Raw genomic sequence first — 576716 nt, 5'->3', positions numbered from 1 at the left:
AGCTCTCAGAGGATAGTAATGTTATTGACGCGCAGAGCGCTAGCGAGCGTCCCGTCAGCGTTGTGGGAGACGCTGATGCGGTAGAAACGGTTCCGCCAGGTCCCAGTAGGGAACCGGAAGTACCATTGCGGGAGGACAGGGAAGAAACCGCAGAAATTACAGAACGAGGTGTTAGCCCAGCCGGTAACATAAGTAGTGCTATGGTAAACATGAGTAATTTGAATATTGCGGCCATGTTTAGTGAGCTTTTGGAAGGTCAGCGGAAATTAGAAAAAAGGTTAGAAGCAAAATTAGATGAGAATAGCAGAAGTTTAAAGGAGGATTTGAATTTAAAGTTAGTAGAAAGCTCAAAGGGTCTGGAAAAGCTAGAAAAGAAAATAGAGGAAAGCAATAGCACGCTAGAAACTAGTTATCTGAGACTAGAACAGGTGGTTGAGTCCAGTAATGCTCGTCTTGAACTCCAGATGGAGGCTGTGAGTTCAAGACTGGAGCAAAGTGAGCGTCAGCTGACGGAGCGTCTTGAGCTCACGACTGCAGATCTTAGGGGGGAAATACATCAGGCTAGAGAAGAACTGTCGGCGCGTGTAACCGAAACTTCTAGCAGGATTGACGAAGTTCAAGAGAACGCTTCTAGCTTAGCCAGACAGTTAGATGAGAATTACACAGAACTTGCTGACAGTGTGAGACAGGTCTCGTCTCGTGTCGAACAGACCACTCTTACCTTAAATAATCAGGTCAGGCGAGTGGAAGTGAATTTCGCTTCCCAACTAGCTAGGATCCAGGGGGAACTAGAGCAGGAAACGCCACTCGATGAGATAAGGTCAGAATGTAACGGCAGCATCCAACAGATGCAAGAGACCGTTCAGGACGTGTGTGCTCAGCTCGAGAAGAAAATGGAGGAGTGGAAGAGCTCCATCCAGAAGGAGACCAGTGACGTTATAGAAGGGAGACTCGCTAACATCTCTGTCTCCGGCACACAGGAAAGACCACCAACTCCGAACAAAGTCTCGAGTCGCGATCTGCCTGGTTCTCAACCTGGGAACCTCGCTACTTCCCGCGAGACAGAACCTGTCCCATCGACGTCTCGCTCATGCAATCATGAGACGAGACAACACCTAGCAACAGCTTTTGGACTAATACATAGGGATGTCACCTTACCAGTGTATTCAGGGAACGAATCTGAGACAGAAACATACAACTTTCTCCAAGATCTCGACCGGTACTTTGAGGTCACTGGAGTACCGGACGAGATGAGGCTCAGCTTCATACCGCGAGCGATCCGAAATACTTGCTACCAATGGTTTCAAGTTAACAGGAACAAAATTCACAGCTATGAAGAATTTGTGCATACCTTTAAACAGTGCTATCTGAGTGAAGAACGACTGGCAAATCTAAGGGCAACGATCCTCACCTCCCACTTTGACAACCGTGTACACAAATCCCCAGCAGAATATCTGCTGGATTTGTTACATAAAAACAGTATTTTAGAGCCGAGGATGTCTGACGCGACATTGTTAAAGGTACTTCCGCGTCATTTCCCGAACTGGCTGTTTAGGGCGATAGTCTCTTCTCGCCCGAAAACAATAGCTGAACTATTGAATCTTGTTCAGGAACTGCAGTCGTCGATGACGAATCGCGACCAGTTCTTTCAGGGTAACCAGAGGAAAGGGGTCAACATGCTCCAAGTGAGCATCGAAAACGAGGACAATAACCCCTCTGGCCACAGTGGTAAACACGCTGCTCGTAAAAAGAATAGAACGAGAGAAAACCAGCGTCCTTACCAGAGAAAGAGACAGCAAACCACGAACCAAAACAACAACCACCAGCGATCCCCGCCTCGCCACCAGAGCAGCGGAAGTGGGTCGTCTGGCTGGTCACGTGGGGGGAACTCCCACTCCTCTCACAACAACAACGTTCGTGGAGCCCGAGGTAGGAGGGGAGGTATGCGCCAAACGGATAGACAGCAGGGAAATTCCTTCCGTCACGAGGACCAGGAAATCCAGCTGTTGGAGCACTATGACCGAGCGCCTCCTCCTACCAGTCAGAATCATAACATGACCAGGAATAACCAATCCTCTTCTTCTGCTCCCAGAGAATGAGGATGGTCCGCATGTACTTTGGACAACGGTAGGATGACTATGGAGAACACGAGTACATCTGAGTTGACAAATGAAAATTCCAAGTATGTGCGTAATTTAGAAGAAAATGTAGAAAATATTCATTTATATGATAATACGTGTGAAACCGCAGTGAAAGAGATTTTTGAAAATGTATTAGAAAAAGAAGAAGAAAATTGTAATATTTGTTCAGATATAATAGCAAAGAAGCATTTTAGTGAAGGCATGCTCAAAAGTAAGTTAACCTTGTTAAGTAGGACAGGAGAACACATTGATTTAGATAGGGCTGTATATGAAGAGGCCAATGGCATTTTTAAGAATTTATTTGATTCAAGTGATGAAGAACTACCCAGTAATAACGTCATCTCACTACCAGAGATTAATGTACTTTTGTTTGGAAAGGAAGTTAATTCATTATTAGATACAGGAGCTACTTGTTCTGCTATCTCTAAAGAAATTTGGGACTCCGTCTCAAATAGCCACCCCACACCCGCATTTTTGAGTGCTAAGAATATACGGGTTACGTCTGCTTTCGGAAGTAAATCAGCGACGATCATAGGCCAGACGCTGTTAGTCATTCAGATACATGGGAAGGAATTTCATACATTAGGCATCATTATATCAGGTCTGAATAGATCTTTGATTTTAGGTTCCAACTTCTTTACAGAATCTCGTGCCGTGTTAGATTATGATACTGGCCTTCTACATCTCAAACATCCTCATGATGTAGAAGTCAAATTTAGATCTGTAGATTGCGAGACTGAGGATCTAGTAGTTCGATGTTTAGAATTGAATGGTGAGTGCGAGAAACCATATAGTTTCATTGAGGAGTTAGATAATTTTGAATGTAATTTTTCCCCGTCAGATGAAGGACGGAAGGCCATACGGGTTAGCGCACAGAATGAGCATAAGACCTGCAGAGAAAAGGCTGCTCGCGCCCCGAACTTGGATGATGGGAGATTCCCAAGTGCCCAAGAAATGGCAGTTCATGTTTTCCCACCAGAAGAGTGGCGTAAAGTGAACACACGTGCCTCCCATTCAGATATAGAAGATTTTGTCGCGAACTACTCAGATCTCTCAGCCTCACAAAGAGAGAGTTTGAAAGCTGTTCTTTTAAAGCACCAGGCGCTTTTTGATATCAAGCCAGGTTGCATAACTAACTACGAGCACGAGGTTGGAGTAACGGACGAACGTCCCATAAAAACTAAATTGTATCCTTACCCAAAGAAATTCAGAAATTTGGTATCGAATGAAATTTCGCGTTGGGAGGCCTGGGGTGTGATCAAAAAGATGCCTACTGCTTTTATAAACCCTCTGGTAGTGACACCTAAGAGCGATGGACGTATTCGTGTCTGTATAGATGGGCGAGCTTTGGCTAAGATTTCAGGGGATCTCTCTGACAGACCTATGCCACCCCTATCTGTTCTCCAAGATATTTGCGACAACTCTTGGTTCAGCTGCGTGGATGCAACTGAGATGTTTTTACAAATTAAGGTCAAGGAAAGTGACCAGAAGTATCTTGGGTTCCTACATGAAGGCATTTCATATGTTTTTCAAAAACTACCGTTTGGGACAAAACAGAGCCTTGCTTCCTGCGTAAGAGCATTAGATATGATAATTGGATCAGAGGCTAGAGAGTACTGCGGCGCTTATGTAGATGATTTAATTCTAGCCGACAGGAGCTTCGAAGATCATATGGTACACCTCGACAGAGTGTTGGGTTTACTCACTGCGGGCGGCCTAACTCTCAGGCTGAAAAAGTGTAATTTTGCGAGAAAATCACTTAACATACTTGGTTTCCATCTTTCGCAATCCGGTATCGGCAAAGATCCGGCGAAAGTGAAGGCGGTGTTAGATTTTAGGACACCACGGAACGTCAAGGAACTGCGTTCCTTCATTGGCTACTGCCAGTACTATCGTTGCTTTAGTAGGAAGTACTCGGAAGTTCTCCATCCGTTGTTCCAACTGCTAAAGAAGAATGTTAGATTCAAATGGGAGCCAGTACATCAGGCAGCTATGGACAGGATTAAGCAGATCTTCCAGGAGGAAGTAGTTCTGAAAACCGTCCTGCCTGACAAGCAACTGATTCTCGAATGTGATGCGTGTGATATTGCGTGTTCTTCGCTATTGTACCAGCGTGATGACAATGATGACATCCGTGTCATTGCTTTTACATCACGTGTGTTCAATGCCGCACAACGCAACTATTCTATAACGGAGAAGGAATTTTATGGACTCATAGATGGCGTTGTTAAGTTTAAGCAGTACTTAGTTGGTACTAAGTTCATAGTACGCAGTGACCACCTTGCTCTTAAATTTATTCTCTATTGTAGACTTACAAACCAGCGTATCACCCGGTGGGCGATGTTACTCTCGAATTTCAATTTTGAATTCCAGTTTGTCAAGTCAAATGAGAATCTGAGTGATTATCACTCTAGGTACCCTCCTCACACAGAAGAAGACCTCAGTGTTGCACGGAAGCCTATCCTCCAGGAGTCGCTGATGTCCATCCTGACGGAAATTCCATGTGAGTTGAGGAAGATGATAGCCATACTACCGGAGATGCAGTCTTCAGATCCTGTCTACGGCAAGATCAAGAAAGACGTCGAAGAGAATACGGACTCACCAAAGGTGAACGGTGCTTGTCACCGTTTTGATGTTTTGAACGGGCGCTTATGCAAGCGTGATCGGGAAGGAGTCCGAATTTGCATCCCAGAAGTGTTAGTAGTTCCACTGCTCGATTATTACCATTCAGATCGAGGGCACCTGTCGGCCAGTAAACTACTTCCGCTTCTAACAGAATTCTTCGTATGGCCAAAGATGAGAGCAAGTGTGAGGCGTTTTTGTGCTTCCTGCGAACTGTGCCAGAAAAGCAACCCCCCTCAATGTTATCGTCCGGGACCACTGAATCCCGTGGTAGTTCAGAAGCCAGGCTATTTGGTCTGTGCTGACTGGTTAGGGCCTCTAACCAAGGGAATTGGGGGAGTCCACTACGTATTAGTATTTTATGATGCTTTCTCCAAACTAATAGGATTGTATGCATGCAGAAAGGCAAACACTACCACTGCCATAAGGAAACTCAAGGAGTATCTGAAGGTTAATCCTAGTGTGGAACTAGTCTTAACAGACAGAGGGTCACCTTTCCAGTCTAACCGCTGGAAAACAGAATTAGCAGATCTTGGTATCAGGCACATCACTTCGACGCCATATTATCCGCAAGGAGAAATGGCAGAGGTAGCTGTCAAGGCTACAGTACGTTTGCTACGTAAATTGTGCCATGATAACCAAAGATTGTGGCCCAAATACTTGGAAAAGATAGAGAAGTGCTTAAATTCTGCCAAACACCTGACCACTGGCGTGTCAGCCTTTGAGTGCCACTTTGGACAGTCTATGTCAAGAGACATAGCCAGGCTGTTTGATATCCCAGAAGTGGATAAGCGCCATGACGTGCAGTACTATGTAGAAATTGCTAGAAAGAACCATAAAAGGAATGCTGCTACACGAAAACGCAATTTTGACAAGTCACACCGTACTGTAGAGTACAAAGTGGGTGATCTTGTACTAACTAGAGTTTTCCCCAAGTCGGATGCTCTAGCAGGTGTGTCAAAGAAGCTCTTGCTCTTGTACTCGGGACCGTGGCAGATTGTCGCCGCCACTGGTCGAAACATGTACACACTAGGGGATCCAGCGACTAAAGAAGTGAAGATGACAAGGAATGCGTTTCTATTGAAACCATACATCTCTAGAGACGAGAAGGATCAAAGTGGTACTGGTACATAGAGAAGACACCGATCACACAGTAATATGCATCACGCAACCGGAAGTGACAACTAGTGTATATAGTGATAGTGTTAGTGTATATTTCAGTGTATTAGTGTAAGTGTATGTATTGGGAACTTATGTCATTTATTTTCATGTAATTCAGGGAACACTGAATTCTCTTATTTAGCTTTTGATTATTGATTTGCATTTATTATGTTTATTGTGTGTTTAACAGTGTTTTAAATTTTTTTTTTAACCTTGGATGTATTGTGAAATTCTAACATTTCAGGAACAAAATGTGCCCTCCGTATGATCTACGTCCTGTACTAGAAAGTACAGCACCTAGAATCATAGGGGGGAAATTTATGTAGAGGGCCGATGCCCGTCTACATCATCTGCATATCAAAATGCAGATGAGAGGCACATTTGCATATGTATATGTAAATAGGATAATTTGTGATTTAATTATTTGCTTAATATTAGCATATTCTGTGCATATTTATTGGATATTATTAATATTGATGTGTGAAACACCTAGCCTAGTACGTAAATATTAATACAATATTGTAATATATTGTATTTATTTCATTGTGTTTTACTCCATTTATAAGCTTATATAATGTACTAATGGGTTGCATATAATTACATCGTTGTTGCATAATGCATAACTAACAGGGGATGCTGGAAGAAAATGAATATAAAATCAGAGATGAAGGATTAATTAAAGAGGAAATGAGCAGAATCTATAAGAATCATACTTGATTTTTCTGAACGCTTGGAAAAGAGCTAGAGCTGAAAAAGTTTTTTTTCTTTCCCGACTGACTGTCGCCTATACTACAGGTTGGGAGGTCTATCTCAACTCAACATGGAAAGAAACACCCAGAATAGAAACTAAATAAGTATTGTATACCCAGGAAGTAGCCTAGAGACTTCCGTTGGTGAATTTACACTGGGTTTGATACAATGTGTTGAAACACGGAGTTCTTATTGTTTAAAATGCCATAAACTTTTTCACGTCTACATGTGAAAATATTGGTTTCTATACGTGTGACTTCCACTGCATCTAGAATCAGCGTCTCTTCCTCCCCCCCTGTTCACCAAAAACCAGTAACCTGGCTAGCGAGCCTCTTGCTAGGTTCCCAGTAGGCAACACCAATTTGAAAATGTATACTTTAATTTGACTCATTTTCTGTGTTTAATATTAATATTTACGTACTAAGCTATAATCGTTCTTGGAAAGACCGCATAAAATTCTGTTTATTTTTAAACAACGTGTTTCCCTTATCGAACAAGACACTTAGATCTTGTTTTGTGAAAATTAAATTATTTACAAATGATGTTTCCTTCAATCTCTCTCCAAGAAGCCTGGCTGCATTAGTAAGCAGACGGTTTGAACGACTACCACAGTAATTGGGTAGAATGCTGCTTCTGAGGGAGATGACAGTTAATAAATTGTAGATATATGTAATCTTTGTATGTTAAACTTTATTTTTATGTGTAATATCATATGTTTCTGTATTTCATTCATATGTAACTAGCAAAGGAAAACAAAAGTAGGCGGAAATCATACATAGTTTCTGCTGTGAGCAATAAGCTTCCGTGTTGTCCGCTATCAGGGAGGGGCAGCACGTATCAGCCAAGAAAGGTAAAGTTGGCTACGGATGGTAGCTGGAAGAAGGGCATTGACACGGGAGACCACCCGCAATATTCGCCGCGAGGCATGAACCCTTTGTCAAAGGGTGGTGGAAGAAGCGAGTTTCTTCGTTTCCTGTGTTTTGCCCGAAACATATACTCGTTTTCCGTGGAGAACGGGGTAGTTGAAGCTAGACTTGTGAAGTAACAAGAGGTAGTTTTGCAGTGTTAAAGGGAGTCATCTGACTTCCAGTACAGAGTTCAAGACCCAGGACGCGGTGAGAACAATTTCGGTTCCCCGGGATTTGTCCTGTGAACTTCAGTATCGCGAGTGAGTTGTACAAAATTACTCAAAAGCACATGAAATAGTACAGTGACAAACAGTGTATAACTTAACTTATTTTAGTTATACGTCAGTGGTGCTATTCTCTTCAGTGATAATGGAAATTTAAATTCTAAATCATTCTTAACATTCATCTATCTCTGAGTGCTTAGGACTCTCAGTGGAGATCATTTATTTTAAAATCTCTTCACAACCCCCAGAGTTAATATGGGACAATTGCAGTTTCCCCAATATGGGAGAAATCTATATCTCGTTACATATATCAATTAGAGATATAACATAGAGGCCAGTAACGCCATTATACTGAGCCTGTCCTTGGACATTTTAGTACAAGGCTTACAAGTAACCATTTGCTTGTTTAAAATTGGAGCTACTGAACATTCCTTTATAGAATGTTTCACATTCAGTGTACCTTATTTTGTTGCAGGACATTTTCATGTGGTGGAATGATCATCTTGGAGGAGACTGTGTCAGCGAATTGGAACTTTGAGTACGTCAAGTAACATTTTTGGAACAGTGCGTCAGCATATAATATCCTCTTTATTTTTATCTTCACTCTGTTGGTTTAAGTAACAAATAGTAGTGAAATATGTTGCTTCGACATTTTAATACATCTCTCCTCTAGAACTGTTAGAGACGAGAAACTAGAAAATTATGAGGAGAAAAATTAATTCTGTAAATATATCTATATAAGTTTTTTTTTTTTTATTTTAAAGGTCAGACAGACCTTTGCAGTTTATCAGTTTATTCTCATTCATTTTATTTTTTTTTTAGTGTGTTAAATATCAAATATATCAAATATTAAGTATCATATCTCATGTGATAGTGCACTACCAAGGTGATAAGAATTAGTGTATAATGAGTGATATTATCTCATCTACTATGGTTGAGATGCCTGTTTTCGTCATGGAAAATAAATCTGTCAACTCTTACCAGAACAACTGTGTATTCAATTGATGTAGGGTGAGTACCTGCACTAATGTCAATTTTGTTTCAGGAGTGTGATTCAAGGAGACAGTTTCCCCTTGATTGTGTATGTTGACCATCTCTCTGCATGGGGATCAGAGAGAGAATACTGCCCAAAAGAACAACTAACAACCATGAAATAGTGAGATCATTTACAGGCTGCTACCTGTAAAATTTAAATTATAGATTTTTTTTTTTTTTTTAACATAACTTTGAAACTTATTACAGACTCACTATTTATAGCATCCTAGAGCATGGTTGTTAGGCAGATGGCCCTGAGATCTGCTGTTCTACGTACATAATTAATATTTGCTCTACCGAATTCATAAGAGAGTGGCGGCCCTGACAGGAGAGAACCTAATCTCCAAGAGGGAATAAATAACTACGTTTATAATATTTCTGATATTTGCATTTTATGTAAATCTTCAGTTAATTAAATATTCCCAGCCACTCTCCTTCAACAATTTTTTTTTTATTTATTTATTGTGTTGGTGACGTTAGGTAAATAGTAGCTTCGGCTCTGGCCACCTAGCACCTCACACCGGGGGGTCTAGGCTCCCAGGTTATTTGAGTGACAAAAATAATTTAATATATTAGTTATATATTTTTGAAAGTTTATAATAAACTAATGCTATACCTATCATAGTGTGGCTTCTGGCTGTCCTCCCCAGTTTTTACCTTCTAGATCCACCACTCCTCTGAGGCTTTTGTTTACCGCTCTTTTGTTTTATTATTATTACTACTATTCTTTTACTTTTTAGTTATTGTTCTTGTTGTTTATATCTAATTTGTTATTTGCTACTTTATCTTTTTCAGGAACTCAGTTTTAATTTTGATAAGTATTGCTAGTCTTTGATAATTAATTATTTCGTTTTATTCTACATTAACATTTAATAGACCTTATATCACGCTCATCCTGAAAAGAATGAGACTAAGTGCTTGAACTCCTCCCCCTGTTAATGAAATTCTTCGTACGCCACTGTGATAAAAGGGATATGAATCTCTCAATTAATCAATCAAGCTAATGGAAGAGACCCGTATAATGTTATTAGATGAATTTAAACAGATTAATTTAAAACAAACTCAAAATATTAAAATGTTCTATGTAGTCTTAAGGAAATGGATGGCCAGTTTTTTGTACGCTTAATACGATTGTAGTAAGATTGTACGCTTAATAAATACATAAATACTGACTTTAATAAAGAAATAAAGTTTGGCTCTTGCTCAGCAGAAGGTGGAAAAAACCTCGACTACGTCACGACCAATGAATGATAGATCCTTCCAGGAGTCCTAAAGTACACGTATTTAGAAAGTAATTTCTCTTTCATTTACAACACAATCGTATCTAAAGTATTAAATGTGAGGTTAAGGAAAGCACGAAAAAGTCACAAACATTATTTCATTTTGACCTTTGTTTCTTTTGTTGTCATTCCAATGCCAAATGTTATTGTTCTTAATTGTATCCTGTATTGTGCTGATCACAATTGCATAAGAATAAACGTATTTAATACTAGATGCCAGCATATTATTGGTTCCACTTGAGAGGTTTATATCGTGATGTTTCCAAAAGATAGATCTCTTTAAAAAACTCTAAGCTGTAGCCAGATGGATGATACTGGGGATCAGATCGCTCTATGTGGTTTAGGGGTCTGCACGGGCCGGAATTTTTAGCCCGGGCCCAGCCCAGCCCAGCCCAGCCCGTGAGTTGGTAATGTGAGGCCCGATCCGAGTCCGAAATATGTTTTAGCCTTTAGGCCCGAGCCCGGCCCGATGTCGTGTGATAATTAAATGAGCGCGAATTACAAGAACTTAATAATTAACGCAAAATTGATTTTTTTATTTACAACTATTAGAGGTTTAATTTTGCATTTTAAAAGCTTACTTGACTCAGAGAGAATAACGAAATAAAGGTTATAATTTTCACTTATTAACTATATGAATTCTCTAAAGAAACTGGTCAATCATATAAATTCCTTCTGCTTTAGCCTCGGTGGTTAATTGTGGTACGTTAAACTAAATATTTCATTTCATTTTATTTTATAGATTATCATGAAATGAAATACTTCAAATATTTAAAACAAAATGTCAATGTGAGCAAATTCTTATGCAAATGCATGCGTACTAAACTCATTCATATAGTTCTTAAAGCAGTCATTGTTAATTGCTCTGAAAAGAAAGAATGGAATCCACACTCTGGCTACTCAAACGTTCCCTCACAGATAAGCTAAACATATTTATTTCTGTTATTTTTAGTTTTTCTCTGCACTACACAGTTAACTTTACTCTCAATTGCACAATGATAATCAGATTTTTAGTGTGGGCACCTCAAGTTACAAATTTAGGTGTGCTTTAATAGTTCTCTGGAAAGAACAGTGCAATAAATATCGTTGTACAGTATATTTAGAAAGTTAGGCCCAAACAGGCCCAGAAATATGGTTGTATATTTAAAAATTTACGGCCCGAACCCGAGGTGATCTATGCTTTTCAAGCCCGAGTCCGTGCAGACTTCTAAAGTGGTTAAGTTTATGGATACTGAAATGGAATTTGGTATTACATAGTTCTTTTTAATTCTTTCTCTGAATTTTTCCCAATCACTTATGAACGCTGGTTAGCTGACTTTAGATATGGGACATTCAGAACACAAGGGATTCAAATTTGTTTTTGATCATATTGGACATTCAATGCTTAAAAGATTAAGGCCCAGGGATTGTAAATAACTCATATATAGTTATAAAACGTAAAAAAAAAAAAAAAAAAAAAAAAACAAGGTTCAGTTTCATGTACCGATATTTAAATGGAACATACAAATTTTATGACACATTTTTCTCATAACTTTGATAGCCGGACTTGAATTCCTTGTGTTCTGAGCAACTCATATGGTTTCTGCTAACCTCAAAATAAATAAATAAATAAATAAATAAATAAATAAATAAAGCAGTTACCTTCATTATCAGATATAACGTATAAAATACAGGGTGTTTCAAAACAACACCGACAACGTTTCGGAGGTGATTCCTGACACCAAGATAAGACAAAAAAGTATAGACCAACCTGGGTGCACAAATGATTCCTTTCGGAGTTATAGACTACCGAAAACATGAAAAAATGAACTTGGAAGGTCCATAGCTTAAAAAAAAACTATGAGACCTACCGTAGTCGGCTCAAGACTTCATTTAGGAACTAGTATATGCTGTATCCAAAGATCCATATTTCAGAATTCTGCGGTGCTTCCGCAATAATGTTTATAGAGGTAGGTGGTGAATACTTCAAATTATATGCCCGTAGCCAAACTGCCTCCATAAAACTTGTTGCGTGAGTATCTTAGGATTCTGAAAAATGGATATTTGGATAGGGCACGTGATAGTTCTAAGTGAAGTCTCGACCCGACTACAGTAGGTACCATAGTTTTGGAGCTATGAGTCTTTAGATTTCACTTTTTCATATTTTTGGCAGCCTATAACTCCGAAAGGAAGCATTTGTGTACCCAGGTTGGTCTATACTTTTTGTCTTATCTAGGTGTCAGGAATCATCTCTCAAACGTTGTCGATGTTGTTTTGAAACATCCTGTGATACACAACTACAGTCAATAGGTTCGTGGACTGGACGCAGTGTGGCGCTAGTGGTATCCCACAGATGATAAGTGATATCCTGGAGGAAGCAGTGGAAGTTCATCTCTCGACCCAACAAGAGGCAAGTCTGTGCGTAGAGTGAAAACAGACGTACTGTTTCTGTTGTGAAAGGAATTGATTGCGCCGCGGCGGACTTGGAGAACGTCGCAGTTTGAACAATGAGCGAACATCAAGTTCTGCCAAAAACTAGAAAATTCCGCTGCAAGAATGTTGCAGATGATCAAGCAAATGTAGAGTGACAACTGCCTGGACCGCAGTGCAGTGTTTAAGTTGCACAAACGGTTTACGGAGAAGAGAAACAGTTTAGAGGATTATGAACCAGTAGGTCGGCCAATAACAGTCCGAAAAGAACACAAGATTGAAGAAGTTGCAATGGTTGTGCGCGCTAACCGTTCCCAGTTGGTAGATGACACCGAAGCAGCAGTACGCATTAGCCATGGTACGCGTCACAACGTTCTGACGGATGACTTGAACATGTCGCGTGTCACCCAACACCCTGTCCCATGCATTCTGACAAAAGACTAATGATTAGAAGTGCTGACGCTGATGGAACGTTCCTGAACCGTTTAATAACCGGAGATGAAACATGGTGTCTCCTCTACCATCCACAACTAACGAGACAAGCAGCCACCTGGAAATCGCTATCATCTCCAAAATACACAAGCCCGAGACAAGACAGGTCAAAAGAGAAAATGATGCTTGAACTATTCTGAAGGTCAGTGTGGATCTGTGTAATTGTTTGTGTGTGTGTGTGTGTGGACGTTCACATCGAGCAGAGCAACCATGAGTTCTCCTGGTTGCCTATATCCCGGGTACCAGTCCACGAATTTATTGACTCTACTACTGTAGTAGCCTGTATAATATAATTTATGATGTGTAAGATATATTATAAAGTAGCAAAAAAAAAAAAAAAAAAAAAAAAAAAAAAAAAAAAAAGCCCGCTCTTTGCACGGTTAGATCAGGGTTTAATAAATATACGTACAGAAATCTGAATACTGTAGAAATTAACTCTCTTACTTCCTTTAAGAATGAAGTTTTCAAAAATGCTGTGACCGCTCTTTTTGAATGAAGTGTTTATTTTTCAATTTTTACATCCTGAGCTAAAAATCATTGGTTTTCCACATATGGGTAAAAATGTATGATACCTATCTTACCTTATCCTCTCCAACCACATTATCTTTTATAAATCATTATCCATTATATCAGAACATGGGCTCTCACCGGGAATCGAACACTCGCTCCCGCGACGAACCCACGCTATAGCCATGAGGGAGCTCACATTACAAAATAATGCATGCTCATCATAATATGAACTTATGCTTTGACATTAACCAGCAGATTAAATAAAGAATAACAAGTTAATGGACATTATAAAATAATAAATCCTTTTTAATATAAAGAACTTCTATCTAATTCAAGTACCAGAGTAAGATAAAAAGAAGTAATACACTTCCTTAAAACTTCAAATGATTTTATGTGGGCATAATAAACGAATTAGGATAACAGATTGTTTCATTATGAACATAAAGTAGGCTGGATATTGTTATGTATGGCTTTAAATTAATGTGCTGATGATTTCTGTCCGCTGTCCCTTCATATAAGATGTGAAAGTAATCCCGAGGCTACCAGACTCTCTGCTACTGACATTCTTACCACACCAACTTTTACGGAAGAGGTGCAATTTGATTGATGAGACACACCTTTCCAGTTATGTAACAACATGTTTTTTTTCTCTTTCTTTTAGAGATTCTTTAAAACGTGTGGTCCATATTAATTACTTTTCGGTTTCTTTCAAAGAAATAAAAGATTTAGAGAATAGATCGTGTTTGCTTTAATAAAAAGGACAATAGTGCCAACCAGGATGCGAATTATCGGGGGATGAGGGGGATTTCCCCCCTCAATCACATTTTGTTCCGCCCCCAAAGAAATTAACTGAAGTATCTCTACCGGGGATGCTCGCTTCCCATTCTCTCCAAAATACGCTTAGTATAATGGCAAATTTCACTAATTTTTATCATTCCTTGTAAGTATAATCTGCTAGATTTATTCGACATGAGCAATGTAAAAATTATTCAGTTTTTGTCATTTTTAATTTCAACACTATTTTTTATTGTTGTTCAGTTGAACTATAATCCCCATGCGGTAAGCGTCGTTGGACCACCGATGGGCAACCTGCGACCTCTCGCCCAAAATTTGGTGCATCTAAGAAACATTCAAAGAAGTACCAAAACAAAGGGGGTCTCGAAGTGGGCGCGAACCACCAAACTTACGATTACTAGGCACGTATTCTTCCGACTTCGCCACGGAGGCGATGAAGAAAAACCTCGCTTGTAGAAGGATAAATCGCTGAGGTCTTTTTATTTGGTCAATCAGAGTGCTTGTTTAACCGTGTATATTCTGCGATAACCATTTGGAATCAGACAAAATGAGTTCGCCATGTAATTTTATAACAAAATGACACGTGTCTATTTACTCTATTTCATAGTTTTCCCATATTCACTTTCTAATTAATGATCAGCGGCAGTTGCCATCTAAATTCATACAATTATACACACTCATCTCAAGATTTTTCACTTCATGATGTAAAAGCAGAGGTTACTCTTGACCTCCGGAGCTCAATTTAGAAACAATTCGTATGGGAAAAATAATATACTTGATAATAATAACCGCAAGCACATGACTGGCGATAGTTCATGTTAGTACCATCGCGATTCTCCGGGACGAATCGAAGGAGTGCGGACCAAAATGAAGTCCTCGCTGCTACGTGGTAGTAACTTCAATACCCCGACTCTAGATATATGTTTCGACTCGACGAAACCCTGCCGCCAGTGGCACACTAGCGGCAATCCTTCGACGCGTTGCTATATCAACGATCGACGATCGACGGCTAGTGGGCCATTAGGTGTTGGTGTCGTTTACAGCATGGGGTTATTATGACTACAGTTGTTACTTGCAACCGTATCCTCGTACCCTTCAGTTCGTCGTCGTTCGTGAATTTGAATGTCTTAATTGCGCATAACAGTCACATATGGATTTATAAATATTCTTAGCGTTTGGCCAAGAACAACTTGGCGAAAGTCGGACATGTCATATTCAACTTCTACATTTAAATCGATTACCATCTTGTTTTAATTTTTGTCATATTTCATTTTCCAGTGTATTCTTTGATAGCACATGGTCCTCATTCCCTAGTTTGCGTCTACGCAACTCAAAAATTAAATTTAATTTGTGGTAATTGGCATAGTAATTATAATGGCAATCTGCATTTTTGAGTTGCGATACACAAATTTAACGACACTCAAATGGAATGTGCTCGTATATCACAATCATCTTATTCAGGCACTTCGAAGTGATATGCCTGTGCCAATTGTTTTCTTTATTTAATGAATTAAGTGAATAGATATTTCTAGAGGCACATTCCGATCCATATCTCCACAAACTTTGCGTACAGCAAAGCAAGGTGAAAAAAAAAAAAAAAAAACATTATAAATGCTATGCTGATTACCGCATACTAAAACGCAAATTTTGCGCTGCGTCGACGCAAACGGCTAGGGAAGTACAGTCGAGTCACTGTAATCCGAGCACCCGGTTAAATCCAAACAGGTCTTTGTTTCGAAAATTTGCAGTTTTAGGAAATTAAGAACTAAATCGATGAAAATGGGTGCATGTTTAAGAAGAAAACAAAGTAAACTTTCGTTAAATACAATTTTAAGTACACAAAGATAATAATACCCTAACGGAAAGACTTGTAATTACTGTACTGGACTGTTCGTACTGTCCATAGAAAAATAAAGGAATCAAGTTTTTCCAACATTTTTTACATTTTTCCAGTACAGTACATGTACTGTAGTCAGAAAACTTGTTTTGAAATATTATATGCTATGTATTACAACACAACAGACCCGTTCACCCGCTTCAAATCACGATTTTACTGTTATTCCAGCTAATCCGAATAATCACGAAATCCGAACAGGGTTGGGTCCCAATTAGTTTGAATTAGCGGGACTCCAGTGTAAATGGGTGGAATTATTAAGGAAATAAACCTTACAGAACTGCAGGCACAAGAATGAGTACAACATATAAATACATTCAGAAAGGTTACGTATGGTGTGTGCATATCAGACAACATATACAGTTATTGTTGGTAGATTTATTGAATTAATAAATCTTTCATTTATTACAGATGTCATGTCATATATATATATATATATATATATATATATATATATATATATATATATATATATATATATATATATATATGGGGGGGTAGGCATTATTGTCTCATTTTGAATTATTGCACCTTCAGACGCTATGTCCTGTTGGCTTAATTTTATCCCCCCAATATAAATTATCTAATTCGCACATTGGTGCAAACGAAAGCAATACTCATTTGGATGGAAGTGTTTCCAGAATATGCAGTGATTATAGAGTTTCAATCACAAAACAGGGCATTTTAATAAAAAGGTAGGTCCACCACTTTGGTTTCCTTGTTTGATTTGAATTGATTAATACGCCCTAAACAAGAGTTCGCTCCCTGTGCATTGTCAACACTTTTAAAATCGTTGGCACTCTTCGGATTGTATAAAGTAACTAGCCTTCGGCTAGCTGGAGGCTCCGCTCCCAAACCCCCGCGTTTGCTCGGCCTACGGTCTCATACATCTTAAACCCACAATTCTACGGAATTTCAAGTTTCTTTTCCTATTTGAAGTATCTAAAAGATAAGATTTAGTATTCCAAGAAAACGCACATTTAAATAACATGGGAATTTCTTCATCCTCGATTTAGACCCTTTAGAAACTAAAAATGTTCACTTTTGACAATTTTCCTTTGAGTTTGTCTTGGAAAGCTACAATCATGCCATATTTCATCATTCTAATCCTGCTGGAAGTGTCTAAACATTTTGGGGTGTAAAAGAAGTCTCACATAAATAAAATGGGAAAGAGTTTTCAATTCCCCACAAGACCTCTTTAAAGTTCGGAATTTTTTTATTTTTGGTGATTTTCTTGAGTAACACTAACAAAAGCGTACATGCATACCGAATTTCAAGTTTTTATTCTAATTCCAAGTACCTAAAATAAAAGATTATTATTACAAAGAAATGCGTATTTAAATAACATGGGGAATTTCCTCATCCTCCTTTAGACACCCTAAAATTTAAAAACATTTACTTTTGGCAATTTTTCTGTTGGTTAGTTTCGAAAAGCTATAATCATGCCAAATTTCAACTTTCCATGTCAAGCTCAAGTACCCTTTTATTTTGTTAGTTCATGTAGTTTTATATATAGTTAGGATTAGGATTAAGATAATCCATGTCTAATTGTAAAACGACTTGAATAATAAATCAATAAAAAAACATAAAAATATTTTCCATAGCCTTCCAGTCCGGATATTCTTTCACTATAGATAATTTATTTTGCTGTCTTTCCTCAAAAGAGGATTAAGGAAGGAAGGAGTTCCACGGGCTAGCAGAAAGAACCTTCCACCCCTGACGCCAAGGCTACCATGATCAGTTTAGTAGCAAGCACAGATTCTCATTCTCCGAAGCAAAAAGTCTTCCATAATATCAAATTTCGTTATACTATGTTCGACAACTCGAGATGAGTACATAATTAACAATACAATTCAATATACCGTAATAAATATACAGAAGATGTGTAGCTATAGACACAGTTCCAAGAGTGAAAAAAATGAAATCTTTGAGTTTTACGTCCCACAGTTATGCCAGTTAGGCTAAAGGAGACGGTGATTATGAGAAATGAATGAAATGGTGAAATGAAGAAAGTGAGAGGAAACGGGAGAACCCCGAGGAAACTCACGCACACGGTGTTTGTCCACCACAAAGTTCACTTGGCGGAAGCTGGTATTGAACCCGGGACCCTTTACACTAGGACTATAGGTTTCTTGAGATCCAAGTTTACACATGATAGAAAGGAAGTTGTGGCACTTGATTGTGTAGTTTTACATTTCTAAAATGGCTGATCGACATGTAATTAATTGTATAGTTCTCTCTTAACAAATCCTAGGTTCACCGTCTCTATAGGGTGTATCGAAAGTCCAGGGTCATATGCCAACTCCACTATCAGTGAATATACGAAAAAATGAAAAGAAAAGAATGTTGTTAGAAATATGGGATTTAATCTAAAATGATTTAATTTTTCCAATCACACCATCTTTTGGGCTCCACATTGACTCCAGATTTGTATCAAATAACCATAACAAAACATCGCACAGCTCATCTTACTGTTTCATTTGAGAGCAATTTAATGACGACGTATACTTACTATATATATATATATATATATATATATCAGCGGCGTATTTACGATTTTGTTTCGGGAGGGGCTTTGCTAACTTTCGGGGGGGCTTTGCCTGGAATTGTGAAAATTCTGCAAGATATTTCATTTATTTTACTATACTAAGTAAGATTTCGGGGGGGGAGCTTAAGCCCGGAAGCCACCCCCCTAAATACGCCACTGATATATATATATATATATATATATATATATATATATATATATATATATATATATATATATATATATTGATAATAATAATAAATCGTAATAATTTATGTAAATTGGGTCGCCATTAGTGATGCGCACGAGACAAGATTTGAGGCTGTCTCGTCTCGAAAATGTTCATTAAAAGTGATGTCTCGACTCGAAAAGTGTATATCTCTCTATTGGAAGAGCTATGTCTCGACTTGAATTTTGTCCGGAAAAACCTGTCTCGACTCGACTCGTGCGCATCCCTAGTCGCCATTTTAGGAGCCGTTAGGTATAGACCTATCTCTACAAAAGCTAGAAACGAAATTTTACTTAAAATAAAAATTGAGGACCTCGGTACAAGAAGGGAATAGCTCCAATTGCGGATTTGATTCACAATAATAATAATAATAAAAAAAAACCTGTTAAAACGCAATTTATTTCCATTTAACCTCCAAACGTTTTGTAAAGAAATGTGATATTACAGAGGTTAAACATTTCTGTGCAGAAAGTTTGGAGGCTAAAGTAGAGTAAATCTATTTCTAATATTATTTTGTTTCAATCCTGAACCAAATGTAAAATTGGAGTTGTCTCTTTCTTGCACCAACGTCTTCAATTAATATTTATTATTCTTTTGCAACGGCAATCTGACTTACCGTAAAATCTGTCAAAATTGTAATTCAGGAAATATGCTCTAAGTTCGTCTTTGAACACTTGAGATCCCTATTGATACTACTACTACTACTACTACAGGGTGCGGCACGTAAAACCGGCCCGTCGTAATGTTCTGGTATATTGTGTTTTTGGCAACACTTAAATAATCTACCTTCCTACCAAGAGATAGCGTGTCGAGGTCGGGTCGACTTACGTGACCTGCAGCAGTCACGTGCAGCCGCAGCCAGTGAAACTTGTCGAAACCAGTTGAGAAAAAGGCCTCGTTGTGTTAAGCCGGGTGAGTGTCAGTGTGTGATAATGCGGTATTCGATACCCGAGCGTGTTGCCATTGTTGAAGGGTTCATTCTCACTGGATCTTTTGTGAAAACAAAGAATTTGTTTCGGGAGAAATTTCCAGGACGTTCTGTGCCAGCAAAAAGCACCATTCAGGAATTGATTGAAAAATGGCGGCGTACAGGATCGGTTCAAAATAGAGATGCAAGGGCTCGGAAAAAAACCGGCTTTTTTGGAAAAAAACTCGGTTTTTTCTGCTTTGCTTTTTTGCTTCGGAAATTTTGGGCTTTTTTCAAAATACTGCTTTAAATTGATAAAACAGACTTTGTATCGCTTCTCTATAACACAAAAAATCATTTAATTAGTGGTTGATGCTGATAATAATATAAAACATCGAAAATAAACTATGAATTTCGAAAAAATATTTCAAACAATTTTTCTTCAACATATTTACATTATGAATTCCACAGGATTAACCAATGTATATAATAAGAATTTTTTAACCTCCTATATACAAAAGTAAGCAGAGTTGGCAAGAACCGTGGTTGTTTTTGAATATGCCAAAAACCCGTTTTTTGGGGGATGTTTAAACCAGGCTTTTTTGGTTTAAACCAGGCTTTTTTGACTTAGATTTTTTGCTTTATATATTTATATTACATATTCACAGAAATAGCCTAAGTTTGTTTCGCCTTGATGTTATTATGCAACAGCGGGGTTATGCCGGAAGAACTCCCATAAGCTTAAAGAAGTGCGGTCAGTAAATTTCTTAAGTTGAGAATCTCCCGCCCTAGCCATTGGGAAAATCCCGTCATTACTTGAAATGTAAGACAATAACGGGAAAATCCTGTTATTGCTTTGCATGTAAAATTTAAAGGTCAACGTACCATAATCAGTACGCTAAAACTGAGGTATTAAATTACAAATTTAGTACCGGTACGTAGATATCATTGAAAGTCCAATCCAAGCTAATGTTGGAAGCTACGTAGGCAATCGATAAATTTTGCCAATTTCTATCAATATATTTAAGCAATATTGGCTTCTTTATAAAACAACACGCATTTAGGCATGTAGAAATATACAATTTGGTTTGTTTCGTATATTTAGGCTTAACATCCTTACGAAATACCGAGGTTATCAAGGAGAAGACTTTCGCTTAAACTGACATCCGAACCGCTACTTGGGTTACGCATGAAAGAAGGATTGTGGTTCGACCGAGAATTGAACATGGGACACCTTGATTAAAAGGTGAAAGGGAAATAAAACTATTGCAGGTGGTTTGATATCTGGAAACGTTACCATGAAGTTCACAGGATTCGCATTTTTCATTCTTTTTATTTTTATGGTTTAAACCAGTTATTTAAAAAAAAGTTGGTGTAAATCAGCCAACCCTAAAAGTAAACACTTCTTTTTAAAGAATACACAAATAACTAGCAAAATAGTATGTAGTATTTTTACTTCAAAATATTCCATACCCTCTTTTTGAAACAAAATAAAATTAAAATAAAACATAAGAGAAATACTTAGATTTATATGATACACTTAAAGGCTCCACATCTAGAGCTTTTGGTTCTGTATATTCTTGAAATTCTACAGTTAAGTTTTATAGAACCACCATCACAGTTTACCCAATCCTCAAGTTTTCTGAATTTTTAACAAGAGGGATTGAACATATCATTACGGAACTCACCCCCCCCCCCCAAAAAAAGACTACGGAATATATTTAAGTTAAGCTAAATACAACTGCACAACAAACATGACTGAGTGATTAGCTTCTATCGGGAAGTCCGGGATTCAACCAGCATTCGACCATTCTGACAAAGCTTTTCTTCATTCCATCTGTGAATGTAGAAATAGTGCGTGTACTGTGAGTTGGGCGACTTCCTTTTTTATTGTTTTTAAATCGTTATTATTACTAATTACCAGCAGTGACGGTTTTGCGAAGGTTAGGGGGGCGGTCTTTCGGACTGAAGCCCGTTCCCCAAAGTTACGGAATGTCTGCAACAAACGAAATATCTATTATTTATGCCTTTACTCATAAACTTTAAGCTCCCGTCAAATAAAAATTACGAATGTTTAAAAAAACTAAACATTAGTAAGAAACCCTTCCCAAAATACTTTTCTAAATCCGCCACTGATTCTCAGTATAAAATAATTTTTAAAGTTGTATCCGGAAGATTATTGCTAAACATATAAACGAAACGAAATATTAGTTATGCCTGTACTCATAAACTTCAAGCACTTCCCAAATAAAATTAGGACTTTTTAGGAAACGAAACAATCAGAAAAAAACCCTCATAAAGTACTTTTCTAAATCCGCTACTGATTATTTGTATAAATTGGTATTCAAGGTTGTGTCCGGAAAATTATTGCTAAATCACTTCACAGCTACAGTATAACAGAAATGTGGAAGTACGGTTTGACGGATATATTGAAAAACGTACACTTTGACGGATAAATAGAAAAACGGGCAAGTTTAACTTTTGCGCTAGAAGCTAGAGTACTAAAAGCTCTTAGAAATGAAACACGGATGACAAACTAGAGAAGAAAAAAGATTTCGATAATTCAAAAGTTAAAATAAAGTTAAATAGCCTCTAAAATTACCCTCAAATACTACATTCTTCATGTTAGCTTTAATTCGTAAAACATGTGCTCCATCCATCTTGATGGTGAATTTCAGAGCGAAATATCACATTCAGGTCATGGAATTTATATCTAAGTATAGAATATACTATAAGAAAGCTATTTAGATACAAAAATCATGAAGTTGAAAAAAGCCAAAATTTCCAAAATTCTCGTTTTTTTCCCAAAAAAGCCGGCTTTTTATGTGAAAAAAACCATCGATTCAAAAAAGCCGGCTTTTTTGCATCTCTAGTTCAAAATGCTCCCAGGAACAGACGACCATCTGTCTGCACACCTGAATTAAAGATGCAGGTGGAGGAGATAATGACAAGAAGTCCTCGAAAGTCAACCAGGAGATTGAGTCAACAGGTTGAGTAGTCATATTCAATACATTACATTTCATTTATGTGTTGTAGTTAATCATATTCAATACATTACATTTCATTTTATGTGTTCACTTTACGGGCCGGTTTTACGTGCCGCACCCTGTACTACTACTACTACTACTACTACAATAATAATAATAATAACAATAATAATATTGTAATCGAAGCAGAGGAAGAGATGGATAATGAAGAAAAAGGACCCATTATATTGAGATGTAGTAAAGTCATGAAAGACATGCGAAGAAGGACTGTCACTAGAGACGACGACATACCTGCAGATTTACTAATGGGAGTAGGAGACAATACAATGAAAGATCTAACTTAATTTATTAACAAGATCTATCTCAATGGAGAATGCCCAAAGGATTTTCTTGATGCTACAATGTTGCATTACCCAAGACAAAGCAAGCAAAGAAGTGTAGCGATCACAGAACCATTAGCCTTAATTCCAACACTGGAAAGATTGTATACGGTACTGAATAGATGGCTGGAAAGTAAAATAGAAGAGAGGTTGGATTAAGATCAATTTGAATCCCGAAAGGGAAAAGGTACCAGAGATGCTGTTGGGTTGATGAGAATTATATTAGAACGAGTTCCTGGCATAAAGGAAGAGTTGTGTTCGCGCTCCATCGACTGTTATACAATTGGGTTAATTGGACCAACTGAAAATACTTAAAGAAATCGGGATCAATTAGGGAGACCGATGACTTACTTGTAATCTGTACATAAGAGAACGAATAAATCAAGAATAAAGGGGCCGCGGTGGTTCAGGGGTAGAACGTTCACCTCTGGTGCATGGGGTCCTTTGTTCGATCCTAGCAGGCGCAAAGTGAACTTCGTGGTGGACAAACACCGTGTACGTGGCTTTTCTCGGGGTTCTCCTGTTTCCTTCCACTTTCTTCATTCCATCATTTCATTCATTTCTTATCATCGCCGTCTCCTTTAGCTTAACCGGCATAACCGTGGGACGTAAAACTTAAAGATTTCATTTCATTTTCTTTTTTGAATCAAGGATGAACCAATAGTGTGGATATTGGAAGAGGAGTCAGAGAAAGATGTAGTATGTCGCCCCAATTATTCAACGTTTATAATGAATGTTTAATGAAAGAAGCATTAATGGCAATTAGAGATTTCAAGATCTGAGGGCAGATCATTAATAAGATCGCGTATGCATAGACATGGTTATTATGGCAAGAACCGAAGAAGGACTAGAGAAGATTATTTATAAAATAGTTCACACTGGGAAAAAAATATAGAATGGAATTCAATATCGAAAAATCGGAAGTCATAAGAATATTTCGTGGAAGTGGGACCTTACAGGTCAGAGTGGAACAAAGAAAACTTGGAGAGAGCGATAATTAAAATATATGGAAAGTATTTTGACGAGGGATGCTTACTACCCCAAATAGATTAGGTCGAGAATTACCATAGCCAAAGATGCATTCAACGAGAAGAGATCACTCTTAACTAGCAAGCTAATATTGGACTAAGGGAGAAGTAGGTAAAGTGCTATATATATGGAGCATTGGAGTGTATGGTTCAGAGACTTCGACATTATGGAAGTTAGAGAAGAAATATTTAGAGAGCTTTGAAATATGATGTTGGAGGAAGATGAAGAAAGTAAAATTGAAGGAGAGAGTAATAAATTAATATGTAACGGAGAGGAGAAAAGAGGAAGGTCAATTGGATTGGACACATGTTGCGAAGAAATTTTCTTCATACTACCATAGAAGAATAGACGGAAGGAAAGCAAAGGAATAGAAAAAACACAACTGATTAGTGATTTGAAAAATAGAAGAAAATCTTGCGAGCTAAAAGAGGAAGCTGACAATCGAGAAACGTGAAAATAATTAATAATAAATAAATAAATAAATAAATAAATCATTAATCGCAGGAACTGCCACAAGGCAGAATATTTAACAATAATAATCACATCAGCGCTACATTTCAAATTATTACTTTTATTTATTCACCTATTTCTTTTTCAAAGATAAAGAAAACTAGTAGTTTGCCACAGATGCCAAGATGAGCGCGAAAGTGCTCTCCAGAACATTAACAAGAAATACGAAAAGATCAGAACGCGTTTTTTCCCCCCTGCTGTTTCATCGTAAATTACTGTATATCCTAAGTGCAAAGCACCGTGCGATACGGTAAAATAACTTTCTGGAACGGTTTATGTAAGTAAAAGAAAAAAAAAAAAGAAACTTGAAGAAAAATCAATTTACAAAAGAAGAATGAAAGTCAAGAGTACGGCTTTCTCATTAAAAAGAAAAAAAAAAAAAGACACATAAGATATACGCACACATCTGTTTATTCTGAAAAAAAAAAAATATGTTACGCATGAAGTCCATAAGAATATTATTGGGGGAAAAATGATTACACAATCATTTATGACATACCTTAATATTACATTGCGCTTCCTTCATATGAATTACTACACTTCTTGAGCGCATTTGATGTTCTACGCTTCTCCCATGTCTTAAGATGTCTGACTGTCACTAGAAGAAATGGGTTGGAACTGACAAAAACACAACTACTGTATGTCCTTGTTAAGTAACTCCAAAAATGACGCAAAAAATAAAGGGAGAAACTTGCGGAATTGAAGCATCCTAACTGGTCGTATACGAATTTACGTTGAGTTTCTCTTCTAATTTTATGAAAGAAAGAATAAAAGTCTCAAGAGAAGATAGAAATATTCACAAGCAATTGCCCAATGCTCTGTGAGGAAATATTACTTGCTGTAGTCATTGAAATATTTTTGTTTCTTTATGATTTCTAAGAAAATAATGTGAAAGATGCTCCGAAAAGTACATGAATAGGTAGATAAAATCTGGTGGGAAGTACTGAAGAGACAAGAGAATTTTTCTGCAGGACATTTGAGAAGAAATCCCCTCCTCACTCTACACACATACACGAGCCCATTCGTGGTTATATGGGTAGCGTATGTGTGTTCAGCGCGGCAGACCCGTGTTCGATTCCCAGCAAGAGCTCATATGATTTGGATCCTATGTTAACCTGTAGCTCCACGTCTCATATAGCCTCGCTGCTGAGCGAGGCGTTAAACTGCAACTCGGTTAACCAATGTTACACACACACAGACACCTATAATTTGGTGTTCACTCGTTCATAGTGATGATTTCAGATGATTTGCCCGGGAGGGAATTTTAATACACAGGAGGTTAAAGTAGTACTGCGATTATACTAGTAACCCTTTTTGAGTACAATCTAAAATTTTGTCCTGGAGAAATTTCATATTTCTCCTCCCTTCTCAAATCATCACTGCTCGTGAAAGAAATTGTCGTCTCACACGAAACATCTTCATCCACGTACAATCGCTTACAAAGAACAACACACACACATATACACAAAGAAACATGCACACATATTCACGTCCCAGAATGATACCAAGAAACAGGACAAGATTCGAGCATTGATTTGTCTGCTGTGCTTTATCATCGTAGTATATCTTAAGTGCAAGACACCAGGAGTGCGAAACAGAAAGTAACTTTGTATAAATACAAATGGAAGCTAACTAATGTGAAATTAAGTAATTTCTAACTGCATACTTCAGCCATTCTATCAGGAAAGTGAAGTGGTGTAGCAAATAATAAATAGTAAACGAAACAGTAAAGTGGAAGGGATACACTACGACTTCGAAAGAATTGTTCTTAATTTACAGAAGTACGAAAGCGCGACTTCTGACCTGTTGATCCGTATGTTGGTTAAAATGGTTTCACATTCTGCAATGTAATTAGACCTACTATTTTCGTTTTATAGAAGTTTCCAAGTTAGTCAAATCATTAACTTGCATTCATAGAATGTGCAGCAGTCGTTCTTTCAGAAAAAAATGTTCCGGGGAACACTCTTAATATTTTGAGGGGTGCACTGCTGGTATTATTATATTTATTATTACATTATAGACGTATTATTTTGGTGTCCTCCGGGGGCACCCTCAGAGCTCCAGGGGGTGCAGTGCCCCCCAAAAACATGTCTGGAAGAAACACTGATGTGCAAATGGACACCTTAACAAAATGCAAATTAGTTGATTAATACTCGTGGATTTCCTCGGGGTTCTCCCGTTTCCTCCCACTTTCTTCATTTCATTATTTCATTCATTCCTCATCATCACCGTCTCCTTTAGCCTAACCGGCATAACCGTGGAACGTAAAACTCGAAGATTTCATTTCATTTTCGTTGAACCACATATAGCTTGTAGTCATAGGGAGCCGTACAGTGAGTATTGTGGGTGCAGTTGCACCTACATTAACTCTGGTCTTCATTTTTCATACAACAATTTGTTCAGTTTTGAATATATATTGTTTTCCATGTTTGGCTCATGTTGCTCTATCTGTTGAGCAAGTCAATTTATATGAACATAAATTCTGAAGATACCACTGAAGAATCGGCAGAAAAATGTCCTTATAAAATTTGTTGTACCTGAACGTAAGTAGCTTACATTGTGAAATATGTATCCTTATACACTTATTTTTTCTGATATTTCTTTGAATATATAGAGTCTGCATAGCTTCCATAATACAGTTTCTTTAAATATGTGCACGTGTTTATTACGTATGGACGACTCCAAAAGTGCATTCCCCCCTGCAATTCTCCCATTCCTACAATAGTAGGCAACCCAAAAACAGGGTAGTTGGCGTGGTTGAGAATTAGAAAGGCGTTGGACTAAACCTCAATTTCGTTACAAAATTTTTCATCAGTGCGGCAAACTATAACTAAAAGAAGAAACCACTTCGTTAAGAATTACGATTTTATTATCGTGAGGGCAATGGATAACATAAAAAATTATAAAATGATCTTATTTAAGCAATTCAAACAAGATGTATGGTAAGAAATAGACATAAGAGGAAAGCAGTTTCTCTCCTTTTTCCAAAAAAAATCTCGTAAAAAAGAAAAAGGATTATATAATGTAAAGGTTTAATATAAAAGCCTAACAGTACAATAACAAACATCCACATGAAACAGAAAGTGACAAACACAGACTAAGGGATACCATTGGCGTAGCAGACTTGCGGGCCTCCTATGCAAGATAAAGAGATAGGATCCTAGTTGTAAACTCAATTGTAATAATAATAATAATAATAATAATAATAATAATAATAATAATAATAATACTTTTCATATAATCTTTGTTTTGGTACAATACTTTTTTAAAAGAAACTTAATGAACTTCACTTCAATAAAATAAACATTAAATCTTTAAGTTGCATGTCCCGCTAGGCTAAAGGAGACGGTGATGATGAGAAATGAACGAAATGGTGGAATGAAGAAAGTGGAAGGAAAAGGGAGAGCCCTGAGAAAACCCACGCACAATGTGTTTATCCACCACAAAGGTCGTTTGGCGTGAACTGGGATCGAACCAAGGACTCCATGCACTAGAGGTGAACACTGAGCCACCACGGCTCCAATAAAAAATTAGTATAGAAAAATGCACCGAAATTAAAACTCTAGAAAGAAAAATATCTTACATTCATTTCATTTTATGTCACGCTTCTACAGTACAGCTAATCGGCTTGCTATAGGTAATGCCGCACAATTTGTGCCTCTCAACGGAAGCTCTGCAAACTAAAGGACATTAAAGGCTGGAATTATTCACTGTTAGTGTGCAAGGGGTAATAAGAAACTAAGCATAACTGAAGTGGCAGTCACACACTGTGCACTTATCGACGCTTGCGCTGATTCAAATAGAAAAAAAGAAAATTTTTTTAAAACGAAAGAAACAAATGTTAGAAACTGCTTCAAACTAACAAAAGCTTATTACAGAAGGACAAGTTCCTCACAACACAGAAGTTGCTAGAAAATAAGTCGCCAAATTGCCACTTAAAAATCACCCAAGAAGTCGCGAATCGATTTTTTTGTCATTATCGTGCAACTCGATTTTCCTAGATTTATTGACTTTTCCATCAAATTGTGAACATTAGGGAAAAGACGGAGAAACTTTAGTTGAAACAAAAAAAAAGTAGTATGGTTCCATTTGAATGGGTATATTAAACCCTTTTAAGTTTTTTCGGTCGTTTTCGACCGATATTGTAGTGTCTTAAAAATTCGATCAAAAGAGAACTAAGAATGCTATTTAGTTCCGGTTTTTTGTAATTTTCCAAGAGAGGAGGCATTCAAGAAAGCCTTGGAAGAGTCTATACGCTTCCGAGCGTCAGAATTTAGGGGGGTATGACGTCATCATTTTACGAATTCCCTTTTTTCACTGAGGTCTAACTTCAACATTTTTTGGTGAGCTTCTCTTTAATCCTAGAATCCTAACATTTTCCCTAAACAATCAGTGGACCAATTAGTTTTTATGAGAATTTTTTTGGATCTCTTCGTCAACATAGAAGGGGGGTTCAGAGGGACAAAAGGGTAAAAAAGGGATATTTTTTGACCAAAAATCCCACTTTCACGATTCTTCCTCCGCTCGGCTACATGTAGGGACATTTGAGTGGTACTTTCTGAAAGCCTACTCGATTCTGAAGAGAACGATGTATGAATCATCATCCTACGATAATTAGGAACGTGTCAGGAAATTTTTGAAGTTTGTATAGTATCCTTGAGAAATTTCGGAAATATTCGCAGAAGAGAAAAATATTTTTCCCGCCCTTAGTAATGAAGATAGGAGACTGGTGTTTGGCACAAGTAATTAGTACCATAAGTAATATTTTTAAAGTGATTTCCAGATTTCTATGTTAACCCTGGGCCGCGCCAGAGGGCCTCAAGACGAGGAAAAAGGGATTTTTTCTGCAAAAATCCCTATTTTCCTCACTTGTAACCTCCTTAAGAACATCCTAGGGACATGTGGGTGATCCCATCTATAAGCCTACTCTATTCTAAAGAGAACGACGTATGTATCATCATCCTACGATAATTAGGGACGTGTCAGAAATTTTTTTAAGTTTGTATAATATCCTTGGAAAATTTCGGAAATATTCGCAGAAGAAGGAAATATCTTTCCCGCCCCGTCCTTAGTATTGAAGATAGGAAATTGGTGTTTGGCACAAGTAATTAGTACACTACGTAGTATTTTTGAAAGTGACTTCCAAATCTCTATGTTTACCCAGGCCCGCACCAGAGGGCCCCAAAACTGAAAATAAGGGATTTTTCAACAAAAATTCCAATTTACTCAATTTTTCCCTGCTTAGGGACGTCCAAGGGACATGAGGGTAATACAATCTGGAAGCCTGCTCTATTCTGAAGAGAATAGTGTATGAATCGTGATCCTACGATAATTAAGGACGTGTCAAGAAATTTTTGAAATTTATATAGGGTATTCTGGGACACTCGGGGAATATTCGCAGAAGAGGAGAATATTTTTCCCGTCCTTAGTGTTGAAGATAGGAGATTGGTATTTGGCACAAGCAATTAGTACACTACGTAGTATTTTTGAAAGTGATTTTTTGGATCTCTATGTTTACCCAGGGCTGCGCCAGAGGGCTCCAAACCGGAAAAAAAGGATTTTTTTCAGCAAAAATCCCTATTTTCCTCAATTTTTCCCTCCTTAGGGATATTCGAGGGACATGCGGGTAATACCATCTGAAAGGCTACTTTATTCTGAACAAAACGACGTACGAACCATAATTTTACGATCATTAGGGGTGTGTCAGAATTTTTTTAAAAATTTGTAGGGTGCATGTTAGGGAAATTTTGGGCGTTTTTTTGCTGCTCTCTCAACATGGGTAAAAAATTTTCCCGTCCTTACTATTCAAGACAGGAAATTCGAATTTGTCACAAGTAATAAGTACACTACGTAGTATTTTTCCAAATTTTTGAAGGTTTGTGCGCAGACCTGGTAGAGCCTCAGGGGGTCCAAACTTTGAAGAAGTTTTTTTTTTGTAAAAAAATCCCGATTTTCTCTCAAATAATTCCCTTCTGGCATATTATAGGGACATGTAAGTGGTACCGTTTGAAAGGCTGTTCCATTCTGAGAAAAACGAGGTATAAACCACGATCCTAGGATAAATAGGGATGACACTGTCGCCGCTTATCTGAGACTCAAGAAAAACTCCGAAAAAGGCAAGAATTTAAAAGGGTTAATATCTAAAATTAGTATATAACATCCCACAGATAACATTGAGATCACAACAACATGATTTATCGTGTCCATTTATGTGAAGAATAAAACGGCACTCCAGCAGTTAATGAAGAAAATGTACAATACGAGAATAAGACATGGTTTCCCGTAAGATTGCGTAGCTTTTCTAGCACCCTGTAGAAATGACTGGTAGATACAGATACTATTAAAACCTTGTAGTATGAACAAACAGAGTGAATATATGCCAGAAGCAAAGTCTTTGTCCAAGATTTCCTTTCGGAACTACATCTAAAAAATTGAAAGGAAATCTAAAAGAGGGAGGGAGGGAGAAAGAGAGAGAGAGAGGAACAGAAGGAAGGAACACCTAAAGTAGTGTATATCACGACTAGAGAAAATTGTTTCGTACAGGTGAAATGTCAAGCTTAGCAAAACAAAAATAAAATAATATAACAATAATAAAATGGTAATTTCAGACAGCTCACGTTCTTGTTTCTCTCATTCTCGTGCGCGAGAAGGTAGTGACCCTGAACACTGTGAAAGCTAGCCATTAACACCACAAAATGACGGTAGCTTTCAGACGACTATTATCAAAAAAGGTAAAAGGGTTTGCTTTACTATCATTGTGATTATTTATACATAAACTTTGAAAGCGATGAATATCATGTAACACCGCAGTACTTTTTTGCTTTATGTAATCTATCATCCTATTGTATCTCACTATAGAATTAACCATTAGTGGAAAATAATGATTAGATGGGGGAGGGAAATTACAGAACAGTATGTGCCTCTGTTGCAATTATAGGTCTAGCGACTTACCGTATCGTTTGAAAGTGTAAGTGGGTTAAGTATTCATAATTTTCTATGATGAAATGATGACTATGGATTTTTTTTTGTTTTGGAAAGACATTTCCTTTGTTCAGACTCTCTTTAACACTATCCCTGCCTGCTTGTTTTAGGTTCACTGACCAATAATATATCCAATTCGTAATCCATGATATACAATAATTCTAATTTGCCTCTTATTTATAACGTACGAAAAATCTCAATCTTAGAATTTGAATTCTATTTGACAACAGAATAAGGATACGAAACTTTTCTCTTTTACGGGAAAAATTTTAACACGTTGAGCGCCGCGTAGGAATTATGTTCGTAGATTCCAGTTCAATGTTCGTATATTTTCTTAACAAATTTTCCCTCGATTGACAGAAAAATTTCCCTTTTCTTATCAAATTTTCCCCAGACTGTTGAGTGTCCAATTCCTATGACAGAAGTAGTGCGATAAGATAATTTAGCTATATTAAAGAAAGTGCCGACCACACTTGTTTTGTTTATTTGCTTTTTGCTTCTGTTTCTTTCACCTTTTCCTGCACTTTTTTTTTTACGAGAAAGACACAAATACACCCAGCCAATCTGGGTGCAAATTACGCTACTTTGAACACACACACACAAACTATTGCTATTGGCTTGGTTTATTGCTGATGAACAAAGAAAAATCTACTTTTTCTATGTACTTTTATTGATCAATTAGTCAACCCAAGTTTTTCCCTGGATTTTCACATTTTATCAAAAAATCCCTTGTTCTCTTTTTGCTAAACTTACCTACGAAATTTCCTTAGATTAGAGATATTTCCCTCAAACTACGAACACTGGTCCAGTTACGTTTCTTTACCGGCCGCGCATGCCCCTTGAGACCTATATGTTTATGCTGTTTCGCTACTTTCTTAGGAGGTCATTGGGTCCGGCCTTGGTGAGACCTCCCCATCAGAATTGATCAAATATTATGCATAGATTGGATACTTTTGGTTCCAAACGCATTGGCATAATGGCGAGATAAGGAATGATCTTCTCTGGAAATGGTGTCAAATTACGTATATCAATTTGCTATACCTTGGTTTCAGACTTCCAAATTGTCCTATATCTCATATAAGTAAGTATATGAACTCTTACTAAACAACAATGTCCGTCCATAGTAATCTACAAGTTTCCGGTTTCAATACTTTTCACCTTTGAGTAAAAACAGAAACTGAGCGAGAAACTTTCTTTTCTTTTTAACATCGGTTCTACGTCACAAGAAGAGCTTAGTCTCACCTCTTATCTTTCCTGTAATATCGGAAGCAGTAGAAACCTATTACCACTTTTGGTTTCAATATTGAGTAATAAAGCGAAAAAAAAATATTGATAGCGATTTCAAAAAAAAAGTTAGAGTTGAGTTGATTTTGAGTTTAACATCCCTTTTGAGCAGTGAGGCTATATGAGACGTGAACCTACTGATTAACGTGGAATCCGAACCACATGAGCTCCCTCCAGAATTGAGAGAGGAGTATGTACTTTTTAAGATCATAAATCCACTTATATACACAGGATGTTAATAAACCATACAGACAAACTTTAACACGTGATTCCTCGCATCAAAATAAGAAGAAAAATACAAATGTTCATTTGGGCATATGAAGAAAAACCTCATATTTTCGGAGCTAGGGTCGTCTTAAATGTGAAAAACTCACAGCAGCTCGCGTTATTCCGAACATAACGAACCGTGCAGCTAGTGATTCCTATCACTCCTGAATTCATGTTTACTTTGAACCCACCTTTAGGTCCATACCTATCTGGACATTCTGTTGGGAGCAGGAATGGGAGATATATGTTCGATGGGGAATCCTTTAAACATCTTTTGCACATTGCTGAAATATGCACTTACTAGGTGGCGTATGTGTGACAACCTTTACGCTAATATGGACCATCATTCTTCGTGTTTGTACTAATTTATTTTAGAATTTTTTCCCATGTTTTTGGACCATCCTACCTATGAAATTATGCACTTTTCCCATAGGTAGATACGAACTCCTATTTTTATTTTGATTTGAGAAATCACCTTTTAAAATTTGTCGACATAGTTCATTAACACCTTATATATATACTTTCTCTCTCTCTCTCTCTCGCTATATATATATGTATATAGGGTGTTTCAAAACAACACCAATAGCGTTTGGGAGGTGATTCCTGACAAGAAGATAAGACAAAAAGTATAGACCAACCTGGGTGCACAAATGCTTCCTTTAGGAGTTATAGGCTGCCGAAAACATGAAAAAAGATGAAGTTTAAAGGTCTATACTTCCAAAACTATGGGACCTACCTAAGTCGAGTCAAGATTTCACTAAGGAACTAATATATGCCCTATCCAAAAATACATGTTTCAGAATCCTAAGGTACTCACGCAACAATTTTCATAGAGGGAGTCTAGCTACGGACATATAATCTAAAATATTCACCAACTACCTCAATAAAAATTAGGTGTGCGAGTATAGTCAGAATCCGAAAGATGAGATTCTTCTATATTGGTAGATTTTCGGTTTCAATGTTAGTCTCCATGGAGAAAAAAAAAAAAAAAAAACAGTAATAGATAGTGGAAAAAGTTTCCGAAATGTGCCAAGCATTGAATGGCTACAGTTTGAAGAAATATATTGTTTAAAATTTGTCACAAAGCTTTAATCAAAATGTTATGAAATTAAATCTTTCCGTTTAACGTCCCACAATTATGCTCTTTAGGCTAAAGAAGACGATGATTAAGGGAAACGAATGATGATGCAAGAATTCTTGGAATGACAATGTGGAACGAAACATAAGTAGGCCGAGAAAACACACGGACACTATGCTCTCCACGACAGACTTACTTGGCCGGGATCGAATCTGAGGACCCCATGCTCTAGAGGTAAGTGCTCTATCACTGAACTTTCCTGCCCTCCTATAAAGTTTTAATCAGATAGTTAAGCAAATATGAGTGATAAAGTTCTTGTTATGGTTACTTCCTGTGTCTCAGAACGCTTTATCAATATGCAAAGTTGCCAAGTTTCCCCATTCCTGTTTCACAGAATCGTATGAAAACTTTTGGTGGCACCTCAGTATTACAAATATTTGGCGAAAGGAACAAAACACCAAAATAAATCTAAAAAGGTGAGGCTCGCAATAGAGCCTTGTCGCACAAGTGCAATCGTGATTTACTAAAAGAATACATTACAAATTACCCAGATACATAAATAAAAATATTATTTTGCATTGAACAATAATGGCATGAATCTTAATAAATTTAATATACAGGCAAGACTCTTAATTTCACCTTGTCTTCATTGGATTGTAATTTCAACTATCCAAATAAATGCAATAAGATACTGCATTAAAGTATGGAATAAGACCAACCCAGTGTTGGGTAAGTTACTTCTAAAAATGTAACGCGTTACAAGTTACTTTACTTTCTCTTAAAATGTAACGCGTTACTAACGCGTTACTTGCCTCAAAAAAGTAACTGTTACTTTACTTCGAAAGTAACGCGTTACTAGTGCGTTACTTTTAGGTCCAAAACTTTGAATATGTGAAAAAAATCTTATTACTTCAGTTTTCCTTACTACTATTATTACCGCTATTATTATTATTATTATTATTATTATTATTATTATTATTATTATTATTATTATTATTATTATTATTATTATTATTATTATTGCACGTTCTGGATCGATTTATGTAAATGCAAGGACAAATTTTTACTTGACAGCTGCATGAATATTTTAATGTAATGTAACATTGACTAAAATGCCATACTGCGTTACTCGTAGGGATGGGCACGAGTGAGTTCGAGCGAGTTTTCTTTGACACTCGATTCGACTAGAAACAAACATCTTTGAGTTCGACCCGAGAACTCAGCTTGAAAAATTTCCTCCAACTCGACTCGAATTCGGGTCGAGTTGAGCCAAATCTGGTGTATAGTTTCGAGTACTCTCTTCAAGTATCTTAAATAGACAATATAATTATTGTCAATGGTACTACTACTACTACAACTTATTATTATTATTATTATTATTATTATTATTATTATTATTATTATTATTATTATTATTATTATTATTATTATTATTATTATTATTATTATTATAACAACACTGTGTATAAACATGAAAGATAGGCGGTTTATATCTGAATACTAAAAAAGTAGTTGATTGTCAACCTCGGTAGTCGTGAAGTCTAGAAGTCAAGGATATGTTAACGAGCTTCTGAATTTGGATTGAGAGCCTAGGTTGAGTATTCGGGCTCGAGCCAAACATTGTTAAAAGTTATAGGGTACTAGCCAAATATCTTCAAAACTGTTCGGCCCGGGTTTAGAATTGTCAACGACTCGAGCAGCTCGGCTCACAGCTTATTCACTATCGAACCAAACCGAGAAGTGAGCCGAGCCAACAGCTTACTCAACCGAGTCGGCTAAAGCCCTTCGCTCAGTTAGTCGAACCCCAAGCAGATGGCTCATCCCAACCAAGCCAGCTCGAGCCGATGGTTCACCCCAAGCGAGCCGGCTTCAGCCATCGGCTCAGTTAAGCCGAGCCGAGCTAAGCTTGTTATAGAAATCTCTTGTAGTCTCGCTATCGAGACGCGACGAGATGCGAGCAGTGTCCCCTCTCGTGAGCAACACTAAAAGTATTCCATATTACTGATTAGCTTACATTTCTCATGGTTTTCACTTTCCAGTGTAATCAGACCATGATTTCAAAACGAGTTAAAACGAGCGAGCCATTTATCAAACTCGACTCGACTCGAAACTCGACGCGAAAAACATGAAATCCGCTCGGAACTCGACTCGAGAATATTACTTTTGACACGACTCGAAACTCGACTTGGATTCGAGTCTAGTTTTAGCTTGGCTCGTGCCCATCCCTATGCGTTAGAAAAATAGTTGCTTATTATTATTCTGCTAAACTAATTATATAATAATAACAATGTTGCTATGTAAAATTAAAAAGACAGAATATAGAGAAACATTACACTACAACTGACAAAATGAGAACACATGAACTTGGAGGTGAATCAAAACTTGCCAAAAACTCTAAAATCGATACAAGCTTTTTAAAAATAGTTGTTTCAAATTCTATAATCAAGGGACTTTAGGATATGCAAACTGATCTAAAAGAACTCTAATATTACATACCATCAACATTACATCAATAAAGTAGGCCTGCTCATCAGAACACAGTTTATTCATATTAACCCCTTACTGTATGTCGTTAATTATGGCACCCTAGTTGTTGATAAATATTTCTCGCCGGGCACCACTTTACTTTTAAATTCTGTTCACCACCATCTTCAGCTTTTAAGAAAAAGCATTCTTCCAAATGTTCGAACGATAAAATATCTTCGTTCTCCATCTTTATAAATTCAACACCAATCAAAGTAAAATAGACTACAAGCAGGGGCGGATCCAGGACCGACTTCTGGGGGGGGGGCGGTGGGTTGCTATACTGCTACTTTTAAAGGCTCCATACTTTGGTAGAGTTTTATTTATATATATAAAATAAGAAAGTTTCGTCTTCTTGGGGGTGGGGGGAGCTACAAGTACCATTGCACTCGTAGTTCAGTCACTGAATGTATTGATTTGGAGCTGTCAAAATCTAAGACAAAATCTTTCAGGTGCTTGCAATCAGTACACGTGATTTCCCTGAGGCTGTCCTCATCTTCCAAAAACAGCAAATGTCACTATATTTTGTTATGTAAATAAACAAATCAAATTGTATCTATGAATGTATTTGCAAGCCTACCAACGTAAAGTTCGTAAGGCGAAACGGGAAAATGCACATCGAGATTTCCCATTCAGCCTTACATTAAGATGGAACGTGATAACAGGTTTTACATGCAAATTTCATTGCTAGAGGTCATAAGGCGAAACGAGAAAAGGCGAACAGTGCAGGAATCGTCGGTCACTGACATTGTTCATGCTCCATTGTTCCATTCTGAGAAATTCACTAACAGGAAAGAAACATTTGTTTCCGAAAAAGAAATACATATATTGTAGTTACTCATTCGAAATGTAACGCGAAAAAAGTAACGCAAACTAGGTACGTTACTTAAAAATTTATAACGCGTTACCGTTACAGTTACTTTGGAAAAAATGTAACGCGTTACTAGGAAACGTTACTTAGAAAGTAACGCGTTACAAATAACGCGTTACTTGCGTTACGTTACTTCCCAACACTGGACCAACCTCACCACACCTAAACCTACTCTTCATAATTCGAGTACGACTGTCTAACCGTCTCCATAATCTTCTCCACAAAGTTAAATTGCCTGCTTCCAGAAACCGCATTCTCGAACTGTTCTTGCTTCAAAAGTAGAATTATTCTGTATATACAGAAATGATTTATGCCTACTTCCTATTAAACTTGAAATGCTAAACCTCGGCATGGTTTGTGCTTTTTTCGCTATTATTATGAAACTGCCCTCAAATATTAATACAAGTATAATTGGTACAACGTCAGGAGTTAAATAACAACCCAATAAAAAAAGTAAACTTTCAAATATTGCTGCATTTACGGGTGGAAGGTTGCATTCAGTTCGTCAACATAGGTGTTCACCAAGTAGTCTAGGAAAACCTGTGCCTCCGGGATGTCTGGTGTATCGTCTTGTATATGTAGAAGTGCATCAGGAATGTCTTCAAGAGGAACGAGTGGAAGTGCATTTGCTCTCCTAACCTATTTCCTCATATCATTATCAGCCTTGTAAAGTGGAGTCAACCCAATATCTTGTACCTTTCTCCATACAGATGGGGTGAAATGAAACAAACAAATGCGTAATGTCGCTTGCTGGAATGTTTCTCTTGTAGTGTTTATTGCCGCTTGTTCAAAGTCAGTCATAAATTTTTGCACACGAAACTGGAAGCAACAATCTTCGGTTTTTTCTTGATTTGCTGAAGCATGGGTGTGCACTAATGATTGACTTTTGCTTTGCAATAAGCAGAAGAGGAGTGGAGGAAACGCCTGAAATACTTTCTGTGTAATGTAAATAACTATGAAAATACAAGTAGACAAATTTTAAATGTTCCATCCATCACTAGCTTTTCATTCCTTTCACTTTCCAGAAATTCCCTTCCACTTTACATTATGCTGACATACCAGCAATCTTGACTTTCTCAACAATTTATGAAATAATTTGTTTGTTACTTACAATAATGATTACAATATTAAGATGAAATCAATTTTTCAACATGAAATAAAATATTGGCGCACTTCTGGTGCAGTACAGGCTTTCCACAAACATATGTGACAATAAAATCTCTCATTCTGCGAAACAGAAATACACGCATTGGTTTATTTTTTCTGTTCTAAGAAACATGGCAACGCTGAGCGTGAAAACTAGTTTGAACTCCTTTCTGCGAAACAGGATTCTGCGAAATAGGAACGCACGCTTGTTATAGTAGCTCAACTTTGTCAAGTAAGTAAGAGTGCCATCAAGTTTACTTCACAAGCTTATGGAAAACAAGGACAAACACAGCAGAACAACATTGGAATCCAAGCAAACTACTTAAACTATACGTCAGTACGGATGGTGGTCTGTGATATATCGAAGACGTGCACATGCACACCCACGTTCCCTGCTTCTGAATGTTACAGTTATGTAGAAAAAAATAGAGGAAGGTAATGGTTACGTGAACTGGCCGCCTAGATTAGTCGTCTTTTCACTTTGGGTTATTTTCTATGGAGTTATCTCAATTCTCAGGTTTATAAGCTAGGAAAAATTCGTGGGCTGGAAGGGAATATTGAACGCACCATTGCGAATTTACCGCGCAATACGTGTACGAAACTGTTGCAAAATTGGATCTCCAGAATCCACCCCTCACTGAAGCAGAGGACATTTGAACGATATTTTCTTACAAACGTAATACGATTGATTTATTTTGACAATAATAAAGTGAATATTTCTTAATCATTACAGCTTTCATTGTATTTCATTTTAAAGTTACGACTGATAATTTGGTAAGCCTTGGAGAGAGAAATAGTTATGTATTTTCCCAATAAAAAATATCAATCTAGCTCCACTTTTCCCACAACGTTGATGTTTCTCTAATGAATGCCGAATATTTTAAGTGATAAGAATTACAAGAAAAAAAAATCGGTCATTGTGATTACGGAATCAATGGCCCTGGAACGTTACCGTTTCCGCCACATGTCATTAACACAATTCACTGTGTGATGCAACTTTCTCATAGAGAGCAACTGTGAGAAAAGAAAAAAGAAGAAACATTCTCATAGAGGCTTCCACGATTGTAGACAATACTCTGTTAGCATTTTTCTCAGTAAGACTTGAGATGGGAGGAATGTTTTTCTTCTACTTCTTATCTCAGTAAATGACCTTTGTTGATTTACAAAAAGATAAATTTCACAAAGTTGCTAAAGGATTTAGGATTTAAGAACGAATTTTCCGGTCAACATTTTCTTGACATAGGATTTTAAAAAAAATCCTTAATGACGAACGTTCGAGAAGGAATGTTTACTAATGATATCAACATTGAGAAATACGGATATAATGGGCAAGCTAGGCACGTAGCCAGGATTTCGTAAAGGAGGGGGGGGGGGTCCGTGACATGAATTAATGTAGTCATCACACTAGGGGCTCGATCATTCTAAACTATTTTACTGGCAACATATATTGGTTCGTTTAGCCAGGATTTCGTAATGGGGGAGGGGGGAGTGACATGAAATACTGTGGTTATCACACCAGAAGCTCGACCAATCTAAACTATTTTACTGCAATATATATTGGTTTGTTAGGACAATAAAATGAGGATATGTTAGTAAGTATTTTAATAACAAACTATGAAGAAATCTCGAGTAAAAGAATAAAAAAAAAAGTATTGAAAAATATTTTACAATATCTACGTTCCTTCATCTGTTCATTCAAATATAACAATTTTCCTTTCATTATGACCTCAACTATTATAAAAAAGTATATATCCAATGTTATATAAAGTACATATCCAATAATGTTTTGTAAAATATTTTATAATATCTGCGTTCCTTTCTCTGTTGAATCAAATGTTAACAGAAACTTTCTTTCCACATAACTTTTTATTATTCCATCAACTACTCTCTGTTCAAAATGACAAGTTAAAGGAGCAGTTCCTAAAATAGCATGTTTGATGCTGCAGAGAAGCGATGACGAAAAGTTATGATAAAAGTCCATACTGTTAAAGAACGGCACAGAATAGCCATACTCAAATATCGAAAGCATAAAATTTCCCTGACTAGTAACAGAAATTCTGTGAATTTCGTAACTTTCCTAGAAATTTCAAATTCTCTGATTTTCCAGGATATCCCACTCATTCGCCACCATGTATTGCAAGTGATACAAATCTCCTCATACGAAAGAGTAATCAAAAGCTTGCTGTAGCTTTTTATTTTTAACGCTGATTCTTCTTTTTCTCATGTTTTCATCCTTCCTTAATTTTTTCATTTCTGGTTTCGAAGGGGGGTCCGGAACCCCCTAGCTACGTTCCTGGAGCAATCAATCAATCAATCAATCAATATATATATATCACGTTTCACGTACTCTAGTTCATAATATTGATGAAAATTGAGAGAAATAATAAATTTTATTTCTGTGAAACAAGAAATCTCAGATCCATTGCTTGTTTTTATTTTAGGAAACAATATTCTTACAATGTTTAGCATGTTCTTAATATAGTGAAGTGAAAGAACCATGGACTTCCCAGTTAAGAGTTGTGTTTTGTTCAATCTAAGAAACAGGTCCTTCTAATCGTCTCCACTCCGTTAAAAGTATCATAATTGCCTGGTGATTTTTTAAATAAGAAAATCACATTTTAAATTGTTATTTCAGGTGTAAAAGCTTTCTAATTGTAGTTTCTGAAGGCTTACACAACCAAATAATATTTAATCAAACTACATAACCGCGATTTTCTTGTATCCTGCAAGTGGCAACGGAGGACACAATTGATTTCCATCTATTTGCTGCTGTAAAGATTGGTCGTAATTAACTAACAAATCTGTATACGTAGTCTGGTACAGAAAATCTTGTGTGTCTGATACAGAACCCTGCTAAACTTTACTCTCACAAGTAACGGACATGAACGTGTCATCCGGACATTCGATAAACATAACATAGATATGTTCATGTACAAAAAATTAAGTGAATTAGGTGCCATGGACAACGCAGTAAGTCCCTGGGGTCCATTGACCCTATTAGTTTAAAGAAAATCGTAGACTCACAGTGAAATAGCTATTGCATCAACACTGTTCATTGGAAAGTCAGGGTTTATAGTTCATTCTCTTCAGCATGAAACAAACTTTCTAGAGGTGCTATGTATTGGGGTCCATAACGTACTTGAACAGGGAAAATTGTGAGAATGTCGGGAAAATTCCCTCCAGAAATCTCTTCCGTTAACTTTGGACCCCTCTAAGAGTGGCCCCAGGTAAAAGCACACAATCCAAATGTGTCTCGAAAAATACTACAGGGGATAAGAAATGTGTGTACCAAGTTTTGTATTGATAGATGGAATATACCAATACACGCTTTTTTCTCATACCTATTCTGTCTATCAATACAAAACTTAGTACAGTCATTACTTATCCCCTTTAGTATTTTTCGAGATACATTTGGATTGTGTGATTTTACCCGGGGTCACTCCAGAGGGGTCCAAAGTTGATGGGAGGGAGTTCTGGAGGGAATTTTCCCGACATTTTGACAATTTTCCTTGTTCAAGTACTTTAAGGACCCCAACCCATAGCACCTCTGGAAAGCTTGTTTCATGCTGAAGAGGATGAACTATAAACGATGACTTTCCAATGAACAGTGTTGATGCAATAGCTATTCCACTGCGAGTGTACGATTTTCTTTATACTAATAGGGTTAATGTACACTCCATTGTCCATGGCATCTAATTTTTTTGTGCATGATCACGTCTTAGTCATGTTTATCTAGGTTTGATTCGGATGTCCGGATAACACGTTCATGTTCGTTCCTTGTCAGTATTTTCTACACTAAAATCAACTTTTTTCTCTGTGTATATAGGTGGACTGTAGGTACAGAGTTATTAAAGTTTATAATGGTAAACATTATTGTGGTTCACAATATTTACAAAATTTCTTAGCAACAAAATGAAAATTGAAGAAACCGATGCTGTTATTCTGTAATATTTCTAGTTTTTCGTTTTTTTTTTCTCACTTCACTGAATATTGATGTAAGGAAACCAGCGTTATTTTAAAAGATAGAAGCACATAAAATGTTACAAAATAAAATCCTTTAAAGTTTTATACTACATTAAGAAGCAAAAACCCAATTTTAAATGACCATGACATATTATGGTGAGCTCTTTAACATCATAATCTAGTACATTGTATTTTGTAGACAAAACAAAACCAATTACGAAAACACAAAAATGACAATATTATACAGTGTAATCTCAAAGAAATAATTAAGGGCTATAAAACAATATACATAAATATATAGCATTATTATTTTAATTTGTCTGACATAAATATAAAAAGCTAGCAGGTTAGGTGCCAGAAAATTCAATAACGTAAGTCACGATATTGTCTGAGTACAGATAAATAACCTTCCCCGTAGACCCGGATCTCATAAATCCTGTCATATACTCCTCAGGTTTAAGGGTATATTGCCCATTCAAAGTAAACTTAATTTGGACCTCCCAAAGTGCATTTTTGTTTCGTATTGTCGGCAGTAACACATTCACAGTACATATTATAGCAAAGCAGTGTTTCTAACTTCCAAATTCTTTGTTAGGTAGCCTTATATGTTAATATATAGTATCTCTTAGTCAGGTCGCATCCAGATTTTTCTTTTTGGATAAGGGTCCAAGCTTTGGGGGGGGGATGTCCAATACTGCAAACCACTACGTCTATCTAGCATTGAACGGTATCATTATGCACTTAAGAACACGATAACTAATTGTAAAGTGCTTCCACGTATATTTTCAGAAAAAAAATGATAGAACTACATTGTTTTCATAAGAGAAAGAATACAGATGAAGTGTAAGATCAAATTTTCATGCAACGTCAATCATTTCCCTCTTAAACAGGTATAGTTTTACTGAAAAAGTGTATACAGTTCACAGATGACGAGAAGAACCCTATAACAGGGGTAGCGGGGAAAAGTCAACGACACGGTCAAGTCCATTTTCGGTTTTTGAGGTGTGGTCTATACTTAAATGTCGTCTGCTACTCCGGGTAGTTATCAGTGTGCTATTCCGTGGTGTCATTTGAAACCCCCGTGCGAAAAGTGGGCGAGCCCATACCTACGTCACACTACTTCTGCTAGGGTTCTTCTCGTCATCTGTAAGCTGTACCTGATGCTGAGCTAGGAAGTTTTGGGGGTTCCGGTGGACCCTCCCATAGGTACGCTCCTCTCTCTAATATTACTACTGTATACTATACTGTATAGTCATGTTTCTCGATGTTGAATGATAGGCTATATGAAAATAAAATTGACTCATCTATTCATTACTATGGTTAACACTTTTAAGATCCAGCTGTTCATTCACATTAGTTTGATCAAGAAACACGGGATTTTTAGGTATATTTTAAATCTTTTTTTTTTTTTTGGATCAATGTAATGAATGCAGAAAAAAAAACACTTGTTATATTCTAAAACTAGTTTTCGTTTCAAGGAAATGCTAACGAATAAGAAGTAAATGTGAACGAAATATTTGTAATTTTGATAATGACGACGCTCGGGCTTGGGCTTGAATCTCAGTGTGTTAAAACGCTTCCTATGATCAACCGTATCTTTTCCTTTAGTTGATGATTTGAAGACGTTCTTTGCTCTTTTTTCTATCATCCTAAAAAAAAAAATGCTTTGTTTGTTTATTAGCTCTACGCTAATAGGTTTTATAAGACTGTAATGTTGGTAGGTATGAAGCAACTATTATACACGATAGTTCGAACAAAAGCAAAATTTTGAATTCTGTTTATTTATTTATTTATTTTTGGTAGTAGATAGCTAGAGCAATTATTTCGGTCGAGTTCCTTAATGAAGTCAATCAGTTAACATCTTCCCTGGCAACTGTGGCTATGCATATCCCTGTCATCCATAAGTGTCCGTAACGCAAATATAGAAACCTAGAAACATTTAAGAGTTACGCATTACATGAATATTCTTAAGATATTCTTAAGACTTATTATAAACGGAAGCCCATTCATCATTCCGTAAATATACGTTACGAATGATCCTCTGTACTGCCTTCAGCAGAGTTAATTTGTAGTTTGAGGCCTATTTCAGCACAAAGACTGTATGAGAGACGCGTATTTCAAGTCGCCAAAAATCTCACAACTCACTAACTCCGCCCTTGGGCCTAATCAGGCGTGAGCCCATGTATGCGATAGCACTATACGTGGACATCGAGCCAGAGCCCAAATCTTATGAGCGTGAGCCTTAAATGAGGTAAGGGATTTGCAAGCGAAATTGAAGATAGCAAGCCTGAGCTATATCAGGATAAATTCCTAGAGGAAGCATATGTAATTCGGGTCACAAGTGAACCTTTGAATCCACGTCTAATATAGCCTCGGTGCTGAAAAGACTAAATTTCAAATCAACCAGCCAATCCAATGAGAATATTGAGCGCACGTCTCGTGGTATAGATAGGAAACCAGAGCTCGAGCTAGTGGAAGCGTGGGCTTGTGTGAGCATCATTGAGATTATCGAGCATGAGTTTATTGAGGATAGAGAGCCTGAGCTCGTGCAAGCATTATTGAAATTACTAAGCATGAATCTCATTAAGAAAAGCGAGCTTGAGCTTGTGTGAGCGTCATTGAGATTACTAAGCATGAGTCTATTCAGGATAGTAATCCTGAGGTTGCGTGAGCGTCACTGAGATTACTGAGAATGGGTCTTATTGTTGATAGTGAGCCTGAGCTTGTGTGTGTCATTGAGATTACTAAGCATGAGTCTATTCAGGATAGTGAGCCTGAATCTGCATGAGTGTTATTGAGATTACTGAGCATGAGTAAACTGAAGATAATGAGCTTAAGCTTACGTAATCCCATTGAAATTACTGAGAATGAGTCTCGTTGAGGATAGTGAGCCTGAGTTTGTGTGAATGTTATTGAAATTACTGAGCATGAGTCTCGTTGAGGATAATAAGTCTAAGTCTACGTGAGCCCAAGTAAACACTAATTACAAATGAACATCTCTAGTTCAATCAGCCACCAACCACATGAGTTTCTGCTCGGACCCGATCCCAGATCTCATAAAACAAGCAAGAACACAAACTACAATGAAATTTGCTAAAATTAGGCGAAAATTCCTGTCCAAATAAAAACTGTCAACTTACGTAGGAATTGTAGTATAGTCGTCAGCAAAATTAGATGACCATCTACATTCACAATTTCTACTCTCAGATTCAGGAGTAAGTGAAACGATTTGAGTTCTGGTTGGTGTACCTGAAGAAAACCACGATTTTTATAAATCCAGTGAGCATCTACTAAAAGGCTTGTTTTCATATTGACGTTTGGAAAAAATAAATAACAATGGTGGATACCTAGTACCTACACCACTGATGGTGTTTAAACAGTACAATTTACCTATCCCAGTTAACGTGTTATTTTAACGCCAAGGCTTTTTTAAGGCAAGTTCAAAAGTTATCTCTTTTGAGAATGGAAAGAAAAGGGAAATGGTTTGAAATATGTTGTTCGGAGCTGGTATAAGTGAGGTTGGGATGCATTGGAAATCTTTAATGCATTTTAGTGGCCCCATGTAGTGTAATCGCTAACGCTCTGGTCTTTGGCGCGTTCGGTCTTTGGCTGGATTCAATTCCTAATGGGCACACTCGGTCGAAAGGTAAAAGTATTTTCAGGCCAACCATCCTGAAATTTTCGTAATTTTCGGGGTTTCATAATTCACATTAAGCAAATACTAGTAAGGCCCCAGACTGCTTTCTTCCTTCCCCTTTCCTTTTTTCCTTTCCCACTTCTCCAGGTAGTGTGATCGCCAAGGGTGCATGGGGTCATGACCTCTCGTATGTGATGGGGTAAAAATGTCCATAGATGTAGCAAGCCCAGAAATATAATTCTAAATTCCTACTTCATTTCATCATTTATTTGTGTACATTATTATTATTATTATTATTATTATTATTATTATTATTATTATTATTATTATTATTATTATTATTATTATTATATTAATACACCAAGACTATCGTCTTCCAAGGGTACCATAAATATCTAGTAACTGACAATGTGAATGCGCATTAGCTGTTATTTTTTGCTATGAGCACAGCTTTGCGAGGTATATTTGACATCTGTATCAAGTAATGAACAATGTATATTATAATATTCCTGTAACTCTTCGGGAAAATAGTTTTGTGAGTGTGTGAATTATTTTGACATTTACATGAGTATAAGTTCTGCTATCGGTTGTTCCTATGTGCACTATGTTCGTTTCTTTTTTTTAGCACTGCGGCTCGAGAGCTCGTACTAAAAGTGATCATAGCTCCAATAAACAATTCTTCTATAATATGACAAATTGATGCAGTAGCTCCCGTCTTGAATGAATTTGAATTTCGCGATCGATTTTAAATAGATTAGAGGTGAGTAAATCGACAAGCAGCATTCAAGTTTGTTTAAAATAGTTAGGGAAAAAGTCCAACAATGGGATTCGGCCTAGTCGATACGATTTTGCAGCAACTGCAAAATGTCGATTAGCCGTGCTACCAGCAGCCAGGGGCGGATCCAGGACCGACTTCTGGGGGGGGGCGGTGGGTTGTCATACTGCTACTTTTAAGGGCACCAAACTTTGGAATGGGTTTTATTTATATATATAAAATAAGAAAGTTTTCCTCTTATGGGGGGGGCGATCGCCCCGATCGCCCCCCCCTGGATCCGCCCCTGCCAGCAGCAACTGTAAAATGTAGATTAGACATGCTACCAAGTCAAATAAATGAAAACAGAGCTTTGGATATATGGATCCTCTGTTAAGTACTGCATTTAGTCACAAAATAGCTTTTATAATCGCATGTCTTGACAGCTCAATGGGTCTAATATTTGGGTCTTTGTATGGTAATTATACAAACCATTTAAAACGGGAAACAGTGGCGACAGCAGGGATTTGAAACAGGAATTTTCTTGATGTTTTGGCTACTCTTCTAATACAGAAGGTCTCTCTGCAACAATGCAGGATATTTGTATTCACGGTTATACTTGTAGGCCAAGTTCAAAATATCTGTTTTTGTTTACATGGAAGGAAGGAAAAGTGTGTCGAATGAAAGAAACACCTTTTGGTGCAACACTGTCCTCCATTCCGTTCTCTGTTTTTGTTTCTGCTCGGCCAAATGGAAAAAAAGTGGGAGAAAAAATAATTCCCATGATTCTTTCTTCAGCTAAAGGGAAAGTGAGAAATTCTGTTCGTCTTGTTTTTTCCCTCCTGTCTAACGTTGTCATTACTTTGCTAGTCGCCAACCCTACCACTTTTTTTTTTTTTTTTTACCACAATCTTCTTTGTTTTATTACAGGAATTAGTTGGAGTCTTCGCAGAAAGAAAGAAAAAAATGCGTGTGCAATATACTTCTACCTTCCTTCTCCCCCTCCACTTCCACTTGCGCCTAAGACCCTGCCCCTCCCATTCTCTCACGAAGAGCTGTGTAAATTCGAAGAATGATAGGATTTTATTTTTGTGACGAAAAAAATAACCTTATTTTTTTACGTCATATCATTAAGGATCATCTAGGCATGTGTGTGTAATAATAGTAGTATCATTAGTTGGGTGTGTATATATAAGCAGTCAGCGACGACTTTTTTAAATCAAATTGTTTGAAGACGAGTAAAGCGATCTTCCTGTAACCAGTGTGTTACCACTCCTGCTGTACATACTTCACAATGAAGGTGGTGGTAAGTACTCCACAGTGGAATATTAACAAGGATCTGCGAATGACTTCTTTTTGCTATTGCCGTTGTTGTTGTTGTTACTCAGTGGTAGAGCGTTCACCACCAAGTGAGCTTTGTGGTGGACAAACACCGTATGCGTGGGTTTTCTCGGAATTTTCCCGTTTAATCTCATTTTCTTCATTCCATCATTTCGTTCATTTTCTCATCATCACCGTCTCCTTTAGCCCAGCCGGCGTAACCGTGGGATGTAACACTTCAAGATTTTGACTTTTTGGCTCTAGTATACATGAAAATGCATTTTGAAAAGTGGTTACCTCTTGATAGCCTCGGTGCGGGAGATCTTGGTTAGATTTCTGGTGCGCATTTATGTGCTTCGTATTCCACGCTAAACTATAGACCCACGTCTCATATAGCCTCGGTGCTAAAAGGGGTGATGAATTTTCAAAATATTAATGTATACCTTATATTTGATTTTACGGCATTTTTATTTATTTCTATTTTTCTAATCTAACATTATATTATTGCTTCTATAATCTTTGTTTTTAAAAAAATGTCTGGTTTACGTTCACTTGTATGCCCTGTAAGCTGAAGGAAACGGATAAAATGAAATTGAATGATTGTGAAACAAATTGGTGGAATGATAATGTGGAAGGAAATGGGAGAGTCCTGACAAAGCCTACAGATACGATGTAGTCTACCATAAATTTACATTGCCGGGAATCGAACCAAAGGTGAGTTCACTGTAATTGAGCTACTGTGTTCTCAAATACTTTATACCGGTATTTAGTTTCAGAAGCAAGATTAGTACATAGTAGGCAGTATGATACGCCTATATACGAAATTTAATTTTTCATAAACAATACTTTTCATGGTACTTGAACCACCTAAATGTTGATTTTTGGTCTACTGGAGTTTAGCATCGCTTTCAGTAGCGAGGTTGTATGAGACGTGAACCTATAGCTTAACGTGAGATCCAAACCACATGGGTTCCTATCGGGAATCGAACCAGGATCCCCTGCGTCGAAGATAGTTACACTAACCATTTAGTTATGAGAGATTTCTCACGTAGGTCTTGAATCTGAAGATTCGTGTCATGTTTGTAAATAATCCGTTAAAAAAATAACGAATCAATTAATCAATTAAACATTTTACATTTAATCAATTAAAATTTCTATGACTTGATTTTTAGTTGATAATAGTATGCTTATAATAATCGAAAAGTTTTTTTTTAATTAAAAAAACGTGTGAAATGGATATCTGGCAAGGATGACACTAGTATGACATGCACTAATCATTGTTACTATTATAGTTAATCACTGTCAAAATCCGTTAAAGTTTTAATGACGTAATTTTTCCAACTATGATTCGTGCATACTCTATTATAAACTCCGGATATCAATTATAAATGAAATCTTTATACATTTAGTTATTCCTAATTGATCACAGAATTTCTGAAACATACTTTTTAACGTGGATCCATGCTTAAGTTAAGGTTTTTGAACTGAATTTTTTTATAGTATTCATAATTAATAAGAGTATTTTTCATATGATCTTTTTATTCTGTCACTCATAACGGAAATAACTTTAAAAATATTCAAAGTATAAACCACTTCTTACTATTTTTTTTTTTTTTATATATATAATGCTGAACAACTTGCTCTTTGGTATGGATAACAAATTTTACTTCTGATCCTAAAACCTTAAAGAGGATAATTTTCATATTTTATTTTTCAACATTCTTCATATTAGTTTATCATTATTTCTGTTCCCTCCTTAAAAGAAGAAAAAAGAACGCTTAAAGGTAATGAGCTTTAGGTTTTAGAAGATGCTTTTTAATAGACTATCATTCTTATTACATAAGTGGTTAATTTATTGATAATTTTATTTCTGTTTACATGAAGTAAAGGGACAATGGAATTATAAGTCATGTGTTTCCAGTCAGTCAATAGGTAGAAATGGGGTAGTGGTTAGCAATAAGGAAATCCCGAATTCAAACCAGAAGTCGACTATTTCCATCTGATATTATTGCAGAGTTTGCATCCAGTTATATAAGCAAGTCCCCTCAATGGAAGCTTTAAATATAAGCCTGGACCGACTTCTTTCCCAATTCCTATCCCATTCTTGTAGGTCATATGGTTCTTTAATGTTCAATGTAAACGGGTTCAGCAAGTTGTAATTGGAAACTAAGAATAAAATACATTATTATCAATCCCTGTATGTATTAAAAATATTTATCTGCATAAACTGTACTAACTTTTAATATGACAGTCGAAATGTCAGGTTGTGGTTTTATTATTGTTGTAGTTATTTTAAACAACTAGGTGAAAGGAAGCTTATTGTGATTAACTTTGACAGTACTTTTCTATCAATTTTGATTAAAATCAATCATTGGGCAAATTTAAAACCAGTTACTTTCTTCCACGATCATTGAAATCACTCACTTAAAATAAGTTCGAATTGTAAATTTCTCTGATAGATTAATTGTAAATAATTGACAAAAATCTAGGAGAGCCCTTCCAGTTCTACAATGAACGAAATGCATGTAATACTACGTATCCACAATCTAAAATTGCTTGTCACAACCTTTCCGATTAATCAATCTCATAAAGGGAGAAATCTCAAACCCATAGTTAGGGAGGATTGCGCATGTTTTTATATTAATAATACATAAAATGAGTATCCAAAATTGCCTCCAAAGTGAATATCCAAAAAAATTTCACAGCATTTTTCCGTTACAGACGACCATAAAAGGTTAGTTAGGTTCCGTATGTTTAGGTTAGGTTAGAAAAAATTGATATCGTTGTACTCAAAAGCTACATTCTATACGAGACGAACGATTCATTCTTTCCTGCTCGGTAAATTTTCAAAATTTTTATGCAAGTGAAGGGGTTGTTCTAGAATAGCTCCAAAAGTACTGCTAAGCGGTAAATTAAATTACAGTGACGAAAATTGGAAATGTGGTGGACGTTATTATTGACTGTTATTCCCACATCATCATTATTATCATGATATCAACAATATTTCTTGTTGTTTCGAGTTAAACGTCTCTTTCCAGCATCATGGCTATATAAGGCATGAACCTACAGACCCAAACCATATGAGTTCTCACTGGAAATTTAACCTGGGTCTCCAGTACCGAAAACGCGAATCCTTGCCACATAGCTACGAGAGAGCTCTGATATTTCTCGTATAACTCTGTACGTAATTTAGCAATGATGAATTAATAAACTGGTCTGTCAGTTGTTCTTTTGTAATATTACGTCGAACCTTTCACAGTTTATCTGTTAAGTGCATATTCAAAAAGATTGTGTAAAGAGACTTAGCATTTAACTCCCTATTTTTGTCTGACTATTGTCATGGTAAAAATGTTTCCTTAGAAAACATCTGTAAAGAACACAAAAGTATTAGCGTAGGAAAACTTGTGTATTACTGTTGGAACATACATGTCCCTCCACACAAAATAGGTCCCTCTAACATCTTGCTACCAGGTTATCTCCATTGTTACAAGCTTCATAAACTTCTAACAAATGTAGATTATTTTGTTTAATGTCCTCTCAGACTATTTTGTTTTTAATTCCCTGTAATACAATATGCACCTTTTTTTACATACACATTAACTGTTTGCTGAGCAAAACCATATAACATTATTTTCATTAAAAATTAAATATGTGTTACAGTTTCACCAATTAACTCTATGGATAACTGTACAACAATCTTATATATATACTAGCAGCGTTCACCCCGCTTCGCTGGGGTCACCCCGGAACGCAATAAACTTTGTTACTTAGATAATTTTTACTTTTTCGCTTTCAAGTGATATGATAAAAACCATAGAAGAATGGAGTAAATGTTAACATTATATCGCCTGTCATTTATGTTAACCCGCCGAGTGACACGGTCATGTGGGTTGCATATAAATACGGTTAGATTTAGCTATGATGAGCTAACAAAGGATTTGTACGTTATGGACACTTGAATGGTCAATTATCTCAAGACACTGGTAATTGAAAATTAAAGTGATATGATAAAAACCATCTAGGGTCCAAATCTTAATAACCCCCCAAAAATGAAAGAAATTGGTTCAGCCGTATTAGCGTGATGAGCTAACAAAGGATTTGTACGTTCTCTTTTATATATATAGATATAAGATTGTACAGTTATCCTGTATTTCATAGTGTTCGATAAAGCCAAAGAGTCCGATAAAGCAGATAGAGATCCAAACTAACTCTTTGGATAAGTGTACAATCTTATATATATATATATATATATATATATATATATATATATATATATATATATATATATATATATATATATATATATATATATATATATATATATATATATATAAGATTGTACAGTTATCCTGTATCTCATAGTGTCCGATAAAGCCAAAGAGTTAGTTGGTGAAACTGTAACACGTATTTAATTTTTAATGAAAATATATGGTTTTGCTCAGCAAACAATTAGTGTGTATGTAGTTATATACAAAGCAAAGCTTCTAATTATGGAAAATAGCACATTTTTTGTTTCTATTTTAATTACTTTGCTCCTTATAGTCATTTTCCCTATTAACTAAATTTCCCAGTTGTTATTCATTCGCCCAATATCCTCTCCCTATTATTCCCTCCAGGTCATCCGAATGGAGTTATTCTTATTCTAATCAGGCCTAGTGTTAATGTCAAAATTACAGTACGATTCACTATGATTTTCGCTATCTTAGCTATTGGATTGTTTCCCCCAAGACACAACAACAACAACAACAAAAATCGTGTTGTAAAGGTGGTTTTTATCCTGGAAGCGTACACACACACAAAGCTCATTTTTGACTACGGATGCAAGTGGCAGTTCGGTTAATCCACGTCTCGTTAGGATTATTAGATATTGAGAAGTTTCTGTGGGAGGATATGTGTTTCATGCTATTTGAATAGTCTTCTAACAGCTCTTTTTAAGTAGTTTGCATTACCAAAATTCTTTTAAATATTTACTCTGTCTGTCTGTGTGTCTGTCCGCCAGAGAGACACAAAAAAAAAAAAAATCTCAAGAACAACTTGATGGACTACCATAAACTTCAGCCAGGATATACAGGGTCGTAAGTTAGGAATCAAGTTGTTTGATGGAGAAATAAACCATTTCCGGTTTTAATGTTGATCACTGTAGTGCAATAACAGTAATAGCTAGCAAGAAGCAGTTTAATGCAATCTACTAAGCGTGTCAAGAATATTTCATTTCTCCTTTTCTCTCTCTACTAAAACCGGAAGCAGAAGAAATGAAGCACGTCCGGTTTTAACGTTAATAGCTATAGAGTAAAAAGCGGTAATGGATAACGAAAAACTGTTTTATAGAATCAATTAAGTGTATATTCCATCTACACTCTAATCTCTCTACTAAAACCGAAAGTAATAGAAATGCACTATCACTTCTGGTCTCAATATTGAGTAAGAATATCATACCATACAAACCAAACTCCTTCACGTGGTGTACACGTTACATTGATATTTGTTTGTAGACAGGGGCGCCCGAAGAAAATTTTCTAGAGGGGGGGCCATCTCCATGGTTGCTGTATTACGTCTGGTATTTAATATACATGGTTTGATATATTACGTATACATTTTCATGAGCCAGGGTGGGGCCTGGGCCCCACCTGCCCTGCCCTTCGGGCGCCCATGTTTGTAGATGAACTTCAGTTGACAGCAGCGAATTAATCATGCGTGCTAAGTACTTTAATATTTGAAAATTTGTGGTTTTCATTATGGTTATATTCTGATAGGTGGTTAGCTATTTGAAGTTTATTGCTCTTTTTCAGTAACAAGGTTATCTGAAACATTGATCTACAACAGTTATTTCTAAGGTGTAACATCACAATATGTACTGTCTTTCTTCGTAAACCGCATGGAGAGAAGGTGCAAGTAAGAAACTTAACGTCTATTAAGGACAGTAGTGACAGATGCAAACAAGAAAATCGATAGCGTAGTTTCAATGATTTTGCAAGTATAAATGCTGCTTGTGAATCCGTGACTAATCGTACATTGCCAACACTGTTTATTCCATTATATTATTTCATATTGCTCTTCTCGGTTGCTTCAGTATTTCTCTATGCTGGTGTATCTAATTATAAAGACACGCTTCTACATCATACATCGGCAGTTAAGAATGACTGATCTATAGTTTAACTTATAACTTGATCTGCAGTTTAACGCTGAATCCAAACCGTACAAATGACTGATCTACAGTTTAATATAGAATCTGAACCAAAAATGACTGCTCTACAGTTTAACTAGAGTCTGAACCAGAAAATGACTATCAACAGTTTAACGTAGAATATGAACCACACAAATGACTGTTCTACAGTTTAATGTAGAATCTGAATCAAAAAATGACTAATCTACAGTTTAACGAAGAATTTGAATCCTAGAAAACGCCAGTCAGTCTAACGTAGAATCTGAACTATAAAATGACTGACAGTTTAACGTAAAATCTGAACTATAGAAGTGACTGACTTGCAGTTTAACGTAGAATCTAAGCATTAGAAACGACTGACGTACAGTTTAAATTATAACCTAAACTACATGTTTTTCGGCCAGGAATCATACTCAGGTCCTTGTATTAACGATATTTGGAGTTGCAATACTAACTCCTTTAGCAAAAAAAAAAAAAAAAAAAAAAAAAAAAGATGAGTTTGGGCCCACCTACTGTACCAAACCTAGATTATACAACATATTTCGAGTTAGAATTTGTCAATTTTAAATGCTCTTCTTTAGCTTCCAATAGTTCAATCATGTTCTCAAATCTTGCAATCTTAATTTAACTCATGTTCTGACGTCATACAAAGATGAATTTTCGCACAGCGATATAAGTCGGATAACATTGCAATCTTACTTTTTTATGTATTTCGATCAGTGGCGATTTGGAAGTTAAAAACTGGGGAAGTGGCAGCAAGAACCCAAACGGGAGCAACAGGATTGCGCACACTATAGATCCCGAATTGCGCACAGATCTCTGTTGGTCTTTCTGAACACAGATTTTTGCCCAACGTTGCCACAATGCTAGATTTATAATCTGTGCGCAAAGAAGGTTTTCCTTCAGCCTAGGATAGAAACAGAAATTAGAAATACAATTCATATTATATTGAGCTACGTGAGAAATAAAATAAATATATAATATAATTTGGTCAGTGGATACAAGAAGTCATGATACCTCCAAATTTACAATCCAAATGTTAAAATTTTTCTTGTCTCATAATCTGAATCCGTTCGGAGTTCTAGTACCTATTTTTAGGTGCTAAAGTAGCGTCTTCATTATTCGATTAAAAAAGAACCAATAAAGCTTTCTACTTTTCTTTCAAGTCTAGAGGCACTGTAGAACACGTTACGTATGGTTTCACGCCTTCCTGCGTCGAGACATAGGAGGTGATGACATCATAACTTTAATTTTTTTTTGTTAGGCCTATTTTCATTATTTTTGGGCGGGCTTACTTTCGCATCTAGAAGATTGAAATTTTGTACAAACATTCAATCCGCCGAGTACTATTTATTAGATTTTTTTCAGATCTCTGCGTTAGCACAAGGTGGATCCAGAGGGGCAAAAAGGTAAATAAAAGAGATTTTGTGGTTTAAAAAATCCCTTTTTTCGCGATTTTCCCGCCTGAGATACATGATGGAGGCATGTGAAGGGTCCGTTTGAAAGGCATTTTTATTCTGTAGATAATAAAGGGCAAACTATGATTCTAGGATATATAGGGATGTCTCAGGAAATGTTCTGCCTGAGATCAAGGTATTTTACAGTAATCTGGGGCATTGTGGGGATTATTGATATTTTTCCCGCCCTGACTGTTCAAGATAAAAGCTTGAAATTTTGTACAGGCATTTAATACACCCCTTATAGTTTTCCAGTTGAGTTTTAGATCTCTGCATTAACACAGTGGGGGTCCAGAAGGACTCAAAAATTAAAAAAAAAGAAATATTTTCAAAGAAAAATCCCGATTTCTCTCAAAATTTCCCCACTCAGGGACATGATAAGGATATGTGAATGGATTCTATAACGGAATCTATAAGGGTTAAGCATTTCATACTGCTTCAATATAATGTTATGTTTCTTTAAATCTTCCTTTTCTTGTGTATTGGTATATCCTTTCGCAATTGATCTTAATTTCAATTTTGTTTCTGATTGTATCTTCAACAAAAAAGAGATTACCTGATAAATATCTGGACCAATCGAGGAGCTACTGAGGGTTCTGAAGCCCATATTCTAGGTGGGAACCAATAAAACAAAGCAAACATTTATGATGACATTCTTAATGTTAATAATAATAATAATAATAGTAATATAGTATACGTACTTTCCACTACTAGCCAAGCTTTAGGGAAAAATTGAAAAAGTGAATAATTTTCTCCATTGTCGTAAAGTTTTGCTTTGGTAAATTTATTGAGGTCTGTCGTTAACGTCTGGTCATATAATAGGATACTCGTTACAATAATATGTGCGATACAATAAACTTAAATTACAATATTATTAGTATAATACAACGATGTGAGTAAACTACTTCCTCATACTAATTACACTGCATTCCAATATAATCCTTGCAAAATTACACGATTTACTTAATAATATGGCATCTGTCAATATATATCTTAAATCACCTTCCTAAATCTAGTTAGAATATATAATTACAAACAGTATTATGTAGCTATCTACAAGTTTTATTACATACACTACGACTATGCACAGTAAATGCTATCATTGTTCGTACCTAATGTTACTCGCACAAGTTAGGGCGATAATCTTAGCTTCTTCATTTATAAATAGTAACTTTTCTCCATCATAACTGAACTCAACTTCTCTTTCAATCACTTACTGAAGCGGCCTCTGTAATATTTCTCGGAAGAACTGGTGTGAGATCTTTCTTATTTTTCGAATGCAGTATATAGCTTCTCTATCCTTATGTGTTAATTCCTCTGTATTTTCTATATTAGCTCAATCCTAGTAATTTTATTCGGCCCTTGGTTCGGGTATTCCGCTGTTCTTTTCTTACAGATTTACATAACAGAAGATAAAATATTTTCCATCTGACAACATTGCTTAATTTTTCTGTGCGCAATCCTGTACATAATGACAGCTTGTCAATGACTTATCAGATAAAACTGATAAAACTGGAAAAGTGTGCGCAATCTCATTGCAGCCACCCAAACTATGATAGGTATACCATGAGTTTAATATAAACTTTCAAAAACATATAAATAACAGCTTCAATTATTTTCGTAAGTTAAGAAATTGGGGGCTTAACAGTTTTTAGTGCCTCCAGCACAGGCCTAGATCAGCTAGAACTCTGATTTTAAAGAGATATATAAGTATTTCGTATATGTAACCAGCTTTACTTTTGATTAAAACGGGATTATCTAGCACACAGGGGTTAACGTTCACCAATTCGAACAAAATTTCAGATTTCCCGATTTTTCATTAAATAAATGAAAAAATAAATTAAAACAAGAATAATTTAAAACATTTTTATTTTAAAAAATAACAAAGAAAGTCAAACATATTGCACCAAAAAGTAAAATATATATATTTTTTTAAAAAACGCATACCTTTAAAAAAAACATTTTTAAAAAGAAAACAAAATAAATTATACTAAAAAGTAAAAATGTTTCTGCTTTCAACAAAATTACTTTAAAAAATATTCTATATATGCACGACTATAAAGAAGAGCATGAGGAGCATTCTCATTTACAATCTCATTTACACAGAGAGAATTTGTAAGTTGATTATGCTGTTCATACTTTCCTTTTTAATCGTGTATATATAGAAATATTTTTAGAAATAATTTTCTTGAAAACAGAATGTTTTTTGCTTTTTAATATTGGTTGTTTTATTTTTTTAAAACATTTTTAAAACAATATTTTATTTTATTTTCCATCTTTATTATCTTGTCCTTAGTGGTATAGTGTGATAGTCATTTCTGAATTTTACTTTAATTTTATAACTTGTTCCATTTTGTTATTATTATTATCAGGCAGTTGCTATTCTTCTGTTTGCTGTATTGAGCGTAGTGCTGTGTCAGGAAGCCAACCCTCCCAGCAACAAGGAGAAGCGAGGTCTGCTGGGCTTAGGATACGGTTACGCTGCTCCAGTGGTCGCTGCACCCGTGGTTGCCCCTGTTTATCCAGCCGTTAAATTTGGATACGGTCTTGGCTATGCCTATGGATACCCATATTATGGATATGGCTACGGCCTTGGCTATTATGGCTAAAAATATAAATAAATAATGCATTATTTAAGTACAATTTTCTTTGCAGGTAAGAATTTAATTATTGTGTTACGTATGTGTATGTACTGTATTAAAAATAATTTGGTGATGATATGCAAAGTAGAAGTAGGAAAATTTTGTTCCTGCTTCAAGGAGATAAATTAATCGCACTCTCTTATATTTGGTTAATTTGGACATCAAACAATAAATCTGAATTGTGAAACCTCGAAGACCAATGTTTCATTTAATCAAAATTTGAAAATTTTAATCTGTTATCGAGAGAACATAGCTAATAATAATATTAATAATAATAATAATAATAATAATAATAATAATAATAATAATAATAATAATAATAATAATAATAATAATAATAATAATAATAATAAGTCTTTCAGTTTAACTTACAACGATTATGCCTTATAGGCTAAAGGGAGAGGATGATTAAGGCAAGTTAATGATGTCGGAAGAATTGGTGGAATGAGAATGTGGAGGAAACGGGAGTACCCCGAGAAAATTCACTGACACAATGTTGTCCACCACATACTTACTTGGTCGGGTATCGTACCAGGGACCCCACGCACAACAAGTAAGTGTTCTACCACTGAGCCACCGTGCCCCTACTACTTCTACTAATAATAATATACAATTTTATAAGACCCGATAGATGTTTTTTTGTTTAGATTTTTTAAAATTAATTATTGAATATGAAACACGTAGGCTTAATGATATAAAAGATAGGAATTTCTGTGATATTGTATATTCGTGTTCTTGTATGTATCAAAAGAAAATATAATTTTTAACTTGTGGGTACAAGTAAAAGTTTTCTGAGAATGTGCGATCAGGAGCGGTGTCAATTGGGGCTTCACGAGGGCTATTCTCCACTAAGTTTGAGGAATACATACATTTTTAAAAAAAAAAAAAAATAGATAAGAACACTATTAAAAACGTGAAATTTTAAAGCAAACCTGAAATGATACTTCTAGTTGAGATATAGCCTATACTAACATTGTAATCGACTTTTCATTTTTAGAAAAATTCAAAGAAAAAAGGGTGAACCATTTATCTTAATATACTTTTGTAACTTTTAAAGTAATAGACAAAACTGATAAAAAAATTTTGTACTATGGAAATATCGGCAGGGGGATATTTCTTGATATATTTTATGATATCACCAGGCTAACAGTGTTGCCAACGCAACATAAATGTATTTTTTCCAACTGGCGCTACGCCAGGTTATTACATATTCCAGGTATACGTTAGTAAACAAAAAATTACAATATATTGTATGATTTGTTATTCAGTAATGCAAACTATGATTATTATTTTTTGTTTATTGTTTAGGACAAAATGGCACACTAGTTTAATGTAAACGATAAATATGTACTCATGGAAGCTTCATAGACATATTAAAGCTGTAATTTATTACATTAAGAATCGAGATCTTTATAAGAAAATGGATGATATAACTTTAATATGCCAATGAAGCTTCAATGTGTACAATCGCATTAACTTATGTCGTTTATATTGTTTACATCGAATTATTCTTTTAAAAAATTGGAACCTATATATATATATATATATATATATATATATATATATATATATATATATATACAGGACCGGATTTAGGAGGTGAAAAGGTGCACGTGCACCCCCCTTCGTTGTAAATATACACTATCTAAAATCAGGGGTAAAATTTAGGGGGAATGCGAGGGTACGCCGTCACCCAGCTTCCAAAAAATATCCGTTGCGTCCCCCCACTTTCTACAGTGGGCAAAGATAGGCACAGGGGACGGTGTGTCGTCATCCGTCCGCCTACCTTTTCAAATCCACTTTTATTTCCGTCTAAAATTAGAAACTAGCAATGAAAATAGCAACACTTTCCGAAACTTTCTGCCATCATGTTTTCGTTTGGGGCTTAAATAAAGCAGAGCTTTGCAAAAGCAATACTTTAAGTCGATTTTCGAAAGGTTGAAGGAAAAGCATTCACCAAGCAAAACAATATAGCATTTGTCAAGTAGGGAAGAAAACAGAAGCCAGGATGAGAGAACAGTTTTTTCCTGCATAACACTTGGACCCTCTATAAAATACTTTTCTTAGTTCTATGCATCAATGTTGTCAGGGGTAAAGAACATTGTCACATATCGCTTTGAATAGTTTCAGTGTGATTGGTTATTTTGGTAGTTGGTGATGCACCCTCCTCAGACAATCCTGGATCCGGCTTTGTATATATATATATATATATATATATATATATATATATATATATATATATATGTGTGTGTGTGTGTGTGTGTGTGTATGTATATATGCATGTATGTACGTATAAAAGAGGTATGGCGAAAGTTATAGATACTCTTTGAAAAATCAATTTACTTACATAAAAACCTTTTACAATTTCTCAACATAGTTCTAAAAAGCCTCGATACACTTTTGTACCTAAGTATTCTTAAAAACCACAAGTCAAATATTTTAAAAATTCGTGTTTTTGGAATATCAGACATTTCGTTATTATACTCTGCGATAGCCTCTTCATTTGTTTGAAACCGACGTCTCCGAAACTTTTTCTTGAGTTCTGACAAGAAGGCAAACTTACACGGAGTTAAATCTGGAGAACAAGCCGGGTGCGGAAGAATACTGACTCCACTTTCTTGTAGAAAGTAAAAAGTTTTCATTGCTGTGTGTGGCCGTGCATTGTCGTGATGAAGAAGAAAGTAAGATACTTGAGACTTTCGGTGGACAGATCTCCAAGTTTCAAAGACACTCGGAAGCCAAAAAATAACGTACCACTCTGTTGTCAGTGTACATCGATCATCTAACTGTATAGTTGTTACAACCGGTCTTAGAGAGAGAGAGAGAGAGAAGATGCTACCATAAACTTTACGCACACTCTGTGCTCGATTAACTTTCGAAGGTGTAGTTTCATTTTAGAAACACCATATTGTCGACTGCTGTTTCGTTTCGGGGTCATAGTTGTAAATCCATATTTCATCACCTGTGACGATATTAGAAAGTCTTTACTTTGGTACTCCAGTGCGCACGCGGTCGCCTTTGTTTCTCATACGTAAGTACATGTGGGACCTAGCGACTCCAACGCTTGGAAAGACCGAGAAAATCTTTTATTATATATTGGTCTGCAGTTGAACCAATCTTCAAAGTTGACTAAATTTTCTCGTATGTGAAATGGTGAGCCTCTTTCACAAGATTTTTTTTTTTTTTTTTTACTCCTGCGACATTTTTACCAGTAACTGTGGTGCTATGGCACCCAGAACAAGGCTCATCTGTGAGACAGCGTTTAACAGCGTTTGACAGCGTTGACAGCGTTTAAATTCCCCAAACTAATTAAAAACTGTTGCGCGTGAAGGGACAGAGTCCCCGAAACACTTTTCTAAACGATCATGGCACTGTTCTTGCGTTAAACCGCACTTAAAATCGTGAAAAGATCATTGCGTCATATCATGAAAATCATGTCCCTCGAGCCCCATTGTTGCCAACTGAGCTGCAGTCTTGTAATTACACCTTTCACCACTAGAGGATACATGCTTTAAAACGAGATAAGTTTCAGTATAGCAACACTATTTGAATTTTAGTAAATTTTAGTACCTGAAAACTTTCGGCGTGGCCCATGCTAAATCAAAGTTCTTGATCTATCTAATCCAGCTCCTCTCAAATATCCTTTTTGTTATAAGTATTAGTAAATATTTTTTTTATTTTTATAAGAAATTAATAATTTTCCTATTGTTACTATTTTTCAGATAATCAAAAAAACACAACCATGGTACAAGATACTCTCAGATGTTCCTTTCTCATAGTATGAGATCATTATGTATTTTCATACTGTGCTCAAATAAACGATATTTTTTTGTCTGAACTTGTAGTATTATTCTTGTATCTAATATGAGCCGTAATTGATTTACTGCGCGGATATCAACATGTTTCTAAATATTCTCACAAGAACCCTTAATTAATATATCTATCACGAAGGTAGTATCCGTGGTGGGATATTGTTGTCAGAATCTCCCACACCGAAATTTAGAAATTTGCACTGAATGAAAATGTACTCTAAGTCACTTTCAAGCTTCTCTTATTTATCCTCTGCATAAGAAAAACTCGTTACCGAAAACGAGTGTGATGCATGTAATTATATCCAATTTGTGTGAGACATTTAAAAGTGTATCGGTTACGCAATGGTGACCTTAGGGAGACGAATAAGACATTGCTCTGAAGATTGCGCTTATTGGGACCTCGTATTTACTTCTTTTTTTTAAATCGTTAGACCAATGTTGAGTCAATTGTAAATAAGTACGAAATACAAAATGTACAGATACTATAAACATTTTAATACCTAATTTTAAGTATAATAAACATTGACAATTCAGTTTCTTTGAGACATTACTTAAGATTTGTTGATGTCATAACAAAGTATTTTTCAGTCACATATTATCCATGGCGTTTAGTTTTCAGTTACCTTTGACTTTTTTCTTAAAGGCCTAGGTCATAGCAAATTTATTCGAGTCTTCGCAAACCTTAGGGACCTTCGTCTGGGGATACGTGAATTACATACACTAGTATGCGTAAAATGTTGTGGGAAATCTTTTACCCTACGTGTCAGCAAAATTGAATGATTTGAACCAATGAGCATGCAGCGCGCTATTTTCAAACTTTCGGTAAGAAGTCATTTTTCAGTAGGCGATTGTTGCAACATATTTACATGGCATATCATGGCATCACTTTTTGTCTCACTAAGAAAGTACAATCTATTATAATATGAAAAATACGTAACACTTACATAATCAGGCCTGTCTTTACGCATGGGCTACTCGGACATGGGGCAAACAGGGGTAACACGTTTAAACATTCAGGTATAAACATGGTATATATATATATATATATATATATATATATATATATATATATATATATATATATATATATATATATATATATATATATATATATATATAGATAGATAGATAGATATATAAAGGTGCTGTCCACACAAGAGAAATTTAAGGGACAACTATAGCTACTATACTGAACACAATATTAGTTCCACAGCGTGACCGAACTTTCTCGTTACGATTATACTGGCGCTAGAAGTAACTGAACCTATTACTTGTTAGCTGTCAGCGTAATTCGTGCATTTGATACTGTACGTTCTGCCCGTTGCTGGTAGCTCAATACTAGCTGTATTGTTTAGGCCTAGTCCTATACACACAATTCAATATGAAGAAGTAAGAAATGGTGATTTTCTTGAACGCAGTAGTGTAAAACACCTAAATACGAGAATGTTTGTAACATCATATAGTATATGTGCTATAAATATGGGTACACGAAAGTTACTATTATAAAGGATATCAATGTAAGCTAACATTGCTTGGCATTTGATATATCATTTTTGTATTAACAACTTGATCTTAATATCAATCAAATGTAACATACTGACTGCACCGATAAAACATTTTATTGAAGGCTTATCATTATCAATGGTTCTACGAAACAATAAATACATATGGTACTTTTGAAGTTATGATACAAGAACTTTGCATATATTCGGAAAATAAAGACTGAATTCCAGTATATATTCGACATGAAATTAACGATCATAAAAAAATGTTTAAGCGTTGTTATTCTACGAAATTAAATCTAATGGCTCTATGCAATCTAGTTACATAAAGAAGAATAATTTTATTATTTACTTCTGAATTTCTTTCCTTCCACTTGTACATTCATCTCCAAAATTATTGTCGCATTTCTATAAATATGTTGTTGTAGGTATATAATTTGATAATGAGTTAGCCCGATATTTCTTATAATGTTAGTGTGAGCATAATCGGCAAAGATATATATGTGGAAAATTTCATGTCAAAAGAGCAGTAAATAAGAACAATAAAACGAAAATAACACTTTCTTGTCCATTTAGCAACGTTTTGTTTTACTCATTCTAATTTCCGTATTTATAATGATTTTCCTATGAAATTTACCACAAATATGCATTTCCCGATTATACACATAGTACCAGTTTTTTTTTTTTTTTTTTTGTTTAATTATTTTTATGCCTCCACTTTCCCCTGCCTTGGCCGATTACTTTCGGACTTATTTATGGCAGACGCAACTGCCTCTTCCCTTTATTCTCTCTCTTATACTTGATGTTTCTTTATTATCTCCCTGTCTTTTCGGCTGTCAAACCTCAGCAGATTGAGCTTTTCTCCTTTTGTTGTGGTGTACCATTCCTCCTGCCATTTTCTTTCTATCAACATATTTAGTTCATCTTCGTTGTTCGGATTTGTGCCTAGAATCTCTATTATTTTTATAGTTTCATTATTTGTCTTCCATCGTTTTACAGCTTCTCTTAGTATTTGGTAGTGGATTGGTTCTTCTAGTGCAAGCACCTGTAAGGATTCTATCGGTAGTGTTTTGATTATTCCTATTGTTCTAATTATAACTCCTCTCTGAACTCTGTTTATTTGTTCCCTTAATTTTTTATTTGCAAATATTCTGTGAGCCCAGATGCTGGCACAGTATTTTACTGTTGGCATTATTACAGCATTGTTGTACGTTTGTAGGGTCTTTTTGGGTATCTTATAGTCTTTTCTTGCAATTGTGAGTATTTTATGTGCAACTTTCTTTCCTTTGTCAGTTACGTTTTCGACATGTTTAGCATAGTTCAGTTTATCGTCAATCCATACTCCCAAATACTTGAATTCTTTCACTCGTTCAATTTTTTGGTTGTTAATCTTTAATATTGGATCTCTTTGTATAGATTGCCCGAATATCGTGTATTTAGTTTTATTTCCTGATAGTTTCAGTTTATTTATTTCGCACCATTTTTGAAGCGTGTGTAAGACTTGGTTCCCTTTCCTCTCAATTTCGTCTCTTGATCGTGCTGATACGACTATTGCAATATCGTCTGCATAGCCGACTACTCCTTCCGTGTCTTCCGTAATTTCCAGTGTTTTTAGGCATGGTTCGATAACGATGTCCCACATCGTTGGACCGCATATGGATCCCTGTGGACATCCCTTTGTTGTATATGTGGTAATGTTATTATTTAGTACCTTGTAAGTGACCTGTCTTTCGTTGCAGTATTCTAACAATAGTTGGTATAGTGATTTAGGTACTTTCATTTTTTTAAATTGTTTGAAAAGTGATGGCCACCACAAATTGTCAAAAGCTCCACTGATATCAACATAGATTACTACCTGGTACTTGTCTATTTTTCCATTTTCTATTAATTCTAAAAGCCTCCTTATAGCTGTCTCCGTACTTTTCTTCTTCCTAAAGCCATGCTGTAGCTTATCTTTTTCTATGTTTCGATATTTGCTAAGTCTGTTAGTGATTACTCTTTCAAATATTTTTCCTATTATATTTAAGAGACAGATCGGTCTATACGCCTTAGGATCATCATTTCTTTTATCTTCGCTCTTTTTTATTATTACTAAGTTTGAGTGTTTCCATATTTTAGGAATTCTTTTCGTCTTGAGGCATAAATTGTAGAGTCTTGATAGATATGGTGACCATGTATCTGCGGTTCCGTGCATGTAGCGCCCGTAGACTTAGCGCCCAGTGTTTCTGGCTCACAGAAGGAATTTTATATTGATTTTATCTCACAATCAGGGATGTCCAGTTCATTTTACCACTCTTTCCACAGGTCGTTAATTCCTGTTATTTTCTTACATCCATGTTCCGTGTACTTAGCGTCCACTAAGTAAAACTGTTATGAAGAGGGAGAGAGAGAGAGAGACAGAGAGACCAGCCAATAGCACTGATTATGACGCTTCAATGAATCATAACCTCCGGGGGAAAGGGTGAAACGCAGAAACGTAGTTTATATATATATATATATATATATATATATATATATATATATATATATATATATATATATATATATATATATATGCATGTATGTAACTGTACTCCGTGGTATGCAATGCTCTACAATATTTATATGTACTATAAACTAAGGTTACATATTTAGCTTTTAATGTGAAAACTATGTAAAACAGACGTAATCTAGAATACCGCAATGAGGATAAGGCATACAAAAAACGGTGAACATATTCTCACGACTGAGAACCGGGACAAAATGTAAACTGGCGAAACACCGGGATAAGAGTCTTCATGGAGGTCACGGTGGTTCAGTGGTAGAAACACTCACATCTGGTTCATGAGATCCCTGGTTTTATCCCATCTTGCGTCAAATGGGCTTTGTGGTAGTCAGACGCTGCGTGCATGGATAAACTCAGAGTTCTCTCGTTTTCTCTCACCTTCTTCATTCCACCATTTCATTCATTCTCACAATCACCGTCTTCTCTATCCTACTCAAGGTTTCATTTCATTTCAAGAGCTTTCAAACCGGGACTGTCCCGGTAAAAACCTGACATATGGTAACTCTGACTATATAACAACATCGGTTTCGATACCAAAAAAGAAAAAGTCAAATTATTATAGTTTCAGAAAAAAAAAACATCTAACAAGCTAGCCGCATTAAGTCTGATACATATTTCACAACTTTATGCGTAATATAAATGTATATAGTTAAACAATTGATATCATACACTACAAGCACTGAAAAACAACGTAACGTTCTATAATAAAAAGAACGTTACTTTACGAACCAATAAGTTAATCGTTCTACGAACCTTATTGTACACATTATACCCTAAAGTTACAGCCTTATGCAGTAATCAATTCCAATCAGATATTGAACGAGTATGGTGTTTCCTTGAGAATAATCCATCAATAAGTTGAACAAGCGCCTTTGAAGGTTAATCGTCTTCCATTTTATCCTCTTCTTCGGTAATTCATCTCGCTACTCTTGTTCGATGCAGTTGAAACCATGGCCTCATCCTTTTGCAATGTCCATCCACAAGGAAGGATGAACAGGTTCAACTTTTGGAATTTCAAATTCGAAGCTTCTGTCAATTTACCCGTTCGTGTCTCTTTCTGTAATGTTGCTATATGAACGGGTATGTTGCGAGGAAACAAAAGAGGCTAGCAAAGAAATCGAATCGTAAGATCACCATAAGATGAAAGTCGCATACTCCAGCGACTACCTGATACGTAATGTTGATCAAAATAAATTAGGAATTCTTCAGTTTCTTCTGGTACGATTTGCTGTAAGTAATCCATCCCTTCTGACCCTTGTCAGAGAGAAGGAAAACAAATCCGTCCACCATTCCATAGAAATCGGACTTTCTCATTCTCCCTGTAAAAATTCGCCAATCCCAACTGCTGCAGTATGTACTTCGTGTTCGTGTGACTTGTCTGGAACGCTTTGGCTTACGACCTCCCTCACTAGCCACGTCTGGTTGTGAATTTAATTTACATATTCCAATATTTGTTTGTTTTATCCCTCCCCGCTGGTCTAGTGGCAAGCACGCAAGCCTTTGGCGTATGAGGTTCAAGGTTCGATTCCTGGTGGGAGAGCATTGAGTGACCAAAGTGGTTCGGGTTCCACTATAATCAGTAAATTCAAGTCTTCCTTAGCCTACCCGGCAAAACCATGGAACGTAAAACTAAATACAAACCTTTTCTTTTTTTCGCAAAAGGAACGTTTTATTATGAAGTAAAACACTATTCAGAAATATAATATTAAAATTTGCAAGAATGAAATTTATTTCTGCGTAACAAAATTTAAAAATTAATTATTCACAGGTAATTGTTTTATTGGATTGTAACGAGTTACAGTATAATTTCCCAAAGACTCTTCTCATACAATTCTGCTGTTCTCACATGTAAAACTTCCCAAGTGTAACACTCCGATTTTGATAAAATTTAGCAGGTAGATATTACACATGAAATAAACGAATGCATGTTTTTTCTTTTCAGCGGAAAAACAGTTTTAGGGGGGCAAAAGCCCCCACCCAAAATTTTGAAATTTGAGTCCCGAAAGGCAAGAAGTGAACCGAAGTGAATAATTTTGTGCACAGATGCTATAAACGTAAAACGAAGGAATAGATGTTTCGTATTTTCCTGGGAAAAACGGTTGGACCAGTGGCGTAGCAGCTGCCCCCGCAACCCCCGCATTGCGGGGGGGGGCGAGGTATAGGGGGCCCCGCAGTCTTACGATAAATAAAGATTTAAAGAAGTAGAACTTCAACCTTACTTCTATCGGCTTTGCAACTAGGGCCTCTTCTCTATACTTTGCGGGAGGGGGGGCGCAAAAGTGTGCTACGCCACTGGGTTGGACATAATTGCAACGATAGTTTGTGTAGGAACAGTACGCAAAAATAAATAAAGAAAGAAAGAAAAGAAAAGAAAAGAAATGATTACGTGTTTTTGATTTTGTGCAGAAAAACAAAAGTGTGACAAAGGGCCCCCTCCTAAAAATACGAAATTCATCTCCACGAGCCCAGAAAGAAATATACTGTAATAAATGAAAATGTCCACAAATATTGTAGACGTAAAATGAAAGAATACGTGTCGTATTTTCCTATGAAAACTACCTGCGCTTCTGCGGTAATAATTACTTTTTTTTTCGGAGGGACTTTAGTCACACCACAGTTTTTCCGCAGAAACTAAAAACACGTATTCGTATATTTTTTTGCGTATTGTCTCTAAACACAGTTTCGTTACAATTCTCCATGTCCTTTTAGGTACTTTTCACTATACTAATGAACACTTTGATAAATCGTGATTAAATGTTTGAAGGGGTCTGTACCCCACCCAACCATCTTTTCCAGAAAAATGCGACACAATATTCTGTCATTTTACGTCTACAATATATGCACACAATTTCGTTCATTCCGGTATACTTCTTCATGCCTTTCGGTCGTCAATTTTAAAATTTTCGGTGGAGACTTTTGCCCCTAAAAACATTTTTTCTGCAGGAAATAAGAAAGAAGTGTTCATTTATTTTTTCTATATTGTCCCTACCCAAAATTTACTTACAATTCTCCATGTCCTTTAGGCATGTTTAACGTACTGTTATTAGCGCTTTTGATATTTCGAGATCAAAGGTTTGAAGGGGTCTGTGCCCCACCCAACCATTTTTCCCGTGAAAGTACGAAACATATATTCCATCATTTAACGTTTATAATATCTGTGAACAATTTCATTCACTTCGACTAACTTCTTCTTGTTTTCCGGCCTCAAATTTCTCCAAATTTTGGGTGAGGGCTTTTACCCCTTAAAACAGTTTTCCCCAGAAAAGAAAAAAAAAACACGTATTCATTTATTTCATGTGTAATATCTACCTGCCAAATTTTATCAAAATCGGAGTGTTACACTTGGAAAATATTAAATGTCAGTACATTCATGTAGTTTGCATTTGCGGCAAAAAGTTCTTGATTTGTGCTCCCTCTTTGCTGGAGAGACTTTAGTAGTATAGCACGTACTTCTCACGAACTTGTTCCGAAAATCTCACGAAAAACGCCCTAAAATCCGCCATTTTGTACCAAAATTTACCCATGTTCCCAAAATCTCACGAAAAACGCCCTAAAATCCGCCATTTTCTACCAAAATTTATCCATGTTCCCAAAATCTCACGAAAATGAGGTTAAAATCCGCCATTTTGTACCAAAAAATTTACCCATGTTCCCAAAATCTCACGAAAATGGATGTAAATTTCCTCTTGAATGTTTTATCATATATTTTAATACAATATTATATTAATTTATACAATTTATGTTGATTACTTACCGTTTTTCCCCATTCCTTTAAGAAATGTGTTTCTTCCTTGGTTATTCCTCCTTCAAATGCTCAAAATACCTAAAGGAACTTCAGAGCATGTCCACACAAGTCTTTTTTTGTTAATCTTGAACGCAGTTGGTCTTGCTATTCAAGAAACTAATTCTAAAGAAAGAATTCACCTATAATGAAATAATGGCATGTCGTAAGATGAGGTAACCAGTGGGGGAAGAGCACAGGAAGAGGGGGGAGGTGAGGTAACCAGTGGGGGAAGAGCACAGGAAGAGGGGGGAGGCAGTAGGGATATGGCTGGATCTATCCAACGTGTGTGGCAATAGAACAATAGATTGCCGACAATTAGCTTTTGTAATCGTAGCAGATGCTTCTTTTGAAGTTGTCACGTATTTTCATCATTGTGTCAATTAAGGAAGTAACAAAGTGTCAATTTAATGTGACATATGGATGTCTGAAAATAGTGTAACAGCAGGACGTGAGAAAGTCATGTAACCTAAGAATGGCATGGGTAGGGAGGGAGCCCTTTGATGTCTACTAAAGAACGAAAGAAACATATACACAGGTGTGCTATATTTTTGGGTGTTCCAGGTTTTTTGGAGGTGGAGGGAACGAACTGTGCTTTTCTCTGGACATTGCTTAATGGGGGGGCCTGTGATTTCTAATGCATGGAAACTCAAAAATATGTGAAAAAAGAAAGAAATAAGAATCATTATTCTAACGACAGAGAATTTAAGAATGAGATAGGTACGTGTCACTTTTTAAAAGTTAATGTATTACCTCATATTGAGGAAACCGAATATAAGATGGAGGGTTGAAGTGTGTTTTTTGTTTTGTGAGCAAAGGATCACTTTAAACCGGCGTTTGACTTCTTACGCATTTTGTTAAGACCTTGCCACATACGTAGAGGGGAAAAAAAGAGGGAGCGTTCCTACCTGAGTTGCAAAGAGGAAAAAAAGAGTGAATGAATGTGTACGCAAGACAACTTTCCCTTTTGTGCTTTTGGAAGAAGTTTTGAAGGAAGATTTCTGTAGGTATTTTTGCATAAATAATTTTATCCTTTTAAAAAACTAGAGTAATGAATTAATTATTTATGAATATTAATGAGATGATAATGAATATTAATGAGATGCTAAAGAAAAGGATTACAAAGAATGGATTTTACTGTTTTTTCGTATATTTAGAGGCATTTTGCGGATATATGTAATATACAGCACTGCGTATTGTACATAAATGTATGAGATAATGTGGAAGGAAATGCGCGCAACTCTAAGAAACATATTTTATGTAATGATATTGTATTTTCAGTAGTTGATATGGGATTTTAGCATAGAATATCATCTTTTGGATATTGTATGGGTCTAATGTTGTACGAAGTTTAGACGAATGACAAATTGCATGTATTTGTGATTAATTTGTAAGCGGGGTACATCTATGTGTAGGTGATATGGGATTTTAGCATAGAATATCATCTTTTGGATATTGTATGGGTCTAATGTTGTACGAAGCTTAGACGAATGACAAATTGCATGTATATGTGATTAGTTTGTAAGGGGGCTACATCTATGTGTAGCTGATAGAGGATTTTAGCATAGAATATTGTCTTTTGGATACTGTATGGGTCTAACGGTGTACGAAGTTTAGACGAATGACAAATTGCATGTATATGTGATTAGTTTGTAAGGGGGCTACATGTATGTGTAGCTGATAGGGGATTTTAGCATAGAATATTGTGTTTTTGGATACTGTATGGGTCTAATGTTGTACGAAGCTTAGACGAATAAGAAATTGCATGTATATATGATTAGTTTGTAAGTGGGTTTATGTATGTATGTATGTATATTGGTTTTTGATATCGGACAGGAATATATGTATCATATTGTAGACATATTATCTTTCGTTTGCATGTAAGTGTTTTAAGCATGTGTTGTTGGTTGCGTAGCTTTAGGGGCTATACTATGGGGGATGCAAACACCTGAAGTGTTTCTATTGTAGGGTTATATATATTGTAGAGCTGTATATGTTGTTGTGGTGATACGCTATGTGAATGCAAACACATGAATTGATTCCTTATGTATATAGATTACCTTGAATACCATGTTAGAATGTATATATTGTGATTTTACGTATTTAACCTCTCGTAATATTCATTGGATTGTTTGTTACTCAAACTGTGAGGCTGAACACATCATGTTACCTCAAAATGTGAGCATACCACAGATGTTGTACGGATATTTGAAGCACAAAGGATATCACTATGTTATAACCCATTTACATATAGATATCTTTTCAGTATAGTATTCTAATGTCTTATATTGATACCTTTACTTACTTCTAAGATGCTTGTTCACCTTATAGAAGACATTATGACAACAATATGGTTTTCAACTTAGAGTCATTTATTGTAGGAGCATAAAATATGATAAATAACCTTATATGAAACATACGTATTCTTTCTTTATCTTATATAGAATACAGATACTTTGTATTATATGAATATTTGTTTGGAGAAATAAAACATATTATTATAAATTGTAACGCTTTATTGTATTTTCCAATATTGGCATATTGATATACATATATAGATATATTTAAATAAGATATTTACATGATATATACGTACAAGTACCAACAGATAGGAAAACTTATGAACATATTTGATGATATTATGACATCATGCTACCTTTAGACAGTTTACTATTTACATATATACAGAATACCATTCATTTCACGCACTTAATACTTTGATAACCATATGGCAATGTTCTATAGTCAGTAATACTGTTATGATTTAATCGTCGTCTTTTATTTTGAACTTTTTGATGTGTTTTAGTTTCAGACTTGGATACGATGACAAACCCAGGCTTACGAACAATTCTTCCTGGATTGTGTAACTGTTTTTTGTCAGCTTTATCCCGAACTAGTTGATAAAAATGATCAAAGTTAATTTCTTGTCGTGTACGATGATTTAAAGTAATTCCTCTAATTTTAAATACATAATCTACCTTCCCTGTTTGAACTTCTTTCATTCTATAGGCATAATTTTTTGGCCCTAAGCCTATAAATGCATCAATTTCCCAGCCATCAGGAACTTCATTAGTTAACTGACCTAAATAGGAACCCAAAGAAAGTGGAGGCTTTTCATTACGTGGTTGCACAAACATAATACTATCAGTGTCGCAGTACAATACACGCTCAGGATCAATAGCTGTCAATAATTCATAAAGTTTTAGACGTGCCCAAGAGGTGATAAAGGCTGCAAGGACAACATTGGAAAATTTCCATGGCTTGTTTTTGTTTTCAATGTTTTTATATGATACAATGAGATGCCGCTCTCCAATAGGCAATACAGTTTGTACCTCATATTGGGGTGCCCATAGATAACTTAAAAATTTTTCTGGAGTATCTACAATTACAGATTGAGATAAATCTGTTCTTTGTCCCCATTTCCCATACAAGGAATTGAGAAATATTTTGGAAATATATCTTAGACCAGGATTTGATTGAATGTTATTTTCCGTTAACTGAATGCATTCATGTTCATAATAGTCTGTAATATATTTTTCCTGATCTTGTTTAGTTTTGCACCAGCTAGGAAATCCTGAAGACTCCTGCTTCATTTTTAAGAAGGAATTGACATAATCTTTAAACAGATTATTTTCTGATCCAGATAATTTGAATTCCCAAATTTCAATAATTTGTAGAATTTTGTATCCGAGATCTAAAGCCACATGAAGTTCAGGAGTACAGTATGTACCAGTAAGGACACGCTCGGCATCATTATGGATGCAAATGTTGTCACTTTGTTCCATACACGTACGACATAACCCAAACAAAAGGCGATCATTACATGTATATGGTAAAATTGGAAAATATAAGTCTTTGGGAGGCAAGATACTACATTTCACTAATCCATGAATACTTTGCACTTGTGGAAAGTCAGGCCCCTTGTATATTATAGGTTTTCCTATAGGCAATGGCTTACGTGCCATTACCCACGGATAAAGACTGGTAATATCATAATATGACACAAACTCTTCGCTGGTACATTCGTACAAGGCATTAAAACATTCTGTACGCCCACCATGAAAACTATCTTTAGGTACCAGATGATCAACTAGATCATGACACTGTGTTTGAATAAACTGTTGTAATTTCTTATCGTTTTTTACCATGTGGTCCCATTCACATTCCCACATTTCAATGACATTAAGATTTAATTTTTTAAGAAATGCTATTTTTGTGACGGTGTTTTCATACCGATCTTGTACTGATGTACCTTGCTTAGAGGATGAATCTAGGGATACGTGTCGTAGTGTAGGATAACAGTTTAAACATCCGTGATAGTAACATCCATGAAATTCGTAAACTGTATTTGTTTTAGTTTCAAATCCATCAACCTTATACCTTCCAAATCGTTTTTCTAAACCATTTCCAGAATGAAGAATTTTATTACCAGTAGTACGTTCTAAGTATCGTAACCAATACATTGCCTTCAGACTTTGACGATCACGATGGTCAAACCCATAAGGTGGAATAATTGGAATAATTTCTTTGGGTAAATATAAGGTACGATATGTTAGTATTGCCAAACTAGCAATAGTTGGTGCAGCGATAAAACATTGGATACCATTTGTTTTGTCTTCAATTAAGTTTGAAAATTTAATGACAGCCTCTGCTAAAATTTTAACATCATTCCGACAATATTCAATCATTTCCTTTTGGAGATTATACTCCTCATTACTTGCAACACGTTCTTTGTGCCATATGATAAGTTGCTCTCGATCTTCAGTGCTCCTTGAATCAGCATCAAAATATTTTAGATCAGGAATTTGGCCTATATAATTTTGGTTTTCTAATGTATTAAACAAGTACGGAAAATCTCCCTTTCGTAAATTTGCAGAAAGCCCTAACGTCTTAGGTAATTTAGATAATTTAACTCCCATATACAAATATGTGTCACGAAAGTAAATCTTTTGTCCTAAACGCATTTCAATAATTTTTTGCCCTGACATTATTACTTCAGGTGTAAAATGATGGTTTATGATCAAAGTTTTAGCACAGAATTGCATATCATAATTACTGCCATTATGGGAAAGCACAATGATTTTTTTAAACATTGGTCGAGTTATTAATACATGATTAACAAATTCTTCAATGTTGTGAAAATCAAACGAACGGAATCCATTTTTATCGCCGCATACAAAGCATGTATCATCAAGCTTCATGTCCTTACACTTGTAACAAGCATGAATACAATTTACAAAATTTACATGATGTTCTTGTTCTCCTTGTTCATTTTTAGGAAGCAACATTGTTTCTACATCAAATATAATGTACAAAAAGGTATCTATATGTTGCATCATAGCCGTTTGAACAAAACAAATATGATCATCGCTTACATATGAGTAACATGTTTTACAATAACGTTCACCACATTCATGTTCAGACTTGCGTGAACGCATGTCAATCATAGTACCACAATGGACACAAATTTTCTTTGTTTCGCATAAACTCTTTCCGGAAACATTTATTGTTTTATGATTAGCAAAACATTCTTCTGAAGAAAACAGTCTATGACAATTAATGCATTCGCGTTTAATATTATTATCATTATTACAAACATTGTGATACTTTTCACACATTGGGCATTTGAAGTTACACTTATGATTTTCTGTACGATGATAACCTTCCAAACAATACTGACAATAATTTTTCTTGTTTAATAGTGTTGTAATACTAGTAATTAATTCATAGTGTCCGTTCGTATACAAAATTAAAATTTTCTTTGATGCATATATTCCAGGATAAATTACATTGTAGTTTCGAGTTAAACGATTTTTTTCGTAAACAACAATTTGATAATGAGGTGCTAACTTATTTTGAAACTTTTTTACATCATCAATAGTACATCCATCATGGATTTCAATGTCAACTTTAGCACTGACACACAAATCCTTTGCTTGTTTCATCAATCGTTCAGAATGATTTTTTAATTCATATACGTAATTATAACGATGATCAGCCCTACCCATTCCAAGAATAATACTCTTGGGAAGACAATACACATTCTTTTGTACAGGAATAGTACATTGATGCATATGTGTTACAAGATCAACATATTTTGATGAACCCATAGTTCGTCCCCTACCTTTACGTGAATCAACAATATGAATTTTGAAATTTACTTTATCACCTAATAAATAATTTTCATTACTATTTAAAACATTTTCAATTTTACGAAATAAAATGTCGGAGCTTAAATTTGACTTTTGACGCCACGAAATGTATATTGGTTTATTAATTGTGGAAGCAGAACTTTCTATTGTTATACCAACATACATATCATCATCAGCATCATTTAAAACATGATCCTTTACAAATTCAAATAACAACTGAATATATTTTTCAGGATCATCTATTCCACTAGTGTGCATACGTTCAATTGTAACTTCCTTTCCCGTAAGTCCAAAATAAGTATAATGTTTGGTTCTATTATTAACAATACGAAAATATTCATTTGTTTTACCACTCCCATACATGGTAGGTTGTGATACATTATTAGTATTAGGACTTGGAAAGTTTATAAAATTTTCCATGAAAACGCTAAAATCATTTGTAGTTAAACTATTAGCTTTTCCTTCAGACACAAGTTCCATAAACTTCTCACGAGCTAAATTCTTTATATTATCTTGACGAAAGAAGCCTACATGATATAAATCAATAATATCTTTTGCAGACTTACATTTTTTCAAAACAACATGAGAATCACAACCAAAATGCATAAACAATGCCTGCAATAACTTGGAATAAGCTTCATTGCTTACCCTTGCACCCGTAGCATGACATTGTGTTATCACTTCCCATGTAAATAAAACTTCGTTTGGATTTTCATATCCACGTGCTTCTTGTGCCGACAACATGGTACAGATGACAGATTGTCCTTCCATTGTGTGATTGACACACTAAATATGTAATTGCAATATGAATTTTTTTGTCTTATACAGTAAATATTTTACACAATAATGTACACAGAACTTTGATATTTCTTTTCACAGTTTTTAAATGATAAGGTTTCGTAAGTAGACTTTTATGATATGATTCACAATGTGTTGACCAAAGATACACTTTTTAAAAATTTTACACTTACCAGTATGTATAATAATAAAACTTTCCTGAACTTGTTTTAGTTCACAACAGATTTAGTTGTAAGTTTACCGACAGCACACTTGAAAGCTTGTCGGGAATTGCACTAGCACTGGCCGTTAACTACAATGATAAAACTTCCCGTAACTTTTTTCAGTTTAGTATCGATGCACTACCACTTGTCACTCACTAAGTATATTTTAGTTTACCGAAGATATACTTTTAAGTTTATCGGTTAATCCTTTAGCACTTTCCGATAATTGTAATTTACAAATTGCCGTAATGAGATTGTTTTACATTAATTACAGCACGCAAAGTACAAACAGGAAGTGTGTTTACTTTTTATTGATTGTTTATTATCAACACTAATAAATGGAAATTCCAAGAACTCCACACGAAGATTCCCGAAGATTGCCGAAGGTTCCCGAACTTTCCCGAAGTTTTCCGAACAATGCCGAACCTAACCGAAGATAAACATGAGATTTTATCCACAATTCATGTACATGTTGGTTAATATACCACACGAATGGTTCCGAAAATTGCCGAACTTAACCGAAGATGGACATAAGAATGTATGAACAATTCCTGTACACGTTTAGTAAATGTAAATTGCAAAAGTCTTGTAACTTTAAGATATATTTCAAAGTTTATTATTAGATGTAACTTTGTAACAAAATTGGTATTTAAAATAAATGATTTAAGAACAAAGAGTATACCAATGATTGGCTTTACTTTAAGAGTAGTAATTCTATAGTGCGCGGCGCGGCTTGCTGCGCGGGATTTATAGTTTAAAATTTAATCTCGTACCCAAATGCATTTCGTTTTGTAGTCTTGTACCCAAAAGCATTTCGTTTTCTAATCTCGTACGCAGGTGCTTTAACATATTTTAAATTAGTAACAGTAATATTACACAATATGATGTAATTTGTAAATACACTATTAAAGTTTGCAACACTTCAAATAATTATAACTACTTGTTTTGTATGCTTTTCCACTGTGTTATCGGTCTAAAAAATTCCTTTGTTAGTAGTGCTAGGAATTTGTTTTGTTTGCTTTGCTACAGGTGTTTAAACCGGTTTAAACTAGTTATTGTTTTTTTTTTGTTATACAATTATTCAGTTCTGCAAGAACTTCGGTGTTAAAATAGAATGTGATCGTATTTAAATTGCTAAGCAATCTCCTTATTTATTTAACCTCTCGTAATAAATTACTCGAACACTTCGTGTGAGCATACAAAATATGTTCCGAAAAATACTAAAATACGTCAGCATACGAGATAATTTGAAAATATTAAAAAAAAATGAAGTAAACTTAGAATTAATTCCAATAGAAACACAAAGTAACATAATTACAAATATTTTATTCGTTCGCTTCATTAGCAGCTCAGAGGAATTACATTCCGAAAATATTAAAATTAACAAAACATAAATATAAGAAAGTTATTTTAGCATAACACAAGATGATTAAACTTAAAATTTAATACATGAAGCTCTTTGATTGTTAAATGGAGAAGTAAAATTTAAGTCAGTGTTGCAATTGAATACAGAAACTATCAGTAAAAGTACAAGTTTTCAAAGTAAAGTGTAGAAACAAAACTTAAAACACAATGTTGCAATCTAAATTGCAAAAGAAAATTAAAAATACAACTTACAAACAAAATATAGAAACCGAAAATAAAATTGCAGAAGCAAAATTAATACTACAAGTTTAAAAAATTGAAACTGACATGAAAATACATAAACAAAATTAAAACAGTGTTGCAATCAAAAATACAAGAGCAAAAGTTTAAAACACAATGTTGCAATCCAAATTGCAAAAGAAAAAATTAAAAGTACAAGTTTAAAAAATTAAAACATGCAAACTAAAAATAAAAAAATACAGAAACAAAACTTAAAACACAATGTTGCAATCCAAATTGCAAAAGAAAATTAAAAGTATAACTTTAAAACACAATGTTACATTACAAATTCCGAAACAAAATAAAAATTACAACTGAAGAAATAAAAAATGTAAACTGAAAAACTAAAAATGCAGGAATAAAAATTTTAAAGTACACAATGTTGCAATCTAAATTGCAAAATGAAAATAACAAGGAGGAAACAAATTTAAAAAAATGCAAAACTGAAAACAAAAAAAAATACAAAATAAGATTAAAACAATGTTGCAATCGAAATACAGAAAGAAAATAAAAATACAAACATAGAACATATACGAAACATTATGTAGTAGTATAGCACGTAGATCTCACCAACTTTGTCCGCAAATCTCACCAAAGCTGGTGCCAACTCATGTTATTAAAATAATAACGTGCTATACTACTACATAATGTTTCGTATATGTTCTATGTTTGTATTTTTATTTTCTTTCTGTATTTCGATTGCAACATTGTTTTAATCTTATTTTGTATTTTTTTTTGTTTTCAGTTTTGCATTTTTTTAAATTTGTTTCCTCCTTGTTATTTTCATTTTGCAATTTAGATTGCAACATTGTGTACTTTAAAATTTTTATTCCTGCATTTTTAGTTTTTCAGTTTACATTTTTTATTTCTTCAGTTGTAATTTTTATTTTGTTTCGGAATTTGTAATGTAACATTGTGTTTTAAAGTTATACTTTTAATTTTCTTTTGCAATTTGGATTGCAACATTGTGTTTTAAGTTTTGTTTCTGTATTTTTTTATTTTTAGTTTGCATGTTTTAATTTTTTAAACTTGTACTTTTAATTTTTTCTTTTGCAATTTGGATTGCAACATTGTGTTTTAAACTTTTGCTCTTGTATTTTTGATTGCAACACTGTTTTAATTTTGTTTATGTATTTTCATGTCAGTTTCAATTTTTTAAACTTGTAGTATTAATTTTGCTTCTGCAATTTTATTTTCGGTTTCTATATTTTGTTTGTAAGTTGTATTTTTAATTTTCTTTTGCAATTTAGATTGCAACATTGTGTTTTAAGTTTTGTTTCTACACTTTACTTTGAAAACTTGTACTTTTACTGATAGTTTCTGTATTCAATTGCAACACTGACTTAAATTTTACTTCTCCATTTAACAATCAAAGAGCTTCATGTATTAAATTTTAAGTTTAATCATCTTGTGTTATGCTAAAATAACTTTCTTATATTTATGTTTTGTTAATTTTAATATTTTCGGAATGTAATTCCTCTGAGCTGCTAATGAAGCGAACGAATAAAATATTTGTAATTATGTTACTTTGTGTTTCTATTGGAATTAATTCTAAGTTTACTTCATTTTTTTTAATATTTTCAAATTATCTCGTATGCTGACGTATTTTAGTATTTTTCGGAACATATTTTGTATGCTCACACGAAGTGTTCGAGTAATTTATTACGAGAGGTTAAATAAATAAGGAGATTGCTTAGCAATTTAAATACGATCACATTCTATTTTAACACCGAAGTTCTTGCAGAACTGAATAATTGTATAACAAAAAAAAAACAATAACTAGTTTAAACCGGTTTAAACACCTGTAGCAAAGCAAACAAAACAAATTCCTAGCACTACTAACAAAGGAATTTTTTAGACCGATAACACAGTGGAAAAGCATACAAAACAAGTAGTTATAATTATTTGAAGTGTTGCAAACTTTAATAGTGTATTTACAAATTACATCATATTGTGTAATATTACTGTTACTAATTTAAAATATGTTAAAGCACCTGCGTACGAGATTAGAAAACGAAATGCTTTTGGGTACAAGACTACAAAACGAAATGCATTTGGGTACGAGATTAAATTTTAAACTATAAATCCCGCGCAGCAAGCCGCGCCGCGCACTATAGAATTACTACTCTTAAAGTAAAGCCAATCATTGGTATACTCTTTGTTCTTAAATCATTTATTTTAAATACCAATTTTGTTACAAAGTTACATCTAATAATAAACTTTGAAATATATCTTAAAGTTACAAGACTTTTGCAATTTACATTTACTAAACGTGTACAGGAATTGTTCATACATTCTTATGTCCATCTTCGGTTAAGTTCGGCAATTTTCGGAACCATTCGTGTGGTATATTAACCAACATGTACATGAATTGTGGATAAAATCTCATGTTTATCTTCGGTTAGGTTCGGCATTGTTCGGAAAACTTCGGGAAAGTTCGGGAACCTTCGGCAATCTTCGGGAATCTTCGTGTGGAGTTCTTGGAATTTCCATTTATTAGTGTTGATAATAAACAATCAATAAAAAGTAAACACACTTCCTGTTTGTACTTTGCGTGCTGTAATTAATGTAAAACAATCTCATTACGGCAATTTGTAAATTACAATTATCGGAAAGTGCTAAAGGATTAACCGATAAACTTAAAAGTATATCTTCGGTAAACTAAAATATACTTAGTGAGTGACAAGTGGTAGTGCATCGATACTAAACTGAAAAAAGTTACGGGAAGTTTTATCATTGTAGTTAACGGCCAGTGCTAGTGCAATTCCCGACAAGCTTTCAAGTGTGCTGTCGGTAAACTTACAACTAAATCTGTTGTGAACTAAAACAAGTTCAGGAAAGTTTTATTATTATACTTACTGGTAAGTGTAAAATTTTTAAAAAGTGTATCTTTGGTCAACACATTGTGAATCATATCATAAAAGTCTACTTACGAAACCTTATCATTTAAAAACTGTGAAAAGAAATATCAAAGTTCTGTGTACATTATTGTGTAAAATATTTACTGTATAAGACAAAAAAATTCATATTGCAATTACATATTTAGTGTGTCAATCACACAATGGAAGGACAATCTGTCATCTGTACCATGTTGTCGGCACAAGAAGCACGTGGATATGAAAATCCAAACGAAGTTTTATTTACATGGGAAGTGATAACACAATGTCATGCTACGGGTGCAAGGGTAAGCAATGAAGCTTATTCCAAGTTATTGCAGGCATTGTTTATGCATTTTGGTTGTGATTCTCATGTTGTTTTGAAAAAATGTAAGTCTGCAAAAGATATTATTGATTTATATCATGTAGGCTTCTTTCGTCAAGATAATATAAAGAATTTAGCTCGTGAGAAGTTTATGGAACTTGTGTCTGAAGGAAAAGCTAATAGTTTAACTACAAATGATTTTAGCGTTTTCATGGAAAATTTTATAAACTTTCCAAGTCCTAATACTAATAATGTATCACAACCTACCATGTATGGGAGTGGTAAAACAAATGAATATTTTCGTATTGTTAATAATAGAACCAAACATTATACTTATTTTGGACTTACGGGAAAGGAAGTTACAATTGAACGTATGCACACTAGTGGAATAGATGATCCTGAAAAATATATTCAGTTGTTATTTGAATTTGTAAAGGATCATGTTTTAAATGATGCTGATGATGATATGTATGTTGGTATAACAATAGAAAGTTCTGCTTCCACAATTAATAAACCAATATACATTTCGTGGCGTCAAAAGTCAAATTTAAGCTCCGACATTTTATTTCGTAAAATTGAAAATGTTTTAAATAGTAATGAAAATTATTTATTAGGTGATAAAGTAAATTTCAAAATTCATATTGTTGATTCACGTAAAGGTAGGGGACGAACTATGGGTTCATCAAAATATGTTGATCTTGTAACACATATGCATCAATGTACTATTCCTGTACAAAAGAATGTGTATTGTCTTCCCAAGAGTATTATTCTTGGAATGGGTAGGGCTGATCATCGTTATAATTACGTATATGAATTAAAAAATCATTCTGAACGATTGATGAAACAAGCAAAGGATTTGTGTGTCAGTGCTAAAGTTGACATTGAAATCCATGATGGATGTACTATTGATGATGTAAAAAAGTTTCAAAATAAGTTAGCACCTCATTATCAAATTGTTGTTTACGAAAAAAATCGTTTAACTCGAAACTACAATGTAATTTATCCTGGAATATATGCATCAAAGAAAATTTTAATTTTGTATACGAACGGACACTATGAATTAATTACTAGTATTACAACACTATTAAACAAGAAAAATTATTGTCAGTATTGTTTGGAAGGTTATCATCGTACAGAAAATCATAAGTGTAACTTCAAATGCCCAATGTGTGAAAAGTATCACAATGTTTGTAATAATGATAATAATATTAAACGCGAATGCATTAATTGTCATAGACTGTTTTCTTCAGAAGAATGTTTTGCTAATCATAAAACAATAAATGTTTCCGGAAAGAGTTTATGCGAAACAAAGAAAATTTGTGTCCATTGTGGTACTATGATTGACATGCGTTCACGCAAGTCTGAACATGAATGTGGTGAACGTTATTGTAAAACATGTTACTCATATGTAAGCGATGATCATATTTGTTTTGTTCAAACGGCTATGATGCAACATATAGATACCTTTTTGTACATTATATTTGATGTAGAAACAATGTTGCTTCCTAAAAATGAACAAGGAGAACAAGAACATCATGTAAATTTTGTAAATTGTATTCATGCTTGTTACAAGTGTAAGGACATGAAGCTTGATGATACATGCTTTGTATGCGGCGATAAAAATGGATTCCGTTCGTTTGATTTTCACAACATTGAAGAATTTGTTAATCATGTATTAATAACTCGACCAATGTTTAAAAAAATCATTGTGCTTTCCCATAATGGCAGTAATTATGATATGCAATTCTGTGCTAAAACTTTGATCATAAACCATCATTTTACACCTGAAGTAATAATGTCAGGGCAAAAAATTATTGAAATGCGTTTAGGACAAAAGATTTACTTTCGTGACACATATTTGTATATGGGAGTTAAATTATCTAAATTACCTAAGACGTTAGGGCTTTCTGCAAATTTACGAAAGGGAGATTTTCCGTACTTGTTTAATACATTAGAAAACCAAAATTATATAGGCCAAATTCCTGATCTAAAATATTTTGATGCTGATTCAAGGAGCACTGAAGATCGAGAGCAACTTATCATATGGCACAAAGAACGTGTTGCAAGTAATGAGGAGTATAATCTCCAAAAGGAAATGATTGAATATTGTCGGAATGATGTTAAAATTTTAGCAGAGGCTGTCATTAAATTTTCAAACTTAATTGAAGACAAAACAAATGGTATCCAATGTTTTATCGCTGCACCAACTATTGCTAGTTTGGCAATACTAACATATCGTACCTTATATTTACCCAAAGAAATTATTCCAATTATTCCACCTTATGGGTTTGACCATCGTGATCGTCAAAGTCTGAAGGCAATGTATTGGTTACGATACTTAGAACGTACTACTGGTAATAAAATTCTTCATTCTGGAAATGGTTTAGAAAAACGATTTGGAAGGTATAAGGTTGATGGATTTGAAACTAAAACAAATACAGTTTACGAATTTCATGGATGTTACTATCACGGATGTTTAAACTGTTATCCTACACTACGACACGTATCCCTAGATTCATCCTCTAAGCAAGGTACATCAGTACAAGATCGGTATGAAAACACCGTCACAAAAATAGCATTTCTTAAAAAATTAAATCTTAATGTCATTGAAATGTGGGAATGTGAATGGGACCACATGGTAAAAAACGATAAGAAATTACAACAGTTTATTCAAACACAGTGTCATGATCTAGTTGATCATCTGGTACCTAAAGATAGTTTTCATGGTGGGCGTACAGAATGTTTTAATGCCTTGTACGAATGTACCAGCGAAGAGTTTGTGTCATATTATGATATTACCAGTCTTTATCCGTGGGTAATGGCACGTAAGCCATTGCCTATAGGAAAACCTATAATATACAAGGGGCCTGACTTTCCACAAGTGCAAAGTATTCATGGATTAGTGAAATGTAGTATCTTGCCTCCCAAAGACTTATATTTTCCAATTTTACCATATACATGTAATGATCGCCTTTTGTTTGGGTTATGTCGTACGTGTATGGAACAAAGTGACAACATTTGCATCCATAATGATGCCGAGCGTGTCCTTACTGGTACATACTGTACTCCTGAACTTCATGTGGCTTTAGATCTCGGATACAAAATTCTACAAATTATTGAAATTTGGGAATTCAAATTATCTGGATCAGAAAATAATCTGTTTAAAGATTATGTCAATTCCTTCTTAAAAATGAAGCAGGAGTCTTCAGGATTTCCTAGCTGGTGCAAAACTAAACAAGATCAGGAAAAATATATTACAGACTATTATGAACATGAATGCATTCAGTTAACGGAAAATAACATTCAATCAAATCCTGGTCTAAGATATATTTCCAAAATATTTCTCAATTCCTTGTATGGGAAATGGGGACAAAGAACAGATTTATCTCAATCTGTAATTGTAGATACTCCAGAAAAATTTTTAAGTTATCTATGGGCACCCCAATATGAGGTACAAACTGTATTGCCTATTGGAGAGCGGCATCTCATTGTATCATATAAAAACATTGAAAACAAAAACAAGCCATGGAAATTTTCCAATGTTGTCCTTGCAGCCTTTATCACCTCTTGGGCACGTCTAAAACTTTATGAATTATTGACAGCTATTGATCCTGAGCGTGTATTGTACTGCGACACTGATAGTATTATGTTTGTGCAACCACGTAATGAAAAGCCTCCACTTTCTTTGGGTTCCTATTTAGGTCAGTTAACTAATGAAGTTCCTGATGGCTGGGAAATTGATGCATTTATAGGCTTAGGGCCAAAAAATTATGCCTATAGAATGAAAGAAGTTCAAACAGGGAAGGTAGATTATGTATTTAAAATTAGAGGAATTACTTTAAATCATCGTACACGACAAGAAATTAACTTTGATCATTTTTATCAACTAGTTCGGGATAAAGCTGACAAAAAACAGTTACACAATCCAGGAAGAATTGTTCGTAAGCCTGGGTTTGTCATCGTATCCAAGTCTGAAACTAAAACACATCAAAAAGTTCAAAATAAAAGACGACGATTAAATCATAACAGTATTACTGACTATAGAACATTGCCATATGGTTATCAAAGTATTAAGTGCGTGAAATGAATGGTATTCTGTATATATGTAAATAGTAAACTGTCTAAAGGTAGCATGATGTCATAATATCATCAAATATGTTCATAAGTTTTCCTATCTGTTGGTACTTGTACGTATATATCATGTAAATATCTTATTTAAATATATCTATATATGTATATCAATATGCCAATATTGGAAAATACAATAAAGCGTTACAATTTATAATAATATGTTTTATTTCTCCAAACAAATATTCATATAATACAAAGTATCTGTATTCTATATAAGATAAAGAAAGAATACGTATGTTTCATATAAGGTTATTTATCATATTTTATGCTCCTACAATAAATGACTCTAAGTTGAAAACCATATTGTTGTCATAATGTCTTCTATAAGGTGAACAAGCATCTTAGAAGTAAGTAAAGGTATCAATATAAGACATTAGAATACTATACTGAAAAGATATCTATATGTAAATGGGTTATAACATAGTGATATCCTTTGTGCTTCAAATATCCGTACAACATCTGTGGTATGCTCACATTTTGAGGTAACATGATGTGTTCAGCCTCACAGTTTGAGTAACAAACAATCCAATGAATATTACGAGAGGTTAAATACGTAAAATCACAATATATACATTCTAACATGGTATTCAAGGTAATCTATATACATAAGGAATCAATTCATGTGTTTGCATTCACATAGCGTATCACCACAACAACATATACAGCTCTACAATATATATAACCCTACAATAGAAACACTTCAGGTGTTTGCATCCCCCATAGTATAGCCCCTAAAGCTACGCAACCAACAACACATGCTTAAAACACTTACATGCAAACGAAAGATAATATGTCTACAATATGATACATATATTCCTGTCCGATATCAAAAACCAATATACATACATACATACATAAACCCACTTACAAACTAATCATATATACATGCAATTTCTTATTCGTCTAAGCTTCGTACAACATTAGACCCATACAGTATCCAAAAACACAATATTCTATGCTAAAATCCCCTATCAGCTACACATACATGTAGCCCCCTTACAAACTAATCACATATACATGCAATTTGTCATTCGTCTAAACTTCGTACACCGTTAGACCCATACAGTATCCAAAAGACAATATTCTATGCTAAAATCCTCTATCAGCTACACATAGATGTAGCCCCCTTACAAACTAATCACATATACATGCAATTTGTCATTCGTCTAAGCTTCGTACAACATTAGACCCATACAATATCCAAAAGATGATATTCTATGCTAAAATCCCATATCACCTACACATAGATGTACCCCGCTTACAAATTAATCACAAATACATGCAATTTGTCATTCGTCTAAACTTCGTACAACATTAGACCCATACAATATCCAAAAGATGATATTCTATGCTAAAATCCCATATCAACTACTGAAAATACAATATCATTACATAAAATATGTTTCTTAGAGTTGCGCGCATTTCCTTCCACATTATCTCATACATTTATGTACAATACGCAGTGCTGTATATTACATATATCCGCAAAATGCCTCTAAATATACGAAAAAACAGTAAAATCCATTCTTTGTAATCCTTTTCTTTAGCATCTCATTAATATTCATTATCATCTCATTAATATTCATAAATAATTAATTCATTACTCTAGTTTTTTAAAAGGATAAAATTATTTATGCAAAAATACCTACAGAAATCTTCCTTCAAAACTTCTTCCAAAAGCACAAAAGGGAAAGTTGTCTTGCGTACACATTCATTCACTCTTTTTTTCCTCTTTGCAACTCAGGTAGGAACGCTCCCTCTTTTTTTCCCCTCTACGTATGTGGCAAGGTCTTAACAAAATGCGTAAGAAGTCAAACGCCGGTTTAAAGTGATCCTTTGCTCACAAAACAAAAAACACACTTCAACCCTCCATCTTATATTCGGTTTCCTCAATATGAGGTAATACATTAACTTTTAAAAAGTGACACGTACCTATCTCATTCTTAAATTCTCTGTCGTTAGAATAATGATTCTTATTTCTTTCTTTTTTCACATATTTTTGAGTTTCCATGCATTAGAAATCACAGGCCCCCCCATTAAGCAATGTCCAGAGAAAAGCACAGTTCGTTCCCTCCACCTCCAAAAAACCTGGAACACCCAAAAATATAGCACACCTGTGTATATGTTTCTTTCGTTCTTTAGTAGACATCAAAGGGCTCCCTCCCTACCCATGCCATTCTTAGGTTACATGACTTTCTCACGTCCTGCTGTTACACTATTTTCAGACATCCATATGTCACATTAAATTGACACTTTGTTACTTCCTTAATTGACACAATGATGAAAATACGTGACAACTTCAAAAGAAGCATCTGCTACGATTACAAAAGCTAATTGTCGGCAATCTATTGTTCTATTGCCACACACGTTGGATAGATCCAGCCATATCCCTACTGCCTCCCCCCTCTTCCTGTGCTCTTCCCCCACTGGTTACCTCACCTCCCCCCTCTTCCTGTGCTCTTCCCCCACTGGTTACCTCATCTTACGACATGCCATTATTTCATTATAGGTGAATTCTTTCTTTAGAATTAGTTTCTTGAATAGCAAGACCAACTGCGTTCAAGATTAACAAAAAAAGACTTGTGTGGACATGCTCTGAAGTTCCTTTAGGTATTTTGAGCATTTGAAGGAGGAATAACCAAGGAAGAAACACATTTCTTAAAGGAATGGGGAAAAACGGTAAGTAATCAACATAAATTGTATAAATTAATATAATATTGTATTAAAATATATGATAAAACATTCAAGAGGAAATTTACATCCATTTTCGTGAGATTTTGGGAACATGGGTAAATTTTTTGGTACAAAATGGCGGATTTTAACCTCATTTTCGTGAGATTTTGGGAACATGGATAAATTTTGGTAGAAAATGGCGGATTTTAGGGCGTTTTTCGTGAGATTTTGGGAACATGGGTAAATTTTGGTACAAAATGGCGGATTTTAGGGCGTTTTTCGTGAGATTTTCGGAACAAGTTCGTGAGAAGTACGTGCTATACTACTAAAGTCTCTCCAGCAAAGAGGGAGCACAAATCAAGAACTTTTTGCCGCAAATGCAAACTACATGAATGTACTGACATTTAATATTTTCCAAGTGTAACACTCCGATTTTGATAAAATTTGGCAGGTAGATATTACACATGAAATAAATGAATACGTGTTTTTTTTTTCTTTTCTGGGGAAAACTGTTTTAAGGGGTAAAAGCCCTCACCCAAAATTTGGAGAAATTTGAGGCCGGAAAACAAGAAGAAGTTAGTCGAAGTGAATGAAATTGTTCACAGATATTATAAACGTTAAATGATGGAATATATGTTTCGTACTTTCACGGGAAAAATGGTTGGGTGGGGCACAGACCCCTTCAAACCTTTGATCTCGAAATATCAAAAGCGCTAATAACAGTACGTTAAACATGCCTAAAGGACATGGAGAATTGTAAGTAAATTTTGGGTAGGGACAATATAGAAAAAATAAATGAACACTTCTTTCTTATTTCCTGCAGAAAAAATGTTTTTAGGGGCAAAAGTCTCCACCGAAAATTTTAAAATTGACGACCGAAAGGCATGAAGAAGTATACCGGAATGAACGAAATTGTGTGCATATATTGTAGACGTAAAATGACAGAATATTGTGTCGCATTTTTCTGGAAAAGATGGTTGGGTGGGGTACAGACCCCTTCAAACATTTAATCACGATTTATCAAAGTGTTCATTAGTATAGTGAAAAGTACCTAAAAGGACATGGAGAATTGTAACGAAACTGTGTTTAGAGACAATACGCAAAAAAATATACGAATACGTGTTTTTAGTTTCTGCGGAAAAACTGTGGTGTGACTAAAGTCCCTCCGAAAAAAAAAGTAATTATTACCGCAGAAGCGCAGGTAGTTTTCATAGGAAAATACGACACGTATTCTTTCATTTTACGTCTACAATATTTGTGGACATTTTCATTTATTACAGTATATTTCTTTCTGGGCTCGTGGAGATGAATTTCGTATTTTTAGGAGGGGGCCCTTTGTCACACTTTTGTTTTTCTGCACAAAATCAAAAACACGTAATCATTTCTTTTCTTTTCTTTTCTTTCTTTCTTTATTTATTTTTGCGTACTGTTCCTACACAAACTATCGTTGCAATTATGTCCAACCCAGTGGCGTAGCACACTTTTGCGCCCCCCCTCCCGCAAAGTATAGAGAAGAGGCCCTAGTTGCAAAGCCGATAGAAGTAAGGTTGAAGTTCTACTTCTTTAAATCTTTATTTATCGTAAGACTGCGGGGCCCCCTATACCTCGCCCCCCCCCGCAATGCGGGGGTTGCGGGGGCAGCTGCTACGCCACTGGTCCAACCGTTTTTCCCAGGAAAATACGAAACATCTATTCCTTCGTTTTACGTTTATAGCATCTGTGCACAAAATTATTCACTTCGGTTCACTTCTTGCCTTTCGGGACTCAAATTTCAAAATTTTGGGTGGGGGCTTTTGCCCCCCTAAAACTGTTTTTCCGCTGAAAAGAAAAAACATGCATTCGTTTATTTCATGTGTAATATCTACCTGCTAAATTTTATCAAAATCGGAGTGTTACACTTGGGAAGTTTTACATGTGAGAACAGCAGAATTGTATGAGAAGAGTCTTTGGGAAATTATACTGTAACTCGTTACAATCCAATAAAACAATTACCTGTGAATAATTAATTTTTAAATTTTGTTACGCAGAAATAAATTTCATTCTTGCAAATTTTAATATTATATTTCTGAATAGTGTTTTACTTCATAATAAAACGTTCCTTTTGCGAAAAAAAGAAAAGGTTTGTATTTAGTTTTACGTTCCATGGTTTTGCCGGGTAGGCTAAGGAAGACTTGAATTTACTGATTATAGTGGAACCCGAACCACTTTGGTCACTCAATGCTCTCCCACCAGGAATCGAACCTTGAACCTCATACGCCAAAGGCTTGCGTGCTTGCCACTAGACCAGCGGGGAGGGATAAAACAAACAAATATTGGAATATGTAAATTAAATTCACAACCAGACGTGGCTAGTGAGGGAGGTCGTAAGCCAAAGCGTTCCAGACAAGTCACACGAACACGAAGTACATACTGCAGCAGTTGGGATTGGCGAATTTTTACAGGGAGAATGAGAAAGTCCGATTTCTATGGAATGGTGGACGGATTTGTTTTCCTTCTCTCTGACAAGGGTCAGAAGGGATGGATTACTTACAGCAAATCGTACCAGAAGAAACTGAAGAATTCCTAATTTATTTTGATCAACATTACGTATCAGGTAGTCGCTGGAGTATGCGACTTTCATCTTATGGTGATCTTACGATTCGATTTCTTTGCTAGCCTCTTTTGTTTCCTCGCAACATACCCGTTCATATAGCAACATTACAGAAAGAGACACGAACGGGTAAATTGACAGAAGCTTCGAATTTGAAATTCCAAAAGTTGAACCTGTTCATCCTTCCTTGTGGATGGACATTGCAAAAGGATGAGGCCATGGTTTCAACTGCATCGAACAAGAGTAGCGAGATGAATTACCGAAGAAGAGGATAAAATGGAAGACGATTAACCTTCAAAGGCGCTTGTTCAACTTATTGATGGATTATTCTCAAGGAAACACCATACTCGTTCAATATCTGATTGGAATTGATTACTGCATAAGGCTGTAACTTTAGGGTATAATGTGTACAATAAGGTTCGTAGAACGATTAACTTATTGGTTCGTAAAGTAACGTTCTTTTTATTATAGAACGTTACGTTGTTTTTCAGTGCTTGTAGTGTATGATATCAATTGTTTAACTATATACATTTATATTACGCATAAAGTTGTGAAATATGTATCAGACTTAATGCGGCTAGCTTGTTAGATGTTTTTTTTTCTGAAACTATAATAATTTGACTTTTTCTTTTTTGGTATCGAAACCGATGTTGTTATATAGTCAGAGTTACCATATGTCAGGTTTTTACCGGGACAGTCCCGGTTTGAAAGCTCTTGAAATGAAATGAAACCTTGAGTAGGATAGAGAAGACGGTGATTGTGAGAATGAATGAAATGGTGGAATGAAGAAGGTGAGAGAAAACGAGAGAACTCTGAGTTTATCCATGCACGCAGCGTCTGACTACCACAAAGCCCATTTGACGCAAGATGGGATAAAACCAGGGATCTCATGAACCAGATGTGAGTGTTTCTACCACTGAACCACCGTGACCTCCATGAAGACTCTTATCCCGGTGTTTCGCCAGTTTACATTTTGTCCCGGTTCTCAGTCGTGAGAATATGTTCACCGTTTTTTGTATGCCTTATCCTCATTGCGGTATTCTAGATTACGTCTGTTTTACATAGTTTTCACATTAAAAGCTAAATATGTAACCTTAGTTTATAGTACATATAAATATTGTAGAGCATTGCATACCACGGAGTACAGTTACATACATGCATATATATATATATATATATATATATATATATATATATATATATAAAAACTACGTTTCTGCGTTTCACCCTTTCCCCCGGAGGTTATGATTCATTGAAGCGTCATAATCAGTGCTATTGGCTGGTCTCTCTGTCTCTCTCTCTCTCTCCCTCTTCATAACAGTTTTACTTAGTGGACGCTAAGTACACGGAACATGGATGTAAGAAAATAACAGGAATTAACGACCTGTGGAAAGAGTGGTAAAATGAACTGGACATCCCTGATTGTGAGATAAAATCAATATAAAATTCCTTCTGTGAGCCAGAAACACTGGGCGCTAAGTCTACGGGCGCTACATGCACGGAACCGCAGATACATGGTCACCATATCTATCAAGACTCTACAATTTATGCCTCAAGACGAAAAGAATTCCTAAAATATGGAAACACTCAAACTTAGTAATAATAAAAAAGAGCGAAGATAAAAGAAATGATGATCCTAAGGCGTATAGACCGATCTGTCTCTTAAATATAATAGGAAAAATATTTGAAAGAGTAATCACTAACAGACTTAGCAAATATCGAAACATAGAAAAAGATAAGCTACAGCATGGCTTTAGGAAGAAGAAAAGTACGGAGACAGCTATAAGGAGGCTTTTAGAATTAATAGAAAATGGAAAAATAGACAAGTACCAGGTAGTAATCTATGTTGATATCAGTGGAGCTTTTGACAATTTGTGGTGGCCATCACTTTTCAAACAATTTAAAAAAATGAAAGTACCTAAATCACTATACCAACTATTGTTAGAATACTGCAACGAAAGACAGGTCACTTACAAGGTACTAAATAATAACATTACCACATATACAACAAAGGGATGTCCACAGGGATCCATATGCGGTCCAACGATGTGGGACATCGTTATCGAACCATGCCTAAAAACACTGGAAATTACGGAAGACACGGAAGGAGTAGTCGGCTATGCAGACGATATTGCAATAGTCGTATCAGCACGATCAAGAGACGAAATTGAGAGGAAAGGGAACCAAGTCTTACACACGCTTCAAAAATGGTGCGAAATAAATAAACTGAAACTATCAGGAAATAAAACTAAATACACGATATTCGGGCAATCTATACAAAGAGATCCAATATTAAAGATTAACAACCAAAAAATTGAACGAGTGAAAGAATTCAAGTATTTGGGAGTATGGATTGACGATAAACTGAACTATGCTAAACATGTCGAAAACGTAACTGACAAAGGAAAGAAAGTTGCACATAAAATACTCACAATTGCAAGAAAAGACTATAAGATACCCAAAAAGACCCTACAAACGTACAACAATGCTGTAATAATGCCAACAGTAAAATACTGTGCCAGCATCTGGGCTCACAGAATATTTGCAAATAAAAAATTAAGGGAACAAATAAACAGAGTTCAGAGAGGAGTTATAATTAGAACAATAGGAATAATCAAAACACTACCGATAGAATCCTTACAGGTGCTTGCACTAGAAGAACCAATCCACTACCAAATACTAAGAGAAGCTGTAAAACGATGGAAGACAAATAATGAAACTATAAAAATAATAGAGATTCTAGGCACAAATCCGAACAACGAAGATGAACTAAATATGTTGATAGAAAGAAAATGGCAGGAGGAATGGTACACCACAACAAAAGGAGAAAAGCTCAATCTGCTGAGGTTTGACAGCCGAAAAGACAGGGAGATAATAAAGAAACATCAAGTATAAGAGAGAGAATAAAGGGAAGAGGCAGTTGCGTCTGCCATAAATAAGTCCGAAAGTAATCGGCCAAGGCAGGGGAAAGTGGAGGCATAAAAATAATTAAACAAAAAAAAAAAAAAAAAAAAACTGGTACTATGTGTATAATCGGGAAATGCATATTTGTGGTAAATTTCATAGGAAAATCATTATAAATACGGAAATTAGAATGAGTAAAACAAAACGTTGCTAAATGGACAAGAAAGTGTTATTTTCGTTTTATTGTTCTTATTTACTGCTCTTTTGACATGAAATTTTCCACATATATATCTTTGCCGATTATGCTCACACTAACATTATAAGAAATATCGGGCTAACTCATTATCAAATTATATACCTACAACAACATATTTATAGAAATGCGACAATAATTTTGGAGATGAATGTACAAGTGGAAGGAAAGAAATTCAGAAGTAAATAATAAAATTATTCTTCTTTATGTAACTAGATTGCATAGAGCCATTAGATTTAATTTCGTAGAATAACAACGCTTAAACATTTTTTTATGATCGTTAATTTCATGTCGAATATATACTGGAATTCAGTCTTTATTTTCCGAATATATGCAAAGTTCTTGTATCATAACTTCAAAAGTACCATATGTATTTATTGTTTCGTAGAACCATTGATAATTATTGACAGCTATTGATCCTGAGCGTGTATTGTACTGCGACACTGATAGTATTATGTTTGTGCAACCACGTAATGAAAAGCCTCCACTTTCTTTGGGTTCCTATTTAGGTCAGTTAACTAATGAAGTTCCTGATGGCTGGGAAATTGATGCATTTATAGGCTTAGGGCCAAAAAATTATGCCTATAGAATGAAAGAAGTTCAAACAGGGAAGGTAGATTATGTATTTAAAATTAGAGGAATTACTTTAAATCATCGTACACGACAAGAAATTAACTTTGATCATTTTTATCAACTAGTTCGGGATAAAGCTGACAAAAAACAGTTACACAATCCAGGAAGAATTGTTCGTAAGCCTGGGTTTGTCATCGTATCCAAGTCTGAAACTAAAACACATCAAAAAGTTCAAAATAAAAGACGACGATTAAATCATAACAGTATTACTGACTATAGAACATTGCCATATGGTTATCAAAGTATTAAGTGCGTGAAATGAATGGTATTCTGTATATATGTAAATAGTAAACTGTCTAAAGGTAGCATGATGTCATAATATCATCAAATATGTTCATAAGTTTTCCTATCTGTTGGTACTTGTACGTATATATCATGTAAATATCTTATTTAAATATATCTATATATGTATATCAATATGCCAATATTGGAAAATACAATAAAGCGTTACAATTTATAATAATATGTTTTATTTCTCCAAACAAATATTCATATAATACAAAGTATCTGTATTCTATATAAGATAAAGAAAGAATACGTATGTTTCATATAAGGTTATTTATCATATTTTATGCTCCTACAATAAATGACTCTAAGTTGAAAACCATATTGTTGTCATAATGTCTTCTATAAGGTGAACAAGCATCTTAGAAGTAAGTAAAGGTATCAATATAAGACATTAGAATACTATACTGAAAAGATATCTATATGTAAATGGGTTATAACATAGTGATATCCTTTGTGCTTCAAATATCCGTACAACATCTGTGGTATGCTCACATTTTGAGGTAACATGATGTGTTCAGCCTCACAGTTTGAGTAACAAACAATCCAATGAATATTACGAGAGGTTAAATACGTAAAATCACAATATATACATTCTAACATGGTATTCAAGGTAATCTATATACATAAGGAATCAATTCATGTGTTTGCATTCACATAGCGTATCACCACAACAACATATACAGCTCTACAATATATATAACCCTACAATAGAAACACTTCAGGTGTTTGCATCCCCCATAGTATAGCCCCTAAAGCTACGCAACCAACAACACATGCTTAAAACACTTACATGCAAACGAAAGATAATATGTCTACAATATGATACATATATTCCTGTCCGATATCAAAAACCAATATACATACATACATACATAAACCCACTTACAAACTAATCATATATACATGCAATTTCTTATTCGTCTAAGCTTCGTACAACATTAGACCCATACAGTATCCAAAAACACAATATTCTATGCTAAAATCCCCTATCAGCTACACATACATGTAGCCCCCTTACAAACTAATCACATATACATGCAATTTGTCATTCGTCTAAACTTCGTACACCGTTAGACCCATACAGTATCCAAAAGACAATATTCTATGCTAAAATCCTCTATCAGCTACACATAGATGTAGCCCCCTTACAAACTAATCACATATACATGCAATTTGTCATTCGTCTAAGCTTCGTACAACATTAGACCCATACAATATCCAAAAGATGATATTCTATGCTAAAATCCCATATCACCTACACATAGATGTACCCCGCTTACAAATTAATCACAAATACATGCAATTTGTCATTCGTCTAAACTTCGTACAACATTAGACCCATACAATATCCAAAAGATGATATTCTATGCTAAAATCCCATATCAACTACTGAAAATACAATATCATTACATAAAATATGTTTCTTAGAGTTGCGCGCATTTCCTTCCACATTATCTCATACATTTATGTACAATACGCAGTGCTGTATATTACATATATCCGCAAAATGCCTCTAAATATACGAAAAAACAGTAAAATCCATTCTTTGTAATCCTTTTCTTTAGCATCTCATTAATATTCATTATCATCTCATTAATATTCATAAATAATTAATTCATTACTCTAGTTTTTTAAAAGGATAAAATTATTTATGCAAAAATACCTACAGAAATCTTCCTTCAAAACTTCTTCCAAAAGCACAAAAGGGAAAGTTGTCTTGCGTACACATTCATTCACTCTTTTTTTCCTCTTTGCAACTCAGGTAGGAACGCTCCCTCTTTTTTTCCCCTCTACGTATGTGGCAAGGTCTTAACAAAATGCGTAAGAAGTCAAACGCCGGTTTAAAGTGATCCTTTGCTCACAAAACAAAAAACACACTTCAACCCTCCATCTTATATTCGGTTTCCTCAATATGAGGTAATACATTAACTTTTAAAAAGTGACACGTACCTATCTCATTCTTAAATTCTCTGTCGTTAGAATAATGATTCTTATTTCTTTCTTTTTTCACATATTTTTGAGTTTCCATGCATTAGAAATCACAGGCCCCCCCATTAAGCAATGTCCAGAGAAAAGCACAGTTCGTTCCCTCCACCTCCAAAAAACCTGGAACACCCAAAAATATAGCACACCTGTGTATATGTTTCTTTCGTTCTTTAGTAGACATCAAAGGGCTCCCTCCCTACCCATGCCATTCTTAGGTTACATGACTTTCTCACGTCCTGCTGTTACACTATTTTCAGACATCCATATGTCACATTAAATTGACACTTTGTTACTTCCTTAATTGACACAATGATGAAAATACGTGACAACTTCAAAAGAAGCATCTGCTACGATTACAAAAGCTAATTGTCGGCAATCTATTGTTCTATTGCCACACACGTTGGATAGATCCAGCCATATCCCTACTGCCTCCCCCCTCTTCCTGTGCTCTTCCCCCACTGGTTACCTCACCTCCCCCCTCTTCCTGTGCTCTTCCCCCACTGGTTACCTCATCTTACGACATGCCATTATTTCATTATAGGTGAATTCTTTCTTTAGAATTAGTTTCTTGAATAGCAAGACCAACTGCGTTCAAGATTAACAAAAAAAGACTTGTGTGGACATGCTCTGAAGTTCCTTTAGGTATTTTGAGCATTTGAAGGAGGAATAACCAAGGAAGAAACACATTTCTTAAAGGAATGGGGAAAAACGGTAAGTAATCAACATAAATTGTATAAATTAATATAATATTGTATTAAAATATATGATAAAACATTCAAGAGGAAATTTACATCCATTTTCGTGAGATTTTGGGAACATGGGTAAATTTTTTGGTACAAAATGGCGGATTTTAACCTCATTTTCGTGAGATTTTGGGAACATGGATAAATTTTGGTAGAAAATGGCGGATTTTAGGGCGTTTTTCGTGAGATTTTGGGAACATGGGTAAATTTTGGTACAAAATGGCGGATTTTAGGGCGTTTTTCGTGAGATTTTCGGAACAAGTTCGTGAGAAGTACGTGCTATACTACTGACTTTCTTAGGCTGTTCCTCTTCAGTATGCTGGGAAGCATCAATTCTCCGTGATTTCTTCTCAACGTTGGCGAACTGCTAACCAGACGAAATGAAAAATTTACGGAATTTCAAACGTTTTAATGTTTGTTTCTCGTTTGAAATTACGCTTTGATGACACAATACCATAAGTGTTGAGTCCACTTACATCAGTTATGTAAAATACTGTCATAGGCCATTTTGTTCATTGTTTTGTGGTGTAACAGCGAGCCATATGATTGTTAGTGTGAACGTATGATTTTGCTGTGTTGTAATATATGATAACTTTGAGATTTTTCCTCCGCTCTAGAAGTGACAACTTCAGGATAGTTGTGCATAGTGTTTTGCAATGGGTGATCTTACTGGGTATATATTGTCAAAAGAGACAGCGCACCCAAAAAATGAGAAATTGTTCGTCTACAGTCATATTATATGTAAGAATAAAATTATATTGCAGAGTGTGTGAAGAATCTGCAACTTCACAAATTAGGAACAGTTCATCATCAGGTATTCTAATAGCGCCGATGTTGTCATCAAAACATAAGGCAGCCCATGTAGGATCGCTTTTCTCCGGAGTTTTGCTTTTTGCATTAGCACGTCGTGCTTTTGCATTAGCTATAGGTGCTACGCTTCAAACTTCTAACCAATCCTCTGGATAAGAAAACTACTCAACGTCTCATTTCAATATCGGTACCTGAACAAGAAACTTCAGTTGCATTTGTATATAAGTCTGCTAATATCTTATCGTCTGTCGGGAATCAATTTCTTCATTGTTTATTGATTTACCAAAAATATTCCTCCTCTACCATCAATAGTGACGTGTATTGTTAGTGATCTGTTTGTCTACCACGTGCAATGATCAAAACACACTAACAATAAACAAAACTTTACATACAATCAGTGGCAAAGCCAGGATTTCTATTCGGGGGGGGGGGGTCAGTGTCCTACTCCGGAAAACTTTTTTGTTAATGTGGAGACTGAAAGCGCAAATTTAGATTTTATTCTAGCAACTTTTTAAAATTTTGGTTCTTTGGAGTTCATATCCCGGGAAACTCCCCCTGGATACGCAACTGCATACAATGGAAAAAATAATACAGTTTGATAGACAAAAGCAACTACCGGTATTATGCTTCTGACAATGGACTTATATAAGTGAATAAATAAAGAAAAGCTGCTACTAAAATAAGCAAAATTGCAAATAATTAAATCAATCAAACTAAATAATAACACATAAAGTTGCAATATGTTATATCTGACTTCATTGGGACAGTTAGAAGATTATCAGAACGTTCACTCCGCTACGAGCCACAATCTCAATCTATTCTGAATCTATCCTCATATTTCTTAATTAAGGCTCGAGTTTAATGGACCCACTCGGTATCCAATGTTATAAATTTTAAAAACTATCACTTAACTCACGGAAATGAAAAAAAAAAAAAAAAACATATATCATAATACAAGAACACAACCAGGGAAATGTCATAGAATCTCAATACTTACTAAGCCTTAGTAATTATTAAAGAAAGTATGCGTACGAGTGCAATGGACCCACCTGGTAGTCCTAGGCAGTGGCAGCGGTTGGACGTTAAAAGTGGGGAGGCAAGACATGATCTGAATACAGTATTTGTATGTCAATGTTACTTTTCCTGGTTGCTTGTAACATTTTGTTAGACTAAAGGCTGTATAACTATTAGGAGGCTGTTATATAGACTAAAGGCTGTATAACTATATAACTATCTTTTTCAGTAAAAATACCGTATATCTTGTTTCATATTTTGTTACGTAAATTGACAAGAGCAACACAAGATACTAACTCTTTGTACTCTTATACAACGAAGGTGTAAGAAGAGATCTGATTCCTTGCTCATGAAATCAAAAAATCATAAAATCATGCATCTTAAAATTCTGTCTGGAAAATTGTGTGATCAGATTAGGGACCTATTTAATAAAAAATTTGCAAAACAAATAAATAGAAAGGATAATATTAATCAAATAATCATAGTAATGGATAATAAGGCTTGTTCTGCAAAAGTTATATTGAAACTGGAAATTAATGAACAACTTATATTTTTAATTCCACGCATGTTATTATATGTGCTATTACTCTTAGAAAGACAGCGAATACTACAAGCATATGCTACGACATTCAAAGAAATACTTTGCAGCTTCCCGAAACATGTTCGTTGCCATTAGATACAGTTTTCATTTTCTTGGAATACATCAAAACTCAACAATACTTAGTCACTCCACATTCCAGTTATACAAAATAATCCTAAAACCTAGAATTATGCTGAATTTACTAAATTTAATTGTATAACAAAACTGTATATGTACACCCCTAAACTCGTATATTACTCTACAAAATTATATATTCCTTACTGAGCTCCTTCGTGGCTAAGCGGTTAACGTACGCACCTTTGACGTGGGAGACCTGGGTTCAATTCCCGGAGGGAGCTTACGTGGTTCGGACTCTACGTTAATCATTAAGTTCACGTCTCATATAGCTTCGCTGCTGAACAGGATGTTAAACTGAAAAAAAATCAAATCAAAATATTCCTTACTATAAGAAAGAAGAAAAGAACTGTCAATTTTTCAAGAAAAGAACTGTTTTAGGAACTGTCAATTTTTGTGCAATTAAAGAAGAACTTGTGAAGGACTTCTTTTCTTGCGAAATGATATCTCAGTTAGATCCAGAGCGGCTTACTAACATATCGAGCTCTTGTAAGATGAAATGAAAGTACGCTCGAATTGTCTCGCTCCAACAGCTTAATTTTTGGGCCATTTTTAGTGGCATTTTTAAAACGCAATTTCTGTAGCTTTCTTAACTTCACGGAAAGATAACCAATACGTACTCATGGAACTGCAAATATTTTATGGCACCATTTGTATTCTATGAACCAATAATACATACAAAACTTTATATTTCCAAATGAAACTATATACATAAATGGGTCATTTCAAAAAGTGGAGGGGCAACTGCCCCCCTAATCGCCGCCCGTGGTCCTAGGGTTAAAAGTGTATCCTTGTATGAATATTTAGATAGAGGAAATACTAGTTCTTGCCGAATTTCTTTAACTACTTACGATATGTTCCATTATTTTTAAACTAGGGTTTAAAATGTGATTGATTGCGTTTAGGGCGGCTTATAACACTTGACACATGTTCATTAGAACGTTTTATTTTCATTTGATATAAAGAATTACTCAGCAAATTTTGGCATTTGAATTTTTTGACACCCTGTATTTACCATAGGGAATGAAGTTATGCAATGTGCATTAATAATTGCTGTTTTCCATGCAGTAGTATTTGCATTAAGGCGCGTGTAATTATTATTATTTAAAACTATATAAATTTTAAAATAACACTGGCACATGAATTCACACCCATATATGAAAATCTCATAGATGATATGGTAATGCTCTTAAGTCGTAATTAAATTGTACGTAATTACAGATGTACATGAAAAGTCAGTGTTAGAGCTGACGGTGATGAACAGAAGAGGAAGAAAAGAACACATTTCTTTCAACTTGCCTAAGGGGTTTTAAAAGTGACATGACAATTGTGCAGGAAGTATAGCAGGATCTTTCAAGTGAAAATTTTTTGTTCTTTAGTCGTCAAAAGAGAGGGGATGGGATAGATGATTTGAGTACGAAACTACATTTATACATATAAACTAGTTCTCTCTTTGGTCAACCCTAGCACACTGATAAGCATCAAATTTTTTCTGGGCGCTAAGTACACGATATTATATGTGGGCGCTAACTCTACGGGCGCTAAGTGCACTCCACGGTATCTGCATTTTCCAGGAAAATTTCTGATTTTATCATGTCTGGACCTGCTGCTTTCTTCTTTTTTAACATTTTTATGTAATTACTTATTTCTTGATTGGTTGTTTCTTCCATAATTTCGTCGTTTATTGGTAAAATTTTCATTTCTTCCCTCATTTGTTTGTGCACCTCGTCATCGTCTTCTTTTTCGTCCTTGGGTAAAAGTTTTTCCATTAAAAATTTTATGGTGCTTTCCCATCCTTCAGTAAAACTTCCGTCATCTTTTCTTAAGGTTGAGAGAGTTGTTGGCTTCTTTATTTTCTGACTAATTATTTTATATGGTTCACCCCAAATGTCTAGGTTAGTATCAGTATTAAAAGTACCCTGCAAAATCATTATCAAATTATATTCTTACAAGAACAAGGGCGCCCATCAGGGGGGAGCAAGGTGGGGCGCTCGCCCCCTCGTAGAGGAAATTGTACTCCGGAATATCGAAAACCCAATAGAATTTTTAGAATAGTTACATCAAAAATTGAAACTATATTTGAAATCTAGCTTATACTTGCCCCCCTTGGAAACCTCAACATGGGCGCCCTTGTACAAGAAGACAGTTATAGATATGCGACAATCATTTTGGATGTGAGTGTACATAGACCTATATGTATAACTAAAACACAATATATTAGAGAAGATATTGCCTTTCCTATTAATATAAATGTTCAAATATTGACTACATTTTATCAGAACATTCTGTTGGAAAGATTACATTCCAGATGATCTACTATAAATTAACGCGCAGAGTAACAATTAATTCTTTCTAAGACAAAATAAATTGCAGTAACGTTATTCAAGCTCTAATTATGTTACAGAGATTTCCGTGTATTTATTTTCTAACAAATAAAAATAGTTTTAAATAAAAACATGTTACAACTAATGAATTACTTTCAATTAACACTTCAAACCAGGAACCTGAATACGTACTCGTCATTTACATGGTTAACCTATGGGTAGAGTCCCAAGCCACTTTTAAGGTGTCTGAAATATTTATTATGTTTTTACATATTTGTAATTTGTATTTATGTGCACAGCTTTTCTTACTCCACTTTCAGATAGCTGTCCGAGTGTTTATATATATATATATATATATATATATATATATATATATATATATATATATATATATATATATATATATATATATATAAACACTGCACTATTATATGCTCCGAAAATATTATGCTTTCTAGTCAGAAATTTTGTTTGGATCTTTACTTGATATCATCGCTAACACATTGAGATAAATAGCAGGTGACCGTTTTTTGCCGTACAAGTGGAAAATAAACGACTTGGGACTGTTGAATTGGCAACGCACTAGCTGGAATAACATAGTAGTGTCAATTGTGCCTGTAGTGGTTATTTTATAACTCTGTGGTAACTTTCGTTCTAGAGGAAACACACTCTGCTGAAGAAAGATCAAGCAGAATCATTACATGTATAGAATATAAAGAAAGACTTGTTTTGTTAATTACAATAAGCAATGAAGTAAATAGTTTAGTGTATATTGGAAAATAAAATACTATGTTATTCTTTTCGTAAGTTTCAAGTAAAAATAAGTAAAACGACTTCAATAATAATAATAATAATAATAATAATAATAATAATAATAATAATAATAATAATAATAATAATAATAATAATAATAATAATAATAATAATCTGGGGGAGAACAAGAAGTACATTGCTTTACTTTCTAGACATTTCTAATATATATACATATATATAAAATGACCAAAATTATAGAAATTTTAAATTAAAATTCAAACTATTTAATTACAATATTAAAACATATATTCTTTATGTTTTCTTCATATTCTTCAATATTTAATTCAATATGAAGAATTAAAATATATATTCTTCAAATGTTAAATTTCTGACAGATTTTTAACAATAACAAACAATAATTAGTTCTTTAACAACCAAGCAATAATAATTATAAAAAATATATTGTTACAACAAAGTTGTTTGTTTCTATGGATATGTTAAATAACTATATTACTTTTCTATGGGACAGGTATCATTAGTGTTTCATGTTAATGAAGCGATACGTTGAGGTATTAAACCTGCGATAAAAATAATTTGTCTTTGTGCGGTGCTTTCGAACGATCTTTACTTAAAACGTATTTTATACATTCTATGAGCATATATAGCACAAAACAATGAAATGGAATTTTAAGATCTTTACTTAAATCTTTACCTAATATTGCATGTGCGTAATTAGTGGTAATGAAGACAGTGTCAGTACACGCATGATCCAAGGAGTTCCATTATTCCGAAAAAAAAAAAAAATGATATATCAGACTGGAACAAGTAGTGCCAGGGCACATAGGAAAGAAGCAGCCTCTGTGAAAGCAGCCCTACAGTGTAGAATCTTCAAATTTCGACTTACTGTAGTTCAAACGAAAGTCGGCCTTCTATACAAGAAACTGGCAGTAGAGAGCCATTAATTTTCAATGGAACAACAGGAATTCAGGTTTGTATACTGTACTGTTGAGCTTCTGGACAGTACAGTATACAAACGCTAGACTGCGCTAGACAGTCGCTAGACAGTAAGTCGTAGCGTATAGATTAACAGTAATTTAAATGTAAGGACAAAAGTTTAACATTAATATAACTGTAAGAACGTAAATATTGAATTATGCGATTTTAATGTAATTAGTCCAGGAAAAGGTAAAACAGACTCTTCGCCCCAGTTTGATCAGATGTTTAGGCTGTGATATTGCCTAGTTAGAATAATCTAATTACACATCTAAGAAAGGTCTTACGGGTGGAAGGCCTAAGCTGCGGGGAACTGCAGGATTAGGTCGTTTTGTAGATACAGTCGCCGTGTGCAAAACTAGGATTTCCTGATTAACTAATGCAAGTGAGACTTTGTCCAACTTGATTGTAATATAGTAAAATAATTAAGAAATTTATAAGTTTAAGGAAATAATAGATAAGAAATTTAAGTAAATTCCAGGCCTGGAAACAATTTATTTCATAGTATTTAATTTGTATTAATACGTTAATTTATTATTATTGTGTATAAAATTCTGTATATATTCTACGCATGTTTTCCACTTAGTGTATTTAATCTTGTTATACGAAAAATATTTTTATTCTAGCTATTGAAGATAAAAAAAGTTACGTATGGCAAGATAGCCTCCCCCCCACTTTAGAAAATTGAAATAATGACTAGGTCATTCGTTTGTACTACGTTTGTACCGAAAATATTTTCATTTGTACCATTTTCCTTATAGGGTTACTTGAGAGGTCAACTGGGGAGCTATCTTGGCGCCAAGATAGCTCCCCCGTATCACAGCACAAAAAATTGAAACCAAACCGCTCGAAACCAAATCGTTTGTACCGAAAAAAGCTTTGTTTGTACCCTGATAATTTTCGAGAAAGAGGTGATGACATTTGGGGCGCTATCTTGGCGCCAAGATAGCACCTCGTGATGGGAGTGGGAAGGAAAATAAAAATGGGAATATTCCCGGGTTTTTCCCCTGGCATATAAATTCCCGGGAAGGAATTTATTTCCAAATTATAAGAACTATATGACTAATTATTTTGTTTTTATTTATTATGATTTACTTCTAGGTTTTAAATAATTTGGAGGTTAAACGAGTTAAAATTCGTTGACTGTACTTTATATAACTAATAATATGACTTTTAAAGTTCAATTTCCATTTGCACTAAAAAGAAGCAAAGTACTAATTTACAAATGATGAAAAGGGACCAGTTTGTAAAGTAATGTAGAATTTCTGTAGAAATAGAGGTGAAATAGTATCAAAACACCCCGAACCACCGTATAATAAGACGGTCTGTCTCCTGTCTCTGACTCGAATTTCTGAATAAGTACCGGTACTCGGACTTCTCTTACATGTGAATTAACGCATGACATTTCGAGATATAGGTAGGAAGAAAGGTCGTAAGGTCGTGTGGCAATGTTACATGCAAAATTATGAAGATAACTCAGTATCTTGCAAATATTGTGAACATAAATATGTATGCACATATGTTGATAAAATGGTGAGACATGTGTCTTCTGGTCTACATATAAATTTAAACTGTTTAGCGGTGTAAAAGTATGCGGACTTACTATACCATTTTTTCCACATATTTACTTGCATAGAATATATTGTAAGTATACATTTGTGCGTACTCTCTAAATATAAAATATTAATAAAATAACATAATACCGTTCAGAATATACATTTTAAAGAATCCTCTGGAGGCAACAGTAATAATACACTGTGATAAGAAAACGAATTTAACTTTGAAATCATAATATAGTAACAAAATGCACTTTTTGTGATTGCAAATAAATTCCGGAATATTCCCATTTTGGGGAATGTTCCCGAGAATATTCCCAGGAAATATTCCCGAAAATATCTTCCCGGGAATTTACCCATCACTAATTGCACCCTGTATCACAGCACAAAAAATTGAAATACACCATTCGAAAGTAAACCGTTTGTACCGAAAAAAGTTTTGTTTGTACCCTGATAGTTTTCGAGAAAGAGGGGATGACATTTGGGAGGGCTATCTTGCCATACGTAAAAAGTTGTATGTTTCAAAAAGAGCAAGCCAGTTTGTACTTTGTAGGGCAGAGAAGAAAGTCTCTTGCCTTCCACCGTAGCTAGAGATTTCGGCGCCCCTACACTCACCTTACCAAGCTTTTATATATATACCAAGCTTTTTATAACCAGCTTAAGCAAAAGGATCTTTCCACATATATATAAGTTAAGCAGCTTATGTTGTTATGCTGTGCTGAATTTTTGTCAAGCTGGCTAGAAGGGCCATTGCAACAGACAAAAGCGATCATTATGTATTCTACAGATAAGAGTTACTTTCAAGAGGCTTATTTTGAATTGTTAAACTTGACAAAACTACCTTTGGTTGTACACAAATCCACTAGGAGAGCAGTTAAATAAATTTACAACTAATTACAACGTTTCATATTATCGATAAGTAGAAACGAAACTTTTTCGCAACGATTTTGATATTTTGTTGCATTAATTATCAGAATTTCGCATTTATGTTGCATATATTTTTTTTAAAATGTAGCACGAGCTTTACAAAAATTAGGATATACCTTGATTAGGTGCACGTTCTAGCTAATGTACTCAATGAAATATATAAATTAATGCAAAAATTTAAACACGTCCTCTAACCGCATCCTTAGGTAAAGGATAACATGCAACAAGACATTACCAATTCTTCTTTTAAGGTTGTTCTCTTGGAAAAGAATCTCTCGGCATCAGAACTCGAGAGTGGCAACCATATTGAACGTAACGAGCTGACAGCACAAGACCTGTGGTTAGCTTTTAAACTGTTTAACAATGATACAGTGTCAACTTATCCTCACTGTTGAGAACTTCAATAATCTTACTTTTAAATCCACGGCAAGCAACAACAGATCATGAACATTTTCACCACAAAACAGTCAAGGATTTAAACAACAGTTCACTTTTGTTGATGTCTACATCTTTATGAAGTGAAACAGTTTCTGGATCAAACAACTTACAGAGCTTTTTCGTAAATGCAACGTTTTTAAAGGTAAATAATATTGTAAATATGGCTTTTAGTTATTATTAAAGACCGGAATTAATGGCGAAATAAAAGCCCGAAAATGGCTGGCAAAATTACAAAATAAACACCCAAAAATGACAGGTAAAATGGCAAAATAAAATAAACAAGCAATCACGAACTTTGGGGAAAAAATAGATACTAAAATATGTAAAAGGTATAATAGGCTATAATTTGTTTACTAATCGAATGAAATGTTTCATTTTGCACTTTGTACTTACCACTTAAAATTCTGAAAATTGCGCAACCCGTGAAGGGACGACATTAAGAATTCATTCGTCATTCTTCAGTAGTAACAATGAAACAATAACATCAAAACACTATCACATTTTATTCACACACAGTTACATTAGCACAAACATTCAAAGCACAAGAAATACTAAAGTGAAGTCATTTTATACTGCACTAGCAGTTTATTTTCACTTACGAAAGGTTTTTCATATTTTTGTTTTCTGAAATTATTTTCAAAGGAAAGACTTTGTCTCCTGTCAGAAAGAATTCGCTCTAGATGTGAAAATGATCTTTCCACATCTACAGATGTCACTGGAACGTCCGAGAAGTTGGCCCCCCCCATTGAAGCACTAATGATCTCTTCTAGTGCAATCGTTAGTGCTTCGTTAGTGCTTCTTAGAAAACCAACTCCCAACATTAGTGCTTCAATAGTTTGGACGCTAGAAGCAAAAAACTTTGGGGGGGGCCAACTTCACGTTAGCCCCCCCCAGAAAGCACTAACGATTAAACCTAGTGGAATCGTTAGTGCATCGTTAGTGCTTCCAGAAAACTCGAATAGTTTCGTTAGTGCTTCACAATTAGTGTGGCTATAGCCAGTTATATGTCACGAAATTCCCATAAGGAATACATGGGGAATTTTTAATTGGCTCAAATTCCCAACAAATTCAAAAGCGCTAATGACCTCTTCTAGTGCAATCGTTAGTACTTCGTTAGTGCTTCTTCGAACACCAAACCCAACATTAGTGCTTCAAGAGTTTGGACGCTAGAAGCAAAAAAAAAAAACTGTGGGGTGGGGCCAATTTCACGTTAGCCCCCCCAGAAAGCACTAATGATTAAACCTAGTGCAATCGTTAGTGCATCATTAGTGCTTCTAGAAAACACTAATTTTTTCGTTAGTGCTTCATTATTAGTGTAGATATTGCATATTGTGTGTGACGAAAGTCACGTAAGATAAACATTGGGAATTTTTCGTTGAGTTAAACTTCCGCTAAATTCAAAAGCACTAATGATCTCTTCCAGTGCAATCGTTAATACTTCTTAGAGCACGAAATCTGAACATTAATGCTTCATTAGTTTGGATGCTAGGAGTAAAAAAAAAAAAAAAAAAGGACTATCTTCACATTTGTCCTTGAATTTTTTTTGCTTTTAGAGACCAAACTATTGCAGCACTAGTGCTAAGAGTCACTACTGTAGGAAGCACTAACGAAGCACTACAGATTGTATTAAAGATATCATTAGCTCTTTTGAGTTTGTCGGGAATTAGTCCCAGTGAAATATTCCCCATGTGTTTATGGGAGTTTCGTAAACAGATGTGACCACTTTGACCTAACCTCACTCAAGCTCACGCTCAAAAAATTAATTTCGACCTGAACTCACAAACTCATTTCGACCTAACGCTCACACAACCTCACGCTCACATCACTAGCCTGACCTCACCCTCAAATAATCAGCCTGACCTCACGCTCACTGAACCTCACGTTCGCATCATCAGTCTGACCTCACGCTCACATCACCAGTCTTACCTCACGCTCACCTCACCCGTCTCACCTAGAGCTCACTCAACCTCACGCTCACATCACCAGCCTTATCTCACCCTCACTTCGTGAGGATGAGGTCGAGTTAGCGTAAGTTTCGAACTCGTGAGCGCCGACCTCGTGAGTTTGGACATCTTTGTGACATATAAGTGGGCACATCTACACTAATAGTAAAGCAAAACAAAACCATTAGTGTTTTCTGGAAGCACTAACGATGCACTAACGATTGCACCAGGTTTAATCGTTAGTGTTACCTGGGGGCTAACGTGAAGTTGCTCTCCAAAAGTTTTTTCCTTCTAGCGTCCCAACTATTGCAGCACTAATGCTTCGACTTGGTGTTCTAAGAAGCACTAACAAAGCACTAACGATTGCACTAAAAGATATCATTAGCGTTTTAGAATTTGGCGGGAATTTGTCCCAATGAAAAATTCCGCATGTATTCCTTACAGGCGTTACGTGACATGTAATTCGCCAAAGCCAAATTAATAGTGAAGCACTAACGAAAACATTAGTGTTTTCTGGAAGCACTAACGATCCACTAACGATTGCACTATGTTTAATCGTTAGTGCTTTCTGAGGGGGAGCTAAAGTGAAGTTGCCCCCTAAAGTTTTTTGCTTCTAGCGTCCAAACTATTGAAGCACTAATATTGGGAGTTGGTGTTCTAAGAAGCACTAACGATTGCACTAGAAGATATCGTTAGCGCATTTGAATTTGGTGGGAATTTGACCCAATAAAAAATTCCCAATGTTTATCTTACGTGACTTTCGTCACACACAATTTGCCATATCTACACTAATAATGAAGCACTAACGAAAACATTAGTGTTTTCTAGAAGCACTAATGATGCACTAACGATTGCACTAGGTTTAATCGTTAGTGCTTTCTGGGGGGCCTAACGTGAAGTTGGCCCCACCCCACAGTTTCTTTTTTTGCTTCTAGCGTCCAAACTATTGAAGCACTAATGTTGGGAGTTGGTTTTCTAAGAAGCACTAACGAAGCACTAACGATTGCACTAGAAGAGGTCATTAGCGCTTTTGAATTTGTTGGGAATTTGAGCCAATTAAAAATTCCCCATGTATTCCTTATGGGAATTTCGTGACATATAACTGGCTATAGCCACACTAATTGTGAAGCACTAACGAAACTATTCGTGTTTTCTGGAAGCACTAACGATGCACTAACGATTCCACTAGGTTTAATCGTTAGTGCTTTCTGGGGGGGGTAACGTGAAGTTGGCCCCCCCCCAAAGTTTTTTGCTTCTAGCGTCCAAACTATTGAAGCACTAATGTTGGGAGTTGGTTTTCTAAGAAGCACTAACGAAGCACTAACGATTGCACTAGAAGAGGTCATTAGCGCTTTTGAATTTGTTGGGAATTTGAGCCAATTAAAAATTCCCCATGTATTCCTTATGGGAATTTCGTGACATATAACTGGCTATAGCCACACTAATTGTGAAGCACTAACGAAACTATTCGTGTTTTCTGGAAGCACTAACGATGCACTAACGATTCCACTAGGTTTAATCGTTAGTGCTTTCTGGGGGGGGGCTAACGTGAAGTTGGCCCCCCCCCAAAGTTTTTTGCTTCTAGCGTCCAAACTATTGAAGCACTAATGTTGGGAGTTGGTTTTCTAAGAAGCACTAACGAAGCACTAACGATTGCACTAGAAGAGATCATTAGTGCTTCAATGGGGGGGGGCAACTTCTCGGACGTGTCACTGGAGCCTACTTGAAACATGTAATTTGGGAAGGATCCATGTCACTGTCAACAGTTGTGTCAGTATCGCCTTCCATAACACTAGTGATGTCTTTCAATTTTCCCAAACCTGGATTAGCACTTACAACACGATCATACTTACGCCGAATGTACTCGACCTTGACACCAGGTATAACACTCAGATCGTTAAGAGTATCATTGAATATTTTCAGAGAACTAGCGAGAGTGTTTTTTTTTTCAAGCTTGGTAATAGCACCTGATAACTTTGCAAAATGTGTTGCAATCAGTGGCGTATTTACGATTTTCTTTCGGGAGGGGCTTTGCTAACTTTCGGGGGGGCTTTGCCTGAAAGTGTGAACATTCTGCAAGATATTTCATATACTTTACTATAGTAAGTAAGATTTCGGGGGGGGCTTAAGCCCGGAAGCCACCCCCCTAAATACGCCACTGGTTGCAATGAAGACTAAGTCCTTTTTCAAGGAATTCTTAAGCAAACTTGGAGCAACCTTAATTGAAGACGCATCATCCTCATCAAAAGTATCAATGATTCTTTTGATGGGTTCAAAGTTGTTAGCATAATAGAGAACAGCTGTAGTCCAGGTACCCCATCTTTTTAAGACACGCTCTGGTAGAAGCGGAAATTCAGTGGCTAATTCGCGAAACGCACTTGCTCGCGAGGGAGCTTTCAGAAATACCTTTTTCACATTTGACACAAGAAGGTCATCGTCACGAATATGAGAACGAACTTCCTCTGCAATTCTATGTAGCGCGTGTGCCAGACAGGTGACATGCAGCATACGTGGAAATAGAACCTTAAGGGCTTTTGCTGCACTTTTCATGTATGCACATGTGACAAAAAGAAGGACCTTATCGTATTTTACACATTCTGGTCACAGAATACTCAGCGATTTTGTAAAAACCTGTGTAATTACCGTGCCATTTATTTTTTCCAGAACTTCTGATGCAATCAAAAATGTTTGTGCCTTTTTCCCCTCCAAAAGTTCCAATTACAACGTTGGCAATGGAACGTCCTAGAATATCGCAAGTTTCATCAATTGAAATCCATATATTTTTGTCACCAACACTTTTACGGATATCGTCAATAGTTCTGCTGTACGCACTATCAACGTAAGTCTTTCTCAAAGATGATTCACTTGGAACTTTTTTTGTGTGTATTTCTCGAGAAAGTTTACGTCTAACTTCCATAAAGGAATGTTCGCGTTAATCAGAGCTTCACACAGGTCATTCGCAAAACTGTTAGTACGCGAAGCGGGATTTGTGACTGTTCCAAGAAGATTTTGAACTTTTTCACCAGCTGATTTGTATGTGCTTGCAGAATTGTGTTTTGCAGTACTTACATGATGTGTTACAAAATAACGCTTTTCAGCGGAAGCCACAGTTCAGAACCGACTGTTGCAAACAGTACGCCCGAACTTACAATTTTTTCCAACTTCTGTTCCCTAGAAAGACCAACTTTCGGCATCTTAAAATACTTATCACGCACGCCTAAGATTCACAATAACTGCCCACCTGGCTACTTCTTGAAATGAAGCATCTTCGTTTGTCATTCCAAGAACCGAACACTGCTTCAAAATTCCAAGAACGGAATACGCACCAGCATCCCCGTCCCTCCACTTGTCACATTCAAACGGGAATAGACCAGTTATCAGACACCGAGATCGCTTGGCCAGATAAGAGCGACTCAGATCTGTGGTATGATGTCATTCATGAGTAAATAAAGAGTAGTGGAAGAGAAAACCTGTGACAGTGGCAACAAATTGCTTCTAAATTGTGAAATTGCACTTTCCCTGAAAATATCATGAAAATTGCAATAATGGCACTTATGGCATTTTGCCATTAATTAAGTGCTTTAGTTATTATTATCAATAATTAATAAGAATTCCACTTTTTCGTTTTCATTCGCATTTATCGTAAGTAACGCCGAATTTCGCAATAAATCGCGATAATATAAACGTGATTTCTGGCTCTGAAACGAAAAGTTTGAGGTTCCCTGAAACAGGTATTGTTTTTGATGTTTCGAACACATCGCATTAACGAAAAAGTTTCGTCTCTATCGATAAGAAATGAAATTTCAGTACATTAGAAACTATGTGCTTTTTAAATGTTCGAAACGTATAACAGCATTAATTTCCAGTAATAATCGTAAACTTCTGTAATTTTATTGTGTGTGTGACCATACTAATAGCATTTTAATTTCGATTCTTTTACGGTAAAAAAAATATTTTGTGAAATGTAACAGAAATTCAGAGGAAATCATCTTTGCGAATTTCTCAATGTTGATCGGTGGAGGTGAAGAATATGTTTAATGTTTATAGTTAAAATCTAAAAACAGATAACCGCTCGCTACTCGGTCGCTAGCGATTTTGTTAGCGATAACCGCAATAGCTTGGCTATAGCGATTTTTGAGAGATCCTACCTCTTTCTCATCCCGGGCTTTTCTCTGTGTCATTCCTTTGAACACTACTCTCCAGACTAATCAAGCCAAGGGTGTGTAGTATTACGGGTTTGTCCAGAGAACTGTTCCAACCTTGGTGGCTATCCAAACGGGTCACCTTACCTACAATTACTTAATCATCACACACTGCATCTCGTTCGTTCTTTACTCTAGGGGCTTCGGCCCGATTCCTGCTCTCCATGACGGATCCACATCAGATCACTGGGGCTTCGATGAATGGTCGGCATGGCGGACTACCTCCAGTATTCCTCGCCCCACCGGCTCATGCCACAAAGGTGGAAAAGCGAAAGGATGGCACACGTCATCGCAGAGCTTCTGAACGCTCCACTGCCTCCACCGTCTCGAACGCCTCCAGTCGATCGCGATCGCCAATTCATTCAGAGAGCTATGCTGAGCGTTTAGTGAACTCACCGCCAGCAAAGAAACAACATTTAAGTCGCACATCAACTTCCGTAGACACGGACGCCGAAATACCTCACTCTTCATATCAACGTCAAAACCAAGTCATTCCATCAATATCAAAACCAGAGCTTCATTGCTTTCTTCTTCAAAATTTTGATCCAAAATTCGATAACGTCAAATACGTAGTTCTTCAAATTCGTAAATATCTCCCAAGTATTAATCACACTCAAGTTGTCAAATCCCGCAATGGGATAATCTTGAAATCTACGTACCCACATTTCGCTACTACTGTACGAAACAAGGCTTCTTTCGAAATCTTTGGGAAAACAGTCAAAATTGACACCCTCAGTTCCTCTCGCCGAAAACAACCACCACCTCCGAAAAAGCCTCCTCTTCTCTCCGTTGTTATCAGGGTCGTTGATCCCACATACACGGATGAGGAAGTTTCTGAACAGCTGAAACTAGAAGGCTTCACCATCACCAAAGTACTCCGCATCCGGAACGATCAGGGACCCACTTACATTATGCGAGTCTTAACAAAATCGCAAGAAACAATTGACACCATGCTCGCACATGGCGCCATGATCTATAAAAAACGTCATCGTGTAGAACCCTCCCGATCATCCCCGCCACTTCCAATTCGTTGCGAAAGGTGCCAAGCATACAATCAGCACACCACTGCCAACTGTCGCAACACTGCTATCTGTGGCTACTGCACAGGCACCCACCCTACCCGTACTTGTCCGAATTTAGAACTTCCACCCCGTTGTGCTACTTGTAACGAACAACATCCCACATACAGTTACAAGTGCAAAGGAAAACCTCAACCTGAAAGTACTCGACCTGAATTAGTTGCTCCACTTCACACTCATGATACTTCTACCAACACGGATTTCCCCATTGACTCCACTCCTGTTACTATAGATAAACTTCTCGCTTTTACTACACTTGCCTTGCAAAACATCCACCCCTTTATCCGTCCTCACATCCTTCAACAAATCATTCACGCAGCCCGTATCATTTTTCACGTCTCTTTCAACGCAACACACTCTAATACCGATGCTCACTTTCATGCGTCACACCTTCCGTCTTATTCTTAACAGCCAACTCTTACAGCATATCATCATGACTTTAGTGTTTCTATTCCTTAATATCCGGTCCTTTTTCAAAAACAAACTTCTCTTCGAAGCGCTTCTACTCGAGGAAAAAGTAAATGCATTTCTACTCAATGAGACCTTTTTCAAACGATCGGATACTTGCCATATAGGACGCTATAACATCCTCCGTTGTGACAACACTCTTCCAGCTCAGCGAGCAAACGGTGGGGCAGCAATTGGTTTTTACCACAACCTTCCATATAGAAGTCATTCTAGCGCAATTCTCAATCTCCCTGAGTATGTAATAACTACATTATATTTCCCGAATATAGCCATCACACTCATTACCATTTACGTCAGACCAGGTCATCCGATTCCACTTCATTTTCTCCAAGATATATCCAATACATACAAGCATTACATCATCATGGCAGATATCAATCTTCATAGTCGTACAGACAACGAACGTACCATGTTCACGCAATTTGTTGCTTCAAATACAACAGGCATCATCCACGCTTTACCATCCCCATCTCGCCCTATTTCTCAGACAACTCCCGATATAGTCATCACATCCAATACTCTTGCTTCCCATTGCACTGTTGACGTTCTAGCACTACTTGGCAGCGATCACGCACCTATTAAGCTGACGTATCGTCATACCCAGGCCACTAAATCTGCTAATCTACCACCCCCACGACCAACACTTCGATACGATAAAGCTGATTGGCAAAAATACCGTGACTACATTTCTCAGTCTTTACATCATCATACACCACCTGCTACCGAAGAGCAACTATACGACAGCCTCTCTACCATAAACTCGGCTCTTAGCAATACCTCCGAACTGTATATTCCAACTACCTACTCTACTCCCTATAAACCACATCTTCCACCTCAATATTTATCCATGATCCGTCGCTCCCGTCAGCTATACCGTGATTACCTCCGTACTAGGAACCCTGAAACCCTTCATCATCACACTCAACTAGAACGCACTGTTCGCAATTACATTAAAGCGTACAAACTGCGGAATTGGGTTAAGACCTGCAATGACCTCAACGAAACCAGCCATCCAACCAAATACTGGAAAAGATTCCATGCTCTCTGTGGCAAATACTCTAAGCCTTCTTACCCTCTTCTTCATAATAATGTACCACTCCAAACAGATCTGGAGAAAGTTAACGCTTTTGCAGACTACTTGCAAAATATCTTTACACCTGCAGCACCCTCCACTCCGCATCTAACAGATCGCTTAAATCTCGCATCTCCTCACTTACAGCCCGACGTCACTCATTCACTTCCGCATCATCCTCTTACCATATCTGTTACTACTGATGAAATCATGACTGTTGTAAATCGCAAAAGAAATTCCGCCCCAGGCTTTGATAATATTACATATCGCCACATTAAAGAAGGTCCATTATTGTTTCTCACTCTGCTTGCACTCATCTACACATTCATCCTTCGAACCGGCTTTTTTCCGACAGATTGGAAAACTTCCAAAACACTCATGTTTCTGAAGCCTAACAAGCCTCCTACTGCTACCTCATCTTATAGCCCTATTCAGTTGACATCCACTTTTAGTAAAATCCTGGAGCGCATCCTCGTTAAAAGATTACATCCATATCTCGAAACTAAACATCTTCTTCCCATTCACCAAGCAGGATTCCGCCCTTCATATTCAATTAACGATCAGCTTCTTCGCCTCACCAGTCTCATCACCTCACATTATAATTCCGTCAAACCCTCTTGCCTTCTGTTATTTGACCTCGAAAAAGCTTTTGACAAAGTTTGGCACCTGGCACTTCTACACAAGCTCATTCAGCTCAAATTTCCCGTTGCCTATATCCGTTTCATCTATCACTTTCTGGTTGGTCGCCTCTCTTACGTCTACATTAACGGTCAGTTGTGTCATCCCATTTTTCTTTTGTCGGGAGTACCTCAGGGTTCAGCTCTCTCACCGCTTTTGTACATCCTTTTTGTAGCAGATTTTCCTCCGCTTCCTCCTGACATATATCTTTTTCAATACGCTGATGATACTGCTTTGCTGACCTTAGGAAAGACTATTCGCCAGATTAATCAGGACCTGCAAGAGGCTATTAATCGTTTTACTCGCTGGTGCACTAAGTGGAGTCTCTCTATAAATCCAACCAAAACACAAGCCATCACTTTCATTCCGCCACGCAAACGCTCCAAAGTCCACCGAAACCCGTCGTTGCTCTCCCTCCACATCCACGATACTCCCATAGTTCCTACTCGCACCGTTACCTATCTTGGCATCATCTATGACCAGCATCTCACATGGAAACCATATCTTCAGAAAGTCGCTGCCAAAGCCTACCAACGCTTAAACCTCCTCAAGCATCTTACTGGCACTACCTGGGGCCTCAAACCAGCTACAGTTCTCAATACGTACAAAGCATTTATGCGCCCCGTCCTTACGTACGGTTTCCCGGCCTGGCTTTCCGCTCCGCCCACCTTTTATGAAAAACTTCGCATACTAGAACCACATGCATTCCGAATCGCTCACCGCATACAACTCCCCAGTCCGACCCGAGCACTCTATGACCTTATCACCTTTCCAAGCATTACCCACCATATCGAATCTCTTAGGCAGAAATTCATCACAGCGCGATATAGTACTCAACATCCTTTACTCATGGATATTATGCGCTATCATGAACTCCATCCTGTCCTCCCTCGCTACGCTTATTCCCCACTATGTCTGCTTTTCACCTTATACTGCTATACTCTGCCACCTGACCATCCGGATTTGTTTCTGCTCGAAGACTACCAACTTCATGCTCATCTACCACACATCTTTCCATCCTTCACTGCACAGTAACACCTTTTGTTTCTAACAGGGCTCCCCATGTCTTCATCAGCCTAGAGCAGCCCCTAGGCAGAAGATAATACGCATTTGTTTTACTAATGTACCCTGTGTTGTCTCGTGTATCGCACATCGCCCCATCTCTCACTCTCATTGTTCATTGAATCTCGTTTGGCAGTCTACCATTCCAAGATCACCTACTCAATAACCATATATATGTATTGTAACTCAATTCTTTATCTATTTATATCATCAATCTCCTTGAAACTCTTGTGCTTCTATTTTGCTTAATCATTCTCTTATTTTCTTTTTGTGTACTTATATTTATATTATGTTATTGTTGTTATGTTCTTATATTTTTCAAATATTCCTACCATTCCCATATGATTATGATCGAAAAGATCATAATGTCCTCGTTCTGAAATAAAAATAAAATAAATGAATTAATAAAAGACCCTTAGCCCACCAATGCCTTACTCCTATATAGATAACCATTCCTTCACTTCTGTCACCTAAGAGAGGGTATAGCCCTCTAAAAGGAAGCTAGCCTTTGGCTAGCACTAAAAAAAATCTAAAATAGAGTTTGGCTACAACATATTTGAAATAGTTTGGATATAATTACGTAATTTCTTAATGAATGAAATTTTTGAATTTAAGGTTACGTATTATTAACATATTAAAAATATACTAATAAACTAGCACACATATATAAATAACGTATGTTTGTATTTATGTAGATAGATAAAACACACACACACACACAATATCCAAGTGATACAAGTAGTTAATGGAGAAATCCCAATAAATTCCTTCAGATTGGAAGCATTTCACTTATCAATGGAATAAAAAAAATCATGGTAGTGATCAGTCTTTGAAAAGACGGAATTTGATGGCTTAAGTTCTGACCCCTTAATCCCCTATTCGACAACTGCTTTAAGTTCGAAAACGTTATTATACCCGTTGTTTAACTTCATTTTTAATATTCCCGCTCAAACTGCAGCTTGCGTGTGTCTCTTCACTCCTCTCATTTTCATACCTTCATTCTCACCGTCGTGACTAATCCGATTGTGTAGAAAATCGTGATTAACTAAGCAAACTCATCAGCATAAAAATACCGAACAAATATTTCAAACTTTCACCGTTTCTGATTTTGAAAACGCTCCTAGAAAATTTTTAAAAAGTCCTATTTCTTTGCAAAACAATATTGATTTAATAGGACGCCAATACTTTTTAGTGACGACGCGTCGTTTACTTTTTTCCAAAACTTTTTCTTTCTTCTTACTCTTTCGGCGCCTTTTTGTTACCAGCACCCGGAGCAACCGCCCTGCTCGCTCTTCCTCCTCAGTTGCTTTCCAACCAGGAAGATTTCCTCCTTTGGCTATGTAATTTATGTAAGAGAGCGGAAATTGTCCCTTGGACCGATGCCTATAAATAGGAATGGAAGCCATTCATATGATCTTCATGTTCATAGACTTTTCGCTGGTATCCCGGCGGGAGCTCATGTGGTTCGGATTCCACGTTAATCAGTAGGTCCACGTCTCATATAGCCTCGCTGCTGAAAGGGACGCTAAACTAAAATCAACTCAACTCAACTTTTCGCTGGTAGATGCTTCAGTGGTGATGGCATAGTAGTTTATAAGAAATGTTAGGGTCCCTAGATTTTAGTTTTGATAGAACTCAGATGAGTGATTCTGAGTTAGGAGTCTCAGTGGAAGTGCTCTAAATGGGGGCCTGTGCTTCTTTTTAAGGAAGAAGATAGTAGGGAAAACCCATTCTCATTCCTTGTCAAGATTCATAGTAGGTCTTCTTGATTTAGAGAATAATATAGAAAAATTTGATATATTGAAACCTACTCCTTTTATGGACATTGTTTTTTTCTTGTTTCTTGAGGGTATACGCGTACCTAGGTATTTACGCTCTCGATTAGAGTCTGGTTTATAGTGAAGCTAGATGTACGAAATTGATTGCTGAGTCCTATGTTTTCGGTTCGAGATCCGAAAGGCTGGTGGTGTACAACGGCCTGCTTGGACAGATTGTGATAGGCCTCATTCTTTAGAGATTGAAAGCCTATTTGTTTATTTGCGTTACATCTTTGAATTTACTTGTTCTGTACTGAGAAACATATTTTTCCTAAGGGAAATTTCCTACCCAACGCCAAATATATCCTTTTTAAACTTCATTTAGATTGAATCCTTGTCTAGTAGCCCATTTTATTAGGCTGTGTTACGAGTATGTATTAGGCCAGATTCTGGATAGATGCTGAAGAAATCTTTAGAAATTAAGAGCGTACCGAAAAGTGTAGAAGTGAATTGCAAAGAAGGTACGCTCACAGATCAGAATATTATGGTATTTTGTGAGTCGCGGTGGTTCAGTAGTAGAGCGTTTAACTCTGGTGCTTGGGATTTCTGGTTCGATTCCAGCTCGCGCCAAGTTAACTTTGTGGTGGACAAACACCGTGTGCGTGGATTTTCTCGGGGTTCTCTAATTTCCTGCCACTTTCTTCATTCCACAATTTCATTCATTTGTCATCACCGTCTCATTTAGCCTAGCCGACATGATCGTGGGACGTAAAACAAAGATTTATTTTTTTCATTATGGTACCGGTACTCTTTAATACAACTACCGTCAATTTTATTGATTAAAGTCTAAAGAGTAGAAACTATACCTCCGGAGGGAGCTATAGTTTAATGTGCCTTTTGAGTTCTTAGTTAGGTCTTAAGTTATCCGTCTTTAGAGAAGACGCATGAAGATAACTGAAGCGGGTTGCATAACCATGAATTCTGGTTTCCCGAACGATTCATGGCTATTTACTTTAGCCCGAAAAGTGAAGGGATTATTTGTATCTTCTTAGGGAAATTAGAAAAGTCACACTTATTTGGTAGTTCTAAACAATTTGTACATTCTTCTCTTAAATGACTGAAGAGATTTGAGTGAAATAGTGGATTAGCTTTAGAATTGTATTGACCTTATTTGGAACTACAGTAAAACCAATGCAAGCGATTTGCTATGTTTAGGAAAAGGACACTGTAATTCATATACCTAGGCAATACTAAAACTTATTTAGATACACAACTCCGTTTTACTGTCAGAAGTTAAAAAATGTTCAATGAACGGAATGATTCAAATCCAGAAATGGTATCTTTAGTACTATTACTAGGAGAAAAATATCAGATAGACACAATTCATAGTTTCTTAGAAAATGTACACATATACAAGAAGGAACTATGTAAATATTAGAAGGCTATATATACTCACTATCTTTTGGATTAATATTCTTCGTTTTCTTGTTAATATATACACTATGCTTTGGATTCATATTCTTTATCTTGTTAATATATACAGATGATGATCAGAAAATGGAAATACCTGAACGAAATTGCAACTTACCAGATTAATATGGTGTCGGGCCACCTTTCGCCTTCAGAATAGCCTTGATGCGACGTGGAATGGAGGTATAGAGGTCGTGAATGGTAGCAAGTGGAATTTTACACCATTCCTCATGTAGGCCATCGGCCAGTACTGTGAGAGAGGATGGAGGTGGAAATCGTCGCCGTAGTCGTGTTTCCAAGACGGACCACAGATGTTCAATTATGTTGAGATCTGGGGATTGGGCGGGCCAGGGGAGGTGTTGAACTTCATCCCGATGTTCCTCAAACCACGCTGCAACAACGCCAGCTGTGTGAATGGGTGCATTATCATCCTGGAAGATGGCGTCATTGTCCGGGAACAACATCCGGACCATAGGATGCAAGTGGTCTCCTAAAATTGCGACATAATCGTTGGCAGTGATTCGTCCGCTAAGTGTGACCACAGGACCCAATGAAAACCATAATATGGCGGCCCACAGCATCACCGAGCCGCCGCCATGTTTCACAGTTGGGCGGAGATACTGCAGATCATAAGCTTCTTTGGGCGTTATCCACACAAACACGGCCCGTGGTTAGGAATAGGGTGAAGGATGACTCCTCCGACCATATCACACGTTTCCAGTCCTCAACGGTCCAAGTTGCATGGTCGCGGCACCATTTGCGGCGTGCGAAAGCGTTATGGTCCCTGATGAGCGGTTTGGCCCGTGCAACACGACCCCGTATGTTCATGTCATGTAATTTGCGGTGGACTGTGATTGTCGAAACAGGGTGGGGGAGGTGCTGATTGAGTTCCTCCGTCATTTGGTCCGCAGTGGCACGACGGTTCTGCGTGACAATGCGCTTTAATACCCGGCGTGACCTGTCACTCATGATTTTCTTCCGCCCACTGTTCCGCTTCCCCGATGTGGTTTTCCCGTGTGTTGTGTAGGCCGTCATCACCTTCGACACTGTCCCACGCGACACACCTAACACAGTAGCCACTGCCGTCACACTCACTCCACATAACCGCGCACCAACAATTTGCCCTCTTTGAAAATCTGAGAGGTCTCCCATTTTACACTACCTCCGTCTGCTGCAGCCACTGGACACTGCTGTTCCACTGCGCCTGACGTAGTATGGAGACCGACCTAACACACCACCACCACCAGCGGTCCGGCGCTGCGGGCGCCACGACACTACTGCCGACCCATACATCTGACGTGTTGCCAACTACAGGTGTTTCCATTTTTCTGATCACCATCTGTATATACACACCATGCTTTGGATTCATGTTCTTTGTTATCGTGTTAATATTTACGCTATGCTTTGGATTCGTATTCTTTGTTAACTTGTTAATATATATACACCATGCTTTGGATTCATGTTTGTTATCGTGTTAATATTTACACTAAGCCTTGGATTCATATTCTTTGTTATCTTGTTAATATATATACACCATGCTTTGGATTCATATTCTTTGTTATCGTGTTAATATTTACACTATGCTTTCGATTCATATTCTTTGTTATCTTGTTGGTCTTTCTTGTCTGCTCTTTTATAGGGTTATTCAAAGTTTTCGGGTAGATTAGGAGCAGCAAAAACATCTACTCCAGGATTTGAACACACAAACACATTCCAGGACTTGAACAAACTATCCATTCAAACCACTCGACTATTTCATATGCAATTTCGAAATTGTTTTGTGTAAAATGGTTTTCTGTTCCACACTAGGATTTGTTTACGATCAGATAGAACTGAGTTTGCGGCGAATAATTATAAGTTACGTCTCTTTCTATGTATACATGTATTTTTCGCACAAGTCACATTATTTTTTTACGTCCCAATAACTGGTGTGAAACAAGAACCTGTCAAATTATGAAGTTGGAAATGGTCAATACTAATAATAAAGCAATAATAGAATAACAATAAAATTTGATGATGAAAATTAAGTTCACTAATGTTTGTTGCATCACACAGGCTTTAGTGGCTCTTCTAAACTTATGGGAAATGCTTTTAACTAGCTAATACTTTTTGTGCAACATGAAGTAAAATGATCAGCGTAAGTAAGTGGTTTACGCATTGGATTTCTACCAAGGCGACTTGGGTTTGAGTCCCGCAGGTCGGAACTTTTTCTAAACATACTTCAATTAAAAGTTCAACCCATATTCCCAATATTCAGTGTAATAAGCAAGTTCTCCTATGAAAATGGAAAGAGATGTTCGAATGACGGGGAATTGAAATAGGTCCATGAATGGAGACAAAGATTTACAAACTTATTTCCGTCAATTGTTCTAGATTTGATATTTTTAGTTTATTTGAACAATTTTATCACTCATGTATGATCAGTTTTTTTTTTAATCTCACGTGCAGTATGTAGTGAAGTATTATACACATAACGAGTGATGTTAATGTGTAATCCATAGTTTTCGAGGGAGCAGAATGAATAGAGGCGCTTCCAGTGAAGTTTAAGTCCAAGTCCATCCCCATCTACAAAGAGGTGAAAGGGAAGGGGATAAGTAAAAGAATGTCAAAATGACTCAGACTGTATTGAAAAATGTATGACCTGTTTGACATGACTTTTAGACGATAGTATCCACTTCAAGCTGGGTTTCTTAATCATATCAATTTCATAGAAAGTATATTCTATGGGGATAGAGTGTTTTAAGACTTTCGCGAGAAATAGAGCATTTTCTGTAATTTTATCGTTAGACTTTCATTAAAATAAATATTATAAGGGAGATGGGGATTCTAATATTTCCCATAAACCTATTCTCCGCGTTCGTAGAAGGGCTGTTTCAACTAGTCTATATATTACTTTCAGCTATTTTTTGTTGGAAGTTCCGAACTATGCTATACATAAGTGTCGTTTGTAAGATTTATAGAACGGCTTGGTCCGTCCGTCTGTCGGAAGATATCAAAGGAAAAACCATAAGAGATATCGAGATGTAGTTCTTGGAATCGATTCAGACCCCTAAGGATAGGTTCGATCTTCTCCGTTAACTCTTTATTCAAACTAGTCATCCGGTTTCAATGTTTACCGCTATAGAAAGAAAACGGTAATAGACAGCGAGCGGGAAGCGGTTCTTGTCGAACTATCCCGAACACTCTGCCAAAATCAGAAATAGTTCAAATTTATTATTAATTCCGGTTTCAATGCTGATTAATACAGAACAAGAACGATAAAAGATATCGAGATGTGGTTTCTTACAATCGATTCACTGTTCCAAGGATACGTCCCATCATTTCCGCTAACTCGGTACTCAAACCGGATCATATCCGATTTCAACTTTTATCCCTATAGAACGAAAACAGAAACAGATACTTGAAAATTAATTTTCGCAAATGATTCAGCTTCTCAAGGCAACGCACTATAACTATTCTGCACACTGCAAAAAACCGAAGTGGTTCAAATTTAATATTACTTCCGGTTTCAATAGTGATTTACATAGAGCGAAAACAGTAAGAAATATCGAGATGCGGTTCTTCGCAATCGATTTAGTGTCCCGAAACTAGGTTAAAATCGTAACTGGTTCAAATTAGTCATTTCTCGTTTCAACATTTATCGCCATAGAACGAAAACGTCAACAGATAGCGAGAAACTTTTTTTTTTTTCAAATGAATCAGCGTCTCAGGGCAACGTATCATGGTTACCCCGAACATTCTACCAAAACCGGAAGTGTTTTATATTTACGACCACTTACCGCTTCAATACTGATTTTCATGGAACAAAAACGATAAGAGATATCGAGTTACTTTGTTTGGCAATTGATTCAACATCCCATGAATAGGTTATATCTTCTGCGGTGACTCTATTTTTAAACCGGAAGCGATTAAAATAAATCTTTTCAGTGACGTAACTAGTGGGAAAATGGGGCTTGTGCCCTGGGAGCCGGATTGGAAAGACCCAAAATTTTGCAAATATTTAGGAGATTTTTTTTTTTTTTTTGGTTTGGTTGGTCAAGGGGACGCTAAGGTGAGTTCTTGCCCCGGGCGACAACTAGCGTATTTACGTAGCTAAACCTTTTTCAGTTTCAACATTTATCGTCATAGAACAAAATAGTATCAGATAGCGACAAGATATTTTCTGCAATTCATTGAGGGAGTCAAGAGAACATACTATCATAACTCACAGCACTAACAAAACCGGAAGTGGTTGTATTTTACTAGTACTTCCGGTTTTAATACTGATTTGAGTGGAGGAAAAACGGTAGGCCTGAAATCGATATGCAGCTTTTTTTTGGGGGGGGGGAAATCGATTTAACTTCCGTAGAGTAGGTTTTGTCTTTTTCCTTAACTGTCTGTTAAATACGAAAGTCGTTAAAATTAACCATTTCTGGTTTCAACATTTATCACCACAGAATAAAAATGGTAATAGATCGCGATAAGGTGTTTTCTGCAATACGTTTTCTCAGAAGTAGGTTCCATCTCTTTATTCATCCATTCAAAAACCGGAAGTGGTTGAAATTAACGATTTCCGGTTTCAACCGTTATTGCTATAGAAGAGAAACAGTAAAGCATAGGAAGTAATAGCTTTCTGATATGGATTCAGCGTCTAAGGAACAGTTCTACCTTTGATCTTATTACTCTATTGGAACCAGTAGTTATAAATATACTACTTAAAGTGTGAATATTGAATTCCCATAGGTTTGAAGTTTACCATAGTTTCCGAGTGTGAAACGAAACTCGTTATCAGTGACGGATTTACGTATAAGGTAAACAAGTTATAGCTTAGGGGCCCCACGCTCTTGCGGGCCACAAAATTAAAGCAAAAAATTGAATGCACATTCTCAAAATATTAGAAAAACATTAAATAAAGTAAAATCTACATACAGCAACAGTGCTTCGCTTGTGTAGGCCCCTATGATGTAGGTAATGAAGCTCCTTCTGCTAGTCTGCTTCCTAAAATATCTTCATTTTTGTATATGGGATCCTACGTTCATCTGGGCAAATAAAGGGTCCCATTATCTTCCGTAGCTTGTATGTATGTAGATAGATAAAACGAAACACAACTAGATACGTATGCACAGAAAACATATCCTGGCGATACAAGTAGTCGATGGGGAAATTACCCCAATAAATTCCTACAAATTAGAAGCATTTTATATGTCAATGGAATAAAGAAAAATCAATCGTAGTTATCAGTCTTTGAAAAAGACGAAATTCGTTGGGTTAAGTTCTGACCTCCTTAAGCCCTATTTCAACAAGTTCGAAAATGTTATTACCTTTCTTTACGTTCATTTTTAATATTTCCCGCGCAAACAGTAGCTTTCGTGTGTCTCTTCAGTTCTTTCATTTTCATACCTTCATTCTCACCATCGTGATTAATCCAGTTGGGTAGAAAATCGTGATTAACTAAGTAAACTCATCACCACCATTACCCCGAACATGTATTTCAGACTTAGGACCGGTTTCGAGTTGAAACCGTTCCTGAGTACACAATAAGCCATTACTCGGCACCAGAGCCGTGCTGGGATACTAATGAGGGCGGTGGACAAGTCTACTAAAAGGGCGCCTATACAAACGGGTATATATATATATATAGATAGATAGATAGATAGATAGATAGATAGAAAGAGAGAGAGAGAGAGACTTTGAAAGAAAGTATGGGTGCCATTTTATATCAAAATCACCACCAAATTTGTTTTGGTATTAACGTAAATATCTAACCTCGAATCAAAATCCTCTTTACTACAAAAAACTTTTTAGTTCCTGTAATAGCATTTCTGTCAAATAAAAAGAAGCTAAATGTATCAACAACTTAATATAGCACACCTATGGCCGCAGGAGGCTCATTGCCGCGTTTACAAAAGCTCTCCATTAATTTCTGTCCTTAGAAAACTGAACCCAGTTTCTATTTTATATTTCAATTTCTGCGAGAACCATTTTAATATTGTCCTCCCATCTGCGCCTCGGTCTTCCTAACGGTCATTTTTCTACTTGGATTTCCAGTTACAGCTTCGAAAGCGTTTCTAACTTCTTTCATTCTGCCTATATAAAATGACCATTTGAGCCTCCTAAACTTGATGACCCTAACAATGTTTGGTAAACGGTATAAAATTATGCAGTTCCTCCTTATGAAGTTTTCGTCTTTCCCCATTCCCGTTCATTTTGGAGTTCGAATATTGGTTTAAGAATCTTGTTTTCAAATACTTTCAGTCTGCTATTTTCCTTCAGTCAGTTATCATGTTTCGCAACCATACAGCACAACAGGCATGATTATCGTTTTATATTTTAAGCTACAAATTCCTCAATAGAATTAGCGACAACAAATGATTTTTAACTGAATAATAGCGCGAAATCCCTGCTTTCAGTTGACATCAAATTTTTTAGTGATTATGGTTTTGGTCTGTTAATAATGATCCTAGATGTTTGAAAGTATCCACTTTGTCCAAAGAAAATATTATTTGGTATTTTAACACATCAATAAAATGCAGTATTACGATCTCGACAAACTTCCATTTATTCAGTTTTCTCTGCATTTACTTTTAAGCCTATATCCCTGCAAGCGTTAATTAAGATTTCTGCATTCCTTTCTATTATTCTATCATTACTTATTAAATTTACATCAGCATATGCCATAACCTGGCAAATACAATTCAGCTCTAGGACCTGATTGCTGTCTTTGAATTTCCTTATCGTGTTCTCCAGAACAAAGTTAAATAATAATGACGACAACGCATCTCTTTGTTTCAGGTCATTCTCAACGTCAAAGCTCGTGAACAAGAATTTCTCTACTCGAACCTTACTTTGGGATTCATTTAAACATACCTTAATTAAACTACCTTTTTCGGTAATGCAAATTCTGTAAGCATGTTGTACAACGTTTCCCTCCTACCAGAGTCTAAAGTCAATAATTGATGTGCCAGGATGTTGTATTCTCTCATTTCTTTTCAAGTATTAGTCGAATGGTAAATATCTGGTCGATAGTTGATCGATTTTACCTAAATCCGTTCTGATAATCTCCAATAATTTCATCTGCGTATGGAGCCAATCTTGTTAATACAATGTTTAAGAGGATTTATTGGATGTTGACAGAAGAGAAATGTCTCGATAACTATTAAATCTGTTTTGTTGCTTTTCTTCTGAACTGGAACAATGATTCATTCTCTTCAATCTTGTTGTAATTCCTCCTTGTTCCAGATAATGAGTTTGTGTATCTTGCTCTACAATTTTTCCCCTCCAGCTAAAATTAAGTCAACCAGAATTTCGTCTACACCCGGAGATGTGTGTTTATTTTTTAAATAGCGATTTCTATTTCTGTCTGGTTAGGTTCTGGAATATACGGTTATGCTGCATGCATTTCACTTTCTCCACGCGCATTAGGTTTTGGATATGTGTTAAGCAAATTGTCAAAGAAATCTTTCCATCTATTTAAGATGCTATCTGCATCAGTGAAAACTGTTCCTTTAGGTTTCTTAAATATATAAGCACGAAGTTGATAGCCTTTCTTAAGTTCATTGATGCATTTATACATGTCCCGAATGTTTTTGTTTTAACCATTATCTTCAAGTTAATTAATTTTAACTTTCAAAAGTCGTGTTTCTTTGTTCTAAAAGTTTTAAAAGTTTTAGAAGTCACTGCCAGATGACAATGAAATTTTATGTAGTTATTTCGTTCGGATTTTGTAGCCAACGCAGTTTCTTCTGTTTTCTCTTCTTTGCTACTTTAGTACATTCCTGGTTGAACCATGAATGCGTGCTCCAATATTTCTTTTGCTGAAATGTTAATATTATCTCTAATTTCAACCAAGTATCGTGAACACTGGTGCATTCCGAACCTTCTAAAACCGAGAATCTATTCGACACTTAAATCTGGCTCCCCTCTCCCCTCACTCTCTTCTGTTTAAAAAAAAAATAAATCGCTTAGTTTTCAGACATTGAATATTTCCTTTACTCAACGATATTCTCTCTCTTACTATCACAATCAACTCTTCTGAACGATCGAACATCAGTTGTGCTAGACTTTTCTGTCTACTAAAACATGATCAGTTTGAATATGTGTTTTTCCATCTGATGAATCCAAGTATATGAATGCCGCGATTTTGGAATTTTGTAATCTTTACGATAAGGTTTCTGGATATTGCACAGTTCACGAGTCTAACGCCAATGTCACAACCTTCCTTATGCAAATATTTATTCCCTATAATCGGTTTGAAAATACCCTCTGGTCCTACCTTCGCATTGAAACCGCCTAACAGAATTTTCATATGGTATTGGAGGAGATGATCAAATACCCGTTCTATTTTTTCGTAAAAACTGTATTTTTTAATCGCCATCCTTATTTTCTGTTGGGGCATGTGCATTTAAAATAATATTACACCACCGACCTTAAGAGAAGTAAAAGAAAACATATCATTAACAAATTCAACTAATTCACTATCATTAACTAATTCAACCTTATAATTGCTGATATTACGTATTCGTTTGTGAACGGAAAGCCCTGTTTCTAGTTGGTAATTTTTAATTTGTTCCCCGACTTGACACCTCCATTTCCTTGTCATCTAACTTCCTGATATCCCACTAGGCCCAACCTCTATTTGTAAACTCATTTTTTACAAATTTTAACGCGCCTGCCCTATAGAGACTTCTTACATTTCATGTTCCGAATCTTATGTCGATTTTACTTTGCGGAATTCGTGCCAAGTTATGAGTTCTGATCCGAGGATTCTGCGAACTTATCTGAACAATCTTTTTTTTTTTTTTTTTTTTTTTTTTTTTTTTTTACAGGATGAGGTTAGCCTCTCACAAAATTCTCAAGCTGGATTATTACCCCTTGTCTGTCCGCGACTGCTTACTCAGTATATTCGCAGCCAACCTCTTTATTCCAGAGGCCTTCTCCTCGTTCCACAACCTGAGGACGCGCCGTGCCGTGTTGACAGGAAGACCACATTTTACGGAAATTAATACAGCTATCAGCGGCGTGCCGTCAAGGGGACTAGGGGACTAGGCTAGTCCCCTGGAATTTTAATTAAAGTATTTGTGATAAATATATACCAAAGAAAACGAAAACATTTCTCTATTTTTGTAAAATAACGCTATTTCAATTGTTCTGACACAACTATAGTCAGCGCCCGTGTGCTGGGTGCGATAGCAAAGTGGAGATCGGAAACGCTCGGGTTTTAATCGGCTTTTCTCGGGGAAGGGAACAGGGTCCAGTCAGCTAGTCCTCATATTATGTTGTCTAAGCTCTAAGCACGGGCGTTCTGCCGTAAGCGAATTTAATGCTCGTTTGCTTTTTACAGTTAATAGTTTTAACGCTATTAAATTTACAGTATTAATCTTGACACTTTAAGAAATCTAGTGAAGTGTGAACTTTTTAGATTATCAATATATTTTGAAAATGACTCAAAGAATAAAGTATGGAAGGGGACTCGTTTGAGAAACCGAGTCCCTTGCAGCAAAGCGATGGCGCAAGCAATGATATTACTTCAATTGGTATTGGGGACAGTAGGGGTGGGGATCGGCTGTTTCAGTCTTGTATTCTGGACCATTGGATTCCTTAATTTTCAAGAAATGCAACAAATAATAACCAGTGGTAGAACAACTTGAAGCATTTCCATTTAGACAAAAATGAAAGATTATATACATAATATCAATACGGATTATTTTGCTTCTTCAAAGTAGCTAACTGCATGTAAGATAAGAAACAAACTGTATTGCTGGCCTTGTATTCTGTTCCACATAGAAAAGGACGTGTGGAATAATGATGGCTTTTGTGACATGAACAATTTTCACAAACCCAAGTTCCGGCAAGAAAAATGTTATTCACACCTGTCCACAATAACTAAATTGAAAACTTTCAGGAAACCAGAATTGATTTTTAATTGAGCAAGCGATGCAGAAGTTGATTCAAACCGAGAACTAATGAACGGATTGATTTATTCCTCTTGTTTTATGGCTAAACAAGAGCTATAACAGACAGGAAGTTTCTGTCAATTAGGGAAATTATAGTGAAGTAATTCAGTTACTTTCTAAGTACGACACTAAATGGACTTGCAGGGGCGCCTGAAGAAAATTTTCTAGGGAGGGGCCCATCTCCATGGTTGCTATGTGCATCTGGTATTTCTGGTATTTATTATACGTGGTTTGCTATATTACGTATACATTTTCGTGAGCCAGAGGAAGTTCCGGGTCCCACCCTGCCCTCTCGTTCGGGCGCCCATGTTGACTTGTCATCTTCACAGCATGGGAGTGTTTAAAGGAACGTCAAACAGAATTCAGAATTATATTATTAAATGTATTGGTGAGTAATTCTGGATAAAATTAAGTCAGAAATAAACAATACACTTCTTACAGCAATAATGTTGGACAAAACTACGGACATTGCAAAGATCTCTCAACATTCAATCGGTACGTGAAAGACGGCAATTCGTGAAAGATTTATTTGTTTTGCTGAACTTTGTGGTGGACAAACACCATGTGCGTGGGTTTTCTCGGGGTTTTCCCGTTTCCTCCCACTTTCTTCATTCCACCATTTCATTCATTACTCATTATCACCGTCTCCTTTAGCCTAGCCGGCATAACCGTGGGACGTAAAACTCAAAGATTTCATTTCATTTTTCATTTATTTGTTTTGCAGATGTTACTACTAAAAAAAAGCAGTGATTGCACTGCGACTGCTCTAAGTGAGCATGCTTTCCAAATTCTCTCTCATTTTAATTGTAAGCAAAAGCTTGTAGCACTAGGCTATGGATGGAGCTGCCACATTTTCTGGATATTTGAACGGTTTACAATCTTTTGTGAAAAGGTGTTTGAGTGCACTCACCATACACTGCTATCATCACAGACTCAATCTCGTTGTTCCACAGTCTGTTAATCACATCAAGGAATGTAAAATATATTTTAGAATAAGTGGCATTCCAAATTTATTTTCATATTCATCGAAACGCTGTAACGCGCTTGATGAATCAGAAGTAACTAAGCGATTTCCAACGGTTGCCACTATAAGATGGAATGACAATTCCAAAAATGTGAATGCAGTAAATGAAAATCAAATAGAACTCTTATGTTGTTCTGAGAACATTGTAGAAGATTCAGATAATTGCGACACCGAAGCTTTCATGACTACAAAAAAGAAAAAAGAAAAATGTGAGAGTTATCATTGAAGGATTTCGATTTTGCATTTCTCCGCACGGATATACTATTCAACATTCTTTAAAGTAAAACCTTGGATGTGAAATATTGCATCCAAAAAATACAAAAGATGATGTCTCAACTTAGAAATGCAAGAAACGATTTTGAAGACTTATAGAAAAGTAGAATTGGATGACAACGGGAACCTTCTAATAAAAGACGTAAAGTAGATGACTGGAGAGATTCAGAAATTAAATATGTGCGTATCTTCAATGACATTATTGATACTGTGATTTCAAGATCTCAGTGAGTTACAATTTCTTGCGCTGTTAAATTTAAAGAATTTTCTGTGCTTGAAATCTCGATTTCCTGATTGCTTGTTTTTGACCCTTAAATCAATTTACGGTTTGTTTTTTTTTTTAAATTTTAACAATTTGCGGAGTGAATTAATATAGGTTTACAGACTCTTAAAATTTTTCAAATAAAACTGTGACTGAAATTATCCATTTCTTGAAAGAAAGAGGCTTGGTAGAAGAAGCGTTTACAGAAACATATAAATTGTGTTATTTGGTGTCAACAATACTACTCAGGACCTCCACTCTACAGCACACTTTCTCTTCGAACCTAGTCCCTTGTGAGAAAAGTCACGGCACGCCACTGACAGCTATATTTCAGAAATACAACAGGTATAGATTATCCGAACACTGCTTTAAAACACACAGGAACAATCAATACGCTCGCATATATGGATGCATATTAAGACTGTGAAAGCTTCGATGCCTTAAAAATTGTAAATTAGAGACTAGTGTCAGTATAGTATTACATAAATGCATCGTACGTTTGACTATCCGAACTATTCTTGATGTATCACATTGTTTCGTTTTATAGCTATATAACTTTATTTTGTAAGTGATAATATTTTATAATATTTTTGTAAGTGATTATACTCTTTACCTGTTCTCTGCCAATAGAAACTGTATGAATTTATAATACAAAACTGAAATATAGAAGAACAAAATAATGTGATATTTCGCAGGGTATCCTATATAAAGGGCGCCTTGTATTTTTCACAGGTTTTATACTACCAGTCAGTATTTGAATTTATTAAACAAAGCTGGTATACAGGATAACTAAAACCACTTATCTATAATGTGATGTTTCATAGGGCGCCTTACGTAAAGGGCGCACTGTACCTTTCACGGGTTCTTCTCCAACAGTAACTGTGTATTTATTGTACAAAACTGTGCTATACAGAAGAGTAAATAAAATCATTCATCTTTGATGTGGTCTCGGAAGGGCGCCTAATGTAAAGGGCGCACTGCACCTTTCACGGGTTCTTTACCAATAAAACTGTAAGAATTTATTACTAAAAACTTTTTCCATTATTTATAGTGTGATATTTCGGAGGGCGCACCGGGACACGTCCCGGTGGGCCAGCACGGGCCTGCTCGGCACCCTGTATATTCCATTGTCATTAACAAATCAAAGTAATAAGTAAAAATTTGTGATTCTTATTGAAACGTGTGAATTGTGAGCGGAGCGAGCAAGACAATTTTTAACACGTTTATTTCTTTGCAAACCGAAAACAATATTAATAGGGCGCCAATACTTACACGGGGCGCCGCGTCGTTTGCTCTTTCCAACACTTTTTCTTTCTTTTTGCTCCTTCGCCGTCCCCTTGATATCAGTGTCCGGGGCGACCGTCCCGCTCGCCCCCATAGCTATGGTTCTAGTTTACATTTAAAATTTAGGAAACAAATAAAATCCCACACCAAAAATCTACCATCATTATGGCCAGCTTGCTGGAGAAAAGACTACTTCCTCACATACATATGTATCTCATTAAATTTCAATTTTAATTGTATTTCAATATGCAGGCTGATGCATTCGTTTTTTTCCCTGGTATTTCAATATGCAGTTTCATTAGTTTCATATCGTACTTCTTTCATTTAAACTGATTTTTAAACAACTCTGCACCTTTTGAAAATGTTTAGTAAACCTATTTTTTTTTTTTTTTTTTTGCCGATCTTAACAGTATGTGTAACAATAAAAATATACCTTTCAGAAGGAAATTCAAAATAATATTTAATTTTTTTCCCGTATTAGATTCTATTTATCTCTTCCGTTTATCTTCGCGACCACCAGGTTGAGAAACCCTTCGCTAGCCAAACTGTATGCTCGGATTGATTTTCTATCTCTTTCACATGATACTAAAATGTTCAAATGAGTGTTTCGATAGCATGCTGACATCCCCACCCTTTTTTGAAATTAAATATTAAACACATAATTTGTCATTCATATAGCTTTAACAAGGAACCCACGGATTTTGATTCCTCACTTGTGAATTATGTTTTAAGTGTTATTATTGAGAAGCACCGATGCTTCCCTCGAAAAATTTATTATTATTATTATTATGCCTTAAATACCCGCTATTTTTAACTTGTATCCAAAGTCTTTCCGTTTCTCCTGTCCAAGTTTGGATTTTGAATATTATATTTAACAGATTTTGGAAAAGTGATTCTATATTTTTCCAATAAGGCAACAGAATTAATTATTTTTCATGTAAATAATGGAGTAATTTTGCACTTATTTTAAACTAATCTGCATAACTGCAGAAATTTGAAACTACTGCTAGTGCTACCACCTATTGGCAATATTTTAACTTACATTAAACTGTTCTAAAACTGGATTTCAGTATTTGATGAAAATGGAAGGATATATGTATATTCCCTTATGCCTTCAAAGATTTTATTCTATTGTTGCATTATGCTATTATCTTCCCGTTCTTTCCAGAGTGGATCAGTGCCGGTCATGGTGTGTGGTGGGTTACCGTCACAGTGGGGATCCAGGATATGATCAAGGAGGAAATAAACCATAGTTTGCCGCTTTAGCCAGTGTAAAGCAGGATTGAAGCCTATTTTCTCCAGTGTATACCTGAGCGCCCAGGGGGGGCTATAGAGGAGGGGCTTTAGAGGCTATAGACTCCCTTGGATCCGTGCCTGCAATCTGTTGACACACGACCCACTGATTTATTCACAAATCTTGAATTTGGGAATATTTAAAATTTCGATTTCGAAAAAATTCCGGAATTTTTCCAAAATCCGGAAAGTGAAATTTCTGATTCCAGAAAATTTTGACCATTCCTAATTTCCCCGTTTTTTGTTGATAAATGTGAAAAATGAAGAAGGGTTAATTATTACCAGGGGCGAATCCAGGGGGTCGATATAGGCGATCGCCACCCCAGCAGAAGAGGATACTTTCTTATTTTACAAATAAATGAAACCCATCCCGGAGTTTGGAGCGCTTAAAAGTCGCTCTAAATAGCACTATTACAACCCACAGCCCCTCCTAGAAGTCCGTCCTGGATCCGCCCCTGATTATAGCCTTTTACAGCTCTACTATTCAACGGAGAGCAACATACAATGGAAAGCAGATGGTTTGTTTGTTCTCAGCAACTCCAAACAAAAGTGTTATACCCTATATGCTGTCTTACTTTCGGTCGCTCAGTGTCTTTCTTTGGATTAACTAATTATTGGGAGAAGGGCAATGCATCTTAGTCGTAAAGTGCCATTTCTACTACGAAGGGCCTCTGGTTCGAACGCCCATCAAGTGGGTTTGTTTTGGACAAAATTGTCTCCGTGGTTTTCTTGGGGTTCTCCCGTTTCCTCCCACATTTTATTACCATCAAATTCCATCGATTCCTTTCATAATCAGAATCATAATTTTACTTGGATTGTCGGTAAACTCTATACAACAAATTTAGAATATCTCCTGCTTCTACTCTGAAAATGTATATTTAAAAGACCACGGGCGTGCCAGCCGGGGGATGAGGGGGACGCGTCCCTTCAGAAATTTTCTAGGAGGGGATTGTCCCACTCCACAGAAAATTGTATAGCAGAAATTCTTCCCCAAATATCTCGGTAAAAATGGTCAAATACTGGAATGGGAACGTCAATTGTCAATAATTCCTGGAATCGAAAGGAATTACAGTTTTATTGAAGAAAATTCTGTAACAATTACTAGGGTATATAAATGAAGTACAGGAAGTAGCGACACTGTATTAGCTACATCGAAAACTACCATAAAGCGTGCACACATTCATTTGCAGCAAAAAGAAAATTTTGAAATATCTATATATTAAAATGCTACGTTTATATATGTTTGTGGTCAAGAGAAGTTTATATGTTTGTGGCAAATTATTTTAAAAATGATATCTCGGAAACTACAAACTGTGGACAGATGCCGTTTTCACTGATCGATTGCAAATTTTGTGAAGATTGTTTAGTTATAATTGAATATTTTTTTAAATAGACGTTATTTTTTTTATTACATTTCTTAGGAGTACGCGAAAGAATTGAAAATTTAGAAAGTAAAGCATCGTATCTCAACGAGTTATACATACCAACACCGCACATTTGTATACGAGGTTAGTATATCTTTCCGGCATTTGTTTCATGATCAAATGATAATGAAAAACGAAGCATAACTATTTCTCTAGTGTAAGATGAATCTTTATTGTTTGGAGTGTTTGACCCAATGAACACTATACAGCCCATCACTGACATTATAATTAATTGTGTGTGAGAGCTAGTATCTTTATGAAAATAGTATATTCTAATTGGAAGTATGCAATTCTTAGTGTGTCTTTTAATTTTGAACAGCTACCGCTTTGTGAAAGATTTACAACTTAGTTCAAAAAAAAAAAAAAAAAAAAAATCGAATTTGACAGTACTGATCAAAAGTTTCATGCTCAGTTTCAAATATTTCTGCCTTGAGATTTTACAGACATCTTTAGTCTTCCAAGAAAGCAGAAGCTGCAAGAAAAAAAATATCGCTTTCTAAGTATCTAAAAAGATTTCTTTTCCTCTACACTTTCCCTCTAGCATTACAAAGAGAAAAGAAAATATGTGGAATGTTATTATTATTATTATTATTATTTAATATAGCTTCGTGTATTATTAAATATTATTATTATTATTATTATTATTATTATTATTTAATATTAATAATAAATTAATATTAAATAATTAATATTAAATTAATATTTAATATAGCTTCGTGTGTTATTATTATTATTATTATTATTTAATTCTGTATCAGCTTCGTGTAAAAATACCACCATTATTGCGCCAACCTGGACAATCAATGGAAGACTTACAACACTGTTTAGCTTCGGAAATATAACTGAAAACCTGCCTCAAAAGACCTTTTTCTTCGTGTGCGGGTAATGTAGGTCTCTTTGCGTGTTGTTTCTAATGTATTGTTGAACTTCGTCAACTGGGCTGTGCGCAAGTGCGCCACTGTTTTTGAAAGGATATATTAGGCAGGGTGTTTTCTCCAACAGTAACGTTATTTAGACAGGTGTATTTATGCGTGTTACTGTGAATGTAACGTTGATATGAAGTTTTTCAACTCTTGTTTCTGTTTAATGTTATTTTATTGTTTGAAATGGATCAATTTATCATAAGAAAAAGAAAAGAAGACAGCACGTGGGCCAAAGCAGTGCCATTGTTGAAGAAAAGAAGAGAAAAAATAATTCAAATGATAGTTCAGCTGATGGATTACAACCTGAAACTGACAATGGAAATTCAAATCTTGTATCGGTCACCATCACCATCAGTGTCTATAGAAGAAACCTCTCAATCTCCACGCCTAGCAAGTGGTTGAGATTTTTCCCACCCTTCGAACCTTTCAAAGCCCAGTTAGACTTTAGTGTTACCAACAAATTTTCCACAACAATCTCTGAAAGGGCGAACATTGAAATTTGTGCCAACTTGGTTCCTTCGGTGGCTGCACGTCGATCCAAACAAAATTAACGTCATTTTCTGTTTCTACTGTATGGACATCTTGAAAAACAATTTTTTTAAAAAAGTTCATACTAAAACCATGGAAGACGCTTTCTGTACTGTAAAATTTTGTAACTGGAAGAAGGATAAAGAGAAATTAAGTATACACGAAACCTCAGAATGCCATAAACTGGCTGTACTGCTTTACACGTACAGAAAAAATCCAATAGAAAACCAACTAAACAGACAATTTTTTTAGATGAACAACTGAAAGCCAGGAAATTCCTGGGGGAAAAGAATGTAATTTCAAGTATACGTTATCTTGCAAGGCAAGGACTCGCATTTAGAGGACATGACTCCCGGTTCAGGAATTTATTTCAGTTGAGCCTTTGCTCTGAAAATTTTCCACAATTGAAGAGCCGGATAAAGGAAAACATGAAGAAATGTAATTTCATGGATGTTAAAATCCAGAATGAAATCTCGAAACCGTGGGCCAAGAAATTGCTTTTAATATATGTAACAAAATCAAATCTCAAAACCCTCCTCTGTTGTCTATCGTGTTTGATGGTTCCCGTGATGTGAATGTCGAAGAACAATTAAGTACTTGTGCCAGGTGAGTTGATAAAGATCTCTGTTCTCATGAAACTTTTCTTGTGTTCTACAATATATCAAAAAAGTACTGGTGAGTTTATAGCTTCAGTTATTCTGGATGAGATGGTGAGACTCCAGCTTTCCATTGTTCAACTTAGTGGACAAGTTTATGATGGCTCTGGAACAGTGGCGTTGAAGTATTTTTCAGCTGGGGGGGGGGGGCAAACTGCTGTCTTGAAAATAGATACGGGAATGTAACATAGGTAAGATAATACGAATATATGTTTGTAATGTAACAATAATTTGATTTGATTGGTTAATAATAATAATAATAATAATAATAATAATAATAATAATAATAATAATAATAATAATAATAATATAATGAAGCTGTAAACAGTTTCGTGAGAGTGAAATTTCCATCTATTAGAGGCATCTTAGTTTACATCTTTAGATTAATTAATTCCGTGTCAGTTTTGTGCTGGATTTTGGTCTGGTGCAGAAATTTTCAACCACTGAAATCAGAATTAAAAATATATAAAATTGTAAAATTTGTAGTGCTTACAATGACTGTTTGTAAGTACAAATTTTACTATTTTATATACTGGTACATATTTTTAACTGTATTGGACATGGTCACACGGACACTATTAAAGAATTTTAAAGCTACTTAAATCACTAGGAAATGAGGAAATTAAAATCATATTTTTAAAAATCCAGTTCTGGTGTTGCAGTACACTGTAATATTAGAAATTGCTATTTAGAACTACAAACTTTGTAGCACTTTGTAGTAGAAAGTAACTTGAATATTATAAAACAGGCTACATAATTAAGTAAAAAATAAGAAAATATATTTTTTCTACCTACTTGACTTCGTACCAGAAATGGAAAAATGGAATTTTCACTAAAGACTTCATAAAATTTATATAGAAAATTTAATTATACTAATTATCCAGAGTTATTTGTATTTTTTATTACACTTACTTCAGTATATCCAGTTTGTTATTACATTCACCTCTCTTCCTAATCTCATTATATTCACTTCACTTCACACTAATAAAGTACGACACAATTAATAAGAAATAATTCAAGTTTATATTGAATTTTAAGTGCTATTTTGTAATTTAAATAATTGGTTATAATACGCATAATATTTTCACTTACGTAATTCTACATTTATTTCTTTTCAAAATTGACCAATAGTATCTTTTCTTTCGCTTGTCTTTGATATGAATTCTCTTGCAATGGTGTTTAAATCTGGTCGCTACGCATATGCAACCCCAGCAGATGAGCCAATCTTTCCTCGTTTTAGACGTCCTCAAATATGTCTTTAGACGACGCAAATAACTGAATGATCTTTCGCAAACGCTCAAAAAGTTGGCATAGTGAGAACGAAAGTCCCTAGACGACCAACTTGGTCAAGAAGGCTGCGAACAGTTGGTTTTTCAGCACTAATAGTTTTTAATATTCTGATGGTCGTCAGCGACTCAGTCGTCATCAAAGTAGATGGAAGCAACCTGAGCTGAGCTCATAATCTATCCAGGTTAAAATCCGACGGGTGAACTCCCAATTCCTGTTTAAATATTCTCTTGAGGCCCACCAGTGCTATGCTAAATAGTGTGGCGTTGCCAGGTAGTGTCGAGTGTTTACTGGTGACAGATAATAGAGGAAGTAATCATGGAATTGTGTTTGGGTACTTACTGGAGAAATTAGTTTTCGACCCTTATTGCAATTCCGATTCTTGAACTGCAACGCTAGAATCCAGGAATTTTCTCATTGTGACTACTACAGTAAACGTACAAATTTGGCAACAACGCATTATGGTATTCTGCGCAAGTTTCGTCTCAAAATCTATTTCCTTAAATGTAAATTAATATTTAAATAAAATATGAAACATAACACGAAAAACGGTCAAACAATATATCTATTTCGTAATAAGATCGTTACTTTAAAATACTTTACAGATACAAATAAACATTTTGTAAAACTGAGCACTTCATGTAAGATCTAACAGCAAGTGCCATCTTGTGTGCTCATTGTAAAACGAATCAAATATTTTCTTTTATTTGTTACATTTTTCGATATCAGGAGACACAACCAAATGAATCACTGTCTTGTGCTGTAGCTGAAACATAACTCTATCTTATAGTACAATATTTATAATATGTAACGTTTCATTGCGCAGTAGTTAAGGCAATGAGCTAAAATATGTACTGACTTTCGGGTGGTGATACCACCTTAAATGAAATTAAATATCTTCCAGCTTAAAATAATAGTTTTATTGTTGAAGTATTCACTTCCGATGATTTGTGCGTACAATTAATGCCGTGAATTTTCCGAGCACTTCTTTCACGACGAGTTTTCCCCGAAAATGCAGCTTTCTTTAATGTACATGGACATTTCCACTAGTACGGAAAGTTTAAATTCAGCACTTGAAATAGTAGCGTTACATAGTCTTCGGAACTCCGAGTATTAAGCTCCTTAAATCTGACAATCTGACAAGAATTTTTACGCTAGCTAGTGTTGATTCTACAGAATGCTTATTTGAAGAGTAGCAACTAATGGCTGAACTAAACTGTTGTTGTTGGAAAACCAAATTTTACTGAAGAATACTTGTGTTACCATCTAATGTATGAAACAATACTATTAGCTTTACTAATGTATTTATACAGGTGTCCGAGAAGTCCTTCCCTGATTACAGAAATTGATAACTCGGGCTAGAAATAAGATAGAAATATGAAACTGGTGTTGAATTGTTTACAAACTATAAAAGTTTTGGTCACATCAGTACACTTCCACATGAGCACCCTTGGTAGCACGTAGCACATCTACCGCCGCACAGCCTCCACCGTGTCTGCTGAGGCTCTTGGTCGACCAGATCTCGGAAGGTCAGCAACCGACCCTGTGTTCTTGAACTTCTCATACCAGGCTTTAATGCTCTTGACATCAGGTGGAGTCCTCCCAAATGTTGTCTGGAACTGTCTCTGCACCGTGGTTGGTGATCGTGTCTGATGGTACCACAGGACACACTGTGCCTTCTCCTGATTGGTTGGCATGGCTTCTTGGGCTTCTCACTTACGTAGACCTACTACAAACCTAAAACAAAAAAAAAAAAAAAAAAAAATGGAGACTTGGTAAAACAGAACAAACCTAACACAGACAAAAACTTTTATAGTTTGGAAACAATTCAACACCAGTTTCATATTTCTATCTTATTTCTAGCCTGAGTTATCAATTTCTGTAATCAGGGAAGGACTTCTCGGACACCCTGTATATTTACTGGTGGTCCAGGCACCTATGGCCTTAAACTCGTCGAACATATGAGGGATAACGTCCCTGGCGTTGCTGAGTCGGCGAGCACACTATTCACGGAAAGTATTTTCTAAAACATTAAATTGCATATTTCACTTCAAATAGGCTATAAACACAATCCATACATTAATTTGTTCTATAATTATCTCAAGCTAAGGTAAGCCTTTTTATTATTCAGTAGATTCAGAACTTTTAAAGGTCTAACATTGAATGTCGATGCAATACTTTAACATGAAAGCATCTAATTCGCCCAAGGAAAGTCCAAAATCTGATAAAAATCACTTTGAATATGATCACCTTAGTTATACCAATACCATACTAACAAAAAGCTCAAAAACTCAGGTGGGTTTTAATTTTTTTTTCAGGTGGGCCCAACCCGAAAAAAAAACGGTGTTTTTTTTTCGGGCTGGGCCCACTTCGGCAAACCCTGCGCTATAGCTAAGCAATATATGGTTTTATTTGTCATAAAACAAGCTTTTAATTCAACTCAGAACTGAGTCAAATAGTTAATGTGCGTACTTGTGCGTATGCCTCCGGGTTCGATAATAATGGGAGTACTTACCTGAGATAAAAGTCCGAGTACGTAATGTTTTAAAACCCGCCTTATACAGTAGATCTTATCCATGTTGCCTTTGTGTTGAACTGTAACATTATAACTCAATCGATTGCGTATTTTACATTAGCACGCGTAGCGATGCAATACCTAAACTGTATAAATCTCACTTTTTGAATTGAATTTTTTTTTTTAATCAGTAGACCTGGTAATCCTGAACACATATGGAAGATTAAAAAGTAAACAAACAACCTTCCCATTCCCACCGTTGCACAGTGTGAAATTTCAGCAATCTAGGTGGAAAAAATTCAAAATATCTATTTATACTTAACGAGAACTCCTGGTGATCGCTATATTTTGTTTCTAGAATATCCAATGCTCAATAAAACGATGTTTGTTCGCCGAATACCCACCAGACGGAGTACTACAAGCACGCTAAATATGCACTAACATCTTCGCGCTCGAGGCAGCTGTAACCGCGTCTAATTAGAGCAAAGAGTTTGCTTCACCTGTGTTCCTTTTCTGTTGAGTGTTAAAACCTGAAACAATTATGTGAATCTCTGACACTTAGTTAGTGGTGTGTTTAGATGAAAGAAGTTGAAGTTGTCGGCCCGTCAAAAATGTATATTTTGTATGCAATGTAATGAGTCATAAGGGATATTTTGCGAAGGTATTACTTTTTAATTATCCGAATTAAGCGGTGTATTTGTGCTAATATTATAGCTAGCACATTTGTGATTCTATATATATACAGTATATCAAAAGAGATCTTGCGAATGTTTGCGAACTTGTTTGTTCTCGTTTGTTTCTTTCAAAATGGCACTTTGGATTTCCCGAGGAAAACTGTTGATAATTTTATTACTCATGCCCTGCAAGAAATAAATAATAAAGTGGATATTGAAAGTGATAGCACTTACTTAAACACTGCAAAATAAAATGTGTGTCAGCAAATCAAAAGCAAATGGGAGAATGTAAAAAGACGTAGACAACGTTTTCTCCATTGCCATTCCTGGTGGCTTGGTGGGTACGTCACTATTTTCGATGACATTGTTAACAATGTTCCTAGCAGTGTTTCTTCCAGACCTGTTTTTTTTTGGGGGGGGGACACTGCCCCCCGGAGCTCTGAGAGTACCCCCCTCCCGGAGCCGACCAAAACAATACGACGTTTATAATATATAGAATAGTATCAGCACGCCCCCCGGAAATCTAAGTGTGCCCCCCGGAACATTATTTCTGAAAGAAACACTGGTTCCTAGCACATGACGAACGTCCACGGTAGGACCTGGTCGGCCAAGAAAACATTTTTTCTGTGTGTGATGCTAAGGTTAGAACGATTAAAGTAAAACACGTTGTACAATCAGTCATCCATTGAAGAACTTGGTATCGCTATTGCAGTGCAATTAAGAAAAGAAGGCAAACGTGATTCTGCGGCTGTTGTCAAAGAACTCTTCACTGCATCTCTGAACAGAGAAACAACAATTAAGAAAGTTCGAGTATCCTTGCTTCAAAAGCCAGAGTCGTCAACACAGAACACTGCTCACCTAATGGTAGACAAATTTATCTACTCGGCAGTATCGATGAATTAGCGAGCAAGCCGAAAAGTTTGGCTCTAAATTATATCCGCTCCCGATCATCCAGTTAAGGAGGCGAAGCACTTGTGCTATCCAGAAGATATTATTACTACGGAAATTTCAAGGGAAGTACTTCTATAGTCATTCATCAATCACATTCTCGCTTGTGTCAAACTGAAGAGGTCAGTAACAAATCACATCTATTTACAATTTCTGCTTTTCACATGATCATCAAGTGAATGTAAAGGATCGTACCAGAGTTGATACAAACAGAAGTTCTCTGAAGAACATTCAGTGATGCAAATCTGTTTAGCATTTCTATGATTCCCTTGCAAATGTGTGGTGGTACAAACGACTCTGACACGATCTTCTGGCAAAATCCTGCCATACCTTTTACTAACTACTCCCTCCTATTCAGCGCCGTAACTTAGATTTTTTCTAGGGGGCAAGCATTAATACACGTATTTGGGTCCCCTAGAAAAGTTGTTTTTCTAATTTTTGAGCACCCCCTTTCTCTTAATCTTTATGGGTCCCCGGAGCCTATGGGCCTTTCCGCCTTCCCGGTCTGCAGGGCCCTTAGTTACGCCCCTGGGTCCGTTCCATATATGACAAATTAATTAAGGGGACAATTCCAACAAATCTCAAAGTCATACGATTAAATATAATTTCTAGAGCCCCTAATAGTAGACATTTTTTTTTCTGAAATGAGCCCATGACTCATTTTTATTTACATTTTGTGCTGTTTTGTTTATGTAATGTAGTGAACCTATTTGATGCTTCATTTATAATTTCATGTTCGTGTCGTATATGGAGTAAGAAAATTTTGTCTTAAAGTGGGCCCCCCTCAAACTGCGGGGAGATTCCCTTGGGGGCAGTTGCCCGCTGCCCCCCACAAGTTACGGCTCTGCCCCTATTAAATTTATTTTTGTACACGAGTCGGCTAACTTAGTTATCACAGAAGTTGATAAAATCAAACAGCAAACAGATATACTGATCGACACTAAAATTACTCTTAATTTTTCTTAAGTAATCCTAAAGCCAAATTTGGTTTTCTGCATGATGGATGGAAAAACGTGTAATGATGTGTCTGCATGTCTTCCACTCAAATGTGTTATCTATGCGGGATAAAACCCAGTGAAATGAATAACTTGGATGGGATCACAAGAAAAGAAGCGCGAACCGAATTCCTTTCGATCGGTATATCATCTCTTCATGCTTGGATTAGACTCTTCGAGTACCGACTCAATATATCTTACCGTCTAGATATTAAAACGTGGCAAGAAAGGGGGTCTGAAAATAAGAACAAAATTACCATGAAGAAGAAAGAAGTGCAGGAGAAGCGGTAGAAAAAAGGAACTAGGCCTTTTAGTTGATATGCCTAAGCAACAAAGTGGCAACACAAGCGATGGCAACATTTTTTTTTTTTTTTCAGCAAAAATCACTGGAGTGAATCTTGAGTTAATTAAGCGTTTAAGCACTATACTAGAGTGCATAAATTGTGATAGGAAAATTAATTTAGGCGAATTTCAATGATTTGCTAAAGACATCATGGACCTATACCTCCAAAAGTACACCTGGTACCCAATCCCTATGAGAATGCATAAAATATTATTGCAAGGAAGAGAGATACTTGCGATATGTGTATTACCTATAGGGCAATTTCCGGAAGAGGCCCAAGAAGCAAAAAATAAAGGTTTACGCGAAATAATTCTAGAGTGGACATAAATACGGACTTAATCAATCGACTCCTTTACACCTAAGTTGCATATATAGCAACTCTCCAAAGTTCCCCACATACAAATCACAGGAAGATGATACAAGATATAAAGAGTTATTAGAAATCGAGAATACACTTCCAGAAGGAGACAATTCCGAAGACAGATCAGATGAGGAAGGTAGCTTCAGCAATTCTGAATAATATTGTCAGTACCTACTTTTGTCAGGTATTTTTGTTGCTTTTGCATTTCGTACTTGTTTTTGTTTACAACAGTCTTTTATGATTTAGGTACTTTTGGGGTCCCACAAACGTGAAATTGACCATCATTTTCAATGTACGTATGTAGTAAGCGTATTACATTCTTCATTTTGTATTAAACTGGAAACACCTTGCCAAAGCTTCTTTTAGTGTCACAATTACCATATTTAACATTGGAAAGTCGACTAGGCTATTCTTTACTAAAATTGTTTCTTTTTCCACCTAGATTGCTGAAATTTAACACTGTGCGTTGGTTGAGTAGCTGCAGTGTTCAGAATATTGCACAGAAGGGACAAAAATCACAAAGGAAATCTTGGTTGTTTCTAGATATGCGCAATAGGTCCATTCTTTTGCTTCACTGTAATGCATTGTTTGTCTGTTTTGAAATATTACTTGTGTCCGATTCCATCCCTTTCAATCCATCAGACACATTTCTGTTGTTTAGTTCCATCCTCTGATGCCTTCAATCGAATCCACTGCCTCAATTCATCAACTCGACTCAGTGAATCCATCTTTTCATTTCGTTGAGTGAATCAGTCTTTTGATTCTGCCAAAGTTAATCCAGTTCCTTTCATTCCACTGAAGGATTCGCCGGAACTACTCATTATTTTTTGGATATACCAAGGAAAGAATTACCGGTACTGTTTGTATCCTCTCTCCAAAAGAAAGTGAATTTTATTGGTCCACGTCATAGGTGTCTCTGCAGTCGACATCTGCCTTTGCCGAGCATAGGTAGTGTATGAAACTGCGTAGTTTGCAATTTTATACCATGTGGAAGACAATGGATGTCTATAATTAGGGAAGAAGGACTTCTGAAAATTGATTCATCGCAATACCGATTACTGCGTAGTTTAAACAAAAGGAGAAATTACGAAGAGTATTAAAGCTGGAGCATTGGGTTCTGTACACACACCAAGAACTCTTATTGCAATCTAATTTCAATTCGTCAATGTATATTTAAAAAAACTTTTAAAATTAAAAATAAAAGAAACAAACAGGCTGACGTTTCGTAAACGCACTTTTAAGGAAATGAAATCTAAAAATTAAAGTAAAAATGTTAAAATTCAAAAACAAAATAAGGAACTTATACAGGTTAAAAGTCAGAAAATGGATGGTAAAACTAAACAGATCGTAAACAAAGGGTCAGTCACTGGGCCAGTCAATTGATCAGTAAGAACGGGCAATCGTGAGTCGACCTTAGATTGGATTCTTGTCAGTATGGATCTCAGCCTATACCATCAAACTTTTCTGGTATAATATATATAAATTAGGTGCCATAGACAACGGAGTAAGTCCCTGGGCCCCATTATCATAACCCTGTTAGTATAAAGAAAATCGTAGATTCGCTGTGAAATAGCTATTGCATCAACACTATCATTGAAAAGTCCTGGTTTATAGTTCATTCTCTTCAGCATGAAACAAACTTTCCAGATGTGCTATGTATTGGGGTCCATAACGTACTTGAACGGGGAAAATTGGGACAATGTCGGGAAAATTCCCTCCAGAAATCCCTCCCATGAACTTTGGACCCCTCTGCAGTGGTCCCGGGTAAAAGCACACAATCCAAATGTATCTCAAAAAATACTATAGGGGATAAGAAATGAGTGTACCAAGTTTTGTATTGAATAGGTATGATGGAAAAGCGTGTAATGGTAGTTTTGATTCGGATGTCCGGGTGACACGTTCTTGTCCGTTCCTTGTGAGATAGTTCGGTGAATCAGTTAACTTTAAAAATAGTGGCTAGCATGTATGCCTTTGATGCAGGTGGTCCCGGGTTCAATTCCCGATGGGAGAGCTTAAAAGTTTAATTTCATCATTACTTTCACTTTCAGTAATAATTCGTTTCCTTTAGTATAAAAAGGGCACAACTCTGGGACGTTAAACTAATTTCAATTCCTTTTTTTTCTGGTGAGAGTTAATATGGTTCGAATCCCACGTTTCATAAAACATCTGTGATGAATAGGACTGTAAACACCAAACCAACCAAACGGGCTGCTCTTAAAAAGTTAACCCCATTATTGACAATTTATTCGTATATTAAGATTTAATACCAGCATTATACTTTTCATTGAACTGGCTATTAGGACTATTTTATGCAATATTTTATTTTTTAATTGGAGCATGGTTGTTCAGCGGTAGAACGCTCATCTTTGGTTCCTGGCTTAACCTTAGGCCAAGTGAGTTTGTGATGGACTACATCTTGTGTGTGTTTTTTTCCGGTCCCTCTATTTTCTCCCACATTCCCATTCCACTAATTACTTCATAGTGATTCAGTTTCATTAATCACCCGTCTTCTCTGGGAAGAACATAATCATAGGACATAAAACTAGAAATTTCATTTTATTGTTCAATTTGTGTTTTGGAAATATTTAAAAGAAGTCGACTTTATTAATATTAGATTAATAATTTGGATTAAGGAAGAAAAATAAAAGGTCCTTAAAGATTCCTTTCATTGTAACAGCGTACACCATTCACGTTGTTACTTATCTGTTGTCTGGGTTCAATCCCAGCACCCGCCAAGTGAACTTTGTGGTGGACAAACACCTGTGTAAAGCCGAGTGGCCTCTGCTTCATCTGCATATCGAAATGCAGATGAGTGCACATTTCCTTATTAATATGGTAATTTATGGTAATTTGTGAATAAATTAATTGCTTGTTATGTAGTCTTCATTTCCATATCATGTAACAATTATGATAAATATTGGGTAAACACGGAGCGCAATACGGTAATATTATTATTCTTTGAGATATATTTTATTCGTGTATGTACATTTTTTTGTAGGTTATGAATATCATTAGGTAGTTGCGTGCATCTCATTAACGGGAAATAGGATGTATATAATTACATGCATCATTGGATTTACATATGCTGCACATAGAGAATATAAGAAGAGATATATTATATTTAGTTACTTCGTATATCGGAGTCTTGAGCTTCATGATGCAGAGAGAGCTTGAACAGAGATTTTTTATCTTGGCGACAGCGTTCTGAGCTGAAAGTCTGTTGGAGGTCGTTGACTACTAAGAGGGAGAAGAAAAGCCTAGATGAACACGGAAGGACAGAAAGAAATGTTTATAGGAAGTATACTGGAAACTTCCTCTGTATAGAATACCTAGGTGGAAACATTGCTTGCGAGACGCACTCCAGGCTTTGTTTAAAAAGTCATAAAATTTTTAGCGTCGCTATGATACATTATCAATTTCTATACGTGTGCTTTTCACACATTTTAAAAGAATGTCGCACCTCCAGAGCTCTACGCGTCACCCAAGCGACAACCGTTATCGTCAGCGATCCAGCCTATGTCTATTTTCCCGAGATTCACTGCGTGTTTGAAATCTTGTATTTTATTTTGATTATTTTCATGTGTAATTTATTAATATTGCCGTATTACGCTCATAAGTTCTTGGAAAGACCGCTAAAATTCATGATTTGATTTGTCATCGTGTTTCCCTACGTACAAGACATTTAGATCTTGTGTGCATTTTCAAAATTTGCTAATATCAACAGATGTTTCCCTCTCTCTCTGTCTTGGCATGATGGCAGCCGGAATTAGCAGACGCGCATAGGGAGACCATGGAAAAAAGATTCCCTACGCAGAAAATATGCAATGTCATCTGTGTATCTTTATATAATTGTGTTCTGTATATATTATTATATCTTAATGTGTGTATAACCATGTTTTACTATTGTGTATATAGTTACTAGGAGTGAAATAAGTTTTGTTTACATAGTTCCTGTCATGGACAACTGTTTTGGACAGGAGCTTTTGAAACTGCCGCTTGTTGCTATGGTGGCAGCACATGTCGCGAATGGTTTGTTCTTTGCAAGAGCAGTTTGGCGGTCCCAAGCATTGCTGCCTGGATAGACCACCCACATTTTAGCCTCCGGCTACCAAAACTGTTTGTTTCTCTTCTTGGAAGAGCGAGTCGCTCAATTTCCTGGAATCTACGGAAGTTTGAAGGTTTTGTGTGACATTGTGATTTTCAGTTCGCTGTGAAGTCCCAGATCGGTGAAGCCGTCGGCTCCCTGGAGCTCTGTTGAATAAAGTAATGATATTGCATGTACCGCGAATCGGGTGTGATAGTCATATTTACTAAGTGATAGTTGGTGCTCACAAGTCAAAATGTGAGATATATTAAGAAGTGGAAAGAAAACTGTGCAATCTATTTGAATTCTCAAACACTTCGTTGTTTATGCATTTATTTGCTATTTTTAATTATCATATACCCGAACTTTGGCTATGCTAGCCATGCTTTTCAAAGCTTAACAGTCTGATCTGTTAAATTAACTTTTATATAGTGCATTGGCACTGCAGTGAAATTCTTGACGTGAAATGATATAATAGATTTCAACCGGTCTCATCCGAGATCTATTGGCCTGTCCCAGTAAAATGACAGGGCCCTCCTGAACTTTTACGAAGGAGACTACCAAACTTTGTGATTAGTTTGTGCTGACTATCTTCTGTGTCAGATTTGACTAGATTTGACGTCTTTCCACTAGTTACGTCATCGACGTCCAGAAACCGTGCAACTCTCAAAAACATGTTAACTCACAACTAGTAGTATCCTGCGTGTGATTATCCTCACATAAACATTTCGAGTCCTCCAAGAGTGCAGAGACTATCAAGGAAGTGGACATTAATTCGTTGATTCATAAAAGAAATGGAACTGTGGAAAATTTGCTAAATTGATTTAACGTTGTTTTTTTCTTTCGTATTATGTTTCTCTACTCCTCACCTCTATATAGAGACAGTGAGAGACAATAAACTCTTAAAATGAGGAGCATTTTTCTGTTTGCTTAATGCTTACTATTTGGGAGGTCAGCAAGATCTCTAGTGTGTATTAGTTAATCTGTGTTTAAGTGTAATCAGAAATATAAATATTACTGTGTGTAAATGGTGCACCAGTGGAAGTAATTCTCATCCTTGATATCAGTAAGCAAGTGTGTATTAAATGGAATCAGTGTGTGTTTACATCATTCATCCTGCTATTCAAGCTGGAAATAAAATTCTATCAACTACCAGTAGCGAGAGGATTTCTGTTTTCCTGTGTGGTAAGTACCCTATTGCTAATTCTGATGTTTTCTTTCAGGATGGAGAGTTAAGGAAACATTCTACTCCTTTACTCTTGTACTTCTGACCACCTTCCTGAATGGGGCCCAGGAAGGCTTCACGCCCAGAGAACCAAAGAGACCCAGCTATGAGTGTAAAGGGTACATAACAGGCTGCTACCTGTTTGTTTGGAATTGTTTTTTTTTTATTTTATCTAACCTTATTAAATTTGCCTTACCCTTTATAAGTAGCTGCTGAGACCATAGCTGCGGTAACAAAATCCCTGAGATATTTTGAAATTAAAACCCTGAGATGTTATTTGTTTATCTATTTTCTCATGCTCATGGAGGTAATAAGTGTGGCAGTGGCGGCTCCAGCAGGAGGTCACCTTTGACACTCCAAGTAGGGATTTGCATAAGTAAGAGCATTTATTAGTAATCTTCTTTAATATTTACATTCATTTGATAATCCCTCGTCACGCCACCACCTTCTCACCAGTAAGTTGTGTTGGTGCTGTTGCCCTTCACACACCGTGTGCGTGGGTTTCCTCGGGGTTCTCCCGTTTCTTCCCACTTTCTTCATTCCACCATTTCATTCATTACTCATCATCACCGTCTCCTTTAGCCTAACCGACATAATCGTGGGACGTAAAACTCAAAGATTTCATTTAATTTTTTACCTGTTGTCTAAGGCTTACTTTCCGTGCCATCTACCGAGGAACAAGAAAATCATCTGAACACATCTAAGCGTTATAGAAACTGATAACCAGTAAACAGGGGCGGCTTTAGGATTTTAATTTTGGGTAGGCCCGCTCCCTCGTTTATGAATACATATACACTTTCGATAGATTAATGACAACACGAAATTACTTTTACAGTAGTAGTATAATACTATTTGTTAAATAATTATCTACCATTAATATAATCAGTGATGTAGTCCTAAAAAATTTTCAGAGGGTATTCGCTGTTTGTGATCAACTATGATTGTCATAAAAGACATAAAGGATACATTACCGTTTTATAGTCTAAAAGCATTTAATGCTACTTTCTTTATGACACTTCTACTTAAATCCCACCATTAATAACATAAATGGGTGGAGGTATGGAAAAAGAAACAACTCACTCCAAGAAGGAACGAAAACAAAAATGTGTACAAATTTAATTCTATAAAATCATTAAGATAAAATGACTTTTTTTAATTAATAGGTTCTGTATTGCTCAAAGTTACGTATCAACATTGGCGTGGTATTGAAAATATTCATACCTTAATTAAAAAGTACCGAACAAATTTGGTTCTCTTCAGCAAAGAACAAAGTTTTAAGAAATTGAAACCAGATTTTCCAGATTATCACAACCAGATTTTCAAGATGCTTTGAAAAATGTGCTATTTTCCATCGATCTATCCTCTCATTCTAAAAGTAACAATTTTGTGTTTTGGTTTCTTCATGTGTAATAACATCCAAAGTAGCTAGTACTCGTAAGAACAGTAACCATGAAAACTTTCGGTAAAATAGAAGACGTGACACTAAACTTGATAGTCTTCTCCGGAAGCTACTTGCGTCCGTTTGCTCAATAGAACTTTTAATTGTCCTTAACTTGTAACCAGAACACTTTTTAAAATATCTTAGATATCCCTCATAATAACACGAAACAGAAAGCTTAACCCTTTGGGGATCCTATGGTACAATTTGTACCATACAGGTGTTTCATGGTACATTGCGTTATAACTCTTCTATTTAAGCTTTTTCGTCCGGTTTTTTTTTTCAAGTCCAGAGGCATTACGTATGGTTTCACACCTTCCTGCGTCCAGACATAGCAGGTGATGACGTCATAATTTTAAAATATATATTTTCTCTTATGAAGCCTATGTTCATGATTTTTTGGCGGGCTTATTTTTGCACGTAGAAGATTGAAATTGTGCACAAACATTCAACCTACCTAGTAGTATTTATCAGATTTTTTCCCATCTCTGCGTTAAATCAGGGGGGTCAAGAGAGGCTAAAAGTTGAAAAAAGGGATATTTTTACCCAAAAAATCCCGTTTTTTGTCATTTTTCCGCATTAGATACATGATGGAGACACGTGAGTCATACTGTCTGAAAGGCAGTTCTATTCTGAAGAGAATGATGTGCAAACCATGATCCTAGGGTAATTAGGGATGTGTCAGAGAATTTTGATCAAAATATACTTCTGTATAGGGGAATATGGGTCATTTTCTGAATTTTTTTTTGCGGGTTTATTGTTGCATGTAGATGATTGAAATTGTGCACAAACATTCAGACCACCGAGTAGTATTTACCAGATTTTTTTCAGATTTCTGCGTTAAAACAGGAGGGTCCAGAGGGGCTAAAAGTTGAAAAAAGGGATATTTTTACCCAAAAAATCCCGTTTTTCGTCATTTTCCCGCCTTAGATACATGATGGAGACACATGAGTCATACCGTCTGAAAGGCAGTTCTATTCTGAAGAGAATGATGTGCAAACCATGATCCTAGGGTAAATAGAGATGTCTCAGGAAATTTTTTACCTGAGATCATGGTGTTTTGCGGTAATTTGGGGCATTGTGGAGATTCTTGATAAAATTTCTCCAGCCCTTACTATTCAAGATAGAAGCTTGAAATTTGGCACACACATTTAGTCTACCAAGTACTATTTATCAAAGTTTTTTTGAGATCTCTACATTCACACAGGGCCGCTCCAGAGGGGCCCAAAATGTAAAAAAATTCCCTCCGAAAATTTCCCTTTGACATCAATTTTCCCTCTTCTGGTATATGATATGGGCATGCAAGTGATACCATTTGAAAGCCAGCTTCATTCTGCAGAGAATGAGGTATGAACCATGATCCTAGGATAAATAGTGACGATGCAGTAGCTGCTTGACTGAAAGTCTAAAAAATAACCCAGAAACCCAGGATCCCGAAAAAAGCAGTTTGAACACCCACCATTAACTTCCTCTGGAATAATAAATTTCTCCTTTGGAGCTATTCACATCTCTTAACTCGAAGCTACTTATTCATAGTTATCACATAAAAATTCTTAATAATTCAATAACACTGGTAAAAGATTTTTAAAAGCTTGAATATTAAAGATTTTATTATTTACCTTCAATACTACATTTTTTTTCCATCGCTATTTGCACTGGTTTACTTAAAAATACTCAAAAGTCCATCTTTTGATTCTTCACAACAAATTGTCACTAGAGCGTTTTGCACTAACTCTTGATTACAGTCATTTGCAGTGTTGTGATTGAAGGCACGTGTTCAAGGGTTTATACGCTTTGAAGCAGAGGGTACATTTCTATTACTAAGATTAAGCAGAGGGTATACGGCGTATACCGCCGTGTACCCTCGACTACAGCCCTGAATATTTATTTATTTATTTAACAATCGTCAGATGCAGCTCAGAGGCCATTTTACACTGGATATTCAACAATAACAATGGAAAGGATTTGGGAAGGTGTCGGCCAGGGCATGTTTAGTAGGTAGTATACAATCCCGACATTTGCCTGGTAAGACTGAGGGAAACCCTGGAAAACCTCGGGGATTCGAACCCACGACCTCCCGAATGCGAAGCCAACGCTCTACCACTTGAGCTACTTCGCTCGGTAACAGTGGAAAATATATTTACTCCATATTGTATATTTTAGCGTTTATATATTATTCAAAATTTTATTGTAGGCTCGTGCCTACCTGCTAAAGCCCCCACTGTCAGTAAATTTTAATTAAATGCAGTAAAATTCAAAAATGGAATGAGTCAGTAAGTTGTGGGTTAAGATTTGTGAGTAGATCAGTGAGTCGTGGGTCAGCAGGACGTAACCCAGTAGCGGCTCGTAGTCTGTACAAGCACCGGTTGCAATGTTGCAATATCAAAGGTATGTAGGTACGCGCAAGTGTTCCCCCCCCAAAAAAAATATTCAGTAAATATGAAGAGAAAAGTCTTTTAAGCTCTATTTGTATATTATTAAATTGTTTCTCTAATATTGATTTAATACATAAGCTGTTTCCTTTTTTTCAAACAACCACTATCAATGTACGTTTATACACTATTTATATACAAAACCTCTACACTCATGCTATTGAACACGAGATAAATCGAATATATAGTATGTGCTGTAAGTCATGAATGGTGGCGTTAGTCCGAAAAGAAGAAAAAGCAAGAAAATTGCATGCACACAGTTAAATAAAATTATTTAATTATATAAACTATGCATTATTTTAGAATGGAATGTCTTTCTTCGATCTTTTGGGCTTCAAATATTTCTATGACTTTATTGAAATCTGAAATGCTGCTCGCCAAGTTTCTCTGAATAGAAAGCATCGCTACCGCAAATATTTTCCGCTTTATTTTCTTTAGGATCCAGAAACAGCTCTCTCCTCCGACAATATGCATTTTGTTAGCATTTCTTTGTATAAATATACGGTACAAAAAGTCCATTTTCAGAAACCACGTATTTTTGTCTGTAAAGAAGCATGAAATCTAAGATGTTTTCCTTCGAAAATGAAAAAAAAAAAAATAGTTTAACATTCCAGCAAATTAGGCTAAAGAAGACAGATGAGTATTGGAAGAGAATGATTTGATATTAATTTATGCTCTCCGCCGGAAATCGAACACGGAATCATGTGCACGAAAGACACAGAGCTAGGAATTAGACCAGTAGTAAGACATTTTCTTCTTCGAGGCTCGATCGACCCCCCACAGATTTTTTTTTTTTTAATAAATCTTATCCCAAGAATTTTCACTTTTGTATTATAAATGTTAAATAAAATCTATTGACTTCGCTTCGAACGACCGCCCCCCAAACTTTCAGCTTGGATCCGTCCCTGCTATCACCAGACTTATATTTGTTCTTTGCGAGTTGAGTTTATGTTTTGTGAATAACTTCTTTCTTCCACGCGTCTGTATCTCCCTCACCCTATCGATTGAGTCAAGCGCTGCTAAGCGGAGGAATTCGTAACTATTACAGAAGCTGACCAGTTGCGCAAGAAAGGCAACCGCAAGAGTGCTATACGGGAAGATAGGAGCGATGCAAGAATAAATCCACTTTCCCATGTTAAGAGATAGGAGCTTGCTGCCATATGCTCAATGTTACTGCTTCCAGTGGCAACGTTCGCTGCCACCGGAAATGTAAATCTCTCTCTTTCTTTCCGTTTTTTAATTGACTTTTTTCAGAAATGCATCAATACTGTTTCGCGCTCAAGAGCAGAGGTTTAGTTTTTACTAATACACTGCTTTAATACTTAAAAATAGTTTTAGTATTAAAAAAATATCCGGTTGCACAACCATGCAACATATAGTACCAGCCGCCGCTGACGTAACCCACTGTTTCCCACCACCCACCATGACCCACTTTGAACCAACAGCACGTGGAAAGAGCAGGAAGATTATAGGTCAATGCAATAATAGAATAGGCTACAATCTTTGAAGGCATAAGGGAAATAATTATATATATCCTTCCATTTTCATCAAATGCTGAATTCCAATTTTAGAACAGTGTAACATAAGTTAAAATATTGCCAATAGGTGGCAGAACTAGCAGCACTTTCAAAATTCTGCAATTTTGCGGAGTAGCTTAAAACAAATACAAAATTATTCCATTACGTAGACGAAAATAATTACTTTTATTGACTTGATACAGAGATATGAAATCATTTTTTCAAAATTTGTCAATTATACTATTCAAAATACAAGTTTTAGCAGGAGAAACAGAAGGACTTTGGTTACAAGTTGAAAACAGGCCGTACTCAGTGCATAATAATAATAATAATAAATTTTTCGAGAGAAGCGTCGGTGCTTCTCAATAACATCAAGTAAAACTAAGATTAATTGTAATTGATAATAGGAATCAATACAAAACATGTTGCTTGAAATTAGTTTCGAGCAATTTTATTTTAGGCAAACTTTTGCATTTAATATTTAGGTTCAGAAATAAATGTATTGTAACATAGCGCGCACTTGAACCATTTTAATGTAATGTGCAAGAGAGAGAAAATCCGAGCATACAGTTGGAATAGATTATTCGTGATGCTGAACGAGACAGAGATGGCCATTTTCCAATCTGGATTCATTCAAGTACATACCGACTCAGGCTCACTATCCTGATTCATACTGATTTGAATGAGGCTGACAGTATTAAGGTTCCCATTCACTCGAGATCATATTGATCATCCTCAGTGAGTAGTATTACCCCATGAAACGAGAAATTTCTCGTCCCTTTTCCATTCATCTATCTGTTGTCCAAAAAAAAAAAAAAAAAAAAAAAAAAAAAAAAAAAATCCAGATGAAACGTGAGGAGGAAATATGAGAGATTTTATGAGCGTCACGGGTAATAGGCCTACTAGTTTACTCAAGTCCTAGATGTAAAATACTGTTTTAGTGTTACACAGATTCATAATATAAAAACTATAATTTGGCAAACTGATTATACGAATGCAATGAAGAGCATTTTTCAGCGTTTACAGATACAGAAGCCATTCCCTAATATACTCCAGTAATAAATATGGTTGAAACGTTGTTATATTACGCCCTTTTTTGTACTGAGCGTGACGCGGAAGGACTTTGATAGCTTCTAAATGAAATTAAGAAAAACATAATTTTCAAATTATGTAGGCTACATAAATTTACAAATTGAGGGGAGTAAAGTAAACTAAACGAAATGAGAAAGAATTCTTGGAGAATCGACAAAAGACGAGATTTCTATCAAATTTACAACACTAGACAAGGAAGCCTTATTTATAGATTACAGCAATAAAGTTTTCTGGTCTCGTCTCGCCTCATGAATTAACCCATTTCAACTTATACTGAAAAGCTTAAAAACGAGGTCAGAGTTGTAAGTATAAAGCTCGAGATCACTTCATCTCGCGCTCATCAACCGCACTGGGTTGGCTCTCAAGTTTGTCTTATACATCTCAATGAGGCTCACGCTAATTCAGGCTCGCTCACTATCATCAGTGAGGTTTACGCTAAATCAGACTCGGTGACCATCCTCAGTGAGGCTCACGCTATCTCAGGCTCGCTTACTATCCTCAATGATTCTCACGCTATCTCAGACTCGCTCATTTCCTCTATAAGACTCACGCTATCTCAGACACGCATCCTATCTTCAATGATTCTCACGCTATATCAGACTCGCTCATTATCCTCAATGAGGCTCACGCTATCTCAGACTCACCCATTATCCTCAGTGAGGCTCACACAATCTCAGGCTTGCTCACTATTCTCAATGAGGCGCGCAGTTACTCAATCTCACACTCACTAATCTTAGGGACTCGCTCTTGCTAAGAACTCGGGCTCAATATTCTCAAATGGACTCTTACTCTCTCGCACTCGCGCTCAACAACCTCATTGAGCTCGCTCGGACTTAGGCTCGCTATCCACTTACAAGAGCGCTCTCAATTATTATTATTATTATTATTATTATTATTATTATTATTATTATTATTATTATTATTATTATTATTATTATTATTGTTATTGTTATTATTATTATTATTATTATGAGAGCATGGTGGTTTAGTGGTAGAGCGCTTACATGTGGCACGTGAGGATCCTGGTTCGATCCCCATCCAAGTAAGTTTGTGGTGGACAACATTGTGCCCTGGGTTTATTTGGGGTACTCTAATTTCCTTTTACTTTTTCATTCCACCAATTCTTCCATTATCATGAGCTCCCTCGTGGCTAAGCGGTTAGCGTACGCGCCTTTGGCGTGGGAGATCCGGGTTCGATTCCCGGCGGGAGTTCAAGTGGTTAGGATCCCACGTTAATCAGTAGGTCCACGTCTCATATAGTCTCGCTGCTGAAAGGGACGCCAAACTAAAATCAACTCAACTCAATTCTTCCATTATCATTCACTTACTTTAATCATCGTCTCCTTAAACCTCAAGGACATAATCATGAGACGTTAAGCCCAAAAGAAGATCAGTTATTATTATTGAACTTGCTTGAGGCCCATTGAATCCAACAGCTCTCTTCGCGAGTTTAGACACCTCTGAGATATACGAGCCATAAGGCAAGAAGTTCTAACATTGATGTCTGCGTATAAAATAAAATACACACCCTATAGCTGTGTGACTGTACTTAACGCAGACAAAATAATGCCTTAAAAATTTTAATGAGGATATCTACATGCGATCCTAAAGTTGCCTCAACTATCCGTTTCAAAATATTGAGATTGATAATTACTTTTTCAATATTGATTTTTTTGTTTGGTGTTGTGATCTCTTATCTGTTTGCTATTATGACATCTTTGTTTTTCTTTCTTCACTTTTCCGTGGACAGTTTCGCCTTATCTGATTTTTTTAGAAAAATATATTGTATTGGATATAATTAAATGGAGTATGGAGAGGAAGAAAAAAACTATTTCAGGATTGCTCAGAAGTACAACGTATAGGCCAATAATATTTCGAAAATAACATGAGAAGTACGAATTTTTAATACGCAGTATTTCCTGTGTAATATAAGAAGTACGATATTTTCATACGTCCTAGTACGTATTGCTGTTTTAGTTGGCGCATTACGACAGTATTATCGTAATTTTTGCCTTCTTACGTATCGATTAATTCAACATTTTGCCACAAGAGAACACTACTTGCGGGAACGAGTTTGCGCCATCTTGTAACTGAGTTATGAACTTCGTGCTTTATCAGTCTTCGCGTCGATCAAGTACAAAACTTATTTTTAAATGATTATGCAATTCACAAAATGGAATGAAATGAACTGAAATATTTGTTTTACGTTCCACGATTATGCCGGTTAGGCTAAAGGAGACGGTGATGATGAAAAATAAGTGAAATGACGGAATGAAAAAAGTGGGAAGAAAGGGGAAAACCCCGAGGAAACCCCCCACACGGTGTTTGTCCACTACAAGGTTCACTTAATGCAAGCTGGGATCGAACCAGAGACCCGTGCACCACAGGTGAACGCTCTACTACTGAACCCCCCCTTATGCCGTTTACATACATATTGATACATACCTATATGGATAGAAAATGAAAATGAAATGAAATCTATAAGTTTTACGTCCCATGCTTATGCCGGTTAGGCTAAAGGAGACGGTGATGATGAGAGATGAGTGAAATGGTGGAATGAAGAAAGTGGGAGGAAACAGGAGAACCCCGAGAAAACCCACTTGCACGGTGTTTGTTCACCACAAAGTCCACACGGCGCCCTATATGGATGGATTAAGGACAAAGTCAATAATGCAACTAAATGATTTTGAAATTAATTTTTTGTGCTCTCCCACCAGGAATACAACCTGGGACCACATGCACCAAAACAACACGTGACAGCCACATAAAGTTCATAAAATTTTGACAGTGTTTGTTCGAAGGCTTTAGCATTCTTCGACAAAGGTTACGGTCAGTACCTTGTTCGTCACAATCTTCTAGGAGACAGTATAGATATCTTGGGGACGAACATGCTGACAGTAGTATGGCAGGAAATTTCCGATAGTGAACCTCTCGTGAGGTGGAAGAATTCTGATAAATTGTATTATAAATTTAGAGGTTAGAAAGATGATGGCATAAATTTTGTACATACATTTTCGAGAAAAAATGACAAAATTTTGTCAAAATAAGACGAGAAAGAATTCTCCCAGAATCGGAAGAGGCGAGATTCTTACAGAATGTACGAGACCACACGAGACAACCTTACTTATATAGAATAAATCAATGTGCTTTTTACGTCCCGTTTCGTCCCGTCTCATTTGAATCACTATCAGGAATACTATCAGAAATACATCCAACGCCTGTTTGAGTCAATGTCACGACGTATACTGTAGATTGCAGCACAGTTCGTTTCACGCCATACAGCTTTATGAAGATTAGAATTATTGTAGATTCTTTAAATTGCCATCACTTCTGTAAGCGATGTAATGAGTCTGAGATATAAATTTTATTACATACACAATCCCGGTGGGGACACTAGGTCGAATCAGTGTAAAAGCTTTTTCAGTTCAGCCATCCTGAGTGAGGTTTTCCCAGGTTTTCGTCATTCACACCAGGCAGTCAAATGCTGGGATGATACCTAACATATAGGTCCCAGGTCGCTTCCTTCCTTCCCCAATCCTTTCTTCCTTTTCTATCTTCACGTAGTGTAATCGGCCGAGGGGCGTCATTCCTTGTACAGTTACGAACATTAATAAATGGAGGCTGAAGACATTATCTATTTCTTATGGCTCCAACCTACATTTATTAATGTTCGTGACTGTTACGTAACCAGCTAACATAGTCATAGATACCGAAAGTCCAGAAATCTAATATTCCTAATCCTGATTCTGCACTCACACACCTACACACACACAAACACACACACACACAGGATATATATATGTCACAATAAAATAGTTAAACTGGGCGACGATGTAAATAGGGGGAAATATGTGTACGTTGCAATAGCTGTGAGTATAAAATTAGACCAATCCAAAAGTGAACTGTTTCCATCTTTCATTGCGGAATACTAGATAAAAATTACGTGGGAGAACTAACATCAGTGAGGTATGACAATATACTCAACATTTTATCACTAAACATTTTTTGGAGAATGGGTGTGGAGAAATAAGCCTCCCCGTTAAGGATGCATTAGTTAGTTTCTTACGGAGGGTCAAAGTGTAATTGAGGGGGAAGTCACCTTCCCCCGGTAATTTGCATTCTCAGCTAATCAAATGAAAACCATATGGCAACCTAACCGAAAGCATTGTACCAAGTCTTAATTCAGAATCTGGATAAAAAGAAAAAAAATGAAATGAAATCTTTAAGTTTTACGTCCCATGCTTTTGCCGGCTGGGCTAAAGGAGACAGTGATGATGAGAAATGAATGAAATGGTGAAATGAATAAAGTGGGAGAAAATGGGAGAACCCCGAGAAACCCCAAGCACACGGTGTTTGTCCACCACAAAGTACACTTGGCGCGAGCTGGGATTGAACCCAGGACCCCACGCATGAGAATTGAAGTCTCTACCACTGAGCCACTCGTTGGATAAAAAGAGTAAGCACCCTGTTCTTGTCTAGTTTTCATTCAAAGGTTTAATACGTGCAGGTAAGAAGAATGTTTCCACACCCATTTCATTAGCCAAGCGTTTGGTTTATCCTCTATTGTTATGTAAGCCCCAACACCAACACGTAATGTGGGTTGCGTCTAGTCCAGGCATTGTTGAAAACAACCAAACAAGTTGATACATTTTTACTCTCCCTTCGAAAATCCTCTTGAGCCGAAAACCAAACACAAGTCTTTGTAGGCGGATTAGATCTGATAACGATTTGTCCCTGCATCAAATAGGGTATCTCTAGGCCATTCCTTACTATGCGAAAAGGTGATGACAGATAAAGTGACAGAGAGACACACATTACATTATTGGTATTAAAAGATGGCAGCTACAGTTTTATTATGAACTATTACAACAACTGTTGCACAGAGTTAGTCACTTTAAGTAACAATTACATGTAAACGGCTAAATTTAAATAAATAAACAAGAGTAGTTCCGTGAAATATCGTATTGCAAGATATGAATAGTAAGCCTAATAATCTTAAACCAGAGCAATATGTTAAATAGTAATTTCCTGACAATTGAGTAAGTGAAAAAAACATTTCTTTGCATCAAAGTATCAATTTTATTTCTTTAAACATGCTGATGGAAGTGCATTTAATAACACTCAAAGAGTAGGAAATCACGGATCTGACCAAGGTGTCAGATGACCGGTGGTAATGGTTAGGGCTGTACAATATTTCAATATATCGAAACATCGAACAAAAATTTCAAATTATCATGGATATTTTTATTTTTTCGATATTTTATAGTCGAAATTTCAATATTTGTTTATCTTTTAATATTTCGATATTCAAGACTTTTGATATTCAATATTACGATTTTTCAATATTTCGATATATTTTGATATCTCGATATTTTTGTATTAAATATTTTGATCTTTTCAATATTTCAATATATTGATCAAGTTTCGATATTTTATCGGTATCGATGTTCGATATTGAAATTTGGTTATCGCATAGCCATAGTTGTTATCTTAATATTGTGTCCGTCGGGTATCTTGAACTTGTTATACAGAGTATTTAATGCCTTAGTAAACTCAATGACTTAGGAAACATCTTAGTTAAGATGAAACACTTTCCAAATTCATGACCTTTCATTTGTTAGTTGATTTAGAGTTTACCGTCTCTTTTAGCTGTGAGGTTACATGAGACGTAAACCTAGAGGTTAACATGAGTTGCGAACAAGATGATCTACAATCGGAAATCGAATCCTGGAATTCCGCACCGATCAGGCCTCTTGTGGTCGAGTGATGCCGAAGGGTTGTAGTCGAGTACTCTTAGGTGCTAGTTTGATAATAGTGGGGGTAAATCCATAGTGGTTTCGGATCTCATTGAAGAGCATTGGGCGTTTTTAATGGTTCTTGATGTTTTTGTGTTTTTTGTCCTTTTCGAGCTCTGTAGAAATCGAAAATGTAAGAAAGAGATGAATAAGAACATGAAGCAACAGCCAAGTAGATGTTTCACTGTGTTCACCACGTAAAAGAGTTTGGTTTGTCACTTTGTACACAATGTGAAAATTGAAGTTTGGATTTTTAAATTTCTCCTCACCCTCCATTCCTCACTCAAAAACTCTAGTAAGAATAAGCTAATTAATATTTGAAAGTAGAAAATACTGAAAGTCTTCAGATTTGTTGAGTGTCACTTACTTTCATTTCAGCGTTATATTAAACGGACAGATTAGCATTTTGCACCCTGAGCATCATACTAACCCGCTAACATCAACAGCACTGCGAATAGTCTATCAAGCCAGGATGAAGTATATAATAACTTCCATATGGTTACACAGGGAATCGATTTTTGATTGTTCATATCTTGGGATCAACTGGATGGATCACCATCAATGATTCAAAATTGATAGGTCTTGAGAGTTATTATTATTATTATTATTATTATTATTATTTTGTCTTTTAGACTGACGGACACACGAATAGACAGGGTAAATAAAGAAATTGTGTTAAAACAAAATATTTAAAAGGTGACTAATGCGTGTGCTTTCTTTGTACGTAGCCCGGATCCGATTATCAGTGCGAGATCCTCACTTCAAATACAAATCGAAGTAATGGTTCAGATGCCATTTTAAGTAATAGGTTCCATTTTGTATAGCCTTGGTGCTGAAACAAGACATTAAATTCCAATCAATCATCGTTGCTGAGTCACTATTTTTTGTACTCTTTTTTGTAACCAAATTAACCTTAAACCATTTTTATTTGTCATTCTAGCTTTAAAAATAAAAAAATAAAAACCATAACAAAGCAAAAACGTATATTAATAACCTTGTTACAAATTCCTTAATATATCGATGCTTTTACCTAGGGTATCTGACGAGACGAGATGTAGCAGAATTTTCTTGACGGGATACGAGACGAGACAGAGATTTTCCAATCAAAACAGATACAATTTCTAACGTAAGGCGCCACTTCCACGACATCTTCCTGAGACGAGACAAAGACATTCTAACAGAAATAGATACATTTCCGAGATAAGGCATCACTTCCACAACACTTTTTCGGGACGAGACAGCCTTCAGATGTCCTTTGCCATCTTAGACACATTCCTTATTTGATGAAGGCAATTTGTACTTTGAATATGTGACACAGTATATTGATATACGTATGTCACAATATAATTCGTATAATTCGTATAATTCGTACAATATAATTCGTATAATTCCTTCGGTCAGATTTTTTTTTATTATTTAGATCATATCATTTTTATATTTGAATTCGACAAAATTTTACATTAGGAATTTTAACGGGACAAACAAATTGAATAAGTATGTAATTTACTTCATGTTTGTTTTAGTGATTAAAAAAAAGTGTTTCTTTGAGAGAGATGTTTTATTTGCTAACGAAAGTCTTGGCTCGTATGTAATGCTGCAGACAGGAAGTTATATTGACCACAGTAATGCAGCCACCAAATAAGAAAAATAAATAAATAAAAAGAACTGAAAGAGCGTAGTAAAATAAAGAAAAAAAAAGCAGAGTTGCAGACGTAACCCACTTGAATGTCGTGTATAGCCTGTAACTAGAGCAAGTTAATGAACTGATAGCCTCTGGCGGCATCTAACGGAAATTTGAACAAACTTTAAGAAGAGGAAAAAGGCATGAGGGAAAGAAAGAAAAGAAATCTTTACAGGAATTTCATTGAAAGGGAAAGTGGACTAAGATGAGGGCAGTAAGGCAAAAGATTTTTCCCTTACTTCGTAAGACTTTTTTTTTTTTTTTTTTTTTTTTTTTAAGTTACGAAATCTCCTTTATGTGAGATCTCTTACATATTGTTTAATATCTAATGGTTTTAATTTTGTGATATATATTGACCGTACATACAGGATGTCCAAAGATGTAACACATAATGGTTACTGGATACATTACGTCACCACATCCATAGCAGACAATCTTACACTGAAGGAGCCGTTAGGTGTGGCATCGGTGAAGTCTTTGGCTTGGAAATTTTAGTACCAGAAGAGAACATTTGTCATTAATAAACAGTTTTGTTTTCTCTTTTCAACGGAAGCTTAGATAATATATGAAACTATACTAGTCATATTTTGTGTAACTTTGGAGAGCTATCTTCATATTTTTTGGCATCTGAAGTTCCATTTTTTTTTCTTTTTTCTTTCTTGTTGGAGCCATGTTCATTAGCTTATTTCACGTGTCTTTATACATGATTATGGGTTATGAAATAATAAATCAGTTTTTTTTAAAAAAATGATTTCCTTTAAGAACTTGGAAATATTTTCGTTATTATTTAACTAATATTTGAAATTAAAATATGCAGTGAATTTACCGAAATCGATTTTATAAATAGTATGTACTGTTATAGGAGTAGGCACTATACACTAGGGATGGCCAAAATTTTCCGGAATTGGAAATTTCACTTTCCGGAATTAGAAAAAATTCCGGATTTCGAAAAAAATTGTAGATCGCTATATATATATAGGGTGATCCATTTATTTTGATACGCCCTGGTAACTTTTAAACTAATATACAAAAAAAAAAAACACTAATATTAGTACCATGCAAATATTGGCTCGACATACTCTTCTATACTACAGGAGGGCACGGTTGCGTGGGGTTCCTAGTTTGATCCCCGGCGAAATAAGTTTGTGGTGGATAACATCGTCCGTGAGTTTTCTCGGGGTAGTCCCGTTTCCTTCTACTTTCTCATTCCACCATCATTATTCAGTTTCATTAATCATCGTCTACCTTAGTCTAAAGGGCATAATAGTGGGACATTAAACTAAAATATTTCATTTTTTCTACACCACAAGGCTAACATTGTTGGCAATTTATTATTAAGTTGTATTTTCTCAAACAGCATTACGTCAGATTATTACATATTTCGAATCTATATGTTAAACGATAACACACAATACTAGGTTTGTAATTAATTTTGCAAACTGAACACACTACAGTATCACAGACTTTCAAATTTTGCTGGCTTCTACTACACCAATAACGCAAATGAGGCATCGAACAGTGCAATACATATCCAAAGTACTTACATGTCTAATACTATAACCATTATATGACGGGTCTCAAATGAACACGACCTAAGTTACAAAGAATTCAAAATGTGGCCTTTTTCAAAATCCTTGTTTGGAAAACTGCTGAGATAAGTATCTCGTCCAATTGCATAGATGATTTTCGATAGACGTAAAGTTTACAATGCCGATTTTTAAAAATGTATTTTTACACCCTGCATTTGACCTGAAAAGAAAATTAATCTCAAGTAAAGTGTAAATCGTACATGATCGATGAAATTCATCCGATCTTGACCCAACGTGACATATGGTGATGGATGTTGATGAACTTAGTATGCATATGAGAAAAAAATATTGTCCGAATATCTTTGGTACGCGAATTATGGGTCATCAAAGTTGGAAGTGGATCAAGAAATTTCACCAAACGATGTTTCGGAGTAACCAGTTACTTGTTAGGAGGAAGGAGGGGGGAAGATACCACCCCGAAAAGTTACTACATTAGTGAACAATCTATTAAGAAGTATGAACTTCTGAAACTCAGGAGAGAGTCAATTGCCCTCTTGCCTACCCCAAACGACGCCCCTGAATGGAACTCATCCAGTGTTCACGAAATTTGACATGTTACAGGATCTTAACCTATTTAAAACATCTATGTAGGTAAACTCTTTATTATTTAGAACCATTCAAAGCATCAGGATACGTTATACAGCAACCGCAATGCCCAGAGACGATCTAAACCATGGGGAACCATATTGTTTCATCTGATAACTATGATATTGTTGTTATACTTATTCCTAGTACGTTTTTATCAATATAATAAAGCAAAGTAACATATTTCACTTTTGTGGGCATGAAAACAAAATTAACAAGTTCGACTAATTTCTTTTAATGGAACTTTAATTACATTATTTTGAAAATTGTATTGTAGAACATTGCGTGTATTTTTATTTCGTTTTGACTTTTTTTTTAATATATGCATGAATTTTTTTGACGACAAGGGTCTTAACTTGCTTTGTTGAAAATTGACTTATAATCCTTTATTATTGTTATTATTTATTTATTTATTTATAAAATGCTATAGACATCAATATTTGACTTAAATAACTCACACAGAGCTCAAAAAGGAAAATGCAAATACAAATTCACCAAATAGAATTCATTTCTTCAGGTCTATATTCAAATTAAGACACACTTCAATACGTACAATATACGAAAGAAAACGAACAGTATTATGTAACATTAAATGAATAGTAATCATCAATTTCGATTTTGTAACGAATTTTATTCAACGAAGCGTGACTGTGTTAATTATCACCGAAACGAAATAAGACATAGAGAAAAAAGAAGTAGAACGTAACACCCCAAGGTAAAGGAAATCAACATAGCAGAATATGTAACAAAAATTAAGTATAAGTAACATGTTTATTTTTTAAGTTTAACATCTTGGAAGCTAAAGTTTTGTACATAATAAGAGTAACTATTAAACATAAAATCAGCGACGTAATATGGAATTTTTGGCAGGTTTACGCTCGACCGGTTTCAAAAATATAGTGTATATCAATATACGATCGTTTTTTTTCGTAAATTTAAGGTGAATTTATGCTGAACTATAAAAATATTAGGTGGGTATACGCCGTATAGTTTTTTTTTTTTTTTTTTTTTTTTTATAGATACCATTACATCACTGATTAACATTTCCTATCAGTAGAATCCCGAACAAAATGCTGAGCAGCCCTAGTAAAAATTCCTCCATGACAAGTGGAATCGACTCAGAGTGATTTCTAGACAGAAGGGCCATAGTTAAATAGAAAATTCCACTATAAAAGAACGCATACACTCAACCGATCCGATTCCAACCCATCCCACCCAATAACTAAATTTTACCGGAAGTGGCTCTTATCATTGTCTTCCCCTAGCCTATCAATATCTCACTAATACTTGTTGTTCATCATGTTCTCTCTTCAAGTTTTCGGATAATAGATGATTAGCACTCATCTCTGTCATGTAAAAGACCCCAGCTTGATTCCTAATAAGGATTTTGTTTTCATTCATTTACATGGCATATTCATCCATTAGAGTTGCGCACGAGACGAGGCAAGACAGGAAGGATATTTGTGATGAGATACGATACGAGACAGCGTTCTTCCAAAAGAAAGAAATATACCGTATATTTTTAGAGACAATATATCACGTTCACGGCATATTTTTGAGACAAGATAGCTTAAACTTTTGTCTCGTGTGTATCTTTATCACCAACATTGCACATGTCCTCGTAATGTCCTTTGAAAGTCCTACAGGTTTTATCCCTGTCTCGGAATACTCAGGCTACTGTAGAAGCTTTAAGGCCAGTGAAAATAATTGACGGGATTTCCTTCGGATTTGAATGGGATATGTCTATCACGAGACATTAGAGCTCTAAGTGGAAACTGTAAGGATAATGAAAATATCCGCGGGATTTCCTTTGGATTTTAATGTGATATGCCCGTCATAGAACAATCAGGCTCTCAGTAGAAACTTTAAGGATAATGAAATATCAATGGATTTCTCTTCAATTTCAATGGGATATGTCTGTCAGAGAACATTCAGGCTCTAATTTGAAACTATAAGAATAATAAAATATCAACGATATTTCCCTTGAATTTCAATGGGAAATGTTCGTCACGGGACATCAGAGTTCTCAATGGAAACGTTAAGGATAATGAAAGTATCCACAGGATTCTTGAATTTCAACGGAATATGCCCGTCACGAAACATTCAGGCTCAAGTAGAAACTTTAAGGATAATGAAATATCAACAGGAGTTCTCTTGAATGTCAATGGGATATATTTGTCACGGGACATCGGAGTTGTCAATGGAAACGTTAAGGATAATGAAAGTATCCACAGAATTTCCCTTGGATTTTAATGGAATATGCCCGTCACCAGGGGTAAAAGTGGATCTGATGAGGCGGAGAGACGGTAGGTAGCAGCATGACATCATGCCGTTCCCCTGCCTACCTTTGCCCATTGTAATTTTTTGCAACTGGGGGGATGCCATGCATATTTTGGAGGTGAGGGGACGGCAACTTCCGTGTTCCCCCGCACTTTTACCCTGCCTGTCATGGAACATTCAGGCTCTCAGTATAAACTTTAAGGGCGATCAAATACTAACAGGGTTTCCCTTGAATTTCAATGGAATATGCCTGTCACGGAACATTCAGGCCATCAGTAGAAACTTTATGGATAATGAAACATCAACGGGGTTTCTGTTGAATTTCAATAGGATATGTTTGTCACGGAAGAATAGAGTTCCCAATGGAAACTTTAAGGATAATAAAAGAATCTACAGGATTTCCCTTGGATTTCAATGGAGTATGCCTGTCACGGGACAATATTTGGATGTTCGAAAGTCGTCCTGAGATTATTTCCAAGAGCCCAGGAATGTCGTACAGGAAATACGGAAATCCTGTATTTCGCGGGAAATCCTACCCTGGGACATAAGTGGATATCTGGCTTTGTATAGGACCTCCACTGGCCAAAAAGATATGTCCCATGGACCTCTCCAAATCCCAGTACACTTTTGTGCCATATGTCCATGGAATATAATAAAATAAACAAATGTATATTTTAAGAGATCTTGGGAACATATGGATAATATCTATATAGTCATTTAAAAAAAAAAATCAAAATTAAATTTCAGGCAACTGAAAGTAAAAGTCATTCGTTTACTGTCCTTTTATTGTTGTTCTGTTAATTGCTTTAGTATGCTGCGGAAAGTTAACTTAAAACGCAAAAGATTAGAAACCACTGACATGATCTGTCACATAAACGAAGGTCCACATACGCACAAAAGAATTTTATATAAATAAATAAATAAATAAAAAATGACAAGATTCCCTTGACCTCAATTTTCAGTCAGACCTTTCGGATTTCTGCAAAAACTTCTTTTTTCTTCTCTTTCTTCTTGTTTCTTTCTTCCTTTCTTTTCTTCGTTATTCAATGTGGCAGACAGCTTGGCTCTCATGGGTTTTGTGAAATCAAATGTAACTATGCTTCATGTAATAAGTGCATGCTCCGGTACAGTGGTTTTCCATATACTTTGTGATAAAGAATTCAAAGAACGTATTTAACAAATATTTTAATAATAATTAATCTGAACATAAATGATTATTCAGAGCATAAATGTATTTTTTTTCTTTTCGTTCTTAATTTGATTTCTTTTTTTTTTTAAAAAAAAAAAAATCAATATCAAAAGGACAGTGTACAGGGTGAACATGAAAGATGTACACAAACTCCGGGAGGTAATTCGTGACATCAAAAGAAGACAAGAAGTCCTTTTCTTTGTTGTCGAATTTCGCGTCGTGTACGAGTGACAGGAGTGCCAAGTTGGAATCAAAACTCAAATCCTGACAATTGGAACGGAACAGAAAAATGTACACATCTTGACACCCCTGTCTTTCGTACACGACAAGGAATTCGACAACATGCAAGAGGACTTTTTGTGTTCTTTTGATGTCACGAATCACCTTCTGTGCACATCTTTCAGGTTCAACCCCTGTATATAGTACTTGGTCAATGAAACTCATCTAGTCTTGACTAAAGTTGGTGTGATAGTAAAAATTGACAATCTTTGTAAACATTCGAGCATAGTACGAAATATTATGGTGTAGGCTTGCTGATGAAAGAGACAGTAAAATCAAACTAATCTCAATATCATGTATTCCACATTTTCGTATTCAGATATTAATTTAAGTATCACTGCCATATTAGACCATATCAATACCATGTACTCCATATTAATCCGTATTAGCATTATATCATAAATACTGTATAGTATGAATAGTACCTAAACCTAATTATGAATATTTGCCCTGTTCTCAAGCTAAATTACTTATAATTGTAATCAGTAATCATTATTGTCTCAAACCTAATAAAGAAATATGATTTTTTATTTCGTAAAGATATATATATATATATATATATATATATATATATATATATATATATATATATATATATATATATATATATATATATATTGCAGAGGTCTTATTAAACGCTTGTAGGGATCTGGGTTTAGAAGTAAATCCAGAGAAAATAAATACATGGAAGTTTGTCGAGATCATAATACTGCAAATTAAGGATGCGCAAAAATATCAAACAATACTTTCGATAAAGAGCATACTTTCAAATATCTATGATCATTATTAACAGACCAAAACCATACTGTCGAAGAAATTAAATCTCGACTAAAAGCAGGGTATTCATGTTATTATTCAGTTCAAAAACGTTTGTCGTCGTGACTTCTCTCGAGAAATTTGAAGTTTTCTGCGTTCTTCCCTCAGTTCTTCTATGTTTCGCAAGAACGGGAATGGAGAATGACATAATTTACGAGGAAAGAGGAACTACATAATTTATACGGAACGGTTTACCTAACATCGTTAGGGTCATCAAATCTAGGAGGCTTAGGTGAGTAGTTCATGTAGCCAAAATGAAAGAAAGTAGGAACGCTTTCAAAGTTTTAACTGGAAATCCAATCGGAAAACGATCATTAGGAAGACCTAGGCACAAAAAAAGGGCAATATTAAGATGGACCTCTCAGAAACAGGAATACAAAGTAGAAACTGGATCCAATTGGCTCAGGATAGAAGTCAATGCAAAGCTTTTGTGAACGCGGCATTGAATCTCCAGGTTCCATGAGCCATAGAGTTAGTTAGTTAGTTAACACTAGAAGGACCAAAGGGGTCAAATTGACCCCTGACGGAATTTAAAATATTGTAGTTTTAAGAATAATTATCCGATGACCAAGATATGGCGTCACTTTTACTCATTTGTTGTAACATTTCCATAACTGAAATATTTATAGGCAATTATTTTTAATTTTCCCGAAAACTTAAGTTCTACCTAGAAGGACCAAAGGGGTCAATTTGACCCCTAGCGTTTTAAACAAATTTATATGAATGAATAGTTTAAATATTTTCTGTCGCTGCTATTTTATGACTTTTTTCTTGCGTTCCGTGTGTTTTGTACGACGATGTTCTTCTGTGAAGTAAGAAATGTGCTGTGTTTAGATTATACGTAGTGGAGTAGTGGGTATTCTTTTTTGAGTGGTATTGCAATATAATATTATGGCGTCGTGTGGCAGAAAAGGACTCACACCTCAGGAAATCCCGGACGATTTACAAAACGCTGATGCGATGGACTCGGGTGGTGAAGATGAACAGTGGACTCTAACTGAAACTGAGGACAATAGTGCTTCTGAAGAGAACAGTGTAGCCGATGAACATACAAGTTCTGATGGTGAATGTGATTTTAGTGATATTTCAAGTGAAGAAGAAAGTTCCAACCAAATTCCCAATGACGAAGTTGCTTCTGATCAGACAATATGGACAGTGATGGATGACAGTTCTGCTGGGTCTGGTAGAATCAAGAAACATAATGTAGTGCATTACAGGGTAGGTCTTACACCTTATGGCATGCGTAACGTAGAAGATACTGAGGTGAGTGCTTTTAGACTAACTATTGATGATGGGATGATGATATATATAAAAATGTACTGAAACAGAAGCTCGTACCTTACTAAAAGATCCAAACTGGTCGATTTCTCATGATGAATTAGATGCCTTTATAGGACTATTGTACATACGTGGTGCAATGGGGATGAGAAGAATAAGTATAAAGTGCCTCTGGTCTAAGAAGTGAGGCTCAAATTACTATGGAAACCTGATGCCAAGGAAGGGGTTTATGGAAATTATGCGATTTTTACGATTTGACTTGAAGTCCACCAGGGATGACAACCACAAGACTGACAAATTTGTCCGTTTTCTCAAACATGGTATAGGTTTATTGAAAATTCGCAAAAGTGTTACAACCCGGATGTCTTTGCACTGTTGACGAACAGCCATTTCCGATGAAAACGAGGTGTGGATTTATACAGTTTATGGATAAGAAACCAGATAAAATGGTTTTAACAAAAGAGACACTGACCAAAGCTTAAAACTTTACTTTATTTTAAATTATAATTTGTAACTGTTTCGGATATCTAGCATATCCTTCTTCAGACACGATCGAAATTAATGAAAATACAGACATATATATAAATGTTGTTATAACAGAGGTAAATAAGAAAAATAAAATTTTCTCTTTTGTTAAAACAATTAATCCAAAGCCATGAATAGTCTTACTATAGATAAAATGGTGTGAAATTTTGGATGTTAGTTGAGTTGAAAAAAAAAAATATAGTGAACAGTTTTCCTTACTTAGGAAAAGATGAACAGAGACCAGCAAACATTCCACTGGCGGAACCCGTAGTTTTGCAGCTTGTAAAACCTTTCAAAAACCCCGGATTTCATGTGACCTGTGATAATTTCTTTACGTCGTTACATTTTGCAAGAGAATTGCGAAATATGAAAATAAGCATGCTTTGTACTTTACGAAGCAATAGAAGGGAAGTACCAGCATCAGTTCGCTATATTAGGAATGAACTGTATAGCACAAAAGTACTCAAAACGGTCGATGACATCACACTCACATCGTATCAGTGTAAGAAAAACAAAAACGTCCTTCTGTTGAGCAGTCTTCATTCGGATGTACATGTTATGAAAGATGAGAAGAAAAAGAAACCAGAAACAATATTGTTCTACAACAAACTAAGGCAGCAAGCAGGGAAGGACCTGTACAGCTATTCTACAAAGAGCTGGATTTGGCCGCCATCAATGCCCATGTTTTGTACAAATGTGCTACAGGGACGAAAATCTCTCGACATACATTCATTCTCAAATTAGCGGGAAAACTTTGGGAAGCGACAAAACAGAAACGGGTGCGGAACGAGCTAAATTCTGAAGAGTTACCAGGTTCGATCCCAACCAAGAAACGAAAGAAGTGTCAGATAGGAAAATGTAAGGGCAATAAAACACAAGACATGTGGTTTCGCTGTAAGAAGTTTGCCTGTGTCCAGAAATATGTTGTCTGCTCCATCTGCCCTGAATAAAGATACGGGATTCGTGATGGCACATATATGTTGTTTTCAGGTAGGAAACTCAATAATACGACCGTTTCATTGCTCCTGTACGAAAATTATAATTCCAGCCAGATAGTTGTTTCAAGCTATTTTATTCCAAAAATTTAACATTCATATTTTCAGAAATAATAAAAATTGTGTGTCTCTATTCAAGAACAATAGTTTCTTTAGTTATGCATATGATTCAAAATTCCTTTAATTTCAATAAATATTCATTTAAGCAAGTTGCATTAATATTTATTTATTAAAACTTAGTAGGAGTCAAAATGACCCCTTTGGTCCTTCTAGTATAAGAAAAACCTTGGTCCTTCTAGTGTTAATATATATTCATAAAAGATATGTAACACTAGGTCTTCCTTTAACATATTCTTCTGCCTCACATTCGTTAATCTTAAAAAAAAAAGTCGGAAAGGAAAAATGTCAAAGATCCAGAACATACATTACACTCATGGTAAATTGGTCCTCAATATTATTTTCTCTTTTTTTATTGTTCCCTCTTTCTACATTCTTTTATTTGTCTTTATTACTAAGACGTGAAGAAGTTACGTGACAATGTGTACCTCGACGAGCATCTGTACTTAAACAAAGAAAACTTAGTGACATACTGTATTTCAAAATATCCCTACTGGGACTAAAGCTGTGCTGACAATGTGCATTAAAATTGTACTTGATCACGTAAATAAAAGTATGTAGTGTAATGTAAATATAGAAAATATTTGCAGCGCTTTCAATAATCTAGCACTTTTGTTAATTCCGCATCACTCTTGAGCAAAAAAAGATGGCCCGATTAGCAACAGTGTAGTGTATACGGAAAAAGAAAAGAACTAACTTTTCCTCATTTGTTTCTTTCGTTGTTTCAGTCTTACGTGTTAAATGTTAAATATTAAAGCTAATAGCGACTCAATCCTACCGACAATTTAGTCCGATCGTCTCCCCAGCTTCCACGTACTACTTCCCTTTAATCTCAGTTGCTTATATTAATTTCTTTGTTTTACACACGTTTTCGTATATTCTTTCATGATTTTACAGAAATAGCAACGTACGACATCATCACATGTATTTATTATTATTATTATTATTATTATTATTATTATTATTATTATTATTATTATTATTATTATTATTATTATATGTAAATCTTTCATCTTCAATTTTAAACATTTTCATTCTAATTAGGACACTGAAATTTTGGAGATGCATAAACTTAACTGCAATACAATATTTTCTTCCATAATTTTCTCTGTAGTTTTTATCATTTTACTGTAAAATTAATACCTATTAACTAGATATCCTATTTTATTATGCAACCAGAAATGTTCAGAAGTTGGCGTATACAGTATATCATTCAGGATATCTTCGTGAATTATAAGTTGCAGATTGTGAAACTATGTACCGGTACGACATACGTACTTCAAGAGCTGATTGAATGTGAAAACATCTTGTAACACAAAGTAATAATAATAATAATAATAATAATAATAATAATAATAATAATAATAATAATAATAATAATAATAATAATAATAATAATAATAATAATAATAATTAAAATACTTTTTTTTAAATTACAAAATTCCCCAAAAAATGGAGAAAATTATTTTTTGGTGACGTACAATTAAGAAACAGGACTAAGACTAGAGAAGTATTGATCTCAATTGATTATAAATAGTAGATTATAGGAAACCACTTAGAGCGTCCAGTGCTATCGGGGCTATAGTCTTAGTCCTATCTCTTCGTTTTTACACCACCAGAAAATTATTTTACCTTCTTTTGTATTCTATTTTAAAAACATTGTTTTAACTGTTTTCTTTTGAAATGGTTATGGTTTTAAAATTATCACCTGATACATTTTATGTTCAGTGTATAAGATGTATATATGGATTTGTATCTTGCATATGCGTAATGTTACATATGAGATCATTGCCATCTGCCTCATAAATGCCTGGTTATTTGCAATAAATTTTTAAAAGGATTCATACACTATTAAAGTTCTCATTGACTCTCTTCGTTTTGTCGCAACAATAACTCTTTTTAATATGATGCTTCAACTGAAATAGGCTTCCTTTCATTCTTTTATATTCCACCATATCTTCTTTTAAACAATTTCTTATTTCTTAAATAAATCCCTAGTCAGTTTCTTTTCCTGTAACTATGTTACTATTTGAAACATATAAAAGGAGTATTTGCTATCTAGTATAACATATACCTGTAACTGTTTCACATATACGAAGCAATTAATAAGGAATTTTCAATGCTTTTTTAGATAATTGTATCTACCTTCATGATCAATAAAGTATAGGTGTTGTGATGGAGCCAATTCTCAATAACTTCCTTTTGTCATTATTATGAATGATGTCTTTAGCTTAGCACTCGCCTTATGGTTGTCAGCTACATGCTAAAGCAGTGGTTCTCAACCTTTTTTGACTGACCACACACTTTACTGAACATTCGGGACATCGCGACACATTTATTTGATATTATTATAACAAATAATAATAATATCTATTATAATAATGAAGCCAATTAGTTTTTATAATGGCTCTATGTATTATTTGCGCGGAACACTATTGCTACCGCTGGAAGTGTCGACTGGTACAGTCTGTCTCGATTTCAACTAATTATTATTAAATTCTTTATGATTTTTAAATTCTAAAATTTTGCGACACAGCTTAGGGGACTGCGTGACATACCAGTGTGTCGCAACACAACGGTTGAGAACCACTGTGCTAGAGGATATACATGGTATGAGTGCTCTGACCAAAAACAGGTTCTAGCCTCATTACCTAAATTTAGCTGGATGGGGCCACTAAACCAGTAGAGCAGGATAAGGAGTTCCATTTGCTTCCTCTGTTGTTGAAAGAGTGTTATGGCAAATTGCTAATTAAGAGCTGGTGTAATGGAACAGGTTGACAATAAATTAGGGATAGGGGCATACTACATATACGAAAACTGTGTAATTATGGATTTATGTCCATTTATATTCCTATAGTTTAAGCTACTCTGAATGCCTATAGTTTCAAAGACTCAGACTATTTACAGAAGGCAATTCCAGTTTCAAAGACTCAGACTATTTACAGAAGACAATTCGAGTTTCAAAGACTCAGACTATTTGCAGAAGACAATTCCAGTTTCAAAGACTCAGACTATTTACAGAAGAAAATTCCAGTTTCAAAGACTCAGTCTATTTACAGAAGAAAATTCCAGGTGATGTTGCCTACGAGACGAGATTTCAGGCTGTCTCCTCTCGTAAAGGCGTCGTTTAATTGACGTCTCGTCTCGAAAAGTATGTAATATTTCTATTGGAAAAGTTCTGTCTCATCGTATTTCGTCACGATAATTCTGACTCATCTCGTCTCGTAAACAACAGTGAAAATCAAGTTTTATCTTAGAGTCTTGCCTTTCCCCCTCCCCCCTGGAACGAAACCTGAAACGACTCTGGTGTATTTACTATTAAACAACTTGGCAGTTAAAGTGCGACATGATACGAATAAACTTTTAATTGCTAACCTGATTAATATAATCACTGCGTTCTAAAATAGTGAACATGCAACAAACAAGTTGTGGATACAACAATTTCCTTTTCTCATTCGCAGAGAATAAGACAATGAAATAAAATATTCAAGACACGAGAGTGAGAATCATTGAAGCGCAATGTTCGAACATTATCTTCCTGCAAAGTTCCTACAGTTGTTAAGCTACACAAGTACATACGTTAAAAAAGTGAAAGAGGCATTCTCCTGCAATACAGTTATACAGTGATCAGCTTAACAATGTAAATATTACTGCCACACCTTTCTACTAGTTCCTACCTCTACCCCACCTCCTCTTCTCCGTCATGTCAGTGGCTTGTTACGCAGTCAGCAGCTGTTTGAATCTGGAAAAGCCCAATGAATCTTCGATCAAAACAATACCGCTACGTGTTTCGAATTTAAGATAGGTTTCTCTTTCTCGATTTGGAAATTTCATTCTAAGGAAGTAATGACGACGGTTGACCTGATACTTATCTTATTATTCGTTTAATGAACCTGCTGACTAATTCATTTTATGAAATAGGTGTACTTTTTTTTTCTAAAATTTACAATTGATTATTATTTAATTGCTGACAGCTAAGAGCTGATATGCCGAAAAGTAATGTTCGTAGTAACTATTAATTCAAAATATTATTTTTTATTTTTTTAGCTTCAACAAAGCAAGGGTACCTACAGGCAGATTTTAGGGTGCAGATTGTACCTATTTGAGAAAGCAGTATTTTCGTTGAAAAGGGGTAAAATCAAATTGGAGAATGGTAAGTTTGAGGGCAGAAAGGTAATTTCGGGAGACAGAATAGTAAATTTGGGGAAAACGGTAAATTTCGGGAGAAGAATAGTAACATTGAGAGAAACGATAATTTTGGGAAGAAGAATAGTAAGTTTGGGAAGAAGAACGGTAAATTTGGGGAGAAGAATAGTAAATTAGGAGGAAAACTGTAAATTTGGGGAGAAGAATAGTAAGTTTGGGGAGAACAGTAAATTTGGGGAGAAGAATAGTAACTTTGGAGGAAAACGGTAAATTTTGGGAGAAGAATAGTAACTTTCGAGAAAAACGGTGAATTTGGGGAGAAGAATAGTAAATTTTGGGAGAAGAAACAGTAAATTTGGGGAGAAGAATAGTAACTTTGGAGAAAAACGGTAAATTTGGGAAGAAGAATAATAAATTTGGGAGAAACGATAATTTTGGGGAAAATAATAGTAAATTTTGGGGAAAATGGTAAATTTGGGATAAGAATAGTAAACTTGGGAAGAAAAATAGTAAATTTGGGGGAAACGGTAAATTTAGGAGAAGAATAGTAAATTTGAAGGATTACTCCCAAGTTGTTGGAGAAACGGACACTCTTGTTATGGACCTAGATTCCTCTGATGATTCCATGATCCTACCTAATTTCCACACACACTCGCACACTCATATATATATATATATATATATATATATATATATATATATATATATATATATATAGATAAATAGATAGATAGATAGATAGATAGATAGATAGATAGATAGATATATTTAATAGATATAGATAGATAGATAGATAGATAGATAGATAGATAGAAAAGACGCCCTTTTCCCTGGAAAGATGATAAGAATATTCTTGTAAAGTTTGATAGCAGTTCCTTCAAGCAGAAAACCACAAGACGGAAATCAATAGTATTAAATTACTTTATCGAAACTTATAACGTTATTAAACCCTACTTCTAGATTATTTAAAGAATTTATCTTACTGTGTTTCTGAAACAATATTTTCATTTTGAAACCTGGCATCATGCTCTTGGAGGAACTGTAGTGCTTTAAAATTTCAGGAACGGCAAAATCCCATTAAGCAGAGCTCAAACTGTACTAGCTTTACCAGAGAGAGAGAGAGAGAGACAGAAAAAACGCCAAAGGAAATCACGTTTTGTAAAAATACTCATCATTTCCCCGTGCAAATGAGAAAGTTTTCTTCATTCGTTAACGACGAAATATTTGTACGAATCAGTTTAATTTTACAACATTAACAGCGCTTAAAGGGGGAAAAATTGTCCAAAGACGAGACATATACGACATATACCAATTGAGAGATACGATTAAGCTGAACAAAAGATATATGTCAGTATAAAAACTGATGCGTAATTTTCGGGACAAACTTTTTTTTTTTGTAAACTACAATATTGATGCTGTATAAAAACCATGGCAACTAATAATTTAAAATTGATACTGAAGAACGTATATCCTCACCGATCTCATCATTATCTACTGCTAGTAAGACGACGATAATATACAGTATAGTTCATGATATGTAGCCTAAAATTATGATTCATTCTTAAAACTTTAATTCTTGTTCAACTATAGTATCATCCAGAAATAAATAAGAAATATGTTATACCCCGTGTATCGATCGATAGACCAGATCAAAGCTGCTTGAATGTAAATTCCTATGCGTAATTTTCGAAAAGAAAACACACAAGAGAAATTAATTTCCATATGCCGTTAAAAATTATGTCATTCATTGCCAATCTGATGTAGTTGATAATTATTTATTCTTTCTAGAATAGATTATCTTTGTTAATGTACTTAGGGCTATACGAAAAAAATATACACTATTAAATAACAGATTTCATTTATTGTTGTTTGATATCTCCTATCAGTGATACACACGCTACCTTCCAATGTATTTATTCACTTTGTGCTTTGATGAATGCTTATGATTCAATATCCCCCCCCCCCCCCCCAGAAAAAAAGGAAATTCTAAATTTTCCACAGTTATACTGTGCATTCATTTAAAAAGTATATGCACAAAAGACCTGTTTGATTAATCATGTCTTTGTGGAGTAATAGTCCAAAATATTCTCCATTCCTGTATTGTAATGTTGAAATTTGCAGTAGTCTAAACACTTATGTATAGGCCACCACAAATACATGGTGATATCACCAGGTTGCAGAACAATTAGGTTATTCATACAATTAAGTGTCTTTGGTAATATACAGGGTGTTTATGATTTCTGACACTAAGGTAAGACAGAAAGTATAGACCAAAATGGGTGCACAAATGCTTCCTTTCAAAGTAATAGGCTGCTGGAAATATGAAAAAATAAACTTTAAAAGTCCATAGCACCAACACCATGGGACCTACCGTAGTCAGGTCAAGATTTCACTTAGGAATTGATATGTACGCTATCCAAAAACACATGTTTCACAATCCTAAGATATTCACGCAACAATTTTTATAGAGGGAGTTTGGCTACGGGCATATAATTTGAAGTACTCACCAACTACCTGTATGAAAATTGTTGCGGAAGTACTGCAGGATTCTGAAACTTGGATATTTGGATAGCGCACATATTAGTCCCTAAGTAAAGTCTTGCCCCGACTATGGTCGGTCCCACAGTTTTGGAACTATGGATACTGAAAGTTCATTTTTTTTCATGTTTTCGGTAATCTATAACTTCGAAAGGAAGCGTTTGTGCACCCAGGTTGGTCTATACTTTTTGTCTTATCTTGGTGTCAGGAATCACCACCCAAACGTTGTCGATGTTTTTTTAAACATCCTGTATACAGTTATTTCTTACTTTTCAATGTTGTTTTCACATGGACCAATAATCAATCAGCAGTAGAACGGAGTTTGGGACCTTGCCAATTCAGTGGGCAAATAAATTATATTTTCTTTCATCGTTGTTTAGTTGCTAGTAGTACAAAACTCTATTTGAAAGATTATATGAAAATAAGAATTGTTTATATATGTGTGTACAGTGATAATTTCTTTTTTTGCTCTGAAGTTGGATTCGGCATTGAGTTTCTCATATTTACAAATCTTGAGTGTAACTTTGGGAATACGTGCAGAAGTTTTAGCTCAGCCGGTCACCAGTATGGTGTCTAATCAGTGGCGTAGCACACTTTTGCGGGCCCCCCCGCAAAGTATAGAGAAGGGGCCCCACTTGTAAAGCCGATACAAGTAAGGTGGAAGTTCTACTTCTTTAAAACTTTATTCATTGCAAGACTTCGGGGCCCCTATACATCGGGGCCCCCCCGCACTGCGGGGGTTGCGGGGGCAGCTGCTACGCCACTGTGTCTAATGCAGCTAAGAATCTGATGTCATACCTAGTAATCGTTTTAACAATAAAATAATGAAAACGAAGTTCTGTGCACGCTTAGGGAAAATTCGGATGGAAACGTTTGTGATATTGAAAAATGTTTATGGGGAAATTTGCTTTTGTCATCGTGGTTTTGATTCCATAAGAAGTTCAATGCTGGTAGGGAGTTTGAGGAAAATGCTCAGATGCAACCAGGTCTGTCCCAACAACTGAAATGATTTACGAAGTTTAGGTTATTATTTAGAATGACCGAAATGCAAGTCTTAGGGTAATATTAAGCCTCGAGGGGGTGAATAAGAAGACTATTAGCAAAATAATAACGAAGAATTTAAAGAATCGAAAACTGTTTGCAAGTTTTTTTTTTTTTTTTTTTTTGTCCCATTCCTTAACGGAGAAGCGAAAATCTAGAACACCAAACTGTGACTATTCATGAGTTTTTGGCCCCCAAAACATTCTTTGGTTGTCATTTAGCGCCTCTTTTCAGCACCAAGCTTAAATAAAACGTGAACCTACAGTTTAATATGAAATACTAACCAGCGCAATGAATTCCCTAATATGCCGTACTGCTTACAGTGTGTCGATAATTCATCAATTGTGACATCTACTATGATTGGATGATCTGCAAATTACCTGGAAAGTGCTGGAGAAACTCCTCAGTATATCATTGTCATTAGTATTATTATTGTTGATAAGATAATTTATAAGCGTTTATTTTACAAATATGTATTTTTTTTAAAAAAATATTAGAGATTTTGCGTCCCCAACTTAAATCCAAATTGCATTTTGTGTATCGCCCTATACAATTAACGTAACCAATTTAGAACTGCGAAAAGTAAAATACAAAACTAGGTTGGTTATCAAGTGCAGTGCAGAAAATAACCATAACACCAACACACATTAAACATACGAACATTCTGTGAGACAGATGTTGTAGTAAAATGCACGCAGTGGTGGGCAGTTTAGTGAAAGTAAAAGATTTTTAATGTGGAAGACAGAGAGAGACAGAGAGAGAAATTTAAAAAAAAAAGCAGTATTCCTTCCCCTCCTTCCCCCCTCGACCCTGTGCTCCTTGCCAACTTGTTCAGGAACGGAGAACGCCTTTAGGATATGTATGTTATGTGTCCGGAAACACCAAAAAGATTGTTGCTTAAATGTTGCTCAATTCTAATTCGGCTTCACCATGCCAGGCTGATACTACCACTGCGACACAGAAATGAATCATTAGAAACACCTCCCACATGTTATGTTTATACATAACGTTTTTTTGTAGGGCTATATTACAACAGACAAATCTTTCGTTTTTTTGGTTACTTTTCCAAATGGTATAAATGTTTTCAATAACACTACCACATTCACTTTTCTGTCGCACATTCTGACCTGCTACGTATTTTCTGTAACTTCTTTTGTTTGTAACTACAATGTTATATTTCTTTGTTTGAACCATTGTCAGCATGAGTCATGATTTATATATATAAAACCAGCTTTGTCAATTATTAGGTTTTACAGGTACAAGTCACTCTTTTCGGACGTTCTCTTCATGATAATTACTAGTCTGTAAAATAGCGTATTGACCTTAAGAGGAAAAGTAATACGTGCTTCCATCATGAATTATATAGTTCTGTGGCTAAATCTTGTCAAGCCACCCTGCCACGAGATGGCCAACACAGTCACAAGGAACAATAGATGTAGTTTGGAAAGTTCAATTGAGGTCGCTTATAAACACAGATGGCAACAATAACAAATTTAATTAATTTTAGGCAGTATTGACTTTTATTCTTCAACTTTGGCATTTTTCCCCTTTATCAACTAACTTAAAAAGTCCGTCACTAAATACTCTATGCCTGTGTGTCTGTCTGTCCGTCTGTACTGTCTGTTATTTGTACGTTTTTTTTTTTTTAATTTTGAACCCTGCATTCGACAGAGCATCAAAAACTATCAGAAAAATTGATTAAACTTCTCGCATCACTCTTACCGTTCCCGAGATATTGGCAAAAAAAAAAAAAAAAAAAAAAAAAAAAAAAAGCCGATTTCCAGAGATTTAAGGAGCCATATCTCGAGAACCGTAAGTCATAGAGAGATCATTTTGGTGTTGATCAATATCTAAAAGGATGGTAAATATTTTGGTACCAAATAGTAATCGATGGCCACTGTCCAACTGGCCACTAGTTTGGCCAATGGCCAGTTGGCCACTGGCCACCAATTAATATCAGTACTAAAATGTTTACCATCCTCCAAGGTATTGATTAACATCAATATCATCTCTCTATAACTTACCGTTCGAGTGATATTGGCCAAAAAATGGCCAATTTCTAGATATTTAAGAAGCCATAGCTCGGGAACCATAAGTTGTAGAGAGATGATACTGATGTTGATCAATACCTAAGAAAATTGTAAATATTTTGGTACCAAATTATAACCAGTGGCCACTGTGCAACTGACCACCGTTCCCCAGATATTGGCCAACAAATTCGAATTTCTAGATATTTAAGCACTCATATTTCGAGAACTGTAAGTGATTGAGAGATGATATTTTGCTAATATTTTGCGAGAAAGAGAAGAAGGAACTGCTAAACCATTTACTTTTACATGTAGGAACAACCACAGTTATCCTTCCTGCTCCATCTCTCCATTCTTTTTAAGTTCGTTCTGGCAATGCTCTTGGTGTATTTTTAACTGTTTTTTTTTTTTTTTCCTGGAGTGCGATTTTTCTTTCATGTCGATTTCGGATTTGTGATATAACTTGATACCAGTACTAGAAGTCTGCACGGGGTCGGGCCTACAAAACATATATAACTTAGGGCCCGGCCGGCCCGTAAATTTTTAAATATACAACCATATTTCTCGGGCCTTTTCGGACCTAACTTTGTAAATATACTGTACAACTATATAAATTGCACCGTTCTTTTTGGAGAACTTTTAAAACACAACTGCAAAATCAAACCTCTAATTACTGTCAATAAAAATACAATTTTGCGTTAATTATTAAGTTCCTGTAATTCGGGCTTACTTCGGGCTCATTTGATTATCACACGAGCTTGGGCCGGGCTCGGGCCTAATGGCTAAAAATTTTGGCCCGTGGAGACCTCTACTTGATACACAATACAAGAAAGTTTATTTTGTCCTACAACATTATTCGGGAAGTGTTATATGCTGAATTTGGACGATCAGCTTTTTGCATAGAAAGAAAATTTGCAATGAATCTCTGTTTTCAAATTTCTGTACGAGAGGAAAATAAAAGCAAGGAAAGGGTAAAATGTATGCATAGAAGGAAATGGTAAATAGCCGTGACACTGGATATTAGTATCAAATTCATAAATTCATAGCTTCTGTTGTCGCTGAGATGAATAGTAATACTCCCGGCGCCGTTCGTGGGGATTGAGACCGTGAAAAATAACGTCCAAAATGACCGATATTAGTTTCAAATTCATAGTTTTCAGGATCACTGAACTGATTGGTGACACCACCCGATAACATTTGAGCCCAAGTTTAGGCAATGTCAAATCCATAGGTGACTGGTCACTAAGGCGATCGCTAAGGTGACTGGTGACAATCCAGATTTCTTTTGAGCCCAACGTTAGCCCTTCATTGTCATGGTGTTAGAGGCCGAGAAAAATAACATGCCCAAAATGACCGATATCAGTGTCGAGTCCATAGTTTTCAGGATCGCTACGCTGATTGGTGAAAGTCCAGATGACATTTGAGCCCAAAGTTTAGGCAAGAAGGGGCATGACACTCCGTCCGGGAACTGACATGAGGCTACGCCGAAGGCGTTTCTCTTCGGTATTTATTTATTTCACTGATATAGAGAAGAACAACACTGAGGGTGTTGCTATTTCACTTATTTATCTACCTTCAAATATGATATATTGCATAAACCTTATCCTCCCCGTGCGAATAACTGATATTTTAGCTAGTCTATAATAATGAAATTGTGTGTGTGTGTGTGTATCTGTCACCAGATTTACGCATAGAAAGGAGTGATCTAGGACATCCGAATCACGGATAGATCTTCACTATATCTGATCCTGTACGTAGCCCATTTCGATTTTCAGCTTGGGGAATCGGATTTAGGGTTTGAAAATATATGCGAAAACGTATACACGTTTCTCACGGTTTCTAATAACATCTAGAGTATATATGCAACCCCCATTATGTCATGGTTGTACGGGCTTACATAACGGCAGAAGATAAATACCAAGGAATAGAGCAAGTACATTTTCCTTCTCTTTTAATCGATGTTCCCTATTAAGAATCGACAACGACGGGTCCTTACTCTTTTTTATCCAGGTTCTGAATTAAGACCCGAGAACGACTACATAACAAAGACACACAAACAGAGACAAGATTCTTACATTTTCTCGTCACATACGGAAGTTGCTGCAGTCTGGTCTAGTCAGCAGCCAATATCACGCTCTGGTTATCTTTACGCCTCAGGTGTTGTTAATATCTAGTAACACAATTACTTTGTTCGATCTGTTTAATCTTTATCTGTACCTTTACTTTATCCTTGGTTCATTAAATTATTCGTATTAAATAATCTAGCTATCTTACTTGGATCACAATCTAAATCTTAAATATTCTTACTTAACATTTGTAAACTTCCCAGTAATCTTGTTTTGATCATCAGCCTATCTGTTTCTTTTCACATGCCTATAAAATCATTAACTACGTAACAGTATTATTACATTTGAAAGCACTTTGTGCCGCTCACATACATCCAACAGGTGTCACCACGAACCCATTTTGCACAGGCTTCGTCAACACGTGATCTCTTGTCTTGGTCCGCTTTGGAAACAAATGAAAAATTAAATATGAAACAACCGTAGTCGAACCTGGATCTTGCGTTTGGTACGTAGACGCCTCGAGTACTATATAAACAAAGGCACATATTTATCATGTTTATATACTCATGTAACACATAGGCTATTCTTTGAATTACAATTTTCATATCAAAGTTTAGCCTTCTCGTGAAATTTTCAAAGTCCTTTTAAACTTCAAATTTTGTAACTTGTTTGTTGAACTTTAGCGTCCCTTCTTTTTAGCATCAATGTTATAGTGCTCCCAGATTACCAGACTAAAAAATTGACACTACATGAAAATTTACACTGAAAACCGATGTACCTTATGAAAATTTACAATATAAAAATATTTATACATTTGCTTTTAGCTGAGATATAATTACTAAATAATAGGTTGACAATCACCAAAAGCTACTAATAAAAACGGTACTTTTCAAATATCGTGTGAATGATGTTAACTTATAGTTCGGAGAAAACAACCAGGACAGTTTTGGGTGGAACAAATTATGTAAACCCGGGATTGTCCCAGCTAGGGTTCCCAGACTTTGCAGAGAAAAAAAGGATTTTAGGGAGAAAAAAAGAATGAGATGTAGCCTACTATTTTATGTAAGGTAGGTATAGGTAAATACGCCATGTTAAGGGTGTTGTTTTTTCTATGGCCTTAATTTTCATGAAACACAAAGAACAACGCATGTGTGTTAGAGAGTAGCATTTTTCGAGTGTAGAAAAAAATGTGGCAATGATACGATCCACTTCTATTTTGTACCCAGGGTAAAAGAAAAAAGTTCAAATTGGCAGGTAATTACGCAAAGTCTAGGATATTACTAGAAATATGTAATAAATCTTGCAATAGCTTATATCATCTGTATTATAGAACTCAAATATTACTACACAATACAACGGTATGTTGTATGTTGTCGTATGTTGTATATTTTATTATTATGTTGTACTATTATCTATCTGTACTGGTCTTAGGAATAAGATCAGAGGTGCAATAACGGAGCATATTTTGTAAAGGAAGAAAAGGAAATTGTAATGAGTATTATTGTTCCTTAGTTACGGTATTAAATTAAATAAATAGAAGGATGATAGATTGAAGATTAGGAAGTTCTCAGAACTATTGATGTTAAAGGAATTATAAGTTTGTATCCTGAACACTAAACGAAGGTAAAAATAAATAATATTTACGTTTTAATGTTCTTTTATATATATTGTGGCTCAAATAATATTTATTAAGAACCACGGGAAAGGAACAAAATATAGAATTACTGTTCGATAATTAAATGGTGCCTTCACACGGGAATTAGTGTTTCGTTTAGAAGTATAGTAACAACGACCACAATTGAGCCCAATATTTATGTTACCGTTCTAAGAAGTGGTAAACAAATACGCAGAGGTATGTCGGAAACCGAAGGCGTCCAAGACAGACTTTTACAAAGGGAGATTCCTGCTCCTGAAAGTATGACAGATCTCTTAAAGCAGATATCTTGTCAAATGAATCAACTACAGCAGAAAATGGTAACTCAACAACAGTTTGAGGAATTCCAGCAGGAGTTCCAGCAGAAAATGGTAACTCACAAGCAGTTTGAGGACTTCCAGCAGAAAATGGTAACTCAACAACAGTTCAAGGAATTCCAGCAGGTAACTCAACAACAGTTTGAGGAATTTCAGCAGGTAACTCATCAACAATTTGAGGACTCAATAAAGCAAATGCAACTTAAAATTGAGGAACGACTTGAAGATAAAATGGACCAATTACAATGCAAAATAGAAGGTCAAGTGGAGGAACACATTTCTACGAGATTCAAGCAGTATGATCAAAAGATGGAACGAGTGTCCCAAAATTATACTGAAATACAGGATGTGGTTAAAGTAATGGAATCTGTAATTAATGAACACACTTTTCACATCCGAGAACTTAAAGAGGATATGAATTGTTTTCAAGAGTGTTACAATTCTACTAAGGGAGAGCACGACGGTGGACATAGACATCAGTCCCACAGTGGACATAGAAATCAGGCTTCAGAAACAGTAATTCATCACGACGGCGGATATAGAAATCAGCTTCTTTTTAAGGAACCAGAACCAGTAACACCTCATCGAGTTTTTGAGGACAGTGAGTCGTCGGGATATAGCGAAGGGAGTACCGAAGATGGAAGAAGAAAGAAACATTCATCTTGTAGGAATCCAAAATATTATGGTAAATATAAATATTTAAAATTCCATAATAATGACAGACCTTTGCGATTTAGCGAGGTAAAATCATTGACAAAATTTAGTGGTGGGCCCGATGATATTCCTGCACGGGTATTTATCGAAAAGTTTGAGGACGAATGTGAATTAATAGGAATAAAGGAGTCAAAATTCTTGAAGATCCTTCCGCACGTCCTACAGCCACCATGTTTAACGTGGTTCAAAGCAATCAGAGAAAACCTTCATGCTTATTCGGATTTTAAAGCTGCTTTATTATCCAATTATGAAAATGACTTTACGCTGGCCAATAGAGATGCTTTATTACGTACCAAGGTCTTCGATTGCCGAAGCCACAAGAATGTCACGGAATTTGTAGTATCGACGTATAATGAATTAAAAGCTCTAAATCCTAATCATCCTGAATCGCGTATAATTGCTTCTATTCGCATCCTATTACCGTTCCGATTGCAACAAATGCTAATGTCTGCACAATGTGTCAATTTTAGTCATATGGTCATGCTAGTGCAGAACTTTGAAAGCCAATATTTAATGCAGAAGAACAATAAAAATCCTAATAGAGGTCAGGGTAATCTCAGCCGCAATCCTATTAATTATGCCCATATTCGCAATCTAAGCATACAGAATGGAAATAGCTCTCACATACAAAGAAATGGTAATCATCGTTTTAATGACCGGGCGAGTAATCTAAATAGCATACTCACCCAGAGCCTTGCTCTGAAGCGCCACTGAGTAAACAGTGACGATTTTTGAGAAAATCCTTCCTTTTCCTGTTCCTGAGCTCTTTCTCTGCCTCTTTCGGGGCGAACCGTCTGTCAGACTGATCCAGCCAAGGGCAGCCGGTTCTACAGATCGAGATAGGGGACTTGCTCCCCCTGGACAACTATCCGAACGGGTTGTCCCACCTTTACATCAATACATTTCATTGTCACTCTCATTAGATCGGTTTGTGCGCAAATACAAGGCTTGTGGCAGCAATTGGTCTTTACGATGACCGACCCAGGCTCAGTCAGTGGATTACCTCTGGAATGCAGACATGGAGGATTACCCCCAGTCTTCGCTAGCCCATCTGCTCCCTCCACGAAGGTGGAGAAGCGGAAGGACTATGTTGAAAGGCAGCGACGGGCTTCAGAACGCTCGAATGCCTCCACTGTGTCAACTGCTTCTAACAGATCTAGATCCAGATCTCCACGGAGCCAAACAAAATACTCTGATAGGGTCAAGAACTCGCCTCCCGCCAAGAAACAACATATCGATAACGCTTCAGCTTCATCAGATATGGAAGCCGATGTTACACCAACTGCACGCCGACTTTCCTCATCATTTCATCCTACATCTCTATCATTTCATTGCTTCTTACTGCAAAATTTTGACGCCAAGTTCACAAACGAAAAGTTTATCATTCTGCAACTCCGTAAATACCTTCCCAGTATTCCCATTACCGAAGTCGTCAAGACACGCAATGGTTTCATTTTGAAATCCACCGATGCCAATTTCTTAACTACCGTCCGAAATAAGGCCTCCTTTGAGATATTCGGCAAAAATTCCACACTGGTTTCTCTCAACACCGCTCGCCGTAAGCAAGCTCCTCCACCCAAACGCTCTCCGCTGCTATCTGTGGTTATCCGAGGAGTTGATCCCTCGTATTCTGACGAGGAAATACTCGAGGAACTAAAACAGGAAGGGCACACCATAGACAGAGTAATTCGCATACGCAACAATACTGGCCCCACTTACATGGCACGGGTGCTGACTATGTCTCAAGATACGATAGATTTCCTGCTCACTAATGGTGCATTCATTTACAAGAGAAAACATCGAGTTGAGCCTTCTCGCTCTTCTCCGCCTTTACCACTCCGTTGCGAAAAGTGCCAGACCTATAACAATCATGCAACTGTAAATTGCACGAACCCTACAGTTTGTGGGTACTGCTCTGGATCACATCTCACTAGAGTTTGTCCAAACATGCAGCTTCCACCCCAATGCTCCACCTGCGCAGAACGCCATCCTGCCTACAATTATAAATGTAAACGCAAACCTACACCGGACGAAGCACATCCAGAACTAGTGGTTCCGTTACGAACGCAGTCTACTTCCACAAACACGGAGACTACTATCAATGATCCAGTTACCATTGGTAAATTGCTAGAATTTATCACCCTTGCACTTCAAAACATTCATCCTTTTCATCGTACGCACATCCTTCAACAGCTCACTCTAGCAGCCAAATCGACTTTTAATGTAGCTCTTTACGCCACATATTCTAACAACTATGTTCACATTCATACTACTCCACTTGAAACATCAGTGTAACATTCTGCTAATCATGAATTTAGGTTTTTTGTTCTTGAATATCCGTTCTCTTCCGAAAAACAAAGTATTTTTCCAAGCACTTTTACTAGAAGAACATATCACCGCATTTCTCTTGAACGAAACTTTCCTCACTCCGTCCACACAGTGCAGAATTCCAAATTTCACTTTACTCCGACACGATAACCTCTTACCTACGTTACGGGCAAACGGCGGAGCTGCCATAGGTTTCCAGCATCATCTTCCTTTCAGACAGCATACTAGCCCTGTACTAAACATACCATAATATGTTATTACTACTCTTTACTTTAAATCCATTGCTATCACTCTTGCTACTATTTACATCCGGCCCGGCGTACCCATACCATACGATTTCTTCTCTCATATCTCCAACACCTATAAGCACTTCATTATTCTCGCAGATATTAATATGCATAGTCGCACTGATCAGGAGCGTACACACTTCCAAGATTTCATACTGACCAACACTACTGGTGTTCTACTTGACTTACCTTCACCCACTCGCCCAGCTTCTAATACCACACCCGATGTAGCAATCACTTCAAATACAATAGTTACGCATTGCACAGTTACAGTCCTGGATTTGCTTGGCAGTGACCACGCCCCAATTAAACTTACTTACCATACTGGTCTTGCTTACTCGCCAACCGCACGATCACCTCGTTTTTCTCCACGCTATGATAAAGCAAACTGGGATAATTATCGCACTTACCTTTCTTCAGCCATCGAACCATATCATTCACCTACCACTTCCGACGAACTTACTACCCAGGTTGATGCTCTAACCACCGCTATTCAACAGGCCTCCACACTCTATATTCCACAAACTGAAAACTGAGTCCATACCTTTTCGGCCTAAATTACCACCTCAATACCTTGCTATGGTACGTCGTTCACGTCAATGCTATCGGGAATATCTGCAAACTAGAAATCCTGCTACCTTACGTCTTCATCACCAACTCCAACGGACCGTTCGCAATTACATTACCGCCTACAAGCAACGTCAATGGATAAAGACATGTAATCACCTCGCAGACACAGCACATCCCACGTTATACTGGAAACGTTTTAATGCTCTATGTGGCAAATTCACTAAGACACCTTATCCAATTCTTATCAATAATACGCCTGCCCATTCTGATCAAGACAAAGCCAACGATCTTTACTCCACCAGCACCAGATCCTACTACTCGCACTCATCCCGCCGATACAGTTAATACTCAGTCTCAACATCTCCAACCAGCTGATACTCATACATTACCTACCCACGCACTCACCACTCCCATTACAGTGGAGGAGATTACTTCTGTCGTTCGGCGAAAACGTAATACCGCTCCAGGTTTTGATGGTATTACTTATCGCCATGTAAAAGAAAGTCCCCTTTTATTACTCACTCTTCTTTCATTAATCTACACCTTCATATTCCGCACTGGTTTTTATCCACTGGACTGGAAAGTCTCCAAAACTCTTATGTTCCCCAAGCCGAATAAACCGCCGTCTGATATTTCATCCTACAGACCAATACAGTTAACATCCACCTTCAGCAAGATATTTGAAAGGATAATTGTTAAACGCCTACACCCATACTTAGCCTCTCGAAACATAATCCCCACTCATCAGGCTGGATTCCGACCTTCGTATTCCATAAATGACCAATTACTTCGTCTTATTACACTCATTACCAACCACTATAACTCTGTTCACCCATCTTGTCTCGTTCTCTTTGATCTAGAAAAAGCCTTTGATAAAATCTGGCATATAGCTCTCATCTACAAACTTACTAAGCTGAAACTTCCTGTTACATATATCCGTCTCATCTACCATTTTCTCACCTGCCGTCTGTCATACGTCGCAATCAATGATTCACTCTCGCACCCTATTTTCCTCATGTGTGGTGTACCTCAAGGGTCCGCCTTATCGCCTCTTCTGTATATTCTTTTTGTAGCAGATTTTCCAGACTTGCCTCACAATATCCACTTGTTTCAGTACGCAGACGATACAGCTTTTCTTGCTCTCTGTCGAACCATCCAACAGATTAATCTTTCTCTTCAAGAAGCCATTAATCGCTTCACACGCTGGTGTCGCAAGTGGAATCTAGCAATCAATGCAGGCAAAACTCAAAGCATAATTTTCATACCGCCTCGACAACGATCCAGAGTTCATCGCAATCCATCTTTGCTTTCATTAACAGTTAACGATACCCCCATTCGGCCTTCTAAAACTGTCACGTACCTTGGAATAGTTTTCGATTATCATCTTACTTGGGCACCTCATCTCAAATCTCTCAGGGCCAAAGTCACAAATAGACTCAATCTGCTGAAACGACTCACCGGCACTACCTGGGGACTATCTTCACATCTCGTACTGAATACCTACAAAGCGTTCCTCCGACCAGTCCTAACCTATGGCTTTCCAGCGTGGATCTCCGCCCCACTCTCCTACTATAAAAAACTGGACATTTTCGAACGACATGCTTTCCGTATCGCTTTTCGCATTTCTCTCCCTAGTCCTACTCGTGATCTGTACACTCTTATCTCCTTCCCGATTCTCAAATTTCACCTTGAATCACTCCGCCTCAAGTTTATTACTGGACGTTAGGTTAATCATCAGCCTCTTCTTCTTGAGACTATGCACTACCTCGCACTTCATCCATGTCGCTCTCGTTATTATCATACACCGTTACACCTCCTCTTTACACTTTATTGTTACACACTTCCCCCTGATCATCCGGACCTTGCGCTGCTCGAAGACTATCATTTGCATGATCATCTTCCGCATCTTTTCCCATCATCTAGCGCACAGTAACTACCTTTGTAATTAACAGGGCTCCCCATGTCTTCATCAGCCTAGCGTCGCCCCTAGGCATAAGATAATCGCATTTGTCATACTAACTTCTCCTAAGTGTTGTGCCGTGCTTTGCACCTCACCTCATCCCTCATGCCCATTATAATTCAGTCTTTATATTTCTCATTATGCTTTATTCAATTTATTATTAAAATGTACGTTAAAAACATATGCAATTGTGAAATATTACGAAATGTCGATGAAATGAAGTTATGGCAACCTACCGAAAGTACTAGAAAAAAATGGATGGACTTAGTCAAAATTGTGGTCCCTTCTGAGATTATAAGTAAAATTAATATAAATAATGTCTAAAAGAGGGAACTTAATCTCAAATGAGATAAAAGCAGTGTTTCATAGTTATATAACTTAGTTATTGTATTTTTCTTTATGTTCTTTTATCTCTAACTATTTATCTAGTATATCAATTATTTCTTTCAATGTTAATGTGTACTATATTGTTTTATTGCGTTCATAATATTATAATTACTCCTTAATCATTTTATGTGTTCTATATATATATATATTCGTGTAGTATGTTTATTCCGTGTTTACATTTTACTGAACGTAAACGAAGGTAAATGGATCAACTTTAATAGAGAATATGTTTATATTTAACTTTTTATAATTATGCTCAATTTCCTGGATTAAACTATATGCATTATATTAAATATATCTCAATGAATGTAAAATTAATTGTCCCGTATTATTATTGTCATTTTTTGTGTTGATGCACCTTGTTATCAATATTATAACGTGAGGCTAAAGAATATGCCTAATTATGAGATTAATATATGTGATATTGATGTAAAATGTAATCTTAGATATATACAAGAGTCGTTCAAAATGTGTATTCTCTTACGGTCCAGGATTCTTTTCATTTCTTGTTGATCAATAAATGAAATCCATGTTCGTGACACCATATACAACGGTCTGTTGTATGTTGTCGTATGTTGTATATTTTATTATTATGTTGTACTATTATCTATCTGTACTGGTCTTAGGAATAAGATCGGAGGTGCAATAACGGAGCATATTTTGTAAAGGAAGAAAAGGAAATTGTAATGAGTATTATTGTTCCTTAGTTACGGTATTAAATTAAATAAATAGAAGGATGATAGATTGAAGATTAGGAAGTTCTCAGAACTATTGATGTTAAAGGAATTATAAGTTTGTATCCTGAACACTAAGCGAAGGTAAAAATAAATAATATTTACGTTTTAATGTTCTTTTATATATATTGTGGCTCAAATAATATTTATTAAGAACCACGGGAAAGGAACAAAATATAGAATTACTGTTCCAACAACATGGCAGAAGCAAAAAATTGAATAGCCAAAATGCAACATAAACATTAAATGATCAAATGTAAAAAAAAAAAAAAAAAAAAAAGATAATGTTCAAAGTTGAAATGAAGTTCCAAACTAAAAAGTTTTAGTCCATAAGAAGATAAACAAACAATGTCAGTCTACAGTGCCTTAAAAAGACTATACCGATATTACGTGGAACATGTGGGACAAATGAAAACATCTTTGTCTTTTGCAGTCAGTTATACTCAAGCCCTGGTATAACTGCTGCTCCTAAGTAAAACGCCCATTTAAATAACATGGAAATTTCTTCATCCCTCCTTTAGACCCCTTAAAAACTAAAAATATTCACTTTTGGCAATTTTCTTGTAGGTTACTCTCGGAAGGCTACAATCATGCGAAAATTTCATCATTCTAATCCTACCGGAAGTGTCTAAACATTTTGAGGTGTTGAAGATGTCTCATATAAGTAACATGGGAACGATTGTTCAGTTACCCATAATATCTCTCTACAGATGAAAGTTTTTATTTTTGGCGTAGTTAACGCTAACGAAAACATATAAGCATACCGAATTTAAAAATGTTGTTCCAATTCTACGTACCTAAAATATAAGATTGTAGGTAGAAAAAAAAATCCCATTTAAGTAACATTGAGAATTTCTTCACTGCCCCTTTAGACCCCCTAAAACTTAAAAAATTACACTTTTGGCAATTTTTCTGTCGGTTAGTTCAGGAAAGCTATAATCATGTAAAATTTAATCATTGTAGCCCTACAGAAAGTGCCCTATAATTTTGAGGTGTAAAAGGTGTCCCATATATGCAGATTTTTCAGTTCCCCATAAAACCACTCAACAGTTGGAAATTTTTATTTTTAGTGATTTACTCAGGTAACGCTAACGAAAACGTATGAGCATACCGAATTTCAAGTTTTTATTCCAATTCCAAGTCCCTAAAACATGAGATTATAAGTCAAAAAAAAAAAAAAAAAGGCCGGTTTTAATAACATGGGGAATTTCTTCATGCCTCCTTTAGACCCTCTAAAACTTAAAAAATTACACTTTTGGCAATTTTCCTCTGGGTTTGTCCCGGAAAGCTACAATGATGCCAAATTTCAACTTTCCATGTCAATCGGAAGTACCCTTTTATTTTACGTCAGTTTATGTAGTTATATATATATATATATATATATATATATATATATATATATATATATATATATATTCATTCTCATATACTCCCACATCCCTTTACTTCTTCGGTCTATAACCTCACACTTCTCATATTCCTAACATATCTTAACATATCTCTAATACCTATCCCTAACAGTCGAGGGTGTTGTTAATGTTAAATTCTTTGAACGGTAACTACATATGTGCATATTCGAGATTTAAACAATGAGTACAAGGGCGATCTCAGTGTAAGATGCTTTGCTATGCAGTCCCTCTCCTTAAGTATTACCGAACCTAATATTTGGAAGTAACTAATAAAATCCAAGATCACAAACTGGTACTCAATATTGAAGGTTCAAACTTAAGTATACGATCAAAAAGCATTTTCAGCGGTATTCAGAAACGTGTTTTCAGGTAGCAAGGAGTGCGCTGTACTAAGCAAGTGACAAAAACCTTATTACTTATATCTGTATTCAGAAACGAATTTCGTGCGCTAGTAGCGTCGATAGTGTAAACAAGAGAAGGGAACAGTTTTTAGGTGGTATGAGCTTTCCTCTCTAAAATTCTTTTGGAGGTATTTTCAAAACCTTGACATTGATCCCGTCATTGACAAGAACAATGTGTACAGGTGAATACAGAAGTTTACGGAAGTGAAAACCACCATTGAAAACAAGCTGTGCAGTGGAAGACCATCACCTGTGAGAAATGATACGAATTATAAACAAGTGAATGAGCTAATTCGTCCAGACAGACATGTCACAATCCGTAAGGTTGCTACACAACTTAACTGCGGTCACAATGCCATTCAGAAGATGGTAAAAAGCTTGGGATATTGGAAAGTATGTAACCGCGAAATGGAAATCCTCATCAACTAACACGCGAATTGAAACATGAAACATTCGAAGCCAATGGAAACACGTTTCTCTACCCAACAAAGAACAATCTTCGGAGATAACGAAATGTCGACACAGATAAGATAAAAATGGCTGTGAAGAAGTGGATACGACAGTGCACACCCGATGTTTTCAAAGATAATCAATGATGTTCAATGATGTTGCAAATGCATCACTTAGCCATTCTATAAGGCAACTGCAAAACACTTGTGTTTCTTTGCATCCTGTGTTTAGACACTTGTGTTGAGCATTCCATAAACCGGTTCCAAAATAGCCGAAACCAGTACTGCACCAAAAGAATGTCCTCCTATGTGTTTGGTGGACTGCTCGCGGCATCGTGCATCGGGAACTACTACTAGCTGGTCAGAGCATCAATGCAACTGTGTACTGTCAGCAGTTGAGCCATGCTCAAGCAAAACTCAAAACTCTGGAGCCAGCACTTCTGAATCGCAAAGGAGTCCTCCTGTTACAGGAAAACGCTAAGCCCCACGTGGCTAGGATAACCCGGGACACCATTCTACGCCTTGGATGGACAACACTATTGCATCCGCCATACTTCCCGGGCATTGCATCGTCCGATTATCACCTGTTTCATTCTTTGGACAATCACCTTAGAGGACGCCAGTTCAAATCCCTAGTAGTGGTGCAAAATGTACTGGATACTTTCTTCGCTTCACGGTCCACCAAGTTCTACTGCGATGGAATCCATGGCCTTCTAGAAGGTTGGCAGCAGGTTGTCGATGCTGATTTTAAATATTTTTTATCTTCTAGGTACGTCGTAGATTACATATCGATGTTTGATGGTGGTGAGCCTAAAAGCGATAGAACTTTCTTGGTTACGTTTATAACTACATGTGTACTTTGAACGATCAAACCACAGGTAGAGAAGAAGTTGTCATCACTAGTATTTCCGACGAAACTAAAAATTTCTCGTTTCGGAAATGAGACGAGAGTCAACACATTACAAAATACATCTTAAAATTCAAGGCAAGACAAGATATTTCACGAGTCTCGAGGGCGACACTAGTTCAATCAAGTCGTAGGTCTCAAATACTGTATTAGTCTGTTTTAAACAGGATAAAATTTACAAATTGTACAAAGATCTTTTATTAACGTTCCAAGATACGCAAGTCATTGCACGATATAATTCAATAACAAATATGATTTAAATCTTGTTATGTTACTTCCTTCATGGATGTCACGTGACGCGAAAGAATTCTGATAATTATTAAATATTTTTTTTTTTAGAAAAATCAAGTCATAAATTTTGTACATAAATTTGCAAAATGAGACGAGAAAAATGAAGAGTATATGAAACTTTTACAAAATTTATGACACGATACGAAAAAATCTTATTTCTTGTCTCGTGACGTGAAGAACATAATGACTACTTTTGCATTACTTTTGATACACTCCTCGTACATTTACTCTTTACTTGCTGAATGTTAAAAACAAGTTTCCCATGTGGAAAAAGAAAATAAATGAAGTAAAAACAGAATCAGATGCTATACATAGACGTTGATATTGTATTCCAATCCATTTATGCTTTGTACATTCACTGAATAATACTGACTACTCACTCAACCTGTCGTACGTTATAGAAAGACTTAATTCGGCCACGAGGTTTTTCTTAAAAGAAAAATAAAAAAAAGGAAAGGTAATAGTGTTCCGATCAGCATTTCAAATGACTTTAAGAACTAGTTTTCTTACAAACCTGTATCAACAGCTGAGTTCACTTTTTAAGATCATTTAAATTGGCACGTGTCATTCGCATAATAATTTGTTTTGTCTGGCTTCAGTGGGTGTGTATATAGTTTTCATTGAATTAACATTTCTTCCGTAGAATATAGGAGGAAATATTTCAGTTAATGGTCGATAGTTAAACGGAAATATTTTGTAAACCAAATGTTATGATAATTTAAAATACATAGTTTAATATTTCTTAATTTAGTTCTAAGGCTCATCGAGATGTGATAATTCAGCTACCTTTTAAGACTAAGTCTATACGAGATATGGAGGATTTTAATAAATTGTGCTGTATAAAACGAAATAGCATACTATAAAGTATATGAAGTATCATTTCTATTAAAATTTATATATAGTATGCGAGCTCTCACGACGGCAGGAATTCCTTCGATTCGTGAACAGTCAGGCTGTTGTCGTTCCGATGGTAAACGACCTGATGGCATGACATTAATACCTTGAATGAGAGGCAAATCTCTAGTATGGGATTTTACATGTTCGGACACATTCGCCCATTCAAGCCTCCCATTGACTGTTGTGAATGCTTTAGAAGTTTCTAGATGTAGAGAGGCAGAAAAGGAAAGGAAATACAATAATCTCCTCGATAAATTTATATTTGTTCCAATAGCTATCGAGACCAGTGGAGCATGGGGTTCTAGAAGCCTTTATTTTATTAGAGAGGTAGGCAGACGCATATCTATCGTTTCTGGAGATGTTCGTTCAGCATCCTTCTTATTCCAACGTATATCTATTGCGGTTCAAAGTGGCAACGTTTCGTCAGTTCTTGGTACGTTGCCGTTTGGAAGGGAACTGGAGGAGGTGTTTCTTCTCTAGTACAACAGATACAAGCGAACAATAGAATAATAAAAATAATAGAATGTATATATTTTGATTAACTAAATTGATTTCCTTTTTCTTTTGAATAAATTTGTTATATATATGAAAATTTCAATTTTACAAAACTGTTAATTTAAAACATATATAACGTCCTTAATTTAAAAAATCTCCGGACATCCTCCCTGCTTCATCTTCCTTAACTTTCTGTATAAATGTATTAAAAAGTAAAAAAGCGATTTACTATTGGGAATTGCCAACATCCAAAAATACCTTACGTTAATGGACAAGAAACACGTCTTTGAGTGCAGTGATATCAAAGACATTATGTTATAAAGCCTTTAATACATTTAACAATATATCAAAATTCTCATGATCAGGAATGCCAGGAGGAATTTTTCCAAGGGGTGATAAAACCGACTGAAGTTTTGAATATATACACACACACTTTGATGCACGCGTACACATAATGAATCATGTAAAACGACAGTGTTATTTACGCACATAACATTATTAACTTCAGTAAACAACGTATACTGCTATAGTATTTAATACAGAGTGTCCCACAAAGGGATTAACACTGTTTGAATGTTAATAACAGAGAAGGTATTACCTGACTAAATTGTTATTTTTGGTGCTCTCATGAACACGAAAGAAGTGCAGAGACGATGGCTTGAAGAATTTGATACTGCGCTATCGTTAAGTGTAACAATACGAAATTACGCAACCAGTTTGAGAGGGAAGAAACTGTGTGTGATCTGAAGAATAGACGGTGTCACAGGAAAGAAGTCAGTAGGGAACGAGAAAGGGGTTGAAGCAGTGTTACAAACTTTCACAAGATCTCTTAGAAGTCCATACGGCAAACTTTGCATCAATCATGTCTAAGCAAATCAAGTATTCACCGCGTCTTAAAGCAAGCAAAGTGGAAATCCTAGACTTACAAGTTGCTTCACACAATCAATAAGAACGATCCGGATAGACGCATTCAATATTGTGAATGCATTGTGATAATGGACACTTAACTCATTTCATTGTTTGGTTTCATTAGGGAACTTTTAAATTGAATATAACTATCAATCGCCATTACTGGGCAAGAGATAATTCCCGTTTCAACACTGAAAGAGATGTCCCTCTCATGCGTCTCGTAACTGAGGACGAGTCCTGGCTCATAACCTCGAGCCCGAGACTAAAGAGGACAATCCATGCAGTACAGGCATCCATCCTCTCTCGCTCCTAAATGTTCGAAACGCAGCCATCAGTAGAAATATTACGATCGCTATTTTTTGGGACAGTGAAGGTGTTCCGCTGATTGATTTATTAAATGTGGCGCCACTATTAACTCCAAACGCTACGTGCAGTCTGTGTATAGTTCGTTCTTACAAAAATGCCATCCTTCAATACAATACAAGACTCCATCCAAGCCGGAAGACTAACGCTGCGTAGTAGAAGCTCCAATTTGAGAATGTTTGCCTTCCCACCTTTCACTCTTGACATGGTCCCTTGTGACTTTTGGCTGTTCACAAATGCCAGTGTTTCGCATCCGACATTGAAGTCATCAAGGCAGTACGTTGTTGGTGTCATCAGCAACCGAACCTCATTCTTTAGCGACGGCATGAAACAACTAGTGCATAGTTAGCGTAAATATATCCAAGTTAGTGTGTACTATACTATGTGAAAAAATCCTCGGAAAGCAGAAGGTTGAAGCTTTAGTTTGAGGATAAAATTATTCACGTACAACAATTAATTTTTAAAATAGAGGGTTGGAGAAAATACTTATTGCACAATCCCCGTAACTTCGCTTCATACAACCCTTTCTAGAAATAAGTCAGTTAGAAACGTGAGTGTTTAACTTTTTCAGCTCGACTGTACTTTCTGTTCTAAATGTGAGAAGTGTAGAGTTCAGGAATAAACTCCATTTTTAATAAGTTGACAAGCCAAAGAGGTCGCAGGAGTAGCGTTGCCTCGCTCATAACTGGATCTCCCTACAGGCAGTTCATGTATGAATCGACGACATCAACTGCAAAACACGCAAAGAAAGGCAAGAAAACGGAAATGACAGGGCTTTGCAACAAAGCAATCAACTCCTGCTAGAAAACTAGACTATGGGGAATCGTCCACAAAGTCTGTAGCAACTTTGTTCGACGACAGTGACAGTGACGTGGAGTCGGGGTGCAGAAACCTACAGATGATGTGACCTGCATTTTCTGTCCCGGCAACTTTTCAGCGGATACACACGGGGAAGTCTGGGTTCAGTGCATAAAGTGTCACATGTGGGTATATAATGAATGTGCAGATGCTGAACACGATGAGTATGTGTGTGACTATAGTCACTAAGTGTATAGACTTACAATTGGTAGTATTGTGGTCTTCTGTACTACTTTTTTTTTATATTAGTATGTTTTTTGTACTGGTAGCCCATATTTATTTGCACCTTTTCCTCTCTCTCTCTCTCTCTCTTTATATATATATATATATATATATATATATATATATATATATATATATATATATATATATATATATATATATATATATCGCCAACTCTTATCGTCTTTGCTCTATGGAGATTACTTTAGAACCCGAAAGTTATAGATTTTTATCAATCCGACTTTCATAGAGAGTTAAGGATGGAGATTAAATGTATTCTTGGGATGCTTAATGGATACCGGAAAACCACTTCTTGCTATCTATTACCGGTTTCTATCAATAATCAGTGCTAAAACCGGAAATGATTGATTTCTACCGCTCTGATGAATGGTTCACTTCCATCAATGTACTTGGTAAATCAAGTTCCTTTAAAATGCTTTAAATAAAATAAATAAATAAATATAATAACTATGGATACGAGCATACCGTGATAACTTATAAAATTACCAAATTCGAGCACTGTGCGTGTGATTAGTAGCCGTTTTTTTGAAAACATGTTTTACACATTTTGATTTTTCAGTAGTCAAAATAAATTTAGAGAGTGCTCAAATTATATGAGCAAATAAGGTAAAAAAATAAAGTTACAATAACTTTCCAAATTAAATGAAATGAAAGCATTAGTTTGACTCTCTATCTTCGCCCTGTAAAGTTCAAAAAGATGAATTATAAACGTAAAGGAATTAACGTTGACCAAAAGACAAGGATCTCATTCTGGAAAGGTGTCCTGATAATGATATCTATTTTTTTAAAGAAATTGTTTGTTTCTATTGGGAAAGCTCTGTTTCGTCTAAGTTGTCACGAAAATTCTGTGTCATCTTGTCTCGTGAGCAACATGAATGAGGAGGATGATTACAGACTTTGTGGAATGAGGAAGTGGAAGGAAACACGTGCGAATCTGGATAATAATATCAGAGATAACATGATGTTGTCCATAATTAACTTTTTCCTGGGATTGAATCAAGAACATTAAGTTCTTTGCTATTATAGGCAACTCTATCTTTCACTTACCACGGTTTGTGTTAATATTGTAATTAGGCATAACACTTGTAATGCAGAAATAGAAATAAGGGTATGTAGAATGCACAATTAAGACAAAGAAACCATTATATTGATAATTGATGCATCAATGTGCATCATTTGACATGGTTTCATTATGGTTGATTTCTTTTCTTTTCTTTTCTTTCCAGTAAAAATTAATCTTTCAGTTTTAAGGCCCAGATTACGTCTTGTAGGTAAAAGATACGTATGGTTAATAACAACTCATTATGAAATACATTGGTGAAATGAGCATGTAGGAGGACACGGGAATACCCCGAGAAAACATACGGACACGATATTCTCCACCACAATCTTACAAGGTCTAGGATCTATGATTATTTCAGGGGTAGCCCCTGAGAGGTGAATTTTTTCTGGAGCTACGAAATTCTCTGCTGTGATATATCTACAATTGTGCTCAATGTGAGTTACCAGTGTTCTTAGAACATCTACTTCCACTTTCCGTGTACTTCTCCGGGGAAACTCTGTAATCACCACTGTCTGGGATCGGACTAGGGACCCTGGGTCCCCTTGTACCAGAGAAAAGCGTTTAACCACTGAATTACATGCCTCCTGATTTTTTTTAGCACTATAACGAATTAATAATATTAAAAAATATATATTCTTCCTTAAGAACAATAGTAACGATTTTTTTTACTGTAGTTTAGGCATTTATGCTAACAGAACAGAGAACGGATATTTAATCTTCTTGTTTATTTCTTTTTTAAAAAACCTGGTCAGGTGTGCTACTTCTGCCTCTGAAAGAATCTATACTTGACAGAACAACTTCTTTGGAGTATTCGTGCAAATCTGCCTGAGAGTTACATCAGCCAAAATAATGGAACACTTTTATAGCATAGACCCTGGTCATCTTATCCAGTTGTGTGTAGCCTTTCTTGTTGTGCTTATAACAGCGATTAGGTGCTAATATGTGAAGTGTAAAGTGATGTGGCGGTAGTCACTTTAATGAATATTCATTACATCATCCAATTATAGATATTACAGTAATCATAAAGCAAAGCTGGTTTGATTTCTTTACGTACAAAAAAAAAAAACCTTACTGAAGTCTTAACAATATAGCTACTATATAAGGCAATATAACTTTAAGCTTTGTTTGTGTGTGTGTGAGAGAGAGAGTGTTTGCTAAGTCCCGGATCGATCTCCAATGGGGTCCCAGTAGTCCTGATTCCGAATTCAACTGAAGATCCACGTCTTCAATATAGCATCGGTGCTGATAATGAACATTAATCTCTAACTACCGAAAATCATGCATTGTTAAGGGTAAAGTAAAACTAACATTTCTACTTTCTCTCTTTTTAAAATCAATTTTTAATATGTTTAAATAGTATGTGTTTATGAAATTACTTTTTTTCTGGCCGGGTATGGTGGATAGATGGCAGGTAGAATACTCAACTATGTTGTGAAAGGTTCCGTGATTCGATCCAAGGTTATGTTAGTTTGTGGTGGACAACAGCGGGTTATTCTGTCTTCTTTCATTTTTTTTTCATATTTTACAAATTCCTTCATTATAATTTATTTCCACTCATCATCCGTCTCCATTATACTACATGATATATGAAAGTGTAAGCCACCAAATTAAAACCCTGCAATAGCTTTATTTTCAGGAAGATTTCTCATTTGACTTCTGAACAACATATAAACTTACGTTAGGGTTGTTAAGCTAATTGTGTGTTATAAATAGTTTAAATTTATAGACCACATAAATGATATTAAAGATTTCCACCGAATATTCAATTACACATGTCGTTGTCAAGTCCCACGTACATTGAAATATTCCTATTCTGTATTAAAAACTATTGAATCTATGTGCGCTCACAGCGGGCAGCAAGAGAGGGCAATTGCCCTCCTCCTGGATTTTTGAAAGTGGTTAAGTTCCTCGAAATACATATCAGAATATTAGGTTTGCTCACTCGCCTACTACAGTATTTCATATATTTATTGTACAATGTACGTCATAAAGTTATACAATGTACGTTAATTATAACTGTTTTACATGAAATTTATCAAAGTTTGTATATTCATGACTTCAGTGGCGTATTTACAATTTTGATTCCGGGGGGTTTACTAACTTTATTTCTCGAAATGTGAAAATTCTGCAAGATATTTCATTTACTTTAATATAATAAATAAAATTTCTGGGAGGGCTTAAGCCCGGAAGCCATCTAGTAATAATAAATAACTTCAAATCTTCCTGAGAAAATGAACTGAACTACTCAACTTGCTCCAGGGGCGGATCCAGGACGGACTTCTGATGGGGCGGTGGGTTGTAATACTGCTACTTAGAGCTACTTTTAAGATCGTCAAAAAATAAACTATATATTTTATTTATATATAAAATAAAAAAGTTTCCTGTTCTGGGGGGGCGATCGCCTTCTGGATCCGCCCCTGACTTGCTCTGGGAGATGTGAAACAGCCCATGTAAACCAAACTACGACTTGAAATAGAGGGAAAATACATCGTAGTTAGAACATCGATATACTCAGAGCTGGAACTCCTCGTGAATGCGAATATTCTTATCAACATTTTTTTCTGCGGATGTATTTTTATTTTGTTTACGAATGGTAGATAAAATTGTTAAATTAGAGAAGAATAAGAAGAGATAGAGGAAAAAGCAAAGAAAAGATTGGTCATTCTTAGAACAACTGTAACTCATTGACCTCTAGTGTTAAAATGTGATTACCCTTTTAGGCCAAATAAACATCAAAGCCCCAAGAGGATACCAAAAATACTTATTTAATATTATAATAAATAGAATATACCAGCAGTGCCTCCCCTGAATACTAAGTGTGCCTCCCCGGAACATTGTTTCTGAAAGAAACACTGATTGGGCGGTGTAAGATTTTACTCCATGTAATCGATATCTTACCAAGGATTCATAAAACTTCGAAGGATACATTTATAATTATTATACCAGAATGTGTATTATTGTGCCAGTGATTATTTTGCCTAGCTGAAACCAAAATTAAAGGGATGAGAACAGTGGCGTATTTACGATTTTTTCGCGCGGGATTTGCTTACTTTATTTCTGGAAATGAGAAAATTCTGCAAGATATTTCATTTGTTATAATATAGTAAATAAAATTTCGGAGGGGCTTGAGCCGTGAAGTCCCCCTTAAATACGCCACTGGATGAGAATATGAGAATTCTGTTACAAATTGTACACTTAAGAAAATTTAAGTCGAAAGTTTTATGATTGTTTTATTATGATTTTTATTAGATCACCATACATACTACATTTTTTTCTCTTCATATAGATGAGGAATCATTTAATTTAACTGGTGTGTAGCAAGAATAACATATAATATTCATCCACCCACGGACGTTGTAAAATAGAGAATCTGTCCATATGTACAGTGGAATCCCGATTATCTGAGTTTCGATTAACCGAGGTTCTGTGTTATCCGAGCTTAATTCAAACAAACAAAAATTTTAAAGCTAATCTGGTTACAACGATAAACAGTCTACAGTCTTTTGTTTCAGCAACAAAGCAAGATGGTGTAAAGATAATGACTCCGCCCTACATTGCACACTTAAGCTAATTGTTGCACGTCTTGAGTTTCAGTTTGAGAAGCCAGTGTTCTACATTGAACAGCAAGACGAAATGGCACCAGCTGACGTTATGATGTTGCAACACCTGCGTAATATAGGCCAAAAAATGAGCCAGCTTAATCAAGCAGAAGGCTGTGAAAGACCAAAAAAAAAAAAAAAAGTCTATGTTAAACAGTACCTGATATGTATTATGTTTAACTTGTGTACGTATCAACATCAAGCACATTTTATTCACTGTATTATGGCTAATTCCTTATGTATGTAAGTATAATTATATGTACTGTGCTGTATCTCCAATAAAAAAAATATACAATAATAATGAATAATGGAATAAAGAGAAATAATCAATAAACAACAGAAATAAATACTGTACAAAATTTTCTATGTATTCATCCGTGTTAACCGAATTTTTGCTTATCCGAGTTAGATCCGGTCCACATTAGCTTGGATAATCGGAACTTTACTGTATCTTAATCCTATTAACTCAATGAAACCAAAAAACAACAGAGCATTGTGACGTCTGATTGCAACTCTCGTTCCAGTCATAAATGTTTGCTCAAAACATTGCGATCATAGAGGTGCGGAGTAGGCAGAGTGGGGATGGCGAAACTGTGACGTATGGTTACGATTTTGTTGTATAGGAAGATCCTCTATTTTATAACATAATTGCATTCACCATCAGAACACAACTAGAAAATGAAACAGTCGTGAGCTTCAATGTCATATAGTGCAGCAGCCTTCTATGGTAAAAAAAAAAAAAAAAAAAAAAAACTTGAATTATATAAGAAATGTGAAATATACGAGAAATTTTCATAATTTTGAACCATAATACCAGTACAAATCAAAGTTACACATATCAAATAATATGATATTATATAATATAGTTTTATACATTTTCATATATTATTAATGTGACTAATACAATAATTGTAAAATAACCACAAAAAAATAGATTTATTCAAAACTATCATATCCAGTCTTCTTAAGAAATGGACATTACCAATGCGGTCTTTAAAACAAAATGGTTCCCCATCCTACTGTAACCCCTTCAGTTATTGAAGTATAAATCTAAGACTGTTTATCTGCGACTTTCATGTGGCAAATGCCAACTGCGAATGTAGACAGAAGTTTTATGAATGACGGTATATGGATGCGATATTTTATATCCGCTCAGACGGTTACTCATACCCGCTTTTGCTGCTATTCTTGATCAGGTTACGGTATTTATTTCATGTAGTTCTCGGGAACTGATATGAGTTACGCGTAATGCCTTACTACCAATGTCATTTAGTTTTCTCTAGTAACCACCCACCCAAGTACTGACCAAACTTAACATTGCTTGATTTAAGCGATTCTTACGAGACCCAGTAGATCAATGCGATTACGGGGTTGGCTACATCAAACATCATACTAATTTAAACCTGAGTTTTGGACTATAGACTATTAGTTATGAACCGACAAAAGGAGTTATGATTCAATATAGCTGGCTATTTGCTTGCATAACTTTATCATAGACTAACTGAACAAGCCATTCTTTAGTGTAACAGATAAGATTAACTTAGAACTTCTACTGTATAATTCTTGATATCCCTCACGTTTGATCCGGAAAGCCTTATTCGATACCCCTTGAAAAATTATGTGATCCGAATTACATGTTAAACTGTAGGTTCATCTTTCATGTAGCCTCGTTAATAAAAAGGGAAGTTCAATTAAAAAAAAAAAAAATTCTTGATTTTGACTCAGGAAACTCATTCACCAGGATTCCACAACCTACTCTCCGAAGTCATCGCGTAAAATCGAAGTCGAAATGTAACTAATTCACTTTCTCGTACCCGAAGACTATAGATTCACCTACTTACTACAAGCGATAGCTAATCCCAAAACGAGATTTTCCGAAGTCGAGACCTACCTAAGTCGCTCTCATGCGTTCTGTCTCTTAACCTTCCAAGTGAAGTGTAAGAACTAAACTTTTTCTAATATGTAATGGACATTTACATTTAAACTTTATTTCACTATGTTTACGGCTATATGAAATTTTTGGTATCACAAATGATTATTTAAATGTTTCGCATTATAACACTAATTACTATATCATAATATTGAGTATAAACTGATATTTATTGTAGATTGTAACTTCATGTATATAACACATTTAGTGCACAAGATAATCACAACCATTCTTAGTCATTTTTTTGTACATATTTCATTTTGTAATATCCCTGTTTGAAGCTCTTTTGAGGTTCTGAGCGATTCAAGTCCAGATATTGTAAGTAACTCTTATACTGTTTTTTAAAAAAGTGTTAATTTTTGCCATTTACTTATACTGTTTTTTTTTTTTTTAAAGTATTCCGTATAAACTTTATGTCACTTCCGCTCATAATTTGGCAAGTGAACTTGATTCCATTGTTTCCTAAACGCCTTATGTATCACATAATTGATTATTTATTCAAATGCTGTCAAAATGTTTAACTTTCGTGTCTAACGTTGGTTGGTTGGTCGTTTTGGAGGTCCTTTTAGCACAGATGTGAGAGCCTCACACAAGCTCCAACTAGGAATCGTACTCAGCTTACTGGCACGAACGGCTTATATCCTAACGACATAGCCAACAGGAAGATCGTCTTGGCGCGCATGGATGGATTTTTACACTGTATACACGCTATACACAGGGATTCCCACCAGGCCCGTAGCCAGCCGAAAAATGTAGGGGGAGGCAGTAGAAATTGGGGGGGGGGCGACACAACCATATTATAGTTCGTCACTATATTATAGTTCATTTGGAAGCCAACCGTGAAAATTTTAGGGGGCCAGTGAAAATTAAGGGGGCCAGGCCCCCCGTGGATGCGGGCCTGATTCACACAATAAGGTAAAGAGGTCACGACATGAATTGCGATATTTTAAAAACAAGTACTGATTTTTCAGGCAGGATATGTCAAAAGAATTCAGGTGAAGGTGCGTTATGGAACGTTAGGGATAATGATTGCGGTTACATGAATTCGTGATAAAAGAAATGAAATAAATGTTTCAGCTTAAGGTTCCATGATTATCCCTTTATTCTAAGGGAAACGGATGATTGAGGCAAGCGAATTGATGATCGAAGAATTGGTAGAATGAAAATGTCGGAGAAAACCCACGGACACGATGTTGTCCACCACAAACTTACTTTTCCGGGATCGAACCAGGGACCTACTCATCAGAGGTAAGCGCTCGACCACTGCACAACCACGCTCCCTTATCGTAGGAAAACAAATAATTATTGATGTATAGCTTTTAAATGGTTATTTGATATTTTGGTTTTAAAAAAAATCTAAAGACAACGTATGTTTTGTATCATTTAACTGTCCTGCTTCTATGCACATTCAGTACATTAACATATTACCATAACCACTCTTGTACTACAAAATAGCATATTGTTCTGCTAAAAATGACGAGGAACGACATTATCTAATGTAAGTATTACTGAAAACAGTAGCGAAGAGGTTAATTTGTTCTGTAAAACAATAATAAAAAAATATGAGTGACCAAAACCACTTTCATTATTATTTTTTTTTTAAATTCTTGCACTTAACTAATGGACATGTTTCTTTCGCTTCCTACTGGCTTACTGGCCTTTCACATTTGGAACTTTACCTTTATATTTTCTTCTTCTTTTCTTTTTGGTAATATATTCTATTTACTAGTTTTGCATTAGTACATGGTAAAAGTAGTTACCACGCAGTGAACATTAACAAAAGAAAAAACAACTCAATCTGTCCTTGACCACATTAATTTTTTTCTTGTAAGTTTTCTTACAAGGTACCGTGCCTTAGGAGAAACAAAAAAATACAAAACTTGCATTTTATTATTCACAAGCACTTCTGTTGTCCATTTCTACATAAACTGACTGACACGGGACCGTTATATCACACAAAGTTGCATTGATTGTTACATTATGGAGATTTTTACTCTTGAATTAGATCCGTTGGATAAAGAACCAAATAGCAGAAAAAGAAGAAGAAGAAGAAAGAATAGAATGGTTTAAAATACTTGCAACGAAAATAAATGAAAGAGAAAACAATAAAATGTCTTATGTTGTCAAGGTTATAAACACGAAGTAATCGTTGCAAAATTGCAACAAATATCATAATAAACGCTGTAAGAAAATTGCGCCAGTTTATATAAAAGTATATACGTAGGCCTATATACTTTTTCTTCAATTCTGTTTTTCTTTCTTTTTTTCTGTTTATTAATGTACAATGAACCGCCTTAAAGAAACAATTCTCTTTTGTTTTGCTAATATATTATGAGAATTAGAAACATTACCTTATGTGCAGTTTTTCTAATGATTTTTTTTTTAATCTTTGTGTCGACTTGATTATAATCAATTTTGTATAGTCAGTGTCAAAAGTTCTTTCAGTTTGTTGAAATTATTTTCGTAAATAACTTCGGAATGGAAGGACAATTTGAATATAGTTTTCAGTAAATAGTACTTTCCAGTCTTGAAACTGTGTATGTTGAACCGTTATTTGCAAAATAATTTTTTTTTTACCAAACAGATAAAAGTTTTGTCTCAGACTGTACGTATCAACTATACAGTGAAATAATAATCAACTATTCTATGAAACCTCTCTATTTAGTTAAAATAAAGTAAAGTAGGAAATAACAAGCTAGCCTTCTTATTCGGGGGTCTTGAATTGGATCTACAGTTAGTGATGATTTCAGGGGATTCCCTGGGTGGAAAATTAATCCGCTCACTGGAGATACATAATACCTTCTTGGGAAATATCTCATGTCGAGCTCAACGTGGGTAACCAGTGTTTTTGCAGTACTATTTTCACTCTCACTAGCCAGTTGTGTTCTAAGTTCCTTCAACGGAAAATCTGAAATCAAAAAATAAATAAATAAATAAATAAATAAAATAAAATAAAATAAAATAAAATAAAATAAAATAAAATAAAATAAAATAAAATAAAATAAAATAAAATAAAAAAGAAAATAAAGGAAATGTATTGTTAAGTTTAACGTTCCACGTAAAAGCTCTATACTAGGGATGACCAAAATTTTCCAGAATCCGGATTCAGGAAAATTTATTTTCCGCAATCAGAAACATTTTCAGGATTTCGGGAAAATTCCGGAATTTGAAAACCCCGGAATTTCGAAAATTCCGTAATTCAGAATTTTTCCGAATTCCTTATTTTTTTACGAAATTAGAATATTTCCGAAACCTTGATTTTTCCCGAAATCGAAATTTTTCCAAAGTCGGCCATTACTATCCTATACCAATTATTTCTAATAGAATACTCTCTGTGACGTCACCATTTGCTACTCTTATTCTCAATAAACCACATGAAGCGAACAAGGAGCAGATAGGGAATCTGGAGCGGATAAAGGCAGTGATGACAGCCAAACAATAATATTGATGACGTAATCGAAGTTGTTGCAAATACTCCATTCCTGAATATATCTGATTATTCAAACATTACCAACACTTGTTTATTGCACTGAGCATTGCTATAGGATGAGAAATATCTCGTCTTCAGAACGAGACGAGTGTCGAGACAAGAAGTATTTTTTTTTACAGAAAATTCGAGATGACACGAGATACATGACATATCTCGTCTCGTTTTCGAGATGAGAATTAAGGTGAGACAAGAAATTTCTCGAGTTTTCGTGGAAAGCACTAGTTCACCATACTCTTAGATCTAAAACACTGTTTTAGTGTTAACATAATTCATAGTATATCTATTCCACATAAGTTTCACGGAGACGTTTACAATTCAGTTAACAAGATTTTTGATCCGTGCTTATCTCTACCCTGAAGATAAACACGCGGTCAGTGCATTGGAAACGCAGTCAAATAAAATAAACACGGAAGAAATATCTAAAGTCTTATTTATTGAGCGATTCATAATAATTGTATATATATATAAACCTATGAAATAATATAGTAGTTGTACGTACATAATGAAGAGCATTTATCAACGTTTAAAGAAACCCAAGCTATTACCACCAATAATACATTATACACCAATAATAACTATGGTTTACATGTTATTATATCATACTTTTCGTGGACCTCTCTTAACACGAAAGCACTCCAATAGCAGTTAGATAAAAGTTAAGAGAAAAATCAGGATATAAATTTACAGGACGAGAAAAAAATTTCAAGAATCGAAACATTATGAGAAAAAATTCTTCCAGAATCGAGAAGAGAAATATTTTTTTAAAGTCTCAACTTGACGAGGAAACATTATATATCTCGTCTCCTGAGCAACACTTAATTCCATTCTCCTACCTCGTTCCCTTATTTCCATTTCTCTGTTTGTTTCTCTCTGTCGTTTCTCCGATCGTGAAAGCATGGTTCAACGTCGTACATTGTCCAGTTGAAAATGACTGCACTATATGCTATCATGAAAGATAGTGTAATGCATATTAAGAGTCAAGAGTAAAAGGGAGCACGTAAGGTTCATAAAATAATCAGAGGGACAATTGAATTGAATCAGAGGGAATTTTGAAACTTTTTTGCATGTCAAATCTAATAGATCAGAATATCATATTACTGATTAAGAGTGTTCATTAATGCACGATATAATCCGAAAAGTATGTTTGTCAATTAAATTACGACATCGCAATTTCAAATATGACTCCCCTTTTCTGCCGTAAGCTCTTGAATTGGTGGAATAAAACGAGTGTAAGTTCATAAGAAAACTGTATCAGGCACGAAATTATCCATCGTAAGATCTGAAATCGAATGAAAAAGATTTTGGCTGGAAATAGGAGCGCTATCAGATTTATGTTGAATCTCTCTCTCTCTCAAGATTTGCAAACAGAAAACACTACATTTTAACACTTGAGACTATTGGCAGTTAGTTAGCTTTTCGCGTTAATTAGTTGTTTCTCTTGGATTTGATTTTAGCGTCTACAGGTTAACAGGGAATCCAAACTACAGGAGATCCGGCCTGGAATTGAACTTGAGTTTCCCGTGCCAAAGACAGACGCTAATCATATAGGCCCTATCCATGAGTGAGGTCCTTTTCTAATAGTGCAGAGACACAAGCTTTACCCAGAGTCGCTAAGGGTTAAAATAGTTATTTTCTGTTCTACAGTTTTGGTTCTGGGCATACGTGGTGCGAATCCTTCGTTAAACAGTAATACTGTTTAATGTAGTCTCCAGATTGAAAAGAAATATAAACTTACAAACAAACAACAAACCAAATTCAAGTTTACTTTTAGATAGGGGATCTTGTGTATTTTAGCCTAATTCCCGTTTCGCCTGACGATTTTTTTCACACAATTTAACAGATAAATGATAAAATTTGTTTTCTCCATTTTAGGCGAAGTAAGGATAGTTGCGTTGCTAATCCTCGTTTCACCTAAAATGATGAACAATATAAAAATTGTGGAAATTGAGGGAAACTACAACTTACCTTAATTTTCTCTAAGTTCAAGAAGTGAAAAACAACTCTTTTAATTGAGATTTCAGGTTTTTCAATAGAATATACTTATATTCATACTTGGATCCTCTGTCTTACTGTATTAATTTACCAGGTTAAATTAATGAGATGTTTAATTCACGTATTCAATTGTCCAATTGACTTATTCACTTTTAACGCGTACTTACTTTGATGTTCATTAATTCATATTACAAAAAGTTATGGAAAGTAAAAGTGATTCCATTATGAAAAAAAGATCTTAATGCTTTCCTAAATTTCTTTTAGTTTTGCTGATAAAGGTTAAACTTTCCATAAAATCAGAAATAATCAAAATTAAAACAAATATTGAAAAGGAGTCAGCATAATACTAATATCAATTTATATATAATTTGCGAGGTGATTCTACATGTGAAAATAAACCGAAAAAGTTCTATGAACATGTGTCCGATTTTCGATCGTTACGGAACTGGAGCGGGTTGAAGACTACGTACGTCCATGAATGATTATGAAGACAAGTATCAATATTACTTACCGAAATGCTGTGTAGGAGCTGTGGAGGACAGAATAATGGTGGGACAAATGACTGATCCATCCTACAATAGGTATGGGGTTTTTCAACAGATGGCAGCACTGTGACAGTACCGAGGCAACAGCTGCAAGCATACCCAGTGTGCAATCATGGGTTGGATCAGTGAGCAGTAGTCAGGCATGTGCGTGTCGTGCTTGAGTGTTGCACCGATTCACGGTACCAGGGAAGTATCTCAGTATCTGAATAACACATTTCCTCAACGGTGGATTGGCCGTGGCGGACTCATTAACTGGGCTCCCAGATCACCCGATCTAACCCTATTAGACTTCCGTTTATGGGGCTGGTTAAAGGGGTGTGTATACGCTACGAAGGTGGATACACGTGAGAACTTGTTGCTCGCATAACCAAAGCTGTTATGTTAACAACAATGCCACTTGTGGCCAAGTGACTAATGAATGTGTGCGTCTCATCCTGGGAAGAGCTGTGCAAAATTCCGATATATTATATCGATCCATCGATCAATATGTTCAATTAGGTCTACCAAATCCATCGATCGATATTTTGCGATATTTTCATATCCGATATTTCAATACTTTTCAATACTTGGGTATTCGATATTTTGATTGGGGATGTTAGGATATCTTCTATATTTAATTATTTGATAACTTTCTATATTTTGACATTTTCAATAGTTTAACACGTATATCGATCAGGTTTCGATATTTATTTTCGAATTTTCAAATCCAGATATCGCTCTAGTCCCAGTCCCGGGTTCCAATCCCTGTGGAGGTGGCACAAAGTCAATAACTAAAGCCGAACAATGCTTTGGATTCCACTTTAAGCAATAGATCTTGTATCTTGCGTCATATACAAGTCTCTAATCCAGATTCTGAACATCCTAATCGAACTATAAATTTAAAATTTTTGAAACCCTTTAGTTTAACGTCCCACGATTACACACTTTAAGCTAAGGGAGAAGAATGATCAAGGAAAGTGATTAATGATGGAAGAATTTGTGGAATGAGAATGTGAGAGGAAGAAAGGAGTACCCCGAGAAAACACATGGACACGATAATGTCCACCACAAACCTACTGGGCCGGGAATCGAATCAGGGACCCGACGCACCAGAGATAAGCGCTCTATCACTGAGCCATCGTATCTCCAAATCATAAATTACATTAAATACTGTTAGCCAACATCAAAATCATTATCACTTACTGAAAGATATTGCGTGATTGCAGGGGTAAAAATGGGTCTGAAAAGGTGAAGGGACGGTAGGTAGCGGCATGACCTCACACCGTCCTCCTTCCTATCTTTGCCCATTATAGTTTTTAGGAACTGGGGGGACGCCATACATATTTTTTGGAAGTGGGGGGACGGCATACCCCGACGTTCCCGCGCACTTTTACCCATGCGATTGAGAGTGTATAGAGTACAATTGACTACAAACCTTTATCTTTGATTATCTTCTTCGGTACTTGACATCAGTTTGTGACAAATTAGTGAAAAAAAAAAATTATTGTCTAAACATTATCTTTTGAGATAATCTTTCTGGTTTGTGGTTTCTTCTGCGGCGTGTGTCTCCCTCCCGTCTAGCCCCAGTACCTTAAATGCATACAGGACACAAAATCTCATATGATATGGAAGAGAGAGGAATTTTAACATTTAATGTTTTCTGTTTTATTTCCCCCCCTCCCCCCTCCCTTGTTCGTTTATGCCAACTACAACATCAACTTATGCGACGATAACAATCAAAGAAATGCGTGTTGAGAGGACATGGTTCTTTGTAACAGTTGCAAAATAATGTCGTAAACTTTACAACTACATGAGAATAAGCGACACACATATATTGAAACACGCAACAACCTGGAAGCACAATTTTCATTTCTTTCTCTCTCTCTCTGTTTATAAAGAAGGAAAGAAAAATCCATTTCGTTTTCTTTATTTGAGTGATAAAAGGTTCTTCAGGATATGTTTTCTTAAACGCGATAGCTTTCCGTATCAGTGAAGGAGTAGGGAAAAAGGAAATGTTAACATTTTTTGTATGTTAACGTATTGCCACTAATATAACCCGACCAGAATCATATGCCGATTATATATTCTATATCAAATCTTCCTTTATGTTATGACAATTATTTTTATATTCTGATTAAAATACGTTTCTGAGTTTACATGTTTCGCAATACAATATTTTGCAAGTATTTCTCGGAGAGTACCAAAACATTATTTCTAATTGTAAGTTATACTCTTCTCCCACTTTCATATTCTGTCCCAAAGTACAGTTCTATGTTTCTTTGTCATTTTTATATTGAGAACTGAACTTTATTTCTGAATTACGTCTCAATCACTTTTTTAAAAAAAGAAAAATTCAGGATCAAACTTAATTCAAATTTTGTTTTTAATATATTTTATTAAATAAAAGTTTGTTTCTGAGTTATATTTCGGCTCTGTTACTTTTTATATGCTGAACTAAAGTTCGTTCAAGAAAATGCATGGTTTGACACGCTGAGTTTCAACTTCAAATTATGTTAAATTTCATTCCAACTAGAAATCAGTAATAGAATTGGGCCGGTATGAGCCAATATGGCATGCTAGTAGCAAATTAAGATGCTTAAAAAAAAACATACCAGCTATAAAAATTTAAAGTAAGGTATACTTTATTGAAAAAATATGAAAAGACATATTTCAGTTTAAATCCACGATAAATTCAGTCCCACAATTATGCCCTTTTAGGCTAAGGGAGACGAGGATTGAGGTAAGTGAATGATGATGGAAGAGTTGGTGGAATGAGAAGGTGGGAGGAAGCGGGAGTACCCCAAGAAAGCCCACGGGTACAATATTGTCTACCACTAGTTTACTTGCCCCGGGATAGAACCAGGAATCCCACACACAAGAGGTAAGCGTTCTACCACTGAACCACCGTGCCCCTTACTATATTGGAGTTGAGCCCAAGTAGTATAGGCCTATATACTCTTTCAGACTGGATGCTATAATAAAGCGAATTGAATAAGGTAGGTTGTAATGAACAGTATTTACACAAGACTTCCGATAATCTGGCACTTTCAGGACTTGACCAATGTCAGATTATTGGAAACAGCTATAATGTAATGTTTTGTAGCAAATATTGTTTATCAGTAACAATAGGATAATAATTTCAACTCAAATACAAACAAAATTTAATTTTAGTTCTACATTTTAAAGAATATAGACTCACATAGCATTAGTGTATTGTAGTAAGCCTACTATAAATTGGATAAAAAGGAAAAAGAAAAGTTTACCATGCCCATGCCGGACCATCGGGGTTCCGAATTGTTGGATGACGGATAGGGATGCGCACGAGACAAGATTTGTGGCTGTCTCGTCTCAAAAATAAGCTGTAAAAGTGATGTCTCGACTCGAAAAATGTATTGGAAAAGCCGTGTCTCGACTCGAATTTTGTCAAGAAAATCCTGTCTCGACTCGTCTTGTGCGCATCCCTAATGACGGACTAATGTAAGTTTACTGTAATTTCACTTTGTTCGTTTCTTCCTTTTTCTTCGGATTTAGCACTACGGCAGTAATTTATTTAAAACTGGATTACTGCTAGACACTAATAATGGGTTTCCCGACTGAGAAAGGATTTGCCTTTCATTGATTTTAATGCATCTTTATTAAATACGCGCTGTATTTACTTAAATTTACGTTTTACAGAGTTCGAGATAATCTCCCCTATTCTTATTCTAAGTATTAATTTAGTTTTTTTCTTTTAAAGGAATATTAGCTTCTAAATGGAACCCGTACTTTGATGGTTCCCGTAACTCAAGGGGAAAAAAGTCTGCCAAGCAAAGCGTCCATACACGTAGATACTATAGATCCAACCAGTTTCTCTTCCTCTTCTTAACAATGTCTAAAATCGCCCTTTTCTCCTTCACCATTTCTAAGACCTTCTCATTCGTTTTCCGCTCGACTCAGCTAATTTTCTTCATTCTTCTCCACATCCACATTTAGAAAGCTTCCAGTCGTTTTTCATCATTTTTGCGTAATGTCCATATTTCTGACTCATACAAAAATATACTCCACACGAAGCTTATGAGTCTTTTTCTCAACTCTATTCTTCGTTCCACTAAATAGTATTTGCTTCCTCTCAAAGGCTTCTTTCGCCATCCTATACTTTCTTTTATCTCAAGTTCACACCTCATATAGTCACTAATACTACTACCCAGGTATCAATAACTAGTCACATGTTCTTTCTCTCCTCCTATTTCTATATTTGACACCAACCAATTCGTTCCAATCACCATGTCTCTTGTCTTTCTCACATTTATTTTCATTCCATATCCTTCACAGCCCTTCCTCAAGTTTTCTAACATCTTATTGATTTTCTTTCCAGATTCTGCAACAAGCACCATATCATCTGCAACCGTATACACCTAATTACTCTACCTCCTACTGAAAAGCCGTCTTCATTTTGTAGTTTTTTTTCTTTCTTTTCTAGATAGATATTAATGCCCATAATGTTGGCGAGAGACAAAATTCCTGTCAAACTGCCCTTTCAATTGCACTCTCCCTTGTCATTTCCTCCCCTATTCTAACACTTACTTGTTGGTTCATATATAAGTTTCTTATGAATCTTCGATCTTTTCGTTCCAACCTCCCAACCTTCTTTACAGCTTATAACAACAATTCCCAATTCACACGGTCAAAAGCCTTTTCTAGATCAATAAATACCACATATACCTCTTTTCCTTTTTCTATAAACCTTTCATCGATCACCCTTAATAATCCAATTGCATCTTGTGTGCCCTTACCTCTCCTGAACCTGTACTGCTACTCCTCAACTCTTTCATTTGTTCTTCCACACAGCCTTCTGTTCAGAATTCGAAACAACTTTTTTGCTGCATGAGATATGAGACTAATAGTTCTATAATCCTCACATTTCTTTGGGTCGATTTTTTAGCCATCGGTATCATAATCGTCGTCAGGAAGTCTTTTGGCCACTCTCCTGTTTCATACATTTTATTGCACAGTCGGAACATTTTTCTTGCCCTTGTCTTCCATATTCTTAATGAATTCGATTGGTATATTATCAATCCCCGTTGCCTTTCCATTTCTAATCACGGATATAGGTTTCTCAAACTCATCCCGAAGAATACTAAATCATTTATCATCCTCGCTACTTAATTTTCTACTTCAACATTTATGCTACATGGTTTATTCCTACTTTCATATAAGTCCTCAACAAATTCTTTCCTCTTTCTAAGACTTCACTTCTCTTTCTGAATACTTCCCATTCTTATTTTCTACTGCCATCGTAACATCCTCTTGTTCCCTCCGCAGTTCCATAGATTTTACCTCCTTGTACATTTCCTCATATTTCCCAACTCTTCCTAATTCTTCTATGTTCTCGCATTTTCTTTTGTAAAACTCTTATCTTAATCTCTCTCTTTCCATTCGCAGCTTGTTCTTCAACTTTCTGTACATCTTTCTGCTCTCTTTTGTATCAACCTGCTTCCATGTTTTCCTCTCCCTAATTTTCTGCAACATTTGTTCTGTAACCCATGATTTCTTAGCCGTTTTTTGTTCGTGATAACCTACTGCTTCTTCTGCAGCTTGCTCTATGCAAAGTTCAATATGCTCTCGCTGTCTCTATTGCTACCTGCATCCATCCTTCCCTCGTTTGAGTATTTTTCTTTGAATTTCTCAACGAAGAGATTTTTGAATTCCTCGTTTTTCAGCTTTCAGAATGCACCATCTCGTTGCCTACTTTTCTTCTGCCTACATTTTTCAATTGAATATTCACTTCAGCCAGCATAAGGTTATGGTCAGAGAAAGTTTCAGCTCCGGGAAGAGTTCTTCGCGTTCTTCAAACTATTCCGATAACTGTCCTGAATCCTAACATAGTCTATGTGATATTTCCGCCGTCTATTGGAGATTTCCATATCTTCATTCTATATCTTCTTCTCTGGTGTTGATTGAACCACGTGCTCCCAATTGCTAGTGAATTCTGTCTACAGAAATTGACTAGTCCCTCTTCTCTTTCATTTCTTTCGCCTAAATCATATTTGTCTACGGCACTACCTTCCTGTTCTTCTCCCACAACTGCAATGAAATTTCCCATTACAATTAGTTTACGTTTTAAAAAAAAATCGTCCAACTGTTCTTGTGTTTTTGTTCCTTCCTAATTTGTGATTGACGCTTTTTAACAACATTTTGTATATAAGGTTTTTAAAACAACATTTTCTTTTAATACCGTAATTTATCGTTGCAAAAAAGAATAAACGGAAAGAAAAATCGAAAGTTTAGTGTGGTACATCACCTAGTACTTCCATTAATTACAGATTTCTCTGCTTTATTTGCATTAGTTCAATAGTTTGTTCGTGTGTCTGAAGAACAGATTAACTTGCATAAATTTTATTTTTTTAAATATTATTTTGGCAAAACGACTATTGGAAGATAGTCGAAACATGCTGTAAGTGGGCAAAATAGTTGTTATAAAGAAGACCACTATTATTATTAGTAATGCTACTCTATTATATTAGTAATAATAACATTATGTACACATAGTAATCAACAGTGATTAGAAAAATACTAATAAATAGTCATTAGATCTCATTACAAACACTTCAGGAAAATTCTAGTTGGTTGCAAGTAATAATTGTTGCTTTCACAAATATAGTAATTAACCATCAAACTACATGTACACCTTCTTCCTTACAATGATTATTTATTAAAAGTATTTCCTTATTTTGTAGAGAAACTAATTAAAATATGATTATAATTATATAGGCTACTATATTAATTATTAATATTAACAACAGGGAACATTAAAATATACTTCTGTAAATGAATTTGTTTTTTAAAAACGTACTTTAAAGAAACGTTTGGATTGCAATGTAAAAATTGATCAATGTTAAGGAAAAAAACGGTTACTCAATAGTGACAATTTTTATAAAATAAAGTTTTTGAATAGATTGCATGGTTTCGATTTTTTAAAGATTACAAATTAAAATTTGCTTTCATGTGTAATCGTTTTCATCAACTGGGTTATACTTTCTTACCATTTTATTATATCTTGTAAACGTATAGATCTATGTAAATTAAATCTTAATCTCGTTCTATAGGCAATTTTGAATTGATAGGAAACCCTTATTTCCTTTGAGGAATCCCTTGTGCCTTCATCGCACATTCTTGGAGTAGATGTGTATTTCAACAGAGCAGGTTTTTAGTCTTGGACGATATATTTCTGCTTCGGTTCTATCATGTGCAGTGTTTGAAATATACAGCTGTAAAGTTAATTTTTCCACTCTTTTCGCATCCTGTATCCGAAAAATGAAAGGATTTCGAGAGTATATTTGTTGGAATGATTTCAATGTTTCTATGAGTAGAATCACCTTCCAAAGATAACTGTTCTTTAGATACAATCCGTAGAAAGCTCTTTAAAAACATCCTGTGAATGTTAGAATTAAATCATATTAAGACAAGTTTTATTCATAAATACAAATAATTCTTGATATATATAGAATACTAGCAGATTGTCCGTTTTTCGCGCAGAGAGAATATGTTTCATTTTGGACATAAAGAGCAATGGGGAATGAATTTGGATTTAAACTGCATTGGAAATGTCACTGTTCGTCTCCGAAAATTATGGATTCGGCACTAATATTAGTCATTTTTGATCATTTTTATATATCTGCCCTCCCTCAAGTTGCAGAGCTGAATTTGGATTTAAAGGGCATCGGAAGTGTCACTGTTCACCTCAGTGACCCTGGAAACTATGGATTCGACACTAATATCGGTCATTTTCGATCATTTTTTAAATATGTCTCTCCTCAAAGTTGCACCGTCAAAGTGAAATCATAAAAAAACATCCCAGACCCGAACCTCATCTATGTTGAAAATTTGATCAAGATTGGTCAGGTGGTCCAAGAGTTATTAAGTTTTCTTTAAATATACTCTCTCTCTCATATATATATATATATATATATATATATATATATATATATATATATATATATATATATATATATATATATATATACCTCTCCTAAGTTCTACCGTAAAAGTAAAATGATAAAAACCATCGTAGGCCGAATCTAATCTATGTTGAAATTTTGATCGAGAGTTTTCGGGTGGTTTAAGAAATATAAAGACAAAACATAGTCACTTTCAATTTTATATATCAGATACATATAGGTATTTCTTCCGAAATAATGTTCGTTTAACATAAAATAAAAATGGAAGAGTGTAAGAATATTAATATTTTGCACACATATATTCTTTCGTTCATTCACAACGAAGATTAACAAATGAGTAATAAAGTACAAACTATGTTGCAATTTTCTAACGAACATTACTTTCTTTTTAATGAATACTTTAGAGCTAATTATGTGCAATAGTAACTTATTAAAAAAGATTATATACAGAAATTAGTACTTCACTATATGATTAAGTAGAAAAATTTTGTTTTTGTAGCTCGAGAAAGAAAGAGAAATAAAGATCTTTATAGAAAGAAATATACTATTATAATCTACGTTGTTAGGTAATACATTCACTAACAAAGCAATTCTCTAACATGTGTGTATTTCTCTTACTTTACTAACAACGTTACGAGTATTCAGCCTTGATTCTGTGGCAATGGTTCTCCTTAGCTATGTATTTGCATCTTACCACTATATTATTACATTTTTTCTTATACAACTATATTATTAAATATACAATTTAATATTTTTCTAGGTATGCATTTCTTGTGCTTTTTTTTCTTTTGTTACAGTCTAAATACACCTTCACCTTCAGTTGGTTGCTGAGAACAATGTGAGAAAACACTCATATCAAGAGTTTTCATCAAACTAAGTGTGTATACTAAAACTTATCATATAAGACGATTTACATAGTCTTGCATAAGTACACTGTCTGTGACGTTAAGTTATTTTACTGATGAAATACTTTTCTCCTTCAGTTATTTAATGACTTAACATCTTTTAGTTCTCGTAAGAACATACATAAAAAAAAAACAGTAAAGCCTGATTATCCATGAATGCAGCGAAATTTTTTTTAGTTAAGAACCTTAAAAAATATCAAGTCAATAACTGGGGAAATACAATAACCCCTACAGTGTGAATGTCGAAACTTAAATGACATGTTTTTTTTTTTTTTTTTTTTTTTTTTGTGCATCTTATAGGCCTTCTCGGAATTTGTGAATGAGTGACAGACTCTTGCTCTTTTGTTTTGGTCATGGTTTTCACATTATTTGATCACTGACCTTGACGACCCGGGCAATACAAACAATAAAAACATTGCTTTTATAGTAAAATACTGTATTTTTTCGTGTTTACAACTCATTGTTGGTCTCTTTTCGGGATATTCGCTATTCGCGGTGCCCTTGTCACCCAATCCCGAGGATAATCAGGGCTTTACAGTATTTTGCTATTTTACGTCAAGATTTTTTTCTTTCTTTTTTGTTATTATTTTTGCTCAGGAGCAAACACACAAATAGGAATCTAATGCAATACAAAATGTATTTTGTACACTCTTCTTCTAACCTGAAAGTCACAATCGTATCTCTCTACACACTTGATGGTCTCTCAACCTAACGATCACAACCTCATATATTTTACCCGTTCAGTTTCACATCTCATTTGAGATTCTTAACTTCACTATTAACAAAACTAAAGGATGCAAATATATTGTGGATAGTCAGTTGTATGAGTACAAGACTTTATTCTAGAAGTCTGAAACATGAACTTCATTATAAGTACAATTCTTTTTCAACTTAATCTTGAACCTCAAGTCACCAAATGACACTCAAAATTAATCTCAAAAGGCTACAGATTTCTCAAATTCATTCAATTCATGAATTGAGCGTAAAGAAGGTTTCAGGCTACACTTCATAAGAAGCTTACCTTTGACGTTGTAGTGTATTTATAGTAGCTTCCTTTTCATTTCTATGATATTTTATTTCTTTCTCCAATTTCCCCACGTGTATGTAACAACTACTTGTGAAAGTGCTTTCTGCGTTGACACCTTGACATAAAACCTTGTATAATTTTGGTTGCCTCTTGGCGATATCTTTATCTGGTATAAAGTACGTTCTTGATAGTAGTGATAGACTTTCTTTGAGATGTAGTCTACCATCTTAAAAGAGAAAAAAATATGACTTTAAAGTACAGGAGAAAAATAGAGAGAAAATATAGCTACATTCTTATGCAAAAATGTCATCTTAGCTACTTACATTAACTGTATATATATAAAAGCTTCCCATTAAAATTACATTTCCTGGTCGTCTTGTATGTATGTTTCCTTCAGGGCAATTTTATAGTACTGAAGTTTAGTTTGTGTATGTATGTTAAAACTTGTTCTATATTGATTACATTCACAGGAAGATTTGGTCTTCTCTATACGTTACTGTACGTTATTATTATTATTTTTTTTAAATCTTCAAACAGCGGATGAATTTTACTGAAATATGTTCTACCTTCAATACATAAACTTATGCGTATCTTGAATGTAATAAGGAAGTTTTGTAATTTGCAATGTAAAACAAAGTATGAAAATAGCAAGAGAGAATGGAAGATACTAAGTTTAACGTTTGTTTTAAACAAAGAACATTATGTGATAATATGTTAAAATGTATCGGTCTTCCTTTTACTGTAAATAACACATAAATGCTATAAGCTCTGAAGAGTTTTCTCCAAGGTGATTCGTGATTACGCATTGAAATTATTTTACCTAATACTTCAGGGAGTAAGATCCAACTTCTCCTTGACATTTGACATTATATATAAGAACATATCGGAAGTACCTCACTTCGGAAGAATATTGGTTGATGTATAGACATATGTGAAAAATAAATCCATAAATACTCTCTTCTTTTATACGTGTTACTGTTAATAGTAATTTTCAGGCTGATCTCTGGTCTAGTTGCCAGCATGGCATAGTCGAGAAGTCTAATGATCGTTAGGAGAAATCCATTCGGGGTTCAACTTCCTCTGAAGAGCATAGGCATTTTTTTTTAAAAATGTCCTTATAGTTCTCGTGTTCGTGTCCCTGTCGTTCGGAAATAATTTGAATATTTTAATAAGATCACCTATAAGCCCATGGAAACAAGTGTTTTTGATGGGGGTGATTTAAAATAAGTGTTTCTGGTGCATAGGTCCCCACTTCGTTTCCCCGTGGCAAAAGCATTGAATGCATTACGGTGGTTCAGATTTCATCTTAAGCTATAGGTTCACATCTCATTACTTCGGTGCTGAAAAAGAGTGCTAAAGTACAACAAACAATAATATCATAATATATTATAATAATATTGATCAAGGTTGAAGTGAGTACCTCAGACAGAAAATTAATATTGAACCACTCTTAAAACTGGCAAAAATGCTTTGGGCTCCATCTTGTTATTGCAGCTTCCAATTTTCAAACTTTCGTGTGTCTAATTATTATTATTATTATTATTATTATTATTATTATTATTATTATTATTATTATTATTATTATTATTATTATTATTATTATTATTATCATCATCATCATCATTAATAATAATAATTTTACAACAGAAGCAGGCATTGGCCACTCTATTTTTGATCTAATGGTTAGTACCTCTATTAGATTAAAAAAAAAAAATGAAATAGTGTTCATTTACAATTCAGTTTCTCTTCGAACTTTAACATATTTCGAAAAGTATTTTCTACTGTGTGCTACCCTCACATTCATAGATAAATTGTATTGTCAATTGGTAATGTTGTGCTGAATGGGTGTCTGAATTAACTACAATTCTGATATAAATGAATTAAATGTTGTGCTTTTTAGGCTTTTTTTTTCATAAAAAACTTAGTCTCCACTGAAATATAACTACGGACCATGTTTATGAAAGAAAGTTACTTGTTATCAAATTTTGAGTCGACACTTTGCAGAATTACCATAATAAGGAATATGAAGTATCCAATCATTCCGGACGTGGCAGCAATCAACCATTTATAATTTTAGCGCTGAACACTATAGAGGAAAAACAGTAATAGATAGCGAGAAACGTTTCTTTGCAATCTGCATCACGAGTACCAAGAAGAGATTGTCACCCTTAACTCTTTACTAAACCCGGTAGTTATAAAAATCCAGTTCAACTTCTGTCTTTAATATTTAAAGCAAACAGTAAGAGATTATAGCGAGAATTGTTTTTTTTTTAAATCATAGATTTAGCATTCTAAGAATAGGTGCCATCTTCTGTCTTAACTCATTACTCAAACCGGAAGTAGTTGATCTACAACTTTTGGTTTTAATGTTCGTCGATATAGAGCAAAACAGTAAGAGATATCCAAGTGGTCTTTTTATCATAGATTTAGCATTCTAACTGTAAGAATAGGTGGCATCTTCTGTCTTAACCCTCTATCCAAACCGAAAGGGTAGAAATTAACCATTTCCGGTTTTAATTATATATAATGTCGATCAATATACAGCAAAAACTGTAAAAAATAGTGAGAAGCGGTACTTTTATCATTGATTTATCAGTCTAAGAATAGATAGCATCTACTGTCTTAACATTCTCTTCAAACCGGAAGGGGTACAAATCAACCACCACTTCCGGTTTTAATGTTGAGCGATATAGAGCAAAAATGGTAATAGAGAGCGAGAAGAGTTTTCCGCAATCAATTAACCGTCTCAAGAATTCCATTTCCGCTCTAATCTCTCTACTGAAACCGGTAGAAACATACTACACTTCCGGTTTCAGTATTCATTGAGAATTATCACGCCATACAAATCTAACTTCTTCAAGTAGAGTACTCGTATCACTGGTAGTTGTTGTAATCTATATCTCTCAAACGAAACCGCAATGAAACATAAGAAAAGTACAGTAGAGATGGACTCTATACGGGACAGTTCATAGTGCAAGTAAATTATCCACACTAGCAGAGTTAAATTACTTGAATACTTGTCAGAATTTTCATTATTCAAATATTTTTTCTGTTGTTATTCGAATATCCGAATTGATCACTTTCAATACACGAATTCGTTATCTAAATAGTTGATAGAATGTTTGTTCATTTTCTAAATTCAATATATTTTTTTTTCAGTAAACGAATACTGTCCGAAAATTCGAAGAATCCAGCAGCCGAATATTAGAATAATGAATTATTCAAATTATTCGATCACTATTCTACACTTGCGCCTCTTTAGAGTTTAAGATGTTTCGCTAAAGGTCCAGTGTTCTTAAATTTAATGAATAAGTTAAGACAAAGTGTATATATATATATATACAGAGGCGGATCCAAGGAGGGGGCTATAGGGGCTATCGCTTCCCCCCCCCCTCCTTGACGCTCAGGTATACACGGGATAAAATGAGCTTCAATCCTGCTTTACACTGGATAAAACGGCAAACTATGGTTTAGACCCTCCATATTCTGGATCCGCCACTATTGAAAGTAACCTAGGTAGTATTTAGAAAATGCTATAAATAAACTATAGTCCGCGTCACCCGAATTAGTGTGTGGCATCAGCCAAAAAGCTCTTATTGCTCTCTTACTAAACGCTCAGGAAGCCACAAATACGAACAAAATCAATTATGAATGATTAGATTGCTCCCTGAGAGTTTAGTGAGAGAGTAATGAAAGTTTTTTGGCTGATGCGACATACTAATTCGGGTGACGCGGACTATATAATAACATTTTTCAAACATTTTCCTATAGACCAAAAATTTGAGTGCGCATTTAATGACGTCATAGTTGTTGGGCACTTAAGTTTATATACTAGGTACAGTGTGTGAAAAATCTTTAAAAATATATAAAATACTATATAATAGCATTTTGAGGAAAGTATCTGGCTTATTTTTTACAATTTTATTAATGTTCCTTATCTGTAAGTCATTTACTTTTCTTTCTTTTTTTTTTTTTTTAGTGAGTTCAGCAATGTGTCTTAAGGAGGTGAGGTACAGCCAGTGGCGTATTTACGATTTTGTTTCCGGGGTGGCTTTGCTAACTTTCGGGGGGGGGGGCTTTGCCTGAAAATGTGAAAATTATGCAAAATATTTCATATACTTTACTATAGTAAGTAAGATTTCGGGGGGGGGGGGGAGGCTTAAGCCCGGAAGCCCCCCTCTAAATACGCCACTGGGTACGCATATTCCAAACACTACATTCCAACTGGGAGAGGGGAACGGTGGATCAGTAAAATAGCGATTACTTCTGGTGCGTTGGGTCTCTTGATCGATCCCCGTCCAAGTAAGCTTGCGGTGGACAACATCGTGTCCGTGGGGTTTTCTCGGGGTTACTCCCGTTTCCTCCCATATTCTCATTCCACCAATTCTTCCATCATCGTTCACTTCGTCTTGCTTAGTCTAAAGTACATAATCGTGGGACGTTAAACTGAAAGGTTTCGTTTTCATTTTTTTTACATTCCAACTGCTTTTTCTTGCCCAGGCTGGCTTAGGTATCTATTTTGGAAGGGCTTGGTAAATCTCAGAGCCGCGCTAGAACGAGAAATGTTTTCTGTTCTCACAAGAGATCGAATTCGTGACTCTTGGTTGGTAAAATCAAATAAATATAATAAATATGGCTTGCCATATTACTAATAACATTACGTCTTTAAAGTAAGAGCCCTCCTTGGGCTGAATCTTCATGAAATGTATAGTTCATTATATTTAACGAAATGTACTTAAATTTTGCAGTTTAACGTCTTAACATAATTAGTGGAATGCGGATGTGGGGGGAAATTGGAGTACCACGAGAAAATCCACGGACGCGATGTTGTCTACCACAAGCTTAGTTGGCCAGGGATCGAACAAAGAGACTCCACACACCAGAGGTAAGCGCTCTGCCATTAAGCCACCATGAACCCTTCATTAATTTCCATTAAAGTAGTAAATTGTTTATGTGATCTTTAATTATAAGTACAAACTCTTAAATGATATAACAGGAAAAAAACGTAACTTGTTTTCGCAATCAATCAATCGAAAATATCCTTTCAATAAAATGTATGTATTATATAAAATTTGCAATTACGATACTATGAAAGGAAAAGGTTTAGGAATAATTTTTAGTAATAAGCGTTGCAAAACACACTGGAAATGGGCAATCATCATTGAATACTGTCTATCAAAATGGAGTCATTAACGGTTAGTTCTTAAAAGGGGTGACGTCATCACTCCTCCTTTCCATCAACTCATGTATAACTAATTGGTGGTAACAAACACACCCACTGAAAGAATGAACAAATAGAATAAAAAAAGAGATAAAAAAAAAAAGAAACTAGACTTGGAAGTGAATGAAATGTGTATCAAACAATAATGCTTTCCGTCGGTTCGTCCGTCTGTCCCCTTCACGCCTCTTCTGTTGTAAACAGAGAACACTGCACCTCCCTAGATTCTTCAGGTAACCTCAGCGATAGATAATAATGGATATACATACACCACAGATTACTACCAGAAGAAAGAGAGAGAGAAGAAAAGGAAAGTCGTTTAAGTGATAGTAATATATAAAAAAAAGTTATAGTACTATATGTTATGTTATCTCAGGCACCGGAAACTTCGTGGAAAAGAGAAAGGTAGTTATGTGAGTGTGTCTTATAAGTTGCACCTTTAAAAAATGAAAACACCCGAAGAGACGGGACAGCGGAGAGGGGGGCAGCCTGACACATGGAGGGAGGGGCATATCAGATCTCTCACAGGGAACACGAAGAGAAAAATGGATGATTTTTGCACCACATCATGTTAAAAGATACATATATTTCTCCAGAAGGAGAAGAAAAAAGCGAAAGTAATTGAAGTCAAAGGGAAAAAAAATAAAACAACGAGTGGACAGACATTTTCCAGTATAAAAAGGTTCATCACACAATCGAGGTTTGTCAGTTGTTCACACGGAACAGTTTGAATTACACAAAGTATTTCTTTACTCTAAATATTATAATTTAAACAACATTTCCAACATGAGATTTATGGTAAGTACATTATTGTTCATTTTAACATACAGGAGCTACATAAATTCCCAGAGAACAAAGAACTCGCTCATAGAACTTTGTTCATATATTTACATATATACCTATAGAACAATGTGAACAGACAAAATAAATTCAATTGACTTAAATATTATTAAATATAGTTTATTCAACTCTATACTTAAAAGAACTGATTTAACTTAATTGAAGTCAAAAAAGAGATAACGAAATATATATTTTGGTTCGTATTACCAAGTTTTAACTGAAGCGATCACAGCAGCTTAATTGAGTTTATTAAATCGTGAATATATTTGGTCATAAATTTCGCGACAGGGACCAAAACACATAGTTCTTATATAGTGACAAAAGTGAACATACATTTAGTGAATTTAACTAGTTTCTAATGTAATAATAATAATAATAATAATAATAATAATAATAATAATAATAATAATAATAATAATAATAATAATAATAATAAGCTTAAATGGATATTTAAAAATGCCTAGAAATTCCTCGAGTGTCAGAAATATTTTGAAAACAATTCCAACCGTCCCCCACAAAGCTTAGCTTTTACTAAATAATAATTTGATAATATAGTGTCAACCAAACATTTGTAGTCATCAGACCCAAACACAGAGTTTAGTCGCTAAGAAGAATATAGTGGTTAATACAATCAAATCTGATATCTCAAGCTAACTGAATCTTCAATTTGGTACACTAATTCGTGAAAAAAAGTGTAATTGAGGAAACTCTTTATATGCAATAAACCAAATAGTAACCTGATTCATTCAACCACACTCATAACGAACACTACCCCCTTTACCAATGGACTTCACACATCTTATGTTTGTTGTTTGAACAGCTTGAAACATTTTCTTGTTTTTTTATTTTATTCGTATTGCTTTGTAAAACTGTATTAAGAAAAGAATGTATTTACCGTCGTCAGTGATGAAACATGTATCTTTCTTTGGTTTAGTTTTTATTCTATTTATACTTGAAATAGCTATTCTAGGTTCGATTACCTGTACTAGTTATCCTTTGTGCGGTTTCCTAGGATTTTTCTATTTCACACCAGGTCTTTCTCATTCTGAATACTAAGTTTATCGAGAGATATTAATGTTCAAAATTTGATGCGATGAAAATTTTTGCTTTACTGCTAGGTTAGGTTAGTATGACTAAAGTTAAGAATACAAAACGCGTCAGTTTAGAACTAGAAGCTTCCAAAGTAAAAAGCAAGCACGTTATCTCTAAACCATAATATTAAATTTGAAGCAAGCACATTATCACTAAGTCATAACATTAAATTTGAAGCTATCACATTATCACTAAGCCATAACATTAAATTTGAAGCTATCACTAAGCCATAACATTAAATTTGAAGCTATCACATTATCACTAAGCCACAACATTAAATTTGAAGCTATCACATTATCACTAAGCCATAACATTAAATTTGAAGCTATCACTAAGCCATAACATTAAATTTGAAGCTATCACATTATCACTAAGCCATAACATTAAATTTGAAGCTATTACTAAGCCATAACATTAAATTTGAAGCTATCACTAAGCCATAACATTAAATTTGAAGCTATCACTAAGCCATAACATTAAATTTGAAGCTATCACATTATCACTAAGCCATAACATTAAATTTGAAGCTATCACTAAGCCATAACATTAAATTTGAAGCTATCACTAAGCCATAACATTAAATTTGAAGCTATCACATTATCACTAAGCCACAACATTAAATTTGAAGCTATCACATTATCACTAAGCCATAACATTAAATTTGAAGCTATCACATTATCACTAAGCCATAACATTAAATTTGAACCTATCACATTATCACTAAGCCATAACATTAAATTTGAACCTATCACATTATCACTTAGAAATAACACTAAATTTGAAGCTATCACATTATCACTAAGCCATAACATTAAATTTGAAGTAAGCGCATTATCTCTAGCTATAGCATTGAATTTGAAGCAACCATATTATCTCTAAATCATATCATTAAACTTGAATTAAGCATACTATCTCTAAACCCTAAAATTAAATTTCAAGGTAAGTTATTATCTCTAAACTATAACATTAAATTTGAAGCTACCATATTATCTATAAATTACAGCATTAAACTTGCAGCAAGGACATTATCTCTAAAACTATAACTTTAAAATTGAAGGAAGCACACACTATTTCTAAACTGAAAAGACTAAATTGAAGAAAATACATAAATTGTCGGAGCTTGAGAAAATTTATGTAATTATGCAATTATGCTGCTGTCCCTTCTGTTATAGTCTACCTAGTTTTAGAAACTGTCAGGTTTTGTTGGTCCCAGCAATCATAAAGTTACATTACATTAATACCAACCTGAAAGTAGTGTTCAAGACAATACAGTAAATTACGTTATTCACTGTAACCCCATTAAAAATAAATCCATCGTCACAAAATATTAATATTAAAATAATAATAATTATTAAATTTAATATAATTAATATTAAATTTTGAAATATTAAAATTTTAAGTTTTAAACAGGAAACTCAATCGCATATCTTTGATTCAATAGCATTCCTCAATTTACCTAAATGTAATAGTATACACATAATTTCTTTTCTCTTCCAAAAAAAAAAAAAAAAAAAAAAAAAAAAAAAAAAAGATGCAAACATTATACTATACACGTTAATTATGAAGTACTGTACGTATCTTAATTATTACAAGCCTTTCCCGCTGGTCCTGTGGTTAACATGTGGCCCTTTGATATACAAGGTCCTTTGTTCGATTCCAGGTGAAAGAACTTTCAAAATTTGAACGCATCACGGAAGTTCGGATTCCACCTTTTAAACTAACTCCACATTTCATATAGCTTCGATGACGACACAAAACTCCAATCTAATCAACTAACCAAGTAAGTGGCTACCCCCCTCCAACATGGCTCTGGAAGGAATTGTATGATATAGTTCAAACGTGCCTTAATTTTCAATGTTTCTAATTTTAAAGGGACGTAACCTCTAATGAAAGCTGTGGCAGTGTTGCTTCCCCTGAGTAAACCAAATAGCGTACTAAAATAAATAAACGCTGGTAGAGAGAGTAAAGAAGATAATCCATGCTGGTAGTTGAAGGGGCCAGTATTATTCATCCTCTAATACCCCAAGCGTGTGAGGCATTAATCCTCTTATATCACAACTATTGATATGTGGGGTTTAACAAAAATATTTTTTTTTAGGTTAACCAAAAAAATCTTAAATTTTATGTTAAACTTGTGCCAAACAACAACAATATTCTGTCATACCCCAAGTATGTGAGAGATATATTCTTTTACACAACAAGCATGTGAGAATTTAACCTCACCAATATTTTTTGAGGTTTAATCAAGGAATCTGTTAAACTGAAAAACACTTTTAATATCAAAATTTTTTAACTTTTAAAAAAATGTTCTACCTTTTGAACTTAAAAAAAATCTAACCTCAATACATATTCCCATAGGTAGTCACCGTAAAATTCACTATTACTGTGACGATACTAGCGGATTGAATGCATTACCAAACTCGGCCGATACAATTACTCTAGCTATCTATTGCAAAAAATAATTTAAAATTCACTTTTTTCAAGGGTTCTAGTGTGGAGTAACGGACGGATGGACGTAGTAACATTGCAGCCACACAAGATCCATTAGCGTAATCATAATAATGCAATATTGACTTTAAAAATAATATAGAATATTAAGAACAATATATTAAAGATAACGTGACCAAAGTAAAAATTCACGTTACGCCACTGCAAACTTTAATGATTAAGACTTGATATATGTTACGGTACCTACATAATAACTGGAATATTATTCAATATGTTTAAGGTTCGACGAACGCAGCTCTAATCATTCAGCTTTTAGGGCATAATCTTGCCTCTAATGTAGACGTTTTTATTGATTGTGAAGTACAGTAGCTGAGTTGAGTTGATTTTGAGTTTAACGTCCCGTTCAGCAGCGAGGCTATATGAGACGTGGACCTACTGATTAACGTGTAATCCGAACCACATGAGCTCCCGCCGGGAATCGAATCCGGGTCTCCCGCGCCAAAAGTGTGTACGCTAACCGCTTAGCCACGGAGGAGCTCTGAAGCACAGTAGCATATTTGTATGTTGCCAGAATGTTTGTTTTTAAATTTCTCATTTCTAATATTATTAGGAAAAATAGCTATTAAAGATTTATTTCACAATGATGTACACCAAGTCACTGAAAGCAAGCGATCATACTATAGTGCTGCCAAAATATCTTGAGCCGTGGCAAAAATGCGAACTAAAGCTCATGCCCTCGACACACCTACGCGTTGAGCCAATGAGTTCAGTTGTTGCTAAACGAGAGAGCTTTAGCGAAAGAGAGTGGAATTCCTTCAGCCGATAGCAGCGCTTGGAACGGAAAGCTAGGTGTCAAGTCAATATGGTATATCTTTAGTAAAATTCATATATATATTTTTTAATCGACCTTCATTTGATATTTATTTTACGTAGGTCTGAAAAAACATAATATTTCACAAGCTTGTATAGCAAATTAAGGTCTACCACCATGCCAAGTTTCATCCGCATTGGTTAAGTTCGGTTGAACTCGTACAATATATGAAGGTTGATCAGAAAGTAAGGTTACAAAACCTGCAGTGAAATGTGTGTATATTATTTCATACAACCAATGCAGCCAACAGATGGTACGAGGTACTTACATTAGGTTATTTTTCGACATGGTCTCCATATCGGTTGAGGTATTTATCGCATTGTGGGATGAGTTTAAAAATTTCCCTCCTAGTAAAAATCATGCCCTTGCTTGTTCAGTAACGTTGTCACGAAGTGTTTCACCTCCTCGTTTGAAGCGAAAGGACGCTTTCCTAGGTGCTGCTTCAAGTGCGGGAACACGTGGAAGTTGTTTGGAGAGAAGCCTGGGTTGTAGGGTGGGTGGTCGATGGTATTCCATCGTAACTGCTTCAACAGTGTGGTGGTCTTCTGAGCTCCTCGTCGGTGACGTTTACTCTACCAGTCGCAAACTTTCGACACTATTCTGCGACATCTGAAGAGGCACTATTGCTCCTCTGTAAACCTCTATCAGCTGCAGGTGAACTTCTTCCTTTGTAACATTTTTCGTCTACAGAAATAGAATGACTAAGTGGACTTTTTCGCGATATCAGTTTTCCAGACGTGTCGCCATTTGTGTTTACCTACAACTAGTACGTAGGTGTCGGGTGGCTGAAACTTTGCAGAGTTGCCAACTTCATGTAATAAAATGACCGCACACTCCTCATTCCTATGTAACAGACGAAACTACAAAAATATCGGCCTTGCAACATTCGTTTCTGATCCTTTCTTCGTATATATAGGTGAGCTTGTAATTGATTTTAAAAAATCAAATCGACGAAAAACATTATACACGTAGAAAATATGACAAGCAAATTAAGTACAATAGGAAGAATTGAGAAAGTATGTCGGGTTATGAATAGAAAACCGTTCCTTATTTCTGGTACTACACTATGAGATCGGTTTACAGTTCCTGAGTTTTTATGTTTTACGTTCTTACCCAACACCGAGGCTATGTAGACCAGAACCTACTAGTAACGTGAACTCCGAACAATGACCGCGGCTTTGATTTGTGCAGTTGCCGAGAACACAGATCATGTGTCAACAATCCCTACAGTGCAGACCATTTGTCACCACTTCAATTTGCCTCCACGAGAGCTGAATCACAGAAATACACCCCACTGGTTCTAACTAGATCAGTTTATAGTATTTATACACTTAATAATTCAAAACTTTAAAAATCTCGGCAATATTAACCTTCATTGCTTGTGCCCTGGACACAATTTTTTGTCCTGAAGGCATTTTCTTCTTCCGAATTACGTAAATTGGGTTTTACAGAGATTAGACAGGATCTTACGAGCTGGGTAAAATCCGAGGAATGTGACCTGCCCTAGATAAAACATCAGAGAATCCCGATAAAAAGAAAGAAAAAATAAGTTTCCGAAAGACCCCTTTCACTATCATTACACTTTCTAAATGTTCTAGCCTGTGTCTGTAACTTTGTTTTAATCTTATTTTTAACGTGAACCATACTTGTCACCAACAACCCAAAAGTAATACCGTCAGGCAAAATCTTCCTTTCTCAACAACCACGAATTGGCATTACTTGCTATATCATCTAATGTATAACATTGACATTTCCGTATGTATCATTTCACCGTAAATTAATTCATACGGTGTAATCTTCCTTGTTGCGTGCTGGCAAGTTTGGAAAACTAGAGTTGTTTCATGTTACATCAAAAAGAAACTTATTTTATTTATTTATTTATTTATTTTATTTTGACTTGTTTTCTTTCCTGGGTAATTATTTAAATTACCATCAACGTCATTATGCAAGAGTTGTGACTAGTTACAAAGTCATTATATATACCTAGTACATAACTTGACAGACGCCTCGGGACATACTGATCGCAGTAAGAGAAGAAAAAAAAGTGTAAATCAAATCCTCTGTAACAAGCGTGTTCTTTACTTAATAGCCTTTTTTCTTTTTTTTGTTCAATTGTAAAGCATATGGCAACGCTACTAACTTTTGTGAAAATTTGTATACCTGCGTTCGAAGTAAATGAAATCTAATGTCTAGATTTACGTCCCATGTTTATGTAAGGGTTGTTAAAGGAGATAGTTGGTCAGTGGTGAATCTGGTCTGGGGTCGGGGATGGGCCCTAGGCTCCCCAGTTTCTTGAGTGACAAAAATAAGCTATATATTTTTATTATTTATATATTTTTTGAAAGTTTATAGTAAAGTTATGATATACCTATCATAGTGTGGGTTCTGGCTTCCCCTCCCCCAGTTTTTACCTTTAAAATCTGCCATTGTGGATGGTTAGCTCAACTGAATGGTTATGAAGTAATATATTTCTAGTTGTAATGAGAATACCAGAAACCATTCTCACAAGAAGTGCAACATCTACCATTGAACTACAACCTTCCCCCACACAATATGATTAAATTTGATATTACATTATAAATAAATAATTAAATTAAAATTGATATCAAAATAAAGATCAATAATTAATTACGTTAAATAAATCAGGAAGAGTTAATGGAGAATATGAGCCGTCTGGTATGGCGTTACAATGTACTATCTGGTATAGCCTTTTAAGATATTCTTCAAAAAGAAAATGTTAAACTATATGTCCATGTCTCACATAACTTTACTACTCAAAAGAGACGTTAAAGTCTAAACAAATAAACATATTTGGACCTCATTCGTCATTCTTAAGAGGCTAAGATGGAAGATACTTTAGAGGCACAGCGCTCATTTCTGATGCCAATAGTCTTGCGCTCAATCTAAGCCATGCAAGCTCTACATAGGTTCCCTCAGTGTTCCACACACGGACGTCATTTAGAGGGGGCAGGGAGGGGCAACTGCCCCCTCTGAGTTGGAGATTTATATAGATTTTATTTATAGAATAGTAGTAAATCAGTGAAAATCACGAAATTTTACTTATATCAAAGGGTCTTGCCCTTCCCCCTTCCCCAGCAAAATCTGAAATGACATTCCTGGTTCCACAGTTTTTCATTCCATCTATCCTTCCATCGTTAATTACTTTTATTTAACAACTAACTTATAGAGCATAATCGAGAGACATTTAACTAAAAATCTCATGGTCCCAGGTTCGATTTCTGGCAGGTGCGAATCGGCGTCCAGTCAGTGTCGTGATCCAAACCGGGGAGTCATGTAAATAAAGCACGTGACAGCCACTAGGTCTAGAAAGCTCCTGATACAGCAATGCAGCGCGCTGATCATGAGTTAGTCCCTAGGCTAGACATAGTTCAGCCGGTCACTAACAGATGGCGTTGGTGCAGCTCAGGTCTACCAAGGGCTGTCACGAGAAATGGTTTGGTTTATGTCATTTTGTTGTTAAACTCGATGTGGTGCATCGATTTATCTATATCTTAACTTCCCACAGTTGAACAAAAAATTTAATTAAAGCCTTAATTCTAATTTTGGATTATATCTTAATAACCATATCGCTAGTACCATAATGAAAAAATGAAGAGGATGCACTTCAATATCAGTTTACCTTAATAGGCCACTACTCATGAGGATTTACACTCACCCATACCGTTTTGTTCAGTTCAATTAGATCAATCAATTGCTTTACGAACTGCTGTTTTCGTTAAATGCTAGTAATAATATCGTAGAATTTACGTTTGTTGTAAAATAAATGAAAACTAAATGAAGATTTTTCTCTTCTCGTTACAGCTTGTAGTTGTTCTTGCCTTGGCTGCCTTTGCCGCAGCTCAAGAGGAAAAGAAGGAGAAGCGAGGTGCTTTGGGTCTTGGCTACGGAGGTATTGGCTATGGAGGTCTTGGCTATGGCCTTGGCTATGGTTACGGCATTGGCCACGGTCTTGGCTATGGTTTGGGTCATGGAGTCGCTGTAGCTGCTCCAGCCGTTGCTGCCGCCCCAATTGCTGCTGCCCCAGTTGCCGCCGTAGGTTATGGACATGGCCTCGCCTTGGGAGGTCATGGCATTGGTTACGGAATTGGCGGATATGGAATTGGTGGATATGGTCTTGGCCTTGGCCATGGAATTGGCTATGGTCTAGGTCTCCATGGTTAAAAAATCAACTCCTTCCACCTTCATCATTGTTTCATCTATTTTTAAGGTAAAAATATTTTTAAATATTAAAATAATATATTATTGTTATTATTTCTTAATTTACTAAGCCTATTTGTTGAAATTTTGACGCTCTTGAAAATTGTGAAGAAATAAATATTAGAATTGTACAATGTCAAATTTTACAATGTCAGTTGTAACCTAATATTGTCATAAATTTTATAGTACTAAATCTAATGTAGTCAGTCTTTCAAAAAGTTTCTCATTGTTGAGTAGTATGTTATTAAACCGAATTACATAACTACTGGCGTACAAAATAATATACCTATGAGCCATAAGAAAATACATAAACACATATCTTTTAAATGTTATACCAGTTGAAAAACAATGACTCTCGTTAGGTCATAAATAAGTTAAAAGTTACGTTATAAAGTAAGTAGAAAGTTACGTTATGTACAAAGTAACTTGATAGTTACGTTATAGATAAATAGGAAGTTACGTTATTAACTTTTAATTAATTTTCATTTCTGCTTTATATTTAAATATATATATACAAATACGGAATTTATAACAGTTTGCTTAGGATTCAGCTAGAGCCAACATAAGCAATTTGCATTTGTAACATTAACTGCTAGAGATTGATTAGCACTATTGCAAAAGCTTTTTTTTTTTTTAAAAAAAAAAAAGAAAATTAGACAGGATTTATGTTTTAAATTACCATCGCAAGATTTCTTCTGTTTATGAAAAAAGAAGAAAATTAAAAATAAAGTGCAAAAAAAAAAAAAAAAAAGACAACTCCTAATCTTTCAGCTACGTTTAGCCGTGACATTTTAAAACAACCCATGGACCCTACAGTAATTACTCAGGATACAAAAAGCAGACGTCTTCATTAATTAACTGTTATCTTATATATTTTAATATAAATGCAATGTTTAACCTTCAAAATAATAATATAAATTTTATTATTCATTTTCTCACAACGTAAAATTTATTATTATTATTTATTTTATTCTATGTGTTGTAGCAGAATCTTTTTTCTCTTTAAAAAAAAAAAACGAATTTGCTGTATATTAATGGGAAATAATTTAGTATTTTTAGTGACATACTAAAATGTGAAATAAGGTAGATGACCTACTTGACCACCGATAGATCATAGATATATGTTCCTAACTTCAAGTTATTCGAAACTATTATTGTTCAAAGCTTTTGATCCTAATCATTCTTACAAGCAATGGAGACAACAATTAGATCAAAAGATATTTACTTTTTTTTTTGTCTCTTAGCTCGTTAAGATAAAAATGTAATTTTTAGCCGATGTGAATTTAATCGTGAGTCACCGCTCTGCTTATAAAATTAATACAGTAGCCTCTCATTAATCCGAAAGTTATCTGACCAGTTCGAAACAAGAAAATAAACTGAACTCAAACATAAACGTAAAATATCATGGAAAATATACTGAAGTAAAGTTTTTGTGCTGAATTCCGTAATTTGTTGCCATATTCACTTTTACAAAAAGTAAAAAAAAATAAAATAAAATAAATAAATAAAAAAAAAACACACCGGCGTTAGGAATATTCTCCTAAGTTTAACCTAGAACCAGGGGTAAAATTGAGAGGAAACGCAGGGGAACGCCGATAGCTCAGTTTCAAAAAATATCTATGGCATTCCTCCATTTCCGAAAAATTTACAATGTGTAAAGATAGGCACGGGAGACGACGTGACGTCATGCGTCCCCCTACCTGTTCAGATCCACTTTGAATTCTGCCTAGAGCGATTGGCTGGATCCACAGGTTACATAGATCTTTGGACCTGAATTGTCTCCGTGGAGTTGACAAACGTCCTCCCCTGAACTAAGATAAATTAAATTGCAATTACACATCACTCTTGTGCAGGGGACATCCTTTAGCAAATAGTCCCCCCACATTTTGATTTTGATCGTCCAGGCAGTTTTCCGGACGAAATTCTGCTTTGGATACTGAGTGATATTATTATTATTATTATTATTATTATTATTATTATTATTATTATTATTATTATTATTATTATTATTATTATTATTAACGCTCCCCTACTATGATGATGTATAGGGGGAGTATACCTACTAAAAGTTTCCGTAACATAGCGAAGTTTGCAACATTCGCACTTCTAAACATTGATAAACACATTCTCAGATACAAACATACAAAATGCATATTTTCTTTTTCTTTTTATGTGTTATGGGGAAGAAACCAAATCACAAATATAGTAGTAACTAAGATTCACCTCTTAAATTTATCCCTACAACAATTAGCCGGATTATAACAAAACTTACAGGATACTTATATCTTTGAACTAAGAGTAAATTTTTATTTTAAATCTCTCCTTTCACACAACGATGGCGTAGAACTTATAGTAACCCCCCCCCCCCAAAAAAAAAAGTGTCGGAATATGAAGAAATTTCCAAAATATAGACCTTTTAGCACTCTGATCACATCACACCAGAATTTTCTCTTTTTATTTATCCTGGGAGGAAGTGAGGAAAAATTCAAATAAATTAGTAGGTTGTGATTATCCTATCTCCCCTCTTCTCAATGATATATGTAGATTTAAAAAAAAAAATAATTGTGGCTTAAATATGTATCGTGTTAGTCTTATTCAAATCAAGCTAATCCTTCTGGGCTCCTTATACTAGACCAAAGGGTGCTGTATTACTGGACAGGCTGGAGTAGCACGGTCAGATTACATAATCTAGTGTATTTAGAAAAAATGAATGTAAAAAAATTTTGTGTAGTATGAAATGACAGGAAATCTTAAGTTTTACGTCCCACGGATATGCCGGCTAGGCTAAAGGAGACGGTAATTATGAGAAATGAATGAAATGGTGGAATGAAGAAAGTGGGAGAACCCCGAGAAAACCCACGCACACGGTGTTTGTCCACCGCAAAGTTCACTTGGCGTGAGCTGGGATCGAAACAGAGACCCCCACTGCGGTCCCTGTAGTATGAAGGAAATTCAAATGGTTCTAGTGTACACATAAGATTCTTTCCATACACAGTCACAGTGGCGGTTTTAGCGGGTAGGCCAAGTAGGCACGGACCTTCCCAAAAATATATAAACGTTAAAAGATAAAATAAAGAGTAAATATATTTTCCACTATTGATATTAATACAAACAGCATCAACCACTACTGTAAAAGTAATTTCCTATTGTGATTAATCAAATGTGTATATGTATCCATAAACAAGGGAGCGGGCCTACTCAAAATTAAAATCCTAAAGCCTCCCCTGCACAATCACTGAAGTAGTTTCACCGCAAAACCGAATGTAAAGTGGTACAAAAATAAATATAAACCAAGCAACTGATAGCAGACATGAAAATCTTTTTCGTTCTTTCCTATTTTATAACTTTTAGCTCCCACTTACTTTATCGTTTGTGTGACGGAGCTGCCAGGACATACAATAAATACATAGAAACATTCAAACACATATAGACATACCTTTCTTCATCTTATGTGTGTGTAGCACGATTTTGGTTAGAGAGTTCAGTATTCACTTGGTGAGTGTATGATTCGTAGTTCGTAAGAGCATTTACATCGTCTCACGTCATTTCACTCCACTTTATTAAAAAAATGGCTACTAACAGTCAGAAAATATTTCTTCCCTTGCTGCAGAAAAGAAGTGCAAAAACTTGGCCTTCTGCACAGATAGCGAAGAGCTAATCACTTAGCCATGAGGAAATCCACGGATATATGTTAGGTTCTTCAAATAACATATTTCTTCCTCTACTTCTTCCCTTATAATAATAATAATAATAATAATAATAATAATAATAATAATAATAATAATAATAATAATAATAATAATAATAATAATAATAATAATAATAATAAGCCCTAAACATAGATCCGGAAATGCTTCATTTAGAAAATAGGGATTATTGAAAATGGGATGATGCTTATATAAATAAAACATATTAGAAGACTAGTTAGCTCACAGGGGCACATTGCAGAAAAGTCAAGGATAAAAACGCAATTTTTATCATTTCTTTTTCTTTTACTCTATATTCGTCAGAGGAATTATACCACATTGTAACACAGAATACAGGAATAGTCTATAGTTATTTTAATATAGTCGAGAACTTCAGTACATGGCGTAAAACAACATAAATTTTAAGCTATAAACAATTGTATATTTTTTGCATCTGATCAGTAATCCAAGTACAAGTCTTAACAAAAAGATATATTGGCAACCTTGAGCAGTGAAGACTACTGCAGTGCTTCCGTATAAACACTCAGATTTAAGACAATTCTCCTTCTCGAGTGGCGGACTCTGAAAGTGGCAGATACAAGTTCCACGAGAGAAAGCAGTGGCATCTACCGTTTCAGTGGCAGCAACTGTAGTTGCTCCGTATGAACTCTCCAATTTAAAACAATCCTTTACAAGCAGTGACGCCACTCAGTGGGTGTGTATGAAAAAGTATGAATATTAATACATTGAGCAAAACCTTCGGTGGTAGAACCTGTAACAAAACCTTTCTGACAAATTCAGTATGATAGTGGATTGATTTAATATTTATACAATGATTCTCTAGATATAACTAAGCTCCTAATTGTATTAAAATCGATAAATATATTCATTATGCTTAATTTTTCATTTCTCTTTACAGAACGATCACATCATTTCTTCATGAAACGAAGGTCTCGAAACATCATTTGTTTGTCATCAGTGTAGCCACAACCATTTTCACCGACATGAAAACATTATTATTTTCATCTCAGAAAATTTACAAATAAATGTGATATTGAAACAAGTTTTTTTTTTCAAAAAATATAATAAAAATAAAGCTGTATATAAACCAATGTAATTGAAACTTATTTTATAATCCTCAACAATTTGTGTTAAGATGTTAATGAGTGTGCGGAAAGGTAATTCCATTTTTAGTTTTCGATTTGCTCTTTCCCACTCCATCTGCTAATCATCTACACAATTTATACATTTCCTAAAAAACAGGAACGACATTTATCTGCGGTAGTACTTGTAAAAATATATTTACAAGGGTAAATAAATATTGTTCGGAAAGAACGAAAAAAGAAATTCACTATTATAGTAACAGGCTTCTTCCTGTTACAGCAGTCCCGTAGAACGTTCAAAAACTTTCAGTGTTCAATGTGCTTCAAAAACACTTATTTTTACGTAGCTCATTAAGGAAAATTGTATTTCATAAAATAGATTTTATGTACTGACAAAGTATGAATGTAAGCTAAATTCAGGTTGTCTCCCTCTCCCACCCAAAGTATCTCGGCTTCCTATCTTACTGTTCCGACTGCTGTGCATTTTGCGTTACATACTATAAAACTTGTGTCAAATTCCCTTATATTCTTATTCACAGAAGTACTTTGAAGATTAATTTGTTTCCAAATTTTGTTTAGGTACCTTCTAAAACGTATTACCGTAGTTAGACCGGAAAAGTTGTTATTTGATCAGAAACACGGCAGTGGGTCTTATAAGATTGCAATGTGATTTGGATCCATGGTAGTGGGAATTACAAGATTATAATGTCATTAGGATCATCCAGTCGGCCTCATAAGATTGTAATGTTATTAGAATCAAGTTAATAGACCTTTAAAGATTGTAATGTCAGTACGCACTTACGTTACTGCATGCATAAATCCTGAAAGAAAGCGAATTTTTGAATTTTGTTTCTTGCAATAGATAGCTAGTCGGCCGAGTTTGTTAAAGTAATCAATCCGTTAACACCTTCATGAGTAATGATGACTTTAACGGTGGCTATGGATATTGTAACAATTTTACCTTACAATATTACAATCAAGAAAAATTCTTACAATATTCTATAGCCTATATCTTATACATGGAATACTGATCGTTTCAACTCCCAGCATAGACATTTCATTCATAAATGCAAGTCTCGTGATACTCTATTTACTGTCTTTACCAAGTTTATTTCATTTATTTAAAATAAGAAAATATGTTTGTATGATGCTTTTGTTATTTTGTGTTATTTACTAGAGTTTAAACTCCGTTTTTAGCACCGCTTTAATATGTGACATATGATTCCTCACAACTTATTCTGAGTTTAGATTTTCACTTTTATAATATTTCTGCATATTTTATAGTTGTATTATATTATATAATATTGCAACTTTATTTAAATATGAAATATTAATGTTAATGTTGATTCTACATTTTTAAAATTAATATATTTTAATTCCGTTGAATTGCTTTGAGTCTAGTATTCCCTTTCAGCTCAGATGCTATATGACAGATACCTACTGTTTTAAGTGGGATCTGAATCATTACTCCGGTTTGCGTCCACGGCGATTACCCCAATCGAGTATCGAACTCAGGACCCACACATCCAATGAACATGCACAAATATAGATAATAATTTGATTCATGTCTCCAAGAACAATATTCTTGCTAAGTGTGCTTAAGTATTTAATCAACAAGTATTACTATCTAAAGTGAAGCTGATAGGGTTGCTACATTTTGGGACACACTTATCTAACATGCTAAAATAACCGTTTTTTTTAAATGCACAAATTTGTACATCGTACATTTGTACAAATTTATACATCAAACGATTTATTAAGAATAATATAAAGAGTACATATTATATTTCTGAATATTGCTGGGAAAATTTACATCAAAAACACAAGAAACGGAAATCTCGTAGGGTCAGTTTGTTGACGGTTAGTTGAACAAAAGTTGTGAACCATTAAACCATCCGAACAATAACATTATCAGCGACATTGTCATAAGTAAATATTCTTGAAGTTTTTTTTATTAAAAAATGTATTTTTTTCATCAGAAATCACCTCCTACATTAATCTTTTATTATACGTATAAGCATTCATTAACAATCACAAAATACTGGACAAGATAGAACCGACGCCTCGTGAGAGAAGTATACCTGTAGCTTAACGTGGAACCCAAACCACCTGTTCTGCCAACGGGAATCGATACTGGTTTTCCGCGCTGGAAGCCCATGTGCTAATCAAGGAACTTAATACTTTGTAAAATGCTTAAATTATATTTAGACAGTTTCCTAAATTATTATATTATAAACAATGGTCGTAATGAGGTATAGGATGATTTGAAAATTTTCCTGAAGTAGAAAATTTCCTAAATTACATTATAAATAATAGTCGAAATGAGGTACGGAATGCTTTAAACGTTTTCCTGAAGTAGAAAAAGTCTCAGACATCTTGTGGTCTCAGGCAAAAAATAACACCTTTTCTGCTCAAAGCTCCTACTATAAACAAAGCCATGTGCAGAAGTGGACATTTGATCTTGATTGTTTTATCTGTAACATCATAGCATTCTTCTGTTCTGAGCATATAAGAAATTGTGATGCAAAACATATCTACAAGGCTAGAAAAAAGAGAAACAATACAAATAGATTCATTAGGTTAACATCATATATTGCAATAACATGTTGTTTAAACATGTGGCAGTCTAGGGTTGCACGTTATGTAGGAAAAGGAGGAAACCTTTCAGGTACGATCATAACCTTGGAATCATCCATATTGGATTCGTATCAAGCTTTTTTTAAATGTTAAGTTCAACACCTGATATTTCAAATTTGTTGAGAATGATACCAGTAGTCACTCCTCCAAAAGTATGCGGGATTCTCGACGTGAAAGCTCGTAGACAGCATGTACTTCCCTGCTCAGGCTTTACTTCGGGTTTCATTTAAACACATCTTTATTAATCTAACTAGTTTCTTCTTATTTTTTCTTTAGCCTAACCGAGTCATGAGCCTTTTTCAAACCAATAAATAATTGATGTACCGGGGTGTTCGAATTTCTTTTCGAGTAATCTCGTCGATAGCTGATCGATTTCTCCTAAATCTACACTTGATAATCCCCAATAGTTTCATGTGGGTATGGAGTCAATCTTACTAACAGAATGTTTGAGATTATATTATAGGATATTGACGAAAGATAAATGCTTCGATAATTATTACAATCAGTTTTTGTCGCCTTCCTTGTGAATTGGAACAATGATTTATTCTTTTCACTTTTGTGGCAATTTCTCCTTGTTCCATATGGGAAAATGTATTTGTGTCTCTCGTTCCACATTTTCTTCAATTACTAAAGTTAACTCAGCAGGAACTCGACATAGACAAACGAGAAAATACTGCTTAGCATTCAAACATTGGAATTTCTGGAGTCCCAGCACCGAGAAACCATGTGAAAACTTTAAGGCAATCTCATGTAGCGCCCAGAGCTACTGAGAAAAATAAACCCGTCTCAGAAGTATTTGTGGCCAACTTTGGTTCCCAAGAAGGCAAACCCAAGCATAGTAGTTGTGCTACGCAGAAGTTGTAAAAACTCTAAAGCAATACGGAATGCAGAATTGATTTGACAAGGATGATAAATATATTCTAATATTAAAATCTCTACATACAGGTCTACAGGAAAATAGTTTATCACCATATATTTAATAATATAGATTTTAATGCGAAATCTATAGGCCTAAACACCTTAAGCAGAGGCAGTGCCATACATTTAAATACTGTAAACCAGTGATTGTGAAAACCATCGCGCTTTGGCTTGGGTGGCTGCTTTAGTTAAATTACTTCCTATACATCCTTGAAATGTGCATATTGTTCGGTATAAGCGTACCGGTTTTACGTGGAACACCCTGTATTTTAGTTTCATGTTCAACATACAGAAACATTTTTTTTTAAAAAAAGTTAGCGTAAATGACGTTCTCTGTTCAAAAAAAAAGCAACAAAATTTCCGAAGCCAATTTTTATTAGCTAGCACGGTGACTGTATATGATTTAGCACTTTAATAAAAAATTGACTGTTTGTGAGTTTTTTGTTAACTTCGAAATTTTTTTCGCAAAGATAACTTCTCTTTATTAACATATAGCAAGATCTTTTTTCTTTAGTTTATAGCAAAAAAAAAAAAAAAACGAAAATGGATTATCAATTCTAGTGTTTTTTTAACGTACATCACTTGTCTATATTTTCTTTACATTAGTTATTATTCGCTATTCGCTATTTGACGACCGAAAAGAAATAAAGTATAAACTGAAAGTGAACAATATAAATACTATTTATATACATTTTTTGGCCATGAAAAACTAGGTCAAAGAATTTATTGCATCATATAAATTAAAGGGTAATTTGGGTCAGAAAAAGAAAAATATATACATTACTCTCGTTCATACAGGAAAGTTGAATGACTTTGCCCGAACATCGACTTTACTAACTGGTTCATTGTTACAGTTATTTATTACCTGAGTATTGTCTTACATTCTTTTTTTTTTTTTTTTTAAATTTAAAGTATAATATTACATTAAAAGGTTGGAGTAAGAGAACACTGGATGATCGTATCCTAATCGGAAGTTCTGAATTAGTTTCTCGGAACAATTTATTCTGATTGAGTGTTTTCTGTTCGTATCAACTGCATAATTAATGCAAATGCTCTAGGCAAGATAAGCCTGTATTCCAAATAACCAGTGTTTCTCTCAGAGATAATGTTCAGGGGGGCACACTTAGTATGCCGGGGAGGCACTACTGGTATTATTCTATTTATTATTATATTATAAATGGTTTTTACCGGGAAAGCACTCTCAGAGCTCCAGAGAGCAATGCCCCCCCCCCCCCAAAAAAAAAAACATGTCTGGAAGAAACACTGCAAATAACCATTCTCCTATTCACCCGGAGCGAGTGGTTCATCAGTGTGGGCGAGGTTTTAAACAGTAAAGACTATAAGAATTATGATTGGGATGTGGAATGTGGGCTAGTAAAATTTTGTTGCTTATTTGCATCTCTGCTTTGATCCATGATCAGATCAAAGGAATAGTCTCAGTTCAATTCAACAGACATAGTCAGGAGAAAACTTGGATTTGCTCCGAGGCTGAGTAGCCTGAAGCCTAAGGAGGCGTACAGTTTATGAGCGGCATGTTTGGTTCCCTCTACCACACCTTACACGTACTAGAAATTTCCCATATGGGTGTTTATGCATTGAAGACAATAATGTTTTTTCTCTTTGTGAGTGATCCTGATGTATATAAGAGGATATTATGTATAATTGATAGAAAAGCTTTAGACAAATCTAATAGAGTAAGAATAGTTACCTGCTTTCTATTCATTGCTAGTCTACGGCGGGAGCTCATGTGGTTCGGATTCCACGTTAATCAGTAGGTCCACGTCTCATATAGTCTCTCTGCTGAAAGGGACGTTAAACTCAAAATCAACTCAACTCATTGCTAGTCTAATGTCAGTAACATCACGTAAAAGCTACAGCAGTACTGTGGTACTTTAGTAAGCCTGATTGAAATGGGTCAAAACATTTTTGTTTTTCATTAGATGGGCTCTGATCACTAACAATATATTTTAATGCCTTTGTAAAAACAGCTAAAATACTAATGTCCTGAAAATCATTAACACTTATGATATTAAGGGTTTTGGGAAACGCTAAAATTTCAACTGTTTTCCAAGTAGATTGAAAAGTGCCGCTCCTAAGAGAACAGTTGAACAATTTCCTAATGAGATTAAGTATAAAAGACAAAATTTTCTCGATAAATTGAATAATAATCTGGTAAGTACAAGTACTATTTAATTTTATTCTATTGATGGCCTTCATGACTGTTAGGGCACTCGCACATTGAAAGAGAAAACACATTTCCTGTTCATTCTGGATTCTCCCTATTAGCTATATCTAATTTTAGGATTTGTATTACTTGAAAACTTAATGTCACACTAATAGTTATTAAGATCATTTATAGTTTACTTGTTGTTAGCCACGTTTTGTTGCCTACTATTCTTGCTCCCTAGTATGTTTAAAATTTTCCACAAGATTTTCGAGTTATCGGTGTTGTTCGTTAGATCAGAGGCAAATTCCATTTTAGTTTTTTTTTTTTTTTAAATTAAGTGAGTACATCTATTTCGTAAGATTTCATATTTTTTTTAAATACAGCTGTGGGTCAGAACTGAATTATCTTTATGAGATTTCGTGTATTGTCTATAAGAAGAATCGTGTTTTAATGCCCAGATGAAATTTAAAAAGCGTAACATTATATAGAAATATTTGGAAAACTATCTTTGGATATTAACCAAAATATTCGCACGGCTTCTGTCAACTTCAGGTACTGCTACCATGCACGCCGACTACATGGGTGCTCCGGAGCTCCAGTACCCACACAAATACCATAAATACTTCTCACTTGCCATTATCAAAAAATAGCAAGCAATTAAAACATTGAGATGGAAGTTAAAATTTCTAACATAATTATTTCAAATGTCTGTGCAAAGGCAACTAAACAACACACTAACACCTTCCTTGCCTGTCTCAGGCCTAGTCAGAGGCACTCCTCACAATAATAAAAAAGAAAAAAGTGGAACTGTAAATAGAATTGAAAATGAAAAAAATGAAATCTTTGAGTTTTACGTCCCACGGTTATGCCGGTTAGGCTAAAGTAAACGATGAGTAATGAATGAAATGGTGGAATGAAGAAAGTGGGAGGAAACGGGAGAACCCCGAGAAAACCCACGCACACGGTGTATGTCCACCACAAACTTCATTCACTTGGCGGGGGCTGGGATCGAATCCGGGACCCCTAGCACCAGAGGTGAACGCTCTATCACTGAGCCACCGCGGCCCCTGTAAACTTAATTGAGCACAGCCCTTTATGACAATGTTCATAAAAAAAATAACTAAATGGAAATCAATCAAAAACATATTGAGAAACCCTTGAAAGCATATAACACGACCTACCATTGATATGCACCCATATAAATTTTGGAAAGTCAGCGCCGTTGACTGCTACCCTAACATTAGTGTCCTCAGTAACCACACGAAATTTACTATCGAAATATATAATGAAAAACACATATAATTTGTTTTTATATATATGCTTTTCATTTTGTTTAGTTTATGTTCCAAATTTCATTTTCATATTTTTGTGTAACTTCCATCATTCTCATTGTTTACATAGATTTGGCCTCTTCTCTAAAATCTCCTTCGCCAAGTGGCTTTTGAGTTTAACGTCCCACGATTATGCCCTTTAGGTAAAGGGATACAATGATTAAAGTAAGTGAATGATAATGGAAGAATTAGTGGAATGAGAACGTGGGAGGACGGGAGTACCTCGAGAAAACCCACGGATACAATGGTGTCCCCGGCTACAAACTTACTTGTCCGGGTAATCAGCAAGACGGTCAACCGATATAAGTGGAGTATCACATTTTTCACATTAGCATATTCTTGATTAAAATATATAAAATTCAAAGTGAGCAATTTGCGAGGAAGCAATTTGCCTCGATTTCTCCAAATGATGTCCCTGGTTGAGTTGTCAGTGTGGAAGACTTATAATTAATAGAACTGGACTACTGTATCACTTTTTCGAAATACTTTGTTTCCTACACTGCCAAACTCTTCTTAGGTATTATCTACAATGCCTAGGCAAAGCATGTAATATTACCGTAAGTATTTCCCACTTTGCGTAGAGATTTCTGGCATTGTATACGTGGCGCGTCCGGCATTGTGCAGTAGGCATATATAACGCTTAGGTATTGTTAACAATGCCTGATTTCCTACTTTGACGGGAACCCCACGTATAGTGTGCATTTTATGTTTAATTGTAAAATATTCTATCAAGTGGGCTTTTGTCCCGGTCAGGAAAACCTTTGGTAGGCTTTTTGTCTTACCTTTGGAAATTTAAAGTGGGCTTTTGTCCGGTGGCCTTTTTGCCGATGGATTTTTGTCCTACTCTCAAGCAGAAGATCATGATTTCGAATCCAGTGGACAGTTAACCTATAATAATGATTCTAATATGAATTGAAATCGCAGTTCCTATCTGCAATTTTATTAAGTAAATACATAAAGAAAAGTAGAATAATATGTAGAGAACCCTTGAGCGTAGTCAAGGCGCCAATCTGGCAAATGGGAAGCTCGGATACGATCGCAAGCAGGGATGGAGATTTCTTTTCGTTCTATTCTTGTTTTACTGTGGATCTGATATTTAGTCTCTTTAAAACAGGTATCTGGGATAACATGAGAAAGTAAATAGGCATGGGTAGGGTGCTGACATGAGTGTCATGAATGCCGTAGTCTAGAAAGTACGGAGCCCTTACTCCTCCACACATCACTTCGGCCTTAATATAGTCTGTCCCTTTGTAAAACTGAGTTCCGAACTTGTAAGCATTGATCTCATGAGTTCGAGCATCTTTGAATCTGCATACCTTCACAGGAGTAGCAAAGACTCCATTGATCCTCTCTCTCAACTCTATCTTATCTTAAGGCAAAAATGGAATAAAGACACTGACTTGACCAAGCACAACAAATAGAACAGTGCTGGAACATAAATGGTCATTTCAGCATGCTTCATCATTGTGACCAATACAACCAAGGAGTTCACTGAGATACTCTTTCATTCTGGATGACAGTATGGTGAGCTCTACTTTGATTTAAAACGAAATTTTGCGAGTGCTCTTCTAGTTGAGGATTATTCAATTCTAGAGGATGCCCAGATCGAGGAGTTCAGTAACTGTGTTGTCTGCAAAGTAAAGTGAACACAAAGCTTTCCTCTGCATATGGCATTAAAGGTAGACAACTTGGAAAAATCTCTCTTATGCTCAATAGTTGCGCGAGGGTGTCCTCAACTCAAAGTCCGAACGTAAAATGTTGGTACACCCACTGATATGGAAGATGACCACATTGATAAACATGAACCTGAAATCATTATTCTTTGGTAATTTCTGTAATTTTATTATGAATCCTGAGATTCGTTTGTTTCACTTAATGCCTACATCTTGAAATATTTACATTCAAACAGCTTAGAGTGGAAAATTTCCCAGTGGTCAATCTAGGCCGGGGTCGGGGGAGCCTAGGACCCTTCAGTTTTTCGAGTGACAAATATAATTGGACCTATTATTTATATATTTTCCAAAGTTTATGGTAAACTAATGATATACCTTCATAGTCAGTGTTATGGCTAGCCCCCCAGTTTTTACCTTCTAGATCTGCCACTGAAATTTCCAACTTACGATTCACCCGCGTCAGAGGAAGAATCTACACAGTAAGGTTTGACAAATTCTATTGTGCAATTAAAGAAAGCTGGGTCTGACGGACAGAACACGTGATGCGTTGTAGATGCTGTAAACAAAGACTTCAACAAATTGAGACAGCAGAGAATTGCTAAGAAACTTAGAATGTTGAACTGGTCATAATTCTATTATCGTAATAATGTGACAGGATGGTTTATAACATATTATTTCCAAGCAACAAAAACAATAGTACTTGGAATACTCGTAGTTTACACAAGTTTCAACATTCAGCTACCGACAAGTGGTCAGTGACATTGTTTGCCTAGAAACAGCGTGAAAGAATAGTGCAGCGATTGGAACGTGCAACTGTTAAGACACCAACTTTTCATATCCACACAATATCCATGTGCAACAATGAACATGAGGAAAGATCAGCCTCGTCCACAGGCAACCACTTTCACACTGGAAGATCCCACAAGTTTTTTCTCAAATCTGATTGTCACAAAGCACATCTGATAAAACATCATGAGAAATGGAAACGACGAAAATTTAAGGTGCTATGAACCAGAAGGATAGGAGCTACGGGGCTTCAAAATTTGAATATCAAAAAAATTGTATCATGGAATTATGTACGTTTAAAGTAAATATCTTGAAAACCGTTAAAGCAATCAAAACAAAAGTTGCACAATATAATGAGAACAAAATGCCCCATCGAAAACCACAAACAGTGTTGCCATAAGTGAAGCAGTGTTGCCAAATCAGCATTAAAATATTTTGTTTGAAATAGCATCATATACAAGTGTGCACAGATTTAAAATGCATTATTATCACTAAACATAACAGTGAAGTGTAGTGGTACAGTATTACACATTGTTGGAGCTACGTGTGCTGAAAATGGAGAAGTCTGATATGTGGCAACAGATGGTAATGTAGGAATCTGTGTCTCATACTATGAATTTAGTTCAAATGCATAACACCGATAGTATAACATTGCAAAATGTTAGCAGTGAAACAAAACATTGATGTATCAGCAAAACGAAATTGAGTGATGCCATTTTTATGTCCTGTGTCAGCTCCGAAGCTATATAGGACTTGATCTACAGTGTAAATGGGATCCGAACCACTATGAAAGAGAAAGATAACAATGAAATGTAAGGTGAAAAGTACAATAAAAACATGTCCGAGGCGGGATTGGAACCCGTGATCTCTAATACGTCGGTTGTCTAGCCTTCTAGACCACATGGCTACCTGAGCCGACTAAAAACGAAATTAGGTAGTAATAAAATAATTATATTTCCAATGTGAATATGGTAATATTACAGTGTACAAACATAATCATATGGTCTGTAGGAGAGGAAGTAAAAGAATATGTTACTTAACACGAAAGACATAAACCAAGAAAGTACTCTTCCAAATATTGATAAGATAATCTGGAGAAACAGTTTACGGAATTAGAAAACACATGTTTCTTTCCTCGCTTGTATCATTTTGTTTTCGAGAGTAGTCTGCTTATTCACCGGAGCTACAGAAGTATAATGCAAAACCCTCACTTTTTTCTAATGCATTCCTTTATTACCATTTGTCGCCATATATCAGATTTCTCCATTGAACATTTTCAGCAGTCGCAGTTCCAACAGTGTGCAACACTGTGCCACTACACTTCACTGTTGTGTTTAGTGATAATAATGCATTTTAAATCTGTGCACACTTGTATATGGTGCTATTTCAAACAAAATATTTTATGCTGAGTTGGCAACACTGCTTTACCTATGGCAACACTGTTTGTGGTTTCAGATAGGGCATTTTGATCTCATTATATTGTGCAACTTTTGTTTTGGTTGCTTTAACGGTTTTCAAGATGTTTGCTTTAAACGTACATAATTCCATGATACAATTTTTTTGATATTCAAATTTTGAAGCCCCGTAGCTCCTATCCTTCTGGTCCATAGCACCTCAAATTTTGCTCATTTTCATTTCTTATGATGCTCTATCAGATGTGCTATATGGCAATCAGAGTTGAGCGACAACTTGTGAGACCTTCCCATGTCAGATGAAGGAACTTCAAGAAGTTGTCTTCCAATATTTCTTTGACATGTCAAATTGACTTTTATAACTTTAACGGGGTTTTGCAAAGGAATATTTGTCATCCTAGTTGCAACCAGGACTTCTTACACATCTTTCCGCTAGTTACCTAGGAACAAAAACTAGAAATAGATATATTGTTTTCCGGAGATCCTGCAGTTTGAACAGTCTCTTTAACCGGTTAAATAATTTTTTTGAATAATTAAATCAATTAATTAAGTGCTCGAAATCGACGTAATCCTACTGTACCTGTACTCGTATCGTCCGCGCCAGAATGTTTTGATTTCTGGCTAGGAAAGCTTCTGTTATATAGTGGAGATGAACGGAAATCCTGTATATTACATAAAATTTAATTATAAACTACGTACATATTTCAACTTACGTTATTTATTGATAAAGTACGTTATAAGAAAAAGAAGAAAAAGTATAATGGTATGACAGTATCATAATATATATCAATGATACATTTTGAAATCTTCATTAACGCTTAGAAAAGATACTAAAACTCTGTAACGGAAACGTCAATTTCAGAGGTGTAAAAATAAAATAAGTTGAATGTATTGTCCTTTAACCACATTTGGCCTGTTGACTATATTGTTATTATATCTTACTGAAATCTTCCGTAAGATAATTATAATTATCACTTCCACATATTATCACATTTTCCTCTGTTGTCTGTCTGAGCCATAAAACAGATTACGCTTTTTTTATTAGCTAAACAAGAGCTTTATGAAACAGTTATAATCGCTAAAATAATAACCTTCACGTAATTAATTACTCTTCTTTTTGACTGTTCTAATTTAGATTATGATCTTTAATTATATTTTCTTTTCTTCTGGTATTGCAACACATGTTCCTACATGTTAAAAGGATAGAGCGAAAAATTTACAGTCAACTTACTACGTACATTTACCAGACGCAATTTTGTGTAAAGAAAACATTTCTCTGTATGATAATTATTAGATTATTTATTATTTTCATTTCCTGAAAATAATGACACGGTACTTGGCCGAGGAAGTACATGGACAAATTAATTGTACGCTATTGTTAGTGGGATTTTATGGTTGTAGAATTCGACAGATCTATGGTGAGTTTAACTTGTAATACGTATTTGATATTTTGTATGTAAGTAGGAAGTATAAAATATGTTATATCAGTTGCGAATATACTGATGTGTATTACCAAGTTGTGAACTGTATAGCATATTCACTACTATCTATCAAGATGCTAAAAAATGTAGCAGAGTTACTGATATAAGACTATTTTGATATAGCTCAGTGATTGTCAATTAATCTACTGCCGGCCAGAGCCAAATAAGAACGATACTTAAAGGGAGTTTCCTCTTCCCCCTGAGGCGAAAGTTCAGTGAATGTGAGAAACTCATAGAGTTTCTGGAATACTGTTCTATTCTGTGTTTTTAGCTTCTTTTTCATGTGTTTAGGGGTCTTATTCCCTACTAGCTTCCGCAAAGATTGTGGATAGTAAAGCAAGACAAAACATACAAGATCAATTATAATTATTATCCGTGTTGTCGCAAACTAAAACGTAGATTTTGCATTGCGTTCACGTATTTCGTTATGAAATAACACTCTAGGTCAAGTAGGCTAATTACGGACGCCGACCCTGACGGGGGAGGGGGAGTAGGCCCCTAGAATCTGGATTTCTCTATTTCGATACATTGCAATGAAACACATATACGTGAACCCTAGGGATGCGAACGAGACAAGATTTGAGACTGTCTCGTCTCGAAAATGTGTTGTAAAAGTGATGTCTCGACTCGAAAAATATATATTTTTCTATTGAAAGAGCTGTGTCTCGACTCGAATTTTGTCAGGAATATTCTGTCTCGACTCGACTCGAGCGTATCCCTACTGAACCCATTTCTTCCCACTATTTTAAAACAGAAATCGGCGCCACTGCAATTAGAGGCTTTCTATTTCAAATGTGCGCTCGGAAAATAGATGAAACATAGTTCGGCCCCACATCTGCCGCCGTTTTACAGAGGAAACTTTCCCTTTGATTTGGGGAAAGAACTCTGTCCGCATCCAACTATTGAAGGATCTCGGCCACAGCAACTTGCTCCTCCTCTTTTGAGGGAGGTGCCGGAAAACATACATCGACAGCAGCCCCAGCAGGGGCACAGTTGAAATAGGAAAGCTCTACCGACGAACATTTGAAATTTACTATGAAATCTGCATTTTTATTTTCTTATCGTTTTCTTTTTCGTTCTTTTTTAATTGTCTCCATATTAACGGTGTTACCTTCTTCGGACTTGGTAACCAAAAGGTTAATGAGCACATTTTCATAGTTATAAAATCATTCCAATTTTCAGCTCTATTATGATGGCTAATTATACAATTCCGTTATTACACATTGAGTTAAAGAAAGGAGAAGATCATCATTATTATTATTTTTTCGGATTCAACTTGTTCGTGGATCGCCATTTAGACGTCACTGGATAATTAACAGGATTTCAAATTAGACTCTTAAAAAATGGAGAAAGGAGAAATTTCTAAATTACCCTGGCAGTGAGCCTGTGTGCAATAAACAACATTCAACAAGATTGTCAAGTTGCATTATTATGAGAATAAACTTTGCGAAAGGAATTGAAGTGCTCAATTCCAAAAGAACCTAAGTCAAAAAAGTAAGTTTTTCAGTAAACGAATATTTTGTGTGTTTCCATCATTCTATTTCTGTAAAAGAAAAGTAATCTACATAACTGTATTTACCTACTTTTTGAAAAATAACTGAAATAATCATCTATAACAAGTTTTATAAGTGTTTTTAGGCACGAGTCAGAAAATAACTTCAGAGAACACCGCTGACTAAGGACATTTTGAAAAACAACGTTGTTTTCTTTTGCTTACAAAAACTCCGAAAGTCAAATTAACTGAGTTAAGTTGGCGTTAAACTCAAAATCAACTCAACTCAACTCAATTAATTTAACTTAGGGAGTTTTAACATGAAACCCTGTTCAATATACGGAGATGCTGAAATAGAACTTCATAGAACCAATATTTCAAAATTGACAAAAATTGACTTAGGCTCTTTTAGAATGCACCCCTTCAATTGATTTCAAATATTTATCACACAATAAATACATAATAAAATACCATATTGAAAAGACAGCAATGAGAGAAATGAAAACCTGATATATATATATATATATATATATATATATATATATATATATATATATATATATATATATATATATATATATATATATATATATATATATAATCAACATTTAATTAAATGAACACTCTATGTTTGTCTTCCATTGGATATCTAGGTAAGATGTGACTTTTTCTTCTTACATGTTTCGAATGAATATTTTCAGTTATTATTACCAAGCAGTATTTTTCAACCTATATGCCTAGAAACTGACTATTCGAATTGGTCAATGCCAAGTTTGCTTACGAGAGAATTTATTTGCCATTGTTCTGTAATTCTTTTATCCTTCAATTTCCTCCACAATAGTAGTTTGTTTATTTTGAAAATTAAAGAATCGTTTCTGTACTGAGATCATGGATCACTATGGTAAGTCATTAAAATGGCCGCAGTATTGAGGAACATAGGTCTGTTTTAATGATCATGAGTCCAGTAGCAATCATGATATCGTGATGTTTCAATACTCCACTGGAAAGATTTTGAATTCAGCTTAAAGAAAAGTTCAATAACTTTTTTTTTTTAAAACGAATGGCTAAGAGGTGAACATACTTTAAAAACACACTTTGAAACGATATTAACGGCTTTTTCTTTTTCCTTTCTTTCTTTTTTCTGAGACAGTTGGCCAATGTGTATTTCTAGAGATAATATTTTCTATAGAAATAATTAAGAATTTCATGTATGTAACAATACTGTATGTACACAACACTATAATTGGGCATTAAGCCTGTTGTATATTAAATAAATAAATAAATAAATAAATGTATCCTGTTAACGTGAATCTGAGTGTTTCCAAGTCGAATTTCTCATCCTTATAGCCGAAATCAAAGATGGCGGCCAAAATGGCTGCTTCATAAATTTATTTTTGAAAATAGCTACAAATATTGCCATGTTATATATATATAGACCTACTACTTTCTAGCTTTGCGGAGTCGAGAAATAAAGTTGTTAATTAAAAATTACAATCCGATCACCGGAAATGGCTTAAACGACGAAAGTAGCAATTGGACAGATTCTATTAGAAATAAAAAGTGCTAGGCTATATAGTAGAGTGTAAGGTATTGTTTTTCATGTTTATGGTGTCAAGGATCTCATTGTTGCTTAATTCTGATTTTGATACCAAAAGTGCTGAAAAACTCAAGATAGCTCCCAAAAATGGCTCAATTTATCGAAATATATGCAATCAAAAGCCATAGTAGGATATTAGGCTGAATACATCACTAATGGTACATTTCATTCTTCCCCAGACCCCTTTTCACTTACACACTGGATGGATTCACTCCCAGGCCAAATTTCCAAATTCTTTCCTTAAGTTACAGACAGCATCTTATAATGTTTTTATATACCATTCCAAAGATCTTGAATTAAGCTACAAAGGATGTCACCTAAATTTTTTTTGTCAGACGAACAGTTTAGGAGATTTTGAAGATGATTGGAAGGAACGGAAGAAAAAAAAAGTCGTAGATGACTGCTAATTCCTCTAGTCAGCTAACACTGAAATCGTTATGGACAAACTAAAAGATTTAAAATATTGCAAACCAAAGACAGGTGCAATTGTTGTAGATACAAAAAATCTAACGTAAATTGTACTTTACTTTGTAACTACGAGGCTCAATATAGAGATTAAATCACAACCATCTAAGGTATGTTTCTTGTTTTTTACTCATTTTCAAATTGCTACCGCAATTAACTCCAAACCTGTTCGTCTGACAAAAAAAAAAAAAAAAAAAAAAAAAACCTTTTTCGTGGGTTAATTAAAGAACTCTCAAATGATTCATGAAATCATTACAAGATCCTGCCCGTAACGTAAGGAGATATTTTGGGAATTTGCACTGGGATGAGTCCACCCTCTTTGTATGTGAAGAGGAGTCAAGGGAGAATGAGTTGCATCTATAAGTGATGTATTCAGGCCATTCTCAGAAGGTAAGCTCTGATATTATTGCTTTTTGAATATTTCAGGTGCCAGAATAAGAATTAAGCAACATCAATGACACCCTTGACCACGAAAATATGGGAAAGAATACCTCATACTCTAATATCTAGCACTTTTTATTTCTCATCGAATTTGGCCAACATCTTGGCTATAATGATGGTTTGAGCAATTTCTGGTAATCGCAGTGCAGTTTGGAGCACAAATGGATTTCTTGACCCCGAAAATGTAGGAAATGATATATTACACGGCAATATTTGTAGCTATTTTTAAACTCAAACTTATGCAGCGGCTATTTTGGCCACCATCTTCGATTTCGGCCATAAGGAAGCGAAATTTGGATTGTAAATATTCAGATTAATGTTTAGCATGATTTCACTTAAAACCACACGTTGCCCAAATAAAGTAAAAATTTAAAATAAATAAATAAATAAATAAATAAAGCTGTTAAAATCCTTTTAGAGAGAATTTTTCTGAAATAGCCACCAGTATACCATCTTTGCCGCGATAACTTCTTAAGAGTCCTCATCACTGTGAAATTAAAATACCGCTAATTTTACAGTAATTATGTGATATCTTCATATAGAAAAAAGATCGAAAAGTGGAACAAGACCTCCCTAGACAACATTATCTTGCGTGAGATACCGTTATCAAGACTCACTTATCTGCTTTCGATTTCCAGCCATTTAGAAAATCGGCATTTATTTTCGCGTTTCTAAGTAACTGCAAATGCAAAGCTACTAGGTGACTCGTAATAACGCTACCTCATTCAAAATAACGTCGTCTAGGGAGGTCTTGATCCACTTTTCGACTATCTTTTATCTATTTGAAGATATCACATAATTACTGTAAAATTAGCGGTATTTTAATTTCGCAGTGATAGGGACTCTTAACCGTTCGTTTTACACAAAGAATTACCGAACCTTTTTTGAAGCATAGTTCAAGATCCTTCAAATGGCGTATTGAAACATCACAATATTATGATTAGTAATGGAGATGATATATCACTTAAACTGACATGTCTCTCGACACGGTGGCCATCTTGATAACGTTCCACAGGGATTCATGACCTCTGATCAAGTGTCCCTCGGCGGTTTTTCATTCCTTCATGTATACATAGCCACTGTGCAAAATGATACACTGGTGTCTGGGCGTGAAATATTTTAGTGATATCTGCATTAACTCCATCGACTAAATCAACTATTTTAATGGTAGTACGCATCACCATCTGGACGTCTTGTTCGTTTTACAATTTAGCTTATCATTCCTTTGCAATATCGAGGCCATAAGACATGGATCTACAGATTAACACTTTGACTACCGATTTTTTAAAAATGTGAACATTCTTTTATATGTACGGCTCCTTTAATATGGAATAACCCTGACATCTGTACAGTTTTGGAAACTAAACACAGTCTCCTGGTCACATCTGACCCGATGGGAAAATAATATATTTTTTTTAAAGAATTTTCTAAAAACAAATCCCAACGATCTTCGAATTATTCGCATGGGGCACATGTATCCCGTTGGTAGTCAAAAGGTTAACGTGAAATTCCCACTAGAGTTGCCATCTGACCCAAATTAGGCCGGAGATCCTGAATTTTAAGAACATTTTCACCATCCAAAATTATTTCAAAGTGGGGTGAATTATATGGCGGTGTTCCAAAATATTCAACACATTTGCGACAACGTGCGAACAAATGTTGTTATCGACATTTATAACTTTTGACCAACAATGTATACCAGCGTATGACTATCGAGATTTCAATATGGTTCTTGTGCTAAAAACTTTTCATGTTGGCAGAAGCGAAATCAACACGTTGCCTATTACGTTTTAACTTTTTTCATAAACATAAGAATGTATTTCTCTCTATTGTTCTTAATAAATTGTGACCTGAGTACTAACCAACATCCACATCTCTAGGTTCACAACATAAATAAAACAAATTGCAAAATAAATGCCAATTTCTAGTACAGACCTACAGTGCAGCATACAAGTTGAGATTTTTTTGTGTTAGATGCCAAATATATGCTCTGTAAAATAATTTCAAGAAGTAAATGGTCAATTTTAAGCCCGTAGATCACCACCCGGAAGTCAGTACATATTTTAGCTCATTCCCTTAATTACTGCGCAATGAAACGCTACATATTATAAATATTGTACTATAAGATTAAGTTATGTTTCAGCTACAGCACAAGACACTGATTCATTTGGTTGTGTCTCCTGATATCGAAAAATTTAATAAATAAAAAAATATTTGATCCGTTATACAATGAACACACAAGATGGCACTTGCTGTTATATCTTACTAGAAGTGCTCCGTTTTGTGAAACGTTTATTTGTATGTCTAAAGTATTTTAAAGTAACAATCTTATCACGAAATAGATATATTGTTTGACCGTTTTTCGTGTTATGTTTCACATTTTGTGTAGATATTAATTTACGTTTAAGGAAATAGATTTTGAGACGAAACTTGCGCAGAACACCCTAATGCGTTGTTGCCAAATTTGTACGTTTATTGTAGTAGTCACAATAAGAAAATTTGTGGATTCTAGCGTTGCAGTTCGAGAAGGGGAATTGTGGTAAGGGTCGAAAACTAATTTCTACAGTAAGTGTCCAAGCAGAATACCACGATTACTCCTTTTTTTTTATCTAGCATCAGTAAACACTCGACACTATCTTGCAACGCCGCACTATTCAAGCAACGTTTAGCATAGCACCGAGAATACCTACTGCATCCAGATCTACAACTGTTTCGTGTACAAACCGGGCGACTTGCACATTTAGACAAATGTGTCTAGCTTTAAGTCTACCAAAAGGTTACTATTCTAGCTCACATCGTGACTGAAACCTGTCTCTCTAGCATTGATAGTGACTTTGGTGTAACTTCTACCATATTCCATATATATGTTCTGCGTTTCTTTCTGAGTTTGTGACAATTGTCAATTTCATTTATAGGATAACTTAAATCTGATTGCAATTTTCAGCAGAAACGGCATGGGATTAAAACGTTCACGTTCTTTTTATTCTTGTCATTTGAAAATAACTATTCGTTTAAAGTTTGACCTTTCTTTCGGTATCGGCTATGCTACATAAAAAAAAAAAAAAAAAAAAAAAAAAAAAAAAAAGAACTTGAATTCCAATCTTTCAGGGACAAGACAGAAGATCTGCTCTAAAAGGCAACATGATTCCCAAGTAAATGACCAGCCTCAAAGAATTCTTTTGTCTTAAAAAAAATATAATCTATTGTTCTTACAACCAATAAAGAAAATTGGTTTTTAAAGTACTCATCTACGTGGTCCTTGGCGTCTTTTGGTCAATATAAAAGAGCTTGTGATGGAATCTTCTATGTCGTCTATGTAAATAGAGCATAAATTTTTGAATTTAAACGACGCATAATAATCACAATATTAAAAGAAAAACAGTAGGAATTTGTCATATTTTATGTGAAATTATAATGTCTCCTTTATTATCATAAATTTATTATTTGTTCAAGCACCTTTTTTAGTATTCTTTGTTCTTTTATTTCCTTCATAATGTTGTATTCTTTTGAATTCATTTTTTAAAAACAAATCTTGATAATAATAGCTATAATACCAATAATAACAAAAGAAATTGACAAATTTTTGACCACTGGTAGATTTAGAAGGTAAAATCTAAGGGGAGGGGTAGACTAGAACCCAGACTATGATAGGTATATCATGACAAAACTGAAAGGAATAGCAAGAAATTGTAACAATTTTTGCTTCTCGTGCAAAATAAGAGAATTCACACATCTTTGTTGCTTTTTGTCTTCATTTTCTTGTATATATTTTACTACCAGCAAACAGTAACAAACACATAATCGTAGTCCATTCAAGAACTAATTTGTCGATTGACTTTGTAAATTCATTTATAATATTTTCATAGATCTTGCAGAAGTTTCCAACTTAACTCCCTCCCAATGGATATTATGGCTAGGTTGGACATTGAAATTGTAAATTTCCAGAATTGTTTTATACGAGGAGAAATCAAAAAGTTAAGGGACTTGAAAAAAGGTACATTTATTCTAATGATAGAAAACTGAAACATACATTATCTTTCTACATAATCTCCCTGCACTTCAACGCCCTTTTCACAACGTTGCACAAGCTTTTCGATTCCGTCGGGGAAAAAAATTCTCGGTTGCACCTGCAACCAATTTTGCACCGCATCAATGACTTCTGTATTGGTTGCAAATCTTCTTCCCTTGAGCGATTACTTCAATGGTCCAAACATATGAAAATCGCTTGGAGCCCGGTCTGGATTGTAATGTTTCATCTACAGTAACGATTTGCTCTAAAAATCCATCTCTCGCAATGAAAACGGGCCAAATGTTTACAAGAGATGTCCAACCTTTGTACCTTATGCTGCGGTGACAATTCTTTCGAGACTCACCTCGCACACACTTTCCGAATATTTAGACTGTCGTGTAAGATGTAATACGCTGAACCATGACTGATATGTAAAGTATTAGCCATTTCGTCCACTGTAATTCTTATGGTTTCCATCATCACACCCTCAACAACTTTCAAATTGTCCTCAGCCGTTGATGTCGACAGTCTGTCCGATCTTTCCCGTCACATAAAGAAGTTCTTCCCTGTTTGAAACGCTCTATCCATTCGTAGATCTTGCTTCGCGGTAAACAACTGTCATCATACTGCGCTTGTATTCGACGAATAGTTTCCGCAGGTTTAACACCTTCCGCAAACAAAAAATGAATCACTGTCCTCATTTCCTCCTTGGTGCAGATCGACAATGAAGCTGTCACGTTTAACGGTCTGCTACACTCCAACGACTAACGCGGGAATAAGAGTGACACATTGCGTAGAAGTGTTGACAGACGACACTAATTCAACGCTGGATACTAACTGTGTTATCAAACCCTAGTGCGAGAAATTGTTCCTTTACTTTTTGACTTCTCCTCGTACATTTCATAACAGAAAAAACTGCAACTGAAACTATATCTAATGTTTCAAAAATTTTCCAATAAAGAATAAAAGGCAACGCTTATTATAAACTTTCAAAAATATATAAACCATAGCTTTAATTATTTTTGTCACTCAAAAAATTTATGGGCCCTAGACTCCCCGGCCCCAAGCTAAACCCGCTACTGTTTTTTGACGTGTAGTTTCAACTACTCTCATTAATAAAGGAAAGAATATTGATTGATTAGAGTTTCATGTCACTTTCAGAACCGAGGATACGAGACAGGAGCTTTAGCTTAACGGAGTGCACGGTGGCTGCCGATGTTAGTTAGTCGAAATGTCTCAGGCGTTAGGCAGATGAAGGTGAGTCCTACTGAATACCGTGGACATTTTTTAAAGGAGTTTACTATACAAAAAAACTATTTTTACAGTATATTTACTCTACCTGTCCGTGTGTCCGTCCGGGAGGCACAAAATCTCAACAAATACTTAATGGATCACAGTTAATTTTGACCAGGATGTAGAGGGTAAAAAGTAAGCAATCCATTATAGAAACTGATGGAAATTTACCATTTCTGATTTTAACGGTGATCGCTATAGAGCGAAAATGGTGGTAGATACCGAAAAGCGGTTTCTGGCAATGAATTAAAGTGTCCAAAAATACATTTAATCTCTATTCTTAATTCTCTACTAAGACCGGATGTGAAAGAAGACAGCAATATGTTGTACAAATATACGATATTCATATGTTTATTAGGAAATATGTACGGAGCATACGTTATCCGTATGCTACATACGTACTGAATTTTTTTCGCTTAGATGTTACAGTATGCCATTGCAGGATGTCTGATATCTAACAGTCTTCCGTATATTACATACGTATATATATGTTACTTGCATCAGTTATATAAGTCCATCTGTATGTCAGATCATGACCGTCTATATACAGTTCTTTCTTTTGCACGGAAAGCACGTTTATTTGGAACACTTATACGGAAAGTACATATAAAGAATACATTTTCAGTTATACATTTGTTGTAGGATATTACATAGAGTTGTTCGTTAAGTCCAAAAGCTAAGGATTTACGCATGTAACTTACGTTTTTACGCACGCTACATACGTTCCTTTTTTTCTCAGTGTTCCTTTTTTTGGGCGCAGAAGCATGAAATTGTGTTTGTATTATTCACTTTTACTCAGTATCGAAGACGAAGACAAATGAAACGCAGGGAGAGGAAGAGATTAGAAATATTATAGTGCGCAGAAACACCCAGTGGCACACACTAGTTATTATATATCGTCGTTGGAATAACCAATAGGTGTATCTCAAAAATTGCGATTTTTGAGTTAATGCTGGCGAATTATTAGGATTTTACGAAATCTGCCAATTACTGTAATAATCTGTATGTATGCGACGAAGGTTTCATCCCTGAGATATCGAGTTAATGTAAAGGCGGACCGGTCGGCAGACTTCGTAAAGTCTTATAAAGGCATCAGTGTTAACTCAAAATAATAATTTTTAAGATACGTCTATGTGTTATTCCAACTACGATAAGTGTAGCAATTATCTTAATAGTTTAGAGTTCACTTGTAGATTCGCATTCGCTGTTTCGAACTTTCCGACGGCATTTCCCACTTTTTTTAGTATATATATATTTGGTATATATATATATATATATATATATATATATATATATATATATATATATATATATATATATATATATATATATATATATATATATATATATTTCTGCTGTTATTCGAATATCCGAATTAATCACTTTCAATACTCAAATTCGTTATCTAAATAGTTGATAGAGTGTTTGTTCATTTTCTAAATTCAATAATTTTTTCCAATAAACGAATACTGGTCGAAAATTCCAAGAATCCAGCAGCCGAATATTCGAATAATGAATTATTTACATAATTCGATCAGTATTCCACACTTGGCGTCTTCAGTCTTTAAGGTGTTTCGCTAAGGTCACTCCAGTGTTCTTAAATTTAATGAATAAGTTGAAGACTATATATATATATATATATTTATATATATGTGTGTGTGTGTGTCTCATATGTTTTAATATTTAATTGACGATCGTTTCACCCGTGCTGTCACCAGCTTCCTCAGGCTCTGTGAAACACAGTGAAACGATTCGTCAGCTTATTATAGACCCTCTCAGAAACATTATAGATCTATAACTCACGTACTTTTAGTTCTGGAAATGGACGTAAAGTTCAAAAGATCTTAACTATACATACTGGAAAGCCTCACACTTTATTCTAAGTCACTTTTCTCTCATATCTCTTTATAGTATTTTTATTAATATTCGAAACAACGATTTAACATAGAACTACTCCAATTTTAATACATGCAACATCATCTCACCTAATTATCCAAGATATATATATATATATATATATATATATATATATATATATATATATATATATATATATATATATATATATATTGGATTTAAACAATCTTAAATAAGTTTACAATTAAGCAATTAAAATACAAAGTGTCCGAGAAGTCCTTCCCTGATTACAGAAATTGATAACTCAGGCTAGAAATAAGATAGAAATATGAAACTGGTGTTGAATTGTTTACAAACTATAAAAGTTTTTGTCTGTGCCGAACACGTGTACCAGATCTTGAAACCCTGCAGCAACGAATAACCACAGTCGTTGCATCGATTCCTCCAGTGATGTTGGCTAATGTGTGGATGGAAATTTGAATATCGCCTAGATGTGCTACGTGCTACCAAGGGTGCTCATGTGGAAGTGTACTGATATGACCAAAACTTTTATAGTTTGTAAACAATTCAACATCAGTTTCATATTTCTATCTTATTTCTAGCCTGAGTTATCAATTTCTGTAATCAGGGAAGGACTTCGTAATCTCATAGGTCTATATACAATTTTGAATTTAGCATTGTCTGTAATTGAAAGTCTTTACTTTGTTAGGGTGTGCGCCTTTGGTGCATCAGTCCTGACTTCAATTCCCGGTAGGTAAAAAAAAAAGAAAAAAAGTGCTAATTTCAAGAAACAAATTGAAGAATTAGTACTATGGTAGAGCTCCTTTGTGGCTAAGCGGTTAACGTAAGCGCCTTTGGCGTGGGAGAACCGGATTCGATTTCCGGCGGGAGATCATGTGGTTCGAATTCCACGTTAATCAGTAGGTCTACGTCTCATATAGCCTCGCTGCTGAACGGGACGTTAAACTCAAAATCAACTTAATATTATGGCTCACAAGATTTTTGTCTGGGTTGTTTTCTGGTAAGGAGACAACTTCACATACAAGTCATGAGAAGAAAGGAGAGAGAAAATGGAAAATAAAGAAGAAGAAGAAGAAGTGAACAACCTATACAAAACATATTCGTTATATAGACATAAACACAAACGCTTTGACTTTTTTTTATAGCAGGACGTTTACTTGAAAATAGTTTATAGGTTCATAACAAAAGTATCTAACACTTATTAAGAGAAAAAGATTATGCTTTCACCTATGTTCCTAAGTTGTTCCAGAAATTAGTCCTGAAGTGATGAGAAATGTGCATGTCCTAGGAAAGACTTGAACCCACGACTGGTATGACTTGTTCTCACTACTATAATAGACCACTTGTCCTTTCAAAACCAAACTTCTGTTGTTATAAAGCCCGCTTACTAAAGTAGATTTACTGAAGATAAATATAGGCATATGGAAACAAAAAAAGACTTCACTTTTGGGCTTTCATATTTACCCTTACCGTGTTAATTCTGTATAACATATCTCTTGAGGAATTATTTCAAATTTTTAAATGCATAAACCTTACGTAATATTATACATAATGGACAGCAAAACAAGCATTGTTTTGGTTTATCGTTTGTTTACAGATACATTTCAAAAAATTACTGAAAATCTTAATGTATACCTGCCATCTCTTTCACTGTGTTTTAATGGAAACGTGACCCATAATTCAGAGATAAACAAAAGAACCAGTTTTCCTCTTAGGTGGGTCGCTTGTTGATGTCCTGCAGAGGTACAAAAAACTTCCGTTTAAAAATCAGAAGTTAAAAGAACTGCAGTTAATAGCTGTGTAAGTAAAGGTTTAAACTTTCGCTAACCAACTCGATAATCAGAAATATATCTTTCAACACAATCATCTTATGGCTCATTGCATGATTATTTCCGAGAATAACTGCTATTTTTTTTTCTTAACTTTTTCTTTCTGTTTCTCGTATATTCGATGGATGTTGTAATGCAAGACGAAAGAAATACAGAATGGTAATCAGCGCAATTTTCCTTTCACAGCTGAATTAATGTTTTAAACTATAGTTAAGTTCTCGATATTTAGTGGTAGCATATTTCCCCCCCTCCCATTTAAACGTGATATGTAACAAAACAAAGGATTTAATACAGGTTTTTGAAAGCTTAATGTGCACATTTTGGTTATGATATCTGAGTTTGCAATTACAAACTTCAATTATTGGAACAACATAATTTAAAATTTAAACAAGAATTTTAGGAATGATCCAAAAAATGGACCCAAGAATTGCGATTTTGGCCAAGACTTTTAGGAATGATCAAAGAAATGCATCAAAAGATTGTGATCTTGGCCAATAATTAGTTTTTTGATCAGGGGCCACAAAATTTTTGAATGACCCCTAAATCGAGTTTTCCTATTTTTTTTACTGAATTAGCACATAATACTGAGATAACTGCTAGTTTGGGTTTGGCTACACTATATATAGTTCTACAGATAATAAGGCCTATAATAAAATTTTTGATTGAAATATATTGGATTTTTGACGCATTTTTAGATCATGGACCACAAAATTTTTGAATGATTCCTAAATCGAGTTTTCGTATTTTTTGCTGAATTAGCACATCAAACTGAGATAACTGATAGTTTGGGTTTCTCTACACTATATGCAGTTCTCCAGATATAAAGCCTACAAGAACATTTTTGCCTGAAATATATTGTATCTTTTGATTCAAAAAGGAAAAGAAGATAATCATATCCTTGATAATAACAAAAATAATAATGAATGTGTGTATGAGTGTGTCTGTCTGTTATCAGATTTTCGCATAGAAAAGGTTCATCTCCTAGAGCCACCAAATTTTGTACACAGACAGACGTCTAACAGATTAAATTGCGTACGAAGCCTCCCCCTTTTCTTCGATTTTCGGTTCGTTCAGTCGGATTTGGGAAGATGAAAAATTGTATCCGAGATTCTATCAACATTTCGCGCTGTTTTTTCCAACCTCTTGAATGTATGAAATAAACAATATGATTAGGTTGTGTAAGCTTACATAGCAGCAGAGGATAAACATATCTGGGAATGGAATAAAGACAATTCTTTTCCTCTTTTTATCCAAGTTTTGAATTATCCAGTTCCAGCAACGACGGGTACTTACTCTTTTCATTCAGGATATGAATTATCCAGTCCCAGCAACGACGAGTACTTACTCTTTTTATACAACTGCTGAATTATCAAGTTCTAGTAACGACGGGGACTTACACTTTTTATCCAAGTTCTGAATTATCCAGTTCTAGTAATGACGGGTATTCAATCTTTTTTTATCAAGTTCTGAATTATCCAGTCCTAGCAATGAAGGGTACTTACTCTTTTTATTCAAGTTCTGAATTATCCAGTTCCAGCGAAAACGGGTACTAATACTTTTCATCCAGAATCTGAATTATCCTGTTTCAGTAACGACGGGTACTTACTCTTTTTATCCAACTTCTGAATTATAAAGTCCTAATAACGACGGGTACTTACTCTTTTCATCCAGGATCTGAATTATCCAGTTCCAGCAACGAAGGGTACTTACTCTTTTTTATGAAAGTTCTGAATTATTCAGTCCTAATAACGACGGTTACTTACTCTTTTTATACAACTGCTGAATTATCAAGTCCTAGTAACGACGGGTACTTACACTTTTTATCCAAGTTCTGAATTATCCAGTTCTGGTAATGACGGGTATTCAATCTTTTTTTTATCAAGTTCTGAATTATCCAGTCCTAATAACGACGGATACTTTCTCTTTTCATCCAGGATCTGAATTATCCAGTTCCAGCAAAGAAGGGTACTTACTCCTTTTATTCGAGTTTTGAATTATCCAGTCCCAGCAAAGACGGGTACTTACTCTTTTCATCCAGGATATGTATTATCCTGTCCCAGCAACGAAGGGTACTTGCTCTTTTTTTATGAAAGTTCTGAATTATCCAGTCTAATAACGACGTGTACTTACCCTTTTTACCCAACTTCTGAATTATCCAGTTCCAGTAACGACGGGTACTTACTCTTTTTGTCGAACTTCTAAATTATCAAATCTTAGTAACGACGGGTACTTACTCCTTTTATCCAAGTTCTGTTTTATCCAGTCCTAATAACGACGGGTACTTGCTCTTTTTATCCAACTTCTGAATTATCCAGTTCCAGTAACGACGGGCACTCAAACTTTTTTATCAAGTTTTGAATTATCCAGTCCTAGCAATGAAGGGTACTTACTCTTTTATTCAAGTTCTGAATTATCCAGTCCTAATAACGACATGTACTTTCTCTTTTCATCCAGGATCTGAATTATCCACTTCCAGCAACGAAGGGAACTTACTCCTTTTATTCGAGTTCTCAATTATCCAGTCCCAGCAACGACGGGTACTTACTCTTTTCATCCAGGATCTGAATTATCCAGTTCCAGCAACGAAGGGTACTTACTCTTTTTTATGAAAGTTCTGAATTATTCAGTCCTAATAACGAAGGGTACTTACTCTTTTTATACAACTGCTGAATTATCAAGTCCTAGTAACGACGGGTACTTACTTCTTTTATCCAAGTTCTGTTTTATCCAGTCCTAATAACGACGGGTACTTGCTCTTTTTATCCAACTTCTGAATTATCCAGTTCCAGTAACGACGGGCACTCAAACTTTTTTTATCAAGTTTTGAATTATCCAGTCCTAGCAATGAAGGGTACTTACTCTTTTATTCAAGTTCTGAATTATCCAGTCCTAATAACGACAGGTACTTTCTCTTTTCATTCAGGATCTGAATTATCCAGTTCCAGCAACGAAGGGAACTTACTCCTTTTATTCGAGTTCTGAATTATCCAGTCCCAGCAACGACGGGTACTTACTCTTTTCATCCAGGATCTGAATTATCCAGTTCCAGCAACGAAGGGTACTTACTCTTTTTTATGAAAGTTCTGAATTATTCAGTCCTAATAACGACGGGTACTTACTCTTTTTATACAACTGCTGAATTATCAAGTCCTAGTAACGACGGGTACTTACACTTTTTATCCAAGTTCTGAATTATGCAGTTCTAGTAATGACGGGTATTCAATCTTTTTTTTATCAAGTTCTGAATTATCCAGTCCTAGCAATGAAGGGTACTTACTCTTTTTATTCAAGTTCTGAATTATCCAGTTCCAGCGAAGACGGGTACTAACACTTTTCATCCAGAATCTGAATTATCCTGTTCCAGTAACGACGGGTATTTACTCTCGTCATTCAGGATATAAATTATCCAGTCCCAGCAACGAAGGGTACTTACTCTTTTGATCCAAGTTCTGAATTATCCAGTCCTAATAACGACGGGTACTTACTCCTTTTATCCAAGTTCTGAATTATCCAGTCCTAATAACGACGGGTACTTACTCTTTTTATTCGAATTCTGAATTATCCAGTCCCAGCAACGACGGGTACTTAATCTTTTCATCCAGGATCTGAATTATCCAGTTCCAGCAACGATGAGTACTTACTCTTTTTATCTAAGTTCTGAATTATCCAGTTCTGGTAACGACGGATACTTACTCTTTTTATTCAACTTCTGAATTGTCCAGTCCCATCAACGACGCACATTGGAAAAATGCACAATCTGGCTTGCAAAAGTCCAAAATGAAGTTGCTTGAAATTGCGCCCGTACCTGTAATGAGTCACAAAGAAACCACAGATAACAGAAACAACAATAGAAAAAATATTACATTCTGCAGAGAAATGGGTTTGCACTATAAAATACGGGTTATGAAACAGCAGCAGGCACTACTAATAGTGATCAGATTTAGAGGGTCAAAGATCTTGCTCAACGTTCGCTCGATTATTAGGAATCGAGGACTGCTGCATTTGCTGCCGCAGGGATGTACTGTGATTGAAATACAAATTGACTGAAAAATTAAATGAATTTATCACAAGTAGCATACGTACAATATCGGAAGTTGCTGTTCGTATAAAAAAGTATTTGGTATTGCATTTTAATGGAAAATAATAAAGATATCCACCTATATCCACCTCCAAATATGTTTATGTGCAATATATGAATGTTCTTGTATGCAATAATAGCGATATTAGCTGCAGCAAACTGCAGTTTGATGATTTGTTAAATCATTTCAGATACGACTCCTATATCCCGGAGAGAGTTGTTTCAAATTTGGCTTGAAGAAAAACCCTAACTACCAAAAATACTGCAGTTGTGACATATGTCTGGAGCAGACTGGGACTGGAAAAGACAAACACAGATGAAAATGAGTACATTCAGCAGCAAGTAGACAATTTTAATAGCAAGTTGTATCAAAAATGGCAGAAATCGAATTGTGTACTGAAGGCATTTTTTATTACGAGAAGGTAAGAGCTTGATAACAATGACAGCTTTGTGCCTGAACAGCAACAAGATGATCCAGAATCAGGGTCATCATCCTGCAGCACACTGGGGAGACCACCGAAGTAATTTGAACAACTGTCTGTGTCAGCGAACAAGAGAAATTTTATTCCTTAGTGAAGACACATTCAACAGAAGAATTAGCATTTGCCACACAAAGTAGTTCATGTTTGTCTGGGGGAAGAGATGCAGCATACTTGTGGGGTATTGCTTCAGGGACCTCATCTTGTTACTGTTGAGGCACAAAGCTGGCATTGTTATTCAGCCACTTAATTTCTCGTGACAAAAATGCCTTCAGTACACGATTCGATTTTTGCCATTTTTGATACACCTTGCCATTAAAATTATTTACTTGCTGCTGAATGTATTCGTTTTCATCTGTGTTTGTCTTCTCCAGTCCCAGTTTGCTCCAAACATATGTTGCAACTGCAGCATTATTGGTAGTTACGGTTCTTCCTTTACGCCAAATTAGAAACAGCTCTCTCCAGGCTATAGACATCGTATCTGAAATGATTAAGCACATCATCAGATTGCAGTTTGCTGTAGCTAATATCACTATTATTTTATACAAGAACATTCATATATTGCACATAAACATATTTGGAGGTGGATATAGGTGGATATCTTTATTATTTTCCATTAAAATGCAATACCAAATACTTTTTTATACGAACAGCAACTTCCGATATTGTACGTATGCTACTTGTGATAAATTCATTTAATTTTTCAGTCAATTTGTATTTCAATCACAGTACATCCTTGCGGCAGCAAATGCAGCAGTCCTCGATTCCTAATAATCGAGCGAACGTTGAGCAAGATCTTTGACCCTCTAAATCTGATCACTATTAGTAGTGCCTGCTGCTGTTTCATAACCCGTATTTTATAGTGCAAACACATTTCTCTGCAGAATGTAATATTTTTTCTATTGTTGTTCCTGTTACCTGTGGTTTCTTTGTAACTCATTACAGATAAAATGGGTGCAATTCCAAGCAACTTCATTTGGACATTTGCACACATAGATTGTGCATTTCGTCCACTGTGGGACGGGTACTTACTCTTTTTATCCAAGTTCTGAATCCCCAAGAGGGAAACAATGTTATTAATATAACAAAACAATTTACAATATAGCAGTAATCAAGTCACCATTAGTAGTATTCAATAAATGCTGTTCGATATTATTTTTATTTATACATATCGGTATATAAATAATAATAATAAAAACACAATGTAATTGATACCATATATATAATTTTAAGTATTAAATATATCTATATCTAGGCTAGGACTAGAAGCGGGTCGCCAAAAGGTCACTTTGCCCGGGTGAAAAGTTAGCTTTGGTCCGCCCTTGAATCCAAAACCATGGATAGTGTTATTATATGAGTAAGGCGTTCTTTAAACTGTTCGTCTAATTAATTGTCGACTCTCCTTCTATTGTGGAAGACTATTTATCTCCATGAAAAGTCTGGAATCCGATACACGAGAAGAAATTCTATTGGTTCTTAGGTATTTGTTATTTTTTTTTTTTGGATTCATTAATTAGTGTTTAACGTTTTTTTAGCGCCTATCTGAGAAAGTGATGGAATGTCTCGGGTCACCAGTCCCGAGATATTGACCAAAAAATGGCCGATTTTTGTAGATTTAAGAAACCATATCTTGGGAACAATAAGTTATAGAGAGATGATATTGGTGTTGGTCAATATCTAAGAGGATGGTGAACATTTTGGTACCAAATAGTAACCGGTGGCCACCAGTTAGTATCGGTACTGAAATGTTTACCATCCTCTTAGGTATTGATTAACACCAATATCATCTCTATCAGATTTATCGTTCCCGAGATTGCCAAAAAATAGTTTCGATTTCGGGAGATTTCAGGAGCCATATCTCGGGAACCGTAAGTCATAAAGAGATGATATTTTGCGAGAAACAGGAGAAGTGTGGAAGATGAAGATTTATTTTTACATGTAGGAACAACCACAGTTATCATTCCTGCTCCATCTCTCCATTCTTTTTAAGTTCGTTCTGGCAATGGTCTTGGAGCATTCTCAACTGGCTTTTTGTGAATTTTATGTAAATTCATTTTCTAAAGGAAGATTTCCACATCACGTGGAGAACATCTCATACAGAACCACGTACAGGACCATTTTGCAGACCATCAATCAGAGACATGGATTTTGCTTTGAAGCCAACAGTGAGGAACGTGTATCGGCTTCACAGAAGAACAAATCTTCAGCACTATACCTGTTTTGAGCTGTTTGGACTTCTTGCGTACAGATGTCGCAGTATTTCTCCATTGCCATTTACAAAATTGCTGAAAAGCTAGACGTCCTTTGGCTTCATGCAAAGTAAATTCATATTCTTCATTCATAATGGAACAGAAAAGCGTTGGTTCCTGTTGGGTTTTGATTTCGGATTCAGAACCAATTTTCCCGAAAAAGCTCATTTAAGTGCGGAACTGAAAGAGTTTCTGGTAAAAAAAAAAAAAAAAAAAAAAAAAAAAAGATCCGGTATCGAAACCAATTTTCTGAGAAAATCGTATACAGGCTGGAATTTTATGGGAAAAATCCTATTCTGGTTCCGGATCAAAAGCCAATTTTTCGGGAGGAAAGTTTTATTAGCTCCTGTGTTTCCGGAGCCGATATTGAAATGGAAGCAAAATTCCAGACAAAAAAGAGAAATAGATTTTGTAACCAAACTAATCTATCGTTGTTCTAGGTGATTAATCCCGAGTTATCACTTCACAGTTATACTCAACATCGTTTGCAGCTTGTAACGATTGTCAGTTAACTGACTTTGGTTTCCGGTCTCGTGAACAGAACCGATATGTCAACATCTACTTCAGGAATTTAAATAGAACCGATACATTGAAATGTATTTCGATTCATTTTTCGAATCCCACCAAATTAAAACGTTTATTTAGCGTATCACGAGACCGAATCCAGGATATTTTCGGATCCGTTGTGATTAGCAAACCTACCTTTACATAACAAATATAAAGTTGTTTCGAACGGAACCGGGGGTCTCGAGATTACAAGGGAAGAAGACTTACTATTGCACTTCATAATATACGTATATATCAGTGTTTGAACATGCTTTTAAAAACGACTTTTGATCATAGTTTAATATGTCCGAAAATGTTCTGAATTGTTCTAACAGTGGACAAAAATGTCTAGAATGCATCCCAACAGTGGTTAATAGAAACTGCCCTAAAAGAAATAAAAATGAACCTGAACTTCTGATATGTCCAAGCAAACAAGTTCAAAATGTATAAATGGCAATGTATATTGTGTCCTAATACTATTTAAAAGTCGTTTTTGAACGTATACTAATTGGGCATATCAGAAGTTCAGACACATTTTGAACACAAGAGTTACTATTAATCATTATTAGGATTCATTCTAGACATTTTTTGTTCACTGGTAGAGCACTTTAGGACACTTTTTAATATGTTAAACAATGACGAAGAAAGATACTAAAAGATGTCCAAATCACGTTCAAACACTTATTTAATTATTTATTGCAGTGACTCACGCTTCAGCTCGTTGTGTATTTTAACAAGTTGGACATTGTGCTTTCAGGATCTTCGTTAAACTAACTCACTTTTTAAAATTAAATTTTAGTAGGCCTACAATTTAAAGACAATGTAGATCATCAAAATATTAGAATGTGAGTCAGACAATATCCTAAAAAGAATGACATTATATAAACTATAAATAACTTTCCAAACCTTCATTATAGGACAAAAATCTGAGTGTTCAAAGATATGATATCATGATTTTCAGATACTCATTAGGGAAGGTCGCGAGTTGTTACTCTGATTTCATATTGATACTATGTTCAATCGACTCGTTTTTACATATGAAACAATTACGCAAAGGGAAAAATCCTCAACCGGAAGTGTGTTCGAATTACGACCGTTCAAAGTTCAAAATTGGATTTTGTGAATAGTTTGAAAAGTTACCACTTTTTGTGATAGACGCTTCAATTTTGGTATCGGGGAGTTTTCTTGGGTACCAACACAGTGGTGAGGTAAAAGGATACGCAGTCTGCAAGATAAGGGCACTTATTGGGGAAGGCATGAATGGCAATGACGTCATACAACTTGGAAATTGCCTCTTGTTTGGCACACAGAATCGATAAGCTAATAAAATGTATTTGTTGACACCTATTCGACTATATTATCATTCAAATATCAGTTTCCTGTGTGGCCACCTTCAAACTGAACAATGATATTTGTCTCCGAAACGTTTTGCCAGGCGTGCAAAACTCAACGAAGAACGTCATGGTATTCATAATTAACCTTGTGATAATCTATCATTGTGATGTTCTTTCTCATCTGTAGGTAGGAGTGAGACATATATTTTCTTAAAAGGCTCTGTCACTAATGTGTTGTTTTGCCCAGATCAGCTGTCAAACAAAAATTTTGCAGCACTGGACCGCACAACACAGTATCATATGTGGAAAACAAAGATCAGTTTATGTTAAACTGAAGTTATTCCAAATAAATTATCCACCACAGGCTGGCATTGACAGTGAATACGAATGCCAGTTTACACCACCGGCATTTTATTTGTTGTCAATCGCGCGAAGTTAGTGCTTCAAATTAATCGCGCTGCGCCACAGTGGTCGGCTGCGGAACTATCCTGAGCGGTACTCCGAACCCTGTCGGTCTATGCTTATGCATTGCAGAATATGGTGCTTTAATATATCATCGCTTGCCACATATTTTAGTTTTCAGTGAATTGAAATGCCGATTATGGGAAAATATTGGTCAAACTCCAGGAAATATTTGAAGATATTTAGCGACAAAATAGTCCGAAAAATTAGAAAAGAAAATGATTAGCGGGAATGTGCGCTTAGAGCTGTGAAAAAGGTGGCTTTTATTCTGGAGAAAACCGATGTTTGCATACATTGTCGCTAGCCGATTTTTGTTCTTTGGCCACATTTGGCCGATTATCCTAAAATATTCCCTGAAGTTTGATCAATATTTTCCAACAATCGACGTTAAAATCCGTTGATAAATTATTTTTAAAAAATTGATAGCGATGAGATATTGAAACACCGTCTTTCACAGAGGCAGACTGGGTTCGGACTCTCGTTCGCGTTAGTTTCGCGGCCAAACGTTTCGGAGACAAATGTCATTGTTCAATTTGAATGTGGCCACACAGGAAAGTGCCATTTTAATGACAATACAGTCTAATAGGGGTGGAAAATACATTTTATCAGCCTATCGACTCAGTGTTCCAAACAGAAGGCAATTTCAAGTTGTAACACCATTACCTTTCACCTCTTCCATAACAAGTGTCCTTATTCTGCAAAATGCGTAAGTTTTGACCTCACCACTGTTATGGCAGCCAAGAAAACCTCTCGATACCAAAAATGAAGCATGTATTTCAAAATATAGTTACTTCAGATCTTTTGCAAAATCTGTTCAATTTTGAACTTTGAACACTCGTAATTCGAGCACGCTTTCGATCGAGGATTTCTCCGTTTGTGTAATTGTTTTATATGTAAAAGCGAGTCGATTAAACATAGTATCAATATGAAGTCAGAGTAACACCTTGCGACCTTCCCTAGTCAGATTCTGTACTATACTAAAAGTATTGGAAACAACTTCATTTAGTGATATTTTTCAGATTCTACCTAGCTCAGTTTGTAAAATTTTAATAATGTTGTTCGTTGCCTTTAAGTTATTGACTGATAGTCAAGAAAGTAGAGAGAAGCTATGATTACCCACTAGACGAGCCGAGCCGAAGATCTTAGAATAGAAACAGACACATTTTCCAAGACGAGACATTAATTTAGCGACATCTTTTTGAAACGAAACAGACTTGACGCTGGTTTCGTAGGAGGAGAGGCATAATGAAGATGTATAAGATTTCTGATGTTACTACGTACTCTAAAGCCATGCACGTACACAGAAATTTTTGTCGGGGTGTTTCAAAATCGATCGATTGGAATAGGTCCCGACTAATGTAAGTAGTCCTCTCGTAAGTGCACTCCTGGTGAGAACAAAACAGAAGTATGTTTATTAAAAAGAATTACGATATTGTTTGGAGGAAAGGTTGGTCCAAACTCGCAAGACCCATGAGTGCATTCCTGTGCTCTAAGCAAATAGTAATGTAGTAACCATAATAAAATGCGTTTTCAGGTCTCGAAAGAAAAATAATCGTTAACTTTGAAGTTCAAAGAACTTCAAAATCCATTTTATGGAAAGTAGATTTACATCAAATTCGGTACAATTAATACATGACATAGTTTTCGAGGTATTGATCAGAAGTTCCAATCAGCACAAAGCTATGAAATTATTTGTTTTGCTGCTAATAATCTGACAAAAAGCATGATTTACGGGATTTTGGGTATAACCAAACATATAATTTGGGTTCATGTTAAATTCACTGAAATTAATATAAATGGTTCCATTTTCCTGTTCCCAATCGATGTTTTCAATAGAGGCAAAACAAGGATTTTTTTTTTTACTATGCACTCTCAAAGCGTGATTGCATCTAGAATTAAAGCAGTTAAAATTTAAAAATAGATTTTTCAAATAATCGTTTTTTTAATATTAAAAATGAATATTCGAATGACACCAAACAAATTAATAGAATAATTTTAGGAATAGTACTCAGAATCGTATAAATTATCAATTTTGACAGAATTTGTTTGAATCCCGACTGAATACGTTACGATCCAATTGCTTCTATGACATTTTCTTCCTTGCTGAGATGAATTTTTAGATCTCTTAAGAAATATAGTTAGTTAGTAGGAAAAAAAAGAAGAAACAGTATATACGGAGGTTTTTGATCAAGTATTTTCTATACTCGAATTACAAAATACACGAATTCGAACTAAACCCATTTTCCATGAAAGAAAGTTTGCCTTTACACAATAGAGACGAAGAGCCTTATAAAAAAAAATCTGTTAAAATTAGCGCCTTTGCTTAAAATATACTGAGTTAGATATTTGGAGAAGAAATAGTTTTCATGAGACTACGCAGTTGGAGAGAAACCACCAATAAACTGTACGGCCCTTAAAATGTGCGGAAGGACACTTATCATCTTCTTTATCCAAAATCCTTGAAGAATATCATACAATGACCTTTTAAGCATGGTTACACGTACATTATTGTAGCAAATGTACGTAGTAAAAATACGTATATAAATATGGAGATAATAAGACATAGTAATAGACTATTATTGTAAATCCAATACACAATGCGCTCATCTTTTAATTATTACTATTATTAATAATAATAATAACAAAAGGTTAACAACGTTGTTTGATTTAGACCTTTTTCTTACTTAAAAGAAAGGAAGATAAGTAAGGGATTGACGGCATAAAATAAGATATTAAGGTACAAAGCAGCTCATCCTTGAAGTTCAAACAATGAACATAAAAATCTTCCAAACTCCAGGAGATAAAATATTTCACTTAATGTTTCTTCTCCAAAGTAGATAGCTTAATGTCTCTTTTTTTAATTGCTTTTCAGCTCCTTAAAAAATTTATATTCTTAAGAAACAATAAGAATAAGAAAAAAAAACTTCCACACTATGTGATCACATTTAAACAAATTATGACCATAGAACAATTATATTTCTTGGTATTGTTATTACTAGTATCCTCTGCATATGGATAGATGATGTAACACGGAATGCAAGTAAAGTCGCTCTTTTTATCTTCTAGAAAAATAAAAAAAATATGGGATGTAGTATGCTTACTGCATATAAAAGGAAAATTAAGTTTTTTTAAAAAGAAATTAAATAAATAAACTACGAAAATGTGTTTAAAAGTGCCGGAAACTGATATGTAGTAGCCAGACGGGAAGATATGTATATATATATATATATATATATATATATATATATATATATATATATATATGTGTGTGTGTGTGTGTGTGCAGCCGGGGCTTCTGAAGAGAAAGGAATTTCGCTCTCTTGGTTTTTTGTTTTGTCTGATGATGAAGAGAATGGACTTTTTAGCAAAATGCGGAGAAAAGAAGGGCGGGAAATGGATTGTTGCTGGGTTGCACGAAGATATATCCTGGGAAAGGAAAAATAAAAGAGGAAAGTATATATATATATATATATATATATATATATATATATATATAGAGAGAGAGAGAGAGAGAGAGAGAGAGATGGTGGTGGATATATAATTGTAGTATACTAGTCGTAGTACTAATATGAAAGGGGGGAAAGAGAAGGAGGAGGAAAGAAAAAAAAGGAATTGTCGGCAAAGGGAGGGAGACTAAACAGAAGAAGAGGTGGGCTATGGAGAAACCCGTACACAATGGCGACATTTTAATAAGGTATATAAAGCTTTTGGCAAATAGGTACACAATATCAGTTCCCTGAGAAATTTTGAGCTTATAAGTTGTTCATATTTTTTAAACGCTTTTGAACTAAATTTTTTTCTCATAATAACATCATGAAGGCTTTGGTGAGTGATCTGCACGAATGTTTGCTGTTCGGAGTTTTATCCTTTACTATTTTTTTTAAAAACCAACTTACAGTGTATGTTTGTGTTTATATTTGTGTTTGAGTGTGTTTATGTATTCAGAAGCATACAGACAAGCATAGTTCTCATGGTTTCTCATGACAAAAAATTAATTTCATGAGAATATTGTCGTTTTCAGAAATAATTTAAAAGTGCTTCTGTTCGTATTTTTTATTCTCAGTACAGTTTATTATTTTTCAAATGTTATTTTCAAACTAAGTCTACTGAGATGTTCTTTTTAAAGTAATAATATTCAGAATATTTATTCCGAAAATTTCAGTCTGTGTTACTGCAAATACACGTATATATATATATATGTATGTATGTATGTGTGTGTGTGTGTGTGTGTATGATGCATCTTAATTAGGTTTAATGATATTTGAATGTAAAGTATTATACAATTAATATATCACCAAATTGCCCCTTTTATTTAAATGTTCTAATATTGAACTAGGTGCATAATAAAGATTAAGGTTGTGGTTTTCTAATATATAATTACACTAACTATCAATATTATCTGCTATGGATATGAATAAGGTTGAAGTTAGCCAGTGTATTAAAACATTTAATTTTCCAATTTATATATATATATATATATATATATATATATATATATATATATATATATATATATATATATGCATTATGTATAAATTGGAATATTAAATGTTTTAGTGCAAAAATTTCAAAGTAAAAACAAAGAATAATTCTTCGTAGACCGCATGCAATGTCGCCTAATACTCCGATAAAATATTTACAGAATACCCAAAATGTCTATCAAAGAAAGGGCCTAATCTTTATTTTATTTTATTTTATTTTATTTTATTTTATTATTATTATTTTTTTTGATACTCGTTAACTACGAAATACCATATACAATTAAAGGAGTTCAACACGAAACTAAATTATTTTGTTCTATATGGTCAACTATATTTATATATTTATTTTCTCAAAAATATATCTATTTTTAAAGTAAGAAAAATAAATAAATATGAAAACTTTAATATCCCATAGTTATGCTTTTTAGGCTAAAAGGGACGCAACCATTAAGGAAAGTAAATGATTACAAAGGGATTTGTAGAGTGAGAATATTTAATAAAACGGGAAATCCCCGAGAAAACACACTTGCACGTTGGCGTCAATCCACAAATTCCCACGGTCTGGAATCGAACCAGAGACCTTCATACGAGTGATGAGCGTTCTATTACTGAGCTACTCGTGTCCCCAAAAGATAACAAAAAGACTTACCATATGATTTTCATAATATTTGGCTGTAGTAGGCTCAAAACTAAATCAATTGTCATTAATTTTTTAACAACATTTTGGCCAAAAAATTAAAAATATATGTGGTATTAATTAATAAAAAAAGCATCTCACTAACTTTTGGCTCATATATACATTAATTGTGTATATATATGCACAAAATTAAATAAATATTTATCAATTTTTATTACTGATTGCATTTGGATTAATTTTGTATTCTTCTAAAGACCTATATTGACATTGTAACCGTATTCTCTTATATTTTATACTCCTCATGTTTAAGAAGTGCTTTGAATTTTCAATGACACTTTATTACATTGGAGTGTATCTACTTTCATTCATTCTCAATAATAGAAACACACTTGTCATGATAGTTTTTGTTTGTTTGTTTGTTTTCAGTAGTAACAACATAAATTATGTAATTCGACTTATTTTAACTCTACTTGCTAGTAATCAACTTCCTTTATTTCCTATTTAGAGCAAAAAAATTCAACAATTTACTTAATTGCTACAATGAATATAATAATAAACAGCATATATTAAATGATATTAGGGTGTAATTATAATCAGGGTGTAATTATAATCAAATAAAATTATTGTTGAATTTGAATGATCAAATTGATTGGTGAAATTTAATAATAATAGGCCTAAGTCTTTAGTTTCTTATAGAATCGAAAGTAGTTTGTCAGGAATAAATAAATTACTCTAACCAAATAATGGCAGTTTAATGTTAGACCTGCCCTCTATTGTCAAGGAGTTCTACTAATTTCTATTTAGTATATTTCTATGTTTTAAACACTAAACAGGGGAAAAAGTAAAACTAGCGGTCAATTTTTTGATTTTATATTTATTAATTTTTATAGTTTGAAAGTTCTTCCATAGTATAATTAATTATTATAGAATCGAATAAGAACTCTTCGTGCCAGCGTCGACTGCAAATCGTAGTTCTTACCTTGCTACAGCGGCACCACAGATGTTAGCACCTTCCCGCCATTTACATATTTATATAATAATTACTTGTGAAGCAGCAACATTCAGAGGAGCGGAGTTTTGCTGCATGGTGTCAATTTAATTGGCCAATAGCAAGTGTAAGATTATTGATAAGATTTTGTAATTGTTATCATTATTTCAATATTAGCTATATTTGTATTTAATTAGTTGAATGAGTTAAACAGCATTAAATCAGTTTTTAAACATAGAAGTGTCCTATTAGAAATTAGTTAGAATTGAATACATATGTATTTGTAAGAGAATTGAGTATGAGATTTCTAACTTTATACTGGTTGAACGATCGAAATATTAAGAAAATCAGAAGTTAGTAATGTGAGCCACCAAAAGTGGTGATTGTGACGTCAGACGCTACCGGCTAGCTTCCTTTGTGTATGTAGTAGATACTGATGCGAGTTGCCGAAGGCGGCGATAACTAAGAGTGTCGGATGCCAGGGGCTGCCCCTCGTATTATTCTAAAATTTAGCAAATTCATTATCTTGAACTTAATGAAATAATAACAAACAGTTAAATTTCTTTCACTTTGATAAGCCACGAAATATTTCCACATTACACCCTCTCAATTAGGTTTCTCTATTCTAACCAAAAATGATAGACTTATCAGATACCGACTTCAATAGACAAATGAGAAAGCAGGGGCGGATTTCTGGGGGAGCGGTGGATTGTAATACTGCTACTTAGAGCTACTTTTCAGAGCTTTAAACCCTGGTTTATGGGTTTTATTTATATCTAAAATAAGAAAGTTTCCATTTCTGGTAGGAGGCAATCGCCCCCCTCTGGATCCGCCCCTGTGAGAAAGTAAACGAAACCCACTCTTGGGAGTCTTTTTTTTAAAAATCGCTCTCTCTTACTGTTTTTACTCTGTAAGAATTCAATATTAAAACCGGAAACGAAATATTTCTTTAACTTCCGTTTTCAATAGATGGATTAAAGCTGGGATTTAACATGCTCTTGAGATATGAAATTCATATCAAAGAAATATTTCGTTCTAACAATTTACCATTGTTACCCTATGAGGATCAATATTGAACCTGGAATTGCAGTAAATTTACTGCAACTTAGGGTTTTAGTAGATTGTTGAAAGGACAAAGAAGTACAGTATTTATTCTTAAAATACTTGATCCATATCAGAAAAGCAATTTTTCGTTTGTTTTTGCTCTATTGCGATTAAGGTAAGTGTAAAGGCTCCAGGATTACCAATAGATGGCATCACGTATCCCTATGTTTCTAATGTATTTTGTAGGAAGTGACAATAATCAAAATGACTCAATCAAATTAAACAGATGATAAATATTCAAATTTTATTCAGATACAAGTTGAATTTTTTTTTAAAAAAATAGAGAATAATTTGTGCACTTTTTTTTTAAAAAAAATGTTGTTTTATTCATTGTCGAGAGTGCTTAATTTTCCTCTTCAGAAACATGTTCTCAATAATGAAATTCTCTCAACAAAGAAAAGAAATAAAATATTTTATTTAAAAAATACGTGCACGATTATCCTATGATTATTATTATTTATTCAAATTGTGTTTAGATAAAGTTTGAATATTTATCTCTTGAATTGTCATTTGCTACAAAATACATTGGAAAGATGTAATCATCTAATCATTATCAACGCTCCTAACTAGAACTTATAGGTTTGTGTCACTTGCGGTTGAAATAGAGAGATAATGACGAAAATGAACCAATTTTTGGAACAGTGAATCTACATCGAGAAACCGGTTTTGATCCTTTACCTGTTTCACAGGCAGGTGAACGGACGGACGAACATAGGAGTTTTATGAGACTTCCCAAGCTTATCCATAGTGTAATTTGAAAATCTGATAATAATTTATGGTATTAGTGCTGTATCGCCGTGCCAATTTAAAAATCGAGAAAAAGTACGAAAATGTACTGCATTCGGTTATACCTAAGTATTTGACTGGATTACATTAAATTACGTTAGATTACGTTACATTTGGCGTGCAGTATTGCTATACGAATCCATAGTATAAGTTGTAGTAGGAACGTGTTAGAAGGCCCGCAGGGGTTGGTGCGGTTCTATTCTCGACATGAAGTGATCAAATTAAAGACTTGCCCAAATTTTTCTGTACATTTTACAGTCTATGGATCCGTATAATAAAACAAGTGTACCTCTCCGCGAAATACTCCGTCCACCTCCACATAAAGAGCCGCTTACATCAAAAACAACCAACAAATACAATCACTTTCTTAACTTTTACCATTCCCCTTACCTGACTTTCAGTCATTCTTCCTCACAAACTTAAATAAATTCTCCAATTCACCCGGTAAATTTAGTAAAATTGGTCCGGCGATACAGCACTTAACCCTAATTTATTGGTGTTATTATAACTTAATAATGAAGCAAGTTTCCACTAAAACTTAATCTGAATCTCCTGGACAAAAAGTTGACAACATCGACTATCGAGAGCATTGCAGATATGTTTAGAGCCCCCCCCCCCGGATTTTTAAGATTAGAAAACCAGGACACCGTATGAAAATTTACAATAAAAGCGGGAATATACTATGAAAATTTACAGTAAATACGTAGTCATGCTTTTGCTTTTTTTTGTGAAATACCAGAATTAATAAAATTAATGTACAACACTCACCAAAAGCGAGTGACAAAGAAAGGATTATTCCTATTAATTGATTATCGATGACTAGTAATAGCAGGGACCACCTTATATTTTGCAGAAAAACCAGATATTTGAAGTTTTCAACTTTTTTTTAGAAAGAGGGCCGGATGATAATCCCGGGACCGTTATGTCTAAACGTGGACATCTGTGAACCCTAGATTGTTATTTATGTGAAGGAACATAATTTGGAATTTCATAGGGGCCAATTACCTCCCTAAATTTGAGATTTACATACATTTAATTACTAAGATAATAATATGCCAATGACAATCGTGAAAATATACTTAAACCAGTGGCTCTTGCCCGCAATCCCAAGTAAAATTCAAAATGATGTTGCTATTTCTGTAATGTGTGGTCAGCATATCGCCATTATTCCTTGTTCTTCACACTAGAATCCATGCACTCCATCTCATTCAACAAACACCCGACATATTATAACGACAGTAAGAAATATGTCACTAGTACTCCAAGAATTTCTATAATAGGCATGACAAAATCCGAATTTAAATAAAAGCACTAAATAAAGAAAAGATTTGTACAATACATAGAGTCTAGTTTAAAAAAGAAATAGACATCCACTTCTCTTTACAAAGCCTGTAAATTTTAAAAACAAGTGAATTAAAAAAAATATATTTTTTGGTTGTTTTAGTTCTTGATCTTAAACCTAAACATTAGTACTTTCTAAAATACAGACAAGAATTTGGCCTTTTTAAAAGACATGTGAACGACAGTAATTAGTTTCACAACATATTATGTCCTTTATGCAACTAGAAATAAAATTGTGTTAAGGCTTTATATTGTCATCCATCCCACCCATAGCAAAACTTCCTTTACCTTGAAAGAAACAGTAATTATACAATGAAATTTGTCATTAATTGTGTGCTAAGTTGTGTTCAATTCGTAACACAGACCCGTGTTACTCAGTAATTCAAATAAATAAACATGAACAGCCACCTTTCTAGAAAGAACTGTATCATTCTTTTTTTTGTAACACTTAACAGTTTTAGTATAAGGGAGCCAGCAAGAGAAGGTCTCTGATATCTCGCAGTGACGTTGCCACTACTCATGTGTCAAGGCTTTTTTCGGTTCGTCTATAGTGACAATTTAATTAATAGTGTAAGACAGAGTGATCGTGATTGGTAACACTAGTATCAAAGTAGGGTCTGCATTGTCTCTCTGCATGTGGTAAGAAACGCCAGATACCATCTTTTGTTGGCCCTACTATAGATTCAAGATGGTCTTATCAATGTAATTAGTAAAGAAGCAAAGTATGAAGAAAAGTAAGAAAATCAAAACTCCAAAATATGAAAAAAAAAGATATATAATTTTAATAATACATTTTCTAAAAGATAAACTTTATATTATTATTATATTACATTACATTTATTTAACATATTCATTAAAATTTCCAAAACTTATCAGGCTTAGGTTTACTCAATTATCTGTACCTATATGCAGGACCGGATCCAGGATTTTCTGAGGGGGGAGGGTGCACCAATAACTATCACTACATTTGAATCACATTTAATTTTTTTTAAATGCCTTTACGCATCTGTGATGTGTATGATGAACTGACTTAAACTATTGTGTTTAGCAAAACCGCTTTCTTTTAAGCCAGAAACGGAAACATGACATGAAATTTTAGGAAAGTATTCCTATTTCCACTGCCAGTTTCTCATTTTAAATAGTGTATATTCAGAACGGAGGGGGAGTGCATGTGCTCTGGTGCACCTCCCTAAATCCGGCCCTGCCTATATGTTATTTTATACATAGAAAAAAAGTAAAAATGGCTCACTTATCATCAGCCATACTACAATTGGTGGAAACATGAAATTTGGTTAGAATACTCCTTTTGTTACGGAAGCTTATAACGAGAATACGTAGAACATGTATTTTACTGGATTTCGAAAATTCCGTTTCTAACAAGGAGAGGAGGAGGTGACATTTCTATAATACTCAAATTTTCTTTATTCGGAAGTGCCGAATGTGTGAAATTCGGTATATAGATCTAAATAAAAAAAATAAAAGAAAAGTGTTTTATCGTTTTCGAAAATTGCTCCTAACACGGGAAATGAGGGAATATTTCACAATACTCAAATTACCCTTTCTTTAATCAAAAAAGTGCCAGAAGCTTAAGGATTCATTTAAGTTAGTTGAAATTTGGTATAGTGGCTCTTAATTAAAAATAAAGGAATACGTGTTCTGAGTTTTCGAGAATTTCGTTTCTAAAAGTGGAAGCAGAGTTATTTGTATAATATTCAAATTTCCCTTTCTGTATTTTTAGAAATTGCTGGATGTGAGGATTTGTTTAAGTTAAAGTAGTTAAATTTAGCAAATATATAAATTCAGCATTTTCAAAAATTACCATTCTAAAGCGAAAACTAGGAGTTCGTTTCGGTTTGTTCAAATTTACCTTTCTTTATTCAGATGGTCTACCATACTCTAATTTCCAGTTTGATAACTATCACACATTATTCTTTCCATGCGAAGAAAGAACACATTTCCGCTGGTTTCAATAATACGAGAAGCTTACTATTAGCAATTAGCGTTATTAATATTTATCTTTTAAAAGATGCAATAACATACAATGGCAGAACAATGGCTTAGTTTACAACTCTGGTGCAAGAGTTCGTGCTTTAAGGTTAGTGTAAAGGGACAAGTTTTGCCGATAGATGTCACTACAGTCTTCGTATCTCTCCCATGTATTTTTTTACCTTTCACGAAAATTTACAGTTTCTTTTATAAATTTCAACCTAGAGACTTCAAATTTTTCGAGAATGAACTTCATAACCTATTAAAGGGAACAATCCGTGCCGATTTTTTATTTAGAATTTTCTTCATTGTTGAAACAATTCCATTGTTAAAGGTTTGGATATCCATTTCAACAATCAAGCCATTTCAACAATGAAGAAAATTCTAAATAAAAAATCGGCACGGACTATTGCCTTTGACAGATTATGAAGTTCCTTTTCTAAAAATTTGAAGTCTGTAGGTTGAAATTTGTAAGAGAAATCGTGAATTTTCGTGTAAGATAAAAAAATACATGGGAGAGATACGAAGACAGTAGTGCCATCTATCGGCAAAACTTGTCCCTTTAAACCAACCTTAATCTGAGGGCATATAAGTTTGCCATGGACAAGGTGGGTTTACCCGTTGTCTCCCTTATTCTTAATCCATCAACTCTTTCATAATCATTTCGTTTCATTAGACGCCCGTCTTCTTTAGCCTGAAGGGCATAATAGTAGGATGAAAACTAGAAATCTCATTTCATTTAAATTCAATAACATATACTGCTGCTTTAGCAGTCCATCTTTCGATTCGACACTGCTTTAAGTATAAGGTCATAATTTCAACTACGTTTGTGCCTCTTCATATGGTAATGTTCGTGATTTTAATAATGTGAATGGTCTCAGGTTTAGTTACTAGTAAAGGTACTTTCCTCAATTACACATCCTAGTACTGATTCGCGTCTCGCTTTAAATAATAGGTAACGGGGACAAATAACCTGTCTCCATTAAAAACCATAATTAAACCATAATAGATTCTGTCGCATATACCCACAACGCTGAAAAGAAACCAAACAGCCAACCGAAGAAAAATTAAACTACAGTAGAGCGTCGATTATCCGAACGTCGGTCAACCGAACGACCGCTTAACCGAACTGTGTACTCGCTCGCACCTGTTACTCTCCCACCCTACCGTCCATCATCCCCCTCACTCCCAAACCAAGTTTCCCACAGTAGTCGCCGCACTGAGCCACCGCTGGCGGAACATTGCTTCTAATGGGACCTTCATAAGGCGCTGCTGACCGGCCAAGCCGCCAGTCGCTGTGTTTCAACAATCAGCACACTTCTGTCGGTTTGGCACTGGCTGTAGAAGTAGCGGCAGTATCAAAGCTGTTCACAGCAACAGCTGCGCCAGCTTAGAGTTGAGGCGTGCCGCTCCGCGCATGGCAAATAAACATGTACAGTTCGATTATCCGAACAAACCAGTTTTCCGAACACACATGTCCCCCAATTTGAAGTCTGTAGGTTGAAATTTGTAAGAGAAATCGTGAATTTTCGTGTAAGATAAAAAAATACATGGGAGAGATACGAAGACAGTAGTGCCATCTATCGGCAAAACTTGTCCCTTTAAACCAACCTTAATCTGAGGGCATATAAGTTTGCCATGGACAAGGTGGGTTTACCCGTTGTCTCCCTTATTCTTAATCCATCAACTCTTTCATAATCATTTCGTTTCATTAGACGCCCGTCTTCTTTAGCCTGAAGGGCATAATAGTAGGATGAAAACTAGAAATCTCATTTCATTTAAATTCAATAACATATACTGCTGCTTTAGCAGTCCATCTTTCGATTCGACACTGCTTTAAGTATAAGGTCATAATTTCAACTACGTTTGTGCCTCTTCATACGGTAATGTTCGTGATTTTAATAATGTGAATGGTCTCAGGTTTAGTTACTAGTAAAGGTACTTTCCTCAATTACACATCCTAGTACTGATTCGCGTCTCGCTTTAAATAATAGGTAACGGGGACAAATAACCTGTCTCCATTAAAAACCATAATTAAACCATAATAGATTCTGTCGCATATACCCACAACGCTGAAAAGAAACCAAACAGCCAACCGAAGAAAAATTAAACTACAGTAGAGCGTCGATTATCCGAACGTCGGTCAACCGAACGACCGCTTAACCGAACTGTGTACTCGCTCGCACCTGTTACTCTCCCACCCTACCGTCCATCATCCCCCTCACTCCCAAACCAAGTTTCCCACAGTAGTCGCCGCACTGAGCCACCGCTGGCGGAACATTGCTTCTAATGGGACCTTCATAAGGCGCTGCTGACCGGCCAAGCCGCCAGTCGCTGTGTTTCAACAATCAGCACACTTCTGTCGGTTTGGCACTGGCTGTAGAAGTAGCGGCAGTATCAAAGCTGTTCACAGCAACAGCTGCGCCAGCTTAGAGTTGAGGCGTGCCGCTCCGCGCATGGCAAATAAACATGTACAGTTCGATTATCCGAACAAACCAGTTTTCCGAACACACATGTCCCCCAATTACTTCGGATAATCGACGCTCTACTGTATTTGAATTAAAATCAAGTCTAAGATAAATTCAGAAAATGTTCTGTAGTATCACAGAAAAAATATCCTCTAAGATAGTATTGATTTATTGTTAACGGGATGATCCCTCTTTTCCCTTAAAGCAAATGTATACACTATACTACTTGAGATGGGGAGAAATTTAAAGTATAAAAGATATGCACACTGTAATGTCATAAATAAATAAATATGGTATTAAACGAGTAGCAGATCTTGAAAGAAGTCACATGAGTAAAAGTTTATATTTTGTCGCTACAAGCTAAGACAAAAAAGGCTGACCTAATATACTAACTATTGCATACAGCTTTGTGAAACAATACGAATCTTTCTTCACTTAGCTTGTAACGATATATAGATTGTAACGTCTATACGAAATTTATCAACTTTCCTTTCTTTTTACTTTTATCTTCAGTTTATTGTCTTGGCTTTGGTCGCTGTCTCCTGCACCGCTGAAGAACCTAAAGAGAAGCGAGGAGCACTTGGTTTGGGATATGGAGCAGGACTAGGAGGAATCGGAGGAGTAGGAGGTTTAGGCGGTTTAGGTGGTTTAGGCTATGGTGGAGTAGGCCACGGTCTAGGCTACGGAGGTCTTGGTTATGGTGGTCTCGGCTATGGAGGAGTAGGAGGAATTGGAGGATTAGGTCATGGATATGCCTCTGCCCCACTTAGCGTTGGCTATGGAGGCCATGGTTTGGGATACGGAGGTTACGGAGGCTATGGAGGTGTTGGAGGTATTGGAGGCTACGGAGGTTACAGTGGATATGGTGGTTACGGACTTGGTTTAGGACGCGGCTCTGGATACGGTCATGGATTGGGTTATGGTCTCCATGGTTAAAAAGCATCTACGTACAAAAATAATTTACAATACAGGTTAGTGAATATTCTTTGTTTCTAATTATATTAATCCTTTACGATTTCGAAGATTTAGAATACGTAGTTTAAACAGAAAATACTCGACCATCAATGCTGTCTTGAATACACTATACATAGAGTTAGTGAATTAATATTCCTATTTACTTACCTAGTAGCCATTTATTCTTTACAAGATATGTTCGTTTTTAGTCTTGCTGTTTAATGGAGTTTTGTCCTTCCATCCAGAAAAAGCTTTTACGATTATGAAAAGATGTATTGCATCTAGGAACGTTAAAAAAGATTTAAAAAAATAGAATGTAGTGATCGTATTTAGTTTTTTTCAGAAAGATGAATTATGTAGTGATCGTATTACATACCGGTACTACTTAAAGTATGAAAGGGGACACGGTGGCACAGTTTAGAGCGCTTATCTCTGCTACGTGGGGTCCTTGGTTCGATCCCCGGCCACATAAGTTTATGGTGAACAACATCAGCCTCAAGGGCATAATCGTGGGCCATTAAACTCAAAGATTTCATTTAATTCCATTTTTAAAGTACCGGTATGAAAGGATACGATTCGTAAAGGCAAGGTGTGAAAATGGCAAGAATGAAGACGGGAAAGACGTCTGGATCTGAAAAGAAAATGAAATGAAATCTTTGAGTTTTACGTCCCACGGTTATGCCGGTTAGGCTAAAGGAGACGGTAATGAGTTATGAATGAAATGGTGGAATGAAGAAAGTGGGAGGAAACGGGAGAACCCCGAGGAAACCTACGCACACGGCGTTTGTCCACCACAAAGTTCACATGGCGGAGGCTGGGATCGAACCCGGAACCCCAAGCACCAGAGATGAACTCTCTACCACTGAGTCACGTCTGGATCTGGTATAAGGGGAGAGGTATAAGTAATAATGAATTTATAAAGATGTTGGGGCGGAGTGTGAACGTACTAGTGGCGTGTAGTTGTCTCTATCTAACGTAGGTGGCCCCGCGTAGCGTAGTCCGTAACGTTCTCACCTTTGGTGCGAGCGGTCGTGGGTTCAATTCCCGGTGTGGAAAATCGATCGAAAAAGTGTAAAAAGCTTTATCAAGACAGCCACCCTGAATGAGGAGTTCCTCATCCACACCAGGCAAATGCGAGGGTGGTGCTCAACATATAAGAAGAAGGCCGCTTCCTTACTTCCCCAATCCTTTCTTCCTTCTCTTTCCTTGGATAATGTCCCTCATACGTGACGGGCTAACGTGGTCATAGATGCCGAAAGCTCAGAAATCTAAATCCTAAATTAGGACTTAGGATGACCTAAAAAAAATGGCATGAAGTAGCTAGATAGATCAAATTGAAGTAGCTACAATGCAATAAATGTTTCAAATGTGCAAGAAGAGATAAGAAATATCTATAAGATCATAAAGGACTTCAGTTGGACTTGATGAATATTTAATTCGTTGATCTGTTTCTAATAAGATGTAGCTGGGGTAATATAGCCATTACTTACAGAACTCTACATGGAAATTTTATGCAAGTATCGACTGTGGGTTCTAAGCCTTAAGTGTTATTGACTAAGCTTGAATATTAACATCTTCGATTTCAAAAGAGTTTTGTTATCAAATATAATGCAAAAGTAAAGAAAAACCCGAATTTGATTTCGGTATATCGTATGGAAACTTGTCTAAGAGTAAATATTACTGTATTTTCGTAGACAGTAGTCAAAATTCAAAGTTAAACGATGGTTAATACCAATTAAACTCTAAAGAAGGGTATTATTAATAACATCGAATAATTAAGGTAGAAACGGTCTGATGATAGTATTAAAAAAAAAATCCAAAGATAATGTTCAGACACGATGTTGTCCCTCATGGTCCTCTCACATGGCCTAGAGTCGAACAATGGATTTCTTGCACTAAAGGTGAGAATTGTTTCACTGAAACACAGTAACCTTTCAGTCAGTTCAGTAAGGATATGGTACGTAAAACACAGCAACATGTAACGGCATCTACAGCAGGATGCAGTAAGCAATCGATAGATTATCTGTTGCAGACCGTAGTGGTCCCAATTTTGCTTCTGTTGCTCTGGAACAACACAGTACTTCCTTAGCAGATAAAAGTGTTTGCCAGATTGAAAGAGCATTGCCGCTGTAATTTAATAGTGTCGCCATTCTTTCCTATTAATAAGCTTAGTAAGCTGAGAAAGAGATAATTACGTTGAAACAATGTGAAAGGTGTAGTACCAAGTGGTCGCGTAAATCTGGATAATAAACACCACTCTTTCGTTCCGGATAAAACGATATTTCAAGACACCTTAATATCCAGTATGGGAAAGGTGTAAAGCATCCTAGACAGCGATATTGCCGACACACCCACAAGATTCTCCTTGAACTCAATCAAAATTCATAAACGACATGTCGAATTCAGCAGATAATTATGAAGTGAACAGAATAATAGAGAGCATAAAGTAAAATTGGCATTATACTAGGCAGCTACTCGTATATTATTCTCATTAACTTAATGCTATTTAATGAAAACATGTTTTACTTAATACTCTTTCAACAATTTTGTTCACCTTGTGATTATGATTCCAGACTTGCTGTCCCCTATTAAGAATCAGTTACTTTTTATTTTTATTTATTTATTTATTTATTTATTTATTTTACTGGACGGAAAACTATGAAAACATAGAGTTCTTTGAACATGATATAATGAACTGAGAGTCTATATCGTGTTCAACTTACGACATAATATACATCACTATGACGTTAATATTTGTCTGCAGGCCCGCAACCAGAGGGGGCTAGGGAGCCTGGCACCCCTAAACTTTCCCCCCCCTCCAAACCTCAATGCAAGATGCTATTATTAATACAAAAGCCATAATTTAGATATTTGTAAAAAAAAAATTTAATGACTTGTTCCCTCTAATGCTAACATATTAAATGCCGCCCCAAACCTCTGCGGCTGGTTTCAAGCTTGTTTATCTGGGATAAATAACATCATTTAAGGTAACTTTACATTTATATTTTGTAGTACCATACTTTGAGCACAAAAACACAATGTTGTCTAAATTTTGATTGCACTTGCTATTTTACATTCATATTATTATTATTATTATTATTATTATTATTATTATTATTATTATTATTATTATTATTATTATTATTATTATTATTATTATTATTATTATTATTGATACAGCTTAAAAATACACCGTCATAAATATTGTAATTTTTACGATTAAAAATGGATTATAGAACATAAGAACTAAGATTGTGTAACATTAATTTCCACTGTTCTACTGGCTGAGTATTTCTGCACAATATAGAGAACATGTATACAAGTATAGAATTACTTGTACATGCTTACAAGTATAGAATTACTAGTGAGAAATCAGGATAAGTGCTCTAATCTGTACAAGTAAGATGTTTTTATTCGATATCACGGATATCTAATATCGCCCCCCTCGGGGCTCCGCTGCAGCAACGAACTGGTTCCATTTGCGCTTTTTTATGACAACCTAGCACAAGTTTGTTGGTGTTTTTTTTAAATAATAATCTTTATGGTATTCGTTCGGGCGCGTAATTATGACCGTAAAGGGGCACAGCAATTTGCACGAGTATTATCAATCTTCTATACGCAATTATTTGGCCATATGCCAAGGAAATAAGAGTGCAGAATGTCTCAGGGAATCATTTAGAGCGTAAAAAGTTATATATATATAGGGTGGTAGGCAACTCCACCAAAAAACTTTGGGAGGCTATTCCTTATACGAAATGAAAGAAAAAAGTTCTAATAAACATTGGCCGAGAAAGTCTTCTTTCAGAGTTATGATCCATTGAAAATTGAAAATTTGAAAAATCACTTTTCAAAACTCCCTAACTTAGGAAATATAGGAGCTGTTCCAAGTGGTTTAAGGAACTACACAGGAACTAGTATGTTCTCTATCTAAATATCCATGTTTTACCATCCTCCATTATCGGCGAAACGAACTGTAAAAAGGAAGTTGAGGTATAGGGATACTACTTTAAGTACTAATGGTGCGTTCGTTTCGCTGGTATCGGTGAATTCTGAAACATGGATATTTAGATAGAGTGTGTACCAGTTCCTGTGTAATTCCTTAAATCGCTTGGGATAGGCCCTATAGTTTCTAAGCCAGGGCGTTTTGAAACCTGATATTTTGAATTTTCTGCAGTTCATAACTCTGAAAGGAGACGTTTTTCGACCCATGTTTATTAGAACTTTTTTCTTTCATCTTGTATAAGGAACCGCCTCCCCAAGTTTTTCGGTGGAGTTACCCACCACCCTCTAAATATATATATATATATATATATAGTATATCTGTGTATACTATGTATATATATATTTATACCTTCTCATTCATTTTATGTTCGATCCAACTAATTCTCTTCATTCTTCTCCACGTCCTCACTTTCAAAAGTTTCCATTCATTTGCCATTACTTTTGCGTAATGTTCATGTTTCTGCTCCATACAGTACAATACTCCACACGAATAATTTTATGAGTTTTTTTTTTTCCAACTCTTCATTCAAGGTCTCACAAAATACTTTTCTTCCTCCTAAAGGCTTCTTTCGCCATTCCTATCCTTGCTTTTATTTCACGTTTGCACTTCACATCATCACTAATAATGCTTAATGAAAAATTCATAAGTACTGAAAGAAAAATAAATATGTACCAAGACAAAGTAATAAAAGTTTATGAAGTGTATATATATATATGAAAGTGAATATGTTTGTGAGTTGATAATTCTTGAACCACCGATCGATCTTGATCAAATTTTCAACATAGATGAAGTACGGGCCTGGAATGGTTTTTATCATTTCATTTTGACGGTGCAGCGCTTAGGGTATTGGGATGCGGAGACATATGAAAATGATCGAAAATGACTGATATTAGTGTCGGATCAATAGTTTTCGGGATCGAAGAGACGAACAGTGACACTTCCGATGTGTTTTAAATCCACCTTTAGCTCACATTAGTACGCCTTATAAGGGGAAATGGTGACATGTAAAAATAATTGAAATGAACCGACATTAGTGTCGAATTCATACCTTTTGGGATCTCTAAGCTGATTGGTGACAGTTTTCGTGTCCTTTATGTCCAAAATGAAACGTATTCTCCCCATGCGAAGAACGGCCATTCTGCTTTTATTTATTAAGTGCAGGTGTAAATGAATTTGTTAGATGACTTTTCAAAATCTTTCTCGTCCTCCATTTGATTTTGCTAATATATCAATATCATAAGGATAGCACATGTACGCAAATTTCAGAAATCATCTAATCTCGATCAAACTTCTCATATAGGTACACCTCGATTTATTAGTCAGAGTGTAAAATATATTCCTATGCAAACCTTTGGGTTCTGAGTTTTTGGCCATTAAAGTTCGGGTACGGGCTTAGTGAAATTCTCGCAATAAAAATAAAATAAAACAAAAATAAATACATACAGACATAAAAATAGATGTGGAGAAGAAAGGAGAGAATTAGCTGGGCCAAGCGGAAATGGGGCTGGTTGAGACATTCGCTAAGAAGGAATTCTATAATGAGGGACGTGCTAGATGGGTATAGTGGCAGAAAAGAGAGGGAGGGGGACGAAGGGGACTACATTTATTGGACGAGATCAAAACGGGAAAATCTTACGTGAAGACGAAGATTTTTGCGGAAGACCATTGAACATTCCAACTTCTCAGTTGCGGCATTTACCTGCCAATAAAATAACATAATATCTATGATGATAACTATATATAAAAATAAAAATCATCAATTCCTACCTAAAACAAGGATTAGGGAGAAAAACATGAAAGAAACATGTTAAATGTTAATTTATGGTAGGCATTAAATAAATGGAATGTATACTTATAACAAAGATATGGCAAAAAAATCAATGAAGAAATATTTTGTTTTTCCTCAATCGGATTAACTCGTTATTAACATTAGTTTTATTTATTTATTTATTTTTAGTGTTTTAAATAAAGTCAAAAAGAAAGTAGTAAAAATCAACAGCCTTCGGAGACATGGTCTGTAAGGAAATCACCAGTGTTTCTTCCAGACATATCTTTTTGGGGGCACGGCCCCCCTGGAGGAGACCAAAATAATACGTCTATATTATAATAATAGACTAAATAGAATAATACTAGCAGTGCCCCCCGGAACATTTTTTCTGAAAGAAACACTGGTAATCACTGTAGAAGTATTAGTGTTACCGACGAGACGAGACGATAAATAAGATTTTTCTCTTTTCGTCTCGTAATTTTTTTTGTCTCGTCTCGATTCTCAAAAAGCTTATCTTGTCTCAAATTGAAAATTTATATACAAAATATATGCCCTGATATTTTCTTAATTTCATCTTGAACTGATCATAATCCTTCCGCGTCACTAAAGATCCACGAGGGATGTGATATAGCAATATTTAAACCACATTTATTATTTTATTATATTGTGTAATGAGTTTCGTATATTTAAAAGTTGAATAATGTTCTTCATTGCGTTCGTACAATCACTTTATGAATTTATCAATTTATCGTTTATCAATTTATATATATAGGGGCTATATATATAATGTACCACTAAAACAATGTTTAAGATCTAAGACTGGGGTGGATTAATAACACCCACGAGACACGAGAAATTTCTCGTTTCATCTCCAATTTAAAAGCGTTCTTCTTGTCTCGGTTTCGATACATTATGTATAGTAACGAGTTTCATCTCATGGGTAACATAACTGTACAAGTTGCTGAACTGGACGTAGATAAATTCTTTGTAACTTCATGACACATAATCATAATACGTAACATCTTATAATGGTGGCTTTCAGTTCTTGTTCATTTTGTTTCAGTTCCCTCTTAAATTCGTATACATTATTTGATAGCACACTTGCATACAGAACATTACCCTGAAGAGACTCCATTGATATTACTCAAAACTACGGCAAATCAAATGATTCTGGTAGATACTTCATTATTGTTGGCTAGAGAGAAGACATTGCCTTCTGAAATCTACTATTATTTATTTTTGGCCACGAAATCGTATTTTTTTTTAAAAAAAAGAAAAATCTACTTCTATCCAGACGTTTGCACTAATCACACCCAACCAACACATCTTTTCATTAAACTATGGCTTAGTAGAAGGTTTTGCTTCTGTATACTATGGAATGACACAGAACCTTGCTTGGAGGATGAATTTCAGCAGGATTCCCTTTTTTCCCCTGTTAAAAATGCGATAACTGTGCGTTGTCAAAAGTTGCGTTGACGTAGCAGGTGCACTTCACTCCATTTCACAGACTATATTCATGTAGTGTCGTTTTAGTTGTGTTAACATTTGCAGGCACACTGACTCCATTTTCAAAAGTTATTCATAATGAATTAACGAACAGAACTACAAGAACATTGGCGTATATATGTAGTAAGTCACAAATGGTAATAAGGAGCCGTTTTGTACACTGCCTTGATACATGATTTGTGAGCATATACATAAGATATTCTTGGGAATTTAATACGATGTGCAAGTTGTAAGACCTTTTTCACTTCCAAGGGTTCATTTTTTTCCGTCAAACCGTCCTTCAGAGTTAATAATCATAATCAAACGTATTATGCCTTTATTGGCAGTCCAATCGCTTGAAACTGATACCCTTGTAAACATCTACGTACCATGGTCTTAGGCCAATCTCTTCGTCTTGAGTATCTTGTAGCATATCTCTCATGATACAGTTCCTTCTCAGCCACTGTTCGTCAGTTTCTCTTCTTTTAATTACATCTCAAGTTGTTCTTTTTTCTTCCCACACTATTCTGAATATTTCAAGATTCGTTTCCCTCTCGATCCAGCTAATGTTCTCCATTTTTTCTCCAAATCCAAATTTTCGTAAACCAACGGTCTTTCTCTAATCGCTTTTTGCGTAATATCCATGTTTCTTCCACATAGAGTAAAAATCCTACACTTGGTTAAAAAAAAAAAGGGGGAGAAGCGGAAGAATGGAGCATTTCGAAGACCATAGCACCAAATTAAAGCCCTAAAATGACCGTTATTAACTAGACATTTTCTTCCCTACTTTTATAGTATTTTAATATGGCGTATTTCATGTGGGCAATTTTTGTATCCTTGAAACGTAACATTTGCAAGTACAGTAAACCTTCAGTAAGCCGGTAAATATTAAACCATTACAGGAAAAGTTGCCTGCCTAAACATAAACTACTGTACCGTTGTACTGTACATGTACTCTATAGTACGTATATATATCGAACCAGCTGGAATTTTGCACGGCCTGATTAGTTACAGAGAGTTTATTATATTGAAATAATACTATACCTGTTCTTTTAATTTTTTGTTAAATGTTTACGTTATATTTAAAACCAATTCGTTTCCCTTATTTCTTTGCAGAATTTTCCTTGGATGACTATTTAGATTCATCTGCTTTTGACACACCGATTCTGCAAACTGTGTGCCATTATTTTCAGCGTTCCTGAGTCATCAACACCATACAGTATTTTAGATATGTATTATATAAAACGTCTAAAAAATAAATATGTTCTAATTTTTAATTTATGTGTGCCTTTATTGACACTACAATACAACTATTAATGATTGCCAGTAAGTAAGTATTTCAGCGCTAGAATAGAATACAGCAGAAAATGTGTTGTGCATTATAACTAAGCGTAACCAGTACACTGTGTTGACAAAAATCACCAGAGACCCCTTCACGTCAAGTAAACGATCCCAGAATGACGTCAGTATATCTTACCGATGCTTTATAAGTGAAGACAGGAAAGCTTGAGCATCAAACGCGTGCGTCTGTCACGATGGGTCAACGGAACTAGTTGAATGCATTCGAAAGGGACATTATTGTAGGTGCCCATAAAATTGGACATACAGTCAAAGAGATTTCTCAGCAGCTAAACTTGCCCAGGTCTACAGTTAGCGACGCCATAGTCAAGTGGAAACGTCATGGAACTACTGAACAGAAGTCTCGCTCTGGTAGGCACAAAAAGCTAAGTGATCGAGAGCGGAGAATCCAGAAGTGTGTTGTACGAAATAACCGGCAGACATCTTTGTCAGAGATTGCAGATTCAGTAAGAAACTGCTATCACTACTGTCTTTTATGAACGCTAGTTTTGCTGCTTTCCTCTGTGTGAGGAACCGAGTACCAAACTGACTTCACTCAGGATCCAGTAAGAAATGGCTGGTGTATCCTCTCTGTACTCTTCTTTCTATGCAGACGCTTCCTTCCGTCAAACACACCTGGCTTTCCGTTTCCAACACTTTTGATTCCACTAATAATTTCGTCTACATATAACATTTTTCTGCACAATAAAGGCGACTGTTTTAGCGATTGCTCATACGTGCCTCTAAGCGTGAAGAAGATACTCCAAAGATAAGAAATATCTTAAATTCATCTATCTTGGAGAAATCTTTTCTGGCCTATTCATTTTCCACCTAATCTTCCAGGAGGAAGATACTTAATTTTTGTTATTTCACCCCCACCCCCCGAGTTCTTACATAGAAATGAAACCAGAGAAAAAGTAGCTGTCATGATGATTTCGTAATTAGCTGCTTGTTCTACGATGAATATCTACTACCTCTCAAGGATTGCATTGGATTCATTTGATAGAAATGTCCCACTGGCATATGTCACTTTCAAATAAAACTGTAATCCCCAGGTAGTCAGTGTTAAGGACGTTATAAAATAGAAGATCTGCCCCTGCAACAAAATCGTGAAGCCATACGTCACAGTTTTGCCACACCCACTCCGCCCGCTCCGCGCCACTAAGATCGCAATATTTCGAGCCAACAATCATGACAGAAACGAGAGTAGCCAATCAGACGTGCCGGCTCGGACGATACTCGGTTATTTTCTTGGCTTCATTGAGTTCATAGGATGAAGATACATATGGGCAGATCCAGTGGTGGTGGTTGGTCATTAAATGTGGGGGGACAAGACATGATCTGAATATTTGATATAAATGTTAGTTTTCCTGCTTGTTTCTAATATTTTATTTGACGAAAGGTTGTATAACTAATAGGATACTATCTTTTTCAGTTAAAATACCGTATATAGTATTTCATATTTTATTAAGTAAATTTACAAGAGCAAGGGCAACGCCAGTAGGTAGTAGCCCTTTGTACTCTTAAACAACAAAAGTGTAAGAAGAGATTTGATTCCTTGCTTATGAACATCTTAAAATTATGTTTGGAAAACTGTGTGATCAGATTATTGAATAACAAATTTGCAAAACAAATAAATAGAAAGGATAATATTAATCATAGTAGGCCTAATAAATAATGATGCCTGGTTTGCAAAAGTCATATTGAAACAGGGATTAATGAACAACTTAATTTTTAACTGCACACATGCTATTAAATGTATGTTATTACTCTTAGAAAATGAAAGACAATAAACACTACAAACATATGCTACGATATAACAGAAATATTTGCTTTTGCAATTTCCCAAAACATGTTCGTTGCCATTAGGTGCAGTTTTCACTTTCTTGGAGCACATCAAAACACAACAATACTTAGAATCACTCTATATTCCAGTTATACAAAATAACACTAAAACCTAGAATTATATTGAATTCACTAAATTTAATTGTATGTACACTCGTACACCCCTAATACACCATTTCACTCATATATTGCACTACAAAACAATGGAAAAGACAGAAGTTGTTTCTTATTACGCTTTTTTTCTCTTACTTAGCAAGAAGAAGAAGTCATTTTAGGAACTGTCAATTTTTGTGCAATTAAAAAATAAATTGTGAAGGACTTTTTTTTCCCGGGAAATGCTCTCTGAATTAGTTTGAAAGCGGCTCATTAATATATCGAGCCTTTGTAAGAAGTGAAAGTATGCCGAAATTGTTGTGCTCCAATAGGTTAATTTTGGGGTTATTTTCTGTGGCAATTAAAACGCAATTCCTTTACTCCATGGGAAGACAACCAATACATACTCACGGAACGGCAAATATATGGCACCATTTTTTCTATGAACCAGTAAATACATATAAAACTTTACTTTTTTGATGAAACTATATACATTAATGAGTTATTTCAAAAACGTGCGAGGGCAACTGTCCCCCTTTGCCCCCCTAATCGCCGCCCATGGACAGATCCTCTATTTAATAATATCCTTGGTCAAAGTAATCCAGCTACAAACACACACTTTTCTAATCGTTCAACGATTGCATTCCATGGCGAAAGTAGTGTGGAGTCAACGATGCGAAGAAGTCCTCAACCGCAGGTTGCACCTCCTGTTCATTTGAGAAGTTCCTCCCTGCTAAGAACGATTGATATGACGAAAGAAGTAGTAGTCGATGGTAGAGACTCCAGAAGAATACATCAAGTAAGGGTAGATTCCAAATTACAACTCACGGAAAGTCTTTGAGTCATTCTTTGGGCAACATCTGAGCGTGCATTGTCTTGCAAGATGCGGGCAACATGTCTGTTGACTATTGGTGGGTGCTTGCGGTGAAGTTTAGTGCTGTAATGATCTGCAGTGATAGCTCCACCTTATCGAATGGACAACGACATGATGGATCACTTCACCTTAGAATTACATCAGAAACAACATCTTCTAGGAATTGGGGATCTTTATAAAACTGACCTAGACGTTGATCACAATCAAACGAATGATCTGACTGTTTATGATTGTCGTAGTAAACCAAATTTTTCATCAGAATTATTATTCTAGTGCAGAAATCCTTTCTGTTGTTCTGTATACTCAGAGAGTTGCACATCTTTAGACGCTGATGCTGATGTCAACTCATACAACACCCACGAACCTAATTTTTCACTGTAGCCTTCGGAAGGCAGTGATATGATTTATTACTAACTAGTCTACAATTTCACAAACACTTTCTTCGGGGCTTTCACGGTGGTCCTGAGTACCTTATTAGAACAGTTAACAGGTCAGTGACCGTGGTGTTCATTTTTTAATATTCTATCATCTGCACGAAATTTCACTTACCAACGCTAATTCACTATTCCTGGTTCAAATGCACTGTTAATCTTTTCCGCGACTAGATACACCAAACATCTCAGTAAAGTAAAGTCACTTGCAATTGTATATTCTCCATGCCGTACTTGCATACGACACTTTTCAACAACAAACTGCTTCCTGACTAAATGGGCAACCTAGCCTGTTTTCTGAACTTGTATGGAGCTTGTGATGTTCTACCCGTGTTCCCGCTCTATTCATTGGTTTGCGTTATAGAGAATGGTTTCCCACCGGATAAAAAATAGGAAATTTCATCTGCACCAACAGAACATTATGAAGAAAAATGAACATATATCAAAGAGAAACATTAAAAGATTCGGCAGTGGAAGGTAAAAAAATCGTGAAACTTGTAAAGGGCAAAATATGTTCGGTTTGCCTATCATAATTTTCCAACAGAGTTATATGCGAAACAGAAATAAGCCAAGGAAGTTTTATTATTATCCTTACAACCCTTATTTATTTAAGAAGTTTATCAAAACTTATTTATAAATTTACATTATGTGTTCATAAGGAAGACAAAAGAAAAATCTCAAGAACCTATTTCATACATTATCATGAACTTTGACCAGGATATAGAAGGTGAAAGGTAGGGATCGAGTTCTTTAATGATAGTGATATGTAAGCCGAAAATGAGGTAGAAGTCAACTATTTCCGGTTTTAACTTTGATCATTAGAGATCAAAAATAGCAATATAAGTGTATGTAGCGAGAAGCTATTTCTGGCAGTCGATTAAGTGTTCGAAGAATACATTTCATATCTAACTCTATTGTCTTCCTTAGCCTAGAAGGAATAATTGTGAGACGTTAAACTGAAAGACAAGGACTTCTCTCTTTAACTCTACTAAAACCGGAAGTGACAAGATTTCACTACAACATTTAGTATTGAAACTGATATATTGAAACAATTGAAGTTGAAAATGAAATGAAATCTTTGAGTTTTACATCTCACGGTTATGCCGGTTAGGCTAAAGGAGACGGTGAAGATGAGAAATGAATAAAATAGTGGAATGAAGAAAGTGGGAGGAAACGGCAGAACCCCGAGAAAACCCCCACACACGGTGTTTGTCCACCACAAAGTTCACTTGGCGGGGGCTGGGACCCGGGACCCCAAGAAAAAGAGGTGAACGCTCTACCACTGAGCCACAGCAGCCCCAATTGAAGTTGATATTGAAACAACTACATAGAGCAAAACCGATAAGATATAGTGAGAAGTTTTTAAAAATTGATTTAGTGTTCTAAGAATAGGTATCATTTTCCTTCTTAATTCTCTATTCACACTGAAAGTAACAGAAATCAACAACTTCCTGTTTTAACGTTAGGCGCTATGACAATAGATAGCAAAGAAGGGTTTCAGGTAAATGTTCGAAGAACATTAATCTCATCTATAATCTATACACTAAAACCAAAAGTAGTGCAAATTTATTACCACTCAGTGTTCGTAGTTTGAGGGAAATTTCCCTAATCTAGGGAAATTTCGTAAGTAAAATTAGCAAACAGGGAAAAAGAGAATTTCTTCCATAAAAAGGGAAATTCTTGCACTGACTGCTTTACCAATATAAATGCTTAAATTTTCTTTGTTCTTCAGAAATAAACCAATACCATAACAATAGTTTGTGTGTGTGTGTGTGTGTGTTTGTGTGTCTGTTCAAAGTAGCACAACTTAAATGCATTGATGCCTGGGTGTCAGGGGCGGATCCAGCACCGACTTCTGGGGGGGGGGGGGCAATGGGTTGTAATATTGCTACTTAGAGCTAATTTTAAGAGTTCCAAACTCTGGGATGGGTTTTATTTATATATAAATTAAGAAAGTTTAAGTATAAATCGCCCCGATCGCCCCCTTGGATCCGCCCCTGCTGGGTGTATTTATTTCTTTACCAAAAAAAAGTGAACGAAAAAGTATAAGAAGAAGCAAAACGCAAATTAATAAAACAAATGTGGTCAGTACTTGCTTTAATATAGCTAAATTATTAACCTTATCACATAACTTCTGTCATACGAATTGAATACTCAATAAACTAGGGAAAATTTGATAAGAAAAGGGAAAAATTTGTGTCAGTTTTTTCTTAAGGAAAGGGAAATTTTCTTAAGGAAACCTACGAACACTGTTACCACTTTCGGTTTCAATATTAATTGTGAATATATCAAGCTCTACAAATCAAACTTCTTCACATTGTGTTATACATTATACGTGATATTTGATACTTGTTTACATCGCAAGGAAGTAACGAACGTTCTCACCAGAGGGAAAAACGTTTATGTGTACAGTATATACATAGCACAGTAACCTCGTATATTGAAAAGGCTAGTTGGTTCACGTGCCTCAGTGGTTATATAAAAAAATGCCATTGTACGGGTTTATGACGATTAAAAGCTACGATAAAGATTTCCTGGTTCTAGTAAGTCCCTATAAAAGACAAACCATAACGTGGAAAACTATGTTAAAACAATGGGTAGAAAAGTCGCCATGCATCTGCTGCACTCACTGTTCATTGATATTTATTAGAATGACTCTACCGAAGAATTTAGTAACTCTCTGCAGACTCCCTTCTCCCCCTCCTTCCTTCGAAAAAAAAAAATACGAGGAAGAGTACAGTAATGTAATAATGGACCATTATTTTGATCTTACAGGATCCAGGTGACAGTTCTAGAAATTAGGTCAGATATATATTTTTTTTTTCATGAATATATTGTAACACACCTATCAGCTATTAGGACACGTAGCCATACATTTTCTCTCTGTCACACACTCTCTCTCCCTCCATTTCGCTTCCTTTGTTGTGTGACAGAGCTAATTGTTGTTACATATGTTTCTATATTGTTGTCTACGTAATTCAGAAGGTACAGTAAGCTAAGTTAGGGACGAAAATTTACATTTTTTTCACGGTTTGGTTGGTAGCTGGTTGTGATTAGGTAACAAAATGAGATTTTTTTTTAGTAGCTTCGAAAGCAAAGCACGAAGGAGGAGGGGTCACGGGAGAAATAGGTGCAGACACACCGAACAGGTGGAGTTGAATGTATTCACCTTCTCTCTCTCTCTCTCTCTCTCTCTCTCAACTGTTGCATAATTGTTATATGTATGTATGTACACAGTAGCTAATGACAGAGTGCATTGACCAGTCACTCGTGAAGGAATTAACTCACGTGTGTATGTGAAGGAATATATGTATATACTGTAGATGATTTCTTTCGAGTTTACTCTTGAGGTATTTTTTCTCTACATAATTTGAAAAAGCAAGAGGGAAACTGTTAAGAAATATTTATTTGTTGTGGAAAATTACATGCAAATTATTTCTTGGAAGTGGAAAAGGATCTCTGACGTGAGTGACGTCTATGTCGCTTTACAAAAACTAAAATAAAATGGAGAGAAGTAATTACACTAAAGTTGAAGAAGAAACGTGATCAATTAACCTTCATCAGAAATCAAGAAAATTATGTATTTAATAGTTTGATATGTCATGCGTATGACATTAGAACCTTACATTCCTCCTCCCTTCAATTTCCGGTGTTTTGTAGTTTACATTTTAAAAATAAAATACCATATATTTTTGAATCCAAAACAAGTCCGAATCCAATACGATTCACCATTTTAACAGATATATATATATTGTTAACAACATATATATTACAGCATACACTGGATATAAACACTGAAAATGAAATCAGATACAGATCTCCCTTAGCCTTCCGCACTGGAAGGGTCACTGAATCTGCAAACGTTAAAGGTTAAAACGGTATGCGAGAGGTTAGTGTCTAATGAAAGCTCGTGATGCTGTTCAGTAAAGAAAAGCTGCGTTTTGTATGTTACGAAAATATGACGACTTCATATTTTTGGGCACGAAATTATGGCGAAAAATCTCTTCTTGGATTCAGAAATATACGGTAAATACACAACAACAAGAGAGAAAGTTGCCTAATTTTTTGAACCCCTTTCTCTCAGAAAACAGTTGAATGTAGATAAAATAGAGGCTGCTGAATGTGAGAGTGAAATAGAATTAATGATCTACGAAAATGTTGCTTTGCCTGATGTTTTACTGCCACATCCTCCGTTTGTTACGTAATTTTGTGCCACATTTGAAGTCACTCACTGTTCATGAGTTTGACCCAGAATTTACTTAACATACTCTTCTCTTCTCATTTTTTCTTGCACCACCACTGGGACAAATACTATATTCCCAACCGTCGATCGAAGTACGCCATGAGAGACATGTTTCTCAAACTTCTAAGTGATGTTGCTGTGTTTTGGAATGTGTGTATCGGATAGAATTTTAGAGTGTATACAGTGTGTGAATTTAGTAGCAGCAACACGAAAAAAAAAAAAAAAAAAGAACACTATAATGAATGTATAAACTCTAGATTTTGTTTAAGAAATAAATGAAAGAGATTCAAGTTCTAATGTATTTTGCTGATCCAAACCTGGATTAATCGGGATGCTTATAAACACAACGAAGCACTATAGTACTTATGGATATTATTGTATCGCAATCATGCTCACAAGTGGAAAAAATACGTTCTAGGCATAGCTGAAGTACAAAACACACACACACACGTATATGTATAAATACATAATTCATAATTTTCACGTAATCTTATATTACTTTTTCTCATAGCCACAAATAACATGAAAATTTGTATTGTAGTGCTACATCTTTATGCAGTGGAAAGCAAAAGTATTTTTCTATAAGATTACAAACATCTAAATTTGTTACTTTTGTTGTTTGTGTCTTTGTTATGAACCGAATAATTTTATTGAAGATTTCGGTAAATTACTGTTAATTACACTCTCTATGTATAAGTAATAATAATAATAATAATAATAATAATAATAATAATAATAATAATAATAACACTAGCAAACAAAATTTTACTTTTTTTCTGTAACTGGCATGAGAACAGCTAATCTTTATGTTTTCGGGTGTGCTGATAACGAAAATGTTAATGAAAGTGCAAGATTAGCTCTCGTTTTGAAGTTATGATAATTTTGGGAGCAACTGGATTGCGCACACTATAGATCCCGAATTCCGCACAAATCTCTGTTGGCCTTTCTGAACACAGATTTTTGTCCAACGTTGCCACAATGGTAGATTTAAAATCTGTGCGCAAAGGTTTTCCTTCAGACTAGAATAGAAACAGAAGTCAGAAATAAAATTCATATTATATTGAGGATTAACTAAGTATAATTTGATCAGTAGATACAAGCAGTCATGATACCTCCAAATTTACAATCCAAATGTTAAAATTTTCTTGTCTCATAATCTGAAACTCTTTGGAGTTCTAGTACCTATTTTTAGGTACTAATGTAGCGTCTTCGTTATTCTATTAAAAAAAGAACCAATAAAGCTTTTACTTCGTTTTTTGTTTTTGTTTTTTCAAGTCTAGAGACATTGTAGAACACGTTAGACCTACGTATGGTTTCACGCCTTCCTGCGTCGAGACATAGGAGGTGATGACGTCATAACTTTAAAAATATTTTTGTTAGGCCTATTTTCATTACTTTTTGGCGGGCGTACTTTTGCACCTAGAAGATTGAAATTTTGTACAAATATTCAGTCCACCGAGTAGTATTTATTAGATTTTTCAATCTCTGCGTTAGCATAAGGGGGATCCAGAGGAAAAAAAGTCAATAAAAACGATCTTTTGGTTAAAAAATCCCTTTTTTCGCGATTTTCCCTCCTCAGATACAGGATGGAGACATGTGAAGGGTCCGTTTGAAAGGCAGTTTTATTCTGAAGATAATAAAGGGCGAACTATGATTCTAGGATAAATAGGGATGTCTCAGGAAATGTTCTACCTGAGATCAAGGTCTTGTACAGTAATCTGGGGCATTGTTGGGATTATTGATATTTTTCCCACCCCGACTGTTCAAGATAGAAGCTTGAAATTTTGTACAGGCATTTAGTACACCGCTTAGTGGTTTCCAGTTGAGCTTCAGGTCTCTGCGCTAACACAGTGGGGGTCCAGAGGGGCTCAAAATTAAAAAAAAAATCAGAGAAAAATTCCGATTTCTCTCAAAATTTCCCGCCTCAGGGACATGATAAGGAGATGTGAATGGTGCCATTTGAAAGGTTGCTCTATTGTAAAAAGAAAACTAGGTATGAACCATGATCCTATGATAAATAGGGATGATGCTGTAGCCGCTTGACTGAAAGTCTATAATTTAGCTTAAAAAGCTGGAATCTATAAGGGTTAAGCATTTCATACTGCTTCAATATAAAGTTATATTTCTTTAAATCTTCCTTTTTAGTGTATTGGTATCTCCTTTCGCAATTGATCTTAATTTCAATTTTGTTTCTGATTATATCTTTCTGATTTATCTTCACCTGATAAATATCTGGACCCAGTGAATAGAATTATTAATTGTAATGTTTGTTAAATGCTTCCGCCTTATTTGTCGTTCGATGAGCTACTGAGGGTTCTGAAGACCATATTCTAGGTGGCAACCTAAATAAACCGAAGCAAACAATTGTGATAAGATTCTCAATGTTAATAGTAATAATAATAATAATAATAATAATAATAATAATAATAATAATAATAATAATAATAATAATAATAATAATAATAATAATAATAATGTAGTATACATAATTCCCACTACTAGCCAAGTTCTATGGAAAAATTGGCAGTTGAAAAAGTGAATAATTTTCTCCATTGTCGTAAAGTTTTGCTTTGGTAAATTTACCGGTATTACGGTCTGTCGTTAACGTCTGTTTTTCCCTGGTCATATAACAGGATACTTGTTACAATAATATGTGCAATACAATAAACTTAAATTACAATACTATTAATATAATACAACGATGTGAGTAAACTACTTCCTCATACTAATTACACTGCATTCCAATATAATCCTTGCAAAATTACAGGATTTACTTATTAATAATATGGAATCTGTCAATATGTATGTTAAATCACCTTCCTAAATCCAGTTAGAATATATAATTAGAAGCAGTATTGTAGCTACCTGCTAGTTTCTTTTCTTTCTTTTTTCTTTTTCTTTCTTTCTTTTTTCTTTTCTTTTTTTTTACATACACTACGACTATGTATAGTAAATGCTATCATTGTTCGTACCTAATGTTACTCGCACAAGTTAGGACGATAATCTTAGCTTCTTCATTTATAAATAGAAACTATTCTCCATCATAACTGAGCTCAACTTCTCTTTCAAACATTTACTGAACAGCCTCTGTAATATTTTTCCAAAGAACTGGTGTGAGTTTTTTTTTTCGAATACAGTATATAGCTTCTCTATCCTTATGTATTAATTCCTCTGTATTTTCTAAATTAGCTCAATCCTAGTAATTTTATTCGACCATTGGTTCGGGTATTCCGCTGCTCTATTCTCACAGATTTACATAACAGAAGAAAAAATATTTTCCATCTGACAACATTGATTAATTTTTCTGTGCGCAATCCTGTACATAATGACAGCTTGTCAATGACTTATCAGATAAAACTGATAAAACCGGAAAAGTGTGCGCAATCTCATTGCAGCCCATAATTTTACGTTATTGCCTGCATAAGCTTATGCATGTACAGTATTTACCTTGTTGTTATCTCTCGAAAGAAGGTCACTGAAGGCGCAATCGCTTTGCCTGGCGTTTGTAGTTTCCTGCTGGTGATTCCCTGATTAGCGTCCAACAATAATCGGTCAACATTGATGCATTCCACTTTCTCTGCTATCTCATTTCTATGTCCAAAATTTGCTGTTGGAAGCGTTTCCCGTGCTCCTCGCTTACAGCACCACAGCCGTCAGGAAAGAAGTCCAAGTGGGAATCTAAGAAATTTAACTTTAAGGACATGTTGCACCCTAGTCTATCGTAATAATGCAGAAGATTTGCCACAAGATCCTTATAGTTTTCTGTCCTCTTATTTCCTAAAAAGTTTGTTGATACTTGAACAAAGGCATCCGAAGCTAACTTTTCATCACCTGTCAGGATGGTGTTGAAATGATCATCTTTGTACAATTTACGTACCTGGGGACCCACAAAAATCCCCTCTTTTACTTTCGCCTCACTAAGACGTGGAAATTTCTCGCGCGAATAGATAAATGCTTCCCCAGTTTTGTCCATGGTCTTAACAAAGTTTTTCATTAGGCCCAGTTTTACATGAAAAGCAGGGAGGATTATGTTCTTGGATTCGATAAGTGCTTCGTGCATAACATTGTAAGGTCCTGGTTCAAATGATTGACGCTTAGGCCAATCTTTCTTTTTATAATGAAATGCTTTGGCGCAGCTATCCCAGAGGCACAGGAAGCAACAACATTTGGTGTAGCTCTGTTGTGGCCCAAGTAATATGCCTATTAATTTCAGATCCCCGGAAATCTGCCATTTAAACTTGTCATAGCTCAATCGCAATAACAATTGTTTCATGTTATCATATGTTTCTTTCATGTAAGGTGCATACCCAATCGTAATCGATGGTAGCACGTTGCCATTATGCAGGAGGACACATTTGAGACTTATTTTGGAGGAGTCGATGAACAACCTCCACTCATCACTTTTATAGTTAATGTCTATAGCTTCCATTAGTCCCTCTACATTACTACAAAATACCAAGTTCTTTTCAGTTTCGAAAAATGGAAGGAATGACATATGGCGGTTACGGAATGCAGGCACATTTACCGTCTTATCAAGGCAATTCCATTGTTGTAGTCTTGACGCCAACAGCTCAGCTTTATCTTTCGGTAATTCTAGATCGCTCATTAGGTCATGAAGTTCACACTGTTATTTTGTGATTCTCAGTGCACTCATCGTCATACACAAAATCAATATCTTTCGAATAACTGGGTTTTGAAGGAGATAGTGCAGCACTAGTTTCACTACTGCCCTCGTCACTATCACAATCAGGTGGAACAGGAACAGACAGTCTATCTCCGTGAGGCATTGGTCGCATGGCCGACGGTATGTTAGGATATATTAAGGAAAACTTTTTCTTCCTGGAAATACCATGTGTTAGCGGAGTTGTCATACAAAAGTAACAATCATCCACATGGTTTGATAGTTCTCGCCAGATCATGAGTATGGAAGATCTTTTACGGTTTAACCACGAATGAAGATTCGAGACACAAGATATGCAACATACATGAAGAGCCCAGGGCTTGTACTGGTCCCCGATTTAACAGCCAAAGTACAGTTTGTACGTCTTCCTAATATATGGCGTTATTGGCCTCCTTTGCGATTTCAATGTAGCCTGTCCGCAAATGTAATAAAAATAGCATTATTTACGCATTTGCGAGGCATATTAAATCACAGGAATTACAATGACCACACGCACTAACTACTCTTCAATAACACGTTCGTCCAGTACACGAACACAACACAGCTTGTAACAGACAGAAACTACGCTTAAATGAAACATGCTTCACTCCTCCCTTCTCTTTCCTCCCTGCAGGAAAGTTGATCACTTTGTCTACAATCAGTGGGATTTGAAACCTATATGTAAAGGGATTGACAATGAATGCTAATAAAATATAATAAATATAATTAAATGCACTCCCCTTTAACTTGGAAACGAGAGTTAATTCCTGCTTTTAATTGTTTTCGTTATCAACATGGTCGATATAGTTAACAAACATCTATTTCATTCCAGTTACATTTTCACTGTTGGCTAGTGTAATAATAATAACAATAATTCTTTTACTCTGTCTCTTCCCGCTTACCCGTAGTCCACATTCTTGATGACTCGCTTCCGTCTTGCACTATCCCAAATAGCATATTCTATTAACCTCTTTTCTCTATAGTAGCTACACAATCTATCCATCTTCGTTTTGGTCTTTCTCTTCCTCTTTTGCCTTCTACGTATTTCCACCTTTCCCACTCTCTTACGGATATAATCATAATTTCTTTGCATAACATGACTGCACCACTGTAATTTTCTCTCTCGAACTTTCTTCGATATCTCAAAAGAATGAGAACAGGGTTAAAGTGCTTGTCTCTAATCTTACTCAACTTGGTAACATTACACATTCATCTAAGTATTTTCATTTCCGCCACGTCTAGTTTCTTCTCGTGCAGCATCCTCTAAGTTTCTGCTCCGTACAGCATTGCGCGTCTCATTCCGGTCTTGTAAGCTCTTTCTTTTACCTTAACACTTTTCCTGTTATCACAAAGAATATCTTAGATCTTCCAGTTCAGAGCTGTAACTTGTGGGGGCAGGGAGTAACTGCCCCCTCAGGGAAGCTTCCCGCCGTTTGTGGGGGGCCCACTTTAAGACAAAATTTTCTTACTCCATATACGATACGAAAGTGAAATTATAAATGAAACATCAAACAGGTTCACTACATTACATAAACAAAACAGTACTCAAAAGATAAATAAAACAAAAATGAGTCGTGGACTCATTTCAGTAAAAAAAAAAAAAGTCTATTATTAAGGGCCCTAGAAATAATATTTATTTGTATGACTTTGAGATTTGTCAATATTGTCCCCTTAATTAATTTGTCATGTATGGAACGGGCCCAGGAGCGTAACTAATGGCCCCGCAGACCTTGCCATGCGGGAGGTCCCACAGGCTCCGGGTACTCACACAGTAAGAGAAAGATGGAAAGAAAGGGCCTATTTTTCTTTCTAGGGAGCCCAAATATTAATGCTTGCCCCTCCAGAAAAAATCTAAGTTACGGCACTGTTCCAGTTCATCCTACCTTAATTCTGTGTTCTATACCCAAATTTAAATTTCCATCCTTGTTCACAGTGGAACACAGCTATTTAAACATATTTACTTTCTTTACATCCTGTTCTTCCATCTCCCTCACTTTCCTGCAAAATTCACAGACTCTATTTTCTTTCTTCTTATTTTTAATCCCCTAAAATTTATCTTCTAATTCTTCTCGGTTAGTATTACATAACACAATGTCATATGTAAACAGCATACTCCAAGGTGATGAGTTTTTAATATCTTCAGATAGGACATTCATTACTAGATTGGATGCAAATGGGCTCAAAGAAGTTCCTTGATGTAAGCACAATAACCATGAATAACCCCGTGAGCAGAATAACCCCAGAAAACCCATGCACACGGTGTTTGTCCAGCACAAAACATTACTTCATCTCAAGCACCAAGGGTGAACGTTTTACCACTGAGCGCCCACTGTCTCCATCACCTGCGTCGTTAGCTTCTTAAATCTGGGGGAGGGTCGGATGAATCAAAATCAAAATCCTCTTTCCGACAAAAGTTGTATATACAAAGTAGTATAGTTTCTTTAAATATATTTGATTAAAATCTGTGGGGACGCATTCCCCCGACCCCTTCCTGCTAACAATACCCATGTCTCTATATTACTCATGGACTTGAGTAAAGGGATCATACATTTTCATTTCCATTCTCGGGACTGATTAAACGTACTCGCGGACTGCCGTTTGACAATGCTCTGCCCTGGAGCATATTGCCATAAAAACGAAGTCAGTGTGGTATATAACTTAATTTCCTTTCCTACATCAGTAAACGTTATAAATCTTGTTTATATATCCTATCGAAGAACTACTGTTATTTCAAACATGAACTAATACAAAGTAAAGCTGTTATGTCAAAGGCCACTATATTGTATTTTGTAAGAAGACTGCTATTTCAGTGCGTGCCAGGTGCTCTGAACGTTGAGCGTATTGCGAAACAGGAAGTTTTCAATGCAGAATATAGCCTAAATTACGTGGCAACTCAAATCGAAAACTAATAAATCTTCATTATAGTTAAGTCTTTCCACTTAATAGCTGTAATAATTATTCGAAGACCTTTGGCTTTAAGCGTTCTATGGAGCTTGTTTTCGTGGTACTTATTATATGAGAACTCGAACATAAATTTATGGCTACTGCTTTGAGGTACAGGTATCATCTTTTCCCTCTTAATTACAGGCATTTGTTTTTAAAGAAAATAACTTATGGATGTCGAGCATTACAATTGATGGTTGAAACAAAATGGATCTTTCGAAGCAGATTAACTTCTGCCGGAAGACGTTCAAATACACACACATATTCTCATTTCAATACTACTCTAGAGGCATTAAGTGGCATAAAGGTGTACTTACCTGGTCATTGTTCTTTCAGGATATAAAGTATCGTGACTGGTGCACATAATATCCCTATGCACAGTACATACCTGAAACACAAAAGAAAATATTGTTTAGGATTAAATGTCGTAAGTTTGTATTTAACTTTTTAATTGGCAAGCATTGATAGCATTACCATTAATATATTTAGTTTGCTTTTATGGTTGAATCATGTCTTCCAGATCATCATTTCGTAATTTTGAAAGTATTTTTGTACTTTGGTTACAAAATACAGTGAGTTTATTTCAAAGCAAAATTGCCATAAAATAGGTCTTATGTGTAGCTACCAGAGATGGAGTGGGTCAGTGGGTCAAGTTTTCTGAGTGGGTCAGTGGGTCGTGGGTCAACAGCATGTAACCCACTGTGACCCACCACCCACCGTGACCCATTGCGACCCACCACCCACCATGACCCACCGTGACCCACTGCGACTACCGACTCAGTCTGGCCTACAGACTCACTCTGCCGACTGCATTGTAGACAGTATCTTCTAAAGACTGGTAAATGTGTCTGCGTTTTACTTTCGAGACCTTCAATTCCCTTCATTTCCCTTCTTTTTCCATTTGTTTCTGTCTACTTACCTGAGGTGAGCATATCTAACCAAGTGAAAAAAAAAAAAAACTTCAGGCACTTTTGGATATTGATGTTTTTAATTGTAATAATAGCAATAGAACTTATACTACTACTTGGCTTTCGAGACCTGAGTTTTTAGAGGAGCTAACTACTGGAAAAAATACATTTTTGAATCACTGTAATATATAAATTATTATATAAAGAATTGAATGTAACTATGTGTGCCTGATCATCACGGTCAAATTGCAAAGTCAAATGAAATTACTTTTGGTATATAGTTCGGCCTTAATCCAAATAGGGATGTTATATTGCTTTTATTATAATGCATAATATCCTAAGGAGGTAATGAGGATCCAAATTTTTGCGAAAAAAAAATAAGTATCTCGCAAGCCGTTAAACTTACTGAGCTGAAATTCAGTGTATTAACTCTTTATTGAAAATAAACAGAATGTGTCCTAGCATTTTTTGAAATTCTCCTTTATGGGGGAGGGGGACACTTTCTACACATGGAAAGTTGATAGTGAGTTGGTTTGTAAAGATGATCGAAAACGATCCATATTACTTAAGAAAAAAATCAGAAACAAAAAATACAGTTGCTGAAGCTTATGTTTATTATATGGAGCGCTTACAACACAGTGCAATCAACCCATAAAGTTCTATGAAAAATAGACATAAAACTGTAAGCTTAATTACACGGAAATTTTAAGTTCGGATTGTACGCATAATTATATGGAAATGTTTACACTTTTTTTCTTTTACGTTGGTTTACTTACCTTGATTTGGGACTTTTAAATTTCATCCTTCTTTCCACTGAAAAGTATCGGTAATTCAACTAGGAAATAATTATACTATGATAATTTAATTGAAATTCATCGTAATTTGTCCCATGACAAACAGCAGTGTGGTAATTGAAGGGGAAGAAGGGAGAAAATTTCCAGGCACCTCTGAAAACTTCCCCGGAACCTCGTTCCTTTTTGCTTTCTAGGGGGGAGGGAACTTGGTAATGACATCAAACCTTAATGTATAATTAAAAAAATTAAATTTATAAACAAATAAGGAATCATCAGTTTATCAGGCTTTAATTGATAATTTGTGCACAGATTCCCTATCGAAGATGTAGTAGATGAAGTTTCTGTTCTCCATGATTTGACATTGCCAACTGACATGGTTGATATGGAAAAGATGTTGTATGGTAATAGAGAGGTGATACTTCTTGCTGAGTATTTCAAAACTGACCGAGAAAATTCGTTATCAGACTTAAGTCTAACAAGCAGATTGCCGATGACGAGTTGCAGAAATTTTTAAGTCGGGTAGAAGTATTATCAATTTCCACGTCAGAGTGTGAACGGGGATGATCCCTTATGAATTTACAGATAACTGATATTAGAAATAGACTAAGTGCTCAAACATTGTCTAACTTGTTCATCAATGTTAATGGCCCACCACTAGACAAGCTCAAAGTAGACGAGCTAGTTATTTATTGGCTGAAGGATGGAAATCATTCCGCTGCGGATGATTTACCACAGAAAAGCTTTGGAGGCCAACAGGAAATAAACCAGATTTCAGATTTGTTTTAAGTTGGCAAATTAGAGTTATGGAAAATGTATATTTGTATTACTAATGGCTTATTTGTGTTATTCAACTTTGTGCCTAATTTTTAATAAGTCTCTTGTTTGCTTTTTATGAACTAGAAAGTAAACTACTTTGAATAAATATTCATAATAATTGAAATTATGCATATTTGTTACTTAAATTTAACGTGGTGTTTTAGTGATTACATAAATTACAATTATGAGCATAGTTTATGGAGATGCTCTCACAGAGGGTACTCGAGCACCTTTATACGCTATGAAAAACTGATTTTTCAAGTTTTTGTGAGAAAAATACTGTGAACTGAGAAATCATAACCTTTTCCATATTGTATAGGGGTATTTTCCTGGGAATAGAAGTTTCTTTTGGAATGCGTTCAGAAATTAACATTTGCAAGGATACTTTCTTAGTATATTTTAGGCACACACTAATTTACCCCCACCCCGAAGTGCTTCAATTTCCTCACTGACATACACTTTACCATTTCATATCGTAAAGGTCAGATCCACCATATTGTAACAGAGTTTTTCTTGAGCGATTGACCGTAGAAATTCAAACTCCGATTAGTGACAATTTCACAGTCTTATTTTATTACAAGTGTAAACTCTTTAGTCAGTAAAGAAGAGGCCGTGGATCATGTGTCAGACTTGATAACGATGGATTTTGGTGAGTCAGAGTAGGTCACAGTAGATGAGAGTGGTTCATGGTGGCTGGAGGGTCACGGTGGGTGGTGGGTCACAGTGGATCACTGTGGGTGGTGGTTCATGGTGGGTCACAGTGGGTCACGGTGGGTGATGGATCAAGTTTTCATTGTCCCACGCCAACTGTTTTAGCTACTGAGCAGCATTGCCCTATTATGGTCAAATATCATAAGAATACTATCAGTAATTAGTAACAGTTTCCTTGAAATATTTTCCTACAGAGCAAGAAACCACATATTAAAACAAAAATTAAAAAAAAAAAAAACTTTCGCGGAATGTAGGAGATGAAGCTTCTACAATACTAAATTTGACTGTCCGCTGTTGACGAAGATTAGAAATATCTAAACAAACGACCCCGCAAATCATGTATATGAATATCGTATGAAAGCAATAATGCCAATAAAATTATGACTGAAGTTATAATTAGTGCGTATGACGCAATAGAATGCGATGTTGCTTGAGAGCAACAGTGCCAAATAAAAGGTTAAAGCCATTTAGACATCGTTTTGCATCTGTATTACATCAAAGAGTTCATCAAACTTAAGGTTGAACGTATATAGAATGGCCCAGCAGTAAAAGTGGATCTGAAAAGGTAGAGGGACGCATGACGTCACACCGTACTCTGTGCCTATCTTTGCCCATTGTACTGTTATTGGAAAGTGGAGGGACGCCACATATATTTTCTGGAAGTGAGGGGACCTCGTCCTCTCGCGCCCCTCCTCACATTTACCCCCTGGAATGGCCTATATGAAACAAGAGTCGAGGCTGTCTCGTCTCGAAAATTGTCTATTGCAAGAACTTTGTCTCTGCTCGTCTCATTGGTAGTGGCGTCTTTTCAGATTTTGCCAAGGAAGGGCAAGATTGTCTTCCAACATAAAGGATTTCAAGTTTTTCGTTAGTATATCTATATCAGTATAAAATTTATTAAAACATATGTGTTTCTGCAACTCAGAGGAGACAAGTGTCTTTCCTATTCTCCCCAAACAACATACCTTGCTCGGGGACAAACCTAAACTTATACAAATGTTTTATCTTCATTCAATAATGGTCGTATATCTATTTTATTTAAATAAATCTTTAGGTTAAAATGAGAGAAAAGGAAAACTACCGAAACAATTCCATAAAATTCTCTAACCCTTTCACTTCTAAATCTGTTCTCGGGACCAATATATATATATTGTTGTTTCTGGATTGCTTGTTAGTCATATTAACATAATATGGAAAAAAATATCCTGAAAAATTTACATTTTGAGTAAGAAACCTTACCTTCACTTTTATGAGGGTAGCCGCTTACAGTGCACAAATGTCTATTACAGTATTTCTAAGAAAATATTTTTCATTGCAATTTTGTTTATTGACCCTTTTGAAACCCTTTTGAGCTGTGCATTTGTAAATAAATAAACTTATTTCTGTAGTTTTGGCTTACACTAGTACACTTGTTTCATAATATCGATGTTTGAACTATTTTCTACCTCAAAGCAGGGGATAAAAGTGAGGGGGAACGCGGGCAGGCGTCGTCCACCCCAAAAAATATCTATGACGTCCCCTCACTTTCTCAAAAATTACGATGGGCAAAAATAGGCACGGGGAATTGCGTGATGTCAAGCGTCCCCCTACCTTTTCAGATCCACTTTTACCCCTGCCTCAAAGATATAACATATGTGATTACAATGCAAAATGTGCATATATTTTGAAGAGAACAGATTTTTTCTTTTGTCATGGTTCGTGAGTGAAAAACTATTTATAGACAACTAGAATTTGCTTACACATTGAAAAGTTGTATCTGGAGTTGTTATATGTGGTAGATCACTCCAAATCACTCCAGAAGCATGCTATTGTAACAGTTATTGTTTCGGTGGTTACAGTTTCACCTTGCAATAGTCGTGTGAGAGGAAACATTTACTATAGAAAAATATACCAATCACAAGCAACTAGGTGAGAAGACCTTGAATACCACTACTACGGAGAAGAAAAAACAATGCATTTTAGTACACAATGCTAAGACTCTGTCAAACATTATTTGTATCACCTTTTACCTGACTGTCCAAAACAAATACAAATAAGATTTTACACGAAATTACTGAATTTGTATTAGTAGCATATTTTAAAGAAAAATCCTCCAACGAATAAAAATATTCATTCTGTTGTTTTCAAAAGACACCAAAATCTGCTTCCTCATAAACAAAGAAAATAAAATTTTAGATTTCTGAAACAAGAAAATGTCTGCCTTTATTGGCTACCCTGACAATTGTGATGGCCAAAATTTACAGCGTTCCCACCAATCTGATATATACCTTGCAGACATAACAAATTGCCCTAATGAAGAAATAGATTTTAATTCACAATTATATATATATATATATATATATATATATATATATATATATATATATATATATATATATATATATACTTACAAAGAAATACTTCAGACGATGAGTAATAGACTTTCAAAACTATAGTTCTCGAGGGCTTTCTTCATCTCCGCAAAACAGCCTACTCATAAACATTGTAATTTCCAATATACTTAGATGCAGTGTTGCCACAATCCTAGCTCTGAATTGGGCTGAAAAATAGTACAAAATTGAAACAAAAAGGGCTGAATTCATTATTTTATACCAGTGTAATACATGGATCTATAACACGAAACTAAAATAGGTAAAGTTCTAAGACACCCCCCCTCCCTCTTCCAAGAGTCCAAATCAATAAAGTACTCTTTTTAAAAATTATTTTTAAAATATTCAAATAGACAAACCCCGAACAACCGTGGAAGTAGATGAAAGTTTTCTCGTGTGTACGAAGTATAACAGAGGCCGCAAATTGAAAGGGTATCATCCGCAGTTATCATCTTTGGTAGTATTGTAAGGATACCAAACCTTGTATGTATTGTAAGGAATCTTGTCACCAAATATGACAAGTATTTGTTAAATGGTGCTGAATTGGGTAGAATTGTACCAACTTTTTCACAAAAGGGGCTGAAAATGCCAGCGTGGTACCAACGGGCCGACGAATGACAAAAAGGGCTGAATTTGATACAATTGTACCAAGTGTGGCAACACTGCTTAGATACCTATTCAGTACCTGACTACTTGTCATTTAGACACTCAGAAATGTGCTTGTTGCTAATTTGTGTACTAAAATCCTTTGATTGGCATTTTTTGCCACAGTGAAAATTGCTAAGTCAGGGTATCTGATAAAAGGTATAACAGTACTCCATTACTACCATTTTTTAGCAAAGGTAATGCGGGTAGTGCCTTTTGTTGTCAATTTACAACATGCTTACTTTCAGTACATGTGATATCAGATTCCACTACCGATGGGAATATTTGAATTAGACAAAATTAATATAAATAGCGCGAATCAATTTTAATTAGAACCCTTGTTTCTAACAAAATTTTGACGCACATTATTTGTGCACTCTACCGGGCGATTCCAATTGTAGAAAAATGCACCGTATCTATGTATTAACATGCTAGGCTTATATGTTTGTGCACGTTTATATGTTTGTGGCCAACTCTCTTGTCAATGATATCACAAGTTCTAGAAAGATGCCGTTTTCACTGATCGATTGCAAATTTTGTGTAGATTATTCGGTTCTTTATATTAAAAAAAAAAAAACATGACCCTTACTTCTTTATTACATTTTTACAGATACACTGGAAATGTTGAAATTTTCAGTGAAGCATCATATCCTACGAGTTATATATTCCAACACTACACAATTGTATACGAGGTTAGTATATCTATGTGGCGTTTGTTTCATGGCCAAATGATAATGAAAAAGGAAGGGAAACCATTTCTCCAGTCTAAGATGCATCTTTATTGTATGGGGGATTTTGCCTAATGAACACCATATATCACTGACATTATAATTAATTGTGTGTGTAATGTATTTGCTAATTACATACTGCATGAAAGAAGAAGAAAACACTGGTCATATATGAATTAGAAACTCCAGCTGGAAGTAGGCTCAAATCTTGCAAACGATGCGATATATTGAATAAATCAAAAAAAAAAAAAAAAAAACTTTTGGGCATCCCTTGAAAATTTTTGACAAGATATCTTTTACTTATGTCAGTAAAGGAACATGTACAGTACAGGTGTTGTGAGGAATTACAAGGAGATTCATGCTCATATGATAATGATGCACTATGTAGGGAGCGCAAGTTCAGCTAGTAATGTTATATAAAATTGCAAAACAAATGGTACAGTGGAAAAAATTACTTAGATTAGTGATAAAAATAAAAATAAAAATAGGTCGAAATCAAAGAAATTGATCAAAATCACAATGAAGTTCGTTATGTTGAAAAATTGATGAAAGGAAACGGAAAGAAAAATATATTGTGACACTAGTAGCAGCATAACAGTGTACACCACGTGAAAGAGTTTGGTTTGTGATAGTGTGCATAGCATCAAAATTGAAGTTCATTTTTTTAAAATTTCCGCCTACCCTTCATTTCCAATTAAAAACTTCATTAATATTTGAAAATAGAAGATTAAAAACCATCAGATTTCTCAAGTATAAAGTAATTTAGTTTATTTTAAGATTATAGTTCACGGACAGATCTGTATCCTGCGCGTTATACTAACCAGCTAACTTCAACAGTACTGTGGGTAGTATATTAAGCAAGGATGATATCTATAATAATTATTCCCATTGAAATATATGGGAAATCGATTTTTGAATGTCCATATCATGGCACCTCCATCAACAAATTCCCTTCCTACCTTTTAACCCTCTACATTCTTACCAAATTTGATTGTGATCCCTCAACCACACTGAGAAAAATCCATTATCCGGACAGCGGTATATTGTACAAATACAAGGATTCGTTATGTTTACTAAGGAAATCTGTACGGAGCGTACTTTATCCATATGCTACACAGGTATTGCCTTTTACCCGCTTAGATGTTACATTATGCCGCTGCAGGATATCTGACATCTAACAATCTTCTGTATATTACATACGTATACGTATGTTTCATACGTCAGCTATATATTATATATGTCCATCTGTGTGTGAGATCCTGACCGCCTGTAGACACTCTTTCTTTCGCCATGGCTGACGTCATTGAACTACCGTCTTTTGCTTGCGAAACGAGGTTGTTTACAAACGGAAAAGAAGAGAGGAAGGAAACAAAAGCCTGGGTAAGTACAATAGTTAACTATTATTTTAGTTAAATATTCCATTAATTATATATTCTTTTAGTGTAACTTGCTTTAATATCGTACTAACTAAGTAATGTAGTTTCTGACAATTCTTACTATTGTAACTCGTTAATGATTGAGGAGAATGGAATGGGTGAATCTGAATTTTGAGAAATCTTTGAATATTAATGTTTTGAAACATTTTACGTTTCAAGGTAGCAAAATGAATGTTATGTGTTTATTCATTCCGTTTTATATGTGACGATTTATTACTTGGTGCAGATTTACTACAGGACTGCTTAACATAATTGCTAATAAACCGTTTTCAGAAGATTTAGGATTTAGATTTTTGGGCTTTCGACATCAATGGCCTTGTTATTCCGTCACATATGAGGAATGACTTTTCTCGGTGAGTACAAGGGGAAAGGAAGGGAAGAAAGGATTGGGGAAGGAAGAAAACGGCCTGGGACCTATATGTTAGGTACCATTCCGGCATTTGCCTGCTGTGAATGAGGAAAACCCAAGGAAACCTCATTCAGGATGGCTGGACTTAAAATCTTTTGATACTTTTTCGACCGAGTTCTCCCCCGGGATCGAACCCGGGACCGTTCGCACTGAAGGCGAGAGCGCTAGCGACTACTCTACGCGGGGCCACTTGTGTAGTCTAGAAAACTCATTTTTACTAGGGTATTTGCTAGATTTTTTTTTTGCTTTTAGTTTAACGCCCCATGATTGTACATCAATGTAAGAGAGAAGGTGACGATGAGATACACGATAATGGTGGAATCAAGAAAATGTAAGGAAACTGGAAAGTCTTAAGAATAACCACACCTACAGTGTTCACCAAAAGCCTATTTGTCGGGAGCAGGAATCGAACCAGGGACCTAACGCGTCAGAGGTAAGCGCTCTACTACAAAGCTTTCTTTTGTTTAAAGAACTTGTTTATATTGAAATATATATATTTTACGAAGATATTGACATATTTTACAGCCTCACTGAAATTAAAAAAAAAGTAGTCAGGGAGAGTTTACTTGTCAGATTTTTATTTTTTAATTTAATTTATTTTTATTTTTATTTATTTTTGCTTTGTTATGTTCTCTAGTTAATTAATGTTTGGGTAACTGAAAATTAAAACCTTTTTAGTATTATTGTTATGTCATCACTTTGGAACCAAAAAAGTTAGATTTTTTCTTGTGTTTTCATATAGGAAGTTGGTAAGTTTGTGCCTTAGCATTGGTTTGGTTTCTAAAACGTAATTGAAGGTCATGTTGAGTTGAGTCTTGGCGGGTTTGAGTTCGTGAAGTGTCAGGCACTGCTTGTGCCCCTGTCTTCTGTCTGTGATGTTTCCTGGCTTTGGGCTGTGAGGTATTTATGTTGAGGAGTACCAACGCAGGCCGCGTGATATACAGGTAGCTACAACACAGCTTCAACAGCTACGAGTGCCAGGTGTTTGAATTTCAGCTTTCGTTACGGCGTGACTAATGCAGTATAGTACTAGGTTCAAATTCTATGGGTGGTAAAAATGGTATATTACTTTCGTGGTGTGGTAAGAAATACAATGTAATTGTTATTAGTTTATTAGTGTTTCTTCATAGTATAGTTTCACTATTTCTAGAAGGAATTAAGTATTAACGAAGTAATGAATAAGCAAAAGCACACTTTGACTGACGTTAACTATTTCTCATACTCCATTGAGAATGTTTTGATCCTCAGTTGCGCAAACATCCAGTGTGCGTTTTTTTGTTTGCTTACACTGCCTTAGAGATGAGCTCCCTCATGGCTAAGTGGTTAGTGAACACGCCTTTGGCGTGGGACACCCGGGTTCGATTCCCGGCCGGGGGCCGCGGTGGTTCAGTGGTAGAAGGTTCACCTCTGGTGCTTGGGGTCCCGGGTTCGATCCCAGCCCCACCAAGTGAACCTTGTGGTGGATAAACACCGTGTGCGTGGGTTTTCTCGGGGTTCTCCCGTTTCCTCCCACTTTCTTCATTGCACCATTTAATTCATTACTCATCACCGTCTCCATTAGCCTAACCGGCATAACCGTGGGACATAAAACTCAAAGATTTCATTTCATTTCTTCGATTCCCGGCCGAAGCTTATGTGGTTCGGATTCCACGTTAATCTGTAGGTCCACGTCTCATACAGCCTTGCTGCTGAAAGGAACGTTAAAATCAACTCAGCACTGCTTTACAGATGCAATTGTTCGATTCCGAGTTCGAATGAAGCTTTTCACGGGCAGGGTGCGACTTTTATATATACAATCCAAGCATTTTAGTTATCAGTCAGTGATGCAATATATAGACCTATATATATATTACAAAATTGAAAGTGACTATGTTTGTGACTCTTAATCTCTTAAGAGCTGCGGTGGCTCAGTGGTAGAGCGTTCACCTCCGGTATTTGGGATCCCGGGTTCGATCCCAGCCCCCGTCAAATGAACTTTGTGATGGACAAACACCGTGTGCGTGGGTTTCCTCGGGGTTCTCCCGTTCCCTTCCACTTCCTTCATTCCACCATTTCATTCATTGTTCATCATCAGCGTCTCCTTTAGCCTAACCGGCATAACTGTGGGACGTAAAACTCAAAGGTTTCATTTCATTTTTTCTTAATCTCTTTGGAATCTTGTACTTAGGTTCACAGTGGAAGCGAAGAAATAACTCGACTCATCCATTGTAGCTCTCTTCGCAACCAGTTTCCAAAATGTTGGCAATAAGTTTGCGAAACGAGAGGTGACGACTCCAATTTTGGGTGAAAAGTCGCTATAAAAAATAATCGAGAAATTCATTGTCTATAAGCATTGTTTTAAAGTTGTAGATGTAAACTAAACAATATGTTCTACTCACTGGCGCAAATCTGGGGGGGGGATGACGGATACATGTGGAACTGAGGGGGGACTTCTCCCCAATAATCCGATTTGAAATGTGTTTTTTGGGAGAAATTTGATTATTTTTGTCCGATTGCTGCAAAGGAACGTGAGATAAAATAGATGTCCCCCAGAATGAGCCTCAAATCTGCAGCCTCAAAACGCTGAAGACAGCTCTGATCCTCCACAACATTGTTTTTCAACTTCATAAGTATTTCGGACATCGCCAAAAAAAGTATGGTAACGGTCTAACTCCCCCCCCCCCCAATGTTGAAGACAGATTTGCGCCGCTGGTTCTACTCACATCTTTGTAAACAGGGCGCAACCAATCCTTTAATTCAGGGATCATTTCAGGTTGTTTCGGATACTTTTGTTCATATTGTGGTCAAAATAGTTCCGAAATAATTAACACTACAGTACTTACGTTAAGCAATTTTTTTGTAAAAGAAAAAGTGCAGAATAATTAAAAGACCCCAAAGGACAAATATAACAAACATCTTCTTCGCCTTTATTCACGCATCTATAGCTAATCTTGTTGTTATCGGTAATGATGTATTACGTATGTCTCTCAACGGAAACTCTGCGAACTAAAGGACATCAAGTTTGTAGTTGTTCTTCGTTAGAGGGCAAGGGTAACATAACAATGCAGGATTGTGGGGCAGTGAGTACGCTGTATTTCCAAACTCTTCATCAGTTGCGCTGATTAAAACAAACAAACAGAAAAAAAGAACGTAAAAACTGTTTCGAACTAATAATGCTTCTCCACAGATGAACATTTTGTTTGCAGCAAAAAGTCGCTAAATGTTTAAGTAGGTAAATCGTCATTTAAAAATCACCTAAAAAGTCTCCAATCGGAAAAAATATTTTTGTCGCTATCGTAGGGCGACCATACGTCCCGTTTTGACCCGGTGTCCCGGCCGTCCCGTCAGTAGATGGAAAAAAGTAGTATTCGTCCCGTTTTATGTAAATGAAAGAAGTAAATAACAAACCCAGTACCTTTACTCCTTTTAAAAGTATTAATAATTAATAATAACAAAGAGGCAAAAATTGAACTGAAATTCCCTATATTAAACATATTCTATAGTTCGCAGTACTGCTCGAAAAGCAGCAGAGGTTTTAGCAGTTGGTTGTGTGTTGAACAAATTTCAACGTGTCTTTCCTTTTTCATAAGTACCCGCTCTGTAACAAAGAGAGAGAGGAGGAAATCTGATATCAAGACACTGATAAGAACAAAGGTAGATCTAAAAGCCTAGGGTTGCAAGAACCTGTCCCGTTTTTAACTGAAAATTTTATGGTCAACCTACGCTATCGTTGAGGTCGAATTCCCCTTATTTAGCGACTTTACCCAAAATTGGCAACATTGACCCCCACCGAACAACACCCCGTTATCTTTAGCCTAGCCAGCATAATAGTGGGACGTAAAACTTAAAGATTTCATTTCGAACAACACTCCCAGAAACCTATTGTTATACCATTCCTAAAACACCCTTTTGTACAGTTCTCCCTATTCGAAAAAAATTGTAAATAGCAGTGTTCATACATAAATATGGAACTCAATTTTCCAGGTTTTCCAGGTATTAATTTTGCAATTTCCAGGTCTAGTGGAAGAAACTAATAGTACGAGAACACATAAATTTTAAGAATACTATATTTATATATTTGAGAATGGCCACCCTTCTCCCCAATGAACGATTGCAATTAAATATTGAGTCACAAGAAAATAAATAATTAAAATAAATAAAATTTAAGTTGAAAAATATTAAGTTGAGAAGCCTACTAAGGGAATTATATAATACTTTTGTTCCATACTTGAATACATTCAAAATATACAAAAATATTGGCTTGGGGAAGAAAAAAGGTCCCGCGAGATTTTAACTGATTCTTATAGTACTCGACGACAGAAATAAATTACTGAAAGAATTTTCAAAATCGGCGCAGGTAAACATGCAGAAAATCATATTTTCATGTACCGGTTCAAAATGGGGAAGAAAAGACGACCGCGAGATTTTAACTGATTCTTGTAGTACTCGTCGAGGGAAATCGACTAGTGAAGGAATTTTCAAAATCGGCGCAGGCAAGCATGAAAAAAATCGCATTTTCATGTACCGGTTCAAAATGGGGAAGAATAAAGGGCCCGCGAGATTTTAACTGATTCTTGTAGTACTCATCGAGAGAAATCGATTAGTGAAGAAATTTTCAAAATCGGCGCAGGCAAACATGGAAAAAATCTCATTTTTATGTTGCGGTTCAAAATGGGGAATGAAAAAGAACCGCGAGATTTTAACTGATTCTTGTAATACTCGAGAGAAATCGACTAGTGAAGAATTGTCAAAATCGGCGCAGGCAAGCATGAAGAAAATCGCATTTTCATGTATCAGTTCAAAATGGGGAAGAAAAAAGGGCCCGCGAGATTTTAACTGATTCTTGTAGTACTCGACGAGAGAAATCGACTAGTGAAGGAATGTTCAAAATCGGCGCAGGCAAACATGGAGAAAATCTCATTTTTATGTTCCGGTTCAAAATGGGGAATGAAAAAGAACCGCGAGATTTTAACTGATTCTTGTAATACTCGAGAGAAATCGACTAGTGAAGAATTGTCAAAATCGGCGCAGGCAAGCATGAAGAAAATCGCATTTTCATGTATCAGTTCAAAATGGGGAAGAAAAAAGGGCCCGCGAGATTTTAACTGATTCTTGTAGTACTCGACGAGAGAAATCGACTAGTGAAGAATTGTCAAAATCGGCGCAGGCAAGCATGAAGAAAATCGCGTTTTCATGTATCAGTTCAAAAGGGGAAGAAAAAAGGGCCCGCGAGATTTTAACTGATTCTTGTAGTACTCGACGAGAGAAATCGATTAGTGAAGGAATTTTCAAAATCGGCGCAGGCAAACATGGAGAAAATGGCATTTTCATGTACAGGTTCAAAATGGGGAAGGAAAAAGGTTCCGCGAGTTTGAACCGCTACGACGTATGTTCACGAATGTGCCCGTCTTCTCAAATTTAGTTAATTACTGTGACAGTGAAACATGAGACACAGAGTCACATTGTGGATGACTCTGCAATCGGCAACCACTGCACATATACTCCTCCCGCCCCACAGTTTGATTATTTCGATCCATTCCTCACGTGCTAACGGCATGGTTCAACATCTGCAAGAAAGAGGTAAATGTAACGTTCAATTGGCAATAGCTTTTCACCAAATTAAGCTGCATGAAATCTGATTGCATATTTGACATACTGAGAAAATTCTAGCCCGTGGCCATATGTATCACATATCCCATCAGTTCATAAAAATTTTGAACACAAAATTACGGTCGTCTGTGTGACGTACTCCCAAAAGGCCTAATGTGTATCACCCACCTCACATTCAATGAAACCACATCCGTGTAGAATTTAGAAAGGAACTTCTTATGATGTATACATAATGTCTCAAACGTTCCCTGACATAGGGTAACTCTGTTATTATCAAAGTTACAACAAAATGTAAGAGGAAAAACATCTCGAAATATGACGTTTTCTAAAGTGAACACTTTTTAAAAAAAATCGGACGAGATGTTTGTGCTGTATACTCTTTATGCACCCAATTTTAAATGAAAATGCAACGTTGTCATTTACCTGGACCCACAACATAAGTGAATGAAGTTACTGTTTGAAACGGGGGCTGGCCATCGACATGTTAGCGTAAAAGACAGTAACTTCACTCACTCACGTTGTGGGTCCAGGTAAATGGCAATGGTGCATTTTCATTTCACATTAGGCGCATAGAGAGTGTACAGCGCAAACGGGTCATCCGATTTTAAAAATTCCTTCAGTTTAGAATGAAAACATTATATTTGGAGACGCTTTTCAAAGTAGTATAATTTAATTTGTTTAAATTTACAATTTAATACAAGTAGATTCGGATTTACATGCGTAGGATTTTGTATGCATCTAACTAATGAATTCTTTATTTTCATGCTTAACTTAGTGACCTGGCTTTGGACTGCAACTGATTATTGTAACCCATTATTGCTTGAGAAGAAACAAGATATCCGAATCTTCATTTGGAGAAATCAAACGTCTATTGGAAAGCTGGGGATTACAATCATTAATTTCTACATTTCAAGGTGCGTAAATTATATATTCTGTGTTTATTGTTAAATTACTATTACTATTATTGGGTTTAGAATCAATCAAGCACTTCATGATATTTTATGGGGATCAAGATGGGTGCCGGATAGATAAGTATTTGAGCGTCAGGCTCTTATTTCTTTTCAATTTAATATTTAATCAATGATTATTTTTCTCCCTCATTATTCCACCAAATCGTATTCCAAGATCATATATCAATTTTTGATCGATATATCCATATTTTTGATCTCTTTCATATTTCTATATTTTCGATTTTTGATATTGTTTATATTTCGATATTGCTGTATTTTTCGATATTTCGAACAAGTTTCGATAGTTTGTCGATATCGATTATCTATATCTAAATTCGCATATCCCAAAGCCCTATCGAACCCCCTCCGAAATGAAGTTTTTGACTATGGACCTGATTAGGGATGCGCACGAGACAAGACGAGACAGAATTTTTGTTACGAAATTCGAGACGAGATAGAGCTCTTCCAATAGAAACGGATCCAGTTTTCGAGACGAGACATAACTTTCGCGGCACCTTTTCGAGAGGAGACAATCTCAAATCTTTTCTCTTGCGCTACACTTGATCATGAGGTATATAAAAAAAAAGTTAATGAGAAATACCGGTAACATGTAAATACAATATAGGTAGCTAAAACATTTTTGTTTTCATTCTTCAGTAATGCATTGTTATTAATCTCAGGGGGCGCGGTGGCTCAGTGGTAGAGCGTTCACCTCCGGTGCTTGGGGTCCCTGGTTCGATCCCAACTCGCGCCGTGTGGACTTTGTAGTGGACAAACACCGGGCTCGTGGGTTTTCTCGGGGTTCTCCCGTTTCCTTCCACTTTCTTCATTCCACCATTTCACTCATTTCTCATTATCACCGTCTCGTTTAGCCTAACCGGCATAACAGTGGGACGTTAAACTTAAAGATTTCATTTTTTATTAATCTCTGTATTTTATAGTGTATTCTCAAGCTTAAGGTGATGTATAATTAAATTTTGAATTCAGTTAACTTATTTTGTTTCTCAGATTGTTTTTAAAATGTATGTATATACAAACGTTTATTTTCATTCTTGAGAGTTTAAAGTGACGTATAGTTATTAAACATAGTATTTAATATTGTACTCTTAACGTGGAAGTGATATACAGTTAACTTTTGAATTCAGTTAACATTTTTCTCTCTGAAATTGCTTTAAAAAGTATGTAAAAACGTTTTTATTTTATTTCTTGAGTGCTAAAAGTGATGCAAAGTTATTAAGCTTACTAATTTATATTGTATTCTTAACCCTAAACTGATACACAGTGCGTTTTTGAATAAATTATGTCAAGTTATTTGAGTGACGAACACTGCTAGAAAATCCTGACTACTACTGGAACATTTTGATTTTAAGGTGACGACTACTGGTGCAAGGATTTTAAAATATTGTTTTTCCTCCAACGGCTACTCCTTTTTTAATTCTAACTACATGGTCATTATAGGAAGGATCAGTGAGTCTTTCCAACTATGGTACAGCTCCGACAGATTCACGATGCTCAGAGAAGAGACAAAATAGTATGTTTTCAACCTTAAAGTGAGAACCACTGGCGTTTTTACCCTGCTATGCAAAAGTAAGTGAGTACTCCAATGCGGTTCCAATGCGGTACTTAATTTCTGCGTTTTAGATATATGGAAATACATGTCTCTAAAGAACTGATTTTTTTTTTTTTTAATACTGAAAACTGCAACTCGGTTAGCCTTATGGACTCGGTAAGCCGAGGTATGGGAAAATAAACTATAGGTATGTGGGGCTTGCATACTTGACGCTACAATTCGGAAATTGAATTAAAATATGACTAACGGCTATCAAGATGTTGTCAAATAAAGGGAGGACAAACACAATTAAGGGGTCTTCGTGTTAGATGCTAAAATTTCCGAAATCGGTCATGGAAAGTTAATAAACACTAGTAGCAATTTCATCTTAAAGTAATTAGATATCTTCATGGAGTGTTAGAACATCATGGAGTCTACCAAAATTAAATTTTAAAAGCTTTTGAAAATATAATCTGATATTTGTAAACAGTATTTGAAACATGTTTTTACCCAAAACTTCCAGCTAGTACATCTAACATCTGGAGAAACACTGTGAAATAAAAGCGTACGAGATCTTGAAATTTCGGAAACAATTATTGGTGGCAACAAAATTAAATAAGATGGTACTTCTATGGGTTAAATGAGTACCTCAGTACAATTTCGATCGAAAGATTAGTTCAGCCCTAGGTTTTTTTCAGGCAATTCCAAGGGTTCATCGAGCTGTGCAAAAGAATGAAAATTCGCTGTCAATATCTAAGATAGTAACCAAGATATAAGGAATTATATATTTTATGACGTAAAAATAGAGATCTTTACGGATTTGTACTTTTGGGTCTTTCCTATAAGAAAAAAATTCAGAAAACTACTGTATATACCTTAATAGACAATTCAGTGGGCAGGGACACAGTAGCTTAGTGGTAGGGTATTTAACTAATCTTTTTTGCAGAAACTATTGGAGTATTCACTTAACCCGTAGAGATACGATCATACTTAACTCCCTATTTAATTTTAAAATTAAATAAAAGGAAATATTTCAGTGTAGCGACCCACGATTATGCATTTTAGTCTCAGGGAGATTATGATTAAAGCAAGTGAATGTTGTTGACAGAATTGATGGAATGCAAAGGTGGGAGGAAAGAGAGTACCCCGAGAAAACCCACGGATACGATGTGCACTACAAGCTGACTTGACCGTGGATCGAACCAAGAACCCAATACACCAGAAGTAAGCACTCTACCACTAAGCCACCGTGCCCCCGCCCATTTAATTGTCTACTAAGGTATATACGGTTGTTTTCTGAAATTTCTTCTTCTTACAGTAAATACTCAAAAGTACAAATCCATGGGTCTCTATTTTTACGACGTCATAAAATGCATAATTCTTTATATCTCGCTTGCTATATTAGATATTGACAAAAATGTTCACTTTATTTCAGAGCCCGATGAACGCTTGGAATTGTCCAAAGAAAATTTAGAGCTGAATTAATCTTTCGATTGAAATTGTACTGACGAGTCTGAGGTACTCACTTAACCCATATAAGTACCATCTTATTTAACTTTTGTTAGGATTAATAATTGTTTTCTGAAATTTCAAGATTTAATACGCTTTTATTGTATGGTATCTCTCTAGCTGCTAGATGTACTAGCTGGAAGTTTTAGGTAAATACATATTTCTAATACTCTTTACAAATGTCAAAATATATTTTACAAAGCTTTTAAAATTTAATCTCGGTAGACCCCATGATGTTCTTAAACTCCATGGAAATACCTAATTATTTTAAGATGAAATTGCTACTGATGCTTATTAACTTTCCATGACCGGTTTCGGAGATTTTACCACCTAACACGAAAACCCCATAACTATATGGATCCTCCCTTTATTTGACAATATCTTGATAGTCATATTTTAATTAATTTTCTAAATTGTACTGTCTAATATGCAAGCTCCACGTACCTATGGTGTCGCTTTTTATGTCACCATATTTCGGTAACTGTTAGGCGTACCGACTTGCGGTTTCGGTAAACACACACCTCTAACGTTCTTTAAAACGTTATTAAGACATATTTTAGAATATTTAGAAATGAGAGTTCTGCGAATATCATGGTACCCGAAAACCCCCATGAGGGCGTGTGTGTAGTGTATTTAATTGAAACTACTTTTGAGGTGTTGTAAGCCCTCGTAATTACGTTTCCGAAACTGCACCACCTAGTACGCAAACCCCACACTTCTATGGTGTCGCTCTTTATTTTCCCATATCTCAATATCCCTAAGGCTTACCGAGTTGAGGTTTTAGGTAAACAAATGTCAGTTCCTTACATTTTAGAGACATACATTTCCACATATCTAAAAAAAATACAGACATTAGGTACCCCATGGTACCCCAAACACCATTGGGGTACCCACTTACTTTTGAATAGTAATACATTTTGAGTTGTTCAGCATCAATAAACACTTCATAGATTTTCTACGTGCAAGCCAAAAGTCCATACCTGACCGAACAGATCCGGACCCCCCCCCCCGACCCACCGCTTGGCTACGTGCCTGCTATACTGAAACTAGAAGTGGTTTAAATGAACCATTTGCAGGTTCAATACTTATTTCCATAGAAGAAAAAAAAAAGGTAAGTGATAGCTGGATGCGGTTCTCTGCAATCGATTCAACGCAAGAACAATAGAACTCATCTATCTGCTTTCGATTTGCAACTGTCGATAGATTTAGCATTTTTTGCGGGTTCTGTAAACAGTGGCATACCAAAAACAGATAGTGAATTGTGGTAAATGTACCACATGCAAAATCGTGCGGTCTAATTAACTACATTTCTGCTTTTCGAATATTTTCATTTGTTTTGAAGATATTACAGAAAAACTCTTAAAATTAGCGGTAATTTAATTTCGCTGTAGTGAAGACCCTTAATGAGGTATAAGATTAGGATTTAAAGTTTTGAGCTGTTGATATGTATAGTCATACTAGCCCACCACGTATAAGGGATAATGTCCTTTGGAAATGACTGCCCATAAAATTTGAAACAAAGAAAGAGTAGGATGAAAGCGGCCTGGAACCTTTAAGTTAGGTAACATCCTAGCATTTGTCTGGAACGAATGAAGAAATAAACTTACTCAGGATGGCCAGCCTGAAAAATGGCAGTTACACCTTGCCAACTAACTATCCGTACCGGAAATCGAACCTAGGACCATTGATACCAAAGGCGAAAACGGTAATGACTATGCTATGTGGGGGTCACTAATGAGATATAGGAAAAAAATTAAAACTCCAAATTTTTTTATTTTTATTTAAATATAATATTATTTAAAATAAGACATTTTGTATATCAATGGCATATTTGAGTGTAAATTCTAATGATTAGTTTTCGAGGAAATCGAAAAAAATTATAATGTTAAAATCTACGCCGTTCGTTGTCAATTTGACGCACTTAAGAGTTTATATTCTGATGTAATAGGTTATTTATGTATTTATATACTGTTGACCTATATGAAAGTGCACATTGTTAACACATACCGCAAACAGATTCTTCCCGAGATGCTTAACGTATAAGATATTTCCAAAATGTAAGAAGAGTTATTATAAGCATAATTAATTATATATATTTTTTCTTTTGAAAGAGTAATATTTGTAGTTTCCAGAAATGCCTCTAAAATAAAAACAAAGTTTTTTTCTGCATTTTTTTTAAAAAATAACGTCAGAAAACCCTCTTTAACATTGCAAAACATGTTCATCCGCAAAGAGTTAAACAGCAAGCATATCTACTGTTATTTGATTGACACGCGTAGTCCAACATTAGTCTACTACCTGTAATTTATACTATTACATAGTAATACCTCTGTATAGTTCTGTATTAAAACAAAATTAAAATAAACGTGCCACTTAACTGGTCTGGAACATGTTCTGTATGGCAAGACCATATCAAGAAAAATTTCGAACGATTTTTCAAATTAGGCTACTTGGGGGCACGGTGGTTCAGTGGTAGAGCATTTGGGTGTCATGGTTCATTCCCTTTCAAGTAAGTTTCTGGTGAGCAAAACCGTTTTAGTAGGTTTGTTCTCGGGTTCTCCAGTTTACTCCCACTTTCTCATTTCACCAATTCTTATAGCACCATTCACTTGCGTTAAGGTTAGTGTAAAGGGACAAGTTTTCCCGATAGATGTCACTACAGTCTTCGTATCTCTCCCATGTATTTTTTTATCTTTCACGAAAATATACAATTTCTCTTACAAATTTGAACCTAGAGACTTCAAATTTTTAGAGAAGAAACTTCATAACCTATTAAAGGGAACAATCCGTGCCGATTTTTTATTTCGAATTTTCTTCATTGTTGAATCAGTTCCATTGTTAAAGGTTTGGATATCCATTTCAACAGTCAAGCCATTTCAACAATGAAAAAAAAATTCTAAATAAAATAATCGACACAGATTATTGCCTTCGATAGATTATGGAGTACCTTTCCTAAAAATTTGAAGTCTGTAGGCTCAAATTTGTAACAGAAATCGTGAATTTTCGTGAAAGGTAAAAAAATACATGGGAGAGATACGAAGACTGTAGTGCCATCTATCGGCAAAACTTGTCCCTTTAAACCAACCTTAATCATCCGTCTCCCTTAGACTAAAGGGTATCGTGGGAGAGCTAAACTAAAATATTTCTTTTTCATTTCTTAAAGAGTATAAACGTGGAACATTAAACTGAAAGATTTTAAACTACTTGGAAAACTATTTTATCTGGTGTAAACTTGTGAATTTTGGGAGATGTCGAATCTGACTCTTTGGATGCAGCTTCTCTGTAGTGCAGCTGCCTTCAACAATCTGACAGTGCGGGCAACATTAAGAATTTCAATGACACTCGCGCGCCACCAAGCTGTGCTGTGGTGTTTAGAACCGTAATATTCTGCAATCTGTTTATTTTATTTTATCAGATTTTCGAGTCAATTATTACTTTTTTTTTAAAAAAAAATGCGGTGACCACCGCAGAGCTCTGTGGACCTCCTTTTACCCAAGATTCATGCATGGCAAATCTCTGCTCTAGGGTAAAGTTGACAGTAGACGATTAAAAAGGAATTAGTGGCGTTAAGGAACTGAGATGGAACTGGAGGACTCCTAGAAACACGACGACGTACGCAAGAGATGGGTCCTAAGAGTCCGGACACCCTACTCCTGCAGTCCTGGCTTTTCTGCAAAGTTAGTCTTATTTTAGGGACAATTTTACAAATTTTAATATAATTTAACCTCGTATTGAATTTTTGGACCCCTCTCTAAAACTTTGGACCCATCCCGAAACAAATTCCTGCGTACGTGCCAAGTCCACGAAACAGCTTTGCAAACAAACCAATGAGCCAGTTAGAAACATATGCTAGCATATATGTTGATCACATATGAATTGAGACGAAACTATTGTATATTATACGAACTACCCTTGAACTTACATAAATTTCTAGAGATTTTTTTTATTATTATTATCATGAATTCAGTTTATATGACAAGGTTAGATTTTGAGTTTGTTTCTCTTTATTATGAAATTCTTAAATCTTGCGTATGGGAATCAGTTTTCCTTTGTCACTGTAACAAAAAGCTACGTCAAAATCAGGACAGTTAAACGTACGCATACACATTACACATGAAGAAAGAAAGAAAAGGAAAGAAAAGAGGAATGACAAGTGGACAGAACCTTGCGTAAAAACGAAAGATGACATTTGATGACATGTGGAATATTTACTATACAGTATTTCTCTTTCTAATGCAGTGCGAATTTTCTGGATTGACTGATAGAAATAGGACATAAGAAAAATAAAACTCGTTTCGGGTTCAACAGGATTTAGGAACAGATACCACCGTAACATAAATTGCGAAAGTTCCGTTATTAAATCATCACGTGAATACTTACATTTTGTGTTTCCCTAAGATGAATATAAAAGCAATGTCGTTGAGTACTGTTGATTTAGGATTAACAGTACCTGCAAAGAAAGTGCTGTATCGTTACAAGTCTCCTTTACATCAAATATGAAGGGATCTGTAAGTTAACGTTTTAAAAATTTTTCTCTGTTAAAAAAGGTTTGATTTTAATTGGTTGTAGCCTTAAACACTATTTTGACATTCTCTGGAACTATTAGAGTCATGATTTGGAATCTGCATGTATCCAAGAGTTTTATTTCTCTTCTTCCTTTACAGTTTTAATAATTTTCAAGCAAGTTATCAATTGTATTTGTAGATGAATATATGGCATTTCTAACTTCTACAGAAATAATAAAACCTTTTATGATTACAATACGAGTAGGTTACTCTTGGGGGTGAGTTTTTCTTGGAGAATTTTGTTCATATTTCATAATACGAAGCTATCTACTCATAGAATACATTAGGGTGGGTCGAGATTGGTGTGGACTTTTTTAAAAGTAGTCTCCATTAAGGCAAATGCACCCTGTCCAACGCGTCTAACAGTCCTGGAACACATGCTGGAAACCGTCCCTTTGACATTTTCTTTAAAACGGCTTCAGTCGTTTTGACGATGGCCTCCGAAGAACCAAAACTCTTCTCCCTTAGCTCCTTTTTTCAGACAGGGAAATAAAAGAAATCACATGGAGTTAAGTCTGAGGCGTAAGGAGGATGGGGAACATACTCAATTTTTCTGGGTCCAAATGTTGAATAATAATGTTGCACACGTGAGGGTGTGTATTGCTATGGTGAAGGCGCCAACCAGAAGGATGTAGTTCCGGTCGTTCTCGTTGGATGTTTTTAGGAAGAATGTTCAAAACAAACTTGATATATTTGTCAGTAACCGTTGTATGGGAAGGAACTTCATATTGGTAAATCATTCCACGGTAGTCGAAGAACAAGTTGACCATCTCTTTTTCAGCCGACCGAACAACCTTTTTCTTCTTTGGCGTTGGAGAATCAGTTGATTTATATACTGAATTGGCATGTTTGCTTTTCTGGTCATAATGGTGAAGCCATGTTTCATCACCTGTAATAATGGAATTCAGGTATGCATTCCTCATACTTCACTAAAGACGTTGAAGTTCCGTACATACTTTTCCTCACACCTCCTTCTGTTCAGAACTTACTTGTCAGTAATCTTGGGACCCATCTCGCGCTGCCATGGGAAATGTGTAATATATCTTCAAGTCTGCCAATTGTTGTTCGTTGGTCTTCACGAACAATGACGGTAGATGTGATAATCGTAGTTTCGTTTACTGCTGTTGCAGGAACGCCAGACCGTCTTGCTTTGTTATTGAAACACGACTCTCCTTAAATTCCTTGAACCATCGAAGTACTGTGGCAAGAAAATAATCACCATATGCCTACTGCAACAGTCTGTACGCATCCATGACGGATTTCTGCAAACGAACGTAAAACTTGAAAGCAGCAAATTACGCGTCACTAATCGACTCAATTTCGTAGGCGACTAGCGACCTGATGTGTTTTTTTCACACCCTGCACACAGACGCATGTGCGAGCGAACTTTGTCCAACAATCAGGGTTGCTTCATTTTCATCAACAAACGTTGTTCCGCGCAATGTAATCGTCCCTGCTGGTGTAGTGGCTAGCTTTTGTGTCTATGGTCCATTTGGTCCCAGGTTCCATTCTGCGGGTGGTCAGACCACAAAATATTAATTTCATAATAATTACCTTTAATTATTTATCCAGCTCCTTTAGCTTAAATGGCATAATTGTGGGACGTTAAACTAAAACGTTTCTCTGAGCAAAGCAACGTTTATGTTCAGTTCGTTGGCAAAACTGTCACACAATTGTTATTTTATAAATAAACGTTGCTTTGATGAGCGATTTGTATTTTTAGTGTAAGTTATTCAATATAGCAAAGCTAGTATGAATCAGTTAGTTAAAACGTTTCATTAGGCCATGTCTAAAACTTTTAAATCTTCGAGAGTGCTTGGAACTTTTGAATGTGTTACTTGTGTGTTTTGTAATTTGAAAACATTGCTGGTGTCCAATGCAACCTGTGAATCAGAGGTTGACTGAACCCCCCCTCCTCGGAATTTCATATTCATCCGGTTTTTGCAAGTTATAATTCTGGTCACATTACTCCTGGGGATGGTTTTCTCAAACGATTTTCTCCAAAACGACTCAAGTTTACATTCATATTTCACAAATAAATGTTTCACTAACAAGCTTTCAATATGGTAAAAATAATTGTTCATTTATCACAAGTGATATTTTGCAAGTGGAGTCAGTTTAATTCGATACAAAGTTTTCCGGAAACGCCTATTATAATTTCATTCATATTTCGTAAAAATAATTGTTTTCTAAAAACTAAAGTATGATATGATTCATGCAGTGGCGTATTTAAGGGGGGTGCTTTCGGGCTTAAGGTTCCTCGAAATTTTATTTAAAATAAACTCGCATCAATTACCCGCTTCGCTGGGTTAAATTAAAAAAAAATGATAATATGTTCGGTTAGTCAGTCACTTTTTACTATTACTAAAGCGCTCTTTGATATTGGTCATTTTCGATGATTTTTATATATCCCCCAAGCTCCCATGTTGCGGGTCACAGCATGAAAAGTGTCGTTGTTCATCTCAGCGAGCCCGAAAACTATGAATTCGACATTGATATTGATCATTTCGATCATTTTTATATATCTCCCCTCCTTCTCCCCCAAGCTGCGGGGCTGAATTTGGACTTAAACGGCATCAGAAGTGTCACTGTTCATCTCAGCGACCTCAGAAACTAGATTCGACACTAATATCGGTCATTTTCGATCATTTTTAAATCTCTCTTCCCCAATCTTAAGTTACACCGTCAAAGTGATATGACAAAAATCATCCCAGGTTCGGATTTCGTATATTTTGAAAATTTGATCGAGATCGGTCCGGTGGTTCAAGAGTTATTAAGTTTTATTTATTTTTGTATATCTCCCCCTCCCCTAAGTTCTGCCGTCAAAGTGAAATAATAGTAAATATCTCAGACCCTAACGTCATCTATGTTAAAAATTTGATTGAGATTGATCGTTCGATTGAAGAGTTATTAAGCTTTATTTATTTTTCGATTCCTTCCTCCCCCTCCCCTAAGTTCTATCGTCAAAGTGAATAGAAAAATATCATTCCAGGCCCAAACCTCATCTATGTTGAAAGTTTGATCAAGATCTGTCAGGTGATTCAAGAGTGATGAAGTCGCAAAGACAGTCAGTTTCATTTTTATTTTTTTTACATATATATCTCCCCTTCCCCCTCCCCTACGTTGCACCATCAAAGTTAAATGATAGAAGTTAACCCAAGTCCGAACGTCATCTATGTTGAAAATTTGATCGAGATCGATTGGGCGGTTCAAGAGTTATTAAGTTTTATATATTTTTATATATCTGTCCCCTCCCCTCTTCCTCCCCTAAGTTCTACCGTCAAAGTGATATGATAAAAAAAAAACGGGTCTGAACCTCATCTATGTTGAACATTTGATTAAGATCGGTCTGGTTGTTTAAGCGTGATGAAGTCACAAAGACAGTCACTTTTATTTTTATTTTTTATACATTTATCTCCCTCCTCCCCCTCCCCTATGTTGCACCGTAAAAGTGAAATGAAGAAAACATCTCAGGCTCGAACTTTATCTATGTTGAAAGTTTGATGAAGATCGGTCGGGTGGTTCAAGAGTTGTTAAGTTTTATTTATTTTCATATATTTCCCCTCCTCTCCTCCCCCTCCCTTAAGATATACTGTCAAAATGAAATGATAAGAAACTTCCGAGTTTTGAACTTCATATATGTTGAAAATTTGATTAAGGTCGATTCGGTGGTTCAAGAGTTATTAATTCACGAATATAGTCACTTTTATTTTTATATTTATTTATTTTGGTATATCTTCCTCTCCTCCCCCTCCCCTAAGTTGCTTCGTCAAAGTGAACCAATAAAAACATTTCAGTCCCGATCCGCATCTATGTTGAAAATTTGATCGAGATCGGTTGGGCGGTTCAAAAGATTAGAAGTCACAAACATAGTCACCTTCAATTTTATAATATAGATTAAATATCTTGCAGAATTTTCAATTTCTAGGACTAAAGTTAGAGAAGCCCCTCCTCCCCCCGAAACAAAATCGTAAATACGTAACTGAATTAATGTTAAGAAGTGAGAATAGAGAAAGTTTAGTGTGCTGACCTTTCATTTTTTTTAACGTTTTCAATCGGAGTGTTGCGTATTATAATAACGACAAAAGTTATTAAACAAAATATGTAGGGGTAATTTTCTGCTCTGGACAAACCGGGAGTTCATGCAACAAAGGACCGAAGGTATGCTCTATCCTGTTAACGATGTTGAATACTTGTGCCATCTTTGATTTTTAGGTCATTAATTTATAGGAGGAACTGTTTTATTTTTCAGTTTCCTTTGAAATAAATTGGAATTTTAATAGTTTGATTTTTACTGATTTCTCTTTCAAATCTATTTAAATGTCCCATACTATGTGAATATTAAAATTTGTCATCTATAATTTAAATATATAATAATAACTTTTAATTTAGGCAATGCTTAATGTATGTATAATACAAATTCATTTTGAGGAAATAAGAAATATTAGCTGACCTTGAAGAACAGATTAGTAAAATCAAATAATTAAAATTCCTGTCCATTTCAATGAAATAATTACCTATGTAAATCAATAAGCTATAAACAAAGATGACCTGCCTACTCAACCCCATTAAATTATAGGCTATAAACAAAGATGTCCTGTCTACTCAGCCCCGTTAAATTATAGCTATAAACACAGATGACCTGGTTGCTCAATCTCATTGAATATAAGCTATAAATAAAGATGACCTGGCGACTTAACCTCGTTAAATTATAGCCTATAAACAAAGATGACCTAGCTACTCAACCCCATTAAATTTAAGCTATAAACAAAGATGACCTGGCTACTCAACTCCGTTAAATTATAGGCCATAAACAAAGGTAACCTGGCTACTCAACCCCGTTAAATTATAGGCTATAAAAACGATGGCCTGACTACTCAACTCCGTTAAATTTACGCATTAAATTATAAGCTATAAACAAAGATGACCTGGCTACTCAACCCCGTTAAATTATAAACTATACATAAAGATGACCTGTTTACTCAATCCCATTAAATTATAGCTTATAAGCTCCTAGCAAAGATGACCTGGCTACTCAACCCATTAAATTATAAGATATAAACAAAGTTGAAATGACTATTCAACCTGTTGAATATAAGCTATAAACAAAGATGACCTAGCTACTTAACCCGTTAAATTATAATCTATAAACAAAGATGGCCTGTTTACTCAATCCCATAAATTATAGGCTATAAACAAAATGGCCTAACTACTCAACCCCGTTAAATTATAGGCTATAAACAAAGATGGCCTGGCTACTCAACCCCATTAAATTAGTAAGTTGTTTGTTTCTTGCTTGAAGTTTAGCATCCTTTTGCAGTAACACAGCTATATGAAACGTGAACCTAGTGATGTGTAACTCGCTTATGAGATGGATCATCTGAACGGCTCTTGGATGAATGAGTGAGTCGTTGCTCATCTTTACTGAGTCATTTTTCTTTGATACGCATGGTTCTTTTGGAGTCGTGGTTCTTCAAGATTCGTGATTCTTCGGGAGCGAATATGTTTGGGAAACGTGGATCTCCTATGTTACTCACACAGGCACCGCTCTTAGTTCAGACAATTTGCCATTGTGGAGGGGTGGGTTTCGATTGTTTCTCATTGAGGATGTCTCCGGTTCAGTTCAGTAAAATGACCTTGCAGTAGAGTCTGTGTACTCCTGAGGTGAATAAAATGAAAATAATATCTATAAAGTAAATGTTTGAGACGCGGAAATTGGACTCACAATGATACTTTTCGTATAAAACGAGCGGAAAAGTAGGTCCAGTAAGTAAAAGTCCGTAAGAACCTGTTTTTGTACAGTTTTTAATAGTCTGTTTTGAGAGTTAGTATCCTGAACATTGGTATATTATATCCCTCATCCATTAGTTTCTCTAGGGTCGTAAATACGAAGTTAAATTAAATCTTTCAATTAAACATGCCATATTATGCCCTTTAGACTAAGGAAGACGGGTGATTTACAAACTCTGAATGATGATGGAAGAATTGGTGGAATGATAATGTGGAAGGGAACGGGAAAACAAAGAACTGCAATGTCTTTCTCCATAAATTTACTTGGGCGGGGATCGAACCAGGGACCCCACCCACACAAGGTAAGCACTCTATCACTAAGCCCCGTGAACCCTACCTTCCGGGTCATAAGAAGAGAGAGAATCTAATGGCTACCTGATCATGCAATTTCAAGCATATAATAAATTAGAAAAACACTATTTTAATTATTGTGTTGAGTTGATTTTGAGTTTAACGTCCTTTTTCAGCAGCGAGGCTATACGAGATGGGACCTACTGATTAACGTGGAATCCGAACCGTTATTTCCAAAATAAATCTTACCAAACGGAAAGAACTTTTGTCTCTAACTGTACAAATATATAGACCCCCCCTATTGATTTAGAAAGTTTTTGGGGGTTCCGGACCCAGTAGAACCACCTCCCCGTGGGTGCGCCAATGGCCTTCATCTGTGGTGAATGGGGTTCCTGGTTTGATCCCAGCTGGCGCCAAATGGGCTTTGTGGCGATAAACACTAAGTGCGTTGGCTTTCTGGGGTTCTCCCGTTTCCTCCCACTCTCTTCATTCCATTATTTCATGCAGTATCATCATCACAGTTTCCTTTAACCTACACGGAAAATCGTGGGACGTAAAACTGGAAAGTTCCTTTAAATATTTTTTTTAAATCATTATTTTACTGTTAAACTTGTCAGTAAAATTACTAGAAATGACAAGTAAATAGTTTAATATTGAACTATTATTAAATTTCAATAAAAAGTTACACTAGTAATGGAATTAACATTAAAGTAATAGCGAAGGACAAAATAATCGCTCATCAATAATACAAATGATAAATCATGAATTACTTTAATATCAATTGTAGCCCTCCTGTTACAATTTATTTCCATGCCACGGTAATTTAATGGCAAAACTTTTGTCAGTATTTACTTGTAAATGTTACCGAAATTTTTAAAGTGACTTACTATCCGTTGTTAATATTTTTAGTGTAAAATAACCTAAACCATTGTATTATTTGGAACTTTATTAAACTTTATAACCTTATTAGTGTTACAAGAAATCCAAAAATAAGACATGACAATCCTTAGATCTCATTGAAGAAAAAATAATAGGAATGAGTGTAAATCCTGATGATCAGTTTACGAGAAAAACTAACCTTTTTTTCCGTAAACCTAAATAAAAATGATACTGTACAGTAATTACGCCTTCTATTAGGATGACACTCACATTTGCAGTATATCCTTACCTAGCTTGGAATTATGCCCCTTCAAAATCGTATACACAATATGGTTAATGAGATATTGTCTAAAATTATGATTAACTCTTAAATTTAATTTTTTCTTTAACTGTAAAATTATTCAATGATAAGACATGTATCAACCAATAGATCACTTTAAGCCTAACGAAATGAGATGCTTGAGGCTAAATTTTCATGCATACTTTTCGAGAAAATTGAGATTTTTTTTTTCATGGAGATGGAAAGTATGCCATTCACTACTAATAATTGATAGTTTTTATTATGTTGGAACAAAAGCCATTTTAATTTATGTACAGAATGTGTGAAAAAATAGTGTTATGTAGCAGATTGTACGAGGAGTGGTCAAAAAGTAAGGTTACAAAGCTTGCAGTGAAACGACAACCAACATAACCACTAGATAGTACATACATTAGATTATTTTTCGACATAGTCTCCATATCGGTTCAGATACTTGTCGCATCGTGGGATGAGTTTGAAGATTTCCTCCTGGTAAATATCCTGCCCTTGCGTGTTCAGTCACGTTGTCATGAAGTGTTTCATCTCCTCTTCTGAAGCAAAGCAACAGCCTTCCTGGTACTCCTTCAAGTGCAGAAGCAGATGAAAATCGCTTGGAGCAAGGTCCGGAGGTTGGTCGATGGTGTTCCAACTGTGTTCAAATCTGTTGATGCCGTGCTGGGTCGGCCACTGCGGTTCTCGTCGGTGACGTTTTCTCTATCAACTGCAGTTACATCGCCCACAGAAATCGAATAACTGAGCGGAATTCTTCTTCGCGAGACCGTTCTCCAAACAAGTCTCCATTTGTGTTTACGTATAACTAAGCGCTGTAGGTGGCGGATGGTTGAAACTCTGTACACTTGAAAACTCCAATTATTAAGAGCCTGACACATTAAAAAATAATACAAAATTTACAAATTTTTCTTTTGCTTGTTTTTCATAAGTGAAAGGAGATAATGAAATGCAACTTACCACAATCATAGATAATGTTATTCTACAACAGAAAATATGAACCTGAAGAATTTTCAGTGTTGCTATCCACAGAAATTACAGTGTTGTACAATAACATTTCTCCCAAAATCTAAGTTAAGGCAGTGGCTAGAGGAACGAACTCAATTGCATTTGATTACGTATCTTGTTGTTTTGGTATCCTGTGAACTACTTTTTAAATAATAGTTGACGAAATTCCCGAAATATCGGGCTTGTAACTTTAGTTTCTGATCCTTCCTCGTATCAATTGGTTTTTTTTCATCTCCTAAAGATGATACATATTCTCCTAACAATTACACAGTAAAAAATGGTTGTGTTAATTCAACTCAATTTTAACGCAGGGCAGTGGTTTCAGCCTGACTACCACTATGCAGTGTTAGTTCAACACATACCCCGCGGTGTTGGCGTTTAACACAGAGGGTGTGTTACGTCTTTAACACACAACCGGTGTTGAGCCGTGACGTAAGCGTTAATGAACCACAAAATTACTCCCCCAAAATATGTTAAATCGCCCATATGCGTAATGTGTGTACATTATGCTGAGCCTTAAAAAAAAAAAAAAAAAAAAAACAATTTAAACAAGTAATAAAAATGTACTCCAGTGGCGAGGGGGGCACGAATCACCAACCTTTCAATCACTAGCCGCGTGCTCTTCCGACTTGACCACGGAGGCAATGAAGAAAGCGTCGCTTGTAGAGGGATAAATTGTTGAGGTCTTTTGAATTTGGCTAATCAGAGTGCTCCCTTAAGCCGCGTATATTCGGCGATAACCGTTCGGGATAAGATCAAATCTGCTCGCCATGTAGACCTAATTCTATAACAAAATGACGACTGTCTATTTACTTTATTTTATAGTTCTTCCATATTCACTTTCAAATGATCGGCGCCAGTTGCCATCTAATAAAGTTGATGCGTTTGTTGCTTCTAGTACACAATCGCTTAGAAAGAGAAGCAATAAATGCATCAAATGTGGGAGATGAATTTAGAACACCTAAATGGCACATGCCTAGCACATCTTGTGCTATTAGGGTTTCTTCAGAAACATTATGTAAAACAATTGAAAACACATCGCGCGGTTTGCAGTTTGAAATTTTGCGTATACTTGGATTTGTTTAAGTATTTCTTTCTACTGTGTTTGTCTGTAGCTTCAATTCATAAGCCTTCATAATTAGATGCCCAACATATTTGGCAGTCACGCAGAAAACAACACTTGTGTTAATTTAACACAAGGCTGTGTGTCATTTCAACTACCGGCATTTGACCCACAACTTCAAATGGAGAGTGAGTTGTTCAAACCACCTGTTTGTGTTATATTTTAACACAATCATGTTAACACATAGGCATGTTGTTGAAATAACACAACGATTTTTTACAGTATGTGCACGCAGTAATAACAATGATTTTTACTACTTGCAAATAGCCAGTAAATCTAGATGTTGTTTTTTTGGTTTATATCACTGACAGTTCTTGTACTTCCTCATTTTCTACTATAGGTAGCTTTGATTCTTGTATTGGCTTCAGCGGTCTTCTGCCAGGAAGCAACAACTAAAGACAAGAGAGGCCTTTTGGGATATGGCTACGGTTATGGATACACTGCTCCAGTCTTGGCTACGCCGTTTGCTGTGGCTGCTTTCCCAGGATTAGCCAAGTTTGGCTATGGCCATTACGGAGTATACGGATATGGACTAGGATACGGCTATGGTGGATACGGGTTTGGGCCGTATGGATACTATGGGTAGAAAAAGAAAGGAAACCAAAATTTGCTCTCAGTATGCGAGTATCAAGCTTCAAAAGAACAGATTTAAGAAGTACTCTCTAACCGAATAAAGTTGTTGAAACTAAACTATTTAGCCTTTCATTTTTACCGAAAAGAAATCTGAATAAAGAATTCTGTATTCAACGACATATCTAAGTGTAAATGCTCAATACTTACAAAAAAAGATGTCTTTTTTTGTTGAAAATTTAGAGTTTTAAAAGAACAATAACTTTTAACGAAATAATACTAAACATCCTTATTAATTTCCACTCAGTATGCATGATAGACATGTTGATTTCTACAATTTTGTGTGGATAAAATTTCAATGACACCGCTCTGTTCCTAACTCCGTAAGAACAGCAAATTCACATTGGATAACGAGGTAGGCTATATTTAAAGATTGATTTGGCGTGCTGTATCGATGAAGGGTTGCAGTCATATGCCAAAATGTTTAATATGTGAACAGAAACTTGTGGATGGGTGTCGTACAGGGGCACACTCACCGGGAATTCCACCAAGTCCGAAACCTTTAAAAACTTCGTAATTTTTTAAACAATTTACTTGTGTTTTATCTACGGGTCATCCACCCGACGGCGCACTCATGGGTCATCCACCCTTTCCGATCTTTTGATATTGGATTTCCCTAACAAAAATTCTATAGGTGGGTGCTTGGTTTCGTGTAAACTTGTCTGTACTAATAGGGAATCGCCATAAAAGAGAGGTTGGAAAGGCACTGGTTTATTTAGGATCTATTTATTTATTTGTGGGATATCTTGTAAGTGTAAGTTTAAATCAGGTTAAGATTAATGGCTAAACAAATTTCACAATGATCGTGTTTGTGTTTTAAATGTAAGTTTATCGATTGACGAATTATTTTTCTTGAGTGTCAGAGGAGAGGTGAGAATTCAAATACGTTTTCACTCGAGAAGTATTGAAGTCCTCTTTGATGGCCTAGTAGCTATAGCGCATATGCTTTTTGTTTGCATGGTCGCAGATCGATTCCTGATCGGAAAGCACACAAAAAATACGTTCATTTTCATTAATCAACCGTTTCCTTTAGCCTAAAGGACACATCAATGGGACGTTAAACTAAATACAATTAATTTCCTTTTTTCAAAGAATATGGACTGTTTGAAGGAAAAAGTGAAATGAAGAAGAAGAAATTTTCCTGAGAATCTTAAGATGATTACAATAGCCTTGGGAAATTTATCTTTCGTGATTGACTTGTATCATTTGATTGGAGTGCTTTTTTCTTTCAAGATCGTTATCGAAATCCAGCCATTCAATAGATTTGGAATAAAATTACTTGATAAAACATGACAGTATGGATGAAGTAAGCATAAGCTTCATTACTTCATGATATAATACTCGTAAACTCACAACTTTTTTGAGGACAGAAATTTTCCTTGTATTCCCACTGAATTTATCTCTGGTTTTGCAATTCAAGTGACAGAGAAATTATTCTACTAACTGTTCTTACACATAGTGTAATTTTCGAACCTGGAAACCTAATGTTATATATGCGTCTGTATTTTTAAACATAATAGCGATCATGTACATTTTTCTATTGAATATCTCTTTCATGGCATGTGCCGATTTATTTGAAAGGACTAAGTTTAGCCTGGAAGCACAAGCTGCTTAACATATCAGATGTATAGTCTGGTTTAATAAAACCTGCCTCCCCTCTGAAAAGCCCTATATTGTTATCCAGAGATACAATTCAATCAGCGGCAAATCGTCTTCAATCATTTGGTACAGCAGGATTCTGAAACATGGATATCTGGATAGGACAATATTAGTTTCTAAGTGAAGTCTTGACCCGACAACGGTAGGTCCCATATTATTGGGGCTATGGACCTTTGAAGTTAATTTTTTTATGTTTTCGGCAGCCTACAACTCCAAAATGACGGATTTCTGCACCCAGATTGGTCTTTATTATTTTTTTTTGTTTTATCTTGGTGTCAGGTATCACCTACCAAATGTTGTTGGTGTTGTTTTGAAACACCCTATATATATATCGCCATGCTTAAAATACATAGTTATCCTATTTATAAGTTGTAAACTAATATTTTATGCATGAGTTACTGAACTTCTCCAGAGGTGAAAGCAACAAATAGCTAGTACGGTTCATTGAATGGCAAACGGTGTATGAAGTAATTTTCATTCAAGAAAGCTTAAAGTGTTTTTCAATTTGGCAATTTGAAAAATGAACGTACACTAAAATTTATTACTTAAATTTTAGTTTTCTTCTTATGGATTTGGGAATGGGTTCAATTATAACTGGAAACTCAAAGCTAGTGATGAATTCAGACAACTTTCATAGGGGAATGTAGATTTCGGTACGCAGGGGTTAAAGTAGTACTGCAAAAATACAGGTAACTAGAGTTGAACATTATCGAAGATTTGCCCCTGGACGGAATTTCGCTGCTCTAGGGGATGGGGGAACTTCCGCTGGGTCATCCCCTGAAATTATCTACTACCTAAAGCTACAAACAGTTTCTACTTCCATTGCTTATATTCGGTTTGCAGAAATCTCACGTTAGTCAGAGAATGTGCTAGGCGTGTTTTCGCTAGTTGCAATATTATGTTCAAAGTTTACACTATGTTATTATCTGTATACTTCCAACTTCACTGTTTGGAACACATTTTCATCATATTCTTTCTATAAATCTCACAACGCTAGAATTGATAGGTTTGGAAAAAAATATGTAGGGTGACTTATTGATCAGTGGCGGATGCAGCCTGGGGTCGGAATTAGATTTCACAGAATAAATTTCTGAAATAGAGTCCATCATTTTGACTTGTCCTGTGTTTAGGCTAGATCTGTGATTAATATGAATAGTTACAATAATAAGAAGGAAAAAAGACAAAAGAAAGATAGAAAATAACAGTTAATAAAGCAAGACAGAATAGTGGTATGTATGGCATTGTGATTGGTCCATTGAATCTCTTGTGGTAAAAGGTTAGAGACTTAAAGAGAAGAAAATAAAAAATAGAGGTGTTCGAAACGGAACCGAAAGTAGAACAAAGTTAAGAATAAAAGTTTTAAAAAATAGTTGGGAAATGAAAGAATAAAATGAAAAAGAGAACAATGTAACAGGAAAAGAAATAGAAACGAAATAAGGAAAATTGGAAAGGGAAGAAAGCACATAAGAAAGTAAGTATGAAGACATACAGGAACTAGCCACATAGGGAAATATGAGGAAAATATCGGAAAAGTAAGTCAACAGAAATAGCTAAAGAAGAAAGGGTGAAGAAACATGATAATTGAAAATAAGAATGAAACTATGGTTAGGAAGGGAAATTAAAAATTTTATTGTAAATTAAAAGATGAGAGGAGTGTATGTTGGAAGGATGGGAGGAATATGAAAACTATAAGTAGAAAAGCGTAATATAAATGTTAAGGATGAAAATCAAGTAAGTGAAAATGATGAGTGATGAGAATTTATGGTACTGTGTAATAATTTTCAGTAAACAATTAACAATATGATGAATAACAAAACAAAGTAAAGAAAAAGAAATATACCGCAGGTTACAATGAAGTATTTCAAACGGACACTTAAACTTACCAAATGATTTCTTACAGATCCTGAGAATTCAGTTGTTCAGAAGAACGCAAAGAAGTACATGTATTAAAAAAAAACAACTTATTTAACATAAAAAGCAGCCTATATTAAATTGCGAAAATTTAATAGAAGATTATCTGTCAGAAAGACGTCAAACGAAGGTACATATGAGACGCCAGGGGCGCACCCATGCGCAGGGGCACCGGGTCCGGACTCCTCCTAAAAATTTCCTAACTCAACGTATATTTGTACACTTTCTCAATAAAACTATACTGATTTAACAAGGAAATGATTGATGTAGCATGAAAAATTGATGTTAGACTTCATTTGTACTCTTTCCCTTATAAATACAATCTAGTTCTGTCATTTTCTAACTGAAAATATAGATGGCAGTACTTCACAACTACATATCGTATTTTTGGGTGCAGAATAATATTCGTTCATTACTACATAGACGTAGTGGCTTGTAGTATTGGACCGGCATAAAGCTTGGACTGTTCCTAAGAAAAAATTCTGGGTGCGCGCCTGAGAGATGTCATTGTTTTACTTAAATCAGTAAAAATTTGATAGAAAATGGCCATGAAATATAAAGAGCACATGGGATTAGCGAAGTCTTTTGACTGAAAGATCTGGAATATTTGAATGAAAGTGAAATGGAATGGAAAAATATTGCAACGAGTAGGAGTGAGAATTGGAAAAGCAATGACAAAGAAAGACTGAGTTTTCAACGTTATCAGTACTGATGTTGATTCTGAAGCAGTAGGTAATAATGGTCTACATATTCAAGGGCGTCCATGTTGTGGTTTCCAAGGGGGGCAAGTATAAGCGACATTTCAAATGTAGTCTCAAATTTTGCGGTAACTATTTTAAAATATCTATTGCGTTTTTGATTTTCCGAAGCACAATTTCCTCTAAAGGGGGGGGGGCAAGGCCCCACTTTGCTCCCTCTGATGCGCGCCCTTGTACACATTACAGATAAGACTGTTAGGCTGTTAAATGTATTTGCAGTGCTATTGTCTTGCAGTGGAATTTAAACTAAATATTAACATGATGTTGGAAGACTTGATACTTGCATTTGCAATGAACAACAAACCAAACCCCATTTTGCAATCATATCTAACAAAAACGGGAAACCGATAATAGAGTGGGAAATACCGCTTTTAGGATAGTGATGGCCAGTTAATAATGCACTGAGGGCCATGACAAATTAACAAGAATCCTGAAGGCTATTTTCCTTATTCCCCTGACACGATGACTCGCTGAATATGCCTAAGTTGAGTGAATCTTTATTTTATTCTGTGCTTCTTGCTCCATGTGTCTAGACCAATCAGGGCCTGATCCAGGAACAGTCAAAATAGCTCTATGAATTTTGATTTTTTTTTTTTCTAAATATTGGCACAGTACCAACACTTTATCTTGCAGAATGAGCTTCGTAATCTAATGAGATTAAAGAATAATATTCACTGTTAAAAAAGTAAAGTCACGATTAAGGCATATTATCATGGCTATCTACATTTTTCCTCCTACGTATGGAGTTAGAAAAAAAAAGAATACAACATACATTTTCAGAGGCCAAATGATATAACTTATATGCTTCTGCTTTTCCATAAACTTATGAATGGGAAAATTAACTCCGAATTATTGGTCTCTGTTCTCAATTTTTGTATACCTTCTCGCCTTACTCACAATCATATGGTACTGACATATGTATCTCCCAGACTATCTATCATACATCATTCTTTATAGTTCGGGCTGGCATCATTGTAGAATAGTTTATCGTCTGATGTTGATATTTTCGACTCTAAAAATCATTTTAGAAACAAACTAAAGTCTCTGTAAATGTATGTTTTTTTTGTTATTTCTTAATTTGTTACATTGTTTCAGTGTAAAATGGACGTAGATCTGTGTCTAAAACATCTGTATAAATAAATATATATTCAAGTGCCAGATCCGCCACAGGAACCACTATTTGGGCACCACTGTTTTAAGGCATTAGTGAAAATATTCCGTCTTTCCAAAGAAAAGCATCGTCATTGTAACTATAATAGTACTTTATGTATGTTGTGGTATCTCACTCTGTACCGGAGAAGGCCATTTTGTAATCGGGGTTCTCTCGAGCTCATTATCTTCAATACGACTCGAGGGTTACTAACCTCGATCAGGCTCACCATAGCTCAGGATCGCTATCCTGGGTAGCGGCTGGGGAACAGGGGGCACGGTGGTTCAGTGGTAGAGCAATTACCTCTGGTGCGTTGGGGCCCTGGTTCGGTCCCCAGGTTTGTAGTAGACAACATGATGCCCATGGGTTCTTCCGTTTCCTCCCACATTTCATTCCACCAATTCTTCCATTACCATTCATTTGCCTCAATCATCCGTCCCCCTTAGCCTAAAGGGTATAACGTAGGACGTCAAACAGAAAAAAGATTTCATTTCATTTCATTTCGATATTAACTCATAGGGATCACAAATTATTGAGCTCGAGCGTATTGGAACACGAGAGCCAAACTCCCGACTTCGGATATCTGTGGTCTGGATACAACCCTGTTTTTGTTTATTTGTTTGTTTGTACAACATACAACAGGAACAAACATTCCATGTATCTTTATATATCTCATGGGTGTTTGTGCCCCAGGGGTTTCGGTTCAATTTACCATTCTCCCCAAATTCACTATTTTCCCCCAAAGTTTGTCTTCTTCCCCAATTTTACTTTTACGACACAAATTTACAATTCCATCCCCACTAAATAAACCATAATCTCCCAAATTTAGCATGTTTGATTGCATAGTATATCAAGAAAAGTTATCCAGCCAAATAAGCCCATGGACGCAGCCTACCTCTTAAAACCTGCATATGGGTATCCCTGATATAACACTTGAAAACACTGACATCCATCAACATAACAGATATCTGTACACCTGTAACAACTCTCAAACTTAACGTGAAGAAACCATCTCCTTTTACCACCATTTGCATGTTCAGGCTTGAAAAACCAGTTAAAGCGAAAATTCTCATCATTCAAAAAAAAAAAAAAAAAAAAAAAAAGCTTTATCTCAGGAAAAAAGGTTGACGAAAACAAAAAGCAATATTCTCGAGTTGACGCGTTATATCTTGAAGCTATTTGCATGCCTAACCTTGCGTCATGACCTCACATGTTAGTTTAGCTCTGTCAAGCATGCAAACGTATTCAACTCTTAAATCCGCATTTAAAACACGATGGTTTTGTATATACGTATTTTTGTTCCGCAAAACAGGATGAATAAGAACTTACGTAGGATGAAGGGGGATATAAAAATAGTGAAAGTTCGCAACCACATGACAAATCATGTATATTATTAGTACTATTATTTATTTTCTGTGTTATTTTGAAAACGGAATATTTATGGTAACATAAATGAAGTACAACAAAAACAAATCCACTTTATTTGAATGAACACTAGGAACAACTAAGTAAGTAACTTAGTTCTATTAATTATTCAGAAATATGTATTGTCTGATCACCAACATGACATTATGTTTTTAGATGACTTTTCTTAATTGCTGATGTCCATGATGGTTCAAATAGCCCTATTCGGAGAACTAATTTTGATTTATCATGTTGTTCTGCACTTTGATAATGAATATTACGTATTTATAACTAGCTGAAATATCCAATGTTAAAAGTGAATGACAGTTTATGAGGGGAGAAGATATGAAAGGTATATTTGAACCTCTTTTGCTCCTTAGGATACATATTTAAATCAAAATAAAATGGTAAAATCCAATCTTGACCAAACTATGTTTGAAAAGTCATTTCAGCCAATCCAGTCGTTATGCTCACGAAAATGAATGAAAACCCGGCCCGAGTCAACTGCTTTGTTCAAAAATTAATTTCAAGCAGTGTAGTCATTATTCTCATGAAATTGATATGAAAAGAGTTGAATTGAGTTGATTTTGAGTTTAACGTCTAGTTCAGCAGCGAGGCTACATGAGACGTGGACCTACTGATTAACGTGGAATTCGAACCACATGAGCTCCCGCCGGGAATCGAACCCGGGCCTCCCACACCAAAGGCGCATACGCTAACCGCTTAGCCACGGAGGAGCTCCTGATATGAAAAGAACTCAGCCCACGTAAACTGCTATATTCAAAAATACATTTCAAATGGAGACTGACAAGGGAACATCTTATATTAATAGTAGCGTTGCCCAATCAAAAAATGTGCACTCGATAGAGGAGTGAAGAAAAGTGAGAAATCCAAAGTTTTACGGGCCGACACCCAAAAACACAGGAGATACAGAGGGAAGAAGGATCTAGAATCATCTGAAGATAGCAATGCAAAAGATACACTGACACAGAAAGAACTTCAAAATGATTAAAGTAATCAAAATAATATTTACACAACAGTATAGTAAGTAAACATTGTACCCACTGACATGCTCAATAATATCATATGTAATGTAGTGTTTCCAACTGAGTAGAAAATGAAGTTTTGTTACAAGGCACGGAACAAATTATAACATCTAGAAAATCTAATTAGGGGTAAAACCGTACCTGTGAAGTCGTGATGTACAGTATTGCCAACGTTTGAAGGTAGGCCTATATGAATTCCTATATGAATATCGGACATAGAAGAGAACATACAGTACACGATTCTAACTAGTTAAAACCAAAATATAAGACCACGAACAATAATATAATGACTGAAGCACGAAAATAAGGGACGGAGCACAGTGTCGAAGCAGGTTTGCCCAAGTGTAAAATCAGAATAGTATCAAACACAACACACAAAACTGAAATGATGCATGCTCTTGGATTGACAATTGATTAGTAGGCTCATGTTTCTGATGCACGTAATATTGTATCACTTCACACATTATTGGTAGTAAATTTTTCAGTGTTGCTGTTGATAAAGCGCTTCGCAGTGTGCTGGTAATGTATGTACTCTTCTACATCCGAAATTCATGTAGGAATTCATATAGGCCTATCTTCAAATGTTGGCAACACTGTACATCATGACTTCACAGGTATAATTCTAATCATAATTAGATTTTCTACATATATTTTGTGTTCCGTGCCATTTAACAAAACTTCATTTTCTATTCAGTTGGCAACACTGACTTACATATGATTATTGAGCATGTCTGTGGGTACAATGTTTGCTTATTATACTGTTGTATAAATGTCATTTTGATTACTTTAATCATTTTGATGTTCTTTTTGTGTGAGTGTATCTTTTGCATTGCTATCTTCACATGATTCTAGATTCTTCTTTCCTCTGTATCTCCTGTGTTTTTGGGTGTCAGCCCGTAAAACTTTGGATTTCTCACTTTTCTTCACTCCTCTATTGATTGCACATTGTTTGATTGGGCAATGCTACTATCAATATAAGATGTTCCCTTGTGAGACCACACATCAATGATTAGTGTAAGAGCCTTCGGCAAGGGAAACTCAGGTTCGATTTCCAGCTGGAGCTCATGAGGTATGCATCCTACGTTAAATTTGTAGGGGCTCGGTCCTGAAAATGACGCTAGATACCAATTCGAAAACAACTTCTTCTCCAATGCAATGAAAAAAAAAAAGTAACAATGCTACCTTCCATCAAGGGAATAACAGGTATAGCGAATATACAACTCACTAGATCAAATTTTGCGAAATATTTACTGTCTTCTCAAGTGACAGTGGCGGAATAGACTCGCCACAATTACGACTAGTTTCCCGACCAAGCATCAACACACAGGATGCAAGGAAAGGATAAACAAGCCCAAGACTAACAGACGGCAATTCAACAGTGCCAGCAACAGTGACGGCGCTGTTCAACGACGCCCGTAAGGCTACGCTAGACGGATAATTAAGGCAAGTGAATGATGATGGAAGAATTGGTGGAATGAAATGAAGGAGACAATGGAAGTATAACAAGAAAATCTACCTTAACACGATGTTGATCACCATAAACTTACTTGGCCGGAGATCAGTGAGAAATTAGGAATATGGTGAATGACAAAACAAAGAAAGGAAAAAAGAAATATTCCACTGATTACAATGAAATATTTCAAACGAACACTTACCAGATTTCTTATAGATCCTGTGAATTCAGTTGTGAAAGTAGTAACAAATAGATGCAAGGTGTATTGAAATAACTTATTTAACATAACAAGTAGTTCATATTAAATTTCGAAAATTCAATAGAAGATTATCTGTCAGAATAAAAAGAGGATGTCGATGAAAAGTATTGTGAGACATCATTGTTTTACTTAAAGTAATCAGTAAAAGTTTGATAGAAAATGGAGATAAAACATAAAGAGGGACCGCAGTGGCTCAGTGGTAGAGCGTTGACCCCTGGTGCATGGGGCCCCGGGTTCGAATTCTGCTCCGCCAAGTGAACTTTGTGGTGGACAAACACTGCGTGCATGGGTTTCCTCGCGGTTCTCCCGTTTCCTCCCACTTTCTTCATTCCACCATTTCATTCATTCCTCATCACCATCGTCTCCTTTAGCCTAGGCGGCATAAACGTGGGACGTAAAACTCAAAGATTTCATTTCATTTCATTTCATTTCAAAATATAAAGAGTACATGGGATTAGTCAAGTCTTTCGAGTAAGCGACTGGAATATATGAATGAAAGTGAAATGGAATGAAATCTTTAAAAATCTTTTAATTTAACGTTCTACGTTTACTTATGACCTTTCGGCTAAGAGAGAGACGGATGAGTAAGGCAAGAGAATGATAATGGAAGAATTGGGGAATGAGAAAGTGAGAGAAAACCCAAGGACACGATTCATTACTCACCGACGATTACCCACCACAAACTTGCTTGGCTGGGGACCGAACCAGGGACTCGACGCGCTAGAGATAAGCGCTCTACCACTGAGCCACTGTACTCAACTACCAATCACAGCCATAACTACAAGGAGACCAGAGCGGCCGGGGCTTCTAGAACACTGGTGAGCGTGAGCCCATAGAACACCGTTGGGCCACAGGTAAAGTTAATTAAATTATGAGAAGTATGGGCCATGGACCCCTAACAAAAAATATCCTAGTTAAGTCAGTGACACCAACCAACAAAACAACTAAAAATAATGACAATAGCAAAGGAAGCCTGGAACTATTGAACAACATTCAAATAAATCCTTTGTCCGATAGTTTCTAGCACATACTTCATACAGTATGCGAGCTCGTAGACATGCAATTATGACATGCAAAAATGAGATGCAGTTAGCATAAGTGTGAATGCATGTGAATAATTTAATTAATTATTATTGAGGTAAACTCGTAAACAACCTTATTTATAGAATTGAATGCACATTCATTATTTTACATACTATCCGCAATTCTGTCAACGACATATTAAAATAAAAAAGAAAAACATCTCTCAAACACCAACAGGAGTGGTCAGGCGAAACCTACGTCAATGAACAAAACAATCTTTGTCAGTTGAAGAAAAATAGCAGCAATTTTAAGTCACGGAACTTCAGTTACCATTTATTTTGCTATTTTTCCTGAGAATTCACCAACCATTTACTCACATGTGTCCAGTTCAAGTAGCGCTGACGCAAATCTGACGTGAAAACGATTAATTTAATTGCTCGATACAAGTTTTTGTCAATACCCTTGAGAATTTTAAAAAACCAAAAAGAATGCATTTGAGTATATACTATTTTCGTTATTAGCATATGAGTTTGCTTTGTCTCAACACGAAAACTATATATATAAGGCAAGAAACATTTTAATGCACTAGTTAATAGTGATATCGAAACACTGCATTCTTCTGCAACAAATTTGTGAACATCTCCTTAAAAATGAAGTGTTTGGTAAGTTAAATATTTATTTATATTTTTATTTGTTTATTTATACTTTTATTGATTAAGAGTTCAGAATCTTAGCTAAATGTACGATTTTGATCACAAGTATAGAAAGAGTTTCCCAAGTATTTATTTATTTATTAAATGTCCAGCTGTAGCCTGTGAGGCCAATTTTCCTGCTATGGGAAAGTAAATCGGACTATATTTAGAATTTCCCTGGTAGAACTGAGGATGAACCACAATCAGGATGACTGACCATCGGATTCGAACCCGAGAACTCAAGATTGCGAAGCAAGAACTCTAACTACTAGCCTAAGCCTGGTTAATTTTGGTATCAATTATAAACAAAGAATCCATATGTGAATGGGAAAACATAGCGAGGACAGGAATGACGAAAAAGAGTGTTTAGGAATAAGGAAAGAACATTTTGCTGAAAACTGAATAGAGATTATTAAAAAAAGAAATTATACTATCTCGTGAGGAATATTGTGCTGTACGAAACAGAAACGTGGTCATTACTAAAGAACGATGATTGGATTTGTTCGAAATATGCGTAAGGGAAATAAAGATTAGCTGGGTGACAAGAAAGATGAATGAAAAAGTGTTAGCCAAAGTTAACAAAATATCAATGAAATGTTAGCCCAAATTAATGACAGATCAATGAAGATATGTTAGCCAAAGTTTTACGGAAGATCTTTAAAGAAGTGTTAGTTGAAGGTAACGAAAAATCAGTGAAGAATTGTTAGCAAAATTTATCAAAAGTGCGACGAAGTGTTAACCAAATTTAATGAAAGCTCAATGAAGAAGTGTTAGTCACAGTTAACGAAAGATCAATCAAGAAGTGTTAGCCACAGTTAACGAAAGATCAATCAAGAAATGTTAACCACAAGGGAAATTCCTACTAAAATAATTTATTCTGAGATATAAGAGGGGGGAAAGGAAGCCAAACAATGCCAACCCTAGGTTGCATGCAGCCCTAGAATCCACCTTACTCAGCCTAGGCGTTAATCCGGGCCTAAGTTTGGAATAATTAATTTAATTGAAACAATCAGGATTAATTACTGAATTAAATTCAGAGAATAGGAGCTCTATGAATAAAGGAAGCTTGAAATATATCATATAATTTATGTTTGTGTAATCGTATTAACAATTTGGATACTCAAGTTACGTCAGAAAGGTTCAGCAAACAGATCTATAAATTGAAAAGATTGGCATGTCATATAAGCGGAACAGTAGCTTAGGTAATCGGTGAGGTGTCTATTTATTTGCCAACTGCATGACCTGCATCCCGACGGCTTTGAACATTAGTCTGATTTTCGTTTTTATTTACCGGGCTATGTAGACCATAGAATGAAATCGATAGAGTTAATCGTTGATCCCTGAGAGCTAATATCGACTTTTGAACCAATACAGTACTTCTAGTAGTAATATTTTATGAAATAATATTTTACCTTCATATAAGCCCATTTTTTTACTTTTAGGAACTTCTTTCATCGGGTGATTGAAAGACATTGACGGAATAGTATCATGCATATTCTGCCAAAGTCTTTGTATTTTTTTTTTTTTTTTTTTTTTAATAATAACAGTAAAACTTAGCCAAACTATCCAAACCAAAGAGTTTTGGACTCAATGCGGATAATGGAAGCAATCGTAAAAGAAACAGTTGTGTTATGAAATAAAGCTCTAAAATAGATTTATTTTAATAATAAATAAGGTAAGTCTAATATATATTGAAAATAGATCACTTTTATGGCAAACAATTAAACTAGAAAATTCATTTCATTTCATTTGTAGTTCGCATTTCAATAAGTTTTTTTTTTTTAATTTTCTGAAATTGCATTGTTTTATTTCCTGATATAGATCCAGATAATTGGCGAACAGGATGAGTAAGAAAAAATAAAATATTTCAGTTTTATGTCCCACAATTAAGCCATGTTGGCTAAAGGAGACAGTGATGAGAAGAATGAATGAAATAATAGAATGAAGAAAATAGGAGAAAACAGAAAAAACTCGAGAAAACTCACGCTCAAGATGTTTGTCCACCACAAAGCCTACTTGGGAGAGTTGGGATCAAATCAGGACGCAAAGTAAACTCTCTACCACTGAGCTCTCTCGGTCCCTAGATGAATGCAGTTCGAATAATTGGAGTTAAATGTATTTACCATTTCTTTGCAAAAAAGTAATATATTTATATGGCAATAGTGGGAAGGATTATATCCCCAAAGGCAGTGAGAAATTTTCCTTGTTTTACCCTCGTTCCAGTACGGATTTGAGGTTACTCAATTTCTTTAAAATTAGTATCTAAGGCAATCTCGGTACGTAAAAAGAAGCAGAAGTCAGGAGTTGATTACCTCATCTCCTTGAGTGCCGAAATCAAGAACGTACCAAGCTTTTACCTCCACACACAGTCTTTGAGACCTTATGACCTGTCCGTAAACGGAGGCAACCTATATACTAAATTATGAATTTTTCATTAAATTCCTATACTAGTAATTACGATTTCAATTAAGTTAAGAGAATACTTCGATTATTAATGTGAATATTTCTGTAAATCAACGCCAGCATACATAGTAAATTAAATTCATCTATATTTTTTTATACGTGCGAATTGATAGATGATCAATAATAAAGGCAGTGGATTATCAAAATATAACGGAACTTTTAGTACAATCCACGTGCGGTCTAAAATACGGCACAGATCTCAGGCGTGAAGGATGAGTGTCTAATAGTCAGGGAACGGAGTGAATTTCGTAATGATTAGCACAGCAGAATGGGAAGAAGAGAACCCGTATTCGATTGTTGGGTATGTTTACTTTTTTGAAGTTTTATTGAGTTTGCATCTATGTGCAATGTGATCAAAGGAGAAATTCGTTCCATTTCTTCCAATATTAACTGTCATTCTTCTTCATTATTCGGCTACAGATATTAGGTAGCCCAAACAAAATAAAAGTTATGGTACGGTCCATGTGCTTTTAATGTCTCTTCACTGATTTCAAAAGCGAAGGGTGTACAACTGGTAAGGGAATTGGTCGGGTTGAACAGTGGTTAGAGTCTATTATATGTACGATAAACCAAAATCTCGGGTTCGACTCTTGGATCACTCTCAGGATCGCTTTTTGACTTTTCATCATCCAAATACTAACTTCTTCGTCCTTCATCTTAGTTTTCTTTAAAAACAATTTGAATTTCATAAAGATAGGTCCAGATTGTACGTTGGATGGCTGAAGACCTCCCAGTGAAAACCTTGCATCATGTTTGTAGCACAGACACCACACCATGAATACAATCCCTCACATACACGTTCTTTATATAATGATAAAATGTCATCTCTATTAACACCTCCCGCCACAAATTAAAATAGCCACTCGGCTGGGTATCATTGGACGAATCGATTGTAGGACCGGACTTCATAGTCAGCAATGACTCAACTAAGAAAGTGAAACTTTCGTTTGGGCAACACTTAATGTACAACATTTATATCTTGTAAAGAAGTAATTATTAAAACCAACTTAAAATACTGTATATTCTAAGTAAACTAGTTGGAGACACTCATAAAAATAGCACTACTAACTTAAAATAGCATTTGTTACTGCATCTAATAAATTAAATTAAATTATATAAAAATAAAGTTTCTGCAACTAATTTTTAATTTTTCTCTATTTTCAACACAGAGTATCCTTCTAATTGCATTCTTCGGGGCCGTTGCTACAAGAGAGAACTATACAAATAAATTAGAAGAAAATTCCAAAGTTAAACGAGCTATTATTAGATACGGATATGGTTATCCATTATCAAATAACCTGCTATCTAATGACCAAATTTATAGTCCTGCAACAGTAAGAAGAATCTACAGAGTTCTACCCACTAATTCAGTTTACAAGGGAGTTGTAAGAAAGCCAACATACCGAGTAATATACCGTAAATATGCATCAGCTGCTAAACCCAGTTATCGACGAAATTATGTTTACTATAGTTGATTTAAGCCTCAGAAATGATTTATTTTTTTGTACAAGAAAGCTAAAAGACTGCCATGTAAGTATTCATTACTTTCTAATAATAATAATAATATTTTTCTAATAATAATGAGTTATTTATAAATATAATACTAGAATAGTGTTCAATAATATTCAATGGCGTATTTACGATTTGGTTTCTGGAGGGGGTCTTTGATAACTTTATTCCGGTAAATAGAAAAATTCTGCAAGATATTTAATTTATTATAAAATTTCGGGGGGCTTAAGTCCGGAAACCTCCCTTAAATACGCCACTGCTTATATTTGAGCGATTCGGGGAAACATAATGGTATATCGCACTTTTTTAACTTTCGATGAAACTGGGTAAGAAGGTTCAACATTCCCATGCAATTCAATGCGATGATACGTACTGTACAAAAACAAAACTCAACCTGTCATCTGCAGGTACAGGTTCTAAATTAAATTAATCTGCATTCTGTTTTATGGTTTAATCTCAAACCATTTCCACAAAATAATTCAATTTCACCGGAACTGGCACTTATCATTATGTTCACCCGAGCAGCAGTGGCGGATCAAGCCCGTAGCTGGGGGGGAAAGGCTAGTTTTGGAGTGACAAAAATGATTTAAGTTATTATTTTTATATGTTTCAAAGTTTACAGTAAACTCATGATATACCTATCATAATCTGGATTCTGACTGGCACTCCCATCTAGATCCGCCACTGTACCCAAGCCGCTCATTAATGAGACTATTTGGTAAAACACACACACACACACACACACATATATATATATATATATATATATATATATATATATATATATATATATATATATATATATATATCACATATTTTGAAATTGGGTGTCAGAACACTATCACAGGCAACTGAGAAGAACAAAGCCGATTTACGGGTTTCAAGTATTTTATAGAATGATTACAGATGATATTACTATAAAAGCAAAGCCATAATGGATACTAATTTGAGCTACTTTTAGAAAGAAATAGTGTACATTACGTGTATTTTTTTCTTTTGCAATTGAACATAACGGGAAAACTGAAGTTTAATTTTGTAAAGATTTACTAATGGCGTAATATTTTCTCAATCAATATTAAAATCGTAATTAGTAGTAGATTTCCCCCCACTTTCAGTTTTAGTAAAAACAGATTAGAGTGGAGATGAAATTATGATCTTGGAAACACTTAATTGATTATAAACAAAGCTCCTCGCTATCTATGAGTATTAAAGCTTACACTCTACAACAATCAACGTTAAAAGTGGAAGTAGTTGATTTCTGCTCCTTTCGCTTTAAATAAAGTGTTAGAATTGAAGAGCGTACCTATATCTTAGAACGCTAAATCGATTTCCAAAAAATCGATTTTCGCTACTTACCATTATTACTGAATATATTAATATAGAAATCGGAATAGTAGTGGATTCTTATCACTTCTGGTTTTAGTAGAGAATCAAGAATCGATATGAAATGTATCCTTTGGACACTTAATCGATTGCAGAAAATCGTTTTTCGCTATTTATAACCAATTTTGCTCTATAGAAATGAATGTTAATACCGGGAATAGTTGATTTCCACTACTTCCTCTGGATCGATCACTTCCATCAACGAACTCCAAATCTGTCTCTACGTCCTGACCAAAACTGAAGGTGATCCATCAAGTCGATCCTGAGATGCTGTCTCCTGGATGTATATACGAACAAACAGAGTAAATATATAATAAGGATTGAGTAAACCAAGCTACTTATATATTTACCCAAGTAGAAATTAAACATTTCCGGTTTAAAGATTGATCCTATGGAGAAAAAAAATGATAATCTACACTCATGTCTAAAATGATTGTCGCATATCTATAACTGTCTTCTTGTAAGGATATATTTTGATAATGATTTTGGAGGTTACTTTTAATACTGATACTATGTGTATAATAGGAAAATGTATATTTGTGGTAAATTTCATAGGGAAATAATTATAAATATGAAAATTATAAGGAGTAAAATAAAATGTTGCTAAATGGCAAGAAAATTTTATTTTCGTTTGATTGCTCTTATTTAATGCTCTTTTGACATGAAATTTGTCACATACATGTCTTTGCCGATTATACACATATTAACGTTATAAGAAATACTGAGCGAATTCATTATCAAATTATACTCCTAGAACAGCATATTTATAGATATGCGACAATAATTTTGGACATGAGTGTACATAGCGAGATGTTTTCTGCAATGGTCATATATTCCATCTCCGCTATAATCTCTCAGCAAGAAATGGAAGGGGTACAAAAAATCTACTACCATTTCCGGTTTGACATGACTTAGCCGACCCGTTTCTGCACCGAGGCTATGTGAGACGTGGACATACAGTTTGCGCTGGAAGGCAAACTACCGTAAAGAGAGTTCAAGTTTTAATGCTTTCCCACAAGGGATCAAACCTGGGAAGCTGCCATATTTATGGCATCATATTTCCTAAACCCGTTACTGAATTCTTAGAGACCACATGCTCTAAGTAGTCTCGTTTTTGTACTCGACTGACTTAACTATTAATGATTGGGTTTAAGAATTCGATTTCTGGGCTTTCGGCAGCTATGGCCATGTTAGCCCGTCACATGTGAGAGATGACGTCAGTCGGCGATCACACTATCTGAGGAGAGGGAAGTCAGATAGAACTGGGGAAGAAAAGAAGCGGCCTGGAACCTTCATGTTAGGTAACATCCCGGCATTTGCCTGGTGTGAATCAGGAAAACCTCACTCAACATGGCTATCCTGAAAAATCTGTTACACTTTTTTTCATCAGAGTGTCTCCACCGGGAACCGAACCCAGGACGAGCTTAACTAAAATTTGCATGCCCATCACAAGTATGAGAAACCAGGTTTAGAAAAAAAAAATGTTTGGAGTGAATGGTGCTGTATCAAAGATGAATAATCATCATTAAACTACTTCTATCATATAAAAGTCAATGGATCTAAGCGACACTATGCAACAATTTGTTCAGTTACATTCCTTAGTATAGTATAATTAAATGGAACTTTCATGAAGTACACTGTTTCCTCCAAATATCGAGTAACATTAGCATATCAATATGAGGCTTTCTGGATAGTGCGAGAGAACTCAACAAAAGTTACGTGGTCTGAACGGTCGGAAATTACATCTGAAGTGATCGAATAAAGTTAGTAATAAAATAAATGGTATATGGCAGTCAACTCTCGTGTCTATAGTGGAAGTCAGTGCTTACAAAACTTACTTTCAATAAGCAAATTTTTGTTAAGTTTGACCTTGCTATATAACGTCTCTGTGCATATTGTTATCCTTCAAGGAATCGACCACGTTCAAAGAATTTCTTATGTAAAGAATCGAATACGAAAATTTAAAGAAAGAATAACTGTTTTGCTCTAATTTTGACTTTCGGAAATCTACGCAGGTTTAATGCCAGTCATTTTTTTTTTTTTGTGTGTGTGTTAGTGGCGGACTGACAGTAGCATATTTGCCAATGAATCCTATATTTTTTTTTCCGAAAATTTGAAATAATTTTGTTGAAATTCATAATCTATGGTTATTTATATGTTTATTAACATATAGTTATTTACGTACTGATAGCGTCAGATAATACAATTAAATTTAAATAAATTTAATACTAATCAGAGTTCGAAAAAATAGTTTCTTTAAAAAAAAGAGAGAGAGAAGAAAACGTGTGTTGAAAACATGAAAAAGGTGTTCAAAATGTTTTAAACATGTTTTGAAACACACACGAAAAAATACATGTTTATTTCAAACATTTTGAACAGTTTAAAACATGATTTTAAACATATTTCAAAATCGCGTAATAACGTATTTATTAAGACTTTTTTGCTCTTACAATCGATCTTTTTATTTATTTTATCCTGGTTAAGACTACACTGTGTTGGTTACAGAATATTTTAGTACAGATCAGTAATTCTCAACTTATTTCATATCATGACCCCCTTGCCAATGACTCTCATAAGTATTTTCTTGGTTGTAATAAGCTTTTTAGGTAGATTTTAAAATCTGCCTACTATGGAGATTTCACACAATCATTCAATATATATCTATGGCAAAACAAAAGTTCTCACCATCCTTGTGTATTGAGAACGAGTTGAGAGAGAATGGTGAAACTTGGAAGTGGTATGACACATCAAATGGTTTGTCAAGCATTATGGCGGACATCTTTGCCTTGTATTTGAAATTTCAAATGCAAAGGGAGTCATGTTACATGTTTTAAGGCTAGAATTTGACCAGAAATACGGTTGTGCGGTTATTTTTGCCCTTAAGCAAGTCATTTCGTAGTTTTTCTTTCTTTCATCTCGGATTCGTAGTTGTGAAAATATGACGTTTTCCGTCGGTATATTCTTTTGGACATCCCCTACATTTATTTAACGTAATTATGCATCATTGACTAGGGCATTCGGAGCTTGACTAGATAATCGTTCTTACGCTGCAGCATACACAATATAATGTTAAATCATAAATTTATAAGCAAGGAGGGGGGAAATTAGCCCTCCACCACCATCAACGCCCTTGTCTAGCGTTGTCCTATGAAACTGTAGTCCACACCCTTTTACGTTTTTTTTTTTGTTTCATTTATTTCGTATCCTTGGCTACAAAGATACTACGTTTGCTGAAGAAAAGTGAACCTTGCTGAAAATGGACTTGAATCCCTTGTGCTCTGAATGCTCCATATCTAAAAATATTTTATAAAAACTGAGTTAGAGTCAAATTTATCCTGCAACCCATATTTGTTCGAATTGCATAAAATTCGTTTGTTTAGTTTGATTGATTACAGTCTTGCATCAGTAGCAAGGCTATATGAGACAGGGCCTTTTGTTTAAAGTGGGATCAGAACAACTAATTTTGAAATTTTACGTCGGATCACTGTCAAAATCTCTACAGCAAATTCCGACGTCTCGTGCCTGTACCCTCAAAATCTAATCCTAAAAGACCGAAAATTGCGCCCTGTAGCGTGGTGCATACATACAGACAGACGAACAAATTGAGATCAAATTGTCCCAGACTGATGTTACAATAAGTATCAAGCTTTAATGGTTAGTTACGCGGGTGGCTGCCATACTTGCGCTTTCTCGCCTGGTCCCTTCATACAAGCTATGCCAAGGTGTGATGTTTTTAAGAAAATTTAGAACTGAAGTGGGGAAGAGGGACGAATTAAAATTTTCATAATATAATGAAAAAGATATTGTTGCTACAAAATTAATTCTTACCTGAAGTTTCCAGTTGCATCTCAACTACATCACTGACGTTAGAATCATCAGAAGCAATTTTCTGATCAACAATTTTCCCATTTATTTGGGTTTCCATTTTTTTTTTCACTGCATTGCATTTTCATAATGGTTCTTCATTCTTTAAACTAAACCAACATATCTTTCTTACACGTTTTGCAACGAACTTGTATGGCCGTTTTCTTATCTGATGTAGTTTATGTTACTTTAATAAATTTGCTCCAAATGATGTCATTTTTTTTCTTCCTGTAAAACTCATGTTAAATGATTCCAAGTTGTACGGAGATTGAGAACCAACATGTACTGTATCAACGAATGTCTTTATTAGTTTAATTTCAGAATTGCAATTTATCAAATAACCTTTTGTTTGTTTTCTGAATACAACCCAAACATTTGTTTCCATGATAATTATTTTATTTATTTTTTAATATCAGTTCTACAAGTAGTCCAACCTTCGACTACGACACTTTCTTACAAGTTTACTGAGAAGCATTTAAACAATACAATATACGTTAAATATAAGGGAAAAAAGACACAAAATAAATTGTAGATCACTACATTGACCTGCTGTAGCCACGAGAAATCAAAACATTCACATGGGATGAAAATATTCTTTTGAATGGGAAGCACTTTTTGATAATTTTCTTTCTCTGGCAGTTTTTTTTTTTTACAAAAATAAAATAAAATAAAATAAAACATATGTTTAAAACAAGTCTTAAAAATACACGTGTTTAAAACAAAATGTTTTAAACGTATACAAAATTTGTTTGAGCAAAATCAATTGTTTGAAATACGTTCTAATCATTTGTTTTAAACAAAACAACCTTGGTAGTAAATCAGTTAATATTTTTCAATGAAGATATATATTTAAAATAGTCAATTACTATCCTTAGTCTATTCTGCTAGTCACATTGTATTTTATTTCATTTATTTTCAGGGTCAAGGAGATGTCCGCTAAGAGATTCTCTTGTTGCCAGATATTATGTGATAAATGAATCAAAGTATTCTCATAGTAATTGTAATGAAAGTTTTTTTCATAGCATTCGTACAAAGTAATAAATAAATTATTATGAAATTAATGTGTGTTTCATTTTCTGAAATATATTAAAGATATTTTTAAGGAATGTAAATTTACAAATTCTTGAATGTGAGATATATGAGAGAGTACATTACTCCTGTATCTCATAGTGTCTGATGAAGCCAGAGTTAGTTGGTGAAACTGTCAAAAGTATTTAGTTTTTGATGTAACAATATATTGTTTTGCTCAGCAAATAATAACTTCGTATTTAATTGTATACAAAGCAAAGCTTCTGTTTATGGAAAATATTAAAATCCTTGAATATTAAAAGTGCAGCGAAAAGACATTTGCTTGAGATACTTCCATCATGATTTTTGTACTTGCAGTGTCTTCTTTATTTAGAGGTTGAAATACAGTATTTGATTGTACTTCTTCTGTACCTGGTAGCATCGAAGTAGAGTAGAATAGATTTGAGTTGATTTGATTTTAGTTTAGCGTCCCGTTCAGCAGCGAGGCTATATGAGACGTGGACCTACTACATCCGGTCAGATAGGTACAGAAGTGGTACTTTTTCTTGGGACGCTGAGTTCACATCAGAAAACCCGCTACTCGCTATTTGTCAACGTCTCCCCAATATCTATCGACGAACATAGCCCTTGTAGACGGTTTTCCATACTTTGCGTAGCATAGTTTGGAAGCCTAGGGCGGACAGCAAATTGACCATACGACAGGAGACCAGAACAGAAATACAGTACAGTGAGCAATGTACTTCATATCGCATGTTCACACGAACACGAGCTAGACAAAGTCTCCAGTGCTGTGATTGAGACATACGATTAATGCACTCAGGGCTCTCTATCCGCATCCTCTACTGGCTCCCTCTGCCTTGGTTAGGTTGTCTTGCATATGGTCGATGTGAAGCCGGCTTAAGATGTGGGAAGATAGAGGAAATGTAGGAAACAAACAAAGAATGACGACAGACATGTGGATTTATGTCCTGCTCGCAAGTAATTCGATCGATTCCACACTTTATAGTAAGTATGTGTATCTTTCGTAAGAACTTCTGCTAGCTAACACGGTGGTTTAGTGCTCACTTGTGGTGCAAGTGGTCCCTAGTTCGATCTCAAGTTGAAATAATATCATGATCTACAATATCGTATCCATGAGTTTTCTTGGGATTGTTTCCTTTGATTTTCTCATTGCATATTTCTTCAATAACACTGTTCTTCAATCTTTAAGGAAGTTTTATGTATTGAAGACACAAGCAGACATTTTTTGATAATATAATATGGTGCTGAACATGAAAATGACAATGGAGAAAGGGAGAATGGATCTCGTTTACAAGTTACAGAGGGGAAAAAAGAAAAAAATCTAGATTAATAATAATAAATTTAATTTTACAATTTTCAGGGCGGAACTCCCAAGATTTTTAAAAAATTGGACACTTTCCATCTTTTGGAAATTTGGAAATCGCAGAAAGCGACAGATTTTCTTATAGGTATAGAGCACTCCCATTTTTTCTATTAACGTGAAATTTCCCATTTTCTTTCAATTAAAATGGCATTAACTTTGTCATATAAGGTGCATATTAGGGTGTCCCTTATTTTGGTAATTTCGTGTTGTGATACGCACACCCCTCAAATGTATTCTATATGACCATAAACACGCATTAGTGAAATAGCAGCTCCCTACGGGAACGTTAACCCGTACCGACTTGAAGACAAAGTCATCAAATGGCGTTTCCACGTTTCAATATAATTTAGAATTTCAAACCGTGATAACGGGGAAACTAAAGGAGACAAAGAAACAAAACTTTGCACGAAGCAACTAGAGAAAGGGCAACAACTGCCTGTTTATTGACAAACAGCACCGGATGAACAGTGTTGCCAACCCAAGACAAAGTTTTGTTTTTGTAAATAGAATGATCTAAATTGAATATCATCAATGGAAGCAGCAATAAAACTAAAGACAAAAGAGATTGTGAAGGTAGATCAGTGTTGCAAACTTTTTGAGAAATAACGTGTAATATGTGTTGGCGCACACAGGGAGTAAGGTACTAACGTTTTGTACACCTTAAATCACATATTTGACAAGAATTGTTTGCGTTGACTCTAAGTCTAGAAGTATCCACTGAACAGTGTTGCCATCAACAGAAGGGAGAAATAGAGTTTGGAAGAGATACAACAACTCGGAAAAGGTCGCTAGTTCTGTAAGCTTTAAAACCAATAACGCAAGATGGTAGAGCATGAGGAGTAGAACCATGGTTATGTGAGATCGATAACTGACCGAGATATACGATATCTTGTAAAAGCGGGTTAGAATCCCAACAACGTGGTTAAAATATGAAACCAGCGTTCAATTTGCGTGGGTTTATATACTCGTGGGCTTTTGAGGACGCTGATAACCATGATGAAATTAAGAGTGAAAATGCCGCTGTTGTGCAGCGTTCCATCTTTTACAAACCTTAGTTCTCTACTTCAACAAGATACCGAATATATCTGTCAGTACGTGAGTTATCAATCTCACATAACCACGGGCTACTCCTCATGCTCTTCTGCCTTGTATTATAGGTTTTAAACCATACAGCACTAGTGACCTTTTCCGAGTTATTGTATCTCTTCCAAACTCAATTTCTCCCTTCTGTTGATGGCAACACTGTTCAGCGGATGCTTCTAGACTTAGAGTAAACGCAAACAATTCTTGTCAAATATGTGATTTAAGGTGTACAAAACGTTAGTTTCTCACTCCCTCTGTGCGCCAACACATATTACACGTTATTTCTCGAAAAGTTTGCAACACTGATCTGCCTTTACAATATCTTTTGACTTTAGTTTCATTGCTGCTTCCAGTGTTGATATTTAGTTTAGGTCATTCCATTTACAAAAACAAAACTTTGTCTTGGGTTGGCAACACTGTTCATCCGGTGCTATTTGTCAATAAACGAGCAGATGTCGACCTTTCTCTAGTTGCTTCGTGCAAAGTTTCGTTTCTCTGTCTCTCTTAGTTTCTCCGTTATCACGGTTGGAATTTCTAAATTATATTAAAATGTGTAAACGCCATTTCATGATTTTGTCGTCAAGTCGGCACAGGTTAACGAATCTAAAGTGAAATGATTTTTAAAATTTGGATGAGCTGTTTGCACTATACACTCCTTATGTGCCCAATGTTAAATGAAAATGCAACGTTGCCGCTTACCAGGATCCACAACATAAGTGAATGAAGTTATTGTTTTTTACGCTAACGTGTCGATGGCCAGCCCCCATTTCAAACAGTAACTTCATTCACTTATGCTGTGGGTCCAGGTAATAGGCAATGTTCCATTTTCATTTAACATTGGGCGCATAAAGAGTGTACAGCCCAAACGGCTAGCCCAATTTAAAAATTCCTTCACTTTAGATTGAAAACATCATATTTAGAGACGGCTCCCCCTCTTACATTTTGTTGTAATTCTGATAATAATAGAGTTACCCTATGTCAGGTGACTTTTGAAATGAAGTGAAATGAAATCTTTAAGTTTTACGTGCCACGGTTATGCCGGTTAAGCTAAAGGAAACGGTGATGATGAGAGATGAGTGAAATGGTGGAATGAAGAAAGTGGGAGGAAACGGGAGAACCCCGAGAAAACCCACGAGCACGGTGTTTGTCCACCACAAAGTCCACACGCGCGAGCTGGGATCGAACCACGGGCCCCAAGCACCAGAGGTGAACGCTGTACTACTGAGCCACCGCGCTGTTGGATTTCTGGTAACGGAACTTTATAATGTTAGATTCTTTTCTTACTAAGTTTAAAATTCCGCATTTTTATCGGTTCTCCTGTTTCTTTTTCTTCTTCTCTCGCCTTCTCTCTGCTTCTCTCTCTACCTCATTTCTGAACCTCTGTGTAATATACATCCATTAGTTTCAATTTTTCATTGTGTGTGTTTGAGTTTCTCCCTAAATCAACTTATGAATCTTGTTTCGTCTCGGTTTTGTTATTTCATTTTATCGATACTAATAAATGTGTAAGTTTGAAATTAGAATTGCATTCATGTTGTTAGCTAATTTTAGTATGGGAGAGAAGAAAGGAGGAGAGAGAGGAGGTCTCTTTACCAGACACGATTATGGGATAAGAAGGTGTATATTGGGTGGCCTAGCTGCACGGCGTTAGCTGTCGCAATTTTTTTCATGCGGAGTGTACTAATCAATGCCTGTAATGGCAACACTAACACAATTCTTACTTCAATTGTAAGTATGTTCCAATGTAATGGGCATCCATTAAAGTCTGCCGTCAATAAAAGAAAAGAAGAAGTTGGGAAGCAATGGACGAAGGAACATTTTATAACCTAGATTCTATTTACAGCTTGAACAAAATTCCACTCGACCAGTTGTTGAATTAACAAATAACAGGCTAGAATTCAAGTCATAATATTTGAATTTGAACTGCTGCAGTAGGATTATATGAAAGTCTGCTACTTTGTAATTGGTGTTCAACAGGAATTTACAGATATAACTAAACTAAAGGACAAATCTGTTTCTTAAAATATTTGAAAATATATTTATAGAACCCATTTTAACTAATCTAACTTAATTTAATTACTCTACCAACTACACACGAAAAAAATGATGATATTACAGCTCAATTACAACACAGCTTGACTATATTTCGTTCCTCTTAACGACTTATACATAATTTTCTACATACTTTATTTTCCTTCAATACATTCATTTCCCTTTAGTAAGAGAGAGTGAATGATTTTTTCTTTAAATAAACGTACTCCAAGTGGCGATGTCAGGTACTTGATGTAACCACTGCCATTTTAACAATTTATTCCTCAGGCTTGTGTTAACATTTAACACAACTTGGATAACGCAGAGCAATTGCCTTGAATTAACAAAGTGAATTTCCTGTGCACCAAGGCTCTACGCTATTCTATATATGTCTCAACATGACTACAATTGTAACGTATTATTTCAACATGACGGGGACGACGTTGCGGTTAGCACAGGTCAGGTGTCACCGGTTTGACACGGTGTTAGTGTTGAGCAGTATGAAAATATCACGGCGTGGTGTTAAAGAACTAGATGAATGAACGATGGAACGCGAAAATAAGAATAGCACTAAGAATGTTCTTAATATACAGGGTGTTTCAAAACAACACCGACGTTTGGGAGGTAATTCCTGACACCAAGATAAAACAAAAATTTAGACCAACCTCGGTACACAAAAGCTTCCTTTCGGAGTTATAGGCTGCCGAAAACATGAAAAAATGAACTTCAAAGGTCCATAGCTCAGAAACTATGGGATTTACCGTAGTCGAGTCAAGACTTCTATTAAGAAATAATATGTAACATATCCAAAAATACATGTTTCAGAATCCGTGTTTCGTACTTCCACAACAATTTTTCGAGAGGTAGTTGGTGAGTACTTCACATTGTATATCCGTAACTAAACTCCCTCTATAAAAACTCATGCGTTAGTACCTTAGGTTTCTGAAACATGGATTTTTGGATAGGATATATATTAGTTCCTACGTGAAGTGTTGACCCGACTACGGTAGGTCCCAAAATTTTGGACCTATGGACTTTTAAAGTTCACTTCTTCTTGTTTCCGGCAGCCTATAACTTTGTGCACCCTCGTTGGTCTATACTTTTTGTCTTACCTTGGTGTCACTAATCACCTCCCAAACGTTGTCGATGTTGTTTTGAAACACCATGTATATATTCTGTGCTGTTAGTAATATATTAGCTCGCATGGTGAACGCAAGGGATTGAGATACTACGTAGTATCGATAACTGTATTATTTATCACCGATCCTTTAAACCTTTTTGTTTGCTAAGAACAATGACTTTGTGAAAGGATCATTAGCTTATTCTTTGAAAATCCTATGTATGCAAGGGCGCCGATCCTGGGGGCCCGGAGTTCCGGGCCCCACCAAAGGTCATCTGGGGTCCCCCTACTGTATTTATGAATATACAATATTTGACATAATTTGAATGCAATTTGTCTTAAAATCCTCATATATATATCTTCTGCATCTGAATGCCCCCCCCCCCAAAAAAAAAATACAGAAAAATCGGTGCCCTTGTCTGTATGAACAGCAGATTTATACTCCAAGTTTAACGTGCATCCCGCCTTTTGCTGCTGTAATAAATATCTAACAATAAGTAGCTGACATTGAGAAATTGTATTAATTTTTATCTTTAGCTGTAAGCAAACATATGGAAAGTATAGATTTATTTTCAAATATACAGAAAGTGTAGACCTATTTTCAAACGAATGAAAAGTGTAGACTTATTTTCAAACGTACGAAAAGTGTAGACTTACGTTTTCCTTAATATTTTTCTTATACTTGTTCTTGGTGCTATAGAGATTCTTCAAAATGGCGCCAAGTGAAGAACATTTGATACCGTGTTCGATGACATTGGTGCCCTTTCCCCCGATGCTCTTCTTTCATTCAGGAAGAAGAGTGTGAAATCGCAACATCAATATTAACAATTTTACTCTTCCTCGCCGACTACATTTCATTCCTCTTAACCACTTACACATAATTTTGTCACATAACTTATTTCCAACCAAAACAATCATTTCCGTTCAATAACACAGGAAAATTTTGTTGTAAAGGTTGCTGTTTGGGCAACTACACACAAAACAACAGCAATGATCAATTATTAAAATCCCTTCATACTTCAAGTACCGATGTCAGGTAGTTGATATAACCAGTGCCATTTTAACAATTTATTCCAACGTGCGATGGATTTGGAATATTAAGCTTGTGTCAAAATTTAACACAACTCGAGGGGCTCAAGAGTAACTGTGTTCAATTAACACTACCATCTTTTTATTTACCGTGCAACCAAAGCTCTACTCCATTCTACATGTACAAGAATCTCTACATTTTTGTAACATTTTGCCATGGATCTGTTTCTCAAATTAAGGTTTTAGAAATAAAGAAAAAAGAGAAGAAACTATTTTTCCGCTCTTTCATCCATGATAAATTGTGATTTATCAGCTTTCTTGGTATAAAATATTTGAAAGAAACTAATTGTACGACTTTTTTAAACCATTTTCTTTAAATATACAAACTAATTATCTGCTGAGCAAAACTATATATTTTCATTAAAATTCAACACATTTTGCAGTTTCGCCAAGTAACTCTTTGGCTTCATCAGACACTATGTGATATAACTGTACAATCGTATATACATACCAAAATTATTTTTAAAAAATTCGCAATGTCATACTCATCGTCAGACGCAAAATAGTCAGAAACCTATTTTCTCTATAATTGTGTACAAAATGAAAACTAGCGGCATCGCTTATGATTGTTCTAACTAAGTATAGTGTACGTATAACCATGTAACCATGTTTTTCAAAAATATATTTACATTCTCATTAGAGAAAATTCAGTTGGCTTGTGGTTGACAACGGCCTATAATTTGATGGTTGACTTCGCATAATGATCTGTGCACCCATCAACTGCATCGGATTCAACGTCATAAATCCGTGGTTCATAGGATGAAGCCACAAGAAAGGGAGCGAAAGGCCCCTCAAATTATGTTTTAGCCCCGAAATAGAGTTCGTCTGTTACGACTTTCAAAAATAGAAAATGAAGTACGTTTATAATACAAAATGAAAGCAAAAAATATATTTTTGAATCAAAATATCCAATATATTTCAATCAAAAAAAAATTCCTGTACGCCTTATATCTGAAGAACTGCGTATAGTGTAGCCAAACCGAAACTATCACAAATCAGTATGATGTGCTTATTCGGGAGAAAATACGAAAACTCGATTTAGGGGCCGTTCAAAAATTTTGTGACCCCTGAGCCAAAAGCTAACAATATATTTCAATGAAAAATTTGCTGGTTTACCTTATATCTGGAGAACTACATATAGAGTAGCCAGGGCACAAAATTTCAAAGTCACACACACTCGCCAATCCAAAAATGATGGTCACCAGCATTTCTCACGTACAAATTCTGAGGTCCCCCCCTCCAGCCTTTGGTTTGGCAAAGAAATAGACTACATCAGGGCATAAAATTTCAAAACCAGACAATTAGATTCAAGATAATCAATTTTGAATTGGACAATTCATGTACATGTTAAAAAAAAAAAAACATTACGATAGGAATTACAACGTAGTGAAGACTTCACATTCCATGTTTCTCTCACTCAGTGACAATTATTTTCGTGCAAAACAGAAACTGCGCAGCCCTCTGAGTTTAGGCAGAAACTATTTCTACTGAACACTAGTCACCAGCTCTCCTGAAATTTTGCGCCCTGATGTATCCAAACCCAAACTATCACAACTCAATATGATGTGCTTATTCTGTAGAAAATACGAAAACTCGAATTAGGGGCCGTTCAAAAATTTTGTGGTCCCTGATCCAAAAGCTAATTATTCGTCAAGATCACAATCTTTTGATGTATTTTTTGGATCATTCCTAAAATTCTTGTTTAAATTTTAAGCCATGTCGACATATTAAAATATGTAAAATGACTGAAATTAATTGTCCAGTTTGCTACTAGTACTTCCACCATTCACTTTGTTATTCTCATTTGCATAATTGGATGTATATAGTTGCAAATTCATGTCTATACTATTACCTGGGTTGTGTAGAAAATATTTATACTCATATTAATGCAACGTCAAACAACTGTATTTTCATTTTTAAAATCTCCTTAGGAAAACCTTATAATAGGTAATATTCTTACAATCCACCTTTACGAAGACACTTATGTGTCGGGTGGGGAGGATTGCATGCTACAGTGAAATTTAGAGCTGTGTCGGTGGTAGTTCACTACCAGAAGGGCCACCCCTACCGAATTGGTCTAAATGGAGTAGCCAGACGAAGAGTGTTCTGGGAGAAGGCAGCAGTTCTCCAGTAGCCAAGTTGGCGGAAATCATAGTGATTGGTACGGCAACTTGGACATTAGTCCCAGGCGTGGTCAGAGTGACTTTAACGGCTGGGATACTGCGGGGTGGAAGGCAACGGAAAACCACCACTCTATTTTTCCTAGTTTGCTGGCAGCAAAAGGAGAATATATGAACAATGGTCTTTCGCAGGTCAAAATGTAGTTCCGGAGGTAAAATATCCCCCCATTCGGATCTCCGGGAGGGGGATGGCTTGGGAAGGACTATTGGATGAGAAAGTAATAATGGGGGGAAGACAAACAGTGAAAGAAAGACAAGGAAGATCAAAAGGTTTAGGATAGGGACATGGAACATACGTACTATGTTACAGGGAGGAAAATTAGAAAATCTTAAAGAAGAAATGAAACAAAATAATTTAGATTTGGTAGGCGTTTGTGAAGTTAGATGGGAAGATAATGGGGTATTAAACAGCGAAGGATATAGAATGTTTTACTCAGGTAATGAAAAGGGCGGTCATGATGGCGTAGGAATAATTCTTGGAAAGCGCTTAAAGGAGAAGGTAGTGAAAGTAGAATTTATTGATGATAGAGTTATGATGTTAAGACTTAAAGGAAAAACGAAGGATCTAGTGGTGATACAGACATATGCACCGACGACTTCGCATGCAACTTAAGAAGTAGAGGAAAATTATGAGAAAATAGAAGAAATTATAGATAGGGAGAAGAAGGGTGCATGCATAATTCTAATGAGAGATTCCAATGCAGTTGTGGGAGAAAAACAGGAAGGTAGTATCGTAGGCAAATATGGTTTAGGCGAAAGAAATGAAAGGGGAGAGGGACTGGTGAATTTCTGTAGACAGAATTCACTAGTAATTGGGAACACTTGGTTCAATCAGCACAAGAGAAGAAGATATACATGGAAATCACCAATAGACGGCGGAAGATATCAGATAGACTATGGTATGATTCAGGACAGGTATCGGAATAGCTTAAAGAACGCGAAGACCCTTCCTGGGACTGATATTTTCTCTGATCATAATCTTGTGCTGGTCGAAGTAGATATTCAACTGAAAAATGTAGGCAGAAGAAAAGTAGGTAACAAAGGTGTTGAATACTGAAAAGTTGAAAAACGAGGAAATAAGAAATCTTTTCGCTGAAAAATTCGAAGAAAAATGTTCAAACGAGGAAAGGATAGGCGCAGGTAGTAACGCACGGTGAGAACATATTAAACGTTGCTTACAGCAGGCTGCAGAAGAAGCAGTAGGTTACCGCGAACACAAAACTGCTAAGAAACCATGGGTTACAGAGCAGATGTTGCAGAAAATGAGGGAGAGGAAGATGTGGAAACAGGTTGATACAGAAGAGGGCAGAAAGATGTACAGAAAGTTAAATAATGAATTACTAAGAGAAACAAACAGAGCGAGGGAAGAGTTTTACAAAAGAAAATGCGAGGACATAGAAGAATTAGAAAGAGTTGGGAAATATGAGGAAATGTACAAGGAGGTGAAATCTATGGAATTTCGGAGAAAACAAGGGAGTATTATGATGGCAGTAGAAAATAAGAATGGAAAGGTAGTCAGCGAGAGAAATGAGGTCATAGGAAGGTGGAAAAAATACGTTGAAGACTTATAGAGTAGGGATAAACCGTGTAGCCTAAACGTTGAAGTGGAAAATGAAGTAGGCGAGGATGATAAAGGATTTAGTATTCTTCGGGTTGAGTTTGAAAAGGCTATATCCGAGATTAGGAATAGAAAGGCAACAGGAATAGATAACATACCAATTGAATTCATTAAAAATATAGGAGACAAGGGAAAGAAAGAATTGTGGCGACTATGCAATGAAATATATGAAACAGGAGAATGGCCAAGAGACTTTCTGAAAACGATCATGATACCGATGGCTAAGAAATCGAACCCAAAGAGATGTGAGGATTATAGAACTATTAGCCTCATATCTCATGCAGCTAAAATTCTGCTCCGAATACTGAACAGAAGGGTATACGGAAGAACAAATAAAGATGTTGAGGAAGAGCAGTTCGGGTTCAGAAGAGGCAAGAGCACAAGAGATGCTATTGGATTATTAAGGGTGATCGGTGAAAGATTTATAGAAAAAGGGAAAGAGGTGTATGTTGTATTTATTGATCTAGAAAAGGCTTTTGACCGCGTGAATTGGGAATTGTTGTTGGGAGTTCTAACAAAGATAGGGTTGGAATGGAAAGATAGAAGACTCATAAGAAACTTATACATGAACCAACAAGTAAGTGTTAGGATAGGGAAAGAACTGACGGAAGAGAGTGCAATTGGAAGGGAAGTTCGACAAGGATGCTGCCTCTCGCCAACACCATTTAATGTCTATCTAGAAGAGATAGTGAAAAAGAATTTACATGATGATGATGGTATTTCGGTAGGAGGTAGAATGATTAGATGCATAAGATTTGCAGACGATATGGCGCTTCTTGCAGAATCTGAAAAGAAAATCAATAAAATGTTAGAAAAAATGAGAAAGGGCTTTGAAGAATATGGGATGAAAATAAATGTTAGAAAGAAAAAAGCCATGGTGATTGGAACGAAGGGGTCTGTGTCTAATATAAAAGTAGGAGGGGAGAAAATAGAACAAGTGAATAGTTTTCGATACCTGGGTAGTATTCTTAGTAATGACATGAAATGCGAACGTGAAATAAAAGCAAGGATAGGAATGGCGAAAAAAGCCTTTAAAAAAAAGAAAAGTCTGTTTTGTGGGACCTTGAACAAAGAGTTGAGAAAAAGACTCATAAAATGCTTCGTGTGGAGTGTTGTACTGTATGGGGCGGAAACGTGGACATTACGTAAAGGTGACGAAAATCGACTGGAAGCCTTCGAAATGTGGGTGTGGAGAAGAATGGAAAGAATTAGTTGGGTCGAGCGAAAAACGAATGAGAGAGTGTTAGAAATGGTGGGTGAGAAAAGAACACTTTTAGATATAATTAGGAAGAGGAAGAGAAACTGGTTGGGACATTGCCTAAGAAAAGATTGTATCATGAGGGACGTCCTAGAGGGTATGGTGGCGGGAAAGAGAGGAAGGGGGCGAAGGAGACTACAATTAATGGGATGATATTAAAACAGAAAGATCATACGCGAAGACGAAAAGGTTAGCGGAGGACCGTGGAGCATGGAAGCTTCTCAGCTGCGGCAAGTGACCTGCCAATAAAGGCAGAATACCTATGATGATGATTCTTACAATTTGTTATTTTAATCTACGTACTAAAAAGACTTATGTTTGATTAAGGTATCATACTGAATATATAATAATAATAGTGTGGGCGGATGGATATGTGTAATACGTAAGTATGTAGAGTGAGTTATTAATGCTTTTATATTCTAAAAAAAGCATGTAAAAAGCATGTTTGTTTTTGATATGTAAAAAGCCGGGGTCCTACGAAAACAAGTTATGCGCCAGCCCTATACGATTAGCAGGCTACGTCATTCGACAAAACACCAACCTTTTCGGATAAATTAATACCGTAATGAAACCAAATGTTTACATTATGTCAGTTTTCTTAAATACAAAAGAAACTTAACATGAAAAAAATTACGTTCACGTTGTGAATCTACAAAAGAGACCCAAACTATGCGAATTCAACAGTGAAGTACGATAGACTTCCAAGCTAAGGGAATTGAATGCTGAAGTACAATATACTTTCAAGGTATGGATATCCAATATTGATATCTATACGATATACTTCCGAACTATGGGAAACCAATATTGAAATTCGATAGTCTTCCAAAATATAGAAATCCAGTATTGAAATATCATCTGCACCATTTGACTCATATCATCTAAAGAATCATCTGTACCGCTGCTTTTGTCTGATGCTTCAACAGTAAGAATAGTTCCATAATAATAATCTTTCCAGAGGCCAATACATTTTCACTCTATAACGCCTTCGTTTAAAATAATGTTAGGTTTCTCAGTTCCTAGTTAGTCTGATGACACCACGTTATTATTGCTTCCATTTCGCTGAGAGATCCAACAGCATTTTTCACAACTGCTGGACGAATAAAAAAGTAAAACCAGCAATCTTTTAAGAAATATACTTATTTTTTTATTTATTTCTCCTTAATAAAATCGATTCCATATTGTTGACTTTTACAAGGAATATTATGCTATTTCTCTGGTTTCCGACAAAATTTACCTTACAAAGCGGACAATATTAAATTAACAACAATGAAATATTTTGCTAACGCAGAATTTTCTTTTAAACTAGTTGTTTCTCTGCATAGCATAAAAGGTTCAGTATTTCATTAAGAATTTCTAAACCGACAAACAGGTGTAAATAAAGGTATAATTACACCTGTTTGTTAGATGAAAGATTAACATATTATAAGTCATTAGACAAAAATCTCAAATTTAAATTTGGCGCTTACGCTCCTTTGTCATATCGACGACAATATATAAAACGTTGTGTAAACTAGCAATACTATGTGTTCAGAGTGGGCATTAGTACAAATTAGGGATGCGCACGAGACAAGTCGAGACAGGGTTTTCCTGACGAAATTCGAGTCGAGACATGGTTCTTCCAATAGTAAAATATACATTTTTCCAGTCGAGACATCACTTTTACAGCACATTTTCGAGACGAGACAGCCACAAGTCATGTCTCGTGCGCATCCCTAGTACAAATAATATCTACCGTTCCACGACGCTGGGAACCTAACCTACCCTCAACTGTCCGGACTTAAAGGTGGATTTCTGAATTGTCCCTTCGTACATTATTTATGAATGCTTATCTATGTTTTTTTTTTTTCAAATAACTTTATTTGCCAGCGTACTGTCCCTATGGTAATTTGTTGCTCCCCTATCCTCCCCCGCTGTATAAACTAGTTGTTGCACTATAGCCTAGTTGCTGCAGCCAAGCATTCGGCTCACTGTACACTATACATGGAAATTGTGACTTATTACAAGGTCTAATAGTTTTTATCTTTTTTTAATTTTACCCACCAATCGACATGGATCTACACAAAAAGTAGTGTTCCAATCTAAATATGATTATGGTCCTTGATCTAAATATAAACAGCAAAGCACATTCATGTTCCGTATGATCACTATCTATTTAGAAATAATTAAGTAGACTTAAAGTGTAAGTTGCAATTGAACTGTCCCAATATATTACTACGAGTATACAAATATTAATGGTGAATTCTAAGTACAGTTACGGCCCTTGTCCTACTTTCAAATAGTTAAATTCAAACAACATATTTTTTAAATTGCAATTAAATTGTCACAATAGTATGAAATTGGTAAATTGCATGGTCGATAGAGACATCTACTAGCGTGACTATTTACTACAGGTATTAGGCAGTGATACCAACACATGGGAAAATCCCATTTTATGGGACTTTTTGACATTAATTATTCGGAATGGATAAAGGGAATTTTCGTCTTAATTGGGAACATTTGAGATTTTTCGGTATATGTATACTCTACGCCAACAAAATTCTGGACGAGGGGAAGTAGGCAAAATGAATAATCAGTAAGTGCATCAGTGTCGTCAACTTTTGGTCTGAAATCTTTCCTTTCTTATCGCTCACACTGAATTGTAGTCCCAGTTCCTCACATGTCTGGCTACTGTTCGCCTCAATTGCTGCCTGAAGATCTTCATTTTCTACATGTGTTTGTCCTCTGGCACGTGGTGCATCTTCGAGTGTTTCGTCAACGTCCTTAAACTTGTTAAACTACCACTGCCCTAACAGCACAATCACATAGCAGACATATGCCTATCATGTTCCCTCAGGTACATGGGAATGTTTCCAGTATGTGCCATATGCACCTCTGAGAGAAAAATCACATGGATGGCAAGTGATAGTCATAGTCTATGTCCGCCCTAGCCACATGCCTGACATGTACCTGGGGAACGTGCCTAGTATGTTCTACTTATGTTCCCCATGTCGTAAGCGTCAATGAATTACAAAATTACTTCCTCAAAATATGTTAAAAAGCCTACGTGCGTAACGTGTTTACATTAAGGTGAGTCTAAAAAACACTCTAAACATGTAGAAAAAAACATGTACCCCAACATGGGCGCGAACCACCAACCTTTGCATTACTATCCGCGTGCTCTACCAACTTAGCCACAGAGGCGAAGAAGAGCTTGTAATGGGATAAATTTTTTAGGTCTTTTGAATTTGGCTAATCAGAGTGCTCCTTTAACCGCGTATATTCGACGATACCCGTTTGGGATCAGATAAAATCTACTCGCCATGTAATTTTATAACAAAATGACAAGTGTCTATTCACTTTATTTTATGGTTCATATTTACTTTCAAATGATCGGAGACAGTTTCCATCTAATAAACTTGATGCGTTTCTTGCTTCTAGTACACAATCGCTTAGAGAAAAGAAGCAACAAATGCATAAAATGTGGGAGATGAATTTAACATCTAAATGGAGCATGCCTAGCACATCGTGTGCTGTTAGAGTATCTGAAATAGTATGTACCTAGAACATGACAGATATATGTCCCAAGTGATGACATAAAACAAATGACTGTTAGAGTGCGAAACTGAGCCAGGCATATAAATGGTACATTTGAAAGAAAACTTCTGTCCGTTGCCATAGAAACCGTCGTTTCTAGGGCAACAGATCCTGTCACGGTTAGCCAAAATTGAAAGAAGACGTAAAAATTTAACGAAGATAAAAAAGCTAATGTAGAGGAGTCGCTACAAATTAATTCTCTTTATTGAGAACGATTTACGAAACATCATCTACTGATTGAAATCATGATTATTCTCCAATAAAGTAACTTCCAATAAATCTTTTGTTATGGTTAATTATTCCATATCGGACTCCCGAAGAAAACTCATCTAAACAACTTATTGACCGTGCCAATAGCGACTACTCTCAATCATGACTCCGTTTTCTTTCAATTAGAAATAGGAAAGAAAGAGAAGAAAATAGAAGGGTAAAAGAAGGAGGTAGGTAAAGAAGAAAGAAAAGAAATAGGGTATTTTAATGAGAAACAGATTACTGGATAATTCCAGAAATATAGTAAAAGGTCGGGAAAGTCGTTGAAAGATGAATCATTCTAAATGTTATTAACAACTAATCAATTTTGGAATGCTTCGGAATAGACACATGTTCCCTCATACCACCCAGACCTAGCTCCAGGCACCACGATCATGGGGTTGCCCAGACCTAGACCTGGAAATGAGAAAAGTGGAATTTAATTCTTTGTGATGTTATTCCAACTGGTGATTGATAACCATCCAGCATCTGAACTCCGTCCTCTAGGATCGACCACACATATGAATTAGCCGAGGAAAAAAAAAAAAATCACACTTATCAACTCAATATAAATTTATGTATCGCATCAATAAAAGTCTCAACTTCCTGGAAGAAAGATGTCGTATTTAGGCTTATCCTGCTATTTTTGCTTCACTCCTCGAGCCGATTTAAACCATTAGTGACGGTCCTTCATGACCTAGGTTATTTACCTTAACACATATATTAAAACATGACACATATATTACAGATGTTAATATGACAAATGATATCACTAAAATTACTTATATTAAATCTATCATGCATTCACACGCTCACTCACTCAGGACAGTGTATATATGTTTAAAGGAAACCAACTAACTACAAAGGTATAAATAGTTTATTACATTCATAGTGAAAAAAAAGGACAAAACAAATAATTATGAAGAAAATATTAAAAGGACAAGTTCTTGGTTATATATTAATAGAGTACATAGTGTTATATTTTAGTAATTTTTTATATATTCAATCATATTGACGAAAGAAAAGAAAAAAAAATAATTACATATATTGTATCTTAGGCATGCTAAATCAAAATAATGATTTGCGACATACGAAAAAAAAAACACTTATTTCACTTAAAAAAAAATTGGACAAAGAGGAAAGAAAAAAAAACTTTTTGGTGTATTAGAACTTATATGAGTCTCTACCTCACGTCGAGATATTAAAATATTAATAATTTCGAGCGTCCAAATCACAACTCACGCACTAGTCGTAGTGTCCAAAACGTTTCGCTCCATTTAACTTAGTTTGTGGTCATTTATATATATCTCTATATGTATATATATATATATCTATTGGTTTACAAAACCATTCGTCGTCTATATTTGGTTTGTAACTGGTAACAGTTTATATCTGCAATCGCACACTGCTACGTCTATACCCATCTAGGGATTTCGAGAAAATAACTTTCACTAGAGGAAGTTTCTCCTCTTAGACGGTCTATTTCCAAATTTATTAATCGAATAATTTCAAGTTATTTATCCAACACTGGGACACTTCACGAGACCTTTCATTAGGATCACTTTCGTATATGTTTATACATGGTTCGGATTAAAAAAAAAATGATCTTCCACAGGTGTACGGAGTATGATGGTTCAAATTGAGGATAAAAAAAACTGGTCAAGTCACAGGATACATATGAAGGTGAGACGGATTCAAGGTGCACTTTCCACAATGGTTTTAGGTTAATTGTCCAGGGATAATATTTGTTATGATGGGGGTTACGTTTAGACCTGCCGATATTTTTTCAATGCATGCCATTATATAATTACAGAGGTTATCACTTACATTGATTCAGAAGAAAAGGAAAATTACTTAAGTGCACGGCGGTATTCTTAACAAAATCTACATTCTTAAATTCGTCGGAAGACTTCTGGTAAACTATAGCAACCAATACACGTCTAGGGGGGACAGACACGAGCGCTCTTACATATATTCATAATACATTTAATATCATACTTTTACTTTAACATCATATTCACATACTAATTACACATATATTTCGAAGTATTTATTTCTCTCTATATATATATATATTTATAATAAATGCGCACACATTTAAATTAATCACCCCAACAATAAAATTTTTCAAGGTTGCAACATTGTCCAAGAAAACAAATGACTTCCAACATTACATTTGGAAACAAATTAAATTTTATCTGATACCGCGCGTCTATAAATTTTTAACTTTTATATAATCAATTCGTGTTTAAATCATGAAGGAAAAAAAAAACTTTGTGAGGCAGGCACGTAACACAGAGCATTTCTAGATATAACTAGGTAAATCAAAATACAATTTCTGGGCCCAGGTTAACTACAAGGTAATTGAAAACCAAAACAGAAAGGAAAGTGACCAACGGATTAAAAAAAAACTTAAGAGGAACGACGGTGAAAGAACGTAATCGAAGTGTCGTCAAATACTAAGTCTTTGTTCATTTCAGCGATAGGTCAAAATGTGATGGAGGACCCAATCATTATCTACTCCATTCATGAATCGTGTCTTGCAACGTCTCAGCTGGTAATTTCAGATCAGAGTTGTACGTTAAATAAATCGTAAGCAACAAGTTCAAACTCTTGGGGGGGGGAAGGTTGAAAAAATTTAAAAAAAACTTGAAGAAATGAAGACAGAGAGAGAGATAGAGAAGAAGGAAGACTAAGAATAGGGGCGCCAAAGACTTAAGTGAGAAATAACTAACGCTACAAAGTTAGAAGTCGAATTTCGCTCTCAACAAAATCCATAGCCAAAATATTCTTAATATGCCAAAAGGGGTGGTCTACTCAAGTACGTAGACTCAAGGGGCGCCCTGCTGCCAAGGATGCAAGTTCTGTGTCCATCAGATCCCAATCCCACAAGAGTTGGCTTGTAAGATTGAAATCCGATCCCCGTATCCGGCCCAGACCAGCAGGATAAAAGGAGAGGGGGAAAGGGACCAGGTAACTGCGTCCCCAATTTTGAAATCTCTAAGTAAAAAAAATATTCGACCCCTTAGAAAAACTAAGAAGGTTCGAGGACAGTAATGAAACTAGAATAGAAGTATTATCTAAGATATCCCTAACTAATGATTTGCCGAAATAAAAAAAAATTAAATAAACTGAATTTTGGATCGGTGATTTCTATGCCAAACCTCACCGATAGCTACCCTGCGCAGACACGCCACAGTCTGGGATGTCGTTAATTTCCCTCGTCTAATTAAACTAAGAAAAGAAATGAAAATACTTAAAGGGACTAGGGGTCGACATCCGGGTACGCGAAAATTTCAATAACTAATTGTTTTGATTCTGTACCCTATCAGGAATGTCGCCTCCATGAACATTATAAGCTAGCCCGAGTAGGTAACGTGAAGGAAAAAAAAATCTCACGGAGCAGGATATTCTATTTTAAAAACCCGACCAGAAAATATAATTCACTACAGCCCTGTTGTATAACTGCTACTGTCTTTTCATAATTTATTATTCAATATGTCTAGTCAACGATTATATGATGCTACCCCTTCTATCAGATGGTATTACTATGGTTGATTACTATTATGACACATAAACTACAAAGTATTACCGTAGTCCGACTATATATCGCCCTCCGGTCCGCGTGATATTATGGTGCAGGGGTCAGAACCTGAGATGTTTGTAGCTATACGTCTCTATTCAATATCTATATATCAACACGCGGCGAAGTATTCACTGGGCTACTATATATTTAACTATATGGGTGTCCTATATTCTATATTCATTTATTACAATATTCATATACTTTATATTCTTATTCACATTAATATTCATATTATATTCATATCATCATTCTTTTCATTTGCTACGACGCTATATTCTACAAACACCCTGTTTCCTCTATCTACGCCCAGCCTATTTACACATTTCATCATAATACTTTAAAATCTATAATCACTACAAACATTTCCCGCTCCGATCACCGCACGACAACCTCACTCGAACCCAAGACTCCTTCACACACACACAATACTATGTAATACCTGGTAGCTTTATTAAGAAGAAAGAAAAAAAGAATCCTACGTATGTTCACTGAAAATAGAATTATCCGCGATAATATTTAATGTTTACGAAATTTCTGCAGCAACAATGAGCTTCTGCAGCCACGAAGAAAAAAATGAACATCTAATATAATTCCAAAGCGAAGAACTAGCATCATATCGCCCGACTTCTGTTAAAAATTTACGTATTGTTTATTTATTTAAATATCTCGATTTCTAGACTATGCAGAATGTTGAAACTTTCAGAATATATTAATTTTGGGTCACTTGACCTAACTGTACATTCATATGGGCTGTGAATTATACCTTCTAGGTTTTATTTCGGAAAGAAAGGTCAATTTCATGAAAACTAAATCACTAAGCACCTCGACGGAAGAATGGCGGTTAGTACTGACTTTTGACACTAGGGCTAGCGACGATATAATGAACCCTTGAACAACTGAATGTGACCTTGTACACGGAATTATTATACTATATTACGTTCACTTAATGACGGAGTAATAAAAATTTATCGCATAGTAAATACTACACTGTCCAACACACTCTTTCATCACTTAATTATCACTATCACTGATACTACATTACAAATATACACATACTACTCGAACTACAAGACACATCATGCCACATTCATACTACACACTACATTAATACATGTTATACTAATAAATATACACAGAAATCATTCAGATTTTACCATGTTAAATCGGCTCTATGAAAGGTAACGAAAGGAAAGAAATGAACAGGGCCAACTGGCCCTTATATTTACTAAATCATATTCTTTACTCGACCTATTTAATCGATGCCCTGAGGGGACATATCGGAGTATTAGCTAGCAATAGGACCCCTGCCCTGAAGGGGCAGGAACCCGGAACAAACTGAATGTTCAACTCATCCCGCTGGAAGCCGTACTCCCAATTTGGGAGTCAGATAGGAGCCCTTACTGAAATTTACACGTGCATTGTGATTACTGGACTGACTACCACAAAATTAAATACCGCCATGTATGTAATTAAAAAAAAAATCACTCACTAACTACATAAACAAATCTATAATGGACAGGTCTTGTAACCCTCAATTAGTAGGAAAATTGGGAGGTAGAAATATGATGGGAAACACTGATCTTCTGAACCGGTTTTGGGAAAAGAAAGACGGAAATCACACTACTGTTGAATCCTGTCCATAGCGATCCGCAGATGAAAACATGGCGTCACTGTTGCACTTACTATTTCAGCTTTTTTTTAGTCCAGTTTTGACTATGAAATTTAATAGTTTTTTGGCTCCTAGAGACTTCCAACGATTTTAGGTTAAAAAACTCCCAAATATTACCTTGTTTGCAGTTTTCTCACTCCGTTGCGACCTTTTAAGCTCGACGATCGAAATCTGGCTATTGTCAGCAAGATTTTCCGGCTTGGAATGGAATAATTGCGCCCTAATATCATAGCGTGGGTTTATCAGCCAATCAAAACTAAGCATTTTGGCGGTGGGGCTTTGAAACGAATAAAATTTGGTAGAATCTGGATTAAACTAGTTTTTAGAAGGACCTAGGTATCTAAAAGAGAGGTGAAGGGTGGTCCTGAAAATTCTGTCGAATTTTAGATTGGTTATTTGATCTGGAAAGTTCCGTCCAATAGTGGATCTATATTTTCGGATAGCACTGACACCGTAAGAATTGTAATAATCCATTTACATATACATATGCAAGACTTATAACTAAAATATAAATAAAGATATTGATTCCCAAAACTATAATTCCTAATGATTTTTTTTTTTACAATTTTCCATGTTAATTTGAAATAGAATAACGAACAGAATTACGAATTATATGACCAGCCAGAAATTTTTTGTTACACATCAAGTACAGTCGGTGCAAAAAATTTCGGGCACCCTCCTATTAAAAACATAATTTCATTAGACTGTAATGGCATATTACACATTTGTGGTACTTAGTTGCAAATTTTAATTAGATGTAACAAGTACCTAAAACTGTAGGTACCTGAAGTACATACTTAGCACATGAATATCATATGTGCCAAGTGTCGGGTACCTAAAAAGTAGCTGGGACACCTAAATGGCACATGTCTAGAACATCCTGTGCTGTTAGGGTGCACCGTCCGCGTATTCACGACACTCACCAAAGGCCTGGCATGTCTTCCGGCCCGCTGCAGGGGCGTTTGACACCAGTTTGAACTCGTACAGTATGCATGCCTTTATGACAGTCCTCCTCTGTGGAGGTCCCATGTTCACCCTGTCCTTACGCAAGTTCCCGGTGTAACTGAACGTTTAGAACCAGGTAGTATGTTGCATATATCTAAACCAACAACTGACCTGTGAATTATTTCCATTCGCATTTAACTCACAGTGTGAGGGCCAATTGAACACAAACCTCCCAAAAAGCGACAGAACTTTCTTTGTTACCTTTATAGTACCATACACTCTAAGCGTCAAGTGTTTCAAAAGTAAGCACTTTTCAGAAATAACGAAGCCAATGGGTCTTACCATCAAGTACTGTAAACAACATCCTCCTACAGTTTTATGAAAAAACAACATCCTTTGCTTAGAGGGTGGTTGGGGGTGGAGCCCCATGTCAAATAGGCTACATGTTCTTGGGACATTAAAAAATTACAAAACATATGTGAAAATACTTCCTTGATGTACTAGCTTGGCATACTAGCTTGGATACTTATATTTCATATGAACTTGCCTTACAACGGATGCTATGCAACACCTCGACGAGTATCACATTGAAACTTGCGCAAGTGGAAGGACATGTTGAAAGATGGAAACATGCTTACTCCTACGATTCGCAACGTCGTAGAACAGAAATGATAATGATCTTTCCCCATAGCCCCTGAAAGTTATGTACTCTGGTCATACATGCCTTGGATGGAATATGAATATGATACATGGAAATTTCTTTTCTTATGAGGACAAATGTTGCAAACTCAAGATGATAACAGTCGGTGGTGATTGTGATCTCTGGTACGTCATTTATGCTAATCGATAGCAATTTGATCACGATATGCGATCGTAAGTTGAAAACAAACACGTTTACCCGGTGAAGAAAGGGGACACGCTGAAAACAATTGAAAAATGGCTTTCTATGATTATTATGATTATTATTATTATTATTATTATTATTAGTAGTAGTAGTAGTAGTAGTATGATGAAGAGTAATAATAATGAGAAGAAAAAGAAGATAAATGTATTTTTCGATCAGTTCAGTAACGAAGGACTTCGACCCGTGTTGATTGTCCTCTAGTATTGCCATTAATGTTTAAAAATTCACAGACAATCTACCCCAGCTGGGATTCGAAGTCGGGACGTTTGAATTGCTGGCTTGACGCCTGAACCCACACTTTCAGCAGATCGGTAAGAAGAAGAAAAAGAAATAATAATAATAATAATAATAATAATAATAATAATAATAATAATAATAATAATAATAATAATCTCACACTGTTTCTTCTTCTTGCCGTGTTCGTGTGTTAAGGCGTCAAGCCAGCGACTCAAGGGTCGGGACTTCGAATCCTGGCTGCGGTATGATTGTTTTATCATTGTGAAATTTAAAACCTTAATGGTAATCAACACGGGACGAAGTCCTTCGTTATTTAACTGGCTCAACAATACATTTGTTGACTTCTTCTTCTTCTCATTATTAATACTCATCATACTACTATTATTACTACTAATATAATAATAATAATAATAATAATAATAATAATAATAATAATAATAATAATAATAATAATAATAATAACAGTAATAATAATAATAATAATAATTGTTGCTTTGTCTTTTCAGCATGTCCCTTTTATCCACCGGGTAAACATGTTCGTATGAAACTTACCGTCGCGTATCTTGTTCAATTTGACATCGATTTGAAAATGACATACCAGAGATCACAATTACCGCCGACTGTTATCATCTTGAGTTTGCAACATTTGTCTTCGTGAGAAAAGAAGTTCCAATGTATCAGATTCATATTCCATCCAAGGCATGTATAACCAGAGTACATAACTTTCAGGGGCTATAAAGAAAAAACATTATAATTACTGTTCTACGACGTTGCTAATCGTAGAAGTAAGCATGTTTCCATCTTTCAATATGTTCTTCCACTTGTGCAAGTTTTAATGCAATACTGGTCGAGGGGTTGCATAGCTTTACTTGTTAGTAGGAAATGCACTCTTACTGCCTTAGAAAGTGTTTCTTTAGGGAGGAGTTTTATTAATGATTGACTTTAGGAGTGCTAAGTACAACTACAGCATGTGCACATATGGCATAAAAACTGCAATACTTAAAATACGAATTAATTTTGTATAGCTACTGCCTTCATATAGCACTTCATTTTATCATATCATTCTTATGGATAACTGCATGTTAAATAGCGCGTTTTTCATTTCATATTTCTACTTTTTTTATACATGCAAGTGGTAAGAACCCGATATATTTTGATACAGTAGACTCCTTACTGTCCGACCTAATGTGATGGAAGGACAGACCGAATAACAAAAAGCCGGATTGACAGAGTTCTACCATTTATCTCTTCCTGCCTCAACCATACCATTAACAACACACTTTTATCAAATGGGACTATGGTGGCTCAGTGGTAGAACGCTTACCTCTGACTCGTGGGATCCCTGTTCGATTCCCAGCCAAGTAAGTTTGTGGTGGACAACATTGTGTCCGTGGGTTTTCTAATAGTACTCCCATTTCATCCCACATTTTCATTCCACCGATTCTCCCATCATCATTCCTTATTATCCATCTTCTCCCTTAGGCTAACGTGCATAATCGAGGGACGTTAAACTGAAAAATTTCATTTCATTGCATTTCAATTTCATTAAATAGCATCAAGTTTTAGATTTAGAAAAAAGTAACATGGATTTTTCTGAAAACTACGCATGATGATTTTACACTCATTTAGTTCAGCTCAATAAGATCTATCAATTGGAATATATCAAATCTTTCTTTATCTTTTTTTCTTTCCTTTCTTTTTTTTTGGGGGGGGGGTCAAATTTAATAATATAGTAGAATTATACTCCAAAGAGAGAAATTTCCAATGCAAAAAAATTCGAAGAATCAATTTGCATTTTCCTTCAGCAAATAAGGATTTTTACCTATTTGTGTACGTCAGACAAAACACATATCTATTCATGCAAGGAATAAAAATGCAACATGACATTGCTTGTGTCAAGAGTGTTATTACAGTAATTGACAGGAAGAAATTTCGCTTCAAACATCTTAAACAAGTCACTCAGCAATTGATCATGAATGTTCTATGTATATCTTGTCCTTTTAATATCCACATATGTAATAAGTGGCTTTTGTAAGATTATTACTATGCAAACACTGTACATGAAACCTTTTTTAAAAAATAATAAATGCTTTTCTTCCATTTATATTTTGGCATGGTTTTCAAAAGTGTCAGACGAAGGGGGTGTCGTTATTATGCAACGACAAGATTGTTTTCGTTTTGTCTCGTTAATATTATTATTCCATTTTCCAAGAAAATAACAATGTTATTTTCTCAGCGAAGATCTATAAAACGTACTCATCATTTTAAATCATCAAACATTTTTCGATTCTCAACCAGGGTGTTACAATGTTTGTCCGTAGATCTTTGGTAAGTATAACAAAAGTCGTTTTAATACGCTGCACTATATTTTGTATTCTATAGTACTTTTTTAGTGCTGAAATACGGGTAGGGATATTCTACGGCTGGTTTTACTCTTATTTATCAAAATAAGCACAATCTTAGTGCATGAAAATACCAGAACCTCGCATTTCTTTAGAAGGAAAGATTGTGACACCTCGTTGCATTGAAACAAAGATTTCAAACATCATTATCATCAAATGTATTCTTACCGCAAACTGATAAATCTCCATGTTCCACCGCCTTCAGCTAACCTCTTTGTCTTCCCGTAGGAATTCTCTGTCTTAATACCATCCATGAACAGTAGCCTCTTTCGACTCTCCTCCTTTTTACTTCTACCTTACCTTCTTGTACGTTCCTAATGGTGCACTTCTTTCTTAGCCAATGTCGTAACCATGGGCTTATGCAGAGTTTCATCAAGGAGGGTTCAAACTTCCAAGTTCATATCGTTGGAAGGTTTTTGTTTGCATATCTTAAAGCTTGTAAACGTTCAGTGTTAATAATATCTTGTTCAAGAGAGGATTAAAATCAGAAAGCTCCCTTTCCGTACGCCATGATCCTAAAATTGCATTTATAATTGTTCATTTCTTCCTTCCTTGTTTCTAATGTTATCTAATTAGTTTTCCTTTCGACACATCTAATTGTCTCCATTCTTCTCCACACCCACAGTTGAAAAGTTTCCAGTCTGTTCGCATCGTTTCCTCGTAATATCTCTGTTCCTGCCCAATACAGTACACAAGAAATATTTTATTAGTCTTTTTTCTTAACTCTTTGGGCCAAATAAAATTAACATTTGTTTTCTTTATCTCCTGTGAGGATAATAATATAAGACAATCCAAAAAGAAATACTTGCTCAGGTCATTTTGTTTTTAATTAATACGAATACTTCCTATTAGGTTATGTTTTCTAACAAAATAAAGCCAAGTGGCCCCGCGTGACGTAGCCGCTAACGCTCTCGCCTTTGATGCGAGCGGTCCGAGTTCGATTCCCAGTGGACACTCGGTCGGAAAAGTGTAATAACTTCTAGGCCAATCATCCTGAGTGAGGTTTTTCCTGACTCACTTACGCCAAGCAAATGCCGGATGGTACCTAACATACAGATCCCAGGCTGATTTCTTCCTTCCCTTTCATCGGATAGTGTGCTCACCGAGGAACGTCATCCCTCACATAGGTCTTAGATGCCGACAGCGCAGAAATTTAATTCCTAATTCCTAAAATGAAGCCAAGGGATTCTGTTGTACACTGAAGATAGGAGGGGAGAAGTTAGTGAATCTTTCTCTTACAATGCTTTTTATGGCTTCATTTATAATTTTGTATTTTGAAAACCACTGTCATCATTTTGGTAACCTACCTAATAAAATCTATAAACCAATTAAAGCTACCACTTATAACACTGATGGAATAGGTGAACAAGACAAACGCAACACTTCGGCACAGAAATTACAAGCAGCATTACGTCTAATACACAGATTCTGCAACGTTTCCAATGTATGAATCCCCTTTTTAATTTTTCCTACAGTGTTAATATTTTCATAGTTTGTTGCAAATTTCAGGTATTTGTCCAATCTTTAAAGTTTCCGTTCACTGTAAGTTAGTCATGTTTTCATTCGACTAGGTTATGTATGGGTGTAGCTTAATTTTTTAACATTGAAATACAAATGTTTAGGAAAATTCAAAATTATATCAATTTATATCATTTTAGTATTATTGTATTCCAAATATTCGATTACTTTAATTGGGTTAAATATTTTCAAAAATATTCAACCCGAAAATCCGATGATTATTAAAAATAGGCGGATTATATTCATAGTCTTGTATATTTACAGTTTTATATATATTTTAGTGTAAACGTTGCCATGGAAATAGGCGTGTGAACCCGTAATTCGAGTAATGTCTGGAGTTGAGATTAGTTAGTTGATGGTGAGAGAAAATGGAAGCCAGTTGTGGTAAATGTTCATTCTGTTCCAGCTTTATGTATCACAGGTATGTCCAGTAGGCTAAAGAAGAACGTGATGATAAGAATGAATGAGGTAGTGGAGTGCAAAAAGTGGAAGGAAACGAGAAAACTCCGATAAAAAAAACACATACACACGGTGTTTGTCCATCACAAAGACATTTGGCGAAGTCGAACCAGGAACATCCACGCACCAGAGATGAATTCTCTAATACTGAGCTACCGTGACCGCCAGATGAAATTAAAACATCATATAAGGCATACTTATATAATAAACCTCTATATTTCTATTAATATATGCAAATCTACATATTTCTAAGCAGTAGCATACGTAGAAATTTATCACGAGAAAATCAAGCACTCACCCTCATCTTTTCAGAACAAGCGTGATTTTTGTGTATATATAGGCCCTATGTGTATTTTAATATATTAATACGTATAGTAAATGTTTATTTTTCTATAATCTCTTGATCAAGAGTGGATATAAAACCCTAGCTTCCTCGTGCGTACGCTATTGTTTCTAAGGAGCGACATATTTTGAACTTCTTTTGTAACTACGCGTGTTACTCCGGTAAAAAATAATGTTAATTTACACTCATGCTAAAAGCAAATGAGTTTCCTTTCATGGTTGTGGAACCACGGTAGATTTCCGAATTATACGAAAATAATATTGAAACAGATATGTAACTTCCGGCTGTCCAGATATGCAATATAAGGATAATGTGAGAAATAAAATCTTTTCTCTGATGCTGAATCCATATTAAAAACCTTCTTGCTATTTCTCACAATTATTGCTAAATAGGTATCAATATTCAAACCTAAAATTCTATTTGTTACCACTTCCTTTTCCGTCAGATGAATAAAGCTTAAATTAAATCTATTCCTGAATCCATATATTTAAAAAATCATTTGTCGCTTCCTATTACCGTTTTCCCTATATGGAAATCAATATTAAAAACGGAGGTAATAGTAAAATTTTAGAACTAACGGTTTTAGTAGATGAATATGGATGGAGATGGTGTATTTTCTTGAGACACTGAATCGACTCCAAAAATCCGTTTGTCGCTATACAGGGTGTTTCAACACCGACAATGTTTGAGAGCTGATTCCTCACACCAAGATAAGACAAAAAGTACAGACAAACTTAGGTTCACAAATGCTTTCTTTCGGAGTTATAGGCTGCCGAAAACTTGAAAAAATTAACTCCCAAAGTATGGGACCTATCGTAGTCGGGTCAAGACTTCACTTATGAACTACTACGTGCTCTATCCAAATATCCATGTTTCAGACTCCTGTGGTACTTCCGCAACAATTTTTATAGAGATAGTTGGAGAGTACTTCAAGTTATGTGCCCGCAGCCAAACTCCCTCTACAAAAATTGTTGCGTGAGTATCTTAGGATTCTGAGACATGTATTTTTGGATATCGCAAATACAGTGAAACCTCTACTAACAGACACCTCTATAAAACGGACGCCTCCCGTAACGGATATATTTTGTAATCCCCAAACACTGTAATAGGAAAAAGCACATTGGTAAACCTCTCTAAAGCGGATACTATCTAGTACGGACACGGACAGTCTTTTCTGTCTTTCATACGTATTATTTACCTCCGTATTACGGACCTTTCTCTAGAAACAAGTTGAAAAGTACAGTAAAAATACATTTTTTAGTAATTCATACATGTGTCATCAAGGAAGCATTGTGGCAACATTTTGCCTCCTCGACTGTCTGCTCAGCAGCCCAGACGAAATCTCTGTTTAAAAACACTCTCATGACCTTTGCCTGCATTCCACTACCACCCAACTTATTTTAGACACAAAAGTGATTGACAGTTGCCCGCCGTTTGGGATGACACGTTATGCTACTGTCCCGCTGGAATTTCCAACCAAGCAGAAGACAAGTTTGGTAATGTTTGCCCGCGTGTACGCATATCGTCTTAAAAAATACATTGGTGGGCTACAATTAAACCACAAATTAAAGCGACAGACTGAAAACTAATAAAGAGTGATACGTGTAAAGCGCAGAAAACTATAACATCTTATTTCCATGTTGTGCCTCGAACATAGAGTATTGGATGGCGGAGGATAATGCAGGTACAGTAACATTTTTGAAATATTCGTAAATACATGATTTATGCGAAAATATCTTTTTCTAATTGCATATTATATTCTTTAGTAATTTACGTAAGCAACATTGAAACCTCTCTAACGCGGACACCTCTCTATAGCGGACAATTATTGATTCCCCACGGTTGTCCGCTTTAGAGAGGTTTCACTGTATTAGTTCCAAAGTAAAGTCTTGATCCGACTACGGTAGGTCCCATAGTATTGGAGCTATGGGCCTTTAAAGTTAGTTTTTTTCATGTTTTCGGGAGCCTATAACTCCGAAAGGAAGCATTTGTGCACCCAGGTTGGGATATATTTTTTGTCTTATCTTGATGTGAGGAATCACCTCCCAAACGTTGTCGGTGTTGTTTTGAAACACCATGTATATTCCATTATTTCTGTTTTTGTTCTATGGTGATCAATATTGCAACCAGAATTACTAGTAAATCTTAACCACTACTGGTTTTAGTAATAGAATAGGGCCTATAATATAAATGGAGATGGTATATTTTCTTAAGAAGCTGAATCGATTCGAAGAAACCACTAGCCGTAATATATTACCGTTTTAGTTCAATGGCGATCAAAGTTGAAATAAAAAAAAAATTGATTTCTACCTACCGGTTTGAATAAAGGATTAGCGCAAGAGATGCAATCTACTGCTAGTACGCTGAGTCAATTCTAAATAGTCGCTTCTTGCGACATCTTTTGAAATTTTTACTTTGCGGACATCAATATTGAAAGCGGGTGTACTAGCATATTATAACTACTTTCATTTTAGTAGAGTATTACGAATGTAGATGGTATTTTTTCTTGAAACATTATTCCCAAAATAAAACTGATCACTATCAATTATCGTTACTGTTCTTTGGCAATAAACGTTGAAACCTGAAGCACGAGTAAATTTTACTACTTTCGGTTCCACTAGACCAATAGAGTAGAAATGATACCTCTCCTTGAGAGCTGAATCGATTCAGAAAGCTACTTTCGCTATATCTATTAACAAATTATTTCTATGGTAATCAATGCTGAAACCGGAATGGTTGATTTCTACCACACTTCTGGTTTGAATAAAAGATTAGGAGCTAAGACGAAATTTATTCCTGAATCGATCCCAAAAGAACATTGTTCAATGTCTTTTACCGGTTTTGCTTAATGGAGAGTAATACTGAAATTGTTAGTAGAAAATTTCTACTACTTCCAATTTTAGCAGAATATTACAGATGGTGCTAAATAGCTACTTTTAATTACTTGAGACGCTAAATTGATTCTATAATTCTGATAGTCTAGTCACTATCCCTTACCGTTTTTGCTCAATTAAGATCATTTTAGACACTGGAATTAGTAATTATTTTTTTACCACTTCCAGTTTTAGTAGACTAATGCAAGTGGAGATAGTATCTTTCCTTGAGACGTAGAATCGATTCTTAGAAACTGCTTGTTGCTACCTGTTACCGTACCTAGTCTATGCCGATCAACGTTGAAACTGAAAATTGTTGGTTTTTGAGATGGATCCTTTGACTAGGACCTGTATCGATTTTCAAATTTTTTTTTCTCATTATCTCTTACAATTTTTGCTCTGATCCTGTTAACAGACGCACATATGAACGGATATAGTCGTTCTACAAGACTTTTGATTCTTACTTACGCATAGCATACCTTGGAAGTCTAAATGCTGTGATGTTTGGAGTTTACACCTTTTCATTATATATATATCAGGGATGCAAATCCGAAAAAAAGTTACTAGCTCACATCCCTGTCTTTACAGTTTGAAATAAATAATAGTGATATTAAAAACTTGCCGCACTGATGAATCACTCGTCCCGGGCGAGTGGTTATTTGCATCCCTGATATATATATATATATATATATATATATATATATATATATATATATATATATATATATACTAGTGTATTTAGGATTTTCTTTCGGGGAAGAGCTATGCACAGCACGTGAATAACCACTTATATTTTTCCCTTTGGGTGCCGACAAAATTTAATGAAGTTGTGTATATAACAAATTTATTTCGGGGGAAGGCTTGAGCCCGATAGCCCGTCGTCCGTAAATACACCACTGTGTTTATATATTACGATCTATTACAGATTAAATCGTGTTTCACTAATGATAATGCAGAGTAAAACATTCATTTTTCCGTATGGTCTCAGATATACGTAAAGTGTTCATGTGTTTCTTAGTTAGAATAATTTCTGATGCACTATTCACTGTATCTAGAATTACAGTAAATTCGTTAATTATATAAAAAAAAATATTCCTTGTTCTACACTTCCTCGATTAGCGGGTCCTCTTAATTTTAGCCTGTCTACGTAATGTTCTCAATTTCTAGTTCAGTAACTTTATTATACTGACCTATCTGCTTGTAACATTGTGCTTGCTTGTTGTTCTGTGTAGTGACTGGAGTTCGTCTTTAAATTTAACGTATTGAAAACAAGGGAAGGGAAAGGCAAATCATCAGAACAGAAGGAACGTACTGAAAAGTGAAGTGATTGCAGTAGCAATTACTGTTTCTCAGTAGATACATTTTTTAAAAATTCCTTCCAGTGTACGATCTTGTGTAAGTGCAAAATGATTTTCAATAACCAGGGACGTTTATGAACTCTAATATACAATTTATATAAAACAAGAATGAAAGCGAACTGTATGGCATTCTTCATTTAGTTACTTTCAACAAGCCCGAAAAAAAATTCCATCACAGAGGATTACAAGAAAACGAAAAGCTGTACGTACTTTAGGTTGTTACATCATAGAGCACTTATGTAGTTCCTATGCACGTTGTTCTGCAGTTTATATGTAAATGTTCATGTATACGGTATAAAGGATTTTTTTAATTCTTTCATTATTATCAATAAGCTGTTTTTGTTGTTTTACTAATTACTACTTTAATATCAATTTACTTAATAATACAGTATATGCGTTTTTACTATTAAAAGTATTACAATTACTGTATTTAATTAACATGTGATATTTCACATTTCATCATTATCATTATCATCTTCTTCTTCTTCTTCTTCTTCTTCTTCTTATTATTATTATTATTATTATTATTATTATTATTATTATTATTATTATTATTATTATTATTATTATTAACATGTATCTACAAGACCATTTTTCACATTGATATATACGTGATCTCACCATTAAGACGTCTTCTAAAAATTATGAGCAGGTTGGCTTCACCGTATTGTTTGATCTCAAACATAATATACAGTAGTAAACCACTAGAACTTCTTTAGCTTTGTCAAATTTAAAAGCAGAGAAAAGATATTAGTATCATTGGTCGGTACCTGTCCAAGTTTCATAGTTTGTTTTTTTCAAGAAATGATAAAAATTGTATGTAGAAAACTGAAGTAAAACAAATGACAATCATACTTAAAAATGGCGGCAGTTTACCAACTATTCTTTCTTACAGATCCACTCTCTTTAATTTTACATCAGAACGAAGTTTCTAGTTTTATTACCATCTGATGAGTTTCAGGAGAATATGGTACTTTCGTTTCGACGTCAAATTGATTTCAAATTTGCTGACGTATGCGTCGGTTGTCAGATCTCTACTCAAGATATTTTCCATCTTTAGACATATTTTACTTGAATCTAAAGAGAAACCTAGTTCACGTCAAAATTCCTACGATTCTTTTGGTCAGAAACTGACCTCAGCACCTTCTAATTTATCAATTCATCAAAACAACTAACGAAGGGCTATTGGCATTAATGATAAATAATACATATTCAATGGAGTAAGATGAACGTATGCGAAACAATCACATATAAGTTTCTCTACCCTCTTCGTTATTCCGAAAATCCTGTTCGTAATGAGTTAACTCAACGATTCGTTCACTACTTCTCTTTGGAAATCATTATTCGTTTTCTGTTATATTTCTTCTTTAGTTGAAGACAATTTTCATTAACATATATTATCAATTTTTATTATTTCTCTTTTAGTGTTTCTAATTAAACACGCAATTAAAAGTTTTTGTCCACTTCAAGCCAATAAAAAAGAAGCATACAGAAAAGAATATACGAGCTTTCTTGTGGCTATATGGGTAACATATGCACCTTTATCTTGGAAGACTCAGGTTCGATTTACTGCGGGAGGCTTATGTGGTTCGGTCGCATGTTAAGCTATAGGTCCCGGACTTATTCAGCCTCATTGCTGAAAGAGACGCTAAACTCAGAAATGTAAATCTAGGAAATGATATTTCCTGTAAACACAAGTACACACAACATTAAATTAGAGTCTTACATGTAATTAATTGTCCTGCTGCACTAATGTTATAATCATTATAATATTAGTAAAAAAAACAGTTTCTTTCTATTTTCTTTCTCTCTGTCTTTAAGGAAGAAATATTAAGAAAATTAATAGTTGTGGAAATAGACTCACCAAAACGTCTGACATTACTATAAACTTCTGTTTACTGAATTCACGTCTTTATTCCTTCTGCAGCCTCTCCAATTACCGTAGATGTCCTGTCACAACAACTTCTTTAAAACTTTTTTTCTTGCATTAAATACTGTATTTTCTAAGTACTTGAACTTAACGTCGTAGTATGCTTTTTTAATTTATTTGTTCAGAATAAAAATTAAATTTGAAAGTAAGATTTTAAAGTTTAATGAACAATTTTAAAGATGAAGCGTTCTTTTAAAATAAATTCGAAATTTCTTGATAAAAAGATTCTACATAAACAAACATTCTAATACCTATTCTGTTTATTTGTTTTAGGCATTTCTCTTTGCTGTAATTGCTTTGGCCTACGCCCAAGATGCAAGCATAAATAAAAACAAGAGATATGTTGGACTTGGGTATGGAGGATATGGTTTGGATCTAGGATATCAAGGCTTAGGAAACGCAGCTGCACTTGGTTACGGTTATCCAGAGTTAATGGTTTATTCTGGGGCTGGAAGATATCCTCTGTTTGGAAATCTTGGATATGGTTATCCTGCTGTCTACAACTCACTCCTTCCGGCGTACAGTCGTATTAACAACTATGCTGGACTATCTCTTCCTGCACAATTTCCGTATGGATTAGGATACAATGGCTATCCTTATTATGGATACAGATTATGATAAATGCCCAGTTTAAACGAACTCCACGTTCATTACAGAAATCGTTTCCCTCATAGGTAGATTTTAAGTCAAATATTGAATGTAGAAAATGTAAATTTCTAAATTAAAGCTTTCTCCCTGTAAAACATAACCTGTGTATAAAAGGTACAAATTATAATACAAAAACACATCATGTATACTTCAACTATGTTTTACAGAAATAATTTAATGTAAGTACGGCACATGTTCCAAACAGAGTAACTATCGAAATAAAAACTCTGAGTACAGTATTACAATTTTTCAAAATTTATCATTTATTTGAGCATACACACACACATGATTATTCAACTTCTATGTTTGTGTTAAATGCCGCAGAGTGGGTACAAAAATATGAAAAGTACGTAAATTTTACAAGAAAGAAATAATGGATCAGAGATTTTTCGTATAATTTGTAGGAAGGAAGTAACTAACTAATGTAACCTAACCTAAACTATACTTTACCTAACCTAACTTAGTAACAGAAGAAAATGACGTTAACTCTAAGTCCAAGGTTGAGTCTTAATACGTGTACTTTCTGGTACATAACATACCTGTATTTGTTAAAGCACAATGAAAGCAGGTTGAACATCCAAAGTATATCCTCTCGTGTTGGACCTGTCTGCAGCTACTATCCTTCTAGTTCCTTGGTTCCACGTCGATATCAAGTCTTATCCTTAGATTCAAATAATATAGTCACTGCTATTTCTGCCTCCTGCTGGTTGATGAAGCAGCGTGATTTCAGGAAGTGCACCATAGACAGAAAGAGGTAGTAATCCGAAGGAGCAAGGTTAGAACTATATGCTGGCTGGAGCATCAGTTCGATGCCATTAAATTTCTGAAATTTTTGTTTTGTTTTTCGAAACTAGTGTGATATTGCGTTATCCTGTTGCGGCGTGCTTTTGGTTCACCAATACAGGACTTTTTTTTTTTTTTTTGGCGTAGTTCAGGATACATCCGCTCCAACTGTTCGGAATAGGGATTGCCAGTGATAGTACGACCATTCGAAGTGGATTGTCGTTTGCAGTTCCAGCACAAACAGAGCATGACTTAACGCGCTCGAAATGGCTCTGTTTGACAGCTAGTTCTGGAAGTTGATCCTTGCTCAACCACTGGTTTTGCACACTTGGATTTCGGCAACACTATGTGACAATCTGTTTCAGGAAGCGCAAAATATACGGATTTTGTAGCAGTTGTCCACACACATCTACTTTCTTCTACGCCTGAGCTGGAATCAAGACTTGGGGCACAATGCGGCAAATCCTGATGGTTTTCCCGAGTACTTGAAGATGACGTACTACAGTGGAATTGGACATGCCCTGTTGATTCGATAGTCATCGGGTGCTGGTAAATGGATTTCTCTCAATGGTGTGTTGTATGACCTCATAATCTACTACCCTGGAGCGGACCGACCTTCGTTTTGATCTTCGACATTTTTATAACCTGCACGAAATGTCAGGAACCAATGGGTTGTTGTGGAATTATTGGCAGAATATGACTCACCTTTGTAATTAACATAAACGGGTCTAGTCGAGCTGAGTAACAGGAAAAAGGACAAAGTTTTAGTGTTTTTAAGTCTTAACATTTTGAACCTACTCTGCAGCACAAAGGTCCAATGTTTCTTATCAGGTCCAGCAGAAATTCTCCATGAATATCTCATATCATACTTTTCAATCTAATCTGTAAAAAAGAAAAAAAAAAACAATCGCTATCTAAAAGATATGTTTTTGTTAATTAATGGAGAATTATACCAAAAATCCACTTGTCTTGATCTTTCTACCTGATCTTTCCACCAACTGATAGATCATAAGACTGTTTGCTGACACCTTCTGCACCAGAAGCGATTCCAATCTCTTCTCTCTCTTGAAAGAAAAAGAATTTCTCTGAATAGAAATGTTGTCAAGTATAAATAAGCTATACCTTTATCACTAGTGGAATTTTTTGCGTACCTCTTTGTTTGTTCTCGTTTCAGAGCCTTTCTTTACATGATCGAAGTAGTTGAACTCATTTATGCTTTATATTTGTTTTCTATCTAATTTCCTTAAAGAAAAAAAAGTGGCGACACAAGGAACGGTGTTTGGCTGGTTCAAGATGTATCTTTAGCGTATGTTTTCTGTTTCAGTATAAAACCACGTGAAACATAAAAAAGAATATTCGTGGTCCATTCTCATTTCGGGTTAGTTATGACCTTAAATTATAGACTTTAAGCAAAATGTTACGTTAAAACTATTCCAATCCACGGAATTAAAAAAAAAATACAGCCTGTTATGCCACCTAAAGAATAAATAAAAGAAGCGTATATCATATTTTCAGTTTGCCTAACTCTACGTTGCAATCTCCATGTTTCCAGTACGTAGGTCTATAAGTGTTACTTCAATCATGTATCACATTTTTGTAAAAGAAAAGACAAATACTCATAGAATCATCACATTTTCAAGTAAAATGAAACAAAAATGATTTTTTAAATATAATAATGTATTATTATATTCCTTAACAATCGGTAGTTACAAACCGAATGGTAACGGAATAAATTTTCCAATTAAAAGACTCGATTAGCAATATCGTTGAATAGGCGAATTGTATAATGTGAATAAAATTCTGGATAGAAAGTTAAATTCTCTTTCCAGTTTTACGACAATTATGAAAGGCTAGTGGAATGAGAATTTCGGACGAAGCAGGAGAGCCCCGCGAAAGCCCATGAACACGATGTTACCAGTATGCACCATACAAGTAACAAATGTTAGATGTAATTATATAGCTCTAATGGTATAAAGCAGAATGTTATACGCGAAACAGGCATAGCCCAAACACAAATGAAACGAAGGTAGATGTTTTATAAGATACTTAATATTTTCTTTAGGTTATCTTCATCATGTTCAGGGGTTATGGTACAGCCACCTATGGTTCGAAGGAACCTTAGTTTGATCCCAGAAGTTTGAGAATGACTATCGTGTCCGTGGGTTTACTCCAGTGGTGGATCTAGAAGGTAAAACCTGGGGACAGGACTATGATGAGTACACCTTGAGCTTATTATAAACTTTCAAAAAATACAATAAATAATAATAACTTCCCCAATCCTTTCTTCCTGCCCTTCCCCGGATTGTGTGCTCGCCGAGGGACGTCATTCCTAAAAAAACGTGACGAGCTAAATGGCCATAGGTGCCGAAAACCCAGAAATCTAAAATCCTAAATCTTAAATAAAATTATTTTTGTCGCTCAAAGAACTGGGGTATAGGCCCCCGGCTCCGGGCTAGATCTTCCACTGGTTTACTCAAGTTCTTCCCATTTTCTCCTACATTCTCATTCAACCAAATCTTTCACAATGTCAGTGGTAGAGCGTTCACCTCTGTTGCATAGGGTCCCTGGTTCGATCACAGAACTCGTCAAGTTAACTTTGTGGTGGACAAACATGGTGTGCGTGGGTTTTCTCGGGGTTCTCCCGTTTAATACCACTTTATTCATTTCACCATTTTATTCATTTCTTATCATCAGAGTTCACTTTAGCTTACAAGCAACGTACAGAACAAGGCACGATCAGATCCGACTCAAACTTCACCCAGAGAACACATAATACAAAAGAAGAAAAAATGCCAAATTGGAGCTGCCCCCATCCAGAAACACCGGGGATATGCTCCGCAACATAACGCACCACGCGACAATATGATATAAGGTAAACGTCGCAAGATACCGTTTATGTCGAAAATGGAAAGGATGGGCAGCACAAGGATATCAAGATATTTGATATGCTATAACACTGACTTGGCGGCCATCTTGAAAACCGCGATCTTGGATATAGCGTAAGGTATTGAAATGAAAAGCAGGGTGTACGATATAGTAATGTAAGGTAAAATGCAAACGGAAAACCAATGATGTAACCGCGAAAAACATGTGTGTAATGATATGGACGGGACGAAATGTAGAAGACTCGGACAAAACAAACGTGTATTCGAAGGTCAGAATAATAAGGCAAGACCCCACGATAAATGGTACGCGACAAGTAACTGCAAGAGTGTCTGTGCATGGAAGTGCATCCGCGTTGACAGATTATACCTTTCGAGGATATTGGGATTCCGTTTGGAACAGTGAAAACCACAATTGTAACCCACGATACGAGCACTCGTTTGGAGACTACATAAACTACAAAGGACTATCTCTTATGGAACAGCAATTCGGCACCTCACTTCGGAGTGTAGGAGATATCATCTTGGATTGGTGATCAAAAGCACAACCTACCTGTGATTGAAGCCCACTCCTGGACACCGTTTTGTACGTTTCTTGTTCAATTTTCTTGCTATTTCGTGTAATTAAAGGACATTTCGGCCCACGTTTGTTTAAACAACACTATCTGAAACAAAGTGTGTACACATGAGAAAGAAAAGCAATTTCTAGCTTACATTTCTTTACGAATGTTTCTTTTCCTTTGCGCGGTTTGCTACAGTGTTTCACGGCGGTCCCAAATAGTCACAATATAAGGGAAAGGCAGTACTCTGCATTGACTCAATGAGTTCCATGAGTTGTTCCAATTCCCAGGAGAAGGCTACTTTACCACACAATGAAACGACTCGAATTGTGTCTGCTGGTTCCAAGAGTCTCATCCACATACACTTCTGTTACATCGTGGTTGTTCAAAATCTCCACCATATGTTCAGTAGCTTGTCGTTCATCCACTGTTGGTTCTGCCGATTGGACTTACACTTGCTTTGGAAGTACAGTTTGCATCAGTAGCACCACATTGAGAGGGTTCGCCATTGCAGCTCTACATTGGTGTTTGTAAATGAACGATGCTGAGGACACATTCACTACGCAAAATAGTTCGCGTTTTGGCTTGCGAATGCCACAAATACACTATTTCTTCTCACTGGCCGCCCCTACTGTCACGTTCACTTCATTCCATATGTGCCAGTGAAACCAGTAGACACAATTCGAGTCATCTCATTGTGTGGTAAACTAGCCTTCTCGTGGGAGACTGCAACAACTCATGGAATTCATTGAGTCAATGCAGAATGCTGCCTTTCCCTCATATTGTGAATATTTGAGACCGTCGTCAAACAGTGCAGTAAACCGCGCAAAAGAAAAGAAACATTCCGAAAGAAATGTAAGCTAGAAATTGCTTTTCTTTCTCATGTGTACACCACTTTGTTTCAGATAGTGTTGTTTAAACAAACGTGGGCCGAAATGTTCTTTGTTTACACGAAATAGCAAGAAAATTGAACAAGAAACGTACAAAACGGTGTCCAGGAGTGGGCTTCAATCACAGGTAGGTTGTGCTTTTGATCACCAATCCAAGATGATATCTCCTACACTCCGAAGTGAGGTGCCGAATTGCTGTTCCATAAGAGATAGTCCTTTGTAGTTTATGTATTCTCCAAACGAGTGATCATATCGCGGGATGCAAATGTGGTTTTCACTGTTCCAAACGGAATCCCAATATCCTCGGAAGGCATAATCTGTCAAGGTGGATGCACTTCCATGCACAAACACTGTTGCAGTTACTTGTCGCGTACCATTTATCGTGGGGTCTTGCCTTATTATTCTGACCTTCGAATACACGTTTGTTTTGCCCCGAGTCTTCCACACTCCGTCCCGTCCATACCATTACACACATGTTTTTCGCGGTTACATCATTGGTTTTCCGTTTGCATTTTACCTTACATTGATATATCATACACACCGCTTATCATTCCAATAACTTACGCTATATCCAAGATCGCGGCTTTCAAGATGGCCGCCAAGTCAGTGTTATAGTATATCGAATATCTTGATATCCTTGTGCTGCCCATCTTTTCCATTTTCGATATAAATGGTATCTTGCGACTTTTACCTTATATCATATTGTCGCGTGGTGCGTTATGTTGCGGAGCATTTCTCCGGTGTTTCTGGATAGGGGCAGCTCCAATTTGGCATTTTTTCTTCTTTTGTATTATGTGTCCTCTGGGCGAAGTTTGAGTCGGATCTTATCGTGCCTTGTTCTGTACATTGCTTGTTAGCCGGCATAACCATGGGACCTACAACTTAAAGATTTCATTTCATTTCTTTCACAATAGTTTACTTTCATTAATTACTTCACTTAGTAGTTCACTTGTCTGATTTAATCACTAGTATCAGCCTACAGAGCTTATATATAAAACATAAAACCGAATAATTTCATTTAATTTTTCTTCCCGTTGAGAGACATATTTGAGCACTGACGGAAACAGGTGCATTTAATCTTCAAAATATTGCCAAATTTAGAACAGATTAGTAGAAGCAAAAGATTCGATAAGTGGTGTCAAGGTTGTTTAACAGAAGAACGTATGAGGATAGAAAAAAGAAGAGGAGAAAGAGAGAGTACTAAGATGAAGAGAAGGCAATGTAAGCTATTGATCCGTCGGATTAATACATTAGACCAGATTTTGTCAGCCTATATCATATCAAGATTGCCATAAGTAATTTGAGGTTTGTATTCAGCTTGAAGAAAGTTAAACCGGACAGTTCCTAACTAATGAAATCTCACCAGTCTTAGGTTTCACACTAGACTTCATTCTGAATCGTATTTAATTATGCAATTTTTCACCAGTTTCATCCCTGTTTTATTTCATTGCTTTTTTACAATGATTCTTTATTTGCTTTCGTTGCTATATTTAATAAGTATGGAAATTAAAATATAGCTATCAAAATACGAAATTCAAATTTGTTTTTAATATATATTCTTCTGCCATTAGATTCCAAGTACAGCAGAGCGTCGATTGTCCGAAGTAATTGGGGGACATGGGTGTTCGGAAAACTGGTTTGTTCGGATAATCGAACTGTACATGTTTATTTGCCAAAAAGAAGTACTGTACAGTAAATTTATCATAAAAACAGGCATCTCTTTAAGTATTACAAAGTAACGCACAAAGGCAACTTTAGTAGGAATATATAGTATGTGGTACAGTTTATTAAACAAAAATATGTACATATTACATACGCATTTTGCATGAACAATACACACAGTACACAAAATTAACGTTTAAAAAAATCCTTTAAGCGAGCGAGTACACAGTTCGGTTAAGCGGTCGTTCGGTTGACCGACGTTCGGATAATCGACGCTCTACTGTACTTTTTTTCTTTCTTATCTTCGAAAACGATTCCTACGGATTCACATTCTCACAAGGAACGGGCATGAACCTGTTATCCAGACATCCAAATCAAACCTAGTCTATTCGATAAATAGAACAAAGATATGATCATGCACAAAAAATTAGGTGCCATGAACAACGGAGTAAGTCCCTGGGACCCATTAACTCTGGTAGTATAAAGAAAATCGTAGACTCGCAGTAAAATAGCTATTGTAACAGTACTGTTCATTGGAAAATTATGGTTTATAGTTCATTCTCTTTAGCATGGATCGAGCTTTCCAGAGGTGCTGTAATATTGGGATCCATAACGTACTTAAACAAGGAAAATTGGGAGAATATCAGGAAAATTTCCCCCAGGAATCCCTCCCATCAACTTTGGAACCCTCTGGAGTGGCCCCGGATAAAAACATACAATCCAAATGTATCTCGAAAAAATAATATAGGGGATAAGAAATGCGTGTACCAAGTTTTGTATTGATAGACAGAATAAGTAAAAAGGGAAAGCGAATATTGGTATACAAGCTTGTGAAGTTGATGTGAGGGATTTCTGGGGGGAATTTTCCCGACATTCTCCCAATTTTCCCTGTTTAAGTACGTTATGGGCCCCAATATTACATAGCACCTCTGGAAAGCTTGTATCATGTTGAAGAGAATGAACTATATAAACCATGATTTTTCAATGAACAGTGTTGATACAATAGCTTTTACTGTGAGTCTATGATTTTCTTTATACTAACAGTGTTAATGGGCCTAGGGACTTACTCCGTTGTCCATGGCACCTATTTTTTTGTGAATGAACATATCTTTGTTATGTTTATCAAATGGACTAAGTTTGATTCGGATGTTCGGATGACAGATTCATTTCCGTTCTTTGTCAGACAATTGAACGAAACATCATTAACACCTGTGCAACACCTACCAATAAAAAAAAATAAAATAAAATAAAAAAAGAAGTTCTTCAAATGCACTAGTCAAATGCACAAATGCATTTCACTAGAGCATATTAAGGGAAAATTGAATCCAATATTCCGTGAAAACTTCATGATTCTCATTTATTAACTACCAAAGACGTAACGAAACCGTTTCAGAAAACTGCTAGTAAGCGAAATAATTCTAATGTAAAATAAAATCTGTAACTCTTAATGTATAATTTAGAGCTATGAAGGAAAGTTGAACATAAATTTTGTAGTATATTCAACTGCCATCTGTGAAACACTAAATAATAATAAAAGAAAAATATATATTTTATAAAATTATACTATTGCTTTCATACTCAGGAATTAGGCTGAGATAAAGAAGGAAAAAGAAAAGAAAAAAATATTTAAAAAATGAAACAATATTTCTAGTTTTATTTCTCACAGTTACGTTCTGAATGGCTAAAAGAGAGGGATGATTAATGAAATGAACAATTATGAATGCATTGGTGGAATGAGAATGAGGGAGAACCCCAAATCAACACGTACAATGTTGTCCATAAAACAATGATTGAATAGAAATACATGAGCTTCACCGATAATAAAGAAATATGTGTTACTTTCTTTTGTATTCATCGAGATAAATAAAATGTTAGAAAATTGTGTATAATAACCGTAATGAATAATATTTTCGTATTGCTATTGTAGTTGAATGCGATTCTCATGACGTGGCAGAAGTAGACAAAGTCGTAGGTTTCAGTCCAGGAAATGGTATTAATGTGAAAAACGGAGAGTTGTAGCCACGGGGGTGGGGCGGAAGGAATGGTTCCCTATAAAGATGCGCTGTACTCCAAAATGGGATATTCTGTTATGTGTTAATTAAACCTATTCAAAATTACTTACAGCAAACGATGAAGTTTATATTTTTTTAAGCCATATAATTAAAACAACATGAAATCAGCGATTTACTTTATTTATTTAATTGCAAATTTATCCCTTTATTATTCAACAACAGGATCTTATATTGTCTTCTAACTTGTTTCTAAAACCATTCATACCTAAATCAATACAAAGTCAAATAAATGGACTATGATAAACAGTTTCCATATGAATCGTTATTTGGTATATTTCTTACCAGCTGTGGTTTTAACTTCAAGCACTGTCAAGGCTTCAATAAGGTAGCATATTAAGAGCATCCTTAATAATAATAATAATAATAATAATAATAATAATAATAATAATAATAATAATAATAATAATAATAATAAATTGCATGGTATGAAATTTGGTATATCACTGAAAGCATCATGGGAAATCTCACAACTTTTATATTGAATAGTCTGTCGTTTGGGGGGCATAGTTTACGAAGTTGCTACCGTTGAATTCTGAATTCTTTCATAGTCAGATGAAACTCTTATCAGTTTCCATATTTTACAATTTAAAATTTTCGAGTGGCCCCGGAGTCTCATAATAATAGGCCCTGTGGGGCAACCAGGGCACTCAACTCGATGCGCTACTTGACAATTTTTTATTTCTCATTTTCTTTCATCCTTATAAATTCAACCGTAAGAGATTTATAACTATTGGGCGTTTTATTTGACTATGAAGAAATTCATAACTAAGTAGTGGCTATTTCGAAAATGGAACTCCTACGAAAATTTTTTCCCACAAAATCCCCTTTGGGGTTTTATGATAGAGGAAACCACCGTTTGAGTTTTATAAAGCACTGGACGTATTATCTGAAACACACATAAATCTGGACATTTTAGTAAACCTTTCTTCCTTCCTAGCTCACAGTGAAATCTACTTACCTATGATTTTGAAAAGAGAAAAATGTGAAGAGAGTGTAGTCTTGCGCGTAGGAAAGGAAGAGAGATACATACATAGAAAAATAGTTATAATAAAATCTAAGTTGATACAGTATTTATTGGATAACTATACCATAATCATAGATCACTAAAGGTAGCTGATAAATAATTCATTCATAGTTAGATAATACACACTGAACATTAAAAATGTGATACCTGAGAAGAGGTACCAACCCCAGATGTGCACAGAGAAAAATCCGTTCTCCGGACAGCGGTATATTGTACAAACATACGGTATCCTCTTGCTTACTATAGAAATCAGTACGGAGCATACGTTATCCGTATGCAATATAGGCACTGCCCTTAGATGTTATATCATGCCGTTGCAGGATGTATGGCATCTAACAGTTTTCCGTATATCACATGCTTATACTTATGTTACCTTCGCCAGCTATATGTTATATACATCCATTTGTATGAGAGATCCTGACCGCCTGTATTGTTTCATATGGAAAGTACGTATAAATGGAACACTTATACGGAAAGTATTATAAAACATGCGGTTTCAGTTATACGTCTGCTGTACGTTAAGTCCAAAAACTACAGGAATTACGCATGTAACCTATCTTTTTAAGTACGCCACCTACAATTTTTTTCTCAGCGTGGCAGGTATATAGAGGTACATATGATATGATTACATCTCTCATGATGTATGACAGCATCGTAGCGTATAGGTCCACCACAATGTCCATAACAGTGCTGCAAGATAAGGCATAGACAATATGAAATCTTGGATATTCTTCTGAGTCTTACGACATTTTGTCAAAGCGCATCAACTGTCGAAACAGCTAGAAATTCCTAATGGCAAAAAACATTATACAGTTATGGAGTACGTGTGTGTAATCAGTGAGAGATCATATAAACAACTTGATCAACGAAGCAGTGGAACATTGTATTCATCCAGGAAGTGTACAGTGTTGGGTGTCACATGCGATCCTACGCTATCCTGTGAAAAAATGGCTTCATGCTGGACCTACAGGAAAGTAAGAACAATACTTCATTGACGTAACATGAAATAGCGATCAGTAAGTTTTAGAAGCGAATAGGAACGGAATTCAATAGCTATAATTCAATACACCATAATGCCTGCTACCATATTGATGTGGTAATGGACCTTGATCTTGAAATAACACACACTTTAGGACGACTACCTATGCTAAAATTGACTTTCAATTAGTATAATCATTTTTCACTTGTAAGATTTCAGTGATCATTGAGGTTAGATCTGGAGAGTTGGAGGCCATAAAAGATACTGGAAGTCTGCACTATTTTCCTTAAACAATTTCTGTACATTATGTACAGATTTGGTACGATATCGTATTTGGAAGGTAACACCCTTATACCCAAAAGGTTAAATATAGTGTGGTGTATTCAGTCTGCCAATTAGTTGTGTCACTTCATATATAGATCAAATTTATTATCTTCATATCTACAGGTATGTAATCTAGAAAAATTACACAAACTTTTGCTTATTGACTCACCATCCCATACGTCTGACATTTTGGCTCGACTATATATGTTTATTATTATACACCAGTACCTCTATTCAGATTACGCACCTCACAGTTAGACCAGGATCATGCCGACTACATTAAGGCGGCAGACTACTAAATATTTTTGAAAAACTAATATTTTTTCTTTTGCCCGTTTTTCGTAAGTGGAAAGAGGTAATAAAATTTAACTTAAAACAATAATAGATAATGTAATTCTACACCCGAAAATACGAATCGGAAGAATGTTCAGTGTTGCCATCCATAGTAATTACAGTCTGACCAGAATTTGAATTACTCAAAAATATAGGTTAAGGCAGCGACTAGAAAAATGAACTCAACGGTAATTGATGACTTATCATGCTGTCTATGTTCCTTGTTTACTACTTTTTAAATAATATTTGAATTTATTTGATAAAACTTACATAAATTATTACAAACTAAATAAGTTATTACAAAATGAATAGAAACACTATTTAAAAAGTAGTAAACAAGGAACGTAGACATCATGATAAGTCATTAATTACCGTTGAGTTCATTTTTCGAGTCGCTGCCTTTACCTAGATTTTTGAGTAATTCAAATTCTGGTCACACTGTAATTTCTATGGATGGCAACACTGAAAATTCTTCCGATTCGTATTTTCGGGTGTAGAATAACATTATCTATTATTGTGGTAAGTTACATTTTATTACCTCTTTCCATTTACGAAAAACGGGCAAAAGAAAAATTTATTAGTTTTTCAAAAATATTTGGTAGTCTGCCCCCTTAACTTATTTACATAGCATCACTATATACAAATATTTAGCGATCTCAGTAGCTATATTACATACCGAACTATACATATGATACATATACAATGATCTTCATTAGCTTTGAATCTGAGGAAAACAAGAGATAATTATGAATTTATCTCCATTATTTTCTCGCTAACTTTATTTCAAATGTAGTAACAGAAAATTAATAAATAAATGAAAAAAATCATATCCAATAATTTAATTGCACTCTCCACATTTATAGGTTTATTTGCTCTAATCTCAACTTATGTTTTTTATAAATCACAATTACAGATAAGTAGCACATGCAAACAGTTTCTTTAGACAGAAGTTCCGATACAACTTTGTTTTTCTCGTTGTCATTATTGTGTTTTTATCCTTAGTATATCCATAGGTGTACATGATAATGTATTGATTTCACAATATGTTAAGATTTCAAGGCAATCTATAGCTCAAACCAAGTCAACTCAAACATGGTTCCGAGAATGTGTTCCAGAGATTATCAAGTAACGAATGGCTAGCTAGTAGACACAGGTGCTGCCTTAATCTCCTGGATTATGCTCTAAAGTCCAAATACGAGGCAAAAATATTGTGCAACGAATACCTTAGCATATGATTTTGCTTCTCTAAAATATGCTCTGAAGAGAAGGTTAGCAGAATTTTAAACTGATACTGTGCATACGATTATTGACGAGTGGCCACAGCGCTTGGGAATGTGTGTAGCTGCAAAACATGAAAATTTTAAATAGAAAATATTTGCTTCTTGTGTAGTACTCGTATACTAATTCTGATATTAAATCTATGTACTGTCTCTATCTTTTCTTTATCTTGCATTCTGGACTTATCAATAAATATTTGTATCAGGACCTTTATCTACAGGTTGCCCAATCTACAATCTAACCCGAAGTTTGGAATAGTAGAACTTTTGAAAGTGAAGCGATACACAAATAATGGTTATACCAAAATGAAGCTTTGTTCATGCATATATTTTTAAACTAGGAAGCAGCAATTGAAGTACACTAGGAACCACACAGCGTTGCCAGATGTAACCGAAGGTGGTGTTTTTTTTTTTTTGCAAAACATGTAAATTGGCTCGTAACTCATACGTATGGATGTTTTGTCGTTAATTTTAAGTTTGTTTAGTTGGAGTATCTAGGAAACTATTTAGCAGAAAAAAGAATATTTCATTTCCACCGATAACTAATCGGATGAGGCCCTGTAAAGGGCAACTAGGAAAATCGTACTTTTCAAAAATTAACACTCTGAACTGACAACACTGATGCTGTTTCAGTGCATCAAAAGGTGTGTTAAGGATTTGTCTACATTATTCAATTCCTGAAAACAACGAAAAAGAAACTTTGAAATTATCATGATAAAACGTTTACCTACATGCACCCGGCAACACTGCTATTTATTTCTATTGAGCTACTTAAAGCAATAGGTATGCAAGAACAATTCTCGAACTATACAAGACCTGGAAACAAACATTCCAGTGCCATTCAGAACATTAACACTTCTACTCTTCGTAAAGTTGATGCCAACATGGTGAAACGGGTGAACTAGTGTTTGAATCAAAACAGGGGACACTTCCAGTATCGCTGTAGAGCTGATAACTCTTTCGTGATATAGCAGTGTTGCCGGTTTCATGTAAGTAAACGTTTTATCATGATAATTTCAAAGATTCTTTTTCATTGTTTTCAGGAATTGCATAATGTAGACAGATCCTTAACACACTGAAACGTTAGCAGTGTTGCTAATTCAGAGTGTTAATTTATGAAAGCTAAGATTTTCCTAGTTCCCCCTTACAGAGGCCTCATCCAATTAGTTATCGGTGGAAATGAAAAATTCTTTTCTCTGCTCCCTAGTTTTCAAGCTACTCCAACTAAACAAAGTGAAAATTAACGATAGAACATCCATACGTATGAGTTATGAGTCAATTTACATGTTTTGCAAAAGAATTGATTTACATCTTCGGTTACATCTGGCAACACTGTGTTGTTCCTAGTGTACTTCAATCCTTGCTTCCTAGTTTAAAAATATATGCATGAACAAAGCTTCATTTTCGTATAACCATTAGGTATTTGTGTATCGCCTCAGGCTCAAAAGTTCTACTATCCCAAACTCCGGGTTGCATTGTACACCCTGTATATTAGGTACCGCAAAACAGTAAGTCTATATTTGGATCCAAACTGCTTACTTGATCTGAATTTTTTTAAAGTGTTGAAGTATGTGTGCAACTGAATTGGAACCGGTTTATAGGAATTTTGTGCTGCTGATTTCTGGAATCAAATTCTAATACTTCGATAGCGATATTTACTTACAGTTCTACACGGATTCGGAATGTTTCTTCTTAAAACAAAATCATGAGTTTAAATAACACCATCCTATAATACTGTTATTTTACACTTGTTAAAACATAATCATGCGTTTATATAACACTATCCTACAATGCTGTTATATTACACTTGTTACAACATAATCATGAATTTAAGTGACACTGTCCTACTATACTACTTTTTTTATACTTATATTTAAATAACACTATCCTATAATACCATTGTTTTACACTAGTTATACTTCTCATTGTCCATAATTTTTAAATTTAACGCATAAGCATACTTTATATATTGCATATGCAAACGAAAAAATGGAAAGCAATGGGGAGTATTCAATGCTTTTGATCATGACCAAAGTGAAAAGATTTTTGCGACAAAAAAAAAAAAAAACAACAATATATTGCTGTCTTTCCTTCATGACAGTACAATTCTCTTTCTATTCCACATAACCTTTAGTTAAAGTTCAATGATAACTTTAAATTCGAAGAGTACTCACTACGGACCACACATCACATAGCATAGAATTAACAACAGAGACCTACCTATATGTGCACTTTGACTGTTTATTGCAACTGGAAATAAAACGCTTCAATGGACTTTTCGGTAACTAGCAGATCACTAGCAAAACTACAAGACTTCGGCAGTATATCTTTCTTCTGTTCACAAATCTTTTAGTTTTTGATTCAAGCTCTACTATGGTCTTTATAAACGGCATGTCCAGTTGTGTCATAGACAGAAATATTTGTTTTTCTAAGCCTTGCTGTTCCCTATTGAAATGGCAAAAGACAAGTAATACTCGGTTAAGAACTTTTTAAAAGATGAAAAGCGAACTGGGACAATGTAATATTTTGCTAAAAATCTGAGACAGGAGGTGAACATTTATGTGAAATTAAATTATTTTATTTTTGTGATAAAAATGAAGGGTTACTTCGTGGACTAGTATATGATGCTAATTCTCAGTGTCTTGACGGCATTGCGAAGTCATTACTTAGAATAAAGCTCCATATGTACACTTTCAAATCTATCTACAAGTTTAAACAATATGTAGAATAACAAAGTTAGTATCAAGTAGTTTTAAAAAGAAGAAAAAGAAAGAAAGAAAAGCAGAAAATACAACATTACTTTTATGCTGCTTTGCTTTTCATTATCATAATTATTTATTATATGCAAAAGTTGCTTATTTTTTTACTAATCCTTGTCCACGCACAGGCAAATCCAACATGGACTTCTCTGGGGGTGTTGAAAGATCCTCAATATCCTCTTATGCACAAATTTAAATTTGTTTAGCAGCTTGCTATGCAAGAAGCAAAATCTAGATAAATAAAATTTAAATAAAGAAATAAATAAAGCTTGATTTTAAGTCTGCCACAGAAAGAGTACCACAACCATTACTGGACATTATTAAATCTCATCGAACAAAATTAGTAATTGCAATGCAAAGAAATATAAGTAATCCATTATTATCTTTAAAAAGGAAATTACTTGCTACCCTCGTATATTATCCGTCTTAGAAGTAAGCAACTACTATGATAATTTGTAACAGAAGTGATCAACCTTTCTAGTTTGGGGGGTCAACTTTTCATTTCAGAAATCAGTGGCTGTCTACTTACCTAGGTATTTGTTCATTAGCGTGCTAAAGGTTATCATGAAACAAAAACAGAGATCTAGACAAACAGTATGAGACGGACTACTACAGGCTATCTCTCACACGACTTTTCGCTCGGCTAGTAGACTATATCGACACGTTGGTCATCTGTGATCTATGAGATTTTGAATATTGGACATGAAGTTTCTCGTATTACTAACTACCTTCGCTATTACGATCTCCAAAGAAGTATAGGTCTACTATACTTTTGTGTGCAAAGTTCAGTGCTAGGAAAATTGAGTGTCATATTTGTAGCTATAGGAAAAAGAAGTAGATGGAACAAAACATAGCCATGAATTCGATTCTAGAGCAGTCAAACACACAAATCAAATCTGATTTGATTGACACATTATCATACATAAAAAAAAAATGTACGCGTAAATCGTGTCATTTGACGCAAATCTGTGCATAAAATCTTGAATTTATATACTTCACGTGTTGAGTGCAGCGTTTTTGCTCCCAATGAGCAACCAAATAAACTAACTGTGATTTGAAGTTAAAATTGAATAACTATATAGTTAAATAAGAAATCATACATTTGACTCTTTATCATCTCTAACATGCAGCACACAATGATTTTTCAAATTGTAAGTTAAGTGTTTTACTTACGTGATCGTGCACTCGAGTAGTTCATGACTACGTAGTTGGCTTTTGTAATTTAGATGTGGGAGACCCGAGTTACATTCCCAATATGAATACATAATATGACTCCAATCCTACGTTAACTGTACATGATTCACATCTGCGTCTCACATAGTCTCGATGTTAAAAAGTGGGCGTTAAACTGCAGACAAATGGTCCAAATCATCCTATCTACAATAACCAAATTTTAGGTAGTTTTCAATAGTATTTGCTGTTTTGAACTATTAGTATTTAGAAATAAGAAAGTAAAGAAAGATCCTTGTTTTGGCTATATGGTAAGCGTTCGAGCCTTCGTTGAAGAAGACCCGAGCTAGACTCCCGGTGAGAGCTCCTGTAGTTCGGATCCTATGTTAAGCTGTTGGTTCACGTTTCATATAGCCTCGGGTGGTAGAAACGAATATTAAACTCCAAACCAACCAAGAAGAAGGAAAAGAGACTATGAACTTTGCCAACGAACGTTGGCGGATATGTGGAGCTACAACTGTTTGCTCTCTGGCCATTCTTCTGACTAAATTTCATTCTTCTTTAAGCAGAATCATTTAAAATAGGAATATAAACATAATAACCCTTACTCCGTCTTCTATATAATCTTACGAAAAGCAATTTGCATATATTATAAAGGAACAATTGTTCCTTTCTTACCTTCAATAAACTAATTATACAGAAGGACAAAAATCTTTATTTTTATAACATCACATACACAAATGACAAATAACAAACTAAACAAAACTATATGTGAGGATTTATTGAAGCCAATTTATTGTCACGCGACATATTTAGTCATAACACGCACATCCTTGTCATCGGCTAACAAAACTATTGTTCATGTGCAAAAAAATAACTGTTATTTATATGTATAGTAGTTTTAAAGCTCAATAACAAAATTCAAAAAATTGAATTATATATAATTTTTTTCCTTCGTCCTAGAGACAGTGAATTGGGAGTGAAAAAAAATTTGCATGTTTCACAAGCAGGAAGTGTTTTTCTTTATAGACTGCTAATAACAGTGGCAAAAATGAAGGAAGACCTTCTCCAAGAGAGGTTTAATTTAAGTGTAAAGGAAAAAGAGACGAAAATTGACATAGATTTGAGAAAAAATCATACACTTACATAATGACTCAAAGTTGCAACCGTTCTGTGAAGAAACTATCTCATCCACATTCATTAGATATGTAAGTTAGAAAGTTAACAACCGGGCATTATCCCTTCTAAGTCATTTGTAAAAGAATTTTCTTTGAAAGAGCGTAAAGTGTTGCTAACTGTTATGGAGAATTTATTCCGTTTTCAAGCTGGTCTTTATACTATATATAAAATTATGACAGATTGACATCCTTAATGAATTTATATTTGATAAATAGTATAAAGACACTTCATACCTTCCTGGACTAGTGGCTAGAGTGCGTACCTTTCGTACATTAAGTTCCGGGCTCAATTCCCTGTGGGACCGTGACGACACCAGAATCAATTTCTTGGGGAGTAAATGGAGAGGCGGACAAAATTTGGGGCGAAGCAATTTCTTCGTACCGGTATATCGAAAAGGATAGTTTTGTATTACTTGACCTACATTGCAATACAACATATCTAAGAGCAGTCAAGAGGGCACGAACTATCCACCATGGAGCCCCGTCCCCTTGCCCCCTTTCTGATTTGTCACTGCTGTGGTAGAGCATCGAACGTAGTATACTAGCTCAAATTCCCCTTCGAACTAAAGATCTTAACCTATATAGCCTCGCCGCTGACAGGACGTGAACCTCAATCCACCAATCAAATTATTAACTAATTAACAGTTTTATAAATGGATGATATCATAATGATCAGAACTGAGGGACACTCTTGAAGCGTTTAGTTTCTTAACGAAACGTTAACTAGAACTTCATCAAGCAACTGTTGTATTAACCTTAACGTTGTTTTGTTTTTCTAATCAGCTCTAAAATTTCATTGTTAATGAAACTTTATTAATGAGAATGTTTATGACACCTGTTCAGTGATACGAAAGTGAACGTAAATAAGCGTGTAATTTTTATTTTGTATTCAGATATTTTCTAAGTTTGTATTCCGCGGAGCTTACTGTGTGGGTTTCTCAGGATTTCCCTAGCTCTTGTTTTTGGATAGGAAATAATGAGTTCCTTTAGCTTTAAATATGAACACTGGACTATTTTCCCCCCCTAAAATACTCTTTCATATCCTGTTGTATATGATATGGATTTATAATAATGCGTTTTAAACATTCGAACATTAAATTCTATTATTAACACAAAAACCTAGTCGAGAAGTTCTCTCAAAGATCTCATTCGCGGCTAAGCTGTTAACATACGTGCCCTTGGCGTTGGAAACCATGGTTCGATTCCCGGCAGCAGCTCATGTAGTTCGGATTCACGTTAATTAGTATGTTCACGTCTCATATAGCCTCGCTGCTGAAAGGAACACTAAACTCAAAATCAACTCCCTTCGAAAGTCCTCTTAAAATAAACTACTAGTGGCCCCACTGACAAACCGATACTAACAATATAAAAGACCGCATAAACTCATGGGACTGAATCTGAAGTTCGTTTTAGGACAGTCTTTAAGTTCCTGAGATACATCTATACTTCCACCTTTCCCATTAAAAAAATCGATGGCATTTACGTTGGGAATGGCCGAGTAAACACGTTATACTGATTTTGAATCAGAAATTATTTGTCACTCTTGTGATACAGAGCGTTACAGAAACAACTAATTATGGACATATCACGAACATGTAAAACGAATGTAAAATTGACAATACATGTAACTAACTAACTAACTATATGGCTTGAGGAACCCGGAGGTTCAATGCCGCGTTTACAGTGGACTAGACATTTTGAAAGAAGAAATGACGATCGTAGGATTGATTGACAAAAGCGATTTTTGGTTGGGTACCAGGATACAAGAAGGGGATGTAGGAAATGTCCTCATACAAGATGGTGTGACAAAACCAAGAGACACCGCGGAGTAACGTGAAAGGGAATTATCCAAGATAGATGGGTGTGGAAAGGAGTTGGGGAGTGAATTGAACCATCAATACTTTATTTTAATAATAATAATAATAATAATAATAATAATAATAATAATAATAATAATAATAATAATAATAAATTAGTGAATAATTTCCACTATGATAGTATATAGCTCGTATTGATATGAAAGATTCTCAGTAATACAACCAGAAGACAGTAAAATTGATGCATTATTGCTTTATTTTTCCTGGATTTATATTAGAAGGTTAAATCATAAGCTCTACGTCGCTACAGTTACATGCAAGTTTATCGTCAGTCAGACAGTAAGTAAATAAATATGTAATAAATGTTAAATGAATATATATGTATGGAACATACACGGGTGGATAAACTCAAGTTAGCAACCAAAATCAAATACGTTACTCACATGCAGTATTGCAGGTGTATGAGGCTGCTAAAATTATTACCGGTCTACAAATATGGTCTACAAAATTATTACCGGTTAGATATACAAATATGTATTTGTATATCTAAATATTGAGATTGATGGCGTTTAATTTATACTGGCCAGTTTAGCGATTCGACAAGGGGATTCCTCTATAAAGTAGGTGCTGGAGCTCAGTTCTCTTGGGTTCCCCTTGAATGTATTATGAAACGACATAATTAAAATTTTCGACTCTTTTGTTCATAAAAACTAAATTTTAGAATTCATCTCTAATTTTGATGAATTCTTGATTTTAATCCGCATGCCGCTCTGATGGTAAAAGACCTGATGGCATGACCTCGGTACCGTGGAAAAATGGAAAAGCAATAGTCTGGGATTTCATATGTTCTGATACGTTTGCTCCTTCCAACTTACCTCATTCTTCAATAAGGCAGGTCTCGTCGCCGCTTACAGAGAATCAGACAAAAGACTAAAATACTCAAACCTATTGGACAAATATTGGTTTGTAACAGTAGCAATAGAAACCAGTGGGTCTTGGGGTCACGAAGGATCTAATTTCATTAATGAAGTTGGTCATCGAATAGCAATCAAAACTGGTGACCCCCGAGCTACTGCATTCCTTTTCCAACGTATCAGCATCGCCATACAGCGCGGGAATGTGTCATCGATCTTAGGCACATTACCTCCTGGTAAAGAACTGGACGAGATTTTTCTTCTATAAAACACAATAAGACGGAAGTAGAGACATCTTAGGAGGCTGACAACCACTTTGACTATGTTCATGAAGAATGTTTTGAATCCAGTTTGGATAAATATGAATTCTTGGAAGTCATGGCTAATACCGGTAAGTTTGGGAGTGGTAGCAACATTATCTACAGATTTTACTTTGTTGCTCAAAATCGTTAAAGACCCGAAAGATATTGTTGTCAAGCTGTCCGATGTTTATTTTGGAACAAATATGATGGTTTCAGATAATCTATGTATTCTTAGATGTGCTTGTAAGGAAGAAATAATTTCCGAATTCTTAAACCTAATATATTTCTAAGATCAAAGATGTATGCATATAGAACGGAGGTGCCTATAACTCGATAGAACAAAAATCATTCCATCACTTCAAATTGTGAAATGTAAAATATTCTGTTATTAAATAAAAACACGCAAACAATTTTAATCAATTTTCGCACTATCAAATCGTACTAATAAATAAGAATCCAAAAGTAAATAATTTCGTTTAAAAGATATTTGAGAGTATTAAACAGTATCGAAATCCAAATATTGTGCCCTGGCTTTCCATTATTTTAACACATTATAAAAACTTTTCCAGGCCAATATATAATTCCTATCAAGAGACCTCCCATTCTTCATTAGTATTCCCTCATGTACGCAGAAGACTTAGTGCGATTCCCGTGCGGCTTAGTGAAGTCTGAATTCTATGTTAAATTGTCCGGCTTCACTGACACAGCCTCGCTATTAAATTAAAGGTGGACAGTTAGCATCATACGTATCTATACACATCTGATTAAATGTAAGGCATTTTATTTTACTTAGTGGAACTTCTATGCAGTTGGAAACACTGAGTACTATGAGAGAAGGTCCATGCACAAACTGCCACAAAGTGCACCTTACAACACTAAATCTTCTGTTGAAGAATAATTAAGAAACCTTGAAGAAAAAGGGTGTGTTTTATCTGCGTGTGTAGGTGATTTGAGTGTTATAAGGGAAGGTGCGTGTTGAGACACATTTGAGGGGGACCAGGGGGGGAACAACATCTGACGGACTCTTTTCAATATAAAAAGACAAAAAGTTGAACACATATTCTGTACCACTCGTGCTTTAGAAATATTAGGATTCAACAACCGATCATGAAGCTCTTGGTAAGTACGACATGCTCACATGTTAAAAAGTATATTTTAAATATATCCCTGACAATGTCAATTTGTATTTATTTCGTTATTAGAAGATAGCATGGGCTCCAAACAACATAAGATCTAATCTCAACAGAGGATAAAAAAAAAAAATATGTATTATTAATAGAAGTCAAACTTGGGTCTCCGAAACAAACAAAAGAATGATTAATCAATGCATAATCAGAAATTTCGAAAGCAATTTTAAATAAAATCCTAATTTGATTCAGATGTTACTCATATTTATCAAATATATTCTTCGTAACGTACTCAATGGACGTGGTGGCTCACTGGTACAGCACTTACTTTTGATGTAAGGCCTTTCTCGATTGATACCAAGAAATGTGAGTTTCTGGTGGTCAACACTGTGTCCACTAGGGGTTCTCTTTAACAAAAAAATCATTCACTTAAGTTGATTTTGAGTTTAACGTCCCTTTCAGCAGTGAGGTTATATGAGACGTGGACCTACTGATTAACGTGGAATCCGAACCACATGAGCTTCCGCCGGGAATTAAACCAGAGCCTCCCACGCCTAAGGCGCGTACGCTAACCGCTTAGCCACGAAGGAGATCCTCATTTACTTGAGTTTTCCATTGTTTTATTAGCCAGCATCAGAGGTGTGTTCCTAATGCATAGTTCTCTTGAAGATGAGATAGTGATGTGGGATTGATCTCGCATGATGGTCCAGGCGCACACCCAGAATTGTTTGTTGGAAGGAGTCCAAAGTTTTTTCTGGGTGGGTGGGTACAATATGTCTATATAGTATTATTTGTACCCGAAAAGACGATGAATAATTGTTAATTACTTAGAACTAGATCACTTTTATAAGCAAAGGAAAGTGTAAACTGAAATATTTAGGCTACATCAATCATTTCTCTGCTAAACAAGTATAGTTATGTTAAGAAAGTGTACACTTGAGTTTATTTGTGGATAAGCGGTTAGCGTACGTGCTTTTAGCGTGGTAGACAAGGGTTCAATTCCCGGCGGGAGCTCATGTGGTTCGGGTTCCACGTTAATCAGTAGGTCCCTTCTCATATAGCCTTGCTGTTGAAAGGAACGTTAAACTCAAATTCAACTCAACTCAACTCAAGAAAGTGTACAAATGTTAGTCGAGTTACGAAGTTTGAGGGGAGCCCGGATTCAGTGGACAACCCCCCGTGGATGCGCCCTTATGATGGTCTTGTATCGAATTCGAGCCCTGTTCGTGGTTCGAAGCCCACGTTAACACGAGGACCTGTCCTTCATGTCTTCGGTGTTGCATGATAAGGATGTAAAACACAAAAATCTAAAGTCATCTTCTTACTTAGGCTACAAAGTATAGTGCCGAGATGTGAAGCTAAAATTTTATCTTAGAAGTACCTTATTTTCACATCGCACTTTCGTGTATCAATAAGCTTGAACTTTGAACTTACAAGTTGCGTCAATATTTTATAAATCTTGTTTCTCTTATATTTGAGGCTGATTTTTAGCTAATTTACCTAGTGAAGATAGCTGATACAACTAAGTTACTAGAGATGGGTAGGATAACCAGTTTCTTTCTACCGTGATTCGAAAAGATTTATAAAAACAAAAACAAATGGAAATCATTAAGCAGTAGTTACAGGATAAATTTGATAGGTAAAATTAGAGATATCATGCGTACTAGACCCTATGGGGGAAAATCAAAAGCTGATTTTGTTCTTGATTCTTCTTAGAGGACGGACATCACTGCCTCTGATGAAAGAATCAAAAGTCATGAAGAAATTACCACTGCAAAACTGTTGTTAACATCGGAGGATTTTAAAATCAGTCATTCAAAATCACAAGTGTTTTGGCATCACTGAAACAATCAGTGGTTGCTACCTGTGGGATTGTTGTGATAATCAAATCTGTGACTAATTGCATAAAAAATATGAAACGCAGTTTTGGGGTAATCGATGGGCAAGCTGAAAGAAATATAACAAAATTAGAACTTTCAATGCAGCACGATTGTAATCTATATAATGCAAAGTACGCCGAAAGCTATATAATGTAGCAAATAGTATTGTTTAAAATTCAAACATTCATCTTTTAACATTTGATTATTCTATTTATTTCCTAAAAGATTTTAACGTTCTTATTCAACATGGGCTCTGATCCTCAAGGGCCGAGGGAACCCGCCTCCCAAAGTTTGCTTGCGCTCCCCAGAATCTAAATATAATTATTTGCTTGGATTTTTCCTTGAACATATGACAATAACTGATTCCTCAGAATTAGGCAGAAATTGATGCCACTGCTATTCTGCAGAGAAAGTACCTGAGAAGCGGACCTACAAATATAATGTGTTATCGATGTCTCCCAGATTATAGTCAAGAACATTAACTATACAGCCATGGTAGAACTCACTCTGTGCATTTAAACATTTGAAGAAGAATTACACGATGTGTGTATTATTATGAATTTACTTCAGTCGTGGAATCAGACATTGTCAGACAAAGATCATTAACAAAACTAATTCACCAACCAACAAAGGCATAAGGAAGAAACAGGAAATACTCTACATATTGTGCATCTAATTCCAAAATAGAAACCTAGTAAACTGTTACAGAGGTCTGTCCTTTAGGGATGTGATATTATAAGAATCATTTCGGAGATCTAATGAAAAAAAAAATAAGGTGAACTAAGTGAAAATTACTCCCAATAGGATGGAGAAGATACTTTTAACCTATATACGCCCTTATCATTTTTTGTTTTGTACGAGATCTCATATTTAGATTTATTTCCGAAAATAGATAATTTTCGATCTTTTCGATCTATGAATTTAGTGTCATTTCCTTTTGCTGACCTCCCATTGGCTAATTAAGATACTGGGTCGAAAACGACACGGAGAGCAAATATATATAAACTTTAGCAATAACAAAATACTTTAAGTGGGTCGTTTTCGACCCGAGGGTCTTATGTCGGTTAAAGATGTTTACATATTTTCTCTGTCTGTCCATGTGTTCGTCCAAAAGACAAAGAAAATTCCAGATCTACTTGATGAATAACCCAGGATGTAGAGGTTCAAAAATCAAGATTCGAGTTTGTTGATGTACGTGATCTATCCAGTTTATTCCAAGATATAAAGAATCAAAAAATCAATTCTTCATGTATTCTTATGGGAGTAATTATATCATCCTTACTTGATAGATTACCCTCAGTGTTGTTGAGGTTAGCGGGTTAGTGTGCTACACAGGATACAAAATACTAATCTGTCCATGAAGTACAATGCCAAAATGAAACTAAATGAGTTTCTATTCGACAAACCTAAAGACTTAAATATGCTCTATTATCAAATATTCATTTATCTTAAAATATACTTCATTTAATTTTATGTAAAATGCTGTATTTAAAATTAGGTTTGGTATAATTTAGCCTGTTAGGAAAATTAGTTTAACAAAATCCGAACCAAACTCCTTCACGTAGTGTACACTGTGGCATTGCTACTTTTTTTTTTTTTTTTAACATAGTACCTTCTTCATGGTAGCAACCTGTCTGGCCGCTAGGTAACACCTTTTTTTAGTAAAGAGACGTTACAAGGAATTGAATGAGTTATTATATAGATTTTAGAGAGGAGCAAATACTTAGGTAATTACACCGTTTCTTCAGGAAAAATAATTTGCAGGCGATAGTGAGTTTGTAAGAATCGTAGGATGGTCTCTAGGCTATGCCGTTACAAATCTCTTTGGGGTCTCGGCGCCGGAAGATATTTGTTTCCTTCCCTAGTTATTTTAAAGATGTAGCAGTTAAAGCTTGCCCTTACCAAGTGAGCATTGTCGTGGACCAACACTGTGCATGCGAGTTTTCTCGCAGTTCTCACGTTTCCTCTCACTTTCCTCAATACATCATCACCGTCTCTCTGAGCCTCCTTGCATAATTCTGGAATGTTAGAGCAAAAGAAAATAGCTGAATCTTGATCCCCTTGCCAGAAACCATAACAATTGTATATGTATGATACCCCGGTCGGTTCGGCAGTCCTTTATTTCCTCGAAGTCCCTTGCTGCAACAATGGGTGTCCCTATCTTTCTGGGAGCATGAACGGGTAAACCAGTTAAAGCAAAACAAGTCAGAGTACTAGAATTTTCAATATCAATTAAGATATATTACATATAACGTTGTGATAATTATCTTAATGATATATTGATGATTGTTCTCGTCGTCCTTTGAGATACTCTTTTGTTATTCTTCATTCAAGGGCCCACTAAATTGACTATCTACAAGATATTGTGTATTTTTTCTTTAATCTGAACTATTTAAATCGTTTTAATATTTAAATGATTTCTAGCTTTTTGAATATTACTTACACTTTGACAGTGGATGGGGGAATGGGGTCAAAACAATATTGATCCTAATCTGAAATTTTATAAAGTACATATCTCACATGCATGATTACTAGATCTATACTGAAAGTTTTAAATAGTAATATGAAAGTTGATGTAATATGAAAGTACTCGTATTTGGGTGCGGGTCCTCTTCATCCAGTGTGCTACACCACTTGCATCGATAATTGTTATCACTCTGGATAGAAGTCAGTAGCATAGACACATTTTCATCAAGGCTATGTGCAACACCGTAACTTAGAATTTTTTCTGGGGCGGGGGACATGCATTAATACGCGTATTTGGGCCCCTAGAAAAAGTTGTTTTTCTAATTCTTGGGCATCCTCTTTCCATCTTTCTCTTACTCTTTATGGGCCCCCCGGAGCCTGTGGGCCTTCCCGCACGGCAACGTCTCCGGAGCCGTTAGTTACACCTTTTTGGCCGTTCCATACATGATCAATTAATATTGACAAATCTCAAATCCATACGAATAAAAATTATTTCTAGGGCCTGTAATAGTAGACATTTTTTTTTTTTTTTTTTACTGAAATAGGCCCACGACTCATTTTTGTTTTCTTTACCTTTTGTGTGCTGTTTTGTTTATGTAATGTAGTGAACCTGTTTGATGCTTCATTTATAATTTCATGTTCGTATCGCATATGGAATAAGAAAATTTTGTCACAAAATGGGCCCTCTCGAACAGTGGGGAGCTTTCCTGGGGGGCAGTTGCCCCCTGTCCCCCCACAAGTTACGGCCCTGGGTGTGTGCATTCAAGCTAACAAATTCAAATTGTTTCAGGACTTCTAATTATGTACATATCTTAATAATAATGTTACATTTCATAATTTTCTTGTTCAAAGGAGGCATTAAAACCCTGAAATTTCCCTTGTGTACGCCACTGGTCCAGGTGGATACCAACCATCCCGGGTATATATTATAAAAAGTAGCTGACGGGAGGCGTGTAGAAAGGAAATAATTCGTAATTAAGTTGATGTGAGGTAGCTAACGCCCAGCCGCAGTAGAGTACCGCTTCTCGTGGGGTTAGCGATGTCAATCAGTGCTGGTCTGATCAGAGGAAAGATGGATGACCGTTCGTAGTCAAAAAACGGTGTTGACATTGTGGAGTCCACCTAGTATCTTAAGGACAATTGACAAGCAATTGAAACAAGAATGTAACGAACTCTGGTCTCGAAAGCCAGCATTAATGAAGACGGAAGCCGATATGCTGACTACAGATTACTTCAAAGGGATATCACAAGCCGGATAGTACACCTTAGCCCCCTACGGGTTGTTGCGCCAGGAGATTAGTTTGATTTAGAATATGAGGAGAATTTAAGTTAGTTTTGCAGAATATATTTTACTTTTAGAGAAGATGATTGAGCTTATATCTTATATGGAAGAATTATAGGACCTAATGAGAAATAATGAAGCTGAGGTTCACTTTAGGAGACAATTACTTTTTGGTTGTTTCTTTGTTTTGTTTAGCGTTACTTAAGAGTAAGTTGAGGCAAAGAAGCCATGCTAATTAACGGAAGAAATTTGAGCTGAGGTGAAATAAAACTGTAACGCAAGAATGCATAGATGGCAAAGTCCTGTGCTGTAGCTCTTAAAGTAGACAAAGTATAAATTTAATGGGTTTCAATGTCGCTTAGATCTTCGCTTCAACCAAAGTCAAGTGAGTTATCACTGGAACTAGTTTAAGAAGTTAAAATTTCCATTATTTGCAACGTGCTTGCATATTGCAATCAAAAGATTCAATAGGAAATGTTCATCCTTGGAGTATGTTGGACCTTGCTCGAAGAATTCATGAATAAGAGGATGTGCGTTGATAACGTGGTTGCCAGTGTAGAAAAATCCACAGTTATTAAAGAAAAAAAGGAAACGTTAGTGTCTCAGTGTGATGACAGCTCCATTCGTTCACTCCAGCAGGCAATTTGTGAGGCGAATTACATGTCGCCCTGACTACTCTCATCGCATTCTACATGAAAGTAACGGACATTTCCTTTCTGATCAAAAGTTGTGATTTAATGATAACGTCGTGTAGAACTAGTCTGCAATATAGCACATACCAAAAATCTCAGATAAATATCAATACAAAGCTTCAAACAATGCAAAAATGCACTGTTTACGTAACGGAAACAGAAACAAGCGTTTTGATATGACGTCATATGTCGACTTTCCTCTCTGAGCCGTATTGAAAGTTTCAGGGAATCCTTTGGTATTACAGTTTCTTACTGTAAGCTACAAATAAATTTAGTGGAATACTGACAAGAAAAATGACAAAATAAGTAAAATACTTGTTGTCAGTGGCTATTTACGATTTTGTTTCGGGAGGGGCTTTGCTAACTTTCGGGGGGTGGCTTTGCCTGGAAATGTGAAAATTCTGCATGATATTTCATTTACTTTACTATACTAAGTAAGATTTCGGGAGGGGCTTAAGCCCGGAAGCCGCCCCCCTAAATACGCCACTGCTTGTTGTATATAGGAATAACATGTACTAAAAATGTTCTGTAATGTTCTATCATTACAAATAATATATATCAGCACGATTAATTTATTATATTATTAAACCAGAAAGTTAGGAATCTTACTACTACGTCAGTTCAAATTAAAAATAAACCACATGCAGACTGAGAATAAGCCACCATATTATAGCTACAAATATAGCATTTCTTCATTTTGAAAATTTGTTTCCAGTGTTTTGAAAGTTCATGTTCTATTGGCACCTATATATTTCTCCCACTCTTAATTGTACATGTTGAAAATTTGTCACTATGCATATTATAAATGTAGTAAATGTACATGTTATTATACTGTGGCCACAAATATAGCACTTTCTGCACCAAAAAGCTTCTAATGCCTTTTAAAAAATCTGTATCCCACAATATCCTTTATATGGTTTTTACCATTTACTGTACGTATTGGTGATTGGTTACCACACACCATTGCTACAACTATTCTTAATGCTATAAGAATGAGATTATATAGAATTTGTACTGTTTTACTATATTTTCACAAGAGAATTTTCATTAAAAAAGAAAAATATTTCCATTCCCTGGTATGCAACTTGGAAAATAAACGTAGAAGAGAAATAATGAATTCAGTTTTGTGGATGCAGAAGGAAGGGGGTAGAAGGGTTTTTTGAACTACTAGATTGAGGGAGGGAGTTCCGACATTCAATAGAATTCCAAGCCAAGTCTACAATAAATCCTACAAAGTTAATATAGTCAAGACGCTCTATGAACCGTCCTTCAATCACGTAGCACTGCCGTCCAAATCACTGTTGCCAACTCGCCAGTGTGAAATGTCGCTAGTTTAGTACTCTAAAGACGCTAGAAGTCGCTAAACGCCTCCTCCCAAGTCGCTAGAAAAGTCGCTATACAATTTTACAAAAATAATTTAAATATTTTTCATATACAATGGAAGACTCGAGTATTTTTTCTTTTTAAAAAATGGCCATCTTGACAAACATGCTGCACTATGCGCTTTGAAGAATACAAAATTAATAAATATAGCATTGAAAGTTTGCAAATACTTAAAATTTTGGATCACTTTTTCCCATTCCCTCTTATTGTGTATGATTATCTTTTTTTTGGGGGGGTTGGGGAATTCATGTTGCTTTCGTATTGGAACACTTCACCAAACTCACCCCACGAAATTTCTGTATAATTTATATTAAGAACAACCGAAGTTCAATTAATATATAAATCTCACAAACTACACTGAACCAGAAAAGCACAATGTTCTCCAGCATCACTGTCACTGTACGCACTGTGAAATGCAAGAGGTTACCAGCTATTACGCAACTAGTTAGATACGGGAAATTCCCGGATTTCCGAACCGCAATGAAGAAGGGCATAATCCTCCTTCATACCAGCGATGAATCCAATGAAGTCGCTCATAGCAGTAGTGCAACCGAGTGTGTAAAAGTAATTAGTAGTATCAAAAAATGCAAAATTTTGGAAACTTTAATATAAATATAGAACAAAATATTTGAATTCCTAAATGTCGCTAGATTTGTCGCTAGGTGCTAAATAAAAAATTTTTGTCGTTAGACACTTCCAAAAGTCGTTAGTTCTAGCGACAAAGTCGCTAAATTGGCAACACTGGTCCAAATCAAGAGATAGAGAGCTTGTCGTTGGCTGCTGATAACTTCATGTCCTTAAAAATATTTCGCTGTTGCCATATCACACCAATAAGCATAGTTAAGGGAATCAAGTTTAATTTAAATTGCTCACTGAATATACAGCCACAAAATGTCGTATTTCCTTAATGACAAAATCGGACTATAGTTTTCATTTGCACGAACCATCCAAATTTCTGCTGGATTAGTTTAGGGGTGTGCTCTAAAAGAAATTGCAACATAGCAATAACTCAACGTGCTTTTTAAGTCAGCGCGAGGATAAATAAGTGGGTTGGACCATACCTTTCATTATATATGTTTAATTGCAGATTCGGATTATACGGGGAAAGGGGGAATGAGTACATTTTATTAGCAACCTTCGGTTTTTTTATTCTCGATAGATGGCGCTGTAATCATTGAAAGTAGCTGAACTAAAGTTTCTTCAACTAGGAGCTCCTACGTTTCATTCCAGAATAAATCTGAGATAAACAGTAACAATCTTTTGTCTTAAACGTTTTTTCGACTTGAGAAACACGGTGTGAAAGATGGCTTTACATTCGACGTCAATTCAGTTAATTCAACTATGATAATGCAATTAGCAATGTTGCAAATTTAGGGGAAAAGTCACTAAATCTAGGGGATTCGACTTCCAAAATAGCGACAAAAAATAATATTTCCGATTGGTTGACTTTTTTGGTGATTTTTAAATGAAGATTTGGCAACTTATTTACAAATCTAGCGACTTTTGTATTGTGAACAAATCAAGCACTATTAGTTGGAAGCAGTTTTTGTATGTTAGTTTTCCTTTTACTTATTTGAATCAGCCCAAGCGTTAATGAATTCGGCAAATATACAACATATATTGCGTGTGAAATCTTCAGAATTCCACTTTGTTTTCTGATAGGTTACATCTTGCCCTGTAACGGAGTACAATTTTAATGTTCAATATCATTTAGCCTGCAGAGCTTCCGTTGAGGTGCACAAATAATACAACATTACCGATTATCTCTGAAAGTTTGAGTTAACGGGGAAGTTTTTTTTTTGATTTGTATGTGTATTTTCTTTTGATTTCATTGAAGTGAAATTGATCATAAGGTAAAACATATATATTGTACTAAAAAGAGATTATTGCCAAGGTGCACTTACCTGAATTATATATTATACTATATAGCCAGTAACAGAGAGAAAAAAAGAGTCAGAATATAATTTTTGGTGACTTTTCATCTCAAATTGGAGTCATTTCACCACTCACTTAGCTACTCTTTATGTCAACTTTTTGGCAACACTGGCAATTAGGTGGCAGTCTGCGGTGGTAATAGTAGTTGGATTACCAAACATTTTATTGGCTGGATCTGTCCGCAGTCATGAAACTATTCAAAGCTAATTCAGTATCAACAAATGAACATAGTTCGAAATAAATTAAACAACTCTGCGAATAAGTAAAAATATTTAATTGAATGTGGTGTCAGTAGTATCCAAAACGTGAAATAAAATACTTTCAAAAGTAATTTAAAAAAAAAAACGAAAGAAGCGACTGATAATTTTCTTGATTAACAATTAAATTAACATCTATATATATAAAAGAGAACGTACAAAATCCTTTGTCCGCTCATCACGCTAATACGGCTGAACCAATTTCTTTCATTTTTGGGGGGTTATTAGGATTTGGACCCTAGATGGTTTTTATCATATCACTTTAATTTTTAATTACCAGTGTCTTGAGATAATTGACCATTCAAGTGTCCATAACGTACAAATCCTTTGTTATTAGTTCATCATAGGTAAAAATAAACGTATTTATATGCAACCCGCATGACCGTGTCACTCGGCGGGTTAACATAAATGACAGGCGATATACAGCGGAAAATAGCTTGAATCTTCTGTTTAAAATTTTTTAATTGATTTGCTTATTTTTACAGACACTTTTACAATATGCCAGCACCGGGATGACCGCAGCGAAGCGGGGCGGGTTAACATAAATGACAGGCGATATAATGTTAAGATTTACTGCAATCTTCTATGGTTTTTATCATATCACTTGAAAGCGAAAAAGTAAAAATTATCTAAGTAACAAAGTTTATTGCGTTCCGGGGTGACCGCAGCGAAGCGGGGTGAACGCTGCTAGTCTTTCTTAATTAAAGACTTTGAGTGACAAATATAGAAAATATCGGGTAACCTCTAACGTGTCGTACGCGTGGGCAACAAAGAAATGCAGCCTATAGAATGCTTGATAACCAATTATGATTACCTTCGCACGCTGCACCTAGTGACATTACCACATATCTGAATTTACGCCGAATGCAGAGCCATCTTCCGCGCCACCTGTTACGGGTCGAAAAAACGTTTAACACACAAGATTGAATTGTTTATCTCAGATTTGTTCTGGAATGAAATGTGCCGGCTTTCAATTTAAGAAACTTTTGTGAAACTAGTTTTCACGGTTTGCAGTGCCATCTACCACGAATCGAAAAATTTCTTCGAACAAAATTTACTTACTTTGCCCCAAAGAATACGAATCTGCAATAAAGAAAATGAAAATTTTGAGTTTTACGTCCCATGATTATGCCGGCTAGGCTAAAAAAGATGGTGATGAAGATAAATGAATGAAATGGTAGAATGGAAAAAATGGGAGGAAACGGGAAAACCCCGTGGAAACCCACATACACGACGTTTGTACACCACAAAGTTCACTTGGCGAGGGCTGGGATCGAACCCGGAACCCCAAGCACCAGAGGTGAACACTCTACTACTGAGCCATCACAGCCCCGCAATAAAGAAAATGTAGAACCGACTTAAATTTTCAGTTCCTCCCATCCCCTAGATAAAGCTTATTTTTACTACAGGTGAATTTCTCCTCCGAAATATTATTTTTTTTTATCTCGAACTTTTTTTTTGTCCGATATTTATTTCTCCAGATTTTTTGCAGTCTCAAGTTGACAAAAATAATAAAAAATAACTCTCCTTGTATAATGAAAATTGTTTATGATCCATTTAACATCAAAGCTCATAATCCAAACTAACTGTATCCATCCATTTCTACTCTCTTTTAATATACAAACCAATAAGAGTAGAATATATGCTACGAAACTCTGTCCAGTGATTTTAGTATAATGCCGTTCATATTCTAATGTTGTTTCTTTCTGTTTTTCCAGACTATAATTGTTCTTTCTCTATCAGCATGCGTATTTGCTGACAACAAAGATGAAGACAAAGAGAAACGTGCTCTTGGTCTTGGGTACGGCGGATACAGTGGAGGTTTGAGTCCATACGGTGCCATTCGCTACGGTACAGGCACTCCATACCCATCAACAAGTTTCTCCAACGTCCGTTATTCTTCTCTTGTCTCGCCAAAACTTGGCTACAGTGGGTTAGGTTCTGGTCTTGGTTCTGGTCTTGGTTCTGGACTTGGTTCTGGTCTTGGATATGGCTACCCAGGTTCTACTGGTGGTCTTATTGGTTATGCCTCATCTGTTGCTCACCCCAGCTTGGGCTACAGTGGACTCGGAGGATTGGGCTATTCTGGACTTGGAGGAATCTCAACTAAGCCCATTCCTGGCGTAGGACCTTATGGATTGGGAGGATCTTATGGATTGGGCGGATCCTACGGATTGGGAGGATTGTCACTTGGTGGTTATGGATTGGGTGCTGGTGGTTATGGTCTTGGAGGCTATGGCCTTGGTGGTTATGGACTTGGCGGAGCCTATGGGCTTGGTGGATATGGTCTTGGAGGAATTGGAGCACAAGGTTTAGGATTGGGTTCTCAAATACAGTATGGCTAAGACCACAACGATAATTACAGGTTAGTACCGTATATTTTAGCGGAAGTTAGTATAACCGAATAGATTTGATATCATATAGACAGTAGCCATTTTAACACACAATCCTTATATTACATTTCACACAACTAACTTACATAATTAAAATGTTAATTCTTGTTTTCAGTCAACTCTAGAACAAAAGTCAGGATTATGTTCTATAATATCAGTAATACAGGTACAAAACTCACCTTATACCATTTGAACCATGAAGGACTCATAAGATACAGAGAGAGGAATCGGCTATCTAAGGAGTTAAATTTTACATTTCCTTTCAATGAGAAAGATAATTAAGATATTACACGATGCTTTAAAAAAATCGTTTAGGAACCGGCAGATCCATAGCAGATTTAAAATTAAATATTTATAGGTGATCGTGCTACTTTTGATTGGGAACCAATAAAAGAAGTGAGGTACAACGTGCAGGTAAATAAAAGTATAGAATTATGAGTGACATATGTGTGACTTTCCTCTTAGCAGTTAGATCTCATGTTAATTGAGGAAATCTACCTCTCTGTGCTACTGTAATACTTTTCTCAGAAGCAACCGTCTTATAAAATATAACTTTCAAGGATATAAAGTGACACAGAAAATAAGAGACCATAAGAGCTTTTCAAAATATGCAAAGGATTATAAAAATAATTAATTTTAAAATAATAAGAAATAATGATGTATATGGATAGAAAAATGGCGTACTGTTTAAAAGATGGAAAATCTATCACTTTACAAAATATTATTACGACTTTATGTCGTATATTTCAGTAGAAAAGTATTTATAATAACAAACCACTACAAACGAAATGTTTCCTTTACCACGTTCTGATGCGTTTATATTATTAGAGATATTAAGTTTTATTGTTATTATTTCAGCACTTAAGTGAATATTTTCTAGAAAATGAAAGTAAGTGTATTCAAATATTTCCAATTGAATTTATTGTAATCTGTATTTATTACTTGTTTACCTTAACAAATAATTGTTTCTACCTGTATCATCTGAAATGCAATATTCCTATCACTACCCGATGTCTACATCATCAAATCACTAGTTTCATACACAAAAGAATTATTTTATGACGTAAATATGAGGAAAAGATTTAACATTTGATTTGTCCTTTCAAAATTTAACTCTACTTAACCTAAAGTTTACAATTCTTTCAATGTATATCATTTGATATTGATTTATATAACTCTATTGTTTTCCAGCACTAAAGGTATTCATAAATTAATGATAGAACTACGTGTATGCAAATGTTTAGAATGAAACTATGCATATGTCATTGTTTGATGTTCATTTTGTTTTTACAGAAAGGCTACTAATTCGCTACCATGCCTGGGAAAGAACAAAAAGTTACCACTTGTACAATTGCTCATCTGAAATAAACAAGTTATGAACTTTTAATACTGGTTGAAATTTTATTTTCTATATTCAGACTGTAAATAAATTTTAAAACTTTTAAAACGTCTAATAAGTAATTTAGAGCAATTGAATATCTTCTTGTAGAAATTTAATTTTATAACCTTTTTTTAAAAAAAGAATATATTCTTCAAACTAATCTCAAAATGAAATTTTTAGTTTTATTAAATCAGTTATAACTATGAATATATTGATTTAATCTTTGTAAAGTGATAGTTAATGATCTTCCCGTCCAACTTCAATGCTAATAAATGTATTGCAGGAGAGGGGATGCGTCTTCGATCAACATTAAAGAGTCTACGTTACCCTTTCAGTGATGGATCATGACGGAGGTCGTATTACAGGGTTTCTATCTGCAAAATTTAGAAGTGTCAGGAAATTCATCTCGCAAAAAAATCATGAAAAATTTCATGAAAAACTGATAAAATCTAAAAAGGTCAGGAAATTTTAAGAATGGACTTTAACTTCTCAAAACCTATTTCCCTTTTTACCTTAGTCAGTCATTTGGTAGGGAATATTTTATAAAATAAGTTAGTTTGCTTGCAAAATTTCTGTAGCTACACATATACAAACACACACTCATACACATACACACTATATATATATATATATATATATATATATATATATATATATATATATATATATATATATATATATATATATATATAGTGGATGAAGACCTCCTTATCGGGAAAAAATTAGTTGCTTTTTACATTAAATATAGATCTGGAAATTTGAAAATTGTGAACTAAAAAACATAGGGAATTTATGCTTGACAAATAAATGGGAATCCTGTATTAGTAAAAATTACGATTTTACCTAATCCTTGTGTACAATACTGAGAACATTATGGAAGTTTTCCTCCTTTAACTCAGCCATTTCCAACTGTCTGTTGTGTGACGTAATAGTTTGCTTCTTGCCTGCTCAGTAGCAGCTGGCAGATAACGTGAGTTGATAAAAGACAATGATGACAGAAAACAACATCAATAACGTAATCAGTTGTTTTTTGCAGCCATACTACTCGTTGTAGATCCATAACTGTGGTTTCACTGCCAACACTGCCTCTCCTACGTCATACCGACCCCTTCTTTCCTTATTGTCTTTCTGCTTTTCTCAGATTCTAAAACCGATGTCCTACGTCATACAATGGTGTGTTGGAAATGACTCTGTTAACTTGTACTGATAACATTATAGTATTTGTACCAATATGATCTCTTTCACAAACAGCCATTATTAATGATCCTTATAAATTGCATATTCACTGGCAATGACGATGTCTAGCAATGAAAGACTACTCAGGAATCAGTGGAGTTACAAATAAAATTAGTGAAAATTTCGACATCTTGCACTTTGACACTATTCGAAATGTACCTCAGAGATCAAATACCTCATTCATCCCATCCTTTTTAACCTAATGAATTTGATATTACTAATTATTTCACAAAATAGGTAGGCTATTTACGAAGGTTGCCGCTTAAAGTCATTGCCACTTCTTTTTTTTTCTTCACGAAAATGGGAACGAAGCAAGAAATTCTGAAATATATAAAGAAAGTTTAGTACATATATAAACGTTACATGTAGGGAGTTGTAAAAACATACACGTCTCATCAGGAGATAGGCCTACACAAGGAAAATGAGTATCAACGAATCACTATCATGCATGTTTTACCTCGAATTACAATATTACAAGTGTAATTAGAATTATGCATAAAGCTTAGACATCCGTGCTAGAAAGGCCTTTGAAATTGTCTCTTCAAAGAATTCATTGGTTAGCAAAATCATTACACTACAGGAACAGGGGCTATGAACTAGAACTGAAGAGCCAGTTAGCGTAATGCCATCACCTAAGCTCCCCACACAGGCAGAAATTTAATCCCAATTCCTCCTTAGTCAAGTTAATGGTCATTGTAACGTATGACCATTTTGTGCCATTTCATCCCACGTGGCCAAACTGTGAACGCATTATACTACTTACACACTTTCTTGCAATGACACCTACGTCGATCTATTTTGGGTGAAACGCCCTGAGCGTCTACACGATGCATTAATCCATCATGACAACGCGATAGCCCATACGACAGCGAGTGTGCAGAATCTCGCGCGATAGAGATGGGAAGTACTCAAGTATCCACCATATTCATCAGACTTGTCACTTTAAGATTCCGACCTCATACCAAAACTGAAGGAGCTATTGTGTGAAACACGTGAATATGGTGCCATGAAATCAGAAGATTCGCTCATAGTGAGGCCCAGGGCCGAATTTAGGGGTGCACCGGTGCAGCCCCCTTCGTTGTAAATATACACTATCTAAATTGAGAAGATAGCAGTAAAAAATAGCAACACTTTCCGAAACTTTTTGCCTTATGTTTCCGTTTGGTGCTTAAAAGAAAGAGGAATTTTGCAAAAGCAATAATTGAAGTCGATTTTCTGAAGGTTAAAAGAAAGGGATTCACCAAGCAAAGCAATATAACATTTGCCCAGTACGGAAGAAACAGAAGCCAGGAAGAGAAAAGAACGATTTTTCCTCCATATTACTTGCAACTCTCTTTAAAATACCCTCCCCCCGTTCTATGTATCAGCGTTGTGAAGTGTAAAGAATATTGCCACATGTCACTTCGAAGAGTTTCAATGAGATTGGCTATTTTGGTACTTATGGTGCACCCCCTCAGAAAATCCTGTGTCCGATCCTGGTGAGGCCATAGGTATTTAGATTCTCCAACATCGTTGACAGTATGTATTGTAATCTTTAGAAGACTATTTCGAAGGACCCTAGATGCCACTGGTATGTATTTCTGGGCCTTTATTGTTAATTGTACTTGTAATGGTTTGTAATGTTGTAATTCGAGTTAAAATACGTATGAAACGAACAATTCGTTGTACTCATTTATCTTTTGTTATCTTCTGATGGGATGTGTATGTTCATACAGCTCTCTACGAGTAACGTTTACATATATACTAACCTTCCATACGGAAGAGGGTGATAACTTTAGTTTCGCCTATATTCAATTCATTCATACATTCTAACAAATAACTGATATTACAATACAATCTGCAGCCAACTTTCTGCCAATTCTCTATTCCTCGTCAAAGAAAGGCAAAGAAGTCAGTCACTGCTCTTACCTCCTCCTGCTAAACTGGTGAACTATAATAATTTCTGGAATTGTACGATGAACTGAAACAAGTAGTAGTATGATGGAGAAGGTCAGAACTATATGCCGGGTATGGCTTCAGATTGATGCCATTAAGTCCCTGCATTTTTATTTCGTTTTTGAGCAGAGAGCAGCAGCATACATCCACTCCAACTGTTCGGAATAAAATTCGGTGTTGATGGTAAGATCGTTAGGAACGAATTCGAGGCGTTGTTCCATCACAACCCGAGCTATATTTTATGTTCTAAACAGTCAGTTTGACAACCGATTCTATTAGTTGGCCCTTACTAAAGCACTGTTTTTGCACATTCGGAGTTCGGAGAAAGTACCCATCTATCGTCGCATGTGACACCATTTAAAAAAAAAAGAAAAGAAAACCCATTACGTAGATTTTGTCATCAGTTGCCATCACACATCCCTTCTCCTCTGGGCCCGAGCTGGGATCAATTCATGTGTCACAATACGGCAACTCCTGATATTTTTTTTTTTGGGGGGGGGGGTCATAAAGGTACAGTGATCTGGTACATTCCGAGTTGATTTGACAATCATTGTACGTTGGTGAACGTGTTTTCCTCAATGGCGTGTCGTATGTCCTCAGAGTTTGTTGCCCTCGGACGGCCGGACCATGCCTGGTCTTTAACATTTTTGCAACCTGCACGAAATTTCAGGAACCAATTAGTTGTTGTATTGTGTTTCACTGCATCTTCCTCTTTCCCATGACAAATATTCTGGACTGCTAACGCAACGTAATGCTCGAGTTCGAACTCGTAGTTTGACCTTATAATTACAGTCGATCATGGTGTGTACATGCACCTGCTGTTTGAATTGTAGAAATATTGCAAGACTTATGACCCATCTTTGTAGAGAAGTTTTGCGCCATTATTTCTGAAAGATATTCTTAATAAAAGGTGTGTTTATGAGGACAATATTAGGTTCACGACAGTGAGCCTTATAGCATTGTGACGTTACTACATCGGTCCATTCGTCCGTACATACATACGTCTTTTACTCCACACGATATCTGTTGAACGAAACAGTGGCGGATCTAGGCTGGGGCCGCGGAGCCTAGGCCCTCCAGTTTTTTGAGTGACAAAAATAATTTAAGCTATTATTTAAATATTTTTGAAAGTTTATAGTAAACCTGGTATACATATCATAGCCTGGGTTCTTACTGCTCCCCCCCAGATTTTACGTTCTAGATCCGCCTCTGGCGGGGCTTCAAGTTTCGCCTATTCAAGATTCGCCTAATACCTTCCATCTATGCAAACGTCATTCAAAGTGATGACACATAGTTGATTTTCTGATTAGGCGAAAGTTGAATTTCTTAAAGAACTTGGTTTAGCTCGCATACATTGGTAGTCCTGCACTTCATTAATAGTTAACATTTCTTCTTGAAACGATTTTCGCGCTCTTATTCGTAAGTCCAGTATGTAGGGGACAAATCCAGCATAACTTAGTAGCTTAATGAAACTTGCAGGATAGTTTACTTTCATCAAATATAGTAAAGTCTCCGAATATCTCTCTTGAACTTCATCCAATGTGATTACCATGTCCAATTTGGCCACCATCATCTATAGACCAATCATGTTTTCCTTGATTTCTTACCTTAGGTTCAAATCTACGGTCTTGGAAGTTATAACAAAATATTCTGTAAATAAAATTTCCTTTGTTTGATATATAAATTCATCTTTGTAGGTCAGGTAGATATAAAGTTACATATGATAAAGTAGGTTTGCATCGCTTAATCTTGTACTTGTGTTTCTTTCAATCGTTTTTCGGATTTCCTTGATATTTATACATAAATTATTTATATAAGTAAAAAAAAATAAAGAAAATATGTCAACATGCCATCATTACAATTAATATATACAAAATATGACACATTTGAGAATGAAGAGGCATTATATGATAGTTTCTGTAAACTTATTTACCAAAATAGCCCATTAACCAAAATTCAGTTTTTTATAAACGATGGAAATAATTTATATTACATAAAAGACACAAAAAATAACCCATCCCTGACACGGTGCACTGTTGGGACATAAACGATACGGTTGGGTTGGATCTGATCCACTGCTGCTTCAGATGAAATAAAAGTCGTTGAAACAATGAGTTTTAAGCAGAGTGTTTATATTTTAGTAATTTAAGTTCCATATAATAAGCTCTGCTTCTTTCAGAATAGGAAAGGTACCTTTTACACTGAAAAACTAAAAAGAAAAAAAGAAAGAAGGAACTTCTAGGAATTAGATCCGTAGATCTTCTAGTAATTATTTTATGATTTATGCAAACTCTCGTACAGTATAATTTATGTTACTTCATTTTATATTTTCCGTAATACATTTTGAACTTCATGTAACATTGTCATATCTCGCTACCAAACATTTACTATCTAGTCATATACTTTAATTGTGCTTACTGTATTTTAATATGTACTTTTTAAATATATATTTCGTTAAATTTAGAAACTATAGTGCTGCCAAAATGTCTTGAGCTGTGGCAAAACTGCGAACTAAAGCTCGCCCTCGACACACCCACGCGTTGAGCCAATAAGGGTTCAGCTGTTCCTAAACGGGACAGAATTAGCGAAAGGGAGTGGAATTCCTTCAGTCTACAGCAGCGCTCAGAACGGAAGACTAGGTGTCAACTCAATGTGATATATCTATAGTAGAACATTTTGTGTCATTTCTTGTCAGTACTGACAACATAATTTCGCATTAGACAAATCTTGAAAGCGGAATCTTGAATTCAAGATTCACCTACACTTTCTCTTGAGTTAACATCAGTAAATTTCATTGCCTGAGGCTATTAGGCGAATCTTTAATAGGCGAAAGTTGAAGTCACCGCCTCTGGAACGAAAGTGAATTTTTGATTTCTTTTTTTGGCAATAGATAGCTATGGCAAGAGTTATTCATTTCGTTACTATCTTCATGGGCAATAAGGACTTTAACAGTGGCTATTCATGTACCATTTATTCTATTATTGAAACAAAGGTACATAATTGTAGAATGCTAGAAGATATATATCATGCAAAAATGCTCTAGTGAGTGATATCTTTCGGACAAAACTGAAACTTTTAGACAAGATCCTCTTTATTGTCGTTTACATAGTTTATTATATTAGCTTTTTATTTATCAATTCTTGAATTATAAGCGTCCAAAAAATATAAAAAATAATTTATAACGGCTTTGGAAACATTTATTTTTCAATCAAAACTAAATATCATAAAATATTTCCCTCGTTATATAAATTTATGCAAATAAACATCCTGTTTGTGGTGTAATTATGTGATGCCTATTTAGATTATTTTGAAGCAAATTATCCCTCTTTGCTTCCGCTAGTTACACGCAAATTCTTCCAAGAAATTATTTTTTAAAGCAAAAAAAAAAAAAAAAAAAAAAAGCACGTGTGAATTACTGTGTTGTACTGGGTAAATCAGATTCTCGTATATAACGGTATATATAAGTACGTCAAACAACTACAAGTACTACAAAAAAAAGAAAAAAATGACTGTAAACAACATTGACTATTCTATGGAATTCTTGTCTATAGGCGTGGAAGGTCGAAAACAATTGAAGTTCTGGGGAAAACAAAAAGTTGAAGGGTTAAAATTTAATGAACCGTCTTGTCCAGCTTTCCGTGAAGGTCACATGTCAGGGCGGAGAATGTTACAGTTAAGTTCCGTTTATTTGCGTCATTTATTAGCTTTTAATTATTTGAATACATGAGTATTGCTTGATTATTTACGCGGCATCCTGTTGTGACTGGGGTTATGAAGTGCAAGGTCATGCAATAACAGTCGACGTTATGTGACTACATAATTGCACAATAGCGTGATTTGAAACTGTCTAGTGCCACAGTGCCGGTAATATTGTTTGTAACTGTTGTTGCAATTTGTACTAGCATAATGGCTAGCGTGGTTACCTAAGTAGTGCACGCGTTCTCCTGAGAGTACGCGTGGTATCAGACAAAGTTATGCAGGGTTACCAAAATGACAGAATTACAGAAAGGTTGTTTAAAAAGCAAATTCAAATAACATACATTACGATATAGTATGTACTATACAATGCGTATTTTTATTATTAGAACACAACGAATAAACCAAGAAAATAAATTGATCTCAAGTTTAAGCATACAGGGGTGTCATTTCGGGAGGGGAGGACGGAAATGGTTTTGATACATAATCATCTACATCTATAGTATGGTAATAAACAAATTAAAAATGTAAAACTACTTAATATTAAACTCTATTTAGAATTAACCTAGCAGAGATGGCGTGAATCAATGAAAACTAGACCTACGACCAGAGCCATAGCAAAGGGGGGAGAGCAGGGTGATCGCCCCAGGCGCTGATATCAAAGGGGCGCCGAACGAGCAAGAAGAAAGAAAAGGTGTCGGAAAAGAGTAAACGACGCACAGTGGTCCGAATAGCGAAAAAGGTGGACAAAAGTCATGTTACGAAATGGAAGTTACAGACGCTAAAGAGGTGTAACGGTCATCATCGAGAGTCAGTTCATGAGAATAACATGATTATTGACTGAATTATCTCTTAGTACCGGTAATTATAGACGTCCCAAAATGGCAGAAGCTTCGTTGCTGGAAATTGGCAAATGTGTGACTTGAGTTTGGGAAATTGTTTTCCGGGCAGCTATAAGAATGAGGGCCTATATTGTAATTATTATGCACTTGGTATAGTATTATGTACGTGACACAATTAGAATGAGCAATGTGAATTGCATCGTAGTAGTTATAATAAATACATATATTAGTACTCGTATGTATTGGAGTACTACGGACTTCTTGTAGAGTTTTAAAAAAATGGATACACATGTATACCACGAAATTTCAACAATGATAACAGTCGATAGTTGTCAATAAGCTGTATAAGTTTCATTGTCTACTTCCGTCTACTACAGGAAATATGACCTTGGAATTATGATATTGAATGTGTCCGCTTGAGGTGGCGAGACGAGCAGAAGATAAGCACGTAAGCAATAGCGTTTGTTTGACAGTGCAAGCACGCGGAGTTAGTTGGAAACGACAGAGCCGTGTGTACGGTAGTTATCACAAAGTCATCGAGTGTTTGCAGTGTGTGTTTCAGCATTGTGTAGTGTGGGGAAGTAAACAATGGATATACATATATCGCGTCTGGAGTTGCATATGCTACGGTGATGAAGTTGCGATCTGACGGGGATGAACACGCCGCAAAATTGTTGCAAGAAGTAACCACAACAACACCGACCATTGGCAAAAGAATTCGTGACACTTGGATAAAGGAACGGCAAGAAGCAACGAAGCTATCAGACGACGAAGCGCTATCGATGATTGTCTCTGCGAATTTAAGTAAACACCAATATCAGGCAATTCGAACCATGGTAATTAAACATGGTCACACGCTATATCCCAGCTACTACGCTATTCTGCAAGCAAAAAGGTCAACATATCCGGAAAATATAAGTGTTAGTGAAAATGAATGTGAGGTGAAAGTTCAAGAGTTACTAGACCATACTGCAAACAGAATATTGAAACTTTTGTCGGACAATGAGCCATCATTAAGCGACAAAACGTATATATTGCATTTCAAGTAGGGTTTTGACTGGAGTTCTGGTCACTCACAATATAAACAGACATGGACTGAAAGTGGCATGAGTGACGCAAGTTTATTTATGACAGTGATCGTTCCCTTGCGATTGGTTGATAATGAAACAGGAGATTGCGTGTGGAGAAATGAAAGACCGTCATCGAGACGTTTCTGCAGACCGATTCATCTCCATTGGATTCACGAAACCACTACTGTTGCCCACGAAGAAAGACTATATGAACAAACAGATAGAAAACCTACAGCCATTAAGAAACAATACCATGACTGTACACTACTCCCTTATACTATCAATGGTTGATTGCAAAATATGCAATGCTATCACCAATACATCAAGCCTGGAATGTTACATCTGTGGCGCGAAAATTTTACAAATGAATGATCTTAAGAAAATGACACATGTGCCACAAGATCTATCCCATTTGGAGTTCGGACTTTCCATCCTCCATGCACATATTTCATTTTCTGAGTGTATCCTTCATATCTCCTATAGATTATATTTTCAAAAGTGGAAAGCGAGTACGAAAGATGGAACTCGTCAAATGTTCGAAAGCAGGAAACAAATTATCCAAGAGAGGTTCAGATGTATACTAGGCCTCAGTGTGGATATTCCCAAACCTGTTTATGGAACTACCAATGACGGTAATACCGCCCGCAGGTTCTCTGCAGATCCTCAAATAGCGTCGGAGTTAACAGGAGTGGATCAGCAGTTAATCACGCGTTTCGGAAATATCTTGACAACAATTTCATGTGGACATGACATAGATGTTGCAAAATTCGACACGTACTGCATCGAAACTGCTCAGTTATTTGTGCGATTATACCCCTGTTACTACATGCCACCCACCGTGCACAAAGTTCTTATTCACGGGTCAGTAATTGTGCAGGCAGCTCTTTTACCGATTGGGAAGCTTTCAGAGGAGGCCCTTGAATCTAGACACAAGGATGTGCGGAAATACAGATAACACAATACTCGAAAAACATCAAGAGTAGCCAGTAATTTGGATCTGTTTCAAAGGCTGATGTTGAGTTCGGATCTAATAATTTCCACCTTGGTAGGACTCCCAAAGAAGAAAACCCAAAAACTGCCTCAGAATGTGATTGTGCTACTGAAAATAACCACACAAGATGACGAATCTGCAAATACTTCGTCTGAAGAGGAGTTAGGCTTGTAACCAGATGAGTGCTCATTAGCATATCAACAACTACTTCTTTTGCTCCGCTATATTTGACACTCTATATTTAATTTTACTCCTAATCTGAAATTCGTACTTCCCTCATACCAATTTCAGCTCGGTAACATGCATTTTCTTACATTTTACGCCATATTGTATCCGCCATTTTGGAGTTTACAACTTTATTATCAAACTTCGTAATCTGTGACAGTGCAAAACCCTCTGTACCCAATTTCAGATCCATACCATGAATCTGTCACCTTTTGGACCGCCATTTTGGATCCGCCATTTTGAATTTTTCATTTTTGATATCAAATTCGTAATCACCAACCTTACAAACCATCATATACACAATTTCAAAACATTTCAAGAACTCCTTCCTTTTTTGTCCACCTTTTTCGCTATTCGGACCACTGTGCGACGTGCCGCCCCCTAAAAAATTAGCGCCCTATTAAATCAATATTGTCGGTTTGCAAAGAAATGAATTTGTTAAAATTTTTCTTGCTCGCTTCGCTCGCAACCCTAACGTTTCAGTAAGATTCACAACGAGTTTTTACTTATTGCTTAAAGAAAGTTATGATATACGATTTGTTAATGATGATGTCATATACAAGGTGTCGAGTAATGACTTATAGTGACGCAGGAATGTTTTCAAAATCGGAAACGTTCGAAGTCTGTAAAACGTGTTCAGCGTTGTGATGATGATGAGTTTGCTCAGTTAATCACGCTTTTCTAAACAATCAGATTAATCACGATGATGAGAATGAAAATGAGAGGAGTAAAGAGACACAGGCAAGCTTCTGTTTGCGCGGGAATATTAAAAATGAAGGTAAACAAGAGGAATAATAACATATTCGAAATCGTAGAGTACCGTAGGGGCTAAAAGGGACAGAACTTAACCCAACGAATTTCGTCTTCTTGAAAGGCTAATCACTACTAGTGATTTTTTTTATTCCATTATAAGAAATGCTTCCAATTTGAAGGGTTTTATTGGGATCATTTCTCCATCAACTACTTGTATCGCCAGGATATGTTTTCTGCGCATACATATCAGTTGCGTTCTGTTTTATCTATCTACATGCAGACAAAACATAAACCTTCCGAATTTCCGTTATACTGTACTCACAAAATATTTTTTACCATAAAAGAACTAACTCTATGGCCTATAGAACCCGGAGGTTCAATGCCGCGTTCATAAAACCTCTCCAATGACTTCTGTCTTTACCCAACTGAATGCAGTTTCTACTTTGTATTCCTATTTTTGCGAGATTCATCTCAATATTGTCCTTTCATCTGCATCTACGTCTTCCTAATGCACGTTTATCGATTGGATTTCCAGTCAAAACTTTGAAAGCGCTCCTGCTTTCTTTCATTCTCGCTACACTGAGAAAAAGAATTGTAGGTGGCGTACTTAAAAAGGTAGGTTACATGAGTATTTCCTGAAGTTTTTGGACAACGTACAGCAGACGTATAACTGAAAAAGCATGTTTTATAATACTTTTCGTATAAGTGTTCCATCTATACGTACTTTCCGTATGAAACAATATAGGCGGTAACGATCTCACATACAAATGGACGTATATAACATATAGCTGAGGAATGTAACATAAGTATATGCATGTGATATACGGAAAACTGTTAGATGTCAGACATCCTGCAACGGCATGATTTAACATCTAAGGGCAGTGCCTATGTAGCATACGGATAACGTATGCTCCGTACTGATTTCTGTAGTAAGCAAGAGGATACCGTATATTTGTACAATATACCGCTGTCCGGAGAAAGGATTTTTCTCTGTGTACACGACCTGCCCACCTGAGCCTCCTAGACTTGATTATCCTAACAATGTTTGGTAAAGGATTTAAATTATGCAGTTCCTCGTTATGAAGTTTCCGCCATTCCCGATTGCCGTTCCTTGGGTCTGAATATTCATCTCAGGATTATATTCTTAAATACTTTCAGTTTGGGTTCTTCCCTTAAAGTAAGCGAACATGTTTCTCAACCATACAGAACGATAGGCATGATTATCGTTCTATATATTTGATCTTCAAATTCCTCGACAGAATTCGCGACGACAAAAGATTTTGAACTGAATAATAACACGAATTCCATGCTTTCAGTGAACATTTAATTTCCTCGTGGATATGATTTTGGTCTGTTAATATTGATCCTAGATTTTTAAAGTATCCACTTTATCGAAAAAATTATTTGATACTTTGACGCATAAATAATTTGCAGTCTTATAATCCCAGTGAACTTCCATATATTTAGTTTTTCTGCATTTACTTCTAAACCTGCAAGCATTTAATAATGCCTCTGCATTTCCTTCTATTGTTCTCCTATCTTCTTCTGCCAGTTTTACATAATCAGCATACGCCATAACCTGGTGAACGCCATTCAGCTCTAGGCCCTGGTTGCTATCTTTGATTTTCCTTATAGCGTACTCCAGAATAAAATTGAATAATAATGTCGAAAACACATCTCCTTTTTTCAGGTCATTCTCGACGAGGAAGCTCGTGGACAAGAATTTTCTACTCGGACTTTACTTTGGGATTCGTTTAAACACATCTTAATTAATCTAACCAGCTTTTTTCGGTATTCCAAATTCTGCAGGAATGTTGTTTAATATTTATCTCCTAATAGAATCGTAAGCCTTTCTAAAATCAATAAATAATTTATGTGCCGGGGTATTGTATTCCCATTTTTTTCGAGTATTTGACGAATGGTAAATATCTGATCCATAGTTGATTGATTTCGTCTAAATCCACACTGATAATCTCCAATAATTTCATTCGCGTATGGGATTAATCTTGCTAATAAAATATTTGAGATTTTGTAGGATGTTGACACAAGAGAAATGGATCGAAAATTATTACAATCCGCTTTGTCGCCTTTCTTGTGAATTGGAACAATGAATAATTTTTTCCACTCTTGTGGTAATTCCTCCTTGTTCCAGATAAGAAGAATGAGTTTGTGTATCTTGCTCCACAATTTTCCCTTTTAGCTAAAATTAACTCAACCAGAATTTCGTCTACACCCGGAGATTTGTTTCTTTAATTTCTTTATTGCAATGTCTACTTCTATTTGGCTAGGTTCTGAAATTTATGCTTCTGCTGTGCATTTGCCTTTCCCCACAAACATTAGTTTTTAGCTGCGTGTTAAGCAAATCGTCAAAGAAATCTTTCCATCTATTCAAGACGCTATCTGTATCAATCAGAATTCTTCCGTCGTCTCTCTTTAATACATACGCGCGAGGTTGATATCCTTTCTTAAATTCGTTGATGCCCTTGAACATGTCTCGATTTTTTTTTTTTTTTTTACTATTATCTTCAAGTTAATTAATTTAAGCTTTTAATAAAAGCGCGTTTCTCTGCTAAACATTTTGGAAGTTTCCCGTCTGATGTCAACGAAATTTAGTGTAGTTATGTCGTTCGGATTTTGTAAGCAACGTAGTTTCGCCTATTTTTCCTTCTCCGTTAGTTTGTTGCATTCCTGGATTTGTTCCTACGTATTTCCGCGTGCCTCAATTTTTCACTTGCTGAAATTTTAATGCTAACCCTAATTTGAACCCAAGTATCCACAACATTAGAACTCTCAAAACCTTCTAAAATCGAGAATTTATTACACTTCAATCTACTATTCCCCTCTCGCCTGGTTTTCCTCTAATTTCTTTAAACTAAACATCTCGGTTTTCAGATGTTGAATATTCTCTTTATTCAACGATAATCTCTTTCCCTTGTTATCCCTGCTACCAGATAGTGATCAGGGTCACAGTCGGGTCCTCTGAACAGCGAACATCAATTATGCTAGACTATCTTCTTCTATCTACTAAAACATGATCAATTTGATTGTGTGTTCTCCCATCTGGTGAGTTCCATGTGTATTTTTGAACGTCGCGATGTAAGAATTTTGTACTCTTCACGATAAGGTTTTTGGGTGTTCCAAAGATCACTAAACTAACCCCGTTGTAATTAATTTCCTTATGCAGACTTTCTTTCCCTATAACCAGGGGTAAAAGTGGATCTGAAAAGGTAGGGGGACGCTTGACATCTCTTTCTTTGTAATTTTTTTTAGAAAGTGGGAGGACGCCGTATATATTTTCCGGAAGTGGGGGGACGACGTCTACAAATATTGATATTAGAATGATGGTACCGGTATCAGTACTTACTTCGAATTATCGATTTGTAAAGAAAATTATATATTTTCTGCTACCGGCACAGAAGCCACATTCTATGCCCCAGAAAAATACCAACTCAGGAACAGAAAAAATGTCCCCGTGAACTAATTTGCCTTGGTTATTCCTTATGTCCAACAATATCATCCCAACCGTAATCAGTGGAAGATTTACGGAGTTTGGGACTTTCAGGCTGAAACCCACCCAAATTACATGATTTTTTTAAAATCTAATGTTAATCATTCCTATGAGTATAAGCTGAAAGCTCCCCCCCCCCCAAAAAAAAGAGTAGTGATTTCTAAAAAAAAAAAAAAAAAAAAAAAAAAAGCTTTTGTAAGTGAAGCTCCTCTCAAACTACTCTTCTGGATCCCTCATTGTTCATAATTTATTTTCCGACAAGAAATTCATTCCGGCATCTACCTAAAGAGGAAATTTACCTAAATTTAGAAGGCAGGAGGTGCCAGTAGTAATAATTTCCTATCTAAGGGGTTATTTTGGACCGATGCACAGTAACCATGATTAGAGGCTGAAACCGCCTTCTCCCAGCTTTACTTTTTTATGACTTTAAAATGTTTCACATTTCAGTTTCAACTATTGCTTGAAAGTCCCATTATACACAGTAGTATTCTACGAAACTGGCTTAACTTTGACGGAAATTCTTGTAGGTGGTATCTTTCAAATTTTGTCACGCTTTACAGTGACTGTTTCCCATATCTCTACAACAACAAACCCTACGGGTAATTAGAAGTGATGTTAACCGCCAACATTATAGCCAAAATACAATTAGATGTTCTATCTTGGGGTGGCACTTTCTCTTTACAGTGCATGTTTTTTTACCGACGGAGGACTGTGAAACTCTTTTCATATTCTGTGCAAAGTTACCCCTGATGCGCAAAGTTACCCCTGATGTCTTACGGTATATCTTCACACAATATTACAGGTAAACAAAAATAAAGTATAAGAGTTGAACAAAATTTTGAGTTATGTCTCATTAACCATCAGTGGCGGATCTAGAAGGTAAACACTGGGGAGGGGGACAGCAAGAACTCAGACTATGGGATAGGTATATCATAAGTTTACTACAAACTTTCAAAAATATACAAATAATAGCTTAAATTATTTTTGTCACTCATAAAACTAGAGGTCCTAGACCTCCCTGCCCCGGGCTAGATCCGCCACTGTTAACCATGGTATACACATTCGTTTGCTAGGTGATAATAGAAAGATTGATGAAGCTATTCTTCAGTATTACTTCCATCTTCATAGATGGCGCTGTTATAATACTACATCAACTTTTGGGTATACAAGAAAAAGTGTTTTTTCTTGACTTTCTCGAAAATGACGCATTATAATTTACGCTCACCCCATATCATTGTGTTCAGCTCAATCAGAGCTATCGATCTGTCTCACTTTTGGGCATTTGTTTTTCATTTTACACCAATAACATTGCAGAATTTTTTTTATTTTTATGCATAACTAATCGTTTTATTTCAAGGATGTTAATTATAAAAGTATAATATTATGGCTCTGGAAGTCCATAAGTAAAAAAGCATCCAACATTTCATTTTTTTTACATCATTGGTTAGGCACGAGAGAAATAATATGCTGAACCAAATTATTGCAAGAAAAATATAAGAACGTTAAGTCTGAAAGTAATAATTTTTAAGGTATGATTTGTAGATGTAAAAAGACGAATGGAAACAAAACGAAACTTGAATGAAAGATTGCAAAGACAGGTGATCCATAAATGATAAACTATTACAAAGAAACCTACACTATATATATATATATATATATATATATATATATATATATATATATATATATATATATATATATATATATATATATATATATATATATATACGTACAGCATTTTCTAACAGAATGAAAGGAAAAAAGACTGCAAGCGCAATACAAAAGAAAATTACAACACTTGTAATATCAGAAGAATATGTTGCCTATAATAAAACTCAGAATCTGCGAGGCTTACATAACACTGAAAATTCAATATCAATTTTCGAACTTCATTTTGTGATAATGTTTTGCATTCGTTAAAACCATCATGTCCAAGTTAAAAAAAGAAAACTAATAAAACAAGCAAACGTTACTCTGATATTTCCTATCCAAGATGAAAGGTTCTGATGTTTAATCCTAATATTCAGGATTGTATCTATTTAATCAGCATTTGCAAATAACAAAAAAAAAAAAAAAAAAAAAACCGCTATTAGCAGGCGGATGGATTTAAATTCCATCTGAATGATTTAATGACGAAAAACTCTCATCAAAATAAGAAAATGTTTTAACGAATAATTTTGACTTTGATTACTTATCCTAAGTAAGACAATATTCTATAGGATAAATCAGAATATTAAAATGAAATGAAAAGTTAAGTTAAACGTCCCATGATTATACCGTATAATCCAAAGTAAACGGATGATAAATACAAATAAATGATTATGTTTGACGGAACAATGCCGGCAGCCAAAGACAGAACACACGAGAAAATTCAGACAGGTTGATGACCACTTAGGCTAGTTTTGAACCAAGATCCTTACCATCAGACACTACTATACCATTGTGCCCTTCCCGAAGGTCAGAATAGTGTTAACTGCAGTACTATATTTATCTAGAGTCATATTTAAATTCTTCCGAATAGTTTTTGTATATTTTACTTTGCCAGAAATTGATATCTACAGAAAATTTCTATACATAAGAAAATATCAGTTCTAAATACGAACGCATCTTAATGTGCTCAGAAAAGCAACTTTTAAAAGATAGCCACCAGCAGGCACGTAGCCAGGATTTCGTGATAGGGGAGGGGGGTCCGTAACGAGTATATTGCGGTTATCAGCCAGGGGCTCGATCATTCTGAACTATTTTACTGTAAACATATATTGGTTCGTTTAGCTAGGATTTCGTAATGCTGGAGGGGGGATAACATGAAATAATCTAGTTACACACCAGGAGCTCGATCTATCTAAACTATTTTAGTGTCAACACGTATATTGGTTTGTTAGACAATAAAATGAGGATATGCTAGTAAGTATTTCAATAACGAACTATCTCTCGAGTAAAAGAATAAAGAATCTCGAGTAAAAGAATATAAAAAAAAGTATTGAAAAAGATATAATATTCCGCTGATCGAACCGGTTTCTCGATCATTTGTTGTCCATAGAATTAGCATGGAGCTAGATGGAATTTGGAATGCTCCGTTACAATAATATTCATTTTCAACTTGTTCCCCCCCCCCCACACACACAGTTTCCTCTACACAAAGCTCCTCATAAGAAAGAGTAACCATACGCTTGCTGCAACTTTATATTTTTAACGCTGATTCTTCTTTTTCTCGTTTCTTATTGTTTCATCCTTCCTTAATTTTTTACATTTCTGGTTCCGAAGGGGGGGTCCGGACTGCCACCCCTTGCCACCAGTAAATGAATATCGATTTGTTATAATGGATTATTTTCTTTTTTACTTATAAACTAGTTTTAAAAAATATAAATTAACGTTAAAAAGTAGAAACATTAAAAAGAAAAGAGAGAAAGGAACCAGAAAATACTATCGGTATAGAATCACGTATTCATTTTCTTAAACGTTCATGTACTCTCAATGGGTACTACTAACTACATTCGCTCAGTGATGCCAATCTGAAACGTTATAAAATCCCATCTCGAAAAACAAAAATTCTCATTTTGCTCTTGAATTTCCCATGCTCTATTTTTTTTTTTCAAAATTTATAAAATATGGAAAATGAAGCTGCTGTACGTATGTCACTCAGTTTCTTTAATATATCAGTGAATTTAGACGTTCTATCTTAATCAAATAGTTTATGAATGAGTAATTAACAGACGAGAATTGAAAATGTTAACAAAAAGAAGTGATCTTTGTTGTTAGAAATTGATAGTATTTGCATCATGCATTTGTATCGTAATCTTCGATGAAACATAACGAAACTAGATAAGACAAGCTTCATTCTCCAGTAATTTCGTCTGCAACATTTTGCTAGATAGTTATTTCCGTTTAGTATTTTTTTTTTTTTTTTTAATACAGGTGCTTCATTTTTTGAAATCCTCAGGTCACTATAGAATATATTTCCATGCTATAATGCATTTTAGGGTAACAAAATTTGACAATTAGCATTGATTTCATGTTTGTTAAAGACTTATTAATTTACTTCCCGCTAATAAAGAAGTTCATTGTCGTCGATGAAGTAAATGTATGAAAAATCCGAGATATGCTGTCAATTTCTACGAAAATTTCCTTCATCCCTTTTGGAGAAATTAATCTCAGAAAATCCCTCAAAGTGGGATTTTCTCCACGGGTTGGTATCATTGCATTCGTTGCAATTAAAGCTTGTAAAGATTTCACCTCTTAAGACGTAATCCTTGGCGGAAACCACCAAATTTATATAACGACACTTATTCAAAATAAAGTAATGCGATGAACCACCAATATATATATATATATATATATATATATATATATATATATATAGAACGTCGTTACTCAAAGGTCCTCAGTCTTTAGTTTCATACAAGCAAGGCTATGAAAACCATCATAAAACATTTTACACATTGCATTTTAAATATTACCTTTTATTATGGCACATCATAAATAAAATAACTTCACTCCTTAAATTGGGCATGTAGTTTCCATAAGATGGATCCGGAATTATATCTTATTTATTTTTCGTTGCTATGACAACGAATCTCTATTATACCAAAACAGCAACGTATATCAACTACAAAGAAATTACATCTACATCAAGGATCTTATAAAATAGAAGATCTGCCCTTACAACAAAAACTTGAAGCCATACGTCACAGTTTCACCACCCCTACTCTGCCCACTCAGTCCAACAAGATCACAATGTTTTGAGCCAACAATCATGGCGGAGACGAAAGTAGCCAATCAGACGATGGCGAAAAAGAGAGTAGTCAATCAGACTTGCCGATGGTCGGTTATTTTTTGGGTTCATTAATTTAATAGGATGAAGATACGTATAGGCAGATCCTCTATTTTATAAGATCCTTGATCTACATATCCTTTTTTTCATATATTTCTTCCTTTTGTTGAATAGCTTGTGCATCATTTAGAAGTATATTCTGCTCACAAATACAAATAAAGGTTGAAATACAAATATCGTTGTATTCTGAATAGTTTCTATAAAGTTGGTTGGTTTTAAAGACTTTTCTATATCATATATGCATTCTATTGTATAAACTTTAACAATTTTCACCAATAGTACTGCCATATCTTCATAACACTTTTTTTTTTTTTTTTAATTTAAATGAAGATGTTTAACTATATTGTGGTCATCATGCTCATTTGAGCAAACATGCAATCTTGAACATTACTTTACTCCAGTAGTTTTTATTAAACTCTATTACTCACCTCTAGAATTCGCCTGGTAATAACAGTTAATACAAGGTTTTACTTTCGTTTCAACTACAGGGAATAAAATATTAATATTTTTTGAAACATCAAAATTCTATTTAAAAAAAAAGAAAGATAGTTAATGCTATATAGAATACAGACTATACTAATCAGCTTTCTTTCAAATTATGTCCAAAAGTCTTTTGTATCATGTTTTCTTCTTTTATACCAACGTAATAGTTATATTGTGTTCCAATAAACAGGGTAGAAGTGAGATTGAACGCGGGGGAACGTCGTCCTCCCACTTTCAAAAAAATATCTATGGCGTCCCCCAATCTCCTACTCAAAATACAATGGGTAAATATAGGTACGGGGAACGAATTGATGTCATGCGTTCCCCTACCTTTTCAAATCCACTTTTACCCGTGCCAATAGATAAAAATAAATACTGGAACTAACTAACTAACTACCAACTCTATGACCTATGGAACCCGGAAGTTCAATGCCGCGTTCACAAAAGCTCTCCACTGACTTCTATCCTTAGCCAATTGGATCCAGTTTCTACTTTGTATTCCCATTTCTGCGAGATCCATCTTAATATTGTCTTCCCATCTGCGCCTAGGTCTTCCTAATGGTCGTTTTCCGATTGGTCTTCCAGTCAAGACTTTGAAAGTGTTTCTACTTTCTTCCATTCTAGCTACATGACCTGCCCACCTAAGCCTACTAGACTTGACGACCCTAACAATGTTGGGTAAACCATATAAATTATGTAGTTCCTCGTTATGAAGTTTCCGCCATTCCCCATTCCCGTTCCTCTTGGGTCCGAATATTTATAAAGGATCTTGTTCTCAAATACTTTCAGTTTATGTTCTTCCCTCAGAGTAAGTGACCATGTTTCGCAATCATACAAAACAACAGGCATGATTATCGTTTTGTATATTTTAAGCTTCAAATTCCTCGACAAAATTCGCGACGACAAGAGATTTTGAACCGAATAGTAATACGAATTCCCTGCTTTTAGTCGACATTTAATTTCTCCGTGAATATAATTTTCCTCTGTTAATATTGATCCTAGATATTTGAAACTATCCACTTTATCAAAAGTATTATTTAATATTTTAACGCATCCATAATTTATAGATACTACAACTATATACTACTATGAATACTAGAACTAGCTATAAAAGATAAACTAAACAACAGTTTTAACTTTCACTGCTATAATGTGACGTAATATTTAACCTTTGAGTTAAAAAAAAAAATAAGTACAAGGAATAGCAAAACTTTTTTACTTATTAAAAAAATAGAGTACATTAACCAATTGTTACACTAAATACCCTATAACTATACGAAGTATCATAATAACAGATGCACGTATTTCATCTTTATTTTTACATACTTTTGACAAGAAACATTTATGATTATAATACACTAAGTTTTATAGACTCCTTTCTCTTACAAAAAGATCGAAAAGTCTACACTTTTTATGTAGTTCATAAGATAAAATTTAAGCTATATAATAATAAAAAGAAAAGCCGTTTTAAATGGTAACTTATTACTAATATTATTATTATTATTATTTGCAGACAGTTTTTTCAAGGCTACACGTGCCCCAGACAATATACTGTATGTACTTAACTAAGAGCAAAGACACTGAAATAAAAATCTGCTAAAAAAATCTTCCTTGTAAATAAAAAAAATATAGATATCCATTAAAAAAATATGAGAGTACCGTTACAAAGTCCTTGGTAATGAGTGGAAATTACAACAAATCTGCATTTAATTGAGGTGTTTTTCTTTTACCAAGAAAAATAGATGATTGTTCATTAGGGGAGGAAGTATTATTAGTTCACAAACCATATAAACACGCATATAAAACAGTTCATGTGAAATTTACATGCTGTTACATTTTGTGTAACAGAGTAATTCTAGTGTACATATGGAAATTTCTGGAATACATTTTTTTTTTACTTTTTACTTAGGAGGCAATTTTATGCCTGGAACCATTAAAGGTCAAGGTGACTTAAGATGATATTCTCAACCTTTCTTTTTTTCGTTTTTCGTAAATTATTCAGAAACATTAACGTACAGTACGCAAGCACAAAACAATCTACTTTATAACACAAATTCATCTCAGTCTCTGAGTAACACGAAGTCCTAATAGCAATCGCCGCTCCGCTACGTTCACTATCTGAAATGAAAATGAAATGAAACCTTTAAGTTTTACGTCCCACGCTTATGCTGGCTAGGCTAAAGGAGACGGTGATGTTGAGAAATGAATGAAATGGTGGAATGAAGAAAGTAGGAGGAAACGGGAGAACCCCGAGAAAACCCCACGCGCACTATGTTTTTCCACCAGAAAGCTCACTTGGCGCGAGCTGGAATTGAACCAAGAACCCAATGCATCAGACGTGAACGCTCTATCACTGAGCCACCGCGGCTCCAAACGTTCACTAACAGTCTGGCTGCCTGCTTGCCTTTTTTTGAAAATAAATATTGATTATGCTAAATATGAACGTACTAAAGAAGTTTTGTAATTACATAAAATCCGCAAACCATGCCAACCACAAGCTAAGAGTTTAATTTTTATGAACTAAGCAAGATGAGCACAATAGATCCGATTCCATGATTCCTGACACTGATGCATCATATTGAACATCAATAGCGTCAAGTACGCAACTCTATAGTCCACATTAACCATTTTGAGTTTAGCAAAGTAGATCCACTGTCCAAAGCATCTCCAAAATAACTTTTATTGATTTCGGAATCATCTTACCGACTCTAAACAGCAAATGGTGAACACACTATCATATGACTTACAAGTAACACACGAAACAGAAATATCCATAACCTTTATTAAATCACATATCGTAACTTGCTCATTATCGTTCATCTCCAAATACTCAACTACTCACAAGAAAGCATCCTCTCTTTCAGTCTACATGGGCTTTCCTTTTTTTTTCGGTTCGTATCCACCTGATGACATCCGCTTCCTCATCTTTCCTGGAATCTCCTTTCGTTTTCTAAATTTACACTACAAGTAGTGTGGTACACTGCGTCTTTCGCAAACAAATCTCTGGCATATTCAATACAACTTTTCATAGTCATGGCCCAATCATCATTGAATTCTTCACATATTTCAATATCGTTTCTGGAAAAGTATTTAATTAGCTTTTAGTGGAATTAGACAGTGGTCTTTCCACTTACCGTCATATCTCTCAGGCTCACCACAAAACAAACAGTTAAGAGCAAAATGAAATGCAGGCGAATTTGAACGCAGAATACTTGCAGATGTCTCTTCATCGGACGGTATTCTTGATTGCGTATCCTTCTTGATTTGACTGGAATTCACATACCTCCTTCGGCACTTTTGATGTACTTTTTTTCGGATTTGGCTGTCAGTGCAGCTGTACATAATTCACTCACGTTCTGAATTCCTTGGCATCCTTTATGTGATAAACATGTGGGTCTTCCATCTTTTTTTTAATACCTTCTTTCATATAATGCAACTCTTCATGACGAGTGAGCAGTATCATATTCAATGTTTCCACTAGCTATAAGACACAACAACCGGACGAACATTACAAAATTTCATTATAAAATTAAAATCATCAGTCACAGTTCAGTGTTCAACCATTCAGGCATTTGAACAATAACCACAAACAGAGTTACATTTACACTTACAAGAATCATAAAGAGCATACTATGTATTCATAGTGAATAAAGTACAGGGTGCCTCGAAAGACCCCTGACATAGGGAAACTCTGTTATTATCAGAGTTACAACAAAATGTAAGAAGAGAAACCGTCTCCAAATATGATGTTTTCAAACTAAAGTGGAGGATTTTTCTTAAATCGGACGAGCCGTTTGGGCTATACAGTCTATGCGCAAAATGTTAAATGAAACTGCAAAGTTGCAATTTACCGGAACCCATAACATAAGTAAATGAAGTTACTATCTTTTACGCTAACGGGTCGATGGCCAGCCCCCATTTCAAACATGCCTCTATTCATCGTACTCTTACAAAATTTATCCATCTCCCGGTAAATGGCAACGTTGCATTTTTATTTCACATTGCACGCATGAAGATTGTACAGCACATACGGCTCGTCCGATTAAAAAAAAAATTCTTCACTTTAGATTCAAAACATTAGTCTATATTTGGAGACGGTTTCCCCCAAACATTTTGTTGTAACTTTGATAATAACAGAGTTACCCTATGTTGAGGGACTTTTGAGACACTCTGTATATTGGAGGTATGTTCAATGCCTCATTCGAAAGGACACATAATGGTGAACAACTTTCATAAAGGATGTTGAACATGTAATTTTGTTATAAAGTCACATAATTACTCCGTTTGTTATTATGTCTGCTGTAAATGACCACCAACGGCGGCCATATTGGATTTAACGACTTCCCAGACTGAATATATTTGAGGACTTTTTCAGGTTTGCTTAGAATGTGCTTAACATCATTTTGGCGCATGTTTCATTTCTATTGCAATTTGTTCAAGGTAAAGTGTCTTTTTTTTACGTACGTTGACTGGACTATTAACACCTCTAATGAATTCGAATTCACGTCAAGAAATTCCCTAGGCCAAAAGAAGAGAATTGTTTACAGAAGTGTTAAATATTTTCTATAAATCTTACCTATCACAGAATGAAAAATAAACACTTTTTTCATTCACAACAAAGTTAATTTTAGTAGTACCATGCAATAAATAATGTACACAACTTGACATAAATGTACTAAGAATTTAACTATTATAAATTAAATAAAACTACTGTTTTGACATAATTCAGTTTTTTTGTTAATTATACAATATCATAAATATCAAAACAATTTTTTAAAAAAAAACTTTAAAAAAACTAAATGACAGATTTAGTGCACCGTGTTACAAGTATTTGTGTTTGTGGGAGAGATAAATTACATAATGCTATGAGGGAAAAAAAGTTGCAAGGGCATATATATATTTTTTCTAATCAAGTCTGAAATTGATGTGGTCATGCGTTACACAAAAGTCATCAATTTTAGTGAAACCTCAATGATTAAGGATTCCTAAGGTCATTTCAAGGTTGTTACAACCTTTACCGTTACAGAAATGCCCTTTGAAAACTAAAAGCCTCAATTTTTTTCTGCTTTTTTTTTTAAAAAAAAAATATGGCATTTATTCTTTAAAGGTAAAACTAGAAAAATCGTAAACAATACTTTATTTCTATTATGTTATTTGTTTACTAATCATGAAAAAAAAAGAACTATTTTACGATATACGATGATTAGAAAAAAATAATTGATTTGTTGATTGAGGTTTAATGGTGACGTCAACATCGAGGTTATCTGTCCTCACCTCTATCAACACGAATGCTCAAACACGAACTGCCGTAAGTAAGTACGAGTAAAATTTAAATCTTTCAATTAGGGATGCGCACGAGACGAGTCGAGACAGGATTTTCCTGACAAAATTCGAGTCGAGACACGGCTCTTCCAATAGAGAAATATACATTTTTCGAGTCGAGACTTCACTTTTACAGCACATTTTCGAGACGAGACAGCCACAAATCTTGTCTCGTGCCTACTTTTAATTTACCGTCCCACGATTATGCCCTTTAGGCTAAAGGAAACTAGGCCTATGATTAAGACAAATGAATGACGATGGAAAAATTGGTGGATTGAGAATGTGGGAAGAGAGGGAAAACCCCGAGAAAACCCACGAACACGATGTTGTCAACCTCAAATTAACTTAGTCGAGAATCGAATCAAGGACTCCATATGCACCAAAGGTGTGCTCTACTACTGAGCCACTGTAGCCTCTAAATAAAATTTAAAAATGAACAATGAGATGCATTCAACTTTCTATTGATGTAGTCTACTCATATAAGTTGGTAAATACACTGAGAAAAAAATTGTAGGTGACGTACTTAAAAAGATAGGTTACATGAGTAATTCCTGTAGCTTTTGGACTTAACGTACAGCAGACGTATAACTGAAAACGCATGTTTTATAATACTTTCTGTATAAGTGTTCCGTCCATACGTACTTTCCGTATGAAACAATGTAGGCGGTCAGGATCTCACATACAAATGAACGTATATAACATACAGCTGAGGAACGTAACATAAGTATATGCATGTGATATACGGAAAACTGTTAGACATCCTGCAACATCCTGCAACGGCATGATGTAAAATCTAAGAGCAGTGCCTATGTAAATACGGATAACGTATGCTCCGTACTGATTTCTATAGTAAGCAAGAGGATACCGTATATTTGTACAATATACCCTGTGCAGAGAACGGATTTTTCTTAGTGTACAGTAAGTCTTCATATTTAGCATACTGTTACGGGATATGAAGTAAGGACAAGCTAGGACATCTTTATTTCATGTGGAAATTCAACCAGTCATCCATGGAAGCCAAGCAGCCTTCAAGAGTTCACTGCCTGATGTTATTAACACCAATATTCTGTTGTACTTCGCAATCTGACTTTGCATTGAAAGATTAATCAACTATTGCTTTTCTGTTATTGAGGAAGTCTTTGTACTTGTAATTTGTAATAAACACTGGTAGCAACTTCCTATTACCTTTTGCCTACCAAACAGTTTCACACGCGACGCTTTTAATTTGCTTTGTTAGATCAATTGCTTCTCTCAATTGGTTCGACCTCATTGGCCCCTCATAGTCAGGCTACTACAAGACATTGTCCGTTTCGTTCGTTTACCCACGACACGATGTTACAACAAGGAAGTAATAAATACAGAAGTAAGTACTTTGACTCAGGTGAGTCTCTTTTTAGTTCGTTTACCTGACAACGTTAGCAATCTCAGGAGCAAGTTTGAGAATTTTGTGTTGAGTCGACGACATGTAGAAACATGGACTTGGTCAATGTCAGTTTTGGGTAATCGACCACGCTCAGGAAACTCTGTGGTGTCACCATCATCTCATTCTGACGTCAGAGGGACAGTCAGGTCAAAAGCAATTGAGAGAGCACGATCTTGGTCTTTGGATCTCAACCACGACGCGAGACACATCGGAGTCTCCCTGCCTTTGGGGTCCGGCATTCAATGCCATGGTTGATTGTCGGACAAGTTTTCATCATGGACTTCATCAGGACAACCCAACCTGCAAGTCACTGGAACTTCGAGGACAGCGCCTAAACATCGCCTATGAGTAAGAGGGAGAAGAATGGAACGACTTCGAATTAGGGTGAGACTGTTCAAAATTAGTTGCTATTCCTTTGCTTACCTTCTATTCCTTAACGCCCTTATTGCTACCAATTTTCAATGAAAATGCATTGGTTATTTTCAAACTATTTTTACACTAAATTCATATTCATTATCTTGTCTAATTTTGCTCATGGTTCTAGTCGCCTAAGACTAGTGGTGGAATCGCCCCCATATAGTATGTGCTTTATTGCTATAAATTTGGTATTGTTATCCCGCACCTTTTAGGTGCCTTTCGTTTCTATCCCGACAGATAAGTGGTGGCGGAACATGGCGGATTGCGCCGTGATTTTTGGTATCTCTGTGGTCCTCTCGCTGCTTCAAATTGTTTTTCCTCCCGCCTTAATGAGTAGTGGAAATTTTCCCCCGCCCACCAACCCTTCTGGAAGTAGTATTGGATGTTTGTACGCTTCTGATTTTTTTTTTCTTGCTGAAGTATGTTTACTGAAGTTGGTTTAGAATTTTACCTCCCACCTCTAAAATTTTATTAAATTTTACTTTAGTTAAACCCCCTCCCAACCGCCCTTGACTGTAGGTTTCGATTATGGCGTTGTCAGTTCGATTGTATGTTTTGTATATAGGATTATTTTGATTATTTGGGTTTACTTATTGTTAGTTATGAGAAAGCTCAGTTTGTTTTCAATTATTAGCGTTGATAATGTTTTATTCTCTCTGGTATTAGTTCTTCTTTTATTGTTTGTATTCAGTTAAGACGATCTCGCTGTATGAATGGAGTTCGTTTACTCTAGTAAACATTACCGTAGGTCAGTACCGTACTTTGTTCTGGAATTTTCAGCTAGTATTGCTATCAGTTTCCTCTTGCGACTTTGAGTTTGATGCGTCAGCTTTCTTCGCGCTGTATGCTGTAGCGAATGTACACTTTTTAGAATGTGTTTTAATTAACATTGAGATTTGTGACTGAGATGAATTAAAATTATTCTTTTGTTAATTTTAAATATCTCCTTGTTTCCCTTTTACTATTTTAACTTGTACGAAGTATTATATGACCTCCTCTAGTCAGGAACATATAAATCTAGAATTCGGACATTTTTATTTTAGTAATTTCTATTGTTAGTAGTGTTATTATTATTAGTATTATTTTGAAAAAGAAAACATATTCCTGACTGCAATTTTGGTTATCCCTGACACCATTTTTGGAATTTTTGAGTAAGATTGTGGCAATTTTTTTCCTGTGGTGTAGTATCGTTTTATGTTATTCTGATGCGCTGTTTTTGATAATCTGAGTTTTGAGATTTCGAATTTAGTCTAGTATACCATTACGTAACCTTGTCTGTTGTTTCTTGTGTTTGTCTTTATGGGTTCGTTACGGCATATGATAAGAGTTTATTTACATTAGCTTGAGTACGCCCATTTTGTTGTTATAGGGGAGCGAGGTGGACCGCTAAGAAATGCTTTATGCTCAGGGTACCATGCCCCGAATTTTGTTCTTTTGTTTATTATTTCTCCAAGCATCTCCCCATATTGTTCGTCGCTAGCTGTTGTTTTTTCAGTTGTTTTGTGTTTTGGACCAGAGTGGTTCGTTTTTGGTGGAGCAGAGGATGCCGCCGTTTGTTTTGGACGATGGAAGTTCCGTCCTTGACATGGTAAGAGTAGTGTAGTTATGTGCCATGTCGTATTTTGCTAGCGTGCAATATGTATGACAAGTTGAGTAGTTATTAATATAAGTGAGTACACGAACACAGAGAATTTTATGTCATGTTACACAAGTAGTTCTGACGATTGTCTGCTACGGTAACCTAATGAGTTTACGTTTTGGGGTTAATTTTTATGTATGCTTGGATAAATAACAGGTTGTGATTAATGGTATACGTCATTTTTGAATATATGCATTTGATTTACTTATTTTAGTAGACTGCTTACAGTGTATTGGACCATTCGTTTGATTTGTTTTGCTAAATTTTAAGGTCATATATATTTTGTTTATCCTTTGCATGAATTATTCTTTTATTTGTGTTGCACCATTCTATTTACATGAGAGCTTGAATTAACTTGTATAGCCTGTTTCATCTTGAGCTATTTTATCTAGTATACATTTATGATTATTCGATTTCTATGTTTGTTTCGAATTTATGAGATAATATATGTATATGATATTTGAGACTATATATATAGATATGGATTTTATTTCGTGATTTTGACCTTTTTTTTTCCTCCTGAGAGATATATTCCATCTTATCTCTATATATTTAAGTTATAATTATTTAGCATGTGCATTTTTTTTAAACCTACTGATTTGACCTATATTTAACTGTGAATTTCATTTTCTGTAAGGAAGACTAGCTACCTTCCTGAGGAATCCTGAATGTGACAATTTTTAAGTACTATTTTATGACATATACGCATGCATGCAATCTTACCGATATAGTCGACTTTTTTAACCTATTTTGGAATCTTACCGATTTAGACTGTTTTTTTTTTTCAAGAATAGACGATAGTTTTACTTGGCTAGGTATTCATTTTTGACGAAGTTTCAATGTTACTTCGAAATGGTAATATTTACTTTGACATGATATATTAACCTTTTTGTTGAATGATGTAAACTGAGTGAAAGTGTTACAGAATTGACATATAAAGCAATTTAGTGGTATAAGTGAGATATAGAGATATCTGTTGGCAGTTAATATTTAAGCTACATGTTTATGGTTGCACTTTCTTCATGCATTATTTATTTTTGTTGCTATTTGAATTGCTATTCTGAATTTAATTTTATTAGTGCCTTTTGCAAATTTTAACGTCTTTCGTAAATTTACTATGCATTAGAAAAATGTTTGCTTTTTCACTTAAGAATACTTTGAATGCAATTTATTATTTTGAGGCAGTAATTTAATTTTGACTTTCGCCTTGTGGAATTTTAATTCAGTTAATTTTAAAGAATTTAATTTTCAATTTTAGTAATTATTTTGGGAACATAATTTGTTGTGTAAATGGATTAGTCTATCGTTTATGAAGCTGACCTATTAGTGTTTACTATGCCTATGAATTTTCGTACTTTCTGTATATTTTGTTGACCTATATAATGTGTAATATTTGCTGCTTATGTTCTTTCTCAAGTACTATTTATATTGCCCCTTGCAATTAGATTTGGTGACGGCCTTTGTTTCGGATTTAATTACTTTTGATCGGCGAGTGGTTGGGCGCCGATATCTACAAAACCCGCCTCGATGCCCTATTTTGTTTCAAGGAAATGTGAAACAAAACTTATTTCGTTTTCAGAAAGTAATTAAATTCAAAACCTTTCTGTGTTGTCCAAGCTTTGATTCTTTGGTTAGTTTACATTCCCCCCACATTTTTTGGTAGCAAATAGGATTTTTTCTCCAGTTTTTCGCATTTTAGGTTTCAAATTGATATTTTTCGAGATTTTGTTTCTACTACTGTTTTGCTAGCTTGTTATCCATTTGTCATTTGTTCTCTTTTCAGGTACCTTGTTTTATTTGGGTTCGTGGTTTGGACCCTACAACGCTTTATTTGAGTTTAGTGACCCATATTGCGTGGGCTCGTAACCCACAAGTGTTTGTTTGTTTACATTTTATCTAGGTCATGGGATATGACCCAGATTACTTGTTTACAGTTGGTACAATTTCAAAGTTTTGTTTTTCTTCCAGATTTCCCATTTTGGTTTCGTTCCAGCCAACGCTTTAATTTTGTTCGTTTTGTGTCTTAAGAATATTTAGTTCATTTTATCCTACACTTACAAATTGCATTTTTTATTTATTGGTAATTTATTTAATGTTCAATTGGTAGCGTAATTCCTTATACCATACCTTAATGCAACTTAATAAAAACTGTAACGTGCTACTCGTCTCACCCACATCATAATTGGAATATTAGTTGCTACGTGTGTGCTATAATACGAAGCTGTGTTAGTACGTTATTGTTTTATTTATTCATCGAACTGTGTACTCACCATCCTGCTTTCTACTCCAGCATTTTCATTCTACTACCTTGGGACATTCTTCACTACACTGTCACCACATTCACCTGATAACAACTACTGTTGCATCATCGGCTGTTATGGTTGTGCTACAAGTGTGTTCCCATCCCCAGCAAGTGCATCGCTTATGCCATCTCTTAGCAGTGTGGATAATTATTGGCAGTTCATCTTACGTTCTTCGTTATGGTCCAGTGGTAAGAAGTTTATCTTACTTACAGCATCTATCCCATCTTAAGATCTTAATTTTTTTTTCTCCTACGATTCCACAGATCTTTGCTGTCGAAACGTCAGGATTCTCCAAGGATTCGACTCCTTCCGATTCGACATTTTGGAGGGAGGCCATGTTACGGGATATGAAGTAAGGACAAGCTAGGACATCTTTATTTCATGTGGAAATTCAACCAGTCATCCATGGAAGCCAAGCAGCCTTCAAGAGTTCACTGCCTGATGTTATTAACACCAATATTCTGTTGTACTTCGCAATCTGACTTTGCATTGAAAGATTAATCAACTATTGCTTTTCTGTTATTGAGGAAGTCTTTGTACTTGTAATTTGTAATAAACACTGGTAGCAACTTCCTATTACCTTTTGCCTACCAAACAGTTTCACACGCGACGCTTTTAATTTGCTTTGTTAGATCAATTGCTTCTCTCAATTGGTTCGACCTCATTGGCCCCTCATAGTCAGGCTACTACAAGACATTGTCCGTTTCGTTCGTTTACCCACGACACGATGTTACAACAAGGAAGTAATAAATACAGAAGTAAGTACTTTGACTCAGGTGAGTCTCTTTTTAGTTCGTTTACCTGACAACGTTAGCAATCTCAGGAGCAAGTTTGAGAATTTTGTGTTGAGTCGACGACATGTAGAAACATGGACTTGGTCAATGTCAGTTTTGGGTAATCGACCACGCTCAGGAAACTCTGTGGTGTCACCATCATCTCATTCTGACGTCAGAGGGACAGTCAGGTCAAAAGCAATTGAGAGAGCACGATCTTGGTCTTTGGATCTCAACCACGACGCGAGACACATCGGAGTCTCCCTGCCTTTGGGGTCCGGCATTCAATGCCATGGTTGATTGTCGGACAAGTTTTCATCATGGACTTCATCAGGACAACCCAACCTGCAAGTCACTGGAACTTCGAGGACAGCGCCTAAACATCGCCTATGAGTAAGAGGGAGAAGAATGGAACGACTTCGAATTAGGGTGAGACTGTTCAAAATTAGTTGCTATTCCTTTGCTTACCTTCTATTCCTTAACGCCCTTATTGCTACCAATTTTCAATGAAAATGCATTGGTTATTTTCAAACTATTTTTACACTAAATTCATATTCATTATCTTGTCTAATTTTGCTCATGGTTCTAGTCGCCTAAGACTAGTGGTGGAATCGCCCCCATATAGTATGTGCTTTATTGCTATAAATTTGGTATTGTTATCCCGCACCTTTTAGGTGCCTTTCGTTTCTATCCCGACAGATAAGTGGTGGCGGAACAATACGTATGATGTTATCGAAGGGGCCCTTTCAGATACGCTTCTTCTGAAGAGACGCGGTTGGTTGCTGAAACAAATAACCAAATGTTCGTTAATCTATGCACTATCTCGGGGGGCAAAGCTCATTTTTATGATTATGGCATAGACCCTATGTAATTTTTATATGTATTTTTAATTCTTATATGTATTGTTATATGTATTTTTATGAATATACAATATTTGGAACAATTTTAAGACCCATGTCCACAACCACACTGAGAAAAATCCGTTCTCCGGACAGCGGTATATTGTACAAATATGCGGCATCCTCTTGCTTACTATAGAAATCAGTACGGAGCATACGTTATCCGTATGATACATAGGCACTGCCCTTGGATGTTACATCATGCCGTTGCAGGATGTCTGGCATCTAACAGTTTTCCGTATATCACATGCATATACTTCTGTTACCTTCGTCAGCTATATGTTATATACATCCATTTGTATGTGAGATCCTGACCGCCGACATTGTTTCATACGGAAAGTACGTATAGATGGAACACTTATACAGAAAGTATTATAAAACATGCGTTTTCAGTTATACGTCTGCTGTACGTTAAGTCCAGAAACTACAGGCATTATTCATATAATCTATCTTTTTAAGTACGCCACCTACAATTTTTTTCTCAGTGCAAACACACATCTGAATGCAACCCGCCCCCCAAAGTTACAGAGAATTTGACGCCCTTGAATAGTCGTATGGTAGTCGAAAATATAATCTCACGTAACAAAATAATGTGTTTAATAGTTATTCACGCAAATCATTCTGCATGCAAGTCTCCTCCCCGAAAACTTAAAAGAAAATACCAAAATAATAATATTCATAAAAATAAATGTCAAAATCTGACTGCTCAGTGATGGTTGGTACGGCAAACGCTCAGATTGCTTTCATAAGCTGCATTTGCTTCACGCGTAGGTTGGGCTTAATACTGTCTCTAAACATTGTAGTAATAAAAATATTTCATTAACAATATACAAGTCGCTAAAATATTTTAACGCTTAATATAGAAACGTATCATTTCGTGATTAAACTGATCCATGTCTTAGGAAATCTTTTGATTCAATATCCTAATTTAGGCGTTTACTATGTGTTTGTTATATTTGAACAAATGGCAAAGTTCGATTTCGTTGGTTACAAGTTACTTTAGTCATGTGGCAGTGTTGCCAGAGGTGTGAGAGGCTTTTATGTAGAATTTCTTATATACCTCCCCAGCTTTGCAAGAAAATATAAATTATAGACTTTATGTTGAACCTAATTAAATTTGTGTGGCAGCTGTCGTGTACATAACTGAAGTTGTTTTGAATTGAATATGTTAAACTATTTAACAGGAGTTCAAACATTAAACCAATGTTCCCTCGTGGCAGGAGACGAGGGTTCGATTCCCGGTGGAAAATCGTGTGATTCGGATCTGACGTTAAGCTCTAGGCCCACGTCTCATATAGCCTTTACTCTGAAAAAGGACGCTAAATCCCAAATAAACCAATCAAATATTAAACTAATCAAACGGATGCAAAGTTAATTGTCTTATAAGAAAAAAATACTTTAAACATTAAAAAATATATTTTAAAAGCTTTAATACTAATACATCTTCATTTTAGCTCTTTTATTCTCTATAAAATTATATTTTATGTATAGTTTTTAGTGTCGGACCGGACTAATTGAGGTATCAATTTTTCTGGTGTTTTCATTTTGCTATTCAAATCATAATAATCACCTCAACAATCGTATACAATAACAGACAAAAATAAGAAGTTACTGTGTACGAATAACATCTCGTAAATTCGACATAACAAGTGCAGTAACTTACTAGATACGTAATACATACTTGTGTCGTACACATAAATTACACTTTTTGTTTAACATCCCACAATTATGCTCTGACGCTAATGGAGACGGTGATGACGAGAATGAGCGAAATGGTGGAATGAGAGACGAGAAGAAACGCAAAAACTCCAAGCAAACATCATATACACGGTGTTTGTCTACCACAAAGTCCACTTTAGGTGGAGTTACAAGTTAATCTGCCCTTCGGTACACGGAAGCATTCTTGCATATGGTTCAGGATCCTCAAATTCGATTCTCGATGGAACTGATACGGCTCATATATCACGTCTTATAATTTAACGTTGAAGGAAAGACAACATGTTTGTCACTAATTCGTTGTAATTCTACGTCAACTTATTACAGTGTATCAAGGACCATCCATTTCATATTGCAAACGTGAAGCTTACCCACAATATTTACAAGAGGAAAACAATCACAAAAGTTTCACACTATTTGAACTTCATGCCTCTGTAAGACATTCTCCCATCAAATACAGTATATTTTAATCGTAAAATATAAAATGTGATCATATTTTCATGATCTATTTACAAATAGTATATGCATCACTGGTAGGAAAATTACTTCACTGTTATTACTTTGTGTGTGTGTGTTACTGTTACGAGTATCTGAATCTCCCCAAAAGTTAGCTCTCACCCCAAAAATTATCTCGATCCTTCTGTCTTATGTTAGCGTTCTGGTAATGGATCGACCGGTGGGACAGCATTGAAAGCCCTATATACAGTAGCTTATATTTCACTTTCAATTGGAGAACTATCCTTCATAGCCTCGCTGTTGACGAAGAATGTAAATACAAATATACCGACCAATCAAGCCATGCTGTCTAATTGATTTTTCGTTCTGTGTATCTAATTTAATTAATTCCATGTTTCTCAATAGTCGTATATGAATGTTTTATGTCATCGCTCTTTCGTAATGTCCCTAGAGTATAATATACACTCGATACAAAAATTGATAAATACATATAATTTCTATACTTTTCTTTAACACAGTAATGATGCTATCTCATAAAAAGCATCTTTAAACATTCATATTTAAAAAAAATCATACTTTTATCGATTCTTTTATTAAAAATTAAGACTCCAGAAAACAAATAATTGGATTACAAAACAGTAAAAAAATACTATTAAATTAAAGTTTTAAAGACACGCCCTCAGAAGCATTTCAAAAGAACAATTTTTTACTTAATATATTACAAGAGATTGTATAGATAAATTACCTCAAAGCGTTTAAATGAAAGGAAAATGTCAGAGAAAGACAGATGTAATTAGCCTTTAAAATAGGTCTACTTATATTGTATTCAGGAAATTTTAAAGAAAGAAAAGAAGAAACGTGATTTAGAGCTATTAAAATTATGACATATTTTGGCACATGGTAAATTCAGTGCGTGTTTAATTGATAAACGTATAGATGTTTCTATAGACGTATCTACCATTCGATTCCTTCATGATTTCCCTAATGACTCTACAGCACTTTCTAAGACATTATTTTTAATTCCCTAATCGTATCGTTAGGAAGGATAGGAATTCCCATTCTACCAAATCTTCGCAGAAAGGGATTTTTCGATTTGAGGGAATTTTATAAGTAATTCTTTCCCGATTAATTTTACTGTATAAGTAATTTACAAGTTGCTTTAAGTACCCCTTTGATTTTTGTACATTATTTCAGATTTCTGAAATTAAATTAGTAATTATGGACGATCATTATTTTACTACGAGCATGTCTGTCTACAAATTATCTGCTGACCGTCTACAATTCTCACCGATATGCTCGCTGATATTAAACTGAATTGTACTTAAAAACTAATACAGTAGACTTTTTCGATTATTCGACTCGAGACTATCCGACCTTCGTACTATTCAGCCTAGTTCCAAAACAGAGAAAAAATCAGTAATAAAATGAGGAATAATTTTTTGAATGATCTACTCGGCTTCATAAATTATCATTATCAGCATAGGTATTCTGCCATTATTGGCAGGTCACTTGCCGAAACTGAGAAGCTTTCATGGTCCACGGTCTTCGATTAACCTCTTCGTCTTTACGTACGATTTTTCTGTTTTGATATTGTGCATTAATTGTAGTCTCCTTCGCCCTCTCCCTCTCTTTTCTGCCACCATACCCTCTAGGAGCACGTCCCTCATGATACAGTTCCTTCTTACCCAATGTCCCAATCAATTTATCTTCCTCTTCTTAATAATACCTAAAATTGTTATTTTCTCCCACACCATTTCTAACACCCTCTTATTCACTTTTCACTCACCTTTCTAATTATCTCCATTCTTCTCCACACCCACATTTCGAAAGCTTCCAGTCGTCTGTCACACTTTTTGCCTAATGTCTATGTTTCTGTCTTATACAGCACAATACTCCACACGAAGGATTTTATGAGTCTTTTTCTCAACCTTTTATTGAAGGTCCCTCTGTAATTTGCCAAAGAAAGTTAATGATGTATCAAGGAGTCTTTTAGAAACTAAAAAATATATAATTTTTAGTCTTTTAGGCCTGGCCTTTCACATTTGTGTTATCATTTATCAAAAAACGGTGAAACAAGTTTAAATAATTTGTTTAAAACTTAAGTCTACGTTTTACATTAAAGTTTTTTTTTAAATATATAATTGAATATATGTACACTGTAATAATTTTGTTTCCTGCAATTAAGTTAGTCATTATAAAATTTATCTTAATATGTGTATGTATATACAATATTCTTATTGTTGGACTTTCTGTACTTTTTAAAAACATACAGTGCAGTTTAAACGAACATTTATAAAGTATAGGCCTATAGCAAGAGGTCAAGAAATATGAGTAAGAACGCGGGTCTTGGTATACAAAGTATATTTTTAATGGTATGAGTGGGTAATGTAATAGAAGTGAGTAATATAATATCCCCTCATACTAGGAAACAACATCATGTGCTTCGGCACAAGCAACACCAAGCAGCCGACAGGTGTCATCTCTGATGGAACAAGAATTCCTTCATAGGTTCCGCCTCCAAAAAGTGTCAAAAAATGGGCACTTCGAGGCAGAAGACATTAGTTATCAACTGGCCACATCCTATCTATCTCTCCAAGCTGCCACGGGACGGAAAAGACTCCTCTATCTTTATTTCTGTGCTGCATCGGGCAAGGGGTATTCTCACCCATCTCTGCGCTGCATTGAGCAGCGGCTACAACCCTACCTCTGTGCTGCATCGGGCAAGAGAAGAGGTATTGTCATCCTCACCCATCTCCGCGCTGCTACGGGCAGGAGATACTACCCTACCTCTACGTTGCATCGGGCAAGAGGTTCCTTTAGACCCAACTGCAACGAGCAGTGTCGTTCTTAACCAATAAATCCTAAACCTCCAAACTGCTATGAGCAGAATATCCAACTTATAGAGAAAAGAACTATTAGAGAATACTTATTTGTAATCTAGTGTAGAAATTGTTTAGAAACTTTTATAATAAAAAAAGTTAGAGAAAATCCGTGCACCGATAATCTACCGAATATTACAGATACAGTAATTATAGAACTAAGTCCAATCCGGCTTTACTCTTGTCCGGCCCACCCTTCCTCCACACTCGGCCGGATAGTCGGTAGACTAATATAATTGTTGTTTAGGCAGCAGGAGGGATCGATAGATTAACCATACAGTAAAAGTATGGTTAAATCGCTTATGTAGTATTTGATTCTGACAAGTTAGATCCTATTTATTCCTATTAATACAATTATATAGGTCTAACTATTGTACTTAATGTTGCGACATTTTGTATTGAAATATTTACTGAATGATCTTAATGGTAAGTTTCTTTTATCTCTCTCTTTTTTTTTACAGTATAAATGTTTAACAAATGCATGTGCTTTAATGAAGATGCTCAATTGGTGTAGTAATACACTTCTATGTCACTAATATTATAAGCAAAATGAAAAATAATGATTTCATATAAAAATACGGCCGGTATTACAGGTAGCAAGCGATGCTTTAAAATAATAATAATAACTACGTTACTATTAACGCACTATTTTCATGCACATCATCTCATGTACACCCACCTTCTCATAAACCCGTTAGATGTATTTATACTTTATACAGGAATCTACAATTAAGCATTATTACAGAACAATTATGTACATGGCAAACATACATAAGTATATTGGTAAGATTGCAGACGGCCAACAGATATATTTGTAACAAAATAATGGCGGATCATGACTATTTAATTTCGAAGAGGCTGAAATAGCCTACTATATGAAACTCAAGGGACACTGAAAGTAAATTCAAGGAGGTCAGAAAAAGAATTACTAATAAAATTTCCTCTAAAATGTCTCTTTCTGTGAAGATTAAGCAGAACAAAAATTAGGCAGAATAGAAATTACAGTTCTATCTACAGATAAGATTAGCTCAAAAAAGTGCTGGAGGGTCATTAGCGAGAATGGGGATTAAGTAGACACCGTTTCCCATGAATTATCACAAGAAGTAGTAGTGTAATTTCAGATTTTGACGGGGAAATCAAGACTGTAAATTAACATAAAAGTGGATTTTTTAATTAGCATACAATTTATTAAAAAGCAAGTATTTCTCAAATTCAGGGGGCAATTGACCCCTTGCTTTCCCCAACTGATATTCCACAAGACTACTCTATATGTAAAATGATATTGATACATCTGACAGGGTGATTTAAAAAATACTGTTATTAAGTAATATTTGAAAAGTGGTGTTACATTCTTTGGTAGTCTAAATTTTCCAAATAACATCACTATATCCAATTGATATTCATAGAGGGTGATCACATTAGTGATATTTTACATGTGCAAAAAATAGCTCTTCTGTGAAATCAAATTATCGCAAACTTATTTGCGTTGATTACTTAAAAACCCAACTAATCTCTTATTACGAGATCTTAATCTACTAAAGATACTGTCCCAAATAAATGAGCTAAACTTCAATATCCGCAAGTTAAAGGTAACTAAAACAGTTAATTTGAGAAGTTAGAGGAAATACGGTGTTATTGCTGGAATGCCAAATATACTCCGTTGCTTGTAAATTTACGTCGAATTACTGGTGTGGACATCGCGTTCCTATACCGTGTATGAGGTATCTTATTGACAACACTCAATGATAATACCTATTCAATAGAACCAAAACGATATAGTGTTATGATATAGCCGAATATGGAGGTTTGGTAAAGGTAACTCTACGTTTCATCTCCGATGGGAAACATTGTAGTTCAAATCTCATGTAAAACTCCAAGCTGTCTACGTTTCAGGTCGGCAATTTGTCGGTTTGCACTCTTCCCTATCCTGAGCTAAACTTTTCATATCCATGTATTTGTTCTTCCTTTCATCTTGTATTATTTGCTTGGTATATTTCAGTCAAGGTCCTTCTCTGGGTGGCGAGCACCAACCGAGAGTAAATAAAACTAAAATAGTAAGTTATTAAGAGAGAAGGAAATCGGCGACTTCCAGTCGAGAGTACTGAACTAAAGGAGTAAATTACTACAGGAGTAAATTTTTCAGTTACTACAGAACTAAATTTATTTACTCCAAAACTGGTGGAGAGCACCATCCAGGAGTACGCTAGTACATTAGTAACTTAATGAGTAAATAAGGTCAAAATTTACTTCAAAGCAGGAGTAAAGTTAGAGAGTAAGGTGTATTCTTTGGTTTCTGCTTATTAAATATCGAATTCTATGGATTATCTGGACTACAAAGAATATATGAAGATGGAGAAAGAGGTAGACTTCCCAAGAATGAGGGTTTTAATGGAGAGAAGAGACCCATTTGCGATGTATGGCGACAATGATTTCAAAGAGCGTTTGGGTTTTGTAAGGAATCTTTGAGTTAATGCTTGGTATATTGGAGCCGTTACTGCAGCATAATTTTGATAGGAACCGTGCTTTGTCTCCTAGGCTGCAACTTCTTTGTGGATTGCGAATCCTTCGTACTGGTCATCGTAATACTGCTGGAAGAGCTTTTAACAGTGGGGCCGCGGTGGCTCAGTGGTAGAGCGTTCACCTCTGGTTCTTGGGGTCTCGGGTTCAAACCCTGGTCCCGCCAAGTGAACTTTGTGGTTTACAAACACCGTGTGGGTGGGTTTTCTCGGGGTTCTCCCGTTTCCTCCCACTTTCTTCATTCCACCATTTCATTCATTTCTCATAATCACCGTCTCCTTTAGCCCAACCGGCATAACCGTGGGACGTAAAACTCAAAGATTTCATTTATTTTTTCCTTTGTTTCGTCTCCACACAGGAGCCGTAGGGCGCTACAATAGCTACAATATTGTTACAAGATATGTAATAGGACATACATTCGGTGTTTGGAAGAGTCGTTCCCAAATTCTCACTGAAACAATGAGATATAAACATGGGAATATTATTGATGATCCTGCAGTTCTGCATAACTTTGGAACAGAAGTAGATGTGTTTCACCCTGATGCTGTGTAGTTTTTTTTTTTTTTTTTTTTTTAAATGTCCCGGCACACTTAGTATTCGGGAGGGAACATATTACTTTTACATGGTACTATTCTATTTATTATTATATTATAGAAGAATTATTTTCGTCTCCTACGGGGGAAACTCTCAGAGTTTCCGGGGGAAATGCCCTCAAAAACATGCCTGGAAGAAACACTGATGCTGTGAATTTGAATGGCATGAACCAATTATATGCATTTCAACTAGATGCTGCAGGACAAGCTGTCAGAAGGTGTATTATGTTAATTATTTTTAATTAAAATTGTATCTTATTTGCTAGTAAAATAATAAATTAATGTAAAGACTTTTACTTCTTAAATGAATAAATAAGGCACTGGATCGTCACTACTGCAGTGCAATGTGACCCACTTTTTATTTACGTAAATTTTTGTTATGTTTCTCTCTTTTTTTCTTTTTGTTCTTTGTTTTGCAATTAGAGATTAAGATTTTCATTTTATTTCTAACTTCAGTACACAGTGTTGTACAATGAAGATGTTTTGATTATTTCCAAGAAAAATAAGATGTCTACTTTTATAATTTTGCTAATACAAATAAATATTAGAATGTGGTAATTAGAAATATTAAATGTACTGATGCTGAAATAATAAACACAAATATTACGTCATTTGAAAAACGGGAACATATTAACCATTGGAAAAAATATGAAGCAAACAGAATATGTTTCATACATATAAAGCATATTCACATTCATTTACAAAAACATAAATTTCTCGAGCACATTGCCTGAAGAACCGGAACCTGAAGTTTGCTCCATTTCGTTCTTGAATTCGTTCTTGTTCAAAACTTCCAATATAAGGTTATGCTGTTCCACGATTTCTCTTTGTCTTTCAATTAACAACATTTTTGTATTATATTCCTCTCGTATTAAAAGCATTTTTAACGAATGAACCTCGTCTGCTTTTTCCAATAACTTTCTGTTCTTCACTACAACCGCATGTTGTTTGTCTTTTTTCATGGCCGCATCTTCTGATAAGCTTCAGCTCCCGATAGGAAACGAAATGCAGGGACCAGCAGTGTACAGAAATGGCTTACTTCTTTAGTAAAAAGGCGTTACTACTTTAGTTACAACTAAAGAAGTAAATAGAAATTGAACTCTCCAACAGTTATTAAAATAGTATTACTATGGAAGTGATTTACTAAAGTAGTCCAGACTAAATAGTAAGAGTTACTACAAGAGTAATTTATACTAGTTTAGTGCTCGATACGGTAAAGGTATTTTTCTTTTCTATAACTTCTTCCATACCTAATAGTATGACTCTACTATGTTTCATAATATGTCCAATCTTCCCTTCTCTTGTTTTTGAAATATTCTTCATTAAAGTCCTTTATTTTTCTCCTACCATTGTCAATACTCTTTCATTTTGATAATTTTTTTTCAGTCGTCTAATTAACATCCTTCTATAGCACCACAACTTGAAGACCATCCTCGATTCTCTCGTTTCTCCTGAATTCAATGCCTCACAGCCATAGAATGCCACACTCTACGCATATGCTTCCACCAGCGTTTTCTCAGTTCTATGTTAAGAGTCTTCATCCCGGCGAAATTAAAATACCGCTAATTTTACAGTAATTATGTGATATCTTCAAATAGATAAAAGATAATTGAAATATGGAACAAGAGCGCCCTAGACAATATTATTTTGCGTGAGGTACCGTTATCACAAGTCACCTAGTGGCTTTCCGTTGACGATTTTCAAAATGACTCGAAATCGAAAGCAGATAAGTGAGTAGTGATAACGGTTTCTCATGTAAAGTAATATTGTCTAGGGCGCTCTTGTTCCACATTTCGATTATCTTTTATCTATTTGAAGATATCACATAATTACTGTAAAATTAGCGGTATTTTAATTTCGCCGGGATGAAGACTCTTAATGTTTAAGGTTAGAAGCTTGTGTTTTTCTTCAAATACCTGTAAATGGATGACAAACTACGTTTTAAAAAAAATCCAATCAAGGTCTCTGACTCAATTTTACTTTGCACAATATCCACTAAAAATGAGCATTCTACAATATAATTAGGAGCACGAGTTTTTCGCACTAAGAATTTGAAAATTTCACGTTTCGTTCTTCATATTTCGCGTTTTGTCGCATTTTCCAAATAAAGTTCCACATTTTGTAGCTCTTGTGAAAAAGATATTCTCTGCCTTTTTTACAATTTTTCCTTTTATGCATATATCACTACAGAAATAAACCACTAATTACCTAAAAACAAAATACACTGAATATTTCACTTATAGAAATTTTTATATATATATATATATATATATATATATATATATATATATATATATATATATATATATATATATATATATATATATATATATATATATATATATATAAACTGAAGGAAAATCAGTAACTAAACTTACTATGAGCAGGAAACTTTGCGATGGTGTAGCTAACGCGCAACTTGTTCTCTATAGCCGTGTCCGAATCATCCAAAATGCACTCACCGTTCATGTCACGTTCAGTCAGCGGATAAAATTTCGCGTGTTGATATAAATTTCGCGCAAAACTGTCAATTTCACGTTTTATCGCGCAACGAAAACCAATGAAAATACACACAGAACATTATAAAACGTCAAGAAACTAAGAATTACTTAATTCTGACGCATTTCGTTTTATCGCGCTTTGCGAAAAACTTCTGCCTCTAAATATAATTTGTTTTCACAAAAGCTTGAAAACGAAGACAACTTTTAAATGTTTCTATAATTTAAAGAGACACTTAAAAAATAGTTGTACTGAAATCTCCTCATACATTACGAATTTTTGAGAGTAAGATGGTACCTATTTTTGTTGTTAACCAGTGTTGGTGCCTACGGTCTCAGGGCGCATGTTAAGATCATGAGATTTTTTTTTGGAGGGGGGTACAATTTTTCATTGACTTGGCCTCAATTTTTTTCAACTCCGAGGCTATAAGAAACGGATCAACTTGCTACTGTGGAATTTGAACCAGAGGCAAACTCTCCTCCATGGATCAAACACATAGCTTCCTCGTGGCTGTATGGTTCGTATATGCTTCTTTGGCATGAAAGACCCGGGTTGGATTCCTGGTAAGAGCTCATGTGGCATGGATCCCACCAGTGCACAGTGGTCGAGATATCCTGCAAAACTGGTCGAAACCTCAAAATTCGAAATTATCACAAATATGAAAGACCTTACACATTTAATAAGGAAAGATGTAAGGTTTGCAGAAATAGGTAGATTTTCGTGCAGCTCCGAAGGGTTAGGCCTACAATTAGTATCAATGTGAAAGATTACGTTCGTCTCGGTGGAAGAAGGCCATGTATCTATCCCGGTAGCAGACGCAAAGTTCATGATGTGAAAACAAAATAATGTTTCGTTGTTAGGCGTCAACAATGATTGTACAGAACATTGTTATACATTCATCGTTCAGGACACATACATAGAGTTCTAATATAGTTTCATGTGCCAGTCAATATGTGGATAAATAAAATTAGATCGAAAACAAAAATTGGTACACTTGATACTGAATTTCATGTAGAGTTTTATTTTGAGTCCAGCCGAGTCCAGTTCTACTTTGTGCTGGATGTGATAGTAGAGGATATTATCTGTTAAAGGAAAAGACCGATTATTGCCCGTTTTTGCCTGATCTCGTTTGAAAGGCATATGTGTATGTGAGTAGGGCAATATTTTTGCTTGTAGTATTTTGGCTAATGATTGTTTTTCCTTGTCATTCTCGAAATGTCATACAAAACAATAGGAAGGAGGCTTCTACCAGTTCTGCGGAATGTAGAAGGAAACAAAGACACCAAAAGGCAACATGGGATTGGTTTCCTTGAGAAAGAAACGTCCATCGAATATAGTCGTACGATTCAGTAGCATACACAGGTATTTATTTCGGGAGGAGTCCAAACTGAATATGAGGGTATTTTATATTAAAATTCCTAAAATTGCCCCTAAAATTAGGCTAGATTTACACAAAAGTCGAAATTTCGGGGTGGGTGTCCAGACCTCCAGGACCCACCCCCTGCGTACGTTCCTGGTACGATTTGACTAGTAAAATACATTGTACTAATTTTCTGTAGCCTTCATCTATGCGACTTAAGCTAAATATTTTAAATATACGTTCGACTGAAAACATTATAGTATTGGAAATGTCATTGTTGCCAAGTTGAGGTGACGAATCCATTGGAGTAGGTATCCCTCATATGGAGAGGAACTAAGAATATATTCTCTGGTTGTATTGGGAATTAGCATTACCTTCTGAAGTGAGGATATACGAGACATGAGCCTACAGGTTAATGTGGGATCCGAACTAGGAGTTATCGTCAGGAATTGAGTCAGGATCTCTCGTGTTGAAGACTCGAATGTCAACCATATAGCTACGATGGAGCTGGAGGGAATATTTTCGCGAAGCGTTTGAAATGAGTAATTTTCTGATTACTTTGCACTTGAAGTGTGAAATTCACTTGAAAACCTCTGTAAATAATAATAAAAAAAATATTTATTTCAATTTTCGGATAATCACACACACACATAGAAACTGCTTTGCTGGAACTACTACTTGTCTCAGTCCGTCTAACATTACTAGAATCATTCAGACTGACAAATAGATAAAATAGAAATGAGTCCCTGGATTATTATTTCATTTCGTCATAATTCATTTGTTATTGTATCTACACGTTGCAGGCAGAAAGGTACAGTGAAACTCCAATTATTCGGTTTTGTGAGTTACGTACGTAGTTCGGATATGCAGGAAACCAAATAGTTTGAAAAATCACACCCACAAAAAGATTATGTTGTAACAAGAAATTCTCTACTGCCGTATTTATTTAATAAAAAAATACGGTTAAGATACAGTTGAAAGTAAGAACACTTTCACTACAAGTAATGTTGTCCATGAGACGAGGAACCTCTCGATTCACCTCGATTCTCGTATCGAAAAATAGAAGAAATCCGAGACGAGAAGTGTATTTATAAAATGGGGACGAGACGAGACAACTCTCGGGACTGATGAAAAATACTAATTCACCTAAACACTGTTTTAGTGTTCAGACACTGTTTTAGTGTTACATGATTCATAGAATAAAAACTATAAATTGATAAAGTCATTGTACGAACATAAATGAAGAACATTTATCAACATTTAAAAATACGCAAGACATTACAGAATGTATTCCAATAGTAGATATGATTTAAATGTTGTTATATTACACAATCGAGAACCTTCTGTGACTCGGAATGATTCTGATAACTTCTAGATGAAATTAAGAGAAGAAAAATAAGGAAAATAATTTTATACATAAATTTACAAAAAAAAAAAAAGGCGAGAAAACAATTCGAGACGAAACAAAATAAAAAGTTTTCCGAGACTTAAGGCGAGATGATTTTTTAAAAAAGAAATAAACAAGACAAGACTTCTTCAAAATATTACAAAACGACAAGAGAAAACCTTATTTCCCGTCTCCCCCTCGTCTCGTAGGCAGCACTAATTACAAACAATTAAAAAAATCAATTAAATATATATAAATTTCAATGTTCGTTTAAAAGAGAATTTCAAGGAAATTAGATCCCCTTTCCATTTTCGTTTCAAAGATTGAAAAAAGAGGGGAGAAGCTTTGCATGAGCAGTGCCTCTCTGAAATATTATTTTATTATTTTTATTATTATTGCTTGAGAAGCATGATAGTTTTACGAACAAATACTGTATATACACTTCGTATTTGAATATTATATTCTCTCTCTCTCTCTCTCTCTCTCTCTCTATATATATATATATATATATATATATATATATATATATATATAGGGTGTTCCACAAATAGCGCCCACAGATTACAGAGTACTACTGTATTTTACAAGGGAAAATAAAGCAAAAAATATATACAATTATATACCTTTCAGGTCCTCGTCTATAGACATGAACTGCACTATGTTGCAATGTCGCATGTAAAGAACCATAGAATAGAGCTACCAATCCATCAAATAGCTACATCGTTTCCTTCTGAAGTTGATAGGTTGGCTAGCGATATATGTTAACACTAGCTGCAATTATTAGCATAACAATCGATGTAGCTGTTTGATAGATTCGTAAAGCGAGGCTAGTGGTTCTAAGTTAATATGCGAATGTTGCCACATAGTGAAAAATTTTGATTTTCTATAGCGGCTGAAGGTGGACGTGGAGGGTATAATATTTTCGCTTTATTTTGACCTGATATATATATATTTTTTTTTTCATGTTATCGATCCCAATATTTGGCAACCTGGACGATTGTAATTCGGCAAGTTTTAGTATTACTCTACTTAAACAAAATATAACAAGTCATTACCTTATTTCTTTTTATTCATTTCTTATTTTAACATAAAAACGCTGAGCTTAGGTATATTTTAAGAGTATAAGAAATATTTGGCATTCATTGAAGGGTTTGTCTTGCCTGAGAGAACCTATCATCATCACTGAAATTTATTTTTTCCCATATTACCATAAATGTTAGGTCCATCAACATCATAATGTCCAATAATAGAGGTTAATTCTCCATTATCATTATATATATCCAATTATAGAAGCTAAGCCTTGACTTTCTTATGCGGAAACATGGTTTTCCACTTACATTAACAACACGTGGATATAAGACCACCATTGTTAAGAGGTCACAAGAGGTAAATAATATAATTGAAGAAAGTGCATGCCTCACTTAAAAACAAAAACAAAAAAAAAAAAAATGAACAATACCAGATCATTTTGTCATGCCTTGCAGGCAAATCCATTTGCACTGAATAATGGGACAATTGAACTAATAATTTGGTGTAAGTTACTTGTTAATAGTTATAAGAAAATTACTGCAGATTTGTTGTTGTGAAAGACATTTTGTCGTAAGAAAGGAAGAGAAAAAGAAATTAAGTTTTGTAAATGGATTTTGAAACCAAAAAAAGGTTGTGATAAACGCTGATGAGTAATTTCATTTCCCAAGGTTGCTCTTGTGTGTATATAGCATCAGAACAAAACAGAATTATAGTAACTTACTGTGGACTAGTATGTGTATTTTGCCCTTTTTCTTTTTACAAAATATCGCCCATGTGACGTCAGAGTTTTGTTTTCAAAGGCTAGAAAAGAGAACACCGCAGGTGCAATAGTTATAGGTTTTGCCTGTGGTGGTTCTTTTTTTTTTCATACTCATTTTAATGGTGGGTTTTGTTCAACAACTGACCTCTCTTCTGGGCGACGACGATTCATTCCGAAAAATCCCTTTCTCTTGGCTATATAATATAGCTACTGGGTGGGTCCCCCCCAAAGCGAAAGGCTTTAGCATTACCACTCTATATAAAGTGTATGTGATCTCTTTCTGAACATCCAGTTAGTGTGAAGTTCTCGGTTTTTGTTGAACAAAAAACGTACCACCTTTCAATATTGCAATCATGAAGTTGTTGGTAAGTTTATTCACAGTTGCAGAATCTATTGTTAAGTCGTGTTTCGAATGTGCTAAATTTCATGGGAAGTACTGTGTGGTAGCTGAGTCAAACAAACAGCCTTAAGCGATACATTCTTTCTTCTACTATTATTATTTGCATTCTCAAATATCGGATTGGAAACGGATTAACAAATGTGATTGATTGATATATGTCGCAAAAAGATTACGTCAAACAATTTTCCTTTTCTCTTAGGAACTTGAAAGTGGGTATTCAGTACGAAAGAGAGTGTACTTTGGGGAGATATCGGATGAGAAAGACAATTTACGTCGCTTTCAGCTTCTATATTTAGTCGATTTGTTTCTGGCATTCTGAACGTTATAATTACTTACAGAGAACGTATAAATAGTCTTAACTTCTAGTAGTTACTTTTTCATCTTACATATAAGGTCCCTCGTGGCGTGGATAACATAAGCGCCTTTGGAATGGGAGACTTGGGTTCGATTCCCGGAGGGAGCTCGTGTAGTTCACGTCTCATATAGCCTCGCACCTAAACGGAATGCTAACCTTAAATCCAATCCAATTCGTCTCACAAAGATAACTGATTACACAGCCAGAGGCACTGACTCTTTCTTAGGGACACTTGATTAACAATAAGTTATTCAAGCTGAGACCGGTGGTATCTTCCTACGATCCAGCCCACCTAGCGGCCCACCTAGAGGTAAAAAGGTAGTCTGGTGGGAAGCTTCCTTGATTATGTATGGTGGTCTGTGCACTTTCATCGAATTTAAGCTTTCCTCGTGGTTCGAAGCTCACGTTACAACGAGTACTTGTACTTCATAACCTTTCGTGTTGCATAAGGAACTAAACCTAATATTCGAGAAACTTCTTGTGGTCCTTCCTGCTTCTCTAGTAGCTAGGGGTTCGGATCACATGTTAAGCTGTAGGTTCATCTCTCATATACGGCAGTATCATGCTGAAAGGAACGCAAAACTCCAAATCAATAGAAGGACTAAAAAATACAAATTAATCATTGAATCAAGAAGTTATTTGTGAGATCAATTCAATTCTTGTTTTGATCAATATTTGTAAATTTAATCAATTATCCTGAACAGTACTACCTTGCTTTCCGCATTCTTTTCTGTACAGTTCAAACACTTTTCCATTCTTCCGTTTCAACCCACGTTCTCATTAAACTATTTCTTTCATATTTATTCCACCATGTCTTTCAAACCCATTCTCTTTCATTAATCATACATTTGGATCCTTTCATTCATAGGAAATATTGTAAATGAATGTCATTTACAATATTCTCTATGAGAATTGTGATAACTACAAAAAGGAAATAATAATTAAATCATTGGTGAAATTGAAGAGAACGTTTAGCTCTTCCAACATGATTTGAGATCAAACCCACTTATTTGCTCTTTAAACGTGATGCTGTTGTTTGAAAAATATATATATATCAGTGTCAAATCCTTTCAAAGTTATGACCGACAGAAATGCACTATGCATGATGAACACATCCAATAATATGTAAAAGTCTTCAAATAAGATACCTTAAAAAATATTTCAAATTGGAAATATAGCTTCATAAAATAACGGTTACTCCTAGAGCAAATACTTGTATATTGTCACAGATAAGCTCAACTAGTTTGAGGTCCCTCCAAATCTAGTTATTGAAACTAATGTAAAGGACATTTCCTAGACATCCTATTCCAAATACATGCAAATCTTGTGAAAAGAAAGAAAAAGGTAGCTAATAGTTTCGTGTAGACCATCGGGCACTGGTATCTATAATAGAACCTGGAGACCACAAGTGAGCACACGAATTTCAAAAGAACCTTCTCCAATCAGTTTGCATACTGTAACGTTATTTGTAAAATGAATGTGATCAAACAGAAGTTAATTCAACCCACTTCACCTGATATCATATTTTACTGTAGTGAAGCTATGATGCTTTGTTTCTTTGATTGTTAATTGGCACAATCAAGGCACTGCTCAGTACGTGAACCCAAAGCCTAACGAATGGGAGATGCGCATTGAATATTCGTTAGCAGTATTTTTATTATAACATGTATTCAAGAAAACAGTGCACAGGAGTTTTGGTACAGATGTATATCCACTAACTTGCCGTAATAATGGTTTTCTTTCCTTACACAAAATTGGCACGTGTTTCGGGAAGAATGTCTAGGAAACGTCATTTACAGGGTTGGCAAAAACCATGGTTTTTATTTTTTTTTTAAAAAAACCTTTTTTTCGTTTAAACCTTTTTTTTTGGGTTTAAACCAGACTTTTTGGTTTAAACAATTTGCTCTATGTATTTATATTATATATGGATAGAAATAAGTTTGTTTCGCCTTGGTGTTATTATGCAACAACCGGGGTATGCTGAAAGGGTTTACATAAGCTTAAAGCGAAATCGAAATAGGGTTGCCAACTCTGGAAAATAAGAAAATCGGCACCCCTCAGAATTCCCTAGGACTAAGTGTAAAGGACCTCTGTTAACACCCATCCATGGGAAGGAAATGCACTATCGTCTGAACAAAAGTGCATTAGCACCTGATCTCTGCGTATCCTTAGTACATTCACTAATAAACTTAATAGATACACTGTGCTGTAAATGAGAAACTGAAATCGGCATTAATCATTTTATTGTACTTATCAGTAACTGCCACTTCTTCAAAATGATCGAAACAGATGAACGAAAGTATATTAATCTTTATATGACAATTTTGGATGTGGAAAATGAAATTTATTCTTTAAACTTACACTTCAAGTACAGGAAATTGATTTAAGAAGTTCTTTTTCACTCTAAATAAATGTATAAAATTCCTTAGAAGTAAATTTCAAATTTTGCTTCATACAGTCCTTGTCATTTCTTTAAAATTATCTAAACAGATGAGCAAAATATATTAATTGTTGATAGATGGTAAAAAGTGACAGTTTTGGATTCACAAAATTGAAATTACCTTTTAAATCTATACTTCGAACTAGAGACAATTTTTTAAAAAAACCGGTCATAAAGTGGCTGGTAAGAAGTTTGTACCGGTCACCGGCCTCGATCAAAATAACAGCAAGTTTTCCGGTCAGGCTGGTGAAAAACCGTCCAATTGGCAACTCTAAATCCAAACCGCTTGTCGGCTTACATCCGAGAGAAATTGTCCTCCATTTAAACTCGAAAACGGGACTAATTGACCACAAATGCGATACGTCTTCTGACTTACTCACGAAGGACTCCTGATAAAAATACGTTGTACTGATTTGTACTGATCTTTACATATTTGTTAATATAATTGTCAAGAGTTATTTCAGAAGGACAAAAAGATAAACAGTTACACAGGTGAAACCATTATACAGAATTGCATATTGACAACTTCAAAGCACTGCAGAGTACAGAAGAATTAATTTAGTTCAAGTTAGTTCACTATGACTTTCATTAGTCCAACTTAAAGAAATACAACGTCTTAATTTGCATATCAGTAAGAAAAGTGAATAAGGATACGAATTATTTGAGTCCACTTTGGTTCTGACCCATTTATACATAAATATATACCAAAGATACTTCTGATTTCAATAAATGCCTCTCGTGAGGTTTGTATACCCCCCAAAAAAGGTATGGCATTTCGATGTATTTTATCAATAATAAACATTATTAAAACGAAACAATATTTAGAATTTTTCTTTGATTGCAATTGCATAACAATAATAACAAACTATAAAAGAATCACACAGAAAACATTCATAAACTTATAAAAGAGAGTTGCTTTTGTAGTATAATCTCTTTGAGTAATGAATAGGGAAATTAGGTCTGAATATAATATGAATAATATACGGGAGTGAAACGTGATAACCCACAAATGTGTGTTCATCAAGATTTTACAAACACTTACACTATTACGAACATTTTTCGTTTTTTGGTTTAAACCATGATTTAAACCACCTTGGTTCAAACCAGCCAACCCTAGTCATTTATAATTGACAATGCCATGCGCGCCGACTACGTGGGTGCTCCGGGGCTCCGGCACCCACACAAATAATCTTGTGGGTGCGCGTACCCACGAGATTTTTAGTTTGGACCCGGATTTGAACCCGTATCTCTAGCATTTAAGTCAGCCGTGTTACCGACTGAGCTAGGCAGCCACAACTTATCCTTAGAGCACCGGTATATTTTACTTTATCAAAGCACACCCCTTTATGACAATGTTCATAAAAGATTTTAACTAAAAATAAATCAATCAAATATTGAGACTTCCCTGAAAACATATAACATGGCCCGCCATTGATATGCACCCACATAAATTTTGGAAAGTCGGCGCCATTGGCCAATACGCATTCATTATTTCCTCTCCTGTAGTAGGTGAAAATCAGTTAAAATATGCCATGTTTAAAAAACATGGTCACCTACCCCTTTATGAAGATACCCTGTATTCTTAACCTTTCAAATCAGTGATAATATAAGTCATGTTCAAAAACATGCTCGCCTATTCCTTTATGAAGATATCCTATATTCTTCACCTTTCAAAATCAGTTAAAATATATCACGTTCAAAAAATATACTCCCCTATCCCTTTGTGAAGATAATCTGTGTTTTTAAACTTTTAAAATCAGTGTACCCCAATATGGTTCCAGAACGGTGTTACCACTCTAATGACAGTTACATGTATTTACAGTCTAAATACGTGAAAATCTTCAGGACATCTTTCATTCAGGTGCCTGATCCTGGAACCCCAACAAGGGTGTTCTTTCTTTTTTCAAAAATATCTTTTCACGAAAATATCGGGATAATTTACCACATTTCTCACGAATTGATGGATCGTGACACTTTTTTAGTTTAACGTCCCACGATTACCCATCGAGGGTAAGGGAAATGATGAAACGGATGATAATGGTTGAATGACGAAAGTGGGATGAAATGGGAGAATCCCATGAAAACCCATGCACATGATGTTTTTCCACCATAAAGCCAATTATGAATTAGCTGGAGATTGAACTAGAGACCGCCACGCGCCAGATGTGACCGCTCTGCCACTGAACCAGTGCTGCCCTGTGGATCGCGACACGTGTATGATGTCATTTGAAAGCCTGCATTACTCTGAAGACAATGAGAGCCGCGGTGGCTCAGTGGTAGAGCGTTTACCTCTGGTGCTAGGGGTCTCGGGTTCAAACCCTGCTCCCGCCAAGTGAGCTTTGTGGTGGACAAACACCGTGTGCGTGGGTTTTCTCGGGGTTCTCCCGTTTCCTCCCACTTTCTTCTTTCCACCATTTCATTCATTACTCATCATCACTCTCTCCTTTAGCCTAACCGGCATAACCGTGGGACGTAAAACTGAAACATTTCATTTCATTTTTCTGAAGACAATGATGAGAAAATCATGAATGTAAGTTAAGAGTGGCAACAGGATGTTCCTAAGTTGTTTTTCTTTCTTTTCAAAATAATGGGATATTAATGGAATTTATTTTATACCTTCATATCTACTTACAATATATCAATGAAACTTCCCAAATCTACTGTATTTCCTAGGAATTGGAGTATGTTTGGCAGTATACTTTCTGCAAGTCCAAGTAAAAAAGAATCTCGAATTTATGGATCGTGATGCATGTGTGTATTATTGTTTCTAAACAAAAACAGGCGAATCTCGACTCTATAGTAATAAACGAGCTTCTAAAATATATAAGATGTTAATAGTATAAGTTCTATTTTGAAAAATGATTCTATTCTCTAATCTAATCATCATATGTCAATGAAACTTGGCAAAAGAAGTCTAGAACAGATAATAGTTTTACGGTGCATTTACTAGATCCCTGGAACCTGAACAAGGACACCGAGGTTGGTAAATAACATGTTTTTTTTCCGGAAGTTTTCCAAACTTTTGCATGCATTTATGGCATTTTTAATCGTGAGGCTTGCATGTGATATTCATTCTAAAGACTATTACTTAAAAATCATTAATCTAAAAGGTAACTAACATATAAATCCCCCTCCTAAATGGTATTATTGGTGTTCATTTTCTCCGCACAAAATTTCAATTCATTTTTGGTTCGAATTTTTTTAAAAAATATCTATTACCCATATTTAAATAATTCGAAATTCTTCTTTTTTTGAGTTACTTGTACCATGATTCCGTCCAAGAAAACCTAATAGACTACTGGAGTTTCACTTATAAAAGAAAAATCCGGAAAATGTTGAAATTCTACTTAGTGAAATCCTAAGTGAAAAATTAAAATTTCCTTGCATAAAAATGTGATTTTAAATGGAGCTAAATATAGATGGGTCGAATTAAACGAATGTGAATTCTCGTAAGTCAATTAACATCATTAACTTAAAGCAAAGTTTTAAAGGTTTCTGCAATAACTTTTATTAATATCGTTTTAAAAAATTAAGTAGATAGGCTATTTTTTCTGTTTTGTTTTCGAAAAGCTTATTTAAACTTTATTTCTAAGTAAATCCTTGTTGCAACTTGTCCCTATAAATTTTATTATTCGCTTTTTTTAACATTAAGAATTATACTTTACTCTCCAGCAATACAATTTCCATTTTACTCTCATTTTTCAAGTTTTATATTGTTAATATGCCGGTGAAATTACAGTGGCTTAGTGATAAAGCGTGAGATTTCAAGCTATATGTTTGTGACGGAGAACATCATGTCCGTGGGTATTCTCAGAGCTGTTCCGTTTCCTCGTACATTCTCATTCCATTAATTATTTCATAATAATTCACTTTCATTAATCATACGTCTCATTTAGCCTGAAAAGGGGTAATCGTCGAGCAATAAATTAAACTTTTTATTTCATTTAACCTAAAAGAATAATTGTCGAGCAATAAATTAAATATTTCATTTCATTTTCAATATGAGAGCACTATAGCCGAAAATCATGTTCAATAGGGTGGGCCGAAAAAGACTTTTTTTTTTTTTTTGGAATTTCGATTGGCCGGGTTGCGGAAAACTTGCCTCGTGTTAGTAGTAGTCAACACACAAAGTTTGGATTTTTTTGGTCAACCCCTTCCTTTGCCTCATGCGACTTGAATATTTTTTATAGTTGCGGCTATGCAACCCGCACGACACTACGAAGAAAATTGTAAAAAAAAAAAAAGGAAATCTTTCAGTTTTACGTCCCACGATTATGCAAGTTAGGCTAAAGGAGACGGTGATGATGAGAAATAAATGAAATGGCGGAATGAAGAAAGTGAAAGGAAACGGGAGAACCGCGAGAAAACCCACGAGCACGGTGTTTGTTTACCACAAAGTCCATACGGCGCGAGCTGTGATCGAACCAAGGACCCCAAGCACCGGAGTTGAACGCTCTACCACTGAGTCACCGCGCCTTATTGAAGAAAATTTTGTTGCACAGCCATTTTTGTCTTAATTTTCGATTGGCCGGGTTGCGGAAAAGTTGCCTCTTATTAGTAGTAGTCTACACAGAAAATCTGGATTTTTTGGTCATCCCCTCCCTTTGCCTCATGGGACTTTTTTTATTTTATAGCTGCAGCTATGCAACCCGCACGACATCACGAAGAAAATTTTGCTGCACAGCTATAACTTTTGGTTCTTTTTCTCACTGAAGCACTCTTAGGCTGAATATAAAACGCAAGATAAAAGTGAGATGTAATATTGTTCCTATGTGGTTAACAATTATAATCAATTAGACGAAAAATTGTATTTTTATGTTTCAATTCATGTTCTTCATATACAGCGTAAAAATATGTTGTCAACCTTACATTGCAACTTTTTTCACGTACATCGTGAACAATTTCTTTTAGACCTGTTTGTATTATAAAGAAAATTTTAAACAACTGATCTGATATCAAGTAATTTTGAAATCGGCTGTGCTATAATAGAAAATATATTACCTACAACGTTGTACACGAATATAATAATAATACGTAAAGCATTGTTTTATAGTAAGTCGGAAACACTGTAATTTTATACACAGTCTATCGGCCTGTGTGTTTCGGCGCTGGCCTGACCTGACAAAATGGTAAAAGATTTGTATAATAATTTGCAATACCTTTTGGATATTTTTCGAGCCGTTTCAGAAGGTTTGTGTCCGCCAGAGCTTCTGAAGCAAAAGCCTGGACCAATTGTCATGTCCCGATGGTTGATGAGAGCTTCTCGCATTCTCCGATTATATATTTGCACCGAAGATCCCAAACAAGCATTTCGTTGGCTTGTCAGCAAAGTATTTACGCAGGTTTGGTTTGAAATAAAGCGAAATTCTTCTCTCTCTCACCAACAAGATACGACACTTGCGGCTACTCGCCTGAGCTGCATCCTTTCTTCCAGAGGAATTAAGAAGAATCCTGTTTATTGTGATTAGCTGCAGCGATTACTTTGCCTATCCGGAAAACTTATTGTTGGCAATGATAAACGACAGGAACCAGAACATCCAAGTTTTAGTACTAATTAAAAAAAAAGTATCGACAAAGAAAGAGATCAAGTTTTTCGTGAATTTGTTCCGAAAGTAAACTTAGACGCAAGTAAATATCATGAGATGATTGATTGTTTCTCAACGGACATCACCAAGCCACCATTAACAAGAGAATTTTCTTCGAGCCAGATAGAAGAAAATATTAGAACGGTGGCTACAGCTTCTGAGGAAATTAGATGTTTTCCGTGTCATACGCAAGCGGTGGAGAACATGATAAAACTAATTACAGAGACGTCAGCATTAGTGTATGGAGCGGATCGAAGAGAAGGCTTTATTATGGCAAAATTAGAGTCTCGAAGAAAAAATGCAAAAATTGAACTCCTAGCAGGACTATCAAATATAAATGTGTCAAAAAACGGAAGCAAGTGAATGGGTGGGTGGAACTCGATTTGCAGCCACCTCCTCGTGGTGGGTTCTGGGGAGTTTTGAAGTATATGTGCCCAGGCGAGCTAAGAGATACAAGGGAAGTGTTATCAAAATTTTTTCATGACCTATATTCATAATGTGTTTTGAAAATAACATTACAATTTCTTCGTCTAATTGATTATAATTTTTAACCACATAGGAACAATATTACATCTCACTTTTATCTTGCATTTGATACTCAGCCTCAGAATGCTTCAGCGTGAAAAAGAACCCAAGGTTATAGCTGTGCAGCACAATTTTCTTCGTAGTGTCGTGCGGGTTGAATAGCTGCAGCTATAACATATTCAAGTCTCATGAGGCAAAGGAAGGGGATGATCAACAAAATCCTAATTTTGTGTGTTGACTACCACTAACATGAGGCAACTTTTCCGCAACCCGGCCAATCAAAAAGTAAAACAAAAATGTCTGTCAACACAATTTTCTTGGTAGTGTCGTGAGGGTTGCATAGCAGCAGCTATAAAAATATTCGATTCCTATGAGGCAAAGGAAGGGGATGACCAAAAAATCCAAATTTTGTGTGTTGACTACCACTAACACGAGGCAATTTTTCAGCAACCGGGCCAATTGAAATTTAAAAAAAGTTTTTGTCGGCCCACCCTAATGTTCAACAGATATCTTATGTTCAAAATCTCTTTATCGGAAGATACAGTACTTCCGTACAGGCGATAATCCTAGTCTATCTGGCTGAACGGTTAGCATCCCGACCTCTGATGTGAGATCAGTAGGTCCACATCACATATTGTCTCGATGCTGAAAAGGAAATGTTCGAAGAAAAACATAATAATAAAAGTGTGGTTACGAAAGAAGTTAGCAAAGTATTGCGTTCCCTTAAAGTAAAAGGAAATTGTAGTCAGAGTTAGTTTATGTCTACGTCATAAACAAAATAGCATAATGAGCGGTAGATATGCATTTATGCTTCCACTTATATACATGTAGATCTACCATACTTGTTGGTTTTAAAAGAATATACAGAGATACCATACATTATGCGGTTTTGAAGAAGGTTGGTCTTGGTCTAACGAGAATTTTAGTATTACACATACTTACAAATTAGCAAGTAGGTTTTCCAATTCAAACTTAAAAAATAAAAGCAGAAAATAGCAAGTATAAAAAGATTGTATGAGACAAGTCAAGTATTGACTTTTTACGATATCAAACACAATTGCAGAGAAATTGTAGACCAGTTATTTCTGGTGCGAGTGGTCCGTGTTTAGATTTCAAGTCATGTGAATTTGAGGTGGAAAATATATTGTAATTGAGTTTTCTCGAGGTTCTGTTTCCTTCTCACATTCTATCTCTCTCTTATAAATCCTTTCACAGTAATTCATTTTCATTAAGCTCTTACAGCCTACAGAGAATAATTGTGTGATATAAAAGCGAAAAATTTCATTTTTGATTTACAATTGACGAAATATATATGTTACATCTTATATGTTAAAAAGGTTTCTGTATATTATTACTATTGAGTATGCTGCCTTTTGGCAAGTATTGCGAGATTAATGAATTTTCTTATTTTATTTATATATTTTGTAAGGTTTGGACCTGGAAATATTTCTTCCACGTTTCTTGATCTTCTGCTTTCTCTTTTAAGTCCCACTATTCTCTTCTAGTCTCCAAATCATCGATCAATTGTGTTCTTCTTTCTATTCCTCACTTTCCTTCCATCTTTCCTTCTATGGTGGTATGAAGAAGACAATTTCTTCGGAATATCCAATTAAATTGGTCTTCTCAAGAAGGATGGTATCTGAAAGCGTCCTCTTCTCTCCTATCCATTTTAAAACATCTTCGCTTGCTACTCTTTCTGTCCATTTTATCTTCTATATCTTCCTTCAACACCACACTTCAAAGTTCTGTAAATATTTCTTCTCTAACTTTCGTAATGTCCAAGTCACTGAACCATACAGTTCAATACTCCGTATATAGCACCTGACCAGCTTCTTTCCTACTCCAATATTAACCTGCTAATTAAGAGACATATCTTTTTTTTGAATTCTTCTTTGTCTATAACAATTTTTGATCTGATCTCTTTGGTGTAGTTTGCGTCTTTCGTCCAAATGCTTCCTAGATACTTGAAATGATCGACCTCTTAAAGTTCTCTTTGTTCTACTCTGATCTGTAAGGACTCGTTTCCACGGGACATTCTCATGACTCAATTTTTCGATGTTTATTATTTAGTCTATGCGAATAAATAAATAAATAAATAAATAAATAAATAAATAAATAAATAAATAAATAAATAAATATTGTTCAGTTTCAAAACTTGTCTATTATCCTAAATTCTTGTGATGAACAAATTTAATTCAAGCTCACTCTAAATAGACCTCGAAAGACAGGATTTTTCATAGTGTGGTAGACATTTCTTGGAACTAATTTTAACCACGTTGTGCAAGGTATTTGTATATTTACGTTTATTTATTTATTTATTTATTTATTTATTCGTATTTATTTAAACATCAGGCCTGCTAGTAATTTTTTAAAACTGAAACAAGATTGAACATTATTTCTTCATTATCAACAGGTTATATATATTTCTAAGTAGTGAAATTATAAAATTATTAGTATTATTAAATTTTCTGAACAGTATGAGGAAAAAAGTATTTTTTATTAACAGATAGTATTGCCACAGTATACAAAACATGAAAATTGAAGTTTGAATATTTTGCAATTTCCCATGATCCTTCCCTCCCCACCTCAAAAACTTGAGTAATACATTTAAAAACGACAATTTGAAAATAGAAAGTATTTCTGACTTTTCTGAAGTATAAAGTCATAAGGCCTTATGCAGAGTCGTTCTGACGCGTGATTAGTGTCATATTAAAGAGTTCAGCTAATATATGTTTCCTGCAGTAGTCAGGCCTTTATGTCATACATCAAAACGACTCTGTATAAGCTGGATATAGTTTTATTTTAGCCTTGTATTCTACGGACAGATTAGTATTTGTATCCTGAGCATTATGCTAACCTGCTAATCTTAACAATACTGCAGATAAGTCTATCGACGAAGGTTAATATCCATAATTCCTCGGTTATGAATGCATGGGGAAGCGATAATTGATTGTCTATTATCTCACGGAATCAACTGGATGGATCACCCCCATTAACGAACTCTATTCCTAAGTTTTGATTCTATAATTTGACCAAAATTGATAATGATCCATCAAATAATTTTTGAGATTTTGCTTCTCCCGGACGAACATAAGGAGAGACAGACTAAATATATCTATAGAGGAATTTTTGGTAAAACCAAATTCCTTAAAAATATGGAGTTGTAGGAATATATTCATAAACAATTCTCACAAAAAATAATGACTTCTTAATGTAGATCGATAAGTGAAAAATAGACACAAAAACAAAGAACATTCCAGGTAAACAGTGGCATATTTACGATTTTGTTTCGGGGAGGGCTTTGCTAACTTTTGGGGGGCTTTGCCTGAAAATGTGAAAATTCTGCAAGATATTTCATATACTACTTTAGTATAGTAAGTAAGATTTCAGGTGGGCTGAAGCCTGGAAGCCCCCCTCTAAATACGCCACTGCAGGTAAACAATGACAACTTGTGACGTATTTATAAGAATACCTACCATATCGCTTAATATAACTCATAATGTTAAAAAAAAAAATCTGAGTCACAACTGTAGTGTCTTCCTGTTATTGCTGATTGATCGTGTTTATACTTCTAACACACCGCCTGAGCAGAAAGCACCACATTTTTATGTGCAGTATCCTATACGTGGTTAGCAAGATCCTGTGTGACATACTCCATTCAATTGGTGGTGGTGGTGTGATAGATGTACTAAAAAATGTGACATATCCTCATCGTTTCGGTTGTCAAGTCGTTCATATATCATCTCATTCAGATGCGATCACCATAATCCCTCCTTGGGTGCGTGCAAAATTCGATCAGAAACTTCTAGAGAAGGTAATATGATTCCTCTTATTTGCAAAAAAAAAAAAAAAAAAAAAAAAAAAAAAAAAAAAAAACCTCGTAGTGGTTGATTTCTAGTCTCATGAACAGAAACAGGATTTCTAAGAGCAAAATTTGGATTGATTAGAGTGTTAATATATAAAGATAAATAAAAAGTAGTGAATGGTTAGGTGATCATTTTCAAATGGTGTGCCTTGGCATGTTATACTGTATTGTGCCGCGACGGAACCAGTTCTTTGTTGGGAGAATATTGACGCTAATAAAAGTTTATCCTGCGTAACAGAAATATATTATTTTCATCTTCCAAAATTGCAACAAAAGATATTTTGATAGTCAAGTAGTGGCAGTTCTGTAAGTAATATTTCTTTATGATTTTAAAGAAATGACATTATGTATTTAAAAAAAAAAATGTAGATGTGCTGTAGGACTAAATTACACAGTTAGTTTGTAAAAAATTGAAAAAAGATTAAAGAAAACTGGATTAGATCATTTAAAATTAAAAGTTTTCATTTCTTAACATTAAGAAGTATTACTTTGGTAAGCCACCATATTTGCAGCCACACCTATAAAATAAGGTAAATAAAAACTCTTTAGTAAAGGGACATGATGCCGTCATAAATGCTAGCTAACTAAATAACTAACTCTATGGCCTATGGAACCCAGTGTTTTAACGCCGCGTTCAGAACAGCTCTCCATTGATTTACCGGTATATCTTTAGCCAACTCCACTTTGTATTTCTATTTCTACAAGGTCCTTCTTAATGTTATCCTCCCATCTGTGTCTAAGTCTTCCTAATGGTCGTTTGCCTATTGGATTTCCAGTTAAAATTTTAAAAGTCTTCTTACTTTCTTATATTCTGGCTACATGACCTGCCCAGCTGATTCTTCTGGATGATCCTTACAATGTTTGGAAAATGGCTTAAATTATACAGTTCGTCGTTATGAAGTTTCCGCCTTTCCCTATTCTGTCTCAGTATCTTGGTCTCAAATATTTTCAGTCTAAGTTCTTCCCTCAGAGTAAGCGATCATGTTTCGCAACCATACAGCACAACAGACATGATTATCGTTTTACATATTTTAAACTTCAAATTCCTCTACAGAATTTGCGAAGACAAAAGATTTTGAAGTAAATAATATCACGAATTCCCTGCTTTTAGTCGGCATTTAATTTCTTCGTGAGTACGGTTTTCGTCTGTTAATATTTATCCTAGATATTTGAAAGTATCCACTTTATCGAAAATATTATTTGATATTTTAACGCATCCAGAATTTGCAGTATTACGATAACGAGGAACTTCCATATATTTAGTTTCATCTGCGTTTACTTCTAAACCCATGTCTCTACAAGTTATAATAAGACCTCAACATTTCTTTCTATTGTTCTCCTGTTATCTCCTATTATATTTACATCATTAGCACACGCCATAACCTGGTGAATACCATTTAAACATTCTTATTACTTATCTAAGCAGTTTTGCTAAATAAAGTCTTTTTGAATAAAGTCTAATTTTCAATTCCTTGTAACTTTCTTCGTATTCATTCGAAATCCGTCATATCTTTATCTAGTATTATTTGACACTAAAGTACTTTACATATAAATTTGTCCCATTTGTCTCATTTGCGATGTTACTGCTATAGAGACCACCAAAATTTAGATTTATGTGATTCTGTAGTGTCCTCAGTTTGCAACACTGTATAATAAATGTTTTCGTTAAACTTGTAGATTTGAAATAAGATAAAATAAGTTGAAATAGTGCTATTTAAAAAATGCAATTTTTATTGGGTTAGCAACATTGTCAGTCTTGTGGTATCAAAGAATAAATTAGACAATGTCTTCCTGCCAATATTTCTGTGATACAAAATTTCAGGGCTTAAATTACGAGGGCGTATCAAGGTAAATGGTCCACCCTGTATATATGTCAAAATTTTAACGGAAATTGGCTGTTCCGTGTCCCCTGTTTGTTCTAATAGCTATGGGTCTCAGTGGTAGAAAGCTTACCTCTATCTGAGTGGACCCTAGTTTGATCTCAGGTTACTTGAATTTTGAAGGATGACGTATATCCGTGGAGTTTTCCCCAGGTTCTCTCGCATCCTTCCACATTCTCATTCCGTCAATTCTCCACATAAGCATCACTTTCATCAATCATCCATCTCCTTCAAGCCAGTGTGTTATAGTCCAGCGGTCTGAAGTGTTAGGCTGACGATCGTGAGGAGAAATCCATGGGAAATTCGAGTCCCTTTGAAGAGCATTTGTGCATTGGTCCTGATGTAGAGCCAATGGATGTGATTTGTAATGTATGTCATTTATCTTTATGTGTGTCCTGAAAAAGCAATGCTCGGCCTATTTGGTACAGGACTTAATGTTTTTCTTGTTATTTACTGTTCCAGGATCTAATATTTCGTTTGCCAATTCTATGAGAATGGCAAATTGTGAAGTTAAGTCTGTAGGTTCTGCGATTTTTTAAAAGTATTTTCCCCTTAATCTTGTTTGTATGGATGTCACGTTTAAACCTTTGAATAGCTCTTTGCTGCCCTTAAGTGATATTAACGCCATTTGGAAGTGGATGTTTTTCTAGGTTGTTAGATCCCACTGTCTTGTTTGCATATGAAGAATTTGAAGATGATGTCATAAGAGAAATTCTACTTGGGAAAGGATGTTTACTGCTATGGTTTTGTAGTTCTTGATATTTACGTCTGCTTTCTGTGCTCTCTCTCTTCACTTGAAACAACTTGCCGCCTTAGAAGTTGATCTGATGACCTTCCGCACAATTTCCGCGGAAGGAGAGTTGTTTATTTATTTTCTTGAGGTAGTAGCTCATGTGAGTGAGGACATTGTATACTGTGTATATCGTAGGATAGCTCAACAGAAAGTTCGAATATGTCGAAACCGCTGGTAGCGGAAGGGCTGTAGAAGCTCATTTGTTTGATGGGATTCAACGACATCTTGTAACATATTACATTATTAAGATCGTATATTTAAGGAATATTAGCTTTGGAGTCTCCTGGAAATTTGTGAATAGTGACCAGAAATATTGGTATTGGAGCTCTGTCAAAAGAATATTGAGTTAAATTGGTACTTTTCATTTGTTGTACTGAGATGACAGAAAATCCATTACTTCTTTGATATCTTTAAGATTTGAGTCTACAGAGAGTCTTTGTATAATCACATTCTGTTTTCTTTCGAATCTCCTCAGCAAATCTATGTATTTTGCTGTGAGCAGAAATCTTCAATAATTGCATTATAGGCATGAGTCATACAATGAATTTACATAAAGTCTCCATGGATGATGTAGGTTGGTGTTGCTTTACTGACTTCAGAAGGTATATCAGTTGTTTTCCACCTCTAGATTGATATGTTTCTGATCCTCGGTCTCTTGGATAATCCTTTAGCTTTGAGTTTGTAGCTGTTGAGTCATCCGATTGTGTATTCTGGCTTAATATATTGGTATTAAGCCAGAATATTGTTTGTGTGGTTGTACTTATATTGGATGTCACTAAAATCGCAAGATAGCTCTTCTACTACAAGAGAAGAGAGTATACCAACCCTATTACTCAATGGAAAGAGGATCGATAGTAGGAGCTGTAGATTGAGTGACTTTGCGAAGAAAAACCTGCCGTAGTCTAACCGTAGTAAAGAAAAAAATGATAGAGATAAGAGGACCTCTTAGGAAGAAAGCTCGCCCCGTGAATGAAGCACCAACCTACATATATGTTCTTCTTCTGCATGGGTTAGTAAGCGTAAAGCATGCGTCGGTGTGTGGTGTCATGGTTTCTATGTTAGCTAGACATTTACACGCGAGTCTCAATTGTGTACATAGAAAGAAGTGATGCGTAATGAGAAAGATATCTATTGCATATTTTTTTGTTTTGCGTTAAGGATTGAGGAATTGCTGGCCTTCCTGATGTTTGAAGCAGTCTGTTGCGTCTCATTGGCTGTATTTTGAAGCAGATTATCGACATCTAATTGGTTGTTATTTCTACCCTCTGATTGGCTTATATATATATATATATATATATATATATATATAGTCTAATTGGATACTGTTTTGTATTTTGCAAGGACCGCATTTTGTTGTCTTCATCAAAAAGGGTGTTTGGCACTGATTTCGTAAAACCAGGATTGTGTGGTCTTTTTCAATATTTGCTGCTTCCAGTATGATGACTCTTTTTTCTTGGAGATGGTGTAGAAATGTTTATTGACTTGTTTCGAGCGTCGTGGATATCATCATACCTGAAGCACACTCTTGAGGTTTTACAGAAACGGCCAGAATGACCATATTTGAAACAGTTCCAACAAGAAACGTCCGTCCTATAGATCTAGACACATCTTCCTTGGGAGTATCTTCTGAATGTACGGTCCTTCCTTTATGATTTTGGTTGCATCTTCCGGGTGTTGAGAAAAAATCCTAACTAGTGGTACAGGACCATTTCTTGATTTGATTCGCACTAGGTTGGAAAAACGAATATTCTAGTCTTGGTCTTGTAGCTCCTTTTCAACCTATGCTAATTGCATTGAAATATCAAAATTCTTTATTACACATCTAAAGGTATGCATCTTTGAGTTCTTGTTCGGCGCGGTGTTGACGTCCCCACAGTTTAGGCAAAAGCACAGGAACAAGCGGGCACACAGTTTACGCTTTCCCAATTTTTCTGTTACAATTGTCTAAACAATATCATATGACACTTGTGGCCTCTGCCAACATTCGAATCGTCAGATGACGATTTTTGGCTTAGAGTTGGAGCATTTTCTCGATGTTTCCGTCGGTGCATAGCGTCACGGCCATTACCTAGTACATGTCTTTCACAATATCCTGACCATCACGGAAGCGCTTGTACTATTTGTACACACTTTTTTGATAGAGTACTGTTCCTTACACCTGGCGCAGCGTATCTTAACATTCCCATTGCATTTTTTAAAAGCTTAAAGCAGAATTTGACATTCGTATATTACTCCATTTCACCCGGAACAAAGTCGCTCCATTAAACCTTACTTTTACAAAGTGTATAGTTAAATTACATGTCTGAAACTATACGGCTGAAACAAACGAAGGCAGACATAAATAAGGTTCATTAACTTGATCGTCAGTCAATAGTACCAAGTACTCCACATACCAGCAATTCATTCACCGTATTTATTGATCAGAGATTATATCTTTGATTATTGTATTTCTATTTTTTTCATTCAGAATGCAGTAATTAAATATTTTTTCACTATAATGGGAAAAGAAAGGCGAAACGTACTGGTATTTTTTTTTCATTAAAGCGAAAATGTTCAAGAGAGTCCAAAAAAGAAAGAAGGACGTTTGTTTTCGAGCCCTTACATTTCCAGTTCTAGACATGGTCAAGCATTGTACTGTACAGGGCAAAAATGTGTATCTTATGAAAGTTAGACTTGAAAAGTTCATTGTGGACACGGTTTTATGATAGCTGAAAGAACAAATAAAGTAAAAGAAGTGGCATTTTTAATCTCTAAGCCCAACATTACACTTAAACTTACCACCTCTGGTAAAGATAAGTACACTATTTTTTATTGCATGTATGTGTACAAGGAGGTCGACATAAAATTTAATGAGTATTTTTGTTTTCATTACAGGTTACTTTGTTGATGATTTACTTGGTCATCGGCTCTGTCCAGATGAAGACCACAACTCCAAATGAAGGTGACAACAACAAGGAAAAGAGAGCTTTAGGTCTTGGCTACGGCTACGCTGCCCCTGCTGTTGCTGCTCCTGCCATTGGCTATGGAGGTCATGTAGGTGCTGCTGTACCAGCCGTAGCTAAAGTTGGTTACGGTCTTGGTTACGGTGCTGCTGTTGCCGCTCCTGCTGTTGCAAAAGTCGGCTACGGAGTTGGTTATGGTGTTGGCTACGGCGGCTATGGTGCTGCTATTGCCGCTCCAGCAGTGACTAAAGTTGGCTACGGTCTTGGTTATGGTGGTTACGGTGCTCCTATTGCCGCTCCAGCAGTGGCTAAAGTAGGTTATGGCCTTGGATATGGATACGGTCATACTGTAGCTGCTCCAGCAATTGCCAAAGTTGGCTACGCTGCCCCAGCCCTTGGTGCTATACCCGCAGTTGCTAAAGTAGGGTATGGAGGTCTTGCTGCGGGTTATGGAGTTAGCTATAGCAATACCTACACCGCACCTGTTGCCAAGGTTGGCATTGCTGCAGCCCCAGTTGCTAAAGTTGGCTACGCTGCTCCATTCAATCCAGGTTTTGGCTTCGGCTACACCGCTCCTGTACCACATGTTGGTGTAGGAATCGCTGCTCCCGTGGCAAAGGTTGGATATGCTGCAGCTCCATTCGCCGCTGCCTATCATGGCTAAGACTACAACCTCGATAGTATGTGCGGTAAGTAACTAGTTCTTTAAATCTCTTTAATGTAATAATTAAGAACACTTGCAAATGTGCCATTCATTGCCCTTCAAAATAGAAAAGGTATAGCCATATCCTTAGCGTAATATATAAGGTCGTTTTAGAATTGACGTATCTCCGATCTTCATAATGTACGAATAGATACATATTTAGGCTACTATCTAGCAGGATGCAGCATTTCGCAAATTGGAATAGTTGAATTACACTTACGTATATCGTAGTTATATTGCAACTGATTCTGTTTGAATCTTACTCTTAAGCCCACATGCATACATCATAAAGACCGTTTATTTCATTTCATTTCAGTCTCTTGCAAAGCGCCTTCTTCATAAACTCGGAAGCTGTAAGTTGTAAATCACTACCATAACTAGTAAAATAAACAATTGCCACGTAATCCTTCATAATTGTTAGATTTCAAGATTATTGATTGGTACATCTATCTGAGGTCTATGTAAGTAAATTATTTTCTGATAGAAAGTGTAAACACTTTCAGCTAAAGTCTAATAACATTTCAGGACATCGGATGTAACATTTCAGGACGCCGAGGTTTCCCTGACATGATTCGTGCTACTTACAAGTTATGTCGATTCCCTGCGCTGTTAGGCGTAGTTTCACAATAAACTTCCATGCTCATGTTGCAGGTTTTTTGCTGCGGACTGTACAATATTAATTGGTTCAGTAGTTATTGCATGATGAGGTAACACAAAATAATCAATTCACTTTTTATGACTATAGATAGATTTCTTTTGGTTGTCCTCCTACAACACTGAATTTATATAGAACTTAAGACGGGATATTCTGTATGAAATGCGATCTGAGTCATTTTTAGGTATCAACGTTTCTGTCAAAATATTTGACATGCCTAACAGAAATTGAAACAGTAACTACGCACACTAAGCTATATGTTTTAACGCTTCTCTGTGGTAGTCTTGGCAAGTCCTTCAGTTATACGTTCTACGATTATTATGCCCTGTTGGTTGAAAATTGTATACAAATAAGCATCAAAGCTAAAATATTTACTTTTATCATCCAAAAATACATTTTCAAATAAAGTTTATAAACTTCAACTTTTAACTCTCAGGAAACGGGAAAGAGTAAGCTTCCCTGCAGTGTCACTTCTGATTTTACTTTGGGGAGAGAAGGAGGCCAATGTTCTTTATCGATAAGAATTCCATGTTTTTTATAGTATTTTATTGAGTAAAGTTTATGTAAGAACTATATACTTTGTATATAAATTAGGGGAATGCTTACATCCCCTGCTCACTCCAAGAAGATTACTAGATCTCGCTTTGCTTTGGGATTATACAAATGTAACGTTTCGAGTGTATGTTTAACTTATTAACGTTTATACTGAGTGTTTGGTTCCAGCGGCGCAAATCTGTCTTCAACATTGGAGGGAGGGGGGGGGACGGATAAGACCGCTCCCATATATATATATATATATATATATATATATATATATATATATATATATATATATTGCGATGTCCAAATATTTATGAAGTTGAAAAACAATGTTGTGGAGGATCAGAGTTGTCTTCAGCGTTGGGAGGTGGGCAGATTTGAGGCTTATTCTGGTGCACATCAATTTCATCTCACGTTCCTTTCTGGCAATCGGACACAAATCATCAAATTTCTCCCCAAAAAAACACCTTTCAAATCGGATTATTGGGAGGATAGTCCCACTCACTTCCAAGATTGAAGGGCACATATCCCCTCATCCCCATGGTATTTGCGCTAGTGTTTGGTTCAAATTTCTCTAATTTCAATTACTTACTGTCAACGAAGTAATGAATTATGGAATAACTGTGACACAGAATGAAAGTCCCGCAAGATTTGTTTTCATGACTTGAAGTTGTACGTTAGCTTACTACGCAGCGCTGCGGTCACATAAACAAAAATGGCTACTGTTCAGCAATGTTAGCAAGCAGTGGTGTTGTATACTGAGGCAAAATCTATGATTTCAACACAACGAAATTTCAGGCGAGAATACGAATGAGTTATACTTGATGCTAAATCAATTGAACTGTGATTTAGAAAGTGTGATAAATTTCTAACAACCTGCAGTGTCCTGAAATAATCTGGTAGAGCTTACCACCACATGTTAGAAGAGAAGAAGGAAGAAATTCGAACGGGGTTTCAGAGAAGCCCGAGTAAATTCATTCGTCACACATCTAGGCAATTCTGTGTGGCCCCAACAACAGTGCATCAAATTCTGCATAAGCGGCTTCGGTTGTATCTGTACAAATTGCAGATTATGAAACATATGAAGCCGGATGATAAGCTGCATCACAAAGAATTTGGTATCGATATGAATCCTGATTTTCTTGGCGATGTATTGTTCTCAGACGAAGCAACAACGTTTCATTTGTCGGGGATTGTCAACCGGCATAACGTATGGATATGAAGATTTGAAAACCCACATGTGTACAAAGAACATTTCCGTGATAGCCCAAAATTGAAGTTTTGTGTGGTCTAGTGAAAGAGAGAACCATCGGTCCGTTTTTTTTTTTTTTTTTTTTTTTTTTTTTTTTTTTTTTAATGAAGATACAGTAACAGACTTTGTGAACTTGGACATGTTGGAGCAGTTCATGTACACCCAAGTAGCTTTACAATCGCACATCACCTTCCTAACACGATGGAATTTCTCCAAACTGGAGTCTGGATATTAGGAAGTCCCTCAAATCGGCATTTCCCTATCTCTGAATTGGACACGATGAATCAATATATGACCACCACGTTCACTGGATCTCACTCCGCTGAACTTCTTGCCCTGGGGTTACGTCAAGAATCGTGTGTTTGCAACTTCAGTGAATAACATCCCAGAGTTACGAATCCAAACCCGTGATAAGATTGCAACATAAAACGGGATATGTAGAGAACAAGGCAAGAAGTTGAATACAGACTGGATGTATTCGTATTATCACTGGGGACATGTGGAAGTATATTTATGTGTAGAAAATAATATTTATGAGTTTTTTTTTTTAAGTCTTTGAAATTTCATTGTCTATTTTCATATCTTCTTTTGTACAATTAATTGAAATTAGGAAGATTTTATCGAAATACTCAGTAAAATGAATATATTTTTGTATGTTTAATACTTTGTTTCTATATATAAAAGAAATCCTAACAGACAGACTGACTGACTGAATGACCGAATAATTAATCAATACCCAGGCCAAACCGGATGAGCTAAAAACTTGAAACTTAGACAGGATATAGAATTTGTATTGTAAGGGTTCCACTAACAATTGACATACGAGAACCGTGACAGCTAGATGATATACCGGTATTTATGAAAGTTGAACCACGAGTAATTGTGGATCTCTAATAATTATCGTGGTGATAGTCACTCGGTACGGAAATGCCTTGTTACCTGTTACCTATAATCAGTGCTGTATTTACGATTTTGCTTCGGGAGGGGGCTTTGCTAACTTTATTCCTGGAAATGTGAAAATTCTACAAGATATTTTATTTACTTTAAAAGATAGTAAATAAAATATCGGGGAGGGCTTAAGCCCGGAAGAGTCCCTTAAGTACGCCACTGCCTATAATACATGTGGGCGAGGCTGCGCCGAGTTACAGAAACGTAGGAAAAAGGCAGGATAATGAAAAATGAATGGGTAACCTAATACCGATGGGAGGAGACACCTGACCAAGACCACGACAATAGTGTCACACAAGCAATGTTGTCACCCTAACAAAAACTTATAGTTTTTCAAATAGAACGTATATCATTTTATGGTGTTAAAACAATTAGCATAAAATGTGAAAGAAAATCAGTGTTGCCAAATAAGGGAGATAAGCGGCTCGAAAGCTGAGAAATTATGCGGTCCGTACAGAGAAACGAACAAATGTACAACAACTACAAGACTACAGAAAGAACAAATGCACAGTAGGGAGTAAATTACAGCATGCACAGCATCCAGTGACTAACGAGCTTGATACAGGATTCACCCGAAAAGGGCGCGTATTAGAGTAGCCGTAGGAAGAAGTCCCATGTGACATGATGCGGAAATGTGAGCAGCAAGTCTTCCTGTAGCGCAACAACTTCAATGATGTTTGTGTGGAACGATATCTTGAACCATTTCGAGAGCTATAAGAATTGCAGTCTTCGGATTGCAACACTGTATAAAATCCTACATGCCTTCCAAACCACAGAAACGACGGCGTAGAGCGTGGGAAGAGTACCGAAAAGCTGGGGCACGAAAGATAATTAATATATGGCAAGAAAGTACTTCAGAACCGATTTGCGAAGACTAATGATCTGTGATACCTAGGTGTCAGTCGAGTGTATAGAAAATGTTAACATGTGAGACAACGATGAAGATGAAACGCACTCCGTTCAGGTTACCAGTAATATACAGGCGCAAAATATTTTAACAAAATACAACAAAAAAGTCAAAATATAGTATGGCAAAACACGTACATTTCTCGCCCTAGCCAGACACTCGATTTGACGTATTAAGCCCGTTAGTCATTAGATGCTGTGCATGCTGTGGTTTACTCTGTACTGCACATTTGTTCCTTCTGTAGTTTCGTTATTGTTGTAGATTTGTTTATTTCATTGTACGAATCCCATAATTTCTCAACTTTACAGCCTTACATCTCCCTTATTTGGCAACATTGATAACATATCTTTTGTTTATTTTCTTTCACGTTTTATGCCAATTGTCTTAATGCCATAAAATGGTATAGGTCTACGTTCCATTTGAAAAAAGTATGTTTGTGTTGGGGTGACAACACTGCTTGTGACACTTTTGTCGTGGTCTTGGTCACGTGTTCCCTCCCATAGGTATCAGGTTAATTACACATATTTTTCACTTTCTGCCTTTTTCCGATGTTTTGGGATATAACTTGGCACAGCCTCACCCATCCACTGCTTGGTATATGTATTATAGGTAGCTGATAAACAACGTATTTCCGCACCGAGTGACTATCATCACGATGATTAGGAATCCACAATTAGTCAGTGTACCAATTTTCATAAATATCTAGCTGTCATGGTTCGCATACGTCCCTTGTAAGTAAGTATTTTTATAAATTTTACGGGCAAGGGGTCAAGGAGGGGTGGCAGTTATTATCTTAACATGTCCATATATGAGAATTCCAGGAAGTTAAGAACATTAATTAAATTTGGTATATGTACTTTTCATTAATCGGCACGCCTTACTCTTTTTGTTCTATGGTAATAAAGGTTGAAACCAGAAATAGTTAATTAGAACCGATTTTAGATAAATAGATTGTTAAAGGAGAAGATAGAACCTATCTTTGCGAAGCTGAATCGACTGCAAAAAATTCCATCTCGGTATTTCATACCGTTTTTGTTCTACGGATATCAGTATTGCAACCACAAATAGTAGTAAATTTCAGTCACTTCCGGTTTTAGTAGAGTGTTGCGGGTTGTGATAGTAAGTTTTGACACCCTGAAGTGTTTGCAGAAAGCCGCTTCTTGCTGTCGAATACCATTTTGTTCTATGGCGATAGATGTTGAAATCGGAAATGATTTATTATAACTATTTGAAGTTTAAATAGAGGGTTAACAGAGGAGATGGAATCTATTCTTGGGAAATAGAATTCATTGAAAAAAACGCATTTTGATATATATATATATATATATATATATATATATATATATTACAGTTTCTGCTCTATTGATATCGGTAGTAGTAGAAAATTTGAACCACTTCCGGATTTGGTAGAGTATTCGAGATAGTTATGGTAGTTTGCCTGAAGACGCTGAATTGCTTGTAAAAAAAAAAGAAAAAAGAAAAAAAGAAACCGTTCCCTTTTTACGTAGTTACCATTCTCGTCCTATGACAATAAACATTGAAAAAGGAAATGATTAATTTGAAGTGCTCCAGTTTTAATAGAAGCTTAATGAAGAAGATGCAACCTTTTCTTGGGACGCTGAATCGATTGCGGAAAACCGCATCTCGACATCTCTTACCGCTTTTGTTCTACGGATATCGGTATTGAAACCTGAAGTAACATTAAATTTGAATCACTTTCGGATTTGGTAGAATGTTCGGGATAGTCATGGCACATTGCCTTGAGACAATCATTCAAAAAAAAATCCTTCTGTCTATCTGTTACCGTTTTCACTTTATGACCATAACGTTGAAACCGAAAAATGGCTAATTCTAATTACTTCCGGTTTGAATTGAAAGTTAACGAAGGAGGTGGAACTTATACTTGGAAGGCCAAATCTGCAAGAATAGGGGTTGTGATAGTAAGTCAACCTTTACTGTTTTCTGCTTTGATATATGGCAACAGACGAACAGACAGACAAAGGAGCAATAAGGAAATTTGCTACTTCTGAATATCGGAAAGAAAAAACATATATATAATAAGATGTAAAGCATCCGACAACCACTAACTTGTAGGAGGTTTAAATTTTAGTTTGAGTTGCACCAGCACGCGTCATTATTTCTAAACATGTTCCAAAGTATCTCTACTGCACAGGCCGGTAGCCAGCCCAAAAATGTAGGGGGGGGGGGGGTTGCCGATCCAACCATATTATAGTTCATTTGCAAGCCTACCTTGAAAATTTTAGGGTGCCAACAAAAATTTAGGGGGGGGGCTGGCCTCCCTAGACCCCACTGGATACGGGCCTGCTACTGCAACATCTTCGGAAGCTTCTACATTGCTACTACTTGACCATGCACTAGACAAATTTAACCTTTTTCTTCAATGAGATTTAATTTATACCGACGCCGACGTAATCTCTGGCATACGACAGGATAGAAAATTCCTGAATTTTGTAGAATGTGACTAATCTGTGTGTTTTTACGTTGAAACATATTGTGTGACTATGTTTTCTTGGGATTCTCTTGTTTCCTTCACACCACAATTTCATTCATTATCATCATCAACGTCTCCTTTAGCCTCGGACTATAATCGTAAGTCGTTAAACTAAGAAGATAATATTAGAAAATGAAATGAAATTTCTATTTTTTACGTCTCACGATTATGTTCTTTAAGCTAAATGAGACGAATGATACATGCAAGGGAACGATTAGGAACTTATTAGTGAAATGAAAATGTGGAAGAAAGTGAAAGAACCCACTGGCGCGGTGTTGACACCACAAACTCGCGTGGCTAGGAATCGAACCAGGAACCCGTAGCATCAGAGCTATGCGAGGGCTCTACAACTGAGCCACAGTGACCCCAAAAATTAAGAGTAAGCCCGTGAAAGAAAAGGTCTTTTACATCCACAAAATTTACGTCATGGATAAATTTCTATTCAAGTGCATCAGATGCTGCCTTTCATTCATGAGATTATCATCTTATTTTTAAAGAATACGTACGCCAGGTGGACCCGTCTGTAGAATTCGTGCGGAACTGTTAAATTCAATTCGATTCGTTATGAATCCGCATGAGTTTGACGCATAAATATACATAGATATAGTGTGTTTTGAAACGAAACATTTTCTTGATTTCAATATTTTAATGTCTCTAAAAAGTTGCTGTCCAAAGAGATTCTTACGAACACCGTAGTTTTATTTTTTATTGAGAAATGTTTAGGAATGTTTCCCTTCAGTACAAGGAGGATTATCAGCTATATAATACGTACGTTGACATCCAGTTTTGGCTAACAAGTACCGGTAAGTAGTCGTTTACGTTTACAAATGTGTTCAGTGAAGAACTATATATAAATGTTTAGTGCAGATCAAAGTTGATTATTTTTAGATCTGCAGTAAATAAATAAATAAAAAAAATAGCCGCTATCTTTCGCCTAAGAACAAAGTTAGCAGAATTTGTGTGAATCTTAATAGTATTTTTAAAAATTAAATTAATTAGAATAATTTATATTACTAAACCTGTTACACAGAAAAGCAATTTCGTTCAAATCTATTCAACTGGCAAAATTTCAAACGTTCGGCATAACTTATTTCGGGAAACGTTTTATTTTGGAGTTTGATTAAAAGAGGGCTAAAAAAACATAACCAAATATTATTTTTCTCACTGTGAATATCAAGTACCATAGAGGACACTTTGTACAGTATAAATTTTACCTGGATCTTCCTTTATTTATTTGTATCCACGTTAAAATCTTATAAGCCGAAATTGTTACAAAATAATTAAATTTGCTGATAATAGATGCATAATTATGAATTATGAAATGCTAGAAAAGTGCAGCTCAAAGCACTAACAAACACTTGCTTATGAACAACTGAAGATAGATAATTTCAGTAAACTCTGCTTTGCGATAGTTGAGTTACAGATTTTCGCCAAATACTTGGTTTAGTTTTAACGGCTTTTCTCTGATAATCCCATTTCTTAATTTTACGCGGCTTCTCATAAATCGTATTAGTATATTTTGTAATTAATTTCTCCTACTCGTATGAATTTGGATATCAAGTCAACAGACTGCCTGGTTCGTCCGCAATCAATCCAATTTCTTAAAGGTTTTGGACAAAGTTTCAGAGCTTAAGTTTAGTGTGCAAATGCGTGAGATTTGCTTACAACAAACCGAATAGTAAGCTAACAGAAACATCGTAAAAATATAATTGTTTAATATTATTATCAAGGTTCCAGAATCACGAGCCGCTATGTTCTTTTCATTTTGATTTTATTTTCTGTTATACATTTGTTATTTAGACAAAGGACATGAATATTAGAAGCATATAATCCTCATTACGGGACAAAATAATTCTCATAACCTACTCGACGCTGTAATACAAAATCCAATTTAATAAATACGTCTACATGTTTTGGTCCCTAAACTATAGTTACTTGCAACGTACACAAGAGGTCTTCTTTCTCGAAATCCTGACTTTTCTGTAAATTTAATCCAATTTTAGGGGTAATTTTACAAATTTCAATAGTATTTATCCTCATTAAAATTGGAGTTTTCTAAAAAGATTTCGACCCATTGAAACAAATTATTTGTCCCTAGTTACTGGTATAAAGCTGGTAACTAGCTTACCTTAGTGTTTATGCCTAGAATATATTGTAATAGTGTCTAGAAATCCTTAGTATGAAACAGTCTTACTGATGGTTTGTGGGTTACATATACGTGGTACAGTAAAAAGGGTAAATATCTTTACAAACATAAGTGATAAATATGCAGAACACGTTGCAAAATGTGCACGTAACTATGCATTAAAACTTCCGACAATACAATGTGTAAAATATCCAATAACTTTCGCCTTTTGCTGAGAAAACTACATACATCTGTTAACGTGAAAAAGCGTATCCAGAGTGAATGAGCAACACTATATGTTAGTGTATGGTAGAAAAACTACTAACACAGAGGACTGTGCCTTTATTAATAAGGGAACAATGATTGGGCTCCAAAGTAATGCGCATAATTACCTTCTGCGGCCCCCATCTTCGGATGGGGGTGAAATTGCACTTAAATGTATACATATAGGCGAAGTTTAACGAAGTGGTTTTTATGCCCATACATACGTATCTTGTGGTTTGAGCACTGACACACTTATTGCACACTCTTCTGGATTGATCAATATGTTCTAATGACAAAGAATGAAAATTTTGGACTTTATAATCAATTTATTTTTTAATTCATTCAAGTACACGAAAATCATAACTACTGACAGGTAAAAAATTGGAAATACTAACGTAAAAAAGAAAGATAAAAAACTAGGCACTAGACTCACATTTTTAGTCGCCTGGCGTACGAAACTTGTTTGAGATTTGCCATATTAAATAGACTTAGATTGACATGCACTAAAAAAAAACGTCAATTCTTAACTTTTGATCCTCTATATTCCAGCCCAATTTGATGACGATGCACCTAGATTCTGTCTTCCGGACGGACAGACGGGCAGAAAGTAAATATATGAAGGAATTTTTGGTAAATCAAACTCCTTAGTAATGTCCGACACTTTAACAGGTTTGTAAGCTTCTCAGCTCAGGGAAAGGACTGTGAACTTGACAACCGACATGAAATGAAGTTTTAAAGGGGGGACTTAAAGTACAAAACGAAATTATGACATGTATTTGTTTCTGCAAGTCTGTAGCATGAAACAATGTAATTGATAGTTTGTGAGTTACATTTACGTGGTACAGTACATATCCTTACAAACATAAGTGATAAATATGCAGAATACGTTGTAAAATATTCATGTAACTATGCACTAAAACTTCCGACAATATGCACTAAAATAAGCAGTAAAAATGGTAAAATATCCAATCTCTTGATTTTTGTTGAGAAAATTCCATACATCTGTTAATGTAAAAAAAAAAAAAAAAAAACCGTCCAGTGTAAGAATGAGATGCACTACTGATGCGTAGAAAAACTATTACATGGGACTGTGCCTTTATTTATATGGAAACAATTGTTGGGTTCTAAATTCATGCACATAGTTACTGAATTTTTAAATTGCTGTATTAAAGAACTATTATTATTTATTTAATTATTTAATCTAATACTATTTTTCCGTATGACAAGTTGTTAGAAGGTAATGCTTTAATGATAAAATACTACATGCTGAGAAGTTAGTAAACTCTTGATTCATTGTTCGTTGAAGCACATGATTTGGACCTGATCTGCAGTAATTGACTCCTCCTTATACATTAGTGCTTCTCTAACTGTATGTCCGTTTTAACATGTTATCAGGGATGCAAATAACCACTCGCCCGGGGCGAGTGGTTCATCGGTGCGGGCGAGTATTTAATATCATACCGAAGGTAAGTAAATTATTTCTATTGTGGAATGTGGAGTAGTAGCTTTTATCTTGGACTAGTAAAATTTTGCTGCTTATTTGCATCCCTGTGTTAAACTATTTCGAAAGTTTTTCCATATTGTACCTAAAATTTGAAAAGAAAATCTGTAAGTGATGATACCTCAAAATTCCGGTTGTATTTTTTAAATGCGACAACCTTACACTCAAGTTCACGCAAAGCTATTTTTCCTTAATTAATCCATTAATTCCAACTTTGTGCACCAGGGGAGAATAAAAAGTCATCATGCTAGGCTCGGGTACCAATAAGAAAGTTGTGGCTTGACTCACAATACCAACTGTGTAAAACAGTTAAGACAATAGAATATTTCCAATGAAGAAAAGCTTTCCGATCCATGTTCATGTAGATTTGCTTTTAATGTTTGGCTGAGAAAGACAGGGCCGTACAGCATTTGATCCATATTCAAATACATTATTTATAGAATTTTGGTAAAATTTTCAAATTCACTGTGTACTTGGCAAAATAATACTTATTTTCTTCCACTAACTGAAAAAAAGAAGTATTTGTTTACCAAAGGCCTTACAGAATACATTTCCTCCATAAATTGATAACCCTTACCTGCAAGAAATTCACTACTTCAGAAGGAATAATTTGGAAGATGTCTATTTTGGCATTTCGATCTCAAACACGATGTACACATATCAGAATAACTTTGTCAACTTGCTTCATTAATCCACTAAAAAAAGTATATCCGATCTTAAGACGAGTCATATTCTCCGACCGAAAGATAACAAGCATTGTTTGATATTAACATGTGATTTACGCATTCTTTCCTCTATTTACATAATCCTGCAAATTCAACGTAAAATTTCAATTGATAAAGAATTATTCTAAAAGTTTAAATCAAGTCATGGTCTTCTGTGAACTCGAAGTTCTTTCTTCCACAGACTGACTTAAGTAAATGCAGTTTTGAAAAGTGGCAAATGTAAAAAATTTATTTAAAAAAAACGAAATGAAATCTTTTAGTTTAACGTCCCACGTTTACGCTCTTTAGGCTAATGAAGACAATGATTAAAGCAAGTGAATGATAATGGAAGAATTGGTGGAATGAGAAAGTGGGATGAACGGGAGTACCGAGACAAAACCCACGGACACGATGGTGTCCACCATAAACGTACTTGTCTCGGGATCGAACCAGGGACCCCACACATCAGAGATAAGCGCTATACCACTGAGCCACCGTGCCTCCAAATTTTATAAATTATGCATTTACATGCACTAACCTTCCAAACTATGAATCTTCGTTATTTCAGCTATAAATCAACTATAATGGATATCTGTTAACGCATCATATCGATATCATATTAGAAAGAAAGCATGCAAATATGCAAATATCCGAAGCTTACTTATTATGCCTATGATAGCAGTTCTATTACACTGCCTGTCACATTTTTTTTTTTTTAATTTTATTTTACTTTCTTTCAAATAGGAGTCAACTAAGACTGGCGAATGAAGAAGATGGGGGAAATGGAGAACTTCCAGTTAATGAAGCAGAAACGTATCTTCTAGAGCATATACAAACATCTTCACTTGTTATATTTACAAACATCTTCATTTCATACAAATATCTTCACAATACATAATGTATTGTATTGCTTTTGTATATTTATTTATTTACTTATTTGAAAATAAATAAATAAAATTGTATTTATGGTATTAGTGCCGTATTACTTAACACCCTGCCTAGAACAGTGTTTACATATCTATAATGCTTAGTATATACATAAAGAAACAACTAGAAGTGTGACTTTGTACACTATGTAAAGGAGATCTTTATATATATATATATATAAACTTCTTATAAGCTAAATTTTACCATGCCTATTTTTAAATATGCAGGGACACCGTGGTCGACTAATTAGAGCATTGGACTCACGTTCACGTGATCCTTGGTTCAATTCCTGGCCGGTGCTTCCCCAATTTTCTGCATCCATCCAGCGTTAGGAGATAAACTGGGAAGTCACGTAAATAAAAGGCGTGACAGTCACCAGGTTAAGAAAGCTCCTAATACGCCTGTTAGAAACAGAACGACTCACGCGCTAACTACGTGTTGGTCGCTAGGTTGGACGTAGTTCTAACGATCGCTAACAGATGGCGTAGCAGCGCCTTAGACCTACGAAAAGGGCTGTTAGGCCAAATGGTTTGGTTTGGTTTGGTCTATGCCTAAATATAGCTTAAGAATAATGACTATTTGAAAATATTAGTGTAGATGTGTTTTTAGATTTGTGTAGTAAAAAGCCATTTAGTTTGATTTTAGCGTCTATTTCATGACAGATTTCTACTGAGTTATGCATCCTTTTATGCATACTTTACTTTTCAGATATATTTTTAACGGTGCAATATCTATTACTTGAATATATTAACATAATCCTCCACTATAAACAAATCAAATAACGCAGTGTCGGCTACTAAGTTAGCCAATCTTATTTAAACATTTACTGCCTCATCTATCATTTAAACATGAGATTATGGCAAATCCTATACCAACAAGCACTATACATAACAGATCAGAAAAAAAGGAACCAGGGGTAAAAGTGAGGGGCAACGTGGGAGGACGTCGTCCCCCCATTTTCTAAGAATAGAATGGAAAAAGATAGGCACGGGAGACGACATGACATCATGCGTCCCCCTACCTTTTCAGATCCACTTTTACCCCTGAGTATATACACTATGAATTAAAAATACAACGACATCTTTTCCATTTCTTAATCTTCACCTAATTCGTCAGGATAAAAGAAATAGAAAACTGAACTATTTGAATCGAATTTATGTGTTAAGGGATCATATTTATGTTCACGCTAAAGAAAAAATCCAAGTAAATGGTGATTAGGTGGTTTGGTGGGACAACGATAAAGCAGAAAAACACGGGAATACTTCTTGAAAATTGTCGAATACGACGAGACATTATTGTCTACCATAAAAATGTATCTGATTGTACTCTACAACACAGGGACGTCCAATGGATGTCGGCAACAGCCGTCTGACATGAATGGACTATCTCCTGCCCGTCGACAATCCCCGGTATGCTGTGGACAATCTTGAGATACCAATACTATGTTCATCAGACATCAGTTGAACATGCTTCTACCACTAAATGTTGACATTATATAGGAGCTAACTATACATTCTGTGGATATACTTGGACATCTATTCACATTCAAGTGGTATCGATATGATCATCTAATAGGCATATAAGTACATTGATGAGGGGTAAGATGGCTCATCTCTGGTATGAGGTGTCTTTGGTTCTGTCTCAGGCTATGAGAGTTTAGTGGATAACATATGATGGTGAGGATAACGTGGTTTATATCTGAGAGCTTCCTCGGAAATCTCCCATTTTCTCCCACATCCCCATTCCAACAATTCGTTCATAATTATTCGCTCTCAATGATTATCCATCTCATTTAGATTAAAGGACATCGCTGTGAGAGTTAAAAAATTAACTTCCATTGCACTTCAAATGAATGAATGTCCGGGGAATATATATATATATATATATATATATATATATATATATATATATATATATATATATATATATATATATATATATATATATATATATATATATATGAACATTTAGAGGAAGTCCATGGACATACTATAGTCTATATGGATAGTCATTTAATAAATATAATAAAATTCAATAAATATCCTTGGATATCCATATGATATTCAATGAATGTTCATATTATGCCCACGGGACGTCATTCTAGTTCAAGGAACGCACCAATGCAACTACATATGGAAATTTTATGAACAAAAATTGAACCTACTTGCATATCTTGTGTCTGTCCTATGGATACCTTTATCAAGTAAATACGACATACCATGAAAGTCCATATCCATATACAGTGCATTAATTGGATATTTATTGTGCTTGGTATCCATAATAATTGATAACGGGACTTGCAGTCTACACTTACGATCCTGATTACTTCACTAAGATACTGTAGCGGAATTTTTAATTAAGTTCCATCTCAAAATATTTGATAGAGTGTCAGTTGAGTAACAAAGAAGTAGGTAAACATACAGAGCAAAAAATATGAGGAATTAATTGCTTGTACCCACTTTCAATTCTATTTTTTTATATATAAGTTTTTTCTTATATGTAAAGAGTGACATTGATCTCTAATAGTGTCTCCAACCAATCTTCCGTATTGACATATGTTCCCAATTGGCCCTTATTAGTAAAAGTGGACAAACAAGAATTACGGTACACAAATAAGCCAAATGTAGAAACTTATTTACTAGAATTTCTTGTTTATTATATTTTCTCTTTTTAATATCCACGTACTAATAACGTTTTTTTTTTTTTGTTGCTTAATGCTAAGCGTATGTATTATTTAATTTCCTTAATTACTGTTAACTAAACATAATCAGACCAAACAGGTTGAAATAATTTGGTTGCACTCTGCACTGCGTAGCGATCTTTACTGCGGCTTTGAAACTGAAAATGAGTACAAAATGAACTCAAATAATTATACAAAATATTTAGTTTAATGTTCCACAAATAGCCTTGCCATCGAGACGAGTCGAAATGAAAAATAAGGTTTTATTGTCTCGATTTTTTTCGTCTTGCCTTGATATTTTTTATAAGTTATAACTGATAACTTATAACTTGATATTTTTTCTTAATTTCATTTAGAAGTTATCAGAATTCTTCTGTGTCATGTGAGGTCCACGAAGAGGTAGTATAATAACATTCAAGCCATATTTGTTACTGGAATATATTGCTTTAAGACTTGGGCATCTATAAAAGTTGATAAATTATGTTCATTATGTTCGTACAAAATACTTTATCAATTTATATTTTTTTAATATTATGAATGATGAAACACTAAAATAGTGTTTGAGATCTAAGACTTGGGTGAACCAGTGTTGTCCACAAAATAAGGAGGCACGGTGGCTCAGTGGTGGCCTCCCAGCTGGTCTAGTGGCCTTGGGTGCACGGGGTCCCGGGTTCGATTCCCGGTGGGAGAGCCCTTGTGATTTTAACTGTCCTCGATGTTTCTGTGTTCGGTGTCCTTGTCGTTTGAAGTTATTGGAAAAGCCAGTTAAACGAGTAAAGCAAGTAAATATTAAACAAGTAAAATTAGTAATAAGTAGTTCAAGTAAGTTACTGAGGCATGTTTGGGAATTCAGTTTAAAAAAAAAAAGTGGTAGAGCAATTACCTCTGGTGTATGGGGTCCCTGTTTCGATCCCGGGTCAAGTAAGTTTGTGTAGACAATATCGTGCTCCTATATTTTCTCAAAATACTCCCATTTCCTCCGACTTTATCATTCCACCAATTCTTCTATCATCATTCATTTGCTTTAATCATCGTCTCCCTTAGTCGAAAGAACATAATCATGAGTAGGGATGCGCACGAGACGAGTCGAGACAAGATTTTCCTGACAAAATTCGAGTCGAGACACGGCTCTTCCAATAGAAAAAAATATACATTTTTCGAGTCGAGACATCACTTTTACAGTACATTTTCGAGACGAGACAGCCACAAATCTTGTCTCGAGCGCATCCCTAATCATGAGACGTTAAACTGAAAGATTTCGTTTCCTTTTGTTGTCCACGAGACTCAAGAAATTTCTCATCTCGGAAACGAGACTAGGGTTGTCACATTTCTGTCTCGTTTCGAATTCGGAAACGTACTTCTCGTTTCGTTTTGCAGCCGAGACGCGATATTATTCGTCTCGTCTCGAATTTGAAAAGGTACTTCTCATCTTGTTTTCGACTAAGAAATTTTCATCTCGCGGGCAATACTAATTTCTGTGGGGCATTTACTTCTGAAACCTACTGTCTCCAATCCATAGAAAAAGTGTGAGAACCTTTGAAGTACTCTATATAATTTATTATGGAATACAAACCACACACGATTCTAACGTACAATAAAATCCGGACCTCCAACAACGAAGGAAAATTGCTAAGCACTAAAGAAAAAAAAAGTTACATGCTCATTTTGATGATTAACAAATGTTATTGAAATATTAAAAGTAATTAAAAATAGATACTCAAAACACAACTTGCGACATCTGTTTTTGGAAGACCTGTTCCAGTACAGAATTTGATTGATTAAGCAGGCAAAATTATTTTTTTTTCCAAGACTGATAATTGAAACTATTTTTGATTGGCTTAACAGCAAAATTTTTGCTTCTTCTTCTTCTTCTTTTTAGTTACATTACTTTCATTCAGCTGGAAGTGAAGGGACTGCAGCGAAATATTTGAACACAGATACACTTGATGAATACAAATGAACTAAATTAAGATCAAGAGCATCAAGAAATCATTTTTTAAAAAAATACATGTTTCAAATATAAGTTAGTATAATGATAAGTTGAAATTTTTCGATGCTTAATTTGTAAATATGTATGTTTCTTTCACAAATTGTAAAAAAAGCATTTTTTATATAGTTACTTTTGATAAAATGGTACAAAGTGATCGCTACTTGAGTCTAATAAAAGAACCTTGACCTCACTTCCAGATGTCATTAATATACTCACCGACCACGCCCTTATCGTATGTTTTACATGGCTAAGGAAAGTTTATAAGGACATCTATCAGTATTTAAAAAAAGCAGTCTAGTAACCTATTAAGACATTTAATATTGACTAAAAGACTATATTGATATAATTATAAACAGAACAAAAACAATATCTGGGGTAATACTATTAGTGTTGCACACGAGACGAGACGAGAAATAACATATTCTTGCAGGGGCGGATACAGGACCGACTTCTGGGGGGGAGCGGTGGGTTGTCATATTGCTACTTTTAAGGGCTCTAAACTTTGGGATGGGTTTTATTTATATATATAAAATTAGAAAGTTTCCTCTTCTGTGGGGGCGATCGACCCGATCGCCCCCCCTCGGATCAGCCCCTGTATTCTTGTCTCAATTACCGGAAAGCTTTTTTCTCGTCTTATGCTGAATTATTCTCTTCTCGTTTCGTAAGTTTGTGCACAAAATTCATGCCATAATTTTCCTATTAATTTGATCTATAAGCAGGGGTAAAAGTGCGAGGGGAACGCAGGAGACGCCGTCCCCCCACTTCGAAGAAATATGTATGGCGTGCCCCCAGTTCCTAAAACATTACAATGGGGAAAGATAGGCAGAGGGAACGGTGTGAAGTCATGCTACTACCTACCGTCCCACCACCTTTTCAGATCCACTTTTACCCCTGTGTATAAGTTATTAGAATCTTTCACGTCACGAGGGGTCCACGAAGGGTGTAATATAACAACATTTAAAACATATTTATTATTGGAGAATATTGTATAATGGACTTATGTATCTTTAAACGTTGATAAACGCACTTCGTTATGTTTGCACAATCATTTTATCAATTTATGTTGTTTTTTTTTTCTCACTGTGAATCATGTAACACTAAAACAGTACTTGAGATTTAAGACTTAGGTGAATCAGTGTTGCCCGCGAAACTCAAGAAATTTTTTGTGTAGTCTCGAATTTGAAAATGCACTACTTGTCTCGACTTTCGTCTTGTTTTCGAGGTGAGAAAATTCTCGTGTCGGTGGCAACACTAAATATTGTTGTTCCATTCCTGCAAACAAAAGGAAGAAGGGGGTAGCAGGTTCAAATATTGCATTCAGATACAACAAGTGTGAAATGATTATATGATATGTGACAGTGCCTATTAGAAAGCCCAGAAACTAGGGATGCGCACGAGACGAGACGAGACAGAATTTTCCTGGCAAAATTTGAGTCGAGACACAGCTCTTCCAATAGAGAAATACCGTATACATTTTTCGAGTCGAGACATCACTTTTACAGTACATTTTCGAGACGAGACGGCCTCAAATCTTGTCTCGTGCGCATCTCTACCAGAAACCAATAGCACGTGAGTCTGCCGCAGACGTCCAAAATTGCTGTGACATAACAAAGCATAGAGAGGATGATCTGCGATAGAACGAGCTTTGAACCTTTACAACACGGTTGCAAAGCTCATGAACTGTATCCAACTGAGGGAATTCTTTGTTGTCCGATGCGTTGTACAGTATGCCGCAAAACAACAAACAGTATTGAAATTCCCGTACGGATGGCAAGCAGGTGCAATGTAGTAATAGCTGTGAGCGCCACATGTATGCTTATATTCGTTGCTCTTTTCATGCTCTCAAAATTCAAATTCTGCCTACTAAAAATACTTTGAACTCTAAAACGTTGTATCTATTTTTACCTTAATTTTGAAGAATCTTGCAATCAAAATAATAAGACTATTCATTGCTTTGGATTAATTGTTTTAACAAAAGAGACACTGACCAAAGCTTAAAACTTTACTTTATTTTAAATTATAATTTGTAACTGTTTCGGATATCTAGCATATCCTTCTTCAGACACGATCGAAATTAATGAAAATACAGACAAATATATAAATTATAATACAAATTATAATTTAAAATAAAGTAAAGTTTTAAGCTTTGGTCAGTGTCTCTTTTGTTAAATCAAAATAATGTTTCAACGGTACTGCCCAAGATTTATTAATCAGCAAGCAGATGAAATTAGTTATATCACTGATGAAATCATAGCCTATCTGCTCACCAGAGTTTAGATGTACTTTGGCACTTGAAATACTACTTTCCCATTGGCTCTAGAAATAATTTCCCAATTCTTTTATTTCGAAGATTTTCTTTCATAATTTCAGTTCAATATTTGTTTTTCAACTTTTCTAATTATACTTCACTTTTATTTGTCATTTGTTTCTAATTATACTTCACTTAATCATTTGTTCTCATTTAGCCTGATGGTCTTAACTGTGGGAGCTTAACTTAAGCCCTTCATTTGTAAATTTTTTGAGATCGCTCTAGTCTAGTATAAGCACCGTAGGCCGTATTTTCTTTCTGGACCGGTTTTATCTACGCGGTCGCAGTCGCTTGAATGCCACGGATCTGCTAGTGTCCTCATCATTTAAAGTTTGGTATGTAGACGCTACTAACAATGGTGAGGAAGCAATATGGCCTATTCTGTGGCATATTGTAATGTTATGTATTTAGATATTTAGTTTCGTAAACTTCAGATACAAACAAGCAAATGAAATTGTGGCTGTGCCTGTTACTGCGGGGGGGGGGGGAAGTACTGCGGGTCGTTGTCGAACCGAACTGCTGTGAATAAAAGGTTCCATATGACCAGAGTTGCCATAATTTTTTGATCCAAAATACGGACAAGCCTTAAAATTATGAACCATCAAAGATACGGTGAGCAAACACAGAACAAATATTTTGAAATTTCTTACCTAAAAATCACCTTTCCAGGTTACCACACAATTCTTTACTGTAATACTTAAAACACTATTGGAAACTAACTAACATGAAACTAACTATTTTTCATTGATACAAACATAATAAATCTTGACATTAAATTACGTATATTAAATCTAACCAAAAGAACTCTGGAATGGAAAAATGAGACACTTCTTAAAAACGTAACCTACTTTATTAGTAAAAGTTATAGGCCCTATGATGAAAACACAATTCTTTTCACCGGAAATTTTAGCGATTCCGTACTCGGAAATTTTCGAGCAGCACCAAAAACTGTCAAATACGGACATTTTCCTATTTCATGCTTTGTACGATACGGACACGGACACGGACCCAAAAATACAAACAGTCCGTACAAAATACGAACATATGGCAACCCTACATATGACACAAGGTAAATAGACACTGTCCAACTGCCGCACATCGATTTTTCAGACTACTGCGGTTGAATATTGCACCACTTTGAATAAATACTCATTTGACCCAATATAGTTAGGAAACGCGGCAGTTGCGCAACTGTGTAGATAAAACAGGCCTTAATGAAACACCGTTTGGTTCCGTATACATGTTCGCTTGTTTATGTATTATTAGTGATATTCAGCACCGAATCTATATGAGACATAGATTTACAGCTTAAGATGCAATCCCAACCGTAATGTGTTCAAGTTTCAATGCTCTTCCATCAAGAATCGAAGCCAGGACACTCCAAAGGCGTACGTGTTAGCCTTTAGACCCATAAGGAAGGCATTATATGGTTTGGATACCTTGTTAAACTCATATTGCGTTATATTTCATATTACCTTGATGTTGTGGAATGAGAATGTGGGAGAAAACAGGAGCACTCCAAGAAAACCCATGGACACGCTGTTGTCCACCACAAAATTGGCGGGGGATCGAACCAGGGAAGCGACCTACCACTGAGAGCATTAAAGAAACACCAATAAATATTTGGAACTGTCTTGAAATGTTTGATAATCACGTATAGAAGTTAATTAATATAAATCGTTAGTATGTACGCGTATTCCAAGTGCATGGACATGTTTCTTCTTCTTAGATACAACTAATGTAGATAAAGCACTCATGTAAATATTTCTTTAGTATTATGTAAATTTTTAATTAAACATTTTCCCAAATACTTATACGTATTATTCACCCTTAAGGTGAATTGTTACATAATGAAAAAAAAAATCACAACTGAAAGACATCTTTCAATCCATTTTTAAAGTTTTTTTTTTTTAAAGTACACTCACGAATATGAAATTAGTGAAAGTTTTATGAATTCAGTTATTTATTACCCCATATCAAACAATTTATTGTTCCCCATTATTTATCTTGTTTACCACATAGGAAAAACATTTCACATCATGTAAAAACTATAAAGTATTGATTTGTATGTAGTTTTAGAGTATTTTTACGTATTTTTACTAAACCTTGTGAGTTAAACACATTCCAATAGATGGCAATAAGACACAAATATTATAATTTGTTTTAAGGTTAGTTAATACGTGCATTGGTCACTAGTAATTTTCGCAAGTTTATTACCAAGTTTCTTTATTGCTACCGTTTCTCTAACAGACAATTTATATTATAGAAGTATTTTTCTTTAAACTGTAAAACAAAACAACTTTCTGTAGTATTAGAACAAATTGAAGACAAGAAGTTTATTTACCATTTACGTTTTAGACTTCAAATATAATGCATTCGTATATACCGTATTTCTTCGAATATAAGGTGCGCCTTGTTGTCAGCTTTTAGACGTCCAAAATTTAGGTGCGCTTTAGATTCTATGGCGTCTTGAATTCGATGTGTACATATTTATCTATTGCACGTAGGTTACAACATAGAATCTACTGCAGTCTTTAATACTGGTAGTTACAAATAATTTGCTTAAAATTAATGACAGACCGCACAAAGATGGTAATCGCACACGAACAATGAACATTTCGTTTCACTGATAAGAAAATGCTTATCGAAGGAATGTATTTGTATACATTATTTCTGCGCCTTAGATTCGAAGCTTTTTTTAAATGAGTTTAAATGAGGTGATATTTCAGGTGCGCCTTAGATTCGATGGCGCCTTATATTCGAAGAAATACGGTATAAATCATTCAAAGAAATCAAGCACAATCCTATCACATTATCCTATAGGCCGGAGTTCCTGAAGGTTCTATTTTGTCACCACTATTATTCATCCTATATGTTGCTGATATGCCAATACCAGAAAAAACAATTTATGCACTTTAGTTTGCTGATGATACGGCATATCTCCCTTTATGTTTCTCAGTGGACTGAATAAACGCAGTATTACAACCAGCAATTAATAAACTCGTCAGTTGGTGTCTCAAATGGAAACTTAAAATAAATTCATCGAAAACAGAAATGACGTTATTTGAACATAAACAAAACAAGTACTGCTTAACACGAAATCCAGACCGTTTGCATCTTACATTACTAGGTTTGCTATTACCATTACAAAATAGCGTGAAGTACTTTGGTGTCACTTTCGACAAACATCTCTCTTGGAACGCCCACCTTTCCAATTTACAAGCTAATATTCGACGTCGGGTAAACTTGTTACGCAGTTTGAAAGGCACTAACGGGGGTCTTAACACCAAACTTCGCTACATATAAAATGTTTGTTCGTCCTGCTCATATGCATGAACATGTCGCCTGGTTATCAGCTCCACAAAAGTTTTATGATGAACTACAAGTCCTGGAACGCCATATCTTACGCCTTACTTATTTCTTACCTCCACGAACGCCAACACAAGAGATCTACCGTCGAACATCTAATACCAACACTGCTCTTGCTATCCATGAACATGATCAGTCCACCAAATCACTAAAACCCCTGTCGTTGTATATTGTAGCTATCCACTCATTCATTGCACATCATTTCATCAATGCACTCCTTTGTTTCTAACAGGGCTCCAAGGTCTAAACCCGCTCTGAGTAGCCCCAGAGCAGAAGATTAACACCAATGTCGCAACGATCATAAGATTAACATCATATAGCCTATCCTTGTGTTCTGTTACTGCACTTCATTCATCATATAAATTGCATACAATGCTCAGGTCACCTTCTTTTGTATGACTAACCAGATAAATATACCAATAAATAAATAAATAAATAAATCCTGAATACCTATCTTCCAATGATACTACTAATAAATGAAAGTTCGTGGCCCCTGAGAAGGCCTTATACTCTGTGGCCCTCCCATCTTCGGGTGGAAATAAAATTGCACTTAAAAAAAAATGTTTTATTCTCTCAGATAGGTCAGTCAAGTTACTACATGTTAACAAAAATCTTGAGAACTGCAGATTCAAAAAGCGTAATTTCTACATTTCTGTCAGGAACGCGTAAGAAAAAAGAAAAAAAAGGTTATTAGTACTAATGAAGCAAAAACGTTTTATCCACGTACGTGATTGTAGATAAAAAACAAAATATGATTTCTAATGTTGCCTAATAATATAGTAACGCGATTCTATGATTTAGCTCTCTTACAAGAGGCGAGGTAGTGTCTTGCGGAACTTTGCTGAAGCCGTGCCAAGTTATCAACCCTGGTTCAAGGTTTCTGTGAATGTTTCGGAACAATTACCTGTTTTACAAGATGAGGTTGTTAGCCTCACGTCAAACATCCAAACTGGAGGACCACCCCTCTTGTCTTCTGTTCGCGACTGTTTATTCAATATATTCGCAGCAAACTTCTATATCTAGAGGCCTTCTTCTCAACCTGCAACCTGAGGACGATCCATGCCGTGCTGACAGGAAAACACGTTAATAATAAATAAATAAATAAATAATATGTATAAAATAAAAATATTATCACTAAAACTAGTATTAAGTAAAATCATATATCATGAAAATAACAGAAAATGACATGGTAGGCCACCATTTGGAGAACTCTGAACTGGAATATACTTCTACAGGACAGGTTGGAGTATGTGAAGCAGCAACAGGGAGAATCAGAGAAAAGGAAATCAGGACGAATGGGGATAATGGTATGAAGAAGTGTTGGCAGTGTGCCAAATAACCATGGAACTTACGTGGTGTACCTGTATGATTCTATGGAATCTACTCGTATCAATGTTCTAGTTTGTCTGGCACCACTGCTTTTCTGTTCTGCTCCTTGTGCCCAATTTTCAGGGTTTATTAAGAAGAGGAATAACATAGTATAAAGTCACAGAACACAGTCGCGGTTCTTGAGGAGAGTCACATAGATAAAATTTTAAATGTTGTCGCTACAAGTTAAAGAAAGAAAGCTTACCTTTAAAAAACTTATCCAATGTATTAATTCCTGTATAGTGCTTTCAAAAGTTGTATGAAGCTACTCCCTTTAGCTTATTGAGACAAATTTTAAATTTTTACCGATGGAATTTTCCTTAAGAGCCTGTACTAACAGAACATTTAGTAAGAAATGATTTATTTATTGCTAAGCATCGCTGTAATATTTTCTATTGTACAAACTTTGCTTTTAACGGGCTTAGATCTGATTTAAACTCTCGCTGAGTCAAACAATAGTTTATTGTAAAAATATTAACGTATAACAGTTTCGTCAAATTTTCCACTTTGGTTTCATCAGACACTAAGAATACACAGGTAGTGACAGACTTAATACAAGAGACAGCAAAACATTTTCTGATTCTTGATTGTATAAAGGAGAAAGGAAATTAAAGATTTTTTTGTTTCTATTTTATATTTTGGTTGCTGGTGAAAGGGGATTGGCTGTAGCAGTCTATGATAGCCAATCAGGAATCAGGGAATGTTTTCGCTGTCTCTTATATTAAATCTGTCACTACTTGTGTATTCATAGTGTATGATGAAGTCAAAGTGGATAATTGGCGAAACTGTTATACGTTAATATTTTTACAATAAACTATTGTTTGGCTCAGCGAGTAGTTTAAATTAGATTTAAATGTCGTTGTTCTAAATAGACAAAATCGATTTAACTTTTCCTACATCACATCCAATGAATATCTCGAATTTAGTTTGAGTTTTCCTGACCTTATGCAACACCAATATTTTATGAGTTGAAGGGCCGAGCTCGTTTTACCATGGCCTTCGAGTTGGCTAACCGCACAGCCCATCAAAACTCACAGTGTAAGCCATTTCCCACCACACTATCTTGCCTCCGAGAGAGATTTATTAAGACTCAAACTACCGGACTCCGCTGTTCGAATTTACTATTCATACAAGGGTTGATTATTACATTTTAATATATACATACCCTGGAATATTATTAAACAATGGACATAATCTATCGCTTTATTTAAGCCACTATAATTTAGAATTTATAACTCTATAAAATAATAATAATAACTCTATTGCAATGCATATTTTTTTTTACATGCTAAATTGGTATTTAGTCAAAAAGAAGTGTATTCGAGCGAATTCTTCTTAAATTTTGTAAATTGGTTGTCCAGGCACTATAATTATATTGCTGAAACATAATCAATTTCTGTACAGCAATAGTGGCTAGTTATGAGAAGAATATAGGATGATCATATTTGAAATATCGCATACCGTAGAGGAATAATCCTCGAAAGAATACTTCCGCCCGAATAATAATAAAAAAAATCAGGAAGATTGCAAAATAAAACTTAAAAAGGCCCCGAAATCACGTCATTAAATCGATGTCAACAGTGGAATACAATTTTGGAAACAGAAAAGAAAGGGTGAAACCCTGTCCAATATCTTTGTGCACACACATTTTTCTCGAGAGTGGTCACGGCAAGATCCCTAAATATAAAGTGGTGCCACCAAGGGCGCCCATCATGGGGGGCGGCAAGGTGGGGCGCTCGTCCTCCCTAAGAGGAAATTGTACTTGGGAATATCGAAAACCCAATAGATTTTTTATATTAGTTACTGCAAAATTTGAAACTATTTGAAACGTCGCTTATACTTTCCCCCCTTGGAAACCACAATATGGCGCCCTTGGGTGCAACCTAGACACGTTTCACGTGAATGTAACTTCCAAACAAAGAATTTCACACTGACGACTAAGAAAAGTTAACATTTTCTTCATTTAAATTTAGGATATTTTCTCTAATATAATGAACTGTTTCGAAGTCAATGAGTAAATCTTTGTTCACTGGTGTTCACGAAGTGAGCCAGGACGAGAATAACGACGCTCTGCTTCAACTTTAGTTTCTAGAAACCTATCTAGTTTCTTCTCTATTTATTTTGTTCTACAATTCACCAAAATAGAAATAAACCAAAATGTAATTTTGAGGGATCAATGTTGCTGTTTCTGTCAGTAACTAATTGTCTAGCTCGACTGTCTTCCCTGTAACATTGATATTAAATGAATCTAATAACAGTTTTTCCCCCTGTTATATTAAAATTCTTCCCATGGATTATAAAATAGTTTGGATACACCTTTTAAGTTAGAACGGGTAGGACGTTATTAGGGCTTACCGTCTAGAGCACTGAGACTACTATATATCGACTTACAAGTGTTGGGTTATATTAGTTACCCGGACAAGGTGTTGATTTTGAATAATCGGACAAAGTGTTGGAAAATAGAAACAACAAATTAAGGATGTTACTATGTAGAAATAAATAATGTGTAATCGTGTTGATGTAGAAATGGAGCCATAAGTGGCTGAAGTCTTTTATATGTTAAGGAAAATTAGATCCAGTGTGGCAATTGATATTTTAGGGTTTATGAGCCAAGCGTGGCTGTTGATAATAAGGTTGAAGAGCCAAGAGTGGACACTGTTATGTTAGGTTGATGAGCCAAGAGTGGCTTTTGATATTTTAGTGGCTTATGGTAATGCCAAGTGGGATCATAGTTATTGTGATAGTTTTTGGGATTCAGGAAGGTTCCTGTTTAATTGAGTGTACTGGTGTAAATCAATTAAAGGTTGACAGTGAAAAGAAAGTGGTATAATTCATTTGTAAACTCTAGTAGATTTGAGAAGTTAATTAAAGTAATACTTTGCTTCACTGAAGGTACCAAAAATAAACAAACCTAAAACTAGTTAATGTGGGATTCAATCCAAACCCGATATTAATCCAATTGCAAATTTAAGTTGTCTTCTGTATCGAAGACGGAAAATTTGAATATTATAGCCACAAGGAAATTCCCAAGGAAATTATAGCCACCAAAGAAATTCCCAAGCATAACGTTCAAACATTTTTGACTCGTGAACAGCATAATTTATAATTAAAACATCTTGACATTACGGCTCTTGAAGATCTATGGGGTCCAAATGTTTTCTTTTTAGTAAGGTATAGTAATAAGCACATTGGGTCTTATCGCCATTTTACTTGCCTTTCAGACAGGAGCTCGATCTCTCTTAATTCATATACTTCTTTAGGACTGTCTCTTGTAGGGTTACCTACGAAAAAAAAGTTAAGTTTGTCTCGTCTCGAGAATGTAAGATGAAAATTATGTCTCGTCTCGGAAAGTATACCCATTTCTATTGAAAGAGATTTCGTTGGATGGATGGATTTGAGTTTAGCATCTCTTTCAGCACCGAGGCTATATCAGACGTAGCCCTACAGCTTAACGTGGAACTCGAACCCCGGTCTCCCAAAAGCATATACAATAATCATTTTACTACGAAGGAGCTCTCTCTCTCTCTCTCTGACTCGTCTTGTATCTCATCACAAAAATTGTTGTTTGTTGAAATTCAACGTCCATTTTGAGCATCAGCGCTATATGACACGTGGGTCTTACAGTTTGAGGTGGAATCCGAACCGCGGACCGGAATGTTTTCAAATTTCAATGCTCTCCCACCAGAAAAGTATAATTTCACTGGGGATCGACAGGATTATTTACCCATACTGAGCATTTACCGATAAATAATGGCTTTGAAAAGTTGAAACAAGACAAAGAAAGCTCTAAATTCTTTTGACACAAATTATTAACTAGCATAGGGCCTATACCAAACCTTTTAAGGCAATAATAATAATAATAATAATTATAATAATAATAATAATAATAATAATAATAATAATAATAATAATAATAATAATAATAATAATAATAATAATAATAATAATAATAATAATAATATGAATTCTATAACATTTGGAACTCGTTAACACAGTAAACTCCACACCACTCTCCCTTTTCCCTATGTTTCTAGTTCAAGGTCCAAGGTAAAGGGAACGCCAACAAGTCACACAACAGTCGCTCGCTCTCCAACAGCGCTGCACTATATGGAACCACCTGTACGCACAGTATGTGCATGCAACAAATATAAACCTTCGTTCTAGAAATTCGGCAAGTGGTAACATTACTACATTAACCCTGTTCTTTTTTTTTCACTACTTCTTTTTCTCTTTTCCTCTAGTCTTTCACAGAAGAGGTTGACCTCCAAAAAAATAAATAAACGAAACATCAAGACAAGTGCACCTTAATAAACATACACACACACTAACACATGTTTAGATATCCTTTCACATAACAAACAGTTGCAGAACTGGAATATTACATTCCTCTTCTTTTGGTCCAAAAAGTCATAAAAAAAAAAAAAAATAACATGGATCGGAAGCCAGGAGCAGTCAGTGCCAGAGCCAACTTTGTAAAAGTGGGTGTGTTCCTCGCATGAGGTGTAGGGGGCAGGGAGCGGGTATACTTGCACTTAGCTGGACATACAGTATATATATAAAACCGGGATTGCAAAGTGTTAAATCAGTAAGTTTCAAAACACGAAACAGATAACAACAAACATACAAACAATCATGAAGTTTTTGGTGAGTAACAAACACCGTTCGTTTGTTTGTTAACGCTATGCATGGTTTGTTTCTCTTGTGGCGCGTTAACTGTACGTACCCGTATCGTTAACTACACGTATATTGTGAGTGCATGGAGATAATTGGAACTAACTCAATACAAAAAGGGGTTGATGTATTTTTTTTTCGGTTTGTCTATCCCCTCGTCTCTTGCCTTAAGCTCCCCACACTCTAATCCACATTTGCCACCCTATGGCAAATCCATTGACCTCCTTTCACATACGTGAAGAAAAGAATACATTAAAACGTAACCTTTAACTTCTTTTAACTTGTCTGAAATTAAGATTTGGGTCGGACAAAATTCAGATGTGTTACATAAACGTATAGTTTATTGTAAGCATTGATGTGTGGTTGTAATAGTTAGTTACATAACAAACTTTGTTATGCATTGACATTACTATAACATATGAAAATGTTGGACCCCACAAGATTTCTATTATAAAAATTCACTCTCGTTACTATATAAAAGTTTTGTCGTGACTATATGATTGCCGTACTCGCTTACGACGCGGGAGCCCCGGGTTCAATTCTCAGTAGGAGCTTAAGTGGCTAGGATGCCATGTTAAATTGTAGGTCCAGTTCTTAAATAGCCTCCAGTTCTTAAATAGCCTCGGTGCTCCACTCCAAACAACCAATCGTTACTTTATAAATAAGCTGCGATACACTAGCTCCTGAAAAGTTTTGGATGTCTGAACAATTCATCTGAAGAATAGATCATTGTTTGTAAGATGATCTACGATCATGTTTCATTCAAGTGAAACATATAGTGGCTTATTATGGCTTACCTCTGGTGCGAGGGTTATCTCGTTCTATACCAAACCATGTGAGTTCGTGGTAGACAACATCGTATCAGTAGATTTTCTCGGAAATTTCCCATTTCCTTCTACATTCTCATTCCACCAAATTCTTGCATACTAAAATTGATTATCCGTTTGATTTAGTATACAAGATGAGAGTATGGTGGCTCAATGCCAAAGTGGTCACGTCTAGTGCTAATGAGTCCCTGCTTTGATCCCCCAAAAAATATGAGTTTGTAGGGAACAACGTCATGTCCCTTGGTTCTTTAAGTATTTTCCCGTTTCTTTCTACGTTTTCATTCCACCAATTCCTTTCATTTACCTTCATTAATCCATATCTGTGAGATGAAAATGGAATAATTTCATTTTATATTTAACATGCAGGATATATTTGTGGGACAAACAAATGAAGACTTCACTTGATAAATTCCTCACATATGGAATATTACTTTCATTGGTATGTTCTATTCGTTATATGTTAAACGTAAGAAGCTCTACGCTTCATTTAGTTAAAAAAAAAAAAAAAAACATATATTTAATTTTATACCACAGAGTCAGATATGCGCAGAAGGTGAATCGTAACTCAAAGTGCATCAACGGAACTTCTGAGTCATCTAACAAAAATACTCAAAACATTTAAAATAACTACAAACTTGTATTTTGGAAAGTGCATAATTAATTCATGACCAACACATACTAACCAAGACCACACGATAGAAGGGAGAGGTGAAGGACCAAGTTACAAATCACTGAGAGAGATTGAAGTATCCATGAGACGAGACATGAAAAAAAATATTTTTTCTAGTCTTGTTTCGTAAATTGATTTTAGAAATCTCGTCTCGTCTCGTTTTGTAAATGTATGTATAAAAATGTATGCCCTAATGTTTTTCTTAATTTCATCTAGAAGTTATTAATATCCTTCCACGTCGTAAGCAGTGTTTCTTCCAGACATGTTATTTTTTTTTGGGGGGCATTGCCCCCTGGAGCTCTGAGAGTGCCAACCGGAGGAGACCCAAATAAAACATCTATAATATAATAGTAAATAGAATAGTACTAGTACTGCCCCCCCCCGGAATACTAAGTATGCCCCCCCTGGAACATTTTTTTCCCAAAGAACGACTGATCACGAGAGGTTCACGAATGGTGTGGTATAACAACAATTACGCCATATTTATTATTGGTGTATATTGTGTGATAACTCGCATATCTTTAAACGCAGACAATTACTCTTCATTGTATTTTCTACAATCACCTTATCAATTTATAGTTTTTTTTAAATGATGGATTATGTAACAATAAAATTGTTTGAGAACTAAGAATTAGGCAAACTAATCTTCTCTACGAATCTCGTGAAATTTCTAACCGCATCTTGAATTTAAAAAAGACACTTCTCGTCTCATTTTCGAGACAAGGGTCGAGATAAGATTAGAAATATCTCGTTTGCAGCACTAATTAAAAGTGGTTATATTGCTTTTGGGCGGATATGTAGTAGAAGAATCTTAGTAAGGAGACTACATAGATCTAAAGAAAGGGCAAGATATGATCACTCCCGACGCAGTAATGTATTCTATTTTAAAGGAATTTAAATACGAATACATTCTTATTTATTTAAAGGAAAGTGAAGAGGTAACAAAACACAATTTGGTGTGGTCCTTCCAGAAAGAACACATTACGCTACATGGGTTAACCCTTTGCGATTGTAAGTTGAACACTTTACCACAGTAGTACAATGCTTCAAAATAACAATAATAGTTTATCGGCATACGTGCCGTTGGCGTGGGAGATCCGGGTTTAATTCACGGCAGAAGCTCATGTGGTTCGTTTTCTACGTTAATCAGAAGGTCCATGTCTCATATAGCCTCGCTGCTGAAAAATAGAGATACGCACGAGACGAGTCGAGACAGAATTTTTCTGACAAAATTCGAGTCGAGAGACAGGTCTTTCAATAGAGAAATATACATTTTTCGAGTCAAGACATCGCTTTTATAGCACATTTTCGAGACGAGACAGCCTGAAATCTTGTCTCGTGCGTATCCCTACTGAAAAAGATGGCTAACTCAAAATCAAATCAATAGCTTATCGATTAAATAATTACAGTAACGAATATAAGTTACCAAGATTACTTACTTTAACCCTTTCACTGTGGAAGGCGAAAAAAAAATTCCCTAACCTGCGAATGTCGATTATAGTCGACGTGTTAAAATTTGTCTGTATCTTGGGTTTGTCGATTGTAGTCGCCAATGGTTTTTTGTGTGGTTTCTATTGTTTATCGAAAACAATAGAACACAAACAAAAATGAACGGTACAACTTTGGCGACTACTCTCGACAAAGCCAAGATACGGACAAACAAATTTTAACACGTCGACTAGTCGACATTCGCATGTTAAGGAAATTTGGTTCTGTCGACAAAAGTCGACTTCCTCTGTGAAAGGGTTAACGTTCTACCGTAATATCTAATGAAATGAAGTTTCTAATTTAGCGTTCCACAGTTATGACTGCAGGTTAAAGTAGACGGATGATTATTGGATATGTGAATAATTATCAAAGGAATTGATGAAATGACGATGTGGGAGGAAAAAGAACGAGAGAACCCCCACACACGATGTCTACCATAAACTCGCATGGCGTGGGATCGATGAAACCAGGGACTCCCTTGTAAATACATGGAACTAATTTACTAGCAGTTACCCGAATATTAATAAGAATCAATGTAGGCTTGTATTTGAATAAAATGAACAGAAATGCTTAGCTTTCTTCCACTCCTTGTATTTACATAAAAGACATACAAACTCTGAAGACATTAACTGAAAGATATAAAATAAACAAATAGTAGTGTTACACAGATACACCACGCGTAAAGGAGTTTGGTTTGTTACAGTATATACAACGTGAAAGTTGAAGTCCGAAATTCTTGCATTTCCTCGCACCCTCCATTTAGTAATATTTAAAAATAGCAAGTATTAAAGTATTCAGATTTGTCGAACAGAAAATCCATTTAGTTTCATGCATTATCTTTCATTCCACGGACAGATTAGTGCTTTGCATCCTGAACATTATACTAACCCGCTTATCTAAGCAACACTGCGGGTAGTCTATCAAGCAAGTAAGGAATGATAACTTTAATTACTTCCATAGGATTAGATAAGGAAACGTTTTTTGATTGGTTATGTCTTGCGATCAAGTGAATGAATTACTTCCATCAATAAACTTTTGACCCTCTTACATCCTGCCTAAAATTGGTGGTGATTCGTCTAGTAGTTCTTGAAATATTTTGTCTTCCAGACGAACACACGGACAAACAGAGTAAATATGAATAGGAAATTTGTCGGTAGATCAAATTCTCTTATTAAAGTTCAGGAGTTAATGATAATTTTTTATATTATATCTCATTAACTATAGTGCACACTCCTATCTACGTTGTTTTATAATTAAAGGGTTAACGGGGTTATATTTTAGTAATAGTTTCACCTTAAAGGTTGACGTGGTTTTAATCCTCTTATTTGTAGACCGTGAATGATATAGTTTATAACGCCATAAAATTTATTATTATTATTATTATTATTATTATTATTATTATTATTATTATTATTATTATTATTATTTTGTCGATTTTCATAGAAACTAAGCATGAAGGATTTATCCTGAAACATGTTATTTGCTTCAGCTCGACTTGGTATGTCGGTTGACGCTAATGTTATAATAAAATAATAGACAGCTTTAACCTTAGGAATTATATATTTCTGGGCATTGGGCATCTATGGCATTTTAAACCCGTCGCACGTATAAAGGATAACGTACATCGGCGATCACACTACCCGAGCAAGCGGGGACGAAAGGAAGCGGCCTGGGACCTGTATGTTAGGTCACGGTATTTGCATAATGGGAATGATGAAAACTCAGGGGGGAAAAAACTTTGTGCATCTTTCTGATCGAGTGTCCCAAACCGGAAATCTAACCCGGGAACGCTCGCTTTAATGTTAGAATAAACATAATATAAATTCCTCTTCATTCGACTTTATACCCACAGGTAGAACTTGAAATCCGCCAATTAAGAGTTAGTGAATTAAATTTGTGAAATTGCATAAGAGTATACTGTACAGGGCCATAACTTGTGGGGGGAAGGGGGGAAACTGCCCTCCTAGGGAAGCTCCTCGCCGTTCAAGGGGGGCTTATTTTAAGACAAAATGCTCTTACTCCATATATGATACGAACATGAAATTATAAATGAAGCACCAACCAGATTCACTACATTACATAAACAAAGCAGCACACAAAAGATAAATACAAGAAAAATGAGTCGTGGGCCCGTGTCAAAAAAAAAAAAAATATTTACGATAGGGGCGCTAGAAATAATATTTATTCGTATAGTTTGAGATTTCTCAATATTCCCTAACAGCACAACTACATAGCAGGCATATGCCGATCATGTTCCCCATGACGTAAGCGTCAATGAACCACAAAATTAATCCCCCAAAATATGTTAAATCGCCTATATGCGTAATGTGTTTACATTAAGGTGAGTCTAAACAACACTTTAAACAAATAAAAAAAATGTAGGGGTACCCTATGGTGGGCGCGAACCACCAACCTTTGCATTACTAGCCGCGTGCTCTTCCGACCCACAACATAAGTGAATGAAGTTACTGTTTGAAATGAGGGCTGGCCATCGACACATTAGCATAAAAGACAGTAACTTCATTTAGTTATGTTGTGGGTCCAGGTAAATGGAAACGTTGCATTTTCATTTAACATTGGGCGCATAAAGAGTGTACAGCACAAACAGCTCGTCCGATTAAAAAAAAAAAAAAAAAAAAAATCTTCACTTTAGATTGAAAACATCATATTTGGAGACGGTTTTCCGTCTTACATTTTGTTGTAACTCTGATAATAACATAGTTACCCTATGGCAGGGGACTTTTGAGACATCTTGTATATTTCGCTCCAGATAGGACTAGTGATTTGTGTAAAGAATAATAATATTCCTGAAGCCCTGCAAACGTGTTTCGTGTAGTATACCCCCACATTTTTGGTACTGCTTAACCATCAACGTGATATATTTAGTTATTATTTATTACATGTAATAGAATATATGAAATATATTAGTAATATGTTACGATGGAACAAAGTATTCAAAATAAATAAGAATCTTAAGAAAAATAGAATACTTCTCAGTTTCGAAGAACCACAATATAATAGACTAAGACAATGGTAGTTCTAACATCATGTTAACATTTCTAACAATGAAGTTTCAGAGATGAAATTGACATTAAATTACTAACGAAGGAATCAATACAGTAAAACATGCTGTACAAGCACTAGAAATAATAATATTTTGACTTTGAATTCCAAGGTGGAATCTGAAGTTGTTTTTGGGACGTCCACGAGGAGTAGGTTAGGTCTTAACTAACTTTCTCTTGTCTATTATAGACCGATGATCTATGTATAATTGGAGTCTTGAGTTGAAATACTAAATTAATATAATCTTTTTATACTGTAGATCGTTGTTTTGGCTCTCGCCGTCTACGCTGTTGCTGAAGAAAGAGAGAAGAGAGGAGCCATCGGCATTGGATATGCTGCCCCAGCCTACGCTGCTGCCCCAGCTGTTGTTGCTGCTCCAGCCAGATCCATCCACCCACCCACTGCTAGAGTAGTTGCTGCCCCAGCTATCGCCGCCGCTCCAATTGCTCATGCTGCCTACGCCGCCCCAGCTATCGCTGCTCCAGCCATCGCCCCCGCCGCCTATGCTGCTCCAGCCTACGCTGCTGCCCCAGCTGTTGTTGCTGCTCCAGCCAGATCCATCCATCCACCCACTGCTAGAGTAGTTGCTGCCCCAGCTATCGCTGCTGCTCCAATTGCTCATGCTGCCTACGCCGCCCCAGCTTACGCTGGTGCCTATGGCTATGGTGCTTCCTATTTGGGTTAAACTGCAGCTTCACTACGCCCTCACTCTTACTCTTACTGGTAAGTTCAATCCACGCTGAAGAATACTGTTTCTTCTTTTGTTATGTAGTCCTTTAACACTTATCGAAATTCTAACGATTCGTTTCCATTTTGCTCGGTCCTATACATCATCATCTGTAAATATCTATTCTTTAAGCCCAACTTCCCATAATTAACCCATTTGCTCTTTGGCTTCTTTTCATCTTGTACTTTTCACTATAATCTTATTCCATTCTATTGCATATACATTCCTCATTTCTTCTTATGATTTTATCACACCACTGTAATCCTCATCCTTCACTTGCTTCGATGCCTTCGTCTCGTCTCTTATTTTATTCATCCTGGTGACCGTAGATACATTCATCTTAACATTTTCATTTTAGCCTCATCTAGTGTCTTCTTCTTATCATTTATCTTCTTTGTTCACTCTGTTACTTATCCTCTTATATCAAAAAAACACTTCATATTCTTTTCATAAAACCGTTGTAATTATTTTTATCACGACAAAATTGTTGAACCATTATTTGATAAGAATTTTTGAACATATGCAGTTAGCACTTAGATTAAGCTTCGTTTTTATCGTTTCACTTCGACAACCAATTATCCATTAGTTGAGATAGTTGATCACGTAACTGTCCATTGAATTGCAATGGAGCCAATTTCACATTGTTTGAAGCTATTCACTGCGCATGTGTACAGTAGCATGTTGTTGCAAAAGATCTATATTCTTAGGTAGAATTTTATTTGTTTCAGGATTTAGCTCATCCCAGGGAAGCAAGTAAATAATAATAATAATAATAATAATAATAATAATAATAATAATAGCAAAAGCTTGTCTTCAAGATCACATGTAATAAACAAGACGAATTTGGGATAAACATTCCTCTTCTATGGAACGATGAATCTCTAATAAAATATTCTTGGTACACAAATGAAAAAAAAACTCAAGGCTTTAAGTTTCTTATACAAAATGATGTATTAAAATCATGATACCATATTGCAAAGAGTGAAGATAATTCATTCTTACATAATAATCATTAATACTTGACACTTTATATTTGATTATACTGCTATCTCCTTTGAAAATCTTCATTCCGCTTCCCACTACTTTAAAAAGAAAGCACAAGAAACAAAGAGAAAAGAATTTAGAAAGTAAGTCCTACGGCACTCACAAAATTTTACTAAATAAACACGAACTGTTTCCATTTGCTTCACATAGTCCAGAAATCTGAATGTGTATATTACAGTGCCACCTGTACATATTGTATGTAAGGTATTGGAATATAGTTCAATTGTCTAAGTGTCACATTCACTAGAATTTTTATATTATTTCGGTTGTCTCAGTTTATACAAAATAATAATAATTGCTTAGTAGCGTAACTTAACTACAGACAAAAACTTAACTTAATTAACAGACAAAAAAACTTAACCTTTCTCTCATTTTATGATCATCTTTTACGATGTGGGTGGAAATGATGCAATGTACGACCCTTGACCATGACTTGTCTCCATTTATTCATACTGTTTAGTGCTGCCTTCTATGCCAACAAGCACAAAAGTCGGTCGCTATTTCAAGACCCTCATGTACGTTATGAGACCTGTTTATTGGTCATATTTTTTTAAAAATCTTATATTTGATCATTATACTTAATATCAAGTAATCATGATTTATTTATTTATTTTTAACAAAAACTGTATTTATTGTGTTCCACCGATATGTAATTTAACGAAAATTTAGTGACGGAAAAAAATTGTCAATAACTTGTTTCAATTTGAATGACATTGAATTTGTGTACGTGTGGTCAATAGTACAGCTAATGGAAGAAGAGCTAAAATATTCCATATCTAAAAGTTGTGTAACGGAACTATAACCACACATAATTAGATTTCAGATACGAAATATGGACAAACTAGACGTAGATATAGCAATTTCAAAAAAAGAATGGCATTCAACACCTTGGTATTAAATGTGTAAATCCGTTAATATTATTAACTTCATTGTGTAAAAATACAAGAAGTATAATATCTTGATTAGGAAATAATAATAATAATAATAATAATAATAATAATAATAATAATAATAATAATAATAATAATAATAATAAATACATCAATCAAATATTGATATACATCGAAATTTTTGTTGCATAACTTTCTCGAATACATTTCAGTGTATTAATTTTTAACGCATTTTGATTCATGAAATCAAATAAAAAATAGAACCCCACTTCACCAAAAAGAATCCATATTAGTGTGTTGATATCTTGCGGATCACCTAGAGAAAAATATTAGTTTTCTTAGATTGATTGATGTGATTTTAGTGTCCCTTTCATCATTGATACTATATAGATCCGAACATAGAAGCGAACAATAAAAGCTCCCGCCGGGAGTCGAACTCAGTTTTTCTGCTTCAGAGGATTGTACGGTTATCCACATGCCCATGAAGGAGATCTGATTTTCCTTAGAGTTTTCTACAAATATAGGGTATATTTTATAACTATTTGATCAATTCACATTACAAATATTCTTGGAAATGAATGAGAAATTATTTTGAAAATGGATGGTGTAGGGGTAAAATTTGTTATGGTAATTGAAATTTTTCCATGTCCTGAAATAAAATCTTTCACACAATTTACCCTCATAAGAATAAATTTACTTGTTGGTGACCTAAAATTTAAATAATATAATAATAATAATAATAATAATAATAATAATAATAATAATAATAATAATAATAATAATAATAATAATAATAATAATAATAATAATAATAATAATAATTTATGTACTACAGTACTTCGGTCTGTTTATAAGTTTTCTGATTATTTCTTTTGTTTGACAGATTATTATGTTAATTGTTCTTAATCTTTTGTCTCCATAGGAACCCATTCTTCATTTTGGCTCAATCATCATCGAAGCAAATAGTCAACAAAAGTAAGAAAAATGGTATACAACAAATAAAACTACAATTGTTTGATTGGATATTGTTCCCACAATATTTCATTTTGAAAAACGGGTGATATTCATCTGTTATGTTGTTATTTATTTTCGTGTGCAATAAATAAAAATTTTTCATATAATTTCAAAACTTTGGAGTGTAAATTTATTCATATTGATTGCTTAACCTTTCCAGATATTTTAACCTACCCACCACAGTTATGTATAAATTATATTTGACACATATATTTTATAAACACTAGGATATTTTAAATTTCTGTACATTAGCTCTAAACACATTGCAAATTAGACTACACCCTACGCCTAGCGTGGAAATAAATATTTTTAGATTTATATACGCATAAAATTAAAGCGGAAGAATTAGATTTTACTTCAGACCTTTTTGAAGAATGTTCTTTTCCTTATCAAAATAATAGAAAACAGAAAATATGATGGTTATTAATCAACTACAGTACATATTTGAAACATGCTGTCGTCATGATATTGCATAATTTGATTGATTCATTTCTAAAGAATTTGGTCTATCAAAACTTTTTAAAAAATAAATTTACCTTGTCCGTCCATAGGCAATAAATCTCGAGGAGTGCTTGATCAACCATCACCAGAAAACCGGAAGTAGTAGAAATTAACCATTTCCGGTTTGAATGTTGATGGCTCTGGAGCAAAAACTGTTAAGACATAGCAAGATGCGATTTTCTGTAATCAATTAAGCAATCCAAAAATATATTCCATGTAGATTCTCATCTCTTAACTAAAACCGGAAGTGGATAAAATCCACTACAACTTCCGGTTTCAATACTGATTGACATAGAACACAAACGACAACAGAGAACGAGAAGTGTTTTCTTGGAAACAATTTAGATAAGAAAACGTAACATCTCTCTTACACCACTATTAATACCTGAAGAGGCAGGAATCAACCACTTCCGGTTTTTGCACTGATTGCCATAGAACAAAAATACGTAATTGATACCAAGTGGAAGTTTACTATAATCAATCAAGTGTCCCAAAATATATGTTCCGTCTCCATTATAATCTCTCTTCTAAAACCGAAAATGATATAAATACATATACTATCAAGTCCGGTTTAAGTAATAATTGACGAAATATCACATTATGAGAAAAACAAATTTTTTTCTTGTGGTGTACAGTCAAGAACAAAAATTCTTTCCGTTTGATGAAACTAGTTTCGTAAATAACTTCGGAATGAAAAGATAATTTGAGCACAGTTTTCAGCAAATTAAAAGAAATGTAATTTTTTGTGCATTCCGGCCTTGAAACGCGGTGAAACGGCGTACGTTCTACCGTTATTCCCAAAATAAACTTTACCAAATGGAAAGAACTTTTGTCGCTGACTGTACACGTGGCACTGCTACTTTTTTTTAACCAACGAAGGGTCAGTTCCTTTTATTGTGAATAAGGCTGGTAACAGGCACGAACTTCTTACCGCAAATAACCAATATTTTATTTGGTGTCTAATAAAAAATAAAATAAAACTGATAAGACAACCAAGGTAAATTTATTGAATAACTTTCATTCCTGATATCTACCTTCTTTAAGATTTTACTACATATATCAAGGCTTAAAATACTTGTATAGCTTTAAATTCTTAATCTGTCTCGATGATTTTTGAGGAGTATAAAGGATACCTTAAGGTTAATAAAAAAATAGTAAAAAAATGAATACAATAGTTGCGCTTATCATTTTACCACAAAGAATTCTTTCAGTTCATCTTTTATTGCCATGGATTCTATGAACTACTTTGGGATTGAAAGTAAAATTAATGAAGAAAGTTCTAACGGTGCTAAGTACCGGCTTGATCTTTGTTACTTAGGAGATTTTGATCTACATGAAAAGCGTTTTCCTTTTTTTCTTTCATTCTTTTTAATGAATGAATAATGTTTCGCTTTTACTGATTTATTTTTAAACTCTAGTTAAAGATTCACTGGTATGTCAAAATTGATGTTCCCCACGAGATAAGGAATTTCATGTTCTGGTCTTGAAAATGAAACGAGAGTCAATAATAGAAGTACATTTTCAAAACATCAAAACAGAAACAATCTCATACTTTCCTCCTTCTTAAACACAGAACGAGAGAAGTATGAGAATGATATAGGCCTATTTACCTCTCTTTCACTTCTACGACCGTTTTTAGGGGGGTGAAGGTAGGAGTGATCCAATGTATGACTCTTGATGGTGACTGTTAAGCAGGGATGTAATGAAATGTAAAGGTCTGTAGCAGTATATAGCATGTACTTACCTAATAATTTCTTACTACAGCGTACTCTCATATTAATTTTACGACAAAGCGAGCGTATTTAGTACTAGCTGAACTTGCGCTCTCTACACAGCGCTTCATTCACATTTGAGCATGAATCTCCTGGACATTCCTCACAACATCTGTTCATGTCCCTTTACAGACACAAGTGAAAGACGTCTTGATAAAAATCGGCAACGGGTTCCATAAAGGGGATATTTTTTTCGATTATTTTTTTTTAAAATATCTCGCACCGTTTGCAAGATTGAAACAACTTCCGGTTGTAGTTTCTAGTTTATGATATAGTATGATCAAAGTTTTCTTTATTCTTGCATTCAGTATGTAATAAGCAATTACATTACATACACAATTATAATGTCAGTGATATATGGTGTTCATCGTGTTCATTGGGCAAAACCTTCCAAACAATATTCAACTTAGACCGGAGAAATAGTTATCCTTCGTTTTTCATTATCATTTCGCCATGAAACAAACACCTCAGAGATATACAACCCCTGTATACAAATATGTGGTGTTGGAATGTATAACTCATATTATATGCTTTATTTTTTTTTAAATTTCAACACTTCCTGTGTACCCCTAAAAATGTAATAAAGCAATAATGGACACTTTTTTTAAATATTCAATTTGAACTGGACAATCTACATAAAAGTAGGAAACGAACAGCGGAAACAGCACGTTTCTAGCACTTGCGGTTTTCGAGACCTCATTGTCGAAAGAATTGACGACAAATATATATTTTTTTCTTGACTACAAACATAGATTTCTAGGATTTCAATATATAGATTATATTTCACAATATAAAATTACAAGTTGTATTAAATTCAGATTAGTAGAAAAAAGAAGTCAAATAGTAATAAATAGTAATAAACGATATATCAAAACTGCTTGGTATAACAATGAAATTACTTATTTTACTTTTCGAATTCATTTCAGCGTATATTTGAATATTTGCATATATTTGAAACTTAGCATATATTTGAATTAATGAATTCGATAAATAGCTTCTAAATGTAAGTACACTAAAGAATGCATATTCATGTAGGGTCTATAGTAATTTTATGTGTGATCTAGAAGAACTCAGAATTAACCATCATAGTAATACTTGAGATGCATTTATTTGAAGGTCATATCTATTCCCAGACATCCAGATTGACAGTGATGCATATAGTAGAGCTCTGCACGGGCCGGAATTTTTAGCCTGGGCCCGTCCTGACCCGGGTCCGAAATGTAAATGAAATGAAATGAAATCTTTGAGTTTTACGTCCCACGCTTATACCGGTCAGGCAAACGGAGACGGTGATGATGGGAAATGAATGAAATGGTGGAATGAAGAAAGTGGGAGGGAACGGGAGAACTTCGAGCAAATCCACGCATACGGTGTTTGTCCACACAAAGTTCAATTGGCGGGAGTAGGGTTTGAACCCGGGACCCCACACACCAGAAGTGAACGCTCTACCACTGAGCCACCGCAGCTCTGAGTCCGAAATATGTTTTAGCATTTAGACCCCAGCCCGACCCGAGCTAATATGGTAATCAAATGAGCCCGAAATAAGCCCGAATTACAGAAAGTTAATAATTAACGCAAAATTGTATTTATATTTACACAGCAACTAGCTGTTTAATCTTCAGAAAGAACTGTCCAATAAACATTGTTGTACAGTATTTAAAAAATTAGGCCCGAAAAGGCCCGAGGAATATAGTTGTATATTTAAGTTTACTGCCAGAGCCCAGCTCGGGTCAGAAGTGATATTATGCTTTGTAGACCCAAGTCCAGCCCACGGGCTCGGTCCGAGCCCGTGCAGACCTCTAGCATATAAACAATTTCATAGGAATAATTGGTACAGGAATAAATACTTCTTACTATGTAATGAGTGCAATTCAGCGGATTTTATCCACGGGTGTTCTTTTCGTTCTAATCTGACTAATGGTTAATCAGTTACATGTTTGAAACGTGTAAGTAATTTGATTGATTCCTTATACCCAATCCCCAGGAGTCCAAATGATGACGTCTCAATAAAATATGTATCACTATACCTCAAGAATTGTTTGGAAAATTAAAGTAGGATTTTCAGTAAATTAATAAAGCGTACTTCCTCTTTTAAATGTGGTTAGAAACGTTTTACTCATTGTAATTGTTGTAATTTCTCCTTTCCCACGGTATTCCAGAACCCCACCATCTATTTTTTTCTTTTTTCATAAAATTTGCTTTGGAACGTATAATGAGCTCAAATAGAAAGATTTTGTCCAACTTTCCCTCCTTTATATCAAATTTCCAAGAGTCCAAACCCGACCGTGAAATTTTAGGAAAGTGCTTTACGATTTTATTTTCAGCAAATTTTGACATACCTGAAAATTCGATAGTAGGTATACCAGAGTGCCTGCAAGTGTGAGGGAAGAACAATGCAAAAATCCATGAATTTATGCCGTCAAAATAAGCGAATATATCACAAGTAACGACAACCCGTTCTCCCTTATCACTAATTACACCTAAAATTAGAGATGCAAAAAAGCCGGCTTTTTTGAATCGATGGTTTTTTTCACATAAAAAGCCGGCTTTTTTGGGAAAAAAACGAGAATTTTGGAAATTTTGGCTTTTTTCATTTTCATGATTTTTCTATCTAAATAGCTTTCTTATAGTATATTCTATACTTAGATAAGAATTCCATGACCTAAATGCCATATTTCGCTCTAAAATTCACCATCAAGATGGATGGAGCACATGTTTTACGAATTAAAGCTAACATGAAGAATGTAGTATTTGAGGGCAATTTTAGAGGCTATTTAACTTTATTTTAACTTTTGAGTTATCGAAATTTTTTCTTCTCGATATCATTTCAGTTTGTTGTCTGTTTCATTTCTAAGAGCTTAGTACTCTAGCTTCTAACGCAGAAGTTAAACTTACGTTTTTCTATATATCCGTCAAAGCGTACGTTTTTCAATATATCCGTCTAACCGTACTTCCACATTTCTGTTAGGCCTATACTGTGCAACGATTTAGCAATAATTTTCCGGATACAACCTTGAATACTAATTTATACAAATAATCAGTAGCGGATTTAGAAACGTACTTTGGGACGGGTTTCTCTGATTGTTTCATTTTCTAAAATCTCCTAATTTTAATTGGGAGGAGCTTGAAGTTTATGAGTACAGACAAAACTAATACTGTATTTCGTTTCGTTTATATATTTAGCGATAATCTTCCGGATACAACCTTGAAGATCACTTTATACTGAGAATCAGTGGCGGATTTAGAAAAGTATTTTGGGAAGGTTTTTTTCTTACTAATGTTTAGTTTTTCTAAACATTCGTAATTTTTATTTGACGGCAGCTTAAAGTTTATGAGTAAAGACATAACTAATAGATATTTCGTTTGTTTTAGACATTCCGTAATTTTGGGGAACAGGCTTCAGTCCGAAAGACCGCCCCCCCCCCCTAACCCTCGCAAAACCGTCACTGCTGGTAATTAGTAATAATAACGATTTAAAAACAATAAGAAATGAAGTCAGCCAACTCACAGTACACGCACTATTTCTACTTCATAGATGGAATGAAGAAAAGTTTTGTCAGAATGGTCGAATGCTGAGTTGAATTCCGGACTTCTCGATAGAAGCGCAAAAGCTCCAGTCAATCATGTTTGTTGTACAGTTGTATTTATCTTAACTTAAATATATTCCGTAGTCCTTTTTTTTGTGTGTGTGTTGGTGGGGTGGGGAGAGTTCCATAATGATATGAAGGGTGTGAGCCAAGAACATGGTAACTAACAAATTTTCAATTGCTGAGTTACGCAGCATCAGATAGGCAGCAACGCATACCGCTTCGTTTAATCCCTCATGTATAGACTTATGTGAAAAGTCAGCTTTCCGACTTTCAAAATGGATTGTGCAGCAGAAAATTTCTAATTTCTTACAATAGTAAAATTATGGGTTACCATGTTCTTATCTCACACCCTTCATGTTCAATCCCTCTTGTTAAAAATACAGAAAACTTGAGGACTGAATAAACCGTGATGGTGCTTATATAAAACTATAGAATTTCAAGAATATACAAAACCAAAAGCTCTAAGTGTGCAGCCTTTAAGTGTATCATATAAATCTAAGTATTTTTCTTATGTTTTATATTATTTTGTTCCAAAAAGAGGGTATGGAATATTTTGAAGTAAAAATACTACATAGAATTTTGCTACTTATTTGAGTATTTTTTAAAACAAGTATTTACTTTTAGGGTTGGCTGGTTTACACCAGCTGTTTTTCTTCTTTTTTTTAAATAAATAGCTGGTTTAAACCGAAAAAAAAATAAAAGGTACGAAAAATGCGAATCGTGTGAACTTCATGGTGACGTTTCCATACATCAAACAATCTGCATTAGTTTTATTTCCTTTTCACCTTTTAATCAAGGTGTCCCATGTTCAATTCTCCGTCGAACCACAACCCTTCTTACATGCGTAAACAAAGTAGCGGTTCGGATGTCACTTTAAGCGAAAGTCTTCTCCTTGATAACCTCGGTATTACGTAAGGATGTTAAGCCTGAGCATACGAAACGAAACTAAATTGTATATTTCTGCATGCCTGAATGCCTGTTGTTTTATAAAGAAGCCAAGGTTGCTTAAATATACTGATATAAATTGACAAAATTTATCGATTGCCTACGTAGCTTCCAACATTAGCTTGGATTGTACTTTCAATGATATGTACGTACTAAATTTGTAATTTAATACCTCAGTTTTAGCGTACTGATTATGATACGTTGACCTTTAAATTTTACATGCAAAACAATAACAGGATTTTTTCCGTTATTGTTTTACATTTAGAGAAATGACGGGATTTTCCCGATGGCTAGGGCGGGAGTTTCTCAATTTAAGAAATTTACTGACCGGACTTCTTTAAGCTTATGTGACCTCTTCCAGCATAACCCCGTTGTTGCATAATAACACCAAGGCGAAACAAACTTATTTCTGTCAATATGTAATATAAATACATAAAGCAAAATATCTAAATCCAAAAAAACCTGGTTTAAACCAAAAAAGCCTAGTTTAAACTCCCCCCAAAAAACGGGTTTTTGGCATTTTCAAAAACAACCATGGCTCTTGCCAACCCTGCTTACTTTTGTATGTAGGAGGTTAAAAAGAATCTTATTATATACATTGGTTAATCCTTTGGAATTCATAATGTAAATATGTTGAGAAGTAAAACTGTTTGAAATATCTTTTCGAAATTCATGGTTTATTTTCGAGGTTTTATATTATTATCGGTATCAACCACTAATTAAATGACTTTTTGTGTTGTAGAGAAGCGAAACAAAATCTGGTTTATCAATTTAAAGCAGAATTTTCAAAAAAGCCCAAAATTTCCCAAGCAAAAAAGCGAAGCAGAAAAAACCGAGTTTTTTTTCCAAAAAAGCCTGTTTTTTTTCGAGCCCTTGCATCTCTACCTAAAATAAACATCGTTTTCTCAAAATGGCTCCCACTACAGAATATGAAGTACCTTCCATACATGGATCATTGGGAGGCACGCTGGTTCAGAGGTACAGCGCTGGCCTGTGATGCGATGGGTCCGTGTTCGATCCCAAGCCATTGAGTTTGTGGTACACAATACGGTGCCCATAAGTTGAGTGCCCTTGAGAAACTCACGTTCAAATTTTATTTCCACCAATTCTTTCATAATTATTCGCTTTCATTATATACCCGTCTCCTTGAACCTCAAGGGCATAATTATGGGACGTTAAATAAAAAATTTCATTTCATTTACATGGATAAAAAAAAAACCTTCTGCTCTCAATTTCACTACATTTTGCTTATTTAAACGCTCATTTACACCAATATTAAACATAACAAATAGTAATATAGTTCTACACACTAATCTCTGCCTTTACAGAAGTGTTACCTACTGAATATAATCCTGTAGCTGATCATAAGAGTAGCATACAAGTCCGCATAGGGGAAATTGCAACAGTTCTGATATTTATAGCCCATTAACTAAAACAATTTTGGGTATTTTTCCCTACGCCCAGTGAATAGTGAATTAAAAGGGAATTTTCCATAGAGTTACCTTGGAATTTTCGCGGAATTACACTTTTTGATCCCAGACACACTCTTTCTTGGGGATGGTATCAATACCGTCACTATTAACTTTCCCTATTACGTCATAGTCCTAATATAAGTGAAGTGCAATTGAAAAGCCTTGTCATTTCTGAAAATAATAAGATATAAAGAATAAGCTTAGCCCAATTAGATACAGAGCAGATGGCGTTCAATAGAAGTCCACCTGTTCACTAAACGCCCCATCTTCAAAGAATTAATGATGTTATTGTACCCAAACCTAGGAGTCAAGAGTAGGGATGGCCACATCTTCCGGAAAAACGGAAAACGGAAAATATTTTTTCCGGAAACCGGAAAATTGAAAACGGAAAATTTTCCGGAAAATCGGAAACGGAAAATTTCCGGAAAAACGGAAGACGGAAAATTTTCCGGAAAAACGGCAGACGGAAAATTTTCCGGAAAATGAAAATGTTCACTTGGAATAGTGACATTGGTCGTCTTACATTAAGAAATATAACGAAAAATGCTACGCGAAAACAACCTGTAAATGAGGCAATGCCATCTAGTGCTATAGAAACGCGACTCAAACTTAACAGTGGATAGGAGAGGAAAGATCGAGTAAATCAGCGACGAAACATTCCTTCCTGCTACATCTATTTGTACACTTGCTCATGTACTTTTTTTGTTTGCGTGAGGGCTTGCGGATCATTCGTTTGCACCGGGAAATTCCCATCATGCGTGTGTTTCGGGGAATCCCCGATTATGCGTGTACCTGAGGGGAGAACTCTGGCAGTAAAGAGAGCTGGCAGTGTGTTATTAATACAACTGGTATGCTTATATTCCAACCATTTCTTCATTGCTTATCGTGACCACGGTGATCTGTCAAGGTCACAGATCCTGGGGGGCAGCCCCCTCAAAGTTCATGTGGACCCTGCATTCTATTTATAAATATACAATAATTTGCACAATTTGAATTCAGTTTGTCTTAGAACCCTCATACATACCTTCTGCATCTGAATGGATCCCCAAAGTTACAGAGAAATCGGCGCCCTAGATTCTATAGAATCCACACGCAGTAGTATTGGCGGAATTACACTACGTATTCCAACTGAGCTCAGGCGTTAGAACATCGGATTAACATTCAGAAGGCCGATGTTCGATTCGAGCGCCCTATCGTCCCGACTGTTTTTTTTTCTGTAAGTTTATTACTCAGTTACATCTGACCTGTGCCATAGACTTTTTAACCCTAAGATAAATTCAATTCTACTGATGTAATTCAATTTTCCCTAATGTTACCATCTTGCAACTATAGGCGTCACGAATTCCAAATACCGGTACTATTGACTATAAATACCATAGTATGTAGCACTACTTGAAACTAGCGCCAGCTATTCATATAATGATCTATTCCACATAATTCTCTTCGTAACTTTTTCCGCTAATTTCTCTTAAACTGAAAGACGATTACACCTAGTCATCGATACATCAATTTAGTTCTCAATGCTGACTTATTATCTATGTTTCTGTATGCATTTGAAAGTTTTTCTTATTATTAGAGCAACCCAAGCATAATAGCTATTTACACATATGGTTGGTACCTTGAACATGGTTGTGGCTGTCTAAGGATCCAGAAGAAACTAATTTTAAAAGCATAATTTTAGAAAATAAAGCATAAAGCATAATTTAAAAGATATAGCACAATTCTTTAAAAAATCTCTTTAACTTCAAGTTTAACATACTCTATTAATATTTTTAAGAAACAATATTTACAATGCAAAATCATTGAGAACATAACAATGCAACAATGAAAAGCTTATTTTTATTTCTGTAAACTTTTTGGTCTAATCTTTTGACGTGGAGAAAAGAATAAAGGACAAAAAGAAGAAAACTTCCACCAACAATGAATAGTACACAAGAACTCCACACTATACTGTGTACCTCTTGAAGTTGAGCACTTTCTGTACTTTTTGGTGGCATCTTTTACTTTCCCTTTTTGTATATATGCACCTCTAAGGCACACACAAGTGATTTAAAAAAACTGACTCGAGTAAAGCGTCTCTTTACAGTGCATTAGGTAGAAAGTTCATTAATTATGAAATAAACTGGTTGCATAAAGTATTAATAAATAGATCAAGATATTTAGAATATTTAATGTATAGTAAATATTATACGTTACACACGATTAATGTAAAACAATGATTGAAATAAATAATAAAGCATAATTTGGAAAAAAATAAAGCATAATGTGGGTTGCTCTACTTATTATTCTACATTCATGTTTTGTTACTAAATTGTGAACTCCTAATGCAATCAAAGTGTTTTATTATTATTATTATTATTATTATTATTATTATTATTATTATTATTATTATTATTATTATTATTATTATTATTATTATTATTATTATTATTATTATTATTTCATAAATGCAGATGGTAATCTAGGTGCTGCTACCTCTATATCTCAGATTATCGCTTCACCTGGCGCACGCTCAAATGCATCTAAAGTAACAGAAAGATCCCAGAAAATTTTTTTACAAATAAGGGAACATAGTAGTACGTAAGAAACAGAAAAGAACTCTGTTTATGTCAGAGACCCTAAACCTTGTTCTTTCGCAAGAGCAGAGGTGCTTCATAGTAAAATAAGTAATATGGTACCAAAGGATCTTCTTCCTTTGCCTTTCGTTGAAGCAATTCCGTTTTTTGAATTTATGAACGAAATAGAACCAAGTTACCAGTCTCCATCCAGGTAAACTGTGACTCGCCGTATTGAGGCCTTGTTTTCTAAGGAGAAGTGTGGCTGCGGAATCGATTGATTTGACAACAGATAGCTGGGCTTCGCAGGCTGCAGAAAGTTATATTACAATCACAGCCCACTATATGCTTCCATCTAAGTTCAATAAGTTCAGTCCTTCAAATAATTGAAATAGAAGTGAGGCACACAAGGGTAAACCTAACTCAGCACTTAGCACATGTTGCAGCGTAGTGGAACATTTTAGATAAAATACATGCAATTGTCTATGACAATGCTAGTAATATCACAAGTGCGGTACGAGAACTTCCGTATGCAAGCATATGTTGTTTTGCTCAGACCCTACAACTCTCTATAAATAAGGGTCTTGCAATAGAGAAAATCGAGAAAATGTTATGTGTTGTTAGTCGGATCGTTACCCACTTTAAATATAGTACGTTGGCAACGTCAGAACTGGAAAAACAGTAAAGGTTATTAGGATTGGAAGTACATTTCCTTATACACAAGTTAAAACTCAGTGGAACAGCATAGATGAAATGCTTGAGAGATTGATAGAACAAAGAAGAGCTATTAACAATGAATTATCAGATAGAAATGTAACAAAGACGTCAGATTGCAAGAAGTTTAACCCTTTAAGGATATCCAAAATTTTAGACTTTCACTCAAACAGCTACTGCTTCCTTACTATTTATCGTAGGATCATGGTTCTTACCTCGTTTTTCTCACGATAGAGCATACTTACCACGTGTCGGTATCATAAACCTTGACCGGAAAAATCGAAAAAAAAAGAAAAAAAACGGAATTTTTCTGAAAAAAATCACCCCTTCGTAACACTTGCGCCCCTCGGGCCCGTCCCCGGTTTTACGTAGGGATCTAAAAAAATTGATAAATACCCAAAGGTACACACAATCTTTATGCAAGTTTCAATCTGATATCTTGAAAACTAAAGTCATGAAAAAGTTTTGAAATTTGCCTTAAGAAAAAAAGTCACGTCCCTTCGCACCACTTGGTGCCGCCAAGTTGACCATCCGGTTCCAAAACGCATCTGCGGTGTTCTTTGGTCCATCCTTGACTTGAAAAATAAAAAAAAAAAATCCCGGCTTAAATACCTGTTATAGAACCTAAATAAGCGGTCAAAGACGATAGTACGCCATGGTATATAAATATACCTGAACTCTTAAAAAGGTTAAACTTTCTACAGACTAGGAATGACCACATTTTCAGGGAAAACGGAAAACGGAATATAATTCTTCCGGAAACTGGAAAATTAGAAAGAAAAGACGGAAAATTTTCCGGAAAAACGGAAACGGAAAATTTTCCGGAAAAACGGAAACGGAAAGTTTTCCGGAAAATCGGAAAACGGAAAATTTTCCGGAAAATCGGAAAACGTAAAATTTTCCGGAAAAACGGAAGACGGAAAATTTTCCGGAAAAACGGAAACGTAAAATTTTCCGGAAAAACGGAAACGGAAAATTTTCCGGGAAATCGGAAAACGGAAAATTTTCCGGAAAAACGGAAGACGGAAAATTTTCCGGAAAAACGGAAACGGAAAATTTTCCGGAAAATCGGAAAACGGAAAATTTTCTGGAAAATGGGAAAACGGAAAATTTTCCGGAAAAACGGAAGACGGAAAATTTTCCGGAAAAACGGAAGACGGAAAATTTTCCGGAAAACGGAAAATGTGATTTCCGGAAACCGGAAAACTCTTTTTCCGGAAATGGCCATCCCTAGTGAAGAGAAGTCACAATTTAAGCAACATGTTGACGGGGATTCCCCGTTTTTTTTTAAAAAAAAGAAGAAGAAATCAAATTGCTTGAAAATAGCTTTATGCTGGGAACTTGAGAGAGGAGGGGGTCCTCTAGATTCCTCTTCTGATTCTTTCTTTACGTACGTCTCGCTGTCAGTTTTCTGTGAGTGTTGTAGAAATAATACTTTTGAGGAGGAAAACCATCACTGCGTGTGAATTTGTTTGTATTTTTTATGATCATACTATACTTTTCGTACATGTGATTGTGACTAAAATGGAGTATGAGGAAGAACAAAGACGTGTTTTAGAATTGTTTTAGAAAAGGTTGAAAAATGGTGCTCGAGGTTATGAGCAAAGGAAGCATCTAAAGTACGGGATATTCCCGACTCCGCGTGTAGTTTCATTAAAAAAATCTCCATGCAGTTGTTACTATTTCAAAATCCCAGGTAAGGTCTTCGGCGCACGCACCTACAATAGAAATATTTTTTTTCTGTTCTTAAGAAATAAATACATGAATATATCTGTAACAAAAATAACTAAATAAAGTAGAAAGTTATGCCCAGTTATTCTTACATTGAGGTAATCCCCGTACCGCGTCAGGATTCGATACAAACAGGAAGTGTGTGTTTGAATGTTTTAATGGGTTACATACAGAGACGTACTCAGGAATGTATTTCAAGGGGTTCAAGGATGTTCGGGTAGGGGTTCAAATTCAATATGAGAATAAATTATATTAAAATTTATAGTTACTCCTCAGGCCCGTATCCGGCCCAAAAATGTAGGGGAAGGGGCCGGCTGAAGTTAGGGGAGATCCGATCCAACCATATTATAGTTCATTTGCAAGCCTACCGTGAAACTTCTAGGGTGGCCAGAAGAAATTTAGGGGGGGCCTGGCCCCCCAGACCCCCTGTATACGGGCCTGTTACTTTTTAAGTTGGACTAAATTTATATAGAAAAGAAATGTCGGGATTTCGAACGGGAGGGGAGGGGGGAAGATGTCCGGACCTCCAGTACCCACTTCGTACATACTTCCTTGGCTAGAGATTCCAGAGCAGTTGCAACTTCCATCCTACGTACGTCGACTTGCAAACTTCTACCATAGTCAGCCACAGGACTAATGGGAGAGCATTGAAATTTACGAAGCATTGCGGTAATTTGGACTTAATCTTAATCTAAAAGCCCATGCTTCATATATAATTGCTGTTGAATGGGACGCTAGACATCAATAAACAATAGGCCTACAGAAAGAAAAGCCTTAGAAGTGTTGATAACCTATTAATATTCAAAACCTATTTTTATAAATTTTACTCTTAATGGAAAATTTCAGATAATTATTCTTATTAATAAAAGTTTAACTTTTTAACCACAACTTACAGCATAAAATTGATAATCAATAAAACAAGATGTCTCACAGACCACAGTGTGAGGACACTTAGTACTATATAAAGAACAGCTGAAGTCGCAGCTCTCGGTCGAGGTCCGACGGTTCTAAGTTCTATTAATCCTTGACAATTGCACGTAAGAACCAATGTTGACCTCGACTTTTTCCCTCTTATTACACATGATTTTCTGTATTCATGTATCGTCTACTACCATCTCACAATAATGTTATACATTCAACGCCATTTCGTTTAATAATGGAACAGTTTTAGTTCAAGTGTAACTCAAAAGCTTTCATAGTACTTTCTTTGTAGCAAAGTGGATAGTAATGCCACTTCTAGTAAAGAAGATGTAAATTTCAGATCGAATTGAAACCCCCGTAGTATAAATTTTCGGATAAATTAAAAATCTAAATTTTTAAAAAAAACACCAGTTACTTTTAGCTATTACTCAATCCTTTGGGATATTTCAATGCTGGCGTATGTAAGATATACGTCACGATGTATGTTCTACTTCAGACAATGTTACAGAGATCCTTCGTGGTTAAGCGGTTAGCGTACGCGCCTAAGGCGTGGGAGACCCGGGTTCGAATCCCAGCGCGACGTCATGTGGTTCGGATTCCACGTTAATCAGTAGGTCCATGTCTCATATAGCCTCGCTGCTGAACGGGACGTTAAACTCAGAATCAGCTTAATATTACATTCCTCTACAAACTAGATTTTGCTTTGGACATTTGTCTATATTTTACCTTTTGTTTACATGGTATATAGGCTATTACTATTTATAAGGTATACATTTTTGATGTTAAATGGGATTATACTGAATGTTTACATCTCTCATGACTTCTTTACCCTTTTTCAATGAAAACTATTCCAAGCTGCCATTTACAGGAAACGTGTCTTGTGTCACCGACGAATGATGTTCTTCTCTTCGATATTATTATACAGGTATTATCATGTCAATACAATATTTTTTTTAAGTTATGGAAATATAGATTCTTTTTGTTTAATTCATGTTCGAAAACAAAATCTGTTCGAAAACAAGAAATATAAACGGAAACTTTACACAGAACTATCGTCGCGTTAATTATTATTATTATTATTATTATTATTATTATTATTATTATTATTTTAATTAACGTCCCGTAGATATGCACTTTAGGCTATAGGAGGTGGATGATTAGTGAAAGTGAATGATTATGAAAGAATTAGTGGAATGATAATGTGGGGGACACAAGAGAACCTGAGAAAACCGACGGACATCACATTGTCTACCACAGACTTACATGGCGTCTGACGGAACCAAAGACCTCTCGCACTGATGGTGTTACCTTAATACTAAACGATTTACTGCAGACATATAATTCTCACAAATATTACCACCTTTGATAGGCTTACTATTTACTGAAATTTACTGCGCTTGTTCCAGATTTTCTTTAAAAAAGAAAAAAGAAAAAAAAGAAAAGAAAAAAGCACTACTTCAGAGTTCTAGCTGCTAAAACTATGGTGTCACCTTCTGTGGGCACTGCTAGAGCATCCCTGTAACAACTTTTACACAAATAAAGCTTTTCGCTTGACTTTTGACATGATAGTATTCAGTGGGGGATCTAGCCCGGGGCCGGGGTACTTAGGCCCCCCACTTTTTGTGACAAAAATAATTTAAGCTATTGTTTATAGTGTACATTTCTTCAAGTTTATAGTAAACTCATCATATACCTATCATAGTCTAGGTTCCGGCTATCCTCCTCCCCAGTAGGTAACGTGTACAAATAGTCATAAACAGCCTATATTAGTGCCGAATCCATAGTATTCGGGGTCCTGAGATGAAAAGTAACACTCTCCATGCTATTCAAGTCCTCGTTCAACCCCATTAGCATCCCTAGGGTGATAAGAGGGTTGACAGGTACAAATAATCCAAAACCACCGTTATTATTAGTGTGCAGTCCATGATTTTCGGAGTCGCTGAAATGAATAGTGACCTCTCCCCAATGACGTTTAAGTACATTTCAACCCCATCGGCAGAGGGGTGGTGGAAATTAAAAGGTCTAAATTGACTTAGGTTAGTGGAGTATTCATAGTTTTCGTGGCCTGTTGGAAATTACTTTCGGAACATAGAGTATCTACCTCAAGCTAGTATTTCAATTCGATTAAAAGGTGTGTTCTAGGGGATGAGGATGTTTCAATATTTATGTCAAAAGTAGAGTATCTTTTTTTAATTTTTGTTTCAGTTTTACAGAAATACATAATCTAAGAGGGAAAAGGAAGCAATTTCAACAATGAACGTAGTAGAAATTTAATATTCTTTATGGATAGATACCTGCAATTAGTCATAAACATTCTTCTCCAATTGGACATCACGGTCTTCTCATGTAAAGGAAAATATACATAAGGTATATATGGAGACGGTGCTGCCATCTAGCTTGGAATTGTTTATTTACATTAATCTTAAACCTTTTTTTTTTTTTTTTTTTTTTGAAGTCGGAAGCAGGAAAATAAATTACTAAGCATGGATTTAAGTGACCTCTTGTTTTCTCTCTTTTTTTTAAAAAAAAAAGTTAAAATGTCCGTCCTGTTTTTAAGGTATAATTTCGATTACGTCACTACCCAATAACCTGGGAGTTTGGAACAAAGCACCCAAGTGATAGACAACAGAATAGCAATAATTCCTCTCTACACCAACTTGCATATGCGGTAAACTTATAATTAGCCACTGGTCTAATATCGATATACGTATGTACTATTTCGGTATTCGCCTGCGGGAACTGACGAAACACCATAGAGAAACCTCAGTCAGGATGACAGACTGCTAGATTCAAACTAATGACCTCTTGAATGTGAAGCAAGAACGCTAACTACTAGCCTCTGCTTGCTCAGTAATAACAATCATTCTCACTTATGGGGAATAAAATTGATTAAAGAAAAACCCCAACTACAAGTTATATACAGGATGGATTCCAACAAATAATATGAATCATCAGTAATATCATTATTATTATTTTTAGTGAAAATATACTCCGTTTCTTATTTGCATGTCTAGTATCCTGTTCAGTTTTAACAACACGCACCCAGACTTGGTTTCTCCTTGTCTTCTTCGCTGGAGTGTTACCGGTTTCTTGAGCATGTTCTAATTAAGATTCTTTACCGTTTACGTGCTTGTTCCCTCTTTCAATGTCCAAATTCTCATCGCTTTATTATTTGTTTCACGTTCTGTCTTACATTAAAATTTATTTATTTATTTATTATTATTATTATTATTATTATTATTATTATTATTATTATTATTATTATTATTATTATTATTATTATTATTATTATTATTATTTTATATATATCCATCCACATTCCTCACTTACACGCTTCAACACAATTTGTAACTATTTGCACAAAGACCCAGTAGAGTTTGATGGAGATCTCTGCGTTTGTTTGATCGGCCTTATCTATTTGTATTACGACCACGCAGTGAATAAGATTATAGTATATTGTTACTATGTCCGTTCTTTCGTTAATCTACGCGATAATTCTAGAACGAAAGGGAATTTTTGAATTTTTTTTTTTTTTTTTTTTTTGCAATAGATAGCTAGAACGATTATCTCGGCCGGGTTCGTTAATGAAGTTAATCTGTTAACATCTTTACTGGTAACGGTGACGTTAACGTATTGTATTTTTTTAAAAAAAACTAATGTTATTCCCTAGCTTCTATGCAACCTGTACAGCTGCTAAGCATTGTCGGTTGCCTACGATAAAGTATATCAACCTTTTCTTACTGCAAAAAAAATTATTAATCTTTTGTTTTGTGACATTCTCTTTGCTATCTTTACCTTGGGTTCAAAGAAACTTTTTTGAGAAATTGTAGCGCGAAATGAAATTGAAAACCTTTCAGTTTAATGCCCCATAATTACGTCTTTTGGCTAAGGGAGACGGATGAGCAAGGCAAGTGAATCATAATGGAAGAATTGGTTGATGTAGGAGTACCCCGAGAAAACCCACGGATACAACGTTATGCACAACAAACCTACTTGGAAGGAGATCGAACCAGGAGCCCCACGCACTAGAAGTAAGCATTCTACCACTGAGGAACAATGCCCCCCCCGAAATGAAATTATACTTACTGAGAGTACGTGAGATTTTGTGCGTGTTGCAAGTTGCATCTCAGACTTAATTATAGTTCATTGGATGGATTGTAAAAAAGAATGTTTGAACCATACACACATTGATATGGTTTATGTTTGAATATGTAACAACACAAACCATGTTCAAATACTAATACACGAGGAACACTTACTACTTAGATTGCATCTCCCCAACTCTCAAATTTTTGCTTATTTTTCACCCTAAAGTTACGTTTTTACGTTGTTTTTTAAATGTTCACTAAACCTGAAGAGTTTTGCAGCGAAGTTTTATTTGAAAAACAATAGAAAGTCTAATGTTAGCTAGACATGTTTTCTCTACTCATACCAAACTGAAAATAGTCTAACTCTAAAGGTCTTTCGTATGTATAAGTTCTGGTTATTTTTCTTAAAGAATAACTAATCCTTCAAAAGAATAAATTAATAGAGGCCCTCTATACGGGAATCAATGGATACAGTCGTTTCATCAAAATCTTAAGGAATACAATATAATATTCTAAGTCTGTTCCTGTGTCCTTTAGATTATGCTATTTACATTACGTTTCTCTGCTGATTCCAGGGTCGGATTAAGGGAGGGGCTTAGGGGAGTTATAGTCTCGGGAATCCAGGTGGACTGGGCCTCCACTCTGATCAAAATCTCAATTAGCTATCTTAAAAGAATCATGAAGACACAATCATCATCAAAAATCAAATATGACCAAAATATGAAACATAATCTCTTAACTTTCCTACTGTACTCTCACAGAAAAGTATTAGGAGAACTCAGCAGGGGCCACATTACTTTCTAGCTCCGGCCCTGCAGATGGTTTAATCCAGTTCTGGGGCTCCTCTAGTTCGATCTCTGCAGAACTCCATGAATGGTATTAAGTTAGTTTGAAAAGAGGCCTGTGGAAACCAGATGTCACATTTTGTTTTTAAACCAGAAGCCACGCAATTTCTATATACACACTATATAGTAATTATATTTGAATGTTACGTACACATATGTTTTATTGATATTGAAAAGCATATGCCACACCCACTAGAAATTAGGACAGAGTTACAAAGTAGTAATTTGGACCAAGTTCGAACGTATTTTCTCATGTAATATTATAAGAACAGTAAAATAGTCAGAAACTGAATGTTGAGTCTAATAATTTGAACACGTTTGTATGCTTTTATGCATTGTGAAGGACGATTAAGTTCCATATACTATATAATATTATCAGTGTAAATTTAAAGCTCAAAAGGGAAATAAAAGCGTCTATATCTACCTTATATATATACACAGGGCCCGTATCATTGGTTCTCGGGCTGTTACCTGACAATTTTAAATAGCAAGGAAAGATATGTAATTTTTTACACTATTGAAATCACCAACAATCAAACAACTTTTATAGGAATAGATTTTTCGTGTGGGGGTCTATCTACGGAATGGCTACTATTTGATTGGGAATTCATGAATATCAGATAAAAAGTCAAATGCTTATTAATTATTAAGCTAGGTATAAAAAGATGAAACAGAAAGTAAGATAGCAAAATATCATAAGGTGCATGAAATGGAGCGCTCTATTTTACCCACAAGACCCTCTATTAAGGGGACCCAGGGGCAATCCGAAAATTGTAAATAGTAAAGTACGCGATTTGATACATCCTTGAGAAGATGACGGATAAACAAACAATTTTCGCAGGAAAAACAAAGCTTTTCGTTTGCGGTACCGTTTAGAAAACGGCCACCATTTATCTGTGCGTTTATATGACTGCAGGAATTCAGAATGAAATGGCGATCATTTTTAAGTGATGCGCACAAGAATTTTTTTTTTCTACAAAAGTTGTTTGTTTTCCACGATCTTTCTAATGACGTAAGAAATTACATAACTTACTATTTACAATTTCGGGTGACCCCGGGTACCAACAATAGTGGGCCCTGTGGATCATGCAAATCATTGAAGTCGATGCGTCCTATAGGTGCTTACGATACTTTTCTATCTCATTTTTTTTATCTTCAATGTTTTCTTATTTTAAACTGAACGTTGTGTCCGACAATGCAAGAACTCTGAAATAAATGGTGGTCATTTTGTAAAGGTTGTCCTATACGGAAAAATTTCTTCCTACAAAAGTAATTTTCTTTCAATAATCTTTTCAATTACGTAAAACATTACGTACGAGTATCTTGCCATCTAAAATTTTGGGGTTACTCCTCTCCCTGGAGCCCCATGATAAGAATTTTTGTGTGGGCACGCAAATCATTCATTCAATGCACTCTATGATATATTCCTATCTCACTTTTTGTGTCATTTGTTTTTATCTGCAAACGTTTCTAATTTACAAGCACTGGTCAGTTTCTCTTGTAGAGTTTTCAAGAGTTATTACCACTTTTTCAGTCTTTTTAAAGATAATTACGAGAAGATTAGAAATGAGGTAGTATTGATAGATAGATAGAGAGGCAGATCCAAGAGGCTATAGGGTATTTAAGCCTCAATCTGAGCTTCAAATTTATACTAGATAATATGTGTTATATGGTACTTGATCGTGCTTTATAATGGAACCTGGAGGGAATCAAAGACCTAACAAATCCCCCTATGCGTTTCTTCTAACGTACAGGCACTAGTATGCGCTTCATCGTAATTTCAATCCTTCCAAATACTGTGGTATCTAAACATTTTTCACAAGTAGATTAATATTTAAATATCATTTTATGTGTCTCTTTAATGATCTTAAATAAGTACAATAAAGAATAAATACAACTTTTAACTTTCATATAGCAACAAATTCTTTCGAAAGTTACGCAACATAAAATGAATATTTTTTCCTCGAGGAAATTTCTTTTAAAAAAATCAATATTACTACTCATCCAGCCACCTCACAGACTGTAGCTCTCGCTAAGGGTTATGTAATTTCTTGAAACGATCGAGGTTTGTTCTGTAGTTTTCAAGTGATGTAAGTTCATAATTCATTTTCAGTCATTTTTGGTAGCTTTTAAGTTTGAAAGGGCGCATATTATGTTCTGGTCATATTAGACACTTTTAATAGTTTTGAGGTTCTTTATATGATACTTATGTCCTCGATCATCCTTAACCCTTCTTTGAGGATCGGATACATAAAGATTCCCTAATATGGCTACTTTGTCTTTAGATATAATTTCCATTTACTCTGTGTTTTCTATAAATTTCTCTCACATTCTGAAAGAGAGACACGTTTCAGTATTGATATCAGAGAGATACATTATCAATAATTCTAAATTTTCTACGTAAATGTATTTTATGTCCAATAATTACTCAAAATTGCTGGAACCGGCGTGGCTGGTCTTGTAATCCAATTTTTTTGGAAGTTACACAGTGTGGCAGGGTTCGATTTATACTGTAAGGGTTGATACTATATGATGGTCTGTGCACCAGATAACTGTACAGGGTTCAAGTCTCGGTAGTGATCATAGCCCACGTTAACGGTTGGCTTTGTTCTTCATAACCTGTGTATTGCAGAACGACGTGATACACTAAAACTCAAAATGCATATAAACACGCACAGAAATTATGATAAGCTCTGTAAATATCATATTGCCTACCCCACTCAAGTTATTATCTGCAGGCATGGTGAGTTGCGACAATATTCACAGCCATCGCCCTAAATCCGGTACACGTAAATCCTACTAACTTCCACTTGTAGGAAAATTTGCATACAGATAAAACAGAAAGATAAATTCAGTTATGAAGAAAAAGAAAACTCCCAGACGCATTTTCGAAATGTGCGTAACACTTCGCAGCCACCTTCAAAACAGTGTACGTTCACTTTAAACTAATGATTCTTGATAACAACCATTTCTTCAGCCATCGTTCACGTCCTCATCAGCAGTATTTATCTGAACAGTCCATGATTTACGAAAGTCGAATGTTCACCAAGAAAAACCGGTTATGCAACTCATAATAAGTACATTTAACCTGTCAATGACATAAAATTAGTTGGTTAGAGAAAAAAGCAAGCCTTCCAAAATGGTGTGATATATTAGCTGACAGAATAATACTAAAGCTACATAAGAAAGAATGTTCTATAAATCACAATGAGGTTGCATTAATTGTTTCTTACCTTCTTGAGAGTAAGTAGAGCACTTGTACCGTACTAGCAGAACATTATTTATATACAAAATAAACCAGGTTGGGAAATGAACAATTGAACTTCCGATTTTTCCATTACACAATCATTACTACACTACTGTTGTCTGATTTCTCCTGTGACGCCATCATCAAAAGCTTCAGATATTACATACAATGTTTCGCGGAAATAATCAATAAATTTTGCATTTACACTGTATACATCGTCATTGTAAGTAAATTATTATTTTACCTTTTTCTTCACAATGCACTACAACAAATCGCGCGTTCAGTGCACAAATGAATCAAGTCCCCTATTGGTCATTTTAGATCTTCAAGAGCTCTATCTGAAGCTCCTTTCAGTACTTAAAAGGTTCATGTTCAAATATTATAAATAACTTACAACGTAAAAAAAACTTTTACATGTACTTAAGCGTACTGTACAAAATTTATAATTCCTTTCATTACAACTTTGGTTACTGGGCTTCATTTTCTTGTGATCTGAACACCTCATATAGAACTAGGGGACATCCATCTGGATAGTGTCTATTGCGATCCTTCACTTAAGCATTACCAGTTTCTAAGCAGGAATAGAAGTGAGGGAGAACGAGGATGTCGTTCCCTCACTTCCAGAAAATCCTTCACTTAATCATTACTAGCTTTCAAGCACGGGTAAAAGTGAGAGGGAATGCGGGAATGTCGTCCCCTCACTTCCAGAAAATATCTGTGGCGTCCCCCTACTTTGTAAAATAAAATACAATGGGTAAAGATAGATATGAGGAACGGAGTGACGTCATGCGTCCTCTACCTTTTTAGATCCACTTTTACCCCCTGCTATTAAGAGAGTAATTGCCACCCTATATTCAAAAACTCAAGACTGTGACTATGCCATTACTTAAGAACCAGCAATTGCGAAAGTTTCCATCCAAAGCTGCTATCGAGAGGGAAAATAATAATCAGAGAGTAAGCATGTCAAGGAATAAGGATCACTATACTGATAATGAGATAACAATAATGGAGAATCTTAACAATTGTAAGATGCCTATAAACATCTCACTGTCCAAGAAAAAATTCAAGCCTAATCTTCTCGAAGTTATCGAAGAAGTCAAATAGGAAATCATACAGTGAATAGCCTCAGTAATGTTCTTAAACAACAAATCAACTGATATTCCGTCTCTTCAATTTCTTAAATTGAAAAAAAAAAAAAAGATCAACTAGGATAACTAACTTGATTCCATCAATTCTGGAACATCTGTAGTCTACATAGAAATCAAAAGATCACACGTCCTGTGAAGATAAATTATTTAATCTCAAAAGCTCTGCAGGAAATCTATCAAGAAAGCATAATATAAATAATTATTTCTATAGGAATGTAAGGAGAAGAGGAGTGTCATTTAAAGAGGACAGAGAAGGAGTTTGAGAAATATATATATTATCTGTATATTACTATAAATTATCTGTATAGTAATATACTAATAAAAACCGTGAAATTCCTATTAGAATCCTATAAGAATTCTTGCTCCCTCTAGAAAAATCTTAAATAACGCTGCTGACTGAGAACCGATATTTATTGTCTATATCTTGCAATCAACAAAATGAATCACGTCCATCTACGAACTCGATTTGTAACTTCTGACCTTGTACACCCTGGCCAAAATTGATGGTAATCCATCAAACAGGTCTTAAGATTTCGGCAAACCAAACTCCTTAAAAGAAAATTTTTCATCAAGAACAAGGAATCCTTCTCTACTGAAAAAGTCAAAATACAATTCGTTAGTGAGCAAGTTTGAAAAAAAAATGCAGCTTAAGTGTCTTACTAGCTAACAACACAAATATTAACTTCATAGTAAAGAATATACAATCATTGATATCTCATCCTGAAGATCTCATTAAAGTAAACACAGAGGATGAACACGATAAGAACGTTCAAAAATTACTTAAACCAATAATCACAAAATAAACTCAAGATAACTTCCATAGCAGAATAAATTGCTCTCCAGGATCATAAAACATTTCTGATGTCACATGTAATTATTCGCAAAGAAAATTCTAAACAATATCATATTTTCTATTCACCTGCAGTCTAGACAAATAGAATACATACTTAATGCATGAATTAAACCAAAATAAGGCAAAAATCGCAAATTCTAAATATTATTGACCTACAACTTTATCTTACATGTGAACGAAATAAATGGAAAATATCATTGTTACTAGATTTTATTAATATTTCTACGAAACTAATGAGTCAATCCACATCAAGTAGGTTTCAGACCTCAATATGCAGACACAAACCAAACTTTTGGAATTATTAACGACTATCTATTGGTATTTAGAAAGAACAGAATAAAAACCATTTCCTTGATCTAAGTGTAGTGTGATCAAAACAATATGACCTACCGAATTCATACGAAAACTGCAAAACCTCAAACGAAATAACAAATATTCCAATCAACAGAGGCGACCCTCAAAATCATACTGAGCAGCTTAAGAACTCAAAATCTTCAGTTAATGTAGAACCTAGTAACCATAATTAAACCCAAAGGAGACGTAACTTTTATTCGTTAACCCTTTTAACGATCTCAAAATATCAGCTATTCATCATAATACTTATATTAACCCAACGCGGCTACATATCCTGGAATAAACACGGACAATAACGTAAATTACACAAAACGTATTCTTGAAAAAAAAAATAGTTATCATAGGTATTCTGCCATTATTGGCAGTTCAATTGTTGTAAATTGAGGAACTTCGATGCATCACGGTCCTCAGATAATCTCTTGGTCTTAAAATCAGGAACTTTCTGTTTTAATACCGTCCATTAACTTTACCCTCTTTTACTCCTTATCTTATTTTTCGTTCACCGTACCTTCTAGCGTGTCCCTTATAATACAGTTTCTTCTCAGTGATTGTCCGCTAAACAGTGTTGCCACAGTCCTATCTCTGGAGTGGGCTGAAAAATAGTACCAAATTGAAACAAAAAGGGCTGAATTCATTATTCTTTTTACCAGTGTAGTACATGCCTCTATAACACGAAACTAAAAGAGGTGAAGTTCTAGAACACTACCACCCACCGTTTTCCAAGAGCGCAAATCAAGAAAGTACTCTTTTTAAAAATTACTTTTTACAAACATCCAAATAGGAGGAACCCGAACAATCTTGGAAGTAGATGAAACTTTTCTTGCACGTAGGAAGTATAACAGAGGCCCGCAAATTAGAGAGAAAACAGTTATCATTTTCGGTACGTATTGTAAGGAAATCAAACGTGCCTTTATTTCAAAGTGACCAAGAAATTAAAACGGTATTATGACCATATATGAAAAACATATATGAAACGAAGAAAACAATCATCTCCGAGTTTGTGTGTAAACAGTACGTTATAATAAAATATTAAAATATAAATTATTGCATCTTATTTTTGCCTATTTCACGACGGAAGGAGAATAATAGAATGTAAAAAGAATATAAGGTAAGTAAACTGACATTTGTTTTAAAAAAATGTAAAACAGGTCCAGTGTCCTAGAACCTTTCCTGAAAGATATTAAAAGAAAGAGATATAGGGAAAGTCTTACTGAAATTTTTGTAAATATGACAAGTATTATTAAATGGTGCTGAATTGGGTAGAATTGTACCAATTTTTTCACAAAAGGGGCTGAAAATGGTACCAACGGGCCGATGAATGACAAAAAGGGCTGAATTTGGTACAATTGTACCAAGTGTGGCAACAGTGCCGCTAAAGTTCCTTTTCCTAATTACACAACCCTCAAAACGTTTGGAAACACGATCGCGTCAATTTTTGTGTGCAATGATTAATTTAACATTAGAAAATGTGTCTAAATTACCTGTTTTTCAGAATAAATCTCCAGTTACTTTTAAATAAATGTTATGCATTAGAGTTGTCACCAGTCCTGATTTTGAAGAAAAGGTTCCTCGTCCCGACGTGACTGTTCGGGACTTTAAAATGTCCCGACTTTCATATTTATTGATAAAGTCGGTAAATATTACTATTTTTATTATTGAAACTTAGTTTCTACATTACAACACATACTTAGAAATGTCCCTGGCAACAGAAAGTCTAAGGTCGCTTTGCAATTAGTGAAGATCAACTTTTCAAGACAGCAACAAGTAACCAGGTAGAAATGTAGATGAAAATGTGAACAGAGGCAGTAGATCTGGGAGTGAAAGCACCGGAAGCAATAACAACAAGCGGTGCTGTTCCTATAACGAAAGTTATTAAAGTATTGGAATGGTTAACTATTTCTAGTTTATACTTTGCATGTATTTCGGTATGTAACATATAGGATTATACATAGGTTCCCTCTATTCAAACTGGGTATATTGTTGTTTTTTTAAAATTTTATTTTATTTTCCTATATGTTATACAAGATGGTCCAAAACTGTGCAAAAACACACTAATAAGTGGTAAACCCTGCAAACTGTAACAAAAGTAACAATGTAAGTAGGGCATATGGATGGGTGAAATGTTTGAAAACACATAAGAATGACGTCCGCCATCTTGAATTTTACGCAATTGTCTTAAATAAAAACCATAGCATGTGATATATAAGTTTAATAGCAAATTTTCGTACAAGTAGAGTGACACTGTCATTTTTGCCCTAGAACTAACCATTACAAAATTATGACTGTTTCTCTCATCATATTGTTCCAAGTGATTTACTAGCAGATGGCCTTGAGCATGCACGTCTCTGGTATGTTCAAAATTGAGGGGACGAGTAGAAGAAAGAATTATTGTAGACTGCAACTAAATTTCCTTTAAAATCACGAGTTATTTTAATTGGGTTTCTACCTCTACCAGTACAATTAATCATAATACATTCTTCCATCACTGGTAGGTCACTTCTATATGTTTATAAGTTTCTTTACTACGATTGAGAAAAGTACGTTTTGGTGCAGAAATTATACCATTAATATTATCTATTTATTTTATATTTCCCTGCCACCCGTCTTTTATGTGTCTTTCCAGCAATATCCTATCATCTTTTTTAATTATTTGACACCCTATTAATCCTAATGTGCTTTATTGATTCATCATTCCGATCAGCTAAGTATCTCTATTCTGCTCAACATATCCATTTTGGAGAACTCAAACGCAATACATTTCTTTTTTTCGTAATATTCACCTATTTGCTGCATACAGTATAATATTCAGCATCTAACTCCCTGTTTTAACTCCTTTTTCGGTGAGTGACTCACATAGAGTGCTTCTCATCATTATCGTCGAGTCATCTTAAAGACATTTCACTAGTTTGCAAGCTCATTTTAATTTATCGTTTACAGCTCATAACTATGTTAATAATACTACCTAAGTAGAAAAGTAGTCATTTATTCTACTTTCTTTGCTTAACCTTCTACAATTGTCACAGTCTCAACCATCTCAGCCACCATTGATTTAATTTTTTTCATACATTTATTTTTTAATTTAAAATTATTTTTACAGTTTTTCTTTTATCTTTTTTTGATATCATGTTTATTTTCCTTTAAGATTCCGAGAATGGCAGTCATACCATCTGAAAAGCAAATTAAGCAT

The 576716-nt window shown here is 35.3% G+C and overlaps 6 protein-coding genes and 3 long non-coding RNA genes across 10 annotated transcripts; 8 read left to right on the top strand and 1 right to left on the bottom strand.

The window, feature by feature from the left end:
- Nucleotides 1-48443: 48443 nt before the first annotated feature.
- LOC145694110 (uncharacterized) lies at nt 48444-62711 on the top strand. Its single transcript, XR_014132934.1, has 3 exons — nt 48444-48597; nt 58604-58886; nt 62596-62711. It is a non-coding gene; the product is annotated as an uncharacterized LOC145694110 (long non-coding RNA).
- Nucleotides 62712-212901: 150190 nt separating this feature from the next.
- Nucleotides 212902-474237, bottom strand: LOC145695004 (uncharacterized). Its single transcript, XR_014133102.1, has 3 exons — nt 473961-474237; nt 318849-318919; nt 212902-213103 (listed from the first exon to the last, which is right to left on the bottom strand). It is a non-coding gene; the product is annotated as an uncharacterized LOC145695004 (long non-coding RNA).
- On the top strand, nt 231933-245555 carry LOC145695001 (uncharacterized). Its single transcript, XM_081771828.1, has 3 exons — nt 231933-232086; nt 240362-240767; nt 245363-245555. Exons 1-2 carry the CDS (start codon nt 232075-232077, stop codon nt 240719-240721), a joined length of 372 nt encoding a protein of 123 aa, XP_081627954.1. The 5' UTR covers nt 231933-232074; the 3' UTR covers nt 240722-240767; nt 245363-245555.
- Nucleotides 283825-303381, top strand: LOC145694109 (uncharacterized). The gene is made up of 3 exons (XM_081770227.1): nt 283825-283928; nt 294408-294865; nt 303221-303381. The coding sequence occupies exons 1-2, from the start codon at nt 283917-283919 to the stop codon at nt 294828-294830; spliced, it is 435 nt and encodes a 144-aa protein (XP_081626353.1). The 5' UTR covers nt 283825-283916; the 3' UTR covers nt 294831-294865; nt 303221-303381.
- On the top strand, nt 341352-351592 carry LOC145695003 (uncharacterized). The gene is made up of 2 exons (XR_014133101.1): nt 341352-341452; nt 351248-351592. It is a non-coding gene; the product is annotated as an uncharacterized LOC145695003 (long non-coding RNA).
- On the top strand, nt 362628-366879 carry LOC145694108 (uncharacterized). Its single transcript, XM_081770226.1, has 2 exons — nt 362628-362862; nt 366525-366879. The coding sequence occupies exons 1-2, from the start codon at nt 362851-362853 to the stop codon at nt 366828-366830; spliced, it is 318 nt and encodes a 105-aa protein (XP_081626352.1). The 5' UTR covers nt 362628-362850; the 3' UTR covers nt 366831-366879.
- Nucleotides 429506-443456, top strand: LOC145694107 (uncharacterized). Its single transcript, XM_081770225.1, has 3 exons — nt 429506-429642; nt 441264-441910; nt 443232-443456. The coding sequence occupies exons 1-2, from the start codon at nt 429631-429633 to the stop codon at nt 441888-441890; spliced, it is 639 nt and encodes a 212-aa protein (XP_081626351.1). The 5' UTR covers nt 429506-429630; the 3' UTR covers nt 441891-441910; nt 443232-443456.
- A 363-nt stretch (nt 474238-474600) lies between the features above and the next one.
- Nucleotides 474601-522719, top strand: LOC145695002 (uncharacterized). 2 transcript variants are annotated; one of them, XM_081771829.1, is made up of 3 exons: nt 474601-475195; nt 509579-510335; nt 522502-522719. In XM_081771829.1, the coding sequence occupies exons 1-2, from the start codon at nt 475175-475177 to the stop codon at nt 510308-510310; spliced, it is 753 nt and encodes a 250-aa protein (XP_081627955.1). In that variant the 5' UTR covers nt 474601-475174; the 3' UTR covers nt 510311-510335; nt 522502-522719. The 2 variants fall into 2 exon arrangements, with proteins under 2 accessions (XP_081627955.1, XP_081627956.1); XM_081771830.1 differs by lacking the exon at nt 474601-475195 and adding an exon at nt 491100-491226.
- A 16176-nt stretch (nt 522720-538895) lies between these two features.
- On the top strand, nt 538896-548908 carry LOC145695000 (uncharacterized). Its single transcript, XM_081771827.1, has 3 exons — nt 538896-539043; nt 545378-545841; nt 548702-548908. The coding sequence occupies exons 1-2, from the start codon at nt 539032-539034 to the stop codon at nt 545801-545803; spliced, it is 438 nt and encodes a 145-aa protein (XP_081627953.1). The 5' UTR covers nt 538896-539031; the 3' UTR covers nt 545804-545841; nt 548702-548908.
- The last annotated feature ends 27808 nt before the right edge of the window (nt 548909-576716 follow it).

This window comes from Thermobia domestica, chromosome 9, assembly GCF_964235325.1.
Source record: "Thermobia domestica chromosome 9, izTheDome1.hap1.1, whole genome shotgun sequence".
In the NCBI taxonomy this organism is placed as follows: domain Eukaryota; kingdom Metazoa; phylum Arthropoda; class Insecta; order Zygentoma; family Lepismatidae; genus Thermobia; species Thermobia domestica.
Note: the sequence above shows the minus strand (reverse complement) of the source record. Positions and strands in the feature narration are given on the sequence as shown.

Coding starts and splice junctions, on each gene's coding strand:
- LOC145695002 (XM_081771829.1), top strand. CDS start 475,175: ATGGAACGACTTCGAATTAGG. Junction 475,196..509,578: donor TGGAACGACTTCGAATTAGG/GTGAGACTGTTC, acceptor TTTTCATTACAG/GTTACTTTGTTGATGATTTA.